The sequence below is a fragment of the Euleptes europaea genome, chromosome 2, assembly GCF_029931775.1.
Source record: "Euleptes europaea isolate rEulEur1 chromosome 2, rEulEur1.hap1, whole genome shotgun sequence".
Lineage (NCBI taxonomy): Eukaryota > Metazoa > Chordata > Lepidosauria > Squamata > Sphaerodactylidae > Euleptes > Euleptes europaea.
In genome coordinates, this window is record NC_079313.1 from 76,360,213 (window position 1) to 76,899,666 (window position 539,454).

At 43.0% G+C, this 539,454-nt stretch overlaps 10 protein-coding genes and 5 non-coding genes across 21 annotated transcripts; 11 read left to right on the forward strand and 4 right to left on the reverse strand.

Moving 5' to 3' along the window:
• Positions 1-58,017: 58,017 nt before the first annotated feature.
• On the reverse strand, positions 58,018-441,105 carry MAST2 (microtubule associated serine/threonine kinase 2). 6 transcript variants are annotated; one of them, XM_056844040.1, is made up of 31 exons: positions 441,102-441,105; positions 262,685-262,832; positions 259,494-259,636; positions 190,365-190,396; positions 181,478-181,684; positions 145,806-145,897; positions 134,762-134,837; positions 131,115-131,135; positions 128,356-128,434; positions 126,724-126,878; positions 122,384-122,459; positions 119,786-119,995; positions 114,035-114,136; positions 105,048-105,180; positions 102,109-102,176; positions 99,743-99,828; positions 96,297-96,505; positions 86,025-86,163; positions 83,092-83,224; positions 82,625-82,790; positions 80,673-80,774; positions 79,790-79,912; positions 78,365-78,474; positions 73,315-73,469; positions 71,160-71,461; positions 68,342-68,557; positions 64,450-64,676; positions 63,538-63,660; positions 61,990-62,126; positions 61,638-61,825; positions 58,018-60,295 (listed from the first exon to the last, which is right to left on the reverse strand). In XM_056844040.1, exons 2-31 carry the CDS (start codon positions 262,824-262,826, stop codon positions 58,218-58,220), a joined length of 6,030 nt encoding a protein of 2,009 aa, XP_056700018.1. In that variant the 5' UTR covers positions 262,827-262,832; positions 441,102-441,105; the 3' UTR covers positions 58,018-58,217. The 6 variants fall into 6 exon arrangements, with proteins under 6 accessions (XP_056700018.1, XP_056700020.1, XP_056700019.1 ...); XM_056844042.1 differs by lacking the exon at positions 181,478-181,684; XM_056844041.1 differs by lacking the exon at positions 131,115-131,135.
• LOC130473261 (riboflavin-binding protein-like) lies at positions 281,212-293,140 on the forward strand. Its single transcript, XM_056844785.1, has 5 exons — positions 281,212-281,353; positions 282,089-282,188; positions 285,590-285,718; positions 291,102-291,213; positions 292,898-293,140. The coding sequence occupies exons 1-5, from the start codon at positions 281,212-281,214 to the stop codon at positions 293,138-293,140; spliced, it is 726 nt and encodes a 241-aa protein (XP_056700763.1).
• On the forward strand, positions 302,623-313,481 carry IPP (intracisternal A particle-promoted polypeptide). Its single transcript, XM_056844047.1, has 8 exons — positions 302,623-303,012; positions 303,757-304,188; positions 305,393-305,548; positions 307,301-307,468; positions 310,038-310,175; positions 310,801-310,923; positions 312,240-312,460; positions 313,242-313,481. Exons 1-8 carry the CDS (start codon positions 302,721-302,723, stop codon positions 313,464-313,466), a joined length of 1,755 nt encoding a protein of 584 aa, XP_056700025.1. The 5' UTR covers positions 302,623-302,720; the 3' UTR covers positions 313,467-313,481.
• On the reverse strand, positions 316,940-321,255 carry TMEM69 (transmembrane protein 69). The gene is made up of 2 exons (XM_056844052.1): positions 321,209-321,255; positions 316,940-317,675 (listed from the first exon to the last, which is right to left on the reverse strand). The coding sequence occupies exons 1-2, from the start codon at positions 321,251-321,253 to the stop codon at positions 316,962-316,964; spliced, it is 759 nt and encodes a 252-aa protein (XP_056700030.1). The 5' UTR covers positions 321,254-321,255; the 3' UTR covers positions 316,940-316,961.
• Positions 346,166-360,537, forward strand: GPBP1L1 (GC-rich promoter binding protein 1 like 1). 2 transcript variants are annotated; one of them, XM_056844049.1, is made up of 11 exons: positions 346,169-346,234; positions 347,072-347,186; positions 348,179-348,308; positions 349,148-349,428; positions 351,313-351,385; positions 354,058-354,251; positions 355,071-355,211; positions 355,642-355,800; positions 357,164-357,285; positions 358,870-358,972; positions 359,626-360,537. In XM_056844049.1, the coding sequence occupies exons 2-11, from the start codon at positions 347,127-347,129 to the stop codon at positions 359,773-359,775; spliced, it is 1,413 nt and encodes a 470-aa protein (XP_056700027.1). In that variant the 5' UTR covers positions 346,169-346,234; positions 347,072-347,126; the 3' UTR covers positions 359,776-360,537. The 2 variants fall into 2 exon arrangements, with proteins under 2 accessions (XP_056700028.1, XP_056700027.1); XM_056844050.1 differs by lacking the exon at positions 355,071-355,211 and having other exon boundaries at positions 346,166-346,234.
• RPS8 (ribosomal protein S8) lies at positions 363,738-368,079 on the forward strand. Its single transcript, XM_056844053.1, has 6 exons — positions 363,738-363,843; positions 364,345-364,451; positions 365,170-365,269; positions 366,431-366,606; positions 367,227-367,356; positions 367,922-368,079. Exons 1-6 carry the CDS (start codon positions 363,840-363,842, stop codon positions 368,029-368,031), a joined length of 627 nt encoding a protein of 208 aa, XP_056700031.1. The 5' UTR covers positions 363,738-363,839; the 3' UTR covers positions 368,032-368,079.
• Positions 364,168-364,252, forward strand: LOC130474053 (small nucleolar RNA SNORD55/SNORD39). Its single transcript, XR_008933201.1, has one exon. It is a non-coding gene; the product is annotated as a small nucleolar RNA SNORD55/SNORD39 (small nucleolar RNA).
• On the forward strand, positions 364,987-365,089 carry LOC130474056 (small nucleolar RNA SNORD46). Its single transcript, XR_008933204.1, has one exon. It is a non-coding gene; the product is annotated as a small nucleolar RNA SNORD46 (small nucleolar RNA).
• On the forward strand, positions 366,735-366,806 carry LOC130474055 (small nucleolar RNA SNORD38). Its single transcript, XR_008933203.1, has one exon. It is a non-coding gene; the product is annotated as a small nucleolar RNA SNORD38 (small nucleolar RNA).
• LOC130474054 (small nucleolar RNA SNORD38) lies at positions 367,650-367,718 on the forward strand. The gene has a single exon (XR_008933202.1). It is a non-coding gene; the product is annotated as a small nucleolar RNA SNORD38 (small nucleolar RNA).
• LOC130474067 (small nucleolar RNA SNORA35) lies at positions 368,853-368,985 on the forward strand. The gene has a single exon (XR_008933215.1). It is a non-coding gene; the product is annotated as a small nucleolar RNA SNORA35 (small nucleolar RNA).
• On the reverse strand, positions 370,243-383,926 carry BEST4 (bestrophin 4). The gene is made up of 10 exons (XM_056844048.1): positions 383,877-383,926; positions 381,958-382,142; positions 380,645-380,739; positions 377,995-378,228; positions 376,872-377,026; positions 376,159-376,236; positions 374,309-374,452; positions 373,092-373,172; positions 372,199-372,353; positions 370,243-370,660 (listed from the first exon to the last, which is right to left on the reverse strand). Exons 2-10 carry the CDS (start codon positions 382,107-382,109, stop codon positions 370,243-370,245), a joined length of 1,512 nt encoding a protein of 503 aa, XP_056700026.1. The 5' UTR covers positions 382,110-382,142; positions 383,877-383,926.
• Positions 418,082-435,385, forward strand: PLK3 (polo like kinase 3). Its single transcript, XM_056844046.1, has 15 exons — positions 418,082-418,279; positions 424,853-424,960; positions 425,061-425,177; positions 426,366-426,495; positions 426,980-427,067; positions 428,352-428,447; positions 429,808-430,006; positions 430,501-430,627; positions 431,035-431,144; positions 431,296-431,413; positions 431,979-432,062; positions 432,741-432,903; positions 433,655-433,784; positions 434,794-434,904; positions 435,181-435,385. The coding sequence occupies exons 1-15, from the start codon at positions 418,082-418,084 to the stop codon at positions 435,373-435,375; spliced, it is 1,974 nt and encodes a 657-aa protein (XP_056700024.1). The 3' UTR covers positions 435,376-435,385.
• Positions 441,106-443,631: 2,526 nt separating the features above from the next.
• On the reverse strand, positions 443,632-444,385 carry DYNLT4 (dynein light chain Tctex-type 4). Its single transcript, XM_056845293.1, has one exon. The coding sequence runs from the start codon at positions 444,374-444,376 to the stop codon at positions 443,669-443,671; it is 708 nt and encodes a 235-aa protein (XP_056701271.1). The 5' UTR covers positions 444,377-444,385; the 3' UTR covers positions 443,632-443,668.
• A 9,522-nt stretch (positions 444,386-453,907) lies between these two features.
• Positions 453,908-507,250, forward strand: BTBD19 (BTB domain containing 19). The gene is made up of 8 exons (XM_056867653.1): positions 453,908-453,996; positions 459,008-459,215; positions 462,027-462,080; positions 495,035-495,094; positions 504,394-504,462; positions 504,585-504,716; positions 505,551-505,676; positions 507,111-507,250. Exons 1-8 carry the CDS (start codon positions 453,908-453,910, stop codon positions 507,243-507,245), a joined length of 873 nt encoding a protein of 290 aa, XP_056723631.1. The 3' UTR covers positions 507,246-507,250.
• The last annotated feature ends 32,204 nt before the right edge of the window (positions 507,251-539,454 follow it).

Consider the following 539,454-nt stretch of genomic DNA (forward strand, 5'->3'; position numbering starts at 1 on the left):
AATGTGTATAAAGAATTGTTGACTACGCCTTATATGCCATGGCAGAGATGTTTGTAGTTTAAACGTTTCGCATGCCTTTCCTCTCAAGCATTTTCATCCATGATATTATGTTGCAAAAACAAACAACAAAAAGCCTCTTCCCCAAAACAGCCCTGGATATTTTTCACCTGCTCCTGCTCAGCTTTACATAGTAGACCAAGGCTGCAATCCTATACACGCATCCGTGAGATGTCACAGTCTGTACCTCTAGTGTTTCATTGCCTTTTGATCTCCACTGTTTATCATTTCCCCCCCTCTACGCCCTTGAATAATATATCTCCCAACTGAGGGCACTTCATGCATCTGATGAAGTGGGCTCTAGTCCACGAAAGCTTCTGCCACAATAAATCAACTAGTCTTTAAAGTGCCGTAAGGCTCGTTTTTATTTATGCTGCAACAGACTAACATGCCCACCCTTCTGGAAAGTGTTTTGAACACTGTGGAACATACTTCTATGTAAACACATACAGGACCAGGCTGAAGGACATGACAGAATAGTGGCAAATGTGATTCTTTCAGAGCTAACCCAGCTCCCTAATAACCCCCTAGGCCATATTTTTTCTGGACATATGGATGAGCCCATCTGAATTTAAAGGCATAAGAACATAAGAGCCCTGCTGGATCAGACCAGTGGTCCATCTAGTCCAGCATGCTGTCTCACACAGTGGCCTGCCAGTTCCTCTGGAGGTCCATCAACAGGGCATAGAGGCCGAGGCCTTCCCCTGATGTTGACTCCTGGCACTGGGATTCAGATGTTGACTGCCTCTGAATGTGGAGGTTCCCTTTAGTCACCATGGCTTGTAGCCACTGATTGACCTATCCTCCAGGAATCTGTCTAATCCCCCTTTAAAGCTGTCTATGCCTGTGGCCATCATTATATCCACTGGCAGCTAATTCCACATTTTAATCACTCTCCGTGTAAATAAGTATTTCCTTATGTCTGTCCTGAATCTACTGCCAATCAGCTTCATTGGATGTCCTCAAGTTCTAGTATTTTGGGAGAGGGGAAAACATTTGCTTTTGTCAACTCTCTCCACCCCTTGCATAATTTTATAAACTTCTGTTATGTGTGCCCTAAGTCATATCTGTGCTAAACTGAAAAGTCCCAAACTCTTCAGCCTTTCCTTATAGGGAAGGTGCTCCAACCCCCTAATCCAGGGGACCCTAACCTTTTGAACCCTTGGGCACCTTTGGAATTCTGACACAGGGTGGTGGGCACAGCCACAAGATGGCTGCCACAGGAAGTGGAGCCAACCACAAAATGTTAGGGAGTGAGGTTATATATGACTCTAATAGTACTTCTTCAACATTTCAGGCAGAAGCTCTGTTTAACAGGATGTCTTTTAATCTGCAGAGCCAATCAGAAGCCCTGCTGGGCAGAAGCCCCACCTAGCCCAGCCCACTTTTTAAAGCACTTGGCAGGCATCAGGAAAAGTGTCTGTGGGTGCCATGAAACAGTCTGATGCAAAGGATGGATAAGGACTTCATTGATACACTATAGCAGTATAGTAACAAGCCTAATATGAACCTCAGGCTGACAGATTCAATCCTCTCCTGAGACACTGTAATTTCCTTATTCCAGTCAAACTGTGGTTTGCAATTCTCATTTGCAGGTTATTGCAATGCATAGTTTTCATAGTTGTGTGTAAAAGCAAACTGTGGTTGGCTGCAAACCAAGCACAGAGAAAGGAAGAGACCCACAACACTCAAGGAAAGTGAGTCCCTGTGTGAACCCAAGGTACATTGACAGGTTATCTCTGAAGCAAGACAATGGGATTTCTAAAACTATGAGACAAAGTATTTTCCAAAGTAACTCAAGGAACGCAGTTTCAGTTTCTCATGTTGTTAATGCAAATGAAACAGTCGTGTTGATCAGAGGTTATATTTTATTTGCACTTGTAAAATAAGTCAGGAACAATGCTCTGGAAATTCAAAGTTATGTTTAACATCCCTTGAGAATAAGTCAATAGAGAGGAACCGAGGTCTTTAATTGGGGCAACTCGTTTGCAGGAGTAAAAGAGAGCTTAGGCTGACCATTTAGTTTTGTTAACCTCTTCTTCAGGCTAAAGTGAGCAAAGTACAAACCAAAAAAGGAAAAGGAGATCTGAGTTGGACTGGGTGGCCATCAGAGGAAGTTAGTTTGGGGAAATAAACTAAGGTCACAATTAAGAGTCAGAGTCTGTGCTTGCTTTTGCAAGGGAGTATGACCTTATTTATTAGGTAGATATTTTTCATACTCCAGACTTGAGTCAAACAACACAGAGGTTTTTAGGGGAGACAAGGAAAAACCCCACAAAGTTGCCATAAGGGGCTAATATACTAGCAAAACAGTATTAGGCAAGAAGCTAATGGATCAAAATTAATTTTAAACAGTTGTTTGTGAGTGGGATGGAAAATATTGGCATCCATGATTTTCCATTTGACAGACCTGTGCAATAAATCCACAGCTGTGTGCAAACACGGCCTTGTTCTGAAGTTCTGTTTCAAGGTCAGGCATGCTAGCAGTGCAGTGGCGAAAGGGGTTTGCATAGATTAACAAAAGGGGCAGTTTGCTATTATTCTTGCTTGAGCCATACTGGAACCAATTTGCCGGTGCTGAGTGGTCGCAATGATGCAGTAAATCAGGTCCCCAGCAGCTCTTAGGACTGGACCTATAATCCTACTCCACGAGTGGCTGTGGGGTGGCCAGCAGGAAGAAGCAGAAGAGGCCAGGCAGACAGGCCAAAGAGCTCTGAGACAGTGGGCACCTTATCAGCGAACTAGAAAAACAAATCAGAACTTGCCATTTTCCATTTGACACAAATGAAGGAGTGGTTTTTTGTGTGTGACTTTGCTTTGCCTTACACAAGTAGGCCACTTGTATGAGCAGCTGGTTTCTTCAGAACCAGCTCTCAGGTTCTTGATGTGAAATCCTAAACAGCAAGAAGAACTACTAGAGACTTGAACAACTGATATACTTGCATGTGTGGAAGAGAAATGAGCATGCTCTTGTTGTGGTTTGTCTCTCTTCTAGGCATGCTGTATTGTGGTTTGTCAAACAACACAGCAAGGTGGGATTCATGTGGGGTAAAGAAGGCACGAGATCTGGAATCTTTATGATTTGGTGCAGGTGGGGAGGGGGCTTCCTGTTTTGGCCAGGGCCCCCAAAATCAACCATCTCCTCTTACCCTTCAGCAAAGCGCACAGCACCCACCTGGTATCTGCTCAGCTTGGACAACCAGCCGCTGTTCCCTCCTTACCCCTTGCTTCCTCTCTTAAATGCAAGTTGCCCAGACAAACTGAGCCAGCATCTGCATGCCATGTGGCGGCATTTGCCCACTAGATTGGGTCAAGAGACAGTACTGCCACTGGGGCCGCCTAAAAAGAAAAGAGGGTGGGAAAAACGGTTTCTTCTAAAGCATCCAGTCTCAAAAGGGGCACGGTGCTCTTTAAAATGGGCATACATTTGCATAGGATAAATACACAAATTAGGGTGTCCCAATTTCCAGTTTCCAAAGGTGGGCACCCTACCAATGTCCCTTTTCCCAAGAAAATGCCCCAGTTTCAAAACAGCTCAAATCCACAGAATACAATAGCCTTATCCAGTTTCCCAAACAGCTCGCTTGAGCAGACTAAATCTCCCATGTGTTTCTCCACTGTTAATCTGGAAACCCTAACAACAGGTTATATTTATAGTCCCCAGCAAGGAGCATTTGTTGGCTGTCTGCCCAAGAATCTGGATTCTGAACTGAAAGGAGAAAAAGTGGTTTCCCCCCCACCTTCCCTCCCTCCATACTTTCCCCCTGCCCCTATACAATGCAACAAGGAGGGAAGCGGGGGGGGTGCGGGGGAAATAGCTGACACAGCACAAAGAACTGCTTTTTCATCAGATCCTGTGAAAACTGCTTAGCAACCTGGCCTACTGGCTGCACATGGCCCCAGTCAGTGAGCACTGTGGAATCCCTGACGCCCATCGCCTCCAGCACCTAGCAACCGAGCTAGCCAGTGAGTGCTCCGCGCGTTGCAACCCCACCTCCCTTCAGCTTCAGCCTACGTGCCAGCCTCTCCTGTATCTAGCCAAATTAATCCCCCTTCTTGGAAAGCGAGCGTCTTTTGAATGGCAGCACTGGAACAGTTTCCGTGTGAACAAGGCAGGTTTGCCTCTCTCCTCCCTTCTCTCGATACGCTGAAAGGAAATCGAGACTATAGGTGGCTGCGGGGATGGCAGCAAATCCGGGAGCAGCGCGTGGCTGTTGCTGTGACCAACTCAGAAAGCCATGGCAACAGCCGCACTGAAACCCAGCTCAAGCAAGCGCAGCAGGGTAGGGGGGCGGGGGGGAGGACACGGCCTACCAGGGCCACACTATTACGTGGGACAGCTCTAAAAATTTACTCACTTATTCAAGACGCGAGGCAAGAATTGAGTGAGGGGGATAATTTTTCCCTCTGCATGCCAACAGTGGCGGAGAGCAATGTAACCACGTCTGGACAAGGCACATGCTTTACGGAGTACGAAGGGAGAATGTGGGAACAAAGTCGGAGAAGAGACACGGCGCTTAAATGACGGGGAAGGCACAGGGGGGAAAGGCCTTCAAGATGAGGGAAGCGAGGCCAAGAGCATCGTGTCAGGAAAAGAAAAATGCTAAGGTGTAGCAGAGTCATTGTTGTGGCACAAAACTGGGGGGGGGGGATGTGGCAGACACACAGAGAACCAGAAAACCAAAGCACACTTTCTCACGTGTAGTGATTTTGTGGAACAGGGAAGGGGTGATTGGAAGGAAGGAAGCAGCACTGCTACAAAGCTTCTGTTTCCCTATGAGTGTCTTTAAAATGACTTACTTTCTCATCCCACTTCCCTGTGGGAGGGGCTGTGGCTCAGGGGTAGAGCCTCTGCTTGGCATTCAGAAGGTCCCAGGCTCAATCCCCGGCAGCTCCAGTGAAAGGGACCAGGCAAGTAGGTGATGTGAAAGACCTCTGCCTGAGACCCGGGAGAGCCGCTGCCGGTTTGAGTAGACAGTACTGACTTTGGTGGACCACGGGTCTGATTCAGTAGAAGGCAGCTTCACGTGTTCAAGTTCTGAGGGTAATGCTCCAGGGCTGAGAACACACTGGAGACATATGGTGCCTTTGTGATGTTTGCTTTATTTACAAATGTACAAGCAGAGGACAGGGGAGGAGACAGCACAGCTGCTAATCCTGCATCAAGCCCCCAAAGAGAGCAATTTAGCCAGCTGACACCTCTCGCTGACCATTTCTAATGCCTTCCAAATTCAGACTGCAAATTGGCTCTGGCTTGTTTTGCTGCTCCCTCCTACTAGCTAGAGGATGGCAGGTTTCTAAACTCTGCTAAATATTACACATCCGAAATGCTGGATAAAGTCCTAGCTATCAGGACTTCTGCATCATTAGCTCCTACAGATTAAACTTCAACTGGTCATGGTGGACTAACACAGGTTAGTCACTCACATTTTGGTAACTGGAGGTAGACAAGTATCTCCAAATTGGCCCAAACACAGGTTTTCATAATTTCAGGAAGATCAGATCCTAAATATAAGATCCCTGTCAGAGGGTCTCTTCATATATTACTAAAGTTCTGCACACAAAGCACTCATGCAGGAATTATTGTGAAATCTGTGCACAAATTATACTGTGTGATTATCTCACAGATTTTTTTTTACACAGGGAGTTGCAGCCATACTTCCCATGTGTAATGTAACAGTGTCCGAAGGGGGTTCATGTTAATTCCAATCCCCAGAGGAATCTATACAGAACTGCACAGAAGAACTTTGAAATATGTGATGTCGCCCAAAGGCTGTGATCCAAAAGCAGATTTACCTATGATGTATCATGTTCTGCATATTAATGCTCTTGGCAAGTCATGCGTGTGGGAACTGTCAACAACATTTTGCAGTTTTAAAAAGGTAAAGGTCCCCTGTGCAAGCACCGGGTCATTCCTGACCCATGGGGTGATGTCACATCCCGACGTTTCCAAGGCAGACTTTGTTTGCGGGGTGGTTTGCCAGTGCCTTCCCCAGTCATCTTCCCTTTACCCCCAGCAAGCAGTTTTAGGTGGCCCGAAAAGATGAGACCAATCCCACATTGGCAGCCATCCATCCGCACGCTAAAAACAACCTGTTTCCCCTTTCTGGACCAACCTCTCATGTCAGATGTGTGGAGTTTTCCTCAGTTATAAGAAAAGACAACCTGCATACTTTTCGGTTGAATTTTTCAGTTCCTGTTGGCACTGCGAACTGGTTCTAGGGCCAAACCTTCCAGACTCTTGGCTTAAATTCAGTCCTGGCTTGCTTGTTGGGCTCAGTACAGACTCTTCATCATGGCCTTATTGTCCAGGCCAAATATCTTTTCAGAGAAATGGGGTTTCATTTCCATCGTGCCTGTATCTTTCCACTGGCCCCTTGTTAGATCATCTGCCATGTCCCAGCTGAATTTATTCCTGAGGGCATCTGATTTCACTAGTAGAGCCAGCAGATGTTTCTTATGAAATACTGAAGGGAGGGTGTTAAAATGTGTTTCCAGGGTTGACGTTGATTAGGTTGGGTTCGGGTTTTTTCCCACTATGGAAGTCTGACATGCATGCAACTACTGAGTCTAACAGTACACATTGCTAACTGTTTTTCTAACTTCAGAAATGTTAAAGGCTCTGATACCATGATGACTCACTTAAGGAACCTGCCTTTCGATTTGGCATTTAGGAACCCAGAAAAATAGAGTTGCACTCACCTGTAACTGTTGTTTATCAAGTTGTCTTCTCTGCAGGCACACATGGGACTGTGCAGGCCAGCCATAGGAGAATGATTTCCCAAGCTTTCTAGAAGATCCATTAATCAAGGAGCGTTACCCCATCCCCTCTGTTTAAAAGGAGTGACTGAAGACAGGGTGATGCCTAGCGACTTCACTGTTAGCTTGTTTTTATGGGTCCTTTCAAGAACAGCATCCGTTTGGTCACTATAAAGATCTTTCCCCTCAAATGGGAAGTCTTTGATTTTGGCTCTTGTTCCATTGGAAGTGCAAATGATCTAAGCTAAGAGTGCCTTCTCAGGATTATGCCTGACACCATGGTCCTACTGCAGCAATCAATAGGGTTTCCAGGTCCCCCCTCTCCATCGGTGGGAGCTTTGTGGGGAGCGGGGCTGAGGCAATCATGCATGTGCGCAGCCACACACAATACGATCATGTCACTTCCGGGTTTACACCCTGAAGCGCCGCATCAGCACGACCGCTTTAGCACTCAACTGGCCTTTGGGGGGGGCTTGAGTGCTAAAGCGGCTGCGGCAATGCGGCACTTCTGGGGTAAACTCAGAAGTAGGGTTGCCAGCTCCGGGTTGGGAAATACCTGGAGATTTTGGGGGCAGAGCCTGAGGAGGGCAGGGTTTGGAGAGGTGTGAGACTTCAATGTCCAATTGCCAAAGCAGCCTTTTCCTCCAGGTGAACTGATCTCTATAGGCTGGAGATCAGTTGTAATAGCAGGAAATTTCCAGCCACCACCTGGAGCTTGGCAACCCTACCCAGAAGTGACGTGATTGTGACGTGCGTGGCCATGTATGCATGTGAACCCCACTCTTGAGCAGCTGGGTGGATTGGCAGACAATTGCCCACCGAAATCACCCAACTGGCAACCCTAGCAATCAGTGACCTGCCTGGTTGTGTTAAGCTGCTGCTTCCCTAGCTTGTGACCTTCAGCAAATAAAACATTAGTTAGGGGCTTTTTGTCCTCTGGGAAGAACTTTATATATTGTGCCATTCTGTCCCATAGGAACATTTGGTAACATCCCATGATAACAGTGAAACTGAACGCCTTGAGGCCTAGTGCCTTAGATCAGTAGATCTTCCTGCATAGGGTATCTAATTTTCTGCCTTCTTTGTCCATAGGAGAAGAATGTGCTCCCACCTTATGCCTGGAGGAGATGACCTCTGTAATCAGGGAGTTGGCCTGTGTGTGGATACTGGAAGAGATACTCACAGCCATCCTCTTTGACTCTATGCAAATTTTCCACCTTTTTGGCTGATGCTGGTCCCGACACTGGTCTCACCCATATGTTGCTGGCTATATCCGAAATCCCCTGCTTCATAGCAGAGTGACTGGGTCATAATGGAATTTGAAGGTTTGGGCTAAGTGGAGAGATAGTCTAACTCCAGCACCCTGGCCATTCTAACAAGCTGCTCTGAGTAGAGCTTTCGATCCTCCATGGGAGAGACTGGAGCGACTTCTCCCACTACATCATGTGGTGAGGTGTCCTCAGAACTGCCCATGGAGCCACGTTCAAAAGCTTCCTCCAATTCCAATGACTGATCTGATTCCACTGGGTGATGCTCCTTGTAATGGCACTCTGAGTCAATTGAGGTGCTGGCGGGAATACCCTTTTTTCTGGATGGGTCTGTCACTTTTCCAAGAGAGTTTCTGAAGACATCCAAGTTTTTCCCCCATAAGCCTGCCTTTAGATGCACTGCTCTCTCATTGCAGGCTTTTGGGGTAAACAACCGACAAGCGCTACAGGCCTTCTTGATCATGGGCCTCTCTGCCTTCTCCACTTCTCTTGGTGCCATTTGGATTATCTGCTCTGATATGCACATTTTTGCAATGACTTGATGAGAAAACAAGAATCCAAGAAAGGGGACTGCAAACACCTTAATAATCACATGTAATAAGCAGCAAAGGCTACTCTATCTATTCCAAATGGTTTCAAACAAAAAAATGGGTATTCTTCAAAGAACTCATTTGTAATGATGTAATGTGGTTTAATTTAACAAAAGTGTCTCATAGATTTTCAAATTCTAAAAAAATCTTTCTTCAGACTTAGTTTCTCAGCTACCTACCCTCTGTGACATCAGGACATCTTAGCCAACAGTTGCTAATGGAGCTGTGACATCCTGCTTGCACAGTGTGAGAAGCAGCACTGGTTAGAGGTCAGAGGCCATGTAGGAGACCGCGAGAGTCAGAAAGAACATGAATGGCAATGCTGGACTGTTTTTGGTAGCTGAGTAATGGCTTAGAGCCTTTAGGCTGTGCACTTTCTAGGGCAGCAGTAAGAAATGAAAGAGAAGTACAACCACCCAGAGGATTTCAAGATGCACTCAGTGTGTGAGTGCAGGATCTGGCCTCTGTGCTCCAAATGAGGAGGTGAGAGGCGAACATAAAGGTGCACAGCTGAGATGGAGGATTTACAAGAGCACCTCTCCTTTCCAGTGAGAGATCAAACTGCTGTGAAAGCAAGGTAGGATTACCCTGGCTGAACTCACACATCTTAATCATGAATTTATGAGGCCGCCCATCCCCATGCTAAAAGCATTGTCTTGTTTGCTGAGCTGACATCAGAAGAACTCCACTGTGTACAAAGGTTTGCTTAGTTACCGTGGCAGGGTGCTGTTACCTCCCTCTTGGCAAGCAGCTGCTGTTGGCATGCAAAGTTGCATACAGAGCACATGTTGCACATTAAAGGTGTGAGATGGGAAGCTGAGTGAGAGACACACCATTTGCAAATAAGCAAAGAGAAGTGCACCAAGAGACCAGCTCCTTCCACCAACAGAGGAAAGATTAAGTGGGATGGAGAGCGGTGAGTTATTGACATTTTCATTGTTCCTGTGCTCTGAACCTGGAGCAGAAAGCTTCTCAATAAATGATTCCTGTCTGTCCTAATTTTCTGGCCTCTATGATTTCAGCAAGGCCTCTTTCTCTCAGCTCTGCTGCCGCCTCTTCTTCCAGACTATTCATCATATATAAAAAATCCAGTTCCTGGGTACCATTCCAATCTAACGTACATAACCAGTGTGGCGTAGTGGTTAAGAGTGGCAGCCTAGTAACTGGGAGACCCAGGTTCAAATCGCCACTCATGCCATGGAAGCTCGCTGGGTGACCTTGGGCCAGTCATGCTCTCTCAGCCTAACCTACCTCACCGGGTTGTTGTGAGGATAAAATGGAGGAGGAGAGAATGAGGTAAGCCACTTGGGGGTCCCCATTGGGGAGAAAGGTGGGGTATAAATTAATCAAATAACCAAGAAATGGAAGCTACCATGGGGTTATGCAGATGAAGGGGTAGGCCTATGAAAATAGGGGCAAGATCAGTGGCTCTCCCTCTGTGATTAAATGAACCACCTGCCTTTGGGGACTAAGTAGTGGAGAAAAGTCAAATACTTCCTTGAAGCACTAGGGCAGAGTTCCCAGCATATCAGTGTAACTTAGCTCAGTGCACCATTTCAGTGTCTGCCATGCAAAAATAATGCTTACCATTTGCCAGATCACAACTGGGAATAAGAAAAGAACCAAACGTCAGGACACCCATCCAGGAAGGAAAAGCTAAACTTGGCTCTGTTTCTGCCACTGCATGGACCAGTTTTCCTTTAGCAGAAAATCTGGCAGAGTTGGAGCAGTCTACACCAAATCATATATCCTATTGATTTTGTTTCACGCTCCATTTCCAATTTCTTTTGGTGGAAACATTAGGAACTCATTAAAGAAATCCAAACAATCTAAGTTGGAGGTAATTTTATTAATGTATGGTCATTGTATGCAAATACACTCTTTCACCATAAGCATTTCACTAAAAAAAAAGTGTAGGGCTTAGTGGGAGTGCCTGTATGAAAGACAGCATTAAATCTACATGCCATCTGCAGTCTCTGGTCAATGCACTTCTATGGTGGGGAAAAAGATAAAATTAAATTTGTCAGGAAATATGTGTTGGAGGCAAAGAAGCATTCCTGTGACTTTTCTGAGCTCATGGTTAAATCATGCAACTGTATCGATTCCCCATCTATAAGAATCCCATGTCCTTACCATTCTTTTTCATAGATAAAATGTCAGCCACTCTACCGGTGGACTACAAGCATTTCCCACAGAGTTGTGTCCCCCTTTGCCATTATCAAGTTTAGAAGATGATGTGTTTCAAGACCCAGCTAGATTGAGTGTAAACGTTGACCAGCCATGTTCTGTCCCAACACTGGGCTGGGATAGAGTAGGCACACCGACCCAGAGACTGGGGGGGGCTAACGCACTCAGTATATACTACGTTTTAAAAAACATGTTATCCCGGTTAGATCGCACCTCAGACCTCCCATTTGGGCTTGGAAATGCTTTGGAAGCGCCAGACATCTGTTCTTTCCAAAAACGCCTATACCACGATGTATTTCCTTATGTCGTTTCAAAACCGGCAAGCCAAGGGGTTGCGTTCAATTACAAACGCTATTCTGTTCTCCTCCCCTCTTTTCGCAACAACCAATGAAAATCCTTTCTCCTCTCACCACCTTCCCCCTCCCCTCCCGTTTGCATCCACCAATCTTTACTGCTACTAACCCCCCCCCCCATAAGTGCTTGTGCAGAGGAGGGCGAGGGCTGGAAAAGTAGCAAAATTGCTGCGAGCGGCAGAGGGGGGAGGGGGAAGCAGCACAAGGAGGAAGGGAGAGAGACCGAGGAATAGAGAGAGCTCCCGCATGCGCGCACACACACACAAAAGTCAGGGCTCTCCAGTGCCGGCACAAAGTTTCTACCCCCCTTTTCCTATCTTTCTCCCACTTGTCCCAGTGATAAAATGCAACATCGTTGCACCAACGCCCGCAAAGACAGCAGCTCTGTGATCAGCTCTGGGCAAGGAACGGCTCATTTTGGTTTATTTTTTTTGGGGGGGAATGCCTGCATTGGTTGTGATTAGGGTTTCCCTGCTGTGCAAATGATGCAATTCTTAATGGTGTACAGCGCTCCCTTGGAGCAATGATATTGCGCATGCGTGAAACAAAGAAAGGGGAGGGGAGGTGGGGAAGCATCAGCTACGTAGACATGACGCGGTGCTCCCCCACGCTCCTCCTCTCAACAGTGCGATATGACGATAAACCGTCTTGGGAGCAGACTTCACAGGCACGGTGCGATTGGAAATGAAGAATACGCATCCAAAACACACACACCGAGCACGGTGATACTCTGCTGTAAATTGTTGGTGCGTTATACCCCTGGAATATACCTACACTTTTAGCTGGGTCATTTCTACTGATTCCTAGGATGGACTAATGAGGTAGCATTACAGGAAATATGTCAGTCACTAATTGGCTAATAATGTTCAGGGCTTTGACAGCTGGGTTATGAAAACACGGTAGGGAAAATCTAGGGGGCAAAGTGAGGATGGTGTTTGGAAATTTCCATGCTGGCTGACTGGAAAGAAAAATGATGCCCGTCAGATGTCTTCTTACAGAAAGAGCATGCACTTTTTTTTTCCATTCTGGTTTCTTGGAATCACTGAACGGACTATGGTCATCCAAGGAGCTTTCAACATGCTGGCATGTAGCACTCACCTCTCTTATGGCACATGCAGAGAGTCAAACTAAACTTGAATCTGAACCCAGAAAACTGGTTCTGATGTTTCTCCAGTGAACCGGAAACAAACCCAAACTTGAAAGCTCTCTGTTGCCTTGAACCTGCCCTACAACTGAACCCTCCCCCAAACAAAAGGAAGTAACCAATTCAAAATATTTTATTTGATATTCCCAGGGTTCATTTGGAGTACTAAAATAAGGTCTCTGTCTTTATGCCATCCACAGCAAAAAAAAAAAAATCTTATTTCCTTCAGAGAATAGGGTTGCCAGGTCCCTCTTCCCCACTGACGGGAGGTTTTTTGGGCAGAGTCTGAGGAGGGCGAGGTTTGGGGAGGGGAGGGACTTCGATGCCATCGAGTCCAATTGCCAAAGTGGCCATTTTCTCCAGGTGAGCTGATCTCTATCAGCTGGAGATAAGTTGTAATAGCGGGAGAGCTCGTTGAACATTGGATAAAAAATAAGTACTCTGAAGATGATATAAAATTCTTTGCGGTTTGGCAAATCATCCCTAAAAAATACCAAAAAACTGACTTTGATAAGATCTTGTGTCAGCAAGAAGCCCCATTCGTGCAACTTTTGGATTGCATTGCACCTAAAGGGTTAAACTTGTGTAATGACTTCTCTTCTTTTCTGTGAGATAATTCTGTGCACCTGTAATACTTCTTCACTTCTATGTATTTAAGTATGTGTTGCTTAATGATAATTTGACTGAAGAACAAGAAAGACTCTTGTCAGGTCCATACCTCACAAGTTGCTGTGTCAGAAATTGTATTATATGATGTAAGTATAATTTCTTATATAAGCTATATGTTTTTTTTAAAACATATGTATATTAATAGCTATATTTACTTCAACAGTAAAGTGTTATTTGGGAATACCCCCAGATACTTTGACTGCTGGAATATACCTAGACAATTGGATTATTGTGGATTATTGGAATATATATCCTTTGGGTGGCTGAAGAAGATTGGAAACAGGCAAAAGTAACCAGCATCCTGTTCTACCTTTAATCAACAAGGACATTCAAAGAGAAATTATCTCTACACCAAAGAAGACAACGAGGCAACTAATTAAGGACTTTGCTGTTGAAAAGTTATTCTTTATTTAAGTTATTGTATAAGAGAAAAATTTAGGCACTCTGTTGCATCTTAATTTTATTTTCTAAAAGGCATTACAACTATTTCATTATGAATCAATCATGTGTAATAGTAATGCTATATGAGTTATAATATATGAAGTAATATATTATAATATAGTTCTTATCAACTATAACAAGCCTACAACTGTGTTATTTAAATACGACCTAAATTTTACAGTTGAAATTACTCTTTGTGAATAGTACCTGGAGGTTGGCAACCCTAGAAATGTGCAAGGCCCCACTTTGGGCTTTTCACAGACGCATGAAATCAAGGCTACGTTCACTCACAAATCCATGCCCAGAAGATGGCAAAAAACCCTCCAGGATCCCTGGCCAATTTGGTCTGGAGGAAAATTCCTTCCTAACCCCAGAGTGGTGATTGGCATTGCCCTGGGCATGTAAGAAAGGGCCACAAGAGTGGAGCACTGACTCATCCCTTCCTGCCCTCCCTCTCATGATCTGCCTAAGTTCACAGAATAAGCATTGCTGTCAGATGGCCATATAGCCTCGGTTTAAAAGCCTCCAAAAAAGGAGAGCCCACCACCTCCTGAGGAAGCCTGTTTCACTGAGGAACTGCTCTTCCTAGCATTTTAGCCGAAAACTCTTTTGATTTAATTTCAGCTCATTAGTTTCGGTCCGACCTTCTGGGGCAACAGAAAACAACTCTGCACCATCCTCTATATGACAGCCCTTCAAGTACTTGAAGATGGTTATCATATCACCTCTCAGTCATCTCCTCTCCAGGCTAAACATACCGAGCGAGCTCCTTCAACCTTTCCTCATAGGACTTTCCTCTCCAGACCCCCTACCATCTTTGTTGCCCTCCTCAGGACACGCTCCAGCTTGTCTACATCTTTTTAAAACTGTGGTGCCCATAACTGAACACAATACTCTACGTGAGGTCTAACCAGAGCAGAGTAAAGCGATACCATAACTTTGCGTGATCTGGACACAATACTTCTGTTGATATAGCCCAAAATCGCATTTGCCTTTTTAGCTACTGCATCACTCTGCTGACTCGTGTTGAGTGTATAGTCTACTAAGACCCCTAGGTCCTTTTGGTACATACTATAGCTATAACAGCTTCCTCATAGGTTCCTTTTTCCATGATGAGGAACACTCTTAAGGGCATGTGAAAACCTTCTCATGCTATCAACCCATCTACACACAACTTCCAAGGAATGGAAGGTGTTTGTAGGTGGTCTATAGCTCTGACAGCTCCTCTCAGACCATGGGCAAATGGATTCCAAAAGAACTGCTCTGCCATGGGCTGAGCGATTAATGCCAATGCACAAAAGGTTTGTGTGGATTCAGGCTCCTATGCGCTGCAGTTAAAATTGGGAACAGCACCAGGCTAAGCCCCCCTTCTTGAGTTCATCAAGGCACCAATGCCAGATGTGGCCTTCAAGACTCAATTGTAGAAATGTGGGTTCAAACCCAGTTCAGCTGTGCACTTGCGGGCAGCCCTGAGAAAATCACAAGCTCTCAAATTAATTTATTGTAATATAGTAAAAGGATTTTATGAGAACCACTATAAAAGGAAATATGATTACCCATCCTGATGTTTAGGCTTAATTATCCCCATTAGTAACTTCTTTAACTGAACCAATTGAACTATATTCAAGCAATAAAAGGTAGCATGGTATAGTGGTTGGAGTGCCGGCCCTAACACTTGAGAAATCTAAATTTTAATCCTCACTCTGTCATGAAGCTTACTGGGTGACTTGGACTTTCTCTCAGTTTTTATAAGAATAAAATGGAGGATGGGAGAACTATACACCCTGAGCTCCATGGGGAAGGTTCAGGACACAAATAGAGTCCTGGAATTGAAAGGAGTCTTAGGGAGAAAACGCACGGTCGCTTTAGCCTCCTTTATTCCCTGTTTCAGCCAGGATTCATCCAGGATTGAACACATGTTTGGCAAAAACGCATGTGTTTGATCCTGGCTGAATTCTGGCTGAAACAGGGAATAAAAGAGGTTAAAGGAACCGTGCGTTTTCGCCCATCTACTCCAATGCTTTGCTTACTGCAAAAAAACAAAAACAATTCAAAGCTGCAGCATTCCTGACAGATGGTTGTCCAACCACTGCTTGAAAACATCCAGTGAGGGAGAGCCAAGTCCCTACCCCCAACCACGTAATTGGTTTCATTGTTGAACTGCTCTTATCATTAGGAAATTTGTAATGTTCAGTCAAGTCTACCATCCTGTAACTTAATCCCTAATGTTCCAGAGGGCAAGACTAGATCCAATGGGCTTAAGTCTGCTCTCTTCCACTTGACTGGCCTTCAGGTATTTGAAGACTGTGGCCATGTCTCCCAGATGTTTCTCTTCTCCAGATAAGCACCCAGTTCATTCAGGCTCTTCTCTTCTCATAGGACTTGTTGTCCGGATACCTGTTCATCCGTCCCAGTTGGCCTCCATCCTTTAAAAAGTGTGTTGCCTTAAAGTGGAAAAAGTATGCCAGATGAGGTCTGAGTAGAACAGAATAGAGTGGAAGCATTGCTTTTTATAGCTTGCACACCATGCGGTTTAAAATGGCACAAGCCTCTCTCTTTTTGTAGCCATATCACAATGCGGATGTGTGTTCAGCTTGCGATCAACTGCAATCCCGATATTCTTTTCACATAAACTACTGCCAAGTCAGGTTTTCCTAGGGTTGCCAGGTCCCTCTTCGCCACTGGCGGGAGATTTGGGGAGCAGAGCCTGAGGAGGGCGGGGCTTGGGGAGGGGAGGGACTTCAATGATGCAGAGTCCAATTGCCAAAGTGGCCATTTTCTGCAGGTGAACTGATCTCTATTGGCTGGAGATCAGTTGTAATAGCTGGAGATCTCCAGGTATTACCTGGAGGTTGGCAACCCTAGGTTTCCCCCACCCTATGTGTTTTGAAATACAGATAGCTGTCATTTCTGTTATCTCTCTGTTTTCAGACAAGTACTGTGTGCTCAGATGAACAAGATTCCAACTGTGGAAGGGAGTGTCGTTCAGATTCTTCTGCCTGATAATGAAACAGGGCCTCCGGTGTCCTAGCTTTGATACTGAGTGTGGTGTTCATTTTACATGTAATACAGAGCAAGGCATCTCCCCTCCCCACACACAGGCCCCTCATGGTCTTTCTGTTCAACTTCACCTCTCATGCGTAGAAGCATTTCCAATTGAAACAGGAAAGGACAGCAAGATGGAGCCGCTACTTCTGAGAGTGGCGGGTTCAGGCAATGCTGACATACTTTCCATGAGTTGTCTAACAGCATTCATTTAGCTGAAGGATGGATCTATTTTTGGAAGCTGAAGCAGCATCCAGAGAGACAGCCTGTCACCTTTTTATCCATCGCCAGAGAGAAAACGTGCTTTTATTTATTAAAGACCAAAAAAATCCATCAGCGTCTATGATTTAAAACTTGCATATTAACTGAAAGACAGGGGCAGACTCCATCACGCTGGCACAGTGAAATGTCTTCACACATCCCTCCTTCTCTAAAGTTGTTGGGGGAAACAGCACTGAGCATATTGTCATAATCTGTAAGCGCCAGGAGGTGGTGCCTGCCACTTAGAGACTCTTTCTTTGGATCAGGAGACAAGCAAGTTCCAGCTCCTCCCAGTGTGCAGCACGGTAACTTTCCATTCCAGGAGTAAACTATGGACCAAGAAGGACTCACAGGTCAAATACTTTTCACAACCTGTGAATGATCCTTATTGGCACGGACTGGCTTTCTGAGTATTCTTTTTCTAAGTGAGATGCCACATGTTTGGTTGCAGTCTTGACTAGTCTGACTCACACCATAACCAATATTCTAGGCAGATCCCCACCCCTCTACACAAATACACGCACAGGAGAAATAGAAAACATTCTAGAAAAAGCAGTCATCTGGGAGCTGCTGCTGGAAGTGCCCTCTAAGTAGGGTTGCCAGGTCCTCTTCACCACTAGTGCAAGGTTTTGGGGGCGGAGCCTGAGGAGGGCAGGGTTTGGGGAGGGGTGGGACTTCAGTGCCATAGAGTCCAACTGCCAAAGTGGCCATTTTCTCCAGGTGGACTGATCTCTATCAACTGGAGATCAGTTGTATAGCAGGAGATCGCCAGCTACTTCCTGGAGGTTGGCAACCCTACCTCTAAGCTTGCAAGGTCCTCTCTCAGTCTCTCTGGCTATCACTCCAGATGTACTTGCCTGCCCTCTGTCTCCAGGTCTTTTATCCACCCCACCTCAGTTGCCTCTTGTCTTCTGTCCCCTATTTCTTTTTGAAAGGACAACAGCCCTAAAAGTTACATGGAATTGGGGAAGAAAGAAAACAAAACCTCTCCTGCTTCTGGGTTTGGTCACTGAACTGAATGATAGCTCAACATATGGGACAGTAGCTCAAAGGATACTTCTCAGAGTTGGTTTAAATATTCAGCAGTATATACAGGAACATAATTTCTGACATGCACATAAGGAAGTGTATGTTTGAAGACCCTCCCCCCTTACAATGCTTCATCCTGTGATCTAAAATATCATTTTGTATACTTTAGATGCTAGGGTTGCCCGCTCCGGGTTGGGAAATGCCTGGAGATTTTGAGGGTGGAGCCTGAGGAGGGCAGGGTTTGGAGAGGGGAGGGACTTCAATGCCATAGAGTCCAATTGCCAAAGCAGCCATTTTCTCCAGGTGAACTGATCTCTATTGCCTGGAGATCAGTTGTAATAGCAGGAGATCTCCAGCCACCATCTGGGGCCAGGCAACCTTACTAGCAGCCCTGAACTAGATAGCCCCAGGCTAGCCTGATCTCATCAAATCTCAGAACAGGATTGGCCCTGGCAAGTATTTGGATGGGAGCCCTCCCAGGAATATGGTTTTAATGGTAAATTAATTTTGTATGCCAATGTAATATGTAATATGGATTGTAGTGTAAATGATGTTTTTATGATGTAAGCCCCTCTGAGCCCAGCTTTGGCTGGGATAGAGCAGGCTACAAATTTGTAAAATAAATAAAACCAGGGTTGTGACATGGAGACAGGCAACAGCAAAACCATCTCTGAATGTCTCCTGCCTTGAAAATTCCACCGAGGTCACCATAAATCAGATGTCAGCCAGTCATGTTTATTGCGCATGGCCTTTACAATCAAGACAATATTACAACAACTTAATATAAACCCAGTAAAAGTCATAAGGTTAAAATACACCAATTTGGGCTCCTTTCCTCATTCGATGGCTTTCTTTGCCCTGATTTTCCTGACTGCAAGGCCTCAAAGTGCCATTTTCAGATTCAGACACCTTTATTGGCATAGTAAAGTGCCATTTTCCAGGAAACAAAAGGGTCAATATCGGAAAGCAAGAACATTAGTTTATCAGCATCAGATAATAAGTGGAAAGTGGAAAGCATATTTGCCAGGAACTTATTCCGAGGTTTAGCATAGAGAGGGCCGGCCAGGATGTAATGGGAGTAGTCTTCCACTGAGCTACCGCATATACAGATAGGTTGTGCTCAGGGTTTTTTGTTTTTTTTAAACGACCGGCAAGACGCTCCGTGGGCATAGTTTGAAATTGCGGTGATGTGAGAGCTGCTCTAAGACTATACATTGTTATATCTACCAGATAAGAAGATCTAAGTCAGATGTGATGGCAAAACAAAAAAGTAGAAAGAGAAAGAGGAGGGGTAGTGGGCCTTGGGAACTGAAAACCAAGGGCTTTCAGTTACAGATCCTGACAGCAGGATGAGAGAGGAGGGGGAAGTAAAATGCCTAGCAGAACCTGCAAGCCCATATTCCTCCATATGGAGCATTAATAGGCACTGGATATAGGGTTGCCAACCTCCGGGTGGGGCCTGGAGATCTCCTGGAATTACGACTGATCTCTAGACTACATAGATCTGTTCTCCTGGAGAAAATGGTTGCTTTGGAGGGCTGACTGTATAGAACTGTACCCAACCAAACCCCACCTTCCTCAGGCTTCACCCCCTCCCCAAATCTCCAGGAATGTCTCAACCGAGAAAGTTGGCAACCATCCTGTGATATGGAACCTGAAGCCCTTCCCTATGTACTTCTCCCTCCTATGTCAGATTCACAATTGTGTTTGCCCTTTGAATCTGTGGTCAGAAAGGCCTGGGAAGTTGAGCTCTTTTCTATTCCTTCTGGGATTTAGCCAAGGCTTTCCTATTTCTCTCCTCTATCTTCCTAGAAAAGATAAATCCTCCTTGGCTCAGCTGAGACAGTGCAAACATACCGTTAGGACAGCCAGAAAGCTGGCATGCAACAGCCAAGATTCCTTTGCTAAGGGAGGAATGTGGGTGGGCTCCAGTTCAGGCGTTCACAGATTCTGCCCTGTCCAAGTGCATTGCTTGTACTCTACAGCACAGAGGTAGGTGTGAAGACATTGACTACATTACTGTACAGTGAACCACCTCTCACCTCATAAAGAGTAAGAGCCTGGTATTCCAAGGCCATCCAGTCAGGCATACAGAGTTACTACATGGCAGATTGGTGGCTGATTGCTAAGGTTGTCAGGTCCCTCTTCACTACTTGCAGGAGGTTTTGGGGTGGAGCCTGAGGAGGGCGGGGTTTGGGGAGGGGAAGGACTTCAATGCCATAGAGTCCAATTGCCAAAGCGGCCATTTTCTCCAGGTGAACTGATCTCTATCGGCTGAAGATCAGTGGTAATAGCAGGAGATCTCCAGCTAGTACCTGGAGGTTGACAACCCTACTGATTGCATGGGGCTGGCGGCATGTGTGGAGAGCAGCAGCAACATAGGACAGCGGCAGCAGCAGAAGTGATGCTGCTGCATTTCTCTCCAGATTAAGCAGCACTCTCCTTTGATGGCTATTGTCCAGGAACTGTCCCTTCCAGAATACAGTGATTTTATTCACTGGCATCTGTCTCAATCATAAGGACTCCCAAGTCAACATGTCAAGAAAAAAAGTCACTGAAGTCACTGTGACTCTTCATTGTGGCCAATTTGCCGCATATAAATAAATGCTGGTTAAAAAAAAAAAAATCCTACCATTCAGCGTTCTTCATCATTTTTCAAACTCAATTGTTACAAGGGCCGGATATGACATCAATGTCACTTGGTTGGGCCGGGCCATGCCTCGCCAGCCCAGATTGATGGGGGGGGGGCTGCCTTGGCTGGCTCGGGGGCCGAATAAGAGCCGGATAAGAGAGCCAGATCCAGCCCTCCGGCTTTATGTTTGACATCCCTGATCTAAGTTCTTAGTGTCATTACTCTGTTTGGACTGATGGTGTCTGCGCATGCACAGTTTTTAAAAAATCTGATGCAATCTAGTTTAGGTGTTTGTTCATCTGGTACTGAACCGATCATCACAGTCGAGGCAAGTTTGACTGTTGGACACATTTTACATTAAAATTTGAGGCATGGAAGTGAATAATTGTATACATTTGGTTTTTTGGGAAGGAAGTGTGAAGCATTTCAAAGCACAATGCTTCACCTATGAATACATCAGAAAGCCTCACAAATCAGAAAGAACTCAGGATACCACATTTTGCCGATGTATGATCAGCGTCTATTAGGAGCAGGGGGCTTGTGGTAGGGGCCTCATCATTGTTGGATGCCATACCTGAGTGGGTTGTGCGCCGTCACTTGCCCCCTTTTGAAGGCAAACTAAGACACTTTATATGTTTTGGTGGATTGATCCTGACCTTTACTATTTCTTGGCTTTATTTTGTTAGTTTACATTTTTTATTAGGGTTCAGTGTCTGTGTCTTATAAACCTCCTTGCAAATCAAAGTCTCAGATGCAGTATGGAAATATGGCAGACTGAGTAGTGAAGTAGCTGACAAGAAGTCAGTCCCGTTGTTAGGGTTGCCAACTCCAGGTTGGGAAATACCTGGAGATTTTGAGGGTGGAGTCTGAGGAGGGTGGAGCTTGGAGAGGGGAGGGACTTCAATGCCATAGAGTCCAATTGACCAAGCGGCCATTTTCTCCAGGGGAACTGATTTCTATAGCCTGGAAATCAGTTGTAATAGCAGGATATCTCCAGCCACCACCTGGAGGTTGTGCAACCCTAAGGAAATAATCTCAGTACACAGCCAGCAATTGTTCACTTATAAATATATTCTTTCTCAAAGTATTTTCTTAATTTTAAACCTTTAACTTGTCATAACAACATGTACAACAACGAAGTTATAAGTTCTGAATACAAATAGATTTACCGTGAAGCTTCACTATACAATAACACTTATCAGAACCTTTTAACAATGATGAGTACCCCTCGGGAAAGTCCAAACGCCAGCAGCAATGTCCTTTACTCGAAAGTAGGCAATGTTGTGGGGATCGCTGTGACCCGCTCTGTGCCAATTACAGCACCACTTCCTCGGTCAGCTGATGAAAGGTGGTTTGTCAGTGCCTTCCTCTGTATAGCAACCCTGGACTTCCTTGGTGGTTTCCCATCCAAATACTAACCAGGGCTGACCTGCTTAGCTTCTGAGATCTGACAAGATCAGGCTAGCCTGGGCCATCCAGGTCAGGGCAGCCTCTGCCTAGTCACAGCAGAAATCCTTAACATAGCACCCATTCAATCAGGACAAGATCTCAGTCTTCCCATCCTCTTCCTTACCCAAATGACAGCCACAGTAATAGTTAATTCATAGGGTTGCCAACCTCCAGGTACTTTATGGAATATCACCAGTACTGCTAAGTTAGTTGCTAAGAAGAACCAGTACTAAGCCAATATACACTCAATAGAATTCAATGAACAACAATTTGTGTATTTCAACAATTATACGACAATACAAACATTGTAACAGAAATGTGAATGTGCAAACAAGTTTTTTCAACAACATAAGCAAAGACCACACAAAACAACAACACAAAACAACAGCAGTCCACAAGGAAGGACGGAGAAGTCCACTCGCAAGGGGCTTGTGTGCCTCAAACAATGAACAGTCTCAATTGGACCACAAATTGCAAATCCACATATCAAACGTTTGAAATATGCAAGAACATGGCACAAAGTGCCCAGCGAAGTTCAGAGCGGAGCCTGGGAACGCCTTTCGAATGTATAGCGTTTTCACCAATATGCATTGGCTTCTTCAGCCAGCACTAAATCTCTTTGGCAGTCACAGTGGAACCCGCAAAATTCACGTAGCTAAAAATAGCTCAGTCATTAACGTTTGCCACAGTCTCCAGATAAGGGCAAGTCATGTTCTTGCATATTTCAAACATTTGATACGTGGATTTGCAATTTGTGGTCCAACTGAGACAGTTCATTGTTTGAGGCTCATAAGCCTCTTGCTAGTGGACTTCTCCATCCTCCCTTGTGGACTGCTGTTGTTTTGTGTTGTTGTTTTGTGTGGTCTTTGCTTATGTTGTTGAAAAAACTTTTGTTTGCCCATTCACATTTCTGTTACAATGTTTGTATTGTCGTATAATTGTTGAAATACACAAATTGTTGTTCATTGAATTCTATTGAGTATATGTTGGCTTAGTACTGGTTCTTCTTAGCAACCTCCAGATACTAGCTGGGGATCTCCTGCTATTACAACTGATCTCCAGATGATAGAGATCCGTTCACCTGGAGAAAATAGCCACTTCGGCAATTGGCCTCTATGGCACTGAAGTCCTTCCCCCTCCCCAAACCCCGCCTTCCTAAGGCTCCACCCCCAAAACTTCCCGCCAGTGGCAAAGAGGGTCCTGGCAACCCTATTAATTCATTAGTATGCTCGATGCTGATTGTGGCAATGCCAGAATGATGGCATTAACATGAATGCATGGGGGGGCCCCTCCAGAATCAAAGTCACATTCCAAACAACAACCAAGTAAAACCAACATGGATGTGCATGTGTAGAAATAAATTCTGGCTTGAGAAGGATCCCTTTATTAATTTCACATCTTCCCCTTTAAAAAGTTTGGATTTGGTCTCCTGCTGTGGCCAATGAGAGCGGAGGGAAGCTACTGGCTTCACACCAGGTCTGTCCCATCTCCTGACCCTTGGCTCCCAGCCTCTCTTTCTTCCCCCCTTCACAGAAGGGGCATTGTTAGTGCCTTTTCCAAAGAGTTCTTGGCAGCCGCTCGGTACACTGGGAAGCTTTGCACCTGTATACATAAAGCTGCCCTCCGCACAGCGGGTGCGGACAGGGAGCCTCCTCAGGGTGGGCCAGCAAAAGCCACGCACGCCCTCCCTTAGCGCCCTGAACAGTTTTGACTATCACTCAAGGAAGCAGGAAATGAGACTTGCAGGAATGCCAGCAGCAAGGGAGGGGGGGAAAGGGGAGAGGAGAAAGAGGATGAAGAACTACTATGGAACTTTTGTGCTGCAAACGGCCAAGCAAAGGAATGAGATACCGAAACCCTCTCCAGACGGATGTTGGCTTTGGATTGGGAGCAATGTCTGACCACAGCTGCCGAGCAAATGCAACGAGAGAAGAGAAGCACACACGTATCCATACGTCACTGGGGACATCTGGAACTCATTGGCAGTACCACCTCCTGCCAAACCCCCATTTGCTGTTTAGTTAAAATGCAGGCCTTTTCCCCAGGCAAAATGGCAATATAAGCAGTTTGCTTTCCAGTTGGCTGATGGTTCCCCCTCCTCCGTGCCAAGGCAGGCCTGCAAAGCCAGCGTGGTTCAGGTATAATCCTGTGTGTCAAAGCTATGCCAGATGCCGCCCGGGGGGGGGGGGGGTTGGAAAGAGCCCAGCCAGCTCGACCCAGGGGCCAGGGCACCTCCAAGCCCAACCTAACCAGACCCCTCACACACATACGTGCTGCATCCATGTAATAAAATTGACCCTGAAACTCTGCAGTCTTTTGTATTGTTGCAGTTCACACGCTCTCCTCAGCAGTGCAGGCCAGACCAGGGATCACCTTTAAGAGTGCGCTGCCACTGAGCGTGCAGGTAGAAACAAACAGGAGATTTTATGGAGTCACCATAGGGTTGCCAGGTCCCTCTTCGCCACCAGCGGGAGGTTTTTGGGGCGGAGCCTAAGGAGGGCGGGGTTTGAGGAGGGGAGGGACTTCAATGCTATAGAGTTCAATGGCCGAAGCGGCCATTTTCTCCAGGTGAACTGATCTCTTTCGGCTGGAGATCAGTTGTAATAGCAGGAGATCTCCAGGTATTACCGGGAGGTTAGCAACCATAAGTCACCAGGGTGCTCTCTGATGGATATGTTAGGGAAATGGTGTCGCCACTAACCTCAGTATCAATACTACAGTATTTACTCAAAAGCAAAACTAGGTTTTTTCAACAGGTATACCATAAAAAAGAAGGAGGGGTTCTCTTACATTCACATACAAGTTACAGTTACGTCCAGCAATTTTTTTTTCCAGTGTATAACAGTTTAAAGTGGGTTGCTTTACTTTCACGGTCAGAATCAATTGTAATTCCAGGAGATCTGGAGTTTGCAGCCCGACACATGCACTGGTGAATTTCTTTCAGCCTTTGGAATTAAGTCTGAACTTTCTTATGATGCAAAAGGGGATGGAAACAAAGCTCTGATCTCTTACTTTTCGGCATGCATAGCTGTTGACCTGAATCCCAGGAGTTTCAAGTACCCCTCAGCGTCTTGAAACCAAATTCCATCGAAAGCATGGATGTATGGTTGGAAGAGTGCTGCTGTTATTATTGAGGGTAGCTAAGCAAACTAACTGGAGAATAAATTGCAGTCCTGCTGTAACACCAGCAAATCCCTGTGATCATACGGAAGATTTAGCAGAATATTTGGGGTTGAGTTGGAGTCCGAAGTTTGCCTGCCATAGAAGGAGCCTGGGACCCCTCTGGCTTTTCATATATCACACAACCCCTTAGATCACTGCCAGATATCTCTACGGTTCTAATTTCTTTCCAGCATGTTAAAATTTCAGCCCCCAAAACCAATGCTGAGGAGGTGGTGGAAACTAGGAGGAGAGGGAGATTGGATTCCAATCAGAAATGCTTTTCCCATTTCTCTTTCCAAGAAGTAACTTCTCTCTGTTGTCTTTTGGCTCTGGAAATGGAAAATAAACTATTCTAACAGACGGTGCCTTAATTAGAACCCATTTCCAAGCAAGAGTGGGGGATGCTGGAAAAACAGAACCTGCAGAGTTTACAAACCTGTTAATTTTTTTTATTTATTCAGTTGGTTGCTTTACTTCACTTTATTCACATTTCATATAACATGCACAAATCCAGTTACATGTCACAGAAGCCGAATGACACAGGGACATACACACTTGTCTGAGGAATGCCTAGACACACCAAGCAGTTAGTAAAACAGTGTCTCTTACTTTAATTACCATCAACCACAATTTATATCAAAATGTGTGCTTTCAACTTACCCAGAATTCTTTCTCAAACTGGATGTTCTAAAAAATAATAGCTTTTTCTGAGCCAGGGCATCATGTTAGGCTTATTACTCTCTATTTCAATCATAGGATAGAACGAATGCACAGTGAATTAATTTAGCAATTTGCCATGCGGTAGATTCTCCAGCTACTCAGAAATGTATTAAGATGATGGAGAAATGGATCTCACTCAGAAAACATAAAACCCAGCAGTGAACAGCCAGGTCAGTCTTATGCTCAAGCATATTTTGTAATCCATGGTTCTCTTGCAAGATAGGTAACAGAAGCAAAAGAAAACATGGTAGTATTGTCTAGTCAAAGTGGTTATTCAAAATGTAATATAAGCATACTGTAATGTAATATATGCATATATATATAATATATAATGTAATATAAGCACAAATAAAATATACTGTAATGTAATATAAGCATGCATCATGAAAACTAAGCAGATTCAGCAGGGAAAGGGGACGGCTTCTTAAATACCTATCTGGAGGAGCTCAGGTCTGAGCCTGCCTGCTGGTCCTACCCCTATTGAGCCAGGGCCTGATTGGTCCGTTTGAAATATAGGGCAGACTAGGAAGGTATGCAGCAGGGCAGGAAAAGTTCCCACTAGAGTTAAAGAAGCTACGGCTCCTTCTCCAGCTTCCACACCAGCAGCCATTTTGTGGCAGCATGCTGGCTGCCCAGCTGAGACCCTGCCCCACCAGCCAAGCCCCTGAACCTTGTGCCAGATCCCAACTCCTCCCCAGCGCTTGCCAGAAAACTGGGCTTGTAGGTTAATCTAAGCCTTGCTTTTGTTAAAAAGCAATATTTTACTGTTCTAATGGACCAACCCCTACTTAGTATTCTTATTACTTAAAAAAAAAAATCATCTTGTCCATCCAGTCGGAAGAAGAATGCTGTGTAACTTTAAAGTTTGTATACCGCTCAGTGAACATTGTTTGGTTATAATAAAAAATATTTTAATGACCCCTGTAAATGTTATCAAAGGCTAACAAGACTGCCTCGTTTTGATTTAGACCTAGTATTCATCTGAGCCAGGGTTCTTCTCCTGTTTTAAATGTCACAGCTCAACCGGTGTAAACGTATGACAGAACAAGAAAATAGTACCTATGAGCATTGCAGAATATCTTTCCTCCATCATTAAATAACCTATCCCAATTTATGTATGCATTTATTTGCAAATTTACATTCCACTTTCTGACAAGCTCTCACAGCAGCTCACAATACCATTAAAACACAATTTAATAACAACTCATTTTAAAAATAATCAAGCAATATCAAAGTTACCAACAAAGTGTAAACGTTTCACAAACTGCTGAGCTAGAATTTTAAAAGAAGGTCTGTGTGTCCTGAGAGGACAACAAAGCACATGAATCCATCTGGCTTCTACTGACCAAAGTTGAATGAGCACCCCTGAAAGGGCCTTGTTTCGGTTTGAAACCACTCTTGCTTCTGACTGTGATCGCTGGGACAGAGAGTTAACATTCATGTTTATTTCTCCACATACCACGTTACAGAACTCCCTGGATCATTTATTTGTGGTATAAACGTGCCCCTGTCTAAAGTCTTTAATCTTTTCTGGTCCTGAACTTCCCCATCCTGGTCCCCTCCCCATCCTGGGGATCAGCATCTTAGCAAATGGGGAAGGAAGACACGGGGAGGGGGGAGAGATCCAGTACTACTTGTCTCTGCAAGATAAATGGCCTCTCTCTTCTTCCTAACTGGACCCCCAAGTTACCTGCTGAGGTAGGAAGGGGAGCAAACTAGCCCAAGGTCACCCAGCAGGCTTCATGTGGAGGAGTGGGGAATCAAACCTGGTTCTCCAGATTAGAGTGTACAGCTCTCAAACACTACACCATGCTGGCTCTCTAGGTAGGTAGACTAATATAAAAGAAAACAAAGTTTCTGACTAAAACAATACTTGCAAACATTTCTAGTAATTATGTATGTCTCGGAAGGCAGGTTGAAGGCTGACAGAATCCCATTCTTTCTAGATGTGTAGCCATGTTGGTCTGTAGGATAAAAATTAATCAGTAATGCAGAAAAAAAAAGCTTTTGAGAGTCAGAGCTCCCTTCATCAGATGCAAGGTAATTCTTTCTAGAGCCCATCTCAGGTGGAAAATGGGGAAGGGTCGTTTGACTAATCCAAAGGATATGCTCAGATCTCACCACACAATCAAGGCCAATAAATGTAGTTTTCCCTTGAATATGTTTGAAACTGTGCACAGTTTAGAGTGTATATAATCATTTCCCCCTACATGGGTTTTCCAAAGATATTACTTGGGCTGGGTACAACAGAATGGACCATTAGACTCATTATCCTTAGAGGAGGTACCTGTCAAGGGTGCTTTTCAAAGAGAAGTGTTAAAACCCTCATTGCCCATGTGACAAGTCTCAAAGAGTGAAATATTTTGGGCTTTTTGAGTCCCCCACACAAAATGGAGTTCCTAAGCTGAAGAAGGGTGCTTTTCTATTACCCCAGATTTTGTCTTTTTACTACTATCGATGATGAACAAGGATTGAGTACAGTGCAGCATTATGGACTGAATTACCTTAGGATTCAACAACCGAAATAAATTCAACAAACTTTTAAAAAGATGAGTTCTTGGATACCGCTGCAATAAAACTATGAATCAAAATTGGGCTGAATATGAGTGATTTTATCTGCAAATATATCACAGTGAGCAATCAGGTGTTCCAATTTCTCAGCAGGGGAAAGGCCAGGTTGTAATAGGCCCTTAACTACTTGGAAAAATTCAAGTTGAGGAGAATTTGAGGGCTTCGTGACAGAAGTGAGATCTCTTTGTTGTCATCATGCTAACATGGAATAGGCCGTTAAAGGGGCTCCATCTTTGATCAGATTCATCGTAAGTTTCCTTTCAGTTACACCGAAGGTACCCCACTACCTCATGGCCATAGCTCTCCGCTATATTGCAGGGAAGCCTGCACTCCAGAAATGGGGATAAGTTATTTCAAAGCTATTGTGTCAACTGCCCTAGCCAATGTCTTATTCAAGACATTAAGGGCTTTGACAGAACTGGCCACATCATCTAAAGAATCATTTAAGGTTAATTAGAAACCCTCTGAATCCATAGGCTTTCTGGAGAGAGTCATGCTAATACAACACCCATCTCTGCAGAAATCCATAAAGCTCAGCCTTCACCACTAGCGATGCACCTATGGCAAAGGAGTCCAGCCCAGCTTCTCTACTCAGAGGGCACCCATAACCGTCACGGAATGAAATAGTCTCAAGAGAGTGACCTACAGCACGTGTTCGACCGGACATATTGAGCCAAAAGCATTGGGATAGGCTCCTGGTTGCCATGGTAGTTATGAGCTCTTCAGCTGTACCTGTTAAAGCAGCCTTTGACACTGAAGTTGCCAGAGACTATAGGTCTCTCGAATCTCAACGTCACCCCTCAGACTTAAGAACCAGAATGTACTTTGTCAGAATCAGAGGAAGGTTCAGTGGAGAGTTGAAGGATGAGAAGGAAGGACAGTGTAAGAAGGAAAAGCTCTTAATTGCCTGTTACGTTTTGACAAATCAGCCTTGCAGGGCTGTATCGCTTATTCTGAACAACACCAACTGAAACAACAATTTCCTATGTTAACTAGAGAGAAATTATATCTACCCGCTGAGCTAGGTACATCATGAATGCTTCTCTCACACCAACAAAAATATAAAGCCATTAAAATAAGCATTTTCTGATCCCCACCTCTGTCCTCCCCCCAAACCAAACAACAATAAATTATCTTCCCTGTCTCAAGGGAGCCTCTCATAACCCCAACGCACTGAAGTGATTGCACTCTAACCGGCCACAGCGCGCATGCTCTGAACCAAAAGAGAATTTGCTAAGCAAAAGTGTGCTTAGGTTATTCCTGCACAGATCAGATTTGCCCTTCTAGTCAACAGCCGTCCAAAGGAGAGCACCTCCCTACCAATTCACTTCCAACTCAATGTACCTGAAAATGGAGAGCAGGATATGCAAGCGTTTGTATGGCTACTTGGGATTCTGGCAGGGCCAGAAGGCTGACACTGAACTATGGAAAAAGAAACACAACCAACCCAGACTGAAATCTCATACCTCTTTACACTGCCAAACCAAAGCAACCCCAAAGTATCTACTCACAGCACCCTGGTCTGTCTAATAGCATTTGCTTCAGTTGGACAAAAGATAGCCAATTCTGCTCCACCATTTCTGAAATATTTCTGAAACTGCTACACCACAATTACTGAAAGGTCTGGAAGGTTCAAGCTTGGATTACAACCATATGCAAACTGACACATGAGCTGCTTTTTTACAATGTACTGATTACATAGGCTCCAACTATATCTGTTGAGGCAGTAGAATCCCGCTGATTGCATTTTGTTACAAGATCCTGCAACTTATGAATGAGTATTTCCTCTTGAGATCAATTCCAGTGTTATTTAGAAAATTGGGGTACCTGGCAAATCTTGCCTTAAAATCACAGCCACTCTCTTTTCTTCCTCTGCAGGGTGTAAAAAAGATACTAAACAACTGTAATTCCTGGACTATTTGGGATTTAATATGGAATACCAGACCTTCAAAAAGACATGTTGGAGGCTGAAACAGTTGGTCACCAGAATGTGACCAGACGGACTTATCAAAATCAGTAAAGACAGAGTTCTAAAAATATTTTAGATCACAGCTGGGGGCGGAGGGGGGGGGAAGCATGGACTTGTCTTCTTGTTTTTACTTCATAAAATATCATGTCACACTGATGGCATTGGCACAATGTCAATTATTAACAATAACAGAATCCAGACAAGTGACTTCCTTCAACCACTGAGCTTACTGGAACATATGGGAAGTGGGAGATGGAGATAAACATATATCTACAAGTCCCCATAGAGTATAATATTATAGAACCTGAAGTGTTATTTATATGCCAGTAGGGTGTTTTTTTTTGGGGGGGGGCATTCAAACTGGAACCCCAGATCTGCATTTTGAAATGTTGCAATCCCAGGCAGGCCGTATCCTATGCTCTTTTTCTAAACACATAATTCAGCTAGAGTCCCAGTATAGTACGCTAAGCTTTCGTAAAGACCTGTAAATCCATTTTCATCATGACCTTCAATCTAGTTCACCCCTGCAAAAACACAGTGAAGCCAAACATGAATTTTAGAGGGCTCCTTTCATGTTGAGCATTCCAACTACTATTCTCTTTTAAGAAGCTTGGTTTCTCTTTGTATCCTGGCCATTAACAGCTAAATATTTAAAAGTCTCTGAATGATAGAACCCAGGAACAGGATTTGTGTATAGAAATAATACTTCTGATTATGGTATTTAAATGCTAATATGGCTGCACTGTAGAGGGCAGGACAGAAATATACCTTTGTGAAGGCTACCTCACCTGACCTATGTTGGCCATACGTCTAGGAGGGCACAGAGTGTTCCCTGGTTGCTGGAGTAGTTCTGAAAACAGCAGGGATGTGCACAGTGGTTTGGGTTTAGTTTGGATTTGGTGTTGTTTTAATTTTATCATTATTATAGTTAATGCAAATTTTCTTCATTAGTTCCCATATTTTTCAACTGGAAATATGTTTCTATCTGTACCTCCCCCCACCCACATGGGATGGAATTCTCAGATATTTTACCGCCGCCATGCCATGATCCTCCATACTAAATTTCAGCAGTGTCCCTGTTATATAGTCAATGAACTTAAAACAGACAGATGGAGATGTGGAGGATATTGGTGTGAGATTTTCCTTCTTTCCTACGTGACAGAGGATATCTATCCTCCATCCTTGCCTCGTGGAGCTTGAGTGGATTCATCATTTCTCTTCCAGCCTGGCTGAACAAGTGTCAGAGCCAAGCTGGGAGAAAAATACTGAAATCCACTGAAGGTACCAAGGGAAGGAAGGTTTAGCTCCTTTCATCTGCCTGGTTGTTGCTTTCTTGACACATGAACATTGCGGGGTTGGGGCCAAAACTGTAAAAAAAAAAAAAACCTGATCTTTCTCCTTCCTTTAATGTTGTGGTCATAACCAAAATGGGCATTCCCAGGGCTGCTTTTGAATAAAATTAAAGATGTTGAGAAATCTCCCATATTGGATCCTCACTTCTGTTGTCTTGCATATCTTCTATTCTTCTTTATGTTCCTTATTGCAAATCTCTCATGTCACATCTGGCTTGGTCCTCTGTGTGTTCCAATCAAGGGCGGACTGGGAAACAAAAATGGCCCCAGAAAGAGTCCTCTTCCCCAGCAGAGAGTGGGGAAAGGAGTAGCAGTTAGCTCTTTTGCAGCTGTGGCAAGCGAGCCGGCTGCCCTGGACCCATGCAGGGAGAGCAAGCCAGCTGCCCCAGTCTCATGTGGGCTGGGGCAAGCTGCCAGCGTGTTCGTGGCAATGCATTGCCCGCTCTGGAAGGGGCTGAGTAAGCCAGCTCACTCAGGGTGCCCTAAGGCCACCAGCCCAATGCAGTGGCGCCTAGAAGGGCCACCCAAACAGGATGAGGGCTGCCCCTCACTTGGAGCCAAGACTCCCCTGGCAGGGGGAGGGGGCTCCCCTAGGCCATCAGCCCACTGGTATTAAGGCCAGGGGCCTTAATAGCCAATCCGCCCCTGGTTCCATTGCCACTTTCACCAGGAGAAGAGCTTCTGCCTCAGTTCCTCCTTCTCAAGCTGCAGAAGCCTACCTGTCCTCTAGAAGGTAAACGCTCCTTTCTGCTGCAGCCACTCTGCCCAACATGGGTGCAGGACCAGAACCTCTGCCCCTCTGTTTCCTCCCCTGTTGGATCTGCTGCGTTCTAGATATACAAGCAAAGCATGCTCCCCCCGCCCCCGTGCGTAGCAGGCAGGTGCAACACTGGAGCAAAAAACAAGCACTAAAAACCTCCGTTACTTTTCACACAGAATTAAGAAAGCCAGCCACTGCGATGGTGCAATGGCTGGCAGAAAGTGAACACAGTGTGCAGAGAAACACCTATCAGAGCAATCCTCCTTGGCAGGAACATATGCTAACTCTTCTGGTTGGGAGAAGCCTCTGTCAGATTAACTTTCACCCTTCACCTCAGGAAACTGAGAAAAGCAGATAATGAGGCACCAGAATAACCGGCATTTCTGAAGTTACCCAATTGTTCTATATAGCAATTGGTTTTGGTTTATTGATGAATACAGAGTGTTTGGCTCACATTTTGACTAGTTGCACATTCCCAGAAAATAGGCACATACTATTGCTGTTTAGAGGTCACAGTGACAGGCCAAATATAAGGACTGGTATTATTTCTATTCCTGCCATCTCTTGCTTCTGTTATACACACAAATCAGGTTTTTTCTTCCTACACCCTTCTTTACTAAGTATTCAGTTAAGGATTATTCATACTCTTGAGCTTACCCCTGAGCAGGAAGCTGAATGTTTTGTTACTATTAGCATGCTTGCACAGCCCAGTCTCCTAAAGAAGACGAAGAGTTGGTTTTTATACCCTGATTTTCTCTACCTTTAAGGAGTCTCAGACCGGCTTACAATAGCCTTCCCTTCCTCTCCTCACAGCAGACACCTTGTGAGGTAGGTGGGGCTGAGAGAGTTCGGAGAGGACTGTGACTAGCCCAAGGTCACCCAGCAAGCTGCATGTGGAGGAGTGGGGAATCAAACCCGGTTCTCCAGAGTAGAGTCCACCGCTCGTAGCCACTACACCTTGTTGGCTTTCAAACTGGCTGGCTATGCATATCTCCCTTGATTAGCTTCATGGTGGATTGGGAGGTCAGATTTACACCAGTGTAATACGTCATGGAAATGTATGCCATGGCCCTCGCCTGGATCTTAAAGAGATGACGATGATAATGCCAGGATGCAATTAGGAAAATTTGGTCTCTGGCTTCCTCCTCCTCCTCCTTTATAAAAGAGTTTGAACTTGAAGAGTTGCTTTCCATCACTGCCACAGCAATAAAAAAGACACCCTGGGGTTCCCCTTGGACAGGATCCCAGCAAGCTAGAGCTGCCGAGAATAAATACTACGTGTCATCTCTACAAACCGAAATGCTTTATGGCAAAAGCAATAAGTGCACAGTCCAGCCCTAGATCAGAGGAGCAGGAATGGAAGCTCAGTTAGCCTCCCCCCATGTAATAAATCGGGCAACTCTTTAAATGCGCTTGAAGAGAATCCAACTCCTGTGGATTTGAGGAGGCAGCCCTTTCCCAGGAGGCTCTTGCTAGACTAGCATTAGCCAGAATGCACTGATGCAGCATGGAGCTTTGAGGGTGAAAGGGAAATGGGGCCTAATTAATTGCAGTTTCCAAACGAATGTGTCTCTGCCAGGGGCAGGGGAGGAGCATCATGCGCGAGTGTCTGGAGGTTTTGGCCCTGCTGTGGGGAAAAAAACCAACGGCTTGGCAAGGAGAGCAACGGAGAGGGGGGCAGTCTTCAGCAAACAGGCAGAGGCCCACTGAAAAGTCTGGCCAGCTTCAAAGAGCTGAAGTTACTGAAGGAGGCCTGAATTTAAACAAGAAAAAGAAACCGTGTCAGATCACTGAAAGCAGCATTTGGACCTCTGTGAAAGCGAAATGCAAGAAAATGGATATTTAATGCAGAAAGAGAATCAGACTTGCTTTTCAATTTCTCCCCCTCCTTGATGTCCAATTTAAACTTCTCTAATACCTCTGTAGGAAATAGAAGCCCAGTATTGGAGAACAGTTGGAGGGAAGCAGCAGGCTGTCTGCTGCTGCTATTCCACATAGTTGTCTCCTTTGGTGTTTTGAGAAGCTTCACATCTGAGTACTTTAATTACCAGCAAGTAAGAGCATGGCTTGGGCTGGAGAAAGAGTCTTGGGCATCTAGCATAAAGCCATACCTGGAGAGTGGATCTCAGGTCCTTGCAGATACCAGGCAGGCTGATAGCACCTTTGGATTTGCCTATACATTGGGAGTCCACATAACAAACTTAAAAATGATTTAACAGTCGTATGCTTTTTCCATAGACCCCTGGGAAAATGTAATTCTTTGAGGCTAAAGATTTCTTAAATAATCTGCAACACTTCCCTAAATTGCAGCTTCCTTGATTCTTTCGAAGTTCATGACCATTAAATTGGAATAGACAGTGTAGTGACTGTACATAAGGTCAGTGGCCTTCTGAAAAATCCTGAAGTTTTACTTCACAGTAGGGTCTTTAAAAAAACATAGCTACAGACTAATTGCCAAAACCTGCCTCCTCTTTTCCTTGAGGCTATCCGTTAGGACTGATTTACTTGCTTTAGCAGTTTTTAAAATGCATCTGTCACCTCCTAGTTTGCTTCCAATGGGTGTCATCAAATTAAGAGCCACAAACTATTTAATTCTCCACTGAAGTTTAAAAACAAAACAAAGCAATGCATCAGTGGAAGAGCTGAGCTGCTAGAGGGAGCCTCTTTAGAAGAGTCACCTTGAGGGCAGATAATGAGTCTACCATAGGAAGAGATCCACTGAAAATATATGGAAACCAGTACTAGAACAGAAAAGAAGGAAGAAGAGGGAGAAATCCGTTATCTAGTACTCTACCTTCAGATATGGCATAGAATAGCCAATTGCCTTTTATTCTTCTGTCCAGCAGCACTTGCTTTGGCTGATAATCTGTACAGAGGTCTGAAATGCCACTGCATCCAGCCATGAACCAATAAATATCTTATGCTTGGTTGATTTGGCTTCCTGGAGTGAAAATTACCAGGAAGAGAACCTGCAGAGGTTGTAGTGATGGCCATGATCATGGATGGCTTTAAAGAGGGGCTAGACAGATAGGTCCTCATGGAGAATATGTAGAGCGATGGCTACAGTGAGTAGAGAGAAACCTCCTCATTTAGAGGCAGTAAACTAATACCACAATAGGAGGCAACATCAGGTGAAGGCCTCGACCTCTGTTTGTTGGCCCTGTGTGAAACAGGTTGCTGGACTAGATGGACCACTGGTCTTATTCAGCAGGGCTCTTCCTATTTTAGGCCACAGATAGCTGAGACAAGATATGTCAGTCAAGGGGGGTAATATTTTTGTGGCTTTGATTTGGCCCTCATACAACAAGCACCAGCAGCCTTCCAGATTCTATGAAGTTCCACCCATTGCCCAACACCTCCCATGTGACTAGTATTTTTGAAATCAACAGTTTACAATCTTAATATAGCGACCTTAAATGTCTTGATTTTGCCTTTTATAATATATGCAAATCCAAATACCCTAATCTTAGGCCTTTTATGCAGGGACGTTTCCCCGCGGTCACCTCCGCCGACTGCTTCGGGGCTTCCTTTTGATTATGCATGCCTTTTCCACCCTTCAGAGGTCGCCTCTCTCCCCGCTCATTTTGCCCGTGTTTTCCAGATGCTGTTTTTGCCAGAATCTGGAAAATGCAGGCAAAATGCACGGGGAGAGCGAGGCGACCTCTAATGGGTGGGAAAGGCATGCATAATCAAAAGGAAGCCCCAAAGCAGTCGGCAGCGGTGTCTGTGGGGAAATGTCCCTGCATAAAAGGCTAGAGAAAGACTACAGTCCACAATAGCCATGCGGATTAGCCTTGGATTCCACATGTTAACAGATCACTTCAGGATACAATGGTTCCACATTAACATACCACACCCTCATTAGCACATTATCTTCATTCTTACAGGACAATGATTTGCACATTACCTTTAATACTTTGCAGGACAATGACTCAGCTCAAACCCAACCCCCTTCTGACTATATATTACTCTTCCTACACACTTGACACTGAGAGACACTGTCCTTCAGTGTTACTCCTCTGAAGATGCCTGCCACAGCTGCTGGCGAAACGTCAGGAAAGAAAATACCAAGATCATGGTTACACAGCCCGGATAACCTACAACAGTGATGGCGAACCTTTTAGAGACCGAGTGCCCAAACTGCAACCAAAAACCCACTTATTTATCGCCGAGTGCCAATGCGGCAATTTAACCTGAATACCACCCCCAGAGGGGGCCCAGAGGGAGAGGCTAGGGTTGCCAAGTTCCTCTTCGCCATGAGTGGGAGGTTTTTGGGGTGGCGCCTGAGGAGGGCGGGGTTTGGGGAAGGACTTCAGTGCCATAGAGTCCAATTGCCAAAGTGGCAATTTTTTCCAGGGGAACTGATCTCTATTGGTTGGAGATCACCTGTAATAGCAGATCTCCAGCTAGTACCTGGAGATTGGCAACTAGTTCCTTAGTGTTTTCTCTCTACATATCAAGACAAATGGAAAGGTGTTTGGAGGATGGCTTGTGGGCACTTCAAAGGTGGAATAGGACTGCACGCCCCTCCGCCCGCACAGACCCAGAGGGTGCCGGAGAAGCCGCTGGAGGGAAAGAAGGAAGGAAGGAAAGAAGGGAAGGGAGGGGGAAAGGGAAGGAAGGGAGGGAGAGAAAGAAAGAAAAAGAGAAAGGGAGAAAGAAATGGAGCAAGGGAGAGAAAGAAAAGGACAGAGGGAGACAGAAAAAGAAAGAGGCCATTTATGCATGGGAGGTTTTGCCTTGGATTTGCCACTCGGTGGGGCGCGGCGGCAGGCTTGTGAGAGGCGAGCAGGGTGGGGCAGAGGGCGCCTCCTTCGCACCCACCGACCAGCCATGCCCCTCCGCCCGCACAGGCCCAGAGGGCGCCAGAGAAGCCGCCGGCCATGGCGAGTGTGAGCGCTCGGCTTCTGTTCCCCGCTCTCCCACCCGCCTGGCTGGCCGCGCACGCTCCAGCGGCGGCAATGGCGGCAGCTTCTGTGGGAGAGTCCGGGGGCCACCGCCAATCATGTCGGAGGTTCCCCACCCCTGGGCTACAGCCTCCCCCATCCGGGGTGGGGCAGAGCCGGAAAGGCCAGTGGCTTGGAGGAACCGTGCGTGCCGGCAGAAAGGGCTACGCGTGCCGGAAGTGGCACCCGTGCCATAGGTTCGCCAACACGGACCTACAAGAACCAATGAACTTTGACCGTGAAAGCCTTCGACAATATATAGAGAAAGCATCTTTGTTGAATTTACCGGATTGGATGAACAGCCAAAGAATTGCATTTGATGCTTTACTCTTGACTCGTCCCCTTTCTCCCAATGGGAGCTTATGGCTTTGCACACAAACAAGCTAGGAATAGATGTGCACTTGTGCAGGCTGTGAGCAGGGAGCCAATTGCTCAATAGGCAGTTGTGCTGCTTGCAAATGGCCTGATCTTGGTTTTCAGGCTACTTCTGATGTGTAGCATAATACGAAACAGTGCAAATTACATGCGAGGAATAGCTCAACATGCATGGTCAGTATCCTTAGCAGACCCCCCCCCCGCACACCTCCTGCTGGTGCAGCTCAGTACACCTGCCCTGTGCTTTCTGCCTACTCCATATATCAGCTATTACAGCTTGGCGGTTGCAGGAGACCAACATGGCAAGGCAGGAAGGACTGAGGTTCAACCCCCAGACAGGCAGTTATGGCACTTGGGTACAGCACACTCCCCTGCCAAACCTGCCTGCAGCCTTCCTACCTAGGAAAGGGCCACAGCCTGACACAGCCTGAGGTCAGGGTTCATAAATAGCACATGAAAAGATGAACTTGTGTTTGGACTTTTAACTCAGATTGGAGGTGAGGTTCTCATGCCCGAATGTTCATCTGTACCCAAAAAATTATCTGCTCATAGGAAACTAGATGTTAAGGGGAAGAGTTGGAGCTTAACCCTCTAGTTTTCTATGTGTAGGGATTTTAAAAAAATGTATGAAGAAACATTCAAGGATGTGAGCCTGCACCTACAGTATGACATGGTATTGCAAATTAGATTCCAGATAGCAGATGTTGTGGTGAAAGACCTTTCTGCCAAAGGTGCTAATAGAGTAGAAAATATTTGACTAGAGAGAGCAATGGTCTAATGCAGGATAACACACTTCCATACGTTCTGGTTGTGATGAACTGGGGATGGAGCACTGCTCTTTGGCAAATGTCTCTTTGAAGGCTGTAGGTGATTTTTTTTTTTTATTCAGCAGTTAGCTATTAGAATTATTAATTATGGTGTAATTGTTAGTCTTCATAGGCATTTTTCACACATAGGTGTTATATTTCTAAAGCAGTGTCTGGCATACAGGAGGGCATCTGTATACCGAGCTCTTGCAGCCAGAGAATTTAGGGCACAAATACTTGGCTCATTTTGGAGATGGATAGGGTTGCCAGGTCCTTCTTCACCACCGGCAGGAGGTTTTGGGGCGGAGCCTGAGAGGGGCAGGGTTTGGAGAGGGGAGGGACTTCAATGCCATAGAGTCCAATTGCCAAAGCAGCCATTTTCTCCAGGTGAACTGATCTCTATTGGCTGGAGATCAGTTGAAATAGCAGGAGATCTCCACCCACTACCTGAAGGTTGGCAACCCTAGAGATTGAGACAAAAGCAGGGACACAGCAGACAGAGAAAAACAACTCGACATGTTGTGAAATGGGAAATTAAAAATGCATCTTTAATACAATTGTTTGTTAGCCTATCACATGTTTATCCCACCCATTCTCCAGTTTCTGTCAAGTTGTCCCCACAGTTTCTTTATACATAGTCTGCCTAGGAAACGTCGGGATGTGACATCACCCCATGGGTCAGGAATGACCCGGCGCTTGCACAGGGGACCTTTACCTTTAAAGATATGGCGCTATTGCTTACTTTTACCACTCCAAAAAAACTTACAAAATGAGAAAAGTAAACATACAAAGCATTAATTAGAACTATCAAAATATAATGTATGTCCAGATTTTTTAAGTTAGATCAAATTACACATCAAAGCAAGGTATTAAATGAACAAACTAGTACAAAAATCATTTGACAGAGGGTACAGTATTAATTTTATTTTTACGCTGTCAAGTTGCAGCCAACTTATGTTGACCCTGTAGGGCTTTCAAGGCAAGAGACTTTCAGAGATGGTTTGCCATTGCCTGCCTCTGTGCTGCAATCCTGGTATTAACTGGTGGTCTCCCATCCAAATACTAACCAGGTCCAACCTTGCTTAGTTTCCGAGATTGGGCTAGCTTAGCCTATCATATGAGGAAAAAAAGAAATAGTGATTCAATATCGTCATTAATTTTAGTACTCCAGTCCAAATAAGTAATTATCATACATTTATCTGTTTCCTGTCTGCCTCGTGTACCTGCGAACATTAAAAAAATGTTCGAGTTCCAACATACTCAGACATACAGACTGCAAATATTAAGCTTTCCTGTCTCGAGTCTCGCAATACTGCACCACCTAGTGGCCAAGGGCGAAAACGCACAGTCGCTTTAGCCTTCTTTATTCCCTGTTTCAGCCAGGATTCAGCCAGGATCGAAAGCATGCGTTTCGCCGAATGTGCATTCGACCCTGGCTGAAACAGGGAATAAAGGAGGCTAAAGCGACCGTGCGTTTTCGCCCACCAAGATTTCATAGATCTGAAATGGTAAGATTGTCCTGCAAAGGGATTCCAAAAAAGAAACCCATTCCACGAATTCTTTGGCAAGTGAGGAAAGGGAAATGTTGTTTTGAGCATGCTAATATCAAGATTTGCCAAAAAGACTTTTGCCCTTGTTCTTTCACACGAACTCTGCCTTTAGTGACTGTCCTTTACTAAGCAAGTGGCAGTGCTAAAATTCCGAAGCACTGAACACAGCTGCTCAACCTAAACTCGAATTGACTATAGATGTCCCTTATTTTTCTTAAAGAGTTATTACTCAAGACTACATGGGAATATGATACAGATCAGCTACTTACAAAAAAAAGTAGTGGAATGGAGAGGCTCATGGGCTTCTGGTACTTTTGAGAAATACCTTAAACAGTATAGATTCCAGAAAAGTTTGCAGCAGAAACAGAACAGCAAAAATGACTTGGGCATCTTGAAGATTAAACACACAAACCATTAGGGTTTGGGTCAATCCCACTGAAATGACTGGGAATTTGGCTCAGTGGCTGTTCCCATTCATTCCACTGGCGTTGATGCCGCATCGTGCTAGGAAGTTACATAGGAAATTATTCGATCAGTCTCATGAAGTGGCCAGTTAACCGCTCAAAGTGGTTGGAAGGTATTTTTTGAAGTCACGCTAGGAGAACAAGAAAAAGCTCAATAATTTTGCTGCCTCCAGTAAAAACTGAAATGGTTGTTTTCTCAGCTGTTGGGTTCTAAAGCAACTTCTTAGCGGTTACCCAGATTCCCTCTCTGCCCCCAAGGTAACCTTTGGCGCGAGCAGAGAGAGCAGAACAGAAAATGAAAGAAGGAAGGGAAGGGTGACACATTCTGTGGGATGCGGGGAAACCGGAGCTGCGTTTTGCTAAATGGGACAGAGCCAGTGCCCAACATTGCAGTACAGGGATGGACTCCAAGCACTGGGAGGTCAACTAGAGGGCACTCCCCCCCCCCCAGCTACATCTGATGAGTTTAGAAAGTTGCCTTCTACTAGAATATTATTTTAGAGGGAAACTACTAAGGCAAATAGTCATGAGGAAAAAGCAGCAGAGCCCTGGAATAGACACTTTGTGATGTCCTGCTTTGAACGTGTTCCAGCCAGGCTTGCCTCCTTGTTCAACAGTTATTCCGGGGCTGTGAGGACCCTACCATGCCCCAAAGGCACAGGGGGGACCCTACCATGCTCCAAGGGGTGGCAGTAGGGGAAGAGTCTGTGGCCACAGGAACAGCATTGATGCTTCGCAAAGGGAAAAGCTGTCCCTGGAAACGAGAGTCCAAAATGATGCAGACGTGGTTGCCTTCAGTAGCGCTAGACTTTCTCAGGCTGATGTCCATGGGGGGTGGGGGGCATGTTCTCCTTTGCTGTAACCCTGGGGACACATGTGTAAAAATATGCAGGCTGACTTTCCCTCTGCTTTATGGATTTTGGAAGGCTTGTGTGGGCTGTTCTTTGTGCAGCTCTAACGCCTCTGAAGGCTGAGTTTGTGCAGCTGGACCACTTCATTCAGTGTGACAGGAATGCCTACTCTGAGATTAAATAAAACGGGTTCTATTTTCTTTTAAAAGAATACACAAGGATGGGTGGCAAAGAAAACTGCTGCTCGTGCATAGCTGCGGCCTTTCTGGAAGAGGATAAGTCACTGCTGTGTAAACCCAGATTCTGCTTCTCCTTTAGGATCAGCAAAGAGTAGGGGGATGCCCTACGTAGCTGCCTGGCAAGTGCCACAAACCAACAGGGGGGTTGCTGCAAAGTCTACTGCAGACAAGCCATTCCGGACTCGAAAGCTTCCTGAGGCCCCAGGAAGCCACTTCAGTAGCTTATAGTAGATTTTAAAATCATTCATTTCTAAAACAAACTGAGGGGGGCCGAGGTACCTAACAAATCTTCTCACATTAAAATAACAAGCTGAGCAACTATTCAAATACATATTTCACGTTCACTTAAATGCCGTTTCTTTATCAGACCAAAAGTATATTATTATGAAATCCCTTCACATCCAGCTTTCTTTTAAACAATGCTAGACAGCTCCTGGGGGCGGGGGAACGTGGGTCGCCCCTCACAAGATTCCTAATTAAAGTACTGGGCAATTGCCCAGTTAGACATTACTTTTCAGCGCAGGACGGAGGGAGATAAGTGGCATCAACTGCCCTTTACCACATTAAGAACCCCCTTGGTTCCCATGGCAGAGCAGAGTCTGTGCCAGTGCTCAGAAAGTATCAGTTCCATAGCTTGCTTTGGCTCAACAGAGAGAATGTCCTCCACTCACCATTAGCCATGACCACCTCCCATGGAGTGGTGCATCTGGGGAAAGGGCTCTTTCATCAGCTGTGCCTGTGCCATAGTACACTTCTGCCTTAGAAATCAAAGGCTGGTAAAGTTATAGTCCTCATCTACGATGATGGAGAAGAACAGTAGGTTTTTATACCCCTTTTTTCTGCCTTAAGGAGTCTCAAAGGCGGCTTACAATCGCGTTCCCTTCCTCTCCCCTCAATAGACACCTTGTGAGGTAGGTGGGAGGCTGAGAGAGTTCTGAGAGAACTGTGACTAGCTCAAGGTCACCCAGCAGGCTCCATGTGGAGGGGTGGGGAATCAAAGCTGGTTTTCCAGATTAGTGTCCGTCACTCTTAACCACTACACCATGCTGGCTTAACCATACCACATTACAACCAGCAAGGGTACCATTCACAGTTCTGGCTTCAGATCCCTTCAGAAGGAGGCTCCTGTTTGTTACACGAGAACATCAAGGCCTTTTCTTGTCCTCCTTTGTTCACACAGGAAGCAGACAGGCAAGAAATCAGGGCTTTGATTCATGCATGCATCTCAAGCAAGTCCTGCTGAATTTCTAGGGCAAAATGGAAGCTTTATGGCTCATAGACTTGCATCCTCTTTTACATAGACCAGAACACCTGAACATTTATCTACTTTCCCACTGCTATAGTTTTTTTGCTCAAGCCCTTATACAGGGGGCAGCATCTGTTAACTTTTCCTCTCGTAGTTCAGCACAGGGGCCTTTAGAATAGAACAGTCTGATGCTAATGTTCTGATCCAAAACTGCATCATATTGAGGGTAAGGGTGGAAAGAAGCCCACAGATGACGGCTCTGCTATCAATTCTAATTACCCAACTGATAACTGCCTCTGTTTCCCCAGGCCCAGGGAACCTTTTGCTGTGCCCAATGCTGCTGTTTGGAAACCAATAGCAACAGTAGCCTGAAAAGGCTCCTGAAACCTGTCATATGCAATCAGCAAAGCTCTCATTGCACAACCCAAGTGAGAACTCATGTCCGTTGCATTGTGGCTGTTTCAGCCCTAAACACCTAACACTTGGAGGAACAGCTTAAAAGAAGAAGGGAGAACAGTGTGTCTGGAATCCCGTGCAAAAACCAACTCTGAAACCTACGTCCCTGTTGCAGTTGTTTTGTGGGCAGCTGTCCACCAGAAGGAGCAGTCAAGTTTACAGTGAATTTCTTAAATCTTTGAAGTGAATAAGATTGCTTCAGATAGCCCACTGTTCCCCACAAGGATGGCCAGATAGCATACAATGGTCAGCCTCAGCAAGTAGACCTACTAAGCAGCCTGATGGGAGATATCTGGGAACAACTTGAAAGCCACTCTGAAGAATTAGATGACTGTTTTTATGTTCTTTGGAGCAGAGAGAAGGTTGGTTTTTATATGCTGGCTTTCTCTCCCACTTAAGGAAGAATCAAGCCTGCTGGGTGACCTTGAGCTAGTCACAGTTCTCTCAGAACTCTCTCAGCCTCCCACCTACCTCACAAGGTGGGGAATCAAAGCTGGTTTTCCAGATTAGTGTCCGTCACTCTTAACCACTACACCATGCTGGCTTAACCATACCACATTACAACCCCTCCCCACAACAGACACCCTGTGAGGTAGATGGGGCTGAGAGAGGTGTAACTAGCCCAAGGTCACCCAGCTGGCTTCAGATTAGCCTCTGCCACTTATGTGGAGGAGTGGAGAATCAACTACAGTTCTCCAGACCAGAGTCCACTGCTCCAAACCACCACTCTTAACCACTACACCATGCTGGCTGGAGAGAGAAAACCAAGCAGTTGCCAGATGATCACACTTTTCTCCTCAACTGTCCTGGTCTCTGAAGCTCCTGGAGAAAACTGGATTAGATGGGGAAACACATCAGCCCTCAGGCAAGACAGTGGGAGAATTTCCCACACTCTTCAAACAGGACAAGAGGAATACTCCATTAACCCCTTGTTTGGAGCACGACTTGCTTCAGCTGTACCCTGAAGCATCACAGCAATGGCGGGACTTCTCCTCTGCCGTTGGCTCACACTCTGCAAATGCTTAGGGAAGAAGCTATGAAAAGCATCAGTTCACCAGCTGGCCCATTTGCACCCCAGAACATTACAGTAGCAATACAAAAACACAGATTGGCCAAAATTTTCAGCTCTATGCTTTAGTTTAAATGTAGATTTTGAGGACAGAAATTAGTGGGTTTACAGAAGTGCCACATGGGCTTATGTCTTTACTTCCACCCCTCTCCAAAGGTCCTGGAATTCCCAATACCATGAAATTGCACAGTGTTTCTGTGTAGTGCTTTTGCATAGGATCTTGGCAACCTGGGTCCAACGTCTGCTCTCTCAGATCATTCTTAAAGTGCACTTGACTGCTCATTTGCCAAGCAAGAGACTAGAAGAAGAGTTGGTTTTTATATGCTGACTTTCTCTACCTTTTAAGGAGAATCAAATCGTCTTACAATCTCCTTCCCTTTCTCTCCCCACAACAAACACCTTGTGAAGTAGGTGGGGCTGAGAGAGTTCAGAGAGCACTGTAACTAGCCCAAGGTCACCCAGCAGACTTCATGCGTGGGAGTGGGAAAACCAACCCGGTTCAGATTAGAGTCTACAGCTCATGTGGAGTAGGGAATCAAACCCGGTTCTCCAGATTAGAGACCACCGCTCTTAACCACTACACCACCTTGGGGAATCAGTAATGTCCAGGAGTTATTTGCTAATATCACATGCTCTGGAAGGCACATCCTTTGAACTAGAAGCCCCAAACTGAGGCATGTGGACATGAGCTGTGATTGGTCAGTAGTGCACTCAAACCTGCTTTTTGTGACTCCAGGGTGAGGCTTGACTCATTGAAGCCTTTGTACTACTCCAAGTTTCCAGACCATCATGACTGTACACACTTGTTAAGCCAACCCCCCCCCCCCCCGTGAATTAATTGAAAACAGCACAGGCTACCATAAGCACAATTCTGAGTGGCTGTAACGGTCATAGGCTTGCCAACTCCAATTTGGGAAATTCCCAGACATTTGGGGGTGGTGCCTGTAAAGGGATGCAATGTCATGTCCTATGATGTCATGACCAGATCAAAGGTCAGGTTCTCCAATTCATTCCCTTCCTGCAGGGGTCACTTCTTCCACCAAAATTTACATTTTAAATCCTCACTTCATATCACCCCCCATTGCTTCCACCTTACATCATCTACATGCATGTGTTCTGTGTCATAGTAACTCTTTGATCCTAAACATTTGTGCTTGAAAAACTGGTTGCTATCCAGTTCTGTCCCACTCACACTAAAGAAGCTCTCAAAATCCTCTCAATGTTAGAGAAAAATCCACTCTGAAGACCCATAGGAGGACACCAGCAACAGCAATTGCACCCCTTTCTCAACTCCTAACCACTTTCTGCCTTTTAGCGTCTGTACAAGTGACAAGCAGTTTCTCTTAGAATCTATGATACACCACAGGAGAAATGGAAGTCCTAGAACAACCAGTTTGTAGCCACTCTAGGACTTCCATTTCTCATGGATTCCATGATACATGATACAGAGAGTCCGCTCTCTGAACCTGCCACTTCCTCCAGGGGAAATAATCGCCAGTCTGGAGACCAGTCGTAATTCCAGAAGTCCAGACCCCACCTGCTCAAAAACATAGCTGTCAAAGGCAAGCTCCCAATCCCCACTGACGTGCTGTTGCCGTGCAGCAGAGGGCAGCAGGCTGTGGACTGACCACATGGCCAGCTGGGAGAACAGTCTCCTTGCCTTCCTCCATTCACCTCCACTCCCTCTTTGCAGCCCCCAGGTTCCGCAAATTTATGCACTTGGGAAAATGTAGCACTCGGGATGTCTGGGATTAGATGTTTAGCATCCAGAACTGGTACAGAACCTGCATCTTGTACACCCAGCTTGGGGCGGGTGGGAATGATGGAGGGAAGCAGGGAGAGTCTTTCCATGCTTTTGGCCAACTGACCAGGCCACCTCAAAGCTTACTTGTGACCCTTTGATGACTTTTTCTGTGAATTCAACTCAAGCCCTTTCCCTTAAGCCTTTTAAGATTGCCAAAGGCAGACAGACAACTGCATGAGCTGCCCCCACCTTTATTTCAAAGAGAATATGAAAGAATGGGGGGGGGGGGGAGAGAGAGAGAAGGTATGACTAGCACTCTGGGGAAATAGTTTCCAAGAAAAGGGCTGCCAGGTTTTGCCCATATAGCTTCACACACACACCCTAACAGCCTCAGCAACAAACTTTCTTCACTATTTCTAATTAGGAACTAGTCAGCAGTACTGATCTCCACTCCTGTGAGCCCCAGCCAGTCCCTCCCATCTTCCCTCTAGTTGAAAAATGAAACATTCATAGGAAAAGCAAATGAAAGTTATGAAAATAAGCTGCAGCATGGGATTCCTCCCCCTGTGTTATTATCTGTTTATTAATCTGTGCCTGAAGGCAAAAGTTCTTCATAACACAGCACAAGAAACCAAGACTTACAGGATTCTTTAGAACATTCTGCCTTGTATTTATTTATTTTTAATGTAGCAAATAAGAATGCAAAAGTGGGTCAGAGAATGTCTTTTCAGGTCCCTTGGGCAGGGCACTTTCGTTCAGTGATTTGCTTGCTGGATGCATTCCAGATGCAGACTTGATGGGGGGGGGTTATGCATTTTAATTTGAATTATTGATCTTGTTTCTATAGTAACATTTTGAGAGAATATGACTACTTTCAGACCCTCCCCGAAAGGGATTTAATGGGGGGGGGGGGTAACATAATACTAGTGCTAACTCTAATTCATTGCTAACTGCAATACCTAATCTCCATGTAACGGATAGCATGATGCAACTGGGAACTGGGCCGCTACATTTGGAAAACTTTACCTTCTACGCTGCTTCCCTTAACCAATGGGTGGGGTGTTATCAGCTTCTAGGTGGGACCTCGAATTAAAACCAATCACCACACTAAAGAGATTGGTTTCCCTGGAGAAAATGGCAGCTTTGGAAAGTGGACTCTATAGCACCATGTCCCTGCTGAGCTCCCTCCCTTTCCCGAACTCTGCCCTTTCCAGACACCATCATGAAATCTCCAAGAATTTCCCAAGAAACCCTAACTAGCGGTTGGCAATCCTAAGCAGAGGTTACGTTGCCTAGGGTGATGGCACCACCTTAGAGCTGCCTTTACCACCTACTGGGGGGGGGGAATGGGTACCTGTTTTTTCCACTTTGTTGCTAAAAATGACTTGGGTGGCATTTTGGTGGGGAAATGGCAGAAAAAGCATTAAAGAGCCCCTTTCTCCCTCTTGAAAATGCAGCCCGGGCATCTACGTATCAAAAAAATAAGTCTTTACACGATCGCAAAACAAGACAGCAGGTGGCAAAATAATGAACTCAGGCAGCAGGAAAAAGAGTGAGCACAACTCCATCCAGCTCTGCAGCAGCCATCTTGCTGCTCACCAGTCTCCTGCTGCCACATGTGACTAGTCACATGCAGATCTCAGTCAGATGTGGGGGTGCTGAGGCTCAAGACCCATTTCTTGGGTAAGGAGGCAGGGAATGGCTCAGTGGCAGGTGGTGACAACAGGAAGCAGCAAGTAGCCACTTAGGAGTTCAGACCTAGGCTAGGAGCCAGGGTAGGCATTGTGTGTGTAAGGTTTTCTGGGTCTTCATCTCTAAGTTTCCTGCCTTTGTGTTGTATGTGTGTAGGGGGAAGAAAGACCAGGCAGAGTTGCCAAGAGAGTAGGACCTGGGGGTCCATAACCCAGGCAGGTCATATGATCTACTGTTATAGGGTGTTTGGGTTGGGTCCAGTAGAGAAAGGAAAAAGAATTAGCATCTTCCTAAACCCCCGAACATAAGATTGTGCCTTTCATTTCAGTTTAGCGCTGGTGGTTGTAGATGTTGGGACGACCTATAGCACACATACACATCCGACTTCTTGAATTCAGAAGGATCTCAAGTGATGTGGTTAAGAGCAACCTCTTGCCATGGAGAGCAGCTGCCCATTATTTATTTATTCAAAACATTTATTAGCTTTCTTCGTTATGGAGTTCAAGGCGGCTTACAACATCGATAAAACACATAAAATGCATTAAAAATGTAAAAACCAAAATTTAAGATCACAACTTAGGGACTGCTAGTAAAGTTAACCAAATGAAGTCCTAAGGAAAACAAACTTTAACTGCCTCCTGAAGTTTGGATCTTAAGTGAGGGGCTGGGCACACCTCCCTGGGGAGGTTATTCAATAAATCATGTGACTGCCACTGAAAAGGCCCTCTCTTCTGCACACCCCAAACAAGCTTCTTTGATTGATGGGACAGTCAGCAGGGCCTCTCTCTGTAATCTTAATTCCTGGGCAAGAACATACTGGGGAAAAAATCCTTCAGATGGATCAGTAGCAAGTGCAATTGCTGTAGTAGCAGGGTCGCATGCTCCTGGTAGCTGATCCCAGTCTAGCTGCAGCCTCCAAATACTCTTCAGGGGTAGCCCCAAATAGACGGTATTGCAATAGTTCAGTCTAGTAGTAACTAAAGCATGGATCAAAGTGACTAGATATGACTGACCCAGGGATGGGCGCAGCTGACACACTTTCCAAAGCTGGCCAAAAGCACTCCGAGCCACCACAGCCACCTGGTTGTCTAAGGTGACTACTGTGCTGTGTAGCACTCCCAAGCTGTGAACCTGGCCCATCAAGGGGAGTATAACCCCATCCAAGACAGGAGCGATCTGAAGTCCCTGGTCTGCCTTTCTACCAACCCAGAGAATCTCTGTCTTATCATGACTAAGTTTCAGCTTATTCACCCTCATCCAGCCCATTAATAACTCCAAGCACTGGTTCAGAACTTCAACATCATCCTCGGAATTAGGTGGGAAAGAAAGGCAGAGCTGGGTATCATCTTCATAGTGGTGACGCAGCAGCTGAAGCCTCTTGGTGATCTCTTCCCACAGCACATAGATGCTAAATAGCTTGGGGGATAAAGATCAAACCCCAGAGGCCAATGGCGATGGGGCAGAGCAAGAATCCCCCTTCACCACTTTCTGAGACCGACCCGGCAGACTGGACTCCAACCATCTTAACACAATGCCCCTTAGCCACAGCACTGAGAGGCAGTTCAGGAGGATACTATGGTCAATAGTATCAAAGGACACAGAGAGATACAGCAGAAATAGCAGGGTCACATCCTTGTCTAGTTCTCTATAGAGGTCATCAGCCAAGGTGCCCAAAGCCAGTCTCTGTTCCAAATCCCGGTCTGAGCGAAATGGGTCTAGAAAATCAGACTTTTCCAAGGGTCCTTGGAGCTGAGGAGCAACAGCCTACTCAAGCAGCTTACCCATGAATGAAAGACTGGAGAATGGCTGGAAGTTCTCCAACAAAGTAGGGCTTAGAGAATGTTTGCTTCTTCTTTTTTTTCAAAACAGGGCCATTCAGACCAAGGAAAAGCAGCTGGATGGACCAGTGGACTTTCACCATCTTTGGCAGGTTCATACGTTAAAATAGATGCCTGGAAACCATACACCGCTGCAGTTTTATTATATACAATGTTGTAAATTTCTTTTGCAGGGGCTGCCTAGCCTGCAGAGGTGACCCAAAACAAATCAAATTTTAAAATATGTATCCTAATAGAGCCCTTTCTTTCAGGATGGCTTTACATGGATTCCCTAATCGTTGAAATGATCTGGACATCTCAAATAAATATTTATTTAAAATATTTATATGCCCACCTTTCTCCTGAGCATCTCAGAACTCAAGGCAGGAATGAAAAAAATTCATATGCTCTTCCACAAAATCTAAATAATGATGTCCCCTTGCACACAATAATCTTTTTTGTGCTTTTCCTGAATCTATAATGCAAAAGTAAAACATGTATTGACTAGATAACACACTTTTGATTTTAAGATACTCTTTCTTGCCTTTCACCATACATTAACAACGTTCAGTGTAAGATAAAGAGCAAGAACAGACATCTTAAAATCAACATTTAAAGTAGGATCGATATAAGGGTATCTTTGGGCCAGCCCCTGGTCCCTTAGCCTAATGGACCTTGGGAGGTTGTAAGACTAACATAGAGGGAGCCACATTCACTATCCTACATTATTTGGTGGAAATATGGGTTAAAATGTAATTCAGTAAGTAGACATTAAACCTATACACAAACAGCAATGAGTACTGGAGCTCAAAGATGTTTCGTTATGTTAAAATGCTTTACATGTGGAGAATAACTGGGAGAGAATGTATAACTCTTTCCTTGACTTACATTCTGCAACTCAAACTAGAATGTTGCCCAAAACATTTGCAACTTGTGAATTTCTTCTAAAAATAAATTGTGCCATGGTCACAGCTGGACTGGGGAAATGTCCGGGTTAAACTTCAACAGATGAACTTTGGAGGCAAAACTCAGTAAAGCACCCCCACCTCTCCAGTCCTGAATGGAAATGCCTTCCATGACAGGGCAGATGAGACTTTTCCTTCAGTAATAAACTAAGACACACAGACTTGCCTATTTTACAATGTGTCACTCCAAAGGCTCATGAAGTTTCTAATAAGGAGCCTTAGAGAATACGAAAAAGACAGAAACCTTTATCTGAGGTTCTTGGCTGAGACAGAAGTTGCATCAATATTTCAATATGCTGTAAGAGGCCTCAGCACACAGGATGCATTCAGGAAGTCACATTTGTGCTCAACTACAGCTGCTGGAATTTCTGGATATTGCAGTATTTCAGAAAGCCATCTCAAAGCTCCAGCTAAATCGCTTCAGCCTTCATGCCGGTGTGACAACACTGCCCTCTTGTGGAAGGTTGTGGGCACTTAAGACCCCATCTCCATGCATGAATGCCACAAGTGATCAAGGATCCAAGGAGTATTCACAAAATCAAAACTGTGCCATGGTGGTAAGCACTGAAACAGTCACCTGATCAAGATAAAATCATGGCTAATAATAAATAATGTATTGTCTGGACAGCAGCGAGAGCTGTTTGTGTTATAAGAACACTGATGCACATATAGCACAGCGTGCCTAACTTATGTCAGAAAATTACATTTGTGCAATCCAGTGAGAGATACAAATTTATTTTCCTCTGTGATCTTTTCCCTCTATGAAAAAAGGAAGAAAGTCTGTTATTGGAGGGAAACCAACTGACCCACAGGCAGGTAGAATACAAACCCAAGCAATGGATATGGGAGCGCCCCCCCCACACACACACACACAGTTGCAGCAAGCTGTGAGTTCTTAGCCATCTCTGGCTACAAGAATGAAAATCTGAATTGAGGCTAATGGCAAAAGCACAGTGGGGGCACCACTGAGGTGATCTCACAAAAAGACCAATGTTTATCTTAGATAGTGGATGGATAGATTAAGGTAAAAATGGCACAGTGAAAAAGCTGGAAATTTAAATCTAGAATCTGAAGTTTCCATTTCAGTACAAGTCCTTTCTTATGAGCAAAACAAAAACAAACAGAACTCTATGCCTCTACCAAAAAATATAAGCATGTGAAACGGATCAACATGGGACTCCTGTAAATTAAGCTCCACATTCTCGTCAATGTTGCAATATACTGTGAATACACAATCTAGTCCCCAAACTGCCAGATTCACAATAAACCAGTTGAAATATTCCCAGTTGACAGAAACCTTCCTACCCCCTCTCCATACACCCCCATCAATCAGATGCCTCATACTTTCCATTTAGATTCTTGCATCCATGGCCTTTTCTAGTGACATTACTGTGTAACTAGAATTGAGGACATACTTCCATAAAATGTGGTTTGGTATTAAAACTGAAAAGCTCATGAATGGATATTGTTTCAACATAATGTCCAAATCACCCTTACGTCACAATGTCTCCAAAAATGGATTGTTTTCCTCTTCTTTTATATGGCTGTCTTGTTTTCTAAAACTCTATTGCGTGACAGTAATTATCGTGCTTAATTAAGAGCAGCAATCTTTGCCACACTAGTGTTAACAAACATACATCAGAAAAATGGCAAATATGGAGCCCTACAGTTCAACAGCCAGAACGTTTAGCAGGAAGTCCCCACCCTATAGCAAGCTAAAAGTGGTTTTATCTCGTCTTTAAACCAGAAGAGTTGATATTCTAGGTGCTATTATAATTCTCAGCATGGAAGAAACATCTGTTCCAAAATTGTATTTTGCAGACTTCAGCCTTGGAAAAAATGGGTGCATTAACCAACCTGCCTAAAGATGTAAAATGCAAAATTCTGCTCAAGTCAACAGCCTATTAATGCGATCTCCCAGAAGATCTGCAAAATCCCTTTATAAGATCAACCAAAATAACACAAAACAGTGTGCAAGCATTCAGTTTCTCCAGAACCATTAATCAGCCACACACCTATGCAGGGTGTGTGTGGGGGGGGTGTTGCTAAAGGCCATGAGCTTGTGGTCATTAGTCTACTCTTGTTAGATAGGCATACGGATTTAAGAATTGTTGGGTTTCAGGGTGGAGCATTTTCTGCATTTAAATGAAGCCCCCACGACAAATTTCCCATTGTTAAAACACAACTGTTTGCTGAGAGGCAATAGGACCCACTTTTTACTATTTGCATTATTCTATTTGCAAAATACTTGACAATTTTTATTGTGCTGATCTTCTTAACCCAGAAACAGGTTAGCATTTTTCCATTTTGTAAATGGACATAAAAAGTGGCTTGCTAGAGGCAGTTCAGTCTGCTAGCTGCATCTTTAGCATATTACGAATTAGTCTGCTCCCAACCACCCAGTGTGTGTACGTCAAGGAGACTATGCCTCAGTTTCATGTGTTAGAAAATCACCTGTAATCTAATGAGCTTTCTAGTGGGCAGGTTGCATTTGCTATGGAATCTAAATTTCCAGACAGGGAAAACAGGCAACAACAACAAAAGGCACATGATATTCAGTGTAAGTGTGGATGCAAGTATAAGATGCACACTGGGATCAAAACAACTTTGAACCACTTGTTCACCAAATAGGATCTGAACTGATGGTGACCAGACAGGAAAGAGACCTATGTGTGTGTAAGTGTGGATGCAAGTATAAGATGCACACTGGGATCAAAAACACTTTGAACCACTTGTTCACCAAATAGGATCTGAACTGATGGTGACCAGAAAGAGACCTCAGGGCTGTGCTGGACAATACAATGAATTTGATTCAGTATGCAGCAGAGGCAAAAAAGGGAAATTCTGCAGTAAAGGGGTTAAAAACAGCATGCCTTTATTTAAATTTATGTAGCTGTATTTGCAATACTGTTTATAATTTTGAATATCTTCCTTATGAGAAAAACTAAAGTCTGGAGCTTTTCAGCTTAAAAAGACAAGGGGGGGAGGGGGAAACAAGGCTTATACCATTATGCAAGGCTTGGAGAAAGCAGTGAGATAATGTTTTCCCTTCATGATACCAGAACTCAGGGTCACCCAGTGAAACTAATTGACCAGAGATTCACAACAAAGTACTTCTTCATACAACACAACCAGTTTATGGACTCTGCTACCACTGTGGGCAGAACAAGACAACAGTAGACAGAATATCCGAACTGTAGGCCAGTGGCAGGCAAGTACACAATGGATGTTCCACAGAAATCCAGGATGGCCTTTTTCCTAGGTTGCTAGAGTATAGTCATGTTCAGCCACCCTGTGATGAAACAATAGATTCCATGCAATATTGAATACCAATAACGATTTGCCAAAGGACAAGTTACTGCACATAACATTTGCACCCAACCTCGAAAAGCAACAGATGCGCTCACAGTGGTAACTCAATGCTTGTCAAGTGGTGAACTACTGTATTTGCTTGAAAGGAAGGCGACCCGGAATGTAAGATGCCCCCCAACACTATTTTTCTTGACATAACTGAAACTGGTATGCAAATGTAAGATGGCCCTCCTGGAAAAAAAGCAGTCTTGCATTGGAATAAATACCTTTAAAAATACCAATTAGGTTGAAGCAAAGCAAGATTGTCCTAAGACATTCAGCATAACTACATGAAAACACATATGACTCGTTTTACAGGAAAACATCTAAGCAAGAAGTAAAGAAAAACAACCCAATCAAGAGATGCACACTGGTTTAAGTAAAAAAATGAAGTGTATTTCAGAGTAGTATTTGAACATCAACATGCAGGTACAACATGAATAAAAATTATTGCACCTCTATTATGTGGCAATTATTCAAGTTTCTAATAACACATCCCACGTTATCCTTTCTACTAGCCAGGTGCTGGTTAGCACCAGCTTGAGAATGAAATCAAGCCTGAAAGCTGTGTTCCCAGCCTCCAAAACAATAGACAGAACAAAAATACAATGTAAACACACACATACACACCCCTGTAAAATCATTTACTAGAAGTATGGCATCATCCTTCACGTCCAGTAAGATAAAACCAGAGAAAGACTTCACCTTCCTCTCACAGAAGAAAAAAAGCAAAAAAGCAAAATTCCAAACCACACCTTAATTCAGTGCTACCGAGGAAGAAAATCTACAGGTCATTTCCTCTTATCCTGTTCCTTGGTGAGTATTCTTTTGTAGCATAATGAACACCAAAAGGTCTCAGAAATCCTTCCCCAGGAGTGGTTTTTGGCAACACAAAAATCTAATATTTACACTAAATATTAATTTGGTGATTTTAGATGCACCATTTAATGGTGTGCAGTATTACTGAGGAATGCATCAATTGGATACCAAAATTTTAAAGGATGCATGAAGCAAAAGAAAAGGTGAATTTCAAACATGCACTCAAACTAAAAGAAAAGAAACTGGAAAAGGAAAAATGCTTGCATGGCTACACGTATCTCAAAACCTACACAGTTCTCTGACCATTCTCATTCACTGTGAAAATGAGAATTTTATGCTAGCTGGATGAGCAGGGTATTTATAGAGTGGATTCCATCCAGGCTTTTAAAACTTATACTAACTCCTATCCCTCATGATGCTAACATCAGTTCTAGTTCATCCTTCCACACCACCTCCTGCCAGACTTAATGCCTGTCAGTTCTTAAGATCTAAATGTTGCCTTTGGAAACCTCATGATTGTCAGATCTCTTCAAAATATATAACTTTTAAATTTCCAAACAATGCCTTCTTTTATCGTCATGGGGCTTTGGAAGAATTTTTAAAAACCCAACAATTTTATAAAAGAGGTCTGTAATTGTAGGAATACTGAATGGGGGTGAAGAACAAAGGCTTCCAGCCTTTGTTAACAATGACGGAGCTTTCCTGCTAAGTATAATGGAAAGAAGCATATAAAAAAGGTGTCATTTGAGTGACACCTATAATATACACGAGGTGGCCCCAATATATTTTATTTGGCTAAACTAGAGATACAAACCTTGACCCCTTTATGTGTACAAATGCTGTAAATATGTTTGAAGCAACGTTATTTATTCCAGAACTCAAATTTATATAATGTAAATCATGGCATTTAACATTTAACCATTTCCAAGTTAATGTGTATTTCTAAGTAACTCTGGTATCAGTCCATGTTAGCCACAGCAATTCTTTTCCCCAAAATTTAAAAGTGTACTGATGCCCCAATTACCTTTGTCTCAAGGGCAATGCAGCAAAGGCTGGCAAAATACAGAGCTGGCTGGACGGAAGGAAGCTTAATGTTTCATTTAACATTCCCATGCTTAGAGTTTCTGCACTGGTGGCCAGGTGAAGGACATAAGCATCTCACGTAATAAAATAACACTGAAAATTCTTCAGTACTGAAGCTTCAAGGTGCTATAGGAGAAAGTCAACTGACCTTAATTTACAGGGTTGTAACTTGAAGGCACACCTCATTCCATTTTATTTTCTTTCTAACAGACACACACCCAAGTAAACAGTGGTTACTGTAACAAAAGAACCCCAAACCAAAAAAATATATAAGTTGGTCCAGAAGTGAAGCCAAAGAATTGGGTACAGAGTAAACCTTGAAAAAGGAACTTCAGGGAAGAAACGGAGCAATAAACAGACACTTGAAATGTGATTACCATGAATTATGACCATTAGAACATGTTCCTACTGAAAAAATACATAAGGAGAAATGATGCAGGAAAAGCCTTTATATCGGAACACATTGCCATATAATGAAGCTACACTGTAATTAACTGCAGTGCTTGCACTGGAGAGCTATTAAAGTCACCATATGATCACCTTCCTATCTATGCAGAGAAGCAAACTTCACAAATAATTACTTTCTCTGCTTACACATACAGAGGTAATCCATTAGGCCAGGGTGTAAGTTAAAATTCCCAAGACTTTGAGGTTTAAGGACATAGCCAATGTTCCCCATAAGCAGTAATTAGATTCAATAAGCAACGGAGTTACAATACCCCAGTTATTGTTTTGCTGTGTATTTATCAGTGCATTGTTATAGAGCTAGTGGGCTTTTAAAAAAAAGAACTCCAGAGTGTGCCAGCCATCACTGAATATTCAAAAGCAATCAAAATGTTACCTTAAAATGTAAGCCTTTTACAAGAGTAGTAAATGGATTAAACTGCAGAAAGGGATCTGGGTTCATATTCTGCTTACAATTCACCTGTGTAATCTAGGGGCCATTTTACTGAATGTCTACAACACTTGGAAAAGTGACACTAAGATCACAGGACTATTTCACTTGCGTGTCCACTTTCTCCTGATAAATCAGTGAAGATTAATGCCCAGTGTAAGTCAAATTAGAACATTTGCTGGACACTGATTGTTTTCATAACAACACAGGCACATTAGGCAGGATTGGGTAGAGGTCGCAAAAGCTCACTTCCTCCAACAAGGTCTCAGACCAGGCTAGGATGCTACTTGTCACTAAAGGGTCAAACTAGGCAAGATACTGAGAGACCAGTAATTGGATCTTCTGAGTGTTTTTCATTGGTAAGCACCTGCAATGCCCAACTTGTATGAAGGCTGTGGAAGTGTATGCGTTAAACTTTTGCCTGACTTCAAATACCCAGTTGGGAGTTACTACTGGCCCTGTTGGGGAAATGTGCAAGTGTCAAGTAGGCCTGCAATGAAGCAAACAGTGCCTCCAAGGAGACTGCAGAAATGGCACGGTGGAAAAGGGTTAAATCCACACACACCCTCTTTTGAATCAGAAGACCCATCAGCTCCTTACCAATTAAAAATGCTTGAGAGATAACAAAGCATCCTGGCACCTTGTCTACTTTCACACTGGCAGTTACCGTAACTGAAGCATCCAAAACTACTTTTTAGTTTATTGCCTAGTCTGAACAAAGGTGATAAGGCAACAAGCATTAAAAATTCTAGAAAGACAGAGCATCACGCTTCTTTTAAAATTGCATTAAAATAATACCCCCCAAAAAATGGAAGATATATTGTTTTTCTGGCATTTCAATTGGGAAAAAAAGGTTTTTTAGTTTATTTTTAAGGATACTGTCCTACTGCACAAGCTTGCACAAGAAGCTACCCTCTTAGATAGGCAGAAAAATCTACGATATGCAAAAGAAAGAAAGAGTAATGTAGCATAAGAATTTCAGATGACTCAGCCATCAAGGATGTATTTCTTCAACTCTGCCAATATAAAGGAATTATCTAAAATTTTGGAATCAAGGACTAAAATTCAAAATTGGTCAAAATGTTGCATTTTTCAAATGAGCTGCCTTATTTTTCAAATGTAGTTCTCTGGAATTTTGAAGGCAATGCAAAATATTCGAGGAAGCAAATGAATAGGATGCTCCAATATCAGGACAAAATAAAATAAAATAAAATAAAAAACTGATGGGAAGTTTGCAAACTATTTTGTCAACTTGGTTAAAGACAGCCTGTGAAGAGGCATCAAATGGCAAATGCTGTGTACAAAAATAGAATTGCAAGAATGAAAAAGGCAAGAGTGTGAAAAACAGCTACAAAAAATAGATGTACAGGTTTTCTGTTTTAGATTTGTGTTCTACTAATGCTGCCTTTGTGGCAGAATGTGGAGATGCTGCTATGTTTTCTTACTGCTTTCTGACAATAGGATGTCTCTTGCTTGCGAATTATCTCCAGCCTCCTTGATTTTTTCAGACAATGGAGCAGCCTCCTTTTTAAGGGTCAGGCTAATCTCTGGTCCCAAAGACACTTTCATGTTCTCCTCAGTAATGCCATGTTGCTGATCTTCAGGTGGAGGTGCTTGCCACCTATCCTCCAAAGCTTCAGGTGCCAAAAAAACTTCCTTTTCTTTCACTCCCACTGGATGCATTGGTTCCCAAGACACTGCTAGACTTTCTGACTCTATGGAGGAACCACATATTTTACTGAGACCACACGTGCTGAAAGCTTTGGCTGTTTCTGGTCTTGAACTTTCCTGTAATGTCTCCTGCATTCCTTGCTTTGACACACACTCCTCTGCATAAAACAGTTCCTCCTGAGGGAAGTCTTCACTTTTTTTTCCTAATGCCTGTGAGCCAGACAAGCTGCGATCCGCTGTGTCCAATATACCTTTTTCACCTATTTCTATACAACCTGACCAAACTGCTTTTCTACTTTCTGCTGGAGCATTAAAAGTGGGAACTGGAGCACTTGTGGGACATCTCAGACTCCAGTTTTTATTGCTTGCCTGATTTGTGTGTTTTGAAACTGCCTCTGCAGAGGACAACCTGGACTGTTCTTCAGAATTAGGAGACTTTTGTGCAGGAGCCTTGCTAATTTTTGCCAGATCTGTAATACTGATGCTGTCCTTGGTAGATGGGAGTTCCTGCTTCTGATGTGCATCTCTGCAGTCCATTTGGCTTATTAGTGGAAGAGAGCTTATGCTAGTTGTGCAAGAAGAACAAAGTGCTAACAAAGAATTAGTATCTTCAGACAATATGTAAGTGGTTTCTGAGGAAACAGATTCCTTCAAGTTATTTTTTCCAGTTGGCAACCCTGAGCAATCACCATGATCAAGCTGCAGGAGGCACTTCACCTGCTTTGGACAGTCTGTGCTTTTCTGGAGAATCTGAGTTTCCTTTGAATCTTTAGTGTTTTCAAAACTGGTACCTTTTAGACAAACTAGTTTGGGGATATTGTCTTGTGGAGACCTTGATGCTGCTCCAGATATTCCAGCTGTTTCACTGTCACCAGACTGTCCTACAGGAGAAATTCTTACACAAACCTCAGAAAGTGGCTCATCTGAGACAGTCTGTGGTGACCTTGCAACATCTTTTGGTTGCTGCTGATTTGTCCCTTCCAGCAAATGTTCAGTTTTTGGTTCCTCAGGAAGAAAGGCATCATCTTCCATACTATCTTTGCTTTCCAAATTGGAAGAATGTTTCCTTTCATCCTCAGTGAAAGGATCAGCAATGTGGTGGTCTCTGCTGAAGGTCGGCCTGTCCAATCTTTTCCCATCTTGACTATCTTCTGACCCTTCATCAGTTTCATCTTCAGAAGAATCCACCTCTGTGATGGCCTCCTGCTTTTGCAGAGACTCCCTTCTCTCCACCCTGTCTTGCCGAATGCTCCCCAGTTTCCTGGAAGAAGGTTTCTGCAGTGTCCCTTTTTCTGCAAGTCCAACTTTACCCCCTATAGCTTCACTCACAGATTCCTGCCAACTCTGGAGACCTGGGTCTCTTTGGAGCATCTCCTTCTTGAATTCAGAATGGGAAGTATCCAAACTGTGTTTGCGCGAAGAGGGAAGCTTTTTTTCCGAGGACAGAGAACAGGTCAGTTTCTCAGCTGACTGCACTCTCTTCAGCAGAGGGGATCTTGGTGGCTCAGCACTCTTGGGCCTTGAAATCTGCCGGACCAGAGGTGGGGAGGAGTGTAACTTCACAGGGAAAGAGTGCATGATATTTGAACTGCCCACTGAATGCCCTGGTAAAGGAGAAGGAGATCGCTGAGGCGAAGTGGACTGCGGGGTTGGCGAGGGAGTATGAGCAAGTGGTGAAAGAGGAATGTTTCCTGCAGATTTACGTCTTGGGGATCGATACTGCCGTTGAAGCTTTGGCGCTAGCCCATGCAAGGAGCTAGGTCGAATATGTCCTGAGCTGGCAGGAGAGTTAGGAACACTGGAGCTAGGTGAACTGCTTTGAGAAGAATTTCCACCAACTGCAAACAGTAAAAAAAAAAGGGGGGGGGACATTAAAAGTCAGTCATGTAAAGGCATTAGGAACTGCTGTCATATGGCAATGTACATACAATCAATTGCCTACAGCAACAAACCAGCTGAAATAATCCCAAACTCTACCTTCCAGAACCTACTTGCAAAGCAGTTCCATGCTACATTAATAATGCCCCTATACAGATCTATGTTGTGGCCTCATTTGGTACTGTGAGCAGTTCTGGTTACCATATCTCAAAAAGGACATTGCTGGAAGAAGTACAGAAGAGGGCAACCAAGATGATTAAGGGTTTGGAACACCTTCCCTATGAGGAAAGGCCAAACAGTCTGGGACTTTTCAGTTTAGAAAAGGGACAATTAAGGGGGCACATGATAGAGGTTTATAAAATTATGCACAGGATAGAGAGAGTGGACAGAGAAAACTTTCCTTTCCTCTCCCAGAATACTATGTATTTTAACCCAGCCTTTTCCAACCAAGGTCAGGCTCAGGGTGGCTTACATCAGCTAAAATACAATATCTCAGCAATAAATGCATATCATTACAACCAATAATACATCTTCACAGTTAACCAACTAAACCAAGAGTCCAATGATGCCATTTAAAATTGGTACTGGTGACGTCCTAGCCAGGTGGAAAGGCAGACATTGACCAATGCCAAAAGATGCAGAAAATGGCAGGCAACGCAGCCGGCGCAGGGAGGCCAGCCAAGGTACATCAGTCGCTGCCCTCAACCATGGGCCTGGTGGAGCAGCTCTGTCTTACAGGTCCTGCGGAACTGGAGGGGGGGGACCCAATGAGTTGATGGGCAGTAGATTCAAGATGAACAAGGGATTAAAATTTGAAATTTGCTGCCAGAGGATGTAGTAATGGCCACAGGCACAGACAGATTTAAAAGGGAACTAGTCAGATTCGTGGAAGATAGGTCTATAGGTGGCTAATAGCCATGGTAACTAAAGGGAGCCTCCACATTCAGAGGCAGTAAACCTCTGAATATCAGTGCCAGAAGGCAACATCAGGGAAGGCCTTGGCATCTATGCCCTGCTGTTAGACCTCCAGAGTAACTGGTTTGCCACTGTGTGAGACAGCATGCTGGACTAGATGGACCACAGGTCTGCTTCTGTAGGGTTCTTCTTATGTTCTTATGAATCTGCAACACTCAGACTCTTTCAGCTCCCCCAGTAAGGTCACAACTCACTTTTGGAACCCTGAACTGTAATAAGGACTGTCTCCTGCACTATCCAGTTGGAGAAGACATTGCATTACTGATGGAATTGATTAAAGGTCAGTCCCCACCCCACACCACCCCGATTCCACATTTCTGCTTTTACCTGAATGCAAAGACTCAGGAGTAGATCGGTAACTCTGTGTTGGTGAACGAGGGGACAGATTGTGAGTAGGTGAACCTGGAACACTTTCCCCAGAGGACAGAGAACGGTTGAGTGAAGATAAACTCCTGCTGGTGTGCAACAGAGAAGCCTGCTTGGTAATCTTCCTGAATAGAGAGCTCTTCTTCTTACTGGGAAAGTGAAGGTGGGAACTGTTAGCATTTGTACAAAGTTTACACAAACTGCATTTCAGTGACTCAATATAACGAGACACAAGAACAACATCCACCAACAGCAGCTTATTTCCAGATATTATTTTAGCACATTTCATTTTTCACAATTAAGTATCTCTCACCTGTCCTGCCCATCTTTTGTTTTGCTTTTCTTGTTCCTTCGAGCCATCTTGGATTTATAACTGGACTTCCGAGCAGGTCCTACTTTGATCGATGTGTTCTCAAATGGTGTAGTTGATATGGATACCTTATTGCCACTCTACCAGTCAGAAGGAACAAAAGTACTCTTTAATACTGCATTCATTTTATCCTTCGTGAGTATTTTGGTAATACTAGGTGTTAGATGGGCACTGTCTCTGCTTGTTGTCTTAAATGTCCTTGAAAAATTATATTTCCTTCCTTATATCATTTATTCCATTTTTAGAAAATAATACAAGAGGGACCTTATGAAGTAGACTTTTCCCCACAATTAAACAATGATTTTCTAGTTGATGTGACAACTGCAGAGAGCTCTCAAACTAAGATTTTGGGTATTTTAATGTAAACATTGTGAGATACTCAGAAGGCAGTCAAACAAATCAGAACATGTCTGCACCACACCATGATGCTAGAAATTCTGCCAAGAAGTGCATCTCAATTTCAATGCTACTACTTGGTTGTGTCTCTGGTATTTTTCCCCTCTAAAGCACTAGCATCAAGATAGAGTAAGGGGAACATAAACATGTTGTTATTACTTCTTTGGCTATTTATTTAGGCAAGTGGTTCAAATAGTGCCCCCTATTACATTTTAGCATTTGCAAGATACTTCTCACAATCCCAAATAAAAGGCACATGTAATATCTAGGGCAAACATAATGGATTAGAGTGGGACAGAGGGTGCCGTTCTCTTCCCCCACTCTTTTTAAAGGCTCTGTTACAAGATGTTCAGACAAAATAGGGAGAACACTGTACTTGAGCCCTGAGCTGACTTCTCAGAGTTAAGTCTGAAAACTGAATGAACTGGCAAGGCCTTCTCTACACTTACTTTGACACTAGTCTAGCTCAAGCTCCTGTACAGGTTCCCTCTTTACAGATGAACTCTGGCATCAGGGTCATGACATGGCATAGAATGACATTCTGACGCTGGCAATATGACATTGCTACTGTTTAACAGGTTCCTTTGATACTTGTGCAAGTCCAGAAAAGACTCCAAATTCAAATTGCCATGCAAGCTGGAGTAAGAACTTTCCCACCAACAGGATATTGCTATGCTCCCCTTGAACAGAAGCATATGGAGCTCTCGTGCTACATAAACAAAAGTTGCACATTTGTTATGCTGGAAACTGATCAAGTGGAAAGGCCCTAAGGCCACCCAGGCAAAAACTTGTTTAAAATGACAATTTTACATCATTGCCAGAAGGCTAAACATTGGCATAATGATTCAGGGTACATTTTCTTTAAACGTTAACAGAGTTGGCTGATATGCTTTTTCAAAAGCAAAATATCAAGTAGAAGCTGAAACATTTAGGAAAAAACTCTAACTGCAAAGTATGTATGTGGATTTCTGTATAGCAAACACGTTAAAAGTCTCCTTGTATTTATTTAAAATACCCAAAACTGCTTTGTACAAAGCATGTGGGTTTATATACACTGCTCCAGTCATACTGCATCTGTGAAAAGCCAATCTTCACCTTTAGGACCAATTCCACCACTTCAGTATGCACCAATCCGTGTACAGGCTCTCCGTTCACGTGGGTTATCAGGTCTCCTTCTCTGAGACCGGCCTCACTTGCAGGGCCACCTTCTTCTACGTGCTGCCAGTGATAGGGGGAAAAAAGGGGGGGACGACACTGATTTCAAAAACAGTTGCAACAATGAAAGCAAACAACCCCAGAAATTGCCTTATTTCTTTTTCTCATGTATTCTGCATTTTACTGTGTACCAAAATTTTCTACACAGTCCTTGATCAATGGAACAAAGAAATAGAATAACAAAAGCAATATTCGACAGAAAATCCTACTCCATGTTAATATTGTATCACAATGATTACCTTCAAATAATAATCTTCATTTATAATGATACTACCTTCCTTTCCTTTTCCCCTGTATTTTGCAATTAAAAATGGCAAACATTTTTATGATTTGGTATAGGGAGATTGGCTATAGTCAACCACACATTATTTTAAAAAGAAAGGAAGCACACATGCAAAGACTGATTGAGAACTTTGGTGAAGGGGAAAACAGCAAGCATACACAAAAGCCCTTTGTATAACTCATAGCTAAATTCCAAATTCCTAATAAATTCAGTAGGAAGACAATTATGTTTAAAGACATGTAATCAACTCCAAGCAATTGTGTAAAGAATCCTAAGGGAGGGAGATGATATGATATGAGGTAGACCATCAATATCAATGTATCTTAACAGCCATGATAAAGAGCATATGCACCCACACAACACTTGGGAAGAAAGGAGTTGTCATGCTTGAGGAGATTCTAGGAAGTACTGGAAGTCTTTTTGGAAAAATGAAGGGTGGACTTTCTATTCCTAGTTCATTCCAAGCCATATGGCTGAGAACAACCCACTAACATGCAAAAGAAACATACCCAGACCATATGCTGTACTGTGTAGATATCACTGTTTCCCATGTAGACTCTGATGGCACGAAGTGTGAAGCCATATTTTTTCTCAGCTCGGTGAATTATGATTGGTGGTTTTGGATTTAATACAGCAGGAGAAAAGTCTCGACTAGGAGAGGAGTCTCTTGAAGATGGGTTGGAGGAAAGGGAATGAGGTGACATTGGACTAGCCAATGGGGAACATGTGTGATGCTCTACAGGAAAATACAAAGGATTAAAAATTAGAAAAAAATACAATTTGCCTTAAACCAAAAGAGAATTAAATACCCTGATTGTGAGACACCTGACACCTGTTTTCTTGACTAATGCATGAAGTGACTTAAGAATCAGAAAAATATAAGTTGAGCACTTTGCAACAGTTGCCACCTACAACTTGGCTTGCCCACTTCTGCCTTTATGAAGACATTTCTGTAGCTTGTCTGTGTGTTTAAATATATTGTAGTGCCTCCAAGTTTAAAATATGAAGTGTTTCATCTAGAAGTCACTCTGAATATGTTTTAAAACTTTTAAATAAAAAAATGGACCAGGAATGAACCAATACTAGACCGTCATGAATAACCCAATGAGCAAAGCAAATTTTAAAAATAAAGGCGTTACAGGAAAAATATATTTTTGCTATGCATTTAAACCAAGAAAAATATGCAACTTTTATGAAGTAACAAATGTGTGCAATATGCAGCTCAGACAGTTTAGTCGATAGACTACTCAGATATCTCAAGAAACCATGGTTTGTTTCAGCTGCAGTTTGTTGAACAAAAAGCTTGGCTATTCTATCAGTTATACGTAACAGACCACAGCTGTTCATAAATCCTAGCTAGTCTGCTGCTTTCCTCCTTTTCTGCCTTCAAGCAAAATTCCTGTATCTTCTTGGATACAAAGACCAAGCCACTTCCAAATTTTGCTGGCAAAGTATCACTATGTATGCACACCACTCACTTTTGTTTTGCCACAATAAATGGAACAGGCAGAGCCTCAGACATCTTTGTGCCACTATTTGTGAAGAACCACCCTCCCCCTTTGTCTAGTCATAAACTGCATTCACTACACTTGCTACTCTAAAATAAAATGGAGCTTAGCAGACCTCATCTCATCCCCACACCAGCCCAAGTTCTCCCTTTCTGTTTTGCCACAGCAAGCTTCTATGGAAGAGTGGGTATTCAAACCAGGATCTCCTGAGTTTCTTATTTATAAACTGTCTGGTGGAAATGGTCAAGTTGTAAATGCCATGAAATTTTTTAGGATGGTGGCATTTCAAGAAAAGCTACAGAAGAAGGATCTCTCCAAATTAGATACCTGTGCAACGGAATTTAATACAAAATCTTAATGTCAAATGATGCACACTGGGTAAAGATTAACTACTTATGCACTGCTAAATCTAACTTGGCCGAGAGCAGCCAGGAAAGACATCTTGGGTGACACTGGAAAGCTCACTGAAAATATCAGCATCATGTACAGTGAAACAAACAAATCCCCATTTGATTGTGCTGATTGTATAAGTTGATACTGCTGACAGCAACAGCTCAGTTTCTGGTCACTGTAGAGCCAGTGTGGTTGTAGTGGTTAAGGTGTTGGACGAGGATATGGGAAACCCAGGTTCAAATCCCTACTCTACCATGGAAGCTTGCTGGGTGACCTTGGGCCAGTCACACACTCTCAGCCTCTACCCTGGCAAGTATTTGGATGGGAGACCTCCAAGGAATACCAGGGCATGATGCAGAGGCAGGCAATGGCAAACCACCTCCAAACAAACATCTCTTGCCTTAAAACTCTACAGGGTGGTCATAAATCAGCTGTGACTTGATGGCAAAAAACACACATACAAAGGCGAAACTTATACTGTGTCAATATTGGTTAGCCTCACAAAGCAGTTTGACTTAGACTTTTTAAAATATCAGGAATTGGATACCTTCATTCTAAGGGAAAGACTAAATAGCTCCAGGTTTTTAATTTTGGGAGTTTGGAGGCATAACATAGGTGTGCAAAATTATGAATGCGTAGAAACAGTAAAACATGTTTTTCATCTATAATTCTAGAAGCCAGGAACAAGCAATGAAAGTAGATTCAGAACAGACAAAAGGGAGCACTTTTCACTTCTGTTACCTACATTCCCTCCACTCCACCCCCAACAGCACTCTCCTGTGGAAGCCTCGGGCCTTATAAAGCCAGAGGTTCAGAGGGACTCTGATATCTTTAATATCATACCAGAGAATCATGATCAGGCTGAACGCAACAAAAGGGCACTTGCAAGAGGAAGCAGCCTGCTTTCATGAACTCCAGACCCCTGTAATCAAGATCCCTTTTTCCTGCAATTCTCCAAGGCACCTCACATTTAGGATGATGTACAGCCAATGTTGGTAGGTTATTAATCCAATCTAACAAATGCAGCTAAGTCTATTAAAACCATCAGTCAACCATGTGGCCATGCAGGAAGGTTCATCTCCTACTGGGATTCAGTGGGACAGCATCTATTTGGCATGCAGAAGGTCCCTGGTTCAATCTCGGGCATTTCCAGTTAAAGCATCAGGTAGTAGGTGATGTGAAAGACCTCTGCCTACCTGTTACTGTGTCTCTTTCCTCTCCCATTCTTCTCCACCCACACACACACACACACACATACAATTTCACCTGGGATATTGTGCTGAGATTGCACCTGTGTAAGTCTAGACTCAAAGATCTCCCGGGGACTTGGCTAAAGGTGCCTGAAGGCTAAAGGTGTGCAGCCCCCTTGATCTCCAGATATCCCTTCACATCCATTAGTGGAACTCACTACTGTAAGATGTTATGGTCTCTAGCCTGAAGGACTATAAAAAGGAATAGGCAAATTCATAGAAGAAAGATCTATTAATGGCTATAAATGGTGACAGTTATGTGGAACTTAAATGTTTGTATTTCTGAGCACCAGAAAAACAACAGGAGAGGGCCAGAGTTAAAAGACTGGAAAATCTGACATGGGCACCAAGTCATTGCTGGAAAAAGAACTATTTATTTAAGGATGTCCATGGGTGTTGTTCAGCTTTTATTTTATTCTTACAGCAAGAAACACTGGACTTCATCCTAAAAGAATTTACTCTACCTCTGCAACCAATTTGGGGACATAAACAGCCATTTCAGTCAATTACTATTAGAGATAAAAATATGTAGGGAGCATAGGGCAGTTTCTTAGAAAACATCAGAAGTGATTACATGTGAAAAAAAAAACATTTTGCCTAGAGCAGGGGTGTCAAACATAAGGCCCAAGGGCCGGATCCGTCCCCTTGAGAGCTCCTATGCAGCCCGCAAGCTAGCTGAGGCAGCCTCCCCCCACTCTCGATCTGGGCTTGTGAGGCATGGCCCAGCCCAACCAAGTGACATTTATGTCATATCTGGCCCTCGTAACAAATGAGTTCAACACCCCTGGCCTACAGTGATCGAGTGAAGCAAGGCAAATGGGATTTCTCTTCTATGGATCAGTGTCCCAAAAACCCAGTTCAGTTTAGCACACCTACTTGCTACCATATTTGTAATGCCATTTCATCTACATACCATATCCTGTAACACAGTGAGCTGAGTCAAGGCAGTGTAACAGCAAGGCAGTTACTTCTCATGCCTGCAGTTTTAGCATGTGCTGCTTTCATAATGATCTACATAGCCCTTACAACCAAGTTCACAGAACAACAAACTCTATTTTAAGGAATCATAATTAAGCCAACACTTATGGTAGCTGCATAAAACATCATGATTTAAATTGCAGTCTTCCCAGCATTCCTCCAAACATAGACAATTCTCTTTGACTAGAACAATGTGGCTCTTGGCATGACCATAACTATATAAGACGCTTAGAAGTCACTCCAAAGATTTTGTTGTTGCTGCTGTTTCTTACCTGAAGGAATCAGGAGGGAGAGGGCTGTGGCTGATGCTGATTTAATAACTTTATTGACAGGCCGAGAGGTACGTTTTTCCCCTGACTCCCCAGAGAGGAGCCTATGGCGAGCTCTCCGCACTGCCAAATCACTTGTGGCTTTTGGAGTTGCAAACTCTGGGCCCTCGTTGCTATTACTGCGAGTGCGTTGATCAGAGAAGTCTGCAGTGCTCCCAGCTACAGTTTCAATTAAAATAGATTAGAACCACAGGGAATTTCTAACAGCCTGTTCCCCTGCAGGCATATATATGAAATCAAAGTCATGTTTATACACAGTCCAACAGTGAACTTTCCTCAGAAGTAAACCCAGGGCCCTGAAGCCTTATTTACAGATTATTTTAACTAGGGGTGTCATAATCTCAACAAAATTACCAGCTTTCCTTTTGCTATGAAAACACATAATTAAAGTGAAGAGAATAAAAAAGAAACCTGAATAAAACAAATTCTACTACAGTGTTGAAAGTTCTATGAATTTGAGGAGAGAGGTTTAGAAGACATAAACAACATGAAGCCTGAGTAAAGGACTTTAATTAGTTTTGTTATCAACAAGAACTGCTGTTTCAAAGACTACAAACTGACTAACTTCTGGGTAAGACCTTTTGCAATTCAGAATGACATTATGAGGTAAACTTTTACTATTTTAACGTGACACAAGAGGAAGACAAAGCAGCTTTTTAATGGTTACAACATGTGCCTAACAACTGCTCACCATGGGCTGATTGGGACAATTTACTTCTCATGGTGGGGCTGCCCCGGGCTCCATTCATCTGTCCCACCTCTGAAACGGCTGGGTATCCACTGTGTATATGATATGCTTCACTATGTAAAACCTAACATGGGCTGGCTTAAGCCATTCAGCCAGTCCCAAACTGCATCATTTGTTCAGACATGTGCTAATCTGGCCCAGTTTTGCACAGGCTTGGTTTGAGGTCTCTGTCTTGGAACTAAAATCGATGTTTCAGTGCACTAATTTTCCTCCTAAGCCTGAAGTTCCCAAGCTTAAATTTAGAACCCTGCATGAGACTGATGATTTTAGCACTATATGAAGAAAAACAGCATTTTTTTTGGGTTTATGAACGTACTAACGACCAGTAAACATCTTCAGCGTAGATAAGGTGATGACATCATCTTATCACATATATTTCAAAGTGGGCTCACAGTCTACTCCGATGGATTTTTACATGCATACTTTCACTTTCACATGCAGACTTTCACAGTCTACATTTTAAAATCATGGAATATTGGTCATTTTTAATTTGTTGGGCCAGTAGTGTGCATGAACCAGGCAATATCCGGTGAAAATAAACTGTACTGAAGCAACATAGCCTATATGACTGTTTAGTGCTCTTACTGGTACTTGGTTGTTGTTAATACAAATGACAATAGTGGCAATTGGCAGAAAATCAGGAAGTTCATGTGTCATAAGTACTGCAAGTGCTAACCAGAACCAAAATTCCCACAAAAGGACACTCAAAATATTAAAAAGGCTAAAGTTACTAATGCTTCTGTTGTAAAGGATTATCCCTTTCTTGGACCAAAAATTTTAGGAACTGTCCTAAGTGTCCCCAAATGCAATGTTGTGTAGTGAAAAAGCAGGGAAACTCCAAGGCCAAAAAGATACCTTCAGCTGTGAACGACAAGAGTATCCGCTATGGAAATGGGCCAATCTGATGATGCAGTGGTCACGCTGAAAATGGTATGACACACACCCCCAGTGAAATTGGATGCTAACACAGACAAAAAGTGTGGGAAAACTGTGTCCATGGCTTTGTCCCTCCTTCTAGCAGACTGCACCTCTGATTAGAGAGGAGGTATGAAGGGTTTAGGAGGGAGGCTGGCCAGTGCAGTCAGAGTCTATCTGCTCTCAGACACGTACAGCCATTACCCTGTCTTCAAGCTATCCTATTATATCAGTCTGAACTGCAATCTGCCTTCAAGCCCTGGCTTCTATTTTTCCTGGTCCTGTTGCCTGGGTCTCTTGAGACCGCAAAGGCATTCCAATACTGGAAGGAAATGTCCAGCATTTCTGACCCTAACTTTTCAAGGACTTACCATCCATTTTTGTTGTTGTTGTTGTTGTTTTGAGCCACTGAGGGTTCACAAGCCTGTGAAGGTTCTATCTTGTGACTGCCCTGGTGTTCTGATAGGTAACTACTGGACTGCTTTTGCTTTTCAATAATTAGGGGACTACCCATTCACTAGCAATGAGCTGAAGGGTATTGGGGCGGAAGGTTAGCTGTAATGTACAATGGCTTTGGATATTATACATTATAGATTTGCTCTCCCCCCCCCCCACTTTGTATCTGCTCTTTTTGTTTTTGTATTCCACATTGTTTGCTGTAGCTCTGTATATCTTTTTGGTATTTCTATAGCCTTGTCTTTTACTATTTACTACCATGCTTTGTCTTTACATTCCCACTAGCAATAGCCAATACGCACCAGAATCACCAAACCAGAAATAATATGCTTTCTTAGAAATGTCAACTGGATTAAGTAATATGCACCAACTGAATTTTATGAAAGTATGCCCTATTTAAATATTATATCTGTGCATGGCGTGAGTCTCCAACAGGACAGGCATATGATCTGTCCAAGACCTCTGAGTCAGAAGAACAATAAGAAGAGGGGAGACAGGTATATCTAAGGACAGAACAGGAAGATGGATTCTTGCTTCCCCACTACACAAAGGGAGACTGGGAAGAAATAGCCCAATGAGAGTTAATTACACTAAGCTATCTGAATAGGCACCGATAATATTTCCCTTTCCAGCAACATGTACCTGTCAGTGTTGAGCTGCTCACATTACTGACAGTAGAAGAAGGTGTTTTTAGTCCACCATCATCATCCAGTTGGAGTTCTCGCTCTACAGGCTGTTCTGGAATTGGCAGAGGAAGTCCTTCTCGTGGCTGTGTCATAGGCAATTGTATACCATCCAACTGTTTCTTTTTCCCCTCTTCCTCAGATGAAATGGCAAAGCGGGGCATGTCGAGAAGCGCAGAACAACGCCGACGGACAGTCAGCGGTGGGCTGGAGTCACTCTCTGTGTGAGAGGATTCAGATACTGAGAGGTGTTTACGTAATCTGAAGGAAAAGAATGCAATATATTGCCTTCAATTTATTCTACAATAAAGTCAATGAGATGCAGTTAAGAGATACACAAGTACCATAAGGCTGAAGAATGAACAGCCCATCTGAACCCACCAAAGAAGGAAAATGGAAACGAGGATTTAAGTCACAGAACATCTGCAGACTTCAGACAAAGAGACTCTCTCTCTATATATATATATTTCTCAAGTGTGGGCAGATCTGTGAATACCTAAATCAGTGGATTGGGCCCAGCTGAGAAAAGGGAGATTTTTCTCCAAACTTGGGGGACTCCCCACATTCACAGAAAAATCTGAACACTGTAAAAAATTACATTGTGAGGCTTTAACTCCCCACCCCCAACAAGAGTATTGTCTCTGTGCATGAGCAGACAACACGCCTATCTCTGTTGGAGTCTCAGCAGACGTGGGGGGAGCCATGGAGGGCTTTGGGAGCCATTGCAGCCCAGCAGCAGCCTAGAGCCATGCTGGGCTCACTGGCATCGAAGAAGGGGGCCGGCAGGGGGCAGGAGCCATGCCAGGCTTGCCAGCAGAAGCTTTGAGGGTGGAGGGGCTTCAGGAGCAGAAGCTTTGAGGGTGGAGGGGCTTCAGGAGCCACAGCAGATCTTGCAGCGAAGGCTTGGAGTGATGCTGGCCTAGCTGTCAGTGGGAAGGGCTGGTGGGGGGGGGGGGCTGGGAGCTGTGCTAGGCTCACTGGTAGAAGCTTTGAGGGTGGAGGGGCTTCAGAAGACGCAGTGGACCTGGTGATGAAGGCCTGGAACTGTGCTGGGCTAGCCAGCATTGATGTCAATGGTGGGGAGGAAGGGGTAGTGTGGCAGCCCGGCAGCAGAGGCTGGGAGCCACGCCAGGCTTGTGGCAGTGGCTGCAATGGGGAGGGGAGCAACGTTACTTGCAGTGGGGGATCCCTTCCCTTTCTTAGCTGGCACTGACTGGGGGAGGATTAAAGTTAAGAGGGGGGAAGGATACCCCCGCAAGTATCACAGGCCCCACTAGTCTTCTCTATTAATAAAATTGACAGGAAACAAACAGGAGCCATGGTTCCGCAATATAGCATATGTTCTGCATGCAGAAGATCCTAGGTCTAGTCCTTGGCATCTCCACTTAAAGGACATCAGGTAACAAGAAGAAGAAGATATGGTTTTTATATGCTGACTTTCTCTGCCTTTTAAGGAGAATCAAACCGGTTTACAATCTCCTTCCCTTCCTTTCCCAACAGACACCTTGTGAGGTAGGTGGGGCTGAGAGAGTTCAGAGAGAATTGTGACTAGCCCAAGGTCACCCAGCTGGCTTCATGTGTAAGAGTGGGAAAACCAACCCGGTTCACCAGATTAGAGTCCGCCGCTCATGTGGAGGAATGGGGAACCAAACCAGGTTCTCTAGATTAGAGTCCACTGCTCCTAACCACTACATCATGCTGGCTTCCAACAAGTGTTGGAAGAAGTCTCCCTCTGCCTGAGATACTAAAGGGCAGCTAGTAGTCAGAGTAGACAATACAGAACTAGATGGACCAATATAAAGGCAATTTTATACATTAAAATATTTCAGTCAATATAGCACTGTGATTGGCTAGCATGAAAGGACTGAACTCTTATAATAACTCTTCTCTCTCTCAGTTTAGTCATCCAATTTGATAATGGTGCTACAATTTTCCTGAACTCTTGACCTCATGTAACCCAGACCCCTATCATCATCACAGATGCAACACATTTTATAAGCATCAGTGAATTACAAAGTTCTTCTGATGATCCATTGCACTTTTCTACACAGCAATAGCAAGGGGAAAAGTTTAAAGACATTTAGAATTTTTGTTAGCAAGAATGCTAAGCTCACATTTCAGGCGACCCAATCACCCAACTGCGGTCTCGACTCTTCAGGCTCGCAAGGCTATCCAGTCTATCATCTTTCTCCTCACTCAAGCTGCGCTTGGTGGGAGGTGGTGTTTTCCTCTCTTCATGGATGGAAAGACGTTCCATGCTGCTATACACCTGTAGGTATACTCCAACTTTATATCAGGATACAGAAGATAATTCTCCTAGCTTCTTTAAATCACAAAGTACTGCTCTCAGAAAGGGAACGTTTAAATGTAACAACTAAATCAGGCAAAATTCTTTCATTTGCTACTGTAGGCAATAATATGGTGCTGTCAACTTATCCAGGTGGTGATGGGAACTGTATGAGCACAGGTCAATTTGTCTGTTCACTGGACAACTGTTTGCTGCATTTAAAACAGGTCATGCTGATGTTGTTGTAACAGCCTTTTAGTAGTATAATAGCAACAGATTTCGGAAAGCAATTATTCATCAGCTTAAAGCTAGGAGCGGGTTACTTTTTGTAACATTGTCAACCACAGAGGATATCTGTTTCTAAAACTGCTATACCACAAGCTTAACCCAGAGAGATTTTTCTAAAGAGAAATTCTACTCCCTCCTGACTAATGTGCTTAGTCAATCATGCTTCAACAGCTGTTCTACAATGACATTTCAAATCATTCAACAGTTAACAGGAAGAAAAAAGGAATCCATGTTTATGAAACTGAACTAGACTGAGAACCTAATTTGCATATGCAATGAAAACAACATTATTAAAAATTCACATCAACAGGCCTGCTATTAATAAATTATCTGGCTGAATTGTCAGAAAAGGTTTTCAAAATAATGAGCCTTTCTTGCCACCAACATTATAACAAACGCTGTACTGTTTTCCAGAGCTCAAAATATAGGCATGCCTGCATTACAGCAATTTAGCACACTATCAAAAATAGCGCAAGTAGCTGATTAAATTTGTACTTTAGAGTGCCCCCTCACTGTTTATTTTGGATGGGCACTCCACTTCCATGTTTTTAACACTCCTACAATGTCCCTTGCTTATATTTCAGCAAACGTCTTGTGATGTCCCAAGCACTACACTCCAGTGCTTCATTATCAGGTCTTTTCTCGTATGAAAATGATTTGCATATATTCACCCACTTGGCTGAGATCCTAATACCTCTGGGGGGGGGGGGAAGAGTTTGCCAAAAGAAGAACATTTTATATATGAAAAAGGTACAAAGATTATTTACTGAGGTAAACCAAAAAGAAAAGTGTTTGAATAAATGGTGTTAGTCCATTTATCTCCTACAAACATATAACTATTTCTCTTTTATTAAAAACTCTTGTAAACTGTACAGAGGTAGCAAGTCCAAAAAGGCTGACTGCTATCTGGAGAGTTCTGTTCAAATCCCCGCTTAACCCATAAAGTTCACTAGATAATGTGGGGCCCGTCACCCTCTATCAATCAACTCTTCCTCACAGAGCTGTTATGAGAAAAAGATGGAGGGTAGGAACATATTGTATACCGCCCTGAGCTTTTTGAAGAAAAGGCAGGATAAACTGCAATAGAAAAAAACAAATTAACAAGCAAATAACGTAATCTATAGCTGGGGTGGGGGGATAAAAACCTTGAATTAAAGAAAACTCCTTATTTATTTATTTATGTTATTTATAGTCTGCCTTTCCCACAGATAATGAAGGCAGATTATACAATCAATAGTCAGTACAATCAACAAAACGGGACATTCAATAACCAGTGCATTAGGATTTTAGAAGTCTGGAACCAACCAGAAAGAACTGAAGCATAATGTAAGTATTAACATGACACATTAAGCAGTACAAAATTAAATAGTAGGCTCTTACTTACAGTGAGATCCTTTGCATGATGAGGAACTGTGGTCTATACTGCTGCATAGATCTTACTTACTGTAATATATACAGCAGTATAGACCACAGTCCCTCATCATTCATCCAAGTAAGTTTGTTAACCATTTTGTATAATGCAAAAACACCCTCTTGAATAGTTCAGTTTTGCATAGTTTCCAGAAAGCCAGGAGAGTGGGAGCTTTTCTGACCTCCTCAGGTAGGCCATTCCACATGGTAGGAGCCACAACGGAGAAAGCACATCTATAGGCAGATGCTGATTTTGCCCATGTGCAGTTTGGCACCTGCAGAAGCCCCTGCTGTCATGAACAAACTTATCACGGCGGAGCGTAGGGAGAGAGGTAGTCCCACAAATAAGAGGGGCCAAGGCCATGAAGGGCTTTGTATGTGATGGCCAATACCTTAAACTGAGCCCTGTAAAATATATTCCTTCAGTGAATTAACAGGCATTATTTAAATTTTTATCTCAATCTAAATTAGAAGAGGTCTCCCAAAATTATTGGGAGATAAATCCATTGTTATTGCAATAGGTGCAAAGACAGAAAGTGCTATGAATACAATGCATTCTTACATAATATATTCTGTTTTACAAAAGGAGCAGCAAACACTTGCTAACCCTGGAGTGATGCTGCAATTCTCAAGTAAAAATGCTACCATTAGTGTCTTTCTAATTAAATTCAGCTACTGTTTTTCAGAACTTATTGTTTTTTATCTTAAGTACTATCTGAGGTGTCATAATGTATTGCTGTTGTAGAACTGCCAAAAAGAGTAGCATTAACTACATGTTAATGAAGTTAGCCTAAAGCCAATATTGCTGCCCCTATCTGAGCTTAGGCCCTGAAGGATATGAAATGGGATGAAACGTCACTTGCTTCTTGCCTATGTTTTCTTGCAGGGGACAGTCTCTGGAGTGTGGGGATGTGTAATGTGGGGTGGTCCAAAGATTGTTTTGGGGTGCGGCTGGGCTCCAGTATCTGTATGTGCATTTGTCCTGGAGGCACCCCACTTGGGAGCAGCTGGCACAAGAACTGGACTTTGGACCAGGACCCAGCATGCACCCTCTCGAAGGGAACCGTCCCCTGAATGTGCGGGTGTATGATATGTGATGGCCCAATCCTTATTTTGGGGTGCAGAGCTTTTAAATTGTCCTCAATATCATCCAGGAACTAGGAAATGTGAATAGGAAACCAACTGGGAACCAACTTCAGCCTTCTCCTTGCTTGCTATGTTCAGCAGTAGCAACTGAAAGCCAGCGTGGTACAATGGTTAAGAGCGGTGGACTGTAATCTGGAGAACCGGGTTTGATTCCCCACTCCTCCACATGAGCGGCAGCTGCCACTCCTACATATGGTTCCCCCACTCCTACATATGAAGCCAGCTGGGTGACCTTGGGTTAGTCACAGCTCTCTCAGCCCCACCTACCTCACGGGGTGTCTGTTGGGGGAGGGGAAGGTGATTGTAAGCCAGTTTGATTCTCCCTGAAGTGGTAGAGAAAATTGGCATATAAAAACAACCTCCTCCTCTCCTCCCCTTGCATTCTTGGCCCTTAGCCTGTGGTGCTGGTTCTTATCTTTAAGGCCCTAAATGGCTTGGCGTTTCCTCCCACACTGTCCAGCCCACCAGCTAAGATCTTCCTCACAAAGCCCTGCTCTCTGCGCCCTTCACAGGTGAGGCAGGTGATGACCAAAGACAGGGCTTTTTCAGCAATGGCACCTCACCTGTGGAATGCCCTTCCCCTTGAGGCTTTCCTGGTGTCCTTTTGTGTGTGTGTGTGTGCCATCAAGCCATAGCTGACTTATGGAGACCCCATAGAATTTTCAAGACAAGGGACATTTAGAGGTGATTTGCCATTGCCTGCCTGTTCATGACCCTAGTATTCCTTGGAGGTCTTCCATCCACACACTTGCCCAGGTCGAAGCTGAGAATGTGTAACTGGCCCAAGGTCACTCAGCAAGTTTCCATGACATGAGTGGGGATTCGAACCTGGGTTTCCCAAATCCTAGTCTGACACCTTAACTATTACACCATGCTCGCTCTTGTGCCTGATGTCTACACTACTCTATTTAAGGTGCCAAGCCAAAGGGTTGTTTTTTGTTTTGTTTCTAATTCCAGCTTTTAATTAAGGGATTGATTTTAACATCATTTATATGGCTTGCTTTTCCCATGAAAACTGTAAAAATCATTTTAAGGTGCTCAGTGTATTATGTTCGTATGCCCTAGCTGGGTTATTAGTGCTTTATTTTGTAAACTGTCTCAGACAGGTTCCCTGGAGAGGCAGCATAGAAATTTTCTAAATAAATAAACTGTATTGTAACTTTCCTACAGTTAACTCAGGGTGATTGTGATATTTAATCATAACATAACATTTTATTTCACAGATGCAGAAAACTACACGTTAGGTGAAAATTCATTTGGATTTTCCCAAGAAATCTCCACAAATGGAATAAGCTAAGAAACAAACATCCTACTTAGGTACCTACTAGTACTTGATACTAATCACACATTGAGTACAAATTTTGTTTTAGGCTCTTTCCTGATTTCCACAGCATCTTGACAATGTGTGCAGGGACTGAGGCATCTTTCCCACCCTCCCCTCTGCCCGTGAGCCATTTCCGATCCCAAGAAAGTTTATTCCTGGGGATGGTGTGTACTAATAGCTGCACCAGTTGGGAGGCTGTAGTGGGAGGAGGCAAAATCATTCCTTCCTTTTTCTTCTGTGAGCACAGCTCTGCTCACACAACAGGCACAAACAGTGATCTCACTCTCTTCTCCCACCCCACTACAGCCACCTGACTGGGGCATTAGTACATGCAAATCCCTCAACCCCAGGAATAAACTTTCCCAGGACTAAAAATGGCTCCTGGGGGAGGAAGTGGGAAGATCCCAAACCATCACTGATTTCCATTGGCAGTTGGCAGGATCCTAATGACATATGACTATGCAAGCTACAATAAACATTCAGGGTATGCTCAACCGCTTGCACCAATATAAGCAAATAATTATTAACAAGTGTATTCTTTTGAGATCTCTTTAATCTTACCTGTTACAGTACAGAACTGTGTTCAGTACAACAGTAATTTATAAATGAACAACTTTTGTAGTTGCCTTCATAAGAGTGGAGGATCACACAGTTCTTCAAGCTGTTTTAACATTGTTCAGATCTCATTAACTCAGGAAGATCTACATACCTTGCTAAACCTTGGTGAACATGAGGAAAATTGCCTAATTTCTACATGATCATCATCATTTGTGTCTTCTTCTTCCTCAGAATCTACATGATGGTATCTCTCAGAGCGTGCTGCAAACAGGAACACAAATGTGAGCCCAAGAAACCACAACACAGCTAGTGATAGGTGTTTTCTGTGGCTAAATGAAATCAGGAACATCCCTGCTAATCACCAATCAAAACAGACATAACAACAAGATTTGAATCTTAGACAACATCCAATTTTCTTCTTCATCATCAAGTTTTTATTCATCTTAGCCACAGGTCACCCAAAGAGATTCATTTTTTTTAAAGTTTGAGACTTCTCCAATCAAACAAAAGATATGCACCCTCGTTATATTTAAAAGGCTTTCATAATTAAATAACATGGAAGAAGAAATTCAATTACCCCGACTGGAATCTACCATATTATCTTCTATGTAATTATCAGTGCAATCCTCAACCCCCCCCCCCGAATCTGGTTAGGACCCAGTGTGACCCTGTGCCAGCATTAGTGCTACTTGTGGCATGAAAATGGGCACTAACACCAGTGCAGGGTGGTTTTCTAAATCACAGAGAACTAATAAATTGATTTTGAATGAAGCTCAAAATGTACTGATGGGTGTTTTCATTAAGAGATTTGTGTAGCACCTTAGAGACCAACTGATCCCTTGTATCCGTCAGAAGGTGGGAGAGGTATTGCAAAGAAGGGAGTCACAATGCAGAGATACAATGCACATTGTGATCACTTTGATTAGAGCAGAAGACAAATGCTTAGTGGCAGAATTTTCTGCCCCTGAGTATTTCTCTGAGAGCCAGCATGGTGTAGTAGTTAAAAGTGTTGGACTAGGATCTGGAAAACCCAGGATCAAATCCCCACTCTGCCATGTAAGCTTGCTGGGTGACCTTGGGCCAGACATACACTCTCAGCCTCAATCCTGGCAAGTATTTTGGATGGGAGACCTCCAAGGAGTACTAGGGGCGTGACGTGGAGGCTGGCAATGGCACACCACCTCTTAATCTCTCTTGCCTTGAAAACCCTACAGGGTCACCATAAGTATTCCTCCTCTGCTCTAATCAAGCTAATTACAACGTGCATTGTACTTTTGCATCCTGTGTCGCTTCTATGCCTCCTGTGTCCCTCCCACCTTTTGACTGGGATGTAAGCATTCAGGGATCTCCATTTCAACTTTTACCTGATGAAGGGAAATTTGACTCTCAAAAGCTTATGCCCCAAAAATCTTGTTGGTCTCTAAGGTGCTACTGGACTCAAATCTAGCTGTTCTACTGCAGACCAACATGGCTACAAGTTTGAAACTATCTTCAAGGAAGTTTGCTACTGAGATTCACATCTTTAGGTGTAACATAATAATATTATCTACAATTAATCATGAGCGTTGTTCCTTACTGTCAAAGTAGCTTGTGTCATCTTCTGATTCTAACTGTGGAATAAATTCTGCTTTTTGCCTGAGTAATCCATTCCAGTCTAAATGCTTAAAGAACCGGTGTTGTTTCACCTCAAAAGCACTACCTAAAAAACCAACATAATAAAGTATTTTAAATATGCTGTGGTAAATCTAGCCCAACACCTGTGTTTACCTGGACTTGGGCTGAAGTCACTAAGCTTTATTCCCTCACAGAGATTACACGAGGATGAAAGATACAAAACATTCATTTTGCCCTGCGCTTTAAGGATAACTATAAATCTTATAAAATAAAATTACTGAGAAATAGAAGAGAGAAAAGATACTTGTCACACACTTTCTGACAATCACATCAAATCTGAGGTTTTTCAAGTATAAATAATTAAAACTGAAAATGTTTTTTCACATGCTCACTGCACAAAACAGAGGATCTCTCTGAGCTCATAAAAAGTTCACATCTCAAATATCTGAGCAAACCAATACTTCAGAGTACAAAAGGTTTTCACTGATGTGTTAACTGAAGTGCAAGAACCTGGGACAGACTGTCAGAGGGAATCTGCTTTATTTGGCAAATAATCTATATGTCAAAGATGTTTTAATCTTCAACACTAGGTATATAGCAAATTAAAGAATGGCATATATCATGCATACATGCATTCCCATACTTCCCATATGTAATGACTTCTTTCTACTACAGAGCCCTTTATACTGTTTATCATTATCATACTACCATACTATGGAATGAACACATTCACTGAGAAGGTTCACACACATTAATCCCCATGATGAGCTGCTTTTTTTTTCTTTACAACTTTTCATTAAGCTCTGACATTTCTAGCAAGTATTTTTCTAAGAATCTATTTATACCTGTTCCCAGTCTTTCCAAAGGGTTTTGGTGCAGAAGTTTACCAATCAGGTCTTGTGCATCTGGTGGAAAAGCTTCATCTCCTTCTGGCCAGACAATTTCATCTATTGAATTATATGGATGAGGTTAGGAAAATATATGTTGCATAATGATCTCTCACATTAAAACTTTCATTCCCTGTACAAAGACAGTAAATCTACCAAAGTATTGTCATAGTATTGTCAAGTGAATGGGGAAATGGAAGAACTATGGGTTGAAATCAGAGATATTATCAAGGAAGAATGTTCAGAGATTATTCCTGTAGCCAAAAGCAATGAAAAGACTCGATGGATGACTGAAGAAACTAAAATGATTGCTAAAGACAGCCGAGAAGCAAAATAAAAGACAATAGAAATAGAATCAGAAGTCTAAATGCAGCATTCCAGCCACTGGCACGAAGACACAAAGAGAACTATTATAATAACCAGTGTAAAGAAATAGAAGAGAACAATAAAAAAGGAACAAGAGATGTTTCGTAAGATCCAAGAAATCAAGGGGAAATTCAAAGCACAGTTAGGCATGCTAAAAGATCAACACAGAAATATATTAACTGAACAGAACAAAATAAAGAAAAGATGGTGGTAATACACTGAAGAACTATACAGAAGAGATGATAGGATGACAGATACCTTCAAAGAAGAATCTTTTGAAGAAGAACCTACAGTTTTAGAAAGTGAAGTGAAAGCTGCACTCAAACCAATTAGGAGAAACAAATCAACAGGAATAGATGGGATATCAACAGAACTATTTCAAGCCACATAAATGGAGTCTATCAAAATCTTAACAAAGAGAAGCCAATAAATATGGAAAACAAACAATGGTCCACAGACTGGAAATGTTCAATCTATATTCCAATTCCAAAAAAGGAGACGTCTAAGACTGCAGCAACTATTGGACCATCACATAAATTTCTCATGCGAGTAAAGTGATACTAAAAATTGTACAAGAATGTTACCACATAAGGAATGAAAAATGCCAGACGTTTAAGCTGGATTCAGAAAAGGAAGAGGCTCCAGAGCTCATATTTCAAATTTATGTTGGTTACTAGAGCATACGAGAGAATTTCAGAAGAAAATCAGCTAGCGTTTCATAGATCACAGCAAAGCTTTTGACTGTGTGGGTAATGAAAAACTATCACTGGTTTTTAAAGAAATGGGTATGCCACAACATTTCCCCTTCCTGCTGCAGATCCCCATTAAATCATTCCTCAGAATCCTCCAGGAATAGTGTTTTGTGGAGATCAGTTGCCTGCAGTGGGAGGGGGGAGGGCGAAAAGTTCAGTTCTGCCATTGGAAAATTTAGTCTCACTCCAACCCATAATGCTAAACTAGATTGGCCTTTGGTTTGGTCCTGCAGGACTTTTATATGCTTATGATCTTTTTTGCTATAGGAAGCATTTATTACCCTTGCAAGCATGCCTAGTTTGCAGGTCACTCTCATATTATGTGCAATACAGGTACTGTTGGCCTTGCAAACAGAGAGAAGCAGTTGGCAATTAATACTTTATTTATTTAATATATTTATGTACCACCCTTCCATAATGCTCAAAGTAGTTCCCAACATTAGCCAAAATCAGACTATTTAAAAACTAATCAGACTGTAGATATAAATTAAATAACATTAAAACATTTGACAAATGACATTTAAAACCATGTCAGGTAAAAGGCCACCTAAACAGTGCTGCCTCGCATTGCCATCTGAACTCTACAAAGAGAAGAGACAGCCCTTACAGTTTCAGGACAATGTCAAAACCTTTCATCATAATTTCCAAGCTCCACGTGCATCTAAGTTCAAGTCATTCTGTGGTATATTTGTATCATGTATTCTAATGTCATCTTGAGTACTGATTAACAGAATGGTCTTGGAGCCTTTTCCAGACTGACGAAACATGTTTCTGATAAGGAAAGGTACATACCACTGATAACTTGCCCAAATAACTCTTCTGGTGTGTCGCCAAAAAAAGGAACACAGCCAACTAGAAACTCATATAGGATAACTCCCATGGCCCACCAGTCCACAGGCTTTCCATAACCCTGCCGTAAGATCACTTCTGGGGCAATGTATTCTGGAGTCCCACACACCTGAATAGAAAAAATGTGTAATGCATAAGTCATTTATTTAAAGGCAGGGTATTTTTTCATAGCTCATTACAATCTTCACTAATGCATATTTATCTCATGGTAACTTCCCAAGTAATGAGACTTTTACTATGAAAATCTCATAGAACAGTTACTCAGGAGTTATATGAACTGACCCAATTTTCCAGAGAAAGCTTCGAAGAGATAAAAAATAAAATTCTGAACTTTTGTCATTGAAGTTGTTTTCCCCCCACAAAGAAAATGTCTCTGTGAAGACATATGATCAAAGATAATTTCAGCTTACCTGCTTATCCAAGAATTCTCTGGTATCTTTTTCTATATGCCCCTCATACAGGTTTGTTGTCAAGCTCATTAAGCCAATTTTAGAAAGGCCAAAATCAGTTAGCTTGATGTGACCCATTGATGTTATGAGAAGACTGGAAAAAAGGGGAAACACCAATACTTAATAATTCCTATTGATGAGAAGTATTTTAACAAAGCAAGCTATGGAGTTATACTATTTAATTACCTATCAAAACACTTTTTGACATTCTGTTAGTTGTTAGTTATAACTCTCACTGACATACTGTGACTGAAGTTGTTAGTTATAGCTCTTACTGCCATACAATGTAAGTTCTTATGGAAAGCAATGTTAAAAATTCAAATATGTGTTTAGTGTATAATTTTTTTCTTTAACACTCAGTTGCCATGTGTCTAGCTCAATGCACATGTTAAGGAGATGATTATTTATTTATTTAAACTGTTTATATTCCCGTCTTATTTCTTTGCACTGAAGATGGTTAACAGTGCCAATTACAAGTTGCAGGGACATGAAACACAAAAGTTCATTAATAGATGAATACACACACACAGCTAAATCTGCTGAGAGTTCACTGTCCTACAAATGTCCTCTAAAACAGCTGTCTTGCACACCTTTATTTATTTTATTAGTTTATTTTTTTCAATCTTATATCCTGTCCTCGATCCCTGGCCAAGGCTGGGCTCAGGGTGGCTGACAAACATACCACAATAATACAGAAGCTAAAATCATTTAAAATCACAACATCTAAAATCAATAAGAGTTCTCATTACAATAAAACATAAAATATCAAGTGGCGCTTTCTTGTAGCCTAAGACCACAGCAGGGCCTGCAGTTAGCCAGAGCCTCCCCAACATATCAAATTGTAACACCGGAGTGGGGGGGGGAGAGTAGGGAGGCCAGCATAAAAACCTTCACAAACATAGATAGTGAAGCCGCACTCTGTACCCATTCTGGCACATCATTCCAACGAACTGGAGCTACTGCTAAGAAAGCCAGTTGCACAGACAATCCTAAGAGAGGACACCACAAGGCGAAGGCTGTCCAAGGAGTATAACTGGTACATGGGAGTAGACCGGGTGGTGCAGTTGGGCAAGTATGAAGGCTCTAGGCCACGAAGGCCATAAACCAGCCCTTTGAATTGGAATCAGAAACAAACAGGTAACCAGTGCAATTGACATAGCACTGGAGTGATATATTCTGAGCAGTAGACCCCTGCCAGGAATCTTGCAGCTGCTTTTTTAACATGTGTGAATGTATATCAAGGATTAGTGACAGAGGCCACCGTATCTTTAAATACTAATGCATTCAGATAACCAGAAGATAAAAAACCATTTATGAGGAAAAGCTTTATCTGTCTACCTAAAACCATCAGAATTTACCCAACAAACTCCCTTAGGCAAGGAATTCTACAGAACCAGGTAAATCCTCCTTTCTGAAAGATATTCCCTTAAATGATGCTCCCCTCCTTAACACACACATGGGGCTCTCAGGGGCAGAAGCATTGCTTGAGAAATGCTGGACTCAGGCTGCCCAGGGCCATAAACCTTAGCAGCATACTGAATGGTGCCAGAACCTCTCAACAACTAACGGTGCATTCCTAAGGAGAGTTACTCCAGTCTAAGTCCATTGAAATGAATGGGCTTACACTGGAGTAACTCTCCTTTGGAATGCACTGTAACACACTTCACAGGACTGGTGTTCCACCACCCCATCAATCTGATCATGTCAAAACATGCACAGCTGCATCCTGCACATCCGCTACTAAACATTCTTCAAGAAGAGATGCATATAAAATGCATCTCGATAGTCACTTGTGGAAGTTACAAAAGCATCCATGATGGTAGCCAAGAATGGGACATCAAATCAAATAAAGCTGGTAAAAGACATCTCTAAACTTAGCCATAATTTGCTTCTCCACAACGTTCACACTAAAACTGCAGACCTGATCCTTCAGTGGCGAAGACACATAAATGCTCACCTCCAGGGAACTGTCAACTCACATAACTTTACATTTATCTGGATTTGGCTTCAGCTTATGAGACATCAGCCATCCCACTAAAGCTATCAGACACTGTTTTAGAGAAGACATGGCTGTTTCTGCATCAAACCAGCAAATCCTTACAGGTTACCTAGGGCAAGAATCGAGATGGTTGGAAACATCTCCAGGAATTCTATCAGCATCAGATGAACAAAAGCACAGATACAAAGCCATCAAGACAAGGGGCAGTACATAACGCTTCCACCACTGTAAAGGTAAAGGTCCCCTGTGCAAGCACCGGGTCATTCCTGACCCATGGGGTGACGTCACATCCCGACGTTTCCAAGGCAGACTTTGTTTGCAGGGTGGTTTGCCAGTGCCTTCCCCAGTTATCTTCCCTTTACCCCCAGCAAGCTGGGTACTCATTTCATCGACCTCGGAAGGATGGAAGGCTGAGTCAACCTTGAGCCGGCTACCTGAAACCGACTTCCGTCGGGATTGAACTCAGGTCGTGAGCACAGCATTTGACTGCAGTACTGCAGCTTAACACTCTATGCCACGGGGCTCATTCCACCACTGTAGGCTCTCCATAAATGTTAGCGTCTGATGTACTTTACAAAAAAAATATTATTAGGTCTGCTGTAAAGTTATAAGATGTATTCTGGTTGTGTTTTAGTGACTGTTAAGGTTTGATGACATCTTGCTATACAAGGATATCTGAAACACAACTCTCACTAAATTCGGAGCATCACTGATAAATGAATATTAACTTTTACTGAAACAACAGCATAGTGCAACATGCACAAAGCAGCATGCATTAATGAGAAAGAACACAGAAATAAATGTTGTTCTTGTGGAAGAAAAAAAAATGTACACATGTCATTCTTGCATGGACAGCTGCATCTACAGGCCCAAACATGAGAAGCTAAAAGCGTACTTGTCAGGCTTTAGGTCACGGTGGACGATGCCATAATTGTGGAGGTATTCCAATGCCAGCACAGTTTCTGCAAAATACATCCTTGCCATATCAACAGGCAAAGCTCCAATATTCTTCAAGAGAGTTGCACAATCTCCTCCTAGACACCAATGAAAAGGAGCATAGAGAGGCAGTAGTCAGGCAACAACAACAGCTAACAAATACAACTCATTAGATTACTTTTTTTTAGTAACATATTCTCCCTTTAGTAACATATTCTCCCTTTATTCTTTGGCTCAATACGCTGTGCCTGAGATAATGGAGATGTGCACTGCAAAGGGGCAATGTAAATACACAAAACCAGAAGGGGGAGGGAAGAACTGATAAAGCATTGCTATGATGTGGGAACCTTGCTGGTGTTGTGAGCACTTGTCCCGTGGTAGTCCCACAAACAGCATCCAGAGACAAAGAGTCCAAAAGAGAGCTGATTTAATGGAAAACACACAGGTATTGCAGAGCTTACAGGTACATTGGCACGAATGGCAATTGGGAGCACGGAATAGGCCTATAACGGATAGTATTAGTCACAACAGGTCAAGGTGGCCCCCCTTCTACTGAGGAGTCGTTCCCACGGGAGATAGCACTGGAACAGGAATGCAGCAGCTAGCAGTTTGGCCTTGAGAGGCACCTGGTAGAATCGAAACTAAAACGGTCAGAGTCTGACAGGCTGCTTAGAGCTGTGGAAAGCAGGCCTGACATTCTGCCCTCCTTATGGCCGCCTCCCACCGTCCGCCACCGGTCCAGGCTTGTCGGGGGAGGCGGCATGGAATTGGCGGACCAAACGGGATGCAGACACGTCACGTGCACGTACCCATTCATCGTGGGCAGGACCAAAATGTTTCCAACGGACTAGATAGTGGAGAGACCCATGACGGACGCGAGAGTCCAAGATCTTCGCAACTTCAAAATGTTCCTTCCCCACAACCATCACTGGTACATCAGGGAGTGGTTCAGGATGCCACTCGGGGGAAGGTACGTGTGGCTTTAGCAAACTGACATGAAAGACAGGATGGATTCTCCTGTGTGATTTTGGGAGTGAAAGTTCCACAGTAACTGGGTTGATGATACGAGTAATGGGGAAGGGACCCACGTACTTGGCACTGAGTTTGTTACACGGGCAGTTGAACCGTAGATTCTTGGTGGACAAATAAACCATGTCTCCCACTGAGTAGTCATTGCTCGGTGAGCGATGCTTATCGGCTTGACTTTTGTATTTACGTTTAGCTCGCTCTAGATTACGTACCAGCCAAGGCCAGGTTGTCTGAATCGTGTGAACCCAGTCAGCAACACTTTCTCCCCCCTCTACCCCGAAGAGGTCGTTATGGCTTATGGGACCAAAGTCTTGCCCATAAACAGCCCGAAAGGGGCTAAATCCAGTCGACTGATGCACAGCATTATTATACGCATATTCAGCAAAGGGTAACAATTCAACCCAATCATTTTGATGATAGTTAACATAACAGCGCAAGTAGCATTCCAATACAGCATTCACCCGTTCGGTTTGGCCATCGGTTTGGGGGTGGAAAGCACTTGAGAGACCTTGTTCCACCCCCACTAATTTTAGGAAAGCTTTCCAGAATTTAGCCACATAGATACTTCCGCGGTCGCTGACCACCTTGCGCGGAAAGGAATGCAGACGGAAGACATGTGACACAAAGAGGCGGGCCAGTTTTGGGGCGGATGGGATACCTGCGCAAGGGACCAGATGCACCTGTTTAGAGAACAGGTCCGTGATTACCCAAAGTACAGTTTTCCCCTCACTGAGGGGGAGGTCAGTTATAAAATCCATAGTAATAACTTCCCACGGTCTAGTGGGGGTCTCTAACGGCTGCAACAATCCAGGAGGCTTCCCTTGGGCCCTTTTTACCGTAGCGCAGACTGGGCAACTGCGAATGAAGGAATCCATATAAGTCCGCACGCCCGCCCACCAAAACTGCCTCTGTAACAAGTGCAATATTTTTAGAAACCCGAAGTGTCCCGCGGTTTTGGTTCCATGGACCAGCTGTAGGACTTCCTTTCGGAGCTCTTTAGGCACATACAGCTTAGAGTCTTTGTACCATAAGCCTCTACGTTCAGTTAGAGCGGAGGGAAAGGTTTGCTTAGAGAGTTCGGCTTGGTACGTGGAACGAAGTGAGGTTAAAAAAGAGTCTGTGAGATCTGGCGGTATGGGCTCCGTGGTGGAAGGAGGGGATGTCCCTGGGGGGGGGTTGGACGGCTGGACTGTCTGAGTGACTGGGTGCTGACGGAGCTGGTGAAGGAGGCGAGGGGGGTGGCGTGGTCAGGCTGACCAGTGTGGTTGGGCTTGAAGTGTCCCCCCTTGTGGGGGTTGCGGCGGGAGCCGGGTTTGCGCTCGGGTTTGGACTGCTAGAGTGGGCAGCAAACCCCTTTGGGCAGGAGTGAACAGGGACTCCGTGGGGCGTTCAACCTTGGTTGGATATTGGGGAAGTCTGGATAGAGCATCAGCCAGGACATTTTGCTTCCCCGGCACATGTTTCAATACGAAACGGAACTGAGCAAAGAAGTCCGCCCAACGAACTTGTTTCGCGGACAGGTTCCGGGACCCCGTGAGTGCTTCCAGGTTTTTGTGATCGCTCCACACTTCAAAAGGGACTTTAGACCCCTCCAAAAATTGTCTCCACACCGTAAGGGTATGGTGGACGGCAGCCGCTTCCTTTTCCCAGATTGGTCAGTTGAGCTGAGATTGTGCGAATATTTTAGAGAAGTAAGCGCATGGATTAAGACCATCCCTCCCCCGTAGTAAAAGTGCCCCCCATTGCCACGTCTGAGGCATCAACCTGAAAAATAAACATTTGATCGGGATCCTTCAACACTGGTTCAGAGGTAAACAGTCATTTGAGAGTATCAAAGGCGGTTTGGCACTGGGGGGTCCAGTCGATTTTGGCTGAGGGCAACGTGGCGGCGGTGCCCTTTCCCTTAGTCTTAAGGAGATCTGTGATGGGGAGTGCGATTTGAGCGAAGTTGGGAACGAACCCCCTGTAGAAGTTAGCGAACCCAAGAAATTGCTGAACCTGCTTGCAGGTGGAGGGTGGTTCCCAATCGGTTACCGATTGCACCTTGTCAGGATCCATGGTAAGTTCGTGATGTGAAATTATATAGCCCAGGAAGGTTAATTGTTTTTGGAGAAATTCACATTGAGACGCCTTAGCATAGAGCTGATTGTCTCTGAGGCGTTGCAATACTTCTCTCACCAAGGCAACGTGTTCGTCCATAGTTTTGGAGTAAATAAGAATATCATCCAAATAAACTACCACGCCCCTATACAACAAGTCATGTAGGATCTCATTAATGAATTGCATGAAGACCCCCGGGGCCCCTTTTAATCCAAAAAGTATCACTAAGAATTCATACATGCCAAAGCAACTGGAAAAGGCAGTGAGAGGCACGTCACTCTCTCGAATCCTGATTCTGTAGTAGGCTTCTACCAAGTCAAGTTTTGTAAAAATGCGCCCTTCCTTTAATTGTCCCAAGAGATCCGAGATCAGAGGGATGGGATAGGCATTGGATTGGGTGACTGCACTGAGTTTCCGAAAGTCGATGCATAAGCGCAAGTCACCCGTCTTTTTGCGCACAAAGAAGGCAGGGGCCGAAGAAGAGGAGGTATACAGTCGAATGAAACCCCTTGCTAAATTCTTGTCCAAGAATTCACGTAACACGGTACGTTCGGTAGCGCTCATGGGGTAAATCTTACTTTTGGGCAGTTTTTCATTTCCCACCACTTCAATAGCACAGTCTGTCTGGCGGTGGGGGGGGCAGTACATCACATTCCTGTACATCAAAAACGTCCGAAAAGTCTTGATATTCAACAGGTAGAGGAAAGGACGAGGGGGGGTCTGAGACTAAAGCCGAGGCCGACGGAGGTGCAACAGCTACCTCGAGACGGTGTAGATCGCAATTAGGATCGGAGAATGTTATAGTTCCAACCCCCCAGTCAATACAAGGGCTGTGCCTTTTGAGCCAGTTGATTCCCAATACCACATCGTATCTGATAGGGGCTATGGTAAAGTCAATTTGTTCCCAGTGGTGGCCGACGCCCATTGCCGACCCGCTAGTGTGACGATCCACTGGGCCCCCTTTAAAATCACTGCCATCCATCTGGGCGAACTGGATGGGAGCAGGTAGGGGCACTGACTTGGCTTTGAGCGCCTTGAAAGTGGTTACGTTGATCAGGGAACGGGCACACCCAGAGTCTATAAGTGCTTTAACTGGTAACTGGGGGGCCCCTTTATGGCGTTGTAACCCTACGTCCACATATACAGTCTCTTTGACCTCACTCACCTACACCGGAGCGTTGGGTTTTGCAGGAATAGCTGCGAGGGTCCGCAGTGTCGCTCCACTCACCGCAGACTCTGGCTGTTTTTTTGACAGATCCAGAGGAGATTCGAGATTCAAAGCCGGGGGGTCCCAGCCTATGTCCTCATCTGAAGACAGCGAGTTGTCCCCCAGTGGGGCACTTATAATCCGGAACCCCGATGGGTTCGTTGGTGCAGGGTCGAGCGGCGCTTCTCCGACATGGAGAGCTGATGGCGTGGTCCGTCCAGGAGCAGAGCTACGGTTGGCCGCGGTGCCTCTGCGCTGAGGTCGCCCCCCATTCTGGGGCGGTCCATCTTGCCGCGAAGGGACCAACCGGTCCGGTCGAAGTGGGCAGGTGGCAGCAAAGTGGCCCATGGTTCCGCAAACGAGACAGGCTCCTCTTTGGAACCGGGATTTGCGGTCCTGCGCGGGCCGCGTTGGTCTCCGCGGGGTGAGGGCTGCAACTTTAGAAGGAGATTTTTGACGACTACTCCCCTCTCTGGTCCGGCATCATAAATTGACGGCGGCTTTCCACTTCCTCTGCTAGCAAAATCCAATCTTCCAGGGTGTCGGGGTCCCATTGCATGTATGCCCAGTTCAAAATGTCAGGGTGTAGAGCTTCTCGGAAGTAATGTATTCGGGTGGCTTCAGGCCAATCCACGATTTTACTGGCAAGTCGTTGGAACTCATCTGCGAATTCCCGAAAGGGAGTAGAGCCTTGCAGGAGTTTGGCTTTGGCCCTTTCTCCCAAGAAGGGATCCTCGAACCGCCTCCACAGGGTAAACATGAAATTGTTGAGAGAGCGAATGGATCGGGCCCAAGTGTCAAACTGGAGGACCATCCAATCAACCGCTTTCCCTGTCAGCAGAGAGGCAACGAATCGAACACGACTGTCTTCAGTGGGGAAGAACTGTCCTTGTTCCCTCATGTAACTGTCTACATGATGTAGGAAACAGGGTAGAGTTTTGATCGAGCCGTCGTAGGTGGTTTTCAACCGAGGTTGCTTCCATTGCACAGGTGAGGAGAGCAAGCGGTTGCCCTGAAGGCGGCAGGAAAGGCGCTCCAGGAGCTGGCAACACAGGTGCCCCAGGAGCCGGTAAACCGGGAGCGCCCGGGGCCGGCACCACCGGCTGAGCTGGTTGGCCCGGTTGGGCTGGTGCTGGTTGGCCCGGCAGAACTGGTGCTGGCTGGCCCGGAAGGGCTGGGGCTGGCTGACCCAGCAGGGCTGGTGCGGGCTGGCCCGGCAGGGCTGGGGCGGGCTGGCCCGGCAGGGCTGGGGCGGGCTGGCCCGGCAAGGCTGGCGTGGGTTGGGCCGGCACGGCTGGCTGGCACGGGTTGAGCCGGGGTAGCTAGAGCTTGTTGCAAACGGTCGTTTTCACGAAACAATTGTTCCATTTGATCCTGTAGAAGGGCCACACGGTCATTTAAGTCCCGATTTTGGTCCTTCAAGAGGCGCAATTAATCCCCAGCTGACCCCGTGCGTCGGGACTGACTGACCCGAAGATCAGAAGCTTAGTGAGATCTGTCACCATAAAGGTCTTCCTCGTCAGAGTAGTCCGATCCTTGCAGGCGTTTCGCAAGGCGCCGTGCGCGTTGTGTGGTGCGAGACGGGGCAAAGGCCAGGGAAAATGTGGACCCAAACGAGAATCCAACTCCTACAGTGTCTTTAGGATGTACATCCGCGGCCGCTCGCGCACGTTCGGCGGCCAATCGTTGCTCCTTCTCCCATTCGGCCCGAGCCTTGGCAGCCGCCGCGGCCGCTGCTCGCAACTGTTCCTCAGCCTTCTTTTGGTCGGCAAGTGCCTGGGCAGTTTCGAGCTTCAAGGCGGCATTCGTGGTGACGATCGGGAGGGCTTCTTGCTCTAGAAGAGCGAGGAGTGGGGCAGAGTCCCCACCAAGCAGAGGTTGCACTTGCATGGCTAGTGCGGCCGCACCATCCCCGAACGTCGGGGTCAACAGTTGTGTCAGATCGGCAACCGTGGTTGTGGTCGGGGGCAGTTCCACGAATAATAACGCCATTTGGACAGCGACCTGTCGTGCCTCTGCTTGACACCTGGCAGGATCAGGTACTAGCAACAGCGGGGATCCCCCCGCTGGTGTTCCCGCCATGACTCGAGGCGAGTCGGGGCGGATAGGGGCCGCTGTCGAGGTCTGTTGAGTCTCTTGCAAAGTCAATCTCGCCAACAAGCGAGTTAAGGTTGCTAAGTCCTCCTGTGCAGCATGCACTTCATCCAATAGTCCGTCCAGGACCAAATGTTCGTGATAGGCGTCCCGATCCAAGTCCTCGGACGTCCAAGGCTTCGCGTCGGCAAGGGAGCGCCACTGAACCCGAATAAGTTCCACTAGGCGGTTGATTTCCGCATCAGTTCGTACAGCTTCGAGGAGCACATCGCACAGCAGAGTAGGGTCGTCAGGGCAGGCCGACGTTCCCAACAACAGGGCCCAGTGGTCCAAGTCCTCCAGGATTCCACACAGGACACTCGAAGCTGAGATGCAGGCGAACCCTCCAGGGCTCCAGCCACAGGCAATTCACTCGGAGAGCAAGTCCCCTGCTCCAATCCGAGGCCCCGGCGAACCCTCCAGGGCTCCAGCCAGCCAGGGAAAAACAGAGAAGGGATTCGTGCCAAAATGTTAGCACTTGTCCCGTGGTAGTCCCACAAACAGCATCCAGAGACAAAGAGTCCAAAAGAGAGCTGATTTAATGGAAAACACACAGGTATTGCAGAGCTTACAGGTACATTGGCACGAATGGCAATTGGGAGCACGGAATAGGCCTATAAGGGAAAGTATTAGTCACAACAGGTCAAGGTGGCCCCCCTTCTACTGAGGAGTCGTTCCCACGGGAGATAGCACTGGAACAGGAATGCAGCAGCTAGCAGTTTGGCCTTGAGAGGCACCTGGTAGAATCGAAACTAAAACGGTCAGAGTCTGACAGGCTGCTTAGAGCTGTGGAAAGCAGGCCTGACAGGTGTTGACATTTAGCTTTGTAAAATGTCAAAGGGCTTGGCTGAGCATTCCCTGCTGCAATAGTATCACAAAAGATTCTCGGCTTCTAAAGCAATACTTTAACACACACACACACACACACACACACAATGTTCCAGGCAAGTGGGAATCACTATATTGCTTGCCACTAATGATGCCCCACTAATAGGTACCTGTGAAACTACACAGCTGCAGTATTCCCAGTTGCAATGGCTGTCTTTACTGGGGAAAGTGAGAAATGTCTCCCAGTGATTTAAAAAATGTTCAGGATTTAATGGTTCTGCAGAGAGAAAAAGTTCTAGAGCTATGAGGTAGCAAATGATTAAATTCACTGTAGGTATCCTGTGTTCAGTTGGCATACAGATAGTAATAACAAAAAAAGGCTTTTGATTATCATGGTGATGGGGGGAGGGAGAGAACAAGACCATCTTTAAGTAAGTTGGACACAATCAGCTGTGCACGGAGAGCGTTGTAAGTCAACATCTGGAAGACAAAAGGAAACCAGTGCCCCACGCAACCCACTCTGTCATGCTCTGCACTACCTAAATCCTCATGTTGACTGCAGTATAAAAAGTATGTATCACAGTTGTCATTAACATGTTATAAAAAGGGCTGCAACAGTATTCACACAAAACTCAGTAAGAATCACAAATAAGAGAGGTGGGGAAGTTGATCCTTGGTAGGTGATTAATCCCACCCACCCCTCAGATCACAAGATCTGCCAAAAATCATTACACTTCAGTCTTGTCTGGATACTGCCATTACCATAAGCTGTCCCTGGAATCCATTGTTCTTTCCTCATATGAAATATAATTGAATGCTTCAGACAGAACACATAATTCGTGGTTAATTGGTGATACTAGAATTTAGCTTCTGGATGAACACCCAAATTCTGCTTGCTTGCTGGTTTTACTGCCCCTGCTCTGTAGCTCAGCAGAGCAGTGCCAGGAAACAAACCAAGATTAAGGCAAGGTGTCTTTATTCTCATTTCACACAAAAACATACAAGACTAAGGTTAAAATAAATGACTTTTATCAAACCATGGCCTCAAATCTTAATTTGACAGATAACTAACTAACCATAATAAGTGAAGTGACTGCATTCAGTCATACTAACCATAATTAATTTAATTAAAACATGGTTGTGCACAATTTCTGAATTGAGATGAATCAGTGCAGGAGTATATTATTTATTCCTCCTCTGTGGATACTTTCCACTATAAAATTCTCCGGTTTCTTCAGATAAATCTTTAATCCAGAACTCACAACAAAAAGCATGGTTAACTATTCCACAATGAACAGGACCACCTCAAGCAAACCACCTACCAAAGGTAAAACCCGTGGGGCACAACACAAGCCTATCATTACATCCTAGAGAAAAACAGAGTTTCACTTACCTGTAACTGTTGTTCATCTGATGGATCTTCTATGCAGTAACACATTGGGACTGCGCAGGTGCAGGCCAGCCACGGATAAGATTTGTCAGCTTCTAGCAAAATCTAAAAGAGTGCTCCCCCTCCCCTTGGGGCATGCAATCTCCCCGCCCATCGGTCACATGAGCCAAGGGGGAGGGAGCACTCTTCCCTCCAGTTCTCCAACCTGCTGCCACGGAACTAACCACTGGTCTAGCAGAAAGGTCCCACAGCGGGGAAGGAGGGAGGGAATGTGTTACTGCATAGAAGATCCATCAGATGAACAACAGTTACAGGTAAGTGAAACTCTGTTTTTCATCTGAATGGCTTCTATGCAGTCCCACATTGGGAGATTAGCGAGTTAACTTACCAGGACGGTGGGTGTGGGACAGTCACCGAAATAAGGACTGCAGCACGGCACGTCCCACAGCTGCGTCTCTCGCTGAATCCACATCCACAGCATAATGTTTCATGAACGTAGAGGGAGTGGACCAGGTAGCAGCTTTGCAGATGTCCCGGAGATCAATCTTTGACGAGAAGGCTATAGAGGTCGCATATGCTCTTGTAGAGTGTGCCTTGATCATAGGAGGGCACTCTTGGTGAGCCAGATCGTAGGCTAACTTGATGGTAGATGTGATCCACCTCGATAAGGTCTGAGGAGAAGCACGAGGATGAACGGCGTCGAGAAGAATTCGCCGACCTAGAAGGCGGTCGGCGCCTGGGAGATTTAGAGCGGGAAATGCGCTTTGATGAACCGCGGCCATCTTGTGAGCCCGGAACGATGAATTTCGCTGGCCGAAGGATGACCGAGGATGGCTTTTTAGAAGGGGCAACCCCGCTGGACTTTTTGGCAGGGGCACCCTCCACAGATTTAGCCTTACCGGTTGAAAGGCCAGGCTCGACAGGACTATCTTGCGGGCGGAGGGATTCCTTGTACAGATGGGTGATGAGACGAGTGGAACGGACTCTCAAAGCCTTGGCAGTAAGTTTACCACAACTCTTGCAAGTCGCAGGAACATGGCCTTCCCCAGACAAAGGAGGCATTCCTTGTGAGGATCGGTCTTTGCCACCTTCGAAACGCAAGAAGAACATTTCTTGAAAGGTGGAACCTTCTTGGACTCCATTGCTAGAGACAAAGCTAGACACGTTCTCTCTCCGTGGCGGCAGAAAGAGAACTGGAGGGAAGAGTGCTCCCTCCCCCATGGCTCATGTGACCGATGGGCGGGGAGATTGCATGCCCCAAGGGGAGGGGGAGCACTCTTTTAGATTTCGCTAGAAGCTGACAAATCGTATCCATGGCTGGCCTGCGTCTGCGCAGTCCCAATGTGGGACTGCATAGAAGCCATACAGATGAACAATATATACAGGGCAAGTTCTTGACACACAATATATATGGGGAAGAGCAGCTGAATGGAACACTGTACAGTGTATACACTGATCTCTACCTCTTTTCATAAGAGAAAACAATTTTATTTGTATGTATGATCATTATGACTAGGTGACTTCTGTGGTAATGAAACAAATACCTTCCACGTACTCCATGACCATGCACAGATGGCGCTTTGTCTCGAAGGAGCAGAACATGCTGACTACAAAGGGGTTTTCTGCAAATGTTAAGATGTCTCTCTCCACAAAAGCTTGCTGAATCTGATTTCTTAGAATGAGGTTCTGCTTGTTGATCTTTTTCATTGCAAAACGCTGGCGGGTAGTCCTGTGGCGCACCAAGAACACTGCCCTGAGACAAAAGAAGACGATTACACAACATAAGAAATGCCACAAGCATACTCCAGGAGTTCTGAATCCTGTTTCATCTCTTTGGCAAGTTCACAATTATCAAGAAGCTGAGAAAGAAGTACATAGTTGTCTCTGCTTCTACTGCAACAAGTAAAAGAATCAGATCTATGAACTCCACAGGTTGTTTTGGACTAACTCTCATTATGAATGGGACTGATGAGTCCAAGCTCACACATCATAGCAGCAGGGAAAGATTATGTACAGTGACATAAAAGCCAGACCTTGGATACAGGAGCAAATTTATCATTCTAATTAATCGTTGGTGAAACTAAAACTTTCTTCAGACACTGCAAAATTTCTACCCAACCCAATACAATCTAGAATGCTCAACTAGTGTCAACAAACCAGGATTCTTGGCTTCAATATTATCAAGTACAATCTGTATACATCCAAGATATGAAAAAGGGATTTCTTAAAGAAAAATCAATTCTACAACAGACACTTTTGGATAATACTGATCATCTAATTTCTAGGATGTATAAGTTTTTATTGTTGTTGTATACCGAACAAGAAAGAATCAAGCCAACAATGATTACCTGGGCACAAACTCTATTTCCTTGAAAAGTTGGGAAAGACTTTGGTCAAGAGACATGAAAAAGATTCTTTCCCAGTCGATAAGGGAAAATATCTACAAAATGATTTACAGATGGTACTTGACACCGAAAAAATTGTCTGCAATGTACGGTACAATTTCAGCAAACTGCTGGAAATGTCAGGATAAAGTTGGCTCATTTCATCATGTTTGGTGGCTTTGTGATAAAGCTAAAAACTTTTGGGATATGATATACAATGAGCTAAGGTTAATTCTACAACAAAACATCCCTAAAACTTCAGAGATGATGTTGTTAAGCATTATACCGGACCACATTATAACACAACGGACTTTTTTACTCTATGCCACCACAGCTGCGAGAATGGTATACGCAGCTAAATGGAAAATATCTGAAATACCGGACAGAACTGATTGGATTCATAAAATGTTTGAACTAGCAGAAATGGCAAAATTGACTGAGTTAATAAATCAAAAAGATAATGATGAATTTGTTAAGGAGTGGGAGGCGTGGATTGTTTATTGCAAAAATGAACTTAATGTGCAAAATGTTAAAGGTTACAACTTAGACTAGGTTAATTTTCTTGTTTCTATTTTTCTTTCTTTTTTAATAACTGTAGAAGGTTTTACAAAAATTTTTTTTATAAAGAATTAGAAAATAATTGCTAAGAGGTTACAAAGATAAGTTAGAGCTAAAAGAAGGAAGAGGGGAAGTCAAAGCAGGGGAAGATAATTGTTATATATATATGTTAGTCTTAATTGAGAATTAGAAAAGATTGAAAAGTAATGTTAATTGATTGTATCGAATGTATGAAAAAATAATAAAAAAATTATAAAAAAAACAAACAAACCAGGATTCTTTACTAAAATGAATTTAGTAAATTATTTTCATGCAATTCCTTGTACACTAATATTAACATTTTCAATTTCTCTTCCTTTATTTAATAATGGCTATTTCCTTTTCTTTGAAAGTGCCTGTTGCACTGCAGTCCATAGAGCATTATATTCCACAAGCAGATGGATCAGGGGTCTCAAAACTGCGGCTCCAGAGCCGCATGCGGCTCTTTGGCCCGTTGAGTGTGGCTCTCCGAACTTGGTTCGGAGCCTCTGCTCTTGCGCCCACTCGCGCCGGCAGCCGGGCTGCAGAGCCGGCGCGCCTGAGAGAGCGAGCGAGCGTGAGAGAGCAGGCGAGCGGGCGCGCTGTCTCTCCCCCGCCCCCGCCGTGGAGAATGGCCGGGTCCCCCTTGCCCTCAATGGTTGGGAGGCTAAAGCCTCCCCTCCCCTCTAGCCGCGCGATTGCTGGGCGGGCGGCTCGGCGGTTCCTGCCCCCCCGCCTATCAGCTGTTGGGCAGGGCAGGCTTCCTTTGGTAGACCTGGCCTCCGGCTGAGTCGCATTGGGAGGCCATGTCTACCCACTGGCTTTCTTGGCGGTAGACCTGCACTCCGAGGAGGGGGGAAAGTCCCCCTTCAGAGGCTAGGTCTACCAATTGGCTTCTATGGGCCTCCAGAGGCCAGGTCTACTGCCAAGAAAGCCAATGGGTAGACCTGGCCTCCCAATGGGACTCAAGCCGGAGGCTAGGCCTACCAATAGGCTTTTATGGCGGTAGACCAGGCCTCCAGACGAGGACTCCGGACGGGGAGGGGGAAATGGCAGGGACTTACAATTTAATTTTTAATCAATAAATAAGATCACTATTAAGTATGATATCAAGTTTTATTCAGTGTACCTATAGTTTAATTAAGACTTAAAACTTTAATTAAAGTTTATTAAGTTAATAAACAGTGTACCTACCTATATAGTTTAAGTTTAAGAAATTTGGCTCTCAAAAGAAATCTCAATCGTTGTACTGTTGATATTTGGCTCTTTTGACTAATGAGTTTGCCGACCCCTGAGATGGATGATATACACCAGCATAGCATAAAGGGGTAGAGGCAGGTAATGGCAAACTTCCTGTGCACATCTCTTGCCCTGAAAACCCTACAGGTCGCAGTCAGTCTGCTGGATGCTAGGGGGGAGGGTGACTATACAGTGAGACACAAAATAGCACCTGAAGGAATTGCATGAACTGACTGCGACCTGTAGGGTTTTCAAGGCAACAGACGTGCACAGGTAGTTTGCCATTACCTGCCTCTACCCCTTTATGCTATTATGTATGTAGCCAAGCTGGTCCTAAAAAAGCAAGGTATGGTGAACGCAAGCACATATTGACCCTAATTCATGTTACAAAGGATCTTTAAAAGGTTAAAAAGAAATTCCTTTCTTTCCTTTATCCCTTAGAAGCTCTTTGATCCATTGATTTTGAGAAGCATAGTTTTAAATCTATTATTTGGGGAATATAAGGAGTGAAATAAATTTTGCCACTGCCAGTGTAGCCTTGGGATCCCTATCACTTAATAGGAAAGGCATTATATCAGACACAGAGGCATTAGATTTGTCTATTAAAAGGGGAGATATATATAGTAATTTAAGACAGAAAATACACAGAAATTACAAGATCAAAATATTATATCAGTGAACAGGTGATAAAACTCAATCAAAACATTTTTGAAGATCTGAATTCTGCTGGCCTTTATTAGAATGCCAATTGAATTTTTTTTAAATGGCTGGACAAAATTTAATTTTCTTACCCATAAGCCCCATTGCTGATTAGCTTAATGGTTTCAAATTCTTCTTCAGAAGGAGTTTTCTTTATTTGTATAGTAGCTCCTCGGCTCTGAAAACAACAGATACACTTTTTCCCTTTTGACATAATTATTTTACACATTCAAACTTTTTTACAACTCAAGTTTCTCAACATTAATCATTATGCTTTAGAACAATCTTTGGACAGGAGGTATTATTTTATTGTACTTCCTATGTCACTGTTCTTGAACTGAATTCTATCTTTCTAATCAAAAGACATACTAGATGAGGAAAAATTTAAGTTTGCAATTAGGCTAAAAAGGGGGAACCCGCAAGGACTTGCGGGAGGCATCTCATTTTCTCCAACCCCCACTATGTCCTCTTTCTTTTTCCTGAAAGCCCCCATAGCTTCTCCCCTTTTTCTGCTTCTTTCTCTCCATCTAGTGTTGCCAACTTTCAGGTGAGGCCTGGAGATCATCTGGAATCACTACGGATCTCCCAACTACAGACATCAGTTCCCCCTTAGGGTTGCCAGCTCTAGGTTAAGAACTTCCTGGAGATTTGGGGGTGGAGTCTTGGGAGGCTGAGGTTTGGGGAGGGAAGCAAGGTCAGAAGGTTATGCCATAGACTCCAAAGCAGCCACTTTTTGCAGGGGAACTGATATCTGTCATCTGGACAGCAGTTGTAATTCTGGATGATCTTCAGCCCCTGCATGGAGGTAGGCAATCATAGTTCCCCTGGAGGAAAGGGCTGCTTTGGAAGGTGAAGTCTATGGCATTATATGCCTCTGAGGTCCCTCTCTTTCTCAAACCCCACCCTCCACAGGATCCACTCCAAATCTCCAAATATTTCCTAACCTGGAGTTGGCAACTCTATCTCCTTCTCACCCAACATGGAACCTAATTTTATCTGCCCTGTCTTCAGCTTCCCCCACCCCCCACAACCTCTATCTAGGAAAACTGTGGACCAGTTGCGTGGTGCTGGTTACTGGGCAAGGCCCACTTGCATTATAGGGAACCCTCAAGGACTTGTGGGGTGACATCTCCCTTTCCCTGTATCCCCCTCCCCACTCTACTACTTTTTTTCTCCCTCATGGCACCCCCCATATCCTCTCCCCTTTCCCTGCCTCATTCTCTCCTTTTCAGCCATTCACCAACCTATCTTTTATCTCCCTGCAATCTATAGTTACATTTATTATTTGTTTACTTCATTTATACCTCACCTTTCTCCACAATGGGGACCAAAGCAGCTTACATTATTCTCCTCTCCTTTTTATCCACACAACAACCCTGTGAGGTAGGTTAGGCTAAAATTATGTGACTGGTCCAAAATGACCCAGTGAGTTTCTGCAGCAAGATGGGGATTTGAACCTGGGTCTCCCAGACCCTACTCTGAAGCTCTCACTGCTACATCACACTGGCTTTCATAGTGTAGTTACTGTTAAAGAGTAGCAAGCAGCCAGGCCTAGTTGATTTATGCAAGTTGGGTAGAATCAAGTCACCCACTGTTTGCTTCCAGGCCTCAGGTTGGCTGCCTCCAGGTGACACCTGGAGATCTCCCAGAATTATATCTGAACTCCAGACAACTGAGATCTGTCTCCCTTGACAAAGTGACTGCTTTGGAAGGCAAACTCAGTAGCATGTTATCCAGCTGAGGCCTCTCCCTTCCCCAAATCCTGCCCTCCACCAGAAAATCTGGAGCTGGCAACCCAATCAGGCCTGGCCCAAATGAGTCCTCTCTAAAAGGCCAAAACAGGTCTGGAGAGGGACCTGCCCCATCCCTCTGTCTTTTACTCAAGAAAGGAAGCCTAGGAATGCTGTGGTTGCCTAGCAACAGCCACTGAGGGACTCAGTTGCTTAAAGCAATAAGCACTCTTTTAATCGTTTTTAAAAACCACCAATGTTGGTTTGTTTTTTAGATTTCACATTTTTCTGCAAACCTGGGTCTTGACAGTTCACAGCTCCAGTCACCAGATTTAAGTGTCCTCAGGTTTGGCTAACTTGGCTATTAGTATGCAGATGTGTTTTTCCCTCCATATGTAGCAATTGCCTTCTCTATCAAAATGTCCAAATATGAATTAAATTTAGCAATTTATTCATCTTCTAAATATTTTCTGGCACAAGTATATTTGATTCTTTATAAAGGCTTACAACACCATCATTGGAAAAGAAACCCAAGATTCAGATTTTTCCCCTCTGAAAACAATGTATATATTCATACATACACAGAAATACTTTAGTTTATTAGAATGTCATTCAGTTGTAGTTATTTTAAGTATTCAATTTACACTAAATACAATCCAATGAGCTATGTGAAATGACTATTATACATAATACTATTTTATTATAATACTAATGCTATAATTCAGTACCTTTATCTCAGCAGAATCATCTGTCTCTGGAGTGTCTGGACTATCATAGCTATTCAACTGGGCCATTTCTAGGGAAGGAAAAGTAACATGTTTTGTAGTTACCTTACACTTTTATGGAAAGTACTATACAATGTGGGATATCCATTATTAATTTGTTTTTAATTTATTTTTTATCTGATTTGATTTATAACCCAGGAAAGCCAACACACACAACACACAACACACTCAGCCACTGAAAGGCTTTCCATAAACTCCACAGCTTTCCACACATAAAAAAACCGGGCCAGTAGGTTTTTGCAGGAAGTTGATAGCCAAGGGGAAGAGACAGAGGGAAAGGGGCAGCTCATGAGATTTTTCATAGCAGGATTCCTTCACCAAAACAGTAACGTTATCAGTGGTCTGTGCACTGCATGATCCTGCAATGCCCTTATCATATGCATTAAGTTTCTTGAGTTAAGGAGGGTACTTTTAAGTATGCACAGTCTCCGTGCAGTTCTTCATAAGGACATCATCTTGCTGCTGTTGTGTTAAAATAACTCATTTGTTTTGGGACATGGTAATCATTCTATAAAAGAAACCTGTTTATTAACAATTACTCTTTCTATGTGCCATGTACAGCTGGGAATATTTTTATAAAATAAAATTCAGAAACTTATCACACAAATTAAATTTTATATCATAATGCATTTGTACTTTCTGTGTTAAAAATTATTAATGTATGGCAGGTGACAATAAGTTATATATGGTTGAGTTTTAAACACATACAAAAACTGTAACTAAGGTGGCAGCTGATACAGGTGAATTTATATTTTTACAATTAATACTTCTAACATTGTGATATATGTGTATGCACAAGCTCAAACCTTGTTACTGCTACTTTTCCATTATTATATACATTCAGAAATATTATAAACGAATAATACTGCAAAATATAGCTGACTCTTAAATGGAAGGCTATTCCATTTAAGAGACTAAAAATAATTATGTGCAGCTGTTTCTGGCAAAGACAAGGGAAAGAGATGGGGTTCACACATATGTGAGAAATTTCCCTATAATTCCAAAGGCAATAAAATGAAACTTATTCTACAGGATAGCGATGATTTCTCTAGTACAAATTCATTGTGCTTTGCTGCCTTAGGTCAATGTAAATAGTTCTTCCACTTATCCTAACTTTTTTTTCCAGTGTTTGGAATGTTTGGAATCATCTGGATGAATAATTATTACTACCGTATATACTCGCGTATAAGCCGAGTTTTTCAGCCCCAAAAATGGGCTGAAAAAGCCGGCCTCGGCTTATACGCGGGTCAATACGGGGGAGGGAGGGAGGAGGGAGGAGGGAGGGGGGAAACTTACCGCCGTCGTCGCCGCCGCCGGGCCCGTGCCGCTTCCTGCCGCCGGGTGCGGCCTGGGGCAGCCTTCCTGCAGCTGCAGGATGGCTGCCCCGGCCCCCCCGGCCCCCGCCGCCATTTTTCCCGGGCGGGAGGGGCCATGGGCAGCCATCCTGCGGCTGCAGGAAGGCTGCCCTGGCCCTTCCCGCCCCCCCGCCCCCCCCCCGCCATTTTTTTCGGGCGGGAGGGGCCTTGGGCAGCCATCCTGCGGCTGCGGGAAGGCTGCCCCGGCCCTTCCCGCCCCCCCCCCCGCCATTTTTTTCGGGCGGGAGGGGCCTTGGGCAGCCATCCTGCGGCTGCAGGAAGGCTGCCCCGGCCCTTCCCGCCCCCCCGCCATTTTTTTCGGGCGGGAGGGGCCTTGGGCAGCCATCCTGCGGCTGCAGGAAGGCTGCCCCGGCCCTTCCCGCCCCCCCCCCCGCCATTTTTTTTGGGCGGGAGGGGCCTTGGGCAGCCTCCTGCAGCCGCAGGATGGCTGCCCAAGGCCCCCCCGCCCCCGCCGCCATTTTTTTCAGGCGGGAGGGGCCTTGGGCAGCCATCCTGCGGCTGCAGGAAGGCTGCCCCGGCCCTTCCCGCCCCCCCCCTGCCATTTTTCCCGGGCGGGAGGGGCCTTGGGCAGCCTCCTGCAGCCGCAGGATGGCTGCCCAAGGCCCCCCCGCCCCCGCCGTCATTTTTTTCAGGCGGGAGGGGCCTTGGGCAGCCATCCTGCGGCTGCAGGAAGGCTGCCCCGGCCCTTCCCGCCCCCCCCCGCCATTTTTCCCGGGCGGGAGGGGCCTTGGGCAGCCTCCTGCAGCCGCAGGAAGGCTGCTCCGGGTCCCCCTGGGCCTCGCCGCCACTTCCTACCGCCGGGAGCAGCCTGGGCAGACTCCTGCAGCCGCAGGAAGGCTGCCCAGGCCTCCCCGGGCTGCGCCGCTGCCGGACCCTCGCCACTGGAGAGCCCTGTCAGGTAAGCCTGCGGGGGGGGGGTTATAAGCCGACCCTCGGCTTATACGCGGGTGCCTAATTTTTCCCCATTTTTGGGGAGAAATTAGGCACCTCGGCTTATACGCGGGTCGGCTTATACATGGGTATATACGGTATGTGTGCATTTTTGCAGGTTTAATTCAACTTGGGATTAAAGCACCAGGAAAATTTTAAAATGTCATTATTGTCTCTAAAAGGTCAAGCAAACAGGAAATCAAAAAAGTCACTGTGCACTTGAAATGCTGGGAGCACTGGATGCTGTGTATTTTCTATCTGTCAGCTGAAGGTCTGCCATACAAAGCCACTTCATGTTATGAAGTTAGTATGTACATCACATGCACAAGATCAGGTGTGAAGGAAATGCTTGCTTTTTAAAAAGGAAATGAAAAATAACATTGTATACACATATTATGGACACACTGTGTCAACTGCAGCTCTCTCAGTATATACTCATAATGCACATATATTTCTTTAAAAAGTACTTCCCACTCTCATATTAAAAGTTTCACCTGCTAAGTTCACAACGTATGCTAGCCCTTAAAATTACTTGTTACCTAATATACCCTAAAAATACAAAGTGGAAGTCCTCACCCTCCAGGGGATCCCGGGTGAGGCCCAGCTGGCATATAATATAACGAGGGATGTCACATTTAATTCCTTCCCCTTCCTTAGCATGGCCTTCAGCTGCTTCTAGCAAGTGATAGAACTCTTCGGGATCAAACTCCTAAAGTAAAATGATACAAAAAGATAATAATTTTATCTCCCAAAGCCTTCAGTGATTATTTATCAAATAAATAAGGAAAGTGAGAGAATAGTTCAGCTTAAACATCTTGGTCTGCATTTCAAAACCAGCACAAAAGCAGAGGACACATTACATATTGCAATAAGGTTTCACACGCACACACACACAGCCCCATGCTAGAACACTGTAAACTGCCAGATTCCAGGAGTTACCGTATTTTTCGCTTTATAAGACACTTTTTTCCTCCTCAAAAGTGAGGGGAAATGTCGGTGCGTCTTATGAAGCGAATGTGCGGACCCCCGCCCCTCCCCCCAGCCGGCTGGGCGCACCCAAACGCAAGCCGGCGTTCCGCAGGGACAGCCAGCTGGGAGGCGGGGTATTTAAACTGCTCTGCGCTGCCTGCCTAGGCAGCGAAGAGTAGTTTAACCTCCTCCGCTTCCCGTTCCTGAGTAGACCGAGGGGGGGGTCTGGTTGAGCATAAGGCAGCTTAACGAGGAGGGGCCCGTGGCTCAGTGGCAGAGCCTGTGCTTTGGCATAGCAGGAGGCCCCCGGTTCAGTTCCCGCGGGGCGCCTCCGCTCCCTCCCGCCCCTGGCCCCGGCGAGCTCGGGCTGCCAGGCCTCCGCCTCCCCCCCTCACTCGCTGCACCCTTCCGCTCGCCCGGCCTCCGTGCAGTGGGGATCGCTGAGGGGGAAGTGGGAGAGGGAAGAAAGGAAGGCCGGGGGGTCGGGGGTGGGGTCTGCTTACCTCCAGCGCCGGCCGCCCAGGAGCCCAGCATCAGCAGGAGCCGCCCCAGCACCACCATCTTCAACCCCCGGCCTTCCTTTCTTCCCTCTTCCACTTCCCCCTCGGCGATCCCCACTGCACGGAGGCTGGGCAAGCGGAAAGGAAGGAGGGAGGGCCCGCGGATAGTCCTGGCGGCGGGACCCGGCCTCGCTCTTTGCCCGCCTCGCCTGGTCTCCATGCAGCGAGTGGGGGGGGGAGGCAGACGCCGGGCAGCGCCGCGCTCGCCGGGGCCAGGGGTGGGAGGGAGCGGAGGCGCCCCACGGGGACTGAACCGGAGGCCTCCCCCCCCATTCGCTGCACGGAGACCAGGCGGGGCGGGCAAAGAGCGAGGCCGGGTCCCCCCGCCGGGAAGATCCGCGGGCCCTCCCTCCTTCCTTTCCGCTCGCCCCAACCCCCCGGCCTTCCTTTCTTCCCTCTCCCACTTCCCCCTCGGCGATCCCCACTGCACGGAGGCCGGGCAAGCGGAAGGGAGGGAGGGAGGGACCCGGCCTCGCTCTTTGCCTGCGTCGCCTGGTCTCCATGCAGCGAGTGTGGGGGGGAGGCGGAGGCCAGGCAGTGCCGAGCTCGCCGGGGCCAGGGGCGGGAGGGAGCGGAGGCGCCCCGCGGGGACTGAACCGGGGGCCTCCTGCTATGCCAAGCACAGGCTCTGCCACTGAGCCATGGGCCCCTCCTCGTTAAGCTGCCTTATGCTCAACCAGACCCCCCCCTCGGTCCATCTACTCAGACGGCAGCGGCTCACCAGGGTCTCAGGCAGGGGCCTTTCCCATCACCTACTTGCCTGTTCCCTTTAACTGGAGATGCCGCTGGGGATTGAACCTGGGACCTCCTGCATGCCCAGCAGAGGCTCCACCACTGAGCTCACAGCCCCCTCCCCATGGCTCTCCAGGGTCTCAGGCAGGGGCCTTTCCCATCACCTACTTGCCTGTTCCCTTTAACTGGAGATGCCGCTGGGGATTGAACCTGGGACCTCCTGCATGCCCAACAGAGGCTCCACCACTGAGCTCACAGCCCCCTCCCCATGGCTCTCCAGGGTCTCAGGCAGAAAGGGTCTTTCCCATCACCTACCTGCCCGGTCCCTTTAACTGGAGATGCCACTGGGGATTGAACCTGGGACCTCCTGCATGCCCAGCAGAGGCTCCGCCACTAAGCTCACAGCCCCCTCCAAAATACACATGAACACATAAAGCTGCTTTCTAATGAATCAGACCCCCCCCCCCAATTCAGTATTGTCTACTCAGACTGGCAGCAGCTCTCCGGGGTCTCAGGCAGGGGCCCTTTCACATCACCTACCTGCCCGGGCTCTTTAAATGGAGATGCCGGAGATTGAACCTGGGGCCTTTCAAGTGGCTTCCAGGGAGTCCCTAGAAGCTGGGCGGGTCCCTGCCCAACAGCTGAGCCTCGGACCGGGAAGGGGGGGGAGGTAAAACTGTTCTGCGCTGCCTAGGCAGGCAGCGCAGAGCAGTTTAAAGACCCCCGCCCGGCTTCTAGGGACTCCCTGGAAACCGGACGGGGGTCTTTATTCAGCAGAATATTTTTTCTTGTTTTCCTACTCTAAAAACTAGGTGCGTCTTATGGTCAGGTGCGTCTTATGGAGCGAAAAAAACGGTACTTCATCAAGACTTCCTACTGTAGAAGCTCTAATAAGTAAAGAGTAAGCAAAGGAGAGAATTTCAGAAGAAAATCAGCTTGTGTTTCATAGATTACAGCAAAGCTTTTGACTGTGTGGATCATGAAAAGCTATGGCTGGTTTTAAAGGAAATGGGTGTGCCACTACATCTGATCGTTTTGATGCGCAACCTGTACTCTGGCAAGAGGCCACAGTTAGAACAGAATACGGAGAAACTGAATGGTTTCCAATTGGCAAAGGTGTCAGACAAGGATGTATTTTATCTCCCTATCTCTTCAATCTATATGCAGAACATATAATTAGGAAAGCTGGATTAGATTTAGATGAAGGTGGAGTGAAAATTGGAGGGAGGAACATTAATAATTTGAGATATGCTGATGACACTACATTATTGGCAGAAAATAGTGAAGATTTGAAACGACTACTGCTGAAAGTAAAAAGAGAAAGTGCCAAAGCAGGACTACAGCTGAACATCAAGAAAACAAAAGTAATGACTACAGGAGAATTACACAACTTTAAGGTTGACTATGAGGAAATTGAAATTGTTCAAGACTTTCTATTCCTTGGCTCCACCATCAACCAAAAGGGAGACTGCAGCCAAGAAATCAGAAGGAGACTGAGACTGGGAAGGGCAGCCATGAAGGAGCTAGAAAAGATTTTGAAGTGTAAGGATGTGTCACTGGCCACCAAGACTAAATTAATTCATGCCATCGTATTCCCTGTTACTATGTATGGGTGTGAAAGCTGGACAGTGAAGAAAGCTGATAGGAAGAAAATAGATTCCTTTGAAATGTGGTGCTGGAGGAGAGTGTTACGGATTCCGTGGACTGCCAAAAAAACAAATCAGTGGGCTATAGATCAAATCAAGCCTGAACTGACCCTAGAAGCTAAAATGACTAAACTGAGGCTATCATATTTTGGTCACGTCATGAGACGACAAGAGTCACTGGAAAAGACAGTCATGCTAGGAAACATTGAGGGCAGCAGGAAAAGAGGAAGACCCAACAAGAGATGGATTGACTCAATAAAGGAAGCCACAGCCTTCAGTTTGCAAGATCTGAGCAAGGCTGTCAAAGATAAGACATTTTGGAGGACTTTCATTCATAGGCACTTAACACACACACAAGCAAAAGGACAACGTATGTACTGTTAATTTCCTAGAGTAATAGGTAAGAAGGGCAAAGAAGGGGAATAACCATAATAATTACATTAATGTTCCAGCTTTATAGCTTTGAAAGTAAAACAAACTCTGAAAGTAAAACAAGTTTCTTTGCTATTCAGCATCATACCGCCCTGAGAAAAGTCCCATTTATTCCTATTTGATAGATGGGAAACCAGATGCAAGAGCAACTTGTCCATGACTTCCTAACATCACTAATTAGTGACATCAAACATTCTGAAACAGTCATCAAGCAAGAGAGGACGGCGAAAATAATATAAAACTGTAAGGGGAAATGTACAGTATAAATATATTTTATGCTAAACGCTTGTACAAAATGAACACATATCCCTCTCATTTTCAGCTTCAGTGATTTAAAATGAATTGTGGATGAAGAAAACTGACAGCAGTAAATCATAATAATGAGATAGCAGACAATGACTAAGGAGGAAGCAAAAAAAATTAGCAAGCCTGTTTTTAGAACTTAGCCTGTATTTATTTTCCCCTTGGAAGTTACACAAATTTTCCCCGTAGTACTTTTGTTGTGGAAATATTGAATTGGTTAAGTATCATATCTCATACACAGAAAATATTGTATGTCCCCTTGGTAACTGCAATGTAGGTTTTATCAGCATGGGTGTCACTGGCACTTTTCAGGTATAGTTTAGGAATGTAACAGAACTTCCTCATGGCCAACAGCACCCCTGGGCCTCTTTGTGAAGCATTTTAAAAGTCGTTTGGAAGTTGTGGCTCTTCCTCATCAGAGAGTCTCCTAATGAAATCTCAAATTTTTTTAATACAAGGTTCTATTTCCCATGATGATTTTTTGGATGTACTTCCCCTGCCTAATTATCTGAATCGTTAATGAGCATTTTCAACCTTCAACAACTCTATTGTGTATTTCTTTTTATAATACCTACATGAAATATAGGTGAGACATTTGCACGCATCAAAATTTGGCGGTATGCATAGCTTGCAGGATTTGGGAAGGAAAAAAGAGAAAGGAAGCGGCAAACAGCACATAAATTATGAAGGTACAGATGACAATAAAGGATGCATAAAATGTCACTGAGAAGTAGTTTTGGTGATCAAGTGGATAGTAGATAAATGAACTGTTCAGAAGAAACTGTCTAAATGCAGCTATATAATCAAGTGGAACTGCCCCTTTTGGATGTGTTCCTGGTTGCCTTATATTATTCTTCAGCTATTTGGGTTTTGGGCATGTAAGGCATGAATGCAGAAAGAAAATAATACTTTCTTGTTTCTTAAAAAGCACACGTAATAAATTTTCTTACCATTCACTGAAAACCAGAGAACAGTAATCAACTCTGGGCATATAAGAGTACATCTACACAAAACAGAAGGAAACTAGATGCTTTCGTATTATTATAGAACAGTGATGGCGAACCTTTTAGAGACCAAGTGCCCAAACTGCAACCCAAAACCCACTTATTTATCACAAAGTGCCAACACGCCCAGCTGGGCAGTGGGCAGTCCAGGAAAGGGGGGGCTTTGAACTGGGCGGCGGGCAGTCCAGGGAAGGGGGGCAGTCCAGCTGGGTGGCGGGCAGTCCAGGGAAGGGGGGGGGCTTTGAACTGGGCCGTGGGCAGTCCAGGGAAGGGGCGGGCAGTCCAGGGAAGGGGGGGCTTTGAACTGGGCCGCAGGCAGTCCAGGGAAGGGGGGCAGTCCAGGGCGGGCGGGGGGGGCAGTTCAGCTGGGCGGCGAGCAGTCCAGGAAAAGGGGGGGCTTTGAGCTGGGCGGCGGGCAGTCCAGGGAAGGGGGGGCTTTGAACTGGCCGTGGGCAGTCCAGGGAAGGGGGGGCAGTCCGGGGGGGCAGGGGGGGCAGTCCAGCTGGGCGGCGGGCAGTCCAGGGAAGGGGGGCTTTGAACCATGCCACGCTGCCTGGCAGCGCGGCGCGGTTCAAAGTCCCCCCCTTCCCTGGACTGCCCGCCACCCAGCTGGACTGCCCGCCCTGCTGACAAGTCACAGCTGACTCGCCCAGGAGACGCAATGCCTCCCGACGGCCGTTCCGCGCGCGCCCCGCCCGCCGGCCTTCGACGGCTCCTCTTCTTCCCCCGGCGGCGTCTTCCGCACGCACCACGCAGAGAGCCAGGCGGGATGGGGGTAGGAGCCGCCGCCTCCCGCGCTCCACCCACACGTTCCGGGGCGGCTCTTTCCGCAGCCGCGGTTGGGCGAAGTTGGGTCCGCCCCTGGCTCCTGGTCAGCTGAGCACTCGAGTGAGGAAGCCCGGCGAGGCCAGGAGAATCGAGCGCGGGGGGGGGGGGTGAGAAGTTGCACGGAAGAGAGAGGGGGGCGGCCGGGCCGATCCTTTTCCTCCCGGTTTGCTGGCCGGGCTCCGGCGGCCGCCCCCCCCCCCCGGCGCACAGCTGCTGCTGCTGCGGCCCCGCGGAAAGGCCGTCTGGGCGGGGGGTGCGGGGGCAGGTGCCGTCCCGCCCAGCTCAGGCTGGGGGGTGGGTGGGTGGGCGGCAGCGGCTTGGGATCCCCCCTGAGGGCCAGAAGGCTGCGCCGGCTTTGCGGGCGGCGGTCCCACTTTCCCCAGAGGGGCCCAGGGGCGCGAGCGCTGGGCGCCTGGCGCCGATGACGGAGCACAAATGCGGGACGGGCCCCCGCGCCCCCCCCGGGCGCCTGGCCCTGCTGCCCCCCAACCTCCTCCCCCCTTTTAGAAAGCCCCCGCCGCCCAGCTGGGCAGCGGGCAGTCCAGGGAAAGGGCGGGCTTTGAACCATGCTGCGCTGTCTGCAGGCAGCGCGGCACAGTTCAAAGCCCCCTGTCCACCTGGGCGGCGGGCGCGTGCCCACAGAGAGAGCTCCGCGTGCCATGTACGGCACGCGTGCCATAGGTTCGCCACCACGGTTATAGAAGATGGATTGTATGGTTGGGACATCTATTGCTAGATTTTATATCCTTAAGATATAAGGCAAAACTGTCACTATGATTACATATTACAGCAAACTGAGCTATAAACACTGAATGGATAAGACATTACTAATAGAAGCTATATTAGACTAGTCCTCTATTTTTAGACTTTGGGATTTTGCCATATCATTTTCTGGATTGTCACAATAAGCTTTGGAGTTCATTACTCTGATCCTTCCAGCTGCCACCTGCTCTCATTACTCTTCAAAAATATAGGGAAGGAAACTGCTACATATCAAAGGACTTGATTAGCTAAATTCTAGCACAGATTAGGAACTACTTCCAAGAACAGCATTGTTTAGATTTTCAAGAGTGGTAAATCAGCAAAAGTGTACGTGTGCACATATTTATTTTTAAGCAGTATTCGTTAGAAGCATTACTGTAATCTACTTCAAGTTTCATTGTGTTCTTCAGATCACGGTTTCATATCAGTGAAGGGTTTTGAAAGAATGCATTATATTTTAATTCCACATATGCTACTCTGAAAATACAGTTTCGAATGCTGATGCAATAATCACTGCCTTCCTTAAGTTTAACATATGGCTTAAAAAAAACCCTGGTAGCAAGAGAACTCAATTCACTATCACATAGAAACAGTAGTCAAAAAGGGCAAGAGTCCAGTAGCACCTTAAAGACTAACAAAAATATTTTCTGGTAGGGTATGAGCTTTCGTGAGCCACAGCTCACTTCTTCAGATACAGCTAGAATTATGCCATCACATGCCAGCAATGCCCTTCCACAATCTACATTGGACAAACAGGTCAGTCTCTTAGACAAAGATTAAATGGACATAAGTCTGACATCAGAAACCACAATATTCAGAAACCAGTGGGTGAACATTTCAACCTTCCAGGACATTCTGTTGCAGATTTAAGAGTAGCAGTTCTCTTACAAAGGAATTTTAAAGGGAGATTGGAAAGAGAAACTGCTGAATTACAGTTGATATTCAAACTAAAGTCAATGCATTTACCTGGGCTGAATAAAGACCTTGCATTCATGGCCAATTACCAATGCTGATTTCTCCACACCCATCTCTCCCCTGGACATCACAGACTCTTCTGCATATCACACCTAATCCCATCAAGCCTGCTATTCACATTTACATACTGTTCCTCTACTTAAAGACCGATGGATTCACATTCTAGCTGTATCTGAAGAAGTGAGCTGTGGCTCACGAAAGCTCATACCCTACCAGAAAATATTTTTCTTGGTCTTTAAGGTGCTACTGGACTCTTGCCCTTTTTGACTACTGCAAACAGACTAACGTGGCTACCCATTGTGAATTATCTACATAGAAACAGAATACTTAAGTAAACCCTATTTCAACAATGTGATCAGGATCCCATAAACTATGCACCCAATTCCATGCACCAAAGGGGCTTTGAACTTGAATTTCTTGGTTCATTAGATGCACCTCAGGTATTGGTTGTGACTCAATAGCTCTTTGGATTCAAAAATGTCAGAGTTAGAAAAAAAATCAGTTAAAATTCACACTCTGCCCAAGACTAATTTCTTGGGAAGAAAGATAAATGAATACAAGGTAAGTATTTTGCTAACTGAGGACGTTAAACATGACTTAAACCATGACTCAAACTATTAAAATTTTGTCAATTGTAATGATCAATTAAGCAATGGAAAAGGTAGAAACTTCCTTTTTATTTTTTTTTAAATCCATTTTTATGCCATCCTTTCTACAAGGAGTTCAAGGGAACTTACCTCCCCCACTTTATCCCTACAACAACCTTGTGAGAAAGGCTGGGCTGAGAGATAGTGACTGGCCCAAGGTCCCCTAGTGAGCTATACAGCAGAGTGAGGATAAGAAGGTCTTCCTTGTGCTAGTTTAACACTATAACCACTATATCGTGCTAGATCACAGGGGCTCTTTTTTACTACACTCAGAAGCTTGTACATGCATCCCATGCCTTTTGATTTCAAATGTTTGAACAGGAGCAACAGCATGCTTAGGCTAGTTTGGGAATTCTTACACATTCAAAGGTGATGTGCCACGCAATAGTGGAGGGATCTTGTCCAAGGGGTACTGGACATACATGGATTAATTAGGTGCATGGTTCTCTGGCTAATATCATTATTTGTTTGCAATGACAACTAAAAGAGGGTCAAGGTTTACAATGTGCTAGGCTGCTGAGAAGCATTCCTTAATATATACAAACCACTTCCCACAGAACTTCCAAGGTTTCAAGAAGCAGATTTTCTTTTGTTCCCTGACTTGCCAAAATAGTTGCTTCTGTTTTGATTACCAATTTACCGACTTTACATTCCTTGACTCAACAACATTTTATTGTCCATCTCTTGAAAAACCCATTTGCTTACAAGGCATTCTAGCAGCCGCGCAGGCCGTGCAATGATGATCATCAACTTTTTCACCAGCTGGGTAACAAACGCCACCTCTGAGCTCTCCGATCGTTCGTGGGCCTGTGGAAAGAATATCATAAGATTGTTTAAAGTAAGAAATGGTCCTTTCAAATAACAAAAACAGTCAGTTTTTTACTATAATTCATCCAAGACATAACAGAAAGGAAGCAGTCAGCTCATTCTATGCTGCCAGAGTATGAATACTGTAATAAAGTATTAATATTGTGAAAGCTTTATTAATAGGAAAATCACTGGCTGAATTCTAATGTCATAAACTAATCTGAGACTTCCAAGTCCTTGGGAATCCTGGTTTGTAAACACAACACAAGCTGCAATTTGTTAACATTTCACAATTTGGATGTCACAACAAATTGCAGATGACTGAAGACTTTTTGGTTTGCGATTCTTTCAATGCATGGAAAGTGAGAAGACCATATGTGAATTTGAAGACTATGGCTCATCTTTACGCACAAAACCAATTACATCAATAGTATCTATACATAAAGGAATGACAATAAACTAGTTCAAGCTGAGGTTTGTAATGTATGAATGTAATGAATGAAAATATGGTTACAAAGTTTCCAACCAAACATTTATTCATTTAATTATTGTTTATGCCAGAACATTCTATTTTATAATTTAGACTTACTGGGTCTTCTTGACTTTTTATTTATTTCACTATTACAATTAAGAAAAGAAATGTTTAATTAAAAATATCAATTTTATTAAACAAAATATATTACACGCAAAAAAAGGAAACAGTAAGCTTAGCTTAAAAGTCAGTTATATTAATCATGCAAAAAAATTGCAAGGAATTAATATAATTGTACGATTAATACATCTATATAAAGGAGTGATAGTAAACTGAGACAGCTGAAAGTTTCCTAGTATCTACATTTGATACACAATATTCCTAAGACACCCTATTTAGCCTGAATCACATAGAATTCATAAATATTTTGTTGCCTCAATAAATCTTCTGTACTCTTTTTATATTCTTTCTTAAATGAGAGGTGAACAACAAAAAGTGGTTTTCAGTCTTCCTTACTGAGTGCAGCTATGATAAGCACATTTAGGAAAGACTTCACTCTTTAGGTTTACAAGTACTCTAAAATATCCACTCAGTAAGGAAGACCGAAGACAAACTACAGGTATTTTTTTGTGATTATAAAAAATTATTTTGCAAAACCTCAGAAATAGGGTTCAAAGACCAGACGGGTGACAAACATATCTTCTGAATGCCCTAGTTGCTTGCAGAAAAACCGCTCAATCAAAAGGCATGCAGGCAACTAGCAAAAGGAATTAATTAATGATATTCATGTTTTTAAAAATCCACATACAGATGAGCAGTAAGAAAGCATGGGCACAGTAAGGCATGTAGAGAAAAGGTGATCTCACATCTTAAATGAAGACTTCTACATTCATTTTTAAAAGATAAGAATTAACTCATTTTGCTAATGTATGTTTTATATTGCCGGCCTATTACCATAATAAAAACTACTACTACTACTGCTTTACCCCACTGTTTGTTGGGAAACTGTCAATTACTCAATTTGGCTCACCTATTAAAAATTACTGGGTTTTACACAGTACAATGTGACTCATCACAACACAGTCTAAAAATGCATAGAGATCCGGTGCCTAATAGTTTTACTCAAGATTTCACAGGAATACTTTATCGAACATTTAAATTAAAGATATAGATATTCTGTATTCCAATGTCATAATTGTAAGGATTTCAGCAAGTGCAATTCAGCTTCCACTAAGGTAAATAGTGCAAGATTCTTGGACTTTGATCAATTTAGACAACCTTAAAAACTTACAAGTAAAAAGTACTGTTTTAATCATTCGTCCAAATTCATGCGCTTACTGAACTTTATTATGAGGTGCTACATTTAAGAAGTAACACCAGTGTTTTAAATATTCAAAATTATTTCCATAGACCACCATGGACTAGCTTTGTTTAAAAGCAAAGATAAAAGGTGACCACACTGCATTACTTTAAATCCAAAAATGTGCAGGTGAAAACTGTAGGGTCAGATCTTTCCTTTATCTAGACAACATTAAATTTAAAAAGGTTTATTAACACTTTAAGAAACTGTTTCAGTATAAAGAAAATCAAGGCAAAGAAAAGTTTAAAGATCTTATACAAATGGGCTCTTAATGTTAACACTTAACATAGCCCAAAAATGATAAATGCAAGACTATAAAACCAGATTATAGAATCACAAAAACTCAAACACAACTTGTAGCAACCACTCAGCCATGATATCCACAGAGCACTGCAGCTCCAGAGTCCTTAGTAAGATTGCTGCTGCTTGTTTTTGCCTCTCAAAGAGTAGTCTTCTGGACATCTCCTCATATATTTTCTTCAGAAAACATCCCACCGCTACCGAATCTTGGATGCTTCGGTCATACACCAAATAGCTGCCTATCACTCGTTTGCCTTTCCTTTGTATGATGCATGCCATCTCAACTCAATGACAGCATGCTTGTCTGAAGGTTGCAGGTGTCATTTCAGGTTTTTCTCCCACTCCTTGAGGGAGGGAGTGGAGTATGTGCAAGGGCTAAGGGCTGAAGCTAGTGCCATTTGTTTATCGAAACCAAGCTATTTCCAGTGACACATGTACAGGAGGTGGCAATGGGCAATTTACAAAGTGATTCCCTTATCTGAAAGACTCATCTGTCACTAACTGTAGCTATTGGGGCATGAAATTAAAATCACTGTTCTCCCCTGGGGTTTAGCAGGACCAACAAAAATGATATTCAAGTCACAATTCGGTAATCAAGTGAATACATAGATACAGAGCAAGCCAGTCAAACTCCAAAGACAAGAACCAATAAATTAGCACTTAAATCATATTAAGAACAGGGTTTCAGTTTTCAAGATGGCAATACTATGTACTGTGTATACATTTACTAACATCCAGTATAACAACCTAGTACTTTCTCCACATAGGGAACCAACTGTGAATTTTTCCACTGTGGGAATCAAAATCTTAATTAATATTTGTATAAGCTAAACAAGCATATGCATTTTATGTTCTCTAGTTAATTCAATGTGCTGCCTATCACTCGTTTGCCTGTCCTTTACATTCTTATTAAATATTCTGGGACCTTCATACCTATGGGACCATCTCTTACAATACATCCCCCGAAGAGTCTTACACTCAGCTGGAAATAATCTTCTGATGATCCTTGGCCCAAGAGAGATCTGGCTATCCTCGACCAGGGGCAGGGCCTTTTCGGCACTGCTCCCTGCCTGGTGGAACTCTTTATCTCGTGAGACCCAAGCCCTTCAAGATTTGGCTCAGTTCCACAGCCTATGGTGGAGGACAGCGATGGTTTGTACAACTGCTGGCCTCCCTCTCCCCTACCCCCTTTTGCTGATCTTGTTGGACCTTCCTTCAAACTCCCCCTCCCTCCAGTTGGTCTCCATTTTACTATTTTATTCTCACCAGTATCACTGCTTATTAGGGTTTGTTGATCCCCCCCTTATGATAATATTGTATAATGTTGGTTTCTAATCCATATTCAGGGAGAAACTTAGGGCGCCATCTGTTTTAGTCAGGTTTTTTCTAGGATTTTAATGGTTTTATAAATTTATCCTGTATGTGATTTTATGTTGTTGTACTGAAGCATTGCAAGCCGCCCTCAGCCTGGCTCTGGCCAGGAAAGAATGAAAAAAAATTGGGGGGGAAATGGTGATTTACTACTAGCCTACGTGCCAATTTACCAATTTTTTTCATTCTTTTGAATTATCAGCATAGGTTTTTTCTTGTGTATAATTCTGGCCAGGTAAGGGCAGGGTATAAATCTAATAAAATCTAATAAAAATAAATAGTTAGTAGTAATAATTGAAGCTACCTCTCACACTGTTCAGAGGTTTCTAGAAACACAGGATACAAGGCCAGTTAAGTGCTTTTACATCCCAGCTACCACTGAAATCAATAGGTGGGATTTTCTGAATATTTTAACTCTCCCACTGAAATCAATGGAAATTAAGACTGCTTAATTGCAGTTAGATGATATTTATATTCTACAGGCCTAAATTACTGATTCCTTTTATACTCCTTTGGTTATAAATAAAACTGCAAATGTTTCTAGAATGAATCCTAATTGATACAAACCCTTTGTTATAAGGAATCTGGGATGTTTCCAGACATAATTCAAGACGAGCTACAAAGAAGGGAAATTAAAGAAAAAATTGGAGGACATGTGTTTTTTTTCTTTAGAGCAAAGAAGAAAGAGCAGGGAAAAGAGAAGCATTTTTGCTTTCCTTCATCAATATCTTACTATATTAATTTTCTTCGTCCTGTCCTTTTCAGTACATTAGCAGCTATCCCCTATTACCTTCACTCCCACTACCTAATCTTTGTGACTGGCTTTTAGGGAGGTGATGAGATGATGCCACTTTAGAAAAACAATTAAATATCATGAGCTCCCCCATTCAACCTGTACACCTTGTTACACATGCTGAAACAGAAGATGGGAGAAAGAATCCTGTCTGACATACACTAACAATCTGTGTGTATTTACACAACATTCCAAGTCGAGACAGACTGATCAGGTACTAAAAACTTTTTAGAATAAAGTATTTTGCCTTTTACATTTCAAGATGATGAATATACAGAGCTCCCTTTATGCTAGACCACTGGATCCTCAAGGTCGTTATTGTCAGCTCTGGCTGAACAGCTCATCAGCATAGATGGGTCTTTCTTGCTAAGATCTACAACTTGAAATGCTAGGAACTGAATTGCATCAAGTGCTCTTCTACTGTGCCATGGGCCCCTCATCCTAGCTTTAGATACAACCTCCATCACCTAAGGGCAATAAGCCATCTTGATACAGGTCAAAACTTTTATCTCTTTTGATTAATAAGAATACTGTTGTAGTATGAGGAAAAGTAAAGAAATGGTAGCTGCATTCCCAAATGCAACACATAACCTCTGTAGCAGAAAGAAGGCATAGGGCAGGAAAGGACATAAAGGAGATGTGTCTGGTTGGTTTTACAGACAGCAGACAATTTCTATGAATAGCAAATGGTTTCCGAAGATAATAAGCAAAGACAAGGAAGCTCTTCTTTAGCCTGAGGCATTTAAAAATGGGAAGAACAGGCACATATTGGAGTTCAGTCTGAATCCTCCTTTGGCTTTGACAGTTTCTATTATTACTCTAATGTAGAACCTCAGAACTGAATGGAGAGAGCGCGCTGGGGCCATAAAACTCTGGATTTCTTCCTTGTGCAGCCACCCTCCTCCCCCATACTATCTGGTCCATTGCACAACTAAAGATGGAGCATCAGGTAAACTTACATCCCAGTTTACTGGTTCTGCACAGAGTAGAAATAATCACCCCATTATTTGGGGTGAAGAAATATTTTCTTGCTCAGTTAGATGTGGATTGGCTTTCTTGCTTGATTTAACTGGAGCTCTCTGCTCTGCTTGCACCTGTGTGATGCATCTTGTTTACTCAGCGCGCTGTGGCATGGATTATATGGGGACTGTCTTGTGAATACTTCCATTTGACAAGACATACCTAACTGGATCACCTTCTACTCTCTTCCAATCCAGAGAATTATACTGGATTTCCATACTGTTTGATGCTCTCGCCTGGATATCCCAGGCTATCTAGTTTCTCGTTTGACACATTATACCATGCTATATAAACACCAAGGCAAAAGTTATTATCCACTGCTAAAGTACTTACATCCTGTAAGAGTTTTTCAAGGTTTTCCTGCAGCTCATAAAAGTACCGAGAAGTAATAAGTCCTTCACGTGATTTATCCAGACAGTCTCTGGCCAACTCAATAACTTGATGATGAATAAAGCTTAGGACCCCATCTGCTAGTTGCAGCACATTCTCTGGTGCATTAGACGCAATAAACTCAGCCAGCCGTTCCTCCATCTGGGCTGTGGCCTAAGAAGTGTCAAAACAATAGTTAATGGCATTTTGCTATCAAGACATATACATACGAATGTAAACTCATGGCCTTCATTCTTCATTGCCAAAATGCCTGCATGTTTGAAGGAAACGTCATGAACTTGAGTGATACTAGAATTTGCAGGTGAAAAAGTAAACTGTCTTAGAATACACAGAAATAAATTTAATCTTAACTTGAACATGCTAGGCATAACCACCACAGGATGAAATCCTGCACCCAAGGACCTAATGTAGGAGATTTGTAATTGGATCTCCTGATGATAAAATCTGTACTTTAAGCAGCTTTGACAGGTACTGAATTTGATAAGTACAGTGGTGCTTTCCCATTCACCATTATTTCAGACTAAATCTTTGTTGGGATAAGAGAAGCTTTGATGGGAGGGGATTTTGATTAGGAAAAAGAGCATGTGGGAAAGGTTAAAACCACAAACACCACTGTTTAATCAAATTAACAGTCTCTCACCTCTGCTTTAAAGTAAACTTTTTAACTTCAAATTTGTAATCCTTTTACAAATCTCCCACATATGGTGTAGCTTGGCTGTTAGAGGTAGAATTTCATCCTGAGGTTTTTACACACAGAACATTCTTATTAAATTTAAATCTTTTTGTGCATTCTAAATGAGACTGGCACCACTGTGTCAGTTAAATTTGACCCCCAATAAAGAATAAAATGGGGAGATATTCACAGTAAAATCCTAAACTGAGTTATACTCTTCTAATCCCACTGACTTCAATAGAAGGGTATAAACTGTTTAGGATTGTGCTGCCAATCAAAGGTCTATCATATAACATGCAGTTTGGCCCTATGAAGGCAAATGAAAATTTGGAAGGCTGCATGATGGATGTGTGTCAACTAGGTAAGCCTATGAACACATACCAATGATTACCTACGAAAGCTTTCTCACATTCACTAACTCAATGATATAATAGTAAGAACCAGCTCAGCTCAAGGAAACAATAGCTTAAAATGATACAGGAAAACATATTCAATGTAATGACTTCGAATCCTATCATATACTGATCAAGATATTGGCTTTCTATGCATTCACCTTTAAAACCAAAGATAACAATAGAGACAATAAAAATCAAGCTTCAAACATAAATAGTTTCTCGATTTTTATGGAACACTACAATATTTTAAGTATAATCAGCAGAAATTTAACAATATTGATTTTAAAACTCAGAGAAACAGAGATGGCTGTATTACTAGTGTTCATTCTCTGTAGGTTAATTTCCATTTTAGATTACCAGACTCTTATTTAGGAAACTGAAGCATACAGAACTGTAATGACAGATATAGGCTCATTCAACATGAAACTGTGGTTTCTTTTACCTATGGTTAATTTGGCTTCCAGGTTTGTCCTAAGAAGGGTGTTGTTGTTTTTTTGTTTTTTTTTTGCCTTCACTACTTCCCCAGTGTTCCTCTACAAAGACCTAGCTGGCGTCTTAACTAGGACTGCTGTACTCAGTTAAGAACAAACCATCACCATTGAACAACTCCCTTACCATTGATTATTAGCACTGACGCTGGGGATCCTGAACAAATGGCAAGCAGCCTCAGATCTGTGTCCTTCCTCAGTCACTGACAAAGGAAGGTTTTTTTATCATTAACCCTTTCTTCACATTAATCCATGGAAGCCATCCTCCTGCTCACACAAACCCACCCACCTAAGGGCCCAACAATCATCCCCACCAGAATATCATCTCGCTACTGGCACCTTATTCCACCCTACAGGCAACAGAGTAATGACGATCTTTATAGGGGTGGAGATATGTGGTGGAGCTGTTTGCAGTCCCTCCAGCCTGCTTTACAAAATTCCAGTCATTCTCTGTGTGAAAATGAACAAGCCAAGGAACTGTTGTATGAAAGGACTGCATTGGCATCCTGGTCCTTTAAGATGACAGAGACAGAAGGAGAGACCAAGACAGTTCCAAGGCAAATTACAAGTGAATAGTTGGCTGTTGCCAGGCAGACTAGAAGCCCAGGGTGGGGTTGGGGAGACTGCTAGTGAGAGGTGGAGAAACAGAAGATAGGTTTCAATTGTAAGCAACTTTGGCCTAGCACCTTTGTTGCTGCGAAGCACGCAAAGGAGCATGAGGGAATAAACCAGGATGTCTATATTTGTACATCATACAACACCATAGTTTAATTACCTGTGATTAATAAACCAACTTCAAACCATATTTTCAGATCCTGGTTTGACATACCCTAACCATATTTAATGGGGTGGTCTTCGTTCAATCAACTTAACCACAGTTAATTAAACCAATATTTCATGTGATGTTTGAACCAAGCCACAGAATATTTGGATTACAGAGAAACCATGTCTTGCATTTTTAGTGTTCCACAATACTGGCTCTTACCTTTGGAAATCTTTCTTTGTATACATGGTTCATCATTACTATTTCACTATCGAAGGACACAGGAGAACGGCCAGGACTGAAATAAAGTTTAAAAATTCAAATATAGTGCAAACAACAGCAAGACGGATGCATAATCAATTACCATAGCAACTATATTAATATATTTACACTTTTATATGTGTATAAATGCCCAAGTGGTTGTGGCATATCCTCCATGCTCCCAGGTTTATCATTTTTTCTTTGATAACTTATGCAAACTTGTTGTTCACAGAGTTCAGTGTCACTGTAGATTCCAATAATAGCTACATGCTTTTAAAAGAAAATACCAATTTATGTATACATTGTTATTAGCAGTTTTCTCTCTATCATGTGTATGTAAACAAATATGCAACTGATGTGTGGTTGCATGCAGATACATGCAACCACACACACAAACTTCACTGGAACCAGCTAGGGGAAAGGGTGGACACTAACTGGGTTTCAGCTGAGATGAAAGGACCGATTAAGAACAACCGAACAGCAGTGACATTTGCTCAATCATATCGCACTGTCAAGTGTTCAACAGTTGTCAAATGGTTAGGTGCCAGAATACATGGAACATGCAGTAACTTAATTTGAGCTGTCTTGGGCATGGTGCCTGGTGGAATGAACTTTGTGTCCTTACTCCTGAGACTCTGCACAGCCTGCTAGTGAGATCTGATGAACCTGCAATTGGAAAGTGGTTGGGGTCTTGCACGATATATCAGAAACCAGCAGTAAGGACTCCATTTATACCTGCTGGAAAGAACTTGGCATGAATGCCCCTGCAATCTGCCTTGGGTATTTTTTAGAAAGACATTTTTTTAAAAGACATCTTTTAGAAAGAAATTTAAAAACCTTGCTTTTTGTGCATGCACATATTGAAGCCAATTAATCAAAACAAGCTGTGTATGGCTAGGCTCTTTTTTTCCTAGCTTGGACTGGACCATATATAATGGTCAACAAGTCATCTGACTACCTTCCTACATGTCATTCCTATTTGTGATGAACTGAGACAACCAACACTTGCAAGTTGTAATCTAGACTTATAAAGAAAGCAGCCACTTGTATAAAGTGGCTGTCATGTACATACACTCAATATCGCATACACTTAATACAAAACTGCTTTGAAGCACAGATTTTCCACAGAACCTCCTTGCTGCTTAACAGTTGGGGGGAGGGGAAATAAGTTACCAATGACATATTTTGCCTAGTGTGATTAAACTTTCTTATTGGTTACATTCAACATCTCCAAAATGGTAGGAGACAGGAGTCTACAGGGAAGACCAAAGGTGAAGGAAACCAGTAAGTATGACATTAGTAGATATAAATCCTGGAACACAGGTCAAAACCACAATTTGCACATAAAGAACAACATTCTGTTAAATCCCTTAGTAAAGATCTTTAGGAATAACATGATTGCTTGGGGGCATACAACTTAAATCTTAACTGATGTTACAGCTTTAGAATACAAACTGTATGGTTTCTTCTAGTTTTATCAGAGAATCTGGTGTGTAATGCTATGACTCGTTCTACGGTTAAGTAGCCCTAAAGACAGGGTGAGGTAATGCAGATAGAAATCATACATGCTTGAATAACTGCAGCAAATTTGAGCTATATTTCCGTCCAAAGACTTTTTAATATGTTTAATGTACTATGTTGCTTTCCCCATTATGAACCAAACTTAAATAATAATTTATTGACAAATATACTTCATGTATAAAACAAAATCAAAGATGAAGCGTAAAATGTTTCATTTCAGGAGGAAGGATCACACTTAGTGGTTTCACTAGCTAAGCACTTTGTGTTAAATTATTTTAAGCTGTGTGTAGAATTTTCACAGGAGAAAACTGTCTAAATATTTCAATGGAGTGGTACTTGTCTGTTACCTAGATCTCATAGCCTACCCGCAGACTGTTACCAAATGATAGCCACAGAAGCAGTGTGCCAAATATGCAAATAAAACAACAAACAGGGCCCTTTCCTGTAAGGCTCAGACAGAAGAAAACACTAGCTATCTGTATATAAGAATGCAAGCACATGTCCTTAATAACTTTCTGAGACGCATCAGTAGAGAATGTTTATTTGCCGCCAGTCAACTATTATTAAGGAAAAAATTATCTCTGTGAAATTAAGTTCCTGGAGCTGAAAAGACCACATAGCCCACTACATGAATTTAATTTTTTGTCAGCTGCAATGCAGATTTGTTTATTTACTTTTGATACTATATGATAAAAGATTTAATCCTACTCAAAAGATTCCTTTGGGAAATGCAGCAGGTAAAATTAGACTAGACTGTTTCCTAATATATTTTTGTTTTTCAGCTTGTCAGTTGTATTTATTGGGAGAAGGCAGGTCAGACCCACAATGCTGTCCCATAATTTTTCATGACACTGACACAGCCGATTTCTAAAATTCAATTTTCTCTGGAAATAAAACTATATCTTAAACATTTTGGCATCAGGATAAAAAGATGGATATTTTAGTAAGTGACAGTCAAAACACAAGTCTCACAGCCAGATCATTGAATGATTTTATCTCAAAGAGCCAAGCACCACTCATGCTTAAAATTAGGCAAAAATCAAAAGTATAACTGTGATTATAACTTCAATCACTAGTTCTCAACACCAGTAACACTCTGATCCTAAGTATTAGCAAGAGTATGCCTGTAATGTTATACTTGGCATACAGCTACTGGTGCACTTTATCATAAATGTTTCAACACAGCCATTGTAGGTTTAGGACTGGGTCACAAATATTGGATTAAAGCTTTGAGCTACTGCATCCATGATGAAATGCAGCTGCTTCTAAGACTTAGGCAGAATTTACTTTAGGAGACCATACCACAAGAGGACTTGTTAATGAGAGATCCCCAACCTTTTTTGAGCCTGTGGGCTCCTGTGGAATTCTGCCACAGGGTGGTAGGCACAACCTACCATAGGAGGAGGAGCCAATCACAAAATGTCAGGTAGTGAGCTAATGCATAACTCTAATAGTAACTTTTCAACATTTCAGGCAAAAGCTTTGTTTAAGAGGATACCTTTTAAAGCGAACATATTGTTTTAAAACCATTTTCTTGCATATGCACAGCTTACTTTCAGTCATGCAGTGAAGAACATTGTGCTGCAGTGCCAGCTGCTACTGAAGCAATGTTCTGTTTTGTTTTTTGAATCTGCACGGCCAATCAGATCTCCAATGGCCAATCGGAAGCCCTGCTTAAGAAAGCCCTACCTGCCCCCGTCCATTTTTAAAAAACACTTAGTGGGGCCAAGAAAGGTGTCAAGCAGGTACTATAGTTCCCATGGGGCACTATCCCGGGTGTCCCTTGCTGTAGACTGCAGCCTACTCTGTGCTAAAACTCCTTTCTAATTAATGCTATAGCAGCTTTCTGCTCACTGAGTTACATGACTGAGCAGCATTTTCAACACATGCCTCTCACAACCAACTTCAGCACTCTACGAACTCTCCTCTCTTCCCCAGCTCCTTCAGCTGCTGGTGCTACTATCATCCTTTGTTCACTTGGGAGGTAGTAGATTAATACCTTATCCTCACTTTTAAACTAAATGGGTGAGGGGAAGACCTGGGTGCAGGTAAGAGCACAGTGTAATTTCTATAAATTCTGAATGTTTGTAATGCAAAATGAGATTATGCACAATGTACTTTTATATGTTTCAGATTTTTCTGCAAACTTGGGGGGGGGTCCCCCAAGTTTGGAGGAAAATCTCCTTTATGTCATTGTGGGCCCAATTTGTAAATTTAGATATCTGGAGATAGGTCCACACATGGCTATCAGCCATATATACATGAGCCTAACAAAAAAGAACTTCCCTAAAATACAAAGACATTGCACAGGTGTAAGTGCACAATTTACTTGCATTTGAGAAGCTTTCAAGAGCTCTGTCACACAATTCCTGGGATTCTATAGCTTTTGTTCCCCACGGCTCAGGAGCTTGCATGACTTTTCACAGTTTCCCAGAAGACTTAAAAACCATTCACTGAGGGTAGGCCAATGACTGCAACAAAATTAGATTAAAACTAAAAGCACATTTAGAATGCTCAGTAAAAAGCGAGGGTTTTTGAGGGATGAGGAAAGTTTTACATTGCGTTCTCAAGTTTGCAATCCATGCTCTACTACTGAAAAGCCACAGTATGGGTGCTGGAGAAGTTTCAAGATTCTAACAGGGAAGAACTGTATAGCTGTGCTACACTCACTTCACACAATGCTACTTCAGTTATTGCGCTGCAGCAACTAATCGCAGAAACAGGCCTGGGCAATTTTCTTGTGAGTATATGACAATAAGCAATTAAAGTGCAAAGCTCACCTGAGGCTGCGAGATCGGGGGCGCATGGCTGGAGACTGCCGCCCCTCCTCATCAGTGATGCTCTCTGTGCTGAAATGCTTTGTCAGGAAATGAAGTTCATCTGGTGTTGGCTGAAAGGGCAATTGATGTAGCTTCTCCTGAGATGAGCATGATGACTAAGAACAAAATATATACAAAACAAGTTCAAACATGTGAGCCACGTGGTTCACAATTCCACACACAACTTTTTTTTAACTTCATGATGAAAGAAAAATGCTTAGCGTTTCTAACTTTTCTTGATTAATTCATCTACTGAAAGAAATAAGATCTGATATGCAAGATGAGGAACTTTGGAGAGATAAAGCCTTTAACCATTTTGCTTTTTACTGAGCATTCTAAATGTGTGTTTAGTTTAGTTTTAGTTTAAATCTGATATGCAAGATGAGGAACTTTTGAAGGAGAAAGGCTTTAACAATTTTACTAGCACTCTTCTTATGCTACTAGCTGGACTTTCCTGCTGTAAAAGATTGAATGGAACAACATTTCTATGCTTGAATGGAACAAGAAGGAACTATATATGAAATGTGGAAAAGTGTGTGCATGGGAGGAGTTCATTCTAAATTATCACACTCTGCTACATAATAGTCAATTTTGTCATACAATGAAACAAAAGAAAATAAGTAAGATGTCCCCAGATTGTTGTTGTTGCATCAGTGGCATAATTATCATAAGAAAAAGTATCCCTGTAAATACTATCAGAGAAATCTTACTCTTATTTATAATTTTTAATAACCCATCACAATTTTCATATCACCCAACATCAAGTCAAATGACACTGTTCAATAAGGACAAATCACAAATTAAGCAACATTCACAAATGGGTGAAGGAGCTTTACAAGATTAACGAAAACACAATTGGCTCCTTTTATTAATATTCTAAACAAATAATTAAAAGAATGACTATGAAGGTGTTTTATATTACAGGAAGAAAACAGCAACAAAAATAACAATCATCGCACTGACAGGTTATATATATGCTAGTGAAGGTAGACAAAAATCAGTAATAAAACAGGAGGGGGACCCACAAAGACTTGTAAAGGGGGGGTAATCCATTTTCCCCTGCAGGGCCCCAGCCCCTGTGCTGTGTCTGCTCTCCCCCACTCTGACCAGCTCTAGCTCTTCCCACTCTTGGCCCTGCTCCCTCAACTGCTGCCGCCAGTCCTCCTCCCTCTTCCACTATTGTCCTCTGCTTCTGCCCCCCACACACCTTCAGTTCTATTTGTACCCATTTCTTGCTTCCCCCCGCCCCCCCACACACTTTAAAACAGTTCTACTCTGCTTTCTTTCCTTCTCATGCCTGCCACTTTCATTACTCTTCTGGCTCTCCCAACATGTGCTGTCCTTTTGGATTGGATATTGAAGGAGAGGGAGTCTATGATATCTGGAGAAGGAGGAGTTCACAAACATTGTTGTTCTCTTTTGAAACCCCCTCTTTTTAACCCCCCAGTTGTTTTTAAAAGTTTTTAAAATTGTTTTGCACAGGAGACCAATCATGGCTATTAGTTATATAGATATTTAAAACAATGCAGAGTCCATTAACTAATGGAATGAAAAAGAATGAAAGCTAGTTTTCTAATAATGGAGAAAACTTACTGAAACAGTTGAACTAGGAGTGTTTGTTCCATATCCAGATGAAGGAAGGGAAGCCAGGGACCAACGACGGCCATCTGTCCTAGAGAAAGATGTGAACAATATTAATTAGACTAAAATCATGGGTGACGTAGCTGATTTATTCCACTTTGGGACAATGGTATGCAGCAATTTATGAATGCTACTGTGCTTACTTCAGACATTCCCTTCCAATCTACCCCCAATGGCTTTTGACTGACTATGAGTCAGTAGTAGGGATTATGGAGTTAAGAATCTGGCCTGCAAGCCTCAACACACTTTAAAATAAACATGAAACATTATTTATAGCTTCTATATTCTATATGCATTTTATTTTCTTGGACAAATTTTAGCAATCTCTTGTAATGCCAGCCAGATCCAGTCATAGTCAGATGAATTGATATTACCAGGTATGGCACAAACTCTTGCTAGAATTCTTAAATTCGCAAAACATTTCATTGACTAAGAAGCCTGCTGTAAACATTTCAACTAGCTCTTGGTAATGGAACTGGCCATGAGATTCCAATTATTTGACATTTGTTTCTTCTATGATTTACTGAACAAAGACTTACTGTCTGCCACATTTTAGCAGACAAAGTAGTTATCAACCATTAATATGTTAAATTCTCACAAATATGTATTTCACAGGATACCTAGCATATTCTACCTCAAAAAGCCCACCAAATTAGCTTAACAAAATAGGCACATTTTAAAGAGACTTTACCCCCAACTGTTTTGCAATGTGAGGTTATGAAATTCTACTTAATGTAAATTAAAGAGAAAATACAGTTAGGGTTTATTTGAACAAAAGCTTTGTAGGTCATATGCACATCAAGTATTTGCATTTGGGCCTTCAGTTCATACTAGACCCTGCCTATCTGCACTGCAGACAACAGTAACTATAAGATCAGCATGAGTTGTGCAGACTGCATGACCCAATCTGCAATGTCAACACGAGCTTCTTGCCACACCATATTGTAGCTGGTTTGTAGACAAAAATAGTTTTCCAGACTTTTATACTCAACTCAACTTTAACAGGTAAGCCAGGTCAAAGTGTCTGAACCCAAATTATGGCAGATAATTATGCATGCAGCCTTTGAGGAATAAAATAATGCCCAATATCTTAAATTATCATTAGCAAAACTGCACTACATTAAATATGCAGAGGTATTAGTGGTTTGGCATTGTATGCAACTGACTTTTGGAAATTTCTGACATTTTGCTTGCCTATGATGACAATGTTATGAATCCTATTTGAGCAAGAACTGACAGGCTGAAGTATTGCTCTTAAAAGAAGATAATGTCAGCAACCCAGTATATAGTTAATCTTTTGCAAGACCATTGAGAGAACCATTATTTTCATTGTATTTGATATCACAAAAGAAAAACAGGTGTAACAGGGTAAGGGTCAGTCCTATTCCATTTATTAGATTCAGAAAGACACCTTACATTTCTAGCCCAACCTATCCCTTAGTTTTAGGGGGGGAAACCCCATCAGTATTTGATAAACACAACCTTCATGCTTCATGCACAAGAACACAAATATTTAAGCTGCAGTTATAAAATGCATGCTGTAGTTAAAACCCCATGTAGGCAGATTTTAATATAAGGATCTTCAGATGCCACTGGTATGCTGATTGTATACTACCCTAACATGGCAAGCCTACTGCACATTAAATTGCCAGTTAACTGCCCTATTACAGCTTTCCAATAAAATTAATATCGGCAAAATGAAAAAATATAGGCCAATTTTCTACAAAGTATACATATAAAAATATTTGAAGCTATATTGCTAAACATTTGTACATTTCAAAGAGAACTCAGATCTTGAGGATGTTTTCAGAACTGATGGCATTTTGAATGGCAGTTCATTTGACAACTAAATGCCACAACAGGATTTTTTAACTTTAGGGGCTACTTCTCACAACAGATTTGTCACATGGGGGCCAGTTAAGTCTGCTTCTGCATGGTAGCTGCTTTTTATAGCAAGCTGATTCAGGACCACAGCTTACAACATAGATTGGTCCAGTGCCCCCCACCCCAACATGGTAATGTGGTGATCAGCTATTCACAGGGGCCAATATATATAACAAATGAAGAACACAGAAGCGACCATGAAGAAGAAAGTTTCAAGTGGCTTTCACATGGAAGCTATACATTAAAAGTAGTTATTAAGGAGTTGCAATGTGTTTTTTTTCCTGTCCTCTTAGTCATCTCCGGATTACCATTATCCTCAAAATAGAGTGGTCACTCAAACTGGATACAACACCCTGAGTTTAGAGATAACCAACACAAAGCACTGCAGCATCCTGTATCTTTTAATGTAACTCTTCTCAGAATGGCATTATCCCAGTAATTATTAATGGGGCCATAAAGCCCTCAGGGGGCAAGCTCCATATCTCGGGGGGCATTCAGAACTTCAGTGGGAAAACTGGGAGCACTTGGGATTTTAAGAAGCCACTTCTGTTTTATAGTGCTCACACAATCATGAAGACAAAAATCCCAGATTTCTCCCCCAGGTCCTTAGTGGCACACAGGCTCCCCACCCAGTATTTTCCTTTAGAGGGAGGCCTATTAAATGTTAAAAAGTCGAAGTCCCTCATCTTAATTGATAAAGTGTAATGTCTGTGTGCCTAAATGGGGCTATGACAACACATAAGCTCACTAGGAATGTAGCAGACTAAAATAACATGCAAAAACATCCATTTTACACACAACACAATATATATCTGCTTTAGTGTTACCTGTCTGCCCTGTGTCCATGGCTATATATAAAAAAGACATAGTACCAATGATAAACACCAGGAGGAAAATATATTATAAACAGACAAATTATTCAAGTAATTTTTCCTGACCTTAGCAAAATTTTATTCTTTCATAGTTTGAAAACTACGCCTCATTTATTTATGTTGTATGAATCCTGAAAGTGCTGAAATACTGTGTTTTGAGAAGTGCTCAGGTCTTTGTTATTAGCAACCAATTTGCACAAAACAATGATTAAGAATTATTAACAAATAATTATTTCTGCAGCAAATTCCACTCAAGTAGGATAAAAAAGTGCAATTCTTTCAAAACACATGGCTGGATTCAGTATCCATTAGTCAAAGGTGTTGGCAGGTCTCTTAGCAGCAGTCCCCTCTGACCATGAGAAAGTTGATTCCCAGGGTCACAGGACCCAGGTCAAGGGCTGCACTGAGGCAAGGGAAGGAGACAAAATGGCCTCTCTTTCTTCCATCTGTCCCCATCTGTTTCACTATCAAAACTGTAGGGACCCAGAACAGAGCCTCCTCTGTCAAAATCAGTTGCTGTGGAGGAATATGTGTGACAAGATACACAAGGACCAGGCTGTTTAGGACTATGAAAGTAATGCCAACACTTTGAACTGGGACTGGAGGCTCATGGACAGCCAGCAAAATTAAGAATTATTAAAGGCAATAAGCACTCTGAAACCCATCCTCACAAAAAGATATTAATGTTGAAATATCTATTCAGATGTGTTAGAAAAAAAGAGTGTGAACAGTTTCCAGCACTACAAAGAAGGTGAATATGATTAAATTGGGCAGTTGTGCTGGGGTGGGGAATGAGTTGTATCCTACAAGCTTCTCTGCTGGTAAAAAACAGAGAATGACCACTGAAAACACTATGCTAGGATCTATGGGGCTCACATGGACAAAAGACAATTGGGATGACAGCTGAAGTGAACAGGGGAACTGAGTTAAATCACATAGAAAACCTATAGGATTCAACCCACTGCCTTCCAACAGAAGCAACTCCTAAGAACACAGAAAGCTATTATAGTTTATAATATGTGCCCTGATCACCTCAGTACTAACCTGAATTGTACTTTGTCTTTTTGTCAATATTTAATCAATTTATTTAACTTACTTACTTACTTATTTAACTTACTTACTTACTTTTAACCGTTTCTCAGATAGTTCAACATGAACAGAAAACTAAGCACATTCTACCCTCCTCTAAAAACAGCCTTTACTGTGCTAGAACTACGTTATATCTGATTTCTTTTTAAATTGAATGACATGTCTCTATTAAAAAAATGAATATTCAAAAATCCCACAATTCACAAGCATCACCATAAACAGCCATCAAGTATTTAATTCTCCCCTGTACCACTATAATATCGAGAACAATTATTCATAAACTGACTAGGGATGGACAAACATGATATTTGTTTCTTTTCATTTCTGTATGTTGTCATTATATATGGTATTATTCCACTCGTTTTCATATGCAGCTGACGTTCAAAGAAGGCTGAAATGTGGGTCCATATTCCAGGAAAATTTTTACATGAGGAAACAAAAAATAGTGTGAAAATACAGACTCTTGGGTTCATTTCTTACAGCGGAGAAACAAAATCAACACTGGGATTTTCAGGTACAACCAGGAGTGATTAAAAAAAAAAAAAAGCCACAGCTGCTGGCGAAACGTCAGGAAAGAAAATACCAAGACCACGGTCACACAGCCCGGATAACCTACAAGAACTGATGAACTCTGTCAGTGAAAGCCTTCGACAATACTCTAACAAGGGATCAGCCAGTTCCAGCTGAAGTCTAGTTTCCTGTATTTTAATCTCCTTGGAGAACAACTGATTGAAAATAAGAAATACATTTGATTAGTATATAGTTCCAGCTTGTGTCTATGGCCATCCATGAATCACAAGACTGTGAAGGATTCATGACAAAATACTCTCATTAGCAGAGCTACTGCAGAACTCAGATGCTGCTAATACAGGGGATGTGAAAATCAACATTAATACTTCTTTTCTTATCTGTTGACTACATAAACATGCCAACACAGTAAGACATCAATTAAGTGGTTACATTTTTGAAATACTATATTACACTAATCAATTGTGAAAATAAATATTCTGATTGCTCACTAAGGGCAAGTTTAAACTATTCACTAGTCTAACTTCTTATTAAATTTATTTGATGAAACCAAGCACAGAAAGCATAAGTTCATTCAGTCATCCCTTGCACCATCCTGAACAATGTATAATTAACCTTCCTGTTTTTTTGTTGCCAATACTCTGGGACACTGTATAATTCCATATACATACACTATAACAGCTTCCACACTGCTGAAGCAGCATGAGTAGAAGAGTGTCAAAGAGGATAGAGGCTGCAAGAAAAGGAATGTGAACAAGACAACAGATGTTTTCTTGACCAGGGCATATAGTTGCACCATATGGACACCCTGACATTTGCATTTCAGACTAAGGGGGTGACCGCACTTTGTATTCCCAGCGATGTATTAAGAGTTTGAAAATGTTGTAAAAAACATCGCTTTAAAAGGGTTTTTGGATTCCACGGCTTATAAATGGTTGGAAGACGTCTTCACAGCTAAAGGGGCCAAACAAAGTGCGAACAGTATTTTTTATAACGTTTTCAAGCTCTTAATACACCGCTGGGAATACAAGTGCGGTAACCCCCTTAAATAGTTCTAGGTGTATAGCACTTCAAAGAAAGCAAAGTGGTTTGTTGAATACTTTGGTTTGGTGGTGGTGCAAGACTAACTCTCACAGGAGCTACCTGCCTCCCATGGCACGTATGCTCTGGACAGGCTATATCATTGTGTTTGGGTACCCCAAAAGAGCCCACAAATGGAATGGGGTTCAGTCACACCTCAATTGGAAAGGCTATGGGGAAAGCAACCTTCTTTGGCCCAAGTGCCAAAAAAAAAATCTACATTTATTTGGGAAGATGTTTTCAGGTTGGCATACTGGAGGGGGGAAGGAGATAAGGATTCTACTTAGCCGAACACATTGGGAGCAAGCTGAGCCCCTGCAGCGCCTCAGTAGCTCACTTTGGACATAGTACCTCATGCATGCTGAGTAAAACAGTCTGGCATGGCACTCTTCATCATGTGCACCAGGGATTACCAACCCCTAGTTAAAGGCATAGGGACCTACCTGAGTTGGGCCTCTTTATGCTGCCATTTTTTTCTCCAGATTTACTCAGTAATTAGGCTGGGCCAGTATAGAAGCTAACACCCAGTAGTTAAGATGGGCAAGTTCAAACAAAAGTCTCTGTCCTCAAAATGTTAACCCTTCCCCCCCCCATACCTAATGTGAGCAAAAGAGAGAGCAAATTCAAAATTCAGTTTCTACATTTCTTTGTTTCATACTTTCAGATATAGGTACAGTAATCTAATATCACTATGGTTAAAGATAAGCAAGCATAAAACAGGTGGCTGAATCAGGTCCATTTGTTTATTTACAATATCACCAACTCTGAACAATGAGTAACAAGATTTCTTCTGAATAACCAAGTCTGTCATGCATCACAAGGCCAAATTACTTTAAAACATGAAAACTATGAATGATCCCTCATGGCCTCCACACACTAATCAGAACAAAAATGTGTAAACATACCTACGGGCAGGAACAAAGGAAAAGTGAGAAGGTGCATTTGGTGAGAAATTTCTGGGACTGTCCAATGGACTTCCACCTGTTTGAAAAAGGATAAAAATATCAACACTTGTGCAGTATTCACAATCAGTACCTTCTGTTATCATGTTTAATGATGCCTGACACACTGCATGAACATTGCTAGCAATCATTAATCTTGATTTTTGGTCTACATCGGAGGAGCTTATCTTTCTTTATTTTTACAGTTGCAGCTATATTTATTTTATTACCAATAAATTAAATTAATTTTATTACCAATACTTTTTTCTATTAAATTCATTAAGGGGTTTTAAAAATGAACAATTAATTAAAACCTGAATATGCAAGCATTCAGCGATAAAAAGTATGCTTCCCTATGAACCACTGGCCAAAGTGAACGCTGAATCAAGCATGTCCCACCAGAAATGAGGCCACTGTTAGCAGAAGTTACCAAGAGGATAAACACTGTAAATGATTTTTTATCAACACTTCAATCCTATGAACTATGAATAGGATCTTTGCTACATACAAAAGTTCATTCAATAATTGGGGGGGGGCAATTTCTGCCTATCCCCTATGCAGCTGCAGCCCCCTCATACTGGCTTCTGTGCCATTCCTGAAGTGCAATCTTCCTGATAATCAACAAAAAGGGGGAGAACTCAACCAGAAAAGTACAGGGACCCTCAACAGTTGAGCTGGAAAACTATAAAATCGATAACAAAATAATTATATTTATTATATGGTGTAAACAATTAGTTTGTTAAAAACACAGGGCCTGGAATGCAAGCTACATATAAACCATCAGTATAAATGGTTACAAAGATAACAAACATAGTTTGATATACACTCATTATAAATGACCAGTAGAAGACCATACACATTTCGGCCTAGTGGGCCTTCCTCAATGGTCATAAATACAAAACATGATTATTAAAACACATCCAGAAATAAACCTTACAAGGTATTTCTGATCCGAAAATAGAATGCCTTATATCTTCTGTGGCCTGGTGTTCAGTATTAACACAAACCATGGGTCTTGCAACATGGGAACTTGGCCAGATACATTCATCACTAGTACACACATCTGGAAAACATTGGTAATTTTATACCAGATTTCTGTGTGAGCAAATTTTCATGCTGCAAGACCTATGGTTTGTGTTAATAGTGAACATCACGCCACACAAAATATAAGATTTTCTATTTTCAGATAAGAAATACTTTGTAAGGTTTACTTCTGGATGTGTTTTTAATCATCATATTTTGTATTTATGACCACTGAGGAAGGCGCAATAGGCCAAAATGCTCCTGGTCTTGTCATTTATAATGAGTATATCATCAACAATGTTAAAATCTATGTAACGGTTTATACTGATGGTTTTACATGTAGCTTGCATTCCAGGCCCTGTGTTCTTAACAAACCTATTGTGTACACCCTATAATATAATTATTTAGTTATGGATTTTATAGCTTCCAGCTCAACTGTTGAGGCTCCCTGTGCCATCCTCTGACCATCAGGAGTGGAGTTCACAGGAGGGCCACAATGGGCTCCGTTGTTAAGCATGGCAAAATTCCTTCTGTGATGAAATCAGGAAAAATATCCAGATACTATCTGGATCAGGATAATATCAGGAAAAATATCCAGATGCTAACTTGTCTTCCCAAGTTAGACAGCCTCCCTTTCTTGAATCTTCAAGATGAACAGAATGACCGGCCTTGGTAATAGGAGTCACTGCTCAAAACTCTTATATATATGAATGAACAAATGAGATTGCAAGATGTTTCTAGGTTTTGAAATCAACCATACTGAATGTGTAACACATTGTAGCTCAGCACATAAGGTGGTAGGGACCAAGCTTTGATTCTGCAACAGCTTTACAGAGTCTGTGTGGCATATTTCTTCTCAGACTAGAATTTTAATTAGATCCCAGGTGAGGTATTTCTTGGCTTAAAATAAATAGTTAGTAGTTCTATTCTACTTGTAAGAGTGGAATACTAAAAACAGGAATGAGAAAGGGAATTTAATTATTGTAGTTCAGCACCTCAGAATGAAACACAGTAATTAATATTTGCCCTGACCTGGATAGCCCAGGCTAGCCTATTCTCATCAGATCTCAGAAGCTAAGCAGGTGCGACCCTGGCAAGTATTTGGATGGGAGACCTCCAAGGAATATCAGAATTGTGATGAAGAGGCAGGCAATGGAAAACCACCTTGGAACGTCTCTTGCCTTGAAAACCCTACCGGGTTGCCATAAGTCAGGTTTGACAGCAAAAAAACGAATGTTTAAATAATGCACAAAAAGCACCTGTCAGAAACATGGATCTTTGCATGTTGCTAAGAAACCACAAAAGGTGATTAAGTTCTTCTCTAAAATAAAGAATTTACCCATAAAGTTGGTCTGAACAATACAGCATACATGTTAACATACTTTCTGCAGGAAAAAATACTAACTGTGAGGACTTCCATCCTCAAACATGAAACTCAGTTTTCTTTGGCCAAAAACGCATGGTCCCTTAACCCACTTTATTCCCCATTTCAACCAGGATCAAATTGACCCGGGCTGGGGGGAAACTGTATGCATTACCTTGAAAAGCAGGGACAAAACTGTGTGCAAATCCACCCATGTAAACAGAAAGTGCGGGAGACGTGCACAGTTCCTGTTTAGCTTGCAATACCCCTGCCCCCAGTGATCGGTTGTTTCCCGGGCAGAGAAGGCCCTCATTGGTCAATTTGAAATTACCAATCACCGGGGGCATGGAGTGTGTGCCAAACTAAACAGGAACTTAATGTCTCCCGCACTTTCTGTTTTACGGATCGATTGGCACAGTTTCATCCCTGCTTTTCAAGGTAATGCGTACAGTTTTCCCCCCAGCCCGGGTAAATTTGATCCTGGCTGAAACAGGGAATAAAGTGGGAATAAACCATGCGTTTTTGGCCTTTGTATCTAAAGTTTGTTTCAGGATTTGAGGAGCAGAGTGTACACAGTATGGAATCAAGACTGTGGATGGCAACAACTCAGGATTCAATTATACATTCCCCCCTCTGCTCCCCATATTTATTTTAATTCTTTAGCAAACAAACTCCAGGGCTGTTTGATAGCACAGGGAGAGGGAAAAACTTTACCCCTTGCCCCCCATGCCATTTTTTTTGCTGGAAAAAGCCTTCCCAAACTGCTTTTACTAATTTGGGAGAAAACATACAACCCACTGTTTTCTCAGTGGGGATAGGAGCAGCTCAGGAGAGATTTTTTTTCTCTAAGAAAAAGTAGCAGAAGAGGAAAGAAAGCTTCTCCCCCTCATACATTCTCTTCCCTGATCAAACCAGAGGCTGAATCAGCTAATGAAATGGTTACTTAAAAATGTGTGTGTGAGGGGGAGAGAGATACACACATAGTTGAGCCCTCAGATGGTTTGTTAATAAAGCTGCAGGACCTAAGACAGATGTCAGGTCCAGTGTGCTCACACCAAGTAGGCATCTCTAGCCACCTCCACAGTTGTTGATGATCAAGAGCAAGCACTGATGGTGTTTTAAACAATATATAATTCGATTTTCAATAAATAAATTTATTTATTTGAAATGTTTTTATCCCATATTTCCCCCTTGTTAGGGTTCTCAATACTAATATACTGGATCCTTACTTAAGCTGGAATCTGTTAGACAGAAATTTACTTTTTAAAAATTTGAAATTGCAGAATTAAGATCTAGCTACTGCTAAATAGGACAGTGTACTTGTGAAGTGCCCACTGGGGCTGCCCAAGCCCTTGCTTCATGTGCCCAAGCCCTCTGCCATGGTCCTTGGAATCTTTGCCTGGCCTCAGAACTGGGGCAGGCCTTGCCAACAAGTGGCCCTAGCTCCCCTGGTTACCAGGTACACCTACTCCTGGCTGACCCTTCAGCCCACTTCCTCCCCGGCCATCTGGCATTTCCTCCTTTTATCCCTCCACCCGCCTTCCCAATCTCCCATTTCTCCCTGGATTCATCTTAGCTGATGGTGTTGCCCCACTCCTCCCTACCACCCTCTTCTCCTCTCCCATGCCCAGTTCCGTCTCATTTCTCTAATCTCTGCTGGCATCCCAGCTGTCATGGAGATCTCTCCTGCCATCTTCTCACAGTGCGCCACCCAAATCATCCCCCTCCATCAGCCCAGGGGGGTGGTCACCTACCCACGGCTGCCCTGAGCTGTAGGTGAACCCCTTTTCTCTCAGGCAGTGACAGGGCTGTCTTGGCAGGCCTCAGCGCACCCGGCAGTTGTTCCTGATACTGTGGCTTCATGGCTTGCCTCCCCCCGGCCTCCTGATGGGTGCCTTGTGTCAATGCCTCATCGCCCAGTAAGTGGGGAAGCAAAGTCTCGGGGGAGTCTGAGGAAGCAGGGAGCATGACCCCAGATAATACACTATACAGCGGAGTTTTGCAATCTGTTTTATGTATAGTAGCATAATGAAGCCACATGTGACATAACTACATATCTATCTGTAATAATTAATACAATAATGGAACATTGCTTTTGGGAATATGTTGTGCACATGAAGTTACTATTATAGGGGAATTAAAATTTGAAAAACTCAGGCTACAGCTTATTTTTTAAAAATAAGTGGTACACCCAAATGTACCTCGTGTATTGGTTGCTGCTTCCAGGGAATTGGCATTCTTGAGCAGTCCAATGCAACTGCCTGAAAGATGCTTAAAGGAAAATCATTCAGCCACAGGTTCTTTCAAAGAGAGCTTCTTTAAAAAAATCTGAAATCCTAATTGTCTCAAAGATCAGCAGGCAGCCACTAATACTCTTCTTGGAGAACTTAAGACCGATTTTCTCTGCTTGGATACCAGCCATCTAAGATTAGAGGCTCTTGAATCAGAGGAGCAGGTGGCTCATTCTAGTTGAATTGCTACCAATTTTCTTTCGAACATCCCCTCAGTTTTGTTGTCTAAAGAGCATATATGGAATACAATGTCAACTAGCATGAAGAACATTTTGAACAAAATGAATTGTAGCATTTCACTAAGGATATGAAAGCCAACAATATTCTCTGCTTGCAGTGTGTGCTTAAATTCTATTCATATTTCTTGGCAGAGTTATAATACCATCTGGAATTCCCCAGCAGGATTGGATCACCACCAAGGTTTAGAATAGATTAGCAGGGCTGTCTGGGTCACCAATTCCAGAAAGGGAACCATCTTGTTTCATAATTTTACTTTTATGAAGCATTGGATCAGAAGTCTCCCACTTTTCTTTGTCTTATACACACTTGTCTAATTGGGGGAATCTCTTAAAAGACTGACAAATCCAGCATAATTTCTCTCTCAACTGCAGGCATTCTTTATTGATGTATGGTGAAAGTTCCTAGTCCTCTCAAGTCTTTATAAATGCTAAGCACCAACATACTTATTGATGCGCTAGGGCACAAGTTAGTAACTGCTGATACTGGGATATCCTCTTATGTTCAGAAAATGAATAGTACTACTTGGGTGATTTCTGTATCAACTTTCACAGAGATCTCAAATCTGAACAGCTGTTAGCATTATTTGAGAAGCAACTGACATGAAATCAAAATTCAAAACATTTGGTTCTGACCCATGGTGTCATAGCATAAGCTACCCATTAGAGGCGACTCTAGCAACAGCTATACTCATACTCATTGAAGAGGGCAAGACTAGAAAATGGGAATTAAATTACAGAAGGAACTTCTGATTGGTAAGAGAGGGACTCTTTTGGGAGGGATTCTTTCTCCCTGGAGCTCTTTAAGTAGAGGCTTTATAGCCATCTGTCAGGGATCCTCTAACATAGAATAGTCTGCATGTAGCAGGTAGATGGACTAGATGGCCCCTTCCAATTATAATTTATTCATTACACAGGTCTGGAGTAGACAAGCAAGAGCACAATCCATTCACTGTTGTTGCACGACCTGTTGTTGCACGACCTGTGTGCTAGCTGAGACACTCAATCCACAAAATGATGCATCAACAGGCAACTCAAAGTCCCATGTTTAAGGTTAAGCAACCTGCAGCCAGCTGCTCGATCCTTTGCACATGTTTGAAAGTAAGTCCCACAGAGTTTAACTTGCTTACGCCTAACGCGGCTCTCCTCCCACCTGCCCCTCTTCTAACCTGCTAGCAGCTGGTGTATGCAAGAGAAAGAGCCTTGGCTACTTACCGTGAAGGCTTCTTCTGCTCAGAGGGATGAAAGGCATCTTCAAGATGGGTGTTTCCTTTTCGTCTTAGCTCGGGAGGCAGGAATTAATATTTAAATTTTTCCTTGGCTTCTGGGGGTAAACGCCCCCTATAGCCAGTTTAAAAACTTTCCAAGCCTTATAAGATTACTGGAAAAAATTGTTAACAAACAGCATATATGTCATTGAACTTTAACCAGAATCCCTCTGATCTTTGTAAGTAGTAAAAGGTAGAAGAAAGAACTATTCTTTTAATGAACTGCAATTCTTAAGTAGACGATTTTGACTGTAAACAACTGATAAACTAGATAAAACATGTGATGGACGTCTGGGAGGGCAAGATGCCCTTCATCCCTCTGAGCAGAAGAAGCCTTCACAGTAAGTAGCCAAGGCTCTTTCTCGGCTCAGAGGGACAAAGGGCATCTTCAAGATGGGACATTCCAGAGCAGTCCCCGCCCCGGGAGGGTTAGACATCCTTTAAAATGCTTTGCAGTATTCGTCTGCCGAATGCGGCGTCTGCGGACGAGTAAAGGTTCAATTTGTAGTGTCTTACGAAGGTAGACACAGACGACCATCTGGCCGCCTTGCAAATTTCCTCTAAAGGGGCCTGTCTATCGAAGGCTGTTGAGGTGGCCATGCTTCTAACCGAATGGGCAGTTATGCCTCCTGGTACTGGTAGTTTGCTTTCCTTATAAGCTGTCTTTATACACGAGGAGATGGTGCAGCTGATTGACGCTTTCGATATGGGTTTTCCCTGCTTTGGTTGGGAAATATTAATAAATAGTGACTCGGATGTTCTGATACTTTCAGTTCTGGATATGTATATATGAAGTGCTCTACGTAGATCTAGTGAGTGCCATGTCCTCTCTATAGGTGACCTTGGATTGGGACAGAATGATGGTAGGACAATGTCCTGTTCTCTATGAAATTTAGTGTTGCATTTAGGAATGAAGGAATGATCATGTCTGAGAACCGCTTTGTCCTTGTGGAATATGATGAGACCTGGGCGAGTTGATAGTGCCCCTATCTCTGAGATTCTGCGTGCTGATGTTATAGCTGTTAGAAAGAGGACTTTCATTCTCAACCATTTTAAACTGACCTTCGTAAGCGGTTCGAATGGGGGTTTCGTGAGAGCTGTTAGCACTGTATGTAGGCTCCAGGTGGGAAACCTGTGCTTAACAGGTGGAGCTATAAGAGCCAAACCCCTAAGGAAGGATTTTATGTGGGGATGTCTGGTTACTCTATAACCTGCCACTCGTGGGACTATAGTGGCTATGGAAGCTAGCTGCCTTTTTAGCGTTGACATAGCCAAACTGAGTCTGTGACCCTCCTGAAGAAAGGTCAGAATACTCAGTGTGTGGGGTTTGAGTGGATTGATGTTTTTGCATCCGCACCACCTAGTGAAAGCTTTCCAGGTTGAATTATAGATTCTCTGTGTGGAAGGTCTGCGTGCGGCCTGGATAGTGTTGACTATGTCTTCAGTATACCCTAATTTATACAGTCTCCTGCGTTCAATACCCATACGGTCATTTTGTACCATCCTGGGTCGGGATGGCAAACTGGGCCCTGTATCAGTAGATCTGGTCTGTCTGGGAGCCTCCAGAGGTTGTTGTTCGACATCTGTATTAATGTAGGGAACCATGGGCGTCTGGGCCAATACGGGGCTATGAACAATACGTGTGCCTTCAAAGTTCTTATCCTCCTCAGCACTCTTGGGATGAGTGGGAGGGGTGGGAAGGCGTATAACATTCCCTTGGGCCAGTTCGCTGTTAGTGCGTCCGTTTGTTCCGCCCCCACTAGTGTGTACCTTGAACAGTAACGAGGTAGCTGGTGGTTTGTGGCAAATAGGTCCACTATTGGCGTTCCAAATTTCTGCGTGATTAAGTGGAATATGTCTGGATGTAGCGACCATTCCGCTTCGTTGATTGTCTCCCTGCTGAGCCAATCTGCCCGCACATTGGTGGTACCCTGTATATGTTCTGCCGTCAGTGATGTTAGACTGGACTCCGCCCACTGTAAAATCGGCATTACTTCCTTGTGAAGTATTGATGATCTGGATCCCCCCTGCTTGTTTAAATGTGACTTCACGGCCACATTGTCTGTCCTGATTAATATGTCTTTCCCTTGAACTTGTTGTCTGAAGCTCTGAAGGGCTTTGAATACCGCTCTGATTTCAAGAGCGTTTATGTGTAACTTTTGCTCCTGGGGGGTCTGCAATGGTGGTCAGACCAAAGCAACCTATCAAAAGGTCTCAGATTCTTTTACCCTGTTCCGGAGCAGATCTACACAGATGTTAATAGGACAGAATAGAAGAATAAGAATAGGTAAGAAAGATAAGTAGGTTAGACAAGAATATTTAGATAAGAATAGTAAGAAAGGCTTGAATTTTCTATTCCTTGTAGCTGAGAGCTGCGAAAGGCTGCTCTCCCGATCAAGGCAGGAAATAGAACTGGCTATAGGGGGCGTTTACCCTCAGAAGCCAAGGAAAAAATTAAATATTAATTCCTGCCTCCCGAGCTAAGAGGAAAAGGAAACACCCATCTTGAAGATGCCCTTTGTCCCTCTGAGCCGAGAACGAGAGTGCACAAGATGGGGGGTGGGTGGCAGCAGCACTGCCATGATTCACCTGAGGTTGGGTCATAACCCACATGGTTAAAGATATCTGGAGTTTCTTGGAATAGTCCCAAATAATTTTGCTACCTAAAAACAATTAACATTTCTCTCTTGTTTGTATTTTATCTTTAGTTAACAGATGCCACAACTTTCTTTTAATATTTAAAAAAACTGTTGCAGCATCTATTAGCAACTAAAACAAACAGTGAATTTTCAATAAAGGTATCAAAGCAAACAGGCTTTAGCAAATGTATATGCGTTTATTATTTATTTTAAAAATGTATATGCCTGCCAACCTCCTGAGCATCTCAGGATCCAAGAGGGGAAAGAGATCCAACATATATTCATTTAAATGGACAATATTCTATTATTATACACCAATGGTAGAAAGCAGTGATATGGTTAAGTAATTTTAGACTCTGCACTTGATGGTCTTCTCCCGCTCCCAATGGTATTGTGTATGATTTCACTTGTATGAAATATGAAGTACAAAATGAACATTCAATAACAACTTCTACCAATTACGCACAGGATTAGACACAAGGAAATGGGGGTAAACACAAACCCCTCCCAACAGCTTTTGGAAAACACCACAAGCATCCTGGTCCAGAGGAAAGAGTTAACATATTCTCCCCATGTACTTTTTTCAATAACATTTAAAATTCATTTTACAGGACAGCATGCAGAGGTGGATGTGGATGGTGGAAATCTAGACTCAAATGCCCAGTTAGCTGTAAAGATACTCAAAGATCAAATAAAGACAAATGGCACGCTTTCTATGAATATATTAAAAACAAAAAACAATAATAAAATCTTATAAACGTTATGAAAGTTAAGTTGACGATCAAATATATTATGTAAACAAATGACGGTAATTTGAATTTTATAAGGGGGTAGAACTATGTATCTTCTTGTTAACATTACATGTTGTTTAACCGATAGTTTTCCCCTCCCCTTTTCTTTTTTCCTGTATCGCTATTCAATATTACAAACTAATAAAAATATTTATTTTTTTAAAAATGCCCAGTTAGCTGTAAACTCTCTGGGATACCTTGGGTCAGTCACTGTGAAATTCACTGTAACTTCAAGTTAGTCAACTAACAGTTCAATCCTAAGGAGAGTTACTCCAGTCAACGCCCATTAAAATGAATGAGCTTAGACTAGAGTTACTCTCCTTAGGACTGCACCGTACTCCTTAGGATTGCTCAACTGTTGTGAGGATAAAATGGAGAGGGGACTCCCCTGAGCTCCTTTGAAGAAAAGCAGGATGAAGCGCAATAAATGACAAATGAAAGTATTCCTTTAAAACCCTGGAGGATAGGAAAAGGGAGTTCCATCTCTTCCCCTATTCCTTCATGTGGGACTGGGGGAGAAAATATGGCACGCCCCTCTTCATTTTATTGGTGAAGAGGGAACAGAATGGTTTGACGAAACCAGCTCAAAAATGGATCTTGTACAGATTCCTGAGATATGCATGTGAATGCCGTCATATTTTACATAATGTTGTTGTGATTGCACATGATCAATAACTGCTCTTCTATAAATTCTCTGTGTTTAACATTTGGGGTTCAACACTGCATCTCTACCCTCTTACCACCTTTCTCAGCAGTAGGGGGAAATATTCCTTGCACATTGTCAGAAATACTATCAATATTCTTAGGTTCCCACATATAAGCTATGAGAGACAAATGGAATCTCCATGCTCAAAGACAGCATGCCTCTGTAATTCCATTTAGTGTGAAATAGATACATGGTGGGCTTCACATTTATTTAGTTTATAAACCTGCCTTTCTCCAAACAACTGGAACTTCCTTGTGGGCTTCCTTAAGACATCGGTTGGAAACAAGGTGCTGGGATAGACTGGATCATAGTCTGATTTATGTTGAGATGCAGTCTACCTCTGAATGTCAGTTGCTTGAAGGGGAGGGGGACAAATTACAGCAAAATATTATTGCCTTCTTGCACTGCTTGGGGTCTTCTGAGAGATACCTGCACCCTTATTGGACTCAGGATACTGAACTCAATGATAGGCCAACTCCGGCTTGATCCAACATGGCTAGGCTTATGGTCTTATCTCCCACCACATCTGTTATTTTTTCCCTGGCAGCCAGCAGTCACAAGTAGACTGCTCCTGAACATGGAAACTCTATTTAGTGTGCTCTATCTCACCATACATTATATGCCCAGTATAATGAAAACAATAGCAGTTCTGATAAACAATCATTTGCATTTATACTACAAATACCATTACCTGCATGCCCATGGAGTGGAGAGTGTGGCCGTGGAAGTGTTGGAGATGTGCTAGAAGTCACAATTAAACTCTTTCTATTACTGGTCCGACAGCTGAAATAAAACAGACAAATAATAAGAGGCACAATTTTTTTTAAAAGAATTCATAGCATAAGTTTGTATTGCTCACACTAAAGGATTTATCTGATAACAATGGTCTCAGGATAAAATGTTATGGAAACACTACAGAATTTTTGGTGACTACACCAGTGTACTAAATTGGTACCATGTTCGTGTATTTAAATAGTCACAACAGTTTTACACTCATCTACCTGCTCTGGCTCATTGTGCAGCCTTGTTCATGGTTCTGCTATGGAAAAACTCAAGGACTAAGGAACAAAAATAGTAGGATTGTTTTGTTTCATATGTGGAGGCTCTAGAGTAAAACTAAGTATAGAATACTAGATATGTAGAATATAATATTAATTTTAAATCCTTAATAATATTTTAAAAATAATATTTCCAAATTATTTCAGATTTTGTACTATAAACTTAACTGTAAAAATATTAATGCAAGCTAAACAGTGAGTCCATCAAAATAAGAAGGTCTATTTAAAAGTATGAGAGTTAACTATTCTCAAGTATCATATCAAAATCCAATACCAAATATGTAAAAGACAATCAAGGCTGTGTCCCCTGTATTAATATATATTATGAATTAATGTATTAAAATACAATACGGATTGTTTTCTGTATATTTATATTTTCTATGGTATTCATAGAACTGTTATCCTTCCTTTCCATATGTTCAAGGCAGCTAACAATCAATTCATTAAAAATATGATCATTTTAAAATCACAACTAAAACAGAGATACAGCCAGCTTCCACGACTCGCAAATCACTGCCACATACTTCAAGGAGCTACCGTATATACCCGTGTATAAGCGGACCCGCGTATAAGCCGAGGTGCCTAATTTCTCCCCAAAAATGGGGAAAAATTAGGCACCCGCGTATAAGCCGAGGGTTGGCTTATAACCCCTCCCCTCCCCGCAGACTTACCTGACCGGGCTCCCGGGAGCAAGCGGCGCGGCCCTGGTGGCGGCGGTGGTGCACCCGGCAGGGGCTGGGGCAGCCTCCCTGCAGTTGCAGGAGGCCGCCCCAGGCCGCTCCCGGCCCCAGGAAGCGGCGGCGCGGCTGGACGGGGGCCAGGGCAGCCTCTGTGCAGCCGCAGGAGGCCGCCCCAGGCCCCAGGAAGCGGCGGCGCAGCCGGGCAGGAGCCGGGGCAGCCTCCGTGCAGCCGCAGGAGGCCGCCCCAGGCCGCTCCCGGCCCCAGGAAGCGGCGGCGCAGCCGGGGGCCGGGGCAGCCTCCGTGCAGCCGCAGGAGGCCACCCCAGGCCCCAGGAAGCGGCGGCTCGGCCGGACGGGGGCCGGGGCAGCCTCCGTGCAGCCGCAGGAGGCCGCCCCAGGCCCCAGGAAGCGGCGGCGCGGCCGGGCGGGGGCAGCCTCCGTGCAGCCGCAGGAGGCCACCCCAGGCCGCTCCCGGCCCCAGGAAGCGGCGGCGCGGCCGGGCGGGGGCCGGGGCAGCCTCCCTGCAGCTGCAGGAGGCCGCTCCCGGCGGCAGGAAACGACGCGGGCCCAGCGGCGGCGGTAAGTTCCTCCCTCCCCCCTCTACCGTATTGACCCGCGTATAAGCCGAGGCCGGCTTTTTCAGCCCTTTTTTTGGGCTGAAAAACTCGGCTTATACGCGAGTATATACGGTACATTTGACTTCAAAGTCCCTACTGCCAGCTGATATAGCAGAACAACATCCCCTAACTTATTGAAAGCTGTTACAAATTACAACTTCTTCTGCGATTAACCATTTTGTGTTAAATTGCATTGTCAACATTATGTGGACCTAAATACTGTGAACGAAACAAAGCTCACAGAACACAACTTTCCCATCTTTCTTTCCACCGTAGCCCACTGAGCCTCCCTAATTCTATTTCAAGTATCAGGGAATCCTCAAGAACAGAGGACTAGTGGAAGTCTCCTCTGCCAACAACAATGTGGCTACACCAGCAGACAAGCACTTTTGAATCTGATAAATACCGTATATACCCGTGTATAAGCCGACCCGCGTATAAGCCGAGGTGCCTAATTTCTCCCCAAAAATGGGGAAAAATTAGGCACCCACGTATAAGCCGAGGGTCGGCTTATAAATCCTCCCCCCCCCCCCCGCAGGCTTACCTGACCGGCTCCTGGCGGCGAAAAGCGGCGCGGCCCCGGTGGGGGCGGCTTTCCTGCAGCCGCAGGAGGCCGCCCCCAGGCCGCTCCGGGGGGCAGAAAACGGCACGGGCCCGGCAGCCTCCCAGGCAGGCCCCGCTGGCTGCTCCCAGGCCGTGGGAAGACGAGCGGGCCGGCGATGGGGGTGGCGGGGGCGGCCACGAGGCCTGCCTGGGAGGCTGCCGGGCCCCGCTGGCCGCTCCCAGGCCGCTCCTAAGCGAGCGGGCCGGCGGCGGGGGCGGCGGCGAGGCCTGCCTGCTCCCAGGCAGGCCCCGCTGGCCGCTCCCAGGCCACAGGAAGAGCTTTAGATCTATCTAAAGCATATAGTTTCTGAGAAATAACGATAAAACATTCTCTGAATGCCTTAGGAACACCACAGCTCTAAGGCATCTTTTAGCACTTCAAATACTCTCTCGAAGTGCCAAAAGAGCTCCTTAGAGATGTCCTTAAGAAAAATAATGGACGTGTGTGCCCATGCCTCTTAGGAAATATTTTTCTAAACAGCACACTTCCATGATCTCACAACTTGGACCTTTGGCAAATAGACTTCCATGATTTTCCTAAGGTATCCCAAGTCTTGGGGAAGCCGAGAGGGTATTTGCCAGGGTCTTTAAAGATCACAAAACTGTGAAACCATGGCACTTATCCAATTCCCCTGTCATCCAGTATCCTCAGGGACATAAATTGATAGAAGACAAAGCTGTGGGAATCCACCCAACCTTACCAAATATTCTCTCAAAGGCTCACATTAAGTTCAAACAGTTAGTTAAAAGATTGTTAGCATATAGCAAGAATTACTGTGGAAACAGAAAGGATGAAAATATTCCTTGTATTTAGAGTTAAGCATGCACTCCTATGAATAAAAATAACATGTATGTGTGCTTAAAAGTTCCCAGTGATTCTTGAAACTCAACACTGTGAAACATCAGCCTCAGATATTGTAACAAGATACTATTTCTCAGCTCTCACAGTACTGGATATGCAAAGTAATGAATGAGAACATTTACAACAGTAAGTGGAAGGAAAAACAAATATGCAAAAGCTAGTTTAACATACCAGTAAAAATCACAAGGGTACAACTGCCCCAGACATTTTTTTCATGCCAAGAACTAATTCAACAGGCTGTACTCATAGTTTGTTTCCAGCCATTCAAATATTTCAGTCACTCTTGACAAGCATTTAACAGTCAGAAGATTGCTACCTCTCAAATTGGGGACTTTCATTTAGCTATCACGGTTAACAGTCAATTATAGACCTATCCTCCATAAATCTGTCCAACACCCTTTTACCGTATATACCCATGTATAAGCCGACCCGCGTATAAGCCGAGGTGCCTAATTTCTCTCCAAAAATGGGGAAAAATTAGGCACCCGCGTATAAGCCGAGGGTCGGCTTATAACCCCTCCCCCCCCCCGCAGGCTTACCTGACAGGGCTCTCCAGCGGCGAGGGTCCGGCGGCAGCGTGGCCCAGGGGGGCCTGGGCAGCCTTCCTGTGGCTGCAGGAGGCTGCCCCAGGCCGCTCCCGGCGGGAGGAAGCGGCGGCGAGGCCCAGGGGGACCCGGAGCAGCCTTCCTGCGGCTGCAGGAGGCTGCCCAAGGCCCCTCCCGCCCGGAAAAAATGGCGGCGGGGGGCGGGAAGGGCCAGGGCAGCCATCCTGCGGCTGCAGGAGGCTGCCCAAGGCCCCTCCCGCCCGGAAAAAATGGCGGCGGGGGCGGGGGGGCCTTGGGCAGCCATCCTGCGGCTGCAGGAGGCTGCCCAAGGCCCCTCCCGCCCGAAAAAAATGGCGGCGGGGGCGGGGGGGCCTTGGGCAGCCATCCTGCGGCTGCAGGAGGCTGCCCAAGGCCCCTCCCGCCCGGAAAAAATGGCGGCGGGGCGGGGGGGGCTTGGGCAGCCATCCTGCGGCTGCAGGAGGCTGCCCATGGCCCCTCCCGCCCAAAAAAAATGGCGGTGGGGGCGGGGGGGGCCTTGGGCAGCCATCCTGCGGCTGCAGGAGGCTGCCCATGGCCCCTCCCGCCCGGGAAAAATGGCAGCGGGGGGCGGGGCAGCCTTCCTGCGGCTGAAGGAGGCTGCCCCAGGCCGCTCCCGGCGGCAGGAAGCGGCACGGGCCCGGCGGCGGCGGCAACGGCAGTAAGTTTCCCCCCTCCCTCCTCCCTCCCTCCCCCCGTATTGACCCGCGTATAAGCCGAGGCCGGCTTTTTCAGCCCATTTTTGGGGCTGAAAAACTCGGCTTATACGAGAGTATATACAGTAAATCTACATATGGCCATCACGACATCTCATGGCAATGAGTTTCACAGCCAATGAGTTTCATATAGCAACCCCAAGGTAAAAGAAGGAAAGTTTCTATCCACTTTCTACAACGTGGATAATTTTATCAACTACTATGATGTCATCCGTCAGTTGCCTTTTTTTAAACTAAAAAAGCCTTTCCTAGTGATCTTTAGTATGGAAGTTACCTTTAGAAAAAAATGTCATAAGAGACAGCTATTTTCAATGAGCTATCCACCATAACCACAAGGACTTTTTCTTGGATTGTCATCACCACCACAGACTTCATCAGTATATGTGTGAAATTAAGATTTTTTGCTCAATATGCATCACTTTGCAATTACTTACTTTGAATTTTCTCTGCCATGACATGGCCCATTTAACATAAGAATTCCCCTGCTAAATCAGACCAGAGGTCCACTTAGTCCAGCACAGTGTTTTATACAGTGGCCGATCACTGATGTCCACTGGTCAGGATACCCGTCTTGTCTAGAGCACTGGTTACCACATCCAATATTCAATATGTTTTTCCTTAGGAGAGAAAAGGGGGGGGCGTCTTGACAGACCTTATATGCCAGCATTGATATAAAGAACATGTCAAGAGAAAATGTCGAGAGAAGAGACCATTCTGCCTCTTTAACCCCTCTCTATTTAACATGTCACACAGCTGGAGTAAACCCACAACTCCTCTATGAACTCAGCTTGCAAAAGAAAAATATCACTAGCTGTCACAAGACTACTGAAACTCATAGACAAAATCAGTTAGCGTTATTCACAATGTTTTGAAGATGAAAACAAATATTTTAAATTTTTTCTTCATAATGGACAAGTCTAAAATTGACAGTCTAATGAAAGCACCAGCTGCGCTGGAACATTAACTAGATATGGAAGTTATAGCTTCTAATTATAGTAATTTAGAGATGGAAGCAATTTTGTCAGCAATTAAGTCCTTCAAGATCAGAACAAGCAAACATCCAGCATATAAGACTTGATCCACATTCAGCATTTATATTGTAACTGGAAGAAATGAAATTGCTAATATGTATTCCATAGTCTGTATACTACCGTTTCACAATCCCCAGGGTGCCACATATACCTTTTCACTAGTAGGCAAAAACTGCAGATAGTGTGTTGGTCCACTAGAGAAAACCCAAAAGTAACGTTAAGCTAGTACCTTTATAAAGACAAACTGAAAGGTCTTACATGTGAGTGAGTGAGAGTTCATCATATCATCAAAACAGAAGAGTGGAGATAATATTGTTGGGCAAGACGGAATCAAACAGCCTACATATTGCCATAACCTTAAATGGAGTGGGAGTAGTTACACAAACTTTGATTAGGCCATGTTGCGTGAGCCAAAGGCTACATGGACAGAGAAGTAGGGTTATCCTCCTTCTGAAAAGTCAGCAGCTTTGAAACACTAACATAATTCAGTCCCACACCCAGCATTACTCAGATCCCTTACAAAGTAAGCATTCTGTTAGCAAACCTAGAGATCAATTTTGTGTGGAATTATTTATTATTTACAAAAATGTATATATATCCTGCCTTTCTGCCCTTACAAAGGCCACCAAGACAGCTAACAATTGAAAACATACTCATTATAAAACCATTAAAATAAAGCCCCCTCCCAAACATATCTTATTCAAACAATTTTTAAAAGTTTAAAGAATAGTCAAATATATATACAAAATAGTTAAAATGCATACCAAACATAAAACGTGAGTTAGGAAGGAGGGATCATTGATGGAATGCCATACGAAACAAACAAAAAAAATCTTCACCCACTGGCAGAAGACGGCAACAGAAGAGGACAGATGAAAACTTCCTCGGGAGAGAGTTTCAGAGCTTTGGTGCCATAACCGAGAAGGCTCTCTCCCAGGTTGACACGCTCCTAATATTAGGAGGCAGGGGTACCTGAGGTAGGGCCTCTGAAGATGACCATAACAGTTGGGCAGATTCATAAGGGTTTAGGCTGTCTTTCCGGTATGTTGGCCCCAAACCATATATGGCTTTAAAGAACAAGACAGCACCTTGAATTGTGCCAAGAAACAAACTAGAAGCCACTGTGCACTAATACGTCAACAGAAATCAATGTAGATATTACCTAGTCTTCTGACTCCCCCAACTTGATGAACATTAAAATCCACATCACACAGACTGAATTATAATATATTAATCATTTTATTTACTTCATTTATACTCTGCCTTTCTCCACAAGAAGACCCAAAGCAGTTTACATTATTCTCTTCGCCATTTCCCCCTCACAAAATGATGTTAATGTTTGTTTGTAACTGCTGGTTTTATATAGTGTTTTTAATTTGATTTTAACGTCTTTTTAATTGCCAACCACCTTGATGGCCCTAGTTGGCAGAAAGGTGGCATACAAATGTATTAAATAAACAAACTAACTTGTGAGATAGGTTAGGCTAACCGCATATGACTTACAGTAACCTAGCAAACTTACATGGCAGACTAGGGATTGAAATCTGGGTCTCCATATCCTAGAGACTGACACTCTAACCACTACAGCACATAGATTACATATTCTAAGGATACTGCCAGCTGCTTGAAAGCCAAGAAAATATTGCTAACTCAATAAAATTCAAATTCCTGATGCCTATTACTGCACACAAGGCAGAATGATAACAATTTCCCACAATCTGGAAGTTGTGAGAAAAAAATTCTATTTATGTGAAATTATTCACCATAAATATTATGTCTAGCGTATCATGTCGATTTTTTTATACTTATCACAAATATATATAGGCTTGGCAGTTAATATCTTTGGAACTTCATGTCTAAGCCAAAGTTTGAAGTCACATTGTAATGAGCTTCTCTAAGGAGGAAACTCAAACACACATCATGTGCATGCTTCCCAAGGAAAACTAAGGATCACATACCATTATTTCCTTATATAAATATGGGGGAAGGGGGAGACTATGTATGCAATCACGCATAAAAAGCACACTAGTTGCTTACTTGCCATTCTATCACATTGCCTATACTGGGAAGTCATTGAAAAGGGGTATATACATTAATATGTGTAATGTTTCTGTTTCATATGTAATTTTTCCTTTTATCTTGCATGCTGTAGAATCATTATTTTCTTCTAACACCACCCACACTGGCCACTGAGAGGACATTTCTTAAAGCTACAGGAGCTGCTTCTGTTATTTGGGGTTTTAAATCGTCCCCCTTTTTAGATTTTTCTGCAAACTTGGGGCTTTTTCAGATTTGTAGAAAGATTTGTCTTGTCTATCCACAGCTCCATTATCTGGATTTAAGTATCCACAGATTTAGTCACATTGAGAATTAGATATACAAATGAGGGGGGCACAAGACTTGAGGGAAATCCTTTCTTCCTCCCAACACCAAGTTTGGTGCAGCTCCAGGCCCCACCACCCACCTCTGAGGCTGGCCACAGCAGCAGTTTCTGGGAGCCGTTCTGACCCTGGAGTGGCTCCCAGCATCCACTGCTGTGGCCGGAGTGACTCCTGCTGCCCACTGCAACCACAGCAGCTCCCAGAGCCCAGCACAGGGTGGCTCCTGGTGACCACTGCGACTGTACCTGGACCCTGATAACCTGATAACAAAGTCAATTATGTTGAAGAACACATTCACCCTGATGTAATTTTTGGCATCCTTTTGAGTTGAGTACCCGGGCCCCCTGTGAGTAGCAAAACTATCTGGCACACCAATTTTGATTGACACATGCCGTGCTTCTTCAAGTATATCATTCCATTTCTCTCTCAGTTTCAGATATTTGCCCGTAGTTGATCAATGTTATCCCTCTCCACATCTAATGTGGCATCATGAGATTCTATTACCAAGTTGACCTCATGGATCATTGTGAGAACTTTATTCCAAATGGCTGACATCAGTACACATTCAAAGGTATCCCAGTATGTTTGATGCCCCAAAGATCAGACTTATACTTTGCTGTCAAATTAGTAACTTCACTCAGCTCTGCCACTGCATTTCTAACACCATCCAAATGCTGTGCAATTGGTCTTACATAGCCAATTCTCGCTGACCACCTTGTCTTTGACATTTTATGGAGTGAGACAGGAAGAGCTCCTTTCACTATCTCCCACTGCTGGGAGTTTGAAGTGAAGACACTGAACATTTTCTTTATGATTCCAAATAATGTTATAGCTTCACTGCAGGCTTCAGCACAATTCATACCAATAAGATTCAGAGTATGATTTGCACAACTGGAGAAAATGCAGTTCCCATTCTTCTTCTTTAAGATAGCCTACTGTACTTTCATGCCATATTGGAGCCACTGTCATATGCCTGACCCACACAATCTTCAAAGTTCAGATTGAGACTTATTAAGAAGTCTAAGAATTTCTCTGCAGTTTCTTCACCCGACTACCAGGGGGAGTAGCCCATGCCAACTGGCCCCCCTTGGGCCCCCCTCTGCTCTGGCCAGGGTCTATAGCAGTGGTTCCCAACCTTTTTTTGACCAGGGACCAGGGACTAGGACTTTTTGTTCGGTGCAGGGACCCCAAGGTACAAAATAAAAATTCAGAGAATTTGAAAATAAACTTTAATCATAACTGTTAGTTAAACATTAAACTTAGAATAATATTTGAATATATATTTTTATAATAGAGAACTTTAATTGAAAATATTAATGTATTATCTTTCTTTCTTTCTTTTTAGACTAGTCAAGTGCAGTAGTGGGAAGAGGGGAGAGAGAGAACAAGGAGATCAATCTGTGACTGTGAACAATCAATTGAAATAACCCACTACCTTCGGAGCAGCCATTAATTTATTATATAATAAATTATAATTTATTTACTTTGTTTCGCGGGCCTTAATTTAGTTCTCGTGGACCCCTGGGGGTCCACGGACCCGGGTTGGGAACCAGTGGTCTATAGTAATGTTAAAAGAAAGCTAATACATACAGCAAACAGAGATGCTATACACAATATAGTGTAGCCCTCAGTCGCATTGCCTTTACTAAATCACTTTCTTAAACCATTGCATTGTCATTTGGCTTCATAAAAATGCCCTTCTGAGCAATTCTGTTTTATATAGTCTGCAGAAAGCTGGAAGCGTGGGAGCCTTCTTGATCTTCTCAGGCAGGCCATTCCACAAGGTGGGGCCACAACAGAAATTGCACATGTATGGACAGTTTATCTCACACATATGCAGGGAGGTACCTGCAGAAGGCACTGCTCAGATAAGTGAAGCTGTTCTGGCGGGGAATAGGGGACAGGCAGTCCTGCAGCTATGAAGGTCTAAAGCCATGAAGGTGAAGGTCAAGATCTTGAATTAATTCTGGTACATAAGGAGGTATTGAAGAGTACCCAGAGTACTCCTCTGAGTACCCAGAATATGCAAATCTGATTCAAGTGTACTGGAGGTGCTAATTCACTTTACAGAATTTTAAATATCCCTTCACCTCCCACTTCCTCATTAATTATCTCCTTCCCCTTCTTTTTAACAAGAGACCTTTTTATCAGCAAAAAGTATCCAACAAAACAGATTGTTTAGAAGAGAATCACACTTGATGCCATTTCCTTTGTGACATGCTGCCACCATTCTTAATATTTACCCATGTTAAAATACTATAAATGGGCCTTTTATATGCCAAAAATATTTTACTCTACCTACTCCCAATTACATAATGTAACCCTTTGTTCTCGTCAAGTTTCCAGGGTGTCCAGATAATAAGGGATCAACTACATTAAAAGATTTGCATTACTTAATGTTCCCTCGTTCATTCCATCTTCAGACACACATTTCTTTAGTCTGTTCATTTGTCCAAGGATAGGGCAAGGTTAATCAGAGACTTAATGAGAATTCAAGTCCTTATAAATAAGATCACTAGTTTTAATATACCAATGTCACACTAGTATTTACTACAAACGAACCGCTACTTCAAATTCATTCACACATTTTATACAGCAAAGTATTCGCCAGAGTATTCTAAACTACTCAAGTAACGTTTTGAGTTATTCAGCACACTTAAACTGCCAATGGAAACCGTTCCACATTAGGGCAAACTATTTCTCTACAGCAACAGTGAGAAACAGGTACTAAAACATCCTTCTGTCTGCTACTTAACTACATTTTCATAGCGGCAAGCTGAGAGGACTATCACTTCTCTGAGCATTGAGTTTTTCTCCTATAGCAGCATTTAGTGCCTGTCTCTTCAGCCTATTACAGAAGTAGCCCTGGAGGCATATAGCTGTGCTAAATCTCAATATATGAGAAATTGTATATCTGAAGATTTCATAACTCTTGAATGAATACCATCTGGTTCTGGAAAGCAGGAAATTGGAAGCTATATTTGATAAAAGTGGTCTGGTAAGCTATTAAACCTTACTTCTGTGGTCACTTCCATAATATAATTCTTCAAATGAAAAACACAGCACAGATTCAGGCTTCTAGACAGTGTCATGTTTTTCCTCCCCAATACAGCTTCCAGGAATTAGTTACAAGGCAATGGGGGGGGGGGGGAGAGAACCAAGCCACTATGGTAGGCAATGTAGTGAGAGCACAAGCAAAGTAACACTATTTCACATAATGAGCCAGACTAGTGGTCTGTCTGCACCAGAACATCCCTGTTAAGACCCTGACAAATTTTATTATGATACTATTCCACTGCTTATCCATGTAATGTTTCTAAATGAACCTTGAGTATTATCAATCAGATCTACAGCCAGGGTGAATAAAAATCAATTATTTTTAATGAAAAAATCATCCTTTTATTAAATGTTTTTTGAAGAAAAACTATCTAAAAGATAGTTTTAATTAAGATACATTATACCCAACAGATACCTCATCACAGAATAGATATTATAAATTCTAATTATGTAGAATGAGATTATATATTTAAGTTTAAGAAGAATTTTGAAAAAGAATTTCACTAGTTCATGGATCAGGGAGCCAACGTTATGAGGTACAGATTATTTAAATTAATCTTTCTATCTACTTGTGGGACTGGAGGTCCACCAGCTTATAACTGCAAAAATGTTTTAAAATAAACAAATACACAGATAAATAAATAAACAAACCCTTAACCATACTGTCTCTGAAAATTTAAGTATGCAGAACCAATCCCTCACCTATGTCTTAAAGTGCAACATTTAAAGAAGTTCAATGAATAGATGGGGATGGAACAGATCCAGACAATGAGAAGGAGAGGGACAAGCTAGGCCCGTGTTGGCGAATCTATGGCATGCGTGCCGACTCCGGCACGCGTAGCCCTCTCTGCCGGCACGCGCGGCTCAGCTGGGCGGCGGAGCCCCCGCCCCTTTCCCTGGACTCTCCGCCGCCGTCTTTGAACTGCTCAGGCAGTGCGGAGCAGTTCAAAGGCCCCGCCCCCTTACCTGGACTCCCTGCCGTCCAGCCTTTCCCCTCTCCCTCCCCCCTCCCCGGCCAAAAACCCCTTTGCGGGGCGCACGAGGCCCTCCAGCCCCCTTCTCTTTCTCCCTCCGTGCCTTCCATGGGCAAAAACCCTTTTCCTGGGCGCGCAAGGCAGCTGCCCTGCAGCCCCCTTTTCCTCAGTGCCTTTCCTAGCCAAAAAACCCTTTCCTGCGTGCTTGAGGTGGCTGCCCTGCAGCCCCCTTTCCCCTCTCCCTCCAAAACCCCTTGCCTGGGCGCGCGAGGTGGCAGCGCGCCGGCCCAGAAGCCCCATTCTCTCCCCCCCGCCAGAAGCCCCTTTCCTCAGCTTGCGAGGCTGCAGCTGCATCTCATGCTGGCCCAGAAGCCCCCTTCCCCACCAAAAACCCCTTTCCTTGGCACACGAGGTGGCTGCCGCCTTGCTCACCAGCCCAGAAGCCCCCTTCCTTCCCTGGCCAGAAAGCTCTTCCTTCCTTACCTCCCTGAAAACTTTCCTGATTCCAGCAAATGCCTGCTAGGTCTCTCCAGGACTTGCTCAAAAATGGAGAGTACAGCCCTCCCACAACTGGTAGACTGCCTCTGAATGTGAAGGTACCACTATGGATGCCTGGTTACCAGCTATATTAGTTCTAATGCAGTTTTTGCAGGCAGAGCGGAGCAGTTCAAAGGCCCCGCCCCCTTCCCTGGACTCCCCGCCACCCAGCTGGGAGTCCAGGGAAATTGTTTTTTCTAAACTAAAACCTCAGTATTCAGGTTAAATCGCCGTGTTGGCACTTTGCAATAAATAAGTGGGTTTTGGGTTGCAGTTTGGGCACTCGGTCTCTAAAAGGTTCGCCATCACTGAGCTAGGCAAACAAAAGTGAAAGCATTTGAGCACCATATTCCAGACCCAGTTTGGGACTAATTTAATGAAGTTCTTCTACCTGTGAGTGAGAAAGGCATGTGTGCAAAATGCAAACAGTGCAACAAAGAAATGCAAGGCCTGGTTGCTTAAATGGAACATCATGAGAATGTATGTAGAAAGCCATGATTAACTGGAATATTCCTGATTAGTAATTTAAATCATGGTTTATATCAATTTTGTTTAAATCAAAATACACATTGATAGAAACGAAGCCCCACACTGGCACAATGTGGAGATATGCCCACATAGCATCCAGCTGATACTGTGCTGGTGTAAATCCATCACTGGCACAGGGGTCAGAAATGAGAAATACTAGGAAAAATTAAAAGGAGTGGGGCTAAATCAATATCCTAATCCCCCTCAACCAACATTCTGCCTGTAAAAATTGTATACTATATCAGCTGATGCTAAGTATAAATTCTCCCATTCTATTCAATGGGAGTAAAAAACAACAACCCCACCCCCAAACCACACTTATATAGCCAGGTTGCTACTTAGGACAGTGAATTAGGATATCTATATCTACATTAATGATACCCAGTGTGGCACCCATCCCAGTTTCTTGTTGCCCACTTCCTTCTTCCTCAAAGCATCTCTTCCCCAAAGGTAAAGAACCCGTCCTGTTTTCCTAGCTTTCCTTGGAAGGGGAGGTGCTTTAGAACAGCCCAGAGGGCAAGGGGTAGAGCAGCAGTCCCCCAGCACCACACCCAACCCTGAAAGGCAGTCTAGAAGGATACCATGATTGTTAACAAAAGCTGTGGAGAGGTCCAGAAGAATTAAGAGCTGCACTCCCCCCTTCTATTTTATAGCACAGGTCATCCATTAGGGCTAGGATTGCCAGGTACCCCCTGGCAACTGGCAGGAGGTGGGAGAAGCACTTACCAGCAGCAAGACCGGTAACCATGAATGCTCATGAATGTTAACCATGTATGTTCCACAGCACTAAGTCTTTCTCTACAGTCTTTCCTAGCTGGCTCAAATCCAAGGCCAATGAGGGATACAAAACATCCCAATGGGCTGTCTTTTTACTGTGTGCCCACAGTTGGCTACATGGCTATGAGACTGCACTGCCATGTGTTCAATGTGGGCTCTAGTCCTTCATTCTATTTTGCTGTTGTCTCTACTGACTTCAATGTAGCTGCTATGCTCTCAGCTCCTTGTTGAAATTGGGGTGTGCTTTTTTTCGACTGAATGATTATAGAAGACTAACTAGGTACAGTGATGCTGTGCCAGCATCCAAGGCTTGAACTGTAAAATTCTCCCAAATTTACACAGGTATAAGGAAAGAGCACGCATCGGTGGTGAACACTGATGACACAGGCACCCCTCAACATGCACAGTACACATCAAACTGTAAATGATACCTGCTGGAGGAGATAGCTTTTTTTGGTAGTAAAACACTGCAGTTCACACTGGGAAAATGGTATCTCCCTCCAATAAATTTGTCAAGTGGATGAAGGTTTAGATTTAAACTAAGTAGTTCTCGCACACAAAAATTGCCTGAAAAGGCTCTTTGCAGGATCAAACTTTCAGTATTGATCCTATAATACAATGCATACTCACTAGTCTTTCTAGATCTTATAAAACCCAGTGGTTTGCAAGATGAAGCCCTAAATGCCTTTATGCTTTTACATCCCCATGAAACACTAATATAAAATATGGCAGTGTGCCAAAAGCATTATAGGAAACAATATCCCTGGCAAAAATCTGTCTCACATCACACTGAAAGTTATTTGATATCTAAGACAGTTTCTGTACTAAAATACATGATTTACATTACACTGATAATGAGACGGGCTTATGCCAGAAATCAAATTGCCAGGAAGCAGCTGTTAGTTAAAAAACATTAAATAACTGAAATATGTAGTGGTGACAACATTCATTCACTCCTAGGCTCCTTCACCTATAAACATGCTGAAAATGGTCAGATCAATTCAGGGTGATTCACCCTTTCATGCAGGGTGGTTGCTGTTGTTTTTAAACATTTCAGTAAAACTTCCAACTTCAAGAACAGATTTGAATACCTTCTGGGAGACTGTGCATTTGCAACCGTATTATAAATAGTGGTTACTATGAAGACCCAGGCTATAATCCAATTTTTGGTTACTTAGAAGCAGAAGAGCTCCAAGAATGAATACAGGAAGCTGTAAAATATCCTACAGCATACTGCTACAAGGACAAAACAAAATGCCTTCATTGTTTTTATACAAATTGCCTATGTGTGGTGTAGTGGTTAGGAGTGGTGATTTGGAGCAGTGGACTCTAATCTGGAGAACTGGGTTTAATTTCCCACTCCTCCACATGAGCAGCGGACACTAATCTGGTGAACTGGGTTGGTTTCCCCACTCCTACACATGAAACCAGCTGGGTGACCTTGGACTAGTCATAGCTCTCTCATAGCTCTCTCAGCCCCACCTACGTCACACAGTTTCTGTTGTGAGGAGGGAAAGGGAAGTTGGTTGTAAGCTGGTTTGATTCTTCCTTAAGTGTTAGAGAAAGTTGGCATATAAAAACCAACTCTTCTTCTATTTAAAAAAACTAAATATGTCGACAAAAATATTCTATATGAAAGGAGGACAGAAAGCATGGGGGATATTTTTTAAAGCCCCCAGCAGAGATTCAGGCATGTAAAGGTATCTTCATAACTGCAAAAGTCTGTACTCAGCATTTCCTTTGAAGTTTTACTACATTTTACAACGCAAAGTGTTACTAGGTTCATTCTAGTACACGTTTCCAAATTCCTCGGCCACTGTGTCAATATAATCTAAGCCTGGTTGAAGACCATTTGCCCACCAGCTCAAGCATCCTGCTTGCTTCACAGCTAGAGCCTACATGGGCTCCACACCACACACTAAAATCTGACAGGAGGGGAAGCAATGAGCTAACCTTTATGCATCAGTGTGGATCAGAATGGGACATTCCTCCTGTTAGAGCACTTGAAGGTCTCACAGATTTAGTCAGACACAAATAAATGTAAACAACCACTATGTCAACATGTAAAATGATTTTGCCTGAATAGAAAGATATTTATGAAATCTTGCTCGTGGCAGTATTGTCCCTAAATCAGAAGACAACATGACTGTAATTACCTCAGATTTAGGGGAAGCTGTTATTACAAATGATGTCACAATACTACAATATATATTGCATCCTCCTACCTCTCTGAATACATTTGAGCTTAAGTACCAAACCAAAATATTTATAAAGATCTCCAAATCTTTATCACGCACATTCAAAGGATTCAAGTTAATTTCACCACTATAATAAAGTATATCACCTACAGATAGTAATCTCACAAATGTTTAATTAAAATGTGGTGGTACTTGCCATGGTATTGTTTTGCGTTAATCATGTTCTTTTGCTTCTCTCTCAAACAAGTGTAGAAGCACTTCCATTTTAATATCATATATTTGTTCGTGACCCCAACAGTCTATTTACATAGATTTATAACAACCATTTTCTGTTGCTTCACACTGGCAATTTTAAACTTTAAAACCACAGGAAATGCAAGAGCCACAAGATTATTGCGTGAGTCAACTCACTGAAGTGGCATATTTAAGTATCTATTGTAACAAAATGCTACCAGACATATAAATTAATAGCTTGGATTTCAGCTGCAATCTGAGATACTACTGCGAAGTGAAAATAAGTCATTTTGAAACATGGGCTTTTTTCATCACTTGTCTGTCTTAGCTTTAATTTAGGGCAGATGTTCTAACTGCTGATCAGCTTAACTTGATAACTATTATATATTTAAAGTGTGAACCCCTGTCACCCACTCTTGGGGGAAACAGGCTGTATCAATTGACTTGCATTTTTCTAAATAAAATTCCAAGCAGCTCTGTGTTTTTTATGCCTGATATTGACCATCTATGCATTCAAACATCAGCTCTGATCTCTGTAATACTTTCAGCCACAAGAAACAAGAAAGCATTTTAAGATTTTTTTAAAATCTTTTGATTACCTTTTAGATCGCCTCAGCATGCTGGTTTCTGGGAGAGAGAAATTGGATAGCACTGTCCAGAAGGAGTCAGACATGATCTTTGTATGCTTTCATTGCCAGGAAAAATACTGCACAATCAAGCCACTAGCAATAAATAAGAGACCAAAGAAAACCAGTGACAGAGCCAATGCAAATTCCCTGTAGACCTTGCAGGCTGTTCCATTAATGAAAGTGAGACAAGTAGGCAGGCAAGCTGCTGCTGTTGCTTTCAATGTCTCTGCTTTCTATTGATCTAATCCATGCCTGCTTTTCTTTCTCAACCCAGAAAGGTGTTCACACAATGCTGCACTCAGTCCTTTTCTAAGAAACTACATGGCCATGCTAGTATTTTGTTTATGTTAATTTCTTCCTTTTTTCTTAAAGGAAGCAAACTGTACATTTTCCTTTACATAAAATTAATCCTTAATCCTCAGACCCAACTGTGATGTAGCTTAAATTTCTATAGCTGCAATTGATCACCTTCCTCCCATGCTGCCTCTGGTGTCTACTGCATCCCACTATTTGCACTTTTGTCCCAATTCCCACGATTTTGATCATCTGCACCAAAATATACTGTAAGTTAATTAGAGGCAGGAATTATTGGCCACCACTGGAAGAGGGCATTCACTCCTGCAACTGTGTATCATTCTACCAGCTTGTGGTGACTGTCTTCAGCCATGTGGCTGAAGACAATATAGAGCCCCAAAGTCACATGCTATGCAGTTTGAACACTGTTCAGTACAGGAACTTTTCTTTGGCCAATTGGACTCTGTTTCCCACTCTCTGAATGTGAATTGCCTTGATATGAAAGGCCCCTCTCTTGATATGAAATATGTTGTATTCCGGGCTGTCTAAGGTAGCATTCTCAGGATTGCTATCAATTCCATTCACAGGGATAGCTAAATAGGCACACGTTATTTGTATTTTAGTTACATTATTTATAGGGATCTCAAATCAGGGATCTCAATGAAAAAGTGGTACCAGGAGGAAGGGCTGAAATTTGTTAGGCACTGGGGAACTTTCTGTGACAAAGCTGAACCTGTACAAAAAAAAAAAAGGAGTGTCTTCACTTGAACCAAAATGGTACTATGCTGCTGGGGCATAATATCAAAAAGATGGCAGATCATATTTTAAACTAATCACAAGGAGAAAGCAAACAGAAGCTGGGGAGCCCCCTGTTGGAGACAAATCAATCCAAAGGGACAATACTATAAATGCTCAGGGTAATAGCAGTAGGAGCTCAACAGAACTTGGGAGTGGGAATAGGATGAAAAGGAGGGCCGTTTGTAGAGACAAAGGGGCCCAGGAAGGCAAAGATTATTGGAGAGAGAAATATATTACAGGTATCTATATGCCAATGCTAGAAACCTCTGACCCAAGAAGGAAGAGTTGGAGTGCTTGGTACTAAACCACAATTTAGATACAGTGGGTGTTTCAGAAACATGGTGGGAAAATCAGTGAGATACAGTCATCCCTGGGTATAAGCTCTATAGGGAGCAGAAGGAGGGATATGTTGTAGGAGGTATTGTGGGGTACATCAAAAAGGGCATAGAGCCAAGTAAGTTAGAAAATATCATGGGAATGAACTCCCTGATGGAAGTGATACTGGTGGAAATACTGGGCCCTAAGGGCTACTTAAAAGTGGGTGCGTACTACTGCCCACCTGATTAAAGCTTTGAGGCTGATCTTGAGAAGGAGAAAGGAATAAGGAAGGTAAATAAAGCAGATAATTTTGAGATACTGGAAGAATACAACTATTATCACATTGACTGGGTAAACATGTGCTTGAGTCACGCTATAGAAATTAAGATTACTAGACATTATAAATACCATACATACTCGCGTATAAGCCGAGTTTTTCAGCCCAAAAAAAGGGCTGAAAAAGCCGAACTCGGCTTATACACGGGTCAATACGGTAGAGGGGGGAACGTACCGCCGCCGCTGGGCCCGCACCGCTTCCTGCCGCCGGGAGCGGCCTGGGGCGGCCTCAGGCGGCCTCCTGTAGCTGCAGGGAGGCTGCCCCGGCCCCCGCCGCGCCGCGCCGCCGGGCCCACGCCGCTTGCTGCCGGGAGCCCTGTCAGGTAAGCCTGCGGGGGGGAGGGGTTATAAGCCGACCATCGGCTTATATGCGGGTGCCTAATTTTTCCCCATTTTTGGGGAGAAATTAGGCACCTCGGCTTATACGCGGGTCGGCTTATACACGGGTATATACGGTAATTGTGCACTGTAACAGTTGGTCACAGAACCAACCAGAAGAGTAGTGATCTTGGACACGGTTTTGAGTGGGGCTTGAGACCTGGTGCAAGTCATAGATATTGGACCAGTTGAGAACAGTGACAATCAGGGGTATGCACTGAAAAAAAATCTGTATGTTTAGGATTTGGGTATAACTGACCCATAAATACTCAATATATCTCCAAATCCCCACATCAATATAGAGTTTTTTGGGGATTTTTTTCAAATATCTGAAAATTTTCAAGTATATTAAACTCTATGGGGAATCTCTGCAGGGCTCTTAAAATTATTGATCCATATTTGCCAATATTTAACTGGTTAGTTCTACTTTCTGGCAAGTCAAATGACCAACTCTGAAGCCAAGATAAAATATTTTAAAAAGAGCCTGCTGGTAGTGCTTTGGAACACTCCTGCTTCATCTTTTCTCCTTTTTTTTTTTTTTTTTTTTTTTGAGGTAGCCGAGATGAAAGCCAGACATCTTTGGTGATATCTAGTAAGCCCTGCATGATAAGGAAAGTGACAGGGCTCAGTGTCTCTGAGCGGAGAACTTTAACACTGGGTCAGTAGCCTGGGGGACACAGCAGGTAACCTCTAGGTCTTCATTAGGAGGCTTCGGCCAAAAACTGTTCCAAGGCCAACTCTGACTCTAAATCAGAACCATGGAAGCTTTGAGTGCCAAGTTCCAAGGTCATACCTTGTTCAATCTGATCTGTGTGTAGGAAGGTGGATGGCAACTTTTGGATCTTGACGTAAAATGAGGCAGACCATAAAGATGACATTCATAATCCGAATAAAGATGACAGTAATGGAGGTAAAGACAAGGAGTGTCTCCATAGTCACAATCAAACCTGGAATGCTAGGAAACCTTGAGACGAGTAATGGTTCCAACAGTGGTGGTGGTAGTAGCCATTGGGGTTGGAGTGCACAAGGATTGAAAGTGCTTGCTTCAATAGCTCTCTGGAATCCACCCACACCATGAATTTCCTCTCAGGGGATGAAAGCCAGAGTCAACACTGTAGTGGGAACAGATGGGGCAGGTGAAGTCTGGATGTTCGGGTGCTTTTCGTTTCGACCATGTTGGAGACGTATGTGCTCTGTTCATGGCACTCTTCCCAAAGGTCAACTGTGAAACATGAAGCTCTCTTATTTTGAGCCTAAGTGGTAAATTGCTTGCAGAAGATATACCAAGAGGTGCCATGTCCTTCCTCGAGCCAAAAGAGGCAAGCGCCATGGCCATCCATCTGGGCCATCTTGGTTCCGCATTTGGAACATTTTTTTTAAAAAAAAAGTCTTTGAAACACAGGAAAGACCAACAACAGCAACTTAACAGTTCTTTCCAGAAAAAGGAACAGAGGGACAAACGCAATGTCCTTATTCAGCAGCAGCAAGGAAAAAACTGAGGGAGGCGCTTTCCTCCTTTTATAGGCACTTTGGACGAGAAGCCACACTAAACGGTAGAAAAGCTTTTAGAATGTCAGGAGCTTTTAGAATGTACACAGCTGCCCTACCCATGTGGGACTGCAAATGATGAACCAGGTGTTCTCACTAGTACGCAAAAACCTCCTCTTTGCCGCCAATTTACTATTAGAAGGAACAACCTAGAAATTTGGAAATTCCCCCAGTCTCACTATGCAGGACTCTACAGGCTCTCTGGGGTTTGAGCAGGTTTATTTCTACTTCCCCCTCAATAACTCTTAAAGGGTTTCAACATTTGGTGCCTTCTGGAGCATGCTCAGCCCTTATCAGGCCTGGAGGCGGGGTTCTGGTTAATTAATGAAGACTTTTTTCTTGTCTGGGAAGTCCCTGAGCATGTTGAAATCTTTAACTGGTTTCTGGATAGTCTGGCATTGTTGCCTTTGTGATTACCATAAGCCACCAATTTACTAATAGATGCAGTAATAATAATGTTTGCTCTGACCTGGATGGCCCAGGTTAGCCCAATCTCATCAGATCTTGGAAGCTGAGCAGGGGTCCGCCCTAGTTAGTATTTGGATGGAAGACCATCAAGGAAGTCCTGGGGCATTCTGGAGAAACAGGTAATGGCAAACCAACTCTGAACATCTCTTGCCTTGAAAGCCCTACAGGGTCATCATAAATTGGTTACAACTTGACAGCACTTTCCACCACCGCCAATAACAATTATTATGGCTAAAAGATTAAGGCTGTATATGGTGTATATTTACTCAGGATTACTGACCTTTACTCACTAGATTGAGATGAAATGGTGTTTCTATTATGTTCAGAAACAATGAATTACTTCAGAAGTATACATATGATAGCATACGGGCCTGCCTAAATCTCCAGGACTGGACCTGGCAGCCCGGTATGCAAGCGCACTGACTGCTTTCCAGCCGCGCGCCTGCCCCAAACGCTACTGGGCAGTCGCGGCGCAGCTCTTTTGAAACTGACACAGCCGCTCTCGCCAGCCCGGGCAACCAGCCACTAGGAACCAGATGCAAAGGGCTGTCTCTTGTGAGCCTGAGAGGAGCCATGTTCCTGTAAAACCTCTGTTCTAGCAACAGCCATTTCGCAGAGAGCTGACAGCCACGTACTCAATGCGAGCTGCTCCCCCTCCCAACTTCCTCCGTTGCTCAATGGGTCGTTAGCAGTAATCCTGATATCCAGATGAGTCATCTCTCCTGTCCAGCTGCAGAGACCACAGGACATTTGCACAGATCGCACCTATTGTTCCTGAATGTAAATCACATCAGCAGAGAGATTCCTGACCATCTCGGGTTGCGAAAGCCATTGGAATTATAACAGATTTCCAAATTCTCACTACCCTGCCCCGGTAGACACAGCTTAATCCTTCTGTCACCTTTTGTCACCTGGGAACCTGGGAGGGGTAAAATCCCTCTTCCCGCCCCCAGAAAATAGTATAACTGGGATGTCCCTGGCCCATTCAAGACACCTTAGGTCTTTCCTGGCACCTTTGCCGTTACTCTGTTGGTTTGGTTTCGCGGACCTAACCACGCTCCCTCCCGCCTTGCTGGTCAAGTCTACGGGAACCCCTACCCCCATCTCGGTCTTCCTTTTCAATCTGTTAATAGTCTGCGTGAGATTGGACAACACCTCTTCTAGATACGGTAAATATTGGGTCAACGCTCTCCTGCCACATTGGCAAACGTCCCTGTGCTACTCTCTGATATTTCTTAGCCTCTTGTATGTCTGTACTGCACCATTTGAATGCTTGAATACATAAACACTGTTTAATTTGGAACTCCTAGTCTCTGTCTTTATTCAAACGTCTCATTAAACGGATTCTGGTATAGTTGAGTGCGAGATCGCTATAAAAATACATAGTTACCGATTGCTCAGCTAATTTCCCCATATAAAGGAGCATTTTGGCTAACACATAGCAACAAGTACATAGCAGCAAGTCCTATTTCACTATACCAACAAAGCACATTATACCAACAAAGCACATTATTTTGGGATTTACATTCAAATCTGTATGCATATTTGCCTTTAGTTCATCATTTCAGGTTGTATATATTATGACTGCCTGCAGCACACATTAAATTACACAGTAATACATCATCTAATTTGATGTTAGATGGGTACAGCCAAGAGAGAAGATCACTTATAAAATTATGAACCCTTTGCTAAAACATGTAAGAAAAGGTAGTCACGTAATCTTTTGTAAAATGAGCACACATAGTTAAATGCAATGAGGAAAAATATATCAAAGGTGAAAAAAAACCTTGTATTTTGTCGTTCCTGTTTGCCTTTTAAGGCTATCAGTTTTACTTTTGAAAATGAAGTTAGCTGCCAGTATAAAAAGCTACCACAGTCATCACAAGTACTGCCTCAGGCACACTATTATTCAAAAAATAAATTTCCTTTTGTCGATCTGTGCAGTCGGGTGACAGTGATAAAGATAGTGGAGCTGGCTGAGCAAAGAAAATGGTGTGAACAACAAATAATTTGATAGGAGATAACATCATTTAATAAAATGTATAATTTATATTAGAACTTTAAGATCTATTTTGATTAAATCAATAGGTCATTGTGAACATTACTATAATGGTAAGAAAAGTCTTTGTGATGTTTTCACTGAACATTTTATCCTTGTCTGTAACGTCAATAACTTTTCATGCTGCTATGAATACTCTTTCTTATTGCAGGTGAATATATGAGATTACAATATTAAACTGGCTCAGATATAGTTCCATTTTTCAGTACAGGAATATGAAAACTTCACTCCTTTGATCTATACATCTTTGTTTTACTCAATTTCCACATTTATGGGTTTGGTTTTAATGGAAATTTTTTACTATTTTGTATTAAAGTTTTGTTAATTTATCACATGTAAGAAAACAAATCTATAATCTGAGCATTTTAATCTGTTTTTTAAACTTACTTTCTGTCATTGTAACTTGGGCTACTTTCACACCGAGGCCGGAAAGGCATAGAGAGGGACTGAGGTGCACAAGGACTCCACTCACACATCCCTTTTTCCCCATGCTACTTGCCAATGGCACCGCCCCTCCTCACCCCTTCCTGCTTCTCACATCACCATTTTGAAGGTGGCACTAAATTCTATGCCCTCTGGATTAGCTGCAGACAGCAACTCTACATGCAGCTGTTATGTTTCCCCTTTTTAAGTTTTTCTTTGCTCCAGGCCAGGGGTCTGCAAACTGCGGCTCCCGAGCCGCATGTGGCTCTTTGGCCCGTTGAGTGCGGCTCTCCGAACTTGGTTCGGAGCCCCTGCTGTTGTGCTCTCTCGCGCCGGCAGCCGGGCTGTGGAGCCGGCGCGCCTGAGAGAGCGGGCGAGCGGGCGGCTGTCTCTCCCCCCCCCCGCCGTGGAGAATGGCCAGGTCCCCCTTTCCCTTTCCCTCAATGGTTAGGAGGCTAAAGCCTCCCCTCTAGCCGCTCGATTGCTAGGCGGGCGGCTAGGCGGTTCCTCCCCCCCCCGCCCGCCTATCAGCTGTTGGGCAGGGTGGGCTTCCTTTGGTAGACCTGGCCTCCGGCTGAGTCCCATTGGGAGGCCATGTCTACCCACTGGCTTTCTCGGCGGTAGACCTGGACTCCGAGGAGGGGAAAAAGTCCCCCTTCAAAGGCAAGGTCTAGCAATTAGCTTCTATGGGCCTCTGGAGGCCAGGTCTATTGCCAAGAAAGCCAGTGGGTAGACCTGGCCTCCCAATGGGGCTTAGCCAGAGGCCAGGTCTACCAATAGGCTTTTATGGCGATAGACCAGGCCTCCAGACGAGGACTCCGGACGGGGAGGGGGAAATGGCAGGGACTTACAATTTAATTTTTATCAATAAATAAGATCACTATTAAGTATGATATCAAGTTTTATTCAGTGTACCTATAGTTTAATTAAGACTTAAAACTTTAATTAAAGTTTATTAAGTTAATAAACAGTGTACCTACCTATATAGTTTAAGTTTAAGAAATTTGGCTCTCAAAAGAAATCTCAATCGTTGTACTGTTGATATTTGGCTCTTTTGACTAATGAGTTTGCCGACCCCTGCTCCAGGCTGAAAGGGAAAGACCCTGGAGCACCATGAGCCATGATCAGAAAGAGTACGATGCCTTATGAAACCTACTAAAGAAAGAGGGGGCACACTGTGTGCCACCAGGTGGAAAATCCCTGTGTTGAAACATCCAATGTTGCTGAATTGTTTAAGTCTGAAGAGGTAAGGTGGGACAAAAATGCTTTAAGTAAATAAATACTAGGAGGCTGGGGGCACCAATGATATACCACATAGGAACAAATCTACAAATATTAATCAAGACTTGCTGTAATGCAGGCTTCTTCTTGTTTACTATTTCAAGGCTCTTTTACACCAGATGATATTTTATAACAATGTCAACAACAGAATTGAATAATCAGATACAACATCTACTTAGGGTGAAAAGCTATACTGAATGAGCACATTGAAAACAAAGGGTACTTAAAATAATTTCGAACACGTGAAGCTGCCTTATACTGAATCAGACCCTTGGTCCATCAAAGTCAGTACTGTTGGGGGATCATAATGTTAGCAAAAGTATACACAATTTAATTATGGACAGAAGAGAGTGAAGGGGAAGTCAATTATGTTTTGTTAATTTTAGATTAGAATTTATAGAGTTGAATTTATATTGTTAAGCATATAAGGAAAATATTTTATGATGTATAAAATGAGAAAACAATAAAAAATTATTTAAAAAAAAGTACTGTCTACTCAAGACTGGCAGCAGCTCTTCAGGGTCTCAGGCAGAGGTCTTTCATATTACCTACTTGCCTGGTCCCTTTAACTGGAGATGCTGGGGATTGAACCTGGGACCTTCTGCATGCCAAGTAGATGTTCTGCCACTGAGCCACAGCCCCTCAACTGTTAGCCAAATTGCTCGGTTATGAATGATTAGATGGGGAAATTATCTATCAATAACCGGCAAGGGGCATAACCTCAGGATGTAACCTTTGTTTACGAGAGTCCGTTCCAAGATTCAAACAAGAGGCGGAAGCAATGGTTTCTTTTCAGGATTTTACTTTAAAATATGCACACAAGCAATCCAATAACACGTACACAACACACAATCAGAGTCTAGGAAATAAAGGTAGGAGTACAGAGACGTTCGTCAATGTGGCAGCTTTCCCTTTGAAGAGGGGTAATACTACACCTGGTCTAGTAACGGAGATGTCCTTGGTTCTGTGCGGCTAATAAAGAGGGGGACGGGGATTCCCGGGGCTTGACCAGCAAGTCGAGAGAGTATATTGGCTGGGCTGCGCAAAACCCACACCAACAGAGTGACAGCAAGTATGAGAGGGGTAGAGGAAGGTTAGCTTATGGCTGAGAGAAACCCCAGTTATACTCTTTTTGGGGTAGGTAATAATGGGAGTATCCCTTCATGGTTCCCATGGTGGACAAAAGGTGATTGAAACCTTAATGGTCGGCTGCACAGGTGTGGCAGGGGGGCAATTGAGACGGGTAAGCTAAGACCTATGGCTTGAACAATTCCGGGAGGGTCAGGAGACAATTGCTGATGGGTTTAAACAAAGGCGCAAACAGGGCGAGTCACTTTTGCAATGCCAGATGAGCGATTCTTAGTTGCTGATATCACAGAGGCTTCCGATGGGTCGTTAATTATGCAGATGGCTGGGTAGGTGCTGGCTACGTGTCTGGTTGTTTCTTGCGAAATGGCTTCTGCTGGACACTCGAACGGGGACACAGGAAAATGGATTCCCTCTGGTTCACTTGGAGGGGTTGTCCTGCCCGTAGTTCCTTCATGCCTGTTTCGCGGGACGGTGCGGGAGCCCTTTCCATGGCGTTTGGGGCTTGCTGCACGTCTGGGACAATGGTGACACATAGCTTCTGGGGTTGCCATGTATCCAGTCCGTGAGATAGCAAGCGTGGAGTAACACACCAGATATCTACCAAAAATTATAATTCACTGCAAGATTTTGCCTTATATGAATAACTGCAAATTTCCTAAATACTATACTGTATTGCTGTCATAGGAAGTTTTTAAATTTTGCAAAAATACCACCGCTAATATGCAACCATCCTGACCTGCATAGTCCAAGCTAGCCTGATCTTGTCAGATCTTGGAAGCTAAATAGGGTCAGCCCTGATTAGTATTCGGGTGAGAGAACCCTACGGAAGTCCAGGGTCACTACGCAGAGGCACACAATGGTAAACCACCTCTGAACATCTCTTGCCTTGAAAATCTTTAAGAAGAGTTGAAGAAGATTTTATACCCTGGTTTTATACCCTGCTTTTCTTTACCTTTAAAGAGTCTCAAAGTGGCTTACAATTGCCTTGCCTTCCCCACCCCACAACAGACAACTTGTGAGGTAGTTGGAGCTGAGAGAGTTCAGAGAAAGCTGTGACTGGCCCAAGGTCTCCCAGAAGGCTTCATGGAGAGGAGTGGGGAATCAAACCCAGTTCTCCAGATTAGAGTCTGCTGTTCTTAACCACTATGCCATGCTGGCTCATTAGACTTTTATTCTATCACTATGAAACTCACAGTATCTAGAAATTACAGACAGGGAGGAGACCATTTAAAAAGAGCTTCAGCAAGTGTCCTGGGTTCTGTATTTGGTCCTCTCTTTTCTCTTTACTATCTCACTTGGCCCTTTTTAATGTTTGTTATTTCTATGCAGATGATCCTTTTGTCTCTGTTCTATGTTTTTCTTCATGTTTCTACATTTTCATACAATCTCTACATGCTTAATATAACTGCAGCTGAAATTCTCTTTTCTTACTATTCCTTCTTTGATCATAATAATCTCTAGTCTTCGAGTTTCTTAAATCAGTGATCTTAGTGTGAATTCTTCATATTCTTCCCCAGAGTCAAACCCTCTTCAAATCATGCTGCTTTCAGCTTCTTAATATTTCTAAGCTTAGACTTTCTGTTTTAGTTGATATCACTCGCTCTTCAGTTTGTGTTCTCATTCTTTCACATTTAGTCTACTGTAATATTCTTATTGGCTTATTCCTTTCTTTTCTTAAACTTCTAATTTATAACTTTAAATGCTGCTGTTTGCTTAGTTTCTCTGCTGGAAAGTTCAATATTTTTGTTGTTGTTATTGTTTTCTTTAAAACTAGCTTCTATTTCCATATTATGACTTCTCATTACCTTTCATCTTTGCTTTCGTTATACACCCCACTTTGTTTATTGTGCTCTGCAGGTATTCGTCTGCTTGCCAAGTCTAGCTTTTCTCTCATCAATTATTCATAGTCATCCTTTTGCTTTGGCTTCGGCTTCACTCTACCATTGGAATTCTTATTGTTAGAACAGAATAAAAGACAGGATTCTGCCAGTTTTAGAAATTATTTTAAGGAGCACCAATGTTTCTCTAATGTTCACATGCTCTTAGAATGTTATCCTCATGAAATAAGATGTTTTCGTAACTTTAATTTGGCCACAAAAACAAGTACTAAAAAATGTGGCTGCTGTGTAGAATGTGGAGGGGAATATGGAAAGGAAAGCCCAGTTGCGCCTACATGACACTCTCAATGCTATGAGTCATTATCATTCGGGATGGGAGATCAGAGCCAACCTGAACTTTATGTCCAATATATACAGACTAGCATAAACAACTTTCACTGGGCAGCTTTGCCATACTATAAATGTAACACCTCAATCATGTGAACCATTTCCATGTTACCATCAGAAACCTCACATGGTAACTAATCACATGGAAGTGATTTAAGCATGGCTGGTATAATATTTAGAACAATCTGTTATGGACATTGAATTACTGGAGTGGATTCAGCCCTAGAATTCCCCAAGGAACATTGCACTAGTCTTAGAAACTGCCCTCAATCCACAACAGTTTATTAACAAGCAGAAGCAAAGATTTTCTGATCCTAGTGTTAACATTTGCAAGCTCTTGCTGTTTCATTTATAAGAAATGTGTTCCTAACCCTCCTTCCTCTCTCCCTGACAGCTGCCATGAAAGATGATCATGAACTACCAGCAGTAAGCACAAAAGTTTTTTTAATCAGCTTAGAGTTACCCTATTCTAGAGAATGCTCTAGAATGGTCAACCTAGAGTGACGAAAATAGTAACGCATCACCTGGCGCTGAGCAATTACTCATTATGTTTAAGCAAATGGAATCTGAAATGAAGCAAAAACAAGACTAGCAATTGCTATTTATTGTGTCAAACAAAACTATTTTAATAGCACTTAATATACAGCTATTCACTAACACATCTGTCAAGAAGTTTAAAATCCTCAAAATAAAAGACCAAAATAAATAAACTGAAATGGTATGTTCATTATGTATGCTAGATTATGCAGTTGGTGTCAGGTTTCAATAAAACCCTAAAATTTATTTATACTCTTACATTGACAAGACTGGAAGGTTTGCCCAGAAGCAAACACAAACTTGCGCACAAAGGAAATGCAAGCAGATAATTAGAGATGCAAAAAAAATTTTTGAGGGCCATATTGCTAAACACATCAAAACAAACAATAAGAAATTCTTTAAGTATATTAGGAGTAGGAAACCAGCTAGGGAAGAGGTTGGACCATTGGATGACAATGGGAGTAACGGAACTCTAAGGGAGGATAAAGCGATTGCTGAAAAACTAAATGAATTCTTCTCATCTGTCTTCACTGATGAAGATACAGGGCAGATTCCTTCTCCTGAACAGAGATTTTGGAGAGGGGAAAATGAGGAACTGAGGCAAATAGAGGTAACAAGGCAGGAAATCCTTGAACGTCTAGACAAACTGCAAACTAACAAGTCACAGGGACCAGACAGTATTCATCCTAGAGTTCTTCAAGAACTCAAATGGGAAATTGCTGAACTTCTAACAAAGATATGTAATATGTCCCTTTGATCAGCCTCTGTACCAGAGGACTGGAGAATGGCCAATGTAACACCCATTTATAAAAAAAGGTTCCAGGGGGGACCTAGGAAATTACAGGCCAGTTAGCTTAACGTCTGTTCCAGGTAAATTGGTGGAAAGCATTATTAAAGATAGAATTGTCAAGCATATAGAAGGGCAAGGTCTGCTGAGCAAAACCCAACATGGCTTCTGTAAGGGTAGACCCTGCTCACTAACCTATTAGTTTTTTTTTTAAAGCATCAGTAAGCATGTGGACAGGAATGAGCCTGTGGACATTGTGTATTTGGATTTCCAAAAAGCTTTTGACAAAGTCCCCCACCAAAGACTGCTAAGCAAACTTCATAATCATGGGATAAGAGGACAAGGAAGCAGAGAATAGGAGTCAATGGTCAGTTCTCACAATGGAGGGATGTGAGCAGTGGGGTCCCTCAGGGATCTGTGTTGGGACCGGTGCTTTTCAACCTGTTCATCAATGACCTCGAGTTGTGATTAAACAGTGAAGTAGCCAAGTTTGCAGATGACACCAAATTATTTAGGGTGGTTAAAACAAAATCAGACTGTGAAGAGCTCCAGAAGGATTTCTACATACTGGAAGAATGGTCATTAAAATGGCAAATGAGATTCAATGTGAGTAAGTGTAAAGTGATGCAAATTGGGGCAAAAAATCCCAACTTCACATATGAACTGATGGGATCTGTGCTGGCTGCGACAGACCAAGAAAGGGATCTTGGGGTGGTAGTGGATGAAGATGCTCAATGAAGATGTCAACCCAATGTGCGGCTGCTGTAAAAAAGGCAAATTCCATGCTGGCCATAATTAGACGAGGAATAGAAAATAAAACTGTTGATATCATACTGCCCTTGTACAAATCTATGGTGAGACCACACTTGGAATATTGTGTACAGTTCTGGTCACCACACCTAAAAAAGGATATTACAGTGCTTGAGAAGGTGCAGAAAAGAGCGACCAAAATGATTAGGGGACTAGAGCAACTGTCCTACGGGGAGCGGTTAAGACGCTTAGGGCTGTTTAGCTTGGAAAGAAGGCGGCTAAGGGGAGACATGATAAAGGTCTATAAAATTATGCATGGTTTGGAGAGAGTGGACAGGGAGACGTTTTTCTCCCTCTCCCATAATACTAGAACGCGGGGTCATCTGCTGAAGCTGGAGGGTGAGAGATTCAAAACAGATATTTTTTCACACAACGCATAGTTAAATTGTGGAACTCCCTGCCCCAGGATGTGGTGATGGCTGCCAGCTTGGAGGGCTTTAAGAGGGGAGTGGACATATTCATGGAGGAAAGGGGTATTCATGGCTATTAGTTAGAATGGATACTAGTCATGCTGCATACCTATTCTCTCTAGTATCAGAGGAGCATGCCTATTATATTGGGTGCAGGGGAACACAGGCAGGATGGTGCTGCTGCAGTCGTCTTGTTTGTGGCTTCCTAGAGGCACCTGGTTGGCCACTGTGTGAACAGACTGCTGGACTTGATAGGCCTTGGTCTGATCCAGCAGGGCCTTTCTTATGTTCTTATGACAAACCTATGTATTTCTGTGATATCTAATGCAATCATCAAGCAGGATGCAATTCTTCTGCCCAGAAGGCCTTCTGACTGGCTACTGGAGATCTGATTGGCTGTGCAGATTCTTTAAAATGTTGCTTTGGCAGTAGCTGCCACCCCAGCACAAGGACCTTCACTGTGTGACTAAAGATAAGCTGTGTGCATGCAAGAAAACCTTTTAAACAATAAAAGGCATTGGTTCTTGTGGGTTATCCGGGCTGTGTAACCGTGGTCTTGGAATTTTCTTTCCTGACGTTTCGCCAGCAACTAATGCAATTAATGGACTTTCTAAACCATCTTAATAATATCCATCCAAACATTCAGTTTACCATGGAAAAGGAAATTGAGGGTAAACTCCCATTTCTTGATACCCTTGTCATCCGTAAATCAAACCTTCAGTTAGGTCACAAGGTCTACCGGAAACCAACTCACACAGATCGCTACTTACACAAAAACTCCAACCACCACCCCCGACAGAAAAGAGGAATAATCAAAACATTAATGGACCGTGCAAGACGGATCTGTGAACCACAGTTTCTCAAGGAAGAAACTAACCATCTAAATCACGCACTGCTAGCAAACGGCTACTCCAAGAATGAAATCAGAAGGGCCATTGAACCAAACAAAAATCAGAAAACTCAAGAAAAACAATCTCCCATAGGAAAGGTATTCTTGCCATTTATTAAAGGAGTCACTGATAGGATGGAGAAACTTTTGAAAAAACATAACCTACAAACAGTGTTTAAACCCACCAAGAAAATACAACAAATGCTACGATCAGCAAAAGACAAAAGAGACCCCCTCACCTCTGCAGGAGTATATCGTATACCTTGCAGCTGTGGAGAAGTTTACATCGGGACCACAAAACGCAGCATACAAACAAGGATAAAAGAACATGAAAGATACTGCAGACTTGGCCAACCTGAGAAATCAGCAGTGGCTGAACATGGACTGACACAAACAGGACACAGGGTCTTATTCCAAGACACTGAAAGACTGGACAATTCTACCAACTATTTTGTCAGATTGCACAGAGAAGCCATTGAAATTCATAAACATCAGCACAACGTTAACAGAAAAGAGGAGAGTTTAAGAATGAATAAGGCTTGGCTTCCTGCCCTGAAAAACCTCCAGACAAAGACAACATTCAACAATAGCCATTCAGATTAGCTTTGGATTACACACATTAACAGATCACTTCAGGATACAATGGTTCCATATTAACATACCATACCCTCATTAGCACATTATCTTGATACTTACAGGACAATACTTTTGCAGGACAATACTCAGCTCAAACCCAACCCCTTTCTGACTATATATTACTCTTCCTACACCCTTGACACTGAGAGACACTGTCCTTCAGTGTTACTACTCTGAAGATGCCTGCCACAGTTGCTGGCGAAACGTCAGGAAAGAAAATTCCAAGACCACGGTTACACAGCCCGGATAACCTACAAGAACCAATGAACTCTGACCGTGAAAGCCTTCGACAATATAATAAAAGGCATCATGTTAAACAAAACTTCTGCCTGAAATGTTGAAGAGCTACTATTAGAGTTATGCATGACCTCACTCCCTGATGTTTTGTGGCTGGCTCCGCCTTCTGCACCAGCCATTTTGTGGTTGTGCCGATCACCCTGGTGAGAATTCCAAAGGAGCCTGCAGGCTCAAAAAGGCTGGGAACTGCTGCACTACAGGGTAAAATTTGGTTCCTGGAAGCTAACAGCCATGGTCATTTTTACATCCATTGTCTCAGATGATTACATATTAAGAAGTCTGAGCTATAAAATATTGAGAAGGTGTAACTTTTTACCAGATACTATGAAGAGATCTGAAGTCAGGCAAGCTAACAACTCTTTGTCCACACAGAAAGGCTGACTATGCTAAAACAAGGGGAAAGAAGAAACCTATGTAAAACGTATTGGAAGAACAAATTAGTACAATGCATTTCTAGGACTTATTAATGGGCAATGTAATTCTCTACCAAGCTAAGGAAACTGCAGCCTCACTCAGCTCATCTGTGGGTGTTAATCAGAGTGCAGCAGTGCCAGAAAACAACTTGACAGGATGAAAAGTCAACAGCAAGAGTGACTGACTGGTATCCATGTAAATAAAATGTCAACAAAGAATGAACGGATAAGACAGGATCAAGAGGTGAAAACAACAGGTGAACTCAAAAATTTCCAAACGTCACAAACCTAAGTGATCTTTACAAAGCTAGTTTTGTAAACAAAATACACAGCTAAGTATCATGAACTATTTAATATTCACTAAGCAGATGGCCTCAGAAAAAGTAAGAACTGTAATTAAGTAGAGACTACCATGGTAATGCTGAAACAGAAACCTGCATTGGTACTGCAACACAGAAGCCTCCTGCCATGAACATAATTCACTGACCTCCTACCTGAAGCTTCAGCCTTTCGAATATATCTGCCTGTTAGGATACAATGCTACACATCATTGGGATTTGTTAGAGCTATTAGTGCCACAACTCCTTATCAGAAATTTCTTGACATGTCAGCAGCTTGGCTGTTAAAAAGTACAAACAGCCCCAACTAACTGGGGTGTCATATGGCGTTTTTGACTGATGGCCCTATTTTTTCCAACCAAACACTACACATATTTCCATTTTATAAATTCTTTTGAACACTGCTCCTTTTTTATTATCACAATACATGCCACGGTCAAGATCTGATTTCTCTAGATTATTTCAGTCATTGTTTTATAACCTTAACGCAGCTTAGACTAAAGGAAGCTGTGCAGTCAGCACAGAGGTCTCCAGCTAAGAGGCCATTCTATTTAGTGTAACACTTCTGTAATAAAGACAGAACTCTCCCAATTAACGTGCCCCCACACAGAACACTATTTTTTCTTTTTGTATTTTTTCCATACTGTTCTCTTACCAAGCACAACACAAACTACAGCTATCCCTTTGAAACTGCACCCTTGCCCAGCTGCATTGTTCACCATTAACCAAGAGTCCTGTGACACCTAAAACACTAACAAATGTATCCTGACCACCCTACTTCAACACCATAAATACCCTAAAACTCACTAGCATTCCCAAGCTGTAAACAGTTCATTTTAAGTCATTCTTTTTAGAGAACTGTGGGTGTTTATACACTGAGAATCACTGCAGATCTATTAACTGGATTCTTCTTAAGATTCTATTAAACTGTTTTTGCTTGCTTCCCTTCTGGGTCTTATAGAACAGTATACTGGTACTCAGAGTATACTACACAAGAGAACATGTGTCCTTTCCCACCCACCCCAAAGGATTCTTATACCAAAGATAATACTTTAGATAAAATACAAACTCTTAAAAATTATTAATCTAATTGATCACACTGCATAAGATTGGATAGAGGGATACAATTTTCAATAATGTAGATCAAGTGAGAATTCCTGCTGGTAGTTACAGACATATTCCATGAGGTGAAGCTACAATGGAGGCGGGTCATATTCTTTTGCCTGGCAAACGATAGTTAGTGAGCCACTATTTTCCTGCACTGACTACAAAAAAAGTAAGTTTCCAATTAATATCCTGGATTTGGGGGGGGGGGGGTTTAAGGTTAAGATGCCTAAAAGCTTTTTACCCATGAAAGCTTATACCACTAGAAAACTTTGTTGGTCTTTACAGTGCTCCTGCACTTAAATTTTGTTCTACTAGTACAGACTGACGCAGCTAACCACCTGAAACTATGTAGAGGGGGAGAAATTTATATAAGAACTCCAATATGCAGCTTGTCTCCTATGAGATCCAGTCAAAGAGAAACTCTTAACTGTCTTAACTGTCGGAAGATATTCCAGCCCTTATTTCGTTGGCAGCAGATTGGGTGGGAAGCGCCAAAAAACTGGCGCATCTACATTCACCTATTTTTTTTTCTCATTTCTGCACTTATATACTTGTTTCATCTGTATGCATTAACTGGAGCAGGATTATTAAATGATGAAGTCACTCACCTAGGGATGCTGGGTTCTTCACAGAGGAGAAATAACAGGAAAACAACACTTTGCTCAAAAGACTCTCTTACAGTTACGACAGGCAACTAAAATGCTGCCTTGGAAAGTAACACTTCTAGCAAGCAAACACAAGTAATCAAATTTAAGGAGCCCATGTGAAACCAAGTACAGTTAACTGAGTGTTCTGGTAAATTTGTGAGGAACCACTATTTCAAGACCATATGCAAGTTACTTTAAAATGTTCTTTGTTATTTTGAGAAGTGAGATGGATGTATGGATAACAAAATTGTTTCTCTGAATCACGCTTACTTCCTTACTCTAGGTCAGGCACTAGCCACAGCTCACTAACCACATGTGGTCCTTTTACAGTTAAAGTGCAGCTTAGCAGCAAATCCTGGGAATGGATGAAGATGGTCGATAGAGTTGGGCAGCAAGCTATTGGTAATGCTACCACAGCCATCATAAGATGGTACAAAGGGAAAGGTGGCTTGAAAAACTTTGGCAGAAACCACAGCTCTATCACCAATGCAATGGAGACATCGCTCCTGGATGGGAGAGACCTGGATACCTCACCGGGGGGATGACCTCCAGTATTTAAACCCTTGTGATTAGGCTGCTCTTCCAGGCTCCTTAGAGTGCAGAAAAGCAGAAAAAGAAAGAGAAAATCCACTCTATCCCAGAATGACGCCAAGCAAGACAGGAGGGAAGTTAGGCCCTTGCCAACTCAAGAGGCCTGGCCCAGAGAGATAGCCAAAAGAGGAAATTCTCTGACACTTTTTAAATGAATCAAGTGAAAGGCTATGGACTACTGTATTAAGCAACAGACATTCCCACTCTAAATTTCTCCTTACCTCCACTGAAGTGGATTGCTGTAGCAGGGACTACCAGGGTTGCTCTGAGGTTGTGGGCTGAGGTAAAACACTAGAGGAGAAGCAGCAAGGGCACAATCAGCACTAAGTGGGATTTTAAGATGCTGCAGACCTGGAGCAGATGTAGGAGAGAACACATGCTGATGGACATCGCTTCCTCGGCAGTGGGAGAGGAAAGGAGAGGAGATTCTGACAAAGTATCACAGTAGAAATGGTCAGTGACAAAGCTGTCCTGTTTAGTTTTTAAACACACATATAGACAGAGAGACTAGAAGGCATATTACAAATCTAATCCTCAAAAAATTTATGCATCTATAAAGCTTTTTTAGGATTTGTGTCTATATTAAATGAATTGTTTTTTTAAAGTCCTGAGAGTGATTGCCAATAACCCTGAGGGTGATTGCCATGATTGCCTATAACCATCAATCAATCCAAATGCCTTTATGAGTACTTTAGCTTACATGAGAACCTCAAGTGGTTACCTGTTTAAAAATCCAATGGGAATTTACATATTACTGAAACAAACTATTCTCAACCTTCAATATACCGTGAAATACTACAGTAAACTTACAGAGGTGGACCACCGTCTTTCAGCCTCCATTTGCACAACCTGCAAACGTAACTGAGGCTCTCTCAGGACCTTCAAATACTAGGGAAATATTAAGTTCCTCTTCCCTGAGAGTAGATCCCAGTGAATTAAGAGTCACAGTCATTTTTTAATCTAAAAATGGATTAATGAATACAAGTAGCACATTGCTCTGAGAAGTTCAAGTAAAGTTCACTTTGCCCTGACACTTAAAGCAATTATCTCAGTAATTCAACTACATTAAGATTAGACTAGATTCCCTTACCCCAGGAACATGATTTTAAAATATAGAACATTTAAGTTCAATAAGGAATTATTCACTTTACAGCTATGGATACATGTAGAATATTTAAAAAATTTCCCATTAGATAAAAATGCTACAAGAATACGATTAGGTATTGCATTATCTCTATATTCTATCAGCAAGGAACATAAATTAACATTTGTTATGAAAAGCTGAATCAAAGTATGGATTTGCTAAAATATTCTTTAAACAATTCTCAATTTAAGGTTATATTTGTTGATCCTGATAGATTCACAGTATTCTACTAAATCTATTTTCCAAAACAGTCCTTACTGAATTCGGAGAGATGGGGCTCCAAATCGCTCTCTTCTTCGTTTCATCATTTCACTCAAAAAACAGATCTTAAAGCCAAAAAAAGTTAGTGCTGCTATAAATCCAACACCAAACACTTTGCGTAGCCCAAGCACTAACTAAAGGTATTATGCACTATAGTCCAGATTTATCAAGCAGATCATGTTAAAAAATTTAAAGTAAGCCTTCTGCAAAGTTATTTATGACATCCAAAAAAAAAAAGTAGAAGCTGATGAGCACTGAGAGCTACAACTGCAAAGCCAAAGATATGACTGAATCATTTTGTTACAGGCTCTGCAATATATTTCTGTTACCTATGGCTGCAACACAAAATCACTTTTCACTTCAGCAAGCAACACTTTCAGCAAGCCACAAGGAAAACAGAGTCTGGGAGAGAAAAGGCACATGAGCAAAGACTTTGGCAGAAGCCTCACATACCAACATGAAAGCTCACACTGCAAAAGTAGTACAGTCACTGCTCTGAGCAAGAAGGCCATGGGCAGCTGCACTTTATTGTGATGGAAAGTTTCTCTATGTCTCATTTTTGGATGTTAAATTAGGGGAGGATGCCATACCTTCTCTTGTACTGTGGCTTTTTATACTAATTCTATTATTTGTATAGCCCTTAAGTATACAAAGCTTTTTATTGGATTATTTTACAAGATACAAAGTAATCCAAGGAAAAAGCAGTTTGCTAACCATGTTTTCTTTAATTCTTGATTAATCTAAGAATGCAATAATAAAGAAAAAGAGGGCTCAATTGCTAGGGATGTAATGATTTGAGTTCACGAATTCCTTTAAAAGGAGAAACTTTTGCTTCCCCAAAGAATGAGTCATTCCTTCTGGTTGTCAAATGGCAGTTCTCACTGCTGACTCAAATAACCGACATACATCAGTATTTTCAGCCCAATCATCTGCTAATGCCATGACCCTACACCAGAAAGCCATTGATCCTATGTATATCCAAAGCTATCACCCAGAACATTCCACACAACCAATCATCTATAGCTAAATCATAAGATTTGACATGCACTGTACACCCTCAAATAAGCATTCAAGAACCTACAATACCCACTCAATGAGAAGAACAAACATATCAACCAAACTAGAAAAAAACATAGATACAGCCTACTACCAAACAGAGCAAGAGAAAGGCATGGCAGCACCCTTACTGTTACTTACAACTCCCCATTATAAGTTTCCAGAAGCTCTTTAGAAAACTGATTACCAACCTTGATAAATTAACCCCACCCCAGCACACCTTGACCTTACTTACAAACACAATGTGAAATGCTACTCAAACAGCTATGTCAAGAACCTCTGGGGGGGCTCATAATGCAGAATGCCAATCCTAGAAATAAATAGACCACAAAACAAAAAGAAACTCAGGAACCAAGCCTGGTAAAACACTTCAATCTGTCTTTAGTTGGCCAATACTGTAACATGACCAAACAACAATTAGATATGCAATTGAGGGCTCAATCAGCTATGTGTTCACCAGTATAATATATGCAGTCACAAACAAGAGACATCTGTGGTTTATATAATTATATAAAGAAACTAGAGAAAAATGTTGCAAAGCACTACATAAAGGACAATCAGTAACCAAAAATTTTAACTTCCCAGGACATTCTGTTACTGATCTTACAGTGCAATCCTAAGCATTCAAGTCAGTGGGCTTAGGAGAAAGTAGCTCTGCACTGTTAAAAGAGTCAACAGACAATACAAGTAGAATTCAATTGGACACTTGAGTGCAAGATTGTAATGTTAAGCAATCAAATTTCTATTTTCTTAATATGCCAAATATTTGAATGTAAAGCAGCACTGCCTGCAAAATTTGGTTCTGCCAGTAATAAATGAATTTATAGAAGATATACAACTCCAGCGGACATTAGAAACTACCAGAAGGATCTACAGTTAAATAATGACCACCAAAAATTGTGAATATGAAACTGTGGCCACAGAAAAGTAGACAAATGTCATGTGCAAAAAATGGAGAAGGGTTTCTTGATGAATTTCAAGTCAGTGTTTTTGAACTGCTGGAGTAAGAACTGTAGGATGAATGCAGAGTCCTGACTGTTTTAATCATTCATATGTCCTCTTAATACCAGAAGGAATAAGAAAATCCTACACCTGGTTCATCATGCACTGCGCAGTAACCTGAATTTTTCTTGCCATGCTACGTAAAACTTTTTACTGGTTGGCTCTATATACAGTCAATTTGCTTGTCCTTAACATTCCACTTTTTGGTTTTGCAATAACTGTAGTTAGCATTTTAAACCTCAAGCTTACAAATATTAGAAAAAAATAAGCTATTATATCCCTCTATGATGTTTTGAAGGAATAGTAAAGTGAAGGGGTTCACCAAAGTCTCATTTATGGAACCACACTTAGTATGTACATAAACTAGAAGTACTTTCTACACTAAAGTACAATATATATTATGTTAATACTCCTGGTCAGGCAATGGAGTTCTTCACAGCTGCATAACCTAAGCAATTGAACACCATCCCTCAAAAAAAGGACAGACAGTTGCATAGATAAAGTGGAGCAAGGTAATGCAAGCTGTCTTGGCAACAACACTGGATTGCCATCAGCAATGCATATAAAAAGAGATATCCCAAAGCCCATTTTCCAAACACCAGTATATAGATTAACCAACACTACAGAATGTAATTGCATGTCAAATACACAAGTTATTATATTTATATTATGTATCTCCTGGTAGATTAGTGTCAGAGATTAAACCAACATCTCATTTTAAAGCAATGCTGACACAGTATACTAATTCCTTATGCATATAAATACTGCCACATACTAAGCAAAACTATCCTTTTGATGCAGTTGATACAATTACCCTTTTTCAGGGGAGGAAAAACAGTCTTCCTTCTTACAACTTTGGTAAGGGCTGTTTCAGTAATGCAGATAGCAATTCCAATTCCTGAATCAGCGCTTCTTATCCTTTTAGAATCAAGTGATTATTTTTAGATCTGTTCTTCATAAGAGTCTCATCCATTGGTCAAATGAGTTATTAAGAATGCTATCACTCCACACTTTCTTATTAGAGACACATGGCGAAACTCTTCCCATTTTCTTAGTATTAGACTTTTGACTGTGTGTATCACGAAAAGCTATGGCTGGTTTTAAAGGAAATGTCCTATCCTTGACAGTCTTGCTCAGATCTTGCAAACTGAGGGCCGTGGCTTCCTTTATTGAGTCAATCTATCTCTTGTTGGGTCTTCCTCTTTTCCTGCTGTCCTCAACTTTTCCTAGCATGATTGTCTTTTCCAGTGACTCCTGTCTTCTCATAATGTGACCAAAATACAATAGCCTCAGTTTAGTCATTTTAGCTTCTAGGGTCAGTTCAGGCTTGATTTGATCTATAACCCACTGATTTGTTTTCTTGATGTTCAGCTGCAGTCCTGCTTCAGCACTTTCTCTTTTAACTTTCAGCTGTAGTCATTTCAAGTCTTCACTATTTTCTGCCAGCTTAGCTCAAATTGTTAATGTTCCTCCGACTTTCACTCCACCTTCATCTAAATCTAATCCAGCTTTCCTAATTATATGTTCTGCATATACATTGAAGAGAAAGGGAGATAAAATACATCCTTGTCTAACACCTTTGCCAACTGGAAATCATTCCGTTTCTCCATATTCTGTTTGAACTGTGGCCTCTTGTCCAGAGTATAGGTTGCACATCAAAACGATCAATTGTAGTGGCACACCCATTTTGGAGGACAGTGATTCATAGGGTCGCCATGAGTCGGAAGTGACTTGACGGCACTTAACACACAGAGACTTCATGTATTAGAGATACAGGATTCCAGGTACCATCTTCCTATGCTAAAGAAAATCAGAGCTGGCCCACCAAGTACAATGGCTAAAATTATTGGATCATATACCTGGAAAGAGGGTAAGGTAGCAGAATCTGTCACCACCACCCATATGACAATAAGTGCATAATTCTGCCACATATTGAGAATCCAACTTATAACAGCATCTTAAAACTTATAACCGCAGGCTAGTGCAACATAAATTGATAACCACATAACATCTTAACTTCGTGGAACTCTTTTGAAATATAAAACTGTACAGATATCTTAAATTAGTATTCGATCAGTTTAAACATCCTTCTATAAGTTCAACAAAAAATGTGGCTCCTACCTTTCCTAACTGACATTTTCTTTGTTTTCTCAGTGTTAACTGAGGAATGTTTTACCTCTTAGTTACAAAATGCTAGAAATGTTGGTAATGCAGAAACAGCTTTAAAGTACAAAAATTCTCTGGAAACAGATTACTAAATTATGTTCTACTTCAGTATGAGTTTGTTCTTCCATTCTAATACATATGCCACCTGCCAAGCGTAGCCATTCTGACAATTATGGGATTTGCCTTAAATCTGAAGGTTCACACAAAGTCCTTCTCTTTTGGAACTGATGCTGTTCAAGATTGTGAAAGCAAAGCAGCTTCTCTGAGTAATTTGTAAATAAAAATCCAGTCAGTCAACACAGCTGTAGCCTTTAAGATTGAGACACAAGTTATCACTAGACTTATGTTCATAAACCAGCACCAACAGCTACCCAATACCAACCTGTCCATCCAGAAATAGGACTTATAAAACAACTGTTGTATCAAATACTTCACATATCACATACTTCCCATCGGAAATGTAGACCTGGGATTACAAACAACACTGGAGAATGATGGCTTCAAGTTAAGACCAAACCCACATGCATTTCATGCAAACAGCAAGACTGATTTTAAAAAATGTAACATTTCAAACATATTTAATTGATATATTTTTTTAGATGTAAGAAGTTTTTCACCTTAAATTAGGTCACTTTTAAAAGAGTTTCTGAACTTAATAAAGTTAGGGAAGTAAAGAGTGTTCTCAGGGCAAAAGGGACAGTTTTGTGAAAAGATCTGAGCAAATCCAGTAAATTCCATTCTTTTGAGATTGGGAAATCATGTAAAAATCTAGTATGTGGCGCTCTGCCTTCTGACATCCACAATGACAACCCAAGCTGCAACCTAGGAGGACCTTAAAGGAGAGTCTTTACCAGTCTGTTATTTCTCATATCCTCTCTATGCACACAGCCCACAAGCTCTGCATACATTGTCAGCCCCCTACTTTCACCTGCACACCCCTCTGTCCCAGCCTGAATGTATTTATGAATGTATGTACTGAATGTGTAACACTGTGTGCAAGTCCAATAAGGCACGCACAGAGCATGCATAGCAATCGCTATGTTTTGGGTCCGAAGATGGATCTTCCTGCAATGAACATAGCAAAGGATCTTACAGCAGTGACCGCAGCAAATGCTTCCAAAGAAGCCTTTTTGGAAGAAATTAGGGAGTGCTAACAGGATGAAAGCAATTAGTCCTGCCAGGCTAGAAGACAAAGATGCCTCACCCAATATTATCTTTTCATTACATGCAATCATTAACACAATTTGGATGTTAAGTGCCCAGTGACAGGCTGGAACCTCCGAGTCAAATCTTCCCATTGTCCCCAAATTTCCTGCCAAGTATATGACACAACGTCATGTCTCCTGTTTTGTAATTCTGAATTATAAGTTCTTGGGATAAGTACCCACCCCCACACTCCCTGTACAAACACACAAGCTAATTCTTCCATGCAGTCTGAACACATGTTCATGTCTTTGTGAGGGTGTGGTAATACATACAGCCCTATAAATTCAGGTTACAAAAGCACACCCGTCCTGTAGAAAAGTTCATTGTCTAGACTCCTGTTGGCTGGAACTTTAAATGGGAACACTGAATGTGGAAGCCCTCATAAACACACACAGATATACATACTTGAGTTAATATGGCAGGATCACCAACAGTATTAAGATGCCCACAGGTGATGGCAGTACTACCAATGAGTACTAGGTCCAAGGCAACCACCAGGCGATTTGATACCATGAGACTTGCATGATTCACCCAAGCCTGAGTGCTTGCTAATGTTTAACAGCCACCTCACAAAATCCAGTATTGTGTAGTAGTTAAGAGACTAGGATCTGGGAGACTTAAATCACCATTAAACTATGGCAGCTCACTGGGTGATCTTGGGTCAGTTACACATTCTCAGACTAACCTGCTTCACAGGGTTGTTGTCTGCTTCTATGGTAAAGTGGTGATTCAAACCTGGGTCTCCCAGATCCTAGTCTGAAACTCTAACCACTTCACACACTAGCTTGGGTGGCTGCTGTCGAACAGCAGTGAGCAATCGGTCCTGGTGTGATACATGCAAGGCATTTGTTATCAAGTCTCCTCATGGTTGTTGCTGGGCCTGGCCCCAATAGGGTTGTGAACTCCGGGCTGGGATATTCCAAGAAAATGGGGGTTGAGCCTGAGGAGAGCATGTTTTGGGGAGGGGATGGACCCCAGCATGGTATAATGCCATAGGATTCACCCTCCAAAGCAGCCATTTTTTTCCAGATGAACTTATCACTATAGTCTGGCGATCAGTTGTCATTCCAGGAGATCTCCAGGCCCCAGCAGGCAATCTGCTTGGTTGCCTAGCAAAAATCACTGAGGGCATTCATTTCTTAAAGCTACAAGAACTGCTTCTATTATTGGGGGGGGGGAGTTAACCCTCCAGTGTGTGTGGTTTTTTAGGTTTTGAATTTTTCTGCAACCCTGGTGTGTTTTTCAGGCTTGCAGAAAGATCTGGCTTGTCTGTTCATGGCTCCAATTTCTAGAATTAAGTATCCACAGATTTGGCCATGGTGAGAATTAGATATATTGATGTCATGCAGGTCAGTGGGTAAATCTGAGGCCTCCACTCCTGAATCTGCAGAATCCCTATTAGCTAAAAACAATGTTAAACAAATGAGTGAACAACCACCACCACTATGACCCTTAATAAGAGGCAGTACAAGAAAAATATCATTACTATAAAAAGAACCATTTGCAAATTACCTTAACGAAAGAGAGAGTGCCAATATTTCACTCAATATTAAACATCTATGTCAGTTTCTAAAAAAGGTAACTCATGAGTATTCAGATCATTGTTCTCAGTTAAATACAATCTTTCATTCTCATTACAGGATTAGGCAGCAGCCTCCCTTACTTCTCACATAATCCATGAAGAGAAAACATCACTATTTTACCAGTGACCAGATCATGTGGCCTATAATCCATGAAGCACCTTCAGAATTTTAAAATCACAAGGTACATAAAAATGTCAAGCCAATTTTAATGCAATATTTGAGCTGTCTGCTTTGTTCCCTACCGCATTACTCCTAACAATGCAATTCCATAGTGTCATATGAATGCATGGAAATTGGTAATGCACAAAATCCATGACTGTGTATCACCCCAGCCTAATGTTCCACTAAATATATTTGAAGAACTGCAAAACTGAAGAACATCACTATAAGTATTTGGCACCTCTTTTGGTTCACTAATTAAGATAATGTCCCCAAAACACAGGAAGCTTCCCAGTGTGTGGTGTCAACCACACTGACTTGAATATATTTGGGGGGGTGTACTACCACCTCATTCTTTAAATAGCAGTGAGCTCCACCTCCAGATGGTATTACCCCATCTTTCATCAGCATTAAATAAAAATATATAAAAGGGAAATCTCCATTATCTCCTAACATCATAATTCAGGATGTGCTTGAATTTTTGGAAGATCTGATTGGTCTTAAGGTAAGAAAAATAAAATTTATACTCACAAACTTCCTCTTCTAGGGAGACTGAGTTCCTTCTGAGGAAAAAAGAAATATAAACAAATTAGAAAGTTTCCCAAACTCCATTTTTTATTCAAATTAGCAAATGCAGCTGATATGGAATTCGAGCAATACATTTAAAATAATTAAAGTTGCAGTATTAAGAAACCTCAGCAATCAGTTCATGTGAATCCAAAACAGCCAAGAAAATGTATGAAGTTTGTATGTACTGCCAAGAGCATTAGCACATTAAAACAGACGGTGCCAGCTCATGTATTGTATTATGTTTGTTAAATATAATTAAAGATAATGAATGCAAATTTGATACAAGTACAGATTTAAAAATATTCATTAAATATGTCCATGTTTTACATGCTGTACATATATCATTGCACCACTAGATGGTATCATTATCCTATTTGACAATCTTGTAACAGTATGAGAAGTATAAATTTAACCGTATTCTGAAACGAAATCTATATTCAATTTAAAGGTTTACCATTGAAAGAACTATTTCAGCACTTTTGGAAAAGTCCTGCTGTTCAAATTAAATCTAACACACACCGTTTCTGGAAGAGTACTTGCACAGTTAAACAGTTTTTTTAAGCTAGTTTTAATACTTTCTCATATTATTGGTTTAATTCATTCTTTGTTACACACAGCCATATAAACCTAGCATGATCTCTCAACTGCTTGATATTTTACTGTAATTGTGGCTCAGTTCACACTGAGGTGGTAAACCTGTGTGTGCACTTGTCCCACTTCCGGCTGCACATGAGGACCTGCATAGCTGAATGACAGCATATAAAGATCCCCCAGCTACCACTCAAAAAAAAAAAAAAAGACACCAGAGAAATAGGCAGGCTAGAACCTCCCTCCCTGATATCTATTTTCTTTCCAGAGAGAGTTTCTATTTTTTGAAAGACCGTTCAAGCCACCTTTTGCAGTCTGAAGCAGTACACTCAGTACAGCATTATCACATCACTGACAGTCATATTTTCTTTGAAAGGTCTGATTACATCCTACAGCAGTGTAACTGTCGGGAGAAAAATATTCCTTAAAGCACTCAGTTGTCAATGAAAGTGTTATCACTAAACAATGAACAAGATTCAATTTGAAAGAAAGTTATGGTTACTCCTTGAAGTGTCTGTCTGTCTGTCTCTCTCTCTCTCACACACACACACATAGGGGGACTGAACTAAAATTATTTACTTCATTTACACCCAATTTTTGCTCCCCAGTGTGGATCCCAATGTAGCTTCCAACATTCTCCCCTCCTGTTTTATATTCACAATAACCCTGTGAGGTAGTGTTATGCTGAGTGTTGGAATTTAAGACTGGTCATAGCAAGCAGGTAGATTGCTGTAATCTGAGTGACAGCCAGATGACAGCTGGTGTCACATGACTGCTGCTGACTTAGCAGTAAAGCTGGACTGAACTGGTTCAAGCAGGATGATATCTGACCACTGGGTTGCTAACTGTTGATTGGCTGCTGGACAGGGCCAGAAATGTATATATGCTGTACAGAACTTGTATAGGTGTGGGTTGTGGATTATTGGTAGCCAAGCGGAGCACTTTGACACTGTTAATAAAAGAGCACTTATTTATATGTGCTGAGTCTGCTATGATTACTCGTCTATTGAGCTGTAACGCTTCCTAACATACGCCAACAGGGTTATGGGCCCAGCACGCTTCCGCTGCGCTACGTCCTGGAGGTTCTGAGCAGAGGTACTATCTGTGGAACAAGGGCTGTGGTGAGCAGAAGGTGAGTGAATGTCTGAGGTTGATTCAGACGGAGCAGAGGAGGTGTCCAGCAGATCTGCCAGCAGCAGTGTGTCCGAGGCGGAGGAGGAGAGCGACACAGAGCAGGAGCAGCAGGGAGCGGAGGAAATTATGGCTCAAGCTGCAACGTCCTTGCTTGTGGAGAAGCTCACTTCTACCAACTATGCTGTGTGGGCGTTACGTATGCAACACTACCTTAAAAGAGAGGCACTGTGGATTTATGCCTCCAGCCCCCCGGACCCTGAGACACCCCAGGACGTGGTGAAAGACAAGAAGGCACTGGCTACAATAGTGCTGAGCGTGGCTGACGACCAGCTTGTCCATGTCTCGGGAGCTCTGAAAGCGAAAGCAGCCTGGGACTCATCTCAAGTCTACGTGCAGAAAACAGCAGGCTCTTTAATAGCCATAACGAGACGTATGTATAGAACTGTTCTTTTGCCGTCAGTTTCTGTGAGAAAACATATTAATGAACTGACTGAATGTTTTCAAATGCTGGAGAAGAGAGGAAAGACTTTGCAGGAAGATGACAAGTTGTTTATAATTCTGAGCTCTGTCTGAGCAGTATAATATGCTTGTCACTGCGTTGGAATCTATAGACGCAGATAAGTTAACACTGCAATATGCGATTGGAAAAATTTTGGAGCATGAAAAAAGAGTGAGTGCTTCGGAGCCTGGGAAGCCTGCCAAGCCAGAGGGAAGTCTGCCAAGTCAGAAGAAGCAGAGCTTTGCCGGCGGGGAGAAAAATGCGGAACGGAGTGGTTTGCAGCAACATGTGGCATTGAAAGTCAGGCGTTGCTACTTCTGTGGAGATACAACTCACTTGAAGCGCAACTGCCCAGAAGCAAGAAAGAAAAGCCGAAGGGACCAGTCTTCACGTGGATTTGTGTGCGGTCAGAAGGCGTCACTAGTGCTGACTGGGCACAATGACACAGCCGGTGTCTGGATTTTAGACTCTGGTGCTTCACAGAACATTTGCCGGAATGAGGAACTGTTAAAGGACACACAGGACTCCAGTTTGTTGCATGTTAGCCTGGCTGATGGAAAAAATTCAGAGGTGACATGTGAGGGGAGTGTGTGGTTTCCAGCATTGAACTATGCATTCAAACAGGTGCTATGTGTCCCTGAGATAGAGAACAATTTATTAAGTGTATATGCCCTAGATAGGGCTGGGTTTACTGTAATATTTGCTGGCAAGGCTTGTAAGATATCCAAAGATGGGAAAGTGCTTCTTACAGGGAAAATGTGTAATAATGTGTATGTGGTAGTAGGCATGTGGAGGCTAAAATGATAACTAATAAGAGCCCCCATGATAATTGCATACATCTTTTACATAGAAGGTTGGCCCATGCAAACTTTGAGACCATAAAAAAAACGCTAGCCTTACTGGGAAAGGAAAAAGTTAAAGAGTGTGGGAATTACTTGGATTGTGAAGTTTGTAAAAGCTCCAAATCAAAGGCTTACCCAGTGGCTAAGCATAGTGAGAGACTCTCAGATACTGCACTACAGGTGGTTCATGCTGATGTCATAGGCCCGTACAGAGAGAGTCACTCAGGTAACCAATACGCATTGATTCTGATCGATGATTACACCAGGTTCTCATGGGTGTATCCTTTGAAAAGGAAATCAGAGGTGTTTGAAACATTCAAGTATTGGGCCAAAAGAGTGCAAAAACAGCTTAAATGTAATTTGGATTCTCTTCAAACAGACTTTGGGGGTGAGTTCATGTCAAATGAATTTAAGAAATGGTTGCAGGTGCAAGGTGTGCGGCACAGGGTTGCCAACGTGGCGGTGCCAGCGGAAAATGGTATTGCTGAGCGACATGGGGGAATGCTACAGACTAAAATGTATTCCATGTTGCAGGATGGAGTGTTGCCAATGACATACTGGGCAGAAGCAATCAAGGCAGCGAGCTATGTTTCCAACAGGATCTGGATCAGGTCCATAAATGACATTCCTTACAGGGTTTTGTACCAGAGGGACCCTAGCTTAGGTTACCTCAGAGTGTTTGGTACAAAAGCCTGGGTTGATGTGCCAGTATCCAAGAGAAGGAAAGGAGGAGCAAGAGCTAAGAAACTAACTTTCCTTGGGTATCAGTCTGGCATGAAGGCATACCGATTTGCAGATGAGCATAATTCTCTCAGCTACAGCAGGGCTGCAAATTTTTGTGAGGGAAGTAACTGGGCCAGGATACATGGACAGGAGGAGCCAAAGGAAATTGGGCTTCCATTAACAGATCTCTCACAAGATGCAGATGGGGTGAAGCAGGAGAGATCTCCTCAGAGGGCTTCATCACCAAGGGCTGAGGAGGGGAGGCAGATTCCTAGAGTGTCAAGCAGAAGGACTAAAGGAATCCCCCCGGTGAGGTATGGTTTTGAGACTACTGATGTCAATCATGTGCAAATCAAAGAACCAAAGAGTTTTCAGGAGGTGATGGCTTTGGAAAGCAGGGGAAAAGAGGCCTGGTTCAAAGCCATGCAAACAGAGTTTGATTCCCTGAAAGAGAATAAGGTATTCTCTATAACAAAACTGCCAGAACAGAGAAAGGCCATAGGGTGCAGATGGCTTTACAAGGTCAAACGGTGTCCAGAAGGGAAGGTACTCCGGAAGGCCAGACTCGTGGCTAAGGGTTATTCCCAAGTTGAAGGACAGGACTTTGACAAACTGTTTGTTCCTACTGTGAAAGCTGAAACTATAAGGGCTGCACTGTGTAAAGCAGTGAAAGATAAAATGTTGGTGCATCATTTTGATTTCACCACTGCATATTTAAATGCAAAAATAAGTGAAGAGATATATATGGAGCAGATCCCTGGTTTTGAATGTAGAGATCAGGGAGTACTAAAATTGCACAAGGCACTGTATGGGTTGAAGCAGAGTGCACGTGCATGGTCCCAATGCCTCAGCCAGGCATTGGCAAATCTTGGGTTTAAGCAAGGTGTTGCTGATCCTTGCATGTTTACCAAATATGTGAAGGGCTCTGACTGTGCGTTGTTTGTGTATGTTGATTATTTTTGTTTGTTGTGTCACACAAAGGAACAACTAAACTGGTTTAAGGAGGCTACTGCAAAACTGTTTAAAATAAAGCACCTTGGAGACATCCAAAATTATCTTGGGGTAGAGATTACCAGGAACCCAGAAGGGTATTTTGAGTTGTGCCAGGAGAAAAAGATTGAGCAGCTCCTAGTAAAATTTAGAATGTCAGAAGCCAAAAGCACAGAGACTCCCATGACAACAGGGTATATGAAAGAGGTGGATTATAAGGTGTTCCATGACAAAAGTCAATACCAATCGTTGGTGGGTTCATTGTTATATCTGTCATGCTGGACAAGACAAGACATTTGTATGGCAGTGCATATGCTTTGTCAGAAATGTGCATGCCCATACATGAAGGACTGGACTGCAGCAAAAAGGGTGCTGCGTTACTTAAAAGGCTCAGCTTCAGCCAGGTTGTGTTTAAAAGCTGATGCAGAGGAGACAGTCACGGTGTATAGTGACTCCAGTTGGGGTGACAGAGAAGATGGAAAGTCTACCACTGGGTATGTGCTGTATCTACATGGGGCACTGGTTATATGGAAGTCTTTAAAACAGACTCATGTGGCTACCAGCACATGTGAGGCAGAGTATTCTGCATTAAGTGATTGTGAGATTCAGCTGGAATGGCTGAGTCAGCTGGCTAAAGATCTAAATCTTGGTTGGGAAATGCCTGTATGTGTTTACTGTGACAACACTGCAGCACAGCAGTTGGCTGGGTATCAAGGAATAAAAACCAGAAGTAAGCACATCACAATAAGGTACCAGAATGTCAGGGATGCGGTCAACAATGGTTTGATGGTTCTAAAACATTGTGCTTCAAATGTAAATATTGCTGACATCTTCACCAAGTGTTTGCCTACAGAAATGTTTGAACAGTTCAGAAGTAAATTGGGACTTGCTATGGCAGTCTAGGAGGAGTGTTGGAATTTAAGACTGGTCATAGCAAGCAGGTAGATTGCTGTAATCTGAGTGACAGCCAGATGACAGCTGGTGTCACATGACTGCTGCTGACTTAGCAGTAAAGCTGGACTGAACTGGTTCAAGCAGGATGATATCTGACCACTGGGTCGCTAACTGTTGATTGGCTGCTGGACAGGGCCAGAAATGTATATATGCTGTACAGAACTTGTATAGGTGTGGGTTGTGGATTATTGGTAGCCAAGCGGAGCACTTTGACACTGTTAATAAAAGAGCACTTATTTTTATGTGCTGAGTCTGCTGTGATTACTCGTCTCTTGAGCTGTGACGCTTCCTAACATACGCCAACAGAGAGTGTATGACTGGCCCAAAATCACCGAGGAACCTTCCATGGCAGAAGGGAGTTTTGAACCTGGGTCTCCCAGATTACAGTTTGACATTCTAACCACTACACAACACTGACTCTGGTTCTAACTAGGAAGGAAGCTTGTTGTGAGTGCCTCCTCATCTGGCACAGCTCCTTCACCCTTTGCCATCACACCCCACTAATCCAGATCTCACAAGGCTTCAGAAATGAGAAAGGGAAGACATGGGTCACTGCACCTGCCATCTCTCCCAAAGCCCCTAGAAGTCCTCAGCCCTTTCTCCAGGCTCAGTCTCTCTTCCATTCCTCCACAACCTGGTCCTGGGGCCCTTCTCTTATACCCTCCCACCAACTCCTGGCTTCCTTTGGTCCTGCCTAGACCAATTCCCTGCCCCATGGGTGGAGCCCTCTTATTTCCCTAATAGTCTTCCTCTCTAGACCAGTTCCCTTCCCCATGGGCGGAGCCCTAATAGTCTCCCTCTCTGGACCAGTTCCCTGCCTCATGGGTGGGGCCCTCTTATTTCCCTAATAGCCCCTCTCATTTGCTTGCCTACTCCCCCCCTGAGCTGTGGTCTGCCATGGCCAGAGTGTAACTGCTACCCTCTCCTGCCCATCAGAATTGGCCACCTTCTGGCAGACCTGGACAGCCTGAGGAGATTCTAAGGCTGGGCTCTGCCTGGTGCTGGCCAATGACATCATCAGCCAGTGACATGAGCTTGCTGTAGGTACCGGCTGTAGCTGCAGCTGGCTCCTGCTTGGGCAGGTTGTCGCAGGACATGGAGGCTCCAAGATAGGCTTCAACTCAACCCTGTCCCCACTCCCCGCAGTGGCTCCAAAGCCAAGGGCAACCATGGTGCTGGGCCCTGTGTTGCTAGACTCTTCTTTGAGGTCAGCAGCGGTGCTGGTCCCAGAACTGCCTGTCCTCCCAGTGGCAGGGTTTGAGTGCAGGGTCATTGTCTGCCCCGCCATGGGCTCCTGCTTCCTTGTAGGTGACTTCTGGCAAGCTAAGATTGGCAGGCCTGGGGTTGCTGTTGCTGAGTCTAGAGACAGGGCCATCCCTGGACACTTGAAAAACTAGCTTGCTCAAGATTTTTTGGATTTAGGGATGGTTGACTAAAATTGCTTTGGAAGGCTTCTGGTACTAGCCACTGAGCCTTGTATAATTTATCTTACTAAATGTACTAATTAGGTTTAATGCTTTGTCTTACATTTATTGAACTGTGTAGAATTATTAACAGAGTGAAATGCTAGGTCAAATAGAGTGGTCACAGCTTGACAGCACATTTTATTAGGTTGTCATTTCGGTATGAAAAAAGAAAATGCTTGCATGCTCTCTCTTTCTCTCTCTCCGCAGACCCTACCCCCGACTCATGGCATTAAGTGCATTGTCCTTCTCATACTGCACTTTAACTGCTAATGCACCCTCATTACTTCAAGCCTCGGTTTCTGCCTTAAGGATGCAACAACTTTATAAACACTGGTATTTGCATGATCATTCTATTATACACCCACAGCCAACCATTTAGTCTAGCCTTATTTTACCAGTGGCCCTCTGTCCCTGAACAAAACTGTAAATGTTGCCTTTTGGGATAACCTAAACATGTTTAAGCACCCAGCAGTTTGGCTTACATCCTGCTCAGTCAACAGCAGATCATTTGGTGAGCAGTTTGATGTCCAAACTTGGCCAACCTGAGAAATCAGCAGTGGCTGAACATGGACTGACACAAACAGGACACAGGGTCTTATTCCAAGACACTGAAAGACTGGACAATTCTACCAACTATTTTGTCAGATTGCACAGAGAAGCCATTGAAATTCATAAACATCAGCACAACTTTAACAGAAAAGAGGAGAGTTTAAGAATGAATAAGGCTTGGCTTCCTGCCCTGAAAAACCTCCAGACAAAGACAACATTCAACAATAGCCATACAGATTAGTTTTGGATTACACACATTAACAGATCACTTCAGGATACAATGGTTCCATATTAACATACCATACCCTCATTAGCACATTATCTTGATACTTACAGGACAATACTTTTGCAGGACAATACTCAGCTCAAACCCAACCCCTTTCTGACTATATATTACTCTTCCTACACCCTTGACACTGAGAGACACTGTCCTTCAGTGTTACTACTCTGAAGATGCCTGCCACAGTTGCTGGCGAAACGTCAGGAAAGAAAATTCCAAGACCACGGTTACACAGCCCGGATAACCTACAAGAACCAATGAACTCTGACCGTGAAAGCCTTCGACAATTTTTGATGTATTTGTTGCATGGGATTACACTGCTGTCTTGCATGTGTTGGAAAAGCATAGTCCTGGTTGTCAACCTTGGTCCAAACTGTTTGCCATGGTGACCATTTTTTTTAAATTGAAACTGGCACTATTAAACCATTACACAACTTTTACCATTAGGTATTGCCTGGTATCCTGGCAGGATAGCAGTATTCTGCTCAAACTGGGGTGGAAAAAAACAAATAGACACAATGGAGGTTTACTTCTCTGATGTAAATAAACAGAGGTTACTAATTACATAGTGCTTTTTCACACTGCATACCTCCATATCTGCAGTGTCTGGTCCTTACTAATGTTGGTAGATACCTCTATTATTTGTTTCAGTTTGAGAAGGCTACTGCTTTTATACACCATGATACCAGGAATACTGCCTAATGGTAGAAACAAACAAATGGTGGAATAGGTACAATTAAAAAGCAATTAAATGTCAAGCACAGCAAGAGGTTCAGAGGTTAACAACCAGAACTCCAAGAACTGAACATGCAATAACCTGTAGAATATGCAGCCACTTCACAAGCTCAAAGCTGAATGAATCTCAACAATGACCATTAAGGCAATCCAATCAAGAGCTCCCTTTGCATCTGACTGCAGAACTTGAACAAGGTAAGCTCACCCGGAGATGATGTTAGTGTTGTTGTTTTTTGTTTGTTTTTATAAATTTGTTATTGTTTTCTAATTTAATCACATATATTTCCATCATTCATTTAATATAATTATACAATACATGTGATGTATATCTAATCAATATAAATGTTCTATCTATTCGACTCCCCCTCTCCCCTCCTCTATCCATTTAATTATCTCTATTTTTCCCTTTGTATCTAACTTCTAATTCATTATAGTAATTTGTTTATAGTAATTTAATCACTTATTCCATCTATATTTTAACATTAGTATTACTTTTACTTTAGTCAATTGAATTAGATCAAAGCATATCCTTTAACATACCCCAAGTTAAATTCATTAACACAGTATGTTGTCCATGCCTCCCATTCTCCCACAAATTCCGCATTTTCCTTTTGATTTATTAATGCAGTGAGTTTGGCCATTTCTGCTAGTTCCAACATTTTATTAATCCAGTCAGTCTTATCCGGTATCTCAGGTAGTTTCCATTTTGCTGCATAAACCATTCTTGCAGCAGTGGTGGCATATATCAAAAAAGTTCTCTGAGTTATAATAGAGTCTGGTATAATACTTAACAACATCATTTCCGGTGTTTTAGGAATATTTTGTTGTAATATCAATCGTAATTCATTATAAATCATATCCCAAAAGTTCTTGGCTTTTTCACAAAGCCATTAAGCATGATGAAAGGAACCAATCTCATTTTGACATTTCCAACAGTTTGGTGACACTGTTTTATGCATCTTAGCTAATTTTTTAGGAGTCAAATACCCCCTGTTGATCATCTTGTAAATATTTTCTCTTAACGGTTATGAAAGTATATTTTTCATGTCTCTTGACCAAAGTCTTTCCCACCTATTCAAAGGAATATTGTATCCCAAAGTCTGTGCCCAAGTTATCATTGTAGGTTTTATTTGTTCTTGCTCTGTATATAATATCAGCAGCACCTTGTACATCTTTGAAATTAAATGTTCATTATTTTCCAATAACATCTGTTGTAAAGTTGATTTATCTTTGTTAAAACTTACTTTCTTGTCATGTAGATATACCGATTTTACTTGATGATATTGAAACCAAGTCAAATGTTCTTTTAAATCTTCATGTTCTTTCAGGGCACATGTATTGTCTTGCCATGTCAGAAGTTCTTGGTAAGTTACAAACTGGGATGGTCTCAATGGTCATAACATTAACATTTCTTGTGTAGAGATCCATAGAGGTGTTCTGGTTTCTAAAAGATGCTTATACCTTAACCAAGTTTTTATCAAAGCAGATTTTACAATATGATGTTGAAAAGCCGTATGGTTTTTGAGTTTACCATACCATAAATAACCATGCCACCCAAATCTATTATCAAAACCTTCTAAGTCCAATAAACGTGTGTTCTTTAGTTGTATCCAGTCCTTTAGCCATACCAAAGCCGATGCTTCCGCATACAGTTTAAAGTTAGGAAGAGCAAATCCTCCTCTTTCTTTGGAGTCCACCAGATGTTTATAGGGTATTCTAGGTTTTTTCCCTTACCATATAAAATTCAACAAGTCTTTCCTCCACACATCAAAATATTTTGTTTGTATAACAATTGGTAAATTCTGAAACAAAAACAACAATCTTGGTAGAATATTCATTTGTATTGCTGAAATACGACCCAGAAAAGAAATTGTATTAGACCACGATATCAAATCTTTTTTAACTAGTTCCCATAACTTAACATAATTATTAACTAAAAGGTCTTTACTTTTATTTGTAATCCAAATACCTAGATATTTCACTTTATTTGTTTTCTCCCATCTTGAAATATTTATAAAGTCATTTTGTTCTTCTTTTGAGAGATTCTTAAACAATATCTGAGTCTTGTCCTGATTGATCTTAAATCCTGAGACTTCACCATATTGCTTCAATACATCTAACAAGTCCTTTATAGATTGGTTCGGGTCATTCAAAATAAGTAATAAATCAGCAAAGGCTCTCACTTTGAATTCTTGTTTGTTTACTTTAAGACCGTGGATTGCATCTGTATCACGTATCTTACAACATAAAGTTTCCAAAGTCAAAATAAAAAGCAAAGGAGACAGTGGGCATCCTTGGCTAGTTCCTTTTTGTATTTCACAATTATCTGACATGGATTCATTTACTAATATTTTGGCTTTTTGCTTACTATAAATAGCATCGATACCTGCCCAAAATCTTATGCCAAAATTTATTTTTTCCAAAACATTTTTCATATAATCCCAAGAAACCATGGCAAACGCTTTCTCAGCATCCAAAAAGATAAAAGCCGCTTTATGTTGATTATTTTGTTCATAATATTCCAATGCATCTAACAAAATCCTCATATTGTCTTTAATCTGTCTTCCAGGAACAAAGCCCGCTTGGTCTTCATAAATCAAAGTTGTAATAAGTTGCTTTAAACGATTCGATAATATAGAAGCATATATTTTGTAATCCACGTTCAGCGAAGAGATTGGTCTATAATTAGTTACTTTTCCCGGGTCTTTCCCTTTTTTATGAATTAAAGATATGAATGCATGAGACCATGCCTCAGGAGAGAGTCCCGTATCTAATATCGTATTGCATACCTTCAAAAAGAGGGTTCTTCAAATCATCTTTAAACAACCTATAAAACAAAGCTGTAATTCCATCTGGGCCAGGTATTTTATCTGTCTTTTGTTTAGATATTGCTTCTTCCATTTCTGTTGTTGTAACTGGGGCATCCATAACTTTATGTTGTGTGTGGGTTAACTTGTTGATATTTACCATTTGCAAATATTTATCCATTTTTTCTTAAATGATATCTTTTTGATACAGTCTAGTATAAAATGATACAAATTCTTTCTGTATATCTATTGTAGAATAATTGTATTGTAGAATAGTCCTTTGTAGAATGGTCCTTTGTAGAAAGTAGAAATATTGTAGAATAGTCCTTTGTCAGACTGTATTTTACTGATTATCTTCTTCTGCTTGGAGCTTCTCAATTGACTGGCCAAAGGTTTACCTGGATGATTTGCATGTTCAAAATATCTCTGCTTCACATATTTCATATTTTTATTCATTTCTTCCATTACCACCAGGTTAAGTTGATGTTTAACAATCTTGATTTTTGTCAAAATATCTTTCCTTTGATCTTCTGTGGATTCCAAAATAAATTGTTGTTCTAAATTTTGTAATTCCCATAGTATATTGTTTGTTTGTTGTAATTGTTTTTCGTCCATGCAGTATTCTTCTGAATCATAAATCCTCTCAGCACAGCTTTAAAAGCATCCCAAATTATATTTAAGCTAGTTTCTCCATTCATATTCATCTCAAAAAAGTCTTTAATAAGAGTATGAACTTCTTTTTTTATATTATCCTCATGTAAGTTTATCATTTAATCTCCATCTGAATGCTTGTCTGTTGTTCCATTCAAAGGAAACCGGGTTATGATCTGAAAAAGTTCTAGGTATAACTTGCACCTTACGTAATTGCGTAAGTATAGTTCTACTTGCCCATATCATATCAATACGGGAGTGTGAATCGTGTCTTGCAGAATAGAAGGTGTATTCTTTCGATGACGTATTCATTGTTCTCCAAATGTCTTGTATTTTAAATTCCTCAATAAGTTGAAAAAAAGCCTTAGGAAGGCAGCCTTCCTTATCATCTTTGGCCTTTGATTTTTTGTCAAGCACACAATCTATAACTCCATTAAAGTCACCCATTAATAAAATTTGTTGTTCTGCATGTTGCAGTAAAATATCATGTAGCTGCTTATAGAATTGTGCTTTTCCCTCATTAGGTGCGTAGATCCCTACCACCAATGTTTTTTGGCCTAATATTTTAGCTCTAATTATAAGTATTCTGCCCTCTTCGTCTTTATATACAAGTTCTGGAGCAAATGAAGCATGTGCATAAATAGCTACTCCTTTAGTTTTTGTATTTGATGAAGAGATGAAGATTTGTCCCAAGGAGTTTCGTTCTAGGTATTTCTTGTCTTTCCTATCAATGTGAGTTTCCTGCAAACATATTAAAGAGTACCTTTGTTTTTGTAAAAATTTAAAAATCCGACCAATTTTCACCTTTTCATTTAAACCATTCATATTCCACGAAATAACTTTAGCCATACTGTCAGAATATTAAAATGTAATTTATAGTCCACCTGCTGCTCCTTTCTCTGAGTCATCCTCTTCTTGACTTGAGTCTTGTTTTTGGTCTGGTGTAAGACCTGTAAGGTCCTTTCTATATTTCCTCAGAAATTTCCCAACATCTTCCATTGTTGTGATGGCATATTTCACTTCTTTGAAGGTGAATGTTAATCCTTGTGGTAGTAACCATCTGTATCTTATTCCACTTTTCCTCAGAGATGCTGTAAAGTCTTTAAATATATTCCTTTTAGTCATCAGGTGTCTTGGTATGTCCTTGAGTAGTATTAATGCATTACCTTCCAAAACAATTGGGTCTTTGTAGTGTTGTTGCGTAATTGTGTCTTTCATCCTGGCATCATAAAAGGATATCATGACATCTCTTGCTTTTGCTCTCTTCAATTTGGGAGGCAAGGGCATCCTATAGATTTTATTAATTGCATGGTCTAATTCTTGTTCTTCAATGTGGAATAAGTCAGCTAATGTCTTCACCAGTGATTCTCTCGTTGCACCACAATCTTCAGGCAAGTTTCTCAAGCGTTGGTTAGATTCTCTGACTTTTAAGTCCATCATTGCAAATTGATCTTTCGTGGTTTCCTCCTGTGTTTGCAGTTTTTCCAGTTGTTTTTCATGTCCTTCAACTTTTTTCCTCACTTCTTTATGTTCTTCAGTCAATTTCTTTACTCAGGCATCCATAGTCTTCATGTCAGCTTGCAGTGAAATAACCTGTGTCTTCACCTCCATCACTTCTTTTGTAACAATGTTAAGCTTTCCAGCTAACATTTCTGTTAGCTGGTTCATTTGCTTTTCTTGTTGTTTAGACATTTGTTTAGTAAAAGTGTCAGTTTGTTTGGCTAAGAGGTCTTGCATCTTTTTGTCTTGTTTCTCCATTATTGTATCTGTAGAGGGTTTTGGAAATGCAGGGCTATGGAATGATCCAGTGTTGCCGAGAGCAGACATAAAAAAACTAGCAATAACCTCGGTATAAAGGCAGGTCTCCAATCTTTTAATCCTTCAATAGATTAATTCCAATATAGTCTCCCAGCTAATTCGCCTTACTTTCTTGTTTTTTGGCCTTCTAATTTGTAGTAAAAAGCAAGTTTTTAATATTAAGGCACCATAGAGTATTAGGACGCTCTAGGTCGTCTCCCAGGACAGGAAATAGGAAGTACCGCAGACCTTCTGTCGTCTCCTTTCTATGATCAAGCAGGATGGTAATACCTGTTACACAGGGAAACGCACTTCCGGTCCTACGGTGTCACTTTGCAGCCGGTATTCTCTGTCCACGCCAATTACAGGGTGCCTCTATCTTGCAACGTAACCGAAAGTCTTAGCGATGGAGGCCATTTACTAGGGGTGGGACTTCTTGGACTTCCTCCTTCTCTCCCAATATCCCAGCATTTTTATTGGAGGTTAGTATGCCATTTCAAAAATTCATTTGTTTAGTCTATGTTCAGATAGCGTTGATAAGTCTCCTGCCGTCTTATTCAGTTGTTTTAACAAAGTCCAATATAATTATATTTTAGGGTGGGAGGCTAGGAATCCATAGCAGTTTGTTGCTCAAGTTCCGTTTATTTTTTCAAAGCGTAACAAAGGGGTTTTTGGCACTCACTCAGATTTCGGAGGGTGAGGCTTTCGTTTCTTAGATGCTGTTGCTTAGATGGTACTGGGTAGGGGAGAGCGAAGCCTTATTCCAAAGAGACGTCTGCGGCGATGAAAATCCCCTCAAGCCGGCGGGACAGGCATCCGAATCTCCGGGAGTCTTAAAAAAGCCCTCTCGGAGAATTCAGGAGTCAAACCGCTCTTCTTCGGCAGCAGGAGCATTCCTATCACCTGTTCCACTGTTTAGGAATCGGGGGGGCACTGGGCCCCCCGATTTTTAGACGTTTCTTGGTTCTCCGCCGGAAGCACCCGGGAAGACACTGTGCTTCGGTCAGCAACCCTACCGGAAGCCTCCGAGATGATGTTAGTGTTGAAGTTTGCACCATTCATAAATTTAACATGTTAGCTGGCAACATTATTGAGAATAAAACTAACTATTCACTAAAACAAGAAGAAAGCAATAGACACCCAAAGCCTTACACATGTCGCTGATACCTTCAACCTCTTCTAGCAATTAAGAACCTATTTTCCTGAACAGGGGCAGGACTACAGCTGAAACAGAAAGCATATTCTTCATCTTAATGTCTCCTATCCTAGACTATGAAACAAGCAAATAAAACAATAAAATCTATGTTTTGAGAAAGGGTTTCCAATGGATTAAATTCTTGCATCTATGAGACAGCTCACTATTACCTAATTTCACAAACAGGGAACTCAAGACAAATATAGTGTCTTTTCTTTCAAGGACCGCACTACAGAGAACCTGTCGTCACAACTCTTTCAGGTGGACTGAGCAATTAGCTCTTTTCTACTTCTCACTTCTTGAGAAAACAGTTTGTTGTACACCTGCTCATTAGATTTTAATGGCACATTACAGGTTTGTGTCTAAAATACACACGTATCTATTTTTAAACAGAAAATCGCAGCACAACTGCTTCCCTGGAAACAACTTAAAAACTTTGTATATTCCTTTCAGTATAACTATAAAGTTTGATTGATTGGACTTTGTATTTTTTTAACATCCTAGGCTGAAATAGCAAAATAATTTTAATTCTGAACATCACTTTGGCACAGCTGAACAAAATTATTAACTACCACTGCAAATTTCCCCAAATCTTCACTTTGCTCAACACAGGAACAGCGGCATCATTTTGTTCCCCAGTTGATGCTGCTTCTTGCTTCCCTCCCTTACCTTCTGGTCTCAGTTACCCACACTGATGTTTGTTCTTTCTAGTTGTTGCAGCACACATACATGGTTTTGTTTATAAGCATTCATGATGTTATCCAATGAAAAGCAGCATTGCAGTAGCATTACAAAATCATCTGTGGTGGTACAGTCAATATGACAGTGTGGGCAAATTAAAAGAAGGAAAGTGAGTGCAAAGAAGGAAAACAGCCCTGAGAAAAGCACTAAAGACTTGTCTTCAGCATTTGCAGAAAAGTGCTGAAAATGGGTAAAAAAATTTGATACTCGACACCACAAAATCAAATGCAAAGCAAATAACTTTGCCTCTGTTTTTAAAAAAATCAGTAATCACGGGGAGATTTTGAGAAGGATCAAAACTGTATACAATTATTACTTTTTATGTACTTTCAGTTAAAACTGATCACTTTTTTTTTACTGTCCAAGTACACAAAAACACTTGTCCTATTGTAGCTTCCAAAAATGCTTTCAACAGCAAAGTTCAGAAAGAAAACATAGGCTTACTGTATCCATTGCTTTTTTTTATTCTCTAAAAGCAATTATCTTGTTGGCCATTATTTCTCAAAACAATACCAAGGATTCAGAATGCACTAAAAGCAATCCCAGTGAGATTTCACTTTCTACAGCGCTCCCACATGACATACTAGAAGCTCTCAGCTCTTGAAAGTTCTCTCAGTTTCAATAATGGTTTGCCATGAGCCAAAACCAAAGCACCTTCAGTATACTGGTCAAGATGCAATCTAAATGATCCTGAGGATCAGAGTGAGGACAAAATGCCACACTACATGGAAGGCTGCAATAAAGAAGGCAAATGAAATTAAATCACTCCCATCTTCCTCATCCTGTAGCCTCGCCCAGCTTCTATTATCCCAATCACCTACCTTTTCAGGGGCCAGCATGGTGTAGTAAAGAGCAGTGGACTCTCATCTGGAGAACCAGGTTCAATTCCCCACTTCTCCACATAAAGCCTGCTGGATGACCTTGGGCCAGTCACAGTTTTCTCCAAACTGTCTCTGCCCCACCTACCTCACAAGGTGTCCGTTGTGGGGAGAGGAATGGAAGGTGATTGCAAGCCACTTTGAGACTCCTTACAGTAGAGAAAAGTGGGGAATAAAAACCAACTTTTCTTCTTCCTACTTCCCCCCACCACTTCAGTTTTATTTCCATCTCCCTTTCCCTGCATCCTTCCTTCCCCCCCACCTTACTCTCTTCCTCCATACGTCCATTTACCAAGGCATGGAAACCAGTTACCTAGAACCCTCCACTCTGGCCACCAAGACATCATCTAATGCACAAGTTCTCAGTAGCATTACTGGTAAGTTACAGACATTGATTCTGTTTGTTTTTACTTCAGACTGTTCTGCAAACATGGACCACATTGGTACAAAAATCTCCCACATATGTCCTTGGCCCCACTGTTTATTTAGAATATTTCTATGCCATCTCTTCAGAGTCCTATTGGAGGCAGCTTACAATTAAAAACTTAGGCATGATAGAAACTAAAGCCATTAAACATAAGCAGCATAAAAACTATCTGTAAAACAAAAGCAGACTATTAAAAAGCGGATAAGATTTTTTAAAAACCCTAATTAAAAGCCAGAGTAAAAAGATGTGTTGTAGCCTGGCACTCAAGAGAAAGTAGTTTGTGTCATGTGAGTTTAAAGGAGGAGGTTGTTCCAAGGCTATGTACCATCATAGAGAATACCCCGTCTTTAGCCACCACCTGCTTCACCTCCAAAAGCGGGGGCACAGAGAGCAGGGCTTGAGAGGCAGATCTCAACCGGCAGCCTAGACAGTATGGGAGGCGATGGTCTTTTTTTTTCTTTTTTCTTTTGGTTCCACACTCCGGGGCCATGTTAAGAATTAGATATATAGTTACTCTGACTGCTGGAACAGTACAAAACCTCCAGGATCCCTGGCCAATTTGGCCTGGCGGAAATTTGCTTCCTGCCCCCAAAGTGGCTATCGGCAATTACCTGGGCATGTAAGAAAGGGCCATGAGAGCAAAGCACTGACTCATCCCTTCCTCCCCTCCCTCTGATGAGCTGCCTAAGTTCACAGAATCAGCACTGCTGTCAGATGACTATCTAGCCTCTGCATAAAAATCTCCAAAGGAGAGCCCACCACCTCTCGAGGAAGCCTGTTCCACTGACTACAATTAAGCCAACGATAGAAGCATGTTAGCTACTCAGGTTTCCCAACAGTTAAACAAGAATAATTAGAGTGTAAAACCTGTTTCTTCTTTGTTGTGTTAAGTGCTGTCAAGTTGCCTCCTTATGGTGACCCTATGAATTAATGACCTTCACAATGTTCTATCATTAACAGCCTCCCTAAGGTCTTGCAAGCTGACCTCCATGGCTTAGCTAATTGATTGCCATCTGGCCCAAGGGAGGGGGGGGTGTCCTGTCTTCCAGCACTATATCTTTTTTCATTTTGGATTGTCTCGTCATAGGTTACCAGTGCCATCTTCTACGTAGTACTAACCAGGGTTTGCTGAAGTGCCACTGCTGTTGTCTATGGGGGTTACCGCACTTGTATTCCCACCGATGTATTAAGGGTTTGAAAACATTATAAAAAATACTGTTCGCACTTTGTTTGGCCCCTTTAGCTGCAAAGACGTTTTCCAACCATTTATAAGCCGTAATATCCAAAAACCCTTTTAAAGCGATGTTTTTTATAATATTTTCAAACTCTTAATACATCGCTGGGAATACAAAGTGCAGTAACCCCCTATGACAGATCCTCCACCAATGTCACCTTCCACTACTGCTGCTGCCCAGTATCTATCCTTCAAGGATTCCTCCACCCCATCAACATTGGAACTGTCTGTCCTCTTCTGCAGATGTGGCCACTAATTCCTGAAGGGGGTGGATGCATCTTACCGTATATACCCGTGTATAAGCCGACCCGCGTATAAGCCGAGGTGCCTAATTTCTCCCCAAAAATGGGGAAAAATTAGGCACCCGCGTATAAGCCGAGGGTCGGCTTATAACCCCTCCCCCCCACCGCAGACTTACCTGACGGGCTCCCGGGAGCAAGCGGTGCGGCCCTGGTGGCGGCGGTGGTGCACCCGGCAGGGGCTGGGGCAGCCTCCCTGCAGTTGCAGGAGGCCGCTCCCGGCCCCAGGAAGCGGCGGCGCGGCTGGGTGGGGGCCGGGGCAGCCTCCGCGCAGCTGCAGGAGGCCGCTCCCGGCGGCAGGAAACGACGCGGGCCCAGCGGCGGCGGCGGTGGTAAGTTCCCTCCTCCCTCCTCCCTCCCTCCCCCCTCTACCGTATTGACCCGCGTATAAGCCGAGGCCGGCTTTTTCAGCCCTTTTTTTGGGCTGAAAAACTCGGCTTATACGCGAGTATATACGGTATTCTGATGTCTCAGCTGTGACCATTCTGCCTTAAGTGACTCTGCAAAGAGTTTAGCCTCTTCACAGAGTCTAAGCTCTTCACAGTATTGCTCTCAGTTTCACTGACACACACAAACCTCCTCACCACATTAAGGCGTGCATCCAAGAGAGGGTGTTTCTTCTTTAGCAAGTAAATACATTTCACGGTCCATTGGTAGACCACTGACCTATTTCTGGTAAGCTACCCTTTGCATGCTTGAATTCTTACTAGATTGGCACACTTGAATCTGTTCTGGTAAGGTACTTGTGTTCTTAAGCAAGTGTGCATGCTCAGGGTAAACTCATTAGTTATACATAAACAGTTCCATAATCTCTGATATATACTCTGTTTATTCATTTAGAAAACTTAAATGCCCCCTTCTCCATGGACCTGCTTAAAGCAGCTCACAAAGTTAAAATAAAATAAAATCATGAAAACAAATACATCATTATTCAAAACGCCATAAAAACCAGCTAATCACCAGGGCCACACAACCAGCATAAAACATTAGGGAGCCTAAAGTGATGTCCACATAACAGCTTTAAGGCTAGAAGCAGAATACAAAACTACTTAAAAAGATAGTACATTTCAGTTAAAAGAGAGATAAATGTTTTGGCCTGGCACCTATAAGACAAGTAATCTGGGAACCAAGGGAGCATCGTGGGGGAAAGCATTCCAGAAGCAAGGCACCACCACTGAAGAACCCCTGTCTCTGACTGCCTCCAGCCTCTCCTGCAGGCACAGAGAGGTAGTCTTGAAACCAGGTTCTTAACTGGTGGGCTGAACGTACAGAAAGAGGTATTCCTTCAAATATCCTGGCCCCAATTCATTTAGGGACTGAAATGGCAAGAATCGGCATTTTGGAAGGCCATGCTGGTCTTTCAGCACAAGAGTAATAAAATCACTGTATCTCTTACTTTGTAAACTGAGCACACTGGGAGAACTGTTAAAAACTTTTTTTCAAGATCACGTTAGACTAGCAGTCCATTCCTGTGGTCGGGGGCTGAAAGTGCTCTGGAGCCAGCATAACCTCACCGCTAGCGTAAGTGGCCTCTTATCATGGGGGCAGTTCCAAGCTGCACGCCACTCCTCCGATGCCACAGTCTCTCTGGGACCTAAATCCTGGAAGATAAATGCAGCACTGGCATGGGGGGGTGTTCCTGGGGCGTTCTTGTGGATGGATCTGACGGTAGTCAGCTTCCAAAGCCCCTCCAGCCAGGGAACACCCCCTCCAGCAACAGTGTTGCTGTGCCAGGTTTTTCCTGATGCAGCAGTGCTGTTTTCTATGGGGGAAAGGGCCCATTTTCTTTTTTTAACTTAAAAAAGGGGCTTTTTAAAGACTTGTGGCAACTGGGGAACCTCTTTGAAAGTGCTGCAGCTATGGTGTTCCCAGCCGCCACAAGGTTCAGGAATGAGCTGTAAAATAGTCTACCCTAGAGATATGAAGGTCCAGGGGGGGGAACAGAAAAAATTATGGGGAAACTGAGTTTTCTCCCTTTTTTTAAGGCCTTTAAAAAAATATCCAAAATTGGAAATTTTGGGGAACACTGAAAAAAACTCGTGAAATATTTTCTCTTTTCAAACGACTGAAATGCTTTCAAAGAGAAGGTGGTCATCATCATCATTCCTTTATTGGCATAAAAAACACAATACAAAAGAAATGGAAATATTAAAAGGTGCCCTTTGTAGTATGGTTAAAAGACAGTTACATCAGGTAATACTGTTTGCTGCTACTGCCATCTAATTAAACTGTTTGGTGGGCTTTTAAAACAAGCTTTAAAGACAGTGCCACCGTCTCCAACATCTGAGGAGAACAATTATTCAATAAACAGTAAACATTAAAAGAGTCTGAGACATTCAGTCTATTTACCAACAGGGGGCTTAGTAGTTCATTGCAAGATTCAGTATAAAAACTACACTGGAATAAAACATGAGCAAACAAGGTGGTCATGCTGTAGACATATACAGCTCTTAAATCTAAGATGCATTTCTGTACCTAGAAGGATACCTGATCTTTACGAGGGGAGCATGCAGGCCTTTCATTGCTCTTCAGCTGTTGCATACTTTCTGTTGTCCTTTTGACAATGATAGACCTTGCAGTTGACCTTTTCATCCCTTCCTCAGACCACCGTGACACATATACCCAGATTGGGTAAAAAGTAGCTTATTGCCCTACCTCAGGGTCTGCAAACTGCAGCTCCCGAGCCACATGCAGCTCTTTGGCCCTTTGAGTGCGGCTCTCCGAACTTGGTTCGGAGCCCCAGCTCTCGCGCCCGCTCGCACCGGCAGCCGGGCTGCGGAGCCGGCGCGCCTGAGAGAGAGAGAGAGAGAGACCGTGAGAGAGCAGGCGAGCGGGTGCGCTGTCTCTTCCCCCCCCCCCCCGCCGCCGTGGAGAATGGCCAGGTCCCCCTTTCCCTTGCCCTCAATGGTTGGGAGACTAAAGCCTCCCCTCTAGCCGCGCGATTGCTGGGCGGGCGGCTCAGCGGTTCCTGCCCCCCCCCCCCGTCAATCAGCTGTTGGGCGGGGCGGGCTTCCTTTGGTAGACCTGGCCTCCGGTTGAGTCCCATTGGGAGGCCATGTCTACCCACTGGCTTTCTTGGCGGTAGACCTGGACTCCGGGGAGGGGGAAGTCCCCCTTCAGAGGCCAGGTCTACCAATTGGCTTCTATGGGCCTCCGGAGGCCAGGTCTACTGCCAAGAAAGCCAATGGGTAGACCTGGCCTCCCAATGGGACTCAGCCGGAGGCCAGGTCTACCAATAGGCTTTTATGGCGGTAGACCAGGCCTCCAGACAAGGACTCCAAACAGGGAGAGGGAAATGGCAGGGACTTGCAATTTAATTTTATCAATAAATAAGATCACTATTAAGTATGATATCAAGTTTTATTCAGTGTACCTATAGTTTAATTAAGACTTAAAACTTTAATTAAAGTTTATTAAGTTAATAAACAGTGTACCTACCTATATAGTTTAAGTTTAAGAAATCTGGCTCTCAAAAGAAATCTCAATCGTTGTACTGTTGATATTTGGCTCTTCTGACTAATGAGTTTGCCGACCCCTGCCCTACCTTGCAGGAGCAGTTAGAACACACACACACACACCAATTCCAGGGCACATTTCTACTATAGAGCTGGGGAGGTTTAGAGCGAGCCATCTCTGTAGCACTGTCCCATTCTACAGCAGTTCTGAATCTTTTGGGTTTGGTGACCCATGAATCCAAAATTCTTGGTATGGTGACCCACTTAAAAACAGAGCATGCAGAAATCAATAAAACTGCAAAAGCTTGGGACCCACTTGCACAGACTTTGCAAGCCACTTTTGGGTCAGACTCAGGACCCACAGGTTGGAAAACACTGTTCTAAGGCACTTTGTGTTCAGACTGGGCACTGCCATTTCCTGGGAACTTGCTTAACAAAAAGTACAGTTTTCTACTGATCATCAGGTGAGCTACTCCTCTGTGGCCTCTGGGCCATCTTTACCTTCAATGCCAGGAAGGCTGAAAGGCAGCTGACCAGTCAACTTAGAAACACACTGCTGAACTAAGCAGCACTGTCTGGCCCAGTAGAAATATGCAGCTGTTAGTCTCTGAGCAGGCAAGAGCCAAGAGGCTGGGTGGAACTGGCTAAATTTCTGTCAATGTACATATGTACTAATTCATATAGTGTAATTTCATCGTGATTTTGTTGATAATGTATGGTACTTTACGCAAGATGTGGTTCTGAGCGCTGAAAGGAAACAACATTGAGCAGGTTAGGGTGTTCAAATACCTAGGTATTCACTTTCAGAGCAACTTGAATTGGAATAACCAGACCAGCTTGGCAATCAACACCATGAGACTTCGGTCCGATGCTATCGCAAAAAAATTCTACTCCAGGGGTGGCAAACACGTGCCTGCCGCTCTCAAAATCTATAAAGCGAAGCTGCTCCCCCTGCTACTCTATGGAACCCCCATTTGGGGGGCTACCCTCAACCAGAAGCTAGAATCAGCCCATTCTTCCTTTTTACGTCGATTACTAGAAATTCCCAATTGTGTCCCATACTCCATTCTTTGTTTAGAGACAGGACTAGTTCTTTTAGGACTAGTTCTTTCTGGCTGCTTATTTTTAAATTCTGGTTGAGGCTCCACTATAGAGCCACCCCATCGAGTCTGACGTGGCATATGCTTTCCGACCGCTCTGTCTCCCTCTGGAGCAGGCCCATCACTGATAAAATTAAATCCATAGGGATTTCCTTTGAGGCGTTACTCCCCTTAAATGAGGCGCAAGCCTATAGAATCTTAAAACAAAGGATCACAGACATTGGGGAACAAACCCTTCTTGCTAGATCCACAAGTTCCTGCTCACCACTACCCTATGGTATTCATATGACCCCGAGCTCCCTACCTGGTTACTTCTACACTCTGACCTCCCCTCCTCTCAGACGCCTTTTTATGCAAGCCCGCTTAAATATCCTTCCCACGGCCTGGACCAGGGGCAGATATGCCAAGGTCCCCTATGTTAAAAGGCTATGCTCTTGTGCCATCGGCCAAGCCGAAACAGTGGTCCACGTTTTGCTACATTGTGAGCATGGCTCACCCTTTCGAGAACAGATCATCAAACCCCTCCTGAAAGATTGCCTTGGCGGCACCGATAAGGAGCTAGTCAGATTTCTCCTACGTGATAGTCACTCTCAGGTTACTGCAGGAGTTGCCAGCTTCCTGGGACTTATTTTTGAACTACTCTAAACCACGGGTATGATTCTAAGGAAGAGTCTTACTCAAGTTTTAAAACCGCCTTTTATCCTAATATGTATGTATTTATTTATTTTATGCCAATAAAGGTTTTGATATTGTATGGTACTTCATACCTTCTCATCCTGTTGATGATTTAAAAATACCTAAGACAGTAGCCCTATGCTATAAAATGAGACTGTAATTCTGCATTTTTATGAGAAACAAAATAGCTCATCCCATTACACAAAGCCCTGTCTTCCAAAATTAATATCCCCACTGGACTTCTTTCAGATTTACACATCAATTACTTCACATTAGCTTTTATGACACCCAACTGTATCTTAAAAATCCCAATAAGCTAATTGAGAAAGAGGAAATGGAATCAATTTGTCTGCCAACACAACACCAAGTTCTGTCCTCTACTGCTTTTCAACTAGATACCACCATTCTAAAACAGAACAGTGTATTCAAACAATTAGCTGTTTTCTGTCAGCTTTCAAAGCTTCAGCCGAATTCTTTGAACTATTTATTTTGTCAAAGTGAACCCAACCCAACTAAAAAAATATGTGTTTGAGAGATTTCATGCCGATTGATCTTAACATAACAAGATCTCTATTATAATGTGCAATAATTTTATAAATAAATAATGACATCCTGCTACAATTTGCCTACAGTTTACATAGGGGTCGAATAAAAATACAAGTGAATGAAGATTTAGGCTTAGATCCAACACAGCAGTTCCCCTTCTGGCATAAATACAGCTACCAGAAAACGGAGGGGGGGGGGAAATAGGGAGGCCAGCATTTGATAACACCCGAGGCTGCCCTCAATTATAGGCCTGGTGGGATAGTTCTGTCTTACAGGTCCTGCGGAACTCCTGCAGAGCCCCGATGTTGCTAGGCAAAGCATTCCATCAGGCTGGAGCCAGGGCCAAAAAAAACCTGGCTCTTGTCGAGGACAGCCACACACTCCTGGGGCCAGGGGCCACCAACAGGTTATTGTCACTTGAATGTAGTGTTATTCAGGGAATGTAGGAGAGGCGGTCCCGAAGATACAAGGGTCCCAGACCATGTAAGGCTTCAAAGGTCAAAACCAGCATCTTAAACCTGATCAGATACTCCAGCTGATACCAGTGCAGCTGTGGGAGCACTGGCTTTATATGTTCAAGGAGCAAGGTCCCTGTAAGAAGCTTTGCCACTGCATTCTGTACCAGCTGGAGCCTTCGGATCAGTCTCAAGGGCAGACCTATGTAGAGCAAGTTACAGTAATCTAGCCTAGAGGTGACCGTCGCATGGATAACCGTAGCAATAACAGCAAACAGCACAGAGTGCCATGCTGACACTCTCACTGCCTGCTTTCATCCCCACTCAATGCTGTTTCTGTAGTTAGGGTTCCTTTTTTTGCACTTCTGTGTGGAAGCAGCCCTAGACCCAAACTTGAATGACAATAACATATAAAACAAGTCCAGCATCCCTTGCTCAAGAGATAACCATGACCCAAGCACTCAGTTTATGACAGAGTAACTAGATTTTACTGTCCAGTAATCAGAAATGCCTAGCACACAGATAAAATGGAAATTTCTATCCCTCAAACCTGGCAAATGTTCAGAGATTAAAACAGAATGGAACTCACTAATTTCTCAGTGCACTGAAATCACAAAGCTTCAGTACAGTAGGCTAACTGCCTATAATCCTTCCCAATCATAAAAAATAAGAATAGGATATTTCAAGCAGGAACCTACAAGAACTTGCAGGGTGAATCTCCCCCGCCCCAATTACTTTTTTCTCTTTCTTGAAAGCCCTCATAGCCTCTTTCCCTTCTTCCTATTCACCAGCTAACCTACATTTGTCTTCCCCCATCTTCAATTTTCTGCCGTACTCTACCCCTGGCACCTTCTACCCAGGAAAACTATGGCCCAATTACGGAGTGCTGGTTGCCAGGACAGGCACACAGCTGCATAGTGAGGAACCCCTTTAGACTTCAACACTAACATACACACTGGGGCTACAATCTTAAAAATGAATATTTTGATAAAAATCCAAATGTCATCAACACCATTTACTTTCAGTTGGAATCAGACTAAATTAATCTAACTTGAGTCTCAGCAATAAGGAGATGATGAAATATAAATAAATATATAAATGGTTTGATTAGCTTTTCTTCTGTCACAGAACTCATTCATTGGGCTCCCTAGAGATCTTCCATCCATGTAATGACCAGATCACAGGTCACCTACATAGTTTCACCTACATTGCTGTTGTCATTTGGCATCAGACTATATCCCTGGAGCCTGGGAGTAACCATTACTTTCAGCTGGACATTGACAGTTCTTTTAATTAATGATGTACTTTAGTGGAACATGTATGAAATCCAAGAAATTTGAGGTTTTAATACTCATACATTTGATCAAACATAGAAAAGAAAATATGTCATTTAAATTACCTGTCTCCTAGTTAAAACCACAGCCATAAAAAGTCAAATACAAATAGAAAGATCATATATTACTTTAGGACCACTGGTATCAAAGTTCCAGAGAAGTTGCAGGGTAAGAGTTCTCCAAAACTGTTCAAAGAATATCAGTTTGCCCTGACAACTGCCTAGTATTAAGCAGAAATTCTCAGATGCTTGAGAATAGAAATCACTTGACTCTACCATTAGACAAGGCAAAGGGATTAGGACATTTTTTGTCCAAACACATCATCTTGCTTCTTTTTGGAAAGCACTAGCAAGCCAATGAAGCTTCCAGAGCATCTTTCTAATGGGATACTGGAAGCCTACACCTTTCAGCAAAGCCTACCATATTGTATTCCAGTTGTATAAACAATCTTCTATACAGAATTGGGGGTTCAAAAGCACAAGCGACAAATGCCTTAGAATGCTTAAATGAAAACTGTTAATGTTCCATTGCTGTAAAAGTACTGTACACCTGTAATACCTTTCCTATCTGATTCCACACTATTTCCTTTTCCCTTCTCCTCTTGTCCATTGAGTATATGACAACATGGTGAGATCACACAGACATTTGGTAGATATTCAACACCCTATTTCTCAACTTCCTTCTCTTATACTCCCAGTTATTTGTATGACTGTATTTTAATCTACAGTTTGCATATTCCTTCCTGAAAAATAAACTGTTAAATGCTGTTCATAAGTCTTACAAGAGTTGGTTTACACTTCACTCTACAAAAATTCCCTTTGGCAACTGAAATATTTACAATTCTCAAGAAAATTGAAATTGTGCTGCGACATAAAAGTATTAACCAGACTACAAATGATGTTTCCAGGTGTTAAAATGGAAAAATTGCATGTTTCATCAAGAAGAAATAACACCCCTTTGTCAGTTTTACAATGACAAAGGTTCTAAAGGTGAACTATAAAATGTCAAAGCCCATCTGTGCTGGGCCAAACTCACTGGATTAATTTACAGATCAGCCTGATTGTGGCAAAATGCTTACATTTGCAAGCATGTGGACATCTTCTGCCGTACAGGAGAGAATTAGAGCAACTACTTTTACCATGGAAAGGCAGTATCTTTAATTCTTACTTTTTGAGACTGAAAACCCTCTCATCACTTTGCTTTGTACCTTGATACCATTTAATTTAATTATTCAGTTGAAACAACCCTATAAAAGGTCTGGGATGTTCAGTGAATGGAAACAGCATTTGTTAAAGGCCAGAATGCATATGGCATGTCAACCTATCTCACGGAACCGTTTGGTGGAAACAGCACAACCAGTAAAGTGGCATAGGTGCAAAATCAGCCACAATCATATGAGGACAAGTTAAGCTCCAGATCTACTTGCTACACTAGGACTTTGTTAGCAGAGGTTTGCTGCATTCCGTCGTGTGCTATGGCTTTTGAACTAATGCAATAAAATTGATAGATAGAACCATTGCTGGGGCTTCATCTGCCATAGCTCAGCTAGAAACGGAGAGGGAGCCACTGGGTCACAGTACTTGTCCTACTGCTATAAATCCACGACTCTCTCCCTATGGTAGTACCACAAACATCGGTAACATGCCACCACCATGTTCAAATATAAAAGTAGTGGAGGGGGCGTTATCTAACTTTTTTTTACATCAAAATATAAAGATAACCATCCCTTCCCCCACTGTACTTTTCAACACACTGTCACTTCAGACAGCTTTCACCAAGTGCAGTTCACATCTGGTTCTTGAGACAGACTATAAGAAAGAGCCTGGGACAAAAGAAGGAAGAGAGATAAGATGGAGGAACATTCACTTTCCTCATCATTTTTGATGTATACATCTTCCCACCCAATCCCTACCATCAGCCCCGTTTCATAAATGAACAGGGAAGACATGTGAATAAGCAGTTACCATCAAATACAGTTTAGCCATTTGACATAGGAAATAAAGCATCACATCTCCCAAAACATACCCAACACCATCACTTACCAGACAGGTTAATTGATAAGCAATGCACTGGACTCAGTGAGATTGGTGCAAAAAGCAGAAGATTTTTTAAGCCTCATAATTTTTATTGTATTTACGTTATTTATAGCCTATCTTTCTCCCTTTTCTTGCTCATCAATAAGACAAACACCAGTTTCTTAGGGCAACAAGTGAGTACAAGCTGGCAGGGGTTTCTTTTTGTTCTTTAAAATGCAACGGGACACATGGCCCCAGAAAAACTAGCATATATGCCTTATTAATACAAGAATTAAAACAAGGATAATCTATCACAGGCTTGTACAATGCAATTAAAGTGCTTTCTGAAGCCTTGCATGCTAAGGTAATTACTTCAACTAGCAACTTGGCAGATCAAGGAAAGGGCACAAAGGATCAGTACAGAATCCATTATCACATCCCACAGTGCTAATATAGGAGCCATAATTATTTCAGTTTTCTGGGGGGGAAATCATCTGACAATAACTCCACATAATCAAAGCTTTTAGATCTATATTACATAGATCTGTCCTCTGTTTTTATAGTTTATACTGACAAGAACATTCTTAGCTAAATATTTGAAATTTAGCAAAATTATTACCATTATGAGATAGATCAAAATTGTATTTTAACACAGAATTGATGTTCTGCAACAACTAGAAAATGATTAGATAGTTTTACTAAGCCCTGAAAGCCCTGATGGAACTTACACCACAAAGGGGGGATACTGAATACCATAATAACCAGTTTGAGATTTAGAAACCGATAACACACTACATTGTTAAACCTTGAAATCCATGCAAATAGGTTATTTTTATGCTTTTATCTGTCACAAAGAAGTTTTGTATCCATTTCAGGCTGCAAATGGATATTTTTGTGTAAGGTACAGACCTCTGACATTCTCCACATCTTATTTATACCAATGACCTGACCTCTAAAAGAGAAGTACAAGTTTAAGCATGCATGTATATCACCTTAATCATTATTATTTTTCAGTTAGGCAACAGAAGCAGAAAACACTAGTCACCAAAAACAAAACATTTTAATCCAAGATAAGACCAGGAATATTTGGTAGATTCCAGAAAATAGTAGTGCCATTGTTTAAAAAGTTTTCAGTTCTAATTGTTCTGCATATTCTCTCCAGAGCAAAATTTCCCAGAGGCAACTGCAACAGAAGCATGTAGACAAACACAGGCTGCTATCAAGGATACATTTAAAGCATAAAATAGGGTGCTAAGAAAGGTGAGAAATACCTGAATCTGCTGGAAGAACAGACAAGTCAGAATATGGGAGCCAAAGTATTCAGCGAACGAATGGGAGGAACAAAAGGAAGTACAGTGGAGTTGAAGGGAATGTCTGCAGGTTTAAGAGGAAGAGACTAGGTATGGGGCTACATTATAGGATGAAAAATTGAAAATGTCGTTTTTCCAAAAAAAATTCTAACAACAATTTCCATCTTTTAAAAAAAATTCTGTCAAGCCAATAGATTTATGGTAACCCCATGGGAGTTTTCAAGGCAAGAGACATTCAGAGGTGGTTTGTGACTCTGTTATTCCTTGGTGGTCTCCCATCCAAGTACTGTCCAGGGCCAACCATGCTTGGCTTTCAAGATCTGATATCGGGCTAGCCTGGGCTATCCAGGTCAGGGGCAATCTTTCTTAGTTCTCAGAAACTGGGCGTCCACAATCCCCCACCCATTTTGCCCTTCTGAAATTAAGAATTTCCACCCATTTATCAATAACCAAGGCAAAGGATCATATAGGAAACACAGTTAGGGAGAGTGGATTGCTCGCAGACAATGGAATACTGTGACAATGGAATAAAAGACCAGAAGGAGGTGACAACAGCCATCCACGGATAGATTTCCCATAGTGTGTGGGACCAACAATAAACGAATTAGTAAAATATTCTAAGAAAAAAAATCACTTCTTTTGCATTATGTATTTGATATTTTGAGCATTAGGAGTTATGCCCAGAAGGAAACATAATATAACATTCATTGACAATATTTAACAAGCTCACAGACATGTTACCTTTTAACATTGTAAAAATGCAAACAAAACAACAAAACACAAGTTAAAAATTCCGGGCAGCTCCAGTTAAAGGAACCAGGCGAGTAGGTGATGTGAAGGACCTATGCCTGAGACCCTGGAGAGCTGCTGCCGGTCGGAATAGACAATACTGACTTGGATGGACCAAGGGTCTGATTCAGTGTAAGGCAGCTTCATGTGTGTTCAACTGTTTGGGCAAAAGAAGTCCACAATGGAGCCTTGTTTACTCACAGAGTAGGTTCCTTCCGCTCTGAGGAAGAAGGGCATCTTGCAGCTCGGGTTATTCACGCCCACTGCTCGGGGAGGCAGGACTAAAACTTTAACTTCCTGTCTCCTAGGGCGGGAATAGCCCCAGCTTTCAGTTTTCCACTAGCTAGGTACTTGAGACAGGAGAAAAATAGATATATACTCATAACGTGAGAAAAAACCTCATATAACATGTAAACAACCTGAAGGTGAATCTTCCAAGAAATATAAGTAACGGTATGAACATAATAGTCAGAAGGTAGTAAGTAAGAGAAAACCTTGTATTTCGTTTTTATATTAAACTTGCTGAGAATTGGAATAGAACTGGATTAATATCCCACTATATGTAGCACCCTGGTACTTTTTGTTTTCTTATTTGGGTGGGCCAAGATGCCCGTCTTCCTCAGAGCGAAAGGAACCTACTCGGTGAGTAAACAAGGCTCCATTCCCGCTCTGAGGGTAAGGGCATCTTGCAGCTCAGGATGTCCAAGAGCTATGATATGGGTAGGAATTCTTAATCTGTAGTAACGTGCTGCCAGACCCTTCTACCGAAAGATGTGTCTGCAGCGGAGAGAGTGTTAATTTGGTAGTGTCAAGAAGGTTGAGATTGTGGACCAGGTGGCCACTTTGCATATTTAACCCACGGAGGCTTGGTTATTGTAAGCTGCCGTGGTTGCGGCACTTCTAACGGAATGGGCAGTTATGCCCACCAGGATTGGTAATTTTGAAGATTTGTAGGCTTTGGTGATACACTGTTTGACTGATCGACTTATGGACGGTCTGGACATCTTGAGTCCCTGATTGGGGGCTGAAATTGACACAAACAGGGCCTCCGACTTTCTGATTGGTTCGGTACGATTGATGTAGGTACCAATTGCCCTATGCATGTCGAGGGAATTCCACTCTTTTTGCTTTAAGGTAATTGGATTGGCGGAGAAGGATGGAAGATGAATCTCTTGCTTATGATGAAAAGGTGAGTTCACCTTAGGGATAAAGGTGGGGTCCAGACGTAGCACCACCTTTTCCTTATGGAAAATACACAAATCTTTTTGGACGGACAATGCCCCAATCTCAGATATCTTCCAGGCCGATGTGATGGCAGTGAGGAAAATAACTTTCATGGTTAAGAAACGAAGAGACACCTTACGTAGGGGCTCAAAAGGTGGTCTGGTTAAAGATGACAATACCAAGTTAAGTCTCCAGGTTGGGAACCTATTGTCGCGAGAGTTTTTTGTATTGAACATTCGTTCATATTAAATATATTAGTTTATAATGAGTTTGGGTTAAGAATAACCACATTCATACCTTAATATCATAACCTATAGTCATACACAACCTGACTAAGGCTTTCAGAAAGCAACCCTTTAGCTGACCCCAACTTTTCCATTAGGATCCTGACCTTAGAAAGTAATAGGAGATTTGCATTACTAACAGTTAGTCACCCAGAACACATTAGGTACCTAGAAATTATGTTCAGGGGTAACAAGGTCATTTAAAACGGACAGCAGAGTGCCTGCTTACGCAGGGAGGAAATGGTTTATGAACACTGGGTGACGGACGGAACAAGATTTATCAGAGGCCTGAACATGGCAAACTTATTATGGAACAAGATATTTCTAAACAATTTTAGTCATGATTTGTGGAAACTCATTTCCTAAAGAATGTGACAGGGAGGGGTCATTTGAGACCCTCTCCTCATGGTCCAGCTTATAAAAGGGTGGTCCAAATGTCCAGTCCTTTGTCCTTCCCAGGGAGAAATCATTCTGTCTCTCCTTTGGAATGACCCAGAGCGGCTCTGATTGTCTGTCTGTCTGTGTATCAGTCTCAATGTGGGATGTTGTTAAATCTGTCTAAGTATTTTTTTCTCTTTGCCTTACAACCTCTTTAAGTTCAATAAACCTATATGCTTTACTGTTATGTGTGTGTGGTCTGAGACTGTCCTAAGTACATTTTTCCTATTACACACTCTGGCTTTGCTTGGTAAGTAGCAGGCAGAGGAGTCCAAAAAAAATAAAGAGCTCAAGGGAGAGAATTTGCAGAATTCTCGCATCACCTATGTACAGCCGGTGGATTTGACTGTGTGACTCCCTTGAGGAAGGCCTTAATTTGTGGGTGCCCCGATAATGAGAATCCATCTAGTGAAGAGATCACCGTGGATATAGCCGCCACCTGTTTTCGCAAGGTGGCTGGTCTAAGTTTTTGTTTAGCCCCATCCTGGAGGAATGATAGGAGATTCAGAAGGTCAATAGCTAGCGGATTCAGGATTTTTTTACGGCACCAACGGGCGAAGGCCTTCCAGGTGTAATCATAGATTCTCCTGGTGGATGGTTTTCTGGCCTCGAGAATGGTAGAGATTACCTCCTCGCTCAGGCCAAGCGACATTAATTGCTGCCTCTCAATGCCCATGCGGTTAAACTGAACCAACTGGTGATTGGGACGATGGAGCGGTCCCTGCTGCAGCATATCTGGAGGAATCGGAAGGCACCAGGGTCTCTGAGTTGACATGGCTGTGAGGGCCGAGTACCAGGGTATCCTCAGCCAGTCCGGAGCGATCAAGATAACATCCACTCTTTTCGATCGTATCTTCCTGAGCACCCTTGGTAGTATTGGGAGGGGTGGAAAAGCGAACAGCTTCCCTGGGGGCCAGGGAGAGAGAAGGGCATCAGTCTGTTCTGCCATCGGATGGAAGAACCTGGAGAAGAAACGGGGCAATTTGTGGTTCTGGTAAGAAGCAAACAGGTCTACCTGGAAGGAATCGAACTTGTTCTCCAACATCTGGAAGGATTGACTTCTCAAGGCCCACTCTCCCTTGTCTATGGTGTAACGGCTGAGCCAGTCTGCCTGTATGTTCTGAACGCCCTGTATGTGTTCCGCTCTTAGGGCCAGTAGGTGACTTTCTGCCCAGGTGAAAATCTTTTGTGCTTCTTGGTGCAGCATTGATGATCTGCCTCTGAGAGGTAGTCGTCCTCCTCTCGGGCACTAGAGGCAGCAGCGGTAGCCATAACCTCTGGAATTCTCAGCAAGTAGCAGGAATAGCGGAGGAGATCAAAGGCGAAGAAGACCCACAGGCGGAGCGAAGAAGGAAATTTTTTTTTGTACAGAAATGTAGAATAGATAAAACCGTTATAGTAAGAATAGGTAAAGACAAGATAGAGGTGGTAGTCCCCTACACTATCCTAGATTTAGCAGGAGCTCTGCTATAAGCTTGCCTCCCCGGCAAGGCAGGAGGGAAACTGGAAGCTGGGGCTATTCCCGCCCTAGGAGACAGGAAGTTAAAGTTTTAGTCCTGCTTCCCCGAGCAGTGGGCGTAAATAACCCGAGCTGCAAGATGCCCTTATCCTCAGAGCGGGAATGCTTATGATCAGCAAATGGCATAAAGCCTATGAACAGGAGCCAGTTATTGGAAGTCCCTTATAGATTTCAGTGACATACCTAAGAGCTATGAACTCACTCACTCCTCAATATGAGTCAGTTCAGCAAAGCTGACAACTGGGTGCACTACTGCATTTTCATGACCGTCTAAAAGGGTATTAAAAGTCTTCTCTCTTGTACTCTTTCAAAAAATCAATGTAACATCATTCTCAGGGCAAGCGGTATTTACGGCTGATCAGCAAATGTTTAAAACAAAAGGAAAACACTGCCTTTGGGCACTACTGCAAATAAAACATTTTAAAGTGAGAAAATCCATCCTTGTTCAAGCAATACAAAGTAATAATAAATCAAACACCATTTATACACTCTCCCCAAATTTTGTCTGATTGAGGGACTCTATGAACCTTCCCTCTTCCTTTCCTTGTTAACTTTAAGTATGGAACACTGTTACATCTTCAGGTGCATTAAACATGACTGGTTTCTAAACCTGGCTGAAAAGCCGAAGTTAAAGCTAGCCAGGATTAATCTGACTAATCAGTGCCAGCTACATACTCAAGAGTGATAATCAGAATCTGAGTCAGAGGAGGTGAGTGGCACCAAACACTGTGTAAGAGAAATCTGTAAGGCTTAAGTCACCATTGCCACTAAATTTCAGACATTCAAGTTAGGCTATGTGACAGGCCTAAGGCCACCTAGCAAGTTTCCATGGTAGAATGGGGATTCAGACATGGGTCTCCCAGATCCTAGTCCAACACTTTAACCTCTACACCACTGGAGACAGAGGGAAGATAATTCACTCTCCTACACACACACAATTCCTTGCTTTCCCCCACTCATAGGCGGCTTTAAATCCCAGTGGGGGGATAGGAACCCCCATTGTGTCTGCTTTCCCCCCTACTAGGGGTTAATGTATGCTGCATGCAAGCAACAGTACCTTGTCAGCAAAAGATGGTATTAAAGTTGATCCTTTGGCAAAAATATTTCTAAAGATAATATAATTTCTTGGGACCATTAAAAGGGACCTTTGCATCTCTTAAAAACAGCATTTTAAGAGACTCTGGTTATATATGGATTCTCTTATCCCACAGGTTCAATTTTATCTATTTTTTCTGTTGCAGAAACTAGAGCTCATACACATGTGCAAACAATACAAATGAATGTATGTAAAGGCAGTATGATATATTTATCAAAATTCATGTCAAATCAATATGTTGTCAGCACAGCTAATTTGGATTCATTGTACTCACTTCTTAGGGCAAAAATACAGAATTTTATAATTAGTCCCATTGGTAATGGACATTCCATTCCATATTATATGGAGTTTTAACAAAAATGATTTTGCTATACTACTCTATTATCTAAACATAATCTAGCACAACATTGCTTTCTGAACCTATATTATACTCCCTCATATCCAGGGGAATTAGTCATTTTGGGGAAAAAATACAGAAACCTAGTATGGCCAATTTATTAAAATTTATAACTAGGTAGTCACCAATAATTGGAGTGTTTCACTATCACTGATCATTTTTTACAAAAACCACTTAAACAGCAGGCTCCCATGGGGAATTCTTTATGCGCAAATACATAAAAACTGCAACTGAAACAGAGGATCCCCGTTCTTTATGTTAGAATTTGTTTAATTTTGATCCCGTCTAGTAAAAAGCAGTGCAACTTTAAAGAATTACCTAAATTCCATGATATTTTGGTACTTACACCTTGTTTCAAGTCATATACATGTATTAGTTCTTTGGATAACACACGTCCCATAGTTCAGTGTGGATAACAAGAATGAACACTAGTAAAGTACACCTTTCTACATAAGAAATATCACCCCACCATAAACATGTGTGCCCAAAGAGCTCAAGGTCATATGCTGCTAGAGTCTTTGACAAACATACAAAGAAAAGGAATTTCAGATATGTAGGGAAGCTACCCAGAATGTCCCTTTATCCATTAGTGTGCAAGTATCTGAGCATTTTAGTTAGGGCTTTTTAGTATTATCAACAATTGAAGAGATGTATTGATCCAGTATCTCCTCACTCTAAAATCTGTCAGCCCCCCTTACTATTGTCTGCTTCCTTTCTTTTAGATCTTCCTGTTTTGTCTCCTGTCAACTCACTGACAGAAAAGGAGGAGAAATAGGCAGAATAACTCTCTCTCAACTTCTGACAAACAATCAGATCTTCTACATTCAGGTTCCTGAGTCCTGAGAGCTCAAAGCAATTGCTAGCCACTTTTCTTTCTTTCTTTTTCTTTCTTTCTTTGCAGAAAAAAGTTTATTAGTACTCTATGGTATATACATAGGCACAGACACTATATTTTTACAAGTAATTTTTCCCAAATTCTTTGCAATTATGACATATCGTATCCTTTAAAATTGTCAGTTTAATTAGGAGAAAGATTTCCTTACATTTCAGAATCCACTCGTCAAATGTAGGACTTAGATTTGAATTTCAATATCTTGCAAATACTCGTCTACAGCTGTCAACAGATGTGCAATTAAATTTCGTTTGTCTTTTGGGGAAACAGCTGTGCAGCTTAGTGGCATGACCTCAGCAGAAAAGGGGAAATCTATATCAAAGCCTCTACAACATGTCCATCACCTGTGCAGATAATCTGCATTTAGTAATTTACAGAACCAACAGTTATCCTGCATATTCCCATAGATTTTAGCTAATTTAAGTGGCGACAGGTGCCACTGATATAGTATTTTTATTGAATTTTCTCTGAATCCAAAGAAAACAGAGAAAGTTAAAGCGCAGGATCAACTTTTTTTCAGGAATTTCATAACCCCGGATCCAGCTTGCTATCTTGAAAAAAATATTTGGATTATTTATCTTCCTGGCAGTAGGACTGATTAACAACTAACAACTTGATTCCACTTTGATAAACAGCCTGTTTTTTTCATTTTAACATAATACATTAACGATGAACTTTTACATGCCAAGTTCTTCCTTATCCTCAACTTCAAGTGTAGCAAGCTTCCATCCAACTTCTTCAATCAAATCTAGTTTGCTAAAAATCATGTGCCAGATACCCCTCATCATCCCAGCATTCATCTTATTACTCAAAGCCCAAATAATGTTACGAGAAGAGGTATTTTGCCAAAGCAGCATCTGGTGGACTGAAATAATCTGATTGCAAAGAAGCAGAAGCGTCAGCAAAATGAGTCACTAAGAAGCCTGATGAAAATGAGATAACACAAATTATAAGGTCTGCTACCTTCTCTCAATTTCCCTCCTGTCTAAATGTATGGTTTGCCATCCCTCAAAAATCAGTCACCCACCTTTCTCAACATCAAACTACACTTTTATTAAAAATCATTCACTGGTTGAAAAAAGAAACACAGAATATTCTGCCACACAAAGTGCTAGCAGACTAATTACAGTGGAGCATATCCAATCAGATGTCAGTGGAGTTCATCTCCAACTAAGTGGTGTTCTGTTAATGCAAAGTGGCACTGGACATGGCATGATCCTTGCACAACATGAGCACTTAGCAATTTCTACTTTGAAACACCATTCTTTAACTTCTGTTATTAAGTTAAAAATAAAAACAAAATATGTAGATCAATATTCTAGTGCTATGCCTTGTGCAAGTGGAAATCCCTTATTATATAACGGGGTTTTCATACAATGAACAGTAGCATACCTTTTTAAAAAACACACTTCTGCTAATGTAATGGCTTTTATGCTAGCAGAAGTGGATCAGAGGATACATGCTAACAAATCAGAAAATATGAGAGAACAATGTGATACTGATACATAGAAAGCAGATGTCAAAAGTACCAGACTAACACTATACACATTTCATGAAATAATCACTTATCTGATGGCCAAACAAAAGTACTAGAACAAAAAATGCTGGATCAGAGAATCCAGTTGCATGGCACTTCATCAAAAGATAAAACCAAACAAACTGCAGAAGATAAACACATAATCCAACACAGATTAAGGCACATAATCCATTGAAATCAATTATCTTAAATACTGCCAATGCTGGGTTGGATTCCAATGCTTGTTTACCACCAGTAATAGCAAACTTCCACTAGCAGAAATAGGAAGGAATTGTTGCTGATACACCCTTGCCAATGCAGGCACCCCACACCATACCCAAAACTGAACCCCAGGAACAGCATGGGAGGACTACACTAGGGTGAAATTCTATTCAGTGAGCACAGCTCCACTTGTGGATTATTGGATATGACAGAAGTGTGCTACATTGTTTCCTGAAGAGAACAGCTAAGAGCCAATGTTACAATGAGGTTGGAATTTAGCTTTCCCACAATAACCGAAGTGCTGACAAAGAAAGGAAAGGGGAAGAGGGAGAGTACTTTTTGAAAGAGATACCAACAAATTACCACAGCACTTTTGACACCACAATAGCTAAACCACATATATTGATTCTGCTAGCTCTAGTAAATACTGGGATCAACAAAATCTCATTGTGGTTTATGAATGTCATTGGCAGTGATTCCTTAAACCTGACATATTTGAAACATTCTGTCTGGAAGCACCACAGGAATGACTGTACATTTCGAGAACAACATGGAAAAGTTATGACTCAAGGTAATTTAAGATGTTTAAGACAATGGCTAGTTTATGGTTAGTATGTAAGCAGTTGGACCCCTCCTACTGCTGGGGGATGCCAAGAAGGCATGGGGGCCAAAGACTGGCATAAGAGCAAGACAATGCTCCCCACAAAATGAATGCCTCTCAGAGGGTTTTGGGATCATCTTGTGTGTCAAGCCTGGCAGGAAGGCAGTTGGAAGCTGAACTTTTCCCCTGGTCCTAAGGTGTGCCTGGATGGACAACGGGGCTAGCTGATCCCCATTGTGTCACCCTAAGGTGACTTAATCAGCACTCAGAGCATACCATTACTTATCGTATCTGCATCCATCCCACCAATCAATCAGCATTTAAGAGAATAGTCCAGGCATTCTCTTTGGTCTTGACAACTCATCAAACCTCTTCTATCTTTTTGTTGGAACCCCAGAAGAGCAATCAATTCTCTCTTTTTTTATATAGAAAATTTTATTGCTTTTTCCATAAAGTTGATACAATAATCCCATTCGATATGCCATCTAGCTTATTTTTCCATATATAAACAATAATAATACAATGCTGAATGGATATCTTCATAGTAAAATACATATAACAATTTGAACTTTCCCCCCCAACTTCCTCTAACCCATTCTTAATCCGGTCACTTCTTTGTATCATTCTTTGTCTATCCTTCTAAAACATTATATATTTATTTTTATTTATCTATTTCTTTATAATATCCATACAAACTCCATAACTTTGTAACCCTATTTGATATGATTAGTTAACATTAAAAATAATTAAAAATGTTAATGGGGTATAAATTATTCCAAAAACTAGGATAGAACTACACATAACATTATCATGTAAATTAAACTTTTATTATTATTATTTCCCTACACCTCCCCTTATTCCCATTGTTTTAATACCCTCCAACCCTTCATCCCTTCTTTTTAAAAGACTTTTTCTGTCGAGGGTTTCTATTGTTCTTTTCTTGCTTTCTTGGCGTAGTCTCTTGAAGTCCATGGTGTCCAGTTGCTACATCTTGCCCAGTTGAGTCTTCATCCCGTCGCATTTCTTCTTGGTCTCTTCCTTTAATTGGATCTGTCAGTTCTTTGTGGCTTAATAGAAATCTTTCAGCCTCAACTGGTGAATTGACCGCACATCTGCTTTGTTTATAGATGAACGTGAGTCCTTGTGGTATTAACCAGGCACACTTTATTCCATTTTTCCTCAATATCGTTGTGAAGTCTTTGTAAGCATTTCTCTTTGCAACCAAGTGGTGAGGTATATCTTTCAGCATTATTAATGGTAATCCATCTACCAAAAGAGGACTATCATATTGGATTTGCATGATTGTATTCCTCATTTTGAGATCAAAAAAGGCAATCACAATCTCTCTAGGTGTTGATTTCTGTATTTTTGGTGACAGGGGAACTCTGTATATTTTGTCTATTGCATAGTTTAATTTTTGATCATTTAAATGGAAAATGTCAGCAAGTGATTTTATCATAGTCTCTCTGGTGCCCCCATATTTTTCCGCGAGATTGCGTAATCGTAGATTTGATTCTCTCGATTTCATATCCAAAAGTGCTATCTGGTCCTTCAGAATCTCTCCTTGTATTTGTAGGTCTCCAATGTGTTTCTCATTATCTTTGGTTTCCTTGTAAATTTCCTTTTGTTCCCCCTCCACTTTTGTTATGGTAATTTCCATCTTATTCATGCCTATTTTTAATACCCTCACTTGTTCTTTAATTGACTTAATCTCATTCATAAGATTGTCAAGTTTCTGGTCAAGTAGTTGAGTCATATGCTGTGTTAGATGTTGAATTTGCTTGTTAAGTGTTTCAGTTTGCTGCATCAAAAGTTCCTCCACTCTTTTGTAATCCATGGTTCCCTGTAGAATTAGTTGTATAGGCGGTCAGTATTGATGTAACACTCACCATCGAGTTTCAAGAGTCTTCTAGTTACATCCGGTATTTCTCACTGAGTCTCCTCGTTCTCACAATGAAACGTGGCAGAAAGGCTCAAAAGCGAAAGTATTTCAAATCGGAAATAAAACTTCTTCCCTCCCCCTTCTGCCTCGGAGTCTTCAGTTGCTGCGTACAACGTCACTCAAATCCTTAGTTGTTATGTCTACCCGCAAGAAAGATTTATAATCCTCAGTCCGGTTGGTGATTTTACTTGCTTATTATCAAGTTATCTCATGGTCTTGTGGAGGATGCGGGTGTACAGCTAGTTTAAAGAAACTCCTCCGTCTCTCTTTTTTTTTTTAAAGCAAACAAAAGAAGTTCTTGGCACGTCTCAGATGTTGGAGTTTCTGATGATTAAAATAATTCAATAGCTGGTATTTGGTAGAGGAGATCTGGTCCCGATTCCATTAGAGGCGCTCGCAGCGATGGTCCTCCCTCAGCCGAGCGGGACAGCATCCAAACTCCCCCAGGGTACGTTCCCGGGGGAGTTTGGGAGTCAAACCGCACTGGTCGGCAGCAGGAATTGGCTGCTCCACATTCCACCTTTTAGGAACGTGGTCGAGTCACTGAAAGTGACTCGTTTCCAAAGCGCCTCCTGGTTCTCTCAAGAGCTCTTGAGAGAAGTTGCGATCAGATCAGCCATCTTGCCGGAAGTTGATCAATTCTCTCTCTTGATTCTCCTGCCAGCTTACCTCATACCACCTCAAGACCTATTTTGGAGTATACATATTGGTCCTTTGGCCATTCATAGTGTGTGTGAGAGAGTTCGGGATCCATGCCTGTACCCCCACTTGAGTGTGGGCTCTTTCTTTTGCTCCTGGAAATGCTGGTCATTTTCCTCTTCAGCGCTGCTTTCCCTGGACATCCCTTCAATAGCACCAATTCCTAAAACCCTACCCAATTTTCTCCCTTTTCTCTTAGCCTGCTCTTCTATGCTTTGTGTATGTTCATTGCTTAAAATATATTTCTTGCTTTTATTCTTTAATAAAACCAATTTTAATTATACAACTGCCTGCTCATTTGAGAGTTTTCACTCAGGATTATCCTGGTATACATAGATTATCAATCCCAGTTACCCCTCTCGCTCTCTGTCTCCAGCTAATTCCCCCAACTAAAGTGGAGACTACCTACTTAGGGTAACAAGTAAACCATGCCTTCGTACATGGTGGCTATAAAGCATGCTTTCACACAGAGGTTCAAACTAGGCTGACCTTTGCAGTCCTCTAAAAGACTCACTGTTTGTTTTTTAAACTAACAGATGTGTAACCCTGTCATCTCTTCAGTCCCTCCAATATAATAAGCAGGGATGACAAAACCAAGGTTGCTAATCAATTTCTCCCTTAAGGCATCAGTTTTACCAAACACAATGAATGCTGCCTTGCTGCAAGATGCTCCTTCTCATTAAAGTGACAGGTGAGAATTCTTACATGGTAAAGATGGATACCAGAGCAAATTAGAAAAAAAAATCAGCTAGCTTGTAGCATGCTGGCAGCATATTATATTGCCAAGTGGAAAAACTGGTTTCTGCTGTAGGCTTGGGATTTCTGGCATAGACTCAGTTGCATCTGGGGTGATATTAATAGAAGTGATATATCCTGTGTCTCTAATGGCTACAAGGAGAATACAAGTCGTTATTCCTAGGCTGAAAGGCACAGCTGAATATTCACCAACACTATCACCACACTGTGGATAAAATAATCGAATCCTTCATGCTGACTCACAATAAAGTGCAAATGAAAAGGACGAAATATTACAGTAAATACTCATTTAGTCAATTTCATCAGCAAAATACTACAAAAGCTATTTTAACTTCAAAATAGCTTCAGAGGTGTTTGACAAAGGGAGCATTGACTCTTGAAAGCTTATACCCCAAATATCTTGGTGGTCTCTAAAGTGCAGCTGGACTCAAATTTAGCTGTGTTACTTCAAAATGTAACCCCAGGGACTGAATAATAAGGAAGCCCTTACCTTGCTTTGCATCACAAATTTTGGGCCACAACCCATTACAGAATTCCTGCACAGAAGACATGTAGATGGCTTTCACTAGCTTATTACTCATATTATTATCTCCAATTTGCCAGCAGAAAAACATTTAAAATTAGAGAAATAAAAGTTCTAATTGCAAGAAACATGGACTATATAAAACTATTTTAAAATAAACAACCCATTTGTTACTTTTTGCTTTCAATTGTCTTCCACACTAATTGAATAGTGTTTCTCATATATGCCCAAGTTTTTATGAATATGAAATTATAAGTGCACTGTTGAGAGAGAAAAATACAGATGCCTATCTTTCCGCTGCTTACATTCAGATATCATGGAAAGCGCCACATTAAACTAGCATGAACACGAATCTGTCTCATTACTAAGCCTGCACACCTTACATTCCCCCTCCCCACCTCCATGTAGAATACCAGTAAGAAATTAACTCTGGCTACTCATGACATATAAATGCATGCTCACACATTAGTTTGTTACTCCCACACACACACAAACCAGCATGATACATTAGAATTTTATCCAAACTTAGAATTCTGGTTTGGAGGAGGGAACTAACTCCGGTAAACCGATGCATCTGCATTTATACAATGTAAGTAGCCATAACTAATTTCTAACTGGAACTCTCCATATGAGAAAGAGGGGGTAAAGCCCAACCAGCTGGGTTCTTACACATGTTGGTTTAACGCAGGCCTTAACATGATGTCTGACTACAACCCTAGTTATACATCAATTGGGTATCACAACATCACATCAATTTTTAGGGGCCTTAAGTGACCAGGCAACTGGCTCTTCACAGTCCTAGTGTTAACATACTAGAAAACTGGCTGGGTCACCTTGGGTCAGTCGCTCTGTCCCAGCCTAATCTACTTTTACAGCAGTGTTGTAATGATAAAGTGGAGGAGAATGATGTAAGCTTCTTTGGGATCCCCACTGGGGAGAAAGGTGGGTGTAAATTAAGTAAATAAATAATTAATAGAACTGAAGAATTGGGGGTACATAAAAGTTTCGTTGTGGGTCATGGGCAGGACAGGCAAAAGCAACAAAGGGGAGAGGATTTGGGGGTTGCCACAAAGAGGGGAAGGAAACAGTGTTTGCTACCAGGTGCACAGCAAACCACTATTCTAAACTACAGTTTGCACTTGTTATGCCTGAAAGTAGACATCTTATTTTGTTCCTCTCAGATTCCTGCATAAGAAGACTACTCAAAGGCAACAGAAAAACCTAGCCATTGCAGCTACATTCAACAATCAAAGGTGCTTTCTCAGAACACACCCTCCCGCCCTCTGCCATGTACCCCCTTCTCCAGTGATGACTCAAAGCAGAACTGCTGCTCTTGCCTCCCTCAGAGGAAATTTAAGAGATCTCACTTAATTGCATCCTTTTACGCCAACAGGCGTAAGAAATTATTTCACACAAAGCATTGTTAGTCAAAAGCAGTTCACAATCTACCAGTCATACTTTCTTCCTCATGGAGAGAGATCTTCCTTCAACTCCCCCCCTTACATCCCAGAAGAACATGAGTCAGTGATTGATCTCACCATTATCATTTGTTTCTTCCTAAACTTTAATTTTATTTCTAAGAATCCTAATGTGGAGACACAACAAGAAAGAAAGAGGCAGTGTAAAAGCTGTAAAAAACCTATTTTGTTTCAAAGCAAAAAAAGTTTATGGAATGAAGAGACGCAACTAGACAGGAAGTAAAAGCTGTAAAAAACCTATTTTGTTTCAAAGCAAAAAAAGTTTATGGAATGAAGAGACGCAACTAGACAGGAAGTAAGAGGGCAGGATGAGGGTTACTAACAAACTTTAGATGAGGCGAGAAAGCAGGTTAGCATGTCCTAGGCATCCCGACCCTTTTAATATATATTTCAGCTGACCAACAGCAAGAAGCTACACATGTTTGCCAGCAGCCTGGAAATACAAGGAGTTGATGATAGCATCTGTTTGAAGACAGAAAGAGGAGACAGGCGACAAACTAATTGAAGTTTACAAACACTGGTCTGTTATGTACTGCTAACAAACCAACCAGGGTTTAAGCAGCAAGGTGTGATGTAAATATACAGGTGATTGTAACACCTGAAGGCAGCATACAGTATTTATCCAGCTTTATGACCTCAAACCCCAGCAAGCTAAAATGAACCAAAAGTATTGGTTTTATTACTATAATTTTCAGGTAATGTAATGGTGGGATATTTTTAAAAGGCCTTAACAAAACAACCACTTTTGCACCTGTATATTACAGGCAATAAGTGATTCTAATATGTACCAAAGCTACAAGGGAAATGAGCATAAGTGAAGACAGGTGTTACTTAAAAATGAAGTTAGCCCACTGGCTCCAAGATTCATCTGTCTGCAAATGTGGACAGTCTAACAAAACTGAAGTGACTGTGTAATAAGCTTTGGCTGATTACTGAGATACTAGATGGACTTACACATTCTTTAACAACTGAATATGACTCACTTTGGAGTCCTTTTCCACTCTGAAAGGCACAGTTCCTAATTTTAAAAGAAGGAAATATTAGAAAATAGATGAGGCAATGGCTGTTACCGCACTAGGTATTCCCAGCGATGTATTAAGAGTTTGGAAATGTTATAAAAAATACTGTTCACACTTTGTTTGGCCCCTTTAGCTCTGAAGGCATCTTCCAACCATTTTTTAACTGTGGCATCCAAAAACCCTTTTAAAGCGATGTTTTTTATAACATTTCCAAACTCTTGATACAGCGCTGGGAATACCTGGTGCGGTAACAGCCAATGATTTCAAGAATTCTTCTCTCAGGCCAACATATACATCTTCTGTAATCAGTAACAATAAAAATAAGCTAATGAATTGAATGCCATATTCTTGAAAATCCCACAGTACAGCCCTGGACTTTCAACCATGGTTAAAGGTCATATTGCATCTGTACCAGCCCACACAGGAAGAGACTGATGTACTGAGGAAATTAATAGAGGATCCTATCAATTATACAAATGTAAATCAAAATGACATTTTTGTAACATGTTTTATTAAAATTATCTAATAGACATCTCAAAAGTTTGAGATTTTAAATATGAGTTAATAATATTGAAATAGGATTGCATCAACTCAAATCTAAATGGTGGAAACAAGTCATTCTGACAATCAGAAAACTCAGACCTTTAGATAAGAACTCTACAGCAATGTAAATATTACACACAGTATTCCCTAAGCCAACAAACCTCATCAGAAACATTTTATATACAGCATGATGCTTAATTTAATATTTACTATTCCTTTTCATTTCACATTTAACTTTAACCTGTAGATCAAACCTTCGTTGATTCACATTACATGTCAACAAAAAGGTTTATTCATTACTAAATATAATTCTCTGTAATTCATACATAAGAACTATTTAGTATCGTGTCAGTACTTTGATCATTTTCAGACTATCCTGCAATCCCAAATAAGCTATCAATTGGGAAATGCAGTTGTTTGTTGTTAATAATAATACATTTCAAATGCAAGCATGCACATTCTGTTTGCTGGGTTTTCTTATACTGTTATTTCATTTTGTATTCAAATGTGGAAATACTGAATAAGTATTATAATATTCAGGTAACTTGCAACTCAGAAATTCAGAGAATTTGAAGATTAGCCTAATAGTAAAGAACCTTATTATGGTATAAGCTTTCATAAGCCAGAGCCCACTTTGACAGAGGCAAAAATGTTATAGATAGCAAAAATGTTATAGATAGCAAAGCTTGAGATGTTTACAGAATTGTATTGATCTCTATTGTTGTCTGCTGCACTTAGTATTACCTTGTTTGATTTCAGAAATTTTTTCAACAATGGTACGAACTATATCTTAACAAAATATTCTGCTTGCTATAGCAGTACGTTAAACATTAAACACTGTTTTAAACCTATTTAGGCAGCTGAATCTGTAGTTTCAAACTGTTCTCTTGGCAACAATGTCAGTTTCTACTCTTCAAGATGGAAAAACCTCTGCTATTTCAGCCCAATATGTTTTGCTGAAACTTTTGGCCCACTGTAATTTTAGAAGGCTACAAGAGCTGTTTGCTCCAAAAATGTTGGAAGCAGTTGCTATCCATATTATTATTAGTAAGCTTTACTTGTAAGCTTATTTTGCTTGTGAACATTCATCCTTAAGTATATATACTACAGCACAAATAAGTGACTTGATATGTTTTTCATACAGGTTTGGCAATTTTATTCTACTTAAATCAGACACAACTGGACAATTAAAGTTCTTAATATAACTTCAAAATAATCTTTTTTTAAAAACTGTGTAACTAAAGTTGTTGAATACTTCATTATCATTTTAAATTTAACCCAATTTAGAACATTCATAGATATTAAAAGAATTCAACTACAAATAAACTCAGCCTTGTATTTTATTTTTTCAACACAGTTATGATAGTTCAATAATACAGTAGTCTGAAGTCAATCCTGAAGGTGATTAACTAATTAGGTTTGTTTCTTACCTGTAACCCTCTCCTTCGCAGAATGCTTGAATCATCCATATTTTCCACTCTTGACTGTGCTAGGTTATCACAATCTTCCAGTATTCTTTACTGGTGATATTCACCCCCTTATTTTCCAGTTTTCTTTACAAATAAAGAGAAATTATCTGCCATTATCATGAAGAATGGCAGCAAAAACCTCTGATCAGTTATATACACTTTAATCTACTTCCTTATTTGCACTATCACATAATATTTAAGTAGCTGAGACAACTGGAAATCTAGCATCCAGCACAGAGGGAGCTTTTGCTCTCTCACACACACACATTTGTGTGCAGGTTAAACACCTAGGAATGCAAGCATGAACAAGATGCCAAAAGCAAATCAATTCATGTTTTCTCCCTGCTTCAGTCCAATTGATCTCCTGCACAGGCTCAGTAAACTACAACAGATGCATTCATCTCATATGCACAACACAAAATAGAAATCTTATTTCTTTCAAAAAGTAGCACCCCAAACGCTTTAAAAAAAGTCCTTCACAAAGTGATTCAAATGAATATAAAAATGAAACATTAGTAGAGGGATTTCATTCTGTTGAACACACAAAATTCTTTTAGCCTTTGTACAGACAAAGCAAATGTCAGATTCTTCAGATAACAGTAGCATATTCTTTTGTTTCTGCTGTCTCAAGTATGCTGGTCTCCCTCTCTTTCCTTGAATGTTGCAGGCATGGTTGTTTTTCTTCTAGTTCTAATCTTAGAGCTAACTGCTCCTTTTATGTACTAGGGATCTGAAACACGTGTTGTACGTTCTGAATACATAAGATTGGAGGAGCTATTAACAACTGACAGAGCTGTCCCAGAGACACCCTTCCTTTAGATATCTCACAATTAACTGGCATGCATATTTCTATAGATGATTTTCCATCCTATATTATTTCTCCCCCCTCCAAGAATTATTTTCAAAATACAACTCTTCAGCATTGAGTTCAAACATTTCATCCTCATAAAAATAGCAATAAAACACCATTTTAAAACCCAAATCGATTATATTTTAGAAAAGCAAAGATATAATTAGAAGAGAGAGCTTCTTCAAGACAAAGTAAAACTCTAAAGATACAAGATAGTATATAAAGGAAATAAGACAGCTTTGTTCTGCGTGATCTTAAAAACAAACTTGCTAACAAAGGAAATATGTGAGGTAAGCACTAAAAACAGCTCCATAATCTTAGGCAGGGCTTTCAAGCAACAGATCCCACTTTCTAATCAAAACATACTCAACAATCTGGTTTGAACCAACAAAAGCTAAAAGCTTTCCCATTTGAATTATTCTACCAGATATTTAACAGGAAAGTTCAGATGTTACAAATTCTACTGCATTTAAGGTAGCTCATCTGATTCCCTCTCAAAAATCACGATGGAGTAATAGCAACAGCTCTGCAAAAAGCTCCTGTTCGTATAACAGCTGCCATTTAAGAGTGCCTCAATCAAGAGATACAGGTTGCTAATGTTTAACAGAAACATTTGCACATTTTAGCCAGACCCTGTGCTAAGCAACTTGGAGTCACACAAACTAACCATGCCATTACAAAAATAATCCCAAAACAAATAAAACTCCATTTCATTCACTGTAGCCCCTGTTGCAATCTCGGTGCAGTCAAATCAGCCTTTTCTGTAACATGCTAACAAACCCATAGATCGTCAGCATCTCCTTCCATCTGCCGTTCTAAACAACTGAATGCTGAATTAGGTCTACTGATTCTTTGTGAGCCACCCGACAGAGAAACCAAACTGCAAGCAGGCTGATCAGGCAGCTGATTTGCATAGCGCACCATACAATGCAGTATCACAGCACTGCAAAAGCAACTGTCAATCCCCTGGATTTTAAAGCAACAGGACTCTTTTTCCAAATGAAATGCACATGAACTGCAGTTAGCTTGAGTCTACATATACTTAGCACACAAGTTAATGTATTGTAAAGCAACACGAAAAGCATTTGGAGTACCCAATGTAGCCTTACTTAAATTACTGCCTCCTGGATTGCTTTTCATTGAGCACAAAATGAGCTCCCAACTCATGTGAAGAATTCTCGAATCTTCTCTTATACTCAAATATTATCATTTTAAAAATTAATTGCAAAACAAACTCTGGAGTGATCTATTTTTAGGGGGAGGGTAAAAATTACCGACCACTTGGACACTCCCAATGTCATTGAGAGACTACATCCGTTATCTAGTTATTTACTTCATTTATATCCTGCTTCTCTCCCCAATGTTCTGCTCTCATAAATTTTAGCTTCACAGGAACCCTGTGAGGTAGGTTAGGTTGAGAGTGCGCAACTGGCCTAAGGTCACTCAGAGGGGACTGAACCTGGATCTCCCAGATCCTTGTCCGACATTCTAACCACTACACTAGCGCCACCATTAAGGTTATTAGCCAGTGAGTCGCTTTTAATTTTCCAGGTTGTTCATTTTTGCTTCAAAAGTGAACATCCAGTCTTTGTCCTATATTTGCCACAGCTTCATGTATTAATCTTTTAGTCTCTTATAACTTTCCCATACAGATTAAACCTGAAACAGGCATGCTGTGCAGACAGCTACTGACACGCTTACCCAGCTAAGCATTTAAATAGGCCAGCTGACATAAAAATAGGGATTTTATGTATAGTAATTAAAAACATTCACAACTCCTCTGTGATCAACCCAAAGGACATGCTCATTCGCCATCAAGTGGATACAACTCCCAGAGGATTTATTTCTAACTACTGACTACAGAGTAATTGTGACTATAATTAAGAATAAACCAGGTAATCTTATTGCAATCCAACTATATATAGTCTCTCTGAAATTTAAGATTTTCATGTCTATTAAGTAGTGTATTTAGAATTTTGGCTGGTGAAAAAGAACCTTCAAATTATAAGCCAACGTTATTATACCAGTTTAGTTTCTTCTAATGAAAAAAAGGAAATTGTTGAAGTCAGAGTCTAATGATTCTAGAAACCATAATGATACAGTCAGAATCTAGGCCCTGTTCTGTACTGGTAATCTCAAACTTTGAGAATACTCACCATAAACTTTGAGAATACTCACTACTAAATAACACTATAAAAAACATGTAGATTCAGAGAGGGCAAACCTTTCTAATCAAAGTAATGAGAGAGTTCCTTGTCATTGGATGCCTACATTGAGAATGCCAAACTAAGATGTCACCCCCCCCCCAAAAAAAAGATGGAAGCACTTTTAGACAGAGCAGGCAATAACAACACTGGGGGGGGGGAGTATTGATATTATCTACTTTGTTCTCCAGCAGACAAGCCATTTGAGGATTCCAGCTTCCATTATTGCTGAGTATTGTTGAAACGGCTCCACAAGGCTTTTAGCAAATGGCAAGACTGTTGCTGAAATTGCATTCTGTATTCCAACAATACTTCAGAAAACTTTTCACCTGTGGTAACTTTTTCCTACTTTTTTTACTAAAGCATGTTTATTTATCTAGTAAATAAATAACCAGCATGAGAGCCAGCGTAGTGTAGTGGTTAAGAGCGGTGGACTCTAATCTGGTGAACCGGGTATGTTTCCCCACTCCTTCACATGAAGCCTGCTGGGTGACCTTGGGCTAGTCACAGTTCTCTCTCAACTCACTCAGCCTCGCCTACCTCACAAGGTGTCTGATGTGGGCAGAGGAAAGGAAGGAGATTGTAAGCCAATCTGCTTCTCCTTAAAAGGTAGAGAAAATCAGCATATAAATACCAACTCCTCTTCTTTTAAATTTGTTTAGTAAATTTGTATGCTGCCTCTCCAAACCTGCTTGAGGCAGCTCACAATTAAATAGAGTAAGGTAGGAGTCACACAACCTTGCTGCAATCTTCACAACTATTACTCAATCAAGAGGCTCCCAATTTCAAGTGGGACTCCTCCATACACAGCCTCCAGAAAACAAAATATTGAAAAGGCAAAAAATATATTAACTATTTTGCATTGGTGTAACACAAGCATATAAATTGAACAGAAAGCTTCTTGAGACAGAAGGGGAAAATAATTCATTCCCAGTTATTACAAGTAAAGATGCAACGTTTCCCATAAGCTCCTTCTCCTCAAACATCCTATGCAATGAATAGGAAATTACAAACTATCGTGAATCCAGACCCCCCCCCATTAATCCACCATCTAGTCTTCTCATTTTAGTAATATTCTTTATTATCTACGTTTTGAAATTTTAACAAAACAACCAAACAGCATTATGAAGACAGGAGGAGAGATGAAGAGACGTTTTGCTTTGGCTCTGGCCAAGTTACACAAGCTCAAAAGCTGGCAATTCTGCCTCTCCATGAATGTTAAATAAAGGTATTTGCTCTGTTACCCAGTGGCTGTGGTATGATTCCAATGAGCAAACAGTCCTTGTGTACATGACAAACTGCACAGGCCTCTGCAAAGCTCTGGACTATGGCCATTATGTTTTTCTCTGCTTTTCTGTTTCTATAATGAAGGAATGTGGACCTGACACAACAACATCACCCTATCCTCAATTAAATAGACATTTGGATCAGCAGGAATATGTTTCAAATACAGAATTTGTATGAATGTTAATGCTAACCCATTTCATACTCATGGATTGAATGTAGTATAATCTAATACATGCTGCTCTGAACAAGTACGCATAGCCATTTCCTTGCAGTGATGCCTTCTTTAGAACATGAATTACAATTAACCCACAGAGTTAATTCAGATAACTGGAACAGTTCATCTATAGCTATTTTAATCCAAGAGTTTAGGACACACAATAGTTATTTTGAAAACAGTCCTTGAAGAGTGTCAAACCTACAGAGACTCAGTTTGAAACAGACATGTATTAACATGATTCATACAATTCATACAGTTTTCACTTGTTTTAACATGCTATCTGTAGGTTAAACACTTACAAACGTAAATGACAAAGCAGGAACCTGAAGGAATATCCTCTTTGCCAAGCCATGGTTTGGTATTATAATTGAATCTGTGTACTCAGTGCCCTGAGGTATTTTTTTTTACTGCCTTAAGAATTTTGTTTTCCTGCATCTTGTTTGTAGTGTTACTGTCTTGTCTCCAAAGACTGAATAATCTGATTAATTGAAGAAAACTATAAAGTTGGTAATCCAAATCTAAACTATGTATACACCTTCCAGATCTACTGCTGTAAACAATACCCAACTCCTCTATATGTATCTAGCCAAAATATATATTATTTTTAATTTCTTTGCTCTGCACTCACCTAGACTGAAGAACTCTGCATAACTCACGGCACTTCTTGAAATTAGAAGGACCTCTATATGGCACTGCCATACATGCTCTCCATTTTAAGATTGTTCACATGTTTCTTCCGAAGCAAAAGTTTCCAGACAGTTGAAGTGCTTTTTATAATGCTATTTCCGAACAGTTTACTGAGGAAGCTTAGCATGGATGGACCAAAATCAATGTAATTCAGAAAGCACTAGAAATAAATGTTTATTTACCAGCCACTCTCTTCTTATACCAGTTTAAGGATATTAATCCTCTACAAGCAAAACCAGAGCCTGGATGTTATCAAATGCCTATATAATCAGGTGCAGTGATGAACCTTACGCAGGCATACGTAGAAAAACACAAAACAAAAACAGAGAAAGCTTACATGCACAGGGAAGAGTTCTAGACTATGTCCAGAAATATTTATGCTGTAGAGACCACCAACAGAGCAACCTCTGCCATTATAAGATTTCACTTCACAAAAGGGGCCTCCTTTATCCCTGCAGCAATCAAGGTTTTTTAAGGCAAGAACATTACCCAGTTCCTGTACAGCTCCCAGCTTTGTATGTATAAAGAAAGGTGCCTACTGGAAGCTGTTCAATCTAAGTTTTTATGAAATACTTTTGGAGCTCCCTGATGCATTCTGAATGCCCTTCTCATATCAGAGGCTTGGGTGATCTCTCTGGAGGCATGTATGTGGTTACTGACATTAACTTATTGGATAAAACTTCTTTTCAATCCTACAAGTCTAGTGTCTTGATTTTTGCCGAGCGAGATCGTTCAACCTTGTTAACAGCAGTTGAGGGGAAACTTCAGGAGTATGGCCTTTCCTACCAAGTTCTATTGTGCCTCAGGCCCCAAGTAGAAGAAATGATTAAACAGGGGCATTTACCCTACCTCAGGGGTCTCAAAACTGCGGCTCCAGAGCCGCATACGGCTCTTTGGCCCGTTGAGTGTGGCTCTCCGAACTTGGTTCGGAGCCCCTGCTCTTGCGCCCACTCACGCTGGCAGCCGGGCTGCGGAGCCAGCGCGCCTGAGAAAGAGAGAGAGAGCGGGCGAGCGGGCGTGCTGTCTCTCTCTCCCCCCCCCGCCATGGAGAATGGTCGGGTCCCCCTTCCCCTTGCCCTCAATGGTTGGGAGGCTAAAGCCTCCCCTCCCCTCTAGCAGCGCGATTGCTGGGCGGGCCGCTCAGCGGTTCCTGCCCCCCCCCCCGCCTATCAGCTGTTGGGCGGGGCGGGCTTCCTTTGGTAGACCTGGCCTCCGGCTGAGTCCCATTGGGAGGCCATGTCTACCCACTGGCTTTCTTGGCGGTAGACCTGGACTCTGAGAAGGGGAAAAAAGTCCCCCTTCAGAGTCCAGGTCTACCAACTGGCGTCTAAGGGCCTCCGGAGGCCAGGTCTACTGCCAAGAAAGCCAATGGGTAGACCTGGCCTCCCAATGGGACTCAGCCGGAGGCTAGGTCTACCAATAGGCTTTTATGGCGGTAGACCAGGCCTCCAGACGAGGACTCCGGACGGGGAGGGAGAAATGGCAGGGACTTACAATTTAATTTTTATCAATAAATAAGGTCACTATTAAGTATGATATCAAGTTTTATTCAGTGTACCTATAGTTTAATTAAGACTTAAAACTTTAATTAAAGTTTATTAAGTTAATAAACAGTGTAACTACCTATATAGTTTAAGTTTAAGAAATTTGGCTCTCAAAAGAAATCTCAATCGTTGTACTGTTGATATTTGGCTCTTTTGACTAATGAGTTTGCCGACCCCTGCCCTACCTAATGCATCTTCTCTTCTTGTTTTAAAGACTCAATAACTTACACAAGCAGAGTCTACTAGTATAAGCAAAAAGCATGTATTGGATTGCATAAACACAGACTGCACTTAGTACCATGAGTGTACACAACAATAATAAAGCACAATCAAACAGGCACTCCTGTTTAGAAACAGGAGTAATAAAATACCCGGAGGAACTCCCCGCATTTTCTCCCACTTCCAAACAGTAGAGAGAAGGAGACTACAAAAAGCTCTTGACCCCATTTTATTTAAAATAGAGGCAACATTTTCCCTAAAATGGAGACAACTGACAGAATTACAAATCAATAACAAACAATAATAGACTCTCTATAAAAGAACAATCTAGGCTTCCTGGGAGGTGAATGAAATCCTCATGTGATTCTTCACATGCTGTATCTAAAAAATGACAGATAGTATGAAGGTACTGACTGAAACCTGCAGGACGCACTCCTCAAGTTTCCTTCTCTATGACTAGTAAAACTGCATGGCTATCAATTACTACATCCTCAATGACCCCTTTCAAGCTGTAAGTATAAACAAAAATGTGTATTAAAATATGAACAGTATATGACAAACTAATATTTAAGCTACTCTTCCATGAGTATGCTTAAGAACTAAAAAGGAAAAAAAACTTTTTTTCAAAAACTTGCTTTTAAAAGCATTGCTTTCACCAACGCTGATTAATTTATTTTCTTGGACTCAAATGGTATAGAAAATCAGATCAATGTCTTTATGGATATTTCTGCTATTATGATAGGGCAGTCTGTCTCACTTGACAAAATACTGTAAATTAGCATATGTACAAGGTAAAGCTCGATTATCAAAGCTATCATAATTTAAAATTTGACATAATTACCCTTAAAGCTAGGAAATGTAAAAAAAGGATTCTGGAACAGCTGCTCCTCACCAATTTAAATGCTCATTTGTTTCATGTTGACCTAGAAACCAGCATCACCCAAACCAAAACCTAATTAAATAATGATGGCTTTACAGCTTGTAGAATAATAATTCATTGTTTTTAGAACCAAAAAGCAAAGCAATAAATCACAGGTGTATAAGCCAATTATTCATTAATATGCAATCAAAGTGCTCTGCTTTTTTCAACTGAAATGTATATGACGTGAAATAAATTAGATTGTGACTAGGTCACTTGTCTATCTGAAGTCACAAAAAAGGACACAACACTGTTCTTTATATATATTAGAGAATTCTACATAATAATCTTGGTTAGGACAATAAAGTTACTCTCTGTTTAAGCATCTGTCTCTCCCTCTTCATCCTCCTCAAGACGGATATCAAATTTGACCTGGAGCTGTGTATACAAAATAATTAAAGATCGCTTAGAATGCAGGTTCAGGTTCTACATATGTGGGAACATTCATATGGAGATACGCTGGCCTGGGTATCCCCTTTGTTCCTGGTGTCATCTCTCAGCCCTGCACAACCACCAGCTGAGCCCAAGGTGAATCCCTAAGATGTTGGCAGCAGCACTGAGGCTTGGCTAGCTTCAAGCATCTCAGGCTAAGTACAAACTTCATTTTCCCCTCCCTCCCATTTTCTTTCCTGGCATACCAACATCTTCACAGGTAGATGTCACATTTCTTTGGCACTTTGGCTAGAAAAGTTGCCTACCCTGACTTATAACAAAATGACATTACTTTTTCTCTTCTGCAACGTTCACAGATTTATTTATAGCCCACATTTCTCGCTGACACTCAAGGCAGTTTACAAAATATAAAAATGATGCACTCATTCTAAAAATACAAAAATGATGCACTCAGACAGCATATGCAGCAATGCAATAAGAGCAAGATAAAACAATAACATTCCCAAAAGACTACAAACCTCTCCCTTTACAAATATGCCCTCTTGAACAATTCAATTTTACACATTCTGCAGTAAGATAGAAGTGTGACTGCCTTTCTCACATTCTCAGACACACCATTCCACAAGGTGGGAGCCACAACAGAAAATGCATGTGTATTGGCAGCTGTTACTCTTACCCATTTGAAAAATGGTATGTTCAAAAGGCTTTGGTTAGATGAGTGAAGCAGTCACAGTAGAGCATAGCAGGAGACACAGTACAGCAGAGTCCAAGGCCATGAAGGGCCTTGGGAGGAGATAACCAGTACCTTGAACTGAACCCAAAGCACATCCCTTGATACCTACTACTGCGGTCACAAAATCTGTATCTGCAATCAGCAATACGCTTGCAGGCTACGCTGAGGAAGCAGGAATGGCAGGCACATCTCCATCAAAGCCACACCTTGCTTGTCTGATGTGCAAACCATGACAGTATCTGAGCCACGTTGAATTAGGGAAGCTGCTGAATGAAAGTGATGGAGGTCAGTTTAATGAGGTGAAAGGATAGGCAGACTATACTGAACCTGTTTTATCAACCCACATTTCCTGCAAAGCCCACTGCCTCTACCCCTCCTCCTGTTTCTGTACAATTCTGAAAACAAGAAAACACATGGGAAAAGGTAGGCACATAGTGGATGTTGCCTATTATTCACCTCTCTTTTCCTCCACCAGAAATAGAAATGCAGGTGTAACATTAAGCCTGGCAATGGGGAGGTGAGAATGTAAAGACACAATAAAACATTAACAGAGTTGTCAGGCACTATTCTTTAAGGACGTTTTTGAGGACATTGATTCATAGTATCGCCATGAGTCGGAAGCACTTGACATCACTTAACACACACACATTCTTTAAGGAACTGGCTTAAAATGTAAGAGTTGACTACCAGCTCAAGATAAAAAAGCAGTAACTCCCAAATGGGTCATCAAGACCCATCAAGCAGGACGCTGGAGGCTCATTGGTCAAGTGAACAAGTTAGAGATCCATGTTCTTCTGACCTTCTTGTGACAATAGCGTTACAAGCCTGTCTACAGATGCCTCTGTAGAAGTGTCATTCTTGCTGAGAAAGCTTTGTTGTCTCCACTTAAAGACACTTAAACACAACTGCAGAAATAAGCACATAACCTGCAAAATAAAAGGGTCTCTCTGTAGAGGTGCATTGCAGCACATAAAATCTTCCCCACTTTTAAAAAGGCAGCAAATGAACACACTAACACCACACAGTACAGCAGGTGTTTGCCCACTCACTTTTTCAGTACATTTAAAATTGAATTGCAAACTTTAAAAGCCAGCACACTGAATACTGTTATTTTAAGAATTTAAGAAGTGTTTTGCAAATAAAAATGCTTTGACAATTTTTGTTAAATCTTACAATTTTAGGAGTCAGGATCATGATTTTTGGTCTTTCAGCAGAGTGCAGCAAGTAGTACAAGGACTCAATCACTCCAGCTGTCTTGACGATTCAGCTGGCAAAGGAGGATTTGTGACAAATCCCAGCATGCTGTAACTTTCCCAATTACGTTAATAACTTATGCAAATTAACTGGGGCCTCCAGCTCATTACAAACTGTCACACATCCCTCATACTGAGAATAATATTAATACATTCTGCATCCACTGACCAATATAAATTATGCAAGCATTGCAAAAGGATTACTCGGCATTTTAATTATTTTAGGGTTTTTTTAATTCTCATACCATTTTCATAGCTTATCCAAACATTAACACACACTAGTGCACAATCAGACACACTGCCATTTTATAAAATAATATTGCAAGCCCAAGCTAGCCCAATGACAGCACAAATCACTGCATATACCTTCCTGCATGCAGGGGCAGAGACTAATCACCATAATTCTGCAAGTACAGAGCCAAATCAGGTTTCTGTTCATGGGCATCCTTTCTCTCAGAAAGCTGCTACAGGCCAGATAGATCCCCACATTCAACTCTCCAGCTGCTACAGGCGGCTAATATACATTTATCTTTGATAATGCTGACCACTTTTGTGGGAAGAAGTGGCTGATTTCCCCTTCCCTCTCTCCACCCATGTTCAATACTGTCAGAATCAACAGTGGTGACCACCTGTTCAGAAGGGGAACCTAAGCTCACCACAGGTGCAAAGGTTTCTGGGGGGAAAAGCCCACTATCTCCATGGTCAGTACATGCTTAATAAAGTAAAGCCAATACCTCCCTGGATATAGGAAATTATTAGGAAGTTATTAATGTGTCAAGCATTCCTATGCAAATATTTCATTGTCCCAAAAACTATTATCCCAAATAACAAGTCTAAAAGGTTAACCTCAAGGTGCTTCATATTTTATAAGAGGTTTTAACAAAACAACACAGCCAATCCTCAACTCAATAATTCGCACAGTGCTTCGGTACCTGGGCTCCAAGGACCCCTGAGAGTTCCAAAGTCTGCTGGTCCCTTGTAAGGCCAGAAGTCAAATCTTTCTCATGTCCATTTGGTAATATGAATACTCTCACATTTTTTATGAATGTGGCAATGACTCTCTACTTCACAGGAGGAAGACGAAAAGGGGTTCCCCTTCTTTCAAAGGGAAGGATCTCAGAGCTGCTGTCACCCACAATCACTAAAATTTTAGAGCACTAGCCAGAAAATCTGTGGATTGATTGTTGTGAAACAACAGCTGAGGCTGCTGAGCCCTAGGAAAGCTAACTGGCTGAGTGGTACCAGGGAGGTACCATCATCATAGTTACTCTCAGTTTAAAACTCCAGCAGACCTCTGGAGAGGAAGCATAAATAAACTGATTTTCTATGGAGCAATCTGAAAGTTTTCCCGGCTCCCTCCCATTCCTGTTAAATTGGCCTTTAACCAGTTTCTTGCTGTCTCCAGTGCAAATTTCCTTCCAATCAAAGGGTGAGACTTTTTAGAACTTGAGTCAGACCTTGGGTCCTATGCACATTTCATCTAGGTTGGTCATTCCATAAAGTTTTTCAAATCAATTATACAAGTATTTACTGATACTTTTCAAATGAAACAATATACCTAAATCAACTTATACCTAATCAATCAATATACCTAAATCAACTTATAGAAGAATAGAATAGAATAGAATAGAATAGAATAGAATAGAATAGAATAGAATAGAATAGAATAGAATAGAATAGAATAGAATAGAATAGAATGAATTGCAAGGGGATCGCTGTTGTCTTTTCCTTATCTAATTTGAACAAAGACTTCTAAAAAAACCTCCTACAATCCTATAGCATCCACAGTGCAGCACTTCACAACATTTGAAGTGACTTGCATCAATTAATTAAAAAAATCACAGATTAGGTTAAATCCCCTCTCGTGGGTTGAAGTCTGTGAAGAATTGATTGATTCCAAATTGAACTATCTTATTCATAAAATTACTGGTGCTCCTAACTGCACTGCATTCTCTGCAGGCAGACCTGGGCCTTAGATCCCTTGAAGCTCGGATTGGAGCCAAAGTTTTTAGGTTCTGAGTTAAGATTTTATTCTCCACAGATATTTACATCTACTGCAAACCTATTCTTATCAGAGCTCATGGAGAAAATTGGTTGAAAGTCACAGTCAGATTTTAGGAATGTCTCTTCATGATTTAAAAGACCGTGGGCTATCAGCAGCTCTTTCTTTAATCCTGAGCTGCTTGTAAAAACTGGATTTTAGAAGCACTATGACAAGAGCACATAGAGTATGTTCACCTTTATACCTAGGTTTAATGCTACCAGAATCTCTTCCAACATACTTTGACTTACTGATAGTGCCACGTTATAGACAACTATTTATGTTGGCTAAATTGAATTCCATTCCGTTAGGGGAGCTATTGGGTTGTTTAAATAAAGTGCCATACCCCGAGCGAGTGTGTCAATGTGGTTCTGGTCAAACAGACACCCTTCAACATTCTCTGATCATTTCTGGCCTGGTTAATGTGGCAAGAGATAGATGAATTAAAACCTTTTATTCAGGACTCTAGGAGTGAACTGGACTGATCTGAAGAAGTGAGCTGTGGCTCACGAAAGCTCAAACCCTGCCAGAAAATATTTTTGTTAGTCTTTAATGTGCTACTGGACTCTTGCTCTTTTCTACTACTGGATTATCTGAAGTTTCTTTCAGCGGGGGTGGATTTTAATATTGCTCTGGTTGCCAAGTTTTTCCCCCAGATGATTAAGATTACAAATTATTATGTTTTGATCATTTATTATATATGTATAAATATACTTCCCTTTTTCTTTTAATCTTAGTGTGACAACTGTTCAGAGCTGAATTGGCTGCATGAGCTGTTATCATTAAAGTAAAAATTAAAGTTAAACAACTAGACTGCTTCATTATGTATATGCATAGGTGTTTGTATGAAATTGTTTAAGGTACAAAATGTAAGTCTTACATTAAATTAGCCACATGCTTAGGAATCTCAAAAGTGAACAAAATCTTGAATCTCTGGAAAAGTCTACACCACAAGGCTCACTGGGTGACCCTTGAAGATATCAGGATTTCAATTTCTGATTTAAATTACTCATATAGAATTACCTCATAGTCATTCAAGATTGACTAAGATAAAGCATGCTTTTCAAAAAAATAAAAATAAAATAATGGGTCCAAGCCAAGTGAAAATACCAAATAACCTATGTTTTCTAGCATACTCAAGAGATTCCTGGGTATCCAGAAAATATTTTCAAATAAAAAAAGAGGACTGAGCATTGCCACTCAGGAGCCATGGAATGTTGAAATCTACTGAATATCAATTTACCCCCCCAATAACACTGAGAGAGGGGGGTAGTGGCACATTCTCAGTCCCTAACAGCCTATCCTGGCGAAGGGTCAAGGGATGCACACCTCACAACCTAATTCTCCACCACCACCACTCCAAGGAGGCTATAGCTTTTAAAGGTTCTGGCCCCTTTGACGTTTTAGAAGCAGTAACATCCTCCTAATTATATGTTCAAGGCTACAAAGATCAAAATAGTTTTTAAGACCCAGAATTAGAACGATACAGCTATCCACGGTCAGTTTATCTCACAGTACATGTACCTTTAAGAGACAGAAATATAATTTCCTTAACACTCTAATTCTGAACTCACTTGCCACACCACTGAAGTAAAAGGAATTTATTTCTGACTAGAAATGCATAAGGATCAAACTGGGGTGATGGAAACTGCTGTCAACTCACAGCCAACTTATGGCAACCCCATAAGGTTTTCATGGAAAGAGACAAACAGATATGGTTTGCCACTGCCTGTCTCTGTGTAGCAAGCCTGGATTCCTGGCTGGTCTTCCATCTAAATACTAATTAGGGCCAATCCTGCTTAGATGCCCAGATGAAGTTAACCTGAACCAGAAATGCACAAACTGTAAGGAAGCTATTATTATTATCATCATCCTCCTCCTCCAGGGATCATAAAGTCACCTATCCTTAGTACTTCTGAATCCCTGTTTTGTTCCACATTACAATGATCTTAAAACCAATACAGCCAGCCAGAATTTCACAGAACTGAAGTATACTTTTAATGCAGTTCAACAGGACATCAAAGGGATAAAATTTAAAATGTATAAAATATAAACAGCAGGCTAGACTCAAGTCCAGAAAATATTCAGGCTATGAGCACACAGATTTCAACCCAATGACCTTACATTTTAAGAAGTCCTTTATAAAATACTTTCTCAAGAATAATAATAAGAATTTTGCTTGCCTAGCACTCTCCAGTAGGTTCTCACTTTACACTTACAATAGGGCTGCTGTCGGGGGGAGGGGGAAATCAAGCCTGTGCCAAATCAATTCAACAAGCTCTTGGACAAAACACACACACAAAACCAACACACAGCATCGGAGGATAATGAGAACTGCAATCACTCCAGCTGACAGTGGATGACTACCAATTATCATAAGGCAAGTTCCATGCATTTACATTTGGCTGTGCAGTCCTAAGCTGACATGCTTCAAAATATACGGAAAGTATTCAGCGTCTATGTTCAATATGGAAATTTGTCATCAGCTGCTGAGTATCTCCAGAAATTGAAGAAGCCTATTAGAACCGGTAACTGCACTGTTTGTGAAAGATTTTAACAGTTCAGCAATAAAGTAGACCAATGCTGGGAACTCTATGAAATGGTTTGTGTACCAACAAACTCCTTTACTAAACCTAAATGTTTAATAATCAACTCACTATGTAAGTATTTTGCATTTGTGTAGAGGGGGATGCCTAACATTAATTGTTATTCGTCTCAGAGCCACTGAAGCTATCAGCTAGTGCCACACTCTGGGTATAATGTGCCACTGTACATAATTATCTTCCCTATAATTATCATCATACAAATAACTGTGTGCAGGATCATCTGTTAAACTATACTCATTCTAACATGTTCCTTCTAAAAGGAGTAATTATTTTCATCTTTGTACTTACACTTCCATAACCACTACACTTCAAAGAACTGTGAATGCTGATGAAAAAGCAGCCAATCTGTCTCAGCAGTATTTTTGTCAAAGGTTCAGTTGTGAGTTAAAAGCATATAAAATTTCTACAAATGTTTTAGAAGACTGGCTCAAATTGTTATTGTATCACCTCCTGCTGTCTTACCCTGTTTTCAGATTAGCCGCTGAGAGCTTCACGGTAAATTACAACTGAGTTATGATAATCAGCTTAAGCATTACTGGAAGTATGGTAATTTACTGTATTTTAATTTCACTTCTTTGGCTACTATCTCTAATTTTGATCATCTAATTAATTTGATTGCTGCCCCTATGCTCCCCTATGACAGAGCTTTGCTCATCTGAGCAGAGTCTTCTGCAGATGCCACCCTGCAAATGGGTCCAGACAAATGCACTCTCTGTTGTGACCCCCCCCACACACACACACCTTATGGAATGGCCTGCCTGATGAGATCAGGAGGACTCCCACTCTCCTGGCATTCTGTATGCAAACTGAATTCTTCAGTAGGGTATTCTTACACATGTAATAGGGCTATACTATAACGAAATAGAAAGCCAGCGTGGCGTAGTGGTTAAGATGTCAGACTAAGACCTGGGAAACCCAGGTTCAAACACCCACTTGCACCATGGAAGCTTGGTGGGTGACCTTAGGCCAGTCACACACTCTCAGCCCTGACCCCGGCTAGTATCTGGATGGGAGACTTCCAAGGAATACCAGGGTCATGACGCAGAGGCAGGCAATGGCAAGCCACCTCCAAACGTCTCTTGCCTTGAAGACTCTGTGGGGTCGCCATAAGTCAGCTATGACTAGAAGGCAAAGGGGAAAAAAACGGAATGGTTCAGAAAAATGCTTTGAAGAAGGGAAAGGGACTTGGACTATACCACTGTGTATAGTCCATACTATCTGCTGTAGTATGTACTATCCTACTATGTAATTTCTGTGTCATTTAACATGTGATGTTAATACTTATGCTTTGTTTCAGATTTCTGCAATACTAATATTATTACACTGCTTACTGGATGTCCCATCCTGTTGATTGTATTGACTTATACTGTATAATGCGCCTTCAGTCTGAGAAAGGTGGACTATAAATCACATAAATTAAAATTAAAGACAACAAATTAAAAATTTGGTGGTGTTTGTGGAGGAGTGACTATCAAGTGATAAAGGTTTAATATTCTAGTTAAGATTATTGGTTTCTACAAATTAAATGGAAACTTGCACTGAGAATCAGCTAAACATTACTTCTTGACCTTTGCCATGCAAGGCTTATGCGTAATATAGAAATAGGTTCTTCTCCCATGACAGCCTTTTTCTTGCATCAGCAACCTTAAATCTCTCAGCATAGGAATAAAATTTCATTCCTCAGTTCTTTAAAACATAGGGGCATTATATTCTAGAATATATACTCAGTAGAAATCTTTTAACAAGACCAGCTCTTTTCTGTTCCCAACATATCCCAGAACACTTGCAAATATTAACAGCCCTAACTCATTAAAGTAGCTGCAGCAGGCTTGCTTCTCCAGACCTATGTGAAATTTCCCCCTGCAATCTTATCCTGCTGACTGCTAATGTCTTAACCATGTCTTAAACCTAAGAAAACATCTGAATCAGGATTGGCAACCATGGTTATATGACAACCCATAACCATACCTAAGGCTGAGAGTAAGGAGACGTTGCACATGACATGAGAGCAGAATGGCTATGAGGAAGGCACATGCGATTGCAGAACCCACTTTCTTAACCACAGTAAAGTGAATAGAAGAGCTATATCAGCGCTAGCCCTGCAGTGTAAATCAAGGCAACAAAATCTACCATTCATCTACCAACTTTTTCCCTGCATGAGCCCATGCTCTACATGTGATAGGAAAAAGGAAGGCCATATAATATATCCTTACAATCTATCAGACAGCTTTCCAAGTATCCACAGGAGATCTCTGTAGACGACAGGAGAGGTTTCACATCAAAAAGTTAAATTTAAGCTAAGTATATTAAAATAAACCTTTGTATACTTGTCAAAAATATTTTACATGTGGTGGAATGCTATTTTAAATATCTTGTAAGGAGCACTCCTAAGTAGGTCTACTCAGAATCTAGACCCATTTTACTCAATGGGGATTACTCCCAGGAAACTGTTCTTAGGATTGCAGTCTACACCAAGCATCCGCAATTCTCATGGCATCATTTCCAAAGCAGAAGGAATCCATCTACTTGGGAAGGAAATGTTTTAAACATAAGGCTCAATAAACCTTATTCATCCTTATATCCAGCAATGCCAGCTTGGCCATAAGGCCTCCCAATAAGAAGTTCTTGCCAAGACATGGATGGGAGCACAGGAAATCTCTATTATAACACGATGTAAGAGGTATCGCAAAACATAAACAATTCCCCCTATTAATTTGGACAAGCTGTGTTGGTATCCCTCTGATTGTTAGGAAACATCACGTCATAAAGCACCAATTGAACAGAATATGAATTCCCTACAGTTACTAGATGATGATTCTTAGAAGTAACAGGGTGAAGGGAAAAGATGTCCAGAAGCTTGTACTTAACAACACACTCATGGCGCTGGCAGCAGCAACAGTGAGAGCAAGCCCAGCACAGCAGCTACCCAACCCACCGGAAGCCACCCAGTTCAGAGAGCAGCCAACTCCCCAGAAGACAGCTAGGAAGGCAGAACGGGCCCCTGGAACCTGGAAGTGCTCCCGGGAGTCAGTAGCACTGGCAGCACCTGGGCAGGGGGCCTGGCCCAACAATCACTGTCAGCCTGGACCAGGACCCACCTCCAGGAGGGGTGGAGGAAGGAGGCGAAGGTCGCTTTGGCTTCCTTAGGCCTGCATGGACTGAAAGCTAGGCCTTTTGGAAATTGGTGGGAAGGCAAGGCGACATGGATGGGCTCCCCTCTGGAAGCTCCATTGGAGCTGGCCCCAGTCAGTCCCTTGGCCCCAGTCAGTCCCTTGGCCCCTAGGGCAAGAGACTGGGAAAGCTCAGGGATGTCCCTCCCCCAGGGAAAACTTTAAGATGTGAACCAGGGAGGAGCTGAGGAGGAAGAGCCAGGCCGCTCACCAGACTACAGGAGAGAAGGCAGTAGCAGTCAGAAGAGAGGGAACCAGCTGTAAATTAACACCCCCTATTGCTGAGGCTCTTCCAAGGCCCTGCTAGAGAAAGAGGGAACCACTGGAGGGTGCCACAGTCCTGGACAGACGAGCCCTGTCCCTGTGTCAAAAGAGTCAGACACAAAAACACAGCTAACCTCAAGTTTCAATTTGAGACACCCAAAACACACACACACTTTTAGGCTGGGCCTACAGATGTACACATCATACTTAATTTCACTCTCCTTTTGGCCCTCACTGCATATATTTCCTGCTCATATAGGCTCCCTCCTCCCAAGATGGCAGACTAAATTATTGTATTTGTGTAAGGCAGCGCTATAGCTTCCCTTCAACTATTAGATGCAATATCCATATAAGGGAAGGCAGAAGGAAAGTCTTGAAATTGTGAAATAGCTGTGTTTCAGGATTGTGAAACAGTCAATTTCCGCATCCCCTGAGAGCAAGGTGTCTATGCCAACAGGAACACAAATAAGCAAATACTTGCAATTCTAATGAAAGAAACGTAGAAGAGGCCTTAAGAGAGTTACAAGCCTTCATGAGGAAAAAAATCTTCAAGTGAGAAGCAAAACAGAAACAAGAACGCACATTACACCATGGCATAAACTATACATATTTTCCATAGTAGGTTATGCAGTAGACCATAGGTCTAGTTCTAGATGTAGGCTTACCTTCTCAGCAGTTTTCCTAGGGCAACTTTGTGTTATTTATTTCCCATTCAAGATTTAACATAATAAACACTTGCGCCCAGTAGATGGCTCCACAGTATAAAGTACATAGATGCTTGTGGAGACTACAAAGCTGATCCATTTCACTACATTTCTGAGATTTATAATGGCCTGCACAAGACAAATGTATTCTCAAAGAATCTTTTTGGGTGGGGGGTAACAGTTCTGATTTTGCCACCTCAGAGGATACCAGAATTATCCTCAGAAGATACCAGAATTATTCTATCATTTGATGTATACTACCTACATTAATTTCCATTATATACCATGAACAGCTTTAAAAGCCTAAAAAGCAACCAGCAATATTCATCTTAGGTCCAAGACACGCTGTAATACAATTTACTGTGGCATCAATCTAATATACTTTGTTGCTGAAGAATCTACAGCAATTATCAGACACTGATTAATTTAAGAAATCATTTGATTAATTTAGTTTTCTATCGAAATTGTGAGTTTTATGTATTTTTATGGTCACTGTTTTGTTTAACTTGTAAGCCGCCTTGAGTACCCAAAGGTAGAAAGGCAACTAATAAATGTTTTAAATAAATAATGTATATGAATTTGAAAACAAGTCTTCTCTGCAAAGACAGCCATGGAAATCTGAAACCCCAAATGGACTATTTGGAAACTTGATCACATGTGATAAACTAAACTTTTGCAAGGAGTCAGTGCGCACATGCTTTTCCTGTAACCTACACCTATAATCATCTTCTTCTATAACTTTTAGTTGTGTTTCAAACAAAGAAATCAATTGTAACGCAACTCATCTCCAGAGTCTGGCTATTCAATTGCAGTAACTCTACTCATAATAACCAGCTTGTGTGGGTGGAGTTACCTCACAATAGCAGTAAGATTTGCAGACCGGGAAAAGTCTATCCCTGCCCACTGCTTTCTAGCCTTAATCCCTCTCAAATTTCCCCCTACAACTATCATGATGCATAACACAGTGCAAAGTCTTATAAAAACAGGTACCACAGTCCTATGCAAATTATTCTAGAATTACTGGCGTAACTGGAAAGAGAAATATAAGCAAGTACTATTCTACTTGTTGCATAATTATGACAAAATAGTGAAACATTGAACTTGTTCAACTTTCTGATATTCCCTTACCCCCACTTGAGCAGCAACCATGCAAATATCCTTATATTCATGCAATGATCTGTGACGTAGGGGCACTAATTACAAGAGAAATATTATCAATTCCCTCATGAAGCCCACATAAAGGAAACATTATAAGAATAAATCAGTATGTTCCTATGTCTGCATACCCTCCTTCCCTCTATTTCCCACACGATTAACATTTCCCCTTGATCCATATAATTTTGTGCCCATTCCCATTTTATAGAATTTTTTTCTTTATTTAAAATTATGTGTACAGTGTTGTAAGAGGAAACACAGTGGTGTTTTTTTTAAAAAAAAAAAATTAAATCAGCAGCTAGTCCAGAACTCCCAAATGGGACTGAGATGATGGGACAGTGAGAAGGAAGGATCCCACAAATTCAAGGAGGCTTAGTAAGGGTCCGGTGAAATAAGCATTCAATCAGTTGTAAGGGAGGGTAAAATAAAGGCTTAATCTGCTTTAGGATTTTATTCTTTAATAGAACATCGCACCCCCTTCTCCAGGGATCCCTCTCCAGTATACCCTGCAGTTTGAGAAAGCAGATATTTACAGATCAGTATAATGTATGATTGAGAACACACATTTAAACAATTTCACCTGAACCGCCTTTCTTTCCAACCAACTTTCTATCAAGGCTTTCACCTGTTCAGCCCCACCATCAGGCTACTCAAGCGTTGAAAAGGAGCTACAAGTTAGTGTTGCCTTTTGCCTTGGAAGAAGTTTCTCTCAAGAGCTCAGCTTTAATACATCATTCTTACAATGCAATACTAAGAACTGTTTCCTGGCAGTAACCCCACTTAATATAGCTGAGTAGAATTCTGTGCATTGCTCCTTAGGAAAGCATTGGAAATCTTAACAACTCTCTATTTCCCCTCTCTCTTTGGGGGTGGGAATACCTTATGGGTGTGAGGACTTTTGATCTATTTTTAAAAGGAGTTTAAGGGCAATAGAATGAGCACTAAGTAAATGAAGATCTGAAAAAAATTAAAATATCCAAAACATTAAAGTAGCATGTGAAATCTAGAAGCAATTATTTAAGCAAAACTACTTTTATATAAATGATGCACTAGGACTCCCCCTCACAGGGGACCTCCATTTTGATCCTGGTATACATGCACATCTTAGCATGGGCCTAGCAATGAAAAATGGAGTCTGGATCAAACTGGTATCAAAATGATAGTGAGTCACACTTACTGTGTGCAAGGTATGTGAAGACAGCTCCTCCATTAATCATACATATGCCATAACTGGTGGGAATCAACCAAGGGCCTTTTCCCTCAGGGACCCTCCCTGATAATTTGGATATAATGAACAACCCAAATAATCAAGACAATGAGCGATGAGCCAACCCTTATCTCTTTATCTTAATGGCTGGACAGGAAGATTTCTCCCCCTACTCCATCATGCAAATTACTCAGCCATCAATACTTGCCTATCTAAACTCTCAATCTCCCTAAAGGAACACTTCTCTTTGATACTTTAAATTTTAATGCAGAAGAAGAAAACTCCCCTCCACAATGCATACATAAACACCTTTTCAAATTAGCTCAAACAGGTGGACTTTTCATCACTCCCACATTCCAATGCCAACACCCTGTCCCTCCTCAATCTCGACTCCAGTATACACAGGGTTAGGATCTCAGTATATTGGTAATTAATACCCAGTAACACAAGCATTTTCTCCTTGTTAACAGAAGAACGCTTTTGCTAGCTACCGGGGCTGCACGTGTACTAGTGATTTGGGTAACAAAGTTGTGAAATACATTGAAACTTACCAAACCTGCTGTTAGAGAAGGAGCAGACTGTCCCAACGACTGGTTTCGCATGCGGACCAAATTGGAAGACTCCCCAGATGGTTGCCATGATGACTGCCCCACTCCACTGTGCATACTAGTAGATAAAGGAAGCAACTGCTTTCCTTCAAAGCAGAAAAAAAATTTGTTACTAGTCAATTCAACTACAAGGGTAATATGAATAATGAATACTTTGAAGAAGATATTTAACAGCCGTAGACAGTAACGAATATTTAAGTATCAGTTTTAAGGAAGGAACCCCCTATCTGTCCCAAATGAACCCACTCTAACTGAAGGCCGCTGCAAGGGGGGGGGGAATGGGGGGACAAAATTCCAGGGGCCCTAGTCAGCTGGAGGATCCCTGAATCCAGAGCATTTAAAATATTGTCAAAGGCTTTCACGGTCAGAGTTCATTGGTTCTTGTAGGTTATCCGGGCTGTGTGACCGTGGTCTTGGTATTTTCTTTCCTGACGTTTCGCCAGCAGCTGTGGCAGGCATCTTCAGGGGAGTAACACTGAAGGAGTGTCCTTCAGTGTTACTCCTCTGAAGATGCCTGCCACAGCTGCTGGCGAAACGTCAGGAAAGAAAATACCAAGACCACGGTCACACAGCCCGGATAACCTACAAGAACCAGAGCATTTACTTTTTAAAAAATTCTAATGCAGTTCTCCAATGCAGCCACTAGACGGAGCTCAGTAAACTCTGCTGGCTGGGCCTTTCTGCAACATTTACTAGGAGGCTGAGGGAAACCTTTGCTTCTCAGATTCTGCTAAACCCATCAGCCAGGCCGCACTGGAGCAAGGCAAAACCAGCCAGGACAAGCTAGTCATTGCCAGGTTGAAGTCTCCAAATAAGTTTGTTATCTTCCTTTAGTTCCAACCAGGTTCACAGTTTTGTTTGCATAGCCAGATCTTGCAAATGGGCAATCCTGTTAGCGTGTGAGGGCAAAATAAAAAGTTTCATTATTTTTTCCTTAATTTCGCTAACTCACTTTTCTCCTCCATTTTGCACTCTTCCTTTCATGATCTGCCATTTCTCTACCCTCACTTGTAATTTTTCTCTCAACTTTTCATCCATCCTGGTTGACAACTTAGACTATATTTAATAGTAGTATAGTGGCAAACCTTTCTAAATATGAGTTAATATTTCCTTATAATCTATCAAAGCAGTAAAAGGATGCTTTCCCCCTCCATCCTTTACGTTCATGATAACAGAATGTTAATCTGCCTTAGTGGTAATAAATGAGGAACAGAAGTTAGAATTTAGCTTAGCTTCCATTGCAAATAGCACGGGGGGGGGGGGGTCCTGGAGATAACCTGGGCTGGGATATTCCCATTCCTTTCATTTTTGCCCCTGGAACTCCCACAATCATTCTGAAGTCGGTGGCCAATTCTGGAATTCCTAATTTTATTTTCTGATGAGTTATGCCTGCCACAAATGGACAGATAGATGGTCATGCAAATTCTTTTATCATTATAAATGCATGGTCATAGCTAGCTAAGTGATTTGTTTGGTTATGATATTTGGTTTAGGACAGGGAGGCCAGATAGAATCTCTGTCCAGGGGCCCAAAGTGGCTCTTGGCGGCCGCTCTACTCCATTTGTTCCCATAACATTACAAATTTATGGTGTAGGTGATCATTTCACCTCTTGTTCATTGTTATCCCACCTTTGCATGAAGGTAAAATACCCAGCTTTCCCCTCATCCATGTTCCCTCACAACAACCCTATGAAATAGGTTAGGTCTAGAAAGAATAATTTACTCAAGGTTACCCAATGAGTCCCCATCTTGGATGCACACCTTGAAGCAATTGGGAGAAACAAAGCACCAGGAATAGATGGGATATCAATAGAGCTATTTCAAGTCACAGAAATTCAGTCCATCAAAATCTTGACAAGAATATGCCAACAAATATGGAAAACAAAACAATGGCCCACAGACTGGAAACGCTCAATCTATATTGCAATTCTTAAAGAAGGCGATGTCAAAGACTGCAGCAACTATCAGACCATCACATTAATTTCTCACAAGAGTAAAGTGATGCTCAAAATCTTACAACAAAGACTGTTACCATATACGGAATGAGAAATACCAGATGTTTAAGCTGGACTCAGGAAAAGAAGAGGCATATTGCAAATTTACATTGGTTACTGGAACATATAAGAGAATTTAGAACAGAATCAGCTTTTATTTCACATATTAAAGCAAAGCTTTTGACTGTCTGGATCATGAAAAGTTATGGTTGGTATTAAAAGAAATGAGTGTGCCTCAACATCTGATCGTTTTTAAGTGCAACCTGTACTCTGGACAGGAGGCTACTAGTAGGACAGAATGAAGAAACAGAATGGTTTCCATGTGGTAAAGGTGTCAGTTAAAGATGTATTTCATCTTCCTATCTCTTCAGCACATTACTGGCAGAAAATAGTGAAGACCTGAAACAACTACTGATGAAAGTTAGAGCAGAAAAACAAGATTACAGCTGAACATCAAGACAATGACTACTGATGAATTACACAACTTTAAGGTTGACGATGAAGAAAAACTGAAATTGTTCAAGATTTACTACCTCGATCATCAACCAAAAGTGAGTCTGCAACCAACAAATCCAAAGATTGAAACTGACAAGGGCAGCCATGAAGGAGCTAGAAAAGGTCCTTATGCGTAAGGATGTGTCACTGGCGAGCAAAATCAAGATAATTCATACTATAGTATTCCCCATTACTACATATGGGTGTGAAAGTTGGACAGTGAAGAAAGCAGATATGAAGAAAAACGATGCAGGAGTTTTACAGATACTATGGGCTGCCAAAAAGAAAAATAAGCGGGTTCTAGATCAAATCAAGCCTGAACTCTCCCTGGAAGCTAAAATGACCAAACTGAGGCTATTATACTTTGGCCACATTATGAGAAGACAAGACTCACTGGAAAAGACAATAATATTTAGAAAAGTTGAAGGCAGCAGGAGGGAGATCCAACATGAGATGGACTGAGTCAATAAAGGAATCCACGGCCCTCAGTTTGCAAGACCTGAGCAAGACTGTTAACAATACGACATTTTGGGAAAATTAATTCATAGGGTCACCTTAATTCAGAAGCAACATGACGGCTTTACACACACACACACACACAATGAATTTCACTAGACTGGATACAAGTTGAATGGGACAAATTACCTGACAAAGAACTGGTTAAACTACCCCGTCGCAGCTTGCAGTCATCTTGACTCAGTTGACGATGAAGTTTACTTTTCCCAGTTGATGAAAAAATGTCAGGGTTACTGAGTTTTCTGCATCGCAAAGTGATTGGTTCTGCCATAATATCCTGGAAGAAGAGCCAAAAGAAAGGAGGAGTGAGATTACCATTGCCAACATTCATTACAATAACTGAAAACTACACCAATGGTTCCACATCTTCAGATGTAAAGTTCAACCTTAAACACGTTTACTCAGAAATAGGTCCTGCTGAATTCAGTGTGGCATAGTTCCTAGTTAGTACACTTACAGAACCCTCTTCAGAACCCTCTCCTAGAGGTCAGCCTCACTGAGTAGACTTCAGTAGGATTCTGAGCAGACCTGCTTAGGATGTCACTTGTTAGAGAGCAATCCTAACCAGATATATTCAGAATCCTACTGAGGGCTATTCAATGGGGCTTAATTCAAACAAAATATTCTTAGGACTACAATCTTGAGGAAAAGTTCTTACTGCTACTTGAATTGTGGCCAGATTGTGGCCTCAAGTGTTTTTCTTAAGTGTATAAGAGATTTGCCCTGACCTGGATGGCCCAGGCTAGCCTGATCTCGTCAGATCTCAGAAGCTAAGCAGGGTCAGCCCTAGTTAGTATTTGGATGGGAGACCACCAAGGAATACCAGGGTTGCTGTGCAGAGGAAGGCACTGGCAAACCACCTCTGTTAGTCTCTTGCCATGAAAACCCCCAAAGGGGTCGCCATAAGTCGGCTGCGACTTGACGGCACTTTACACACACACACATAAGAGATTTAAATCCTACTCTCCCTGCCCCCACCCAATACACATCCAAGGAGGCTTTCCATCTTCAGGAAACCTCTGAGTTCATGCAAAACGATTTCTTGCATTTAAAGAGATTTCTGTTTTCTTTCTCAAGAAGAATTCCATGCTCTCTACATAGAAACTCTATCCAGAAGAAAAGCTTTAAAGACAACCAGGAAAAGTTATTCACATTTCAAATAATTTGCAAGCTAACGTAAAAGGTAAGCATACAATGAATGCATTCTTGCCGTAACTTGACTAAGTTAATTTGTTAAAACAGTAAATAAATCCACATAATGCAAACTGTTAGTCACCCTTCATGTCAAGTACTCCACCACATGTAGAACACACAACAAACGTCCAGTCACAATAACAGAAGTTAAACAACATTTTAAAAATGTTTAACATATTTCAGCAAAATAGATGTTAAGCACTATAACATTGCAACTGTATATCACTAAAAAGTAGACTGATTTCAAATAAATACAGCAACCATACATGCACAGCACGCAGCACAACATAAAGAAGCATGTATAGCAGACACCAGTGCAAATACCTACAAGTGTAGATAAGTGCCATGGAATCTTTTAAATCCATATACATGAATAGGATTTCTGGCTACGAACTCTTGCCAGCACCATCAGCTGCTTGCCACCAACATGTTTCTATGGAATTAATTTTACACAAATTTAAAATGACCTCAAATGCAATACACACACTGAAAAAACCAGAGCTCAACCTTGACTAATTTAATACTTCACAACTTGCACCAGATCCATCTTTGTGACTGTCACAAGAGCAGCTGACAATCCAGAGGGAAAAGGGCCATAGCTCAGTGACAATGCTTTACGTGTACAAGTTCCCAGGGTTTATTCCCTGGTATCTCCAGTTAAAGAGCTCAGATAGCATGGATGTAAAAGACCTGTGCTTGACACCCTTGAGAGCCACTGCCAATCAGAGCAGACAATATTGAGCTACATAGACCAATGGTCTAAGTCAGTTTAGGGACAGTTATTGTATTTCTGTACTTATATATTAGACATTTCAAATATTATCACTGAATAATAATAATAATAATATTTTATTTACATCCTGCCCTCCCCTAACAATGCCAGGCTCAGGGCAGCTATCTTAATTAGATACACATTAAAATACATTCACCCATACCACAAATTAAAACGTTTTAAGCTATGCTGAATTTGAAGATTCACTCTAATCCATAAAGAATGAGATTCACTCTAATCAATGATGAAAATGAATCATAACACTAGCATAAGAAATACACTCATTCATTCCATAAGAGATCTAAATCTCTTATGTATGAAATGAATTGAAAGGGCAGCCACCTTTTTAGTCATTAGTAAAATAACAAAGTGAAGCTGGTACCAGCCATAGATTGGAAGGCATGTAAGTCTATTTCCATATTCCAAATGTTTTGTTCCTAGAGCCAGCGTTGTGTAGTGGTTAAGAGCAGTGGTTTAGGATCGTAGACTTTAATCTGGAGAACCCGGTTTGATTCCCTGGGTTTGATTCCCCACTCCTCCACATGAGCGGCCGACTCCAATCTGGTGAACCGGGTCGGTTTCCCCACTCCTGCACATGAAGCCAGCTGGGTGACTTTGGACTAGTCACTGTTCTCTTAGAGCTCTCTCAGCCCTCCTACCTCACAACAGTCTGTCGTAGGGAGGGGAAGGAGATTGGAAACCGGTGAAGTGGTAGAGAAAGTCGGCATATAAAAACCAACTCTTTTTCTTCTATTTGCCTCCCTACTACAAATCACAATTTTTTCCATAACATCTTGTTTACCCAAGGTACAGCTTTCTGTTAAAAAGTTCAATTTGATAATATGCTACATTATTTCATTTCTGCAGTGTTGTAATAAAAATGTACGGATAATCTGAGGGTTTACACTGGACATGCTACATTTAATCTGGAGTAGAGTGCAGATTTAAATTTACTTCTCTAATATTTGCCAGATATTTAAAAATAACTAGGGATGTCTTAAAATCTACAAACTAGGACCTTCCCTAGATCATGCTTCTTGTGGAAGATGAACAGTTGAAACAGAGTATCACAATTCTAAATCTCCTCATTGAAGTCCACTCCACAATATCTCTAGTTAGTTATTTCCACCACTCTGGTTTAAGGAACTTTGTGTGAATCCATTTGATGTAAAATCCCATACTGCCCAGACCAAAGGTACACAACTAGTTTTGTGGGCCAAAATGAATCTTTACAATGAAAGATTCCCCAATGAATTTCAAATTGTCACACTTTAGACTTTACGGTTATGAAGAGACATAAAAGCATAACTGATCTACACTTTACCTAAGAAGATACAGTGGCAGTATTTATCCCTTTGCATAGAAAGTGACAAAAAAAACCAACAAATATTGTTAACCATCACAGCAACTTCTGTTTACTATGGTTTTTGCGGTCCTGTGAAGCAATCCAGCTAATTAAATCTGTATCTCACCAGACATATTTTGAAAAATAGAGAAAAATAAAGCCCATTCTGTTCTCTTACAGTACTAACATACTGAATAAACACAATAAATCTGCTTTGAACATTTTATTTCCAGTTAATTAGGAGGTTCATTTACCATGTATATAACCATGATGTTCAATATGCCCGATGGCATACTATGCAGAAAGGCACACATCCATATGCCTCATTAATGGCAACTTGCCTCAAGTAAAATGCTACTGAAAACCTTTCAGCTGATTTTTTTAATGGCATAGTACTGCTGTGTGTAGCACAAATAGAATAAATACAGTATTAATTCAGACACAGAAGTACTAGTCCGATCTGTTAGAAGAGGAATATAACTTGATCTTAGATCCTCATAAAAAATGACATCCCAAGAGAACATGTGCTAGAGAATCAATAGAACCAGAAGAACACGGGCAGGTCTGGGAAACAGATTTAACAAAATAAGGATAAATATTAATGCGATAAATAAAATATACCACTGAGAGACATTCACATGTTCACTGCACTTTCAGAGTGTATCAATCACATCCTTACTGTAATGTTTGACAAAGAGATGTACATATGCAAATAAGAAATAGGTACACACCTGGATCCTGCAAATTAGTAAATCCCCAAAACTGAGTTTTCTGCATTTTCAAATCAACTCATCTTCCATGCAAACATTATAGAAAACATGTGGTCAACAAACTGTGGAAATGCTGAAATCAATCTTTCCAAGTAATGTGGGAAGCAGCTTTAAATGAATTGAAATTTTAGCAAGTACACAACTGATACAATGTCACAAAGGAATAGACTGGTGAGCAATTCAATTTTCTGCTGTTTCTACATATTTTCTGAAATCTCCATCAACAGTCTACTGTCGGATTACAGACTACTGCCAAATTATGGCAGCAACCACAACTGCATTGATCAGGTAAAAAGGCAGCATAAAATATTTTAAATAAAATTAAATTAATAAAATTAAATAAATAAAATTTACGAATTATCCCCAATTGCTGCAGTGTATTTGGAATTATTAGGTATAATAAATGATAGTGGAGACTAACAGAGTAAATGCTGTACAAACACAACCTCTATAATAAAAGCCTTGGCACGACAGGGTCTTTTCTGTATATGCCACCTCTCCATCCTACAACCACACAAGCTTCACTGTTGCCCACTGATGACAATTTGCTAATGGACTTTGCTTTTTATGGTATTGCTTTTTATGATTTACATTGTTTGCTGCTGTAGAAAAGAGCAAGGATCCAGCAGCACCTTAAAGACTAACACCATTTTTGGCAGAGTATGAGCTTTCGTAAGCCACAGCTCACTTCTTCAAATACAGCTAGAACGTGAGTCCATCTATCCTTAAGTAGAGAAGAGTGAATTAGACACACAATGGCAATGTAAACGTCAAAAGTAAATAAATGACATTAGCAAGTGTGATTAGATTAGATGTGATATGCAGAGGGGTAGTAGGCATGGAGTTGGGTACTGTTGAAGATCCCAAACTGACATGTTTCTGACATACTGAAATAAATTTTTCCTGACATAACATGGAATTCAATATGCCCTGGTTGCCCCTTGCCCAAGATGACTGTCCTGGTCAAGAACTACTTATTTGCAGCCAACATTAAGAAGCTAGAAATATTCCTGACTTGCAGGAGATAGGTACTTCTTCCAAAGGATGTTCCAATGTCCATCCTCAATCCAACAGCAAACATTCTCTTAGTGATATTGTCAAAGGCTTTCACGGTCAGAGTTCACTGGTTCTTGTAGGTTATCCGGGCTGTGTGACCGTGGTCTTGGTATTTTCTTTCCTGACGTTTCGCCAGCAGCTGTGGCAGGCATCTTCAGAGGAGTAACACTGAAGGACAGTGTCGAGAGACACAGCCCGGATAACCTACAAGAACCAATTCTCTTAGTGAGCCTTCAGAAACCCTTAGTCACATGCATTTTTATCTGAAAATGTTGCAAAACCCCCACATCTTAAAGAAGTACAAGAAAATAATATTCGCATCATCATCATCCCACTGGAAGAACATCCCAGAGCATAGAGGCAGCCGTATACCCCCATGAGAGTAGTTCCCCAAAATGACACGCACACGCCTACATCTACACCGCAGCTTGCAGGGGATCAGGTCGGTCCGCATCCTGTGCCCCCCATCCATGGAATCGACCCTTCTCTTTGCATGCCTCTTCTGGGCCTAACAGCACGCGTGAGACCTCCGAAGCCTCTCCCACCGACCCACCCCCATTTCACAGACTCCCACAACTTACACGCCCACAAGCCACCCGTCCCCCTAACACCGCAGTACCTTCTCGGGCGGTTCTCCGCAGGCGGCGCGACCCCGAGGCGCTTCCTCCGTCTCTTTCCTGCCGCCAGCCGCAGAGGAGGCTCTTCTCTCGGAGACGTCCACGGGAGCTCGGGCGGGCTGCTCCAGCTTCCTGGGGGCCTGGAGCGCCGAGGGCCCCGCTTTGTCGCCCCGCGAGCGGCCCTTCCTCATGGCGACGGGGGACAACGGCGGCGCCTCCTCAGCGCGGCGGCACCCAGCATAAGCAGCCGGCCATGGCTGCGGAGGGGGTGGGAAGGAAACGAAGAATCCCGTCAGGCGCGAGCAAGCGCGGACCCACCACCCCCGGGCGCGGGCATCCCCGCACTCCTGTCAGGGGGCGAGCGCGGCCAGCACTGCAGCAGCCCCGCCCCTTCTGTCACGTATCGCGAGAGGAGGGGCCGCTGGGGCGCGCGCGAAAGCGAGAGGCAGTTCAAGCCGTTGGAGGGTCAGCGTCAAGCGAGGCCCCGGAGAAGCGCGCGCGCGCGGGGGGGGGCGGACGAGAAAGGCGGGGCTGAATAGGAGAGTAAGTGAGCGCGAGCCCGTTCGAGCGCAACAATAGTGGCGAAGGGGCCGCGAGAAACACGTGGGGGTGGGGGGGAACTGTGTAGCTGCGCAGTGCATGCTGGGCCGTGAAATAGAGCCGGCAGAACGTCTTCCTCCGTTGGGACTGGGCACGTGACACATGCTGCTGCCGTCCCGGTCTTCGCTGCAGCAGCCGGCCGTCTTACACCGTGCGAGTGACTCTGGGAACAGGAGGCTTTGGGAATGCCACCTTCGGACTGGCCTGCGACAGGACGCTTCGGCGAGAGATTTCTGTATTTATTTAAACTATTTATTTATTTAAAAACTATTTATTTATTTAAAAACTAGCGTCCTGTATTTTCTTTCTCAGAAGGACTCAAGGCGTCTCACAGCATCCAACAGTACGAAATACAGTCATACACATTTTTTACAACGAATGCACTGATGTGGAAGCAGGCGGATTAGCAGTTATCCAGGACACACCACCAGAACTCCTTGCTTTATAGAAAACAGTGTTGTTTAATTTACAGGGCACAGATACAAAAGACAAACCGTCACGTACACTTCTCTCCACCAAACTTCCCAATACAGAGTTACAGTTACATAGGCTTATGTACAAAACTTCACCTGAAACCAATAAGGCCACCTGCAGACCTGGCCACAGTATTACATCATCCTTACTGCTTCAAACGGGTTAGTTGCAGTTCACCCTAGAACAGTGGTTCCCAATCTTTTTTTGACCAGGGACCACTAGGACTTTTTTGTTTGGTGCAGGGACCCCAAGGTTCAAAATAAAAATTCAGAGAATTTGAAAATAAACTTTAATCATAACTGTTAAACATTAAACTTAGAATAATATTTGAATATATATATATTTTAAAATAGAGAACTTTTAATTGAAAATATTAATTTATTATGGGTTTGTAACTTTGTTTTGCGGACCTTAATTTAGTTCTCGCGGACCCTTGGGGGTCCACGGACCCCTGGTTGGGAACCAGTGCCCTAGAACCTGCAAGGCTATTGCTGCCTCTTGCATCATCCTAGATGCCTCTGATCTGACAGCTACCTGTCAGCTGTCTCTGTCAGATTATTATGGGCAACTTGTTACTCTGACATGCACAGGATAAAATCCCAGTAAAGTCACTAATAACTCACACCGAAGGCCCACCTTAAAAGCTCTTATCTTTTACCCAAAGCATGAAACCAGGCTGAGGCTCACTGATCTTCCTGAAAAGTCAAACAGGCATTGCTGGGCAGAAGGCAGTGGTTGATAAAGGGAGAGACATGCAAGTATTTTAGAGATCAACTTCATCCTACATGGAAGCATCCGGTTATGTCTAAAGCGGAATCTAATATGTTGATGTGTTCCTGTAATTAAGAAAAATAATTGATTTAATTTTATTTGTTCTAAGAACTCTAGTATCTGAGAATACTGGGAATGTTATCTGAAATGTACCAATATAATTCTTATGATCCAGTGCAAGGATAACTCTCCAAATTAAAGATAAATCAGAAATCATACACGGTTCCTATACATTAAATAACTCTGGGTAGAATTAACTTTGTTTATAGGGTAATGTTATATTCTCATATGGATGTCTGTTACTGCAAATGTTGAGGAGGGGGTGTAGCTCCTTGAAAAAGTATTTGCTGGATATGCAGAGAATTTAGGGCTTTGAGATCCCCCCCCAAATGAACAAAGATATTTATGAAGTCAACTATAATTTGTTAAAATAAGATTTTTGAATTAAATCTTGACAAATAATACTTTCCATGTATGACCTCATCTTTCAAGTCATGATAACTTCTAGTTGGCAAGGGGACAATGTGGGAACTGGAGGCAATTTTTATGCTTATGTTTGAACTGGGTTTCCAGAACAAATACCACCAAACTCTAAAAACAAAATGTGGGCCAGAATAGCTTTCTGAATTACTGGAATTTAAACTCAAGTAGACTTTAAAAAAAAAAAACCTAGCAAAATGCTAACAGTGCAATCCTATGCAGAGTTACTCCAATCTAAATAAATTAGTTTAAATTGGAGCAACTCTGCATACAATTGCACTGCAAATGTCTCTAGTGCAGGTAGGATTGCCAACTGCCAGGAGATCTGCTAATTCAACTGATCTCCAGCCAACAGAGATCAGTTCACCTGGAGAAAAATGGCCGCTTTGGCAATTGGACTATATGGCATTGAAGTCCCTCCCCAAACCCCACCCTTTTCAGGCTCCGCCCCGAAACACCTCCCGCCGGTGGCAAAGAGGGACCTGGTAACCCTAAGTGCAGGTGTACCCAACATGGTGCCAGTGGGTGCCATGGTGCCCACTGGCACCTTTTCTGATGCCCACCAAGTGTTTTAGGAAGTGGATGGGGCCAGGAAGGGCTTTTGGCAAGCAAGGCTTCTGATTGGCTGTGCAGATTTTTTTAAATGTTGCTTTGGAAGCAGCTGCTACCACCACACAAAGATCTGCACTGTGTTACTTAAGCTGTGGCAATCATTTTGTGGCTGGCTCCGCCTCCTGTGGCAGACATTTTGTTGCTGTGTCCACCAAGCTGTGTCAGAATTCCAAAGGTGCCGGCAGGCTCAAGAAGGTTGGGGAGCCCTGCTCTAGTGAGTAAAAATGATTGTTACTGCCATGCATGGTAACTGCTACTGTATATTTATGTGGGGCTGCCTTTGAACACAGACCAGAAACTTAAGGTCATCCAAAATGTAGGAGCCAAACCTTTGTCAGTGTGGGATACATGGATTGTACCACCCCAGTGCCAAAAGATCTGCACCGGCTGCCCATTTCTTTCTAAGCACAATTCAAAGTTTTTACCTTTAAAGCCCCAAATAGCTTGGGGCCAGGGTACTTGAAGGACTGCCTCCTCCCATATTATCCACCCTCCCAGTTAAGATCTGTCTCACAAGCCCTGTGCTCTGTGTCCCTGCCTTCAGAGGTGAGGTGGGTGGCAACCACTGATAGGTCTTTTTCAGTAGTGGCACCTTGCTTGTGGAATGCCCTTCACCTTGAGGCTTGTCTGGGGCTTTCTTTTAGGCACCAGGCCAAAACATTTCTGTTCACCCAGGCTTTTCGTTAAGAGGTTGATTTTTTAAAAACAATGTTTTGGCCTGGAAGCTGTTGTTTCAAGCTGTCTGTGGTCTGTTTTTATGCTGGGCTGGGTCTTTTTAATGCTGGATTTTAATTAACAGCTCTTAATGTTTTGTTTTTTATTTTATTTTGTAAGCCACCTTGGGCAGGTTCCTGGAGAGACAGCATAACAATGTTCTAAATAAATAAATAAAAATAGAAGTACATAACTGGAAATTAAAACTGAGTTAAACCCTTCTAAGCCCATTGACTTAAAAGGACTTAGAAGGGTGTAACTGTTTAGGATTGCACTGTAAGTCTAGCAGCATAGTCATATGTTTGTTTACTATGAAATAAATCCCAGTAAGGTCGATGGTACTTATTCCCAAGTAAATGTACAAACAATCCATATGACTCTTACTTGGAAATCACATTGATGTTAGTGCGATTTAATTCAGAGTAAAGATGCATGATGTCCTCCTGCTAGACATCACATGCAAGCCCTTGCCATCATTGTTGTGTATGCTTTGGTCACTGTCCTACTGTCCCAGAACTGTTTTGACCTCTGCTAGCATCTGCACTATTGCTCAGCTGCTTAGACACTCAAAACAGGACTTTCATATAACCCCAGTGTGACAACTATTGTTAATTAGTCTTGCGTATAGGGTCTTAGCGGTTCACAAAAAGATGACAAAGATATTTTGTTTCCTCTGAGATCTCTCAGCAGCATTCCTTCTGCGTATGGAAAAAGAAAAACAATGTTGTGTCACAGCAGGATTCTATGTCTGACAAAGTAAACATTATTGAGTTTGTTTGCTTGAACTGGCAAGGAGATCCTTAAGCACTGTAGTCCACAGGAAGTCATGCTCTGGAAAATGAATCTTTTACTACAGCTTTATAGAGTTCTGTCCCTATGGCATGCCAGTGATTTCTAGATCAACCATATACACAGCCTCCATGTTTCCTGACACCATGTGTACAGGAAAGGATTAAGGCTTTTAAGGGAAAAAATACATATTCCATCATGACTGAAAAGCAGCTGAGGGGAGGTCTATAAAATTATGCATGGTTTGGAGAGAGTGGACAGGGAGAGGTTTTTCTCCCTCTCCCATAATACTAGAACGCGGGGTCATCTGCTGAAGCTGGAGGGTGAGAGATTCAAAACAGATAAAAGGAAGTATTTTTTTCACACAATGCATAGTTAAATTGTGGAACTCCCTGCCTCAAAATGTGGTGATGGCTGCCAGCTTGGAAGGCTTTAAGAGGGGAGTGGACATGTTCATGGAGGAAAGGGGTATTCATGGCTACTGGTTAAAATGGATACTAGTCATGATGCATACCTATTCTCTGTAGGATCAGAGGAGCGTGCCTATTATCTTAGGTGCTGTGGAACACAGGCAGGATGCTGCTGCTGCAGTCGTCTTGTTTTGGGGCTTGCTAGAGGCACCTGGTTGGCCACCATGTGAACAGAATGCTGGACTTGATGGGCCTTGGTCTGATCCAGCAGGGCTTTTCTTATGTTCTTATGACATTGGCTCCCTTAAAGGCCACATAAATGTAACTCTTTTTTTGTGAACTGTGGTGGTAAGCATGTCAAACCCGAAGCAGCTACTCAGCAGCATTAATGGGTCAAACACAAATCCAGGAACTGAATCCTGCAACCAACCCCAATGCCAGCTCTGTGTCTCAGCTGACAACTTCACTGAACCTTACAACATCACCCATACTATCAAGGGCTCATTATTTATCTGGTCTTTAAAAATGTGATTATGTCATCATCTGGCAGTAACCTACTTCTGTCATTTGTATGTAGGCTTCCTCTTTACACAAAAGGATAAGTAGAGGCTTCTTTTGAAAAGTGGAAAGTCTGCCCCAGTAAATTGAACAGAAGGATCACAAGCTCTGGCGAAAGAAATGTAAGTCAATAATCAGGCATGCAAAAAGAGAATTTGAGGAGCAGGTTGCTAAAAACATCAAGACAAACAATAAACATTTCTTTAAATATATCCGGAGCAGGAAACCAGCCAGAGCAGCATTTGGGACTTTGCATGACCAAGGAATAAAGGGATTGCTAAAGGAAGATGGGGAGATGGCAGAGAAGCTCAATTAATTTTTTGCTTCTTTGTTCACTGTGGAAAGCATAGGGCATGTACCCATGCCACAGCCACTATTTTCAGGAAGGGAGTCCGAAGAACTGAGTCAACTTTAGGTGACGAGATATGAAGTTCAACCTATTGGGGAAATTAAAAACCTATAAGTCTCCAGGTCCTGATGGCATACACCAGAGAGTTCTTAGGGAACTCAGATGTGAGATGGGTTACATATATCAACTCAGATGTGAGATAGGTTACAGATATCAACTATCACTAAAGTCAGCCACTGTACCAGAAGGCTGGAGACTAGCAAATGCTACACCAATTTTTTTTAAAGGAGTCCAAAGGGGAACCAGTAAATTACAAGCTAGTCAGCCTAACGTCTGTCTTAGGCAAATTAGTAGAAACTGTAATCAAAGAGAGGATTATTAGGCACATAGAGGAACAAAGCCTGCTGAAGGAAAATCAGCATGGCTTCTGCAAAGGAAAGTCCTGCCTCACTTACCTTTTGGAGTTCCTTGAGAAAGTGAACAAGCATGTAGACAACGGTGACCCGGCAGGCATTATGTACTTGGACTTTAAAAAGTATTTGTCATGTTGTTGTATGTGAATCCTTGAGGGTGCGTGTATTTATGCTCCCTCGTTGCTATTTTACTATGCCAATAAAGGTGTCAATCTGAATCTAAAAAGTATTTCTAAAAGATACCTCACCAAAGACTCCTGAGTCAAGTTAGCAGTCATGGGATAAGAGGACAGGTTCTCTTATGGATTAAAAATTTGTTAAATGACAGGAAGCAAAGAATAAGAATATATGGACAGTTCTCACAATGGAGTGAAGTAAGCAGTAGGATCCCACAAGGTTCAGTATTGGGGGCAGTACTATTTAATTTGTTCATAAATGTTCTGGAACTAGGGGTGAGTAATGTAATGATCAAAAAGGGCAAGAGTCCAGTAGCACCTTAAAGACTAACAAAAATATTTTCTGGTAGGGTATGAGCTTTCGTGAGCCACAGCTCACTTCTTCAGATACAGCTAGAATGACATTCTAGCTGTATCTGAAGAAGTGAGCTGTGGCTCACGAAAGCTCATACCCTACCAGAAAATATTTTTGTTAGTCTTTAAGGTGCTACTGGACTCTTGCCCTTTTTGACTACTACAAACAGACTAACATGGCTACCCACTGTGTAATGTAATGATGTGCAACCTGTACTCTGGACAAGAGGCCACACTTAGAAAAGAATATGGAGAAACGGAATGGTTTCCAATTGACAAAGGAGTCAGACAAGGATATATTTTATCTTCCTATCTCTTCAATCTATATGCAGAACATATAATTAGGAAAGATGGATTAGATTTAGATGAAGGTGGAGTGAAAATTGGAGGGAGGAACATTAATAATTTGAGATATGCCGATGACACTACCTTATTGGCAGAAAATAGTGAAGATTTGAAACGACTACTGCTGAAAGTTAAAAGAGAAAGTGCCAAAGCAGGACTACCGCTGAACATCAAGAAAACAAAAGTAATGACTACAGGAGAATTACACAACTTTAAAGCTGACAATGAGGAAATTGAAATTGTTCAAGACTTTCTATTCCTTGGCTCCACCATCAACCAAAAGGGAGACTGCAGTCAAGAAATCAGAAGGAGATTGAGACTAGGAAGGGCAGCCATGAAGGAGCTAGAAAAGTTTTTGAAGTGTAAGGATGGGTCGCTGGCACCAAGACTAGATTAATTCATGCCATCGTATTTCCTTTTTCTATGTATGGGTGTGAAAGCTGGACAGTGAAAAAAGCTTATAGGAAGAAAATAGATTCGTTTGAAATGTGGTGTTGAAATGTGGTGTTGGAGGAGAGTGTTATGGATATCGTGGACTGCCAAAAAAACAAATCAGTGGGTTATAGATGAAATCAAGCCTAAACTGACCCTAGAAGCTAAAATGACTAAACTGAGGCTATCGTATTTTAGTCACATCATGAGACGACAAGAGTCACTGGAAAAGACAGTCATGCTAGGAAAAGTTGAGAGCAGCAGGAAAAGAGGAAGATCCAACAACAGATGGACTGACTCAATAAAGGAAGCCACAGCCCTCAATTTGCAAGATCTGAGCAAGGCTGTCAAAGATAAGATATTTTGGAGGACTTTCATTCATAGGGTCGCCATGAGTCAGAAGCGACTTGACGGCACTTAACACACACACACAATGTAGTGGCCAAAGTTGCAGATGACACAAAATTATTCAGGATGGTGAAAACCAAGGATGAGTGTGAAGAGCTCTAGGAGGATCTCCACAATGTTGGTAGAAGTGTAAGGTGTTCAGAGTTCGATGTTGGTAGGTGTAATGTGACGCACATTGGACAAAAAAATCTTAACTTCAAGTACAGGCTATGTTGGATCTGAACGTGCTGAGACTGAGTGGGGAAAAGGGCTTGGGTTTGTAGTAGATAGTTTAATTAAAGTGTCGACCCAGTGTGCAGCCATAGTGAAAAAGGCAAACTATGTTAGGGATTATTAGGTAAGGGACTGAAAATAAAATGGCCAATCTTATAATGCCCCTGTATAGATCAATGATGTGGCCTCATTTGGAACACTGTACAGTTCTTATCACCATATTTATGTGGCAGACTTAAATTACCCTACTCCAACAACAACAAAAAGTTTCTAAGGGAGACTCTGACATGAAGCCACCAAACTGGATTTCATTAGCAAATCTGACAGTCAAATTTAGTTTCAACTCATAGTAGGAATTCTTTGCTAACAAAAGTAATTGCCCCCTTTCTGTTGTTTATTTATACTAACTTTTCAATATCTATTCATCCATGGTTCTTGTTGGAAGTTACTAGATCTCATTAATTTGATTGGATTTTGTATTAATTTGTGTTCAGCATAATGTTGCTCCTGCTGTCTCTTGCATTGTGTGACATTTTGACTTTGTAAAAATCTTTTCTCCTTCTTGATGTGTTCAATGTGTAATATTCCTGTACACTTTGGTGAATACTTGTGATGAAATGGGGTCTGACCAATGAACTTTTTTTGCCATAGTGTTAGTCTTTAAAGTGTCATAAGACACATAATTGTTTTTACTAGAGATTTGGAAGCTCACAGTTTCAGATAAGTAATTTTTACATTTGAAAGATCGATTCACTTTTACAATTCTAATAGCTGTACAACAAATTTCTTTTGTGGAAATTAATAAAAGTTTTGAACTAACTTACTGTTCCACCTACCACTACTTTTGTTATTCTGGCACTACTGACAATTATGATTAGCAGTGCAATAGTAAAAGGGACATTGGCTAGCCAAAATAAACATCAGCTTATCAACCTCTGCTCAAACGACCTAGAAACCGCTCTGTTGTTGACTGGAGATCTCAAACTTTGTCACTGGGTTTTTAATGGCAAACAAGCTGTTGTCCCAAAGTTCCAAGGTTAGCCCTGTCGTCAAAAATGGAAATGAATGTTGTCTCTTAACAATCAGTGCTTAAGGTAAATATGATAAACCATCACTGCCAAAAGGTTCGGTGCATTATTCCAATCGAATGATTGCATGATATAATGACTTTAATACAAACTGACCACCAGCACTATATTGTGCAAGATGTGTCAGGTATAAGTTTCAACTTATTGGCCCTCATCTACGTGTGTAGATAGCAGAGGCATCACTATTTCTGCTTCTTTTTGCACATTGCAAGGAGTGCAGGACAGTAGAGTGAAGTCATTTTTTAGCACAAGCAGGTTTAGAGATCCCTTCCTTTCCACAAAATCTCTTCCATGCCCCCCCCCCATTTCCTCCAGCCCAGCACAGTCAGTCCCAGCCACCCTGTTGGTTGATTCTCCACTGCTCTGCACAACTATTTGCAGTGCAGAGTCACTTCCTCGAAAAGTTCTTGTTGCCTTCCCCTGACCTGGCCATCCACTACCCCTGCAGTTGGTCCTCCAAAGCTCTATGTGTGTTTGCACAAAAACTCTCCAGAAAGAGACAAGCAAAAGCAGGGAACCCTCCAATATATTAGTCTTCCCACGGCATCATCTCTGTCTTGTCTGGATTCGCTTTTATCTTGTAGTCCCCTTCAGACTACAGGTTTTAAATACCAGTTTGACATCCACAGCAACTTCTGGAAGTTAAGATGATGTAATACAGAGGTGGGTGTCATCTACATACTGATGACAGCCATCTCCATAGCTACAGATTACCTTCATCAGTAGCTTGACACTAGTATTAAAGACAATAGGTAAAACAACCCATACCCTTGACTCCACATCTCCGGTTCTTTTGTGTAGAACTGCAGTAACAGCTTCTTTTTTTTGTTCATTATATCATGGAGTGGAGTACTGCATGCTAAAACACTGGTCCAGGTTAAGGGAACAGACTTGTTACAAGCACCACACCAAGGTCATCCAGCAAGCTTCCGTGGCAGAGTGAGATTTCAAAACAAATTTAGATGCTGTTATCTCATTGATGATATTGATGTTATATTAAATGATACTTTACTTAGTTGCATGCTAAAGCAGTAAGCATCCCTACCGCAAGTGACCCTGAGATAAATTTGTTAGCTTTGTAAAAGGTCGGAGAACTTTACTTGGCAAACCAGCTATGGGTATCTGCTGACAAACAGCATATATAAAGAGAGATGTGGGGAAAGAATGAGCAGCATTCCTCTGAAGGAGAGAAAAGGATCTGAAAACTAGCTAAAAACAGGTGAGAGAAGGAGGTATGTTTGGCTTTGTTTCCTTTACAACCAATTAATTTTAGAACGGATATAGCAACTAATCAAATCTTTGCTTCATACAAGTTTTGCAAGTCATTAAAAGGAAGTTCACCTCAAGGAGAGAAGACTTAGTCCTATAATAATTTGCATGTGATATGCTGTGTTTATTCTAACTAGTCTACTCTTGTAATTGGCAGTCTGGCAAATATGTGTTTCATGGTTTCTCCATACACCAAAAAACTAAGCTTAATCCTTAGCACTACTTTATGCACTAGGCTTATGTCCAACTGTTAGTGCACAGAAAGTACACAGTCTTTGTGCATTCCTGTCCTTTCCTGCCACCCCTTCCAACAACCAAAAAGATAACTCTGGGGGTCATAAGACTTGCTGAAAGGAATATGGTTACCAACTGACCAGGATGTCCTGTCCCTTTTTTAGGATTGCCAACTCCGAGTTTGGAAATTCCTGGGGATCTGTGGGTAGATACTTGGGATGGCAGGGTTTGAGAAGGGCAGGGATTTTAGAGGGCTATAATGCCTTAGTCCACCCTCTGAAGTAGTAATTTTCTCCAGGGAAACTGATCTCTGTAGTCTGGAGATCAGCCATTCTGGGAGATCTTCAGGCACCCCCTGGAGGCTGGCAACAGTATCCCTTTAACAGAGGTTTGCTGCATATGTATCAGTAGTGGAAGCTTTGCATGGTATGACGTTAAATAGCAGCATCTTATAATACCTGCAGATCCAAATGATATTAAAAGGACAGCTAGAGATACCAGTTTAAAAGTTGGTAACTCTAAGAGCCAAACTACACATTACAGTGTTCTCGGGTCCACCTCAGGGACTTGCAGCCATATTCCACCTGCAAGTTCCCAGTAGGAACTCCCAAAAACACCATGGGGCCCAATTCAGTTCAGGGACCAAAGCACATGGGTGAGGAGGAGCTCCTACCTTCCCCTTGCATCATTTTCCCAAGATGAAATGGTGCTGAGGGCATTATTTGCCCTGTTTGGAGCATCAAGGGAAATAACACCTTTCTCGCACCATTTCAGCTCAGAACACAATACAAGGGGAAGTAGGGTTGCCAGGTCTCTCTTTGCCACCGGTGGGAGGTTTTTAGGGTGGAGCCTGAGGAGGGTGGGGTTTGGGGAGGGAAGGGACTTCAATGCCATAGTGTCCAATTGCCAAAGCAGACATTTTCTCCAGGTGAACTGATCTCTGGCGGCTGGAGATCAGTTGTAATAGTGGGAGATCTCCAGCTACTACCTGGAGGTTGGCAACCCTAGAGGGAAGACATGTGCCCCCCTCCTCCCTCTGGCCACAGTCCCAGTCTAAATCAGGCACCCCATGATGTTTTTAAATGGAGCTCCCACCAGGAACTCATAGCTGCAATATGGCTGCACATCCCTGTGGCAGACCCAGGTACATTGTACCATGTAGTTTGGTCTTTAAGGAGGAATAGGGTGCAGGCCAGGAGACTGTAGTGAGGAGGGACAAAGAAATTCAGTTGCCTTCTCCTCCCCTCAATGGAGCTGTGCTTGTGAAAGGGGGGGGAAGGTAGGAACAATTTCACCCCCTTGCCCTCACTTCAGCCTAGCCAATCCTTACAGTTTATTGCCCCATGCAGGTCCTACATTTGATCATTTTTTAATGTAACCAGTGCTCACTGAGAATCATTTATTCTCTACAGAAATGTATTTTTTAACAAAGAAAAAGGGAGACACAGATGTTGGAGGTGGACTTTAAGTCTGTAATCATCCTCTCCCTGTCCTTCTTCTGTGTTGAAAGACTTCTTTTTAAAAACACAATTCTAACCTAACAGAGGTACATAAAAGGTAGCTAGCTCCCCAGACTGCTTTCCCCTGTCTTTAGCTTGAGTACAAAAGAGAGGCTTGCATTACCACACCTAAAATGGCATCCCAATCCTATTCCAGGAAAGCCTCTGCAACTAACTTCTTTGCTACTATTTCCCTTCATGCTATTTGGATACCGATTTGTTCTAATGCCTTAGAATTGGGATACAGGGAAGAGGTGGGGATGTCATCACCCTGAAGCATCAGTCAAGTGTAGGATCTCATTCTCCTTTTAGGCTTCTCTCATGAACTGAGACTGTGCTCCAGAGTGCTCTGGGACAGTGGAGGCAGCGGGGCATACTCTTGAGCGTTAACAGGATGACATCTGGCCCACTTCTTCATCTTGCAAGCCTACTGGCTGAGCTTGGGCCCAGCTACTCAGAATTTTACTGCCAATACATACAACGTTCTGTTAGTAAGGTATCCATCTTGCATACAAACGTTGACTGTACCTAAGGTTAGTATATGGCAATAAGAGGGCAAGGCAACAACTTTCTTGCATTTGGTTTGCTCCTCTGTCGCACTGTAATAGCACTTCTCTCTGACATTTCTCACTGAGCTTGAACTTAAAGCTAGCGAACTCTTTGACTGGAATGTCATCATTTTTACGCAGGACAATTGAAAACAAAGGAGACAAGATGTTGAAGTTTTCTGTGATCCTACTCTTCATTGTCTTAGCAGTGTCTGCCAAAAAAAGCCCGCGATGTCTAAAAGGGGCTACTCATAAGCCCAGAGCTACCCCAGAGCCTGACATGCAGGAATGCACCATATATGGCAAATGTAAGACCTACAAAAGCTTTGGAAGACCATTTGCAAGACTGTGTAACTGTCATCTCTGCTGCCATCCATGTTAACTTGGGGCCCTCTGGGGATTCCTTATAGTTGAGCTGATATATTCTTATGTATGGACTATCCAGACCCCTTCTCCTTTTGACCTCAGCCGCAAAATTCCTGTTTGCTTGTGTGCTTCAGCCCATGTATTAACTCTGTTATCACTTTCTCCAGATGATTATATGCTGTTGGGACTTCCATGGTGTCTTGCTAGCTAATGGGGCACAGCCCTGTTATAGTGACTGATGGGAGGATTGTCTTATTGTACGATAGGGAATAACTATTACATGAAGTTGCTTTATACTGAATCCATCAAAGTCAGTATTGTCTACTCAGACCAGCAGCGGCTCTCTAGGGACTCAGGCAGGGGTCTTTTACATCACCTACCTGCCTAGTCCCTTTAACTGGAGATGCTGGGGATTGAACCTGGGACCTTCTGCATGCCAAGCAGATGCTCTACCCCTGAGCCACAGCCACAGAGTCTCTCTCTCCCTCAGTACCCACATAAGAAGGATTGTGATACCTTGACAAGTGACGAAGGCATTTCTCCCACTGACCTAGTATGAAATATTTGCAGGAAAATCACACAAAGGGGCTGAGAAGGACAGTTCTGACTGTTTCAAGTTACAATTGTGGTGGGGGGGTTTTAAGTTCTTTTGAGATCTTTGCTTTAATTCTCTGCAGCCTCTTGTTGCCATGCAAACTTTACAGAGGAATTGGCTCAATCACCGGTAATTAAAGTACATAACACCTACTGGAACAGATGTGGAAATCTCAGCAAATCGTAAGTCCCTTTTCTCCGAGTGTATTCTAATTAGTTCAGGATTTCTTGTAGACAGCCATCAGCAAAACTCAATGGAAAAAACAGCATGATTGATACCTTTTCTTCTTAGCCTACTTTGTATGTCTTTAATGCTGCACACTGTGCAGAAATTCAACAGGTTAAGCTTTTCTCTGCATGCAGAGACAGATGTTTAAGCATGCAGAAGCCATACCAGAAAAACAGATACAGCCCACCTTCGTACGTTACTTTGGTTTAATATTTCCTTTCATGATCTTCTTAGATGTTAAAAGCGAAGGGGTAACAATATATATTTGGGGAAAAATGAAATTGAAAATAAAGGGTATTTTGAAAGATAGTGAGCAATGCTGTCCTCAGGGATAAGAAAATAACTTCAGGTACAATTTATTCCCAAACGGATAAGCAGAAAATATTTTGTCAAAATGTGTTCACTAAACTTGAAGATTTTGCTAATGGGGTAGCAGCTCTGGGTTGGGAAATACCTGGAGAATTCTGGGGCAGAGCCTGAGGAGAGCGGGGTTTGTGGAGGGAAGGGACTTCAGTGCTATAGAGTCCAATTGCCCAAAGTGGCCATTTCTCCAGGTGAACTGCTCTCTATCAGCTAGAGATCTGTTGTAATAGCAGATATCCAGCTAGTACCTGGAGGTTGGCAACCCTATTGATTGAGGGAGATGATTTTCTCCTACTGAATGAGCCTGTGGCACAGAAACTGAAGGAAGAAATTGATTTGTTTTTTAACAGTAAACATAGCAGATGAACTATCACCTAGATCTTTGTGGGAGACAAGTAAAGAAAGATTTAAATGAGAGGAAAGGTTTTAAAAAGCAAAGAAAGAATATAAGAAAAAACATAATGAACAAACTTTTTGGGCATTATGGTTAGTGAATAGTCAGTTGTAAGTGCTAGATGCTAATGAAACACACAGGATGATGTTGTTTACACTAGTAATGAAGCAGGTAGATTATAATTTCTTTATTTATAGCTATTTGACAGATAAAACAGACAGACCTTGCAAAGAGTGAATTTACAAACCAAGACTAATCTCAATATAAAATACCAGGTTATACATTTTCCAAGTTAGATTGGGGGAGTACTCTAAAGGGACGTTTCTTAAGTGCAACAGTGCAATATTTAGCTACCGGAGAGGTAATTGGGGAATTATCACCCAATAAAAAAACCATTTTTCCAATGAAGAGTTCAATAATTTTGGAACGGGCTGTATTATTAAAAGAACATCTGAAAAAGACATGTTCAGTAGTCTCCAGTTCCCCTGAGTAACAGGGGCTAGGGACCCTCTTGAATTTCCCTTCTAGGATGGCAGAAGGTAAGGCTGCACATCTAGCCAGTGGATAAGCCCTCCTATGAGTATTCATTTCTAGGGAGTACAAGTAGGCAGCTGCTGTTAAAATATACCTGGAATAATAGGGAGCTATAAATGTAGGGTAACTCACCAGGCCTGTTTGGCGCTCAACGTCTTTTACCCTTTGGCTTATAATTAATCTAGCTTGGTCCTTACCCAACTGAAGGAGAGCTAGGGGAGCTAGACCCAGGCTATTTAATTTCTTTTCTATAGCTACAATCCACTTTGACCTAAAGTAGCTAGATTATTAACTAATAAGATCAGAAAGAGGAAAGCTAAGACGTTGAATTTGGGTATTAAAAAAAAGGATGGTAACTTTATGACAGGCTGTTAAGGATAGGACACTTTGGAGGACATTGATTCATAAGGTCGCCATGAGTCAGAAACGACTTGACAGCACTTAACGCACACACACACACCTTTATGAATTTAGATAAATTCTACAAGCATTTGAGACATTTAATAAAGAGCTTTATAAAACACATACTTATTCAGTACATTGTATTGAAAGTTTCTTGGCAAAATTAAATATTCCAAGACTGTCAATGGCTGAGATGGAAGAACTAGATAAGGTGATTGTAGAGGAAGAGGTTAAAGGGGTAAGGAATTATTTTATAAAAAAAGGAAAGTCCCTGCCCAGATGGTTTTACAGCAGAATTTTATCACCATTTTGCTGAAGTTCTTAGTTGGCCATTGACCATGCATTAAAAAATCCAAGGCATCACCACAGAATTAATAGGAAAAACTCTGTTTATAAATTATTTACTTTCCTTTATCAGTAAAATGCTGTTTGCTTTCGCCAAAGTTATTTTCCTTTGCTGAGTACAAAGCTTATGTTTTTTGGGTTATAGTTAAGAAAGCAGTGCAATTAACAATGGTGACTAGGTTTGCCAAAAGGTCTGGAGAAAAATGTCCTGTCCTCTTAATATGTGGAAATTGGCAGTTTTCATGGATGGGGGTAAATAACCTGGTAAACGACATCTCATTAAGCCTCTACTAAAGAGACAGGACATTTTCCCTCCAGGCCGGTTGGCAACTCTAGTGGTGACTGTAGAAGTGTAATCAATACTGTATAGTGATATTTTGGCTCAATAGCCTCAATTTTGCAGCCACTTAGCTGGAGTTTTAATCCTGTTGGAGTTAATAAAAATGGTCCATCCCAGCTCCAGCTGTAATGAACAAGGAATACTGTCAGTGAACTGCTTTGAACTCAATGTGTACTGGGTTCAATAGGCCCATCTTGAGCCAGCTGGCTGGGGAGGGCGGGTTATAAGCCTAATAAATAAATAACTATGACTTCAAATAAAGTTGCCAAGGGGATTAGGACTATCTAATCACAGCTTCATGTTGCAGGTAATGTTTTAAGTCTGATAGATGGCTTTGTAATTAAATTATGGTCAAAAACAGCCTGAGAAATTATTCTGTGTTATTTATTTTATCTGATTATTAAAAGTCACAATGCAGAATTCAAGCAGAAATAGAACAAGCAAGATGCCTGTGAAGGGTGTGTGTTTTATATTACAATAGACTTGGACACAGAGTAATTGGCCATTTAAAATGGAGGCAGTCAAAAATACTAGAACATGGTACTGGCACATTGCTGTCCTGCATACCAAAGACCACAAGCACGTGTGAAGCTTCCAATGCAAGAGGCTGAATGGCCAGTCCCTGAATTTTGACTGGATTGTCTAATTCGGGGCTTTTTTAAAATTTTCCACTCGCAACCCCTTTTTGCCCGAGAAATTTTTACGCAACCCTGGATATATAGGTATATATATATCAGCAAATGTTTGATTTGTATGCCTATTTTATATTGCCAATTTTTTTGCGACCCCACATTCAGTTATGCGACCTCATATGGGGTCATGACCCACAGTTTAAGAAGCTTTGGTCTAATCTATTGTGCTGAATCTCAAGAAAGTGATTTGGAAAATGCAGGCTGACTGCTGTATGAAGATAAATATGAACAGTTATGTGATTGTTGTGATATGCAAAACAATGACTGCTTCTCACACCATAACAGCTGCGAGAGTTATATGAAGAAGATGGAGTGCTTCTACAGGTGTTCACCACTTGCTGCTCACTGGGCACACCGCAATTACTCAGCTGCTATTGAATCCGTTCCCATCTGCCAACAGTTCTGTGATGGCTGGTAGGTTCTGTGATGGTTTATTTATATATCTAATAGCAACATGTGACCTCCATATGACGATACCTACATCTGCAGATGGGGGCCACATTGACAATAAACCAATTTCCCTTTAAACTTGGGGGACTCCTCATGCTTGCAGAAAAATCTGAAATCAACAAAATATCTGGGAGGTTAACCCCCCCCACACACACACACACCAATAATTTGCATTAGTGTAGCAGTTAGAGCTTCAGAATCAGGTCTAGGAGACACAAGTTCAAATTCCCATCTTACTGTGGAAATTCACTGGGTGATTTTGGGCCAGTCACATACTGGAAAATAATGTGGGGAGGGGGATACAGGGGAAAATGAGATGCCATCCTACAAGTCCTTGAGGGTTCCCTACGAGCACGTGGGCCTGGCCCAGTGGCCAGCACCACACAACTGGACCACAATTTTCCTAGGTAGAGGCTGCCGGGGGAAGCTGAAGACAGAGGGGCAGATAAAGGTAGGTTGATTGTTGAGTGGGAAGGGGAGAAGGAAACAGAAAAACCTCACCCTCCCAAGGCTTCACCCCCAGATTTCCAGGAATTTCCTAACCTGGAGCTAGCAATTCTAAGGGGAACCTGATTTCTGAGGTTGGGAGATCTATTGTGATTCTAGGAGATCTCTAGGCCACCTGGAGGTGGGCCACCTTAGCAGGAGAGAAGGAAACAGGAAAAGGAGAGAGGTTCTGGAGGCTTTCAGTAAAGGGAAAGAGGAAATAATGGGGGAGGGGAAATGAGATGCCTCCTGCAAGTCCTTGCAGTTTCCCACTTGTGTCCCCTTATTTAAGAAATTACAATGTCCTTTCATTTTTAAAAGATACTTGAGATAATCTGCCTTAAAAGAATACCAGGGGACTGAAGAACAGGATATCTGAAGAACAACTATATGGTGTTTTGAATCAGAGAAATGAGGGGGAAAGTAATGTCCTTTCCCCAAATCCAGTTTCTTATTTTGCCAAAAGTCTGTTTTCATTTAAAACTACTCTTGGTATCTGTAGTGAGAATTATTAAATGTGCCAAGTCCACAATTTCCTCTGTAACCATCCAAGAACTCTTTGGCAGGTTAGTTGGAAAGGGAAGCTGCCCCAAGGGCTGTCTATCTGCTGACAGCTGAGTTTTGGAAGCAGGCAATTCTGAGCCAAACGAAAGAAAGAGGGAAAACTTGGCACAGTGTCTTATTTATTTTTTTCAAATAAAGTCCCAGCTCCCACAGAATCTTGTGAAAAATGCTAATTAAAACATGCAGGAGATTTTGAAGAATGAGCAGCACAGGGTGGTGGGGGGAGTAGGTGTTATCTCTGGCAGCTACATACTTGTACAATAGATCCGTGTACATGTAACAAAGAACTGTGCAAATTTTACCTAGTATGTGGAAAAAGCGGGAACATTGTTACAATTTTTCCTTATTAGAACTAATAATGAAAATAGCCCTAAGTAGAGTAGGGATCACCAACCAGGGCATCTAAGGAAAAATTGGAACCCAGGGTGTCTACCTTCACGGTAGCATAGTAGTAGTATAGCTGACCTTTTGGTCTTTCTTGGCTACCTGTCCGATTAGTGGGTTCAAGGCAGCTTACACAAAGGTCACTTATGCATGGGAGTTTTACCTGAGGTTCGTTGCTCGCTGGACCCACGCTTTCTTCTCGTGATGCTATGCACCATCAGTTTCCAAGGTCAAAACAAACTTGTGAGTTCCCGCCCCTTGAGATGCCGCTTTGTAATTGGCTGTAGTGTTTAGAAGTCCCCCAACCCAGAAACCCAAGTGCCGGGTCAAAAAGTATTCTAAAAACCAAAAACAAAACAGAACTCCCTAAAAGGAATTGGGGGGTGGGGAGAGACACCTAAGCCTCGTTTCTAAATACCTCTCTTCTGCTCAGAAAGAATTCCCAGGAAGCATTTGAATCCCCACCCTTGACATGCTTTGTAATTGGCTGTAGTTCTTTCTGTGAGAGGAACATCCCTCCCCCAAGCTTCCTTGTCCCGCGCCTTGCCTTATGTATGGGGATTTCAAGTGGGCTGAGCTCAGGGGAGAGGGAAAAATCAGGTTAATAGAGGGACAGGAAGTCCTCGGATTTGTGGGGACTGGTAGCGAGGTCATTACTAATGGAGGGAAAACTCATGCATCTCTCTAAGGAACAACCGAGACAGACCGGGGGCGAACGTGAGTGAAAGTACCCACGCATAAACAATCAAAGACTAGTAAAAATGCTTCACATAAGCTAGTTAAAATGTCTGAAGTAAAATTAAATCTGGTGACAAATCTTAAGGTTGGATACTGCATAGGATTTCTGTTGACAGAAAGAGAAGCAATTTTTACTAATTCCCCCCTCTCGCTGAATACGTCCAGCTCTTATTTCATGCTGATCCTGGGGTGGGGCCCCCTGTGTCCCGTCCCCCCAACAGCCTTTTGGTGGACATTTGGGTCTGCAGATTTTTTTTTTAATGGCTTGTTTTTGATGGCTTTTAAAATATGGTTTTTAGTTGTAAGCTGCCTCAAGGAGGATTCTAAAGAGGCGGTATAGAGATATTCTAAGTAAATAAATAAATAAATAAATGCAGTGAGAGTGGGGAGGCAAGGCAGTTGTATCCCACTGATGGAAATCCTTCTCCCTCAGCCAAAAGGTTCAGCAGGATTCAGGCTATTTTTGCCTCCATATTTTTTGTCAAAAATTCACTACACCTTTGTTAATATTGTTGCCATGTTGAGAAAATAGTATCAAAACAATCCCTTTTGTTATACCAACTTCTGCTGAAGCACAAGAAAGCAAGATTTCAAGTTAAACAGAGTTCTTAATCAGACTAAATGCATAACCTAAAATCCTGAAGACTCACCCAGAGGTTGATCCCAGGCCTAGGGTTGCCAACGGGACCTGGAGATCCCCTGGAATTACAACTGAACTCCAAAAAACAGATCTGTCCCCCTGGAGACAACGGCTGCTTTGGAGGGTGGACTCTATGGCATTATGCCCTACTGAGGACCTTCCCTCCCCAGACTTCACCACAAAATCTCCAGGAATTTCTCAACCTAGAGCTGGCAAACCTAGTCAGGCCTAGCCCCAATGAGTCCTCCCTAAAAGGCCAAAATAGGCCTGGAAAGTGCCTCCCCCCCCCCGCCTTTTACTGATGGAACCCAGCCTGGAATACTGTGGTTGCCTAGCAACAGGCAATGAGGGGATCTGTTGCTTAAAGCTACAGGTGCTCCTTTTATCAATTTTGGTTTTTTTTTAACCCCCAGTGTATTTTTTTTTTAATATTCCATCTTTTTCTGCAAACTTGGGGCCCTTCTCAGGTTTGTAGAAATATCTGTCTTGTCTGTTCACAGTTCCAGTCACTGGATTTAAGTAACCAAAGATGTGGCCAACTTCTCTGTTAGAACATAAGACAATTGGGGGGTGGCTGCAAAACCCTTGAGGAGGAAATCCCCCCTCCCATTACAGTCCGACCTGACTCACCTTGGAGCCCGGCCACAGCAGCAGTGATGTCTGGGAGCTGCTGGGAGCCCAGAGCAACTCCAGTGTCCGGAGAGCATGTTCTCTTGAGAAAGGGTCTGGAGAGCATGTTCTCTTGAGAAAGGGAAGGAGAAGTGGAACAGAGAAAGGCTGTATGCATATCCTTAACCCCCCCCCCAAAGCCTTCTGTACTTGGGCCTGATTTACACATGAGGTAAAAGAATTTCACCCTGTGCATAGGCTCAGCATCTCATTTAAGCTGCCCAGCAATCTGTGCAAAGTAGCTACATGTGCTTAGTTAGCATTGCTAGCATAATATCTGCAGACTAATGGTGTGTAAAGTAAATGTGTGTAGCTGCACGAGCAAGCTGAGACGGAGCTCTTTTCCTCATCAGCATTGTTTGAATGAGACTTTAGAGGCACTGGGGGAAAGGAATGATGATGCAGCTATAATTGGCAAATGGAAGATGAAGATTAGTTGGGAAAGAGGAGCGTATCCCTGATCTTGCTCTCACTTGAGAAGAGGATCAGGAACACGCTTTCTGTTTCCTTCCATCAACCAAATGCAAGACCAGGTACATCAGTCTGAACAAGAGTTGTGTAATTTCTGCTTGCATTCATAGAATATGACCTTGAAAAGCTGAATGGCCTTTAACAATGATTCACATTGGTATTGCTAGGGTACAGTCTAGAGATCTTTTCCACTACTGTGAAGTAAGGACTGAAACAGGAGTGGCTCCTCTCTTGCCCACTCCTTCCCTGTGCCTTCTGTCCATCATTGTCCTCAGCCGGCTGTAGTGAGTAGGGCTGTAGTGACATAGCAATGGCAGAGGAAAGGGAAAAAGAGCAAGGATTGAGAAGCCATGGTTGCAGCTGCTTTGACTCCTGTCTCCTAGTTAATTTTAAAGCTTCAATGTGAATCTCTAGGTTGCAACCTAACCATAATAAACACTACTATGCAGCAAGTCTGATTTAAGATTAAAGTCTTATTATGTGGTATTAGCCGGTGGCCACCATATAATAAATTTTGGCTCTTGAGAATCCAGCTGGATTATTATTTATTGCTGTCAAGTCACAGCTGATTTATGGCAAACCCATAGGATTTTCAAGGCAAGAGACGTTTGGAGATGGTTTGCCATTGCCTGCCTCCATGTCACTCCCCCAGTATTCCTTGGAGGTCTCCCAGGGTCAGTGCTGAGAGTGTATGACTTGCCCAAGGTCACCCAGCAAGCTTCCATGGCACCAGTGGAGATCTGAACCTGGGTTTCCCAGGTCCTAGTCTGACACCTTAACCATTACACTACGCTGGCTTTCTAGCTGGATATTAGCAACATAGAAATAAGAACAAGGACTAGTCTCCTTTCATGTCTTTACACTGGGAACCAACAAATACATGATGTAAGAGCAAGTCCAAAGACTGATTTATCAACAAACTTCATCCTCAGTATCAACATGTTTGATTAGGTTAAAAATATGCTCCAAGGTCTATTCTTTGCCCAGAAGGGTTCATACTTCAAAGTCTAGCTTGTGCAAACACATTCTGCATTATTAATTAGCAGAAAGCAAGGTCAAAGGAATTGATTTCATTTCTGTTATTAACAGTGCAAACTGGTGGAAATGGTGCACTATGCCTCAGATTTTTCATGTGCCTGAGAAGCAGCTTTGAGGTAACTAAACTCAAGTCATTATTATACTGCCTGCACACTTTCTATGTTTTGATTGTATTGACTGTGCTTATTAAACATCTCCTCATATTGATTGTATTGATTTACACTGTGTAATCCACTTTGAGTCTCAGTGAGGAAAGCAGACCATAAATATAGTCAATTAAAATGTTTTGAATCAAGAGAGACAGAGCAAGTAAACAAGCAAAGTAGTAATCATCTCTGCTTTGACTCTACTTTGCAGGTATGAAGCTTGTAAAAATGATTTAACTTGTGTCAGCAACTGGCTGACAGACTGGGAAACTGATGAAAAAGGAGAAAATAATTGTAAGAATGAGTGCATCCCCTACAGCCAGGTAAAGTATTGTAAGTAACCCACGGGCTACTTAAGGAAGCCAGAGGGCTTCATACAGAGGGAAACCATGCCTTTCCTGCTGCAGTTCTGCATTCCAAACCAGTACTTAATGGTGCCATTCTAAGAACACTTTACTACATCGAGTAAGACCATTGAATAGACCTGAGTAGGATTCTAAGTAGACCTCTTTAGGATGGCACTGTTAGTTTAGCAGGTGTCATTTACAGCAGGTATCATTTACAGAAATAAAAGAAACTTGTTCCCTACTTATCCTGTACTCACACAAAAAGTCCAGTATCCAAGCCAGTATACATTGATACCACAATGTATAAAATTAAAACATCCATATTTTAAGCCAAGTCAGAAATTGTGAAGATCAAGTATTGTAACAGTATTTATATAAAACTGTTAAGTCTAAAACAGTGTGTCCCAAACTTCTGACACAAGCCATTCTAGTACTAAACTGGAAGTTTAATTTTAGAAGATGTAAGAAGAGCCCACCAATGTGTTGTGTTAATGCTGGAGTTTACAGATCATGCTTTCTGTCTGGAAAAAGCCAACCCTAGAGTAGAGACACAAGAGAGGCAAAAGCAAACTCCAATGAGGACAAGTAATTCTGTTTGAGTCTTATTTGCATCTGCTTGAGTTAATAATCCTGATGCAGGGACGAGGGTGAATTACCTACCTGCAGCGGATATTCTTTTAAAGAAGGCCAGGCAAGAGCAGTGAAAGGCATGGAGATGCAGCAGACAACCTCCTTTGTGGATGGAGGTTTCGGGCTTATGGGGGTTTCCAGTTATTTAATTTGTGTCAGTCTCTTCTTCTCTTGAAGTAGCATATTAACATGCACCACCCTCACAGTTTGGGGAACTACTGATCTAGATCTGATCTGTGGCCTTCAAACCTCCTCTGACTCCCCTAACAATGGCATGAAATTATACAGCAACTTATTTTTGCTGCTGCACTTTTCTCAACTCACAGTCTGGTGATCAAGCCATATCCAACTATTTTTAAACACTTCACCATCCTCGTAGCTCTTGCACATTTGAAACAAGGAAAGAAAATGGTGATTTCTCTTTGAGTTGGCCCATGCAGCTAATTACAGTTACTAAGATCCAATTACATGCAGCTAATTACAGTTGCAAAAGCTCCAAAAGGCATAGACTTGGCCAGCGCCCAGAAGGTAGGGGCATAACCTTCAAGCTGAGCCTGGAGAGCTCCCAGAATTATAGCTGATTTCCAGACCACAGAGATCAGTTCCCCAGAGAAAATGGCTGCTTTGGAGGCTAGAGTGTATGGCATGATACCCTGTTGAGGTCCCTCCCCTCCACAAGCCCCCTCTCCAGGCTCCATCCCCAAATCTCAAGGATCACCTGTGTTTGCTCTTATGGTGGAGCAATCAGCAGCCTCCTGCCTGTGTGAATTATTGGAAAAGTCTACTCAGAATTAATATTATATAGTGTGAATATTCGATGGAGCATGACCATATTTGGACTTGGACTACAATGCTTCATCCTGACCTGTATCTTGTTTGTTGAAGTGAGCCTGATACAGGGTAGAAAAATACAGTCCAAATTGTACAGCCTATGCGAGCACAAGGGCCCAACAAGAACAAGCCCATTCCTTTTTGAGCCTGCAAGGCTAGATGCTGCAAAATTGATGGGTTTCGCCTCTCCAACTCTTAGATGTATTCCAATGGGACTGACATGTGTGAGAGCATGTGGGGGAATTCACTGAAGGTAAGCGAGTCCTCTTGCCGCTGCTTGAACCTGAATGAAAACGATGCCAGCTTCTTCAAGTACATGCTACGTACTACGTCCAGTAGTATTAGCAGCAGTGACAGCAGTAGCGATGAGTGGGCCTGTCGCAGAAAGATGATCGAACTGGAGCAGCTGAAGGAGGCAGAAGAAGGCCTAGAGAAAGAGTGAGTGCCAATGTCTTGGTAGGATGCATGGCTGCAATGCTTGGGTGTTAGCTTTGGTAGGATCACGTTAGACTGTTCTGCCCTTCGCGTTTGGGAGACCACATTATCTAAATCATGAAAAGCTGCTTCCAGCTTAATCCCTTGCCTCATTTACTTACTTTACCATGTGCATCACAGAGCTGCACAGTGAATGAATACTGATGTGGCCAACATATCTGCGAGTTCTCATGAATTACAGAATAATTATTATCCATTTCTTTCCAGACTCTTTTGAGCGTATCTGTATTGGGAGGGTTGCCCTGAAAACTAGACATGGTTGTCTTCTTACTGGCTTCATTCCAGCCACCCAGCGGCTTCCAGTAAGGAAGTAGGATGGGGCTACTGGTTGGCTCTCGACAGTTTAGGCCTGCTACTTTCAGACTGCTTTACTGGATTTGAACCCATGATTGGCTTTTATTTCTTCTTGTTCTCACTGATTAATACTTGCCTACAACTTGTTTCCTGGGATTTGGCCTCTGATTTTCGTAGAGAATCATCTTGCCATGTTCTGGGTTCTGCAGGATTCTGTGAAAAGCATCTATTCTGGCCAAGTTTCTAACAGGTTCTCCTACAGTGAAAATATCTGAAATCTCAATAATGGAGGCCGTTATAGTGGATCCTGCATAACTTCATTTAAAACAAATAGGAGTGGGTGAATTCTAGCAGTTCAAGTTCAAAAATAATTCAGACCTAATACATTATTTTTCCAGATGTCCAATTTTATCTCAGAGGTCCAAATTATTTTAGCATGTGCCTGACCCAGATTCAATTTGGCTTAGTTTCATGTGGCATAGTTTAACAAACACACATACAAATTCTCAATCTTGCTCCAATAATACAAGATGTAGTGTCTGTTGTACCCTTCACAGGCCTGCAATAGATTTCAGTAAGTTTCTCTCCCACACTGCACAGTCCTCCCCCAACTCAATAACTGAAATCACTCGTTGTTCCTGGAATTTTGCAGTAACTAAGAGCAACCAACAGAATTCAGCTCTCACAAGCTATGTGGAAGTTCTTTCTGCCCTGCCCAACTCCCTCCCTTTCTGTTCTGCAAGGGTGGAATCAGACACTTTCAGTATAAGAAGCTGTTCCATGTGACGATGTTCTACTAAAGATTATTCTTACAGTGATGCTTCAATCTGCGTGTGCACAGACATACATAGGTAACCCAGCTGTGAATTCTTACCCACCCAGGCAGGCACGGGTGGCCGTAGCTAGAGGGAATCCAGGGCAGCTGCCCAGGGCCCCATGCTGGGGGAGCCCCAATGGGCCCCACACTATCCTGCAGCCAGCTGATCCTGCCTGACCGAAAGCCCCACACAGTGTGGGCTGGTGGGTGCCAAGCCCAGCCAAGCCCCACACAACTGGCTGGGTAAGCAGGCTTTTCTCCCTCCCTCCTTTGGGTGGACAGGACTCCTCCACCTTCCCTCACTCCCTGAGACTGGGGGAGAAGGCAATCAGATTAGAGTAGTGGGGGTCACAGCTCTGGAGTCACGGTAGCAGCCTAGGGTCAATCATCTGTGCAGAGGAGTGCCCCCCTGTGATTCTCAGGCCCTATCCTTGAGTTTTGCCCATGGCCCCAGAATTCCTAAGACCTCCCCTGCAGACTGGCCTCTTGTTCATAGCCTCCTGAACTGACAGAGCACTGGCTGCAACAGTTGAGGGATAAATGCTGTTTTTAAAGTCAAGCTGTGACAGGGCTTGGAAACAGAGTTGTATACTCTACCACAGTGCAGAACTACAGTGAGAATTCTATTTTTAGATCATTGCAGTCTTCTTTTCCACTGTTATCTAAATGGGAAAAGGGGATTTTTTTAAATAATATGCACAGTTTTGAGATTCTGAATTACTTGCATTAAGAATTTCATTTTGGTGAAGGCCCAGGATTGAAGAAGATTGTGGCTATTGTATAGATTGCATCAGTTCTTAAGGAACTGGCCATCTCTATCTACATTATTATCACAGCAAGATTTAGATTTTGCATGTGTGCTCACTAAGTTATGTCAGTTTGAAAGGACTTGCAGTATGAACATGAAATGCAAATGTACTTTGTTTTTGTCTCTGCAGTGGGGAGGAAATTCTGTGAGCGTTTGCCTGTCAGAAATCTGAAGATCACCCATTGAGTCACTAAGTCAGGCATCAAGGATATTCCCTTCCAGCATTCCTGCACCTTTACCAATTTGCTGTTTTTTTCTTTCTTTCCCCCTGTTCTTAGACTGAGGTCTTGAACAATAAAACCATAAAACTTAAATAAGATCCATCTCTAAAAACACCTCCCTTCGTCTCTTCTCTGCAGCCTCCAAAAAACGAGCAACAAAATAAGTACACTGAGGGTCAGAGTCCTCTAAGAGGAACTGAACCTTTTGCACCAAAGTTGCTTGAGAAGGTGTGGACCATTTGTTAAAACATGGTATGATCCATTTTAGCCTAAGTTGGTATATGTAAAAACAGAGCAAAAGGATATGTACCAAGGAGTACAATTGGTGCTTTCTAACAACAAAGCAGACCTCAGATTTAATCTGTATGATCAGTTACTTTTGTTAATGAAGTTGCTGGTATCAGTCAAGTTGATTTCTCTATGTCATCCTTGCTGGTAGAAACCAAAATCAAAATTAGCCTCTCCTCTAGATCAGACTCCAAGGCTGTATACAGATGTGCCCACAGAGATGATCTGTGCTTCCCTTCACTCTTCAGAGGGCATAAGAATAGGTTCTGACAACCTCTTCTACTTCACCCCTCCACCAATGCTTCAGGCAGCATCTCTGCTTTTTCTATTATGTATCTTGTTTGCTTATCTGTTCAAAGATTTGCTTGGTTCTTTAAAAAAAAATGGTATGGGGGATTACACTTGAAAAAGTGCTGGGAGGGAGGGGGTTACCGCACTCTGTATTCCCAGCGATGTATTAAGAGTTTGAAAATGTTGTAAAAAACATCGCTTTAAAGGTTTTTTTGGATACCACAGCTTATAAATGTTTGGAAGACGTCTTCACAGCTAAAGGGGCCAAAGTGCGAACAGTATTTTTTATAATGTTTTCAAACTCTTAATACATCGGTGGGAATACATAGAAAGTGCGAACAGTATTTTTTATAACATTTTCAAACTCTTAATACATCGCTGGGAATACAAGTGCGGTAACAGCCGATGTCTCTGACTGACCAAAGGCCAGCCGGTTGACACTGTAGACAGTCTCTTCAACTGCACTCAAGGTTTCCCTGTAATTATGCCCTTTAGAATACAGTGAGTGTTCTTCCACAATGGGGAAGGGATGGTGGATGGCTGCTGTCCCTAATAGAACCACAAGCTGAAATCCTACAAAGCAGTGTGTCTGTATGCAGGGGTTTGACTGTATAGGGTGTTCCTACCACAGCTGAATTTTGACATACACACCCCAAGGTCTATCTGTAGCTATATAAGAAACATCACTTCCAACTGCACCTATGGTCTTTTCATGACACAAGCATCTTCATGACATAAGTTGAGGTCTGCAGCCATTGGGGTGTATACTGGCCAGCTAGGGGGCTGGTCCATATAGTGAAATTCCCTTCCTGCTGTATTCTCAAAAAACTTGGCCAACTACTACAGTCCAGTATGTATTTGTCTGTTCTTAGACAGTGAAGAATGAACAGGACTTCTTATGCTTAAGGTCAGGTTGATTGTCTCATTCATTATGACCTAATATATGACAGCGTATCATCCAACACTTCACAGATGAAAACAGAGACCCACTTGTAACAGCCACATTCCCCTGCCAAAGATTATGTCCTGAACACCCCCACGTGCCACTAGTGCACATTGCTGAAGGTTCTCTGCTGCCTGTAGTATTGATTTGCTCTGCAATAGCCTGTCTTAGTGATTTTAAAGCCAAGAGCGTTTTTGTTTTGGGTTTAAGATAGATCAGACAGACTTAATAGTCACAATAATTTATTAAAAGAAAGGATGCAGGATATAGGCACATATTAATAAGTTTGCCAACAAGCCTAGAGAAAAATGTCCTGTCCCTTTAGCAGAGGCTTAAAGTTTGGAAAAGGTGAAGCTTTTCATAGTAAAGTAAATAACACCCCATTAAGCCTCTATTAAAGGGACAGGACTTTTTCCTCCAGGCAGCTGACTACCCTTCATATCAATTAGATTTGAGTCCAGTAGTGCCTGAGAGACCAACATTTTCAGAGTATGCGCTTTTGAGTGTCAACGTTCCCTTTGTCAGATATGGTATCGGAGGAAGGGGGCCCTGGCTCTCAAAAGCTCATACTCTGAAAATGCTGTTGGTCTCTCGGGTACTACTGGATTCAACTGTAGCTGTTCTACTGCAGATCAACATGGCTATCCTCTGAAATTATCTTCATATCAACGCCTTCCTTCTCTACTGCTAATATTCTATTTTGGTTCCCACTGGGGAAAAGGCAAGATAGAAAGTAAATAAAATAATACTTCCTGGACCTCTTTAGCACCAGCTGTAGTTTGTGGCCACACCTTTTAAACTCCTGAGTCCCACTTGTGTCCTTAGGTTACCCCATGCCTGTGCCTTTAGAATGGAAATGTACTGAACTCTTGGCAATTTAAGCTTTGGTTCTTCTCTCACATAGCTGTGATGAATTAATTACAGAAACTCTTGAGTTAATTTACTTTTTTAAATCATTTTCCTTTTCAATGAGATGATCATTCCCAAGGGGGAAATGACTCACTAGCCCAATATAATATTGAGATCTGAAAAGCAGTATTCTGGATGTTTACTCATCAAAACTAGCAGCCTCCCTGGATTGTATCCAGACTTGGAGTTTAAATATAAAATTTCACTAAACTACAGGTTTTCACCATGAGAAACATTTGTGTAACATCTTATGTATGCATAATAAGACATTCTTTATTACTTCAGTACTGGCTGAAAGATAGTTGTGAGGAGATGAGAGTGGCCCCCAACAATAGAGTTTGGCTACAGCTGGCAAAAAGTCTGGCCAGTTTCTCTTTTTCCCCAAGCAATTCCTTACAGTATTCTCAGACTCAGTTTGGTATGCTATGTGTAGGAGGAAATCTCTTCATTGGCAAAGTTCTCTTGCTGTTTATCACTATAGCACTGGAACTGGCTACCAACAGTAAATAGATGCTGTCATTGGAAAGCAAAGATACCCTTTTAACTATTGTTTTACTTTAATTAAACGTGTTGTCTTGAAAGTTGCCTGTGTGGATGCTGGCAAATTAGTAGGGCAAATGTTCAACATTTAGATAAGCAGGATATCCAGAATGCAAAAGGCACATAATTGTCATTAATTGCCAACAGTGTACAGGAAAACTTCTCAGGTAGCTGCACAAAGTCTGGCCCGCAGAGATTCAGCAGAGATGCATTTTATATTCTTGTGTTACGTTTTATGCTGTTTAACTGCAGAAAATCTGCTTTATGAAGCTGACATTAACAGATAAAGCACAGATGACTGTCCAGTATCCCACCCATCCCCCCAATATTCTATTCTGCTGTGAGTAGTTATTCGTTGAATTCAAACCCATAACACCTATTACAGTTAACAAATAGGAAAATGTTAGTGCCTTAATGAAGTCATAAACCTATATTTGCAGCTGCTCCATTATAAGATTAAATATTATGTATGGGTCATTATTATGGCCCACCTGCTGCAGGAATCATTTTTAATACATGCTGCAGTTGTGCCCCCTGCTGGACGTCTCCCCCTCCTATCACATTACTTCAAGAGACAACAGGAATTTCCTCCAGCTGTGATAATCTGCAGTCTCAGTTACTAAACTCCTGAAGTTGTAAAATTCTCCTGGCGACCGTCAAGTGTTTAATAGCTCAAATCAAATTCTAATGATATTGAGTCATATGCAGTTCAAAAGCTGTAGAACCTTTTGTTTAGACAACATTTCCTACTGCTGCAACAGGGTTACCCCTCTAGAATTATTAATACAAAATCATTAACAACAGCTGTGATCTTCTGAAGAGCCATCAGTGAGAGAATAAGTGTTTTAAGAACACCATGACTGAATGAGTATATTGGTTTACAGCACAAGATTTCTTTATAACTGATGATATCTATATTTGCTAGTGGACCAGAAGTCTAATACATGTATAGACATGGTGACACCACAAAGGACAGAGTTTAGACCATAGCTATAAGTCCATTAAGGCTTCCAAGACCGGACATTGTTCTGAGAGCATCAGTTTCTGGATAATTATATAAGCATTTCTCATTTAAAAAATGTATATAACTAGGGTTACCAACCTTAGAGGAAAGTGTCCTATCCTTTTGTGGTGGAAAGTGTCGTCAGCTTGCAACTGACTTATGATGACCCCATAGGGTTTTCAAGACAAGCAGAGACTAACAGAGTTAGTTTGCTATTGGCTGCCTCTGCATAGCAACCCTAGACTTCCATGGTGGTCTCCCATTCAAGTACTAAACAGGTCCGACCCTGCTTACAACCCGAGATCTGAGGAGATGAGGTTATTCCTAGACCATGCAGGTCAGGGCTTCATCTTTTTAATAGAGGCCTAGAGCTCTTCAAGAACTCAAATGGGAAATTGCTGAACTTCTAACAATGATATGTACCATGTCCCTAAGATCAGCCTCTGTACCAGAGGACTGGAGAATGGCCAAGGTAACACCCATTTATAAAAAGGGTTCCAGGAGGGACCCAGGAAATTACAGGCCAGTTAGCTTAATGTCTGTTCTAGGTAAATTGATGGAAAGCATTATTAAAGATAGGATTGTCAAACATATAGAAGGGCTTTTGCAAATTTAGGTCCTGTCTCACTAACCTTTTACAGTTTTTTTGAAAGCGTCAATAAGCATTTGCCCTTTTCTACCACTTGCTCCACATTCAGCGTTCAGTCAGTGTAGGTGTTCAGTCACGGAGCTCCCAGGCCATTTATGCACGGGAGGTCCTGCCTGGGATTTGCAGAGTTTTGGTGCCTCTGGAAAGCGGAAAATCCCAGGCAAAGCCTACCGTGCCTAAGCGTTCTGCTCCACATCCGGCACTGCGCAAGCGCCGACTTGGGTCCCGACATGCGCAGTGCAGCCTGCGCAGAAGAGCGTTGAATGGATGCTTCTTAGCGGCGGGAGATGCGGCGGGGACGGCGGAATCCAACCACTGAGCGGGGGGGAACCAGGTAATGCCTCTCACCGCCCTTCTCGCGTCTCCAGGACCCCGGGGTGTTCTGGGGGCTGAAGATCTGCAGCCGGCCAATGGGCTCTGAGACGGACGCGAAGAACCGCTGCGTCAGCTTTCCCTTTCCCTAAGGGGGACGCTGGGCGGCTTCAGCTGAGTAGAGGCGCGGACGCAGACCGAGGCGGTGTTTCTGAGCATGCGCAACGTGTTTCCCGTCGTCCTTGTGTAATTTCACCCCTGTGGATTTTCTAGCTGGGAGGGGTTCGGTGGGCTTTGCAGGAGACTAAAGCCCCGCCTGCCGTCCCTCCTTTTAAAAGAACAGCTCCTAGGGAAAGGGTTGCCAACCTCCAGGTCATAACCAGGAAAAAAAAGAGAGGCTCTGTGCTGTATGTCATGTTACAAAGAACAAAACCAGCACAAGTATCAAATGCAATCGCCTATATTAAGTGCAGAGAGACTGAAAGACAAACAATACAATATTTACAACAAGGAAGTTCCACAGAAGAGCAGCGGGAGAAAATAAATCTTCTCCAGCTGCTCTTCTCTGGAACTTTCTAAGTAGAAATCATACCTACCTGGATGCTTTGAACCTTGAAAAGAAGGAAATAAATAGGATAAGGTTATTACATATATTGTTCATTGCTAGATATTTGTTGTTAGTCTGCACTTGTTGTAAATATTTTATTGTTTGTCTTTCAGTCTCTCTGCACTTAATATATGTGATTGCATTTTATACTTGTGCTGGTTTTGTTCTTTATAACCTCCAGGTAATAGCAGAAGAGCTCCTGCTATTGCAACTGATCTCCAGCCGATAGAGATGAGTTCACCTGGAGAAAATGGCCACTTTGGCCATTGGACTCTATGGCATTGAAGTCCCTCCCCTCTCCAAACCCCGCCCTCCTCAGGCTCCGCCCCAAAAACCTCCCACCAGTGGCGAAGAGGGACCTGGCAACCCTAGCTAGAGACCACCTCCTCACGTCACCCTGGCTGCCTGGTCCAACCGGCTATACCCATTTTGATAATCATGTTGAAGGTACTTATGGGTTGTCCATTATTTTCTCTCATGGTCTCGGTTTCTCTGGGCCTGGTAGAAACCTGTAACAACCCTTTCCCCCACTTTATTCCATAACACAATTTCATGAGTTATGAAATCAACATTCTTTTATTTCAGTAATGTTATAGATACCCCATAACATAGTAATGGGCTTGCAGTCTAGGCTAGGTTCTTCTGGCCTTTACCTTTACCAATTGGCCTTTACCTGGGCACTGTTTTGGTAGGTTGATTTTGAGGTAATAAAATTCCTGGGCCTTCCTAGAACTTAAGCATCAATTGCAAATATAGTTTGTGTTGTGCCTGACACATGTTTTGTGCTGAGATTAGGTCCTGAACCCTAGCTTGAACAGAAACTGTTTTGAAATCTGTGGGACTGAATTGATCTGAAAAATTGACTTCCATTAGTGGAACTGCTATGTATGAAAAGGGGCACTTTTCCTCCAATGTGAAGTAAGATGTTTAAAGGGCATTTGGTGACTCACCTGTGAATATGTTTTTCTTCTGTAGAGAAGTTAGCCACATTGACACCATGCCTGTTGCTACAGTATGGCTCTTGTCCCTGTCAGTTACATCCATTAACTTTCCTGATTTTTGTAAGTTTCTTATACCGGAACAATAAACTTATTAACAAAAACCATGTTCACTCCTTTAGAACATAGTTTCTCAGATATGCCTACAATGGGCTTCTTTGTGCAGCCACCAAGGCATAAAGACTTGGGACAAATGGGAAGGAAATGCTATGGTAGTTTGAAAGAAAGTGGGGAAAACCAGAAGCAAATATAACCAGCCCACCTCATATTCTTCAGCTTTTACTCTTTTTTTAGGTTATTATTATTGAGCAGGCAATGTGAGACAATTCAAAATTTAAAAAACAAAATCATAAAAGAAACTGTATTTAAAGTTATCAATAATAAACAAGCCATTGGCATAAAAACAGAATAAAACAATATCCAGCATGCTAAAACAAAGTCCATGAAACAGTCCTCAAGCTAGACACAGAACCAGCTTTAAAAGATGGAACCTCACAAGTTAAAGCTCGGGTAAAAAGAGATGGTTTGTCCTGGTGCCTAAGGCTGCAATACTAAAAATGCTTTCCTGGGAGTAAGCCCTGTAGGACAGGTGCCAAGCAAGCTTCAAGGTGGAGGGTGTTCTAAAGGCTTATGAAATCAGATTTGAGACCACGTTGCTGCTACTGTTACTAAAACGGTATCTGAAAGGCTTCCTTACTTGAGTCAGGTATTTTTTCTTTTAAAATAAAGCTGTGCTCAACAAAGTCTTGATAATTAGAGCTGTTATTTTCAGATTGTTCCTTTGTCTTCTGAGGTTGCTGGTGGATAAAGATGGGCATCGGTCAGTTGCTTTCTCTCTGACTGCATCATGGCTTGCGTGGCTTATCCCAGCACAAGTGAGTCCCCCTTTTTGGCAGAAAGACATGCTCGTCTCATACTGGCCCAGATCAATAAGATGAGATGTGGACAGCACTTCTGTGATGTGCAGCTCCAGGTTGGTGATGAAGAATTTAAGGTCCATCGACTTGTCCTGGCTGCAAGCAGCCCTTACTTTGCCGCTCTGTTTGCTGGAGGGATGAAAGAGTCTTCAAAGGATGTTGTGCAGATCCTGGGAGTGGATGCTGACATCTTTCAGATTCTGTTGGACTTTATTTACACAGGTAGACTAATTTGTAAAACATTCTCTCTTGTTATACTTTGTGGCAGTGTCTCAGCAGCCCAAGTTTTCCTCTGTCCAAATGTTTTAGTTCACTGGATACTTAATACTAACTATTTTATAGGCAATCCCATATGTTAGGATGTCTTCAGTGGTAAACATATGAGTTACCCATCTCCACAGCAATTGGAGACCAACTGTTGTTTCTCCCCATCTGTCTCTTGTGTGGGAACAGTTGTGGGTGGTGTTAAGGATGAAGACTTAGCAGTAACTTCCAGTTGTATGTTTATCTGTGGGGCTCTTATCAGAGTAACCCTGCTTTATCTTATTTCCTTGTTAAAATAATGCAAGAAGCCATTGTAGGTTCAGATAACGTAGCATTCCTTCTCCTGTGGAGCAGATAACAGGCCTGTTTCTTACAAAAAGCAAATACTGTATTACAGAGTGCAAGTGGGGTCTCACATGACATTAAAGAGTCTCTTATGTCTAGAAAGCAAGCCTGCTTGGGAGAAAGCTTCTCTTTGCATGCCTTTTTTTTCCCCTATGGGCAGAGAATTCTGTGTGGATAAGAGATTGATTTGCCTAGTTAGTTAGTTAATTATTTTAATGGTTACTGATTGCCCTTTAAGATATTAGTAACATAACAGTCATGCCACATAAGATGTTACAGTTTTTGTGGGAAAGCCATAAGCTAAGGGGCTAACAAGATTTTATATCGCCTGAAAAATGGTCTCCTTTATGTGTTCAGGCATCGTCAGCATTGGAGAGAGTAATGTCCAGGAGCTGATTGTGGCTGCAGACATGTTCCAGCTCACTGAAGTGGTGGACCTTTGCTGTGAATTTCTAAAGGGACAGATTGACCCCACAAACTGCATTGGACTCTTCCAATTCTCTGAGCAAATTGCCTGTCATGACCTGATGGAATTCACGGAGAATTACATCCATGCCCACTTCCTGGACATCCAGAATGGAGAGGAATTCCTGGCACTAACAAAAGACCAGCTTGTCAAGGTCTTACGAAGTGAGGAGCTGAGCATAGAAGATGAATACCAGGTTTTCATAGCAGCAATGCAATGGATCTTGAAGGATCTGGGGAGAAGAAAGAAACATGTGGTAGAAGTGCTAGATACAGTTAGATTTCCTTTGCTACCTCCACAAAGACTCTTGAAGTACATAGAAGGTAATTGAGAGTTAGGGATATGCAAATCTGAATATTGTGTACTTTCAAATAATGATTTCAGTGGGCTGGGGTAACTCTACATAGAATTGCAATGTTATTGACCTAGCTGGAGGCTCTGGGGATTGAGTTCTGTGAATGGTAGCTGCTACAATAAAGGGGTGCTCCTTCAAAGTAGTAGCTCTTTGGCCTGTATTGGGCCCTGCCAAACACAGGGCCCTGATAATCGTGTCCCTTACTTGGAGGTTTGAAGCACTGAGAAGGGCTAGGCTCTGTTAAAAATAGTCTACAGCTTCATGTGGAACATGGTAGCATTTTGTTTCTCATCGGCAGGCCATGTGGAAGAAACCTAATGTACTAGCAGCCTGGACAAGAATTAGGGATTTCTACAAGATGTGGTGGGCATGAATATATGTGTAACTTGGTCTGTGAATGTTGATAAATGACAAACATGGCTTATGCATTAAGGGGTCAGTCTCTGGTTTGGCCTAAGGCCTCTGTATTATTCTTGTTAATTGCTTGTTTTTATACATGTTTGTTTGTGCGTTTAAGTGATTTTGTAATGGATTTTATAATGTTAATAATGCTTTTATAATGTTATAATGCTTTTAATTGTTAGCCATCTTGGTGGCCTTTTAGGGCTTAAAGGCAGGGTATAAATTCGGTACATAAACATTTATTTATTTATTATCACAAAGGTATTTCATGATCTATTCAGGTATCTAAAGGTAGGCCTATCTGGGAAATTTCCCTCCTTCCTCTGCAGACTCATCAAAATCTGTGTGGATATTTTTGGGGGAAGAATTGCAGAATTTGAGTCTGTGTAGTGGCTAGAGTATTGGACTAGGTTCTGGGAGACCCACATTCAAATCCTCATTGTACCATGGAAGCTTGCTGGGCGAACTTGGGCCAGCTGGCCACTCTCAGCCTAGCCTACCTCTCAGGGTTAGGAGGAGAACAGTGTAAACTGTTTTGGGTCCGCTTCAGAAAGAAAGGTGGGATATACCGTAAATGAAATAAATAATTGTTGGAGTTCATAAATAATTGTTTGGGAAATTGTATGTATGAACTTTTTTATATTAGTGCTGTTACCTACTTTGAACTTGTGGGTGGGGAAATTTAATTTAATTACTCAAAACTGCACATGTGCACAACTTTTTTTGTAGAGTGCCTGTTACTGATAGTTCAATTCTTCTGCACTCCCCAGGGGTTCCCGATTTCAGTCTTCGAGTGGCTCTTCAAACTCTGTTAAAAGAATATTGTGAAGTGTCTAAGTCTCTCAAAGAGAACAAGGTGAGCAGTTTCCTGCAGCCATCTAAGGCACGTCCTCGAAGGAAAGCCAGGAAGTATCTTTATGCTGTAGGTAAGAATCCAGTCTTCTTGGTTAGCGCTTTGGATTTCTTCAAACCCAAACAACTATATTTATTTATTTTGTTATTTCATTCATAGCTTGCCTTTCTCTCTGAGAATCAAAACAGTTCCCAAAATATAAAAACAGCACAGTCAGGCAGCATATGACATCCAACAAGCAATGCAACAGGACTAGGATTACCAAATTTAAAGATGGTGCATGCACAGACACGCACGCACAAGACCAGTCTTCAGTCATGATATACCATAAACAGTGCAGAAAATGGATTACCAAAGTAGAAGAAAGGCAACCAAAGCAAGATAATACTTACAATCAGTAGTATACCCTTATAAAAGTACTATCCTGAACCATTCCGTTATACGGCAGCCCTGTTTTCTTTATAAAAATGCCCTCCTGACCATTCCTGTTTAACATAGTTTGCGGAATATCAGAAGAAGCACAGGAGCCTTCCTGACCTCAGTGGTAGAGCATCTGCTTGGCATTCAGAAGGTCCCAGGTTCAATCCCTGGCATCTCCAGTTAAGGGACTAGGCAAGTAGGTGATGTGAAAGACCTCTGCCTGAGACCCTGGAGAGCCACTGCTGGTCTGAGAAGACATTACTGACTTTGATGGACCAAGGGTCTGATTCAGTATAAGGCAGCTTCATGTGTTCCTCAAGCAGGCTATTTCACAAGGCACAACAGATAAAATTTGTGTATGGGCTGCTGTTCTTACCCATTTGCCAGGACACACCTTCTGATGACTTTGCTGAGATGACCGAAACTGATATAGTGAGCATAGCAGGAGAGGTGGACCTGCAGATAAGTGGGTCCAAGGTGGAAGGGCTTTGTAGGTGATAACTAGTGTCTTGAGATAAACCCAGTAACTGATCAATAGCCCATGGAGCGACTGGAGAATAAGTATAATATACATTCTCTGCTAAGCTCCCAATAATAACTGAGCTGTGGCATTCTGTTCCAGCTGGAGTTTCCAAGTTGTCTTTAAGGGCAGATGTATGTAAAGTATATTACAGTAGTCTAGCCTTGAGGTTATTGTGCCATGGATCCACATGGCCAGATTGGCAGAGTCAAGGTAAGGTGCCATCTTATGGGCTAAATGAAAATGGAGAACAGTGTGTGTGTTTTTTTGCACTTGCATTATTGTCCAGTATAACCCTTAAGCTCTTAACTGAATCGGTGACTGTCAATTGAACCCCATCAAATATGGGGAGCATGATGTCCTTCAAGACCTCAGCCTTCCCAACCAGCATCACTTTTGCCTTGTCCTGATTCACTTTCAGTTTAGCCATTTAACTGGTCAGGCACTTCCTCAATCTGGATAAAGAAATGTAGAGGTGGGTGTTGTCAGCATGTTGATAGCAGCCTACTTCAAAACCATGAAGGATTTCTCCTAAGGGCTTTACATAGAAATTAAATAGTGTGGGGGATAAGACTGAGCTTTGTGGAATCCTACAGGACAAGTCCCACACTGATGACAGTTGGTCTCCAACAGCAATCCTCTAAGACAAATCCATAAGGAACAATTTAAGGCCATTCAAATCACATCCCTTGATACCTACTTCTGCCTTCGAATGCCTGCGCAAGATGGCATGTTCCACAGTATCAAAGGCTGCCAGTAAATCCAGTAAGCAACACAGAGGTGGAGTATATGTGTACATTCAAACGAAGATCATCAAGCTAAAGCCACAAGAAATGTTGAATAGAACTCTGGGGGGCATTTATACTATCTCTGCTTCTTGAATAGGTGGATATACTCGTCTGCAGGGGGGCCGCTGGAGTGACAGCAGAGCCCTTAGTTGTGTGGAGCGTTTTGACACTTTCAGTCAGTACTGGACTACCGTGTCTTCCTTGCACCAGGCTCGCAGTGGGCTGGGAGTTGTTGTGGTAGGAGGAATGGTCTACGCTATAGGAGGTAAGAGTGAAAAATCCCTTGGGGGGGCATGACAATATATGATTCTTTAACATGTGTTCATCAGCCTTTTCATTGAATGGAGGAACTCAGCCACAGACTGATGGCAATGTTGTGTCTAAAACTAGAGTATTTCAAAGATGCAGTGATGTCTAGAGTTTGGCAAACAGAACATCTGTGAGCAGTCGGGGCTGCTAGGGTGAGGGGACTCTGAGACAGGACACCCCAGCACCATGCAGGCACAAGCCCATTGTCTTGTGGAGGGATGTGTGTTTGCTTGCAAACATTCATAGACAAGCACAGTTGATCACTTTCCCAACTGGGGTGTGGCTCAGTGGTAGAGCATCTGCTCGGCATGCAGAAGGTCCCAGGTTCAACCCCCGGCATCTCCAGTTAAAGGTACTAGACAAGCAGGTGATGTGAAAGACCTCAGCCTGAGACCCTGGAGAGCCGCTGCGGGTCTGAGTAGACAATACTGACTTTGATGGACCAAGGGTCTGATTCAGTATAAGGTGGCTTCATGTGTAACTTCACATCTCGTCATCCAGAATAATAATAAGAAAAAAAGAGGCCAGTGCCTTTTTCAGCTTTACTCAGTGTCCTGTTCTTCATTACTGGCTTTAGAAGATCTCCATTTCTGGAGGAGGGCTGTGAAATGTCTTGTTCCTTTCATAGTGGTGGTGAGAAGAGGAAGAAGAAACTTGCACCATGTGTTTTCACCCTCCTGAAGTCAGTATATCTTTACATTTGTCTGTCTTATACATGTGTGTGTTCACAGACATATATATAACTATGAAACTTGCCAGAACTTTCTGTTTGACCAGACAGATGTTGGTGCTTCAAAGTATTTTCTTGTTCCCCAGTTACGTTGGTGCTAAAACTTGATCAATTGTTGATATCCCGTAATCATTTCCAGCAGGTTTTGTATGGTTTCCTTTTCTTTATCACTTGGTACATCAGGCCCCCTCAAAAGTGTTTCTTTCATGGTCTGCATCCAGAAATGGAGCTGTGCTTTATCTCAGCTGCCCTGGCTGAGGATGTGGTAAAATTTCTGTCAGCTGTGAGAACTACATTTTGTATGCAGTGGGGGGAAATGCAGAGAAGTTTAAAGGGTTTTATTTGTAGCTTGTTTTTCTGGCCTTCTGAAGTTTACGAACCCAGAAATTTTGTACATTCTATTAGTTTGTAATACGTTCTTTACAAAACACATCCACCTCCAGGAAGACCCTCTTGATGCATCTCTTGTTGGACCATAACATTTACAAGGCAAAAACTTCTTAAATTTTATTTATAAATCAAATGATAACTACTGGGCTTGAGTTGCAGTTGAAAGAACTGCAACAATTATATTTTCTGCTTGCAGGGTTTGCATTTATCAGTAATTTTGTGATATTCAGACATGCTTGGCATTCATTTCTTGTAATGTCCATATTCCAAATATTGTTTGAAGTTTGTGCCTCACTGAGCAGTGAGAAGAAACTAGTTGGCTGGGTTTTTTTAACTTCTTGTCATGTCTAGCTACTTTTATTGCCACGGCTCTCTGAATTCCATGCACCATAAATGCACAAGTGTATTTATTTATTTTACTTTATTTATATCCCACCTTTCTCTCCAGTGGGGACCCAGAGTGACTTACATTGTTCTCCTCTCCTCCATTTTATCCTCACAACAACCCTGTGAGGTAGGTTAGGCTGAGAGTGTGTGAATGGCCCAAAGTCACCCAACAAGCTTCCATGGCACAAGTGGGGAATTGAACTGGGGTTTCCCAGATCCTAATCCGATGCTTTAACCACTACACCATGCTGGTTCTCATCCAGTGGCTGGTCCATATAGTCACAGAGATAGAAAACATTAAAGGGCATCTAGTCCAACCCTTAGAGGAAAGCCTTCCATGTCCACCCAGCAGATCTGGCTCAAATAACATCAGACCATAGTGTGCCATAAGCAGAGCAAGCTGGTGTTATAGGACAGATGGTAGAGCAAAGAAATATAAACATTGGATTCTAGGGCCCTTAGCTTTCTCATTAAAAAAAAAAAAGAATTAAAGTCTCCACCCCTTGTTATTGCAGAAATGAGTTTGCCAGGAAGTTTCCTGCCCTTTCCCATGACTCCTAGTACCATCATCCTATCATGACTGTGTCTTCTGCATCCTTTCTCTTTTTCCTTTTACCGCTTAGCCATTTGGTTCTTTCTGATGTTCTGAATTCTGCACAAGTGGAACTATCTCATATATGTACAAGATGGCACGATGCGCATAATGTATATATATTGGAGGACTTGTATTTCAGACATCACACGTATAGTTGTGCTTTATTGTCACCCTTAGTTTACCTTTAGTAGAAAATTACTGAAACCTGTGAGAGGTTCAGCCTCTTGGCTTGGAGAGAACCTTTATTTAGCCTGACCAACAGAGTGGTAATTTTGTAATTTGTATCAAGCCTTTCAAGTGGATGAACATTGGCTGAGCATGACTGACTTTGATGGACCATGTTGTATTCCTCGTCTGCTGGCTGAGCATGACCTTACTTACATCAGATTCTTTCCTCCTTTGTGTTCTTGTCTCTTTCCTAAGGTGAAAAAGATTCCATGATTTTTGACTGTACCGAACGCTATGACCCTGTTACTAAGCAGTGGGCAACGACAGCTTCCATGAACCATCCTCGCTGTGGATTAGGAGTGTGCGCCTGTTATGGAGCCATTTATGCTTTTGGCAAGTCTATTAATTGATCAGCAAATCCTTAAACCCAGAGTAGTGTTTCATTAGCATTGTGTACCAATGGGAATAGAAATAACACCAGTATATATCAGCAGTAACTAACAATTAGCTTCTCTAGCAAAATATCTTTTTTAGCAAAGATAGACTACAGATGTTTTCCTGCAATAAAACCTCAGAGCTGCTTGGCCAGGAATACATGCTGATAAGGTAGCTGAAAGCAAAGTACTCCCTAACCTGCAATTTGCCTATTCGTTACATGATTAATTAAGGGATTAAGACTATGAAGTGACATTGTTCAGTCCATAAAATTGGATCTGTGGGGAAATTGATGATCTATAAAGCTGGTGGTTCATCTAAGTGACTATTGTGGATGAGCTTTGGGAATCTGTGAGCAATGCACCCTTGTTACCCACTCCCAAAGAACTTTGAATCTTGAGATTCCTATGAACAATGTCTGTAGATAACAAAGGAATTGCCTAGAATATAACTTTGTAGGCAGGGCTGGATAACTTTAACTCTTGCTAAACTCTTGCCTAGTAGAATTAGGTGCATTAAAAAACTGTGCTGTGTTAAACTTCCATGTTGTATTCCTTATCTGCTGGCTTCCTTTGGTTTGCAGGCGGTTGGGTTGGAGCAGAGATTGGCACTTCAATTGAACGTTTTGATCCTGATGATAATAACTGGGAAGTGGTGGGCCACATGGCGGTGCCTCGTTACAATTTCGGATGCTGTGAAATACAAGGTGAGTAGGTTTGACCTTGAGCAATCATCCCAGTGGTAGCATATGTGTAAAGTCCAATTTCTGTTGATTTGTGGGGGGGTTGCCATAATACTTGGAATGTTGTGTTTTGGCAATGGCTTCCTACATTTCTTGGTTGTTTGACGTTAGTTTTGTAAGATTGGTTTTGAACGCAACTGAATGCTCTCTCTTTCCTCCATTTATTCTTTCATCTGGGAATGTTCAACAAAAAGTAATAGAGAGCAGGTGTTACTAAGAAATCATTCATTTTCTTCTTATATGAACCCTTTCCACAGTTGTGGTTAGGAGATCCTAGCAAGTCCTTTCCTACATCTTAGTCCCTCACCAACAAGTTGTATAGCACATATCACAGTTTCCCTCTAGCCATATTTTTCTTCATACTGTACCTTCTATATCCCTATATATTCCTACTGTGCTCTGTGCCATTCAATTGTACCTACTCCTTGTAACAAATAAACACTTTTTACAAATAGGTTGAGGACTTTAAATTATCTATGAAGGCAGTGATGAGTCTGTACAGCTAAGTAAGGTACTGCGTCTCTAGCTAACCAGTGCAACGGGATGATTGAGATTAAGGTGATGTCACCTCTTGGGGGAGTGGCTCAAAGTGGGTCAGGTGACTTTTGTGCAAGATTTGCACTGCAGGCGAGATGAAGAAGAATACAAAGAATTAAAAAGGCCATTGAATCGTATCTGAGCTGAACTTAAATAAAAAGATCAGCAAGTTCTCAAAATATTGGGGAGGTGGGAGGAAGTTGCTCATTGCTATTTAGTTGTTTGTTTTTGTATCTTATTTATACCCTGTCTTTCTCACTGAGACTGAAGGCGGATTATAAAGAGAGAGAGAAATGTAATCGTACAACGTAAAATATCCAGTGAATAATGCTTTAGGACTAGGAATACAAATTCAAAGATAATGTGAGCAACCATGGCCATAAACGGTATCTAGCAGAAGCTCAGGATAATTACACAACTATTCCACACATCAGTCGTAATAGCATTGACTGCACTGTCAGGTACAAGTATTTTTCCAGGCTCAAAAAAAGCTTAGAGTGCTCAGAAAGCCTGGTATCCTCCCAGAGTGCTGTCTTGAAAGACAGTATGCAAACAGCAAATGAATCCTAATGCAGGAAGTCCGTTCACTTCAATGTATAAGCAGTCCCATTCATGAAAGCCACTGAAATTCTCTGAAGTAACTGGGCCGTGGATTGCATCCTTAGCATGGCCTGTTTCCTGTAAGCCCCCTTCGTAGCCAGCGTCCAGGTTGCATGGATTTAATAGAAACTGTTTGGTTCCAGGTTTAATTTATGTTGTTGGAGGCATTGGCAATGAAGGAATAGAACTGTGTTCTGTGGAAGTCTATGATCCAATATCTAAGCGCTGGTCTGCACTCCCTCCAATGGGTACCAGAAGGGCATATTTGGGTGTGGCTGCTCTGAACGACTGTATTTATGCCATTGGAGGATGGAATGAGGCACAAGATGCGCTCCCAACTGTCGAGAAATACTCCTTTGAAGAGGTAGTGTTGAATTCCCAGATTATAATCTATTCGTTTGCATATTCTCTTGCTCAAGTAGAGTTTGTTTGTAAACCTACTGCCTTCCCACTCCAGTACATGCATTTCAAACAGGAGAAGGGTCTACATAAGTCTTGACACTCGGACATGTCTAGACCTCTTCAGTGGAATGGAGGTGGTGAGAGGTGACTTGAGCATTCTTGTGACTGTAGGCATTAATATCAGCCTCTTTTTCTCCTTTCTGTTGGTCCAGTGGTTTTTGTTAGGACCATGTGTAAGGCTGCTGCTAGACAGGCAGGCAAATTATGGCTGGGCCTCTGGAAGCTTTTCCTCTGGCCCTCAGGTGTCAAGATTGTTGGCCTGCTACCTGCAGCAGCATCTAGCAAACTGATGCCCTCCAAAAGTGGTTCAACAGCCGATGGCTGAGGGCTGTTTAGAGCTCAGAGTGGCAGAAAGGACCACACCTGAGTCTGTTTCTGTTTTTTTAAAACTTTTTTTTAATTTAAACATACATATTTTGCACTCCATCTTAATCTTTTACTGTGGAATAACGGGGTCATTATTTTTATATTTGGTCACAAATGTTGATTAGCCGCCCCACCCCATTTCACCCTTAAGAATGTAATGGCCAACTTGGCACAGCCCTTTTTATGGAACATCTTTTATCAACTAGTTTCATATTAAGTAGTGTTAGAATGACTTTTCTGAAGGAGAATATATTGCATAGATAGCAGTTTTTTAAAATATCTGTTCCTTTTTTGGGTGTTTTTTTTTTAATTATCAGGAGAAATGGGTGGAAGTTGCTTCGATGAAGGCTCCAAGAGCCGGCGTGTGCGTCGCAGCTGTAAATGGCCTACTGTATGCCACAGGAGGCAGGACTGCCAGCTATGATTCTGCTGCCCCAGTAACTTCAGATTCTGTCGAGGTTTATAATCCACATATGGATGCTTGGACTGAAATCGCTAACATGATCACCAGCCGTTGTGAGGGAGGTGTGGCAGTGCTTTGAAGAAGACAATCCTTGCCGCAAAAAAAACCTCAACAGGGATCTGAGAGTGAACATTAAGTGCTCTGTGAGGAGGATTTTGGCACTAAGAAAGAAGAATATGTCTGGAGATGGAGGAGGGAGAGACTTCAGTCATGCTCACTCCAGTGACCACAGTCCCTACTGGACACTTAAGGTTTCTCTGTGGAGCATGAGATAATTCCTGGGTCATTATAAAGCCATAGAAATGTTTGATGATGCTTGGATTTGACACCTGTTAAATAACCTCCTGTTCTTCATAGACTAGGGCCCAGTTGGTATGACTAGGGTTTTACAATGTTTGAAGTGCAGCAGTTAATGATAATATAACCATGTCATTCCTTAATGGGAGATCCTAAGCAATGGGGTTTTATTATCCTCAAGAAAAGGTTAGATAATTTCTTTGTGACTAGGCTTCTGCCTTCTGTTACATCCTTGGAGAAGATGGACAAGACAAGAGGAGGTCTTGCTTGAAAAGTAACTTTTTTGGGAATTTTCTGTAGTTCCTTAGTTTTAAAATTCAAGCTTTAAAATTCAAGTTTTTAAATTGTTTCCATCTGTTTCCAACAGGTAGCTTCCCTGTCACATCCCTTATTTACCCATCAAGATTCATCGTGATTCTTTCTAAACTTTTAATACCAAAATACAATAACTTGCTTTCATGTGAGAAGCAAGAATTTATTACCATCTTTTTGTTTCTGTGTTGCAAATTTAAAGACTTGTAAAATCCCATAATTTGTTACAACATCTGCTACTATAAAATTGTTCTGCCTTCATTCATCCTCACTGATTGTGTCCACTTAAACTTTCAGAGGATCCATGTCACTCCACATACACACTGAAGCTGAAAGATCATCTTGAAAAAAGAATTGGATATATACAGAAGGTTAAATAATAGCATGAATTTGTTTGGGTAGTGAACATGAGAAGTAAGTTGGACAGGAGAGAGAAGTAGCAGTATAAAGAGTGATTTCTTGACTTAAAGAATATGGGCTTAAGCTATGCACATCATACCCTAGAAGCCTTTTGCCTCTTCATGGTGGCCCATGTAAAAGGAGGATGAGTCTGTCTGGAAGCATCATTATTTACGGCTAACATGCCACAGATGAGTTGCTTTACAGAAGCATGTTAGCACAGAGCAATACATACAAATAGTAGATCTGTGGGCAGATGACAGATGCACCCAGTCCTAGGCAGAGTTATACCCTTCTCAGCCCATTGACTCCCCTGGTTTTAGGAGGGTATGACTCTGCTTCGGATGGCCCTAGAAGTGGCTTAGGTATGCAAGTCTCATATCTTAATCCAGCCATTTATGAGCATTTCTGTGTAAGAGTTTTAAACATACTGTTGTTGTCTCCAGCTTTTTAAGTACTTGCTCAGTTTTTTCACCCTCAGAGAACTTTTTAGAAGACCATATTATTTTTTACCATTCTAGCCTTTTTACTTTGAAGGCCAGTGGATTTCACTGGTACTTGTTTTCAAGCTAAGTGTAGTATTTGTCTTTTGAGGATGGCAATTTTTTCTTTTAAAAAAGTAGGAAAAGCACAGTCCTCCTTGCACAATATTGGTATGTAGGTTGAACTGCTGAAAGGGTGAGACTCTTAGGAATGTGTATTGATTCACTTAGAAGGGATATTTATCACAAGCCCAGCACAATGGAAAGCCTTCATTGTGGTGCACATGCAGCCTAGATCAGCAGTATTAACTGAGGTCTGGATGCTGAATGTAATAAGTCCACCATGTAACTGTCATTATGGGATTGTAGCTGGTGAGAATCCATACACAAATATATATGCTGTAGAGAGCCAGCTTAGTATAGTGGTTAAGAGTGACGGACTCTAATATGGAGAACCAGGTTTGATTCCCCACTCCTACCTGCTGGATGACCTTGGGTTAATCACAATTCTCTCAGAACTCTCTTGGCCCCACCTACCTCATGAGGTTCCTATTGTGGGGGGGCAGGAAGGTGATTGTAAGCCACTTTGAGACTTCTTACAGTAAAGTGGGGTATAAAAACCAACTCCTTCTTCTGCTTCTTCATTTACTGTAGCTGTAAGAGAGCCAGCGTGGTGTAGTGGTTAAGAGTGGTGGACTCTAATCTGGAGAACCGGATTTGATCCCCCACTCCTCCACATGAGCGGCGGAGGCTAATCTGGTGAACCAGGTTGGTTTCCTCATTCCTGCACATGAAGCCAGCTGGGTGACCTTGGGCTGGTCACAGCTCTCTTAGAGCTCTCTCAGCCCCACCAACCTCACAGGGTATCTGTTGTGGGAAAGGGAAGGTGATTGTAAGCTGGTTTGATCCTCCCTTAAGTGGTAGAGAAAGTCAGCATATAAAAACCAACTCTTCTTCTTCTGATGTGAATCATTTTGACTTCTCCATGAACATGTTTATAAGCAAGCTTTAAACTGCATTCACCACCCACTCACCGTTGGTAGGAATGGATATTAGGTAGGGTTTGCCTTTCCACATTAATGGAAATCAGTGCGATTTAATCCAACCTAAGGACTTTCAGCTTACAAATGAAATATTATGTTCCTGGAATCAATTCACATGGGTTTTTAAATGGTAAAGAACACAAGATTCTTAATAATTAATCTGTGTAGAAAAAGAAGCACACATACAAATTTTATCTTTAAAAAAATGGAACAAGTGACAATTAAATAGCTTGTAGAATGTGCACTGCATTTAGCCCACCTTGCTGTTCAACATCCCTTACATATTACTACAACACAAAACATATGCAGTATTCATCAAATGGAGTATTTACTGGTGCTCTTTCAATATTCATTGTGCATTAGAGCAGCATTTTACGGTTTGAGAAAGTGGGCAGAAAAAACAAGCTTAAGCAAATCACACTTCTGGAATAACATGCAAAGAGTTACTCGTGTATCTTTTCATACAGTAAGAGAAGAGTTCTCTCTCACAGCAGAAGCTCACTCATCTCTTGTTTTTTTATGCATGGCTGTTTCACTCGCTGCCACCCCTCCGACGACTTTGGGTCTTTGTTTTGATTATGCATGCTGTTTCCGACCATCAGAGGTCACTTCACTTCCCCACGTTTTGAGGGATCTGTTTTATCTTGAATTTGAAAATGCGGGCAAAATGCGGGGAAATGCAGGAGGAGAGCGAGGTGACCTCTGAAGGTTGGAAACAGCATGCATAATCAAAACAAAGACGCGAAGTCGTCAGTGACGGTGAGTGAAACAGCCATGCATAAAAGACCCCTGTGAGCAGATAATACATAAATGCTTTGTAAGTTTCAGCAGGAACATGGCAAACCTGTGGCTCCCTTGTAATGCTCCTGCTCAGTTTCCCAATCTTTGAGTACAGCTCACAGAGAATGAAACCATTATTTTCTTCCTCTGTCACAGAATTTTTCATACAAGGAGTAGCAGTATGCTCTTACACAGCCTTGAAAACATTCTTTAGGAAAGAAGCTGATGTCTCAGGATACGGCATTTTCTGTTAGTTTATTTTCAGTCTTCCACTTTATTTGTGGCATGACCTAAATGCTTCTCTGGGCAAATGTTTACAATAAATAACGTAGCAACCAGAGAACATACAGCCACTATTGTTACAAGTGCCCTCAAGGCTTTAAACCAACTGGGATAAGTGGGAAGGAGGGCAAGATCATAATGCAGGGCTATCCCTAGTCCCATGATAACCATGATTCCGGCATGAAATATGTAATCTTTGCAAAGCAAAGCTATCCAGGCTAGTAGTGAAGGAACAATACTATTCGCTAAATTAATCCAATCAGGTTTGGCAGGGCTGCCTTCTGGAAGAGCAAATCCCCACCTGATCCCACCTAAGAAGGACAAAATAGAGGCACCATATGCTGTCTGGGCAAATACCAACTCTGGGTAAGAGGTCTCCTGGATAGCCATTAGCAATGGTACTGAAACAAATGGAATTAATCCTGCAAAACTCAAGTACAGGGCAGGCTTTGGAGCGTCCTTGAGTGATTTCATGTCATATCGCAACAAGTCCAGCTCTCGGGGTTCAGGTTCTGGAGGTTTCTTTTTCTTCCAGTTGCAGCAAGAGGAATGGAAGCCCTGGGCCTTAGTTAAGCCAGGAGATGTATGCCTGAACAGCTGTGATTTTGGCAGGCCAGTAAGAACGCACTGCAAAGGAACAAAAGAGCAGGCAGCCCTACTCCTGGGTTTCAGTAATATTTGAAGGTATGCCATCTGCAATGAAAATTGCAAAAATGCATTAGTTGATATTCAAAGCTGTGATGATTTAAAGGATTGGTTACTTTACATGGTCTTGGATGTGATCACTTTGATTTGGACAGTCTAAGATGGACAAGCAACCTTTTATAGCCAAAGAGTCAAGCTCAGGTTCAAATTTATTGCATATGGCTAAAGGCCTTACAAAAGTTAATCTAAAAACACAATAAGTCAAAGAGTCAAACGACATCAAAATTCAGAAGCAGAGATCAATAAAAGAGCCCGTATAAGAAAGTCCATTTCATAGAAACCTATAAACCTTTACTGATATGCTGATTAATAATTAGGGTTGCCAGGTCCCTCTTTGCCACTGGCAAGAGGTTTTTGAGGCAGAGCCTGAGGAGGGCAGGGTTTGGGGTGGGACTTCAGTACCATAGAGTCCAGTTACCAAAGTGGCCATTTTCTCCAGGTGAACTGTTCTCTATTGGCTGGAGATCAGTTGTAATAGGCAATCTCCAGCTAGTACCTGGAGGTTGGTAACCCTAATAATCATATTTTTTTGCCCCTGAAACACTGGTTGATGCAAGTCCTTTATTAGGAAGTAGCACACACAGAGGAGCATCTTGCACAATCATTTTAGTGTACTAGCATGAATCTGTATGTGGTTTGTACTTGGATTGCTAGCATCTCTATAATTTTCCTTTCTATAAAGCATCTCTAGGAGTCTCTTTGGTCTCATAAAAATCTTTGCTTGCTATTCCCTTCACATACTGATTATTCTAGCATCCCACCCACCCCTCCAATATATCATAATGTAAAGTTTTCATTTTTTTTTTTTAAGAGCTACATTTGACTCTGGACCCATAGGTTGCAGGCCACTGGTCTAGGAGGCTGATTTGTGCATCAGCAGTGGTTGCTTGACACTGTTTACATTATAAGACAGTAATGCTGAGACAGGGACTCCTGCACTATTAATTTAATGGATTATAACTTCCAATTTGCTCATACATGTCAGTATTAGAGAGGCATAGTTACAGGATGAATTGCCACAGCAAATAGTCGGCCAAGGGTTTTTGCTGCAATCCTTGCAATATCTGGTAATGAGCACAAGCCCACCTTAGGATTTATAACTTCCACTGTTATGCATTCAGGGAACCCCAAAATAGTTCAAAGGAATGAAGCCTGTATTCTATGTTTGGGTAGCAATTTTTCAAAAACATCATTTATACCCTGCTCTTTCCCATGGTTCCTAGTGGTCTCCCATCCAAGAAATTTTAAGAAGAGGTTAGATGGCCATCTGTCAGCAATGCTGATTCTATGACTGTAATCAGATGATGAGAGGGAGCGCATCTTGGCCATCTTCTGGGCATGGAGTAGGGGTGTGGGGTGTGTGTGTGGGGGGGGGAGGTAGTTGTGAATTTCCTGCGTTGTGCAGGGGGCTGGACCAGTTGATCCTGGTAGTCCCTTCCAACTCTATGATTCTATAATTCTAAATGGATCAGGTCCACATCTGTTGTAGCTACAGCAGCAGGTGCTCCCAGGCCATTCATCGTGACCTGGCCACAGTGATCCATGCTGTGATCACATCCAAGTTAGATTACTTTAATACATTCTGTGTGGAGCTGCCTTTGAAATGGTTCAGAAACTTAAATTGGTCCAAAATTGAACTAGATAAATAAGTGCAGCAGCTAGGCTACTGTCAAGAGTTGCTTACAGGGATTGTATCACCCCTGTACTGAAAGATCTGCACTGCTTACCCATCTGTTTCTCAGCTCAATTCAAAGTATTGGTTCTTTAAGGCCCTAAATGGCTTGGGACCAGGCTACTTGAAGGACCATCTCCTCCCATACTATCCAACCCACCAGTTAAGATCTGTCTCTCAAGTCCTGCTCTCTGTGCCCTCACTTGTAGAGATGAGGTGGATGGAGACTACAGATAGGGAATTATCCGTGGTGGCACCTTGCCTTTGGAATGCCCTCCCCCTTGAGGCTCGTCTGCCACCTACTTTTATGCTGCTAGTGTTTCATTACTGTGGTTTTTAAATTGTAAGCCACTTTGAGCAGTACTCTGAAGAGATTTCATAGAAATATTCTAAATAAATAGGAGGGATACATTTGGTTCTGTAACAGTCATCCCTATAGAGGAAGATAAAGTGTTTTTAGAGCAAACTAGTGATGAATGGCAAATGAAAATTCTGTCTGCTATAATGTAGTTGTTCCAATTGTGTGGGAAGACAAGATTTTCAAGCAGTGGACACGGGTTAGTCAGTTCTCATATATTCAGTGATATTGAGGCATGGGAATGCCTTGTGATGCCAGTGATCTTCAGCGGAAGCAGCTTTCACATAGCAGCAAGCACAAAAAATAATTGCAGCTAGATGCCATCCACTGACCTTCCTTGCAATGAAAGAATCATCCCTGAACAGAAGTGTTTTCACTGACAAAGATCTCAGAAACATTAGTCAAGCAAAGTCTTTAGAAGCAATGACACAAATCCTTTTTTTAAAAAAATGGCTATGTTGTTTACTAGTGCCTTTCCATTAGGAATTTTAACTAATACTTTAGATGTCCTTTTAGGCTGGCTCTGTGTCCAATGTACTACAAATCACAGTTAGATTCTACTCCCAATATCAACCCATTGTGACCCAGGAACTTAAATATATAACAAAACATTTGTGTCCTAAAGCATCCAGTTGGCTCTAATGTGGCCTGACAGTGCAGTTCCTATGTCAAAAAGCAACCAAACCTGGTCTAAAAAAAGGGAGGGGTCACATTCAGCTAAAAGTTGGTAGGATTGCAGGCTGTACTGTAAACCTGTTTTGTCTCAGAAACGTTTGCCTTGATAATTGGTTTCCTGGGCAATATAGTGGCCCAGCTGGTCCTTACAGAGGTCTCCATCCTGGTCAATGTCAAATGCCACCCGGGGTGGGAGGGAAACACTTGAGGCAGTAACGAAGCTTTTCTTCCATCATTCTCATTTACAATTTCCACCTTCTAGTTTTGCCAGACTGCAGAACATCATCATTAACAATACACTGACATATGCCATCCTCTTCTAGCATTGAGTAACATGTATTATTGAACCAATAATCTACCAGCCATTTATATTTTCATTTTCCATCATTTGTGCACCAATTACCACAATGAAGAGGGAACAAAACTGGTCAAAACAAAACTGTACTTTGCTGTGCTTCAATACATTACCTGAAGGGAATAAAGTCAGATTTACTTCTCTACACTGTCGAAAATACTTATGAGATTTAAATTCCAGTCCTGTTGTTTGAGCTGAAAGGACAATCATGTACACCATCCTCAGCTCTTTGGAGGAAGGGTGGGATAAAAATGTAGTGCATAGCTACAGCTCCTGCAGTGTGTGAGAAACCATTGTGCAAAGTGTGTGTGTATGGAAATATTTTGAATGTGGCAAAAATTGTACTACACAGAAATTAAACATCAATTGTGAAAGGTGGTGGCTTTTGCTTTGCAAGTAATCAGACTTTCTGTATAGAAACAAAAGATATTCTTCAAAATGAAACTTTAGAAGAACTTTACCTTGGAAGGACCTTGGAAATAATATCGTTTGAGAAGGTGAAACATTTTCAAAGACACTGAAAGATGGGGAAAAGGTTACATTAATATGCATTTATGGATTATATCTCCTAAAATAAAAAAACTTAGGTAAGAGTAAAATCCACTGTGCTGGTGAGTTATACAGATGCAATCTTCCTCCAGTTCCAGCTCAAGCAGAGGGGGCTCCAAAAATATCCCAGCCATATACTTTGGCAACCCAGCTAAGGTGAGGTCTGGACATTTGGCTGCTTGTGCTGGGATGGGATAATGCCAGGGTAGAGGGGCTGTGGACTATGATTTAGATCTACTTTTGCCACCTTTCTTTAAAACAAGTTTTAAAACATGTTTTAAAGAGGCACAAGTTTCCCCAATAAAGCATTCAAAACCAAATGTTGCAAAATAAAGTTAACAGGACTAGTAACTATAACCCAGCAAGAGGAAAGCTCAGATTTTAATTATTACATAATGCCAAATTTGTATTCCTCAAAATTGCACCAGTGTTTAATCATTTAATAAACTGATCTTGTGTATCGTTTTAAAATCCTTTACAAATATGTTTTCCGGCATTCAGAAAACAAAAGAGTGAATATCCTTGCTATGTAGATTGCTCAGCTGCCCTTAATGCATTGTAATGTAGTCAGGGGCAGCTAAATCCAAGCATTTAGGAGGCACCCCTAACTGTACAGGATCCAACTGCTACTTTCAGGGCTTCCAAAACGTTCACAGCCCAAATATATCACATTTGCAAACAACTGCTTATGTTTTAAGTAATCCTAGCCTGTTTTCAGTCGCTACAGAGAAAGTTTGCTCTCCCCTTTCTTTAAAGCAGTGGTTCCCAACCTTTTTTTGACCAGGGACCACTAGGACTTTTTAGTTCAGTGCAGGGACCCCAAGGTGCAAAATAAAAATTCTGAGAATTTGAAAATAAACTTTAATCATAACTGTTAGTTAAACATTAAACTTAGAATAAGATTTGAATATATATTTTTATAATAGAGAACTTTTAATTGAAAATATTAATTTATTAAGGGTTTATAACTTTCTTTCGCGGACCTTAATTTAGTTCTCGCGGACTCCTGGGGGTCCACGGACCCCTGGTTGGGAACCAGTGCTTTAAAGGAAGGGGGCTAATACTAACCTCCTGCTTCCTTTGCACCAATTATCAGTGTCCCCACCTCGCTAACACACTTGCCATGTCCGTTCACACACTCACCCTTTAGTAGCCAGTAGCTCGACTAGGGAATTTCAAAAGGAGGACGTAAGCGGTGGAGGATTCTCGGTGGCCAGCTGGAGCGCGACTGTCAATCTCGGATCTTTAAATCTCCAGTTCTAAAAAGCAAGGGAGACAGGAACTACGAGTCGATGGCTTTTCAGGTACCCACAGAAAGCGGCTTCACTACCCAAATAGGATCAACGACAAATACGCTCATTTACACTTGTGCAGATGGGGCGCGGAGTCGTCTCGCTTGCAGGCTGCCAACCTCTGCTCAGCCCTACAAACAAGCGATCCGATCGGCTATCCCACCGTAACCCTTTAAACTCAATTTCCTGTCCTCTGGTGTAAACCAACCGTGTACGTGTTCTGCACTTAGGCTCTCGGTTTGGAAAAGAGATCCCAATGTAGTTCCTGTTTATTAAGAGAAACGTGTACGCCCCTCCATGAAGTTTCTTCGTTTGATTTTTTTTTTATAATTTTTTTTATTTTTATAACATTAAACAAAACGAACAGATACAAACAAATACAATGATGATGATAAAAAAGACAAAAGAAAAGACAAAAGAGTATCAATTATATGCTCTTATTAAAACATTCATAGTTACAAAATTATAAAGTTCAAAAAACAAAAAATACCCTTTTGACCCTCCACCCACCTTAAAAAGTGACCCATCACCAGACTTCTGAAGAAGCGTCTTAACAGTTTTACTAATTTCCATTAACAATATAATAAAAAAATAATAAAACATGTTTCTATAACTCACTAACTAAAATCGTAAAATCCATTTTTGCCAGTTTATCCCAATATGTGACGGTCTTTGCCCAAGTTTTTTTTAATTTTTCCATATCTTTTCCATGTAGGAATTCTGTTATTTTGGCCATCCTCATATACATCCATAATTTCTCTCTCCAGTCACGAATTGAAGGTTTATTCACTTGCTTCCAAACTTAAGTTTCTTCGTTTGATAGCTGCTCACTCACATTGCGAAAAGTTCTCTCTCTCTCTCTTTTTGGTCCGGACAATTGCGATGTGTTTGGGCAGGGTTCTGCAGGCATTTTGGGAACAGGAAATCAGTCCGATCCTTTGCAAAGTTAGATATTCCTAAACGCGTGGATTTAGACATAGCAAGTCTTTGAAGCTATGGCATTAATCACGCATAGAATTTAAGGACATAAATGCAAGTTGGATATTAAAATATTGTTATATCAAACTAGACTACAGTCCTTTGTCCGATTAGTAGCAGTCGCATGAAGTCAGAGACTTCAAAAACTCTGTTTCTAGAAGATAAATGCTAAACTATTTGGTGCGTTTGCAAACAGGATATGATGTTGCTACATGTGTGATAAGTAATGCTAAGTAATCACTATAATACAAATTAGAAACTTTAGGCTCTATTTCAGTAATTTTCTGTGATATTTCATTTTTAATTGTGTTGATAGTGTTCTGTTTTGTTGCTGTTCTGTCTTGTTGTCATCTTCATGCTGAGAAAAATGTTGTGGCTATTGCATTTTACCTTGCAATGAATTATGAAAAGTGAAGGCAATTGCACATGAAGGGAATATTTATAATATGCAGCTATTTTTGTTCAAGAGAACAGAAGGCAATAATTTGATTATGGTAGCTGCTAAGCAGCCATCACTTATTGCCTCTTTTAATGCTATGTCTGGGAACTTCTCTAGTATGACACCACCCCACATTCCAGGAAAGCAGGCAAGGGCATTGCCCAGTGGGGCTTGTGGTGGGCAGGTAGTTCCTACCCTGTAGCATCTACTGCTAGAGGAACTGGAGGATGAGTTAGCTGTGAGCCTCCCTGAGGTATGAACCTGTTGCCATCCTCCCCAACAACTCCCACCCTTCTCTGCAGCCTCTGTACTCTAATCCCACCACTCAGGTAGCTGTCAGGAAGAGAGCAAGCTAGAGAAGAGAGAGAAAAACCACCAAGCTGGTCACAGTGTGAGGGGGTGAGTGGGGGGGATTTACTTCCCTCTTTCCCCAGCCAACTTGCTTTTCAGGAGCCTTTGCAACCTCGGACACTTGCCTGAGCCACTGGGCCTCATGCTGAGGACAGAGTGAGAAAGCAGAGAGGAAAGCGCTTCTCACTCCAGATACACAAGGACTGGCTAAGGTTCTACAGTGGTGGGGAGAGGCAACTCTACATGCTCCGAGGTACTTTGGTGAATTTAGTAGGTTATAGTTATATATTTAATATTAATAGTTTTATCATATATTATTATATAGGTGTGTTCGGGGGTGGCACACAGGAGATACGGAACCAAAATGATCAGGGGGCTAGAGCAACTGCTCTATGAGGAGCGGTTAAAATGCTTAGGGCTGCTTAGCTTAGAAAGAAGGAGGTTAAGGGGAGATATGATAGAGCTCTATAAAATTATGCACGGTATGGAGAGAGTGGGCAGGGAGAAGCTTTTCTCCCTTTCTCATAATACCAGAATACGGGTTCTTCTGCTGAAGCTGGAAGGTGAGAGATTCAAAACAGATAAAAGGAAGTATTTCTTCACACAACAAATAGTTAAATTGTGGAACTCCCTGCTCCAGGATGTGGTGATGGTTGCCAACTTGGAAGGCTTGGAGGGGAGTGGACATGTTCATAGAAGAAAGGAGTATTCATGGCTACTAGTCAAAATGGATACTAGTCATGATGCATACCTATTCTCTCCAGGATCAGAGGGGCATGCTTATTATATTAGGTGCTGTGGAACACAGGCAGGATGCTGCTGTGGTCATCTTGTTTGAGGGCTTCCTAGAGGCACCTGGCTGGCTACTGTGTGAACAGACCACTGGACTTGATGGACCTTGGTCTGATCCAGCATGGATCCACTGCACAATAAACAAATGAATCAGCTTAGAAGCATATTGAGGGGCTAGTGTCTCTTGGCTGACAGCATGTCCTGAGAAAATCAGCCCCATGGAGTGAGTGTTGGGTAGCAGAGCAGAACATTGGGTAAAAATGCTGGTCACTGCTCATTCAGAATAATTTTATCCAATCTCCTAAATTAGTTTGTGAGAACCAAACTATCTGGTTTGTCTCTCTTATTTATTTTTAAAGTTTTAGGTGAGAATTCATACTTATTTTATTTAGCTTGTGACAGCATTCCAGAGTCAGTGGCTGTACTATGAACAAGAGTAGCACATTAAAGTCTTAACAGTTTATTTCAGTATGCACTTTCGTTTACACTGGACTCCCTGTGTAATTTTGCTACAGTAGGCTAGCACTGAAGTACAGTATTTTCCAATGAATTTGCAAATTAATGTCTTGGTTAATTAGTATATACAAGTAGGAAAACTGGCCCAATTGTGTGGAGCTGGGTAATGGGCCAGGTCTACTTTCATGCTAAGGAGACCTCAAGGACTTATGGGGTGGCACCTCACTTTCCCCTATATCCTGGCAATCCCCAAATCCTCTCCCCTTCCCTTCCTCATTCTCTCCTTTTTTAGCCATTCAGCAACTTACCTTTTATCTGCCTTTTTTCAGCTATATTTATTATTTATTTACTTAGTTTATACCCTACTTTTCTCCACAGTGGGGACCAAAGCAGCGTACATTATTCTTCTCTCCTGTTTTTTATCCTGCCCCTCCCCCTGCTTTTTACGCACAGAAACTCCAAGACTGGAATGCTGTGGTGGGCTTGCAACAGCCGCTGTGGGAATCAGTTTGTTAAAGCTATAGGTGCTTCTGTCATTTTAGGGTTTTTTTTAGATTTTACATTTTTCTGCAAACCTGGGGCGTTTTTCAGGTTTGTAGAAAGACGTCTTGCCCGCTCACCACTGCAGGCTCTGGATTTAAGTATCCTCAGATTTGACCAACTTTGCTATTTGTATATAGATGAAATATTTTCTGAGAATCATGGCAAAGTCTTCCTTTTTTATGATGTTGTACCGTTCTAGCAAATTGTCACTAAGGAAGGCATTGCTGTGCAGAAAATGCATCTATAAATTGCTTTGCAGTTGTACTTTATTTAAGCCTGATATATCCGCAGGACAGTGTCAGTGAGGACACCCAGTTGGACCCGGGATGAGTAAACTCTGTTCTCTTTCCCCCCCCCCTTCCGTTCCCATGGGAAAGAGGGACAGAGACTGGAAACTGTAACACCTCCACTTCAAAGCCTTCCCGTTGTAAATCTGAGATCGATCTTCCTAGTGTCATTTATAACACCTTGTGGAAGCTTCAAAGAAACTTGTTGTTCTTGCATTTCAAAGTCTACTTGTAATTAATTCTTTGTATGTTCTATATATGCTGTATTTGTCTTTCTCTGGTCATTCTACCGTTGGACATCTCAAGGATGCTGATCTCGTAAGCTTCTCTGAAATAAACTTTAAACTTTCTGTAACGTCTGAAGTGGAGTTTATATTACTGGAATGCTACGTGGTACTGAAACCCTGACAGTACGGCAGAATGCCTAGCTTTTTTGTTTTGTGTTTTTATTTTGTGTTCTAGATAGTGTTAGTATGCCTTTCAGTCAGAGCAACGAACAGGGGGCAACTCCCCTTATTGATTTGGACGTGGAAGCTGCGACCCCGGAGCAGCGCCCGGCCGGGCCCGCCGGCTTCTCCACAGTGCCAGCATGGACCTCCTTGCCTGCGCAAGTCGAGCAACGGCAGAGAGTCGGCACAGACGGACGGGCAGCCTCTGAACCATGGGGCGGATTTTACCGGGGACCGTTGACCGCTTGGTATGGCGACAGGGGAGAGCGAGGCCGGGAGGACGTTCCCGGGGGAGGAGGGGAGGAACCCTTGCTCCCCCGAACCCCAGCCACCCCGGTCACCATCGCCACGGAGGAAGTTGCCCTGCTACGTGGACAGAACCAGACCTTGGCTTTACAGAACCGGGACATGCAGGCGCAGCTGGATGCCTTGCGAACGGACTTAGCTGTGGTGTTGGAGGCAGTGAGGGGGCTCGGCCAGCCCCTTCAACCACCGAACCCTCCTGTCAGTACAGAGGTACCCTTACCCAGGCGCCCCAACCCCAGGGATCTAAAAGTGTCTTTTGACGGGTCCAGCACTCAGCTGCCCCACTTTCTACTCCAGGTGTGTGGGTTTATGAAGGATCAAGGAGACACCTTTCCTTCGGAAGAGGCCCGAGTTAGGTATGTGATTAGCCTCCTCGAGAAGGAGGCGATAGAGTGGGCTGTGACTGTTGCAGAGACTATGCCCAGGGTATTGAAATCCCTGCCGGAATTTATGTCTGCACTGCGGCGCCGGTTCGAGGACCCCCACAGTGGTGAGAAGGCAAAAATTGCCATGCGCCGTTTAAAACAGGGGGCCCGCGCCGTGAGTGAGTATGCTCAGGAATTTCTCTCCCTTTCCTGCAAGATAAGGGAGTGGAGTGAAGCCACCAAGGTCCAGCATTTCCGCGAAGGGTTGCGTTGGGAAGTGCTGGATGGCTGTTTAACGCTGGGAGATCCAGAGTCGGTAGAGGACTGGATTAAACTGGCAGCTCTAGTGGAGAATCGGAAGCTGACCCTTCAGTTCTCTAAGGATCGTTCGTCAAAGGTCTCCCCCACAACTCCCGCAAAGGGGGACGATGCGATGGAACCGCGGCGAGACGGAAGGAGCCGCGGGAGCTTCAGTCTAGAAAAGGCACGCCGTTTCAAGGAGGGAGCATGTCTCCAGTGCGGGAAGATGGGCCACTTCGCGGCGAAGTGCCCCGGCTCTTCGGCGGTGTCGTCGAGCAACCGAACGCCTAGAGGGCGAGGGACCCCCCCAACGGGAACCCTGGATCGGAAAGGAACAGAGGGGGCTGCAACCCGGCGCGGGACAGTGGCTCTGCATGCGGAGGCGACGCCTGATCTAAACATCCTTAGCCCTCGGGACCGCTCCAGAGATCCCTCGCCGGCAAAAAACGAGGACGGCCTTCTGTGAGGGAGCTGGCACGGAGGGCATCCTCGGAGGAAACCAAACCGGCTCCGAGTAGGGTGAGTGATCAGGGGGAAACACTACTACTACCCGTTGTGTTACGGAACCCCCACGGAGGGGAACCGGTGGCTGTAGTTGCCATCCTGGACTCTGGGTGTTCCCGGACATTGATCGATCAGGCGGTGGTAGATCGCCTGAAAGTTGGGACTCGAGAACTGGAACAGCCCTTACATTTTCATCAAATGGATGGAAGTGATTTGAGGGGGGGGCCGGTCCACTTGCGCTCTCGCAAGGTATTGTTGGGGGTGGAGGGCCACTGGGAACAGATCCACTTTACGATAGTACCTAAGATTTCTTACCCAGTAGTTCTCGGTAGCAACTGGTTAGCGGGACACAACCCGAGCATTGACTGGGAACAGAAGCGTGTTGTTTTTGGGGCTCCCCAGTGTGAGAGACACGTCCGGGACTGCATGCCCGGAGGCGAGGGGGGCGATGCCGCCACGTTAGAGGAACATACGCTGCCCCCGGAGTACAGTGACTTTGCAGATGTATTTGGGGGGTCGGACTGTGATTTATTACCCCCCCCACCGCACAACGGACTGTGCCATAGAACTGGTCAAAGACATCAAGCCGTCCAAGGCCCGGGTTTACCCCATGAGCCCCCAGGAAAAGGCGGTGCTGCGGGAATTTCTCGATAAGAACTTGGCGCGGGGGTTCATACAGACGTCCAAGGCGGCGTTCTCTTCCCCCTGCTTCTTCGTGAAGAAGAAGGGAACCTCGGATCTCAGGTTATGTGTGGACTATAGGGGGCTCAATGCAGTGACTGAGACTAACGCCTACCCCATTCCCTTAATCCCAGACCTTCTGAGTGCCCTCCAGGAGGGTTGTGTGTTTTCGAAACTTGACCTGGCTGAAGCCTACTACCGGGTGCGGATCAAGGAGGGGGATGAAGCCAAGACGGCCTTTTCTTGTTGTTATGGTTTGTTTGAATTCAAGGTCATGCCTTTCGGTCTTTCTGGGGCACCGTCGTGCTTCATGCAATTAATTAATGAGATCCTCCATGATCTATTGTTTAAAGGAATAATAGTTTATTTGGATGATATTCTAATTTATTCTAAGGATCCCGGAGAGCACCGGGAGTTGGTGCGGGAGGTGTTGCGCCGTTTGAGGGAAAATCATTTGTATGCTAAGTTGTCCAAATGCGCATTTAATCAGAACCAGTTGTCTTTTCTCGGATATGTTATATCTCCCCAAGGTTTGACTATGGACCCCGAAAAGGTTCAGGCGGTCTGGGAATGGGAACCTCCCAGGACCCGCAAGCAGGTACAACAGTTCCTGGGATTCGCGAATTTTTATAGAGGGTTTATACAGGACTTTGCCAAAATAGCTTTACCAATCACTGACCTACTTAAGACCAAGGGTAAGGGACAGGAGGCCACTTTTGCACAATACCAGGTTCCTTGGTCTGACCGGTGCCAGGCGGCGTTCGAGGCTCTGAAGAAGCGTTTTACCTCGGAACCCGTTCTGGCTCACCCCGATTGTTCTAAGTCGTTTGTCCTTCAAGTAGATGCCTCGGAGAAGGCAATGGGGGGTGCCCTCCTTCAGAGGGATGAACAGGGGAGGCTTAGACCCTGTGCGTATTTTTCCAAGAAGTTCTCTGGCCCTGAATTAAACTGGCCAATTGGGGAGAAGGAAGCCATGGCTATCAAACATGCCCTCACGGTTTGGCGACAGTTCCTGGAAGGGGCAGCGGACCCGTTTGAGGTTTGGACCGATCACCGGAATCTTGAGGCTATCTTGGGACAGCGGAAGCTCTCGGCTAAACAATTGCGTTGGGCAGATTTCTTTTCTAAGTTCCGCTTCTCCATTAAACATATGCCCGGGAGGGACAACTGTCTGGCCGACGGGTTGTCCCGGATGCCTCAATACGAATGCAGAGTCGAACGGCCGGTGGGATCCCTCTTTACACCGGAGCATCTGGGTTTGAATCTGGGGAGGGGGAGCGCTGGAGTCCTGAGCGCGGGAGTCCTGACCAGAGCCCAGTCCCGTGCAGCGGTGGGAGGCTCGACCTCTGTTCCCTCCCGGGCTGAAGTGACTTCGGCCACCTCACCCCCGGCGGCGTCGAGAGACCATTCAGATGTACCCACGGACAAGGGAAGGGGATCCTCCTTACACGAGCGGGGGGACAGGGCGGAGGGACCGATCACAGCCTCCTCCCGAGAGTCGGTTCTCCGCACCCCCCATGTCTGGGCGATCCCGGTAAACCTCCCCGAGACCGTCATAGGCAGGTGGGAGGGAGCCCTTCAACGCGAGCGGGGGAATGGATCTCTTCCACTCCAGGCTGCAGACGAGTATGGTGCCTACAAGGGTAAACATTATGTGCCCCTGGATCTCCGGAGAGAGGTAGTGGAGTGGAGCCACAGTGCTAAGTTAGGGGGGCATTTTGGGTTCGTAAAAACCTTGCACCTAATAAGGAGACAATTCTGGTGGCCAGGAATGCGCCAGGACATCGAAGTGTTCGTCAGGTCTTGTCCGACGTGCGCAACGAGCAAACGCTTGATGGGTAAATCCCCAGGGCTGTTGAAACCCCTAGAGACTCCCGAAGCGCCCTGGCAGGTGATTGGGATGGACTTTGTGACCGACCTTCCGTCTAGCCTGGGAAAGACGGTCCTGTGGGTAATCACAGATCTCTTCTCCAAACAGGTTCATCTCGTCCCGTGCGAGGGGATGCCCTCAGCGCGTAAGCTGGCCCGACTATTTGTACATCAGGTCTTTAAATTACATGGATTTCCGCGCAAGGTCGTGAGCGACAGGGGGTCCGTGTTCGTATCTAAGTTTTGGAAAGCATTTTTGGGACTCGTGGGTGTGCAGCAAGGTCTGTCTTCGGCTTATCACCCACAGACGGATGGGCAGACGGAAAGGGTCAATGCGGTGGTAGAATGTTATCTGCGTTGTTTTGTAAACTACCACCAAGACGATTGGGTAGACCTGCTGCCGTTGGCGGAATATGCCTACAATAACTCGGTGCACTCTGCCACTGGCATAAGCCCGTTCAAAGCAGTATACGGAATGGATTTCGGACCCTTGGGGGCTGTGCCCCTACCTCCGGGCGGCGACCCCCCCCGAGGTATCTGTATGGGCCAACACGGTGAGGAACACCTGGCCTTGGCTAGTGAAAAACTTGGAGCGGGCTAAGGAAAGGTACAAGGCGCAAGCAGACAAACACCGAGCGCCTCATTGGGAGTTACAGGTTGGGGGGAAGGTGTACCTCTCCACCAAAAATCTCAGGTCGCTACGTCCGTGTAAAAAGCTGAGTCAAAAGTTCGTGGGACCGTTCCCAATCTCCCGAGTTATCAATGAGGTTACAGTTGAGTTGGAACTGCCAAAGACCTTGCAGGGCGTGCATCCGGTATTTCATGTAAGTCTCTTGAAACCCTTTGTACCGGCACCGGAATGGCACCCTGAACCCGCGGCGGCCGCCCCGATCATGGTGCAAGGGGAACAGCACTTCGAGATCTCCAGGGTGTTAGACTCTCGAGTGCGAAGGGGCCAGCTGGAGTATCTCGTGCATTGGAAACACCTGAACTCCAGTCACGATGAATGGGTTTCCGCTGTGCACGTACAAGCCCCCACCCTGGTAGCGGAGTTTCATCGACAGTATCCCGCCAAACCGAGAAACTCCGGGGAGGGGTCTTTGGGGAGGCGGAGTGTCAGTGAGGACACCCAGTCGGACCCGGGATGAGTAAACTCTGTTCTCTTTCCCCCCCCCTTCCGTTCCCATGGGAAAGAGGGACAGAGACTGGAAACTGTAACACCTCCACTTCAAAGCCTTCCCGTTGTAAATCTGAGATCGATCTTCCTAGTGTCATTTATAACACCTTGTGGAAGCTTCAAAGAAACTTGTTGTTCTTGCATTTCAAAGTCTACTTGTAATTAATTCTTTGTATGTTCTATATATGCTGTATTTGTCTTTCTCTGGTCATTCTACCGTTGGACATCTCAAGGATGCTGATCTCGTAAGCTTCTCTGAAATAAACTTTAAACTTTCTGTAACGTCTGAAGTGGAGTTTATATTACTGGAATGCTACGTGGTACTGAAACCCTGACAGACAGTTAAGAAGAATGAAGAGGACACATTGCTCTGAGATTTAGTGAAAAGAGGAAAAGTTAAATTGCTTGGCACTGAAACATTTGGCAACATTGGTCTCGGTGAGCTGGAGACCCACACCTGTGAGTTCCTCCGTGGCAGAATGGCTTTTAGGTAGCCAGTCTAGGTTTCTTGTCGGGTTCTTTAAGAACGGAGTGGGGCGATCACAGCCGGGGGCAGGAGGTGGAAGAGGGAAAAACAAACCTTAGGATGTGTTACACTCCCACAGGACTTAAGCCGGTGGGATCTGAGTGGGGAAGCCCGCACTGTTACTGAAGTGAATTCACAGTGGGTAGCCGTGTTAGTCTGTCTGCAGTAGTAGAAAAGGGCAAAGAGTCCAGTAGCACCTGAAAGACTAACAAAAATATTTTCTGGTAGGGTATGAGCTTTCGCGAAAAGTAGTAGAAAAGGGCAGTAGAAAAAGGAGTTAAAAAGTACCGTAGTAGTAAAGGGCAAGAGTCCAGTAGCACCTTAAAGGCTAACAAAAATATTTTCTGGTAGGATATGAGCTTTCACAAAAGCGAAAGCTCATACCCTACCAGAAAATATTTTTGTGAGTCTTTAAGGTGCTACTGGACTCTTGCCCTTTACTACTGCAGACAGACTAACACGGCTGCCCACTGTGAATTATGCTTTTATTCGTTAGTCTTATAAGGTGCCGCAAGACGGTTCATTATGTTGGTTGCAGAAGACTAGGGTGCCTGCTCCTCTAGAGCAGTGGTTCCCAACCTTTTTTTGACCAGGGACCACTAGGACTTTTTTGTTCGGTGCAGGGACCCCAAGGTTCAAAATAAAAATTCAGAGAATTTGAAAATAAACTTTAATCATAACTGTTAGTTAAACATTAAACTTAGAATAATATTTGAATATATATATATATATATATATATATATATATATATATATATATATATATAATAGAGAACTTTTAATTGAAAATATTAATTTATTATGGGTTTAGAACTTTGTTTCGCGGACCTTAATTTAATTCTCGTGGACCCCCAGTAGGGAACCAGTGCTCTAGAGGAATCACGATGGGTAGACGTGTTAGTCTGTCACTAGCAGTAGAAAAGAGCAGGAGTCCAGTAGCACCTTAATGACGAGCAAAAATACAAAGGTATCTGAAGAAGTGAGCTGTGGCTCACGAAAGCTCATACCCTACCAGAAAATATTTTTGTGAGTCTTTCAGGTGCTACTGGACTCTTTGCCCTTTTCTACTACTGCAGACAGACTAACACGGCTACCCAATGTGAAGTGATAGCTGTAGCTCTATCAGCCTGCAGCTAACGTAAGGACACGCGGCGGGGATAAGAGAATGGTTATATACACTCACACACGCATGCGCAAAGCAGAAACAGTCGACTCGGCGCGAGCGTCCGGAAGAGGCCGTACGCGTGAGGTTGACGAGCGAGCGTGAGAAGGACGAGTAGGCGGAAGCGAGTGCGCGTGCGCTCCGCCCTTGGCACGGGCTGCCCAGGTGGGTGTGTCCCCCCCCAGCGTGGGTAGCCCCGCCCCCTCCGACCCCCGGCCGGGCAGGGCCGGGCAGCCATTTTGGGCAGAGCTTTGTTATGATTCGGTCTGGGGAACTCAATCGACACGCAGAGTAAAGGGGGGGGGAGGGGCTGAGTTACGGCCTGGTCCCTCGAACACGGCCTCGGGTGGAGAGAAGGGAACAGGAGCCGTCGGTGTCGGGCAGCCCGTGTCTTTGAGGACGCTGAGGTACGGGTTGAGCAGGGGGTGGGAGTCTGGGGCAGGGGGGCGGGAGTGCCCATAGGCGGTTCTGGGGCAGAGGGAAGAGAGGTGTGGTCGAGGGCCTGGTTTCTAACTCGGCGGTCGAGGGTCTAGTGGAGTATGGGGCGTTGACGGAGTCGTGTTTTGGGGAAGTCGTGATTGGGGGGGGGGCTTGGGGACCTGTCTGGGCACGCGTGCGAGGGGAAGGGGATGGTGTTGGGAGACCTGCGGACGGAAGGTACGTGAAGGTGGGTCATCTGGGCTGGGCAGGAAGCCTGGAGGAAGGGGCTACGGCGGGCCTCGGAGTGCGAAGTTGGGGTGGCAAGTCAGGGTGGGCCGGATCTGGGAGGTCAGTGAGCGTTGAGTCGGAAGCGACTTGACACAACCCGCACAGGGGAAGCGGCTCGACTTGACACAAACACGGGGGGAGAAAGTAAGCCGTGGGGTGGATTCTGGGTGGAGAAGCGCAGGGAGGGGCGGGAAGAAAGTAGCCGCACAAACATACGGGGTGAAGAGAGAGCCGTGGGACGGGGTTATTTCGGAGTGGACGGGTGGGGTGGAGAAGTTTGATGCTTGTAGAAAAGTTTTTTGGGGGGTGTTGAATGTAAACATCGGATTTTGGGGGGGGGGCTGATTTGTGGTGGCCCAATTTGTTGTGGTCTCCGAACAGAACTTGATCGATGAACGGTGTGATGGCTTGTGTGGACTGCCTCTTGTTTTCACTTTCTGTTACGAGAGCAAAACCTGGTTGCTCCATAACGTCTACCCGGTTCTTTCTTTCCTGTATAAACAGGAAATACATGTAGGCTGCCCTTAAAGTAATACAGCATTGTTGTTCTTCCTGAGCAGCTGAGGAAGGATGGTGGCAGCTTGGGAACGGTGTTTGAAGGAACGCATTAATCAAACATTTTAAATATTTGGGAAGGATGGAGGCTTGTTGTTTGCCGATAATGAAGTTCTTTGACACAAAGATTTATTACCTGTAGATGTGTCCTTACTAGAATTACCATCAGGCTTGGAGAAAAATATGTGCCCTTAACAGAGGCTTTACCTCCATTTATTTAATTTATAACTTATGTTTCCCCCCTATGGGTATTCTCAGCGGTTTACAGCATTCTCCCCTTTTGTGTATTATCCTCACAACAACTCTTGTGAGATGGGCTGGGGGTCCACGGACCCCTGGTTGGGAACCAGTGCTTTAATGGCAGTGGAGACTCTAGCCTGGGTCCCCCAGATCCTAGTCTGACGCTAACCACTTCACCATGCTGGCTCTCTTGAAAAACTGCCATGAAAAGTTTCAGTTTCCCATTTCCACAAATGAAGCCTCTTTTAAAGACATAGGACACTTTCTCCCAGGCTGTCTCTTTTGTTACTGATATTTGAAGGCTGGCCTTGATGAAAGATGCAGGGGTAAGGGGGCCTTTAAGGGGTACTAGGGCCTGTTGGGTAGCATATTTGTGTATGCATATTGCATTCTGTAAGCTTAATTGAGGCCTGAGTGTGCCAGGGTGGGGGGAGAGAATAGGCTAAAATACTTAAATAATGAATATCCTCACATTGACTTTTACAGGGCTGGGGTTTTAGCAGTTATACTAGAAACCACAGTCAAGTATATACAGTTAATAGTTACAGGATTGTCTCTTTCTGAAATAAGCAGTTGGAACTAGTTATGCCTTTTGCTATGTAGGTATATAGTCAGTGCTACCATTTTGCAGTCCCTTTAGACATATTGAGTGACAGTTGTAGTAATGTTATAGAGAACTTTCCCATAGTTGGTGTTAGGAATAAATACAGTGCAGGGATAGAATAAGTGTTGACAGTATGTAAGTGGTAACTTCTACCCATAGTTCTCAAGGGGCTTTATAAAACTATGTAAACACAATTTTTCTTTTGTTGGTGATAGAACTTCCACCAGTGGAGCAGTCCAAACATTCAAGACCTCATAGTTGGGCATATGCTGAGTCTAAAATACAGAATAAATCAACTTTCGCTGTGTTAACATGTACAGTAAATTCTGTTTACTAAGTATACTTTAACTCCTATAGTATACTGTAAGGGGAAACATTGAAGTGCAATCCTAAGGAAAGTACTCCAGTCTAAGCCCATTGAAATGAATGGGCTTAGAGTGGAGTAACTCTCTTTAGGATTGCACTGTTAAGGTCTTAAAGGAGCAGGACAGAGGACTTGTATGAAGTGGTCTAACTTCTGAAGTTGTATATACACAATAGCAGTAGGGAAGTGGAAAAGAACAACTTCCTGTAAGATACAGAGCCAAGAGGAACTCTAACAGTGCATTCCTAAGGCGAGTTACTCCACTCTAAGCCCATTTAAATGAATGGCTTTAGAGTGGAATAACTCGCCTTAGGAATGCACTGTAAAATATCTTTACAAGACTAGGGGGTGGGGGGAGAATTGTATATTGTTTTGAAAATGTGCAAGTGATGAAGTATGGCACATCCTCTTAAACAAGTGAAGCAGAAGTATCCAATACTTGGAATCAAAGAGACCGGTGATACAAAATATACAGATTACATTATTCAAAACAAGCTAGCGTGGAAACAAACATTAATTTAATTAACATGAATAAGGGTCTAGCTTACTGTATTCTTTATTCTTGGATTCGAATTTTAAAAGTATGTAATGTTCGCAGGCAATTATTCTAGCTCGTTAATTAGCTTAATTTCTGGCACAGATGTAACAATATTTGCCTCCGCTGTGTGCATGTGAGTAAATCTTGAAACTAGTAATTCAGGTTCAGCTGTAGCTGTATACAAAAGATTGCTAAGCTGTGCATAATGATTTGCTTTCAATTAGCAAGGTATAATTCTGCACACACGCTGTTGCTGCCTAGAATATCCTGAAGAAACATGAGCTGACTGTATTTACTTGAAATTTTAATGTGCTGCTTTTTAAAAAAAGTTTGAGCTTAAGACATTTAATGAGTTTGTACTGTATTTGGAATGTAATATCAACCAGCTTAATGCAGTTTAAACCACAGATAATTTAAATAATGAAATGAGTTACCTTTGACTTTGTTTAAGGGTGAGGATACCCATTGTGATGGTCAGTACCATTTACAGTTCATAAACATAATGCAAAGGATATTAGTCCATTCATGTGAGTCCAGGGGCCAGGAGCTTAGACTTCAGCAAGGCAACCCAAGGTTCAGATTGCAGCTAAACATTTACTATTGTCTTGTGAACAACAAGAATAGTAATGGAATGCTTCATAATGATATGCTTTACAGCGATATTGTTTGTTCACACCGAAAAAAGCACATACATTCTGTGTGAATGTTGCAGACATCTCTGATCCTGAGACTTTTCTAGGAATGCTAGTCCTAATCATTGCATCTGTTCTCTGAGTGGCACTTCTAGGAGCTAATAAAATGATTTTTCACCATAAGAGAGGAGAGAACTTGAAGGTATTCAATGGACGAGGCAGGGAATGTTGCCACTGTGTGAACACTACTAGGGGCTAGCTGCTAGATTGTACATGTTTTATTTCTGCACACAAAAATGCTAACATTATTTTAGACATGTCTCACTGAAATGACTACCCTTTCTGCCCTAGCTGGAGGTCTTAGTTCTTCTGCCTGTGCTGAATTATAAGAATAGCTAAAGGAATGTCCCATGGATCAACTATTTTTTAAATTTTAATTATACTTTTACTATACATAAAAGATGTCCTTGTGAAACTCTTCTATACTTTATGCAGGGTGGATGAATCACCACAGATATTTTTTAGATAAATAAAAGACCAGGCCTCAAAGGTTCCTGAGTGAAAAATTTGATACTGACAGTAAGAGCTAGAATTTTTAAGCTCCGTGTTGCACAGGTACTTAACAAATTGAAATATTTTTCTGGCCCAGTGGAAGACAGTGTGTTATGTTAGCAAGTAGTTGTTAGAAATGATCAACTGTTTGATTAACATCGCTGATATTTTTAAAAAACCAATATGCTTTGCTTGAGTAGCAAGCTAAATAATTCCATCCTAATGTGGTGCAGTTTCTCTAGCTTTCACTTTACTGTTTGTCACAATCTCTTCTTTCAAATAGTCTGCAGGGGTTAAGAAGCCAGTTCAACTGCTAATCCCAAACTATGGTTTGGTGCTACAGAATTGAGACTTGTGCTGACATCCATTCGTCCTTCCTCACAAATCATAATTTGCAGTTGCATCAAACTGTGGCTTGCATTTGCCACGGTTTTGAAGTTATCTTGCAGCAGGGAGGTGGAGGGCAAGCACAAACCATATATTGCAGGTTTGGATGTAATGGGAAAGTGTCCTGCACTAAAGCTGCAGTAAATAACAATTACAGCTGAGGAGGGGGAAATGGGGTAGTGCACAAACAGAAAACTTAATGTCAACCTAGTTCTAGGTTCTGCTGATTAATTATTGCATTTTCCTTAAATCCAAAAGATGCCTTTTCCTTAAATCCAAAAGATGCCTCTTGGTTTGTAGGGATTGTAGCCCTAAAACGTCTTATTCCTTTTGGTTTAAGTTACATTGTAATTTCTGAAATAACTACTTTTTTCTTGTATTGAAATACAAGTTAGCAAATGTGGTAAACCTTTCAGATGCATGACTATAGATGACATCAGTATAGTTTCAATATAAAGGTTAATTTTAAGATAACTCATGCTTATTCCAGCAATTTACAAAAATCAGCCAAATTCTGAATGAATTGAAATTACCTAATTTTATGGGAGATGTCAAACTGTTTCTCCCATAAAATTAGGTAATTTTATCTGCTCAGCACTAGTGTTTCAAGATAGTTTGCAAGCTTTTGACACTTTTTACTCTTCCAGTTTATTGCTGCTTTCATTTTAGCAGTGTACAGTAGATAATGCCAGATTACATAGCTTTTTTCCCCTTGAGATATTAGCGTTGTATGTTAAGAGGCTCTAATAGTAGACTTGTAGTCCCTTTGATAAGAATAGAAATCTCCTAAATAAGTAAGTATTGTGTATTCAGTAGCTGAGTTTGAGTGCAGTGTCACAAGGCGTCTGTAAAACTGCCAATTGTAGCACCAGTGTGTGAAACTACCTGTTCTTTATCTGCCTTGTAGAACTGCAGTGTTCATACAGAGCTGCTAGCACTAGTAGTATATAAGGAATTTTATGCATGAGTTGTTCCTGTTGCAGTCACCCCCGACTACTTTGGAGGTTTTAATAATGCATATATTTCCCAACCTTCAGGAGTCACCCTCGTGTTTTCCACGCATTTTCAGGATGCTGTTTTACTCCAAGTTTAAAATCTGCCTCAATCCCAACCCGAAACCCAATCCTGTGCATACTTGTCACTTCAGGATTTTCTCACCATGCCCATTCTCGCTTCTCCCTCCCAAGTGTCTGTCCCCTTCATCCAACCCCTCACCTCAAAGCCATTTGCTGGAATACTGTGAGGCTGCTTATTTGGTCAGTTTCATGGCAAGTGTGGGTCAGTTTCAGATTGAACAGTTGAGAGGTCACTGAAGTAATCACAAACCACCTATGCCTCTGTTTATTTGGTCAGTTTCAGTCATTGGCCGGATGGAACAGAGCTGGGCTGATTTGCCACCATCCCTATACACATCCTCTTACAGGCATGAAAACCTTTTTTTTGTTTGCGAGTACAAGACTACTGATGGAGATAGCCAGAAACAAATTGGTGTGTATGTGTGTGGGGGGGAATTGTCCAGACGCTTCTCTGCTTTGGCTGTAAAATGGCCACTCGGTTCATTTCAAATGAAAGAATCCGCTGCTGGGCTGGCAACGTATTTTAAAGAAAACACACACTACACCCCATTACAAAGCAGCATTTTAAGGGGGGAGGGACTCAGAAGCTCCGCATTTTTGCTGGGGATGCATAATTCGTCTCAAGATCCTCCAGGAATTTCTTTGGGCGGGGGGACCCCTGTGCATAGTGTTTTGAGAATTCGACTGCAGATACTGTGCAGTTAGAGAGCAGCGGATCCAGTGGAAACAGACCATGCATAAAATACCTAAGTTATCTTCAGAGTTACATTTTTTCAGTTTATTGACCCTCATCCAATTCATTGCTGCTGCCAAGTAATGGTTCAGAACATCTCAATCTCACATGCCTCAGCTGGAAAGAAGCAGAAACTGGATATTTCGATATATATCAATAGTTTACCTCCAATTTCTGAACAACCTCTCCTAGTAGTTTTGTGTAGACGTTTAAATAGCATGGGGGACAAAATAGAACCCTGTAGAATCCCATAGCCCTAGTGCAGAGGTGGGGAACATTTTTTCTGCCAAGGGCCATTTGGATATTTATAACATCATTCGCGGCCATACAAAATTATCAACTTAAAAATTAGCCGAACAAGCCCTAAGCAGGCAGCTGCCCCAGATGACCCCCCCCCCTGGTGTGGGCAAGCAGGCAGGCATCCAACCGGTGGCACACTCGCCCACCTGGTGGCACAGGATGGTCTGTTGCACCAGCTGGGTGTAGCCGTCTAGCTGCATGCCAGAGTTGCTCCTGCTCCGCATGGTCAGGGCTGGATTCTGTAGTCGGCTCCTGCTACCTCGTCTGCAGGGATGAAATGAGGACACACTGGCTAAAAACTCCCCCTCCCTGCGCATTCTGCCCCTGCCCCCTTTAACCCCTCCATTGTCACAACTTCCGTCCCCAGCCCTCTTGTAGTACAGAGGGAATACATTTCTCCATGGCCGGGGTGGGAAAGGGTTAACACAGTTTCTTGTGCGGTCCTAGCAGCTCCATAGTTAACGACTCTTCTGCAAGGGGGAAAAAGGTTCCTTTTCTCACTCACATCTGCCTTGAATAGAGGCTCTTCCTGTCTTTGGGAGGGGATGGATCACCAGTCTTAGATCCTTCTGAGCTAGAGATCTGCCAGGACCCACAAAGGGCCAGACCAAATGATTCTGCGGGCCTTAAACACCCCCCAGGCCTGACATTCCCCACGCCTGCCCTAGTGTCAAGGGCTTACCTAGGACCACCTTCTGATGGAACCTCTGGGGCAGAGCGCCCAAGTATCCATCTTGGCTAGCCTGTTCAGAAGGATACTGTGCTTAATGGTATCAGAAGTCACTGAGTGGTCTAAACAATTAACAGGGACACACTCATGCAAGGATCATCTTTCATTGCAGCAAAGGAAGGCCGGATCCCCAAACATTGTCGGAAGCTAGATTGCAGTAGCTCTAAATAATACTTTTGGAGGGTTTATGCTACATTTCCCTGATCTGGCTAGCCCAGGCTAGCCTTATCTCATTAGATCTCAGAAGCTAAGCAGAGTTGACCCTGGCAAGTATGTATGGGAGACCTCCAAAGAATACCAGTCATGACATAAAGGCAGGCAATGGCAAACTACCTGTGAACGTCTCTTGCCTTTAAAACCCCACCATAAGTCAGATGTGAGTTGATGGCAAAAAACAGGCTTTTAAATGACTGCATACTCTAGCTGTAGCTAAATTAGAATTAAGCTCAGTGTTCCATAGCAGTTGGATAATAATGTGCCAGAAAAACAGTTCTGTTCATCATTACATGTATGTGTGTGTGAACTCCATTGGTGAGGGATTGTCTCACTATTATCCCATAAATGTCATTGTCTTATTCTTTGGCTTCAAGAAAATCTTGTGTGCTGAATGATATATTTGAGAGGAAGTGCTTAGCCTTTCCAAAGTGAAATCCAGGCCTTAAATAAACCAAGTGAAGAATGGAGTAATATTTGTGTTGTGCAGGAAGCGTTAAATACTGCTTTGGCAGGTGTGAAGCCGTCTTGTAACCTTAGCTTTGTGACTGGAGACTTCTAATTTCTGCACAAGTAAAATAACAAGACCTTGGTTTGATCTAAAGTGAGTTGCAGCCTTAGTAATAGCTGTCATTTTGAGGTGTGCATCTGCAACCTGGTAAAAATTAGTCATGGTTTTAATAGCTGCTAGACTTCCTTAATTATAAGGATTTTGGTAGCAGGGGTGATTTCAGCAGATGATGAAACCTGATGCCTTTTCAAGTATTGTCTGCACTGGATTGTAGGGAATGCCTTTATTGTGTATATACTGGCAAAGGAAGCATCTTCATGTGTATTTCAGAAAGGTAATGCAAAACCTTGCATTCTACCTTTGTCTTGGAAGAGTTGTTAAGGTGCAGGGACTTTCTTACAGTTAATCAATCATGAAAGCAATAAAAATGAGCCACCCACAGGAAAGTTAAGGGTTTCTACATACTTGGATTCTTTAGGTTATGCCAAAAAAAAAAAAAACACCCACGGAAAATTATCCAACAGGACAGAAATCCCGATGAGAACTGACTATACGTGAGAATATGTTGATAGCAAGTTGACTGTTAGTTGCAGGGTGGGGTTGCAACCAACCAGCGTGATGTTGTGGTTAAGAGCAGCGAACTCTTAATTGGGAGAACCAGGTTTGATTCCCTACTCTTCCACAAGAAGCCTGCTGGATGACCTTGGGCTAGTCACAAATCTCTCCAAACTCTCTCAGCTCCACCTACCTCACAAGGTGTCTGTTGTGGGGAGAGGAAGGAAAGGTGATTGCAAACTGCTTTGAGATTCCTTAAAGATAGAGAAAGCGGGGTATAAAAATCAATTCTTCTAGTTCCTGATTGTGTATGAATCCCAGAGAGCGACAGGGGGTTTCTATATTGTTCCTCTCAATTTCTTGTGGGCCTCAGCATGTTCATTTATTCACAGCCAAAATGGCTTCAGGTTTTTTCCTTCTACTTCATAATGCTCCTTTAAGTTTTCTTCAGGAGCTGATGAGCTACAACAAGACAGTGTGAGGGAAGGGGGATAGACTGTGCAGAATGGATATATTAGAATTCTTTAAAAAATGTTTGTGTACATATATTTAGGTATGGGCCCTACCATCAAATGTTTCTTAATTGGCACAGAGTCAGAAAACCTTCATAATAACTGAAAGTTTTGTTTTTAAAAATAGTTGGTGGCACTGGTCTCGGTTTGTTAGACACTTTAGCATGGCAGTCTAGTAAACAACATCTGCTCACTCTTAATGTTTTGAAAGAGAAGATGCTGTTGGTGTTATAATGTTGTGCAACACATTGCAAATCTGGAAATTGATGCTTATTGATGGCTTGATGGGAATGTACTGGCTGGGATAGAAACTAAGAGATGTAGATAGGAAAGGTTGTACTGGAATAAGGTGTTCTCCAAATGTGCCTGATACTATTTGTTGAGAACGTCTAGATTAGCAGTGTGCTAACATAGTAATTGTAGCACACCAGATTCGTTCATCCACAATTTATCACTTTATACTAGTTGTGCTTCTGAGTGCTTCTCCTATAGCAGCTTGCTTCCCCCCCCCCTTTTTTTGCCTTGATTGAACTGTTCACAATGAAGTTGGATGGTGGTGAAATTTTTGGGATTCACACTGCAATCTAGCATAATTGTTGGGAGTTAAAATATCCTTTTGACCAGGTGACTAAAGAGATTCTCTGTCACATGCCAAATGAGATGCCTACTTCAAAGATTATGTTTTGCACAGTACTCAGCATAATCTATTACCAGAGTATCAGTGTCAGAGGCTCCTTACCTACTTCCCTAACTGTGCTGAGTAGCAGTATCTTCCAGTAACATCCATCAAGTTGAAGATCAGATCTATTTGCCTTCTAATGAAGTAGATGGGAGCAAAACTCAGATACAAATGTTTGTTTTAGTACATTTTAGGTAAAGATGAGGGCAAAGACACAATTATGTTTTCATATAGCTTTCTGACTAACTCTGGAATAACTGAAATTTCCATTTCCAGATTTCATAAGGGTAACTGATTCTGGTAGTAGCAAATAGAACGTAATTTGAATTCAAAGCCAAAACATAGCTGTGAAAAATCTGCTTATGAGTGTTCACAAGAACTACTTGGGATACTGTATCTTCTAGTATCTTTGGCAAACAGTGGCTTGCGTCCCATCAAAGATCCACGTGTATGTGTGAGGGGAGGGGGATTTTGCCAGTTCCTTCCTTATACTGCTCCTGGGAGGGTTCCCATTATCCTGGAGCAGCATTTACAGGCTGCAGCAGGAGGGAGGAGGTGAGGAAGTTGCTCTTTGTGAGCAGAACACTGAATAAATCTGGGAGTGTCGAACTCAGTTGTTACGAGGGCCGGATATGACATAAATGAGACTTGTTCAGGCCAGGACATGCCACACCAGCCCAGATTGAGAGTGGGGAGGGGGTGGCTCCCTCGGCTGGCTCGTGGGCCAGATAAGAGCTCTCAAGAGGCCAAATCCAGCCCCCGGGCCTTATGTTTGACACCCCTGGACTAAATACTTCATAGATGAGCCCAGTCAAGTTTTTGCTGGCCAAAAGTACTGTCCCTTTCCCCATTTCTCTCTCTCTATCATGTCTTTGAGATCTAGTTGGCAACATGATTGTTGGATACCTTCATGGTTGCTTTACAGTTTGCCAATATAGTCTTCACTATATTCCTTTGCCAAAATATTCAAGCCATAAACAAGGCAGCTGACTACTACTGAGACTATTGCTTTCTGGTAGTAATTGCTTTCAAGACTGCTGGTTCAGTGTTGCTAATATATTGTTCAAGAATGTGTTTTCTTGTATATCAGTCAATTCCTCTGACAATGCCACACATTCTTTGACCAATCTTTTGAACTATTGCTTTAACATTGTTGCGTTCTTCATCTAAAAGACTGTGATAAGGAGTAACATGACTTAAAGTAATAGGAGGGCTGATTTTTAGTATTGAATTTCAGTTCTAGAAAGTGGTGTAGCACTTGCAAATATACGGGCACCAGGTAGTCACAGCAATTTCACTGTAGCACCTAGCATATTTAGCAATGATTTTACTGTAGTGTGTCTCAAGTACAAGGCTTATTTATCATTGCACATCAGAATATTTTTTGTTGTATGACATAAAATATGGGTGCATGAAGTTGTTATTGTTTCTGTGTTGATGTACATCATCCAATTATGGTGGATGAATTAATTTCTTAACCAGTTGCTTGCTTGTTGCATTTGAGTGGGGGGTGTTTGAGAGATTTGATATATCTACTTCCTAGAAATAGACATCTGGGGAAAACTAATTACAGCTTTGAAACTGCCCAGTTTGACTGGAGGTTTGTTCATATTAATTTTATGAAACAATGTATTTACAGAACTCAGAAATTTTCTGCAGAAAAATGTCCACACCACAGCCTTTTTCTAAACATTGATGGATATTTTTTTTCTTTTATCTTGCTTTCAGAGTATACTTCATGGAATTTTGATGGAAGATCATCATTCAGATGTGAATTCTTTATAAAGCAGCCATCTTTTCTTCTTCATAAAAAAAGCATCAGTTCAAGTAGAACGATTTAGAGGGGGCTTGCTTTCCAGATCTTTTACCTGTTTAACTGAGTGCATAAATGGCAACAGTAGAAAGACAGAAATCATTGTGACTTCTTAGATCTTCAGCAAGTTGCTTTTAGTTTTAAGCAACAAAACTTAAGAGTTACCCAACGTCAAAAGCCTTTCAAGACACTTTTAAAGAACATTGATGCAACCTTTTAGCAACTGTAAAAGTGTGGAGACGAGGCTTGCATTTTAGGATTTCTAGAAGCAGATCCATAACTTCAGCATTTGGAAGACCTTTTAGGTTCCAGTTGCCCTTCCTCTCTTCTCTCTTCTTCCATTTCAGTCTGATGTGCTACAGAAGATGAACAACAGAGTGGATTTGTGGAGTTCACCAATAACCATGGTGTTTTTCTGAATATTGTGCAGATCTGACAATTACATTTGTAATGTAATAGTCGACTTACATAGTATTGTGACAACAGCAATAAGTTTAATGAGGTGAACGTGGTTGTGCCTTTCCAAAAATGCTCACAATTTTGTAGATGTATGTGTGTATATATATTTCTCCTATGAGCGCCAAGAGCTATTAAAATGAGCAGCTAAAGGGGGAAGGCGTGCAGTCAGCACGAAGTGCGGCTTCTCGTGCTTCCTTTGGGAGTCACCATTGCCACAGGTGCACCCTGGAGAAGGAAGGAATCTGGAGGTCCAAGAGAAGCATTAAAAGTGAGAGGAGTAGAGTGCAGAGGCCAAACTGGGTAAGTTGTTCTGAGTTGGTCTTTCTCATTGTCATTTAGGTGTAATTTGGCTTGTGAAAAGAAGGCTGCTAATGACAGAGCATGAGCATCTCTATACCATTCTTACCCACCTAACCGGTGAATGTGAATTTCTTGTATGACCATAGCTATCAAAATGGCATCGAGAGAGAAACCTGATAGGAGGATATTAATATGCTGGAGAGAAAGTAAATTCTTCTCACTCAGACAACAATTGTAGCTGCTGATGAAGCCCAGTCAGTAGTCATGGGGTTGTTTTACAGGCTCTAAAGCAGCGGTGTCGAATTCATTTGTTATGAGGGCTGGATATTACATAAATGTCACTTGATTGGGCCAGGCCGTGTGTACCATAAAGTTTAATGCTAGGTACCGGAGATAAAACATTATAGAAGACACAGGCAAAGCCCATTAATTATATTATGTGGCTTTGCCAGGGAGAGTGGTATATAAGAATAATAAATAAATAAAATAAAATTATTTTGTATTTTATTTTTTACTTAAAATACAAACATGCTTAAAGCAATAACACTCTTACAGTATTCTCTTTTATTTAACAGTCTTTGATAATTAACCTCGGGACTGGGTGAGGTGGCTGGCTCACAGACCAGATAAGAGCCCACAAGGGGCCAGATCCGGCCCCTGGACCTTATGTTTGACACCCATGGGTTGCAGCACTTTGAATTTGATCTGTGTCATTTCATTAATTCTTAGATGCCAAGGTACTTTTTCCAGGTTGTGAAGAGCAGACCCAGGATAGCTTCTTCTGGTTTTACTTTTGGGAAGACTGACTATAGATATATGGTGGTGGTCTTCTCTTAGGTCCTGTCCATGAGGTTTGATGCCTCGCTTTATTGAAGGAAGACACTGGACCTAAATGGCGCAACATGACTTTGTTCCTGCCTGGCTTAACTTCTCTACACCACAGTCTGCAAAGGTAACTATTGCTTCTTGGATCAGCCCTTTAGATTATGAAATGCTTAAATGGCACTCTTAAACAGTACTATAGACAGGGAGATTTGTTTATATTCCCAAGAAAAAGACATAAACACAAGTTAATTGACAGTGTTCACAGAGAGAGTAGCACAGAGTTGCTTCTGGAGTCCATAGTCCATTTGCTACTTTGACGCTACTTTAATAGTAAATGTTTATTGGATTTTGAATGTTGCATTCAAAAAGTAATAAAAATTGCATTCTAGGACAAGCTGTCACTAATACCCAGGTATCAAACATTTGGGAAACTAATTGGTAAAATAGCTTTCTGTTCAGCAACCCAGACGCTTAGAAATTTTGTTACCAATGGGGAAGTCACATGCTTCTTGTTTTCACGAGAGTGGGAGACCATGCATGAAGATTTCTCCTGTAAGAATTGATTAATCTGTAGCATCCAGGTTCTATATTCTTTACGAATGCAGTTTAAAAGCGAAGCCATTCATATGTAATCATGTATTATGTACTCTCACAAACTTATACTGTTAAATCTGCTGTAAGTGATATCAAGAATGTAAGGGGGGGGGCTTGCCATAAGGAGTGATCTCTTTTAACATTGCTTTCAATCAAAGCAATGTAGTCTGTTAAACTCCTGATAACTCCTGTGGAGTCCAGAATGGCAGTTATTGATAATGTTGGAGTGGCAGCCGTGGTACATGGTCTGAGTTCCTCTTCATTCATAGCAAAATAAAACCAATTCAGTGGCACCTTTAAAAACTAACATTTATTTCAGTGATCTTTAGTGAGTCAGCTCATTTCTTCAGGCAGATATGGGATATCTAAAGAAGTGAGCTGTGGCTCACGAAAGCTTATATTGGTCGGGGAGGGATATAAATCTAATAAAGAAATATTGATATAAATGTTGTTTAAGGTGTCACTGGGCTTTTGTTTTGCTATGATAGACTAACACAGTTACCCCTTTGCAATCTTTATTTGTAGGCCCCTGGATCCACCTTTGAGAAGCACGGAGAGCATCTTCCTCGGGGAGAGGTTCGCTTTGGAGTAAGCCGAAGACGCCACAACTCTTCAGATGGCTTTTTTAATAATGGCCCCCTCAGAACTGCAGGAGGTAAATAAGGAAGATGTGCACATTCCAGGCCTAGCACAACATTTTGGAATGTCAGTTTTATCACTCTACTATGCCAGGTGCAGCAAAAGCTAAGTGCAGACAAATGGGAGAAAAGGATGAGGGGCTATAGCTCAGTGGCAGAGCATCTGCTTGGCATGCAGAAGGTCCCAGGTTCAATCCCTGGCATCTCCAGTTAAAGGGACTAGGCAAGTAGGTGATGTGAAAGACCTCTGCCTGAGACCCTGGAGAGCCACTGCCAGAGTGGAGCTGAGTAGACAATACTGACTTTGATGGACCAAGGGTCTGATTCAGTATAAGGCAGCTTCTGGTGTTCATGAATTTGTTTTCAAACAACCCAGTCTTGTTTATTTTTATCAGGAGAAAGTTTAGAGTTTTCCCCTCCTTATATCTGTCCATTTTGTCTGGCAAATATTTGATCCTTCCTGATTTATTAACTTACTTAGTGCTCTGCTTCATCATGTCACTTTCTGCTATTCTGACAACTTATGCTTATAGTGAGTTGTGAGAAAGGTGCATGATAGAGGTTTGCAGTGCCATTACTGGTATGGGTAGTATAGGAAAATTATTCAGTCAATACAGGTAGAGGCTTCTGCTATCTCCACCACTTTTTTAGGAACTGCAGCTTAGGTTGGGTAGTCCCAGCATAGAAAACTACAGTAAGTGTGGGAGTGGAGCTGAATTTTGGAGACAATAATCTGGAGGAGGAGAGAAAGGAGGCTGCTTTTTATTAGCATAATACACTGTGAACACAGGCTTCTGCAGTAGATCTAATACTGGTTTTTATGTAGTACTCATACAGGGATCTTCTTTTTGCCTAGACTGCTGGCATCAGCCTTCCCTGCACCGCCATGACTCTGTGGATTCCGGTGTTTCTAAAGGGACTCACGTCGGGCTAGCTAGCAATCAGTCTGGCTGGCATGGCTCTTCACGGGGCCATGATGGTATGAGTCAGAGAGGTGGAGGAGGAACTGGAGCCCATCGCCACTGGAATGGCAACTTCCACTCCCGAAAGAGTTCAGCCTTTCAGGAAAAGCCACCTGCTGAGGCCAGGGAGGAGAAGGAAGAGAAGGAGAAACTGCAGTTTGAAGAAGATGACTTTGTAAGTGTGGCGTTCTGCAACAAATTTCCCAGGTTCTTTTTTTTTTTTTTTTTCATTAGTACTGGTCAACTTTAAGAATCTAGAATTGATTTCCAGCTTTGGTTTTATGCCTCCCTTCAACTTGAGTGAAGTGGTCTCTATCTGGTTGCTTCCAAAACTGCATAATGAGCATTCGCATGTTGCATTTAGTATGACTCCAGCACTTTAATGGCTTTCTGAATTGTTTCCTTGTAATTTATTGGATTTCAGTTAGGAGATGATCTTCCTTTGTGTCAGTTTGTCAGGAAGATTGGTACAACTGAGGTGTACCAATCATTAAAGAATGGAAGTAGCCACTGCATTGATTATTACCTTTTACCTAAATAACCAAGACTAATTATAACTATAAAGGCCTTATATAAATAGAACAATTCTGAGATAATGAATCATTGGCTGATTTTTTTGCTTTTACTGATCAGTGAAAATTGGGATATACAACTAAATGTTTCCAAAGTCCCCATTCCCAAAATTTATTGATTTAAGGATTTTTATCCTGGTTTTTGTCCTGCAGGTGACCCAGAGTGGTCAACAGCAAAAAATGCAATATAAATAAATCAACCGGGGAAAAAAAACCAAACTGTGGGAGTAGGGACACAGGTTGAAAACATTAATTTTCCTCCTATCATTGGCATATAGCGAAATGAATGGTAACTTTTTCTCTCGTGCACATGCACCCATCTAGGTCCTCCATACAAAAGGGATCTCCAGGATGGCTGGGATATAATTGGTTTTCAGGCAGAATATGTAAAATACTCTGTTGGAATAAAAGTGACAAAAGATCAAGCCTGAGAACCTAATGACAAATTTAATAAGGAGTTCCTGGGTCTAAATAGCATTCACCTAAATATTTTTAACCAATTTGTGAATTTGTCCTTTTGACTAAGAGAAGCGACTTTCCACTAAAATTAGCTTCTTGATCAAGACTGGAATTTGACATGTAGGCTGAGGATCCAGATAATTGCAAATCTGATGGCCTAACTTCCGTCTTAGATAAACTGGGAGAAAGTATTAAGGCTAGAGTTGTCAGCTTCATAGAACAAGCCATTGTGAGGAGTACTCAGCATGGTGTCTGCAAAAGGAAGTCTTTGCTCATCAGCAATTCAGAATTCTTGGAGTATGTCAGAACACGTCAATCAGGATGGCAGTTTTTAATAGCTGAACTTTTGATACTAGGCAAAATGAAAGCAAGTAGGAGCAAGGAGATGACAGATTGTAGTTTGTATGGCAGGTAGAAATGTGCAAAAAGATACAAACTACACAGATGTCTTCAGATTTCTGCACTTTTCTTGGAAGCTGGCCCACATATTCCCAGTGCAAGTACATCCTTCTGCCTAAATCCACAACAAAGCATAGACTTGGTTCAGGCATAATTGGAAACCATGTTTTATTTTAACTAGGTTTAGGTTGCGAAACCATCATTGAACTCAAGGATAATAACTTAAATCCTGGCTTGCCGTCTCTTTCTCACACATGTCTGGGTTGTCCGAGAACAAGCTAGAATGGAAGCATTCAGACATCATGCAAAACCACAGGGAAGACTAACTATGGTAAACCAATTCCAGAGCCTGGTTCAGAGCCATAGTGGTGTGGCCTGCATTTAGACACACTAGCCATAATTGACTTGAGCCATGGTTGTGCATGATGTCTGAACTGAGCCATAGGCTCTGTCATTAGCTGTCAGCATGTTGAAGTTCATGCTCTAAGAAAACAAGACTTTGAAAAAACAGCTTTTAAATAATACCATTAACTTTAAGATTCTCATCCTAGTTTCAGTATTCTGAAAAGGGAAAGCCTGACGTTATGTAGCCTAATCTGAAATGTATTTCTCTGGGTTTTGTATTACAGCCATCACTGAATCCAGAAGCTGGAAAACAGAACAGCCAGAGTAAACCACTTGGAACTCCTTCTGGTGTTTGGGGTAGGAACATTGTGCTGTAGAAGTAGTGGAACAAAGTAAATTAAGTGTTTCTCAATATCCAGTTTTGTATCTGAAGCTTGTGTTTGGGTGCTTATAGCTTTTCTACTTTCAGTAGTGGTAGAATAAGCATACTTAGGAATTCTGGCACAGCTATAGTTTTGTACTTTCCTCCCCTCACTCACCCAGGTTATGTGTGCTTCTGTAGATTTGCAGTAGCGTTATTACAATTTGTGTCCACACATTTTAGTACATTCATATTCATTCTCGTAAGGAAGAACATACAAAATAACCTTGTAAGAAGCTGTTATAAATCATTATGTTCATAGATTCATTAACCTAGTTTAAGAAGATGAATATCTTGAGGGCTCCTTAGTGGATTCCAAATCCACTGGCTGAATAGGTAAGGGGAGTGATATATGTTTCCTTGGCCTAAGTCCTATGTTGGAGAACTTCCAACCAGTCTCCAATCTTCCATTGTTGGGCACGTTGCTTGAGCAGGTGGTTACTTCTCAGCTCCAGGGGCTCTTGACACAGTACCTTTGAAAACCAGATAGCTGCAGTGGTTCAGATTGCTTTGGCTGGTGCATCAACTGCATCTGTTCCTGGTCAGTCAGGTCTAGCCACAGTGATCCATGCTTTGGGTTACATACAGACTGCACTACTGTAATGCATTCTTTTGGGGGGCTACCCTTGAAGAGTGTTTGGAGGCTGCAGCTATTGCAGAATGCTGCAGCTAGACCTCTGGTCTGGGCCAGCTATCGGGAGCATGTGACCCCAATATTACAGCTATTACACTGGCTATTGATCTACTCCAGAGCCCAATCCATGGTGTTTCATGGCTTGGGACTGGGGTTTCTGAAGAACTATCTTCTCCCATATGTTCCTGCCCAGGAATAGGATCACATCCTGACTGTCCCATCAAAGAAGCTCAGTTGGTGGGTGCACGAGAGAGGGCCTTTTCAGTGGCAGCCCCATGATTATGGAACAACCTCCCCAGGGAGGTTTGCCTGGCCCCCTCACTTTCAATCTTTAGGGAGGCAGTTTAAGGGGCCAAGTTTGTTTAAGTTTACTGGCGGTCGTGAGTTGTGATTTTAAATCTGGATTTTTATGTTGTTGTTTTTTATTATTTTATGTGTTTTATCTATTTGTAAGCTGCTTTGAGCTCTGTTAAGGAAGAAAGGCAGCTAATAAATGTTTTTAATAAATACCTATGGCATCTGTGCCATAACCACATAACATCCAAAGTAATCCTTAGCATTGTTTATGTGTTGATTGAGCCTAACTGTAATATAGCCAGAAAGAAAAATGCTGTGGTTTCGAAACTATGAAGCCTGCATTGAAGGCAGTTATGATGAACACAAACATTCCTTGCATTCTTTCCCCCCAAATAGGCCCTTCTGACCCTTCTGATGCTGGGGATCTTGGGGACCTGTGTGAACAAAAATCCATGCAGTGATAGTGAGGAGGGAGAAGTGGGCAGAATTTCCCTTACCTTTGCTTCTTGTTCCAAGGGAAACACCATTGGTTAAAAAGCACAAAGGGACACCTTTAACATGATTCATCCTCTTTGCTGTAGCCCTGTCTTGCATGGAGTTCTGTCCCTGTAGGACACCCTGCCCTGGCATTCAACTTTTGCTGCCTCAAACTTGCTTCTGGGGAAAGAGGAACATATGGAATGTGTATATACATGAGTATCTTTGGCTCATGTTTTGTAAGCTCCAACACATAGCTGAAGACATGAGGCTTTGCAGAGGACCTGTGTGCAGTAAATAGCTTTTCATTGCTCACTGAAGCAGTTTACGTAGAGGGTAGCTTGTACAGTTGTCAAAACGTACCGGTTGTCAAAATGTACCGGTTGTCAAAGTGTACTGGTTTGGACTTTTCCCTTTAAAGAAAAACCCGATGGAGCTCAGTTGGTCTGGAGTATTGCGAGCATAAACCATGTCTTGTAGTGAATATTACCTGAACTGAACCTTGGCAGAGCTTTATTTTAATAGTATTTTTACTTGGCATAAAACTAAAAGTGATTTCTACTAGTCAGGTTCTTATCCTGTGGAGACCTACAAGCTGGACTGATGTCATGAAATGTTTCCCATTTGAGCAAAAGCTGCCAGAATGACTGGGCTGAGGAATAGTAAAATTAATAATAATAATTTATTGGATTTTTAGGCCGCTCTATCCCAAGTTGGGCTCAGAGCAGCTTACAACATTCATTAAATAATTTAAAATCATTTATAATATAAATAGGCTAGAAGATCAATTAAAAGCAAAACAATAAATAATAAACTAGAACATCAATTAAAATCGATGCCCTTCAGTTATAATCTCTCAACAGTTGAAGAACAGAAGAGGGGGAAAAGAGAGAAGGGAAGGCAGCAGAATAAAAACTGTTGCTGTCCTCAACCATAGGCCCGGTGGAACAACTCTGCTTTGCAGAATTGGGTTAAGTCCCACAGGGCCTGGATCTCACTAGGGAAAGTCTTCTACCAGGCTGGGGCCAGAGCCAAAAAGCCCTAGCCCTGGTTGAGGACAGGCAGGGATCACCTGCAGATTTTATCCTGTGGAGCAAAGAGCTCTTGGGGGACATAATGGGAGAGTCTGCAAAGTTGCATTAATGTGAGCAAGAGTGGCATTATTGAAAATTTCCTCTTTCTCCCTCATTTTTAAACTAGAAAACCCTCCTAGTGCCAAGCAACCTACCAAGATGCTGGTCATCAAAAAGGTTTCAAAAGAAGATCCTGCTGCTGCCTTCTCAGCTGCATTTACGTCACCAGGACCTCAGCTTTCAAATGGCAACAAAGCAACCACCATAGTCCCAAGTGTCTACAAAAATCTGGTTCCCAAACCTGCAGCACCCCCTTCTAAGGTACCTAAGGCTTTGCTTTCGCACTGGATAGCTCCTGCATTAGTAATTAGTGGTTTTGCCTAAAACTTTACATATGTATCTAAAGAAGCTTTTAGATTGCACCCTACTAAATTAGTGCTGCACTGTTAGAATATTGCCTCATGTAGAAATACACATGCATGTATCTATACTTCCTTCCTTCTTTCTTCCTCCCTCCCACTGTACGAGTGAAAATAAGGCCAGTTAAGGATCGTGGAGGAACAAAATCCAGATTTAAATTGCTTTTCTCCGCAAAGGAAAGGCTCTTGATAATACTAACAAGATAAAAGTATTTATTCAGGATATGCAATTTCCCTTGAGAAATATCAGCTTCCTTGCTTCACTCAAAATACATGCATTTACCTAAGCTTTGCTTTAGACAAAACTTGGTTGCATCTCTAGTTTAATTAATGTAGACTTTATTTTCACAACAGCTGGAATTGTAGAGGATAAGGATTGGGGTAGAGAAGAATGGCGGAAGACCTAGGGCCTAGAAACTGTACAGAAGTAGTTAATAGGGTTAAGAAATGGAAGTCATAAGAGATGGCAAAGGCTCTGAATGAGGGTCATCAAATCTTTGCCCTTGACTGCTGGAAGCCCTATTTGGTTCCCTTTCACTCCTTCACTCAGCATTAATCTCACATTTTGAGACTCTTCTCCACCTCCATTAAGCCAAGAAACAGTTGAGATTTTCATTGTAGAGTTTAGCCCAGCTTTTAAGGAAGACAAGGCAAAGTAATTGACCCCTGCTTTTTTTATAAACTCTAAATGTTATATGATTTGTCATTTGTCTCATTGTAGCCAAGCCAGTGGAAAGCTAACAGAAATGAACATAAATCAACCTCATTGTCCTCCAGCCGTGATTCTGCCTTTACCAGTCCAGTGTCTGTAACCAAACCAGCTGTATTAGCCAGTGGCTCAGTTCTTGCCTCTTCCAAAGAGGTAAGCAAATAAGGTTGAAATCATAGTATTGTGGATGGGAAAGGACTCATCTGCTAGTATATGGGTTTGATCCTTCTGCCCGTGTCCCACTGGTGCAAAGCTGGTGGAAGGCACAGATTGTCACGGATCTTTTGCCTGTTTGCTTCCCACCGGCAGTCATTTCTGCTGATGGGAGAAGCAGTAAGAGCAATTTCATTCCCTTCCAAACAGCAGCCTCCCAACCCATGTGGCTGTTAGTCCATATAAGTCCTGTGGCCCTAGGAATCAACTTTCCCAGGATTGGAAGGAACTATTTAGAGGAGAAGAATGTGAGAGAGATCCCCAATCCAACACTCTATGTACAAGGTAGAAATCTGGGTGATCACTAAGTGCCACAAGCAGCCAGTGACAAGTCCTGGAAGGTTTGACAATGCTATTTTTCCTTCCCTAGAGTCCTTCCAGCACCACCCCTCCCATTGAAATAAACTCGTCTCGTTTGACAAAGCTGATGCGCCGCAGCACAGATAAGAAGAGTGAATTCTTGAAAGCCCTGAAGGATGACAGAAATGGGGAAATACCAGAGCGCCATGACAGCAACAAACTAGAAGATGTAAGGAGGCTGCTTTCTATTTGAAGCATTAAAATGATAGGGTTTCATTCAATGTGAAATAAAATATTGCAAGGAATATGCATTCTACAAATGTTGCAAAATAAATGCTAACAGCATAGTGGCTGCTTCCAGTATGTTGCTACCTTCTAATGGAACTAAAAATTGTGTGACACAGGTTCTGTTCCCTAGTTGATTTTATTGTGTGGATAGGAGCTAAAACACAGTTGAACATTTCACACCAAAGTTCTGAAGACAGATTAAGGAACGTGCTACAGAGGTGTAAGCAGAGTTTGCATAAGCAAGAGAAGAGCAACTTTCTCCTTATGCACTGGGCATTTAATTGTAGAATAACACTTCTAGAGATTTGGAAGAAATACAATCCAGATGAGCTACTTCAGAACATAAGAACAGTCTTGCAGGATCGAACCACATGTCCACCTTGACCAGCACCCGGATTCCTGCAGTGGCCAGCCAGGTGTTTGAGAAGTCCCTCAGCAGAGTGTGGACGCAGTTGCCCTCCCCTGCTGTTGCGCTCCACATATGATATTAAGGGGCATACAGCCTCTGAACATGAAGGTTCTGTTTGTTTAATTTGTCTAATATTCTTTTAAAGGTAATGATGATCACCAGTTTGTGACAGTGAATTCATAAACTGTCCATTCTGTAAAGCTGTTTTGTTCAGCCTGGATCACTGTCTTTAAAATTTGTAACTGTATCATGCCCCGCCCTTAGTAATCCTTAAAAATAAAAAGCCCCATGCACTTTAATCCTGTCCCCATATAGAAGATGCTCCTAGCTCCTTGTTCACTTTTTATTTCTAATCTGTATTTTGAGTTTTAGAAATGGAAAATTAGTAGTACAAAAATCTTTATAGATATTTTTCAATTTGATTGAAGTAATGGAGCTAGGTCAGCATGCTAAGAATCTTTGTATCTGTCCTCCTTTTTTGGAAATAAAGTGTGATGGGGCTTGTTTATCAGATGCAATATTGATGCACAGTCAGATCCAGTGTGTGCTGTGCATTTATTGTTCTTGATCCAGCATTGACAGCCTCCTGTATGACCTAGTTGTGGGATGTGGTTGCAAGTCAGTAAACCAGGATGTGTATTGGTTCTTTTGCTAGAGGAAACGAAACTCTTTACCGTGCAGTGGCTGCTTTACACCAAAATAAAAGTGAATTCTGTTGAAGCTCCCAGAGCTGGAAACAACATGTAACTGTTCATCTCTTGCCAGCTGTATACTTTTGGTTTTGAGCTCTGAAACTGATTAAGCGTTCTTGCTTTTTGAGAACTTTTTTTTCCTAAAATGACCCTTGGTGTTACAAGTCCAACAATACCTTGTTTTTATTTCTCTCCCACACCAGGTTGAAAGTGGCCACACGCCAGAACCAAAGGAAAACTGGGAAGAGAACTGCCATCAGAATGGGCTTTCTCTCCCTTTAGAAGAAGGGGAGAACCTTTCGCACTCATTAGAAGCAGAACACAGGTCAGCAGACAGAAAGCTGATCAAGGGGGGAAAGTCTCATTCCACTGGCATTTTACAGAAATTAATGGAAGAAACCTAGCCAACAATAATTTCAGAATTAGTCACTTTTGATGCTTTCCTAGCTCATAATAATGGAACTAAGTTATACACAGTCATGGATTTCCTGAGGGAACTCTAGGAATTAGTGCAGGGTGGGGAACCTTTTCCTGCCAAGGGCCATTTGCTCATTTATAACATCATTCGGGGGCCATAACCAGGTGTAGATCTCCCGGTGCGGGGGGGGAGAGGGTGGGTTGCCAGGTCTCCAGCCACCACCTGGAGGTTGGCAACCACAGGGGAGGCCACACAGAGAAGGCCTGGAGGGCACCCCTGCTCCCCCCACTTTCCCAGGCGGGAGGGCAGCCAGCGGTGGGACCTGAGCAAACGAGGCACCAGGGGGGTGCAGCCCACAACCAATCCTCAGGGAAGGAAGGGAGGAAGGAACACAGCAAAATGGAGGGGGAGAAAAGGACGGAAGGAGACAGACAAAGAAAGAGACGAGGGAGAGAGGGGAGAAAGAGTGACAGAGAGAAAAGCTTTCCCCCACGCACACCGGCCCCATGCAACCAGGCTTCAGGCTCCCCTGAAGAGAGAAAGACAGAGAGAAAAGCCTCCCCCAACACACACGGCAGCACACGCAGCCCCGCGCAACCAGGCCCCAGGCTCCATGCCCTTGCACCCACTCCCCACCCCGAGTCCACAAAAGGCCCTCCAAGCCACTGGCCTCTCCCCCCCCCCCCACCGCTTGACAGGCGGCGAGAGGAGCTTACAGTGTGCTGTGGTGTTCCTGCATGCCGTGACTGTAGGGGGCAGCCTTGGGGGAAGCATCCCTCCCCCTCCTCTCACTGACCAACAGTCAACGGGAGGAGGTCCAAAGGGCGCCGCGGCCCCAGGAACACCCTCGGGGAGGGCCGTGCTGCGCCTCCGCGGCTGGGCCCTGGAGCTCCTGAGGGCCGCCCCCGGCCCGGATGTTCACCATCCCTGAATTAGTGTGAAGAATGATGGAAGCCCTTTAGCTCTTTTACATGATTTCAGCTTCTAAGATGTCTTAAGAGAAGTCATGGCAGTTACCTAGTCTGTAATGTAAACGTGCCCAGGGAGTCAAGTTTATTGTTATATGCTTACTTATTTGTTCAAACTAGATGAGCAGGTACAGCTAGCAAACTGCTCTTTTCATATAAGTTCAGCATACAGCAATGACTGTCATGAATACTGGGAGTTTATTCATTTATTCTTTTAAATGGCCAAACTCTTCCAGAGCCATGAAGAATGGTTGTTTAATACTACCTACTAATAACTGATTGGGGGTAGAAAAAGTGGAACAAAACCCACCCCTCCCCAAGTTAATCACTTTACCTAGTGGTTCCTAATGATGCTTGTAAAATAGAACTAATTAACTGACAAGATTATTCCTGCCAAAATTGGAGGTAGGTGCCAAAAGGAAAGTTGCCCATTTTGTGTGGTTGGTGGCAAGGGTTGATCTTTGCCTTTGTGGCATATTTCATCTGATCTTTTTTTTCTTTTTCTGCTCCTTCAAATGGCTAGGTTATTGAAAGCAATGGGATGGCAGGAATATCCTGAAAATGATGAGAATTGCCTTCCTCTCACAGAAGACGAGCTCAGAGAGTTCCAAATAAAGTCAGAGCAGGTTTGTTCAGCTTGTTTTCCCCACATCAAATGCAATAAGCATTATCCTGCTTTCCAGACTAACAGTGCAATCCTAAAAACAGTTTCCTAGGAGTAAGCCAATTAAATAGATCCAAGCAAGATTCTGAGTAGACTGCGTAGAATAGTAACAGCTGTAGCTGCTGGAAAGTAATTTTTTTGTTTTGCTACACTGGCAACCGACTTTATATGCATATAATTTTTACAGTACATCTAAAAAGGGGGGGAACCCCCAACCCAGAATCAACAGCTGGTTTGGCTAATTATATCAACACTTTTTTTGGTGTGTATGTTTGTATTTCTGACCACTGAAAAAAGCCCATGGGGCCAAAACACATTTGGTCTTGTTCACCCTGATTGTGGTTTTGTTTGTATATCAACAACTTTGGGATATTAATTTGTATTTTATATTACATATTGAAGATTACGCAATCCATTGCCTTTCATTCTAAATTCAAGGCCTATGTTTTTAAATCTGTACAATACATTTATTTTGTTTAGTTCTTTTTTATATTGCTTCGGCTCGACCTTCATTGTACCTGATATGATTTTACAGTCCAGTCTCTTTGAGCTGCTTGCCTGGATAGCAAAACAGAATGTAAAATGTAATAAACTCTCTTTTGGTTTTTTTCCCAGCTAAGAAGAAATGGCTTTAGGAAGAATGGATTTCTTCAAGGCCGTGGCAGCAGTCAATTGTTCTCCCACTGGAGAAGCACTTTTAAGACAGAGTTTGAAGAGTCAGACACAGAAACCAGTAGCAGTGAAACTTCAGATGACGATGCCTGAAATGGGCACAGAAAATTACACAGTACAAAACCAACCCAGCAAACTCAGTTTGTAGTTCAGCACATAAATGTTTGAGGTTCTAATGAAGCAGAGTTTATTCTGTCTCAAGTCTGTTCAATTTCTTTTTATTGTTGAAAACTACATGCACAAGGAAAATAATTATATCCCAAAGAAGAAAGCTATCGGCTTATTACTTTTTGGTTTTGCCCTTCTGTGCTTCACGGAGAACAGTCCACATAGATGGGTGACCCAAGGCCTTCGGGGGCAAGGCACAGGTGTTCAGTCTTGTCAGCAGCAGGATGTCAGGGACTGAGTTGGGCAGCCACAAGCTTCTCATACTGCCGTCCACATCGCAAAATGCTGTGCGGCAATAATGTGCTAAAACAATCATTGTCAATGACAAAATGGCTATGGAAGTTCTAATTGTGTTAAATTAATGCTAATAACATGGAACTTTTTTATTTTATTTTTTGGCGGCTCGGGGAGCTTCATCACTTAACTAGGCGTGTTTGGTTTTTTTCTCTTTTGGGGTACAGCTGTAAAATATTTGGATATAGGAATTGTTTGTGTTCTTGCAACCTTGATATTCAGGGTGGATTGTAAAATATAAATTTTTGTGGGATTTCAAAGATTAAGATTATTTTGATAACATTATTTACAGATTTAAAAAAGTGATTATCACATTGAGTCTGTATGAGGGGGAAAAACTACTGCATCAAAAGATAACTAACTTGGAATAAATATTTTGCATCAGTTTGCCAATCCTGTGTCTGTCATTTCTCAGCAAAGCGCTTCTAAGAATTATTGACATAAAGCAACATGTAAGCAGCAGCACCTTTTTAAAAATTCAGTGATAACTCTGAGTATCCCTTATTTTCTAAAGCAAAAGATGCAAATTGGATTGTTTTCCTTGTTTTCTTGCCACACGTTTCATTAATTTTTCTTTTTAATTTAAAAATATTATTTTAAACTTTTATACAAAAATGCACAGTATACAGAAAAGCATAAACAAAATAATGACCATACTTGGTGAGATAACATAACTTTTGTTCTGGAGTCCAATTTTGGCTGTTATGAATCTATTCAGTTTTGTTTGCAGAGCAACTCTTGCCACCCAACAGGAGGAAAATAATAAAACCGTGTACCAGAGCTAGTACATTCAGAGAATTCTGATGTGAATATTGAGAATTCAATTGCAATGTCCCTGAGACTTAATGAAGTTTAAGAAATAAGAAATGGGGTGTCAAAATGGCTTAAAAAGCCAAAACATCTTTTAGTGCTTTAACAAAATGTATCCTTCATAATTTAGTTAGCATAAAATTGTACAGTGACACTTGAACGTATAAATAAATACCTTAGTTTTTCTACTAGCCAAATTTCAAGTGCACCCAACACTAAAGAGAAAAAGGCAAACTGTTGCACTCTTATGCTAATTTACCACAAATATCTTCGTTTTTGCAACCTTGGAGGTGGGAAAAAGAAGATGAAAACAAAACAATTTTTTTTGGCAAAAGTAGAATATGGACAAATAGTCTCAAACAGTCACAGAAGCAGCATATTTGGATATTGTTGAACTCAATGCTGTCCATTCAGTTGGATATTCTTGACAACATGAACAATAAGCTGCTTGTTTCCCATTCTGTGGGTCACTGTCACAACCTGCTGAGGAGAAAGCAGCAAAGGCTGAGTGAGCATGGGGATCCAGGTCAAGAGGACAGCGGATTCTGGCTGTCCTGGCTTCCATTATCATTACCAAGCTTGCCAGATAAAGTCAAGTAGCAATCTGCAAGCCAATCTGCAAGCAATCTAGTACTCTCATGAAAATGGCAGAACCTCCAGGGTACAGAAACGTATACTGGAATGTGAGTGTTGCTCATATCTATACTGTACATAGGAATCATTCATATAGTACATTTTGAGTATATAAAAACTTGTATTAAATCATTTCACTCTTGAAAAGTTCAGGGGCATTGTAATGCTCCCCCAAAATTCCAATTTTTTGAAAAAAATGAAATTTGGAGTGTCCACAATTTTCCCCCCACATATGAATTATCCCTTAGGCTTCAGAGCAAACTTTGCTTATAAAATTACAATGTAAAAAAATATTCAATGGCTGAGATTCAAAGAACCACACACATCCAGTTTTCAACTGAAATTCAATTTAGTTTTCTAAAAGTAGAATTTCAGTTGAATCCAGTTTTATTTTGTAAATGGGGGTTTGGGAACAGCCGAATGGTAAAGCACTGTTGACAGGGTAGTCAGGGAGGTGGGTGGCAGCAAATACTGTTCAACGAAAGGCCAAAAATCCCAGTAGGCTGACCTGAGCTCTAAAGAGGCTTTTAAAATCAAAGCATTCAGTTGTTACCGCACCTTAAAATGAAGTTCAGGTTGGTTCACTGTACCATCACATTCTATCTCGTTGCACCTCCCTCTTACCATCTCAATACCATTTGGTGTAAGAGCCAGTGTTGGTTTTATATATAGATTATGGAAGTGTTGCTGTTTTTGGTTTGAGCTATATTTATTTCAACAATGAAAAGAGCTTTTATCTTCCTTGATGTTTTACAAAGCTGAGTGGCTTCATTCTTTGCTTCTCTGAACATTTCCACTCAATATTTTAAGTTATTTTTTCCCCAGTCATTACCCCCCCACACACTCCTTTTCAAACAAAACCTGTTCTCAGGTACATTCAGCTTGAGAAATTGTATGGGATTTATTCGCTAATGCTTAGAACTGCAGTCATAATTTTTCACCCATAGAAGGAAGCATACAGTTGACGCTGTTTCACAACACTGATGTTTGTTTGATTCAAACAATTTATTTAAAAATATTTTACAACAGTCTTGTCTTAGATCCTAGCGTTCCTCTCATGCTTCTCCCCAGCTGCTGCAGAGCACTTTTTTCAAGAAGCATTTATGCACACACAAGTGCTACCTAAAACAATTTAAGCATTTAAAAATAAGTGCTGTTTAAAAGTAGTATATTTTTAAAATCATCAGCATATCTCAACATCAAGAAATTGAATTAAATAAATCATGCTGTAGTGTTCCCTGTTACTATTAATGGATGTGAAAGTTTGAGACAATGAAGAAAGCGGACAGCTACATGAAACATGGTGTTGGAGGAGAGTTTTACAGACACCATGGACAGCCAAAAAGACAAATAAGTGGGTTCTAGAACAAATCAAGCCTGAACTCTCCCTAGACTAAACTAAGGCTATTGTACTTTGGTCACATGAGAAGAGTCAGTGGAAATTACAATAATGCCAGGAAAAGCTGAATGCAGCAGGAATCGAGGATGATGGATTGAGAAGCTGTGGCCTGCAGTTTGCAAGACCTAAGCATGGCTGTTTGGAGGACTTTAATTAATAGGGTCACCATAACTCGGAACGATTTGACAGCACTTAACATACAATAGTAATCCCTCATAGGCTTTGAGTAGCAGGACCAGTCTGTTGCTGGTAAGTAGCTGTTTTATATTTGGGGGCTTTCCGCAAACCGCTAGAAAATGACAATGTCTTGATGGTGTATTCTGTCTAATCATGGGTTCGGTTGTTACCCTATTTATTAATTGGGTTTGCGGTGTAGTTATACACTTCTTCCTGGTACCTTTTAATAATTTGCTGAGGGAATCCCAAGCGGGGTAAACGCGCCTTGCCATTCAGCGCTGAAGATCTGCGGAAAGCCGCACAAGGTAAAAGTTCCTCGGACGGCAAAGCTATTTACAAGTACAGGCGCCCTGTACTCGACTGCGTCTGGCTAGCCCCGGCGACATACCTGCGCAGAGAACAAAACATCATTCAGGGTCTGAAAGGCAACTAGAGCCCCGCACGAACCCTTTATTGACAACCGGTCCCACGAACACCTCCCGCCGGCTCTCCTCGAGGATGTTTGCGACATTCACGTCCTCTCCTCGATCACGCGCGCGGGCCGCATTCTGATGACGTTCACGCGCACAAACGGAAAGGAATCGCGTAGCGTAGAGTGTCGCGAGATGTCACGCGAGAGAAACCGCCCCGTGATGCTTTGCGGCCTTCTCTTTGCAGTCGGCGCCTCCGGAGAAGGATGGGTGAGTGGTTTGGGGAGGAGGGGTGAAGCCTTTTTATCCGTTGCCATCCAGCCAGGCGCCCGGCCCTGCCGAGCTCCACTTCGGGTAACAGGGAGAGGGACGCTTGTGGAGTGAACTGCGCGGGTTATTGCCGGCCAGAGCCTCGTTTTTGTGCCGCGGCCGTGCCCTACCTGGACGGCAGGCTCTCCTTCGGCCTGCGTGTTCGTGCCATGTTGACACAATGGCCGCCGGCACCTGCCCCCAGGCAAGACTGGGATCTCCTCGCGCAGTGGCACCTTTCCCACGGCCGAAGGCACCCCCCACCCCGCGCGGTCCTTTGCTCCGTGTTCCAATGATGAAGCTTCTTTCAATGCTGCATTAGGCCGAGTACGCCATGCGGAGACTTATTACCTTGGAGAGCTGAGTAACTCTGGGCATAAGGATCGCGGGGGTGGGGGGAGCTTTCGTTGTGCGATGTTACCCGCGTGCCTTCATTGGCTGGTTTTTATTCTTTGCATCCAGGTATCTCCAGGGACAACTGGCACAAGCGCCGCAAGACTGGGGGGAAGAGGAAGCCCTACCATAAGAAGAGGAAGTATGAGTTGGGGCGACCCCCTGCCAATACCAAAGTATGTGATTCCGAGTCACGGGTGGTGGTTCTGCAGTGTAAGCGTACGTGCAGGTGGTGGTTACATAGGAGAGCTATATAAATTAGAATTATGCATACTTATTTGGAACTTTTCGTGTATCTGCAGCTTTTCAGTGTCCAGTGCAAGAAAAATGACCGGAAAAGTTCTTAATAGAAAGCAGTCGGTAGACAATGTAACCCTTCATTGAAACACCCCCAGTCCTAAATAAACTGCATCTCTGCCATATTAGTTTGTCACGTGTGTTGTGGGTAATACCCGGAATTGTTAACTGGAGGAGACATTCTGTTACTTTTCAGCATATAGGTTTCCCTGAACCCATCTTAATATTCTCCACAGTCTAGCTATTCTTTCTTTTTAGTATTCAGCTATCTGCTTCTGTATATCAGGTGCAAATAACCATTTCAGGCTTTTTCAAGAATTTGAGTTTGGGACAGTAGAGATTTTTCTTTGATCAACAGCCCCCTCTCCTGGATATATTGCAAACTTCTTTTAAAAAAATAATGGACTTTGAGGCAACTGGAGTGATGAGAACTACACCTTAGGTGGGTGCTGGGGACTGTTTTGGTCTTCTTTGCACTTGCCAATGCTAGGAGTTGTCATAGTTACACTGACCATGTTGCTGTGTGGCCTTGGTTTTTGTGAAAATAATTTAGTGCTGTAATTGTTTTGACACAGTCTGTTGTATGCTTTTTTTTAGATTGGCCCCAGGAGAATTCACACAGTAAGAGTACGTGGTGGGAATAAGAAATACCGTGCTCTGCGCCTGGATGTTGGAAACTTCTCTTGGGGGTCTGAATGTAAGAGCAAAATGGGTACATAGCATGTGTGTCATTAGCTGTAGTGGCAGTAGTAAACCGGATGCACAGCCTAGAGAACAGTGATGGTAACTTTGACCTTAAGGGAAGTGTAGGGCAATGCTTGAGCTCTCTGTGGTTGTGTCATAGTTACTCTTAAGTTTTGTACCTACAATAGGTATTTAAAAGAGCAGTGTGGTGATTTGAACACGTAATGTGGAAAGTATTGTTTGAGTTGCAAAAATGGTTCTGCTTGGATTGCATATGCATAATTCTAAAGAGATGATTATCGTAGAGTGAAAGATTGCTGTTAAGTTACCAAGGGTCATAGAGGGTGTGGGAGAGGGGAGGTTGCTTGTGCACAGCTCCTCCTTTCTTAGCAGGCCCTGTTCAGGTTTGTGAAGTAATTTACTGTTTCTGCTGAGATTACTGATGACCTCTTGGGTTCCTTGGGGATTGATACTGGCTTGGTCCAGGATTTGGCATCTTTTCAGAGGAGTGTGTGTGTACATAAAATTCAGCCATTGGGGGGTTTGGGGGAAAGGAAATAACTGTATCTTGTAAAAGGGATTGTTTATGCTGTCAGCATTGATTTGTGGCCATGACTCCACAGCAGTTTCCACAGGGAGTCTGTGATTGTACACACACAGTATTAAGGTTATACTTAAAGTCTCTGTCTCATGTTTGCCAGGGCTTTAAGTTACACCTGAACTCTACCGGAGACCCTGGAGAGCCGCTTCCGGTCTGAGTAGACAATACTGGCTTCGATGGACCAAGGGTCTGATTCAGTACAAGGCAGCTTCATGTGTCCAACTGGGCAGGGTTGGTACTGTGCTGTTGTCATGATAGTGACAACAGTACTGGCTCTTTGTTTGGGTGCTGCTGTTTGGTGAATTGGATATTCTGTATTCACAAAAGTTTGGCTAAACTGATATGGGCATTGGACAACTTCATTCCCATTTGTAATTTGTAAATGCTAAATGGGATGCCTTTTGGGAACAGCCAGCAGAAACAGTAGTAAAGCCTCTAAATCCAGAGTTATCCAGGTCCCACTGGCTTCAGCTTGTAAGGTAAATTGTTGGGCCCGTTTTGTGTGTGTGTGTGTGTAGGTGTTATTTGTGTTCTGTTCTTGGAAGGTGTGATATGGCTACCTGCTCTTTGCAGGCTGTACCCGCAAAACAAGAATCATCGACGTGGTGTACAATGCATCCAACAACGAGCTGGTGCGCACAAAGACCCTGGTGAAAAACTGCATTGTACTGATTGACAGCACACCATACAGACAGTGGTATGAAGCCCACTACGCCTTGCCCCTTGGGCGTAAAAAGGGTGCCAAGCTGGTATGTATGAAGTAGGCTGAGCTCCTCTTGCTTCCATCACTTAAGGCTAATAATAGTGATCTGCCCTGCTTGATTTAGCATCAGTTTTAATCTGTGGTAATATGTTCAAATATAATGTGCTATGGTCTTCTTATGATGATACATTTGTTCAGTTCTGCTGCTGAATGGAAAATGATGTAAAGTGGTTTTTATCTGAAGAAGGCATTGTCTGGAGCCAGTTCCCATTAGAACATTTAATGGAGATAGACATTTTGGATACTTGGCCATTTTCTTTGTGAACACAGTACTAGTACTGTCTTAGCAATCTGTTTCTGCTTGTTTTCACCCCAGGGGGTGGGATTTGTGGAAGAATACCAGGTTGAAATCACATTAAATTAAAGTTGATAAGAGTTGGGCAGTTCACTGCTTTGTACCAACTTCTCACAGTATTGAGAATATAAATGCCAGAAAGCAAAGAACTTGGTACATTGCTAGTGCTGTTCAGCTTTCATGATATAAACCAGCGGTGTGGTGTCAGCTATTTTATAGTAATCTTCAGGTATTTGTAAAATACTGTGAAACAGTAGTATATAACTTCTTAAACCTAGAAAGTTTTAATAATCATTCTGCTCTTTGTTCAGACTCCTGAGGAGGAAGAAATCTTAAACAAGAAGCGTTCAAAGAAAATTCAGAAGAAGTATGATGAGCGGAAAAAGAATGCCAAGATCAGTAGTCTTCTGGAGGAGCAATTCCAGCAAGGAAAGTTACTTGGTAAGAAGCAGGAAGTGAATGTGTAGCTAAGCACAAAGGCAGAATGCTGAGAAATGCTGCATTTGCCAGTAAGATTGATGATGGATTGTAGTGCTGTCTAAAGCTGTGGCTTATTCCCACTGGATTCTAGGAGCGTTTTCATAACTAATGTTAGTTCATTACTTTGCTTTGTGGATCTTGTATAGCTTCGCCAATCCATTATTACTGAGCTTTTCTTAGTAATACTTGCCTGACATGAAAAGTACCTCCCAGGGAATGAAGTGGTGGCTGATTCCCTGGAGTTTTGAAGTGGACCTCATGATGAAAACTCTGTCCAGTTCTGCTACTGAATGCAAGTGGTGACAGTTCATATTCTGAAGGTGACTTCATCAGAGTCCTTAGGTAGGCTCTGCAGCTTGGCAAAGGAGTCTTAAATGGCCCTGATAAACAAGAGATTGGAGACATTACTATCTGAGCCTATTAGTGTTCAGAAGTGGACAGCAAAGAAATACAGTATTCTTAGCAAGGGTGCTCAGTGGCTCAAGATTATACTTTCCCTCTTCTAATAGCACGTTTTGTTTTGCAGCTTGCATTGCCTCCAGGCCTGGACAGTGTGGCCGAGCAGATGGCTACATTCTGGAAGGCAAAGAACTAGAATTCTACCTGAGGAAGATCAAGGCCAGGAAAGGCAAATGAACACTCGCTGGAGGGGCTCAATAAATAATTCCAGATTCTTGTTATAAATTATTAATGTGATTATTTATGGGTGTCAAGAGGAAGGGACATTTGTCGGCTTGTTCTCTCTATCTATATAAACACACACATACACAAACATACATAAATACACACACACATACATGCATGCAGCATGGAAGCTGGTTTGAGTCTGTGATTTTGTCCCAGACCAGTGAGTTCATCTGCTAACTTGGGAGTGGTTCTGAGCTTGCTTCAGTATTACACTGATGTGGCTTCCTTGCATGCTGCACCAGAGCCTATGCAGGAAGTGGCTAGAACTGGTGACCCCCACCCCCCCAAGCAGCTAGATGTGGAAACTGAAGAGCCCTTCTATTTCATCAAGAGTTATCACTGGTGTGCAGGCGATTCCTTACTATTCACTTTTTGAATTGCACGAGCCTTAACTCAGAATGGCAAGTTCCCGTGAGGAGGTTTCTCTGCTTCTGGGGGTATAGCAACTTAGTCACCAACACGGGCATGTGATATATGTAGTTTGTGCTCGGCTCCTGCTGAAGAGTCTTCATGTGAGCTTGAAAGTATCATTTGGGGAATATCCTGCCCCTTCTGGCTTTGTAGAGTTTGCAGATTCCCAGAGGACCTAGACCTCTCTTCCGATGAGTAAAACATATTTCTGATGGTTTGGTTTGGGGAAATGCAAGGGAACCAAACAAAAAAGTATTAGTGGGTTTGCAGCAGCTCTTTGCTTGTGCCTTCCCAAAAGTAGATATTGCCCGTTGTACCTGATGCTGCTGCATTGATTTAGCTGTGGAATCAGCCTGATGACGCACTGCTAAGTGACTGGGTTGTCTTCTCTTGACCTTCCAGTCTCATTCCGGTGCAAGATGAACTCCCTTCTAGCAGAAGGGCCTGGCCTCTTTTCCAAAGGTCTGGTTCTTTCGAAAGCTGGGAACAATCCTCCATTTTCTAACTTGTTACATTCTCCTTTTTGAAAATACAACTAGACTTCAAGTGAGCATAAGTAAAATCTGGCGTGCGGTCCAGTTGACTAAGCATAGCTGGTGTTACAAAGTTGTAAATTATAGGGCTGTTGCCTGCGGGTGATCTGGGCTTGTCTCTCCTGCCTTTGGACAGATAAGAAATTAGCATCTTCCAGGAAGTGAAGTATTTGTCAGATATTTTAACCTTTTGTGTTTCTTCTAGCTGGTGTATATAATAGCATGAGTGTGTTCAACAAAACCTCTTTTGAAGCAGGCTTATAATGGAGCGGGGAACCTGTGAGTTAGTAACTGATATGTCACTGTGTTCTTTCAGGCGATACAGAGCATAATACTCTGGGCCCAGGGATCTTGCTTTTGTCTATGTTTTTATTTGTTTGAAGAATAATTGTGCTTGGTCAAGGCTTGTATGTGTGAACTACATACAACTTGATTTGGAAAAATACCACTTCTCGATCAGGCTTGAACAATTATTTCAAAGCCTTAAGGTACCAAAGAGCCAGGGATTTTTCCAGTCTTATACCGAAGCTTCCATCTAACTGGATCCCTGAGTAAGGTTACAGTATCCTTTAAGTGCCCAGAGGATATGCAGACTAATTTGAATTGTTTGAAATCCACGTACAGATCTGTCAGCCTAGTTGTGACATTACTCATGTATATATCATTTGCTGAAGTTACTTTGAGAACCCTGATTATACAGACGTTCGCCTTAATGCATAAGGTCACAACACAAAGGCCACTAGAATCTGGACAGCTGTGTTTTTGGAATTATCTTTTGTTAACCCTGTGTTTGAGGCAAAGAGTTTGGCATCATGGCCCTGTGTCGTGAACGATCAGTCAAAGTAATAGCTGACCTCTGCTGGTTGAAAGAAGAGAACAATTGCTGCACAATACCTTTTAGGCTTTTAAAGGTTTGCAAGAATTGCATCACGTTACATATTCAAGCATACTATTTCATGTAAATATATGTGAAGTAGCTGCTCATTTGTTTCTCAGCATGCCCACTGAGCTGCATCAACTCCCTGCTTCAAGTAGGAATTAACCATGTAATTCTTTAAAATGTCAATTCATAATTAGAGAAGTGGGCCTGGTTCAGCTACAAAAGTAATAGAGATTCACTTAGCTTGTTTCAGTCCATAAGAAACTGCCTCCCTGATCTAGCTTTTGCTTAGTGACAGAGACCTCAACCTACCCAGCAAGCCCTGCCGTTGAGGGGCTAGCCAGAGGGCTGGTCAGTGATGCTTATGCTGTCTTCGGAGGCTTCCACCACTGTAATTTGGGGTAGTTCCCTTCTGTGTATCCCTGTGTTTATAGGTTTGTAGGGGACTCCAAGATGGGAGTCAGAGGTGGGGGTTGCACTAAGTGAGGTCTCTTCATTCTCCATTTCCTCTTCCTCGATACGACCAACTGCCTCTGGGTCTTCCCTACGGTAGAAGCTGGGGCTGGAGGAGGGGAAGGTGCCTTCTGCCCTTGCCCGTAGTAGTTGTTGATTTCGGCTGCCCTTTCCGAAATTCTTGAGGCTGACTGCAGGGGAAGCTGCTGCAGTGAGGAAGCGGTTGAGCAGAGGTGTCTGGATCCTAGGCATGTTGGGTGATGCGTCTACCTGCTGACTCTGCTCTGGGTCATTGCTCATCCTGCACAGGGAAGAGAAAAGATCACTTGGTGAAGGAAACTTAATTCACAAGCAGTTGGATCCCATCAAGATCTCTGTGTGGAAGGACTCTGTGCAGAGAAATATGACCTCTCCCCTCCTGCAGCAATCCCAAATGCTGCTTTTGAGGTACGGGGGTCCCAGGAGCAACGTGAGAAGGGATTTCAAGGGCTGCAGCAGGAGGTGGAATAAAAAAAAACCCTCCCTCTTAAACAGGTTCCAACCCAAGATTTCTTGGACTATCAAGATTCCAGCAGCTTACATAACATGCTTTAATACAGTTCTGACAGGGATTTAGTGTGGTTTATATCTCAGTTTGAGCCTAGGCAGGATCTAGATGGGAGTCATTCTTAAATGAAGCCCTGTATTTACACCCCCAAATACACCCTGGATTTCAATGAAAGCCTAGTAGTTTTTATGGTGTTGCTTCTGGAAAACTCAGAACGTGAAGGCAATAGCCTTCCCCTGTTTGTCCTTATCACCTAGTACTTAGCAGTATAGGGGATCTGCACTGGGAGGTTTCCGTTGGCTGTCATGGTTATTGATAGGCCTGTCTTCCCCAGACGTCTTTACACCACTTAAATTCCTTTAAGTCAGTAATATGCCATGTATTAAGGCACCCAGTATATCAGCATCTTCACCTCAAATCAACTATTTATCACATGGGTAGCCCTAAATTCTAGAATAGGCCAATACTTTGTGAGTTGACCTTTCCTGCACCTTCGCTGGCTTAAATGGAGTAAGCGGAGATTTATACAGTGGCTTGGATCTAAAGCTGGTTTTCTTTCTGTGGAAATTTTTTTCTAATGTGCATTTTTAAAAAAATTTCCCCCCTTGTATCACCCGCCCAGTGCTATTCCTGGGGTGGGGGAGGTGTCTCTTGCCCAGTGTTATAGTAGTGTAGCAGGAGATGGCATGCAGAAGATTCGTTTCCTATTGCTGATCTTCACTCACTGCTTTAAATCCAAGCTGGTATTTCCAGTACAGCCACACTGCAGGTTTAAGTCCTACAGTACTGGATATTTGTTTTTAATCTTCCTAATATCATACTTGTCAAGGTAAGGTACTCATCCATTATTTCAATGCTTTCTGCCTTGGGTGCTTCCTTGATGCTTTTTCTTTTTTCTGTGGCTCGCCCTCAAGAGTTTTGTCAGGCAGTAGTATGTCTCAATATGGAAGTAACAATAGCCTGTTATTTCTACCCACACGGGTTCCGTGGAACAGTTTATTCCTAAGGTTTTCTAGCAGCCCATGCTTTGGGCAGGGAGAGAGCTCAGCTGATCCCTGAGCAGTCAGTTGCCGTTTGTGTGTCCCTGGGCTGAGGAGAAGATTGAGACCTCCAAAAAGCAATGCCTTTGGCTGGATTGTGAACGATTTAAAGGGAGTGGTCTGGGCGACGAGAGGAGGATATAAGTCTCAGATATAATTTTTAATAGCTGAGTGCTTGTGGGGCTAGAGCCTCTGTTGGGTACTCTCCCATCTTTGAGCAAAGTAACTGTTTGGATATCCAGTTGAACATACCGCATGTCAAAGGTGGATCCCATGAAGGAGGGTTTCAATGTCTCTGCCACTGTGGCCATTGTGTAAGGGGGTTGCGCTGTAGATTCATTCCAGTATTTGTCCTTGCCAGTCGGAGGTAAATTTTGGTACATGTCATCCACTGAAAGCAGTGATACCTGATCAGGCAACAAGGGACACTTTGAATTAAAGGGCAACCGAGTAAAACTCATTTTTTAGTAATGACTGTTTCAGTTCAAGATTGAAGATCAGGAAGAATCTGATAACTACAAGGAGTGAGCAAATTATGTCCAGATAAACAAGGATGCTTCTGTTTGGAGGGGTGAATTAGACATAAGAAAATTCCTAGCACTCATTGCTGAATGATTTGAAGAAAACCAGACTAAGCAACTCAGACATAAAAGTCATGCCTGAGTCCACAATATAATCTTGCTCTCCAGCTCTTGTTACATAGAGTCATGCCATGAATGATGTGGAGGAAATCAAATTAGGAAGTCTTGTGAGAAACTGAATTAATGCAATTACAAATAGATAAAATCATCTGGTGTGCAGTCTGTGGCTAAAAAGGATCATGAAGGTATATTCTGATCCTCCACTCAAACTGCATATTTGTGCCATGGCCAAGTACTGTTGATGGCAGGCCATAGTCATAGGATCCAGCTGTCTGGTGTTTTTTTTTAATTGAGTTTTCACAGAAGCATTGTGTTGACAATAAGTCAGGGTAGCTAAAATGAAGCTCGGGTAAGATTATGCTGATCACATGTAACTTATTCAGACTGGTTACTGGATGGTTCCACGTTACTGTAGCAACTGAAACATCTAGAAATGCTTACTTAAAAAACTAATATTCCCAACGCGGGTAGCATTTTGCTTTTCCTTTGCATAGCCAGACACACCTGCAAGTTCCTGTCGATTAGTTTGTTGGTTTCAAAGTCATCATCATCCTCTCCAAAGGGATTAATGATCTGTTCTGCCACCTGCAGGAAGAGGAAGATACGAATGTTCAGTGCTTTTAAAAAGGACAATTCTGAGATTTTGGAAGATTATTTGGAGGAACTCTGCTCCTATATGATCTACTAAGTACACCACATCACTGAATCTCCTTCCCCAATTTTTTGGGGGGGACGCTGCCACTGAAAAAGAGTGGGCGCATAAGACCCTGGTGCCTAATGCCCATCAGCCAATACCTTTATGTTAGGTTTGTTTCCTGTGTGTAGTGTGTGTGTGTGTGTTTTTTTAAATGACTTATGGAAGAAATCCTCAGTGCAGGGCAAGCAGTATAAAACAACGGCCCCTTACAAATGAGAAAGGGCTGCCTAAAATCCCTATTTGCCCCCAGCATTCTGAATTCTGTCCCCACCCTCATTTGTAGATTGCCACCAGATCCCTGTGTGTACCTCTCATCTCCAGAAGCCGTATGCCACTGAATAAACGGGGGGGGGGGGGAACAGTGGGAAGACTTGTTTTCAGGACCTGTTTGTGGACTTCCTAAAAGCATTAGTGGGCCCTTGTGGAAAACAAAATGTTTGACTTTGGTCTGATCCAGCAGCCTGTTGAGTTCTTACAGATGACTGACTGCTGTGGCAAAATCACTCAGTACAGGCATACCTAGTTTTATTTTGCTTTGCTTTATTGCGCTTTGCAGGCATTGCATTTTTGAGCTAGTCTATCAGGGCCATTTTTTTCAACAGCATGTGCTCACTTCGTGTCCCTTTCACATTTTGGTAATTCTTGCAATGTATCAAACTTTCCCCATTATTATTACAGTACATTTTTAGACAATGTTATTGCATCCTTAATAGACCACATTATAGTGTAATCATAACTTTTATATGCACCAGGAAACCAAAAAATGCACGTGACTTGCTTTATTGCGATAATTGCGTTATTGTGGTGGTCTGGAACGGAACCTGCAATATCTCTGAGGTATGCTTGTAGCTATCAGTCACTTCAGGATCCCCAGAGAATAACAGGGCTTTAAAGCCTGTTGTGCATCTTGTCTACTCTGGTTCTATGAATGGCTCTCCAGTAGACTAGCTAATTGGTGAAACCTTGGGCTTGGAAGACCTCTGCTCAGGTTCATGTTATGTCCCTGGGGTGGGGGCATTCTCACCTTCAGCCATCCAGCATAAAAGAAGAACTGCAGGAGGGTGGGCAGAGGCACATACATATCTAGATCTTCATCTTTTTGTGGGTCCAGGAACTGACGCCCAACCACACAGAAGGCAAAGAACGAGTAGACAGCAATGGTGACTACCTACAGAGAAAATAGCATTAATCTCAGCTGGAGGTGGTTTGGTGTTACTAATGTCACAGAAGAGCATTATCCTGCAGTACCTGATCAAGGATTGCACATATGTGCTGGCAGTGTACTATATGCCCAAGCAGCTGCAAAGCAATGAAAACAACTCAGAGTTGCTGATTTATTTCCTGCCTTGTTTGCTTCTTTTGCCAATTTAGCAGCTGTAACAGCAGGCGTGTACGTGTTCAGTTCTGTGTTGTGGTTCTGCCTGAGTCTCAGTGAGAAAGGTGGACTATAAATAAAGTAAGAGTTTATTTATTATATTTATATCCCAACCTCTCCCCAGTAAGCTCAGGGTGGCTTACAACATAGAGATAAAACAGTCCCCCCTTTTTTTGTGCCATCAAGTCACAGCTGATTTATGGCAACCCCTGTAGGATTTTTGAGGCAAGAGATATTCAGAGGTGGTTTGCCGTTGCCTGCCTCTGCATCATGACCCTGGTGTTCGCTGGAATGTTGCCCATCCGAATACTAACCAGGCCAACCCTGCTTAATGTCTGAGATCTGACGAGATCAGGTTAACCTGGGGCTATCCAGGTCAGGGCAAGAGTTCCCTGGGGGGGAGCAAAACCAGATGGACAACAACTCTTGCTGGATGCTTAGAGGGCTTCCAGGTCTCTTGGAAGTACCTACTGCAATAGAACTGACCAGGTCTCTTGGAAGTACCTACTGCAAGGAGCTGCTGAAGGAAGAGCGAGCAAATCAGCAGCAGCAAGGGAGGTGTCTGGATGCACATTAAGATACGTGTGTGTTAAGTGTCGTCAAGTTGCTTTCGACTCGTGGCGACCCTATGAATCAGTGTCCTCCAAAATGTCCTATCTTTGACAGCCTTGCTCAGATCTTGCAAATTGAGGGCTGTGGCTTCCTTTATTGAATTAGTCCATCTCTTGTTGGGTCTTCCTCTTTTCCTGCTGCCCTCAACCTTTCTTGCATGACTGTCTTTTCCAGTGACTCTTGTTCTCTCATGACGTGACCAAAATACAATAGCCTCAGTTTAGTCATTTTAGCTTCTCGGGTCAGTTCAGGCTTGATTTGATGTATAACCCACTGATTTGTTTTTTGGGCAGTCCACGGTATCCGTAACACTCTCCTCCAACACCACATTTCAAAGGAATCTATTTTCCTATCAGCTTTCTTCACTGTCCAGCTTTCACACCCATACATAGTAATAGGAAATATGATGGCATGAATTAATCTAGTCTTGGTGGCCAGTGACATTAAGATATGCAAAGGGAGATAAAGGTGATGATGTGACAAGTGGCACAGGCTCCATTGTTTCGTTTTCAAGATAACAATGAAAGAGAAAGGGTTTATGTGCTTATTTAACACTGATTATTAAATAGACTAAACAGGAAAGTTCCAGAAAGGACCTTGGAGACTTAAAGGAGCTAATGTCTTTTCAGGCCCCATCATCTCTGAGTGCTAGGCGTTTTCTCTCTTCAACAGGAAAACTAAGATGTCCCAGGAAGCTAAATCTTGTGCGGGGGAGAGGATCTCTGTGCTTTGCGCAGATGTATCTTTAGAATTTGAACTGTGTGCGTTTTTGTGGCTATGGAAAGAAGCCCTTCATCTGCTCTTGTTGGAACAATTGTTACCGAGACGGGAGCATCTGAGCATGTGGTTATTAACAAAATGGGAATGGGGGGGTGTTCCTTACCAACCTGTGTGTAGACCAGGGGGATGCTGATCCAGTCATAGTGAAAAAGCATGCTGCATTTGGAGCGGTAAAGGTTCAGCTCCTGAAGAGAGATTTTTTTTTTCTTAGTTCGGTATTGACTGAGCTAACAGGCTTCCTCTTGCTAGCTGCTGAACTGTATATATTGAGTGAAATCTCAACGCCTCTCTTTTTTCCCACACCTGCCAATTCAGTTTAAACTTTGATTTTCAGCTGAGAGAGTACTGGATTAGTTGGCACTACTAATTCATGCAGCCCCTGTAGTACCCTTTTGTGTTACAGAAGTAATACTTAGCACTGACTGCCACAGTGCTGGAGACTGTAATCAAAAGTCCCTGTCTGGTATAGTTTATTTATTAGCTGCCTTTCTACCTTGTGGAACTCAAGGCGACTTACAATGTAAATGAAATGGTTATTAAAAAAAAAAACATCTAAAAGACCACAATTAGGACTGCAAATAAATAAAAATTAAATTAGTCCAACTCAGTTGGTCAAATGCAGTCCTAAATAAAACTCCTCTTCCATTGTCTCTTCTTTCATTTTTAAAAAAGGCTGGTTATTGCCACAGGCATCAGCACATCCTTGAAGCAGATTCAAGGCTGAAATTGGGCAAAGGAGCAAAATCATGCTTGGGGCTGTGCAACAAGAAACACGCTTGAGTTGCCCACTAGCAATCCCCTGACTGTTTCCACGGCTTACGTCCATGAGCAGGCGGAGTGCCACATCGTCCCGGATCCGCCCATCCCGTCGTGCCTGGGCTGCTAAATTGGTGAACCACACACAGGGGATCCAGTATTTGTTGAAGTCTGAATGGAGGCTCTCAAACTTCTTGCGTTCCTCTTGTGTCATGAAACCTGTGTGAAAACAACAGCCAGTTGAACCCTTGCCTTGCCCTCCTTTCTGCTCCTTGGGGCTAGAAACAGCACTCAGGACTAGCCTGCCCTACTGGCTCTGAAGAAGGCCTGCCGATGATAAAGGCCGTCAGTGAGTCTATGTGACATAAATACATGCTGAGCCTCACATGAGAGTTTGTGGGAAATTTGGAGCAGGGAATGAGTTAAGCACCCATTTCCCCTTGCTACTCTGCCCTAAATTCCCCTCTTCCAGAGTGGCCTTGGTTTGTTTCTTTTTAAAGACCAGTAGTGAGGTACTGTTATATACGTTACTGTGTAACGTATGACTAATCCTTGACAGCTCCTGTACTAGAGTTCATTATTAGTGTAATAGAAAGCTGATCCATAACTTCACATGCTGAAAATTAGCTTCATATGTCGTTTAGTAGTTCAGCAACAAGCTGTAGGACCCTGTTGTTGATGCAAATACATTGTGTGAAGAGTTGAACTGGTTTTTACTGATACGGACAGAGGGTATTTTACTCTGTTGTCTAAATACATAACAACACAGAGGAAGAGTTAACTGTCAGTTTAAAACTGATGTATTTCTTTACAAAATCAGAGGATTTCCTCAGCAAAAGGATATTATGCACCAAAAAGTTTCAAATCATCAATCCTTAATCTGAAGCCTGACTTCAAAAGAGGCAACATCCTATATGGATGCAAGTACCATTTTTATGCACACACTATGGGGATTTCTCAGCTTGAGGATTTAGCAGATATATTGCAGAACTCTCCCTGGTGTCCTGAGACCAGTGATCAGATTCAGGTGCTTCTGGAACAGTGACCTTTGTGGAGTTGGTGAAATGTTTGAGTCATTACATAGTGGTGCTATCTAGGTTCAAATCCTTCACGACAGTAAAACACGTTGGGGCCTCACTACCTTCCCAACCCACTTCTCCTTTCCCAGGGTCAAGATGCAGAGTTACCAGCATCTACTAGATGATCCATCGTCGGGAACCTCTTAAGCACCCTGGTGCTGACCGAGCGCAGGATGAGTACAGATGACAGGTTGGCATAACGGATGAGGGTACGCCGCAAAATGCGGCCTTTGTCATCCTTGCCATGCACGTTGCTAGAGATGACGCACATCAGTTGGTCCGGCAGTGGGATGCTGGTGTACTGAGCCCACCAGCGGTTCACAATCAGTGTGACATAGAAACCTGCCCAGAGAAAAAAAGAAGAGGGCCTTGATATTATTGCAGTACAGCAATGCAGCTTTTCCACATAAGATGCAAGGCATCCAGCCTCAGGGAGACAGTTGTTGCCACTTGAGCATATTAGCCCTGTGCACTACTGAGTGGAAACATTTAAATTATTACTATATCAACAGCATCAATAAAAACTTCAAAAATACAACTTGTCAAAAAGAAAAGTCAGCTTTGGGGATCTGGTTCATTTGGCCCTCAAAGTCTTTCTGGAACAGAACTGCTGTAACCAGTTTTCAGAAGGCCAGTCAATGAGGGGGCTATTTGAGGAGGCTTAAGGGGCAAGTCTCTCCCATGTGACCACTGATCTTATTTATTTTAATATTTATATTGTGCCTTTCCACAATGCCAAAGGTGGTTTACAAAATATACACTGTTAAAAACATAGCTAAACACGTGAATTAAAACACATCCGGTTAAAACTGCACCATGGGCAACAACCAGCTGCCAGAGATATTCATTAGGTAATCTTTTACGGAAGGAAGGGAGTGGAGTCACAGCCACTAAAAACAAGGGCACACAGGCCATAGCTGAACAAACCTCCCAAATAGATGGGCTCGTAAGAAGGGAGGTGCCTGGTGACCTTTAATGGGTGCCCCAGGACCAGATCTCTTGCAGAGTTGGGCACATAGGAAAGCCAATTCCAGAGCAGGCTACAGATGAGCTCACATCTGCCCCCTGGCCTGTAAGGAGAATCACCCATTCCTGACTTATTCCCTCTAGAAAGAAACCAGTACCTGGTAACTTGACCATATGGATCAGAGAACTGCAGTTTTACTTTGTCTGGACTTTGTAGCACATGTGGCAAGGTGGGGGGGATATGTGAATTATAGCGGGAATAACTTGTGAACCCATCAGCATAGGTGTACAATTCTCCCATTTCTGTGCTCTAGCAGGCGCTTGCACCGGCAATGGCAAACATGCTCAGGAGGCTTTTTTTTTTTTGCTGCCTTAACTGTATATCATTTAGACAAACCTTCTCCCCTGCCAAACTACCTCTTCCCTTTTCTATTTAATTATGTGTTCCCTGCCCATTACTTCCCCTTTTATTCTAGGCTGCAACATGACTCACAATGTACCTATGCTAACATACGTTCCACCACATTATGCCTCTCTCTCATTAATTAGGGCCAGCTCTCATGTATACCACAGGACCTGTTCTCCAAACATGTAGTCTGTAGTTCACTTCATATTGGTTTATAGATCAGCTGGGGGGGTTGTGATCCACAAGCAGCATTGGAAGCTGAAAAGGAAGGGAGGTACAGAGTCTTGTACAATATACTGGAACATGAGAGCAGTCTGAAATTAGCAGGATTCAGTCCCAGCTAGTGTTGCCAGTCTCCAGGTGGTGCCTGGAGATCTCCCAGAATTATAACCAATCTCCAGACAACAGAGATCAGTTCCGCTGGAGAAGATGGATGCTTTGGACTCAAAGGCATTATATCCCAATGAGGCTCCTCCCTTCCCCAAATTCCACCCCTGGGCTCCATCCTCAAAATCTCCAGATATTTCATATCCCAGAGCTGGCAATCCTAGACCCAGCTCTGAGAGAAGACTAGGAGCTAGCACTTTGAATAAGAGGAAGGAAGTGGCTTAGAAACCAGAATGTCTGGATTCTCTTCTCATACCCATGAACACACATGAAGCTGCCTTGTACTGAATCAGACCATTGGTCTATCAAGGTTAGCATTGTCCACTCGGACTGGCAGTGGTTCTCTAGAGCCTCAGGTAGAGGTCTTCCACATCAGCTACTACCAGGTTTGTTTGTTTTTAACCAGATATGCCAGGGATTGAACTTGGGACCTCCTGCATGCCAAGCAGATGCTCTACCACTGAACCAGCCCCCACCCCATGAGGAGAGACATTTAATGGGACAGAGGAAGTGTTTAGGAAAGAGAGACTAGGATTCTGTTCTCCCATTCTGAAGGAGAATGTTGGGGTTATTTTAGATTAGGGAATGTCAGCAACAACTATTCCTATTGTAGAAAAGAGACCTAAAGTCCTATCTCAACATTTTTCTTCTGTCAGCAGAAATTTCCGCTGGGATCCAAGCTAGATGTGCAACTAGGGGCCAAATCCCTTGGGATCCAGCTTTAGCTAAGTGGTCTGAGTCCAGTTCAGATTTTGCTTTGCCCACCCATAAAAGGGAAATGGAGAGACATCATTTATATGCCCAGTATTGGAGTTTTAAAGCCATGTTTACAAGTAAGGTGGGATTCTAAAAAAGTAAATTTTGCTAAATGTAATAAAGTGTAAAATGTAATAAATTATAGAAGTGCCCATGCAAGAAGCTGCAGAAAGGTATTCTGTCAAGAGCAGAAAGGGAGGGCTGTGCACATATGTAAAGTGTGAGTATGTAGGTGTGCCATACCTAAGACGAAAGACAGGGGGATTAGGTCAGTGGAGCTGTTGCAGTACCGAGCCACTTTTGAGAAGAGATGTTTCTGTTCCTTATTCAGAAGGTGCCTAGGATGGGAGACAGACAAAGAGACTCATAAGACTGTAAGAGCCTTGCTGGGTCAGACAAGTGGTTCATCTAGTCCAGCATCCCATTTCACACAGTGGCTAACCAGTTAACCTGGAGGGCCAACAAACAAGGCATAGAGGCCCAGGCTTTCCCCTGACATTGCTTCCTAGCCCTGGTATTCAGAGGATCTTAATGAACAACAATTAATTTAAATTTCCTGTTTTCCCAACCTTTCCATTAAAAGCTTACTGAAAGGGGCCTGTAATAACATTATGAGCCAATTCATCTGTAGCCTCCAACCATACTGGTAAACCAAGCATTACAACTACTCTGAAATCCAAGACAGCAGAAGGGTGGTTGCACTGCATGTGATATATTGGAAACTATACTGAGCTCTTGCCACCTCATTCAGAGTTCTCTGTATGCAATTCCCCAGGCTTCCAAGTCAACCATTGCAACTTAGAATCATAGAGTTGGAAGGGTCACCAGGGTCATCTAGTCCAATCCCCGGCACAATGCAGGAAATTCACAACTATCTCCCCACCCCCAAACCCCTAGTGACCCCTACTCCATGCCCAGGAGATGGCCAATGTGCCCTCCCTCTCATGATCTGCCTAAGGTCATGGACTCAGCATTGCTGACAGATGGCAGGTACAGTTTATTGGAACAGTCCATGACCAGTAAAATATCTATCACATATACAGAATAAAAGCTGACAGATGGCCATCTAGCCTCTTCTTAAAAACCTCCAGGGAGGGAGTGCTTACCACCTCCCGAGGAAGCCTATTCCACAGAGGAATCACTCTAACTGTTAAAAAATTCTTCCTGATGTCTAAACGGAAACTCTTTTGATTTAATTTCAACCCGTTGTTTCTGGTCTGACCTTCTGGGGCAACAGAAAACAACTTGGCACCCTCCTCTATATGATAGCCCTTCAAGTACTTGAAGATGGTTATCATATTCCCTCTCTGTCTTCTCTTCAGGCTAACTTTAAGGACTAGAACCATGTTTTTTAAAAAAGGAAGAGCTGAAAATGTTACACAGCAAAATTATGCCTAGTACAAGATTCTGTAGTTTTATTGTACTTAAGCTGAATCACAGGTTCCATGTTGCTGTACTTGTAATGGAGCCTGATATTGGAGGCAGGCATAGAGCCCAAGGTGCAGAGTTCAGAGTTATGGGTTCCTGGTAATTCATACAAGGGGTTGCCAGCTCACCTGTAGGTGACACTCAGGGCTGCATACAGCAAGATGAAGACAAGGAACTCCTTGTAAAGCAGTTTATAGATGCTCCCTTTCCAGCGGAAGAGCAGCTTGGAGAAGCCCCCAAAGCGAGCATTGGCTACTTTCAGGGTGTATGAGACTGTCATGACTGCCTTGTCTGCATGCCATGCAGGCACCGGCTAAAACAGAAAGGGAGAGAATGTTTAGGGAGGAAAAGATCATGTTCCCCATTTTCTCCTGCATGCTTGCTTGTGGAATGCTGAATGCTGATCATAGTGTTTCTGGGTGCCATCTGTAAATCATACAGCATGTCACCAGTCTATCTCTCTACTCACTTAGCAGCTATATTGCAATCTGGATTACAAAATTAATTCTCCTCAGATTAGTTGCACAGCACAGTGGTTGTTTTTAACAATGTGCAAAGACTATGCAAATCATTGAGGATGGGAGACAGATTGCATATTGGATTTTGGCCCTGAGGGTGACTTCATAATTGGTGCCACCTTCAACATTTTAAGAGCTGATGACAAAGTTCTAAAACCATGCCAAGGTCCAGTGGCATACGGCACCACAATGATGGCAATGCTGGATTTGGGGTATGGTATTTACTCTTTGCCATGTGGCTGAGCAGAAAAAATAGCTGCTATGCAATCATCTGCCACAGAGCAAGAAGCTGTATCTTAAGGGTAGGTCATTTAGCCAGAGCAAATGTACAATGTATATCAAGAAATGTATATCAGGAAAGGCCATGTGGTTCTTCATGCTCCCCTCTACAGATACATTTCATACACACTTCTCAGAGCCAGGGATTGGGCAAAGTGCCCTTCATCTTGTATTGAAAAGCCTTTGATAGGACTCACACAGCAACTACAAATGGTACCCATCAGATGATTATCAGTCACCCAAATATCCGGCCAATGCTTTCAGATCTCCAGCTCTTACACTTTCACAACCATTAATCCACTGCTGACTCAGGAACAAGCCTCTGGAGACAACAGTGCTTCTTCTCTGGTGGTCCAGAGGGTTGGCTGCTCTCATACCCTTGGCCAGCCGCAGAAGAGCATCCCGTTCCCACAGCATCATACAAGAGAATGTAGCCTGCCACACCACACCTTTCCTGAGGGTGTCGATATGCAAGCAACCTGTGAGTGTGCATTTTGTCTCTTTCCTGCAGAAATTCTGTATGGTACTATAAAATAAAATTGCTCTCAAACGGCAATGAAGGATCATATTATTACTGCCACCAAAAAGAAGTTTTGGCTTGAGTGGCCTCCCTTTGTATATTGCTGGATAAGTTACCCATACAAATAGGCATCCTTTCTAGTTTGTTACTGAGATGTCCTTGGAGCTCACAGTTATTCTAAGTGAAATCGATTTCCAGCTTTAACAGAACTTGATGCAATCATTCACCGAATGGAAACAAAACTCTTTTTGCTCATGCCTGGAGGTACAAGCAGAAGGAAGCTCCCAAGAGAGCCAGAAGCTTTCCTGCTCCCCTTCATGCTGCCATTTACAACCATAAATCCCTGCTAAATAGCCACAGAGCCCCAAGAAAGAGTGCAAGTCCCAGGCATACAGCACTTGCAGTAGGGAGCACAAAGCAGAGAGTAGAAGGAGCATTGAATTGCAGGCAGTCAGTAATTGTCAGAAAGCTGGTTGGTGGCATGAAGGATGAAAAGGTCCCATGCCTGGCACAGTGCTGGGGCTGTCACTTTTCTTTTCTAGTCACCCTCCTGTGCCTTTGGTTTATTAGGTATTCTGGCCAATTTTCAGTACAGGAAGACATCTTTTGCATACCATCCATCATAGTGATTACATTTTGCCTGTTATGCTGCTGATACATACACCAGAAGAAAAAGCAGCAACTGTGATGAATGCTGCCTTGATGAAGAGAAGCTGAAATAAGTTCTTACCTGTCCTGGGACTGGCCTTTGTAGTGACTGTCCCACTAATGCTGTGAGGGCAGAAAAACTGTTACCCACTTCCTTTAAATATCTTACCCATGGTCTATCCATCATACTGTTCAGAATGATGGATTGGAGGCTGTTAGGCAGTAGAGAAAAGGGAACTTGGCCTTCGACTCTTACAGTTACAGCTAATTTTAGCTGCCTTCTCAGCTCAACCACCAAGCCAGAATTTTACTAGCCAGACCAGAACTGTCTTATCCAGTAGCCCAAATTAATATTTAAAGCTATTGGGTGGGGACAGCTGAGTGGTTCCCACCATAATTATTATGTGGGTCTTATCACACCCAAATGTTCTTCACTCACTTCTGCTTGCCACCAGTTCCTCCCACCTGGCTATCAACTACTTTTCCACTCTTTTCTTCTTTCCCTAGACTCAGCACCCTTCCATGTTTGCTTCATTCCATAACTATGCAAAAGGCAAGAACCAAGACACTGGTGTTTGCCACCTAAGAAATGATTTAGAGACATAGTTGACCCCAATAGATAGGGTTGCCAATTCCCTCTTCGCCACTGGTGGGAGGTTTTTGGGGCAGAGCCTGAGGAGGGCAGGGTTTGGGGAGGGGAGGGACTTCAGTGCCATAGAGTCCAGTTGCCAAAGTGGCCATTTTCTCCAGGTGAACTGATCTCTATCAGCTGGAGATCAGTTGTAATAGCAGGAGATCTCCAGCTAGTACCTGAAGATTGGCAACCCTATCAATAGACAATGTGCAAACTCTCACAAAGCTGAGAAAACTGTGTGCTGGTAAAGGCATCCCGAGAGATGCCTTTACAAGGACTTTAAAATTCTACACCTTGTGCATACCCTAGCATGCCAACTGGGAATCCCAGTGTGTACACATCGTCCCCCTGCCCTAGATGTGACAGCACATTCATAGATAGGTAGGACTGTCCAAAGAGCTTCCACCTCTCAGCTCCTCTTTTGGATTAATCTGCGTCAAATAGCGTGGCACCAAGAACAGAGAGCAGGAGAAGTACCTGTAACCAAGAGTATGTCTCAGGCAAGTGAGCCAAACCACAAGGTATCCAAGGAAAGCATAAACCTCCCAGGTTACTAGTTGATCTCACTTTGGGGGAAAACTGCACGGCCCTAAAGAAGACAATTAACTTGAGTGGATGGCGTCTTTCTATCTATCAATTACATTTTTATCCAGCCTGTCTTTCAAAGATCTTAGAGTGGTGTACATGGTTCCCTCTTCCTCCACTAAAAAATCCAAAGCACTCCTCCACCCAGTTATGATTGATTGCATGTATCTGACCCAACAACAGCTCAGCTGCAGAGTCCCATCCTTCCTTCCATGGTACAGCACATGTTTTGCATGCAAAAGGTCTCAAATCCAGTCACTTAAAAGGAGCTCAAGTAGTAGAACTGGAAAGGACCCAGGTGCCTGAGATCCTGTAGTGCTACTGCCATTCAAATCCAACAGTGCTGAACTAGAAAAAACCAATGGTCTCAGTATATGGTAACATCATCTGTGCCTAGAGTTGCCAGCATCCAGGTATTAGCTGGAGAGCTCCTGCTATTACAACTGATCTCCAGCCGATAGAGATCAGTTCACCTGGAGAAAATGGCCACTTTGGCAATTGGACTCTATGACATTTAAGTCCCTACCCTCCCCAACCCCCCCTTAGGCTCTGCCCCAAATACCTCCTGCTGGTGGCAAAGAGGGATCTGGCAACCCTATCTGTGCCTTCCTCCATCTCTTTCTTTCCTGGTCCAACTTATAATATTTTTGCATTTCCTTTCCCTTGGCTTAATCCATCCATTTCTTACCCTCCAGTCCTGACAATTGCCCCATGAGTCCCGTGACAGTTTTTAAAAGCAGGTTTGCAAGAAAATGCCCACTTTACTTTTCCCTTTTGTCTTATTCAAATGATGAATTCCTGATTCACCAATCCATATATAACCCAAGCCTGTGGCTTCGCAGCAGATGTTAAATCAAGAGATGTTAAACTCTTCCCACCAACCTAAATATTCTCATCCAGACAAACAGAGAAAGATGAGGAAATGGGTTGCACTGAAAATACCAGGAAAGCATATAGGTTCATGGATTCCCACTTTAGTCACTGTGGTAGTTGCTGATGCTAGTGGCCGTTCCAGTAGAATGGATAGAACATGTTCTCTGTGTGAATTCCCCTGGGAAACCTGACTGGACTTTACACAGATAATGCATTTACAACTCTATGACCTCATAAAGATAAGTGTAATTTATCACACAGAAAACATATGCTTGGTTTGCAATGGTTATTACTGCTTGTAAATCTATCCTTTATTTTTCAGAGTTTTCACTATTGCCTACTATTTTCTGACTATAACAGGGGTTCTTGTACTTCACATTCATTTAGACTCACTAAGATGATAGAAACATTTGAAATATTTCTTACTGGCAGAATTCTGTTGGTCTGAACCTAATTTTTAAGTTGCCCCCTATTTCCTGCGCAAATAGCCCTGTTCTACTCATCTGTCCTTCATGCTCCAGATTTACAATCAGCTACCTAATGGCTGCTATGAAGTGATACCTTCCACATTTAATAATGAGCAGAAGAGTGTTTGCTCAGTTCCTTTTCTCATTCAGCTCTAGTGGAGGAGCAAAATAAGAGAAAGAATTGAGATGGAACTGCCCAAATTACATCCACAGTAGCCTGGTACAGACAGGAGGAAAAAAAGGTTTGGTAGGAGGATTGATGGTTTATTTTATGGCTTGTTTTTATTGCAAATATTTCATAATATTATTGTATTTATTAAGGACTGGCTTTGCAGCATAAGATTCTCTTCATGCATAGAATCTGTAAAATATCCAAAACTGGATCTGATTTGTGCCAGCATTGCTTTCAGGCAAAAGAAACACTTTTGCATATATGTTGGGATTGTTCTGTGGTTGTGTGTGTGTGTGGAATCATCAGTGAAATGTTGATGTATATGGAATCCAGGAGTTCAGTGTTGACTTTGTTGGGTCAGATGGATAAAAACTTGGAAAAGAAATATGGATATTTGTTAAGGAAGTTAATAGAGGCAGCTAGACTGCTCTTAGCAAAATGTTGAATGTAAAAGGCATTAGCTGACTCAGAAAGTGTTGGTTCAGCTTGTAACATTGGAATGTATACACAACTAACAGAAAAGAAAATGCTGATGCAAACTGTATTTATTCAAAGATGGAAATCCTCTTCATTCATTATATTGGCCTCAGAAACATAAACCAGTTATCATGGTAGGTGCTGCAAATCTCTTTAGAGAGTATCCATCACCTGGCAATGTTGGTACTTCCCACTAATCCCTGAGGAGGTGTAGGGCCCTGGGCAAACTCCCCCCACCTCCCCCCCAACCTCATAAAACTTTCAGGTCTCAGGAGACTTACATCCCAAGCCTCCACCAATCACCAGGTTAGGGGCTCCTGTACAGACCCTGCCACCCAGGGGCTTCTTCTTCAGAGGGCACTAATTTTCTTCTTCCAAGTTCTATTTGTTTCTATTTCTATTCTATTTTTCTATTTGTTTCTATTTCTGTTCATTCAAAGAAATTCGCCCCAATTCAGAAATGTGCATGCACAGTTTAATTTTTCATGTTGGATACAAAAATATCTAAGAATACAATCAAATCCATCTTGAGTTCAAAAACATTATTCAAACACCTCCAGCAAACCTCTGACAAATTACCCTTTAATCGTTTCAGCAAACAAAACCTCTTTAGCCACCCTGGGGCAATGCAGTGATGACAACAGCGGAGTATATGGCACAGCTGTTATGTACTTAGTACACTTCACTAAGCACTGGATCGACTGTGTGGATAATGAGCATGAGTCTGAAAGACCAAGGGGGAAGTGTGGGTGCATGGCACAGCCTCCGCTGGGAGAGAGAACCACGTGTGAGATGCTGCCGAACTTCTCTGTTACTTGCCTGAAAGGTAGTTAAGATGGGCGCCAGGCTTTTAAGGGCATGAGTTAATTTGCAAAGCCCATTTTCTCCTAATTGAAGTGTTGTTGTTGTGGTTTTTAATCCTAAAATATCTTTTTAACAGTGACAAAGAGAAGCAGTTGCTATATCTTCCTTGTAAAATGGGTAAAAGGCAGAACAAACCCATTTATTCAGTTTCACATACACTTTGCTTTGAAAATATTCTCCCCTCCCCTTTTTGGGAAACAGGCCAGTATGCAAAGAACATAGACCAAAGTTTAATACAGAATGCTCAGCACAAAAGAAACTCTCAGTTGTGAACATGGAAGTATTTCGATCACAGCAAAAATAAACTGTAAAGTAAGAAGGCAAGGAAGGGTTCCTTGGTCTAGAGAGGAGGAGGAGGAGAAGAGTTGGTTTTTATACCCCAATTTTCTCCACCACTTAAGGAAGAATCAAACCGGCTTACGATCGCCTTCCCCTCCCCACAACAGACACCTTGTGAGGTAGGAGAGGCTGGGAGAGTTCTGAGAGAACTGTGATTAGCCCAAGGTCAACCAGCAGGCTTTATGTGTAGGATTGGGGAATCAAACCCGGTTCTCCAGATTAGAGTCTGCCGCTCTTAACCACTACACCTCGCTGGCTCTGATGGGCCCTTATAGGGTGTTGTACTTCTGAGACCTGCACCTAGGCCAGTGATGAACAGACTTGTACAATTTAGTCTGATTCTGGAGAAAGTGCAGACTGGTGCGGGTGGAATCCTGTGGGGGGGGAAAGGATCCAACCTAGTGGCTAGTCTGTAAAAGTCTGTTTGTGCCTGAAAACTAACTACTCTCTGAAGTCATAACCAGTTTAAATTTTTGTGCCTCAGCCAGGTTTCTACTTTATCTACATGGAAACCTGTGCTGCTGGTTTGTTCCTTTAAAACCAACCTGTAAAATAAATAAATCTTCTTAGTTGTTTATATATTAATCCAGCACCAGTAATCTCAATAATCTCCTTGTGCACCACAACATTTACCTCCCAGCAGAGAACCCAAAGCCTATACACTCGCTACCTGTAGAACACCTGGAAACTGAGGGGAAGGTTTATAGTTCAAAATGAACCTAGATCCCAAAAATCTTAGGAGGCTGTGCATGTCCCGTAAGTACGAAAAAAAGGCTTATCACACTTACCAATTCTTTTAATATCATTTTACTTTACACAAATGTTTGTGACCCGATGTTCAATCATACAGTCAGAAGGGGCCAAAAGGCCACCTCTGACCAGGATCGTCCACTTACTTGCCGCCCTCTGGTCAATCTACACACAGCAAATGCTGTGAGAACATAGCGAAGCGGAGGGATCCATTTAGCTTAGATTAGTGTTTACTAAATGAAGACGTGTTACAAGTTTCCAAAAAGGATGGCAAAAAGGATTGTGCATATCAGAATTTTCCCATGAAGTAAAACTACCCAGTTTGGCTATAATTGACTATGTCTCATGTATCATCTTAAAAGTATCTCCAACATTGTTAATACAATGACTGCCAAGTAATTCCTTTGCTCTCACCCTACAAGGGATCTGTGAATTTCACTTTGTGTCAGAAAGATGCAAGGAAAACTGCTGGCCTTTATAATTTCAACAGAGAGACACCATTTCTGTTTTTCTTGCTCACAGAAATCAGGGTGCAACCTGACATGAAAGGCACTAATGTATATCTATTTGCCTGCTGGCACTGAGACACTGGAAAGAAAAAGACCTTAAATTCAGAGACTAAAACATTTGTCTCCCCCCACACACCTCTTTTTTTTTGGGGGGGGGGAATATCCAGCCTGAAGAATAATTCTGGAGAGCTTTGCACACTGTTTTGTGTCATTTTGGTTCATTATGGTTTGGATTTGGATTTGGAGGATAACCATTGTGTGCACCTCCTCTCCACTAGATGTCGCTCGCCTCTTTCCACAAGGAATCAGAAGAAAAGGCATTATGTACTCTAAATAACTGGAAGGAATTCCCAGAGAGCGAACTTCAGCCAAGATTTCTGCTTGGCAGAGAAGGAGAGTGGAGAGACCAGGCCACTCAGGCTCTGGGAATTTGGGAGGCAGCTTTGGACAAAGCCATGTAGGGATATACAGAACAGTGTGCCAAATATCTTGCTCAAAATAAAATATGCCTCAAGTTTTTTTAAAAAATGGGTACGCAGTGCCTTGCTCCAATTTATGACCTTTTTCATATTCATACACTGCTGGCAAGCTTCAGACACACACACACACACCCCGTTCTCTGCTTAGGATGTGGAACTATGAGAAATCTTAACCTATTTGAAAATGCAGAATTAGTGAAGTAAATCTTAAAGAGGCTCAACATCACAAGGGCTAGAAAAAGAGCTGCAGCTCGTTTACAGTGCACTCCTAAGCAGAGTTATACCCTTCTAGGCACGTTGAATTCAATAAAAGGATGCAACACTGTTTAGCATTGCCCTGCTAGTAACCTTCCATCCTCACACTGGTGCAGATTCTGCCATACTGTTAATACAAATTGACTTCTTTTGATAATGACAAGTGTCATATTTCAAAGTCCCAGAAACCAGAAGGTAGAGAAATAAAGCAGCCCTAACATAAGAGAAATCTCAATTGGAAACTTCGCATAAAGTTTGAGGCTGGTGTGCCTATTCCTATAGCAAACCAGCTAAAATATATCATGATGGGTAGCCATGTTAGTCTGTCAGTAGCAGTAGAAAAAAGCAGGAGTCCACTAGCACCTTAAAGACTAACAAAATTTCTGGCAGGGTATGAGCTTTCATGAGTCACAGCTCACTTCTTTAGACAAAGAGATAAAATGTTGTCCATTCAAACTATTCTGCTCTGGTTCAAGTGGCAGCCTCAGCAAAGGTCAACATTCTCATACTCCATGTGGTCTGAGTCCTCCAGTTCAATCCCTGGAACCAGGTTATAATAATCCACCGAATGGTTCATGTAGAGCTTCTCCCGGTCTGCTGAATCCTTCAGAACATCGGTCACGCTCACTGTCTCAGCTTCAGGCTCACCAGCTAGGAAGCCCTCCTCTGCAACAGTCAGTTTTTTGGCGCCCAATATCTCTTGGTCAAGGCTTCCCTCCTTGGTCTGCACTAAGGAATCATCAGAAGCCCTCAGTTTGATCTCCACCTCTTCATAGAGGTCCCTGCTGCTCCCTAACAGTGCCGATGACGGTTTCAGCAAGACTTGGTTCCTCAAGAAGGTGTTCTTCTCACTCTCGGCAGCAGCCACAGTAGGTAGCTCACATGGGATGTAGCAATGACGCTCCCCCAACGTTTTGGCACCGTTGCTCTCCACTGTGGCCAGCCGGCATTCTTTCCTATCACGGAGAGCATAGCCACTCTCCTTCTTCTGCTTGCAAAAGCACCAGGTGATCAAGATCAGGAGAGCCACCAAAGGCAGACAAATGAAGAGAGCTGTTAGTTTATAAGTTTGGCACAGCTCCTGTTTAGGAATGGTTTTGATGTTCAGGCCCCTGTAATGCTTGGGGCTGCTACAAACCACCTCACTATAAAATGGTGCAGACAGATACCTTTCCAGACCTCCAAGCAAAGTACAAGAGCAGTCCCAGCTGTTGTTGGAGAGGCCTAGTGTGAGGAGAGAGGGCTTGAAAATCTCTGAGGAAAGAGAAGATAAGTTATTGAACTCAAGGTGGATCTCCTGAATTTGATCAGAAGCCTTCAGGAATGATTCAGGCAGCTCCTGGAGTTGGTTGCTCTTAAGCTGAATGACACGCAAGCTGGGGGCATTTCTTAGGAAACTGCCTGGGAGCCCCCTTAGTTGGTTATGGTCCAAGTATAGAATCTCCAATGTGGAAGAATCATCACTTGAGTTGAAAATGTCAGATATGCTACAGTTTGATAGGTAGAGCTCCCTCAAGCCTGCAACTCCATTGAAGAGGCTCCAATCTAAGGAGCCAATTTTAGTTCCAGTGAAATTCAGACAACACATCTTAGGTATCAATGCAGTCTGGAATTCCTGGAAATTGGTACTTGTGCTACAGTTGCAGGTGTCTTCCAGAGCACCTAATGTGACCTCTATGCTTAGCAGGATCCCACCGAAGAGTATAACTGTCCATCTCTTGTGATCTAAAGAAAGGAGAGTACAAGCATCAGTGATCTGTACCAAAGCTTGTAGCATAGCAAGAAGTAGGTAAAAACTGTGAATATTTAGAGCCTTTGTTTACAATTTCATTGGAATTACTTAGCACCCGTATTGGCAATGTATGTCCAACCAGTGGCTTGAATCCAATGGACTGTTTCAGCAGGCAAAAGATTTCCATCAGCACAGCATGCCTTTCTTGCCTCCTCTGTCCACTGCATCAAAATGCCACCCAAAATACTGCAGCTGGGGAGGGGGCTAGAAAGTCACTCTCCAAAGGCAGACACCCTCCATTGGATCCAAGCCACACACATCAAACCATGTAAAAATCTATTTGTGCTGGGAGAAGTGCTATTGAGTTCGTTCTCTTCAGAAATTCTCAGAAACTTCTCATGAACAATTGTTTCTGCTAACAATGGAACTGAAAAAGTAGTATATATTTCTGAACTCTTTATTCTCATGACTGTAGCCAGAGCTGGAACACCCCATCTCTTCCTAGAATGATTCTGTCTATCACAGTTAGGTAAAGGGCTTCCCTCTAGAAAAAGGATGAGAAGACCCACCTCTTTTCTCAGGCTTTCCTTCCTTGACTGTTTCTTCTCTCCGCCCACCACCCATTCCCCTCCCTTTGTCTGTCACATTCTTTAATTTCTGTCTCTTTAAAATGGTGAGCCTATGGGCATGGTCAGTAGTTTTGAATTTTTTTTTTAAGTACTTAATTTAGTGGTTAGGGGGTGAGGCTCAATGACAGAGCATCTGCCCTGCACGCATGAAGATCCTGAGTTCAATCCCCAGCATCTCCAATTAAAAAAGGTATGTGAAGACCCTGAAGAGCTACTGGCAGCCAGAACAGAAAACACTGACTCTTATAGACTGAAGGTGTGACTCAGTACAAGGCAGCTTCTTGTTCGTGAGTGTCTATTTTTAAAGCACTGTATAAATGATGTTACTACCATTACCTACTTATGTAGAATTCATACTAAGCTTCTTGCAGCAGCTGGCAAGAATTTGGGTAATTTAACTGGCTCAGAAAATCTTTCTCTGTTAAATCAGAATTAGCTGCCACCCACTGCCACCCGTACTGGAAGGAGCCTTTGTGTGCTGGTTACCTGGACACCCTCATATGCCGATAGGGTTTCTGGAGCAACCAAACCTAGTGCAAGCAAACAAGCCAAAGAAGCTCTGCTCCTGTGCAAACAGTGACCAGTCCCATCTTTGCTGTGAGTACAGCTCAGGGAAGGCATTCTGCTCTCTTTCTGGTAGCCTTTCGACATTACATCAACTGGGGGCAGAAACATCTCTATGCACAGACTGCAACTTTCTCAGCTCTCTCTGAAATGAGCAATGTTTTTTTTGGGGGGGGGGTTGGACTGCAGTAGGAAGGGGGACATGATATAATGGCAGAGTTTTGTTCTGCCTGACTGAGGGTCTCTGCACAATGTCACGTCACCATGGGATGAACCCATGGGAAAGCAGTTTCCATGGCACTGCAGAAACATATAAATGGCATCTAGCATACCATTCAGCACAGTTCACAGGGCACATTTTAAAAGGATAGCTCACGTCAAAAGGTAGCCCATCAGTCCTATATTGATCTTACTCAGTGGTCTGGGACCAGGTATGGCTTTGCTGAGCAAGGGCTATGCATATAGTCCACAGTGCAGGGAAGACTGTCATTTTGAGTATAATGATGATTCCACTTAGTTTTCAAAGCATCTTGTAGTCCAATTCTATGCATGTTTACTCAGAAGTAGGTCCCATTGACTTCAGTGGGTCTTACTCCCAAGAAAATGCACATAATATGGCATCATTAAATCACTTTAACAAACATTTTCCAAGGTGGAGAGGAGAGTTGGCAGCGGAGAAAGACTCTGCTTGTTATGCAGCAACCTGTTGGTGCTGTGCAGGGGAGGATCACAGTCTTGATTAAAATAATGCTTCCCAAGCTTTTGATACCTGACAGAGGTGTGGTTAGAGTGTCAGGTGTGGTTAGAGTGTCAGAAAGGGCCAGGGAGTAACAGGTTCAAAACCTCACTTCTCCATGAGGTTCAGTTGGTAACCATGGGCCAGCCATTCCTTCTCAGTCTACCCTACTTCACAGGATTGTTGCAAGGACAAAATGGAGTGAGGGGAGAAACGTGTGCTTCATCACGAACTCTGGAGAAAGGATGAGATTTTTAAAAATGTAATATATAGCATATTTTCCTGGAAAAAAATTGGGAGGTACACAGGATAGTCTTGTTAGTATTTAGGGTTGCCAACCTCAATGTACTAGCTGGAGATCTCCTGCTATTTCCAGCTGATAGAGATCAGTTCACCTGGAGAAAATGGCCACTTTGGCAATTGGACTCTATGGCCCTCCCCTCCCCAAACCCCACCCTCCTCAGTCTCCACCCCAAAAACCTCCCGCCAATGGCGAAGAGGAACCTGGCAACCCTATTAGTATTGCCTCCCCATCACACCATTTGCCCACTTTCCTGGGCTGCCACCATAGCATGTCATGACAAGAAACCCATGAGGGTTGGAGGGTGTCCCCACCAAAATGAAGGCATATTCTTGGGAGAGTTGGTAAGGGTAGGGTTGCCAGGTTGCAAGGAGGGGGTTTTGTGCTTCTCTTCCAAGGCAAGACAGAAGGACGTATGCCCATGATCTCTCCTGCCACACTTCTTCTTCGGTCCCCTAGTCCATCTTCCTTCCTGGCCTGCTTTGAGGAAGAACTGAAGTTCCTCTAAGGAGGGCAGCCAAAGGGTTCAACAGAGCACGGAAAGGCAGGGTTATGTCACCTGTTCCAGCCCATAACCTTTACAAGGCAATGCAACTTTTCCAGATTGTGCCTTGGCCACTCCCAGTGAGAGTCATAGATGTTTGGCTATTAATCTCACTCCACGTGAATCACCAGCCCAATATACACAGCCTAAGTTAGGTGTGAAGCCAGGCACTATGAGGAAAAGAATACCAGCATATTCCACGCCCAGAATCATCATTAGGCAATACTCAGATAAACACAGCTTACTGGGCAATATTACCTGCTAGGTCCTGCCATTAACCTTGTTTGCTCTCCAAAAAGCACAGTTCTATACATACTAATCCTGCATAGGCCTCATTTGTAATCTGTGCCATTCTTTGTGTTAGTTTAGACCCCTTAAAATCATGTAACGGAGACAGTCTGAATGAAAGTAAGACATAATGCAAAAACACCATTTATTTTAACAATGGGTTTCATTCAGCAGTCTGTCAGTGGAAGATGCTGATGATCACAGATCTTTCCTGCATTCTCCTCCCAACAGCAGACCTTTCTGACCCCAGGAAAAATTATCCCGAGGGCTGTGGGATGTAGGTGGATTAATAGCCACATGGGTCAGGAGGCTGCAGTGGGGAAGGGGACAAAATCACCTCTTCCACCAGCACAGGTCCACTGATGGAAGAGGAAAAGAGGAGCAATTTTGCCTCCTTCCCCTTTTCCAATGCAGCTGTCCAATCCTATTTGTTCATTCTATTTGTTCATTCATTTCCCATAACACTGAGAATAAACTTTTCCAGGGTGGGGAGGGGAATGTGGGAAAGATCCATGATCCTTGCATTCACAGATCACTGGATCCATCCCAACAATTAGCTTGTGAAAACAGGGATCAGCTGTCAGATGATCACCCAAACCCTAATTTGCCTCAACAAAAGCTGGTTTTGTCCCCTTCACTCAGTAACTGGGGTGGGCAGATTAAGATGGGACTTCAGTGTTCCTACATCATGAAATCAGTTAAACCATCTTCAAACCATGGGCTGACAGACCATAACTAACCACAGCTAGTGGACAGCCCATGTTCAGCCAATCATGCTAACTGTAATTAGCTTAATTAGACTTGGGTTTTGCGTAATGTTAGAACTGAGCCAAAAGGTTCTGTAGATGACATCATTTCTGTACATTCTCAACCTCACTGGATCATCATTGGTACCCCTCTGGAAAACTAAGGATAAGAGACAGTGAACTACTCAGGTGACTGAACCAAGCTGGAACTGTGGCTCCTTTCAGTTATTACCATCAAAACCAGTTTGGAGTACCACAAGCCTTTATGAGCAGTTCAATCTAAATTAAGGGGAACCGAGGCTCGGAGTTACTGATTTGTCCAAGAATCTTGGAGAAAAGGCTAGACGTAATTCCATGCTATCTAGAAAATAGCAGGCTAGCTCTCTAACCACTGATTTTGTAATAAGCCTTTCTGTGATACATCATTGGATGCTATTGACAGAGCCTGCATTATAAACAGAGAGTGGCCCACGCAGTGCAGTACAATGAGACAGAAGAGCACTGAACACTATCAAACATTACACTGTGGTAGATGAAAGTGCTGATCTGTCTGCAGGCAAATAATGCAAAAGCTACAAGAAGCACTGCAAGACTATGCAAAGTCTTAACTGGTAGAAAGCCTCAATGCACCAGCAGTGAAGGCTGAACACGTCTTATCGGTATGCTTCAACAGCATCCATCTATTCTTTATGCAGAGTTGCTGTTGTGATCCTGCTTCTACCATTGTGTGGAATCGGAAACTGTGGTATGTTGGACCCATTTCAGGGGACAATGATTTAATCTACGCAATGGTGAAACAATTAAAAGACTATGAACCGGAATGGGGTCCCTCCCTGGGCCCTTCCTGACCAATGACATCAGCTTTTCCTCCCCATTTTCTTCCCTTAAAGGCCCAGGAACTCTTTTCAAATTTTAAGGCAATCAATGAGAGCTGAGGGGGGAATCTTATCAGCAGCAAGCTCTGCTTGTGAGAATAAAACTGAACTCAGTTTTAGCAAACAGATTTTGTAACAAAGGTCATGATCGAGCCATGGAACTTATTATCCCTGGATCATTTAAAATACAACAGTATTATCAGCTTCCCAAAACTACCGGACAAAAATCACAGTACTCATGTCCACAAATACCTATTGTGGGAAGTGTTTGGGGAAGGCATGCAGCCTCAACATCAGTGCCCCAAATTTTCTAGCTGCTTGAATCTCATCGTGGACAATAGATGGGTTGCTCCACAAATGCACTTTTGTTATACAGTCTCTTTTGAAGCACAGGCTGCTTTGGGAGACAGGATGTTAGATGAGATCAGCGGTATTCAAGAGGCAACCTCGGATCTCCTTGCTTACAGTCCTCGGTTTCTTACCCAATCTCCCATCCTCTCTCTCTGCCTTAGATTTTGTGGCACTTAATGCTGGAACTGCCTCACCAAGGTGTTTAAGCCATTGAGTGCTGGCTTCTTAGTACATACAGCCAGTCTCTCTATGTATTTCCAGGGTAACATGCAAATGGTTCCTATATCCCTTGTAGGGAGCTGCGTGAGCTTCTGTGAAGGTACAGTACCCATGCTCCTCCCTCCTAAGATGCTGAGTTCCCTTCCCATGTTACCCTGGAAGCACAAAAAAACAAGTATATAGGTGACTTGCAGGTCCACTTTTTACCCCTTTTTGTAATGCGAAAACCTGCCCTAAGAGGGCCACTTCCATTCAACAGGCCCCCAACTACAGCCAATCAGAGAGGAAGCAGCTATTTTAGGAGCCCCCCCCCCCAGATCACAGCCGTTGGTAGGATGCATTTGTTGGTGATGGAAAGTGCCATCAAGTCACAGCTGACTTATGGCAACCTCATAGGGTTTTCAGGGCAAGAGAAGGTGGGAGGGAGTTTGCCATTGCCTACCTCCATGTGGGCTGAGAGAGTTCTGAGAGAACTGCGACTGGCCCAAGGTCGCTCAGCAGGCTTCATATGGAGGGGTGGGAAATCGAACCCAGCTCTCCAGATAAGAGTCTGCCACTCTTAACCATTACACCATGCTGGCTGGACCATTTCAGGTTACAAGGTAGTATATTTTAAAAAGGTAAAGGTCCCCTGTGCAAGCACTGGGTCATTCCTGACCCACGGGGTGATGTCACATCCCGACGTTTACTAGGCAGACTTTTGTTTACAGGGTGGTTTGCCAGTGCCTTCCCCAGTCATCTTCCCTTTACCCCCAGCAAGTTGGGTACTCATTTTACTGACCACGGAAGGATGGAAGGCTGAGTCAACCTTGAGCTGGCTACCTGAAACCGACTTCCATTGGGATCGAACTCAGGTCATGAGCAGAGCTTGGACTGCAGTACTGCAGCTTACCACTCTGCGCCACGGGGCTCTTAGCATATTTTAAAGATCCCCCATTTTCCAGATGTTCTCATTTTCAAAGAGCTGTTAGATCATGAAGAAGTACTTAAAATTACCCCATCCCAATGTGCACTCTAAAATTTATACCAGCAACTTTGCTTCTTTGTTGATCACTTTGGAGATTCAAATCCTACAATCATCAATGAGAAATACAGTTGAGCACTCTATCCACTGAGCCATCACTTCAACTGGAAAAATAATAGAGGGTAGAAGTATGCCACACTGCAGTCATATGAACTGCGCCTCATCTACCAGAGCTGCACAAGATTTTTGTGGTTTAGAGCATGGGTCCCTAACATGGTGCCCGTGGGCACCATGGCACCCATGGACACCTTTTAATGGCACCCAAGTGTTTTTAGGAAGTGGGTGGGGCCAGGTAGGGCTTTTGCCCAGCAAGACTTCTGATTGACTATTGGAGATTTGATTAGTTGTGCAGATTTTTAAAAATGTTGGCAGCAGCTGCTACCGCAGCACAAGGATCTGGACTGGGTTACTGAAGTTAAGTTGTGGCAATCATTTTGTGGCTGGTTTCTCCTCCTGTGGCAGCCATTTTGTTGCTGCGCCCACCATGCCATGTCAGAACTCCAAATGTGCCTGCAGGCTCAAAAAGGTTGGGGGACCCCTGATCTACACTGTGTTACTGAAGTTAAGATGTGGCAATGATTTTGCGGCTGACTCTGCCTTCTGTAGCAGCCATTTTGTTACTGTGCCCACTATGCCGTGTGCCCACTATTCCAAATGTGCCCACGGGCTCAAAAAGGTTGGGGACCCCTGGTTTAATGGTATTATTAGTTTGTGGTCCAAAGGTCTATTGCATCCTTCTTGAGAGCCAATTGAGGGCAGGGATTCTAAGGGGGCTAAGGGGACAAAATATGGGGGGGCATCATGTGATTTGCTTTCGTATGGTGTTTGGGTTGGGTCTGGGTAGTGTCAGGGAAGGAACCCAGAAGGCAAGTTTGTCTAGGGGTCCACGGTTGTTCTTGTCAACCTTGGTTGTGGGGAGAAATGTCAGCTGGTATCAGCTGGAGCGGTGATATAACCGGCAATGGCGCTGCTCTGTACTCACCTACCTCCTACTCAAAGAGCTGGCACTCCCTTTCTTTCCTAATAAATAGTCCCTTTAGCATCGGCCTCCCTATTATCGGGAGACGGAAGCAGGTATCTCATCTCACAAAGGCACGGGCCAGCCAGAAAGGGAGGAACCGGCTATTCCTCTGCGGCCTTTCGGGGACTTGGAGAAGGGCTGGAGATGTGAGCACAATGCACAGACATTGCACAAGCTCCATGTAACAGATTCTTCACCTGGGACGTCATGTGTGGAGAAAGCCGTACCCTCCAGGATGCAAATGGCGCGACAAAGCACACCATTGTCCAGGGCAAGAACCACCTCATTGAACTTTGTGGAGTTTGCTGCGCATCCAGTTACAACAACAAACGACAGGGCATCAAGCCTTCTTCTCATCACTTCCACACAGCCCAACTCATGCACTTTCAATGCACTTTGAAGGTGGATTTTGCTGTGTGAGCTGGCAAAACCCACTTGCAAACGATCGTTCAGGTGCACTGAAAGTGGACCGAAAGAGCATGATTTGGGAGCGCCACTGTGTGGAAGCGCCAAGTGCGCTACCAGAGGTCTTCCGCCCCCCTGACGCACTGGGGTGTAACTGGCGGAGAAAGCATAGCCATTGAGAGACTGTGGGAAACATTTCTGAGCACAGCCAAGTGGGAAAGGGATACCCTTCGCCGGACACGTCGCCTGGCGGCAGCGATGAGAGAAACGTTTCATGGCTCCCCGAAGAGCTGGGCTCCGGCCCCAGCCGCCGCAGAAGTCAGGCCAGCCCCAGGGATCTTTTCCCCCCCGCTCCATTGTAACGCTCAGCCGAAGCCATTCTTCTCGGCCCCCGGGCCCGAAAGGGTTACGCAGTCTTGATGACAGCTTGGCTCCAGGAGAGAAAACGGATCCTCTCGCAGCCCTTGGACTGCGCGCTGCTGTCGCCGGCGGGGCAGGGAGGCCAGCGCCCGGCCTCCCCCCCCCGTGCCCCCCCTGTTTCTGCGCAGGGGCCACGGCGGAACAATCAGGCGCCTGTGCCTTTAAGGCGGGCTCGCTCCGGGCCACTTGAGCGCGGGACTGTGGTTCCCACCTTGCGCGGCCACCCCGCCAAGGACTTTCTCCGACGCCGCGGGTCCCTTCTTGGGTCACACCGACGCCGGCTGAATCGTGTTACCGCGCTTTGCGATGTCTCTGTTGTTATCTTCTAAATGATTTTTTTTCTTTTCTCTTTCTCTCTCAATTATTATTATATTATATTATTATTGCTTGCCGAAATATATTAAACAAGGGGAAAGCATAACATTAAAACAATGACTTATAAGGATTAGAAAATATTAAATCAAAGGAGACACCAGATATTTGTAGGGAGGGAGGAAGTCGGTGGGGAAGTCAATTATTATTACTTATATTTAATACTGAAGACATGCACCTAATAATTTTTTATTTTTTTTTATCGAGTCAAAGATTGGTATATAGGATGCATTGTCAAATGAGATGTATAGTAATTATTGAAAAATTATATATATGTGTGTGTGTGTATACGTGTGTGTTTCTATGTGTGTGTGTATGTATATATATTTTTAAAAAAAACACCGACGCCGGCTGAAAAAATGGACTGGAGCAACAGGATCTCAAAAGGGGGGGTGGGGGATCCTATCCCCCCCCTGCCCGCCCGCCGGCTGGATCAGCGGGGCGCGCCCTTCTCTCTTAGCAGATGCCAGGGCGAAAGCGCACGGGAGGTTTCGCCTTGGGTTGGCCGCTCTCAGGATGCCCCTTTCCCCCACCCGCATTCGCGAAACTCTGCCTGGGGGGCTGCTTGTCGAGTGTGGAGGATTCGGCGGGGGGGGGCAGGGGCCTCCAGAGAGCGGCCAACCCAAGGCGAAACCTCCCCCCGTGCGCTTTCGCCCCAACCGCGCGCCGGCGAATCAAGCCACACCGCCACGGGTCCCGGCAACGCGAGGAGCACAGCCGCGCATCTAAGGGCAAAAAGGCACGGGCGCTTGAGCCTCCTTGCTTCCCTGTTCCAGCCAGGATTCAGCCAGGATCGAACGCACGGACGTTCTTCCCTGTTCCAGCCAGGATTCAGCCAGGATCGAACGCACGAACGTTCTTCCCTGTTCCAGCCAGGATTCAGCCAGGATCGAACGCACGGACGTTCTTCGAACGTTCGTGCGTTCGATCCTGGCTGAATCCAGGCTGGAACAGGGAAGAACGTTCGTGCGTTCGATCCTGGCTGAGCGTTCTTCGAACGTTCGTGCGTTCGATCCTGGCTGAATCCAGGCTGGAACAGGGAAGAACGTTCGTGCGTTCGATCCTGGCTGAGCGTTCTTCGAACGTTCGTGCGTTCGATCCTGGCTGAATCCTGGCTGGAACAGGGAAGAAAGGAGGCTCAAGCGCCCGTGCGTTTTCGCCCTAAAAGCGGGATGGGGAGGAGCGGCAGGGGGCGCTGTCGGGGGGGCCGGGCGGGGTGGCCAGCGCCCCCGGCCGGCTCTCCCGGTGGTGGCCTCCCCTGCCTGGAGGCCGGTCTGCGGCCGCTCACCTGCCCCGGCCCGTCCCATTCTCCTCCGGCCGCGTCGCGCGGAGCCTCTCTCAAGGCGCCTCCATGCCCGGGGCGCTCCTCGCTGTGCGAGAGCTCGGCCGGGCAGGGCCGGGCAGGGCTTGGGCCGGCCTCCTTCCCCGGGGCGTGGCCCTCCGGTGGAGAAGGCGCCTCGCCTCGGGGCTCCCCAGGCGGCCGGACCGGGGAAGTCTTCGCAGTGCGCTGGAAGGCCGGGCCCGGGGTCTCCGCCCCCCCCCCCCGTAGGCCGCTGGCTCCTATTCTGTTTCCAGGCTGGTCGAGAACGAACAGGTCTGTGTAACCAGGAAGTGTGCGGCGTCCAACAGTTAGCCAATACTCACTAATCCAATCGAAGCCTTGCCTTTTCTTATTTTGCATTTAGGTTTGGCGCTCCAGCATGTCTGTTTTTTAACTATTAATGTTTAGCGCGCCAACTGTCAGGACATGCACGTGTGGACGATAATCAGGGTTGGTTTGCGACGGATTGGCAGGGAGCGCCATGGGAGAAGGAGAAGGAGTTGGTTTTTGTATGCTGACTTTCCCTACTGCTTAAGGGAGAATCAAACCAGCTTACAATCACCTTCCCTTCCCCCCCTCCGCAACAGACACCCTGTGAGGTAGGTGGGTCTGAGAGAGCTCTAAGAGAGCTGTGACTAGCCCAAGGTCACCCAGCGGGCTTCACATGGAGGAGTGGAGAAACAAATCCTGTTCACCAGATTAGCCTCCACCGCTCATGTGGAGGAGTGGGGAATCAAACACGGTTCTCCAGATCAGAGTCCACCGCTCCAAACCACCGCTCTTAACCACTACACCACGCTGGTGGATCACACCTGTTGTTACTTCCGACACGGGATGCAAGGCAGGCTGCAGAGTCCGCCCGCAATCCACCATTGGAGCCGCAGGACAGGAGGCTCACGCTCCCTCCCCTCCTTCTACCCTGCAGCGGCAAAACCAAGGTCAGGCAGGAGAGGGACAGAAGCCTCCTCCCGCCGCTTGGGACAGCCAAATAGTCGAACTAGTTCTAAGGATACTAATAACTTTTAATATTGGCTACTTCCATTCTCAAGAAGCGACTTTCTTCTCTAGTATACCCTAATGATCAGGGGCCTGGAGAGCAATCCCTATGAGGAAAGGCTGATGGTGTTTTCCCTCAGTCGCAACAGCTGCAAAGAAGCTGTTTTTAGGCAACGAGTCTCCACTATAAATGAGCTGTCATTGGTAGAATGTGACAGCAGTTCAGTGATGTGCATTTTCTTCATGCTTTTCACAAGCCAGGCAAAGCCCAGAGGTGGAAATATACCTTCAGTGGCCTGAAAGTTAAGCCAATGGTTTGGAAGCATCTTCAGAACATCCCAGGATAGAATCAGCACAATTTCTCCTTCTACCTGAAGGCTTGCAAACACCCCCTTGCCTGCCATATGGAACTGTCTACAACTTTCCCCCACTAATGAGAGTGCCTTTTGAGTATATTTTGTCATTACTGGGCAGCCGTCCACTTAAGCACCTCTCATTCCTTATCCATTAGGAAAGCCGTGTCCTGACATGACCTTGACACAAAATAAAATTTAACGTTTGTCTATAGTACTATTGAATCTTTGCACTCAGAGAGGAATAGTGCTTGTCATGTGCAATATAGATTTATTTATTTAATTTATACCCCACCCTGTATAGCAGAAATGCAGAAACTCTCCCTGTTGGCTCGTACAAGCCTTAGGCATTCCTACCAATGGGAGGGAATGACCTCTTAAAGAATGGATATTAGGAATGATCCCAAGGGGTCACAGTTGGCCCATGGGCCTTATCCTGCATAGCCCTATTCTAGACGCTAGGCTGGTTAAACTGGCTCAGGATGTCTATGGGGCTGGCTACTAGGATTGTCAGTTTTTTGAAACACCCTCTAATTATCCCTTTAATAGTAGCTTACTCTGCTGCAATTAGCAGGTGAGAATGTGCGTTTCCATACTATCGAAAGATTTGCATGCTGATTTCTGCATAGCAAACCATTAAGGAAAGAAGCAGGACAACCAGTTAGCAACTTCATGTGTCACATAGCGGAGCAGATACTTTTCTCCTGTTTTGATAGAAGGCGTGTATATGCCAACACAAGGAACACTTGTGCTTTTCAGACATCTACTGCCTTGGGGATCTGATTTTTTTCAGGATGATCTCTCCTCCTCTGCAGTGTGCCTCCCCTATCCAGATAATCCCAATGCCCTGCTTTCTGCCTCTGAGCCCTCTCTGTCTGCCCCACTAATGAAATAAAGTTCATCGCGGAGGGGAGGGCCAAACAGCTTCAGCTTTCCTAAAACTGGCTCCAGTTTTCCTGGACTACGTAACTGCTGACAAGTCGCAGCTGACTTATGGCAACCTCAGCAAGGGGCTTTCAAGGCAAGTGAGGAGAGGTGGTTTTGCCATTGCCTTCCTCTGCAGAACCTTCCTTGGTGGTCTCCCTTCCGAGTACCGACCCTACTTAGCTTCTGAGATCTGATGAGATTGGGCTAACACCATGTTGCCTTTCCTCCCCTTGCACAGAATTTAATATAGGCACATTAAAAATTAGAGTTTCCCTCTTGCCCCATCAAAGAAAAGAAAGAAATTATCTTCCTTTTAACTCCTGATGATAGGGGACGATTGCCCAGGGAGAAACCTGTGCTTGTGGGTTACTATAAAACATCCAAGTGCCATGGGGATCACCAACTGAAGGGCTGGTTAATTGGTCACTGGGGCCTGTAGGCAGCTCTGTTTTTACGCCCATGTGCAAGTCTGTGTGGATATGCTTAGTTACTCCAGTTATATATTTGCCATATCCCTAACCGATATGATTAATAGTGGATGGATTGGGAATGATGAGGTAATCAGGAGGGGAACCATGTGTTTTAGCACTGAACTTGAGACTGAAGAGGTGAATTCTTGCCATGGCTATCCCAAGGGAATTTCTTTAAAGAGCTATTGTTCTAATCAGCCTAGAAACCATGTGGGAATTTCTTCTGCCTGTGCTCAGAGGCACTCTTTTCCTTATCCTTACCGGTCTGTTCCAGAGCTGAGGCCTGACATTCAAAACTTCTTTGGATATTGAGACATGGTGAGCCCTGGCTCAAATCCCTCCCCCCCCCCACACACATGCACACATCGTGGAGCATTATTTGCAAAGGGTCCGATGCCCCCATAAAAGGAGTAAAAGGTTTCCTAATTTATTTGCAACAATGCATATGTAAAAGGCTGCAAGGAATAGGCTTGTAGAGCTTGGGCAACCTCAGCCCCATTTCTTGGATTGCCAGTTTCAGAGGAGACTATGGGGAGGGCTGTGGCTCAGTGGTAGAGCATCTGCTTGGCATACAGAAGGTCCCAAGTTTAATTCCCAGCATCTCAAGTTAAAGGGACTAGGCAAATAGGTGATGTGAAAGACCTCTGTCTGAGACCCTGGGGAGCCACTACCTGTCTGAGTAGACAATACTGACTTTGATGGACCAGGGGTCTGATTCAGTATAAGGAACCTTCATGTGTTGGGGAAGGGCTGTGGCTCAGTGGTACAGCATCTGCTTGGCATGCAAAAGGTCCCAGGTTCAATCCCCAGCATCTCCAGTTAAAGGGACTAGGCAAATAGGTGATGTGAAAAAGACCTCTGCCTGAGACCCTGGAGAGCCACTGCTGGTCTTAGTAGACAATACTGACTTTGATGGTCTGATTCAATATAAGGCAGCTTCATTTGTTCATGACTCTGCCCCCTGAGAAAAAATGTGTGGGCTCACTTGGGAAAATGAAAGGCCCATGCTGAAAATGGCCAGAGAGAACTAAAGAAGGGGACTAACTAGCCAGCTGCTGGGCTGTGGCACTCCAAGCCTAAACATGATGGGGGCTGGGGAGGGCTTGTAAGGGCAAAGGTGGAATCCTTTCTGGATTAGGGTTCCATGAAGCTGCAAATGTTTTACAGGCCACTTCTAGTTTTTTTTGGCTTTTGTGCTTTGGAGCCTTGAGAGCAGTGCTAGTCAGTTTATGAGCCAACAGTCCCTGCTTTAAACCATTCAGTATCTTTGTTTTAAAGAACGTTAGATTCACCTGTATTAAATGTCCACATGGACCTTTTGATGTTTTTAATGTAATTTCAAACCTGAAGAAGGGTGCTGTGTAACTAGAAAGCTTACTTCCAAGTTGTTTTAACAATTGGTTGGTCCAAGAAAAATATTATTTCACTTGGTTTGTGGGTATACCTCTGATGGGAGGTATGTGATTCAAATAGTAGGAGCCAGTGAGATCGCTGATGGATTATTGACACTTTACAGTTTTTACATTTGTCATGTCCATAATATGAGGGTTGGCAGTTTAAAAATACAAACTACATTAACTTTCTGCTGTAGTCAGCAAAGCTCCCATTTTATAGAGCAAACTCTGAACATCTTACATCTTTCTCCACTAGTGGTGGCTACAAAAACACAATAGTTAGGGGCTAAAATGTGTGTAAACTAGCACTGATTTGCCCTAAAGCAGTTTTACCTATCTTCACTACATAGACAGGATGTAAGTGTTCATTTATGACAACCTCAAATAGATACTAGGATAGCTGTATTTGATTTTATTTGCATTACGTGGTTAATTGTATGTTAAAAGCATATTGCCATGCTTAAGACTGGGTAACTGATCTTTTTTTTTTTAATTTTTGTCATTCTATTCTTAAACTTTATTCCTGGTAAACTTGTAAATCATTTCCTGCAAAGCTTGTTGAACTTATTTTGGGGAACTAAGGTATTACACAAAGTCCTGCCTCAATGTAACAATTTAGGTTTTGCAAAATTTACTTTAACTTATAGAGAAGCTGAGATTTTGCAATGGGCTTTGCTTTGCTAAATTCATTCCTTGCAAAGCTTATTTTGTATTAATTATAGGAGAACAAAAATAAAATGGGAGGGGACATGCTGAAAAAATGAGTCTAGTCATCTCCAACATAGTGCCCACAGATGTGTTTCTTGGTGCCCATTTCCTTCTTCCTCCAAAGCATCTTTTCTCTAAAGTTTTCCTCTACTTCGTTGGAGTAGAATGTGCTTCAGAAAGCCTAGGAGGCATCTGCTTTTTGCTTCAGGGAGTATCTGTTCTGAAACAGCTGCATCCATCATAGGAGGACCCTAGATTTGAAACGTCCCCACATTATTGTGTGATTAACCCTAGTCTCCCCCCCCCCCCCACTGCCTTGTACCTATTCACAAAAGTCTAAAAGTGCTCATAGGCTCAACAGGGTTGGTGACCTCTGGCTGACTGCTACTCAGAGTGATTGAATTTTTCATATAGGGTTTGAATTAAGCCTTATTATATAGTTCTAAAAACATGTGAACAAGGCTTAAACCCCCACTCCATGACAGGACCTGAAAATATTTTTGCTTTGTCTTGAAGAACCTGATTTGGTAGAGAACTTCTAATCATTCTATACTATTTTAGTCTAAAATTGCCCTCCCTTGTTCGGTCATTCATTTTAAGCAGAGAATCCAGTCATCAGCAACCCATTGCATTCCAATGTTTTTTCTGTTTTTCTCCTGTCGTTTTTCAGACCTGATTTGTGGTGATTTTTTTTCAAGCCTTAACACAATAATAGAGCCAGGCAGTCCGGTTTTCCAAAATACTATCAGAGTTTCTCAGGGTTTCTGTCCCTTTAAATCTTGCTTCATCACTTCTGCTCCTAGCTTAATTAAATACTGCCTGCTCTTTTGTAGCTGTCTATGACATTCTTACAATAAATCACTAATTGTCAGCTATTGTTGAGGGGGAGGTCTGCGTTCAGTTTAATCAACTTGATTAAAGCAGAACACAACAGGAGGGATGCTTGTGTGGCTTCCACAGGACATGCTGCTTTCTAAAGGAATGTGGCTGAGGTGAGCTCTAGGATTCCTCCGGTAAGTCATGATTAAGCCCCGTTCATCTTCCCTTCTTCCCCAGCAGTTAGCAAACAAAATAAGTATCATGGCAACTAGTACAACAGCACTGAGCGGGCCCCAGGAGCTTTTCAGAAAATCCACAGTGGGCAAAATGGAAAGAGAAGCCCAGAGGGACTTCCCCTTCTGTAGTGTCATGCCAAAAATGGCTTTCTGGGTGGTATTAGAGGGTCCACAGGACAGAAACTCCCAGAACATATCTTGAAGGAATGACTGACAACAACTGGAATGGAACCTGCCTGATAAAACAGATCCCCTTAGTGGTTGGCATCCGAACCTGGAACTCAGGGAAACTGGGAATTTGTGGTCCATCTTTAGGTGTGTTGCTGATATAGTGCATAATTCTGCCCCACCAAAGGGCTTAAGAGTTCAACACGAGCTCTAGTGATAGGTAGCAGAGTACACAGTTCTTCCCAAGAAGTAAGGAAGTCACCCCCATTTATAATACACTTAAGCTTTCCTTATGGACACACTTTGTTTCAGCATAGAAGTGATCACTTTTCTTCTAGCATGGGGTCAAAGGTCTTTTAATTTTCGCCCAGGAAGTGGGTAGTTGTGCAGATTAGAACTTCCTCTTCCCCATTTCCCCCTCTGTCCTAGCTCTTGTTTGTACTGTCTCTCATTAAGGCTTGTATCTTAAAATACAATCCAAGTAATACTTTTTATTAGGACCAGTCAATGACACATAACAGTGTGCAAGCTTTTGAGCTCACCAGAGCTCTTCATCAGTTTAAAAAACGGGGAGGAGGGGAAAAATCAGATTTAAGATCTTTGAGCCAGTTCTAACATCACAACTGGGGTGTTTAGATGTGGGTAGAGGAATCTGTAAAGGTATGTTCAGCTAGAAGGGGCCTGTATGGTTGAAAAGCCCTTGCCACAAAAACTAGGGGTAGATGGGTAGGGAAATTATATTTAGAAACAAATCGAAGGCATTGGTTCTTGTAGGTTATCCGGGCTGTTTAACCGTGGTTACACGGCCCGGATAACCTACAAGAACCAATGAACTCTGACCGTGAAAGCCTTCGACAATATAAATCAAAGGCAGTTTGTGAAACAAGCCTTTTTAGGCCAGAAGGGGCAAGGTCTATTTTCGAACTGTTTTCCCCACCAAGAAACTACCTGCACATTATTGCTAGGTGATAAATGACAAGCAAGGGACCCCTGCAGCTTCGTTTAGTATCACTTTAGGGTGCTGAAAGTGAACACTGAAATGTGCTTATTTGGCTGTGGAAGCCATCTGAGGAAAAAAAACAGCGAGCTACAGAGAAGGACTGGTGATTTTCTATCCTCCAGTCTTGATGGACTTGGCACAAGGACAAACTCTGGCAGCTGTAAACACCTAGTAGACTGCTCTACTAGGTTGATACCTGCACACATCGTCTATGAGAGGCATATACTAACCAGTATTACAACTAGAACCAATCTGACCAGATGTTTGAGTAATTGGTAATAGATTTTACAAACTATACACATGCCTGGTTTGTTTTGAACTGTTTGTATATGTATTTATTTATTTCTGTAAATGTGTGCAGGCTTAACATGGGTTTTAATTGACCACTGATGAAGGCCCAGTCGGCCGAAACGTGTTTGGTATGTGGTTACAGATATCAACCGTAGGAAATGCCATTGTGCTATTTTAATGTTTTTAAATATTTTTAACCTTTACATAGAGCTTTGAATAAATTATATTTTCAGTACATGTGTGTGTGTGTGTGTAAAGTGCCTTCAAGTCGCAGCCGACTTACGGCGACCCCTTTTTGGGGTTTTCATGGCAAGAGACTAACAGAAGTGGTTTGCCAGTGCCTTCCTCCGCACAGCAACCCTGGTATTCCTTGGTGGTCTCCCATCCAAATTCTAACCAGGGCCAACCCTGCTTAGCTTCTGAGATCTGACGAGATCAGGCTAGCCTGGGCCATCCAGGTCCGTTTTTAGGTTGGGTTTTATTCTGCTCTTTTTTCTTCCACAGCTGTAACACACCACCAGGGTGCGCTGTCCTGGAAGGTTTCTGCAGAAGAAGAAAAAAGTGTGAAACAACTGTTGCCTAGAGATCAAGAACATGGAAGTGTTTCTGTTTTTTTTAAGCCTGCCATGGGCAGGCAGTTAAAAAAAAAAGGGGGGGGGATGGCCCAAGATATACATGTATTGTGATAAAACCTTAGAAATGAACTCTGAAAATCCACCCAGCCCTCCTCAGTTCTCCAAAATGAGAATAATAATATTTGTGTTTTAACTTCATGGCAATGAGAAATTTCTTAACGGCACATCAGACTGAGTTGTAGATTTTTCTGCTCTGTCTTTGTTTTAAGCCTAATTGACTCATGCCTGGCTCACACACACTGGTTTTTGCTTAACTCACTTGCACAGAAGCTGTGTGCAATGCTCTTCCTCTGCTCGTAAGTAACTTAGGAAATACATTGCTATGGTGACGGCCACTGACTTCAGTGGCTTTAAGAAGGATTGGAGGATTGATGTATTAATGCATGTTAATCAGGATAGCCAACACTGGCATCTTCACGATCAGGCAAAAGACCCCCACCTAGTTACCAGATGATAGGCATAAGCACCAGGGAATGGTCAGCTGCTCTGTGATGCCAGATAATGACAGCTTGAAGGTAGATTGCTGGACCTGATCTTATCCCCAATCATCCAGAATAACCCCATTCCTTTGCTGCTTTGATTCACCCATTGGGGAAGGTGATCTTGTCACAGGGACAATATTCACCCATCTGATGGCAGAAGTTGCACTGACATGCTGCCTGCACTCACTGCTTGCTGTGCTGTCATGTCGCTTGGCTTTGACCCTGTGAGGCACTAAGTAGAAATGTCCAGCCAGGAATACAAACAGCATCTGCTGTTCATCCCTGAAGATGGCAGTCGTCTCCACTGCCTTTCTCAGCACATGATGGCAACTTACCTGGATTTGCAAAGAGTGGCCTCTTTCCTGAACAATGCAGATTCTTCCTGTGTGGGATACACTGCGACAACCAGTTGGGTAAGGGAAAGTTGTTTAGCCAGTATATAATTGGCCCATATTGCAGAGGAAGGAGACACTCTGTGACCATGGGTGTTTAGTGCTCAGCACACCTTGGCAGAAATGCAGGGTGTTAGAGAGTCACACTTTAGGGTAGGCCTTCTTCCCTTTCTTAATACTGTGGGGTACCTTCTCCTTGTAGCCCAGATCCAGAAGTGGAATTGAGGCTCCTTCAGATATTAGTGCTGAGACCTGAACCAGAGTACATGTAAAAGAATACAATAATCCGTCCTTCCTCTTTAATTAATTAATGTATACACACCCACACCCACATTTCTTCCCAATAGGAACATGGCTTACATCATCAATCTCCCTTCTTCCTTTTGATCCTCACAACAACAACCCTGTGAGGTAGGTTAGGCTGAGAGAAAGTGACTTGCCCAAGGTCATCCAGTGAGCTTCCTTGGCAGAGTGGGGATTTAACCCTGTGTCTCCCAGTTCCTTGTTCAGCACTCTAACCACTACACCATACTGATTGTTGTCTAAGCAAGGTGCCTCTGAGTTGGCTCAATTCACCTGCCTCAATGCTCCCTCCCAAATCAGTTGAAGGACCAGGTAAGAATGATGCAGAATAGCTAGCATGGTGTAGTGGTTAAGAGTGGTGGAGTCTGATCTGGAGAACCGGGTTTGATTCCCCACTCCTCCACATGAGCGACGGATGCTAATCTGGTGAACTGGGTTGGTTTCCCAACTTGTACACATGAAGGCAGCTGGGTGACCTTGTTGGAAGTGAAGGACTTTGCGCTGTCACTTAACCTCAGACTCCAGAGGGGGACAAGACTAGTGAGTCAGAGAGACAGAGGGGACAAGACGCTGGGTCATCCTTTCTCTACTGCTCTGAACTATCCCTTTGATGTGTAGATTGCTACTCTTAGGGAAACTTCCTTCCTGCTTCTTCCTCACCTCTTCACACACACTGACACTCTTCTCCATCTTGTCACCATGAGGGAAGGACACATGTCCTGGATCTCCCTCCATCCTAGTTAGTTAGAATAGATAGGGAACTATACTTTATCCTATCCAGAAATGGATTTCCTACAATAAATGCAGTATATTAGTTGAATAGGCAAAAGGCTCCTAGCAATTTTGTTCCTGGCACACACAGAGGTTTGGATGAGCTTCTCTGCACACAATAGCCTTTGTGCACGCTGCTAACTTAACAAGGATTTGAGCATAACAAAGCCCTCATAATCCAACAGACCTTGGGCTAGACACACTCTCTCAGCCCCACCTACCTCACAGGGTGTCTGTTGTGGGGAGGGGAAGGGAAGGTGATTGTAAGCCAGTTTGATTCTTCCTTAAGTGGTAGAGAAAGTTGGCATATAAAAACCAACTCTTCTTCTTCTTCTTCTCTTTTACGGGTGGGCTGATAGATGAGCTTGTGGTACAGCCCAGTTCCTCCTTGGTCGTGCAGCCTTCCCTTATCTACAAGCCATCTGGTTTGGCTGCCCCAACTGGCCTGCCTGGTTCCAGAGGGAAGGCAAGTATTGAGAGCGGGTTACTAGTTCCCAGCTTCCCCTGCTGCCCTTGTCCTTCTCTCTCCACGCAAAGCTCCTGGCTCCCCTCCCTTGCTAGCCATCCCACCTTTTAAGTATGCTTCCCGGCCACTCGGGCCGCTGGGGCTCACCTTCCATCCACTGCCTCTCACCCCCCAGCATCCCATCTCTTCCTGTTGCTTCCCACAGATACCTACTGATTATGCCTTTTCCAGGTTTTGGCTGCTGCAGCCACATTAGACAGCCCCCATGATGCCAGAATGGGGGACCTATGCTGGCCACCTGCTCCTTATTTCAGGGAATACTTCCTTTTTTAGTATTAATAGAAGTACTCCGGGAACCAATGAGATGTACTGTAACTACGAAAAGAAAATGAATGCATTATGAGGACAGGATATTCTTATAAAACATTGGTAATGTTCTGAGACATAAAAATGTTATTTTCCTACTGGTCCAAAATATTAGCCTTATTTTGGAGCTCTTCAGTTGGCACCTCTGGAGGGAAGCCCAGAATTCCTTTTGTGGCCACAGTGCCCCTTATGCCAAAGTTCCTGATCAATAAAGGCCTTTTATGCACAGGTTGCTTCTGTCGCCATCAAGCCCCAAGTACTTCGGGGCTTTGCTTTCAGTATGCATGTATTTTCCAACCTTTAGAAGTCACTTCACTCTCCCCTCACATTTCCCCTACGTTTTGTGGATGTTGTTTTACCCCAAGTTTAATGTCTGCCTTAATCCCACATTGAATGCTGGTCCTGTTCCTACTTGTCAATTTTGGGGTTTTCTCCCCAAGCCCATTCTTGCTTCTCCCTCCCACTTGTCTTTCCCCTCATCCAACCCCTCCCCTTGAAGCTGAACTACTATGAGGCTGTTTATTTCTTCAGTTTCATAGCCAGTGTGGTCAGTTTCAGACCTCAGCCTGATCTAACAGGGTTTTTCTTATTGAGACTAGTGAGAACACTAGCTAGACCTTCTGAAGCTTGGCATTTTCCCTGGTGATGCATACATTTAACCCCAAGTACTCCGGGAATTTCTTCCAGGGGGGGGGGAGCCCCTGTGCATAGTGATTTGAGAATTCAAGTTCAAATACTGTGCATTGAGAGCAGCATTTCCAGCGGAAACTATCCTTGCATAAAAGGCCCAAACTTTGCCAAATGACCAAAAACAATGGCCTGACCCTGCTCTTGTGTCTTTAGTATGAATTTTATCTACCAAAACCTTTCAAAAGCATGGAGAAAATATTATAATCTGCTAGAATCTGTACATCACTGCTGTTAAAGGTAAAGCTACACAGATGTTCCAGGTGGTGGTGGTGGATTATTGTCGTAGGAAAATGAAACAGGAGTCCAGTGGTACCTTAAAGACTAACAACATTTATTCCAGCATGAGCTTTTATGAGTCACAACTCACTTTTTCATACAGCATCAAGAAAGCTCATATTGGTATAAATGTTGTTGGCTGAAACCCTAGAAAAAACTGGGACTTCCCAAAGGAGGTGCTTTTCCTTGCTGAGTTTTGTATGTGAGAGATCTAAGTTCCATCTGTTCCCAGGTGGAACTTAGATCTCTCACATACAAAACTCAGCAGGATGTCATAAGACAGGTAACCCAGTTAAAGTCCATCCACCTTCCACGTCTTGACTCCTCCCTACAAGGCAATTTATCCTGAAGGTGATTAATCACAAGTTCAGCTGCAGGTCCGCCCTCGTGAAAATGTGACTTTTCCTACCTTTGCTCAAAATGGACCTCTCAGAGAAGGAATGTAAGCAAGCAAAATTGGCAGGGAGGCACGCAATCCTCTGATTCGCCAGTAGGGGGTAGTGCATTCATGTCATCAACATTATTCATTACTTTGGAAAAACTTGGGCGGTTTTGGATTCTTGCTTGCTGTGCTTTAGGGTAGCGACAGCAACAGTCCTTGGAAGTGTCTTGTGAAAAATGAGTTGTTGGAATATTTTTAGGAACAATATTTTCTCCAGCACAGAGGAGTGATCAGATTAGCCATCCAGAGTTTATATATATTTGTTTATTTACAGAATGTTTATATCACTTTTTAAACATAAATGTTCAAGACAGTTTACAAAAGGAAAAAAGATAAATTAAGCAATAATATTAGAAAGCAATTTAACATAAGCAAAAGTAGAACTGAATACAGAATCCCACTTAATCCCTCTAAAAATGTTTTGCTTTGTCCAGAAAGGAATGTAAAAGGACTTCTCAAGAGGTGTTAATACCATGGCCTGAAATTGGTATTTGTCTCCCCATCCTGACTATTTTATTTTGCTTTTAATATCTAGTCTAACGAAGAGTTCAGGAGAATGTGAAAGATTGTACAATGTTTTGTACATTTTGGTTCGTTCTTACACAAATTGTGTTCTTGGGTTTTGCTTTGGACTGATGTGACTGCCTGCAGCCTCTCACAAGACAGTGTATTCCAGCAGTGTGGAGGCATGACCAAAGAGGCCCTGCTCCTCCTGGATGTTGATGCATAACTCCAAAAAGATGGCACTGAGAGCAGTCTTATTGGCAGATCTTAAAGCTTAACTGCAAGAAGCCAGAGTGATGTAGTGGCTAAGAGTGTCGGACTAGCATCTGGAAGGCCTGGGTTCAAATCCCCACTCATGTCATGGAAGCTCGTTGTGTGACCTTGGGCCAGACACTCTCTCAGCCTTCCATCCTTCCAAAGTCGGTAAAATGAGTACCCAGCTGGCTAGGGGTAAAGGGAAAATGACTGGAGAATGCAACAGCAAACCACCCCGTAAACAAAGTCTACCTTGGAAACGTCAGGATGTGACGTCACCCCATGGGTCAGGAATGACCCGGTGCTTGCACAGGAAACCTTTACCTTTTTTTTAGCCATGTCACTGCCTTCCCTCAATGGATAGTTGCTGGAGAATCAACTGGAACTGATAAAAGGCACCCAGGGCCACATGAGAATCCAGCAACATTGCTGGGTCTTTAAAAACAAATCTATCCTACCTAGTCATAAGTGTCTAGGTAGCTTACAGTAAATCATAGACAAAAATAAGCCATCAATATCATTGAAATGGAATCCTATATCTCAAAACTACTGAATGTTAACTCACATTCAGTGCAGTCTGAATAGAAAGATTTTGTGTTATCTACATAATGTCTTCAGGAAAAGACAATAGTCCCCTCCCCATCCCACCCCCTGGAGTGAAGACAGGTCATGGCACTTTCATCACCTATGGTGTGAATCTGACTTCATAATTTACATATCACATAGAAACACCAACATGTCGAAAGGCTGGTGCAGCTATCAGCAATGCCATTGTCCTCATGTATGCTTTTTAAAAAGCAGCTGGTATATGTTTATTTGTTTATATATTCATCCACTTTTGCACAAAGGAATGGGGTGAAGTCACATGTGCTAGCCAATCTAGCTTTTTACCAGTTCAAACTGTAGCTCACAGCAAAGTTGCAAAAATACTTTTAGATGTGGTTCAAGACAGGGTCTTGCTCAGGATCTGAGCAAGGCTGTCAAAGAGGACATTTTAGAGGACTTTCATTCATAGGGTCGCTATGAGTCGGAAGCGACTTGACGGCACTTAACACACACACACACACACACACACACACACACACACACACAAGACAGGGAATGGTACAGTCATACCAAACATGGTGAGGGGGCTTCCAATCTGTTATAAAAATGCTGCTTTTGTCATTAACCATCGGGGAGATGAAGGCAGTTTGAAAGATGGATTGATTCATGTAGTATTTCTTGGTTGTCTTTTTGTGTTTTTGCAGGACACCCATTTCTATTGTTTCAAATACTTGCAAAACACCTTTCCAAAATAATTCACTGATTTCTTAAAAACTGTTGTCTATTTCCAGCTTAAGTAGGGTCTCTCCTGGAAATGAATTCCATATGATAGAGTTCTTATTAGATAACCCAACACACTTCTTTTCCATCTCTTTAAGGGCAGCTTGATGTACAGATATTAGCAGGCAATTGTTCTTGTCCCTGTGCTGTGAAAAGCCTCAGTCACTGATCTGTGCTGCTGAAGGGATTTTCCTGATCAGCTGGCAATCCTAGTTTACATGAGCTGAAGTTATCAATCGGATCAGTCAACTGAACGAGCAAATCTCCTTAAAAGAAATTGTAACCTTTAAATTAAGATTGAAACAATGATATAATTAACATTTCAAAACAAATATAGTTGCAATTTTCTTGTCTAAAGTTGCGTAAAGGTTCTGAGTGGTGTTAATCTGTTAACAGCAAAAATTCAGTGAAAATCAGTTATTCAGTAGCAAATCAGTTAATTGGATTTAGGTCCTAATGCCACTGACCTGTAATTAAGTCCTGTTAACTATAATGAGATTTCAGACCGATACTCAACATTGCTTAAGTCACATGGAAACCAATGTAACTTAACCCAGAAGCAAAAGAGAGCCAAGTTTCAGGGCCCCTGATAGATGTGTAAAAAGAAAACAAAAGAGTCTTGTGGTAACTTAAAGACTAACAGATTTATAGTGTCATCCTTAGCAGAGTTACATCCTTCTAAATCCATTGAAGTCAATGAGCTTAGAAAGGAGTAGCTTTAGTAAGGATGGTAATGTTATTGTACAAAAAGGGATTTCAGCAGCAGCAGCTTGCCATGAAGGGGCTAAGAAAAGTGGCACTTACTGTAATTCTCTCTTCAACACACCCTGGTGTATTTACAACCTGTGCAGTGCTGCGTTTCCCCAAAACCTGGATATTTGGCATCTACACTAGGGGCCACAGTAATATCACACACCCTCCACAGACTATACATTCAATTCCTTGAGTCATTAAGGGGGAAATGGTATTTTATTTCTGAAATCACATAGATAACCCCTTGCCTGGCCCCATGCATGCTCTCATGCACCAGTAAAGGATGCTCGTATGCTTCCCCCATGCTTTGGCCCTGCATAAGGGCAATAATTCAGATAAATTAACAATGCAGTATGCAGTATGACCCTGTGAATGTTTAGGTTTATGCATTTAATTTATTCAAAATATTTCTGTCCTGCCTTTCAGAGTCCAGGACCCAGGTTGTGACTTGTGCAGCATTTAAAGGCAGTAGCTGTAAACCAGAAGCAAATCCCATTGAAACGTACATGGTTAGGATCAAGCTGAAAATTAATTTTAAAAAAGTTTCCCACACTTTCAACCGTTCTGGAATATTTCACATGGTACATACATTGAGGTTCCAAACCATTGCCACTTAATTTTTCAAGGAAAAAAGGTTTCCTGTTTCCTTCCCTTTCTTTCACTCCTAAAATCTGACTGCCAATGGACACACATGAGGAATTTTTAGCATTTTTCACAGTGTAGACAATATTATTCTGTAGACTGAAAAACCAAGAACAATTCATAAGCCAGACAAAAGTGGCCTTAAACAGCCGATGGAATCCGAGTGTGGATAAAAGGCTCTGGTGATGAGTTGTACTGATTCTCTTCTCTACCTCCAGGGTTAATAGTATTCCAGAGCGCGGCTGAAGAAAGGAGAGAGAAAGGAAATCTCTCTCCCTGCTTCCTTTTTATGTTCCTCTTTGAATTTCCTCTTCTTCGTGCACAGAAGACTCACCAGTATACCCCCTTAAAAAAAAAATCATGCTCAGCGGTTAGTTTAAGAACTAACCCCAAGTATTTCCTTTGGAGGAAACAAAGGTTCAGCGGCGGCGTTTCCTTTAAGAACTAACTCCGCCCCCGGACTGAAGGGAGGGGTTCCCTACAGGATGACGTCTACCGCTCTCATTGATAAAAGCGCCGGGATTCCCCGGCCGTGGGTAGACAGCAGGCAGCAGTTCTGTTCGCCGGCGCGCCACGTGGCTTCGTGCGGGGCGGGTAGGGCAGGCGGGGGTCTCGGGCTGAGCGGTGCCCTCGCCGCCGCCAGGCAGCCACCCACCCACCCGCGTCCGCCATGGACCCCGCGTGCTTTTTCCCCACCCAGCCGTTCCCGGGTAGCGCGCTGGGCTCGGACTCGTACAAGCCGCCGCCTCCGACGCTGGCTTCCTCCAAAACCGGCCGGCCGGAGCCGCCTAAAGCGACCGAGCCGACCCGCGTCATCACCGATCCGGTGACGGGCCGGACTTACAGCAAAGGCCGTCTGCTCGGCAAGGTATGCGGGGTCACGGGGGGCGAGGCGGGGTAGGGTGGGTGGGGAGATCACGAAACCCCTAAACGCGGCTCGCCTGGCCCTCTCTATGGCCATTTCTGCAGGGGAGCCTTGGCCTTGGACGGGCCGCTCTCTCGAGGCACCTTTCCCCCGTCTGAATTCTCCGAACTCGGCCTGGGGGCTGATCGTTGGGTTTGGAGAATTCAGATGGGGAAAAGGTGCCTGGAGAGAGCGGCCCGTCCAAGGCCAAGCCTCCCCGGCGTCCCTGGCCTCTCTCGTTGGCGAGGGCTTTCCTGCCCTTGGGACGCGGGCTTCTCGCCGCCATCGCGTTGCTGACCCGGAGGACGGAAGCGAGGACGCGGCTCCGCTGGAGGTGTTGCGGGTGGCAACGGGGGCCCTCGTGGCCCGCCGCAGTCGGGGAGCGGAGGGCGCCGCCGTCTACCCCGAGGCTCCGGCCCTTCTGGCTCCCCAGCGTGGTGCGGGTGGCCTGCTCGCCAGCGGCGCCCGTGGACCCGGAGCAGATATGCCTGGCCATGATGCGCTCCCCCCCCCCAAAAAAACCCCCTGTGCTTTGTAAGAAGCGGGAGGTGGGCTGAAGCCAATCCTGATGTTCCTCCCCCAGCTTTATTATGCGTTGCCCTCCGCGCGTTATTCCTTTCTTCTTTCTCTAGCCGGAAAGAGCTCCCTTTCAGTCGTGTGTGTGTGTGTGTGTGTCTCCCCCCCCCTCCGCCCCGCGAAACTGGCTGGCTTCTCCGAGTGGAGATGGACTTTTCAGTCCTGGCCGGGCTGCTGAATGGAGGGAGACGGTTGTGGGTCTGCAGCCTTGTGAACACAAGGCGTGATTGGGCCATGCGTGTTCTCCTGTGACATATTTGGCAAAATGTTATAAGCTGTGCGCCAGCTGCTGGGGTTTCTCTGTGCCCCCACGGTCCCATCTGACCGGGGAGTAAATATTACCAATTCTTTATATTGTTTAATTTATATTTTTTATTTATATTGTTTAATGACGGTTTAATTTATATTGTTTAATGACTGTTCTTCATGGCGTTTGTTGCCTGTGGAACTCCCGCAGTTAAGGCTGATCTGAATAGGTGGTCTCTCTTGCCTCCTGTAGGAGTTGGGCGGGGGCCTGAGTTCGCCGATGGATTAGGAGGCAGTTTCTTGTGGTCTGCTCAGTATTGTGATTCTTCCAAATGCTCCCGGGCTAGAGGGCCCTTGCTGTGATAGCATAGTGGGTAGAGCACGTGTGTAGCAAGTACAAGATTCCAAGTTCAGTAGCTGGCGTTCTAACTACCATGATCTCATGGTAGGTGCTAGGGAAAGACCCCCCCCCCCCTCAGGAAGCTGCTGCTAGTCAAAACAGGCAGTCTCGAAGTTAGACAGATGAGCTGGTTAGATGACACTGTATAAGACAACTTCATATGATCTGGTGAGGTGTTGCTTATTGCAGAACTGAAGCAGGGCACTTTTGAGTGTGCCCCCCCCTTTTGCTTTGTAAATTTAAAATGATCTGTAGGCTTTAGCAAAATTAAAAATACGTTCAAGAGTGAAATCTGCCTGCACTGGCCTCCTGTATTCCAAGCAGAAAGGCCTGATAGACTACTTAATCCAAATCATTAGGGCCCTGTTATAGTCGAAACAGGTGTTAATAAAAGTGCGTAGTGAATGCCTGCAACAATTAACTGATTCCTGCACCTTAGCGTTAGTGCTGTTGTGACTTAGGGGTTACAGTGACAGGCTTGGGTCTGAGTGCTGTTCAATGGAGTCCGACTTTCATGAAGCTTTCTGGGTCGCTTTAGGACAATCATACTTTAGCCTACTTTACTCACATGTCTGTGAAGACAACTGCCGCATGGGTTTCTGGGGCAAAGTCTACCTGAGCACTGGTTTTTGAACAGCAGTTTTAATAAGAAAGACGTCCACCAGGAGTAGAAAGCTATTTGCTTTGAGAAGGTGGCTAAATCCTCATGCAAACATAGGCTTAAAAACTGCATATTTTATATCAAAAATCTGAAGCTCCGCCAGGATTGTGGACTTCTGCTGTTCTACTTTATGAGGGGTTCTAGTTCTTATGGCTGCATGAGGCTACTTGAACATACTGTTTGGTCCACAGTAAAATACAAAAACAAAAGCTAGTTAACACAGCAAGCTTTGAAGTCCTCCAGAACTTTACATCAGCCTAGATCAGGGGTCTCCAACGTAGTGCCCATGGATGCCATGGTGCCCGGCAACACCTTTCCTGGTGCTTGCCAAGTGTTTTTAGAAAAGGAGTGGGGCCAGGTGGGGCTTCTGAGTGGCCGCTGGCGATTTGATTTCAAAAACATTGCTGTGGCAGCCACTTTGTGGGTGACTCCTCCTGCTGAGGTGGCCATTTTGTGGCTGCGCCGTCATGCGGTGTCAGAATTCCAAAGGTGCGCACAGGCTCAAAAAGGTTGGGGATCCCTGGCCTAGGGGCTTAACAACCACCCTAGGGTGGGATTATGATCTTCTAGGCCATGATCAGAAGGCTTCTGGCTGCAAACCTTGACAGAGTAGTCTTATTGATTCCAATGACCATCAGGTGTTGCTGGCTGCAGGCTGCACCCATCGCCTTCGGGGGTGGGGAGGAACCTTCCAACTGAAAACACAAAGGTCTGTCACTGACATTTAAACAATGGCTGGGCTTGTGGGGGGGGGGTTGTATACACAGTGACCAGATACCACCCAAATCTGGCCTTTGTGTGTTCTGCTTAGATGGTGTTTGTTTTTTTGCTTCTTCCCAGTAGGCCATGAGCATAACCTGATATCAGCTCCATCCTGTACCCATCCCTAGGGTTGCCAGGTCCCTCTTCGCCACCAATGGGAGGTTTTTGGGACAGAGCCTAAGGAGGATGGGGTTTGGGGAGGGAGGGACTTCAGTGCTACAGAGTCCAATTTCCAAAGCGGCTGTTTTCACCAGGTGAACTGTTCTCTATCGGCTGGAGATGAGTTGTAACAGCAGAAGATCTGCCACCACCTGGAGATTGGAAGAGGGTATAGGTAGAGGGTTACAATTTGGTCATAGTGCTGTTGTTTTTCTTCCACCACCTGGAGGATGGCAACCCTACTTATTACCCCCAGAACTTTCAGTCAGGATGTAGACAAAAGATAATGGCCTGAAAGATCTTGCACGTGCACACGCCCCCTCTGGTCTGAAGGGTCCTGGAGATCTTGAAATCTTGCATGGTACATTATGTTTTGGCTGGACTTAATTAAAGCTGTTGCACAATGTATATTCAACACATGCGTCTGTGAAATATGCAAGAGCTGAAGGGAGGCTTGGCTTCAGTGGCTAAAGGAAAGCCTTTGATACTCTCTCCATGGATCAGCTCCTACACAATCCTGTTCTATCCCACTGCACTCATTCCCTGGCAAAACAAAACTTTGCACAGTGGCAGAGTTGCTGCAGAGTGTCTGCAAACAGAGCAAAAAACATCATTTTTTAATTACTTAAATGATAAAACCCCAGTTGTCTTGTTTCAGTGTAACAGTGGGGCTGCAAAATGATGAGAGTTACCGGTATATAATATTCTGCAATGATAAGGACCCTTGTAAATTGGGTAGCTGTGCGAGTCTGGCAGGAAACGAAGACAGGAGCCTGGCAGGACTTTAAAGGCTAACAGCATTTCTTTCAGCTTAAGCTTTCCTGAGGCAGAGGTCACTTCCTCAGATGCCTACCCTATGAATCTGAAGTGATCTCTGACTCAGGAGCATGCACGCAGGAATAAATGTTGTGTTACTCCTTAAGATGCTGCTGGAGTCCTGCCTTACCTTTAGGGGCCTATGTAAGTTTCCCAGAATGCTTGGTGGCTTTGTTGCCCCTGGGCTCTTTTAAGTGAGAAATGGCTTTCTGATTTCGAAAACCTCTCTGCCCCACTGAGCCATCTGTGTAAGCAGATGCGGGGGGAGAGACAAGCAACAGTGTGTACTCAGTAACCTCTCTCTTCCCAGTGAGCAAAGCTGGCATTCTTCCAAAGATTGTGCTGCAAAGTCAGGGGAGTGTCTGTTGGCTGCTTTTGTCCCACATCAAACAGTGTGATGTGTCACCTGGAGAGCTGGCTCATCATATCTAGGGTTGTCTCATATCTTCCAAACAAGGGATTTACCTTGAGTTTGGCTGCTTCTGAGCCTTTTCTGTTCTTACTAGATCCTTTTTGGAGATGTTGTCTGGAACTGTGTCAGTAGCGATACCCAAGCTAGGATTCTTTCACACAGAAACTGGTCCCTCCTTGTTTTCAGAATGTTGTATAGGCGTGAAGCTTATTTTCAGTAATTCATGTGATGCAGCCAAGGATGTACTTGCTTCACGGCTGGAAAAACCTGTCTCTGGAATAACCTTTTAGTGTGTGGTTGTCCTGTGAGCAGGGCTTTTGCACATCCTGGAGAAAGGATCATGATGCTAGTGGGTGGGAAGAAGCCCGAAGGAGCAATGCCAACTCCAGAGCACCAAGATGGTATATGGGAAATACTTGAGTGTGTGCATTAAACCGCAGATAGAAGATAAAGATGTGTGTGTGTGTGTGTGTTCAAACTGGCAGATCAAAAATATCAATCACTATAAATGGATATACAAGTGTGATACAATATGGCACAATTCTGTCACACAGAAGAGGGCAGAAACTTGTTCTGTGCTGCTCCTCAGGGCAAAATAATGGGCAATATCTTACTACTCTGTGCATGGAACGTGTTGTTTTCCAGTAGTCCTTTCTGATCCGTGAAAAGATTGTTTCCTGGCTCACAAGACCCACGTGAGAGAATAAGCATGTGGGTTGTTGGGGGAGGTGGAATAAGGAGGAACAAGGGAGTGAAATTGTTCTTCCCTTTTCTGCAACTGTAGATCTAGTGAGGAAATGGGTCGATTTCTTCCTCTTGTTCCTTCTCATTCCACCCCACTGTTTCTGTAATTACATTTTTATTATTTTCCTATCCCTTCAACCATAGGTTGGTAGGATTTGGAAAAAGGAAAACAACAAATCAATGACTTATTGAACATTACAGCTATTTAAAAACATGTGCAAGAAATTTGACAACAGCTTCCAATCAGTTCATATCAGTAGCAAACAATAATTTCACGATAATATAATTGCTAGAACACTGAACATCAGAATTAACAAAAACTCCCAATATATCGTGTCTGGCTGTAACAAACAAAGGACAATGTGACAACATGTGTGAGACAGGGAATGGCTTTAAGCCTGCCAATATATTCAGCGGTTGGAAGTGAATTACATCTTATAATAAAATTAAACACCTAGATTTTGGTTTTTGCAGAATGATCAGATAATTGGCAAGCATAAAACAAGTAGTGGGAATATATCCATACAATGGAGGAGAACACCCCCTATACAAATCGGTATGTACCACACTGACCCACACAGCTGTTCCTTCACATGGCACCTGCAAAACCAGGAATTCTCCTGTTGAGAACTGAGTAGCAGGAGTGGGGGGGGGATTGTTCACAGAGAGTTGTATAGTGCCCATTGAGCTTAAGTTACAGGAGAGCAGACTTTGGCTAAACATTGGGAGAAACGTCCTAATGATGAGAGTAGTTCACCAATGGAGCCAGTTACCTGGGCTGAGGGAATCTTTTCACTCACTGGAAGTTTTCAAGCAGAGACTGGGCAGCCATATTTTTGGGAATGTGGTAGCTTTGGATTTCTTGCCTTGAAGAAAAGGCTGGATGGTGACATCTAAGGCCCTCCAGGACTCTATTTGCTGGAAGAATGCAACGAAGGAGTCTTTGGGACTCTGTCAAATCTCATGAAAATGTACTTGCATGCTTAATTCTCTTTATCCAAACAAGGGGATCCTAAACGAGCATACAATACTTGGAGTATGGATTAGAACCAAGGTCAGAGCTGTGTAGCACTGTGGGAGAAGGACTTGGTTGAAATATCCCTATGCTTAAGTGCTGCTGGATATGTTCTGGGGGTTGCTTGCTAAGGGTGAGGTCATGCATCTAAACTGTTGGCTCCTAGCACCTGGTTTAGCTCCCATGTTGGTAACTTTTTGCCTGAGGTGATGAGGCAATGATCTTTGGCACATGCTTCTTGCACTAGGACTACATTGGTCATGTGGCAATTTCACTTACATAAGCTCATTTTACCTGGGGCTTACTCTACCGTCCTAGCAAATGTAATTAGTCTTGGTTCTCAACTGCTCCTAATAGCATTGAATGTTGGAAGGACTCGAGCAAGCACAAGGGGCATATTTGGGGGCCAAATTATAGTCTCTTTATGAATAAGACAAACATATTCACCAGTGATTTGATAGAACCCAATAAAGACTCATGGATTGTTTAAGGGAAGTGTGTGTTTGAAGCTTGAATGGCAAATGTTTTCAAGCTGGCTTAGTAGAGATCAGTTTGGGTGCCATGTGCTTGAATGAAGCTGGCTCAAAATCTTAGCCACTCTGTTCAGGGACTCACAAGGATGCAGGTACTCCACTCCCCATCCCCCAAAAAACTGTTACTGAGAACCTTCAGATAAGTCATGCAAGGATTACTAACAGGAAGCTTCTGTAATCTGTTTTTACAACAGCCATTTTTGTTTTTGGCAGGGAGGATTTGCAAGATGCTATGAAATGACCGACCTCTCCAGCGGCCGGACCTATGCAGTAAAAGTCATTCCTCACAGCCGAGTGGCCAAGCCTCACCAGCGTGAAAAGGTATGTGGCACAGGAGAGCCATGGGCACAGTAAGGCGGGCTTCCAGCATACGTCCAGCCTCAAACAGGAATATTTGCTGACCCGGTACTGCTTCTTTCAGATCATCAATGAAATTGAGCTGCACAAAGACCTGCATCACAAGCACATTGTGAAGTTCTCTCATCATTTTGAAGATTCGGATAACATTTACATCTTTCTCGAGCACTGCAGCAGAAAAGTGAGTCCCTGCTTTCTTGGTACACGTGGTCTCTCCTTGGGCATACTTGCCTACCACCTCATGCTTCTGCCTTCCTGTTTGTCTTAGCTTTATACTGCAGCATGTTTTGGATGATAACCAAATGCTATACATAAGTCTTATACAAGAGCCTGTCACACAAGTGCCCTTGCTGTGGGAGTTGTTTGCTGCTGTGTATAGTGGCACTTGCACTATTTTTGGTGGCCTGCTCTTTTGTTTCAGTTCAAACACTTGTAAACAGTAAGTCGGCCATGGGCATTTTAACAGCTTTGGCCGCTCCTGGTATAGATCAAATTTGATGTAAAACTGTCTTAACAAGGGTTGTTTTGGAATAGTGCTTTGATAGAGGTTCAGTTTTGCTAAATTAACATCTGAATCCTTTCCAGGAACTAATTTTACTCTTGGTGTGCAGCTAGTTCCATTTTAGCTTTTCTTTGGCATCTATTGGTTGCCTGTTGGTTCACTTCCATTACATTATTTAATGTTTAATAGAATTCCTTACCTCCTTGCAGTGTTCTTATGAACCTTGTATATTTAACTGTGTCTAGTATCAGAGGAGCATGCCTACATTGGGTGCTGTGAAACACAGGCAGGATGCTGCTGCAGTCGTCTTGTTTGTGGGCTTCCTAGAGGCACCTGGTTGGCCACTGTGTGAACAGACTGCTGGACTTGATGGGCCTTGGTCTGATCCAGCAGGGGTTTTATTATGCTCTTATGTCTGCAGTGTGCATGTGTTGTAATCTGGACTAATTTTCTTAATTTGGGATTGGTCAGATAAAGATCTGTCCAGGAGTTAAGAATTGCTATGCTTGTAATAAAATGGGGCACATCGTAAATATATAGAATGCAGATGTGAAAGTAGGCTTCTGTTGGTGAAAGTGAGAGGACAGGTTCAGAACTAATTAAAGTGTAGAGATTACTGGTTGGGGCAATGGTGGGGGTAAGGGGAGGCTAGGAGCATTTGTCCAGTAATGGTCTGTGCTGTGGGATATCAAAAGGCTGGTACAAATATTAAACCAACCAAGCACAAGTTGTGTTCCGCTGTCATGTAAAGTGAAGCCAATTGCAGACATTCCTGTATGTGATGCAGAAGGAAAAGTAGCTGTCTATTCCTAAATAATTGTATCCTCTGTAAGTAGCATCTCTTTATCTAAACCCTTTTTCTTCTAGTCCTTGGCTCATATCTGGAAATCCCGACATACTCTTCTGGAGCCAGAGGTGCGATATTACCTCAAACAAATCATTTCTGCCTTGAAGTACCTTCATCTTAAGGGCATTCTGCACAGGGACCTCAAATTAGGTGTGTACATTATGACTTGTGTAGACATGAGACGCCGAAATCAAATCTCCCCCAAAATCTCACCCACAGAATTCATCCAGCACACTCCCATCGCTTAACGTGCATGGCTGTAGTGGCATTATTTGTAGTGGCTTCCAGTTTGGGAGATATTAATCTATTGAATGGTAAGGAGTGTGAAGTATAGCCTTGCAGGGTGTGTGACGTGGGGAAATTGTGGTGTAGATTAGCATGAGAGGTGTGCGGAAATGCAAAGCTCAAAACTATTCAGTCCAAAGGCCTCTTCAGCAGGCACCATCTAATTTCTTTCTTATTTAGTCCTAGAAATTTGTAAATTCTGTGTTAAAATGATTAAGAAGTGGAGATTCTGATTGCTGAGATTCTGACTGCTGAAACCTATGTTAGATCTTGAAGTTCTGTGTGGAGGAAGGGTTGTGGAGTGAGAATTGTGACCTCTAAAGCCATAATGCTTGCCCTTCCACTCCAGGTAACTTCTTCATCAATGAAAACATGGAGCTGAAAGTTGGAGATTTTGGTTTGGCTGCCCGACAAGAACCTGCAGACCAGAGGAAAAAGTGAGTGGCTGGAACGACTACCCCTCTGTAATTGTGTCTGGGCTTACTCTGGAATAACCGTGGAGAGGCTTCTGTAGTGCCTCTGTGTCCCGTCACCCCATTCTTGCAGCTGTGTAGGGGCTCACAGTGCAACAGACACAGTGGGGCTTGAAGTAGACTCCTTTGCTTCAGCTGGAACTTGGTGGCCAACGAAACAATGCAGTCACTGTATATGCGGTTGTGTCTATGGCAGAGAAGTCTCCTGTTTGGATAGTGAAGGGAAACAATGGCAACCTTATCTTGGGTTGTGCCTCATGCAAACTGTTAATTCTGGCTGGTCCAGGGGATGGGGAGGGTGTGTGTGCCGGGCAGAAGGGAGCTCTAGAGGGGAAGGGAACGCCTAAGCAAGGGAGTGGCACTACCGACAGTCCAGTGTGAGTGGCTTGGGGCAAGGAGTAGGGTGAGCCTACATGGTCCACGTGACCATGCTGCTAGTCAGGAAGCGGCAGCTGAGGCTTTTGGCAGATCCACTTGTTGGAGCAAGATCCACTGGAATTGCTTTTTGATTGTTTTTGAGCACTGGGCTGTTGGAAAAGGAAATGCAGTGAGACAAACTGATCAGAATCCCTGCTGCAGGCTGTGTTATCAGCTGAGGGTCAGTTTTGTGGTTCTCTTGAGGTAATTTCTTGATGAGCCTTTGCTTACAGTATTAAAAAACATCAGTCTATTTAAAAAGATCATGGTGGGTAGCCGTGTTAGTCTGTCAATAGCAGTAGAAAAGAGCAAGAACCCAGTAGTACCTTAAAGACTAACAAAATTTCTGGCAGGGTATGAGCTTTCATGAGCCACAGCTCACTTCAGATATTCTTCAGGTATCTGAAAGAAGTGAGCTGTGGCTCACAAAAGCTCATACCCTGCCAGAAATTTTGTTAGTCTTTAAGGTGCTACTGGACTCTGACTTCCTCTTTTTGAATAGCAGTAGAAAAGAGCAAATCTTCATTGCTAGTAGAAATTTTAAAGAGATGGTTTTGAAGTCATGAAAAAGATATGTATTTAAATAAAAAAGGATCCCTTCTGGCTTATTTGAACTCTGTTACTTCCTCCCAGGTACTTGATATTAGATCTTTGTAATAGTAGGATAAACAGCTGATTTGGGGGACATTAAATATTTGTGTTGGGTGGCTTTGCTGAGCATTAGTGATACTTCCTATGTTGCAATGAATCAAATGGGAGTGGGGGAGAACTTGAGAAATTCAGGAGTCCTAGCAGTAGCCATGTAATGTTCATCATGCTCTCCTTTCCCAGGACTATCTGTGGTACTCCCAATTATCTTGCTCCAGAAGTGCTGCTCCGACAAGGACATGGGCCAGAGTCAGATGTATGGTCTCTAGGCTGTGTCATGTAAGTCTAAATGTTAGAGGTGGCTGCGCATCTCTGCTAAATCAGGCCTCCCAGAAGTGGTCATTCCTTCACTGTTATCTTTTGGTTAGGCTGGGAGCAAACTGAATGTCGTTACATTAAACAGCAGGCAAGAAATTGGTCCTACAAAGACCAAAGTAATAAAGGAGCCAAAGTAATATTGGGGACATTTGTGACCTGTACAGCTGGGAACCTATCTCCTTGCATGGTGTAGTAGTTAAGAATGGTGGTTTGGAGTGGTGGACTCTGATCTGGAGAACCGGGTTCGATTCCCCACTCCTCCACGTGTCATATAAAAACCAACTCTTCTGTACCAGACAAAACGTCTAAAAATCTTACCAAGGGCTTCCTCAGAGTCCTTGATGCAAAGAGAGCCATTTCCTTTTCACTACGCTGATGGCAAAAGCAGGCTTCCAGTTGAAGGGAAATGCCCAGCCCTCCAAGGTAGTCTGGACTTCCAGGCCTAAAAATGGAACTGGTGACACCTCAAAGCTGTAAAGCTGAGTGGCTCCTGCTTTGCCGGTTCTGTCGGTGACTGGGACTTGACCTCCATATCACACAAACTGGATGCTGACGGCTCCTTTGTCAGATGTGGCCACCATAGTTTGACCGCAACTAGTTCTTATGCTGTTATTCTGAGCTAATTTTCATGAGTTCAGGTGGCATTCTGGGCTGGGGGTTTGGGCAGGCAGTTTAAAGACAAGCCAGTTGGAGCTCAAAGCGTCATGCTGTCTACTTGCCTGTTTTGGCTGAAGAGTAGTTATAATGGAAAAAGTGGTTTGCCTGTGGTGCACAGTTGGCTGTTCGGTTTAGGTGCTTCTGAGCAACTTTCCGGAGTATGTCTTCGAAGTCATTTGAGCTGTCAGATCTTTGCCCCACTTAGCCACAAGTTCCTGTTTAAACTTTCCATTTACTGCTGTGTTATGAAAACTGTCTCCAGTGGCGGGGTGGGGGGGAGGCGGCAGCGAAGACTTGAGTGAGCAGCGGATGATGCAGAGGGCAGATCTTAATCCTGCCTCTTGACGATGCTTGGGCGCAGGGCACCACCTGTACAAATCCTAACTTAAAAGGCTGTTGGCTCTAAGCCCACGGGGAGTGACTGTCTTCTGCCATCCGGATGTGCCTCCGGTCTGCCAGTACCTGGAGCAGTAGCAGTACTTCATGAGCTTTATTGCAGGGAATGCTTAATGCTGGGTGTTGCCTCATTTTAACTTCCTCTAGAGCTGCTGCTGAGTAATGTGCAGATAAGATCATGCCACTGCTGGCTTGTAGAGAAGCATTCTTCATGAATATCCTTGGCAATTCTGCCTTTCACCACCACCTTTCCTTTGCATCTTCTCAGGTACACTTTACTGTGTGGAAACCCCCCCTTTGAGACATCGGATCTCAAGGAGACCTACAAGTGCATCAAGCATGTGACCTATACGCTTCCAGTATTCCTTTCCCTTCCAGCCAAGAACCTGCTGATGGGCATCTTGAAACGCTACCCACAGGAACGTTTAACACTGGAGGAAATCTTGGATCATGAGTTCTTCACCAAAGTGAGCGGCGGTCTTCTGAGTGCATTGCTTAACTCTTAGTAGGGCTGTTGTCAGAATAGAAAACGGGTGTGGTAAACCGCAGAGTGTGCTGTACTCCTAGAGGCCAAGTCATTGGATGAAGCTTCTCATTGGGTTCCTCCATTATAAGGATGGCAAGTGTCCCTTTTAATAAGGGTGTTAGCTTCTGGAATCCTGCCTAGATTGCAATTTAGGTAATTACATCCTGCTTCTAATTAGCTCTTACAGTCCTCATATGTCCTTATTTTTTGCTCTTGCCTTTTTGTTGCTGGGCAGCCTGACTGACATCCTTGCCAAGGGAACATTTAATCAGAGTAGCTCTTGAGGACTACTCCTAAAATTGGGGTGGGTGGGGAGAATGGCCAAATCTAGTCAGTGAGCAACAGGGACCTGTACACAGATTACTAGGATTGCCTCCTATTCCTTCTGTCTATCGCTGTCGAGTTCAGCTGGGCTAATAGTGCTGACTTTTCTAGGGGTACACACCTGATAAGCTCCCACCCAGCAGCTGTGTGATGGTGCCGGAGCTGAACCCTCCCAATCCTGCCAAGAGCCTGTTTGTAAAGGTTACAAAGACTCTCTTTGGAAAAAGGAAATCCAAAGGTAAGCTTATTCCGGTAGCTGGCCTGCATCCAAAGAACTAACTGCCTAAGGGTGGTCATCTGGTCTTTTGGCTGGTCTGGAAACTCATAGGATGGGCAGTATACTGAATACTGTAGCTTTTTTATCATCTGAGGCCCAAAATGTAGGGAGAGTGTTGCAACCAGTTCCTAAACAAGTTTTCCACTTGTGTAGGCCTAGAAGATAAAATTAGTGCTTATTGCTTACAAAGGAAAGGTGTGCTTAAAGAGACAAAAATCAGATGCTTGCTCCAGACATACCCCAGTAGTTAGCCTATTATAGCTTTTTCACTATAAGATACCTGATGTACTTGTCTTCAATGAATAGCTGCAGGCCTATCTCAGCTAGTAATCTGCCGTGAGTTACTGAGCCTTCCTTTCCTTTTCTAGTTAAGAAGTCTCCCTCAGAAGACAAAGATGAGATTTCCAAGTTGGTAACAGGCCTTGTGAAGACCTCTATCTGTAGACAGATGAGTCACAAAACTGTGGAAGGAAATGAGGTAAGCATAACTGCAGGAACTCTGTTAGCCAGTTGGTGCTTTTGGGGAGGGAGGAAAGAAATGGGTGAGGAAGAAATTCTGGTAGCTCCTGAACCTGTCAGGAGGTAAAAGATAGGCTAACCTAAGAGCTCAACTGACTGTTTCTTTGCAGATCACCCCTCTGAGCAGCCAGAGTCCCAGCTCCAGCCCAGCAGAGACTGTAGCAGAGGAAGGCTCACGGAAGTCTATCTCCAGGTCCATTCGTGGGACAATGGCTAGTACCTCTGAAAGTAAGAAGGGTTCCTTGGTCTGGTGGAATTGCCAGCTGCTAGAACTTGCCCCCGTCTAGTGGAGCAGTTGTCTGTAGATTCTGTCCTTCTTTCCGAGTTCTCTGAGGTATCAGAGTTCAAGCAGACTGCTACGTAACATGGAGGTTGTCATTTACCAATGGCTACTGGCTGCAGTAGCTAAGTAGAACCTTCATGTTCATTGGCAGGTTAACTCTGAATACCATAAGCTAGGGACAAATGGGGAGGAGTGTCACTTTCACCCCTTCTTAGCTTCCGGAAGCATCTCTCCTGTCACTGCTGCAAACAGAATGCTGGCCTTGATGGGCCTTGTGTTCAATCCCAGAATGCTTATATTCAAAGCATAGCTGAAAATGGTTTAGTTCAGCATGGCCATTTCCCTGAAGCCCAGCTGCAGCTCTGGAGTGAAGTCCTCCCTTGGTAGAGGTGAATTTCTCTACCATTCCTATCTAGTTTTGAGCTGTACAGGTAGACTGTTGTGAAGCATTCATGGGGGATGCCATGTTAAACTGATCACGCCTCAATTATCTGTCTTCTCCCCTTTTAGTATTTGAAGATTGTGTCACGGCATCAACTGTCATTGAATCCGCCATTGGGCTCTTGAAGAACTGTCTGTCCGTCATGCCTCCAGGTAAATTTAAGCTTCAGGCTATTTAAATTTTGTTGGAATACTTGGATTTCTTCTCTTGTCCTCTGTTTGGGACAGCTGGGAACAGATGGGAGAGCCGGTGTCTTGGAAGTGAATAGTAGAGGATAGCATAGGACATAAAGTTAAATGCAGTTCCCTTTTGAGGCCTTACGTTTATTCATCCTTCTTGGGGCACCACATTACAGGCATGTAGGAATCAGAAGAGCATAGACCTAGGGAGTGAAGTTGCAAATGCCCTGGTTTCATCATGAGGCTGATGAGAATAGTCCTCTGCAGCAAAGTTTTGAAAGAAGCAGAAAATCTGCCCTGCCCCAAAACAGCTGCAGAATAAAAGGGCTACTTGCCTTTACAGTATATTTTGTTAACTTAGGTAGCTTCCTGGGGCATTTTGTAACGGAGTAAAAAATGTGGGGAGGGTGGTATGGGGCAACAGGGCTGCAGCACACTGTTCTACTCTTTTCACTGGAATTGGGTCTCATCACCCAGCAGATAAGATCCCAGAATGGGAGTAGCCATGCCCCTTGGTAGGCCTATTACATGATTTCTGTGTAGGCCTTGGAATTAGCGGTAATATGGCCATGGGTTTCATGTTGATGAGCAGTGCTGAGTTTTTCTACCTCTCCTTGCCTCAGTTAAGTTGTCTCTTTGTTCCCTACCCAGCTGAGAGGAATCCTGCTTCCTTGGCTTGCCATGAACACTTTGTTTGGGTAAGCAAATGGGTGGACTATTCAAACAAGTATGGATTTGGCTATCAGCTCTCCAACCGCAGCATTGGTGTCCTCTTCAACGATGGGACTCATATGACCCTCTCTGCCAACTGGAAGTGAGTAGGAGAAACATTTGTCTAGAGGGTTTGGTTGGGCCTAGGAGTTTTACCTGGCACCCCGTAGGGTGTGTATTGCTGTGATGAAGCAAATAACATCATAATAGAAGTAAATCCTAGAAGAGATGAAGGCTGGGGAAAGGGGACTGGGGTAGCGAAGGTTGCTTGGGCATGAAATAAGATGGAAGGAATAGATTGATCCATCCTGAGCAGATAATCTCAGGTTCATAAAGAACAGCCATTTATTGTGGGGAGGATACTTTCATCTTGAGATGCTGGAGGATGCTGGATGTGAAAAGGTCAGGAAAACTCAGAGCTGCAGAGCAGCAGCAGGTCATCTTCCACAAGCTTAAGCACCAGGGCTCAAGGGGTCTCTTGCTATTCACTTGTCCAACTGTAGGAAGGCAGTTTCTCCATGTGCTGCAAAACTAGGTGTACACCTTTGATGCTGTCTATCAGACTATAATCCAGTTCTTTCATGGACCTCGAGGCAGTGTATGTGGTTCCCCCCCTTTTTTTTTGTCCTTGCAGCCCTATGAAGTAGGCTAGACTGTGAGTGATGACATCAAGCTCACTGGGTGGCTCTTGAGTTTAGAATGGGGATTTGAACCTGATCTCCCTCCTTCCCCCCACCAGCAGTCCAACAGTAACAGCTACACCACTGTGGCTGTCTGAGATGTATGTGGCTATTTGAGATGAGGGTTGTGAGCAGCTTGGCTGTCACAGTTAATCTCCTTCTCTTGTCCTACAGGAAAGTACATTATAATCTGACCAACAGCAAGCATTTCTCCTTCCCGGCTTCTGCAGTCCCCGAACAACTGCAGGGACAGATGAGTGTCCTACAATACTTTGCCTCCTACATGGAGCAACATCTCATGAAGGTAAGCAGCTCCTGGGCTTGGTTTGTTCAGCTTCACTGGCCAGTCTGGATACATAAAGTCCCAAAGACTTCCCAAGGACTTTTGAGGGGCATAACTCAAAATCTTGGTAGACCTTAGAATTGTTTTCTAAGTATGTGTGCTCTTTCCCTCTCCTAGCTGGCAGCTCTCCAACCAAAATGTGCACGTGGGGCCCCTGTACTGCTTTGGCTGTGTTCCTGTTCATGCCCACGTGGCTGTAGCTTCATTAAGGAAGCCCAGCCTGCAGGATGAAGAAGAAATGTCCTTCGGCAATGCTGAGCTTGGTTTTTAGAGTTAGCATATTCATCCTGTGAATCTCGCCTGGTTTATTTATTTATTCTTCATATTTATAGCCCGCCTTTATTCCAAGCAAGCCAGGCTCCGAGCGGGTCACAACAATATAATCACAAAACATTGGTTAAAAACATACTTGAACTATATTAAAACTATACACTCCATAGAATAAAGCAAGATGGCATTCATTAATCGTAGAAAAACCCGGCCAGGCAGTGAACCTCCCATAAACAGAGTTGGGGGGGGGGAAGTATGGGGAGGCCAGCAACAATGACGCTGGGAGAAACTTGCGGCTCCCCTCAGTTATAAGCCTGGTGCAACAGTTCCATTTTACAGGCCCTGCAGAACTCATTTAGGTCCCGCAGGGCCCCGATGTTGCTAGGGAGAGTGTTCCACCAGGCAGGGGCCAGGGCCAAAAAAGCCCTGCCCTCGTCAAGGACAGCTGCACACTCCTCGGGCCGGAGACCACCAGTAAATTGTTGTTCATAGAGCATATTATTCACCTGAACTTCTGGATCCGTTGCATTCCAGGCTGTTACTTAACTGCTCAGTGTCCTGGCAATTGCCTTGAGTAAATAAAATTGCTGGGGTTGGCTTGGGTATTGCTGTGGAAGAGGATTGCTGGAACTGGGCCACTCTTGCATTGGTGGAATAGCTGCTGAGGGCTGACTTTCCTCCCCCATCTCTCTCTTCACAGGGAGGGGATTTGCCCAGCATAGACGAAGCTGGGCAGCTGCCACTGCTGCTCCTACAATGGGTGAAAACCGATCAGGCCTTGCTGATGCTCTTCAGCAATGGAACCTTCCAGGTACGTAATGGCCCTGGGGTCCTTCAAGCAGATGCTGTGAGAGCACATTTAAAATGCTTAAGCATCCAGGGTTCTCATAGTCCCCTTTTCATAAAGCTTGGTCTCTTATGTAATTCAGCTTTGGTTTGACAGATTTCCTCTCTCACTCATATCTAAAAGGGAAAGGAACACATTTCTGGCCTATGTTAGCGAATTCTCAAAGGGTAGAGTCTGTTAAATGGGAGCAGGCACTAGGCATGCCTCAGTACTCATGGCCAATATGCTCCATTCTTCCAGGTGAACTTCTACAACGATCATACCAAGGTGATCTTCAGCAAACCTGACCACTCTTGCCTTCTCACCTACATAAACCGTGACAGAAATTCCTACTCCTACAAGCTCAGCAGTATTGCAGAACTTGGCTGTTCGCCGGAGCTTCAACATCGGCTCAAGTACATCCTTAAACTGCTAATTGAGCGAGCAGATGCCTAAAGCTGCAAGATAGGACTCTTTGTCTCCTTGTCTCTGTCCATCCAAGATCGGTGTTAATGGCATAAGAGGTATAACTGCTGAGACCATCATAATCCAGTGGATGTCTAATCTTCAGGAAAGACAAGACTTCAAACAAAAATGGCACAGATGTAGCTCTGAGTACCTTACCTCTGGACTCATCAACCTCTGGATGCTTATCTCCAAACTGACATTTTAATTGGGGGATTTGCACTTGGTTTGACATGACTGCTCCAGTCCACAATAGAGAGGAGGTGCAGGGATGGAAGTTAAATGCCTTAAGATTATGCCTGTGTGACTGCACAGTTGGTTATGCACAATCGAGAAGATGGTGTCTTGGGTATGGGGAGAACTATTGCTCCATCCACAGTATGGAAACAATTGAGGGTAGGTTGAGGAAGGAGGACAAACATCCTTTGAAAAGACAGTTGCTGGACCTTTTTGTCCAGTGTTTATAATACCTGGTAAGGACTTGGCATCCTAGAACCTGATGAGTTTGATGGGCTTAAGTTCTCAGTTGCTCATCTGTGAGTGCAAATTTAAGTTAGCTTCCGTTCATGATCCTGTTCGGGCATTTGTAACACTACCACTGTCTGCCCACGGACTCTCACATGCTGCCCGGAATGACATCACGTGCCAATAATTGCTTGGCTCTGATTCATGGGCCAAATAAAGCTGTGAATGGACAGTGTCTGGTACAATACAGCTGCACATTCACAGGTGGACTTCTGCAAAGGGCTTCTCTGCTTGGTGTTTAGCAGCTAGGATGCTGAGGGCAGAGGAGAACTGTACGTGGCTGTCATGCCAGGCGGCTGTTTTCTGGAATTGGCAGGGATGAGTTGCTGCCACTCTTAATTTGGGAGGAAAGGTTAGGGGGACGAGAGCTGAATCTTTAGCCTTAAATCAGGGCCAATTCAGGTTTCCAGTGCTGCTGCTTAGCACTTGGTGCTCTGAAGGTGCGTGTTGCATAATAAACTCTTACACTAATAGGCAAATAAGACTTTTTTTGTTTGCTGAGGCTGTGAATTGCCCTATTTTTTTGCCTCAGTTTCTCAGCTGCTTCCTCAAACTCAAGATGCAGCGGAGGGATTTTGTGTATTACTGTGGTACAGACTTGAACAGCTTAAACAAAAGCTGCCTGTTTGGTATTTGGAACTTGACAGACTGTTGTCCAGTTGTGGAGCTTAAATGGTAGAAACTTCCACTGAGACATATTTATGTATTTATATGAATTATTTATTTTGCACCTGTGTCCTGTCAATCATGCAGCACCCTGTCGCCAAACTCCAGCAGTTTGATTACAATAAATTCCTTTTTAATAAAAGCAAATATAAACCAGTGCTGATTTGCACTGGCTGCAGTGAAAAGCAGTTGAATCTTTATTGCTCATTGACAAAGTCTTAAGCATTCATAATATAGGGAAACAAAGAAATGAACAATTTAGCAATTTCAGGATAAACACAATTAATAAAAGATTTTATCCATTTGTGGTGCAGGGTAAACTTGCATTATCAGAGCTATTTGATAGTTTTAGAGCCATTACATGTGCTAGGTATTTCACTATTTGATGTACTTTCTCAGTATCTGAGTCTAGGTCTGATAAACAGTATAATCCAAGGTTTTAATGTGAGACCGTACTTTGCTAAAATAGGCGAAATCCATTGGGTCTCTGCTTCCCATTTCTTACAAACGAGGATCGGTTGATCGAAAGTTTCAACTACCCTGTCTCCACAGTCGCTAAAGAGAATTTAAAAAAAACAACCATTTAAAACCTGTGTAGGGAATGCATTCCCATCTCGCCAAAGTAAAAGCACACCTTTGGTTAGGAAGAGTCAAAAGGTTGAAATATATGGGAAGGGCTTCTGGGGGGAGGTATTCCCATTGCAGCAGTAGAGCAAACTAAGTTACAACATCACATCTATTAAATCGTATACCCTGCAGCAGCTGCTGTCTTAGAATGGTTAACAAGGAATACCTGAAGAGATGTTCTGTTAAGCATGTAATAGGAGCTGAGGATGGTCATTTCTCTAAGGCACATATCCAGGTATCTTCATGCCTCTCATCTGAATATTCGTGTTCATACAGACACTACTAGGTGCATTCACTACTAAGTACGCAGTGACCCTTGTAAGCAGCTTAATTCTTAAGGGGAGGAAGCAAGAACCAGATAGGACCTCTGCCACTATACACATACCCAGTTGGAGAGGCCTCACAGATGGAACTCTTCTTTAAACTGCATGTTTAATCAACACAAATGATATGACCATGTATAGATATATAGTATTTGATTCAATCCAAAACTTAAATGGTGCACAAAGAAGAAATTGTTGGGGTAGTACATTTGTTCACCATAAGTGCATTGGGTAGAGTCCATAGCATGGAACTCTATAGCAGGGGTCCTTAATTTTGTTGAGCCTGTGGGTACTTTTGGAATGAGAACAGGTGCCATAATAAATGGCTGCCACAGATGCTGAGCTTCTTCACGAAACTTTGGGAGGTTCAAGGTTTAGCATCCTTCTGTGATAGAGGCAGCTGTTTGCAAATGGGTGTTATCTGCTGACATAAAGTGATGCTTCCTGGACTCCTCTGATCTACTGGAACAGCAATTAGAAGAGAGCTAATACTGGCTGTTTGCTTTGAAAAAAAGCAAGTGGGGGTGCAGGAAACACTTCTGTGGACATCATGCTGCAGAGTACAGAAATAGCTATCTGCTGGAGATGCATCTCAGCACTCAAAACAGTATAGTTTCACATTTGAAGTGGCAAGACTCTGATCTGGGATCACTCTAATGTCTGACGTTTCACCATGCAAAAAGCAGCCTGTTGTGTACTGCGGAGAGAGAGCAACACTCAAAGTTCTCATATAATGCACTATAATGGAGGAAGAGTGAGAGACACTGAATATGAGGCCTGTGAGGATGTTGTCTTTTTCCTCTCCGGGAGCCTGCAATTGTGGTGGGATGTATTCATGCTGCACTGAAGAATCTAAACATGATTTAATGGCAATAACCTTACTGTCTTTTAAAGTTATGTAACTGTAAATAACATGGGAGTACCTAGTTAGACTACTTGGCAAAGAACAAAGTAACCAGAGGAGCTATGTAGAACAGGGCTGAATGAGAGACTGTGTACAGTTAAAATGTATCATCATGTATCATGTTTTTGGGATCTTAATGTAAAAGTGGAACAAATTTATCTTTCAGAAAGGCCTCAGGTGGGTGCTGATTTTTTCCATCAAGAGTCATGGTGAAGGAGGTTTGTGTGCACCTCAAAAGTGTTATTCTAGAAGAAGAGTTGGTTTTTATATGCCGACTTTCTCTACCACTTAAGGCAGAATCAAACCGGCTTACAATCACCTTCCCTTCCCCTGCCCACAACAGACACCCTGTGAGGTAGGTGGGGCTGAGAGAGCTGTGACTAGCCCAAGGTCACCCAGCTGGCCTTATGTGTAGGAGTGGGGAAACCAACCCTGTTCACCAGATTAGCATCCGCCAATCGTGGGGTGGGGAATCAAACCTGGTAGAGTCCACCATTCTTAACCACTACACCATGCTGGCTCTCTACCAACAAAGTAGATTCAATAACTAGGACTGTCTAAATACAGGTGCTTTGGCCCAAGTGCTGTCCTATGTCTGTCCTAAGGGGCTGCTTTGCTTCATGAATTCCTCCTCAGGAGAGATTATGGTGTTGAATGTGCATGACAAGCTACATCTCCTGAAGAAGCAAGACTCCTGAAGCTTTCTTTTTAAAGCAGCATAGCTGTGGGAGGATGCTGATTTGATTGGACAAGCAGATGGAAGGGATGCTTCATGGTCCTTGTCAAAATTACCTCATGGCTGCTTTTGCCAAGCGAGGGGATAGTGCCTTTACTGGTCAAACATCATGTGCAGAATCAAAATGTTGCTGAGAGTGGTTCATTGTCTTATCCCACTGTCCCTGCCCTGTTCTTTAAAAATAAGGACACCTAATCCCAGATCTCCCACACTAAGATGTCTCACATACATATGGGAAGCTATTGTTGAATCTTCCAGTAACTTGCATACATGTAAGGTGTTGTCTCTGAGGGTGGCCAGTCATGAAGTGCTTTGTATATTCATGATGTAACATCTGGAGTAGCTGTGTGTGTATAGTTAAGGCATATAGTGGGTTCTGTAATTAATGCTAGGGATGTGCATTAACTTCCCAGTGAAAAATGAATTGAACCACCCTTGTTAATGGAACCAGAATGAGAGGAAAAGCCTCTTCTAGCTCTTTCCCCCCCCCTTTCACTCATTGCATTGTGGGTGACAGCCAGGAACGCGCTGATGCTTCAGATGTGGACCACAGGAAACGGTTCTCGGGGTGCTTGACGTTTAAGCTGTCAGGCATCCTGAGTACTACACTTCCTAGTCAAGCCACATCTGGGATGTGTGGGGAAATGGAAAGGATTCTTTTTCTACCTGCTGTTCCAGTGGCTGGGTTGGGGGGGATGGGGCAGCAGCATACCTAATGATTTCAATTTTAATGAAAACATAATGACAAATAAACATATAATAACAATGAAGGTTCTGAAACAAACAAAGTACATTCCTAGTTGCATATTCCAAATTCCCAAGACTCTTTCCACTGTTTAAAAGACCTAAAAAGAACTGGAGAACAGGCAGTACAGGTAGTACTGACTGGAGAGATTCTCAAGGCTATTGGAATGTTCTTTATTTAAATGGGTTTGGAAATTCAGACAATGGATCCCTTTGGGGGCTACAGGCTGAAGTGACCTTGGTGTTTCAGAGGGAAAGGCAAAGAGTGTGAGGCTCTTGTGGTCCATATGCTTCTAAAGAATGCAGTGCAGGCCATGGAGGCTGACCATCAGTCCTCCCGTGCAGGGCTCTTGTGTCTTGGCTGGGGGATGTAATGAGAGTCAAGTTGAGTTAGATGAGCCACGTGTTCTGAATTTTATGGAACACGTGTGTTCTGGGGGCCATAGTACGAGCAAGCATAATGTAGAGTGGTGATCCATGAGTATCACTATAACCTTTGTAAAAAGTCCCTACCAGTTTCTCAGTGTTTTCTAGGGAAAGTGCCTAATCTTCAAAATAAAAGTCAGGGTTCAAGCTGTGTCCTAAAAGGCAGCCCAGTTCTGTAATGATGTGCCTGTGGACTGGCTGCAATTGTTTACTGGAACTGGAAAGACAGCCTAGAGTATTGCTTAGAGAGCATTTCATTAATCTCTCTTTTAAAAGCAGGCATGGTCACAGAGGGGGAAACCGTCTAAATGGATAGATTTAGATGAAGGGAAGAGCTACATGACTAAGACCAACAGCATCTGCAAGAAATCTCTCTTTCTCTGCTGCTTCACCACTGGGTATGAAGCAGATGGTGCCTTTTATAGTGTTTAAATGCTACTGGTGAAATATGCTTTTTGGTGTAAATAGGTTTCAAAGCTTGTATGGATTTAAGCTGGTCCAATTATACTTACTTTATGTATGCTTGCCTCTGCCAGTCAGGAAGGTGGATGTGGGTTGTTCTGAAATCAGCTCTGCTCTGGCAGATCTAATTTTAATAGGAAATCTCTTTGTTCACGCTTCGTGAAAGGTCACATCTATTTAGCAATTCACAAAAGCCTAGAAGCAGTACTGGTCCCGAGCATTCTCGCATTTTTGTTGCCTGCTTGTGGAAAAGGAGCTGCTGGGGCTTTGGCCGCTTCAGCGATGTATGGTTTAAACATCTCACCTTCTCGGTCTGGCCCCAAAGCCTGATGTCCTCTCTCCCTTTCACTGATCTAAAATTGCTCTGCTTTGAGAATAAACAGTTCCCGTTGCTTTGATGAATTTCCTCTTATGTCCTTCACTTCTTGCTCTTGCATGATCCCAGCAATGACGGGCAATTCCTTATGAGTGCGCAGGGTGTGTGTGCATTTCTGCTGCAGGAATCTCCCAGTGGCCAGACCAAAATGGGAACCATCCCCTTTGGGAAAGTTTACAGTTACGCTTAACAGGTACTTGGTGTATATGGTTCCTCCTCCCCTTTGGCCGAACACCGTGAAGCTGCTGATATTTTCTGCCACCTCCTCGACTGCACCTGCTCCCCGGTCTTTTGTTTTACTGCTATTGTTGGTTTGTACACAAAAGGAGTTCCCTCCGGGTTGAGGTCTTCAGAAGGACAGTGCCCCCTGCTCTGCCTGCTGCCATGACGGGGCTGTCAGTGGAGGCTTAGTGAAGCAAGATCTGTGTCCCTGCAGAAACTGGGCAGCTGTTGAGGAAAGGGGGGCTTTATGTAGAGTTGCCACCTGGTTGATGATGAATTGGGCTGAGGTTTTTTTAAAGGATAGACAGCTTTCTGTAACAGGCAAAATTTGCATGTATTTAAACGAATTATCAAATAAATAGTGGCAAGTTTCTTCTCTTATGTAGCAAGGTTTTAAGGCCAGGCGAGAAAAAAAATTCTCCAGTGTGATTAGGACCACAGTCTTTGTTTGCTGTTTATTCACTGCCTAGTGCTTCTTAGGTGGAAAAGAAGATGGTAATTTTTGGATATTTACCAAGACCTTTGCTGGATGTTGATTGGGCCATGGTTCCATTGAAGTTTTGTTAAAAATGGTTTAAGGTAGCATTAATAGGGGATAGTCTGTGCCCTTTCTTCAAACCAGGGGCATCCAATTTTATTCACTTTATTTATACCCCTACCTTTCTCCCCAATGGGGACCTAAAGCAGCTTACATCATTATCCTCTCTTCCATTTTATCATCACAGCTATTCTGTGAGGTAGGGTTAGGCCGAGAGTTTGTGACTGGCCCAAGGTCACCCAGTTTGCTTCCACGGCAAAGTGGGTATTTGCACCCAAGTCTCCCAGATCCTAGTCTAGCACCCTATCCACTACCCTACACTGGCTTTGTTACAGCTGGGGAGGCCCTGCTGGCCCATGCAGACCATGTTCACCCAGCACATGAGATTTTAAAAAATATTACCCATTCAGGGGCTGCCAAATATCCAAGTCAGCTCTGTGCCTCTGGAAGCATGCCTAGAAGTAAGTATGAGTGCACCTGAAGTGATGTGGAGACGGTGCCACATATAGAGGTGTCTCTATAAAGGGCTGACCTTATCCCCCTTTAGAAGTGCTAAGTCAGTTGCAGCCTGTGTGGCATAGATAGGAGGTCAGAATATGTGAGATGGAATGGCGGGGAGGGAAGAAGGAGATGACTAAGGAGGCAGAGAAGTGCAGACCAAATGAGTGGAAGGCAGGCTGTACTTACTTTCCATCAACATTTATTTATTTATTTATTTACATTTATACCCTGCCTTTCCCCCACATAGGGACCCAAGGCGGCTTACAACCTTCTCCTCCATTTCATCCATTTAGTTTTAATATTAAGACAATGGTCCCCACCCCTGCTGTGGTCCACCCTATCAAATGGTTTCTGTATCTCAGAGTGGTCCTTGGATCAAAACATTTAGATGCCTCTACTTCTCACACGCACGCACACAACCCCAACCTCACAGAGCTGACTTATTTGTCTTAGCTATGCCCCATTAGTTAGTGGGTTGATACAGTGATTTTTCCTGGAGCGTCTGAGTAACTGCTCTGAGATAAATAGTTCAGTGCACACCCACACGGCAAAACAAATTTCAGAATTCAGGACTGTAAGTCTGATTTCAATCTAACTGGCTTCCCTGGCATACTACGGGGAATTCAGTCCAGATCCAGATTTCCAGATCCAGGACTACTACAATTCAAGCTGGTGACTTAATCGGAGTAATCTTTTCATTACGCAAACAGGGAGATAGCTGCTATACCTTGAGATATGGGTATACTCTGGCACTCTGAAATATTTCATGCCTGCTCTGCTTCTGTTCCCCCCTCCCCAAATGGCTGCTGGTTTGTACTATGAATCCATAGTACATTCATGCAATTGCTTTGTTCATAGCTTCTAGTACAGGATCAAACAAGGAATTATGAAATTCTGAAGGTTATATTGTTTGGCAACTGGTTTGTATAATTCTGGAACATATTAGACTAATATATCAATGTAAAAACATGTTACCTAAGGGCAAACAAATGTATAGGTTAAAGTTTGTGTCAACCACTAGACCGTATGGGGGAAAGTTTGCTCTTATTACTGTACTTACCAGTCACCCCACTTTTTACTTGAAGTAACCTGTCCATATCTTCATCCGGCATATACAACATTTAATGCTAACTCTAATGCAAACAGCCATGACAATTCAAGAGAACTTTATTTTATTTTTTTCTGACTAGACAACAGTGGGGAGAAAGGGGGCACTGGAATATGTAGTCATGGCTCATTCAAAATACAATCCATGTACTGTGGCTACAGCAAAAAGGTAAGGATTGGTAAATGTGGCAGAGGCAAAGTTGTCATTCTCCATGTCCCAGAGGGATCGACTGGCAATCTGCAGACCTTGGTTGGCCTGCTGGCCCAGAAAGACATTACACACTAGCTTATATCGAGGTGGGGTCAATTCTTTGACTCTGTTCCGGATGAGATCTGACAGGTTTTGAGCCAATTGGCCACTGTTTGCAGGATTGTACTTGGTATCCCCAAGGTAGCTGGCTAAGATAGACTCAAGAACCTGCTGGGTTTGGGAAGCACTAAACCTGCATCCTTCATCTGGCTGGGTCTTGTAGGTGTTTTCATAGTGCGTCTCCCGGATGGGTTCAAAGAGGGGTAGCCCAGAGAAACTCACTCGACCAAAGTGCATCCAGGAGAAGCGCCTGCCTCCAGTAGCTATCGAGCTTCTCCTGCTGGGAAAGGGAGCATTCAGGATGCTCATGATGGAGCTTCTTCGAGATGGTGGGAAAGGGGCCTTCCCTTCTTCAATACTCTGCAGACGCAACAGTGGCCTGGGCGCCATGTCTGTGGACTGGGAGTTTCGGCGGATAGGTATAGATCCTGCCTTCAGACATGTGGAATCTGTATCCTCTGAGGTCATTACTTGGTTGAACTGGGCCACAGTTTCCTGGGATAGTGCCAGAGACCGGTCTGCCATGCCCAAGTTGTCTGGGACATCAAGAAAAAAAGATAATTATATTGGTATGTTGGCTGATCCCACTTGGGAATTCCAAAAGTGGAGTGATAACACACTGTTTTCTTATCTCCTGTGTCCTCTGTGCAAGTAAGAATTTTAATTTATACAAATGGGGCACTTTTATCTGTGTAAATTTGGCAGGGAGGATACCAAAGGGAGGATCCCAAAGATGGCTAAGGAGCCAGCTGAGAGCCAGCATGGTATAGTGGTTAATAGTGGCAGACTCTAATCTGGAGAACTGGGTTTGATTCCCCACTCCTTCACATGAGCAGAGGACTCTAATCTGGAGAACCAGATTAGATTCCCCAGTCCTTCTTATGCAGCCTGCTGGGTGACCTTGGGCTAGTCACAGTTCTCTCAGAACTCTCTCAGCTTCACCTACTTGACAAGGTGCCTGTTGTGTGGGGGAGGAGGGAAGGTGATTGTAAGCTGCTTCAAGACTCCTTTCGGTAGAGAAAAGCGGATATAAACACCAACTCTTCTTCTTCTACTACATTTGTTAAGAATTTCATCCCAGTTTGGCATGTAATTGAAAAGCTACAGGTGGAAATTGCTTTCTCATTGAAGCCAATGGAAGCAAATTTTAAAAAAGGAATAAAACTCTATATAGGAGTAGTAGATATAATAACGAAAATAAAATACTAACATACTAACAAAACAAATAGGGAAAAGCCTACACATCCCGACTGATTTCAGTGGGTCTTATTTTCAAAGAGTATGTTTGGAATTAAAATGCCTATGACCACATATCAGACAGATTTACTCACTGGTGTGTTCTTCCTCTACAGTGAAATCAGTCTTTCAGATAAGGTATAATATCAGACAAGGACTTGAGTGCTCAAAATCTCCATTTTCAGGATCCTTTTCTGTTTTCTTGACCTGGTGCCATTGACCGTTATTTGCCTAGGATCGGTTTTGAGTGTTTTGGCACAGATTACACTCACATCTCACCCTATATACCATCTCTGTTTTATCCTTTCTGCCTCTGCTATTTACCATCCACAAATGGCTCTGCATTCCATGGTGCTGCAAAGGTCTCTGAAGAGATGTCTGGGGAAACTGTGCCAACAGCCCCTCGCAGCTGTTCCAACAGCAGCAGCTTCTCAACAATGAAAGCGTCCAGGTATAAAAGTGATTGCAATTTTCATTTTCCTTGAGGACAAGTTGCCAGTGGGTGGAAGATACTTTGGCAATATTGGCTGCCAAATTTATATGTATGGAATCATGTGTGGGGGGTGGGTGTCAGTTTCGGCCATGCATGGCCCAGTTTGGATCAAGGTCATGTGAGACAGGGTTTAAAACTTCCACCTCCCCACCCCAGTTCTGCTAATCAAAACTGCCCCATGTACTGTTACCCATTTAAAGGAGAAAAGGTAGGTGCCCCCCCCCTTTGCCTGCCCTTTGTCTTTACAGGGCTAATAACAGCTGGAGGTGGCAGGTTCCATGAGCAAAACTATGTGGGAATAGAAATATTAAATTATCCCCTTCCCATGTGGCCCCAATCTGCCACACACAGCTCAAATTGTTTTAAAATTGCTGGGAATTTCCAATCATAAATCCCCTAGCATGTCCTCTGTGGCAATATTTTAGAAATAGGATAATTAAGTGCTTGGGCCACAGCCTTCTGAGCTTATAGGGGGACTTTGTCTGAACTCATGAGAGCTAGTGTCTAGTTATTTCGTTTGATCCAATGGTCCCACTCCTGCTACATTTTATAGTGGTGTGGCTGTTCTGTATGTTAGAATATGGGGGCATACTGAAATGCTGTAAAATAGTGGGATTTCAAGTTGAAAAGCAAAAAAGCAGTGGGCAAGTGACTATGCTGAACTTTTCTTCTGCCCATCGCTTTGCCCCTTGGAACCCTTCCCCCTAACTGCTTCTCTAGAAAGGCTCTGAGACTGGATGGAAATGGCTGCCTCGGAGAAAAGTAGCTGGGACAGGGAAAGTTGTGTGGGAGAGGAAGAAGCAGCAGTTGGGGGAAGGATGCAGTACACTCCATTTCTCTGCTGACCATTTCCCTTACTTTCAATGCAGCCCACGTTCTACAGCAAAAGCCTAGAAGAGTAACGTACAGTTTAAGCCATAAGAACAGAAGGACTCCCGTGCTGGGTTCGCACCAATGGTCCCTCTAGTCCAGAATCCTATTTCCTACAATGGGCAACCAGATTTATCAGGAAGGTCTATATGCAGGTAGGCTTACCAACCTCCAGGTACTAGCTGGAGATCTGCTATTTCAACTGATCTCCAGCCAATAGAGATCAGTTCCCCCGGAGAAAATGGCCGCTTTGGCGATTGGACTCTATGGCATTGAAGTCCCTCCCCTCCCCAAAACCCACCCTCCTCAGGCTCCATCCCAAAAACCTCCCGCCGGGAGCAAAGAGGGACCTGGTAACCCTTTATGCAGGGCATGGACATCAATCCGTGGTAGTCAGAAGGGGTTACGGTTTCTGAACAAGCAGGTTCCATTCAGTCATCATGGCTGATAATCACTAATGGACCTGTCCTCTATTAGTGTGCCTAATCCCTATTTAAAGCCAACAGAACTAGTGGCCATCCCTACACTCTGAAGCAGTAAATTCCACAGATTAACTATTCTTTGAGTGAAGAAGTACTTTGTCGAAGGCTTTCACAGTCAGAGTTCATTGGTTCTCGTAGGTTATCCGGGCTGTGTAACCGTGGTCTTGGTATTTTCTTTCCTGACGTTTCGCCAGCAGCTGTGGCCGGCATCTTCAGAGGAGTAACACTGAAGGACTTCAGAGGAGTAACACTTCAGAGTAACACTTCAGAGGAGTAACACTTCAGAGTAACACTTCAGAGGAGTAACACTGAAGGACTGTCCTTCAGTGTTACTCCTCTGAAGATGCCGGCCACAGCTGCTGGCGAAACGTCAGGAAAGAAAATACCAAGACCACGGTCACACAGCCCGGATAACCTAAGAGAGCCAAAGAAGTACTTTGTTTTTTAATCTACTGCCCACCAACTTCACTGAGCGCCTGCAAGCTCTAGAGACAAGAGAGAAGAACATCATGTCGTCTCTTTCTGTTTTTTGCATACCATGCATGATTTTGTAAACCACTATAATTTCCTTCCTCAATTGTCTTTTCTCTAAATTTAAAAAACACCAACCACAACCTTAGCCCTTATTTGTAGGGAAGCTGCTCTAATTCCATGAATATTTTTACACTTTTTTCCAGTGCTTTCTTGAGGTACAGCACCCAGAACAATAAACTATTGAAATGGACTGCACTACAGATCTATATGGGACATTGCGATATTGGTAGTTGTGTTTTCAATCCTTCCTCTAATAATCCCCATCATAGAATTTGCCATTTTCTCCACTGCTACACACTGAGACATTTTCAGCAAGATATCTACACAATCCTAATATCTCTTTCCTGGTCAGTCACTGCCTGTTCAGACCCCATTTAAAGTTAGGGTTTTTTGAACCAATGTGCATCACTACACTTATTCAAGAAAAAGAAAACAGAATAAATGGATAATTGCCAAAGACAAAGAAGAGAGAAAGAGGGGATGGGAACAGTTTCAAAATAATTTTTGAGCCTCCTTAAGTAATTTTTTTGTTGGAACTGCAAGCAATAAGTACAAATTACATTAAAGAAAATGAAGGTACCTTTCACAAATCACACTGGCATTATTGAATTCTTCTATAGGGATAAGTAAGTGTTCATTTTTAGGGATTTTAAAAGCTCAGTTTTAGTTTATAGTTTTCCTCTAGTAATTGTTTTCTTTATGATTATATTTTTATTTAAGTTTTACATGTAAACAGGGGTTTATGAATTTAAGTAAGCATAATTTCTAATTTGGATTAGACTGACAATTTTGCATTTTAGTTAAACTTTTTATGATCCCTCCACACAAACGGATGAATGTTTAACTGACTTTAACACCCTTTTACGTATAAAGCAAAACTGGTACAACACAGCAAAGGAATAATTTCACCCCAGGTTTTTCAACAGAAGTTTAATGACAGTTCTTACAATTTTCTGTTAACCTGGGTATTTTATTCCAGATTAACTAATCTGGAGTCTTCTCACTGTCTCTAGGAGAGAGAATAGTTGTCCCTTCTTCATTTTTAATCACAGTAAGCTCATGGCTATTTTACACCCTTACCACAGTTGATGTGGATGATGTGACACAAGCATGACTGAAGTTCAAAGGTAATCAGTTCCCATTAAGTCTTGTGTTCACATTTAAAATATCCAAAGCATGCAGATAAATAGACAGCCAGAGCAGAATGCTTGCCTCAGTCGGCAAGAATGGGCAAAGGGCATGATTTTGAGTGTGTGGACTCAGACATGTTGCCTCCCAGCCCATCTTACCTGGTCACAGTGCAGCCTTCCACAGATGCAGTGGGCTCTCTGGAAGAGGAGGTCTGCTGGATTCATGAACCGGAGATCAGTTGCAGAGCTCTTTAATACCCATTATCTCGCTACAGCTTGCTCAGGCATGTTGCAAGGGCCTGCCGAGGCCCTCACCCCCTTTACCTCCCTCGCTTCATAAGCTCCCTCATTGAGGAGGTAAATCATTGGCTGTTTGATCTGGCAGTTCAATGGGAGAGTCATCAAAAGCGCTGCGGCAGGACTGGGCAGCCTGCCACCCGAAATGCATGGTCTCCGTGGAGACTGTATCACAGTATCACTCATGTTATTTTTGTACGGCATGGAGTGTTTGAGGAGACAGGAGCTGTAGTGGCTTCGTTGTGCTAAGGAAACAATAAAGGTTTGGTTCTGGAAGAACTGCTAGGCTGTTGGAGGTTACGGAGGCATATAGCTGAGGTTGCCAACTTCCAGGTGGTGGCTGGCGATCTCCAGCTGTTTACAGCGGATCTCCAGGCATCAGAGATCAGTTCACCTGGAGAAAATGGCCGCTTTGGAAGGCAGGCTCCATAGCATTATACCCCACTGAAGTCCCTCCCATTTCCAAACTCCTCAGGCTCCACCCCCAATATCTCCAGGTATTTCCCAACCTGGAGCTGGCAACCCTACATGTAGCTTAACCAAGCAGGTTCATGATAGAAATTGATATGCTTGTTCCCTTGGTGGAAATCTGGAAACTCATTGGGAACCTGTCTTTGTAGCTGTCTCCTTCTTCTGAGTTTCTCTGTTTTTTTATTTTATACAACTCCTTTTTATTTGTATAGAGAGGTGGCTCTAGCATTCATTTGTTTTCTCATTATTAGCGTCACCTCTGCATTAGTGTTTCCCATGATCAGCTTCACCCCTATATAGCACTCTACACCACAATTTCTTTTTCTCTTCTAATCAAGGGCTGTTGTAAATTTGCCAGTCTCTGAAAGGTTTGGCAGTTTCTGGAAGAGGGATTACTTTGGAACATGTGAATTGATTTGTGTCAGCACCAGTCCTGAAACTTGTTTTTGGTACTGGGATTTGGCTTTAAACCTGTGTAGAGTGACTACAACTAGTCCTTATTTACTGAGGATTCCGGCAAAAATCTTTCTTGGAATGCCTGAGCCTCAGCGTCTTGCTGTTTAGAAATTAAGCAGAGAAGTACCAAGTTCTGTCACCTGATAAGAAATCAATTTTTTCCTCAGTTTTGCTTCTTGAGTCACTTCCTTCCCAACTTTTAATCACTTTCTCCCAGGATGCTGTGATTTCTTTTATGGCATCCTTCATTTGCTTTGGGATGGTGAAGGCCAGCTTCATGGATTGGTATCCTGCAATTTGTCCTCTTGTGACTTCTGAATCCAATTCCCTGTTTCCTGTCTGGCTGTCAAAGCTGTGATGAACAAACGTTATCCTGCCTTGACATGCTCATACGAACTTTGCTGCTCTACTGATTTCCCCCACATCTTCGCAACCACTCTCATCCCTTCTCATTTATGTTAAACCTGCACTTTTTAACCTTCAATGGCTTGGCTGTGAACTCCTCCAGCTATTTTGCCAATCTGCTAATTGCTGTTTAGCCTTCCTACATCTCCTCCCCTTCCAGCTGTGTGAACAACTGCTTCTTTACCACTCATCCCCTTATTGCTATGTTTATAGGGGGACCTCTTCTGCTGTCCTCAGTTTAAGGCATTATTCTTGTTCATGTTTGGTTGCTCTCCTGTTTTTCTGAGTGTGTTTGGAGCCCTCACATAGTAAGACACATAGGCATTTAAGATACTGTGTGTTTATTTTGTAGGGAAACGTTTTTTGTTGTTGCTATGGGACAGGGTGGATTCCAAACCATGGCATTCTCCTTTTAACTCTTTATTTACAACCATTGCTTACAGCCAGAGAGTCAGCCTGGTGTAGTTGTTAAGAGCGGTGGACTCTAATCTGGAGATTCCCCACTCCTCAACATGGAGCTAGCTGGGTGATCTTGAGCTAGTCACAGTTCTCTCAGAACTCTCTCAGCCTTACCTACCTCACAAGGTGTCTAGTGTGGGGAGGGAAAGGGAAGGAGATTGTAAGCTGCTTTGAGACTCCTTAAAGGTAGGGAAAACTGGGATATAAAAGACAACTTCTTCTTCATTTGACCCAGTGCTTACCTTTTTACAGCCATTATACAATTAAAAGGCGATAAAGATTGAAAATCCTCAGGCAAGCCCCTGGCATTTGGATTTGGGAGTTTCAGAACTAGTTATAACATAGTAGCATCCTCTTACTGGTTTTCTTTTCTCAGCCAAACAGTACAGCCTTTATAAAATGCAAGATATTTTTTAAAAGGTAGTCCAGTCATTTGTGACATAGGAAAGTCACCGTTCTTGCTTTTATCCCCCCAGAATATATGGGGTTCCTAGGTGGGGGCCTCAACTGAGAGATCATTCTCCAGCAGGAGCTGTTCAAAAACACTGGATCAAGGTTGGTATTCCTGAAAAAGAAAAATGTTTTTGGGATATATCTTTAAAAGAAATGTGTATGTGAATTTGGTCCTACTTAGCTTGATAGTTCTGTCTGTCATCAGGTACTTGCAAATGAGCAGGGATTAACAGATACAATGGACTAGTGCTTGGACAGTAGTCGGGGTCAGTTAGCTTCAAATGGAAGCCTAAAGAAAAAGGTGCTTAGTGCCTCACCTCACAGAGGCAAATAACAAATGGGAGGTGTCATGTGTTGTCACTGCTAAAAGATATTTCATAAGAACATAAGAAAATCCATGCTGGAAGCATGTAGAAGCAGCACTCCTACTGTTTAGAACAGAGAGTCAAAGTAGATGATCGCTTTTTAAAGAGTTATACTCCACATGGAGCAGCAAAATCAGGGAAACCCCCCCCCCCCACATACCCATACAAAGACACATGTGCACTGTTTCAGTGGAAATAGCGGGGGGAGACAGGAGCCTTTCCTCTTCCCACAGAGATAGGGCTGCCAACCTCCAGGTACTAGCTGGAGATCTCCTGCTATTACAACTGATCTCCAGCTGATAGAGATCAGTTCACCTGGAGTAAATCACCACTTTGGCAATTGGACTCCATGGCATTGAAGTCCCTCCCCTCCCCAAACACCACCCTCCTCAGGCTCTGCCCCAAAAATCTCCCGCCAGTGGCGAAGAGGGACCTGGCAACCCTACACAGAGGCATTCCAAACCCAAACAGGCTCTGCTTTATTTTTTATAGCCATTCCTGGCAGTTACTGTGTGGCTGTGGGGAACTTGACTTGGGTCCACGGAACATCTAGTCTGGCCCCGAGTAGACAGAATGCTACAGATAATTTCCCAGGGATTTTGAGTTGTTTGCAGCTTCCTTGATATCATGCTGCTGCAGTCCTAGCCATTTTCTCTTTTTCTTCTTCTTCCTGCATTTACTCTTCTGCATGGGTCTGAGCTGAAAAGAGTAATGATGATGGATATGGGCCTCATGTGACCTTGTTCCCTCCCTCCCACAAGCTGACACACACACACACACACGTGATTATCCAATGCCAATAATTTATGGAGGACTTCTGGAAATTGTGTGACAGACGTGGGAATTGGCAACTACTCTGTGTTATTTTAATTTTGCTGACCGAGGAGTTGGCAGTCATGTGGTCCCTGCGCTCCAATGATGTGTTGTTGTCAAATTGTGATCTCATTCTAACTCAGGCAATCCTTGCCTTTCCCCATCCGAGGGTCCTGCATGCTTCCTTTGTGAAAGCCCTGAAACTTGCTATCCCTTATGCCTAGGGTTGCCAACCTCCAGGTAGTCACACTGAATCTTGCATTGTTACCCTGAATCTTTGTATTTACAGTTGTAACTCTTGAATGCAAATTGTTTGTGGAAGGTTGAGCTGTATCATCTGATTGTTTATGTTGTGTAGTTCTTCTAAGGCCATGTCCGCACTTCGCGTTTGCAGCTCCCATTTCTACGGGGTTTCCTTGCATGTTCGCACTTCATCTCTTCCGAAGGATTCCGGAGACGTCTCCAGAGCACAATTTCTCCGTGTTAAGAGCATTCGCTTGTATGGCGAATTAATAGAAATTAAACGTTTTCCTCACCTGGAGCCTGAAGTGCGAACATAAAATCTGTCTTCAATCCCCTTCCTGCTGCCAGCTCACCATCCACTCCCCCCGCCTCACTGCCCACGCTGGACCTATCGCCGTCCTTGTTTCAAGCACCGAGTGGACAGGTGCGGCAGGCTACCACCTCAGCCATTCACAATGCTCCTTCGAGCTGGCGCGTGAATGCTGCTGCGAGGGGGAAACATACGGATTTTATCTAATACAGTGGAGGAAGGCGTCGCGGTGGGAACAGAAATTTTAAGTCGTGTTGGATGCTAAGTACTGTTGGACATGGCCTTAGTAGAACTACGCAACATAAACAATCAGTTGATACAGCTCAACCTTCCACATAAGAATAGATTAGAGAATAGGGCTAGTTTTTGGTCGTTAGTTGATGCACTGAATGAGAATTATGTTCCAATAGAAATATATTATTGAATTGTTATTTTTGAATTGTATTGTATTATTGAGTTGAGACTTCGGGCTGTTGTCATCTCCAACCTCCAGGTAGTAGCTGGAGATCTCCTGCTATTACAACTGGTCTCCAGCCAATAGAGATCTGGAGAAAATGGCCACTTTGGCAATCAGACTCTATGGCATTCAAGTCCCTCCCCTCCCCAAACCCTGCCCTCCTCAGGCTCCGCTCCAAAAACCTTCCGCCGGTGGCAAAGAGGGACCTCGCAACCCTACTTATGCCTTTGGCTTCATCTACTACTCGGTTTGCTGCCTTCCCCAGTCTGTTCCCATGGTCCCTCTGCTTTTGCAAAAAAACCTTTCCTGTCAGGATTTATGTGTTCCCTCCCTCCGCAGCTGGATTTTAGGGCCTGGACAGTTGCCTGTTGCCTAGCAATAAGCTGTGTGGCTTCCCCCTTCTCTGGCCTTTTTCTGCATTCCTGTCTCGCAGCTGAGCTTCCAGCCAGCCGTGACTTCTCTCAGCTATATTTTTTATCACCAGCACAGCAAAACAAGGCCGAGGGAGCCCTGACCGAGCCCCTGAACTTGGCTACTTTCCCCTCCCAATCTGGATCCCCGTTCAGAACCCGGTCTTAACCTATGGCATCATCCTATCCAGCCCTCCTTCGGGGCGATTCGGCTGCCTTCACTGCGGCCCTCCGGACTCTGATCAACAACCCACAGTTCAGGTGAGCCAGCTAATAGAGACTGGGGATGTGGCTGGGAGCAAAGGCCACAATTGAATCAACATGGGTTCAAGTGAGGAAAACTGGGAACTAACTTTGGTAGCCCTGTTGGCTTGTTGAACTGTGAGCATTCAGGACATCGGGAAAAGAGGAATGATCCTTTTAGGGAAAGGATCAGCTGTTTTTTAGGCTGCTTCCAGACAGATTTTGGCTTGGTTTTGTGAGCACAGAGGAATGGGTTTTCTTGAGGTGTCCACACAATATTGTTCCTCAGTTGTGCTTCAGTTGTCCTTGCATCATGGACAGTGTTAGCCCCATGCAAATCCCATCTTCCATAGCTGCTTTTAAGGAACATTAAAGATATCAAGAGATGGCAGGTACTTTCTGTTGCTGGAGGACGGGACAAAGGTAGTATTTCCTTCCAGTCTTCCCCATTCCGTGATATGGCCTGCCAATATGGCGGTGTATGCAAGCAAAATACTTGCTCCTGTCTCTGGCAGGTGCTGCTCAAGCAAGAACACTGAAGCAAGTAAACAGGGCCACTGCATAAGCTTGCCAACCTCCAGGTGGGGCCTGGAGATCTCCTGGAATTACAACTGATCTCCAGATTACAGGGATCTATTCCCCTGGAGAAAATTGCTGCTTTGGAAGGTGGATTCTGTGGCATTGTACCCTGCTGAGATCTCTCTCCTGCTTGAAACCCCACCCTTCCTAGGCTCCACCCCCAAATCATCAGGAATTTCCTAACCTGGATTTGGCAACGCCAATCGAATCCAAGGCCTCTCCTAAAGCCAGTGGACCAGCAACATGAGAACTGTAAATAACACTTTAGGAAAGATAGACCTATCAGTGCAAACCAAGGCTAAGATGTATTTCTGCTGATTGGTAAATGTGCCTGCCACATATTTGGAAAGTCTTTCTGTGCTCTCTCTTCTTCTTCCCTCTGAACTCAGTGAAGGCTAAGCCAATGCTGACTACAGACACATACTCTTCCAGTTCCCTTATGCTGCAATTTTCTGTCTTTTCTTTTTTATGTTCTTTTCTTTTTATGGCGTTGACCTGCTTTCCTCCAAGGATGGTTTGTAATGCCAAAAAATAAATAAAGTCTTCCCCCACTCTGAACACCCAATATTTGTAACATGATTTGAAACAAATTCTGTTTTGCAAATGATAGCAGTTACCCAGCTACGTGGGGTGGGGGGAGTGCCATCAAGTCCCAGCTGACTTATGGTGACCCGTTGAAGGTTTTCATGAGAAAAGACAAGCCTTTCGCTGTACAGCAACCCTCATTTTCCTTGGTGGTCTCCCATCTAAATACTAGCCAGGGTTGACCCTGCTTAGCTTCTAAGATCTAACAAGATCAGGCTAGCCAGGTCAGGGCACCTAACTACAAACAGGGATGCTATTATAATTGTCACTTGGTTTCCTTCTGGCTAGATGGGGATTTTTTTTACAATAACTTCACAGGCATTGCTAAATTTTTCTTGCAGGAGAATGTCAGATGTCTTTGCTTGAGTATACCATTTGGTGAAGTTATATCACATTTTCCTGGCGCTTGAACTGCAATACATTATCAAAGAGATAATAATTCCAGAAGGGTTGCTGTGTTAGTCCGTTGTAGCAGTAGTCCCTTAAAAACTAACCAGATTTATTCCACCACAAGCTTTTGGGTCAGAGCTCACTTCAACAGATGCACTCTTAATCAGAACATGAGATTGTGCTTTCCAGCTAATGCAGCCATTGCAAACTGGAATGCTATATAGAATGTGCTTGTGAGTTTCATAAGTGCCAGTTGGATAGGGCCTATGACTTTATTAGTGGCAAGCAACAGACATTTTTATTGTCGCTCTTAACCACTGTAGAGGATAAGTGCTTATCACTGTATCACTTTCAAAAGTGATGAATATTAGCAACACTCTTTAATCTAGAACAATGACTGCTATTTTGTAGAACTTTAGCTTTCTTAAGGCATTCCCATTTCTTGCAGTGAAGCATATTCTCAGATTATTATTTTTTAAGTAAGTAACAAAGAGAAGTTTAGCAGAGCCTCCCCCTCCTTCCCGTTGCTCCCTTCCAATATGGGAGGAAATGACATTTTGCTAGCAGTGCTACATCAAGACCGGTTCTGATAAAGAGCAACTGTCTGGTGATAATCTTTGTACGCCTAAGCTATTGTGTTTGTTTAACTAGTAACTGGGACAATGGTTTCATTTGAAGGAATAATTGACAGTTCACAAAGAAATACAGCTAAAAGATGTAGATCAAATTTCAGATCCACAGAACTGAAGGAGAAAGTCTGTGAGTGATGAAAACTGAAGGTAAATGCTTAAGTCAGTTACAATAACAGGCATTGTTTGAGTAAACCCATGGCAACAATATTAAGTACTTCAAATCAACCAAGTGGCCTTAAGATATACAACTGGGGAATCTGTGGCACTGTTGGGAACTCGGAACTGAGCATTGTGATTCTGTACTCATGAGTATATGCTTCAGCCCATGTTGACTCCCAACTCCCCCATTGCATGATGTGCTCATCACATGACCCACTATCAGTCTCTTATTTGTAGCTTTTAAAAGTGGATGAATGACTACTGGAAGAAACTAGAATAAGAAGAAAGAATAGAGTCTGCAAGAAACATGGAATGTAAATGAAGCAACAAAATAAATGTTTATGCAGAATAATCAGATCACAAATCCTCATATTCAGGAAGTCTCTAAGTTTAAGTTTGCTGAAACTGGAGGAACAGTAAGAAACCATTAAATATCTTATGCCAATGCTTCATTTCTAAAATGGGAGACGATATGGTTCAAAACCTACCTACTCCCTGGGAAGACATACTCTGGCCTTTCTGTGTGTTGGCTGACTTTGATTTCTCAAATGAATTCTGCACATGTTTGAAATCACTGTTTTCTCTATTTGCAACCTTATGACTTCTAGGACTGAACTAGCCTTAAAAACAGGTTTGGGGCTAAACTGTGGCTCAGACTAAGCCTGTTACATATTATACATGCTGTTGTACACTTCTTCCATAGCATCTCTCGAGTAGGTTCATTAAATCTTTTCATCTCAAAAGAAATTAAATGGAGAAGTTCCGTTTGGAGATTACATGCAACTGGAAGCTTCAAATGCACTATTTGTATGTGGTAACCCATAAGTATGGCACTATGTCTTCAGCTCTCAGCATCTTTCATTTATGTTGTTTTAGAGTATGAGTCATGGGTTGGATCCCTGATTTATATATATAAACATATGAAGTTGCCTTATAGAGAGTGAGACTGTAGTTGGTACTGTCTACTCTTCCCGAACCTGCTCCTTTGATTTGTGCCTACCTCTTAGCCACCACACCTCAAAAACATCAAAGTTAATTTATGAACTCAATAAGTGGCGTTGGTCATTTGCTAGGCCTCTGGCCCCCTTGCCAGCAGGGAAATACCTGGAGATTTTGGAGGTGGAGCATTGGAAGGGCAGGGTTTGGGAAGGGGAGGGACCTCAGCTGGGTATAATGCTATAAAGTCCCACCCTTCAAAGCAGCCATTTTCTCCAGGGGAACTGATCTTGGCCACCTGGAGATCAATTTGCACTGCACTGTCAAAGGAGAAATACTTAACCAAGCAAAGTTCTGAGGGAATGGCTTAGTTGACCAAACTGTCCTTTGGGTATAAGTGGTGATTATCAGGCAGTTCTCCCCAGGCACCTTCTTTGGGACTACTTCTAGCAGTGAGATCTGCAGGTTCTCCAGGATGAGGGAAGTGAAGGGCCGGCAACTCAGCCTGCCGTGAGCACTTTATATCTTTTTCTGTTCACAATATCGTCCAACCTGACGACCAGCTTGCCGTGCTATGCATATGGCGCCTACGGCTGAGATCTTAAAACCATGAGTGAAACCCTCCATCCTGTAACATGCATCCAGTCTCCAGGCACCTTAGCTTTGGTAGCTTAATTGGACAGTGCACCTTTTGGAGAAGTGGGGCCTGTTTAGCCTGCCTTTCCACCCCTGGTCCCTGTGCAGTGTGCACCTGCTTTGCAAACCTTTCCCTTAGGCAAAAGCTGAAGGGGGGGTGGAGCCACTGTAGATTGAGCATTCATGCCTGTATCCTCAGAGGCACTTATTGCAGCTGCCATGGAAGCTAGATTCCCAGCAAAGCAAGCGGGGTTGAACCACCAGGCTGTCCCCCCTTCATGGTCATCTAGGGTTGCCAGGTCCCTCTTCACCACCGGCGGGAGATTTTTGGGGTGGAGCCTGAGGAGGGTGGGGTTTGGGGAGGGGCTTCAATGCCATAGAGTTCAATTGCCAAAGCGGCCATTTTTCTCCAGGTGAACTGATCCCTATCGGCTGGAGATCAGTTGAATTAGCAGGAGATCTCCTGCTACTACCTGGCAGTTGGCAATCCTATAGGTCAACACCCTAGAATTTGGGGACCAGGCAAAGAGGTGTTCGCTGTACAATCTCTCCCTCTGTAAGGCTCTGACTGGTATGATGCATTGCATCCACAGTTCTCTCTGCAATACATCCCATGTGAGGAATGGGTTATGGGCCGCCCTAAGCCTAAAATTTTCATTATATTGTAGCCAGGCATGTGCCACAAATTCATTATTACACACTAGGGTTGCCAGGTCCCCCCTGGCCAAAAACGGGTGATGGAGGGGTAAGGTTGCCAGATCCAGGTTGGGAAACTCCTGGAGATTTGGGGGTAGAGCCTGGGGAGGTCAGGGACCTCTGTGGGGTACAGTGCCATAGACTCCACCCTCCAAAGCATCAATTTTCTCCAGGGGAACTGATCTCTGTTGTCTGGAGATGAGCTGTAATTCCAGGGGATCCCCTGGTTCCTACATGGAGGCTGGCATCCCTATGTAATTTGGCCCATGGTGAATTTACTTTTAGCACAAAATAGCCAAACTCTTTATAGTGGGTCTTGAACAAGGGCTCTGGAGAAAGGAAATATAGGATAAAGAGTTGTGAAGTGTACATAGTGAACTGTTAGAATGAAATCCCTGTTGCTTCTTTTTCTGCAGTGATGTGACCTTCTTGGTTGGGAGAGAGCAGCAGGAAGTCTTTGCCCATCGCTGCCTCCTTTCTTCTCGCTGCCAGGCATTCCATGCAATGTTGAGCCAGCCCCAGGAGACGCAAGCCCCACTTCTCCTGAGCCATGTACAGCCAGAGGTGTTCCTTGCAGTCATTGAGTACCTGTACACTAATAGCATCACCCTCAACAATGCCATTGTAAGTAGGACCTATATTAGGAAGGGACTGGGCCTCCAGGGAAGGTGCTAAGTAGGAGGGTGGGTTAAAAGCAAAGGATGGTATGATCTGCTTATGGGAATGGTGAGATTACACAGCCCTTCTAAACCAAATTTGTAGATAAATTCAAAAAGATTACCAGCCCACAAAGTGTTTTTAGTGATGGGGAAATCTACCTTCACCAACAAGTTTTTCCAACATCTACGTGATTACTGTCATTGGCTGATTTATTAATTTTATGCAACACTTGAATCTTGCATTTATCTTGCTGGTTTTTATTTCTTCTTCTTATGATATACCTCTACCGCAGATGTTTCTTTCTGAATAAGATAACACATTAAGTTCCCAAAGGATAGTTGTGTTAATATGTCTGCAGAAGTTAAACAAAGGAGTCTTGTGTAGGGTTGCCAACCTCCTGGTGGTGGCTGGAGATCTTCCACTATTACAACTGATCTCCAGGCAACAGGTATCAGTTCACCTGAACAAAATGGCCACTTTGGAAGGTGGACTATATGGCATTATACCTCATTGAAACCCCTCCCCTTCCCAAATCTCACCCTGCCCAGGTTCCACCCCCAAAATCTCCAGGTATTTCCCAACCTGGAACTGGCAACCCTAGTGATGTGACATCTTAAAGATGTTATTCCAGCATAAGCTTTCATGGGTCTTTTATGCATGGGTACTTTGACTTATGTTCGCCCCCGGACTGACTCTGTTGTTCCTTGGAGTTAAACATAACTTTTCCGTTTCTCTGAGTTGACCTTGCACCCACCCTGCACTCTCTCCGGGTCTTCCCAATGCAATTTTAATGCAATTCTTAGTTCTTCTCTGATATCAACACAGGTCAAAACATCACCATTACTCTGCCTAAGTCAAAACGTGGGTCACCCCCACATGCCCCCGTTCTTATGTTTCTTCTTTCCACTCCTCCTCCAGCCAGCCTTCAGCCTTCCCCTCCATGAGGCCCCGGGAAGTGAGAGGCTAAGTTCCAGTGCTCCCTCGCCCCTTGTGGGTAGCCCATCACCCAAATGCGGGGGAGGGGAGGGAGAGTCAGTTGCCTCTCTCTTCATTTTTAATTATATTTTAATGAAATAATCATATCAAAAGAAAATATGGTGGAGGGTGGCCAGAGAAGTAAGCAGCCACATGGTTGCTTACCTCTCTAGTCCCTGTTGATCGCAGGGGACGGGTAGCTGAGGCAGGTGCTTCCCCACGATCTTCGATCACAGGGGAGGAGAAGCCAACTGCCTGGCTGCCATCCAGAGCTTAGGTTAGCTTTCTATCCCCTGCATTCTCCGTGATCGCAGGAGATGGGTAGCTGCGCCAGGGATGCAGTGCTGGCTTTTGTTTTGTTTTCTGATGGCACTTTGGTTGTAAAATGGCCACTCGCAGGGCGGGGGGAGAGGGGAGCTGGCGAATTGGTTGTGGTGACATTTTTCTAACAATAAACACTACAGCCAATTACAAAGCAGCGTTTTCAAGAGGCAGGGACTCAGATGCTTCTGGATTTCTGCTGGTGATTCTGCAGTACTCCTAATACTCCAGGAATTTCTTTGGGGCAAACAACCATCATGCATAGGATTTTGAAAATTCGGATCAGAAAAGTGTGGGTCAAGAGAGAGTTGAGCCCAAGGTTAAATTCCCATGCATAAAAGACCATGGGCTAGAGCCCACTTCTTCAATTGCAAAGAATGAATCCTCACTATACAGTCATTTTATGTAGGAGTCTGAAAAAAATAAGCAAACTTCAGGATCAGGGGAAATGCAGGAAATGAAATGTTATTATGTAAAATCAAATCTAGTTGAGAAAAATACAGTTAAATTAACTAGCTAACACCTGTAAAACACCTAGGTTTTGCTAAGATGGTTAACATTGGTAGTGAGTAAGAAATCCCATGTCCTAGTTCAAGCCTGGGTGCAAGACTTGAACCGGGACTTGGGATTTCTTGCTCAATGTAAGTATCAACCATCATACAAAACCTGGGCTTCCCTGTGTTTTACAAGCATGAACTATTTCAGCACAACTAGTGAATTGGCTTTGTACTTTTCTTGATTACATTTTAATTTTACAAAATTACATTTCACTCTGGATTTCCTGTATTTTGCAGCCCTATAAACCCACTTTTTCAAAATATATCCTACAAAATAGTCTGCATAGTGAGGATCCATTCACTGAATCTGAAGACAAGGGCTGTAGTTCATGAAAGATTTTGTTTGTCTTATTTATTTAAGGTACCACAAGACTCCTGTTTATGTGTGCAATTCCATGTCATTGTTATTAATCATAATAATTTTACCTACACGTCATTCTGAATATAGGATGGCTTGAGAACCATGCTTGGAAAACTATTCACCTGGATGGAATAATTATTTTACCTGTATGAATAGCTAATCACAAGGCCATTTTAAACCACAAGCATTTGATTAGGCTCTAGATAATGTGATTGTTATTTTGCTTTTGGTTAATTTCAAGCCTTTGACTGCGGGAAATACAAAGGCCTGGTTCAAGAAGTAATTACTTGCTAGTCAGTAATTGCAAGATCGTGCTATGAAATAGGTCTGTCTGTCTGGTGCATTGCAAACACTACCAAGGGGAAAAGAGAGGGTTTGGGAGGGGTTCTGCAAAAATTTTAAAATCAAAATGGGAGTTCTCAGACAGCTAATCTTCTAAAACTGCTCTTGTGAGTAAAAGCCTGGTAAAATGGGCTCAAACCTGTGCCTTCTGCAAGAGGATGGAGAGCCCCGACAGCAGGGCTTTTACAACAATGATCATCACTTTGTATCCTCATGTAGGCCCTGGAGGTGCTGACCTCATCCATGGAGTATGGGCTGAATGACCTCAGAAAGGTAAGGACAGGGGCTTGTGGCCTGTGTTGATTCTTTGTGGGCAGAGAGCCTTTGCCTTATGAAACTGTAGCATAATCTTTGATGCCTAATTATTGCAAGATGTGGAGGTTGAATTTTTCTGTGTAAGTGATGTAGGCGTTTGCATTCATTGTCGTGATCACTGTGCAGTAACACACACCGGGAAACAAAGCAGGGGCAGGCCTGCCACGGTAAAAACTTCTGAAGCTTTCCAAAACTCTAGGAGACAATCTCCCTTTCAACCGGCCTTCCTGCCAAAATGGTCACATGATAGGAGGGGAGAGCACCTAACTCCTTAGTCCTCCGGCTGCTGCCTGCCATCTTTTCCTCTCAAACATACAATTTCTTTATGCTTTCCAGTCATTTTTCTTCTTCTCCTTTTTCACACAGCCTCTTTTTCAACTAAGTGAGTTGCAACTGCCTGAAAGGCTGGATCTTGATCTTACCCAATGGATACTAAAATGGCTCAAACCCATGAAAGAAGGTACAAAACTAGGACATAACATAAATACAATCAGGATCACAGATAAGCGTATCAAATTAGTCTATTATATAGAAAAACCAAATATACCATATAATCATATGCAACATGGTGGAATACAAGAAAACTAAGTGCTAACAGAGACTGTCCAAGGAATAATATCTGAATAGAGTCCAGATAATGAAGTATAGCACTCCTTGAGATCAAAAAAATCAAAGTAGTACGATCTCCCCAGAGTGAAGTCTTTGAATGCTGGACTCTTATCCACGGTTCAGTAACCCTTCAATGGACAATGTGGTTTCTGTGAAACCCTACACTGGAACAGGGATCCGGTATTCTCCTGTTTCGATAGGATCTTCATCAGGATTCAACATTGACTGCACCGTAGCAAGTTCACATGCTGAGTAGAACACCAAGTGTTCTCCCTCTCCTGGAGGTTGGCAACCCTACCATGACCACTGTCGTTATCTGATGTGTCTCACATGACGTTTCCACTTGCTCCATATGCAAACAGTTAATGCCATGATAGGGGCTAACACTTAGGGTTGCCAACCTCCAGGTGGTTGTAGGAAAAAACAGCACGAAGGCTCTCAATAATACTATTAAATGTCTAAATGCAATTGTATATATATATTTTTCCACATAACAAAATTGTAAAGTATCAATAATAGCAGACCATTAGTAACGAATGGAAGCACATATGTGCAATTTTCTACAGTCATTTGTGTATATATAAGTATGTAATGTTCTGGGTTTGTTTTTTCTTAAGTGTTAACTAGACGCAAGAACTTACCTTGTTCAATTTTTTTTGAAAAATTTTTTTGTTTAAATATCTGCTATTATTGTAAATTAGATACAAGCACTTACCTTGTTCAGCTTGGACATTTTTGTTTGAAATAATTACCATTTACAAATGCATGAAGTAATGCTTTGATACTTTACAATTTTGTTATGTGGAAAAATATATATATACAATTGCATTTAGACATTTAATAGTATTATTGAGAGCCTTCGTGCTGTTTTTTCCTACAACTACGTTAGTTTCAGCATAGGTATTTTGTTAGTTAAAACCTCCAGGTGGTGGCTGGAGATCTCCCACTGCTACAACTGTTCTCCAGGTGACAAATCAGTTCACCTGGAGAAAATGGCTGCTTTGGAAGGTGTACTGTATGGCATTGTATTCCAAATCCCACCCTGCCCTCCTCAAACCCTGCCCTCCTCAGACTCCACCCCCAAAATCTCCAGGTACTTCCCATCCTGGAGCTGGCAACCCTACTATCGCCTACAGGTGGCTCTTTGGGAAAAGGCACTAGCAGCTACAGATACATGAAGGGGTCAGTACCCACATCCCCCCTAGGCTGTCCTGGATGTTATGAGAGAGTCCAATAAGCCCTCTACATGGAAGTCCTACTGTACAAAATGGACTAGATCTATCCACTAGGCTGTGGCTAAACATCTCCAGCCCTCATCCAGTGGCTTGTCCCATGGGTTTGATTATTTGTTGAAATTAAACATTTTGGGTTCGCTACTTCCTCAGTAATGATGTATTTAGCTGAAATATATGGATCTCTTATTGGGATTAAGGGCAAATCTATTTTCTCTCACCCTGACTTCAAGTGCTCCCTCAAGGGTTTGCATGTGTTTACACCTTTGGTGTCCTTGCCCCCCTCAATAGAGACTCTCATTATTACTCTCCAAAATGATGGCTACACCTTTTGAGCCTTTAAGAACTTGCTGCTTAACACTCTTGTCCCTTAAGGCTATGTTTTAAAAAATATTTATGCAATACAATTAAAAGATGCACATAATGAAGAGAGTATACATAATAGGTAGAAGGCAAGCACGCCTACCCAAATTATAAAATGTCTGCCTCTCACATTTTTCTGCAAGTTCCATTATCTGTGCTGCCCTCAAACCATCATCTGGAAGTATGTCTATTTTGGTTCTTGTAGGTTATCCGGGCTGTGTAACCGTGGTCTTGGAATTTTCTTTCCTGACGTTTCGCCAGCAACTGTGGCAGGCATCTTCAGAGTAGTAACACTGAAGGACTGTCCTTCAGTGTTACTCCTCTGAAGATGCCTGCCACAGTTGCTGGCGAAACGTCAGGAAAGAAAATTCCAAGACCACGGTTACACAGCCCGGATAACCTACAAGAACCAATGAACTCTGACTGTGAAAGCCTTCGACAATATTATGTCTATTTTGTTAGTAGGCCATTAGTTTCACCAGTGTGTAGTCACACATCCCACCAGCCTTTTTACCAGATTCTCAGTGTGATGTTTTTCTTGCTGTGATTATATTTACATGCACTCACAGATATTTAGATATACATCATTGTTTCTCTCCTTTCAGTATTCAGCACAATAAATTTCTAGTTATTGCACCAATACCATGTTCCACTGTTGCACTGCCAGTGCCAGAGACAGCGTAAGGGCTGAGGAGACTCACCTCCTATCACGTGACCATTTTAGTGGGAAGGCCAGTTGGAGGAACAGTACCCTAGAATCATATAATACAATCATAGAATCAAAGAGTTGGAAGGACCACCAGAGTCATCTAGTCCAACCCCCTGCACAACGCAGGAAATTCACAACTACCTCCCCAACCTCCACACATACCTCTTGGGCTCTGGAATGCTTTGGAAGTTTCTACTGTGGTGGGCCTGCACCTGCACAGATCCCAGATGTGTAACTGCACAGTAGATCACTTGGTGAACACCTCTTACAGGTAAGTGCCACTCTGTTTTCCTTGACCATAGCTTTGTAAACAGCACTGAAGAGGTGTCTGGCTGCTGGAAACACAGTTGCAGGGGTCCATTGCTTCTAACATAAGCTGCCTTCCTCTGGAAACTTTTCTTCTTAGTGAATGGAGAAATTCCCAAAGTATTGGCGCTGGAAGGCCAGATCTATACCTCTGCCCCTTATTAAAAGGAGGAAATTTTTCCATCCATCTGACAGTTTTTCAGAGATCACTCCTTCAACTCCTCAAGGTTAGCATAAGTATTGGACTGCAGGAGCTTAAACTGAACCTCTGTTGTATATTTTACAGTAATTAGTGCTTTCCAGCCACATAAAAAAAACCTGGGAGGTATCACTTTTTGTTGCTTAGCATTAATTTCATGTTTGTGGGTGAGGGAAAATGTCTTTCTCATTTCCTTCTTTCTGATTTCAAAGAGCTGTGGGAAATTGCAAGGGGAATAGAAGTAGGGAAGCCCCATGAGTTAACCGCAAGATGGTAACCCTTAGCATTTGGAAACTGAAAACTAGTCATAAGATTAAACTGAGGAGGCGTGCTGACTTTCACCTTTATATAAAAGATGCACCCCTCCTCCTACAATCTGACAGCATAGGAACCATGACACAGGGCTGCCAGGTCCCTCTTTGCCACCAGCAGGAGGTTTTGGGGGGCAGAGCCTGAGGAGGGCAGGGAAGGGACTTCAATGCCATAGATTCCAATTGCCAAAGTGGCCATTTTCTCCAGGTTAACTGATCTCTCTTGGCTGGAGAGCAGTTGTAATAGCAGGAGATCTCCAGCTCTTACCTGGAGGTTGGTAACCGTACCATGGCATGGCAGATCCTGTTAATATTGGAGTTGCTGCCACTAAAATACTTCTTTAACAGTTCTAGTAAAACTGTTGCCTTATTCGGACATATATAGTCTGGATAATCCCCCATTCTGAATGGACCATGTTTGCTTCGATTTTGGACACTTTCCATGTACAAGAGTCCTGATATGGAACTTCCTTACTTACACACAACCAGGTTCTTGACAAAAGAAGAGCTGATACTGCAGCTGAATTCTCCTTTATCTGATTCAGGGGTGACACAACATTTGCACAAGTGTTGACAACAGATGAAATCTTTTGGATGGTTTTTGTGCAAGGAGGTTATACAGTCCACATTTGCACTGCAGGATCTACTACCTCTTTAAAACCCTTCAGTTTCAGGGTGGGTTCTTTGTGTGTTTCATTAAAGAGACAGAACTCTTTTGTAATTGACCCAAATGGAAGTCTAGCACTGTCTCTCTTCCTGATGTCTGTCCTGCCTCTTCACCTGAGCTATTTTTTCCTTTTGCAAAGACACCCCATCAGGCTTAGCTCTTGGACAAGACCATGCCATTTAAAGCATGGGTTTAAGAAATGGTAAGGGATGAGCTCCCTTTCACCCTTCTGCCCCTAGTTAATGCCAGGGAATACTAACTGTACGGTTCTAAGCAGTGTTTACACCCTTCTAAGCCCATTGACTTCAATGAACTTAAAAGGCTCTAGCTCTGTTTAGGATTGCACTGCCAAAATCATGATCTGTGTTCATATAATTTCTTTAAATTTTTGCAAATGCAGCTGGCAAGGTAACTTTTTCAAGGAGAACAATGTGGGGAAATAGGGAATTTTTGACCGTTTCTTCCCTGCTATTTTCCTGCTGAAAAACCTACCCTTGAACTATTTTTTACACCTACAGGGGAAAACCTATCACACACACACACACCCCAGCCAAAAGGGTACAAGCAGCTTGGGAGTTAAATTTTTCCAGCTGGAAAACAGCCAGGGAGGACAGGGTTAAAATATCTCGTAGAGTTGCCAGGTCCCTCTTCCTTTGTATTGAACCTTTTCCCACAGCAAGTTCCATCACTGAATGGAGGATGACACAGCTTTTTTTGAGGATATTAGCTGAGCAAGGCTAAAAGCCACAGATCAGAATTTAACTCATGAGGGGCCAAAGTCTGTAATCTTAAAATCCATTCAAGATTTTTTCATTATGATGATATTATTTATATAAACCTCAAAAAATAAAATCAGTGGGTCCATGTTCTTTTTCAGTAAAAAAGTTGTACCAAATGGGCACCGACTGTTTTGTGAAGTACTTTATTATTTATTTATTATTTATTTATTTGATATGTATCCCACCCTTTCCCTTTTTGTGTTCAGTTATTCATATTTTTAATTTTCTAGTGGTCTTGCCTACATATATTTTATTGCAAGAACATCTGATGGCATAAATAACTCAATCTGAATTGCATGATGTATAATTGTTTAAGACATTCTTTTTTGTCAAAGGGGTTAATGAAACTTCTCATGAAAGGGGGTATCAGGACACTGTGTGGGTAAAGGAAAAAGTAATTTGATCTGAAATGTTGACATTCTTCCCTATGTTGAGCATGAGGAGGGTTTTGTTTTGTTTTGTTTTGTTTTAGTAATTATATCCTCTATGGGAGGTGAGGCGTGCATTCCCAGATCTTTAGCTCTATGGGATTATCCAGAATTCATTCCAGTCTGGACTGTCTTCTCAGCGACAACAAAATCTCTGACTACAAGAAAGTAAACAGCGGGATGAGAGCTGAGGTCTGCATTTGTTTGCGAGTGAACTGGTAAAATTCTTTGGTTAGGAAAAAGATTTAGTGAGCGTGATGAAAGAGTAAAGAGAGAGATGGCCAGGAATAAAAATTTCACTAGTTGCTCTCGAAATATTTGAATGCCAGGGAATTTAATGACCTGTCATCTCCTTGCTGGGTCAGTGATCTGAAAATAGGTTTTGTGTGATCATGAAGAGTTCCCCCCCTGCTGCAAGCGGAGGATGTGGAAGTATCAGATAATTCTGTTCTCTCTGATTGTATACATACAGCACAGGGTATTCCAGGAAGGCAAGTGGGAAGACGTTGATGTCATTACCTAGCATGACAGGGAGGAAACATTGGTTGTGACCTGTGGGGGAAGTCTAAGATTCAGTGGGAAAAGCAGAGTTTTAGAAAATGGTTGATAACGGAGAATGGGTTGGATTTGATGGAAGTTCCTCACTAGGTGATGTAAATAACAAAAAGGAAGTGCATATGTGGAGGGGGCGGGACACAGGGCCAGCATCAGCATACCCTGAGGTGGGACAGCTGCCAGGGCCCAGGATTTCTGGCAGGGCCCACTACAGCCGATGTCCCCAGCACACTCCCTTGCTATTGCTCCACCAGTCATGCTCCGTGCTTCATGCACTGTCCAGTGCCACTGGGGAAAGTGTTGTGGGCAGCTGTGAGCATGGCTCATGAGTAGACAAGGGAAGGACCCCAAAGCAGGTGGGAGGCATGTAGGTGGGCAGGAGGGCAGGGGGCCTGATAGTGGGCAGAGAATGGGGGGGAGACCCTGGGAAATATGTATATCTGAAAATCTGTGTCTCGCCATGGCAACAAGATTAAAAACCATTGGTCCTCAGACACTTCTAATTTTTTCTTCATAGCTGAGAAATGAATTATTTGTTTTAAAGGGAAACTACAGTTCAGCATTAAGCATGAGACTGGCATTGTTCTATAGCCAGCCTCCAGAAATGAGTGCCACTTCCAGCCATTTCTAAAGCATATACCTACTTGTAAGGGCTAATGTACCTTAGCAAAACCCATCCCAGCACTGCTAAATAGATGTGCGTTTTATTTATTTATTTAAAATATTTATTTGCCTACCTTTCTCCTGAGTATCTCAGGCCTCATGTTGGGTAACAGCAGTAAAAAACAATTTGATAAACATTAAAATAACTTATATGAAAACATTAAATGTCAGCGTGGTGTAGTGGTTAAGAGCGGTGGTTTGGATCAGTGGACTCTGATCTGGAGAACCTGGTTTGATTCCCCACTCCTCCACATGAGCGGCGGAGGCTAATCTGGTGAACTGGATTTGTTTCCCCACTCCTACACATGAAGCCAGCTGGGTGACCTTGGGCTAGTCGCACTCTTTCAGCTTGCCTACCTCACAGGGTGTCTGTTTTGGGGAGGGGAAGGGAAGGTGATTGTAAGCTGGTTTCATTCTTCCTTAAGTGGTAGAGAAAGTCAGCATATAAAAACCAACTCTTCTTCTTCATCTAAGAACATCCTTTGCCCCCACCAGCAAGGTATTCCCCTTTTGTCCAGGCCGAGGCAGCTCTCTGGAAGAGCTCTGGTTTTCAGCCTTTCCTGGAAAGCCAGAAGGGGAGGAACATCTGGTAGTGACTGTGGCAGGTATCTATTGGACTGTGTACGCAATGAGTCACTAAGCTCATGCTCAGAGCCACTGTAGAACTGTTTCTTAGTTTCTGAAAGGATGCAGATTCATCTACACATGCATGAGGGACATGCACAAAAAGGTGTAAGAGTATCCAGCACTTTTTCAATGCCTCCACCACTTTACAAGTCCAAATAGCTTCCCTTGCCTCAGCTGCTTTTACTCCTACTGGATTCTAGATGCATGTGTGCTCTTGGAAATGTGCATTTGGAATTTGGCATGAAAAGTTTCATTTGGCCCTGAAATGTACGCTTACAATGGGAGAAGTCAGGTGAGAGGCAAAGATGCTAATCCATTTATGCAGCCCCTGCAGGGAGAACATGGAGGTGACCTCTCTACTACCCTTACCCCCAGCCAGCACAGATTCTAGGTGGCTTGTCTCTCCTGGATGAATTAGCAAGCCAATTGATAATAATTTACTCTGTTCAGGCTCTGTCCCCTTTGACTGTCTGGGTAACTTTCTCTCACTTACTACACTGCAGGCATGTTACGACTTGCCCAGTATTCTTTGTTTTGCATCACCACTCCTGGGAAAGGTAAGAATCCCTTCAAGGCCACCCAGGCAGGGACGTGCTGCTCTGTTAAGCTGAGGGGGCCATAATGCTTCAATGGGCACTGAAAATCCACAGCAGGAGGGAGCTGTTAATCACAGGGCACAGGGAAATCACCCCCATGCTACTGCCCTCTTCTAAGAAATAATTCTGTCTTATAGATGCTGCAAAACAAGCCACACACGGGCCCATTTAAAGGAAATGTTTGCTTCACTGTCTGGAAGAACACACAAATAATAAAAGCAAGTTACAACAACTGAAAACAACCAGCCACACTCCCAATCAACTAGAGTTCACTTCCTTCCTATATGTAGGATGTTCAGGGCTCCAGCCTCCTTTTCTATTACTGATCTTCCAGAGGCAGCAGGGAACCCAAAGTTCTTGTTCAGAAACCCCGTATCCAAACCCTTTCCCATAGAATCATGAATTTCTGCCTTCTTTCCAGTTCTAACATACTAAAAACCACTTATTGGCATTACAATTTAAGGACACACAAAAATGATTCTGAATGTTGTCATCTATCCAGGCCATTCAGATTTACAATCTGCAAAGGAAAAGAGCTGGGGAAGCTGAGGCTACAGGCTTACCATAGATGGAGTTAACCAGCACAAAAGCAAAGAGATTCGTTGCCAATTCCAATAAAATAATCTATGCAACAGCAGGAGGACATTTCAGGTGGCTGTGTTGGGGTGGAATCTGAAAACAGCAGTTCCAGTACTGACTCTGTGATTTCTGCCATGCCAATTAGCAAAGGATTCATGTAGGCTAGTCTGTGATTGAATTAGATCTCTCTCCCTCAGAGTCTTAGGCGGATACTCCTTCAGCCTGCACAGACTGAAGCAGGAGGGGGGCTGCAGCGGGACCTAGGGACAGGCAGCAGCTGATGGTTGCATCACAGCCCAGACTGAAACTAAAAACTGTCCTCTCTTAAACAGTAATACAGCTGATTGTCCTAAATCAAAGTAGATATGGGCCGAAGGAACACTGATCCCGTTAATCCGTCCAACCCAGTGCTGGGGCAAGCCTTTGTTGTGCCTTTCCCCCAAGAACAGCTCTTGGAAATAAAACCCTTTGGCATGGCCCCATGAATCCAAGCTGCTCATTGTCTGTGGTTTAGCAGCTGCAGAGAGCTGGCTGGGGCCCATGAGCTCTGTGATGATATCCTAACACCGCTCCACCCCTACCCCCCCACCCCCAGCCTTACTCCTTAACTCTCAGGCCTGTGCTCTCTGTGCAGAATAACTTCCCATTCCAGAGCTAGATTAGCATGGTGGTGCTGGACGAACACAGCCTGCTATTCCCAGAAGGCAGATGGATTTTTATTTTTAGGGAAGATCAGCACAACCCGCCTGTAAAAATAAAATCTAAATAAACAGTGACATTCCTGGGACAGGCAACCCATTAGAGTTTCTGCAACTGATCCTCTGAGGAGATACAAGCCAACTATAGCCCAGTTTCTTAGAACACCACTTACGTATCTTTGATGGTCATTGCAGTCTTTGCAAGTAATGAGTGCTGTGAATACCCATGTTTGACTTCATTCTGGAACTGTAGTGCTTGATAATGTGAAACTAAAAGGTGAACACAAAGGAATTCCCCAACAGAGAAAGTTTTATTCACATGCCCTTAATATTTACCTTGAAGACATGCCTGTAACCCTGCCCTATGTTTTTTTGTGTGTGTGTTAAGTGCCGTCAAGTCGCTTCCGACTCATGGCGACCCTATGAATGAAAGTCCTCCAAAATGTCCTATCTGTGACAGCCTTGCTCAGATCTTGCAAATTGAAGGCTGTGGCTTCCTTTATTGAGTCAATCCATCTCTTGTTGGGTCTTCCTCTTTTCCTGCTGCCCTCAACTTTTCCTTGCATGACTGTCTTTTCCAGTGACTCTTGTCGTCTCATGACAAACATCCGTATGTTTTAGTGGATGGTTTTGTATGTATTTTTTGCTTTGGTTTTAACTGTTTGAATGATGTGTTTTTGTTTGCTATTAATAGTTTTTAAGATTTGTTTTTTTATTATGTATGATTTTAAACTGGTGGCCTGGATGAGGGCAGAAAGATGGGGTATAAAAATTGTAAATAAATAAATCAAAATCAAAAGCCAGTCCTGGCTTTTCTTCACTTCATGGGAGGAGGTGCTTCAGAAAAGCCTGGGAGGGTATTACCTTTGTGTCTCCAGGGAGCATCCATTCAGAAATATCTTCATCATAGGGAGACATTCGGCTTACAACCTCAAAACATTTGGGGTTGGCCCCAGTACCCTATAGCCACCATTTTGTGGTTGGCCATGGCCCCTTTGGCAGCCATTTTGTGGGTGATGCCCACTTCCCATTTTCAAATTTCCAAAAGTACCCACAGGCCTGTGAACTTAGGCAGACTATGAGAGGGAGGGCAGGAAGGGTTGCGTCAGTGTTTGGCTCTCGTGGCCCTGTCTTATATGCCCAGGGTAACGCTGATTGCCACTTTGCGGTCAGGAAGCAATTTTCCTCCAGGCCATATTGGCCAGGGATCCTGGAGTCCCCCGCCCCCCATCTTCTGGGCATGGAGTAGGGATCACTGAGTGTATGTGGGGGGGGATGTAGTTATGAATTTCCTGCATTGTGCAGGGGGTTGGACTAGATAACTCTGGTGGTACCTTCCAACTCTATGATTCTGTTATTCTAAGATTGGGGAACCCTGATCTAGTCCAACGTTTATGTTTTCCATGGAGGCAGCCAGTTATCTCTGGGAAATGCAGAAGGCCATAAAGGCAAGGGCCCTCCATTGTTCTTTGCTCCTCGCACCTGGTATTCAAGTGAGATTTATTTTCCCTTAAGCAGCGTGAATATGATTTCTGAACCTTGTTACTGAGGCAGCATGACTTCTTTGTGGTCCAGTTTCACATTCCTTCAGTAATTAATGGAAACTCAATCTCATGGATCACCTTAATATTTACTTCCCACAGCAATGCTACTGTGACACTGGGGCCATGGGTGTTCGTTGTGTGAAAAAACATGATCTGAGTAACTCATACGGACTGGAACTTTCATATAATACCCATGTGACATGGAACTCATCCACAGGGGAGGGGTCTTTCAGCAGCCATCATGTCACCCCCATAATGAAGGTGTTGCTGGTAGATCACATTTCAAACACTCATGGGGAGGGTGGAGAAAGGTCAGCCCTGAAACGGAACACACAATAAGAAAGAGGCAACGCATGGGATGAACATTAATACAAGCAGGCTCTGGTGGCATTCAGTATGGGAAAAGAATGTGGGCATGATGGGGCAAAAGCACCAATGGCAGTGGAGATAAGGAATACTCAGCTTGGAACACTAACTGGTAGTAAAGTGATGTTCTTAGAAAGCTGTGGGTGACTAAGGAGCTGGGAATGGGTAGCCAGAGTCAGTTGGCTTCATCCCAACTCTTCTTCTGGAAACTGGCTGTAACTTAGACCACAGAGGTGGGGAAGGAAGGTGAGATCATTCAGGCTCAGCTGCCATGTGCCAAGCCAGGCAATCCCCTGCTTTACATTCCTGAGTGCTGAGCTTAATGTGACTTCAGCTATCAAACTCACAGACATCGTAGGAGAATCTATTCCTTAGTCCTCTGCAGTTGCATTGCTGTAAATATACCATGCTAGTTAACCTAAGCACAGACCTTTTATGCATGGGTTATTCCCCCCCCCCCCGACTACTTTGGGGCTTTGATTTCGTTATGCACATTTTCTCCGACCTTTAGAAATTGCCTTGCTCTCTCCTTTCATTTCCCCGGCATTTTCTAGATGCTGTTTTTGCCCAGGTTTAATGCCTGCCTTGATCCCAAATTGACTGCTGGTCCTGTGCATAGTTGTTACTTGAGGTTTTTCTCCCCACACCCATATTCTCACTTCTCCCTCCCACTTGTCTATCCCCTTCATTCAACCCCTCCCCTCGAAGCCATCTTTTAAAAATTTATTTGTGAGTGCAGGACTAGGGGAGGGGCCATGGCTCAGTGGTAGAGCATCTGCTTGGCATTCAGAAGGTCCCAGGTTCAATCCCCGGCATCTCCAGTTAAAGGGACTAGGCCAGTGGTCGGCAAACCGTGGCTCGCGAGCCGCATGAGACTCTTTGGCCCCTTGCGTGCGGCTCTGCCACAAATGACCATGTGCGGGCACGCAGGCGCGCGCGGGGATGTCGGTCTGAATGATATTCTCTCTCCCCCCCCCTTTCCCCTCGGAGGCTGGTTCAGTTGCTTGTGACGCGCCTCCCTTGCTGAGCTTGCAGCCCTCCCGCTTCCCGGCTCGCTCATTCCTGCCTCCTACTGCAGCTGCCTTGCATTATTGCACCTCCCCCCCTTCTCCTCCTCCTCCTCCCTGCCCGCCACTCTCCCAGCCAGCTTGATTCATTTTTTTCCCCTTTCTCTGCTGCGCAGAGGAGGAAGAAGAAAGCCGGCAGGGGGGAGAGTAGATGGGTGTTTTTTTTAACCCCCTCCCCTTCTCGATCCGTTTTTCAGTTTGCTTTTTAATTGTGAAAAGAGGCCGGGAGCCTTCGGTTCTCCTCGCCCGATGTACGTCCCCTCGGACGCTTGGACCTCTTGACTCCGGATCGCTCCAAATAGGGCCGTTTACGCCCGGGAGGTTTTGCCTTGGATTTGCCCCTCTTCAAATGCACATTCCCCCCATCCAAATTCTCAAAACTCTTGCTGGTGGCTCATTGTGGAGTTTTGAGAATTTGGATGGGGAAAATGTGCATTTGAAGAGGGGCAAATCCAAGGCAAAACCTCCCGGGCGTAAACGGCCCAGGTTAGCCCTTGCGACGATTCACACCCCCCCACCTCTTCCTCCCCCTCCTCTCTATTACCACCCTGTTTGGATCTGACCAAAAAGGCAGGCGTAGCCAGTGAGGGGGGACAACGACAACAACAAACGGGTAGTTTCCCCCCCTCCGGCAAGGCGACCCTGATGCAGAGGCAGGCTGGCAGCAAGATCACGTGGCGGTCTCTCGAGTTCAGATTTTGCAGGCCGGCAAGGGGGGTGGAGTAAGGGCGCGTACTTGCTTCTCACAATCGTCTAAACTCGCCTTTTATTTGGTCTCTATCTCCCCCCCCCCCCGTCAGTGTACCTATAGTTTAATTAAGACTTAAAACTTTAATTAAAGTTAATAAACAGTGTACCTACCTATATAGTTTAAGTTTAAGAAATTTGGCTCTCAAAAGAAATCTCAATTGTTGTACTGTTGATATTTGGCTCTGTTGACTAATGAGTTTGCCGACCACTGGACTAGGCAAATAGGTGATGTGGAAGACCTCTGCCTGAGACCCTGGAGAGCCGCTGCCAGTCTGAGTAGACAATACTGCCTTTGATGGACCGAGGGTCTGATTCAGTAGAAGGCAGCTTCGTGTGTTCATGTGTGTGTGTTCAGCAATGGAATGCTGAGACCTATGAGGCTGCTTATTGTTTCTCCAACCACATCATGATTGCCATTCTCCATTCAACTTGTCCTCTTCAGCCATCCTCCCATCATGGTCAGTTTCATGGCGAGTGTTGGTCAGTTTCAGCATCTAAGGTTATGGGGCAGACCTCAGCAGGATCAAACAGACCAGCTTGTTTCAAGTCTGGCTGGGCTGATTTGCTTCCCTCTTCTTAACTTTGCGTCCTCTGTAGGATAGCCATGAAAGAGTCATTCTCATGTAAAATGGCTTCCTGTCCAAGATGCCTTAAAAAAGGGAGGTGGCAAGCTGTGTAATAACGACTACATCAGTAACCACTTTTTTTCCCCTGACCACATGTAGACATTGATTCCGAGTAACCCCAAATAAACCCAGGAAATAATTCTTGGGGGAAAGCCCCTGTGCAGAGTGATTCGAAAATGTGACTGCAAATACTGTGCATCGAGAGCATTGTATCCAGCAGAAACAAACCATGCATGGAGGAGGAGGAGGAAGAAGAGGAAGAAGAAGGAGAAGAGTTGGTTTTTATATGCCGACTTTCTCTACCACTTAAGGGAGACTCAAACCGGCATACAATCACCTTCCCTTCCCCTCCCCACAACAGACACTCTGTGAGGTAGGTGAAGCTGAGAGAATGTGACTTGCTCTAGGTCACCCAGCTGGCTTTGTGCGTAGGAGTGGGGAAACAAATCCAGTTCACCAGATTAGCCTCTGCCGCTCATGCGGAGGAGTGGGGAATCAAACCCAGTTTGATCAGACTCCACTGCTCCAAACCACCGCTCTTAACCACTACACCATGCATAAAAGGCCACAGTCATCTTATGTCATCCTTCATGGTTATTTCAGGTCTGTACTTCCTATGAAATGAGTTAGGAATGGTTAGTAGGCCACTAACATCTTATGGATGTCAGAATTCTGACAATGGGTGAAGGAGACAACAAAGCAAAAGGGTGCAACTTCCATATCAGCTACTGCAACCCAACTGTTAAGTCTGGTACTGCAACAAAATTCTGTTGATGTGTCGCCCAAGCTCCACCTACTAAAAGCTTGGGAGTTCATTAAAATGTATACTAGAATTAGAAGAGGGTTGCCTTTCAACTGCAATTGCAACTTATTGTGAAATGTTTCTTACGGGCAGCACTTCCTGGGTTGGTTCTCTTTGAAGGAGAAAACATATGGTATTTCTGTAGTATCTGCTGTATTGACAATTATTCACAGCACCTGTACAGGCAAAGAGACACTCCTATAAGGCAGGAGATCCACCACCAATAGGGTTGCCAGGTCCCTCTTTGCCACCAGTGGGGGGGGGAGCTTGAGGAGGGCGGAGTTTAGGAGGGGAGGGACTTCAATGCCATAGAGTCCGATTGCCAAAGTGGCCATTTTCTCCAGGTGAACTGATCTCTATCGACTGGAGATCAGTTGTAATAGCAGGAGGTCTCCAGCTACTACCTGGAGGTTGGCAACCCTAACCACTAACATCAGATTCCCAAGAGCTCCTGCATTTCAAGGCGTATCTCAAGGTACTTCAGCCAACTTCTGCTTGGCATGCAGAAAGTCCCAGGTTCAATCCCCGGCATCTCCAGTTAAAAAGACTATGCAAGGAGGTGATGTGAAAGACCCCTGCCTGAGACCCTGGAGAGCCGCTGCTGGTCTGAGTTGACAATACTGACTTTGATGGACCGAGGGTCTGATTCAGTATAAGGCAGCTTCATGTGTGTCTGAACTGTCTCTCTGCTTCTCTCTCTGATGACCACACTACAAGATATGATTTCTAAAGAACTGGATCTGGGGACTTGGGCCCAACTCAATTTCCCTGCCACCATGCAGAAGCTGTGAGGAATGGTATTTTAAAAGTCTGCAGGAGATAAATTTGGCTGAAGACCATAGCATGGAGGTAGGAGCTGTGGCTAGAAGCTTAATCAGATGGGTCTCAAGACCTCGTTGTGATAGGAGCCCGTTTTACCAGAATTTGTAATCAAAGTTTCACATTTCAGGCCCAAATAGTTTCATTCTGCAGCTTTTTATCCCCGATGACATGCAAACCATTTCCCCCCTGAAAGGAATCCTGTGCTTTTAACATGACAAATTGCATGGCAAACGTAGAGCCAACAGGTAAAAATTGAACAATCATTACATTTCATAGCAATCCTGCCAGAGAAAGAATGTGGCAGCCCTAGCCTGCCTTACCTAGACAGTTTTTAAAATCTCACCTAATAAATCAGCTTCTTGAACATATTTGTAGGCACTGAACTCTGCAGTTTGGAAGCAAAGACTTCTAGAGGAGGAGGAGACATGGATGTCAAAAGAAAGCACTCCTCACCCTCTTGGCGAACAATCTGCCCTTGAGCTCAGCCCTAAATCCACAGTAGCCTTGCTTTACTGCTGCTACCATTTTAATTTGCTCATGTATACTTTGTACAATGCCTACATGGAGACATAGTAGGCTTTGTTCATATGTTATTAACAAACTGGGGCTTATTCATGATAAACATAAGCCTGGTGTAGCACAAGATCGAAGACTTCCTGGTTTCAGAAGACTTCAGTCTCATTCCAGTTTGTTAATATCCTAGACAATTTGAATGTTGTTTCTGCCTGACACTCTGGGATTCCAGACGTTCATAACTTTTGGAAGTACCTATAAGCATAGTCGGTTCCACCTTCCTGAATTGTTTTCCCATCAAGAAGCCATGATTGAAATTTGCCCCCGGCTAATTAACTGAACTACCGGTATATGTTGCTGACTTTGCCACATTTTAAAGTATCCACCACCTTTGCTTGTTCCATGTGCCTCTTCAGTTGACATATTGCTGTGTCCTCTGTCCAAGTAACTAGTGCTGCTGAATGCAGTTTGTGGACTCTCCTTGTCTGTGTTCATGCCTCTTAGTTAATCATTACCTCTTTTTAATGTGTTTTGATTAGGCCCTATTTGAAGAAGCACAAGATTAACAAGCTCAGTGAAACTTGAAGCACATGGCTTCTGCACAGTGTCACTGTCTTTGGAGGTTTCTCTAAAAAAATAGGATGACTAGATGTACCCAGAGGACAAGCTTCTGCACCTTTAACAACTGTTTCGAACAGGACATTTTTGCTGGTGACACTAATCATGTAGTTGTGCAAAAAGCTATATCAGCAGAAATGTTCTTTTCCATGCCGCCACCAAAAGTAAAAAGACCCTCCTTTTGCATCTGCCTACGTATCATTATTAACTTACCATGATTCTTATAGTTCCTGTTTTGGTTTCATTCAAGTACTGCAATTGGCTTCCTTCTACACCATTAGAAATTCTACAATAGCTTTTTGCTAGTTGCCCTGGAAACTGAAACTGAAACTGAATGCAGTGAGAATGCTGGTATGGATACCCCCTCAGGCCCAAGTCACATAATATTTAACATGTGATCCTCATGGGGACTTGCAGCAGAACACCAGCTGTGAATTCCCTGTGATAGTACTGAGTTCTCACACTGAACCTGCAGTTGCTGTGTGGCTGCAAGCCCCTGTGGTGATTATATGTTAAATGCAATGTGCAGTTTGGGCCTCAGGGTTGCCAGGTCCCTCTTCGCCACCAGTAGGAGATTTTTGGGGTAAAGCCTGGGGAAGGCGGGGTTTGGGGAGGGGAGGGACTTCAATGCCATAGAGTCCAATTGCCAAAGCGGCCATTTTCTCCAGGTGAACTGATCTCTATTGGCTGGAGATCAGTTGTAATAGCAGGAGTTCTCCAGCTAGTACCTGGAGGTTGGCAATCCTAGCCTCAGTGTTTGTTAGAAGATCCATGAAAATATCGCATTTTATCTTCTCAACAACCCTGTGAGGTAGATTAGACTGAGGGACTGCAACAGGCTCAAGATCACACAGTGAATTTTATCACTCTGTGGGGAGTTCCTAGTTCTATTTACTGCATTTAACTAATGCACTTGCTTGAGTGGGACCCAAACAGCTTTTCTATTGATGAAAAAGGCCCCCTTCGACCAGCCAAACAGTCTCTGTTGTGGATCTTGGGACTTGCATGGATCATGGGGTTGTAATAAGGAGAGGGATTTGGTATGACTGAGCAAAAGAGCTGGCTGGATCTCACCCAGCAGTTGTATACTTCCCTTAGACTGCAATCCTAGGAACACTTTCTTGGGAGTAAGCCCCAATGAATAAATATGACTTACTTCAATTAGGCCTATTTAGGATTGATGTCATAGATACAGCCGCATAGATACTATCACACAGCCCCTTATGAGGCTTTTCTAGCAGTCTTGGGTAAGGAATCATCACCCTTTGCACTGTATTACTTTCTGACTGGATAAAGAACTGCTGGATTCTCTGTTCTCATAGCTAGCCACCATTCAGTACTATGTACTTCTCTGCTCACTGGCTCCCACTTAACCTGAATATCTAGAAATATTTCCTGCTCACCTTTCACCTGAACAAGAGTTCTTGCTTTCTTTTAGGACATAGGCTGCAGACCTCCTTGCTTATGATAAGCGTTATTCTGTCACTTCTTTATACTTCTTTGTGTTATACCCTTCTAAGCCCATTGGGCTCTCATGGGCTTAAAGGGTATAATTCTAAGAACATAAGAAAGGCCCTGCTGGATCAGACCAAGGCCCATCAAGTCCAGCAGTCTGTTCACACAGTGGCCAACCAGGTGCCTCTAGGAAGCCACAAACAAGATGAGTGCAGCAGCACCATCCTGCCTGTGTTCCACAGCACTCCTCTGGTACTAGAGAGAATAGTTATGCAGCATGACTAATATCCATTCTAACTAATATCCATGAATACCCCTCTCCTCCATGAATATGCCCACTCCCCTCTTAAAGCCCTCCAAGCTGGCAGCCATCACCACATCCTGGGGCAGGGAGTTCCACTATTTAACTATGCGTTGTGTGAAAAAATACTTCCTTTTATCTGTTTTGAATCTCTCACCCTCCAGCTTTAGCAGATGACCCTGTGTTCTAATATTATGGGAGAGGGAGAAAAACCTCTCCCTGTCCACTCTCTCCAAACCATGCATAATTTTATAGACCTCTATCATGTCTCCCCTCAGCTGCCTTCTTTCCAAGCTAAACAGCCCTAAGCGTCTTAACCGCTCCCCATAGGACAGTTGCTCTAGTCCCCTAATCATTTTGGTTGCTCTTTTCTGCTGAGCATCACACAGCAGATACAATAATGGCCACGAGCATAGATATAGAGGATAGGTCCATCAATGGCTACTAGTCATGGGGACCAAAGGGTATCTCCATATTTAGAGGTAAGGCAATAAACCTCTGAAACCCAGAGCTAGGAGGCAACATTAGTGAAGGGCCTTGGCCTCTGAGTCCTGTTTGTTGGACTTCCAGGGCAACTGGTGGGCCACTGTGTGAAACAGGATGCTGGACTAGATGGACCACTGGTCCAACAGGGCTCTTACGTTTTTATGAGAGACCAGATGAAAACAAAATCCAGTCAAAAGAGTAATCACTCAGTGAGTGTGAGACACTTCCAATTTATGTAAATTCTAGATTGAAATAAGTGACTCAAAGGTGTACTCTAGTAAACTATCAAGGCTCTGAAATGGAAAAAGAACCCTTGGATTAGAGTTCTTTTCCCCCTTTAAAACAATGTTCAAAACCAATTGCATGTCTAACTCTTTATCCTGGGTCACATCGTTTGTTTGCTTGTTTGTTTTTAGCACAGTAGATGGGGATGTCTTTGGGCTGTTTTCCCACACGCTTTCCCCATCAGCTGCTTCTACCACCAAAGGGACCGAGGGTGTGGTGGCAGCTTTTGTTTTTATTATTTGCCTTCAGGCCCCTTCCCAGTTCCTTCTTATTCCCACGCCTCCTGCTAATCTGCTCCAACAATTTACTAGCTGTAGGTGGGAAGGACTAAATAACGGAATGGAGGGAGTGGCTTTAGCAGCTGCCAGAAGATGCTGCTATCACTGCTAGATGAGAGTTTGAAAGTGCTTGAGAAAATGCATAAATAAATATTGCAAATAGATTGTAGTGTCCTCCTTACATAACTTGTTTTAAAGCTAGATTCCATCACCAGATAGCTCTGGCTGTTGCTGTAAAGCCAGATTCTATTCTATCACAAACCAGCCAAATATATAGGGTTGCCAGCTCTTGGTTGGGAAATATCTGGAGATTTTGGGGGTGGAGTCTGAGGAGGGCAGGGTTTGGGGAGGGGAGGGACTTCAATGGGATACAATGTCATACAGTCCACCTTCCAAAGCAGCCATTTTCTCCAGTTGAACTGGTCTCTGTCACCTGGAGATCAGTTATAATAGCAGGAGATCCCCAGCTAGCACCTGGAGGTTAAACAGTAAATACGTATGCTGAACAACGTTAGTTGAATAACAAACCAGCACCAAAGCTCAATATAAGTGAAGAATAAGTATTAGCAACGGTAATGAAGCATTTACAAAAATATCCAACTGGACATAATCCAAAGTACAGACATGAAAACATAAATATCCGGCAAAAGATACTTCAAACAAGGTCTCCAGTTACTGCACTGGGTAATTAAACAACAATGAGGTTATATCACCGTTCAATTCCAAAGGTAAGTTCCAAAATAAATAGACCAGAGGGTTGCTTCACCATACAGTTCTCAAAGTGAATTCCAAGAAAAAAGGTAGTAGGGTTGCTTCACCAAATAAATCCAAATTCCAGTGGAAGATAAGTTTCAAAAATGAAAAGAAAATCAAAACGACACTTCCGGATTCCGTGTTCGTTTCGCAGTTGCTTCATCAGTTGTTAAATGGTCTTTTCATATAGATTCATGTAGGGTACAGTGACCTCTAAAAAGCATAATTAAAAAAGCCCAATGATCAAAAACATAACATTAAGGTAATCAAGCCATACAAATGGTCCAATATGAACAAATAGCCTACCAATATTCAACCAGCGACCCACAGGGCTTCTATTTATCTCTGATAGCTGGTAAGAAACCTAATGCCAAGCTTCAGTTAAGAAACCCAACATACCATCTACACAATTAAGAGTCAAAAAGTGCCTTAAAGAAAACTTGACAGATCAAACTCACTATTCAATCCCCCAGGGGATAGCGTTTTAAATAAATAAATATACCTTAATTCTTGTTGATGTAAGATCTTAATAACATCCTCCTGATGGTAAGAGCGAGGTCTATACTGCCATAAAGCAAAAAATAAGATATCATTCTCAGAGTGGCCCTGCTCGAGATAATGTTCCGTGAGCGGCGCTTCAAGGGTCTTAGAGCGAATCCTTGCTCTGTGTTCACTGATACGAATTTTTAATAGGCGTGATGTTGAGCCAATATAAAGTTTAAAACATGGACAGAGGACGGTGTAAATTACATTTTTAGACTGACAATTAGTAAATTGTTGGCGCGTATACTTAAAATTGGAGCTAGATGCACTGACTTCTTTAATGGGAAGACTGAACGGGCACATCATGCATGCGCCACATTTGTAATCTCCCCGGATGTCAATTCCAGGTTTACCAGTAAGTCTATCAGTGTGAACCAAATAATCTCGATGAGATTTTGTTTTCCTAAGACCAAATGTAGGAGGCTCAGAGCATCCAGGTATACTGTCAAGATCACCCAGTAAGATTACATGGCAGAGTGGGGATTTGAAAGTGGGTCTCTCAGATCTTGTTCCGATACTCTTACCCCTACACCACACTGGCTTTCTGTTTTAAAATATTTCAATCCCATAGAGTTATTTCCCTAAACATTAACAACAACACAAATTTAAAGCCTAAACCTATTTATTACAGCGTCAGGCTACCCAGTCCTGGTCAGTTGTAGCACTGTCTAGCTTAAGCTGCCCTGATCCATGTGCTTTTGGGCTACCTACCACATTAACATTCATGCTGCATTTTTTTTCATGTATGTAAATCAAACCACAGCTTATAAAGATAACTTGTCTCCTTCATGGCTGATGCCTTCCTCCAAGTCAGCATTAAGAAGAAAGAATTCACACAGCCATTATCTAAATTATATTTGGGGAATTGGCCTGTAGGATACTTACCATAGGCATGCTGTGGTGAAGACAACTAACTAGCATCCAGATTGGCAGTGGAATTTTACTGAGCAGGATCTCACAAGACACCTTGCTGGAAGACCTAACTCCACACTACAAACATACATTTTTTTTTGTGTGTGTGTTTAAGTGTAGTTTTGTTTTTAATGAGAAGCAGTTTTAATGAGAAGCAATTTTTAATGAGAAGCTTTTGAAGGGAGTGGGAGGGGAATAGTAGATGTGGTTACTCTTACAAACACGTTCCAGTACCCTGTGAGAAAAAAGCAGCTTGGAGTGTATGTGTGGAGATTTGTAGCAGAAAAACTACTGGTGAAGAAAGTGTTATGTCTCCTTCTCCCTCCTCTGCTTAAAATGACCACATTCCCTGTAGATTTTCTGTACAAAAAAATTGGTCAACATCTTCCTCACACCCATTTGAATGTAACAAGTCATTTGATCCTTGTGGATGAGCAAAGCCACGAAGCATCACTTTGATAAAACGGAGAGTTTGGGGGGAAGGGGCTCTGCTTCATCTTTCATCTACAAATGGCCTGTCGGGGAAACCATTTTCCTTCTTATCCAAAGAGAGCTGTGAATTCTTGCAGCAGCCTCTCAGGCAGGAAATTGTCCTGTTGCCATGGTTACTGGGTTGCTTTCAGGAGCCAGGCACACAGGAAATCCCCTGCAATCCTGGACCTTGCATCACCCTGCATGTGGAACAAATCAAATCCACATCAGCAAGAGCCTCCCACAGCCTTGGCGCTTCAACCCTGACTTTTGTCAGGTGATGCTGCTGACTCATCTTCCTACCAGGTTACTCACTGCCACGGGCCAAGTTACACTTTCCACAGAGTGCTAGTTCTGCCACCTGATCAGATTTTTTAATTAGTATTGTTATTACTTGAAATGTATATAAACGAGAAATTAAGTGCAGTCAACCCGGCATATTCTCTGTCTGTATAGAAAATGCTCAGAGAAGTTCAATGAAGAAGGTAAATTCTTTAGACAGTGATGGAGGGGCAATACCCCTCCAGGCAGGGAAGCAATACACCCTAAGCATTGCCCTTCCCCAACCCAGAAACTGGCTTGAGGGAGAAGGCTCTGGGGCAGGGCAGATGGCTGGGTGCTCCTAACAGGCTGTACAGCTGCATACAAATGGGATGCATCCCTCCCTCCCTGCACTCAGTTCAGAGTGGCACTTTTCAGGAGGATACACAATGGGATATGGCATTCCTTCTTCACTAGCTATGTCTTACTCGGTTATATGCTAGAGACGGAACTAGGGTTGCCAACCTCCAGGTACTTATAAGCTACTGAGGTGAAACATAGACCATATACGTGACATATATACAACACAATTATATACAATATGTACAGTTCACACAAAAAATGTAGAGAAATTTCCAAAGGTCTCAACTGAGTACCAAAAATACTCAGTTGAGACCTTTGGAACTTCCTCTATATATTTTTGGTACTCAGTTGAGACCTTTGGAAATTTCTCTACATTTTTTGTGTGAACTGTACATATTGTATATAATTGTGTTGTATATATGTCACGTATATGGTCTATGTTTCACCTCAGTAGCTTATAAATATTTGCACCTTGTGTGTATACAGTTTCCTGTACTGTTTTTCTAAACCTTTTGGTACGAGTACAGAGGTGCCATTTTTCTCCCCAACCTCCAGGTACTAGCTGGAAATCTCCTGCTATAACAACTGATCTCCAGCTGATAGAGATCAGTTAACCTGGAGAAAATGGCCACTTTGGCAATTGGACTCTATGGCATTGAAGTCCCTCCCCTCCCCAAACCCTGCCCTCCTTAGGCTCCGCCCCAAAAACCTCCCGCCGGTGGTGAAAAGGGACTTGGCAACCCTAGACACAACAAGGGAAAGAAGAAGATGAGTTGGTTTTTATACCCCGATTTTCTCTACACCGAAGAATCGCCCTCCCTTCCTCTCCCCACCACAGATACCTTGTGAGGTAGGTGGGGTTGAGAGAGTTCAGAGAGAACTGTGACTAGCCCAAAGCACAGCCCACTGCTGTGACTTTTGATGCGTTCCACCTTTGGCCAGAAGCTTCTCATTTGGACAGTGGGCGCTTCTGCCAGCCTTAAAAGCAGAGTGGAGGTAGAGTCATAGAAGCCACAGTTATTAAGAGTTCCCCCATTCAGGTCAGCATGTATGTGTTTTATTCCTTTCTAAAATAGGCTCAGGAAACATTACATTGAGCCAATCTAAGCACAAATAGCCTCAGAGATTGGGGAGAGACACCAGAATTGCAAGCTTTTCCTGTTTCTCCTTAATGCCTGATATACACAAGTTCCCATGGTAGCAAAGGAAATTGCAGGAGAGCACAGCACCCAAAAAGAACTGATGCAAAAATCTGAAGAAGTTGAGCATTACTCAAAACTGGGCAGTTGCAGGTTTAAAACATCTGTCTCATTTATCTGCTAGGTATCCTACAGATTCCAGCAAAAGTTGCTGAGGAGGTTACCATGGAGGCAGTTTTTATTAGTATTCAGGCACACATACAGGCAGCAGCAGACCCCCCACCCCCACATGCACAGCCCAAGCTTACATGGGGTAATGTACCCTTTCCTGCATTCATTCATAGAATGCTTGTGCCATCTGGTCAATGTGATAATGGAGCCCTTTGAGTTGGTTATGAAGGGAAACAGGGACTCTCCACCTCCTGGGAAGGAGATGGAATCAGCTATTTCCTCTTTTGAAGAGCAGGAGCAACTGTCGTTTCCAGACCACCTCAGAGCGCTCTGCTCTAGCTAGTTTTGGTTGATTGAGAAGCACCAAGGAGGTACAGTCCTAATGCAGTCATCAGTACTTCTGGTTTAAAATTTAACATGGAAGTTGACTTCTGCTTTCCAATGCAAAAGTTTTCAGCAGAGAGACAGATGCCACTCTGTATCTACAGACAATAATAGTCAATGGTTGTTTTCAAACGAATCCCCGAAGTTCAGGTTTCTATTTCAGTGGGAAACTCTGAAAGTTTTTCCTGGCCCCTTCCCACACCTGGCCTCTGGCTAGAAGCTGTTAACCAATAAGTAGGTTTCCTTCTGTCTCTGGTGCAAAGTCCTTTCTAATAGATTGGCTTGAAGTTGGTTCAAGGCCTTTTGAGTTGTGGCCCCATAAAACTGATTGCTGTCTAAGACCTGGCCTTGTAGGCCAATGAAAACATTTTTTCTTAATTTTGCTTTTACAGTGTAGCTGGCAAAAGTCTCTCTATATTATTTTGAGTGTGTGAGAAAATGGAACCCTCTACAGATCATATGTGGCTTGCCATACAACTGTTTTAAAAAGAGGCTGTCCAGTATATTTTGTGTGCCAGTGACAGAAGAGGACAGGGCTTGTGTGTCCACAAATTTTTTTTTTATTTACTTTATTTATAGGCTGCCTGCCTCACTGACACTCAAGGCAGATTACAAATATTTAAAAATAATCAAAATGGGGTTCCTCAGGTTGCTAAAGTTTGAGAGCTGCTGATGTAGGACATCCCCTCCTAAAATCACATCCAGGGAAATGCCATTAGAATAAAGCAGCAGCTGGTCTTGAGCACTTTTCTTCTCCAATCAGATGTTGGTGATGAGCCACAGGAAGCAGTCACCTCTCCCCCACCCCCCATTTAATGTTGCAGTCATCATCACTTTTATGTATGAAGTGGCAAATTTTAAAATTATTCCCTACCCACAGGCTCACCATTTATAATTGACTGAAGAGGAAAGGGTAAGGGAATTCCGTCTAGACATTAGGAAGAATTTTCTAACAGAGCGGTTCCTTAGTGGAACAGGCTTCCTTGGGAGGTGGGAAGCTCTCCTTCCCTGGAGGTTTTTAAGAAGAGGTTAGATGGCCATCTGTCAGTAGTGCTGATTCTATGACCTTAAGCAGATGATGAGAGGGAGGGCATCTTGGCCATCTTCTGGGCATGGAGCAGGGGTCACTGGGTGTGTGTGGGGGAGGTAGTTGTGAATTTCTTGCATTGTGCAGGGAGTTGGACTAGATGACCCTGGTAGTCCCTTCCAACTCTATGATGCTATGATTTTATGCCCAGGAAAGGGCAAAAGGTATGGATTGAAAGGACAATACAGAAGAATACATATGATAAAAAAATGCACAAGATCCCAAGAAATCTGTGCAGTTCTTATCATATGTACTGAACTATGATGATCTGTGATGAACTACTGATAAGCAGGGGCAGACTGGAGGGAAGGAACAACTCTGGAAAAAGACCCCGCCCCTTGAATGTCCTGCCCTCCCAAAGGAGGGAAGGAGTACCTACTCGGCCAGGAGATGCCTGGTCGGTTGAGGCTGGGTGGGCCTGGCACATCCCTTGCCGCAATGAGGCTGGGCTAGGCATGCCCTGTCCCTTGCAGCAATGATGCTGGACAGGGTGAGGGTGGGCTGGCAGGGTGTGTCCCTTACCATAGCAAGCACTCATTCCCCATACCTCTGGCTTGCGTCTCCCCTCTCTGGGCTGTGGTGGCCCCAATAGGGGGTAGTCCTTCAGGTGATTAACCCACTGGGACTATTTCCAGTAGACTTAAATCTGCTCCTGCTGATCATCTTCAGACCTCTGACTTTTCTCCATGATTAATGTTAGCAAATACTTTCACTCTGTCAGTGTCAATCCATCTAGGCTTTGATTAGCAGTTCTAGAGATTTATCAGCCTGTCTTAGGATCCTATCCCTCTCTGTCATAGGACATAACTGCAAACTGGGGCTAGTGTACTTTATCTCGTTGGGGGTGCTTTATAGTTTGAGAACCAAGATACTAGACATTGGATGATAGTGAAGGCAGAGGGGAGGGAAGATGACGAAAACACTGTATGCTAAAAGAATGTATACCCAGTTGAAGTCATGGAGCGGGGTTGGGGTAATCAGACCTGTAATTGGGGTAAGAAGATTTGGAATAGCTGATGGAGGGGAGACAAGTTGGGGCTGAAGGGAGATCAGCTGACTGTGTGTGGAAGTAACCCAGGAATAAATAAGTGGAAGACAGCAGATTTGAGGTCAGAGGGCCATGATTAATTAGAGCAGGGCCCCATCATCTATGGGTGTGGTTGGCCACCCTCCTGTTGGGGCATGGAGTTCTTCCAGAATTATAACAGATCTCCAGACTATAGAGGTCAGTTCTCCGGGATGAACTGGCAGTTTCAGAGGGTGTGCTTTATGGCATCATACCCTTGCTGAGCCCTCACTCCTTCCCAAACTCTGCTGTTCCCTGGCACTGCCCCCAAATCTCCTGGAATTTCCCAGCTAGAGTTGGCAACCCTATCCCATTGATTGGGGCTCTGGGACAGCACAAGGGGTGAGAGTTCAGAGCAGAAAGAAATAGTAGTATGAGGCAGTGTGCATAAGGGTTTGTTTTCATAGTCACTCAGTGGGTACTTGTAGCAATATTTTGCAGCCTGGTTGAGATTTTATTTTTGCAACATAAACACAGTAGGAGGTGGAAGTAATCTAACAACATTCCCCACCACCACCGTATATGTGTTAATAAAGCATCTGGTAGCTCTTACAGTTATGGGGGAGAGGTGAATGTGTCTGTTCCAACTAAACTGTTCTCCAGAAAAGAGAATTTTATTGTCTTTCCTCCATGGTAAAAAGGTCAATTTAACACTTAATTTGCATGATCTTTAATGTAACAAAATCATATGATGCTGATGCTGACTGTACATCAGAATGAAAACTTGGCTGCTTGCTCTGTTTTGAAGAAGCCTGTCTGCAGCTCCCTCCATATTTCTCTCAGTGAGGTTGTGGGTGGATTGTTGAGGTCCCACGATACAATTTAGCAAGAGCACCAGGTAGCCCCAAAAGCAGCAGCCGCAGCTGGAGTGGTGGGAGGGGATGTGAACACAGACAGAGTCCAGAATATTACGTGGAATATTTAGCATGGAACTAGAGAACAGTTTTTATTCCTATGTTCTTATTTTCTTGGCTTTCTCTAAGTAGAAGGCTCGACTTCCTGTAAAGTCAGTGTTGCTCTATAACAGATGACATTATAATTATGATTCCTATCAGTGTCCTCACAGGAGCCAACTAGATTTACCCTTAGTCAACCTCAGAAGCACCTCTTAGCTGAAACAAGATATGCCTACCTGTTTTATTCTCAGGGCCTTTGGGAATGTTTAATCATGACCGTGCTCTTTCTACTGTGCGAAATGTTTTGTAATCTTAACACTCTTTGTTCTTGCCACCACCCTCCAAGGCCATTGAGAGAGAGCACAGCTGTGGCTGAGAGGGGCTTTTCCCAGGCCACCCAGTGAGTAAATGACCAAGGTGGGGTGTGAAGCCAGACCTCTTGGATGCAAGCCCATCATCTGATCCACTGGATCTCTGTGACACTCATATCCCACCTCCTCCCCCCTCAGTTTACCATGCCTCATCTCCACACTGTTATAGTGCTGCTCCTTGCCAAATGATTCATAAGACTATAAATAGAGGAGAATTATATTCAGGGCAAATTAAACAGGGTTATGCCAAACAATAAAAATTTTATAATTTTATAATTTGCCAAATAGATTTTATAATTTGCCAAAATTTTATAATTTGCCAAATAGACACTAAAATTGAAAGTTTGTGGTTGCAGAGGGAAACTCACCTCTGGAACATTATGGGGGAAGGGGAGGGGAAGAATGGGAAATATTAAGTATCCCTTTCTCCCAGCACATCCTCTCTGCAAATTGTCCCCTCATGATGCATCTTTGCTGCTAGTGTTTTGTTACTCATGCTCATCAGTCATTAGTAGCTGGTCCCTAAATAGCTGCCAGTAGAATATGTGTGACTCTTATTTAGTTATTACAAAGCTACAGAATCCCTCATTTCTCAAAGTATAATTTGGCTGAAATGTTGACCTACTCAACATTAACTCTTGGCTACCTGTTGGCTTCTCATTACAGGAAGAAGCACCGATTGAGCTCTCCCCTGGTTTGAGCAGGCAGACCTCTCAGCAGGGAGAGTTTGCTAGATGAACTAGTTCCGCTTTCCATTTGTACTACATGGTGAAAAGGAAACAGGGTGATTCAGCAAAAGCTAATTTTGTCTTATTGCAAATCACAGTTAACAAGACTCTGAAAAGGAACATTAACCCCCTGCCTCCACTACAGTGTGTCTTTTTTTTTTTTTTTTACAATAGTAATCAGGACAGTGTCCATCTAGAATAGAATGGAGGGAAACCCCCTCTACTCCCAGCCCACACACACTGGTTTGCTCCTTGTAGTCTGACACTTTAGTCATTGCTAGGAAACTAATCATAGCTCTGAAGTCAGAGATTGCAAGTGGGGGTGGAAGTTACAGTGAAATTCTGTAGAAGTGCCACAAAATGAGGCAGTGTAGGACAGTATTAATCCAGAAACAAGCTCTTTCATTACTAGGGAACAGCCGTCCAGTCCAGTCTATCCATGGCCTCATTCTTAAAGTCAGCATGCAGCTCCAATGCTTTGTGTGTGTGTGTAAAGTGCCGTCAAGTCGCAGCCGACTTATGGCGACCCCTTTTTTGGGGTTTTCATGGCAAGAGACTAACAGAGGTGGTTTGCCAGTGCCTTCCTCTGCACAGCAACCCTGGTATTCCTTGGTGGTCTCCCATCCAAATACTAACCAGGGCTGACCCTGCTTAGCTTCTGAGATCTGACCAGTTCAGGCAAGCCTGGGCCACCCAATGCTTTAGCCTCACACAATTCACTCAAACTCCTATTTGCTTGTAGATGAACTGAACTATGGCCAGTCTTTCAAGGAGAGATTCCTCCTCATGACAGTTCAGGGATAAACCCATATTACTCATTCGTGTTCCTTAAATTACTTGATTTTAAATGCTTTCAATTCCTTATGTATGTTCTCCATGTCTTCGTCAATAATACAAAACTTAATTTGCCATGCCTGGTATGTAGTCCCTTATCAGACTTGCATGGATCCATCTAATCTGTCTACTCTTCTCTTTTATTAGCTTTTCTATTATGTAAGCATATAAGAGCCATGTCACAACCAACTTACAGCAACTCCACTAAGGTGACAAGTGAGAAGCAGAGGTGGTTTGCTATTGCCTTCCTCTGCCTTCCTTGGTGGTCTCCCATCCAAGTAAAAACTCTGCATAGTTTCCAAGATCTGAGGAGATTGGCCTATACCATGCCGTCTTCCCTCAATCCCTTCTATTACTGATAATATTAAATCTGATGAATGATATTCAGCACTGAAGCTCATGTGGCTCCAAATTATGGATCATCCTGAAACATACCTGGTTTTAAGTCTCATCCCTCTTGATATCTGTCTTCTGATTCCCTGGTTCAAGATCGTTGGTAGCTTCCCTAAAGGAAAAAGGGACAATTTAATGGAGCAACAAATCTTCTCTGTAGGGAGTCATCTCGGTACAAACTTTACAGGTTCCCAGGCACTCATTTAGTGCCAAACCTGTGGTGTGGGAAGCAGTAGTGCTCCTCCCCTCATTTTCTTTAGAGTAGTTTTCACAGCTGTTTTCCATGTGAATTGCCAGCTGTTTATCTGTTTACCGGTATTTATTTACTTCATTTTTGCCCCACATTCCTCCCCAATGGGAACCCAAAGTAGCTTACAACATCCTCCCCCTTTCTCTGTTTTATCCTCACAACAGCCCAATGAGGTTGTTCAGGCTGAGAGAAAATGACTGGACCAAGGCCACCCCAAGCTTCCATAGCAAAGTGAGGATTCGAACCTGGACCTCCCATGTCCTAGTCCAATGCTGTAACCACTACACAATGCTGCCTCAGTTGATTCCACAGTTTCACTCCATTTACTGCACTGACTAGTGGGGGTTTTCTCTGGGGATGTCCCTGTGTCAGGTGGAGAGGCACGTGCTGAGGCTGCATGCTTCCCAGGCACATGTAGGCATGATTCATATCAGGACCCAGGCATGGAGAGGGGGACTTAGACCAGTGGGAGTTGCATGTATACTGATGAGTTACACATTATAATGGGACAAATAACCCCCTGGGTTATCTCAAATCACAAATTAGCATGCGAGGTGGGGGGGAGGTCTAAGCATCCTCTCTCTGAATGCTGTGGTCCTGATTTGAATTTGACCTGTGCAAACCTGAGAAGCATGAAACTTCAGAACATGCCTTTCTACCAATTTACAATTGCTGACACCAGGTGGGGTGTGGAGATCTCCTGGAATTACAGCTGATCTCCAGACTACAGAGATCAGGTCCCTGGGAGAAAATGGCAGCTTTGGAAGGAGAACTCTACAGCATTGTACTTTGCTGAGGTCTTTCGCCTCCCAAAACCCACCTCTCCAGCCTCTACCCACAAATCTTCAGGAATTTCCCAACCTGGAGTTGGGAGCCCTAACCCAACTTGGCGACAACCCCAGGGAAAATATAGCATGCAGTTCCGCCCCCTACATACGTGTAGTTGCCATATTTTTGGAATAACTGCCCTGAATCTATACTTCAGAACTGAACATATACAGACTTTAAAGTGCTGGCCTGCTTTTTACATTGGCTTCTCTCACATCTAGAATTCTCAACTATCTTTCCTTGACTAAGTTCTATAATTTCTAGCCAGTTAGTGGCAAAGTTGGATCTAAGATGTCTTGTAAACAACTCTGCCTCAGGAGAACAAATCCACTGTCTTCTTGGTTCCTTTTCTCTAATGTACAGTTGGAAAACCCAATAACTTATTCAAGACAAATTAAACATTTTCAGGCACAACAGAACAAAATGGGGAAAAGGTTTACCTTGTCATTAATCAGGAATGTGTATATTTAGGAATAACTTTTCTCCACCTTGGCCATTATGGTGGCCATCTTCTGTGCTTTTATCTTTCATGCTTCAGGAAAGAACATGTTCCTGCATGTATCTATCAGTTAATCAACAGCACAAGGTGTTAGGAGGACTTACTTTTTGTGCAATTCAGTCAGCAGACAACACATATTTAATAGAACTGTAAGTGAGGGGGAGGCATGGGGGAACACTCCCTGTATCCAATGTCCCTCCAGAAATCAAATATTTCAAAATGATTTTTCAGCTTGAGTCTGGATTTAATATCTCACACTCTTTAAATTGTCCCAAGAGATTGCATTATCAATCACGAATCATCACAAATCTGCCCTATTAAGAATGCAAGATTTAATTTAGAGGTTGCTTATTATTGAAACTGGGCTGTTCCCCTATATAAGCAAATTACATTTGTTCTCTTGCTCTGAAGTCTGCATGCAGTCTTTTGTCCAAACTGACACCTAGGCTGTGGTGTAGGTGAGTGTGGGTGAGACTAGTATACATCAGAAAACGAGAATGACATTTTGAAGAACGTGGTGTGAGATTTGATCCATCAGCACTTGTAAACCAGTGTTCAATTGGGGTTACTTTGAGTTCTGTTACAGTCAGAACTGACCTTTTCCTATTGTCAGAGCGAGGACGTCACTCCAGTGTGCCTGATCTTCCCATGTTTCTCTCATGTCAGCTTTGCTCACTGATGAACTGTTGTTTTTGTCAGTGTGGCAATCTTCTTTTCTAGCATTTACTTATTCATAATTTAAAAATTGGTGTGTGTGTGTGTGTTTGTTGGCATATCATCTACAAGTTTCACACCTTTACTGATTTGGTAGGCTTCGTCTGAACCCTCCTTTCTGGTCCCCCTTGAGAGTTCCTGATCATCTTTTAGGCTTGTGAGAGCACCTGGCAGGATAGATCTCTATCATTCACTTGGTTTCTTGAAGATGCTGCTCAGGCTCCACAGTGGGGTTGAGAAAACGTTGGCTTCTCTGCATTTGCTCAGTTGGAGAGTCTCCTACTCTCCAGTTGCAAAATATTCCAGCAGGAGATATAAATATAGCATAACAGTGATTCCCTGCAACCCCCCTTTTCCAGCGTTCAGAGTGTCTGCTGATTTTTCTTAGAAACCAAGAGAGCGATTAATATATATATATATATTTTCCCCTCCTTGCAGTTCCATTTGCCATGACCTTCCCACAACCTTTCTGAGTAAACCACACATTCCACTCCTTGCAACATGGGGCAGAGAAACGATACTCTCTTATTAGACCTTTACTTCTTCACACACCAGAAGCCAAGGGAACAGCCCTGCCCCCTCTCTCCCTCCATGGTGGGGGGGAACCCCAAACCCGTCTGTCTCGATATGGTAAGATCAGGATTCAAGCATGGCACCTGGAGAAGGCAATAGGGATGTGGCTGATTACTGGATTTTGTGAGTAGAGAAAAGAGGCTGGGTTTTTTTTTGGGGGGGGGGTCCATTCGCTGTGAAATAGCATGTGAAACCGTCCTAACTTGGCAATATCATTGTTTAGAAAACCCCAGTGAAGGTCAGATTGGAACACAGGCCAAGTCAAGAGATCAGATTTCAAAGCAGGAATTGAAGTTGCATGTTCCACATGGGAGAGATGTCAGGTCAGGAAAAGCAGCAGACCTGAGGCTGTACAGTGGTTGCCAGTGATGCCAGCGTGCCCAGGTGTTCGTCTCCTCCACCTCTCAGTCTCTCAACCTTCTCAACCTCTTTCTTGTTTCAGCTGTGTGTTGAATTCATCAAAGACTCCCTGACTGTGGAGCAGGCATGTGAGGCCTTGCAGGTGAGTTGTTTCAGCTCCTGACCCTGTTCTGTCTGCCAGTCCCGACAGCCTTTGGCTGATTGAAGAGCAGAGGCAGCCAAATGCCACCAGCCAAATGCTGCCAGGATATCCTTCCTACTTCCTGTTAAAATACATGAAACTGCAGCGATTGATGGATGAAGGGCAAGGGTTTATTTGCACTGGGGCAAAGGAGAAGACACAAAAATTGATAAGCATGTGTAGCGGGGAACCTTATGCTACAATATGGATGCTGAGGGATGGGGCGAAACATCATCAAGCCTGGATCAGCTGCCTTGTAAATAGTTGCCTATGGTAAGAAAGAATCTTTCCATGCTACCAGCCAGGTACACACATTGGTGGCAGGTGGTGGAAATAACTGACATAGCTGCAGGTTAACTAGTTAAAAAATGCGGGACCCAGAAACATTTGGGAATGGGAATGGGAACCAGCATGGAAAGGAAAAGTCATAAGAGTTCAAAATACTAATTTTGCTTAGGTGCCTCTAAATGTGTTATCTGCAGCCCCAAGAAACTCCAGATGGCCAATACTGTAATGCTCTTGTACAGAGACATAACGGTGTATTCAAATATGGAGTGTTGTCTACACTTCTTGTTGCTGTCTCTCAAAAAGGATATTGTCAATGCAATCCTAAGCATGTCTATTTAGAATTCTAAGTATTAGAATTTCCAGGAAAGTATTCTTAGGATTGCACTGTTTAGCACTGGAAATGGTGCAGAAAAAGGCAACCCAAACGATCAAGGGTTGGAGCACTTAGGAGGGAAGACTAAGGAGTTTGTGACTCTATGCATAATATTAAATTACTCTGGGCTTAGTATCAGCAAAATTGCTATTTTATACTGTTTGCCTCTGTCTACAAACCACTGCCCACTGCTAATTTCAATTTATTTTATGTTATGTTTCTTCTTCCATTACTAGAAATGTGGGCTAAAAAGAACATAATTTCCCTCTCCCCCACTGACTCCATCTGCAGGAGCGCATATCTCAAAACTCAAACAAACAAAAGGCCAAGTTTTTCATTGTTTTATTACAATTGTGTGGGGTGGGGGTGGATAATTTGCTAATTCTCAGATTTGGGGAAGAGGATCTGGGAGAGCACGCTGATTCATAATGTGGAAGGGAAGAAAGGGTGATTCCTATACAATGGCTTGTCCAGCACATAAGTGCAGCAGCAAAGAGCAGACAGATTCATATAATCTCTATGATGCCTGCCTTCTCTTTTGTTCCCCCTATAGACTGTGCTGTCCCTTGCAGTGTGATGGAAAAGCCACAACGCAATTTCCCCCTCCCCCACACGAGATCTTGCTACGGGACCTCACCAAGGCCTCCTGTTGTGCAGTGGCCTTTGTTTGGCAGACACCTGCCGCTTCAAGGCTGACAGAGAGTCCCACCGGCTGATTTCACACCAGCTGCTATATAGAACTCAAATTCAGCAGCAGAAGTTTAGGGGCAGCCGTTCTGTGGGACTGTGGTAGCTACAAAAAACACAACCACAAAGCTGCTGATCAAATAAATAAAACAGGGCATTTGATTTCTTTTGCTTCACTTTGATTCTGCTTGGATCTATTTCTTTTGCTCAGTGGGTGGGATGTTAACGGGGTCTCTACATGTTGCAGAACAACAAATCTTCTACCCACCCCACATCATATATTGGGTTGAAAGATGTGGAGCTTTGCTGTAACAAAAAGTCTGTGCTGTTTCGGGGAGTAGCCAGCCTTTTGTTCTGTGCAGCTGTAGCTGTATTCATGGTTAAGGAAAGTACTGTGCAATAAACTGTGTGTCATGCACCCAGCCATGTAACGCTGCTCCAGCCCAAACTAAAATGTGTCTGATATTATCATCCAAGGAATCTCTGAGATCGGGCATTTTGAAGGCACTCTGAACCACAGGCTAGGTATACCGATCCTGCCTGCATTTGCTTACTTGAGTATCAAACAGACGTACTGTTCTTGCTGGCCTTTAGCCACTACTGAAAGACCCTCTGAAAGATAATCTGCTGCAGTGGTGCCTTTCCAGGTTGTAATCCTGGCATTAATGAGGGCACCTTGCACAAAGTGCTCTGTTTGGGTCATGGGTTTCTGTGGGGGGCCGATGTCATTGCTGAGACCCTGCTTCATGAATGCACGGTGGTGATGCCATGTAACATGGCCATGCCACAATACTGCGGCATGGGATGTTACAGGCATGCTGTTGTCTAATTTATGCATAAACCCACCTTTTTCTCAGACAACTGGGTCCCAAGATGGGTAACAGATTAAAAACCATATAGAACAGAAAGTTGAAAACTGCCAGCTAAAACTTTTTAAATGATCCCAGTCCATAGGGACAAAAATGGCCAGGGAAGCCATCGAGAGGCTTCAAATCCCCCTTTTAAAAGTACTGTCTTGCATCCCTTACAAAATCGTAAAAGAGATGAAGCCTTACTAATTTCTTCTGCAAATGCCACAGGTTGCAGTAGCTATAGCGAAACTCTGAGAGACTTTTTTTTCCTCTGCCACCATTGTGGCAGCTGAATCTTGCCTAGCTCAGCCGGTTAAGATGGTTTGTGACCTGATAGCATCTAAGTCTCACCTTGCTATTGATAATCATTTGGCTGGTAGTTGTGATGTTAATGGATGTTTCTTCTCTAATGAAATCTCTCTCATCTGCTCTGACATGGTTATCAGTTGAAGGTGGATCCAGTACCTGAGTTGAATTCACAAGTACCTGCTTGTACATTTTCTATTGATAAATTCATTGCATACGGATGATAATTACTGTCTAGTTTCCATCTTGTCCTTTTTAGGCAATGTGATAGAGCAAGTGGTGGCAGAGCAACTATAGGAATTCCAGAATGACATGTTTGTCCTTCATCCATTTCAGTCTGGTTTCAGATCTGGTTTTGGGACCAAGATATCCTTAGTTGCATGGGTGGACAATCTTCCCTTCCAACTTGATAAAGGGAGTTTGTCCTTGCTGATCCTGTAGGATTTGTTGGCTGCTTTTTACACAATTGATCACTTCCTTTTATTACAGCTCTATCAGCACGGAATAGGTATTAACTCCTGCAGTGGTTTTGGAAACTCTTTATGTCCATCCTGACAGAAAAGACAATTAGAGAGGTCAAGAGTATTGTTACCAGTGCTCTTGAACATTCAACTCAGGCTACTAAATGAAATTATCTAGAGCTCTGGAGTTAGGTGTCACCAATATGTTGATAACCACTATACCACTCTGGCAGAGGTGGGTGTTAAGAGTGGTGGACTCTGAACTGGAGAACCAGCTTTGATTCCCCACTCCTACACATGAGCGGCGGATGCTAATCTGGTGAACTGGGTTGGTTTCCTCACTCCTACACATGAAGCCAGCTGGGTGACCTTGGCTAGTCACACGTCTCTTAGAGCTCTCTCAGCCCCACCTACCACACAGGGTATCTGTTGTGGGGAGGGGAAGGAGATTGTAAACTGGTTTGATTCTCCTTAAAAAGTAGAGAAAGTTGGCATATAAAAACCAACTCTTCTTCTTTGTGGCCTGGTTGTGGCAGTGTTTATTCTGAACAGATATGTTGAGGCTGTGGTCCCATGGCTGAGGCAGAACAACCTGAGGTTTAATCCAGACAAATCAAAAGCAGTGCTGGTTGGTAGGGCTGATGTACTAGAGAGAAGCAAGGGTTCTGGTACTTATCCAGAGCCCTGTTTGCTGGCTTGGGTGGGGAGGACGGCAAAATGGGGAAGCGGCTCCATGAGCCCAGGCAGCTCTGCGGCGAGGCAAAATGGCGCTGGCCCCAGGAAGAATTGTGCAGCCGCAGGATTCTTCTCCACAGCGTTTCCTGGGCTCCAGCACCACCTGCCAATTAGCTTCTGCCCCTCTGGTTTAAATGGGCCGATCCTGGGCTGGCGGAGGGGCGGAGCTTAGCAGGCGGACCGCAGCCCGGTGGTTTCCAGTCTGGTCTGCCTGCTCAGTTTGCAGTTTTAATACAAGTGTGCAGAGGTCTTCAGTCCAGACCACAGTTGTCTCATCATTACATCAAAACGTTCACCCACTGAAGAAGCAACTCCAAGTGTCCAGGTCAGTCCACTTGGTGAAGCCTGGCATTCTATGGAGACAGGCTCACAGCATTCTCCCAAGTCTGAGGAAGAACAAGTAAAAGCACGCCCATGAATAACCTTTTTAATTTCGGATTTAAAAAAGGTGCATCTAGCGAGCGGCAAAATCTCCACTGAGTAAATGGCCTTTCACACATTTCCTCTTTCTAATAACTATCTGGACTCGGGGTTCCATGGAGATTTTACCTGTACAATGGATCATTCCTAACAGAACTGGACAAAAGATTTGGTTTCAAATTTATTACAGATGTTTGTGATCACTAAGCTTTCTCAACTTGCACTTGTCCTTTAAGTGATCAAAATAAGCACGGGGTACTGGTAGCATATTAATTTTTTCATCATAGTGCACATCAACAGCAATTCAGAAACATCAAAAAGTAATTGATCAGTATCTACAGTGACATTCATAGCTGTTGCAGCTGTTTCACACACGTCAGATTAGCTCCATCTCTCATCTTAACTCTTAGAAAGTGCGTAGGTGGACAGTAAAATGAGCCTGTTGTGGCCCAAGTAGTGAAAGTCGTGGGTAGTTACAAATAGATCTATGGGTTCACAGGTTCTCCCTCCCTCTTCCTGTTTTGATGCAAAAAGGACAACGCAGAGCAAAGAGAAAAACCTCCCTATGTGCTGTGATGACCTTTGTGGGCAGGGCGAACCCAGTTCACCAGAAACTGTCGTCAGCATGATTAAGTGTGCCAAATTTCCCTATGTCTGTCTCAAGCTATCCTCCCACACCATTGTGGATGTATTCTCCTTTCTATTCTCCCATTCTTACCTATGCTCATTATCAGTAGGGTTGCCAGCTCCAGGTTGGGAAATACCTGGAGATTTTTGGGGCAGAGCCTGAGGAGGGGGAGGTTTGGGGAGGGACTTCAATGTTATAGAGTCCAGTTGCCAAAGCGGCCATTTTCTCCAGGTAAACTGATCTCTATCAGCTGAAGATAGGGTTGCCAGGTGGGTGGTTTTGGTGGGCAATTGCCTGCCAATCCACCCAGCTGCTCCAGAGCAATGATTAATGCTCAAAATTGGGGATTTGAGTGTTAAAGCGGTCGTGGTGATGCGGCACTTCTGGAAGTAAAACCAGAAGGGAAGTTGTCGCATGCCTGTCCCAGCCCCACCCCCTAAAACCTCCTGCTGATCAGGAGTGGGGACCTGGCAACCCAAGCTGGAGATCAGTTGTAATAGCAAGAGATCTCCAGCTAGTACCTGGAGGTTGGCAACCCTAATTATCAGATCAACAATACTACCACTTTCCCCACCACCATTGTAGGACCACTTGTGTGAAGGGAAGTGCTAGTATAGAAAGGAAAGGTGATTTTACCAAAGTGAACAAAAGCAGCTGTCCAGAGATGAAAACCAAGATGCTACAGTTTAAGTCTGGAGAGAGAATCCTTGATCTCTCCTGTCTTTAGCTGCTTTGATTCTGCCAACCATGGAACCCCATATGCTTTTCTGACAATGGAGTGGTTGGCTCCTAGTTTACCACAGGGAAGTAGTGGCTTCCTCTGCTCTGCGTTCCTTCCTGCCTTGCACTTACCCAGAAATCACAATAAAATCCCAAAGTCTCTCCCATCCCATTCCTTTCCCCACAAACTGGCAGCTGCAACTATCAAAGAATGTCAGAAACCTATTGGATTGGAGTGAAGGCACACAGCTGCAATGCATGCAGGATAATTTCTCCTGCTCAGTCTTTCTACTCACTGAATTACACACACTGTGTTCAGAGAGAGCATGTCATTGGCCTGACGTCCAGGCCTTTGCCAGCGCCTGGCAGAGACTGCTCTGGAGCCCTTGATTTGTATTGGCTACAGTGATTGTTGAAGATTGGGAAGTGGGGGGAGGCTCAATTATATTACTCAGAGATAGCAGGGCAAGAGGGCTCCATCATGCTAGCTTTCAGGGCATTGCTGTACCAAGTTTACATCCTGGTGCAAACTTCTTCCAGTTGTAACTCTTTGTTGCCTGCTTTCATGCTGCTCTTCCAGGATTGTGCAAACAGACTTTATGCCTTAGTCCTGTAATTAGGTTTCTTCATGACACAAGTCAATTTTCTTATTAAAACTCAGAAATTGGTCATGCTATCTAATTTGGCAAAGGATAAAGATATAGACCAGTTGATCTCTCTGAAGTGTGTAGCCTCTGTCCTCTTGGGGAAACAATCATTCCACATCGGTCTAGTTGAGTTCCTGCACATTCGCATGTGATACAGAGAACTGTCCTTGAAGAAGAAATGAGCTTCCCTGATGAGATATTGTCAAAGGCTTTCACAGTCAGAGTTCATCAGTTCTTGTAGGTTATCTGGGCTGTGTGACCGTGGTCTTGGTGTTTTCTTTCCTGGCGAAACATCAGGAAAGAAAATACCAAGACCACGGTCACACAGCCCGGATTCCCTGATGAGGTATGTACTAAATCAGGTTGGTGATATCCATGTCTCTGAATTCCTCTGGGTATTAGTGGAGGATGAGCTGCCTGAAAGCCACACCCCTTACTATATATATTCTTCCTTTTACTGGGCATGATGTTGGTGGAAATAATAACAATATTCTGTGGTCGCAGGTGGGTTGACTGGTTGTCACTGTTTACTGTGGTCATTTGTTTGCCATTTCTGGAATAATCAGTTATGAGATGCATTCTTGGCTGTGTGGTGAGACCGGTGCATCCTGAAAACAACGGCGAGGACAGTGTGGCTTGCCACAAATATATTGTTTTCGAATGTGCACACTTCAATAGAAGTTGTTTGTTTCTTCCTCCCCCTGGCTCCCATCAACAACTTGTGCTTACTGATCCTGGGATATGTCTCATAGAACCGTTAGTGGTTTTATCCCCAGGGGAAGTAGCAAAACATCAGCACTTGATGTAGAAATGTATGCCATGTGCAAGCTGATCATGTAGTTGCCTTGTATCTCTCTCACACACAAACACACGTGATATTCACACCCTCAGAAAATCCTCAAAATTGAACCCTCAGATGCTTCTGCTGCACTGGAGGATGCTGATCATGGGAGTTTTTAGACAGTGATATGAAAGGCATGTATCACAGATGCATTGCTTGATTACTTTGGAGGATATCTGCATGTTCTGCCTTTAGACCAAAGCTTCTTAAACTGTGGGCCGCGACCCCATATGGGGTCGCGTAACTGAATGTGGGGGTTGCTCTTTATGATTTATTATCAGTAAATGTTTGAATTTTTTTAACCTATTTTATATACCTATATACCCTGGGTCATGTAACAATTTCTCGGGCGAAAAGGAATCGTGAGTGGAAAAATCTTAAGAAGCCCTGCTTTAGACAACCTTTTTAATGTATGGATGTTCATTTGATTGGAAAAAAAATAACCCTGCTGCAAACAACATTGAGTCCGGGGCCTGTGTTTTAAACCACATGTAAAACTTCACACCTTTTAATTCTGTTAATTAATAAGGAATCATTGTTAACCCTTTCCATACAGAATGTTTAGCTAGAAACATGGGATGGTTACTACTGTGTTCCCCCTCCCAGTGTTTCTCATAATGTCAAGATGAACACAATGTGTAACTGTGATGGGATCATGTTGTAGGTTGCCTTGCCCTCACCTGGACAGCAAGTGACATGATGCAGAGACCAGGCAATGCTTGATGTGATGACATCAGATCATGCATTATGTTTAACTAGATGTTATGAAAGAGACTGAGGGAACCAGTCATGTGTTTCATAATTTGTTGCCATCACCTCACGTCTGATTTATGGTGACCCCATAAGGTTTTCAAGGCAAAAGATGTTCAGCGGTGGTTTGCCATTGGCTGCCGCCACGTCACGACTCTGGTATTCCTTGGAGGTCTCCCATCCAAATACTAGCCAGGGCCGGTCCTGCTTAGCTTCTGAGATCTGATGCGATCAGGATAGCCTGAGCTATCCAAGTCGGGGTGTTTCATGATTTAGAATAACTAAATGAGGATTGGAACTCCTACTTCATCTATGAACAAGTCTTGAAAAGGGAGACCAGACCACTGTTTTTATCATCCATTCTCCAACCTGATTGTGAGTTCAGTAGGATAGTTACAGGATAAATAATCCCATCATTCTGGCAGGTTAACTGTCTTCTGCTAATCTGAACAAGGAGCGGGGTTGGGCTGGATTGTTTTTTTCCAGTGGCTTGACTATCGCAGTTTCAGTTTTCTTCACCTGCAATACAGTCTCCTTTCGTTTCAGGTTTACTCATTTGTTTGGGGCATGTCCTATTCAGACACAAACATTTTCTCTGCCTTCCTTTCAGCAGCATTGTTTTGGGGAGCAGCCACGTGTCATTGCCCTCTATTCATCCAGTCTCCATGTTTCCCCCTGCTTGGCTGCAATCTTTCCCAAACCTGGTTTGGTATGATCTTTTTGGAAGGACTGCAGTCAATGCACTTTTTTCATGCTGTGTGGATGGCATGGCATGCTTTTTTGCAGGTCCCGCCCATGTCAGCACCATCTTCCTTATCTCCGCCCCTGTGGCCTACATTCCCCTCCCCCAATCGAGCAACATCATACGGAGGCTTCCAGTTGAATGCAAAATCACGTTTCGTAAATGATTTAGGCTTTTGATTTACCATGTATACGATGTAATCTAGGAAGTATTTTTAAAAGGCTCCCACCTATGTACTAAATGGACATACGAATTGGCTGTAAGCTTGAGCTCTTCTGCTTGAGCTGCTTGTCTTCTACAGAGCCCTGAATTTGCCAAACCCATATCTTTATGAAAAAACCTTCCCTGTACAGGACACATAGCCTCCCATCTGATCCTGGAAAAGGATTCACTGTGTGTTGTAGAGATTTTCCTTCCAAACCTGCCCACAAATACCCCATGCTTTGGAACACAGGCAGGATGGTGCTGCTGCAGTCGTCTTGTTTGGGGGCTTCCTAGAGGCACCTGGTTGGCCACTGTGTGAACAGACTGCTGGACTTGATGAACTCTGGTCTGATCCAGCATGGCCTTTCTTATGTTCTTATGATCTTAATAGTGGAAGAACTTTGATGGCATTTCTTGGGATTATTACACTGAGAGGATGAGGTGCAAACCTAGCTACAGCCAACTCTGCCAGACTCAGCCCAGAATCTTTTCTCTCCTCTTCCGTGCTCAGTCAGCTTCCTCTTATTTGTGTGGATGACCCATTCTCTTGACCCAGCTATGACTTCAAACACAGCCATTGTCATTTCTTGTTCTCACTTCATGACAGGCAGCAGTAGCATATGGGCAGATGGATCTCCAGATGCATTGCGTGGCTTTCATCGAGAACTGCACCCGGGTAAGAGGAAGATAGGAACGTGCATGATTCTCCCATGTGAACAGGCCAAAGCAGCCACCACTTTTTAACACCTTGGAGAGAGTGCCCTCCACCCCTCAGATGAGTCACATCTTGTTCTTCAGGAGGTGGTGCACACACGTGGCTTCTTGGAGCTGTCCGAATTGGCAATGCAAACTATCTTGCGGAGCGACTGCCTGGTTATTGATGAGGTGGAGCTGATTCATGCTGTTCAGGAATGGGCTCGTGTTGGCTCTGTAAGTGTTATTGTGTGTGGGGAGTGGAGTGAAATAGACCAGGAATTTAGGATTCTACTCACTGGATCCTCTTGAAATTAATACACCTAGAAATTATTATTGATGCATTTAAAACATTTATACTGAATAACCAAGTTCATGTAGTCCAACCTGTTGGACTAAGGTGGGATTTTCTCCTTTTCTTGAATTAAAAAAAAAAACATTTTCCAAACTTACAGTATTGTAATGGGTAGGTGAAAGAATTTAGCAGCAAGAGACAAGATCAGATTAGCCACAGAAATTTATTTACAGTTATTTACAATGTTTTCCACAGGATTTCTGTTGTGACTTCAACTCTGTCTCGATCACCTCCTTCAGTTAATTGCTACCAGGCCTCGGTTCCAAGAAGGAATCTTGGCATTCGTGCCCAACTGGCAGTGTTTTAAAAGTAGCGAGTCGGTTCATTATGCACTACAAGCAGTGAGCATAAGTGCAACAGAAAGACGTTTACAGAGCAAGTAGCTTCAGATTAGTTGAGAAAGAAAGACAGAGCCACATGGTGAAGGCGTGCTTGTGCTGCTGGCACATTAATGAGTTTCTCCTATTTTCACCCAGAAAGAGCATACGGTTGCTTAGGAGAACAGCAGGACTAAATCTCTGGAATTCTGGTTCCAGATCCCCTACTGTGACACCCTGCATCTCCTGTGATTTAGTCACCTACTCCCTGGAATGGAAGATGATCTCCTTCCTTTTTCTCACTTGTGCTCCGTCAGGGTGTGGACAGCTCTCGGCAAGAGTTAGCTATTCGCCCCAGTCTGTGGATTCATCATTTGACCCTGCCTTCACTTCTTGCAGGCAGTGCTCGGACGTCCAGTGCATGATGTGGCAGAGGGAGTCATCCGTGAGCTGCGTCTAGCTCTGCTGTCACCCAGCGAGCTGACTACCCTGGAGAAGGAGAATAAAAAGGACCAGATGATTCCAGTGAGAGATGCTACCAGCCTCAGCAAAAACCATCAAACCAAACCAAACCGAAAATGTTACCTTTGATATGCGGTCAAATTCATTAGTGAATCATGCAAATGGACCAAGCAGGAAGTGGAGAAGTAGCATTTATATCCTCTGAGATGTTGCGTGTTCTTGTTTGTGCATTATGTCTAGATTGGTGAACAAGAATATTTTAAATTAAGCACCATAAAACATAAAACTCAAATATGAAGTTACCAGCTCTGAAGTGAAATATCTTCCCAATTATTCAGCACTATAGTTAAAATATGCCTATCAGGTTTGCCATTTTATTAAGTTCCCATGAATTTAAATGTATTTGTGCCATAGGGGGTGGTAGGGCAAGGATCAGGATAGAAGACTTGAAAGGTTACAGTATTCATCAGCCATTTGCATCTTTCTCCCCAATGCTTCACAGGTGCTGATACATGTAGGTAAACAGGGTTTTGTGGGGGGGGGGGATTCAATAGCTGGAGCCCCTAAAGCAAGCTATATAGAACTATATTGCTCTTTAGAGCCGCCCAAACTCTATGGCACCAAGATCGGGCTAAGACAGGACTGTTAAAAAAGCTTTCTCCCCTCCTTCAATTTCATGAAATCTGGGTATAATTTGCAGGACTCTGGAAGTGCACTACTATTCTTGGTGGCTATGAGAGCATATTGGAAGATAGAGAGACTCTCGTGGTCTGTTGGGTCATCAGACAGAGCTCTGCTGGGAGGGTGGACGTTCTAGGAGGGACTATGCTCTGAACCTCCCTAGCCACTACCACATTTATTATGAGGCAACACTCTTGGCACTGCGAAGAAATAGATCAGATGGCCAAAGGTTGGCTAGAGCCAGCAACCTGACTCCAAGTCATGATGGATTCCCCCACTTACTCTGTGGTGTTGCAACAACCCACAGTCAAGATGAGATCACTCTACACACCTACAGCTTAACAGCTTATTGCATATTCCCACTCTGTGCTGTCCATTTTCTACTAGGTTTCGTGTAGGAGCATTAAGGTAAGTCAGTTTGGTCAGCGGCGAGAGTGTTAGGTTTAGACCAGGGAGATCCAGGGTCAAATTTTCACTCAGCCATGAAGCTTATTGGATGACCTTGGGTCGGTCACTTCCTACATCATTAGGTTGAGAAGATAAAATGAAGAGAAGCTATATATGCTGCTCGGAGTTCCTGGGAACAAGGTGAGAATAAAAAGGTAGACTATCACAACACTTTGGAATATAAAGAATGTACATTGAGAACTACTAAATTCTTGTCAGCTTAGCAGGAGCTGGCTTCAGAGCCCCTGTGGAGAAAGAAAAGAGGCCTTCTTCATTTGCTTCTGCCTGTTCTTGAACCCTCCCTAATTCTTCTGTGGTATACCTATTTAGACACCTGATTTTAATAAATTTGTTTCTGTCCCTGTCTAGATAGAGAGTTTGGCTGAGGCCTGGAAGATGCATGCTTTATGGAAGGGGCGTGGAACGCGATCCTGCCTGTGCCGGCGTCGGCGTGGCACATTGCCCCGGGAACATCATCGCCACCTTGACCCACAGCACAAGTGACTTGGGACTCATAGAGCAGGAAAAGAGAAGTGCCTCAATGCCCAGAACAAAGAAACTTTTTGATGCTGAGCCAGGAACAAGCTACTGCCAATTGGATGTCTCACAGTTACATCCTGCTTGCAGACTGAGCCATAGACCTGTTGGCATAAAGAGTTCCCATTGTGTAAGGAGAGGCCTGATTTCCATCAAAGTTTGGATTGGCTAAAAGCACTCTCATGTGATATTCCCTCATCCATCCTGCATGAGCCCCAAAGAAAGATTTGAGGTGTGAATGACATCTACTTCCCATCAAAAGGACCAATGAATGTGGCCTGGTAAGTCTGGGACCTCTTAGCATGTTGTTCATTTCCCCACTACCAACATGTTTGTCCCAAAAGACCAAGGATTTGTGGATTTTGGGCAGTTAGTAGAATCTATGCTCATGACTGGAAATCTCTGCAATGGACAGAATACCCTGAGATAGTATTCTGAGAATGCTCTTGCATAGAAGCTACATATTTCCTAAATAAATAAATAGTGCTGCACTGGTATAGAAAATGAGGCATGTCACAAAGCTGTAGGCTATTATCAAAATGTCTAGCATAGACAGAGGCTTCTTAGCATTTGGACGTGGTACCTGTTGCACTTTTAATATTTGAAGAACACCACCACAACAGATCTTCTTGTTGCCATCACCAGCATCCCAAATGCCCATTTTGAGTAGGAAACTCCTAGGGGAAGCCCCCCCCATTACATTTGGGGTCAGTAGGAGAAACTGGGGGGGGGGCAGAAACAAAAGTTAGATTATGTGCTGATGTCAGCTGATGCTAGAACCTCTAGACATGCTGATGTCATATCTGGGTTATTAAGTAAAATCTGGTCCAGAACTGCTCTAGACTCTGGAACCCTGAACTATACTAAAACATGAACCAGACTTCTAAATATTAGTTTTCATTACAATATTTTTGAGCGCCAACCAAATAGAGTTGCCATCCTCCAGCTGGGACCTGGAGATCTGGAATTACAACTGATCTCTAGACTACAAAGTTCTATTTCCCTGAAGAACATGGCTGCTTTGGAAGGTGGACGCTGTGCCATTATACCTTGCTGAGGTCCCGCTTCTCTCTTAATCCAGCCCTCCCCAGGTTCCACCCCTAAAATCTCCAGGAAATTCCCAACCGAGAGCTGGAAACCTGTCAAATCAGTTGATAGTGGACAGCTTTTGTTAGTTTATACAATGATGTTCTGTTTTAAATGGAAATATAACCTCAGCTAGATTCCTTATTTTATAATTTTGATTATAAGTAACCCAAATACAGTTTATAACCCTTGAATGTAATGAGTCATGTTTTATGTCCTTAACCTTTGTTAAATAATGATGCAGGGAAATAGCCCAAAGAACCAATCTGAAGTCAATAAAATTTCAGTTGGACAAGGGCAGCTAGATTTTGCTACTGCCAATGCAGTTCAAATCAGGTGTTAATTCCCTGTTGCCAAACTGCGTCTTTTACAGAGCAGACTCTGCCTTCTTGAAATGGAATATATGCAAATGTGTCCGCAACTCTCCTCAGTGGTTCACATATGCAAACATAACTGTTGCCCCATTGGTTTAACCTTGAGGATGAAGTTTGTTTTTTAAAGGCTAAGAGGCAGAGAGGTTGTCCAGGTTGGAATAAAAATAGCCTGGAGGGCTTTTTGGTATGACCAGCAGGGTATCTTACTACCCTGAAGCCTGTGAACAGCATTGTTCTGGTGTGGACATGGGTGAATTAGTTTCACCTAGGTCAAGGAGTAGCAGGCCCTGGCATTGTGCAACCAGAATTTGACTGTCGCTGCTGACGCAGGCCACTCCCAGGTTGCATGACCTGGCCGCTTTAGGCCCAGACACTGATAAGCTTTGTCTAGCACTGTTTGTTTGGGTACCTGGTTGCTAGGGAAGCAGATGGCTTGGGAGCACAGAAAAAAATCTTGGTCCTTCAGTTTATTGGAATATACTGAGTCGCCCAGGTTTCAGCCGTGCTGTTAGCCACTTCTCCATTGTGGCGAAAGTGATAATAACAGTAATCCTTAGGGTTGCCAACCTCCAGGTACTAGCTGGAGATCTCCTGCTATTACAAGTGATCTCCAGCCAATAGAGATCAATTCACCTAGAGAAAATGGCCACTTTGGCAATTGGACTCTATGGCATTTAAGACCCTCCCCTCTCTAAACCCTGCCCTCCTCAGCCTCCACCCCTAAAACCTCCCGCCGGTTGCCAAGAGGGACCTGGCAACCCTAATCCTGGGCCAAGGGGTAATTTCTAACAGTCGGAGACTGGAAGATATTGGATATAGGAGCAATCACAGTATGTTGGAAGGTAATTTCCTAGATCAATCATTCCGAATACTAAGAATACTGAAATGTGGAGATGTTCTGTGGTGTTCTCATGGAAATTCTATATTCCATATTGACATCTAAGCTCAGCCCCCATACCCATTTTCAAGAAGGCTCAGAGCAACAAGCAAGGCCAACCAAAAGTGGTGCCTTAATTTGTGTTTTTAGAAGTCAAATCAAATTTATTTAATGTTTTGGCATTAGCTGTAACAACACAAATATTCGATTGAGGAAGGAGTACCATGAAGCCATTTAATACATCATTATGATAGTGGATCACATATGTTTTAACAAAACTTGCTCTACCTTTACCTTCTCAGACACACAAACACAATTAAGTTGAACGTGTTTCACAGATTTTGGCCTTTAGAGACCAGACCCTACTCTGAAGCTCTAACTGCTATATCACACTGCTTTTCATATGGTGGCTGCTGTTGAATAGTAGCAAGCAGCCAGGTCTAGTTGAATCATGGAAGTTGGTTGGTATCAAGTCACCCAGAGGTTGCTGCCAGGCATAGGGCTGCCAATCTCCAGGTGGGACCTGGAGAAGTCCCAGAATTACAATTGAACTCCAGAGGACAGAGATCTGTCCCCTGAGAAAATGGCAGCTTTGGAGGAGGGACTCTATGGCATTATATCTGGCTGAAGCTTCTCCTCTCCCCAAACTCTGCCCTCCTCAGACTCCACCACAAAATCTCCAGGAATTTTCCAACCCTATGAGTTCTCCCTCAAAGGCAAAAATAGGCCCCACCCCCTTGCTTTTACTGACAGAAACTGAACCCTGGAATCGGTGGTTGCCCAGAGGGAATCCTTTGCTTAAAGCTACATGTGCTCCTTTTATCATTTTCACATTTTTTAAAAACCCCAATGTATTTTTTTAAAAATTTCACATTTTTTCTGCAAACCTCAGACAGGTTTGTAGAAAGATCTTTCTTGCCTATTCACAGCTCCAGTCACCAGATTTAAGTATCCAAAGCTTTGGACAACTTCGCTATTAGAATATACAATGGATTTACTTTATAAAATAAAATATCGTATAAGAAAGATGATGTATTGATATTGAGTTGATTTTAGTTATAATATTTGTTTTGTATGAACTGAACTTGTAAATAACTTACATAAAAATATGTTGTAACCCCAAATATGCCTTTATAAAATCTATACTAAAGAAATAATTTGGAACTACAAATTTTGCACATATCTATTTTTGTTTTTTAATGTGCTCCTTTTAGTACAGAAAGCAAAATGGCCTATAAAAACCAAAATAAATGATCCTGTTAAAAGAAAGACGATCGAGTAACTTTAACTGAGCATACAAACTCCTTTGAATGGTCTCCACCCTGCCTCATGTTAGGCAACATCAAAACTATACACACCCAGACTCACAGCTACTCTCTATATCAGCTAGAGAATCTCCCAAGGGCAGATGGAACTGCACTGGAATTTATGCCGGATGCTGCACCTTCATCTCAAGGCAGGCCCTGTTGTTGTGGCCTCATAGAAACTGGGAGGTACCAGTACCTAGGAGAGGAGAAGGCACAGGTGTTGTTTTCTTGAACACAGGGAATGAGGGCATGTCCACAGGGCCCTTCTTTCAGGAACTGGTGAGCAGTTCTGGCCCAAAAAATGGCCCCATGTGCAAGGGCTTTAGTCTGTCTGCACACCTGGTAGAGACTGTGGGTTCAATAAAGATTGACCAGACTACATAGCTGACTTCAAGCTGTCAGCATCAGGATGTTCTGTGGGAAAAGTTCTGTCTGGAACTGAGGGAAGTTGCTGCCTAGGCATGCCCAAGATGCCAAGCTAGTAAGATAGTATCTTTTGTGGGATCAAGTTCTGCTGGAGCTCACGGCATACACCAACTTCCTTGTTACACAGAACTCTTCTTCAGGAAGACTGGGGAAGTAGTTCTCATCCAGAGGAAGCCAGAGGTTACGTTATATTTAAGCTGTTTCAGTCATTCTCCAGCCACTCCTCTAACCTTGTCTCGAAAGGAAGCCTGTACCACACCTTTAAAAAAGCCTGGCTGGAAATTTACAGATTATTTCACTCCAAGGACAATGGGCCAGAATACGATTTTGGGTTTCTAGGTCATTACAATAATAATTTGAGATCAGTGCAGTTTGTGCTAAAAGCACTGTGACTGAATTTACAAGAACAGTAATGTGTTGCGCTTTGGGGACAAAAACTGCCCATTACCACCACCCTGGATGCGCTAAAAACAGGGACCTCATAAGTACAAAGGGAAGCAATGTTACTCTTCCCATGCTTCAAGGCTAGGGCTGCCAACCTTTAGGTAGCAGCTGGAGATCTCCTGCTATTACAACTGATCTCCAGCCAATAGAGATCAGTTCACCTGGAGAAAATGGCCGCTTTGGCAATTGGACTCTATGGCACTGAAGTCCCTCCCCTCTTCAAACCCTGCCCTCCTCAGGCGCCACCCCAAAAACCTCCCGCCAGTGGCGATGAGGGACCTGGCAACCTTATTCAAGGCAGTTCACTCCCCCCCACTAGGGCTGCCAGCTCCAGACTGGAAAATTCCTAGAGATTTGTAGGTGGAGCCAGGGAAGGGAAGGGTTTGAGGAGGGGATGGACTTCAGCAGGACATAATACCTGATTCTCAATCATCTATAGCAGCCATTTCCCCCCCACAGGAACTGATCTCTAGTCTGGAGATCAGTTGAAATTCTGGGAGATCTCCAGGCACCACCTAGAAATTAGCAGTGCTACCTCCACTCCTACTGAACTGGTGTAGGCAGGAAAGAACAGAGACTGCAAACAATTGTTCTTCTCCCCCCCCAAAAAAAAATAACCCCCCTGACTTTGGGTAGGATGGGGGAAGTGTTCCTTTCCTCATCATTAAGGCCTGGTTCATACATGAGGGAAATGAGGTGGTACTCCAGGTGGGGCCTGGAGATCTGGAATTACAGTTGATCTCCAGACTACAGTGATCAGTTCCCCTGGAGGAAATTACTCATTTGGAGAGTGGACTGTATGGCATTATACCCCAGAGGTTGCTCCACTCCACAAACCCTGCCCTCTACAAGACCCACCCAACAAATCCTCAGGAATTTTGCAACCCAGAGTTAGCAAACCTAGGATCTCGTTTTGGAATGCTATGTTAAGAACTCCGAGTCCTGGCAAGCAAAACCAGCACAGCAAGCACAAAATAGGGCTACATCTTTCTAACAACTGTGTTTTCTATTTGCATGAAGGTGGTTTTTTAATGCAAAGGAACATTCAAATATGGTGTCCCTTGCTTGTCGCCTGAGTGATCACTGATATAGTTCATTCTACCGCCTCAGTCTCCTGCATGTATAAACTAGGCCTCGCCACTGTGTTTGATGCGATGGAGCAAGAAGCAGGAATAGGTTTGGAAAGGCAGCCCTGCTGGCCCCTTTCTTCACTCTGCCAAGTTATAAGGGGCCTCAGAGAGTGTGTAAAGGGCTGTCAAGTCACAGCTGACGTATGGCCTCCCAGTAGGGTTTTCAAGGCAAGAGACTAACAGAGGAGGTTTGCCATTGTCTTCCTCTGCATAGCGAACCCTAACCTCCCATCCAAGTACTAGCAAGGACCAACCGTGCTTATCTTCTGAGATCTGACGAGATCAGGCTGAGGCTAGCCTGGGCCATCCAGGTCAGGGCCATCAGAGAGTAGGGAATGGAAATGCAGAAAGAGAGGACTGAGGTAGTAAATGGGATTGTGGAAGGGACTGGCTCTGTCAACCCCAACGCCTATTAAATACAATAGACCTTTTACTAGCCTGTAATATTAGACACTTTCAGACACATAGGCTACAGTGTGTGACTCTCCTGGACCAAGAAAGAGCCATAGAGCTGCTGAAGGAAAAGGGTTACTGAATTTCTTTCTTTGTGCTTGTCTTCTGCCCTCTCGTGGTAGAAGCAGAAATTGGTATAGCACATCAAAAGTAAATACAGCTCAGGAGGAAAACTTTGGATCCATATGTTGTTGGAATTTGCGCTATGGCAGGGACTGTAAAATATGGGGAATAAATGATAATCAGTAATTCAATTTGAACTCTGTTTCACTGGGACCTGTTTTTAAAAGTGCATTGCAAATGAAGAAAAACTTAAGGAACCGGTTATTTATAGAGAAATAAAGACATGGGGAAGAGAGGCTAATCACATTTTTTAAAACATCTGAACAAACAGTATTATGACAGGAATGACTAGCAGGATTATTGGGGAAGGGATAAAAAGTAGTATGGTCAAAACTCAGCCAAAGGAATTTAGGCTAAGCTCTGCCTTATTGTTAAAGGGGCCAGGCAAAAAAAGCCGTTTACCTAGAAAAAAATTGTTGGGTTGTCTCTGGAAGTCAGAAGAAAAATCTAAGGAGGAGATTTTAAAATCTGATCAATTTTTTCACTGCAACAGCTAAACTACACTAGATGTACATGTAAGTGTGGGTGTTTGCTTGCATGAGAAATCCCACTGCCTATTTGTAGGTTCTGTCCAGTGCAATGTAACAACTAACACAACAGGCAATCCTGTTGTGGCCTTGGCAACAATGTCATGTTTGGATCTGTAGTGGGGCAGATCTAGGCAGATCTGTGGGACCTGCCCTAATACTAAAAATCTGAGATGACAGAAATGGGGACCCTGTTGTTGTTTTACGATACCTAATGAAAGAGTGATAGAGAGAAAACAGGTTTAAGCCAATATTCAACCCTGCAAAAAAGGCAGACTCTTTTTGCTCTTCTTATGAAGATTATTAACATAGCTGTTTTTTAAAGCAAGGGCAAGCAACATTTGTGAAGGAAAAGAAAATTGATGTGGATGAGATGTAGCCTCAGTCAGAAAGCTGATTGACTCTAAGTTTCAGTGCCATCCACCAGCGTGAGCAACAACAGGTGAGTCTGCTCCATACCTGACCTATAGGTTCCACACACTTTTCTTCTACTGCTATGTAACATTTATTACCAAACTACCTCCACCTCAAAGGGGCACATTCATTCATCTTCCATGGGGACAAAGGCTGTGTGTCCTGATCCTCTGACCTGCATGATTGTACGTGAGGCTGAGAGCATCATGGGGCAGCAGTTGAAAGAGGGGGAACTATCCAATTCTTTTGTCAGAAGGGAGAATGAGAGCTTGAGCACCCCCACTGTGCAAGCAGAGTGTTGATCTTACTATTAAATGTAAGTGTGGCAGATTCCTGCAGTGTGGCAGAAGTTGGACTGCTGGCTGTCCTCTGTGGCTTTGTTGGCCAAACAAAGTTGACCTCACTCATTTGAATTCCATATATTTTTATTTATAACTTGGTTGGATGTAGGGGGGAAAACTGAATAGAATTTGGCACACATGCTTCAGGACACTATGCAAACCCCTAGTCCCATTTTCTAGAGGGCCAGGAATATGTAATTTATGTGTTTTTCAAATGAATATGCCACCTCTCCAGATTACCTGCAATGCAAATAAGTAAGTAGTGCCTTAGAGAGCCAGCGTGGTGTAGTGATTAAGAGTGGTGGTTTGGAGCAGTGGACTCTGATTTGGAGAACCAGGTTCGATTCCCCACTTCTCCACATGAGCGGCAGATGCTAATCTGGTGAACCGGGTTGGTTTCCCCACTCCTACATATGAAGCCAGCTGAGTGACCTTGGGCTAGTCACACTCTCTCAGCCCCACCTACCTCACAAGGTGTCTGTTGTGGGGAGGGGAAGGAAGGGTGATTGTAAGCCAGTTTGATTCTGCCTCAAGTGGTAGAGGAAGTCGGCATATAAAAATCAACTCTTCTTTGAAGAACAGCTGAGAGATCTCAGTGAAACCAAAATATGCATCAGCAACATCATTTTCTATATGAACATCAACTGAATCCCTGCACTCATTTTCAAGTGGACCAAGGGTGACCAAAGGTTCACAACTGTTATTGGTCACTATGTCTAGTAGCAAATTGGATTCTCCCTGTAGAGATGGGGAAAAAACGGAAATGAGGCGAAGGTAGAGGTCTCATCACACTTTGGTGTCTCCCCAGCTATGCAGAAAAACACGACCTTCACTAAAAGAAAAAGGGGAGGATAAACCTTCAAAAATGACCTGATGAGGACTGAAAGTGCTCCAGAAGAAAAGGCATGTTGAGAGCTGTTGGGGATCAGTTTAAAGGGTTACCCAAACCCCTGAGACTTTATAAAATCCTGAAGAGAAAAAGCTTGGGGGTGAGGTGAGATTTCCAAATTGCCCCATATGTGTGATTTCTTGTGGGCCTCCGGCTTGACATTTTTTAAAAAGACAGTGAAGCTTTCTGCAAGAAGTTCAATCATTATAAGGGAGAAAAAAATGTTCCCTGACCTGAAATACTACATAGTATATAATGGTATGGGTTTACATGGTAGGCTGTAAAAGGGCTATAGAAAAGTGCCTACTAGAGGAGGCAACGTTGAAGGCTGAAGAAAGAGCAGAGGAGAAGCAGTGGGTTGTGCCTGACCACATATTTCACTTGCCTCAGCTAGAATCAACTCCAGAAACACCTTAGAGACCAATAAGATTTTTGGGCTATAAGCTTTCGAAAGTCAAGTCTCCCTTCATTGGATACAAGTAGGACAAAGGGAGATTTGATTCGTGAAAACTTATACCCCCAAAATCTTGTTGTTCTCTAAGGCGCTACTGGACTCGAACTTGGCTCTTCTCTTTCAGACCAACATGGCTACTCTCCTGAAATTACCTCAGCTAGATGCTTAACGAGGCATGACAGCCCGAACGTGCTAAGATTAGCACTGTATTTAGATTTTAGTCTCATTTTATGTCCTGGTGTGCAACTCAGTTAATGTATAAGTCAGGCGCTTGTCTTTAAAGTTTTAATTGGTTTAATCCTTTAATTGCTGTAGTGAGTGGTTTATGGGAGGATCTGTCACCATCATGCCTACAGCTATCCAAGCTAAGTAAGTGAGGGGCACTGAACTGGTATTCGACCATTATACAGTGATTAATTCAGTTACTGTGTGTTCTCCTCTGATCTGGCTCTGCAAGGATGAGTATTTGGCCAGCAGTAGCCTTCGATGGCACTTTCCACCACTACAGCAACAGCTGGAGGAGGAACTCTGGTACTTAGAAAGATGTGGCTGAGCTCTGTGTTGCCTTCCCCAGGCTTGATGAAACCTTATGTGTATTGGGGAGAATGGTTATGTGTAGGAAGGGAGTTATATTTGGAGTCACAGATTCCGCTTAACTCACACTGCCATCCTAAGCAGAGAGAAGGGTATCCAAGTCCATTTAATTTATTGAATGTAGAAGAGTATAGCTATACACAGCGTGGTATAGTGGTTAAGAGTGGTGGTTTGGAGTGGTGGACTCTGATCTGGAGAACCGGGTTTGATTCCCCACTCCTCCACATGAGCGGTGGAGGCTAATCCGGTGAACTGGGTTGGTTTCCGCACTCCTACACATGAAGCCAGCTGGGTAACCTTGGGTTAGTCACAGTTCCCTTAGAGCTCTCTCAGCCCCACCTAGCTCACAGGGTGTCTGTTGTGGGGAGGGGAAGGGTAGGTGATAGCAAGCTGGTTTGATTCTCCCTTAAGTGGTAGAGAAAGTTGGCATATAAAAACCATCTCCTACTCCTTCTTCTGACTGCTTTCTTACCTGTGGGGTGCCTAATCCTTGTATCCCCAGCTGTGGCAGATGAGTTGAGATCCCTTTTGAATGTGGGCGTCCTGAGGCACAGTGCCATAGAGGTTCAGAGAAGACATGTTAGCAATATTCTGTTCCTATGCGTCTTCTTAATCCTTCACTTTTCATCATAGTTCCTATCACCAATGTCCCCATTTGTTTCACCAAATATGTCTAGCTCCAACCTCAGACTGCCATAGCTCCATACCACCCACAGCAGAGTGGGAATTTGAACCTGATAGTCTAACAATCTAACCACTACAACAACTACGTATATTGCAGTACAATCCACTGTGTTCAAGGATCCTTACTCCCTGGTAAATACACTTAGGATTACAGCAGTGGTCTCCTGTCTTTGTCCAGCCAGGGTAAGTACAGGATACAAATGTGTAAGGGATTCAAGAAATATATGGATGTGATTTGTCAAGGGACCTCACTCTTTGTTTGATTTATCTGAAGGATAGAATTGAAACATGTCATATAAAATTAAGCGAACATGTTATGCACTGCAAGAATTCATACAACAGCAAAAGTGGAAGGATAAAGAAACTTCTTCAGTTAATGGTTGTGAGAAAAATGCAGGCACACAGAAGAAAACGGCGAAGCCAACGATACAGGATGCACAATAAGGAAAATAAAGTTACTGAAAATTGGATTATCTTTATTCAGAACTAGAATGAAAAATGCAACATTCTTGCAACTTTTGAACACACAAGCAGCTAGAAATGCCATCTGTAGCTGCTTTCCCTGCTAAAATCAATTATTTGGGAAAACAAAGCACAGAGTTAAACATAACTTGGAGTTCTGCCCTCAGTGTTCTTGATTCTGCAGGGTGTATAGCAATTATTGTTAAAACTGTTTTTAAAAAGTAAAATACAATTATTTTATAGAAACCTGCTGCCAGATTAATCAAGTACCCTTTTAAATTGAATTATCTACCCAGCTAAAGGTAGCTCTGGTGTGGTTGCTAGAGTGTCAGAGTAGGATCTGGGAGAGCTTGATTAGAATCCCCGCTTGGCCATGGAAGCTTGCTGGGTGATCTCTGGCCAGTCACACTCTCTTAGATTAACCCACCTCACAGGGTTGTTGTGAGGATAAAATGGAGAACAGGAGAATGATGTAAGCTGCTTTGAGACCCCATTAAAGAGAAAGGTGGGGTACATGAAGTAGATAAGTAAAGATTGCAGTCCTACTAGCAACTATGCAAAATGATCCCTGGGCCATCTGCTGTTCTACAGAGTTACCTTAAGATGGCGCAACCAAGCCACGTTTTAAAGGCTTACTCTTCATTTGCTTTCTATTCAAAATACATCTTTTAAAATGAACAGCTTCGACCAACCTTGGCCCCAAAAAAGTGACGTAAATGCCCCAGCCTCTCTGAACTGTACTGATAGCCTTGAAAACTATGCTGCATGTAGCAAGCATGTGGAGTTTGTTGTAAACAAGCCTGGTTGCAGATTTCTGGCAAGTCTCAGTTTGGGCAATTCTGTGACTTCAGTTAGGGGACTTTTTAAAAAATCCAGTTGTGTAAACTTCAGTGTTATTTATTTCAAACAACTGTCTATGATGTTATGTTTGCTAGAAGTTCTGAATTACCTGACTTGAACCTCTGGAAATACCTGCTAGGCAATTACTTATCTACATGGTTCTGCTCCCATCAACTTTACAAATAGTATGTAGCAAGAGGAGACCCATTAAGTGGAATGTATGAGTGGAGTGGGCCCTGACCCAGATAGCCCAGGCTAGCCTGATCTCGTCAGATCTTGGAAGCTAAGCAGGGTTGGCCCTGGTCAGTATTTGGAAGGGAGGCCGCAAAGGAATACTAGGGTCGTAACACACAGGCAGGCAATGGCAAATCACCTCTAAACGTTTCTTGCCTTGAAAACCCTAAGGTGGTGTGTGTGTAATGTACCATCAAGTCCCAGTCAACTTATGGAGACCCCATAGCGTTTTCAAGGCAAGAGTCATTCAGAAGTGGTTTGCCATGCCTGTCTCAGCACAGCAACCCTAGGCTTCCTTGGTGGTGTACTGACCAGGGCCAACCCTGCTTAGCTTCCAAGGTCTGAAGAGACTGGGCTAGCTAGGTCAGGGCCACCCTTCCTTATTCCTATCCTCTACTTTTTGTATAAAAAGAAAATGCAGTTTCTCATCCAGTAACTAGTAAATTTCTAAAAGTTGTTTTGGTGAAGGGCTTCAGGTGTGAGCAATCATAATAACAAACGATGACCACCTGCCATTTGGAGATACCAAACATGCTTTGGGCAGTTTTGCCTCAACTTGGCAATACCCGAATACAGATCACTTCTATTCTTTGTAGCGCTACCCTGGCAATGCAGGCACTCCCAGGGCATACCAAGAAATCAGCAATCGCACCTATTCACCTACAGAGAACTCTTATGAGTAGAGAGCTGAAAGTTTACTTATTCTTGGCATTTTGGTAGTGGTGACCAATAGCAATGTACTGGGCTAGAAGGCACGAAACTGATTGCATGAACATAGGTGAGTAAACTGTGGGTGAGTATATATGTGATGACTTAGGAAATGGGCAAATTGTATCATTTCAGCCTTGTTCTGCAGTTGTGATTGCTACCCTTCATGGTCCTTTGTTATAATTACTAAGAAAGAAGACTTTAAAATGAGGAAGTTCAAAGAGGGATCTATGACAAACCCCTCAGTATCGCTCTGTAGTTGGGTTACCAAACGGTCTGGAGAAAAAAATGCCCTGTCCCTTTAACAGAGGCATAACATGTGGAAATGGGCTTTTCATGTTTCGGAGGTAAATAAACCCTAGTAAATAACATCCCATTTAGTCTCTATTGAAGAGACAGGACACTTTGTCTCAGGCCCTGCTGACAGCCCTCCTCAGTTCAGTTGCTCACCTTGCCAGAGAACAGTTAATAAGTTTATTTATAGTATTTATTTACTAACTATATTTATAGCCAGCCTTCCTCACTGATACTCAAGACAGATTACAAAATGTGAAAAGCAATTAAATAAGACAGCAAAGACCTTCAATAAACAATGCAGTTGTCCTAGGATTACGGAAACTGAAAAACAGTATAAACAAAAACTACCTAAGGAAACAGAAACTACGTAAGGTATGACATACCAAAATGTCATTGTTGCCTCCGGAGCTGTTCCATTACACTGCCATTCTACTCCCTTTGCAAAATTGCTCTCCTGAACATTTCTGTTTTACACATTCTGAGAAACAACAGGATTGTCTGGGCCTTCCTGATAGGGTTGCCAGGTGCCCGCTGGTGGCGGGCAAACCCCCGGCAATTTACCCCTCTGCCCGCCGACCACCTGAGGGTCGGTGGGCAAACGTGCACGCACACGTGCATACCGCGCACGTCACTTCCAGTTTAGAACCGGAAGTTCCGCCTCGTGAGGGGCCTTATACTTCTTAGGGGGTTACCACACTTGTATTCCCAGCGATGTATTAAGAGTTTGAAAATGTTATAAAAAATACTGTTCGCACTTTCTATGTATTCCCACCAATGTATTATAAAAAATACTGTTCGCACTTTGTTTGGCCCCTTTAGCTGTGAAGACGTCTTCCAACCATTTATAAGCCGTGGTATCCAAAAACCCTTTTAAAATGCTGTTTTTTACAACATTTTCAAACTCTTAATACATCGCTGGGAATACAAAGTGCGGTAATCCCCTTAGTTTGAGTGGTAAAAGGCTGTTTTACCACTCAAACTAAGAGGTAAAGGCCCCTTGCAAGGTGGCACTTCCGGTTCTAAACCAGAAGTGATGCGCAAGCGCACACGCACTTTCCAACAAGAGCCTCCCGCCAAAGGAGAAGAGGGACCTGGCAACCCTACTTCCTGACCATCTCAGGCAGGTTGTTCCATAGGGTTGTCAGGTCCCTCTTCACCACAGGCAGGAGGATTTGGGGTCGGAGCCTGAGGAGGGCACAGTTTGGGGAGGGGTGGGACTTCAATGCCATAGAGTCCAATTGCCAGAGCAGCCATTTTCTCCAGGTGAACTGATCTCTATCGGCTGGAGATCAGTTGTAATAGCAGGAGATCTCCAGCTAGTACCTGGAGGTTGGCAACCCTACTGTTCCACAAAGCATGAATGGACAGTTACCAATCTTACCCATTTGCAGGGTGACACCTTCAGAAGGCTTTTTTCAGTTGAGCGAAGTTGTGGTAGAGGATAGTTGGAGAGGCAGCCTTGCAAGTATTTAGGACCAAGGTCACCACCCCCTTGGTTCCACAAACTCAACCCCAGCGCCCCCTACCCTATCCAACAACACCGTTGAAGGAGCCCACCTCTAGTGCCCCCTGCTGCCCCCTTGCCTCTCAGTGCCCCCCTAGGTAATCCCACCGCCCCCCAGAGGGTGGTACTGCCCACTTTGGGAACCACTGATCTATAGGAAACTGTTGGGAGAGGTCATCTGAATATTTGGGCTGGGTTGTCATCAATATGTAGATGAAAGTCCATCTTCAGTGATATATAGACCCTCTAAACTATGCATCTGATCTTTTCATCTGATACCCACCTTGGCCTTAATTGTTGGCTGGACAGGGAAGAGGCAATTCTTGTTTCATACCAGTAACTTTTAATATAAAGTTTTCACCCTCGTTTATCTTCTGCTCATATAAAAATGAAGGTGAGAAATTTTTTTATTTTCTTTCATTTTGATTCAGTTTTTCCCCCTCTCCTCAGTCCTAAACATTTCCTTGGAAGCACATCCCATTCAGCTCAATAGATATGGTTGCCAACCTCCAGGTATTAGCTGGAGATCTCCTGCTATTACAACTGATCTCCAGCCGATAGAGATCAATTCACCTGGAGAAAATGGCCACCTTGGTAATTGGACTCTATAGCATTGAAGTCCCTCCCCTCCCCTTCCTTAGGCTCCACCCCAAAAACCTCCAACCAGTGGCAAAGAGGGACCTGGCAACCCTATCAATAGAACTTAACTTCCAAATAAGCGTGCTTACAACTGTTGTGTGCTTCTCTCTGTGTGTGTTCTGGAGCAGGCCGATGACACACACACACACACACTCTCCCTGTCTTTCTCCCCAAGCCATTTTTGGTGTTAATTATATTTTTCATGTGAATCCAATAATCTTCTTGGCGGGCAGCAAGGTGGGGGTGGAGTCTACACATTAAAGGATCCACAAATCTTGCCAAGAGTACAAGATTTATAGAAAGCACGATCCTGAATCTTGCATGTTGCAACAGCACTCTGTTTTGGGTCTGGCTGAGAAACGAGACGCACAGTGGGCATTACACACAATCGCACACGTGCAAACAACCACACAAAGCACGAGGTCTTGGCCAGCCACGGACAAGAAAAGCATTGTTCTTCTATTTTCAGACAACCACATATGAGAACTCTAGTCCTTTGCTGAACTGCTCTGTGCTACTTGGCGCTACCAGGCCTGACAGCTGCTGATCAGTGACTGACTCATGGCCCCTTATAGCAACAATCAGGCCTGCTGAAGCAGGGCGGGTACCAAGCAGCTGGGCTAGCTGCTGGGATCAGGATTCCACCCTCCCCCTGCCGTTTTAAAGCTGTGTTGGGAAAGATAGCATTTGTGACTGTCTTTAGATTGGATGCTGCTTCCAAACCCCCTTCCCCACACCCCCAACTGTCTGCAGTGTTGAGGCATTCCCATGGTATCCATCTGGCAGGCTGGAACACTTCTGAGGAAGTCATCTGGTTTGTGGGTGAGGCACCCCCGTGAGTCTGGCTTAGCAAACGCTTCCAATTCCTCTCTGTTCAGACAGGGAGTGGTGAATGAGCAATGTGGAGTGCGAAGTTGGGGGTGGGGTGGGGAGATATGTGCTCTCCTTTTCCAGGACAAAACCACCCACTATGTGGCCCCAAGGACATGTCTCTGTGAACTATTAGATGCCTGCATGTTTATGCATGTGCTCACACACCTCTCTCCGCTTTGGCCTCTAGGAGGCACACACACAGAGTGTTCATAATGCTGCTACAATTGGCTAGATACTGTGAGATTTTTCAGAGTTATATCTTAAGGTAAGTCTCTTGAAATAAATTCAAATGCTCACGTAGTCCCTAGTAAGAAAAAATACTATAATATTGTTACTAGTTTTTTAAAGAGACAAAATTGTAGCATTTATCTTACTTGAACCTTACTTTCTCATTAATAGGGTAGATAAAGCAAGTTAAGAAAGCATTATCCCCCAAAGTAACTTCATTATATCAATAACCTTGCAGGAAGTTATCAAAAATGTATGTTGCATAATACCCTGGTCAATTCTTTGGGTGCCAGCAGGCTGTCATGAGCACAGGAGAATAATATTTGCCGCAGTACTTATGATGCGTCCATTTTAATACACTCTTTCTGCTGTCTGGCTGGCATTCTTCTTCTTTCCCTTTTTTGTCCAGATGCCTGCTAAGCTTCTTCCTCACAAGCAGGTGAGTAAGGGAGAGTGGGGGTGAAGCTATTCATCCCACTAATTAGCAGCCACTTTTTCTTTAGAATGAGAGAAACAGGAATGTTTCCCTCAGCCAGCCGGGCCCCAGGAATGAATTGGAGGCAAACAAGCCAGGGGATAAAGGGGTAGGCGGGTGTTTTCCTGCCTCAGTTGGCAACTGTTTCCCTAATAAAAAGAGAAACATACTTGAGGAGGGGGCTGAAGACCCTAATTAGGGGGAAGGGGATTAGAACAGTGAAAGGGAGTCTTCTTTTTCTCTTTGGCCTGCATACAGGATCTGTGAGTTAATGGGAAGAAAGGGCTTTGGGGGAGAGGATGAAGGCAGCAAGGGAGGGTTGCAGCCCACTCAAAGGCATCGTTCAATTGCCACTGTCATCACCACCACCACTTGGAAAGGATGGTCTGATTTTGGAAAGGGGATTGTCTGGGGAGGCAGCTCTGCTTTTGATTCAGCAAAGCAAGAACCAAATATCGATAAGCTTGTGTCTTGGGAAGGGCAGCACACAGCTATAGGGAGTAGAAAGAATGCTTTTCTCCCGCTATACTAAGATTCAACCGCACCCAATAAAATTGATGAGTGAGGTGTAGTGTTTAAGAGTGGACTCTAATCTAGAGAACCGGGTTTGACTCCCTACTCCTCCGCACAAAGCCTGCTGGGTGACCTTGGGCTAGTCACAGAACTCTCTCAGCCCCACCTACCTCACAAGGTATCTGTTGTGGGGAGGGGAAAGGAAGGCGATTGTAAGACTTCTTAAAGGTAGAGAAAATCGGCATATAAAAACCAACTCTTCTTCTTCTTCATAAAGCACACCAAACAATGTGTAATTAATATATGGAATTTACTGCCACTAGCTACAGTGACAGCCATTAGCTTATATTACTTTAAAAAGGGATTAGATAAATTTATGGATAATAGACAGTCACCTTGGCGACTAAATAGAACTCCCATGTTTAGATGGGAATACACCTTTGAATTAGGGTTGCCAACCTCCAGGTACCAGTTGGAGAGCTCCTGCTATTACAACTGACCTACAGCCGATAGAGATCAGTTCACCTGGAGAAAATGGCCACTTGGGCAATTGGACTCTGACATTGAAGTCACTCCTCAAACCCCGCCCTCCTCAGGCTCCACCCCAAAAACCTCCCGCCGGTGGTAAAGAGGGACCTGGTAACCCTACTCTGAATACCATTTACGAAGGGGCAACAATATGGGAAGGCTATAGCATTACTTGTAGATAGTAATGAAATGAGACCCTGTATACTGTATTACTTTACAAGTTTGTTTATTTTTCAAAAATTTTACACTGCCTTTCTGCCCGTCTGATCTCAGAAGGCAGGGGCACTCAAAGCAGGCCTTGGAAAATGACTGTAGTGGTTGGGTAGGTTCATAGGTAATATGCAGTCCTTCAGGTGTGTTGGTCCAAGACCACATAGGGCTTTAAAGGTCAGCACTAGCACTTTTAATTCTGCCTGGAAACCGATTGGGAGCCAGTTGTTACAGGCTTTGACATATTACAACATATGAACATGGAAATAGTGTTGTACATATGCAGAAATATTCAATATAAAACCAAGCTACACATATAAACTGCAAACCATAAAGCAGAGGCTTATAATTTCCTTTTAAAAGGAAGGAGAGCCTGGATATTCTTTGCTAGAGGCTTATGCTTCTAAATAACTCTATCAAAGGTTTCGGTGTCATTGCAGATTTGCCAGATGCACATTCTGCTTTTTTCTATGACCTTTCCCAGCCATTTCAATGGCTAAAGAAAAATGCTTAGCAGCACATTCTATATTTCTTGAGCTACAGAACAGAGTGCTTGCTTCCTGCCTTTCCAATGACTTCGAGTGCAGAAATGCTCTCTCCCCCTTCTATATTCCAAGGGTATGTGATGCTGTAATGATGTAATGTAAACAATATATTGTATTTTATGATTTAAACATGAAGGCAAGATGCTAGAAATTAATGAAAGGGTTCAATCTCAACGTATTTTTCTGGAGATGAGAATGATAATAAAATTGATTATATAGAGTGATAACAAAACTCAATAATTATTGTTTAAAGTTTAGCAAAATAGCCTGGTGGAAAAGGAAGTCCTTATTTGGTAGTACAATGGAAGGCCACTGAGCATATGCAGTAAAACTGTCTCCTGCTCCTTTGCTAGTGTCAAGCTCATTGAAGGTGATTGAAACAGTATAAATACAGGCAGGGAGAGGGCTAGAACTTCAGACCTCTAAGGGAGGCTCAGAAGATGGTATTGGTATGTATGGCTTTATAAATATATTATTCTAGAATGTGAATTAGATACTTTGAACTAAATCAGACTTCTTTAACTGTTATATTTTAAGTCTTGGATTTTAAAACTGAATAGTATGTAGAACTTGCTTGCTTTACTGTATACATTGTTACTGAATAATAAGACTTTGTAATACTTGCATATACACACATATATATACAATTACATTGGAGTACATCAATAAAAAGACTTACTTTTAAGTGAGTAAAGTAATTGAGTCCTGCTTAGTAGGTGACTATCTGAATAAGATAACATACCACTTCTCAGGAAGGGGTCAATTCTAAGAGCATAGTCACTCGAAAGGCACTGACCCGCTTCACAGTGTAGATAGGCCAAGACTGGAGTGATAGGGTCTCTTTGATCCAGTTCAGTCAACATTCTGGCTGCAGCATTCTGTACCAATTGAAGTTTACAAACACTTCTAAAGGGCAGCCCCACTTGAAACACATTGAAGTAATCTAATCTAGATATAACCAGGGCATGCACCCCAGTGGCCAGATCTTTTCTGTCCAGGAACGACCGCAGCTGGCTAACCAGTTGAAGCTAATGAAAGGCACTCCTGGCCACAGCTGCCACCTGCTTATACAGCAGTCAACCTGGGTCCCAGAACATCCCTAGACTACAGACCTGTTCACACAGAGGTTTCATGAAGATGTTAACAGCATAGGGGACAAGATGACACCTTGCAGGACCCCATAGGCCAAAGGCTAAGGGGCTGAGCAGGAGTCCTCCAGCACCACCTTCTGAAACCTACCCTCCAGGTAGGACCAGAACTACTGCAAAACGGTGCCTCCCAATTACAGCCAAGAAAGGCAATCCAGAATATCATGATCAATGGCACTGAAAGCTGCTGAGAGGCCCAGGAGAATCACCAGAGTGTTAGTCCCTCTGTCCATCTTCTGGTGCAGGTTGTCCACCAGGGCGACCAAGGCTGTTTCAGTCCATTAGCCATCATGAGCTGTAAAACTGCTGTATATAAAAAGGCAAATAACAGTACCAAGTGGGTGAATCTGACTGGAGTCCCTGAACATTCGTATGACAGAATTTCAATCAGCATTTGAGTTTTACAATTGAGATCTGATAGATGAAGACGGATGGAAGAAGGGGAAGCAAGTGGAAGAGAAACAGAATACAGTGGCTAACCAGACATTTTATTACCTCAGAAAGTATTTTACACTGGGATGCGGCAACACCAATACAGTTGTGGTGTATGTTTTCACTGTATGTCTTCTGCGTATTCATTTGCAGACAAGTGGCTCGCTTAGATTGCAGGTTGTGAAAATCCCAGGGTGCCCAACTGGAACAAGGTAAGCTGCTTAGGGTAGTGGCATTATAACTATAATGTCACTGGTGAAGATGGGTAGTGTTTTATTACATGGGCTTTTCTGGTGTTATCTGGTTGGCCACTGTGAGAAACAGGATTTGTAATAGAAGGACTATTGATCTCATCCAGCAGAGATCTCCTTATTTATGTATTTCTTTATGGTCCCCATTAGGAAATATTCAGAACAGAACTACATAAAATTGAGGACACAACAATTTTTTCAGTCTTGAGGGAAAATGATTGCCCTGAATTCCAAAATTAAAAAAGATAAACAGAAGAAACTTAAAGATCTGCAAGATCAATTAAGAAGATTGGAGAAAAAAGTTCAAACTAAGTTAGACAAAAGTACATTACATACTATCAAGATGATCAAACACCAAATTGAGCTGATAGAAACAGAAGAAATTCAAACAAAAATCAGATACGCCAAGCAAAGAATTTTTGAAAGAGCAAATAAACCTGGTCGTTTTCTGGCTAATCAACTTCGACAACAAGAGAAGACAAGGAAGATAATCGGGGCTAAGACTAATGGGATAATTTATAACAAGCAAGAAGAAATCGAAAGAATATTTGTTGATTATTATAAGCAACTATACGCGAAAGATGACCTGCAAGAAGAAGGATCAAGAAAGTACTTATTAGATGCACAATTACCTAAGCTACTAAAAGAAGACCAAGAGAGTCTCAATCAAAAGATAACAACTCAGGAAATTGTAGATGCTATAAACAATTTGAAATCAGATAAGGCACCCGGCCCGGACGGTATAACACCTCAATTCTACAAGTTGTTCGAACAACAACTGACTCCGGTCTTACTTTCTCTCTATAATGAAGTAATTGAACATGGTAAGATTCCTCCGTCCTGGCAGGAAGCACATATCTCTCTGATCCCAAAAGAAGGCACAGATCAATATCTTCCTCAAGCATACAGACCAATTTCATTGCTGAATATCGACTATAAAATTTTTGTTTCTATAATCACTAAAAGATTTCAAAAATATGTTGGCAAATTGGTACATCCAGACCAAACCGGTTTTATTCCAAAGAGACTTAGAGAGACAATGTACGATTGATCCTCAGTGCAATCAAACATATAAAATCTAAATCATTAAAAACTGCAATGATCTTTCTAGACGCAGAGAAAGCTTTTGACAACGTTTCTTGGCATTTTATCTCCAAGACTTTACAACAAATGGACTGCGGAGATACCCTTTTAACGATTTTTAACGCAATATATTCCGTTCAGAAAGCACATCTTTTGATTAATGGTTCATTGTCAACAGAATTTGCTATTACAAAAGGTACAAGACAAGGCTGTCCACTTTCTCCTCTTCTTTTTGATTTATCCATGGAAGCTCTCTCGAATTACATAAGAAATGACCCAAAGATTAAGGGTCTTACAATAGGAAACGAAGAACACAAAATTAAAAGTTATGCAGATGACGTTGTCTTAATCTGTCAGAACCCCGGACAAACACTCCCACAGGTTTATAACCATATTATGGAATATGCAAAGCATTCTGGCTACAAATTGAATAAAACAAAGACGAAAATTATGACCTTTAATACCACAACAGACGAAGACAAGTACATTAAAGAAGTTACTGGTTGTTACATTGCCAAGGAACCAGTTAAATATCTGGGAGTTAATATATCCTCACAAAACAAGATACTTTTAAGGTCAAATTATTTGAAAATTGGGGAAAAATAGAAAGGGACTTGAGTTTATGGTCAAAAATGAACATTTCATGGTTGGGAAGGATATCGGCGATAAAGATGAATGTACTTCCTAGATTGAATTTTTTATTCCAGTTTCTGCCGATTGATATTCCAGACAGAACAACAGAAAGTTGGCAAAAACAAATCAACCGATTCGTCTGGAACGGGAAAAAACCGAGAATCAGATTCAAAGTGTTACAAGACGAAAAGAAAAGAGGAGGATTAGCATTACCTAATCTCAAATTATATTATCATGCTGCCTGTCTAACTTGGATTACAGAATGGATAAAATATCCCAAAACCAGACATGTTATTCTAGAACGAGCGGACCTTGGACAAGGTTTTCACAAAGTTCTGTGGGACTCCACAACAAAAATTAAAAAAGACAAAGCACCAGAAGATTGCGATGTTAAAATAGCGCTATTGAAAGTATGGAAAAAATATAAAAAGAGAATAAGTCCTTCTCCACCATCCATAATGTCGCCAGTTGAAGCTTATCATGATAACGTTAAATTAAAACCGGGTGTCCATCTTACTTACAATCAAATGATAGAGCCCACAGGAGAAATTAAGACTTTGATTAATCTTCAAGAAAAATTTCAAAAACTGAACTAGCTGACTTACCTACAACTGAGGTCCAACTTACAAAAAGACTGTTCCTATCCTCAGCCATTTCGTGAATTAACAGAATTTGAGCAGATAATATCTAAAAATGATTCACATTTATTAGGAAAAATTTACAAGCTTCTTTTAAAATACGAAACAGAAGAAGAACAAGTGAAAACCAATATGATAAAATGGATGCAAAACTTTGGACAAATGATTAATATGGATTTATGGGAAAAACTTTGTACTTCCCAATTGAAATACACCGTTTCTCAAGAAGTTAAAGAAAATTGGTATAAAACATTTTATAGATGGTATTTGACTCCTAATATGCTCTCCCAGATGACTACTCCCGGAAAAAGAGGCGCCTGTTGGAAATGTCAAGACACGGACGGTTCCTATTTTCATGTCTGGTGGACATGTCCAAAGTTACAAATATATTGGAAAAAAATTCATCAAGAACTTCAGTTGATGTTAAATATCAAGTTTACACTTGATCCTAAATTTTATCTACTCAGTATAGTGCCACCAAACTTCCCCTCGAAATCTCACGATGTTTTTAAATATGCCACTACTGCAGCCAGGACGGTTCTTGCTAGAACTTGGAAACAAACTCACATACCTGAAATAGAAGACTGGAAAGAAAAGCTATTGGAATACGCCAGTATGGCTAAGATGACTTTCGAGTTAAACCTAAAATCTAGTGAATCTACAGAGCAATTTGTCGCTAAGTGGATGTCATTCTATACTTATATGAATTCTAGTTAATTGAATGTAATACGATGGTTATGTATTAATTAATTAGCTTTAAACAATTGCTGAGTAAATTTTAGACTTTCACACAATAGAACATCAACATAAGCAGAATAATTGATTGAATGACACCTTGTATTAACTCTTTTTTCTTTTATTGCTGTATAGATATTGTCTCTTAATATACAATTGAGCTTATTTCATAATACTGTATTGTTTTTATATTTACAACATTTTATCCCTCCCCTTTTTTTCCTGTACCCTCTCATTTATACAAATAAAATCTTATTTAAAAAAAAAAGGAAATATTCAGAACAGAACTACATAAAATTGAGGACACAACAATTTTTTCAGTCTTGAAAGATGTTTGGGCCACAAAAAGGGATGTTTGGGACCAACTACAAGAGATCAGCAGAGGAATCTGAATATAAGAGAGGCAATTATGGTAATTTAATAGAGGAAATTGTGGGAAGATGGCTGCCAGCTGCTAAGATCTATGATAAGCTTTTATTTACCTCCTGCTGTGGCTATTTAAATCTGGTTGTGGCCAGATGTATAAGCGTTTTTGGTATGATTCAAGTGGCTCTTGGCCTTTAGAACATGGTTCACAGCCTGTCACCCTGAAAGAGATGTCCCATTTGATCCCAGCTCAGGATATCTTTTGTGTTTTTGTGTTTACCTAACTTGTATTGATATTGTGTGTAAGTTACTTTGAGACCCCACTGGGAAGAAAAGTGTGATAAGGGATGCCCTGAATGAAGGGGAACATTGTAACATAGCTGGTGGTAGCTCTAACTGTACTTAAAGCCTTATATGAACATTGTTCATTCACAGCTAGAATGGTTACTGAGGAAAAGCTTCAATTTGCTGCTAGTTTCTTCTGGGTCAGGAAAGAAGAACTAACCAATAACCTAATTAATAAACCATAACTGGTCATGCCAGTTGTCTTACATGTATGCTTGATCTCACATTAATTTGTTAGCAGGTACTATTTTAGTAATTCTGAAAAATGTAACATTTGGGAATTAGTGTGATTTTTATAAAAGGTATGATATTAGGTATAATATAGGCAAGCTTGGTTCTGCTATTGTCTGCATTTCTGTAAAAACAAGAAGTAACACCATAGCACATAGGGTTGACAACAATCTGGAGAAAAAAATGACCTATCCCTTTAGCAGAAGCTTAATGTGTAGAAATGGACAGCTGAAGCTTTTCATGACATGAAGGTAAATGATATCTCCTGGTATTTAACATCCCATTATGCTTTTCTTCAAGAGGCAGGGCATTTTTTCTTCAGATGATTGGCAATCATACACAGCAAAAGTATATGTCATGTGTCTAACCTTTATTTCTAACATCTGTATGTGGCACTGTGAATTTCAAAGAACAGCCAAATGTCAGGTTTCCTGCCTGAAATGGTCTTGAGAAATCTTCCCTTTGTCTCATAAAGTTATTCCAAGGTTCTACTCTTATATCCATACTTAAAATAAAGTTCTTCTAATGCACCTTTCTTTATTTCCAAACCTTGGATCAAAGGCTCTCAAGTTATTTCCTTCTACACTTTGATGTGTTCATTCAACTTGTAAGTATCTGGCATTGTTCTACTGACACTGACAAATCTAATTCAGTCACATCAAAGAAATAAGATTTGCTGTAAAAAAGAAAAAAAGCCACTTGCTTTTGTCTTCAGTTAACTAGAGCTGGGCTACAACAACGGACTTCAGTCTTCATTCCCTTAGTGATCAGGTATGCTGTGATCAGGTATTTCCAGCTTGTAGGGTTGCCAACTCTGGTTTAGTAGATCCCTGTAGATTTGTGGGTGGTGCCTGTCGAGGTCAGTGAGCTTAGTTAGGATGTATTGCCATAAAGTCCATCCTCCAAAGCTGCCATTTTCTCCAGGGGAACTGACTTCTGTAGTCTAGAAATCAGTTGTAATTCTGGGAGAACTCCAGTCCCTCCTTAAGGTTGGTAACCCTACCAGTCTGACCAGGGGTAAGGCTTGAGTTTTGCCTCTGGAGACTGAGTATTTATTCATGAAACTTTCTCTTGAACAGGGGTAAAGTGCAAGTTTTACTGTGTGTATTGCAACAACTTAGGGCAAAGACTTAAATGGGGAAAAAAATTCCTCCCCCAGTCTGCCTAGTTACCTTGTGATTTAGAAATAAAGGCTTCTTGTTTAAAGTTCTGCTCTTACATGATTCTGAATACATTTGGTTACTCCTATCACTTTGGTTAAGCTACTAGAATAATAAACAAATGAAATAGGTGTAGTAATAATAGTTCAACAGTCCTTTATTAATATAGGATAGACTGCCTATAAATCATATAATTCCCAATATTTCTCTTGGTTGATTGTTACCAGGCATCTTCTCTCACCTGGGAAGTTTATTAAATACTCTGTGAAGTGGTAGCAGCTGGTATAGATTCAGGATACTATTTTCTCTACAACCTAATATCACATCTTGAGATGTGTTCCTTTGAAATCTGGTACTACATTTCACAAGTTTTGTAGCACTGCTCCACCGCCTTGTGGAATATGTAGTTCAGCATAGCTGAGTGACAAAAGGAACCAGAAAAAACAGGAACTACCATGCTCAGAAGATGTCCTAAATATTTACATTTCTGTTCTAACCCTGAAATAATGAAATATTAACATTTCAATGTGTAGCACACAGTAACAAAGTTGTGAGATACTTTCCCCAGATAAGATAAACACAGTCAAATAGGTACAGTGAGCAGTCTATCAGCGAAGGGTTAAACACAGCACGCACCAGCAAGCTGTCCACAGAGGGAGAAAACAGAGTGATAGGATCTAGTGATAGGATTGCCATCTGGTCAGCTTTTGACCACCTGGTATGTGCGTAGTTTGTGTGTGTGTTTTTAACACCCAGCCCCTGTTTACTGTAAGGGCATTATTTAGGAGTGCTAATCCCATCTACAAAATAAGAGGATCTGGAAAATATGCTAGTTCTGCCTATGTATTGTGTCAAGGTGAACATGCAGGTTTTCAGTTTGTGTGTGTGAGGGGGATATTTAGCCATAATGCCATACTTAATTTCTTCAGGTTTAAGATACCTTGTATTTGTTTTTATACATGCTATATAGCACCTGATATAACTCCAAGGTTACAGGGCAGACACTATTTGCTTGATTAAAAATTAACTACGGTAGATTCAGGACAAATATATGTACCTGCAATTTCTTGTGATCTAGCATATCAACTGTTTTGATGAGATTCCTGAAAGCAAACTCAGTTTATCTGTCTTGAAACCTTAGCTAAAAATGCAATATCTTGTATGGACATGTTTTGTATGGGCCTTTTTTTGGGGGGGGATTTCAATATTTTTGAAATGTTTTTGTATACCAGTGTTTTGAGATGCATTCCCCTGAGGTGCATTGAGATAGGGAATTTTTAAACAAAAGTTTTATTGAATTACTTCATTACATTGAAAAATACATAAAGCCACATAAAGCCACAAAGAGACCGAAAAGTAGGATAATATCAGAAAAAGCAAGAACTACAATTCAAAGAATTCCCTACAATTCAGGACAAATAGAAGGTTGGAAATCCAGATCTTTAAATGACAAAAAGTGACTTCTGCACCAAACCTAAACATCTTACAAATGTAGATTCTGCCAAAAAAAAAAAAGAAGTATTTAAGTATTTTCCATTTCACATTGAGATGAAAATGAATTTTGAAACATTAGACTCTTTTGTGTGGCGGGGATTCCATTTCTGGCTGAACTCTAGCATGGACATGCTCAGGAGATTTACATTGTTCAGAAAACTTCCAGATGTGTGGGTTGGAAAAGGAGCCTTAAAGAAATGAAGCATTCAACAACAAAAGGGGGGGCTCATTCGGAAGAAAACATGGAGGCAATCTTCCCTGCCCAACTGCCACAAATGTTTCACGCTTGTACAGCACCTGCTAGAAAGTTCTGCAGTATGAATTGCTGCCCACACAAACAAAGGTGGAGATTCTCTATGGTGCCAGACCTATTGTGAATTCAAAACATACAACATCGGAAAACATGTTTGCAAATGTTTGGATTTGTTTAACTATTCAGCTCCATAGAGCAGCAGAAGCAAATCTAAAGAGCTCTCCAGTTCTTTGATTGCTCCATGCTGCATAGCTGGACTCTTGTTTTAGATCATGAATTTTGTATACTTTAAGTGATTATCACAGAAAACAGACAGGCATTCTGCATTTCTATTGAAAATGTACATACTGACCATAGCTAAAAACCATACAATATGGGGGTCCTCAAAGTCTGGCCCAAACTTAAGAAGATAAGAAGAGCCATGCTGGATCAGACCAAGGTCCATCGAGTCCAGCAGTCTGTTCACACAGTGGCCAACCACTTGCCTCTAGGAAGCCAACAAACAAGACGACTGCAGCAGCATCCTGCCTGTGTTCCACAGCACCTAATATAATAGGCATGATCCTCTGATACTAGAGAGAATAGGTATGTATCATGACTAGCAGTCATTTTGACTAGTAGCCATGGATAACCCTGTCCTCCATAAACATGTCCACTCCACTCTTAAAGCCTTCTAAGTTGGCAGCTATCACCACTTCCTGGGGAAGGGAGTTAAATGCTTCTATTTAACTGATGTTAAATACTGAATGATCCCACATAGCACTGCAAATGTCATATATATTCTATGTAATGTGTGTATAGCCCCTCTCCACGTAAGAGCATAAAGATGAAAAGAGATAAAACCAGCTTAATTCTAGCCACCACTCTCATACGCAGATTTGTTAGTGTATAGCAATAGGGTTACAAAACCTGCTTTGGTACCCTAAGATTTACATGGTTTATAAGACCATGAGCCTTCATAGGCTAGATAGTTCAATCAATCAATCAATCAGCCTTTATTTGTAGTCATAGACCATCTAGATAGTTACAAGTGGTCCCTGAGATAAATTGTGTAAATCCTAAACCTGTAAGAAGCCAATAAACCACTGTATGGATCCTGGTTTCCCAGAAGGTGGGTTCTAGAGATGGTTCCTTTTGTTCCTAATCAAAGTTACTTCTTTCCATACCACACATCTCCATTACATTCTATACACACACAAACAACCTCATACTATTACTTACTAAAACGTCCATTGTGTTGAATTACATGGATCAGTTACATTGTCTACCAGTCTGTTTCCAAGTCCAATTCAAGGCACTAATTATGACCTTCATAACTTGGGACCCCCATATTTGAAGGACCATCTTTTTCCATATGTCCCTATGCTCCAACTATGGTCACCAGGCAGCCATCTGTTGGCTATTCCACAATTTAGGGTGGCCTGTCTGCCATCGACCATAGCTCAGACATTTTTCATCAAGGCTCCAGTTCTGTGGAATGGGCTCCTTTAAGAGGTGAGGGGACACCCCGTTCCTGGAGATCTTCAGGAGGCGCTGCAAGGCCTGCCTGTTTGCCAGGGCTTTTCATGGGGTTTAAATGGCAGGCATCTTTTAAGGTGGGGAAGGGAAGAGGGATTTGGGGCTTGCTATTTTATCTGGTTTTAGCTGGGGTGTTTTAACTAGTATTGTAAGCTGCCTTGAACCAAGAAGAAAGGCAGGATATAAATGTTTTAATAAATGTTGAAATCTAGTTTCATGCACTTGCAGAATAAATTTCCTTTGCAAAAAATCTCTGTAGCTGTAATGGTGCATATTAATTTTTCAGTACAGCACCTTGAAAGAAAATTGGGGTTTCAGTACTAGAAAATTATTGGAGGGGTTAGAAGCAGAAACAGTCAATTGTTTTGTCCCAGTGTAAAGCAGAGTTGTTCAGTTGATACTGAAGACTTCTCTCTAAAACAGATGGAAACCATCAAAAGGGAATCTGAAAATCTCAAAACGAGTACCAGCTTATGAGCAATAGCAAAAGTAAATCTAGTGCATCTGCGATGGATCAAATAGCAAGTCTAGAAACATGAGCCATTGCCATTATCATGACAATATTATTTAGTTCAATTTTTAACTTTCTGCCCACCCAATCACTCAGACTCTAGGCAAGCAACAAGCATTTTGAAATATAAATATTAAAATATTAACAATGCAGATAAAAGCAAGTAATCCTGGCACCCATACAAATCCCTCTCATGGACAGCTTTAAGACTCCTATTGCTTCCAATAAAATGCCTAGATTTTTACTTCAGTGGACCCTCTAGACCTGGGAAGCATTCATTAAGTAGCGCCTGCTCAGGGTGTCCATATTGTTCTTACATAATATTCTTATCATGAGGACTTATTTGGATAACAGCAGTAATTGTTATGAAACTTCAGAGAGATTTTAGAGCTGTTTAAATTTTGCAGCCCAAAACCACCAACTTGATTTGTGCAAAAACAGCACAGGAAATAAAAGGGAGGTAGGATCCCAGTACTCCAACAGGAACTAGAATTCCAAGTTCTAGTGCCAGTCTCCAAAGAATCCTGCAGGGCAAGCCCACCTGACCTATAGCACATTGCAATCGCCTGTTTTTGAAGCTGCAGGGAAGGGTAAGTATAAATACAGACTGGCTTTCTCAAGGCTTGCACGGATGGCCAAAGGAAATGTGATGCTTAGCCTTTAATTCTTCCACTCTTTTTCAGTTTTACTAACCAAAACTGATCCTAGTTGTCCATTTGTTATTGAAACAACTTTTTTCCCCTTTCCAAGGCTAATGACTAGTGTGTGGGGTGTATGTAACCAATCAGGGTTGGACATGGGAGGCTGTCAGCAACTGTGTAATGTCACTTCTGGGAAAACCTGGAAGTCAAGTCACATTTCTCTAGGAATCACTGGAAACTCTATGATAAGTCCATAGTGTTTCCCGTGTTTACTAGATAGGATGCTGTTTCTGTGTTTTCATCAGAAGTGACATCTCATTGTTACCTGAGGGGCAGTTCGTTGTTGTTTTTTAAATTTCCAACTGCTACTCTGAGCAGTGGTAGGAAATGAGAAATGGGGGGGCTGCTGGGGGCTTGGCAACCCTGGGTGGTGGTAAAACTGTGCACAGGGTGTACACCACAGAGTTGATCCAAATGGGGTCCCCCACATGGCATCTACTAGCCTTTTCCAAATGCTGGGAAGATCCATTGTTGCCCCTAGCTCTTTCTTAGAACAAACCTCTGGAGTGGAAGGAGTAAGCGTTCATGTTTGGGGGGGAAATGTTTGGAGTGAAATGGAAGGTCAATGAAGGCCACGTTCAGAAGAGCATTTTTGTTTCAAAGGAATGTAAACAACACAAGGCTTTTTGTTGATGAGAAAGAGACCCAGCTGGACCCTTTTACTAGGAATTAATTACTCAGTCAAGGATATATTTTACTGACAAGTAAAAACTGTTCAGCAACAATATGACTATAGTAACAGGACAAAATCTGAGTAATATGTTTACAAAATTAAATAAAGATCTGAGCAGGGAGTAGACTAGTCAAATCTGGCAATCTAAGCTTGCTGAGATATGTATGAGCTGGCCCTAGTGGTTTCTTCTACTTTCATGTGGTTCCTTTGAGCCACCAAGGGGAGAGGTTAGGGTTGCCAACCTCCAGTGGTAGCTGGAGATCTCCTGCTATTACAACTGATCTCCAGCCGATACAGATCAGTTCCCCTGGAGAAAATGGCCACTTTGGCAACTGGACTCTAAAGTCACTGAAGTCCCTCCCCTTTCCAAACCCCACCCTCCTCAGGCTCCACACCCCAAATCTCCAGGTATTTCCCAACCCGGAGCCAGCAACCCTAGGAAAGGTAGGCAACTTTTTTTTGCCTAAATGCCAAAAAAATACAGAAATGTAATCCTGGGTGCCAAGCAAAATGGACTGGTATGCTGCTGTTGATACATATGCCGGGTGTTACCTACCCCTGACCCAAGATAAGAGTCCATCTAACAGTCAGGGCAGACTGAACTTCTGTTTATCTCTTCAGAAAACTTACTTGTGCTGGCTCACAAAATAAAACACAATAAAATCACAAAACAGCATCAAAATAATTGAAATTAACTAGCCATCAAAAACCCAGCCAAAGTATAAAAACAGCACAAAACATTCAGCAGCCTAAAATGATCCTCTTACAACAGTCCTCAGGCTAGAAGCAGGCGGTAAAAACAATTCAAAGAGATCAAACCGCTTAATAAAAAGCTCAAAAAGACAAAGGCAGGCACCAAGTAAGCCTCAAGAGGAAGGGCATTCTCCTTGGCTCCCAGGTTCGGTCCCTGGCATCTCCAGTTGGGGGGACTGGGCAGGTGATGTGGAGGGCCTCGGCCTGGGACCCCAGAGAGCCGCTGCCAGTCAGAGAGGACAGTGCTGACTTTGATGGACCAGGGGTCTGATTCAGTAGGAGGCAGCTTCATGTGTTCATGTGAAAAAGCCCTGTCGCTGGTCATCACTCACCTCACCTCTGAAAGTGAGAGCACAGAGTAGGGCTTGAGAAAAGGATCTAAAATGGCAGGGTAGACAGTACAGGAGGTGGTGGTCCTTCAAGTACCCCCACCACAACTCATGTAGGGCCTTAAAGGTAATCCTGCCTGAAACAGGTGTAGCTGGTGCAGATCTTTCAGCACAGGTGCAATATGATCCCTGCCACAAATCCAGTGATGTACGAGCAGAGACATAAAGAGACTGCTAGGGTTGCCAGGTCCCTCTTCTCAACCAGCTGGAGATTTTGGGGGCGGAACCTGAAGAGGGCGGGGTTTGGGGAGGGGAGGGACTTCAATGCCATAGAGTTCAATTGCCAAAGTGGCAATTTTTCTCCGGGTGATCTGATCTCTATCGGCTGGAGATCAGTTGAATTAGCAGGAGATATCCTGCTACTACCTGGCAGTTGGCAACCCTACATTCTGCTTGTGCAAAATCTTGTGCAACACTTGGCGCTTTTGTCCCTCAACACAAGGGGCAAGTGTAAGGTTTTCCCCCCACACATCTGCTTGTGTAGGGACTCAAGTGCATGCAGACATCTTCCGATGGACCTAAGGCCCTGTATCTGGCTTCCAATTGTAGCTAATTGAAGTTTTGAAAACAGTGGTCGAAGGCAGATCCACTAGTGCGCATTACAGTAATCTAACCTGGATGTATCCAGAGCCCAAAACACCATGGGGCAGAACAAACTTTTTTTTCCGGAATGGCAATACCTA

Excerpts from the sequence above, each read along its gene's own strand:
- BEST4 (XM_056844048.1), bottom strand. The coding sequence starts at position 382,109 with ATGACAGTCTCATACACCCTGAAAGTAGCCAATGCTCGCTTTGGGGGC. Across the intron at positions 372,354-373,091 it reads TAATCGACAGGAACTTGCAG|GTATCACTGCTTTCAGTGGA; the intron begins GTGTGTCTGGCT and ends TTGCCTGATCAG. Across the intron at positions 370,661-372,198 it reads GGATCCACCTTTGACATGCG|GATGAGCAATGACCCAGAGC; the intron begins GTATGTTCAACT and ends TTCCCTGTGCAG.
- BTBD19 (XM_056867653.1), top strand. The coding sequence starts at position 453,908 with ATGGCATCATCCTATCCAGCCCTCCTTCGGGGCGATTCGGCTGCCTTC. Across the intron at positions 453,997-459,007 it reads ATCAACAACCCACAGTTCAG|TGATGTGACCTTCTTGGTTG; the intron begins GTGAGCCAGCTA and ends CTTTTTCTGCAG. Across the intron at positions 505,677-507,110 it reads AAAAGGACCAGATGATTCCA|ATAGAGAGTTTGGCTGAGGC; the intron begins GTGAGAGATGCT and ends GTCCCTGTCTAG.
- RPS8 (XM_056844053.1), top strand. Across the intron at positions 365,270-366,430 it reads CTTCTCTTGGGGGTCTGAAT|GCTGTACCCGCAAAACAAGA; the intron begins GTAAGAGCAAAA and ends TGCTCTTTGCAG. Across the intron at positions 367,357-367,921 it reads CCAGCAAGGAAAGTTACTTG|CTTGCATTGCCTCCAGGCCT; the intron begins GTAAGAAGCAGG and ends TTTGTTTTGCAG.
- DYNLT4 (XM_056845293.1), bottom strand. The coding sequence starts at position 444,376 with ATGGCAGACCGGTCTCTGGCACTATCCCAGGAAACTGTGGCCCAGTTC.
- LOC130473261 (XM_056844785.1), top strand. The coding sequence starts at position 281,212 with ATGTTGAAGTTTTCTGTGATCCTACTCTTCATTGTCTTAGCAGTGTCT. Across the intron at positions 282,189-285,589 it reads TGTGGAAATCTCAGCAAATC|CTGCGAGAGTTATATGAAGA; the intron begins GTAAGTCCCTTT and ends ACACCATAACAG. Across the intron at positions 291,214-292,897 it reads AGTGCATCCCCTACAGCCAG|ATGTATTCCAATGGGACTGA; the intron begins GTAAAGTATTGT and ends TCCAACTCTTAG.
- GPBP1L1 (XM_056844049.1), top strand. The coding sequence starts at position 347,127 with ATGGCGCAACATGACTTTGTTCCTGCCTGGCTTAACTTCTCTACACCA. Across the intron at positions 351,386-354,057 it reads AACTCCTTCTGGTGTTTGGG|AAAACCCTCCTAGTGCCAAG; the intron begins GTAGGAACATTG and ends TTTTTAAACTAG. Across the intron at positions 355,212-355,641 it reads TTCTTGCCTCTTCCAAAGAG|AGTCCTTCCAGCACCACCCC; the intron begins GTAAGCAAATAA and ends TTCCTTCCCTAG.
- PLK3 (XM_056844046.1), top strand. The coding sequence starts at position 418,082 with ATGGACCCCGCGTGCTTTTTCCCCACCCAGCCGTTCCCGGGTAGCGCG. Across the intron at positions 428,448-429,807 it reads TGGTCTCTAGGCTGTGTCAT|GTACACTTTACTGTGTGGAA; the intron begins GTAAGTCTAAAT and ends GCATCTTCTCAG. Across the intron at positions 431,145-431,295 it reads AAACTGTGGAAGGAAATGAG|ATCACCCCTCTGAGCAGCCA; the intron begins GTAAGCATAACT and ends GTTTCTTTGCAG.
- TMEM69 (XM_056844052.1), bottom strand. The coding sequence starts at position 321,253 with ATGTTTCACCTTCTCAAACGATATTATTTCCAAGGTCCTTCCAAG. Across the intron at positions 317,676-321,208 it reads ATTTCCAAGGTCCTTCCAAG|ATGGCATACCTTCAAATATT; the intron begins GTAAAGTTCTTC and ends TTTTCATTGCAG.
- IPP (XM_056844047.1), top strand. The coding sequence starts at position 302,721 with ATGGCTTGCGTGGCTTATCCCAGCACAAGTGAGTCCCCCTTTTTGGCA. Across the intron at positions 304,189-305,392 it reads ACTCTTGAAGTACATAGAAG|GGGTTCCCGATTTCAGTCTT; the intron begins GTAATTGAGAGT and ends TGCACTCCCCAG. Across the intron at positions 310,176-310,800 it reads TGGAGCCATTTATGCTTTTG|GCGGTTGGGTTGGAGCAGAG; the intron begins GCAAGTCTATTA and ends TTTGGTTTGCAG.
- MAST2 (XM_056844040.1), bottom strand. The coding sequence starts at position 262,826 with ATGGCAGAACCAATCACTTTGCGATGCAGAAAACTCAGTAACCCTGAC. Across the intron at positions 128,435-131,114 it reads CATGGACACAGGGCAGACAG|GACAGATGGCCGTCGTTGGT; the intron begins GTAACACTAAAG and ends ATCTTTCTCTAG. Across the intron at positions 64,677-68,341 it reads CTCCCTCCTGATTCCTTCAG|AGCATCACACATGTTCCCCA; the intron begins GTAAGAAACAGC and ends ATTTTCCTGTAG.